Genomic DNA, 576,716 nt, shown 5'->3' with positions numbered 1-576,716 from the left:
CACGTACATTACAGTGCGGTATATAGAGGTGTATACAGGTACATTACAGTGCGGTATATAGAGGAGTATACACGTACATTACAGTGCGGTATATAGAGGTGTATACAGGTACAGTACAGTGCGGTATCTAGAGGAGTATACACATACAGTACAGTGCGGTATATAGAGGTGTATACACATACATTACAGTGCGGTATCTAGAGGAGTATACACATACAGTACAGTGCGGTATATAGAGGTGTATACACGTACATTACAGTGCGGTATATAGAGGTGTATACACGTACATTACAGTGCGGTATCTAGAGGTGTATACAGGTACATTACAGTGCGGTATATAGAGGTGTATACAGGTACATTACAGTGCGGTATATAGAGGTGTATATACAGGTACAGTACAGTGCAGTATATAGAGGTGTATATACAGGTACATTACAGTGCAGTATATAGAGGTGTATACACGTACATTACAGTGCGGTATCTAGAGGAGTATACACGCACATTACAGTGCGGTATATAGAGGTGTATACACGTACATTACAGTGCAGTATATAGAGGTGTATACACGTACATTACAGTGCGGTATATAGAGGAGTATACACGCACATTACAGTGCGGTATATAGAGGTGTATACACGTACATTACAGTGCGGTATATACACGTACATTACAGTGCGGTATATAGAGGAGTATACACGTACATTACAGTGCGGTATATAGAGGTGTATACACGTACATTACAGTGCGGTATATACACGTACATTACAGTGCGGTATATAGAGGAGTATACACGTACATTACAGTGCGGTATATAGAGGTGTATACACGTACATTACAGTGCGGTATATACACGTACATTACAGTGCGGTATATAGAGGTGTATACAGGTACATTACAGTGCGGTATATAGAGGTGTATACACGTACATTACAGTGCGGTATATAGAGGTGTATACACGTACATTACAGTGCGGTATATAGAGGTGTATACAGGTACATTACAGTGCAGTATATAGAGGTGTATACAGGTACATTACAGTGCGGTATCTAGAGGTGTATACAGGTACATTACAGTGCAGTATATAGAGGTGTATACAGGTACATTACAGTGTGGTATATAGAGGAGTATACACGTACATTACAGTGCGGTATATAGAGGTGTATACAGGTACAGTACAGTGCGGTATCTAGAGGAGTATACACATACAGTACAGTGCGGTATATAGAGGTGTATACACATACATTACAGTGCAGTATATAGAGGTGTATACACATACATTACAGTGCGGTATCTAGAGGAGTATACACATACAGTACAGTGCGGTATATAGAGGTGTATACACGTACAGTACAGTGCGGTATATAGAGGTGTATACACGTACATTACAGTGCGGTATCTAGAGGTGTATACAGGTACATTACAGTGCGGTATATAGAGGTGTATACACGTACATTACAGTGCGGTATATAGAGGTGTATACACGTGCATTACAGTGCGGTATATACAGGTGTATACACGTACATTACAGTGCGGTATATAGAGGTGTATACACGTACATTACAGTGCGGTATATAGAGGTGTATACACGTACATTACAGTGCGGTATATAGAGGAGTATACACGTACATTACAGTGCGGTATATAGAGGTGTATACACGTACATTACAGTGCGTTATCTAGAGGTGTATACAGGTACATTACAGTGCAGTATATAGAGGTGTATACAGGTACATTACAGTGTGGTATATAGAGGAGTTTACACGTACATTACAGTGCGGTATATAGAGGTGTATACACGTACAGTACAGTGCGGTATATACAGGTGTATACACGTACATTACAGTGCGGTATATAGAGGTGTATACACGTACATTACAGTGCGGTATATAGCGGTGTATACACGTACATTACAGTGCGGTATATAGAGGTGTATACACGTACAGTACAGTGCGGTATATACAGGTGTATACACGTACATTACAGTGCGGTATCTAGAGGTGTATACAGGTACATTACAGTGCGGTATATAGAGGTATATACAGGTACATTACAGTGCGGTATATAGAGTTGTATACACGTACATTACAGTGCGGTATATAGAGGTGTATACACGTACATTACAGTGCGGTATATAGAGGTGTATACACGTACATTACAGTGCGGTATCTAGAGGTGTATACAGGTACATTACAGTGCGGTATATAAAGGTGTATACAGGTACATTACAGTGCGGTATATAGAGGTGTATACACATACATTACAGTGCGGTATTTAGAGGTGTATACAGGTACATTACAGTGCGGTATATAGAGGTGTATACAGGTACATTACAGTGCGGTATATAGAGGTGTATACAGGTACATTACAGTGCGGTATATAGAGGTGTATACACGTACATTACAGTGCGGTATATAGAGGTGTATACATGTACATTACAGTGCAGTATATAGAGGTGTATACACGTACATTACAGTGCGGTATATAGAGGTGTATACAGGTACATTACAGTGCGGTATATAGAGGTGTATACAGGTACATTACAGTGCAGTATATAGAGGTGTATACACGTACATTACAGTGCAGTATATAGAGGTGTATACACGTACATTACAGTGCGGTATATAGAGGTGTATACAGGTACATTACAGTGCGGTATATAGAGGAGTATACACGTACATTACAGTGCGGTATATAGAGGTGTATACACGTACATTACAGTGCGGTATATAGAGGAGTATACACGTACATTACAGTGCGGTATATACACGTACATTACAGTGCGGTATATAGAGGTGTATACAGGTACATTACAGTGCGGTATATAGAGGAGTATACACGTACATTACAGTGCGGTATATAGAGGTGTATACACGTACATTACAGTGCGGTATATAGAGCTGTATACACGTACATTACAGTGCGGTATATAGAGGTGTATACACGTACATTACAGTGCAGTATATAGAGGTGTATACACGTACATTACAGTGCAGTATATAGAGGTGTATACACGTACATTACAGTGCGGTATATAGAGGTGTATACACGTACATTACAGTGCGGTATATAGAGGTGTATACACGTACATTACAGTGCGGTATATAGAGGAGTATACACGTACATTACAGTGCGGTATATAGAGGTGTATACACGTACATTACAGTGCGGTATATAGAGGTGTATACAGGTACATTACAGTGCGGTATATAGAGGAGTATACACGTACATTACAGTGCGGTATATAGAGGTGTATACACGTACATTACAGTGCGGTATATAGAGGTGTATACAGGTACATTACAGAGCGGTATATAGAGGTGTATACAGGTACATTACAGTGCAGTATATAGAGGAGTATACAGGTACATTACAATGCGGTATATAGAGGAGTATACACGTACATTACAGTGCGGTATCTAGAGGTGGATACAGGTACATTACAGTGCAGTATATAGAGGTGTATACACGTACATTACAGTGCGGTATCTAGAGGAGTATACACGTACATTACAGTGCGGTATATAGAGGTGGATACAGGTACATTACAGTGCAGTATATAGAGCTGTATACACGTACATTACAGTGCGGTATATAGAGGTGTATACACGTACATTACAGTGCGGTATCTAGAGGTGGATACACGTACATTACAGTGCAGTATATAGAGGAGTATACAGGTACATTACAGTGCAGTATATAGAGGAGTATACAGGTACATTACAGTGCGGTATATAGAGGTGTATACACGTACATTACAGTGCGGTATATAGAGGTGTATACAGGTACATTACAGAGCGGTATATAGAGGTGTATACAGGTACATTACAGTGCAGTATATAGAGGAGTATACAGGTACATTACAGTGCGGTATATAGAGGAGTATACACGTACATTACAGTGCGGTATCTAGAGGTGTATACAGGTACATTACAGTGCGGTATATAGAGGTGTATACACGTACATTACAGTGCGGTATATAGAGGTGTATACAGGTACATTACAGAGCGGTATATAGAGGTGTATACAGGTACATTACAGTGCAGTATATAGAGGAGTATACAGGTACATTACAGTGCGGTATATAGAGGAGTATACACGTACATTACAGTGCGGTATCTAGAGGTGGATACAGGTACATTACAGTGCAGTATATAGAGGTGTATACACGTACATTACAGTGCGGTATCTAGAGGAGTATACACGTACATTACAGTGCGGTATATAGAGGTGTATACACGTACATTACAGTGCGGTATCTAGAGGAGTATACACATACAGTACAGTGCGGTATATAGAGGTGTATACACGTACATTACAGTGCGGTATATAGAGGAGTATACACGTACATTACAGTGCGGTATATAGAGGTGTATACACGTACATTACAGTGCAGTATATAGAGGTGTATACACGTACATTACAGTGCGGTATCTAGAGGTGTATACAGGTACATTACAGTGCGGTATATAGAGGTGTATACACGTACATTACAGTGCGGTATATAGAGGTGTATACAAGTACATTACAGTGCGGTATCTAGAGTTGTATACACGTACATTACAGTGCGGTATCTAGAGGTGTATACAGGTACATTACAGTGCGGTATATAGCGGTGTATACACGTACATTACAGTGCGGTATATAGAGGTGTATACACGTACATTACAGTGCAGTATATAGAGGTGTATACACGTACATTACAGTGCAGTATATAGAGGTGTATACACGTACATTACAGTGCGGTATCTAGAGGAGTATACACGTACATTACAGGGCGGTATATAGAGGTGTATACACGTACATTACAGTGCGGTATCTAGAGGAGTATACACGTACATTACAGTGCAGTATATAGAGGTGTATACACGTACATTACAGTGCAGTATATAGAGGTGTATACATATACATTACAGTGCGGTATATAGAGGTGTATACAGGTACATTACAGTGCGGTATATAGAGGTGTATAATCGTACATTACAGTGCAGTATATAGAGGTGTATACACGTACATTACAGTGCAGTATATAGAGGTGTATACATATACATTACAGTGCGGTATATAGAGGTGTATACACGTACATTACAGTGCGGTATATAGATGTGTATACACGTACATTACAGTGCGGTATCTAGAGGAGTATACACGTACATTACAGTGCGGTATATAGAGGTGTATACAGGTACATTACAGTGCAGTATATAGAGGTGCATACATGTACATTATAGTGCGGTATATAGAGGTGTATACAGGTACATTACAGTGCAGTATATAGAGGTGCATACATGTACATTATAGTGCAGTATATAGAGGTGTATACACGTACATTACAGTGCAGTATATAGAGGTGTATACATATACATTACAGTGCGGTATATAGAGGTGTATACACGTACATTACAGTGCGGTATATAGAGGTGTATACACGTACATTACAGTGCGGTATATACACGTACATTACAGTGCGGTATATAGAGGTGTATACAGGTACATTACAGTGCGGTATATAGAGGTGTATACACGTACATTACAGTGCGGTATATAGAGGTGTATACACGTACATTACAGTGCGGTATATAGAGGTGTATACAGGTACATTACAGTGCAGTATATAGAGGTGTATACAGGTACATTACAGTGCGGTATCTAGAGGTGTATACAGGTACATTACAGTGCAGTATATACAGGTGTATACAGGTACATTACAGTGTGGTATATAGAGGAGTATACACGTACATTACAGTGCGGTATATAGAGGTGTATACAGGTACAGTACAGTGCGGTATCTAGAGGAGTATACACATACAGTACAGTGCGGTATATAGAGGTGTATACACATACATTACAGTGCGGTATCTAGAGGAGTATACACATACAGTACAGTGCGGTATATAGAGGTGTATACACGTACATTACAGTGCGGTATATAGAGGTGTATACACATACAGTACAGTGCGGTATATAGAGGTGTATACAGGTACATTACAGTGCGGTATCTAGAGGTGTATACAGGTACATTACAGTGCGGTATATAGAGGTGTATACAGGTACATTACAGTGCGGTATCTAGAGGTGTATACACGTACATTACAGTGCGGTATATAGAGGTGTATACACGTACATTACAGTGCGGTATATAGAGGTGTATACACGTACATTACAGTGCGGTATATAGAGGAGTATACACGTACATTACAGTGCGGTATATAGAGGTGTATACACGTACATTACAGTGCGGTATCTAGAGGTGTATACAGGTACATTACAGTGCAGTATATAGAGGTGTATACACGTACATTACAGTGCGGTATATAGAGGTGTATACACGTACATTACAGTGCGGTATATAGAGGTGTATACACGTACATTACAGTGCAGTATATAGAGGTGTATACACGTACATTACAGTGCGGTATATAGAGGTGTATACACGTATATTACAGTGCGGTATATAGAGGTGTATACACGTACATTACAGTGCGGTATCTAGTGGTGTGTACAGGTACATTACAGTGCGGTATATAGAGGAGTATACACATACATTACAGTGCGGTATATACACGTACATTACAGTGCGGTATATAGAGGTGTATACAGGTACATTACAGTGCGGTATATAGAGGAGTATACACGTACATTACAGTGCGGTATATAGAGGTGAATACACATACATTACAGTGCGGTATATAGAGGTGTATACACGTACATTACAGTGCAGTATAGAGAGGTGTATAGACGTACATTACAGTGCAGTATATAGAGGTGTATACAGGTACATTACAGTGCGGTATATAGAGGTGTATACAGGTACATTACAGTGCGGTATATAGAGGAGTATACATGTACATTACAGTGCGGTATATAGAGGTGTATACAGGTACATTACAGTGCGGTATATAGAGGTGTATACAGGTACATTACAGTGCGGTATATAGAGGTGTATAATCGTACATTACAGTGCAGTATATAGAGGTGTATACACGTACATTACAGTGCAGTATATAGAGGTGTATACATATACATTACAGTGCGGTATATAGAGGTGTATACACGTACATTACAGTGCGGTATATAGATGTGTATACACGTACATTACAGTGCGGTATCTAGAGGAGTATACACGTACATTACAGTGCGGTATATAGAGGTGTATACAGGTACATTACAGTGCAGTATATAGAGGTGCATACACGCACATTACAGTGAAGTATATAGCGGAGTATACACGTACATTACAGTGCAGTATATAGAGGTGTATACAGGTACATTACAGTGCGGTATATAGAGGTGTATACATGTACATTATAGTGCGGTATATAGAGGTGTATACAGGTACATTACAGTGCGGTATATAGAGGTGTATACAGGTACATTACAGTGCGGTATATAGAGGTGTATACACGTACATTACAGTGCAGTATATAGAGGGGTATACACGTACATTACAGTGCGGTATATAGAGGTGTATACAGGTACAGTACAGTGCGGTATATAGAGGTGTATACATGTACATTATAGTGCGGTATATAGAGGTGTATACAGGTACATTACAGTGCGGTATATAGAGGTGTATACAGGTACATTACAGTGCGGTATATAGAGGTGTATACACGTACATTACAGTGCAGTATATAGAGGTGTATACACGTACATTACAGTGCGGTATATAGAGGTGTATACACGTATATTACAGTGCGGTATCTAGTGGTGTGTACAGGTACATTACAGTGCGGTATATAGAGGAGTATACACATACATTACAGTGCGGTATATACACGTACATTACAGTGCGGTATATAGAGGTGTATACAGGTACATTACAGTGCGGTATATAGAGGAGTATACACGTACATTACAGTGCGGTATATAGAGGTGTATACACGTACATTACAGTGCGGTATATAGAGGTGTATACACGTACACTTCAGTGCAGTATATAGAGGTGTATACACGTACATTACAGTGCGGTATATAGAGGTGAATACACATACATTACAGTGCGGTATATAGAGGTGTATACACGTACATTACAGTGCAGTATAGAGAGGTGTATAGACGTACATTACAGTGCAGTATATAGAGGTGTATACAGGTACATTACAGTGCGGTATATAGAGGTGTATACAGGTACATTACAGTGCGGTATATAGAGGAGTATACATGTACATTACAGTGCGGTATATAGAGGTGTATACAGGTACATTACAGTGCGGTATATAGAGGAGTACACATGTACATTACAGTGCGGTATATAGAGGTGTATACACGTACATTACAGTGCGGTATATAGAGGAGTATACACGTACATTACAGTGCGGTATATACACGTACATTACAGTGCGGTATATAGAGGTGTATACAGGTACATTACAGTGCGGTATATAGAGGAGTATACACGTACATTACAGTGCGGTATATAGAGGTGTATACACGTACATTACAGTGCGGTATATAGAGGTGTATACACGTACATTACAGTGCGGTATCTAGAGGTGTATACAGGTACATTACAGTGCGGTATATAGCGGTGTATACACGTACATTACAGTGCGGTATATAGAGGTGTATACAGGTACATTACAGTGCGGTATATAGAGGTGTATATACAGGTACAGTACAGTGCAGTATATAGAGGTGTATATACAGGTACATTACAGGGCAGTATATAGAGGTGTATACACGTACATTACAGTGCGGTATCTAGAGGAGTATACACGTACATTACAGTGCAGTATATAGAGGTGTATACACGTACATTACAGTGCGGTATATAGAGGAGTATACACGCACATTACAGTGCGGTATATAGAGGTGTATACACGTACATTACAGTGCGGTATATACACGTACATTACAGTGCGGTATATAGAGGAGTATACACGTACATTACAGTGCGGTATATAGAGGTGTATACACGTACATTACAGTGCGGTATATACACGTACATTACAGTGCGGTATATAGAGGAGTATACACGTACATTACAGAGCGGTATATAGAGGTGTATACACGTACATTACAGTGCGGTATATACACGTACATTACAGTGCGGTATATAGAGGTGTATACAGGTACATTACAGTGCGGTATATAGAGGTGTATACACGTACATTACAGTGCGGTATATAGAGGTGTATACACGTACATTACAGTGCGGTATATAGAGGTGTATACACGTACATTACAGTGCGGTATATAGAGGTGTATACAGGTACATTACAGTGCAGTATATAGAGGTGTATACAGGTACATTACAGTGCAGTATATACAGGTGTATACAGGTACATTACAGTGTGGTATATAGAGGAGTATACACGTACATTACAGTGCGGTATATAGAGGTGTATACAGGTACAGTACAGTGCGGTATCTAGAGGAGTATACACATACAGTACAGTGCGGTATATAGAGGTGTATACACATACATTACAGTGCGGTATCTAGAGGAGTATACACATACAGTACAGTGCGGTATATAGAGGTGTATACACGTACATTACAGTGCGGTATATAGAGGTGTATACACATACAGTACAGTGCGGTATATAGAGGTGTATACAGGTACATTACAGTGCGGTATCTAGAGGTGTATACAGGTACATTACAGTGCGGTATATAGAGGTGTATACAGGTACATTACAGTGCGGTATCTAGAGGTGTATACACGTACATTACAGTGCGGTATATAGAGGTGTATACACGTACATTACAGTGCGGTATATAGAGGTGTATACACGTACATTACAGTGCGGTATATAGAGGAGTATACACGTACATTACAGTGCGGTATATAGAGGTGTATACACGTACATTACAGTGCGGTATCTAGAGGTGTATACAGGTACATTACAGTGCAGTATATAGAGGTGTATACACGTACATTACAGTGCGGTATATAGAGGTGTATACACGTACATTACAGTGCGGTATATAGAGGTGTATACACGTACATTACAGTGCAGTATATAGAGGTGTATACACGTACATTACAGTGCGGTATATAGAGGTGTATACACGTATATTACAGTGCGGTATATAGAGGTGTATACACGTACATTACAGTGCGGTATCTAGTGGTGTGTACAGGTACATTACAGTGCGGTATATAGAGGAGTATACACATACATTACAGTGCGGTATATACACGTACATTACAGTGCGGTATATAGAGGTGTATACAGGTACATTACAGTGCGGTATATAGAGGAGTATACACGTACATTACAGTGCGGTATATAGAGGTGTATACACGTACATTACAGTGCGGTATATAGAGGTGTATACACGTACACTTCAGTGCAGTATATAGAGGTGTATACACGTACATTACAGTGCGGTATATAGAGGTGAATACACATACATTACAGTGCGGTATATAGAGGTGTATACACGTACATTACAGTGCAGTATAGAGAGGTGTATAGACGTACATTACAGTGCAGTATATAGAGGTGTATACAGGTACATTACAGTGCGGTATATAGAGGTGTATACAGGTACATTACAGTGCGGTATATAGAGGAGTATACATGTACATTACAGTGCGGTATATAGAGGTGTATACAGGTACATTACAGTGCGGTATATAGAGGAGTACACATGTACATTACAGTGCGGTATATAGAGGTGTATACACGTACATTACAGTGCGGTATATAGAGGAGTATACACGTACATTACAGTGCGGTATATACACGTACATTACAGTGCGGTATATAGAGGTGTATACAGGTACATTACAGTGCGGTATATAGAGGAGTATACACGTACATTACAGTGCGGTATATAGAGGTGTATACACGTACATTACAGTGCGGTATATAGAGGTGTATACACGTACATTACAGTGCGGTATCTAGAGGTGTATACAGGTACATTACAGTGCGGTATATAGCGGTGTATACACGTACATTACAGTGCGGTATATAGAGGTGTATACAGGTACATTACAGTGCGGTATATAGAGGTGTATATACAGGTACAGTACAGTGCAGTATATAGAGGTGTATATACAGGTACATTACAGTGCAGTATATAGAGGTGTATACACGTACATTACAGTGCGGTATCTAGAGGAGTATACACGTACATTACAGTGCAGTATATAGAGGTGTATACACGTACAGTACAGTGCGGTATATAGAGGTGTATACAGGTACATTACAGTGCGGTATATAGAGGAGTATACACGCACATTACAGTGCGGTATATAGAGGTGTATACACGTACATTACAGTGCGGTATATACACGTACATTACAGTGCGGTATATAGAGGAGTATACACGTACATTACAGTGCGGTATATAGAGGTGTATACACGTACATTACAGTGCGGTATATAAACGTACATTACAGTGCGGTATATAGAGGAGTATACACGTACATTACAGTGCGGTATATAGAGGTGTATACACGTACATTACAGTGCGGTATATACACGTACATTACAGTGCGGTATATAGAGGTGTATACAGGTACATTACAGTGCGGTATATAGAGGTGTATACACGTACATTACAGTGCGGTATATAGAGGTGTATACACGTACATTACAGTGCGGTATATAGAGGTGTATACAGGTACATTACAGTGCAGTATATAGAGGTGTATACAGGTACATTACAGTGCGGTATCTAGAGGTGTATACAGGTACATTACAGTGCAGTATATAGAGGTGTATACAGGTACATTACAGTGTGGTATATAGAGGAGTATACACGTACATTACAGTGCGGTATATAGAGGTGTATACAGGTACAGTACAGTGCGGTATCTAGAGGAGTATACACATACAGTACAGTGCGGTATATAGAGGTGTATACACATACATTACAGTGCGGTATCTAGAGGAGTATACACATACAGTACAGTGCGGTATATAGAGGTGTATACACGTACATTACAGTGCGGTATATAGAGGTGTATACACATACAGTACAGTGCGGTATATAGAGGTGTATACAGGTACATTACAGTGCGGTATCTAGAGGTGTATACAGGTACATTACAGTGCGGTATATAGAGGTGTATACAGGTACATTACAGTGCGGTATCTAGAGGTGTATACACGTACATTACAGTGCGGTATATAGAGGTGTATACACGTGCATTACAGTGCGGTATATACAGGTGTATACAGGTACATTACAGTGCGGTATCTAGAGGTGTATACAGGTACATTACAGTGCAGTATATAGAGGTGTATACAGGTACATTACAGTGTGGTATATAGAGGAGTTTACACGTACATTACAGTGCGGTATATAGAGGTGTATACACGTACAGTACAGTGCGGTATATACAGGTGTATACATGTACATTACAGTGCGGTATATAGAGGTGTATACACGTACATTACAGTGCGGTATATAGCGGTGTATACACGTACATTACAGTGCGGTATATAGAGGTGTATACACGTACAGTACAGTGCGGTATATACAGGTGTATACACGTACATTACAGTGCGGTATATAGAGGTGTATACACGTACATTACAGTGCGGTATCTAGAGGTGTATACAGGTACATTACAGTGCGGTATATAGAGTTGTATACAGGTACATTACAGTGCGGTATATAGAGGTGTATACACGTACATTACAGTGCGGTATCTAGAGGTGTATACAGGTACATTACAGTGCGGTATATAAAGGTGTATACAGGTACATTACAGTGCGGTATATAGAGGTGTATACACGTACATTACAGTGCGGTATTTAGAGGTGTATACAGGTACATTACAGTGCGGTATATAGAGGTGTATACAGGTACATTACAGTGCGGTATATAGAGGTGTATACAGGTACATTACAGTGCGGTATATAGAGGTGTATACACGTACATTACAGTGCGGTATATAGAGGTGTATACACGTACATTACAGTGCGGTATATAGAGGTGTATACATGTACATTATAGTGCAGTATATAGAGGTGTATACACGTACATTACAGTGCGGTATATAGAGGTGTATACAGGTACATTACAGTGCGGTATATAGAGGTGTATACAGGTACATTACAGTGCAGTATATAGAGGTGTATACACGTACATTACAGTGCGGCATATAGAGGTGTATACACGTACATTACAGTGCGGTATATAGAGGTGTATACAGGTACATTACAGTGCGGTATATAGAGGAGTATACACGTACATTACAGTGCGGTATATAGAGGTGTATACACGTACATTACAGTGCGGTATATAGAGGAGTATACACGTACATTACAGTGCGGTATATACACGTACATTACAGTGCGGTATATAGAGGTGTATACAGGTACATTACAGTGCGGTATATAGAGGAGTATACACGTACATTACAGTGCGGTATATAGAGGTGTATACACGTACATTACAGTGCGGTATATAGAGCTGTATACACGTACATTACAGTGCGGTATATAGAGGTGTATACACGTACATTACAGTGCAGTATATAGAGGTGTATACACGTACATTACAGTGCAGTATATAGAGGTGTATACACGTACATTACAGTGCGGTATCTAGAGGTGGATACAGGTACATTACAGTGCAGTATATAGAGGTGTATACACGTACATTACAGTGCGGTATCTAGAGGAGTATACACGTACATTACAGTGCGGTATATAGAGGTGTATACACGTACATTACAGTGCGGTATCTAGAGAAGTATACACATACAGTACAGTGCGGTATATAGAGGTGTATACACGTACATTACAGTGCGGTATATAGAGGAGTATACACGTACATTACAGTGCGGTATATAGAGGTGTATACAGGTACATTACAGTGCGGTATATAGAGGTGTATACATGTACATTACAGTGCGGTATATACACTTACATTACAGTGCGGTATATAGAGGTGTATACAGGTACAGTACAGTGCGGTATCTAGAGGTGTATACAGGTACATTACAGTGCGGTATATAGAGGTGTATACATGTACATTACAGTGCAGTATATAGAGGTGTATACAGGTACATTACAGTGCAGTATATAGAGGTGTATACATGTACATTACAGTGCAGTATATAGAGGTGTATACACGTACATTACAGTGCGGTATCTAGAGGTGTATACAGGTACATTACAGTGCGGTATATAGAGGTGTATACACGTACATTACAGTGCGGTATCTAGAGGTGTATACACGTACAGTACAGTGCGGCATATAGCGGTGTATACAGGTACATTACAGTGCGGTATATAGAGGTATATACACATACATTACAGTGCGGTATATACAGGTACATTACAGTGCGGTATATAGCGGTGTATACAGGTACATTACAGTGCGGTATATAGAGGTGTATACACATACATTACAGTGCGGTATATACAGGTACATTACAGTGCGGTATATAGAGGTGTATACAGGTACATTACAGTGCGGTATATAGAGGTGTATACACGTACATTACAGTGCGGTATCTAGAGGTGTATACAGGTACATTACAGTGCGGTATATAGAGGTGTATACAGGTACAGTGCGGTATATAGAGGAGTATACACGTACATTACAGTGCGGTATATAGAGGTGTATACACGTACATTACAGTGCGGTATGTAGAGGTGTATACAGGTACATTACAGTGCGGTATATAGCGGTGTATACACGTACATTACAGTGCGGTATATAGAGGTGTATACAGGTACATTACAGTGCGGTATATAGAGGTGTATACAGGTACATTACAGTGCAGTATATAGAGGTGTATACACGTACAGTGCGGTATATAGAGGAGTATACACGTACATTACAGTGCGGTATATAGAGGTGTATACAGGTACATTACAGTGCGGTATATAGAGGAGTATACACGTACAGTGCGGTATATAGAGGAGTATACACATACATTACAGTGCGGTATATAGAGGTGTATACACGTACATTACAGTGCGGTATATAGAGGTGTATACACATACATTACAGTGCGGTATATAGAGGTGTATACAGGTACATTACAGTGCGGTGTATAGAGGTGTATACACGTACATTACAGTGCGGTATATAGAGGTGTATACAGGTACATTACAGTGCAGTATATAGAGGTGTATACAGGTACATTACAGTGCAGTATATAGAGGTGTATACACGTACATTACAGTGCGGTATATAGAGGTGTATACAGGTACATTACAGTGCAGTATATAGAGGTGTATACACGTACATTACAGTGCGGTATATAGAGGTGTATACACGTACATTACAGTGCGGTATATAGAGGTGTATACAGGTATATTACAGTGCGGTATATAGAGGTGTATACACATACAGTACAGTGCGGTATATAGAGGTGTATACAGGTACATTACAGTGCGGTATATAGAGGTGTATACACGTACATTACAGTGCGGTATATAGAGGTGTATACAGGTACATTACAGTGCAGTATATAGAGGTGTATACACATACAGTACAGTGCGGTATATAGAGGTGTATACACATACAGTACAGTGCGGTATATAGAGGAGTATACACGTACATTACAGTGCAGTATATAGAGGTGTATACACATACAGTACAGTGCGGTATATAGAGGAGTATACACGTACATTACAGTGCGGTATATAGAGGTGTATACACATACAGTACAGTGCAGTATATAGAGGTGTATACAGGTACATTACAGTGCGGTATATAGAGGTGTATACACGTACATTACAGTGCAGTATATAGAGGTGTATACACGTACATTACAGTGCGGTATATAGAGGTGTATACACGTACAGTACAGTGCGGTATATAGAGGTGTATACAGGTACATTACAGTGCGGTATATAGAGGTGTATACAGGTACATTACAGTGCGGTATATAGAGGTGTATACACGTACATTACAGTGCGGTATATAGAGGTGTATACACGTACATTACAGTGCGGTATATAGAGGTGTATACACGTACAGTACAGTGCGGTATATAGAGGTGTATACACGTACATTACAGTGCGGTATATAGAGGTGTATACACGTACAGTACAGTGCGGTATATAGAGGTGTATACAGGTACATTACAGTGCGGTATATAGAGGTGTATACAGGTACATTACAGTGCGGTATATAGAGGTGTATACACGTACATTACAGTGCGGTATATAGAGGTGTATACACGTACATTACAGTGCGGTATATAGAGGTGTATACACGTACATTACAGTGCGGTATATAGAGGTGTATACACGTACATTACAGTGCGGTATATAGAGGTGTATACACGTACATTACAGTGCGGTATATAGAGGTGTATACACGTACATTACAGTGCGGTATATAGAGGTGTATACAGGTACATTACAGTGCGGTATATAGAGGTGTATACACATACAGTACAGTGCGGTATATAGAGGTGTATACAGGTACATTACAGTGCAGTATATAGAGGTGTATACACGTACATTACAGTGCGGTATATAGAGGTGTATACACGTACATTACAGTGCGGTATATAGAGGTGTATACACGTACATTACAATGCGGTATATAGAGGTGTATACAGGTACATTACAGTTTAGTATATAGAGGTGTATACACGTACATTACAGTGCGGTATATAGAGGTGTATACACGTACAGTACAGTGCAGTATATAGAGGTGTATACAGGTACATTACAGTGCAGTATATAGAGGTGTATACAGGTACATTACAGTGCAGTATATAGAGGTGTATACACGTCAGTGTTATATAATATTACAAACTCCAGTGATGATGTCACGGATAACAGCAGCTCGGACTCCAGGAAACTACCTGAGTGCACTGACGTCATATATTTACATAGCCCCGCCCACTCCAATGTAACTGGCTACTGTCCGTCCTGACCCCGCCCCTCTCTTTGGTGATTGGCTGTGGCTCGTTGTGAGCTGTCAGTGCGGGGATCACGGGCGGAGGGAACAGTCCCGGGAGACGGCGGCGTCCTGGCCGTGAGCAAAGGTGAGGACGGGGCACAGGGCGCCGGGGCTACACACACCTGTACTCACTGCGCCGGGGCCACACTGTCACCTGACCGGGAGCAAACACACCCGTCACCAGACCCTGCTTCCTGTGCCCCGGGGCCGCGCTGTCGCCTGTCTGAGGGTCCCGGGGTGCCGCGCTGTCACCTGTCTGAGGGTCCCGGGGGGCCGCGCTGTCACCTGTCTGAGGGTCCCGGGGGGCCGCGCTGTCACCTGTCTGAGGGTCCCGGGGGGCCGCGCTGTCACCTGTCTGAGGGTCCCGGGGGGCCGCGCTGTCACCTGTCTGAGGGTCCCGGGGGGCCGCGCTGCCACCTGTCTGAGGGTCCCGGGGGGCCGCGCTGCCACCTGTCTGAGGGTCCCGGGGGGCCGCGCTGTCACCTGTCTGAGGATCCCGGGGGCCGCCCTGTCACCTGTCCGAGGGTCCCGGGGGGCCGTGCTGTCACCTGTCCAAGGGTCCCGGGGGGCCGCTCTGTCACCTGTCTGAGGATCCCGGGGGGCCACGCTGTCACCTGACCTAAGATCCCGGGGGGCCACGCTGTCACCTGACCTAAGATCCCGGGGGGCCGCTCTGTCACCTGTCTGAGGATCCCGGGGGGCCACGCTGTCACCTGACCTAAGATCCCGGGGGGCCACGCTGTCACCTGACCTAAGATCCTGGGGGGCCGCTCTCTCACCTGTCTGAGGATCCCGGGGGGCCATGCTGTCACCTGACCTAAGATCCCGGGGGGCCGTGCTGTCACCTGACCTAAGATCCCGGGGGGCCGTGCTGTCACCTGTCTGAGGGTCCCGGGGGGCCGTGCTGTCACCTGTCTGAGGGTCCCGGGGGGCCGTGCTGTCACCTGTCTGAGGGTCCCGGGGGGCCGCGCTGTCACCTGTCTGAGGATCCCGGGGGGGCCGCACTGCCACCTGTCTGAGGGTCCCGGGGGGCCGCGCTGCCACCTGTCTGAGGGTCCCGGGGGGCTGCGCTGCCACCTGTCTGAGGGTCCCGGGGGGCCGCGCTGCCACCTGTCTGAGGGTCCCGGGGGGCCACGCTGTCACCTGTCTGAGGGTCCCGGGGGGCCGCGCTGCCACCTGTCAGAGGGTCCCGGGGGGCTGCGCTGCCACCTGTCTGAGGGTCCCGGGGGGCCGCGCTGCCACCTGTCTGAGGGTCCCGGGGGGCCACGCTGTCACCTGTCTGAGGATCCCGGGGGGCCACGCTGTCACCTGTCCGAGGGTCCCGGGGGGCCGCCCTGTCACCTGTCCGAGGATCCCGGGGGGCCACGCTGTCACCTGTCCGAGGGTCCCGGGGGGCTGCTCTGTCACCTGTCTGAGGATCCCGGGGGGCCACGCTGTCACCTGACCTAAAATCCCGGGGGGCCGCGCTGTCACCTGTCCAAGGATCCCGGGGGGCCGCGTTGTCACCTGTCCGAGGATCCCGGGGGGGCCACGCTGTCACCTGACCTAATATCCCGGGGGGCCACGCTGTCACCTGACCGAGGATCCCGGGGGGCCGCGCTGTCACCTGTCCCAGGATCCCGGGGGACCACGTTGTCACCTGTCCGAGGATCCTAGGGGGGCCACGTCACCTGACCCAGGATCCCAGGGGCCGCGCTGTCACCTGTCCGAGGATCCTAGGGGGGCCACGTCACCTGACCCAGGATCCCAGGGGCCGCGCTGTCACCTGTCCGAGGATCCTAGGGGGGCCACGTCACCTGACCCAGGATCCCAGGGGCCGCGCTGTCACCTGTCCGAGGATCCTGTGCTGGGGCCGGGCCCTCGTGTCCCTGTGTGGGCGGCGGGGGCCAGGCCCTCGTGTACCTGTGCGGGCGGCGGGGGCCGGGCCCTCGTGTCCCTGTGCGGGCGGCGGGGGCCGGGCCCTCGTGTCCCTGTGCGGGCGGCGGAGGCCGGGCCCTCGTGTCCCTGTGCGGGCGGCGGGGGCCGGGCCCTCGTGTCCCTGTGCAGGCGGCGGGGGCCGGGCCCTCGTGTCCCTGTGCGGGCGGCGGGGTCCTCATGTCAGCCATTGAGCAGTGGCAGTAGTAATGCATGCTGGGAAGTAATGGGAAGCCAGGCCCTGCCTCTATAGTGCTGGCAGAATGCTGATTTCAGGGCATGAGAATCGGGACAGTTCCTGGACATATTAGTCTGGTATGTGCACCAGAAGCGACGTTTCCTTGCGCTGGGGTCATTTACGTTTCATTCCTTCCCCCGTATTCTCCGTCACCCCGGTGATTGGAGATTGACTTGCTGTGGTCGCTGCGGCTGTGGAGTGAGGAGTCCTGTGTGTTGGGCGGATGGGTGACGTCAGCACACGTCTCTGCCACTCGCCCGTGTTGGCCCCATTTTCTGGTCTTAGGCTCTGTGCCCACTATGCATTTTTCAAGCGTTTTTGCCGTGGAATTTCCGCAGCAAAAACATTAAAAAAAACTCTTGGTAATCCGTGCCCCATGGTCCCCAATGATAATCCGCAGGTGCTGTGCACATGGTGAGGAAATTTCCACTGCAGATTATCATTGCGGAAAAATACGCAGCATGTCTATTAAATTTTGTGGACACGCTGCGTAATCGCCGCCATTGACTTGCATTGAATCGCTTAATATCTGCATGACTACATGTGCACATGCGGATATGAAGCGATTCTATGTGCGGATAGTACCTGTAAAAAAAGAATTTAAAATAAAAAATAAAGATTATACTCTCCTTCCGATGTCCCCCGGTCTCCTCAGCGATGCGTCCGGTGTGTTGGGCGGCTCCCGGTGGTGTGAGGACCTGCCATGATGTCATTTAGTCATGTGACAGGTCACGCGACCGCTGACGTCGGTGGTCGCGTGACCCGTCACATGACTAAATGACTTTATGGAAGGTCCTTTTACACCACCGCGAGACACCGGGAAGACCGGACGCATCGCTGAGAAGACCGGGGGACATCGGAAGGCGAGTATAATCTTTATTTTTTACCATTCTTATTCTTTTTTTTAACTATTACTTGGTCACACTATATATGCCGGTTGCTGGTTGCCGGTTGCATGAATTTATATAGTGTGAACAAGTTGTCAAGCACTTTCCAAGTGATGCTATCGCCTGGAAAGCGCTTGTCAATCTGCATGCAGAAACGCATGTGAAGAACGCTTCAAATCCGCATGTGGATCCGCATGTATTCAGCAGGAAAAACGCATGTACAATCTGCATGCGTTTATTCTGCCAGGGAGATGCAACAATGATGCAGAAATTTTCTGCTTCATTTCTGCATCGTGGGCACATAGCCTTACCTCATCTGATAATCTGATGGACGGCGCGGCAGGCCGGGGGAGCGGTTTGGACGGAGGCCGGGGGAGCGGTTTGGACGGAGGCCGGGGGAGCGGTCTGGACGGAGGCCGGGGGAGCGGTCTGGACGGAGGCCAGGGGAGCGGTCTGGACGGAGGCCGGGGCAGCGGTCTGGACGGAGGCCGGGGCAGCGGTCTGGACGGAGGCCGGGGCAGCGGTCTGGACGGAGGCCGGGGCAGCGGTCTGGACGGAGGCCGGGGCAGCGGTCTGGACGGAGGCCGGGGCAGCGGTCTGGACGGAGGCCGGGGGAGCGGTCTGGACGGAGGCCGGGGGAGCGGTCTGGACGGAGGCCGGGGGAGCGGTCGGGACGGAGGCCGGGGCAGCGGTCGGGACGGAGGCCGTGGTTCGGACACTTGAGGCCCAGCCGGGATGCTGAGGCTGAGGGGTCAGTGGAGGCTGTCGGATGTGTCACGTCCTCCCTTCCTTCAGCCTCTGCTGCTCAGGACGCGCCCTGCGGAGCCGCATTGTTTCTCTCCTCGTCTGTTGTGTCTACAAGATGATGCGCTGATACATTGTAACAAACTGCCGGGACAGGGAAGGATTCATGCTGGTGTGAGCAGCCGATCCCGCTACATAGTAACAAATCCTCCTCTGTGAAGGACTGAGGACTGTGCAGTGTGAATAAGAGCCTTGTGCCACGTAGTGAAGCGCCACGAGATGGTGAAAGGCAAAGCTGGCAGCTGTCCAGGGCCCCCGAGGGAAGATGGCGCTCAGCCGCACCGCGGGGCTGGAACGTTCCGCTCCTCTGTCAGCGGCGGTCACTCAGCCATTCACTGGCAGGAGGGTGACGGTGACAGCTCATTGTGCACCTGCAGGCGCTGTTCACACTGTGCCTGACCGCTCTGATCATGTATACGCCTTCATATTTGTACAGTAATGATGGGAGGCGTAGTGTCTGCGCGAAGTGTCCGTGTATTACCTCCCCGATATTATATTCTGCACTAGAAGAAAGAAAAGGCGCAAATGCTTTATTACTGCAGGGCTTTATAGTGGAAAAGGGGTCTCGGCTCCATGTCACATGACTCCGAGGACTCCCACCAACACAGCTGCCAAACCCCAGACACCCCTCTATAAGGGCCCTACTCTCACCTAATAGCCAACCACAGACCCCCCACCCCAAGAACCATAATACTGCACCAATGTGCAAGAATATAACTACTATAATACTGCACCCTATGTAAAAGAATATAACTACTATAATGCTGCCCCCTATGTATAAGAATATAACTACTATAATACTGCTCCTATGTAAAAGAATATAACTACTATAATACTGCCCCTATGTACAAGAATATAACTACTATAATACTGCCTCCTATGTACAAGAATATAACTACTATAATACTGCCCCTATGTACAAGAATATAACTACTATCATACTGCTCCTATGTACAAGAATATAACTACTATAATACTGATCCCTATGTACAAGAATATAACTACTATAATACTGCCCCCTATGTACAGGAATATAACTGCTATAATACTGCTCCTATGTACAAGACTATAACTTCTATAATACTGCCCCTATGTACAGGAATATAACTACTATAATACTGCCCCTATGTACAAGAATAAAACTACTATAATACTGCTCCTATGTACAAGAATATAACTACTATAATACTGCTCCTATGTACAAGAATATAACTACTATAATACTGCTCCTATGTACAAGAGTATAACTACTATAATACTGCTCCTATGTACAAGAATATAACTACTATAATACTGTCCACTATGTACAAGAATATAACTACTATAATACTGCTCCTATGTACAAGAATATAACTACTATAATACTGCCCCCTATGTACAAGAATATAACTACTATAATACTGATCCCTATGTACAGGAATATAAATACTATAATACTGCCCTCTATGTACAAGAATATAACTACTATAATACTGCCCCTATGTACAGGAATATAACTACTATAATACTGCCCTCTATGTACAAGAATATAACTACTATAATACTGCCCCTATATACAAGAATATAACTACTATAATACTGCCTCCTATGTCCAAGAATATAACTACTATAATACTGCCCCTATGTACAAGAATATAACTACTATCATACTGCTCCTATGTACAAGAATATAACTACTATAATACTGCCCCTATGTACAAGAATATAACTACTATAATACTGCTCCTATGTACAAGAATATAACTACTATAATACTGCCCCTATGTACAAGAATATAACTACTATAATACTGCCCTCTATATACAAGAATATAACTACTATAATACTGCCCCTATGTACAAGAATATAACTACTATAATACTGATCCCTATGTACAAGAATATAACTACTATAATACTGCTCCCTATGTACAAGAATATAACTACTATAATACTGATCCCTATGTACAGGAATATAACTACTATAATACTGCAACCTATGTACAAGAATATAACTACTATAATACTGCAACCTATGTACAAGAATATAACTACTATAATACTGCCCCCTATGTACAAGAATATAACTACTATAATACTGCCCCCTATGTACAAGAATAAAACATCTATAATACTGCCCCCTATGTAAAAGAATATAACTACTATAATACTGCTCCCTATGTACAAGAATATAACTACTATAATACTGCTCCTATGTACAAGAATATAACTACTATAATACTGCCCCCTATGTTCAAGAATATAACTACTATAATACTGCCCCCTATGTAGAAGAATATACCTACTATAATACTGCCCCCTATGTACAAGAATATAACTGCTATAATACTGTTCCTATGTACAAGAATATAACTACTATAATACTGCTCCTATGTACAAGAATATAACTACTATAATACTGTCCCCTATGTACAAGAATATAACTACTATAATACTGCTCCTGTGTACAAGAATATAACTGCTATAATACTGCTCCTATGTACAAGAATATAACTGCTATAATAATGCTCCTATGTACAAGAATATAACTGCTATAATACTGCTCCTATGCACAAGAATATAACTACTATAATACTGCCCCTATGTACAAGAATATAACTACTATAATACTACCCCTATGTACAGGAATATAACTGCTGTAATACTGCTCCCTATGTACAAGAATATAACTACTATAATACTGCCCCCTATGTACAAGAATATAACTACTATAATACTGCTCCTATGTACAAGAATAGAACTACTATAATACTGCCCCCTATGTACAAGAATATAACTACTATAATACTGCTCCCTATGTTCAAGAATATAACTATTATAATACTGCCCTTATGTACAATAATATAACTACTATAATACTGCTCCTATGTACAAGAATATAACTACTATAATACTGCCCCCTATGTACAAGAATATAACTACTATAATACTGCCCCCTATGTACAAGAATATAACTACTATAATACTGCCCCCTATGTACAAGAATATAACTACTATAATACTGCCCCCTATGTACAAGAATATAACTACTATAATACTGCCCCCTATGTACAAGAATATAACTACTATAATACTGCTCCTATGTACAAGAATATAACTACTATAATACTGCTCCTATGTACAAGAATATAACTACTATAATACTGCTCCTATGTACAAGAATATAACTACTATAATACTGTCCCCTATGTACAAGAATATAACTACTATAATACTGCTCCTGTGTACAAGAATATAACTGCTATAATACTGCTCCTGTGTACAAGAATATAACTGCTATAATACTGCTCCTATGTACAAGAATATAACTGCTATAATACTGCTCCTATGTACAAGAATATAACTGCTATAATACTGCTCCTATGTACAAGAATATAACTGCTATAATACTGCTCCTATGTACAAGAATATAACTGCTATAATACTGCTCCTATGTACAAGAATATAACTGCTATAATACTGCTCCTATGCACAAGAATATAGCTACTATAATACTGCCCCTATATACAAGAATATAACTACTATAATACTACCCCTATGTACAGGAATATAACTGCTGTAATACTGCTCCCTATGTACAAGAATATAACTACTATAATACTGCCCCCTATGTACAATAATATAACTACTATAATACTGCTCCTATGTACAAGAATAGAACTACTATAATAATGCCCCTATGTACAAGAATATAACTACTATAATACTGCCCCCTATGTACAAGAATATAACTACTATAATACTGCTCCCTTTGTTCAAGAATATAACTACTGTAATACTGCTCCCTTTGTTCAAGAATATAACTACTATAATACTGCTCCCTATGTTCAAGAATATAACTATTATAATACTGCCCTTATGTACAATAATATAACTACTATAATACTGCTCCTATGTACAAGAATATAACTACTATAATACTGCCCCCTATGTACAAGAATATAACTACTATAATACTGCCCCCTATGTACAAGAATATAACTACTATAATACTGCTCCTATGTACAAGAATATAACTACTATAATACTGCTCCTATGTACAAGAATATAACTACTATAATACTGCTCCTATGTACAAGAATATAACTACTATAATACTGCTCCTATGTACAAGAATATAACTACTATAATACTGCTCCTATGTACAAGAATATAACTACTATAATACTGCTCCTATGTACAAGAATATAACTACTATAATACTGCTCCTATGTACAAGAATATAACTACTATAATACTGCCCCCTATGTACAAGAATATAACTACTATAATACTGCTCCAATGTACAAGAATATAACTATTATAATACTGCCCTTATGTACAATAATATAACTACTAAAATACTACTCCCTATGTACAAGAATATAACTACTATAATACTGCCCCCTATGTACAAGAATATAACTATTATAATACTGCCCTTATGTACAATAATAACTACTATAATACTGCCCCTATGTGCAAGAATACAACTACTATAATACTGTCCCTATGTACAAGAATATAGCTACTATAATACTGCCCCTATGTACAAGAATATAACTACTATAATACTGCCCCTATGTACAAGAATATAACTACTATAATACTGCCCCATATGTGCAAGAATATAACTACTATAATACTGCCCCCTATGTACAAGAATATAACTACTATAATACTGCTCCTATGTACAAGAATAAAACTACTATAATACTGCTCCTATGTACAAGAATAAAACTACTATAATACTGCTCCTATGTAGAATATAACTACTATAATACTGCCCCCTATGTACAGGAATATAACTACTATAATACTGCCCCTATGTACAAGAATATAACTTCTATAATACTGCTCCTATGTACAAGAATATAACTACTATAATACTGCCCCTATGTACAAGAATATAACTACTATAATACTGCTCCTATGTACAAGAATATAACTACTATAATACTGCCCCCTATATACAAGAATATAACTACTATAATACTGCCCCTATATACAAGAATATAACTACTATAATACTGCCCCTATGTACAAGAATATAACTACTATAATACTGCTCACTATGTGCAAGATTATAACTACTATAATACTGCCCCTATGTACAAGAATATAACTACTATAATACTGCTCCTATATACAAGAATATAACTACTATAATACTGCCCCTATGTACAAGAATATAACTACTATAATACTGCTCCTATGTACAAGAATATAACTACTATAATACTGCCCCCTATATACAAGAATATAACTACTATAATACTGCCCCTATATACAAAAATATAACTACTATAATACTGCTCACTATGTGCAAGATTATAACTACTATAATACTGCTCCTATATACAAGAATATAACTACTATAATACTGCCCCCTATGTACAAGAATATAACTACTATAATACTGCCCCCTATGTTCAAGAATATAACTACTATAATACTGCCCCCTATGTACAGGAATATAACTGCTATAATACTGCCTCTATGTACAACAATATAACTACTATAATACTGCCCCTATGTACAAGAATATAACTACTATAATACTGCCCCTATGTACAAGAATATAACTACTATAATACTGCCCCTATGTACAAGAATATAACTACTATAATACTGCCCCTATGTACAAGAATATAACTACTATAATACTGCTCCTATGTACAAGAATATAACTACTATAATACTGCCCCTATGTACAAGAATATAACTACTATAATACTGCTCCTATGTACAAGAATATAACTACTATAATACTGCCCCCTATATACAAGAATATAACTACTATAATACTGCCCCCTATATACAAGAATATAACTACTATAATACTGCCCCTATATACAAGAATATAACTACTATAATACTGCCCCTATGTACAAGAATATAACTACTATAATGCTGCCCCCTATGTACAAGAATATAACTACTATAATACTGCTCCTATGTACAAGAATATAACTACTATAATACTGCCCCCTATGTACAAGAATATAACTACTATAATACTGCCCCTATGTACAAGAATATAACTACTATAATACTGCCCCCTATGTACAAGAATATAACTACTATAATACTGCTCCTATGTACAAGAATATAACTACTATAATACTGCCCCTATGTACAAGAATATAACTACTATAATACTGCCCCTATGTACAAGAATATAACTACTATAATACTGCCCCTATGTACAAGAATATAACTACTATAATACTGCCCCTATGTACAAGAATATAACTACTATAATACTGCCCCACATGTACAAGAATATAACTACTATAATACTGCTCCCTATATACAAGAATATAACTACTATAATACTGCCCCCTATGTACAAGAATATAACTACTATAATACTGCCCCTATGTACAAGAATATAACTACTATAATACTGCCCCACATGTACAAGAATATAACTACTATAATACTGCTCCCTATATACAAGAATATAACTACTATAATACTGCTCCTATGTACAAGAATATAACTACTATAATACTGCTCCTATGTACAAGAATATAACTACTATAATACTGCTCCTATGTACAAGAATATAACTACTATAATACTGTCCCCTATGTACAAGAATATAACTACTATAATACTGCTCCTGTGTACAAGAATATAACTGCTATAATACTGCTCCTGTGTACAAGAATATAACTGCTATAATACTGCTCCTATGTACAAGAATATAACTGCTATAATACTGCTCCTATGTACAAGAATATAACTGCTATAATACTGCTCCTATGTACAAGAATATAACTGCTATAATACTGCTCCTATGTACAAGAATATAACTGCTATAATACTGCTCCTATGTACAAGAATATAACTGCTATAATACTGCTCCTATGCACAAGAATATAGCTACTATAATACTGCCCCTATATACAAGAATATAACTACTATAATACTACCCCTATGTACAGGAATATAACTGCTGTAATACTGCTCCCTATGTACAAGAATATAACTACTATAATACTGCCCCCTATGTACAATAATATAACTACTATAATACTGCTCCTATGTACAAGAATAGAACTACTATAATAATGCCCCTATGTACAAGAATATAACTACTATAATACTGCCCCCTATGTACAAGAATATAACTACTATAATACTGCTCCCTTTGTTCAAGAATATAACTACTGTAATACTGCTCCCTTTGTTCAAGAATATAACTACTATAATACTGCTCCCTATGTTCAAGAATATAACTATTATAATACTGCCCCTATGTACAATAATATAACTACTATAATACTGCTCCTATGTACAAGAATATAACTACTATAATACTGCCCCCTATGTACAAGAATATAACTACTATAATACTGCCCCCTATGTACAAGAATATAACTACTATAATACTGCTCCTATGTACAAGAATATAACTACTATAATACTGCTCCTATGTACAAGAATATAACTACTATAATACTGCTCCTATGTACAAGAATATAACTACTATAATACTGCTCCTATGTACAAGAATATAACTACTATAATACTGCTCCTATGTACAAGAATATAACTACTATAATACTGCCCCCTATGTACAAGAATATAACTACTATAATACTGCTCCAATGTACAAGAATATAACTATTATAATACTGCCCTTATGTACAATAATATAACTACTAAAATACTACTCCCTATGTACAAGAATATAACTACTATAATACTGCCCCCTATGTACAAGAATATAACTATTATAATACTGCCCTTATATACAATAATATAACTACTATAATACTGCTCCTATGTGCAAGAATATAACTACTATAATACTGCCCCTATGTGCAAGAATACAACTACTATAATACTGTCCCTATGTACAAGAATATAGCTACTATAATACTGCCCCTATGTACAAGAATATAACTACTATAATACTGCCCCTATGTACAAGAATATAACTACTATAATACTGCCCCATATGTGCAAGAATATAACTACTATAATACTGCCCCCTATGTACAAGAATATAACTACTATAATACTGCTCCTATGTACAAGAATAAAACTACTATAATACTGCTCCTATGTACAAGAATAAAACTACTATAATACTGCTCCTATGTAGAATATAACTACTATAATACTGCCCCCTATGTACAGGAATATAACTACTATAATACTGCCCCTATGTACAAGAATATAACTTCTATAATACTGCTCCTATGTACAAGAATATAACTACTATAATACTGCCCCTATGTACAAGAATATAACTACTATAATACTGCCCCCTATGTACAAGAATATAACTACTAAAATACTGCTCCTATGTACAACAATATAACTACTATAATACTGCCCCTATGTACAAGAATATAACTACTATAATACTGCCCCCTATGTACAAGAATATAACTACTAAAATACTGCTCCTATGTACAACAATATAACTACTATAATACTGCCCCTATGTACAAGAATATAACTACTATAATACTGCTCCTATGTACAAGAATATAACTACTATAATACTGCCCCCTATATACAAGAATATAACTACTATAATACTGCCCCTATATACAAGAATATAACTACTATAATACTGCCCCTATGTACAAGAATATAACTACTATAATACTGCTCACTATGTGCAAGATTATAACTACTATAATACTGCCCCTATGTACAAGAATATAACTACTATAATACTGCTCCTATATACAAGAATATAACTACTATAATACAGCCCCTATGTACAAGAATATAACTACTATAATACTGCTCCTATGTACAAGAATATAACTACTATAATACTGCCCCCTATATACAAGAATATAACTACTATAATACTGCCCCTATATACAAAAATATAACTACTATAATACTGCTCACTATGTGCAAGATTATAACTACTATAATACTGCTCCTATATACAAGAATATAACTACTATAATACTGCCCCCTATGTACAAGAATATAACTACTATAATACTGCCCCCTATGTTCAAGAATATAACTACTATAATACTGCCCCCTATGTACAGGAATATAACTGCTATAATACTGCCTCTATGTACAACAATATAACTACTATAATACTGCTCCTATGTACAAGAATATAACTACTATAATACTGCTCCTATGTACAAGAATATAACTACTATAATACTGCCCCTATGTACAAGAATATAACTACTATAATACTGCCCCTATGTACAAGAATATAACTACTATAATACTGCCCCTATGTACAAGAATATAACTACTATAATACTGCTCCTATGTACAAGAATATAACTACTATAATACTGCCCCTATGTACAAGAATATAACTACTATAATACTGCTCCTATGTACAAGAATATAACTACTATAATACTGCCCCCTATATACAAGAATATAACTACTATAATACTGCCCCTATATACAAGAATATAACTACTATAATACTGCCCCTATATACAAGAATATAACTACTATAATACTGCCCCTATGTACAAGAATATAACTACTATAATGCTGCCCCCTATGTACAAGAATATAACTACTATAATACTGCTCCTATGTACAAGAATATAACTACTATAATACTGCCCCCTATGTACAAGAATATAACTACTATAATACTGCCCCTATGTACAAGAATATAACTACTATAATACTGCCCCTATGTACAAGAATATAACTACTATAATACTGCTCCTATGTACAAGAATATAACTACTATAATACTGCCCCTATGTACAAGAATATAACTACTATAATACTGCCCCTATGTACAAGAATATAACTACTATAATACTGCCCCTATGTACAAGAATATAACTACTATAATACTGCCCCTATGTACAAGAATATAACTACTATAATACTGCCCCTATGTACAAGAATATAACTACTATAATACTGCCCCACATGTACAAGAATATAACTACTATAATACTGCTCCCTATATACAAGAATATAACTACTATAATACTGCCCCCTATGTACAAGAATATAACTACTATAATACTGCCCCACATGTACAAGAATATAACTACTATAATACTGCTCCCTATATACAAGAATATAACTACTATAATACTGCTCCTATGTACAAGAATATAACTACTATAATACTGCTCCTATGTACAAGAATATACCTACTATAATACTGCTCCTATGTACAAGAATATACCTACTATAATACTGCTCCTATGTACAAGAATATAACTACTATAATACTGCTCCCTATATACAAGAATATAACTACTATAATACTGCTCACTATGTGCAAGATTATAACTACTATAATACTGCCCCCTATGTACAAGAATATAACTACTATAATACTGCTCCCTATATACAAGATTATAACTACTATAATACTGCTCCTATGTTCAGGAATATAACTAGTATAATGTTTCCTTTATAAGACGTTGCACTGTCTTGAGTAGTTGTATAGTAAGGCTCTGTTCCCATATGTTGTTTTTTTTTTTCAGTCAGAAATCTGCAGGAAATCAGCTGCTTCAAATCTCCAGGTTTTGCTACGTTTTTTTGTGTTTTTTCAGGGTTTTTTTCACTGTCGTTCCGTCTCTATTTATGTATGTACATAAAGCTCTGTGAAAAAAAAAAGAGCCCCATTCTATTTTGCCATCAAAAACGCTGAAAAAATTTACCTGCGTTTTTTCAGCGTTTTTTTTCACCGGCCATTACTTCCTTTGGGTGAAAAAACTCTGAAAGAAGTGACCGACTCTATTCTCCAAAAACCCAAACAAGGCACAAAATACACAGCAAAAAAAACCCCGAGATGTGTGAACAGAGAATTCTGTTTTCTCATAGACTTTGCTGGTGCTGCAAAACGCATCTGAAAATTTGCATAAAAATCTGCAGCAAAATACGCTGCAAAACCCAACGTGTGTGAACATAGCCTAAATGTTGTCTCTTTGTTATTAGTTGTTTAGTATTCCTTGATTTCTCCAGGTTTCAGGCTTGAGGTTATAGCGGTCGATCTACTAAAGGAAATCTGTCCGTAAGTTTACCGCCACCCTAATCCGCTCATGCGGCCGTGCAGGTCCTAGAAGATAGAAAGGTGCTGATCGAGTTATATTTCAGTCTTTTGCAGCTTTTCTGAGAAATCAGCTTTTCATTCACATGCAAATTAGATGTTAAGTGCTCTGGGTATTACGGAGCACTTCTGGGCCTCTCCCTCCGGAGGTGGCTTCCTCGCCCTGCATTACCCTTTTTAGCTTTGTTAGTAGCGCACTGTCTGATTTCCTTCCCTGCTCCTGTCATCGCACAGACAATGAACTGTCAATCAAGCGAAGGAGGCTGGTTCTGAGCAGGGACCCAACCCTGGGAGGCAGAGGCCCAGGAAGTGCTCGTCACACCCAGAGCACTTAACATCTAATTTGCATATGAAACACTCATTTGTCATCAGCGGACAACACCGTAAAAGATCTCATTGTGGATCGGTCGGGAGAAGGCACAAAAACATTTCCGCAGCATTAGATCTACCATGGACACTGAAGACATCATCAAGAAGGGACTTCAGTCTGGCGCAACAGTGACGTTACCGTGAACTGGACGTCCCTCAAAAATTGCTGAAAAGACAAGAAGAAAATCGACCCTGGAGGCTGAAAAGAGGCCGACAGAAACATGACAGGAGCTGCAGGAAATCCTGCCAGTCCTGTTGTATCCTGCATGTGACAACAATGTCCCGTATTCTTCATATATTCGGCCTGTGGAGTCGGGGGAGCAAGACTTTTGTTACAAAGAATAACATCCAGGCCCAACTATGTTCTACCAAAATCTCCATCACGGCTGCCAAGAACAGAAACGTGTTCTGTCTGATGAGACCGAGGGAGAACTTTGTAGACATAACCCCAGAAGGTGTAAAGCCGACACTGGTCATCACCAGAAGGTCACCATCCCCACAGTGCGGCATGGTGGAGGCAGCATTGTGCTCTGGGGCTGGTTTTTGGCAAATGAAACTGGGGCTTTAGCCAAGGTGGAGGGGATTATGGACAGAACAAATATAAGACAATTCTACTTCAGAACCTTCAGGCCTCTGTAAAAAGCTGAAGATGAGGATGGATTTCAGCGACAACGACCCTGAGCGACCTCTAAATCACTAAGAGCAGGGCTTCACCAGAAAAGATGGAGGTTCTGGAATGACTGAGCCCAGGCCTGAACCCAAGGGACAATCTGTGGTGACCTGAAGATGGCGCTGTACACCGGAGATGCCTCCTCAATCTGACAAATGTGGAGCTGCTGCCAGGAGGAGCCGGCAAAGATCTCCATTCTAGATCTCCATTCTAACCAGGGGAGGAGTCCTGAGGAGATAATTTGCATATTCCCACTGCATTTTGGGATAAGTGAAGGGTCTCCGTGAGCTCAAAGAACACTGGATTTTGGCCGTTGGAGCTGAAAGGAGGACATCGGTAAACCAGGGGAGGAGTCCTGAGGAGAGAATTTTGGAGCGTTTTTCACTATTTTCATGACATATCAACAATAAGAAGATGGAAGAGTCCAGGAGCCATTTGGTGAGCTGCATATCCGGCTACATGTTCACAGACTTGCCAGTGGAAAAGCCAAACTTCACATGCCAGAAATGCAGCTTGTGTCCCTGTTGGAGGAAAAGTTGCGAAATCTAGAAGAGAGGTTAACTACCTTGAAAATCATTAAGGAAGGTGAAGAGTTCTTAGACAGAGCAGAATTATCTCTTCATGATTCAGAAAGAGAAGAAATTCTCACTGCACCTGAGGAAACAGAGGAATGGAAGCATGTGACCCCGAGAAGCCGGAGGATCGAGAGGCAGTCAGCACCCATACTGCTCAGGAACCAGTACCAGGCTCTCACACAGGAGAACCATGAAGAAATACAGCAAAATAAGACTTTGCCAGCAATGAATAACCTTGTAAGCCCTCAGAATCCTCCTGGATGGAGAAAGAAGAATGTTGTGAAGAATAAACGGAGAGTGGTGGTCATGGGGGATTCCCTATTAAGAGGAACAGAGGCCGCTATCTGCAGACCAGACATAACCTCAAGAGAAATGTGCTGTCTTCCAGGAGCAAAAATTACAGATGTGTCTGACAGGATATCAAGACTCTTCAGACCTACAGATCACTACCCATTCCTGCTAATACATGTGGGGACAAATGACACCGCAAGAAAGGACCTGGAAACCATCTGCAGTGACTTTGAAGACTTAGGCAAGAAAGTGAAAGAATTGGGAGCGCAGGTGGTCTTCTCATCCATCCTCCCAGTGGATGACCATGGAACAATGAGGTGGAATAAGATTCTACAGGTGAACAACTGGCTACGTCGATAGTGCCGTCAACAAGGATTTGGATTTCGGGATCACGGAATGAATTACCTATACGATGGACTACTTGCTAGAGATGGGCTGCACCTTACGAAGACTGGAAAACATGTATTTGGAAGTCGCCTTGCTACACTCATCAGAAGAGCTTTATACCAGAACAATGTGGGAAGGGAAGCAAAAGGCCAGAAAAAGCCATACAGCTGACAAATACTATTGAGATCTCTGCTACTGGAAGTGGAAAGGAAGAACAAAGACAAAACAATTTAAATAATAAAAATATGGGAGGAAGAGAAACCAATCACAAACTAAAATGTTTTTATACAAATGCACAAAGCATGGGCAACAAACAAGGAGAATTGGAACTACTAATGCAGGAAAAGGAATATGATGTCATTGGAATCACTGAAACTTGGTGGGACGATACACATGATTGGAATAAAAGGCTAAAAGGATACAACTTATTTGCAAGAAACAGACTTGATAAACGAGGAGGAGGTGTCGCATTGTATGTTAGAAAAGCGAATATCTGCACAGAGATTGAAGCTTCAGAGACTGGGAGTTCTGTGGAAACTGTTTGGGTAAGAATACAAGGAGAGAACAACGGAAAGGACACCATTGTAGGCATTTACTACAGGCCACCTGGGCAAGCTGAAGATATGGATGAACTCTTTATGTATCAAATGACCAAGTTCTCCAAAAAATATGACGTAGTGGTCATGGGAGATTTCAACCATCCAGACATTTGTTGGGAATCTCTCTCAAGTAAAGCTAACAGGTCAAGCAAATTCTTATCCTCTCTTGCTGACAACTTTATCTTCCAAAAGGTTGGGGAGAAAACAAGGGGATCTGCTACTTTGGATCTAATCCTTATAAACAGGGATGAAATGGTTGAGGAGGTAAAAGTGGCTGAGACCCTCGGAGGCAGCGATCATGCTATTATAGAATTTTGGATAATTAGAAGAGGAAGACATGTGAAGACTCAAACTTCAAGGTTAGATTTCAGAAAGGCTGATTTTAAGCGACTCAGAAAGAGAATAGGATGGATCCAATGACTGGATGTCCTTAAGGACAAAAATGTCCAGGAAGGATGGGAAATTTTTAAAAATGAGATTCTCAAAGCACAATCGTTAACAATCCCGAAAAGTAGGAAGAATGGGAAGCATTTAAGGAAACCAGGATGGATGAACACAGAACTTAAACACATGCTAAAAAGAAAGAAAGAAATGTTTATCGAATGGAAAGAGGGAGGCATATGTAAAGAAGATTATAATGCAGTCTGCAGAACCTGTAGGGCACGTATCAGGTTAGCTAAAGCTGACAATGAATTAAGGCTTGCAAGAGATGTCAAAAGCTATAAAAAAGAATTTTGGGGGTATGTCAAAAGTAACAGAAAAGTCAAAGATGCTATAAGATTTTTACAGGATGAAAATGGTGAAATGGTAAGAAAGGATGTTGAGAAGGCCAAACTTTTTAATTCCTATTTTGCATCAGTTTTCTCTCAGAAAGAAAATGTAACATCAACTGATCTTCACTGTCCTATTAAAGGAATAGAAGAATCCAGGTTATCTGTAAACAGACTGTGAGGGAATATTTAGCTAACATAAATGAGTTCAAGTCTCCAGGTCCTGATGAATTACACCCCAGAGTACTGAAGGAGATCGTAGAAGAAATTTTAGAACCACTCTCCATAATGTTTGAAAATTCTTGGAGAACAGGAGAAGTCCCAGAAGACTGGAGAAGAGCAAATGTTGTTCCTATCTTCAAAAAGGGGGAAGAAGGTGGACCCAGGGAACTATAGGCCGGTGAGTCTGACTTCTATACCAGGAAAGATCTTTGAACAAATTATTAAACAACATGTATGTAAGTACCTGGATAAGAATGAAGTGATTAACCAGAGTCAGCATGGGTTTGTAACAAACAAGTCTTGTCAGACTAACTTAATTTCCTTCTATGATGGAATCACTGACTGGGTGGATCAGGGAAATGCTGTAGATATAGTATATCTTGACTTCAGCAAAGCATTTGACAAAGTATCTCACGCCATCCTTATTGAAAAAATGACCAAGTATGGAATGGACAAGGCAACTGTTAGGTGGATTCATAACTGGCTTAGTGATCGGACTCAAAGGGTGGTTGTAAATGGCTTCACATCCAGCTGGATGAATGTCTCAAGTGGGGTACCACAGGGCTCCGTCCTGGGACCTGTATTGTTCAACATCTTTATCAATGATTTAGATGAAGGAATTGAGGGTAAACTGATTAAATTTGCTGATGACCCAAAGCTAGGAGGGATAGCTAATACTAGAGAAGAGAGAGAGAGGATTCAAAAAGACCTAAATAAACTGGAGCAGTGGGCAGCAACCAACAGAATGGTTTATAACAGGGAAAAATGCAAAGTACTACATCTGGGCAATAAAAATGAAAAAAGCATATACAGAATGGGAGGAATAGAGCTAAGCAACAGTACATGTGAAAAAGACTTAGGTATACTAATAGATCATAGACTGAACATGAGTCAACAGTGTGATGCAGCAGCAAAAAAGGCAAATACAATTCTGGGATGTATTAACAGAAGCATACAGTCTAGATCACGTGAAGTCATTATCGGTCTTTACTCCTCTTTGGTCAGACCTCATCTGGAATACTGTGTACAGTTTTGGGCACCACATTTTAAAAAAGACATAGACAAACTGGAGCAAGTTCAGAGAAGAGCGACCAGAATGGTGACTGGTCTGCAAACCATGTCCTATGAGGAACGGTTGCAGGATTTGGGAATGTTTAGCTTGCAAAAAAGAAGACTGAGAGGAGACTTAATAGCTGTCTACAAATATGTCAAGGGCTGTCACATTGTAGAAGGATCATCTTTATTCTCATTTGCACAAGGAAAGACTAGAAGCAATGGGATGAAACTGAATGGGAGGAGACAGATTAGATATTAGAAGACACTATGACAGTGAGGTGATCAATGAGTGGAACAGGCTGCCACGAGAGGTGGTGAGTTCTCCTTCAATGGACGTCTTCAAACAGAGGCTGGACAGACATCTGTCTGAGATGGTTTAGTGAATCCTGCATTGAGTCGGGGGTTGGACCAGATGACCCAGGAGGCCCCCTCCAACTCTACCATTCTATGATTCTATGTGCCGATAGACCCCGACCCAAAAAGACTGAACACTGTCAGAAATTCACAGGAGACTGCAACAAATGTATTAGTGTAAGGGTGTGCAGACTTATGCAATCGCTTTATTTTACTCCTTTATATTTCTTTTTCCACCTGCAATGATCTCCGTTCATTTCTCAGTGGATTTGTACTGATTATTGGTGACATTAAAAGGGGAAAAAGTTCTGAAATGATTCTTCTACATGACAAAAAACTGGGATTTTACAGGGGTGTGTAGACTTATGTTCACTGTATTTAGACCTCCTATCTGCACACAATAGTCTGTATGTGACGTCACAGCAGCGAAATCTGCTGAAGAGAATGCTCCATTGGAAAGAATCCTGGGACAAGTTAAGATGAACGGTCGCGGCAGCCCCCCATCTTTTATGGTTGGGGGGATAACTTTCTTTGTGGCATCAGAGGGGAGATAATGTCTTGGCACCGTGTGAGCGCAGGTGGATGGCGGCTTCAGACTCTTTACTTCCTCTGGACCCTGAGCTTCGTTCCTTTCTTCACTTGATGATTTTCTATTATTTTCTCTTCCGCAGCCTGTCTTGTGCTCGGCGGTCCCTTTGTGCCGATCATCTTACTTGGATTATTGCCTTCTTATACCAGCAGCTCCTTATGGGCATTTTTGTGTTTTGTTTTTTTTTCCTTTTTATCTTCTGTTTAAATCGAGAAGGTAAATTAGAATAAGAGGAGAGAATCCTGCAGACCGTTCCGCGCCTTGTACTCCGTGACCTATGTAACGACTGACTTCCGAGCATTGCCGGAGGTGGTGCTCCTTTATGGCTGCTTGTCCTGTCTAATTAGTTTCTTGTGTGCAGTCGCGTGTCCCCTTCTCTGCCGTCATCGCTGCTATCGTGTTTTCTCTGTATCTCTAGTTCCTGTATGTCTCACTTTGTCACTTACACGTCACTTCGCTGTGGTGGCCGGTGCGCATGCTGCTCTCTCACCCCTCCGTCCGCCTCTGTTGTCCCGCTGCCGGCCCCCATGCCCAGAATGCGATGTGAGAGTTTCCACCCGGGCATTGCTTGGCTAATGTAAGTAGGGTGATGTGGACGGGAATGCTGAACACGCTTGTGCCACTAATGGCGCCACTGTTGTCTCTGCTTCGATCGGGTGATTGTTGTGGTCACTATTTAAGTTGTTGTAAGGAAGATGCTAATCATGGTCCCCTGAAGAAGCCATATATGCGAAACGCTCATTGAAGCTTGGTGGTGGGTGAGAACGATGGGCGCATAATGGGTAAGGCTATCCCTAAGCTTTAGTAGGCTCGTACGGGCTCTGCATTACTGCAGCATGTGCACTTTACGTGGGGATACTGAGATGCCGCTGAGGAATGGCGCAAGCCCCTGGTGGTCTCTGCAGTATTTTGGATGTGTTCTGGACGCCTCTATGAATCTCTGCTTCCTTTTTGCTGGAGGTCGTATTTTGAGTCCTCCTGTCCGGAGGACGTCGTTTATTGGGGCTGGTGATTGGGCCCACGCCTCTGACACAGACCTGCTTTTCTGGAAGGATTTGGTATAGTATTTCTTGTTGGAGGCCTGAGGCTGGGTAGTTTACAGCGTGTAAGTGTCAGGAGTGACTCAGATGCGTCTTCCAGGAACATTCTTCTCTCTGGTTTCCTGGAGAACCTCTTCCCCGTATCGCTCCTCTTCCTCCAGTGCGGACAGGCTTGTTCCGTGTGACTTCTTCCCTTGAATGAGGTTTCCTCCCCTTGTCACGCGATCAGGGTTATCCCTGCAATTCAGCAAAGGTGAAGGAAAAATACAGCAAGATAAGACTTTGCCCACAATGAAGAACCTTGTAAGCCCTCAGAATCCTCCTGGATGGAGAGTGGTGGTCATGGGGGATTCCCTGCTGAGAGGAACAGAGGCCGCTATCTGCAGACCAGACATAACCTCAAGAGAAATGTGCTGTCTTCCAGGAGCAAAAATTAAAGATGTGTCTGACAGGATATCAAGACTCTTCAGACCTACAGATCACTACCCATTCCTGCTAATACATGTGGGGACAAATGACACCGCAAGAAAGGACCTGGAAACCATCTGCAGTGACTTTGAAGACATAGGCTGAGTTCACACGATGCGTTTTTAATGCTTTTCCGCGGCGTTTTTGCAGTTGCGGAGACGCATTAAAAACGCATGGTAGAAGGGCAGCAATGTTCCCCAATTGAAATCCGCATGTGATGTGCCCATGATGCAGATTTTTCCGCAGCGTAAACGCTGCGCTCAAAAATCCGCAGCATGTCAATTAATTTTGCGTAAACGCGGCGTTTTCGCCGCCATTGACTGGCATTAGAACGCGCCAATTCCGCAAGACTGCATCTGTACTTGCGCTATTGGCGCGTTCTAATGTGCGGATGGTACCCGGGTGTAGAGGAGAGGAGAGTCTCATCCACACCCAGGTACCATTAAAAAAGCTGTAAAAAAAAGAATAAAATAAATGTATACTTACCTTCTGTCGGCCCGCGCAGCGCTCCCACTTGGTTCCCGGCACTTTGCAGTGAGTTGAAGGACCTGCGCTGACGTCAGAGTCATGTGACGGGTCACGTGACGCTGACGTCGGCAGGTCTTTCAATTCAAAGTTGCCGGCGAGGGAGAATGGATTGAGCAGGACAGCGCGGGCCATCGGAGGTAAGTATATACACTCTCTCGGGTCACACTATATAAATCCATGCCGGTTGCATGGATTTATACAGTGTGACCTAGTTGTCACAAGCACTTTCCAAGTGATGCTAAAATCGCCTGGAAAGCGCTTGTCAATCCACATGCGGAAACACATGTGAATCCGCATGTATTCCGCAGGAAAAACGCATGTACAATCTGCATGCGTTTTTTCTGCCAGGGAGATGCAGAAATGATGCAGAAATTTTCTGCTTCATTTCTGCATCGTGTGCACATACCCTTAGGCAAGAAAGTGAGAGAATTGGGAGCGCAGGTGGTCTTCTCATCCATCCTCCCAGTGGATGGCCATGGAACAATGAGGTGGAATAAGATTCTACAGGTGAACAACTGGCTACGTCGATGGTGCCGTCAACAAGGATTTGGATTTCTGGATCACGGAATGAATTACCTATACGATGGACTACTTGCTAGAGATGGGGTGCACCTTACGAAGACTGGAAAACATGTATTTGGAAGTCGCCTTGCTACACTCATCAGAAGAGCTTTATACCAGAACAATGTGGGAAGGGAAGCAAAAGGCCAGAAAAAGCCATACAGCTGACAAATACTATTGAGATCTCTGCTACTGGAAGTGGAAAAGAAGAACAAAGACAAAAAAATCTAAATAATAAAAATATGGGAGGAAGAGAAACCAATCACAAACTACAATGTTTTTATACAAATGCACAAAGCATGGGCAACAAACAAGGAGAATTGGAACTACTAATGCAGCAAAAGGAATATGATGTCATTGGAATCACTGAAACTTGGTGGGACGATACACATGATTGGAATAAAAGGCTAAAAGGATACAACTTATTTGCAAGAAACAGACTTGATAAACGAGGAGGAGGTGTCGCATTGTATGTTAGAAAAGCGAATATCTGCACAGAGATTGAAGCTTCAGAGACTGGGAGTTCTGTGGAAACTGTTTGGGTAAGAATACAAGGAGAGAACAACGGAAAGGACACCATTGTAGGCATTTACTACAGGCCACCTGGGCAAGCTGAAGATATGGATGAACTCTTTATGTATCAAATGACCAAGTTCTCCAAAAAATATGACGTAGTGGTCATGGGAGATTTCAACTATCCAGACATTTGTTGGGAATCTCTCTCAAGTAAAGCTAACAGGTCAAGCAAATTCTTATCCTCTCTTGCTGACAACTTTTATCTTCCAAAAGGTAGGGGAGAAAACAAGGGGATCTGCTACTTTGCATCTAATCCTTATAAACAGGGAGGAAATGGCTGAGGAGGTAAAAGTGGCTGGGACCCTCGGAGGCAGCGATCATGCTATTATAGAATTTTGGATAACTAGAGGAGGAAGACATGTGAAGACTCAAACTTCAAGGTTAGATTTCAGAAAGGCGGATTTTAAGCGACTCAGAAAGAGAATAAGAGGGATCCAATGGCTGGATGTCCTTAAGGACAAAAATGTCCAGGAAGGATGGGAAATTTTTAAAAATGAGATTCTCAAAGCACAATCGTTAACAATCCCGAAAAGTAGGAAGAATGGGAAGCATTTAAGGAAACCAGGATGGATGAACACAGAACTTAAACACATGCTAAAAAGAAAGAAATGTTTATCAAATGGAAAGAGGGAGGCATATGTAAAGAAGATTATAATGCAGTCTGCAGAACCTGTAGGGCACGTATCAGGTTAGCTAAAGCTGACAATGAATTAAGGCTTGCAAGAGATGTCCAAAGCAATAAAAAAGGATTTTGGGGGTATGTCAAAAGTAAAAGAAAAGTCAAAGATGCTATAGGATTTTTACAGGATGAAAATGGTGAAATGGTAAGAGAGGATATTGAGAAGGCCAAACTTTTTAATTCCTATTTTGCATCAGTTTTCTCTCAGAAAGAAAATGTAACATCAACTGATCTTCACTGTCCTATTAAAGGAATAGAAGAATCCAGGTTATCTGTAAACAGACTGTGAGGGAATATTTCGCTAACATAAATTAGTTCAAGTCTCCAGGTCCAGATGAATTACACCCCAGAGTACTGAAGGAGATTGTAGAAGAAATTTTAGAACCACTCTCCATAATCTTTGAAAATTCTTGGAGAACAGGAGACGTCCCAGAACGCCTTTTTTTTTTTTTTTTTTTACAAAAACGTTTGTAAACGTTCTCTCATCTGTGTGCAGTCAGTACAATTCCTTTGAACCAGTATTGCATGCTCTGAAAATTCCACTAATCTGGCATGAGATATACCATAAAATATTTCCAGAACTTGCCAATGATCCACCGTGTGACTCTGCAGCCCCTGATCGGCCGTGTAACTCTGCAGCCCCTGATCCACCGTGTAACTCTGCAGTCTGCAGCACCTCATCCACCGTGTAACTCTGCCGCACCTGATCCACCGTGTAACTCTGCAGTCTGCAGCCCCTGATCCACCGTGTAACTCTGCAGCCCCTGATCCACCGTGTAACTCTGCAGCCCCTGATCCACCGTGTAACTCTGCAGCCCCTGATCCGCCGTGTAACTCTGCAGCCCCTGATCGGCCGTGTAACTCTGCAGCCCCTGATCCACCGTGTAACTCTGCAGTCTGCAGCACCTCATCCACCGTGTAACTCTGCCGCACCTGATCCGCCGTGTAACTCTGCCGCACCTGATCCACCGTGTAACTCTGCAGTCTGCAGCCCCTGATCCACCGTGTAACTCTGCAGCCCCTGATCCACCGTGTAACTCTGCAGCCCCTGATCCACCGTGTAACTCTTCAGCCCCTGATCCACCGTGTAACTCTGCAGTCTGCAGCCCCTGATCCACCGTGTAACTCTGCAGTCTGCAGCCCCTGATCCACCGTGTAACTCTGCAGCCCCTGATCCACCGTGTAACTCTGCAGCCCCTGATCCACCGTGTAACTCTGCAGCCCCTGATCCACCGTGTAACTCTGCAGCCCCTGATCCACCGTGTAACTCTGCAGTCTGCAGCCCCTGATCCACCGTGTAACTCTGCAGCCCCTGATCCACCGTGTAACTCTGCAGCCCCTGATCCACCGTGTAACTCTGCAGCCCCTGATCCACCGTGTAACTCTGCAGTCTGCAGCCCCTGATCCACCGTGTAACTCTGCAGCCCCTGATCCACCGTGTAACTCTGCAGCCCCTGATCCACCGTGTAACTCTGCAGCCCCTGATCCACAGTGTAACTCTGCAGCCCCTGATCCGCCGTGTAACTCTGCAGCCCCTGATCCGCCGTGTAACTCTGCAGCCCCTGATCCGCCGTGTAATTCTGCAGCCCCTGATCCGCCGTGTAACTCTGCCGCCCCTGATCCGCCGTGTAATTCTGCAGCCCTTGATCCGCCGTGTAACTCTGCAGCCCCTGATCCGCCGTGTAACTCTGCAGCCCCTGATCCGCCGTGTAACTCTGCAGCCCCTGATCCGCCGTGTAACTCTGCAGCCCCTGATCCGCCGTGTAACTCTGCAGCCCCTGATCCGCCGTGTAACTCTGCAGCCCCTGATCCGCCGTGTAACTCTGCAGCCCCTGATCCGCCGTGTAACTCTGCAGCCCCTGATCCGCCGTGTAACTCTGCAGCCCCTGATCCGCCGTGTAACTCTGCAGCCCCTGATCCGCCGTGTAACTCTGCAGTCTGCAGCACCTGATCCACCGTGTAACTCTGCAGTCTGCCGCCCCTGATCCACCGTGTAACTCTGCCGCCCCTGATCCACCGTGTAACTCTGCCGCCCCTGATCCGCCGTGTAACTCTGCAGCCCCTGATCCGCCGTGTAACTCTGCAGCCCCTGATCCGCCGTGTAACTCTGCAGCCCCTGATCCGCCGTGTAACTCTGCAGCCCCTGATCCGCCGTGTAACTCTGCAGCCCCTGATCCGCCGTGTAACTCTGCAGCCCCTGATCCGCCGTGTAACTCTGCAGCCCCTGATCCGCCGTGTAACTCTGCAGCCCCTGATCCGCCGTGTAACTCTGCAGCCCCTGATCCGCCGTGTAACCCTGCAGCCCCTGATCCGCCGTGTAACCCTGCAGCCCCTGATCCGCCGTGTAACTCTGCAGCCCCTGATCCGCCGTGTAACTCTGCAGCCCCTGATCCGCCGTGTAACTCTGCAGCCCCTGATCCGCCGTGTAACTCTGCAGCCCCTGATCCGCCGTGCAACTCTGCAGCCCCTGATCCGCCGTGTAACTCTGCAGCCCCTGATCCGCCGTGTAACTCTGCAGCCCCTGATCCGCCGTGTAACTCTGCAGCCCCTGATCCGCCGTGTAACTCTGCAGCCCCTGATCCGCCGTGTAACTCTGCAGCCCCTGATCCACCGTGTAACCCTGCAGTCTGCAGCACCTGATCCACCGTGTAACTCTGCAGCCCCTGATCCACCGTGTAACCCTGCAGTCTGCAGCACCTGATCCACTGTGTAACCCTGCAGTCTGCAGCACCTGATCCACCGTGTAACCCTGCAGTCTGCAGCACCTGATCCACCGTGTAACCCTGCAGTCTGCAGCACCTGATCCACCGTGTAACCCTGCAGTCTGCAGCACCTGATCCACCATGTAACTCTGCAGCCCCTGATCCACCGTGTAACCCTGCAGTCTGCAGCACCTGATCCACCGTGTAACCCTGCAGTCTGCAGCACCTGATCCACCGTGTAACTCTGCAGTCTGCAGCACCTGATCCACCGTGTAACCCTGCAGTCTGCAGCACCTGATCCACCGTGTAACCCTGCAGTCTGCAGCACCTGATCCACCGTGTAACCCTGCAGCCCCTGATCCACCGTGTAACCCTGCAATCTGCAGCACCTGATCCACCGTGTAACTCTGCAGCCCCTGATCCACCGTGTAACCCTGCAGTCTGCAGCACCTGATCCACCGTGTAACCCTGCAGTCTGCAGCACCTGATCCACCGTGTAACCCTGCAGTCTGCAGCACCTGATCCACCGTGTAACCCTGCAGTCTGCAGCACCTGATCCACCGTGTAACCCTGCAGTCTGCAGCACCTGATCCACCGTGTAACTCTGCAGCCCCTGATCCACCGTGTAACCCTGCAGTCTGCAGCACCTGATCCACCGTGTAACCCTGCAGTCTGCAGCACCTGATCCACCGTGTAACCCTGCAGTCTGCAGCACCTGATCCACCGTGTAACCCTGCAGTCTGCAGCACCTGATCCACCATGTAACTCTGCAGCCCCTGATCCACCGTGTAACCCTGCAGTCTGCAGCACCTGATCCACCGTGTAACTCTGCAGTCTGCAGCACCTGATCCACCGTGTAACCCTGCAGTCTGCAGCACCTGATCCACCGTGTAACCCTGCAGTCTGCAGCACCTGATCCACCGTGTAACTCTGCAGCCCCTGATCCACCGTGTAACCCTGCAGTCTGCAGCACCTGATCCACCGTGTAACCCTGCAGTCTGCAGCACCTGATCCACCGTGTAACCCTGCAGTCTGCAGCACCTGATCCACCGTGTAACTCTGCAGCCCCTGATCCACCGTGTAACCCTGCAGTCTGCAGCACCTGATCCACCGTGTAACCCTGCAGTCTGCAGCACCTGATCCACCGTGTAACTCTGCAGCCCCTGATCCACCGTGTAACCCTGCAGTCTGCAGCACCTGATCCACCGTGTAACCCTGCAGTCTGCAGCACCTGATCCACCGTGTAACCCTGCAGTCTGCAGCACCTGATCCACCGTGTAACCCTGCAGTCTGCAGCACCTGATCCACCGTGTAACCCTGCAGTCTGCAGCACCCCTAAGTTCAGCTTTAGCTCCTGGCTTGTTGCTGTACCATCAATATTTACTCCCAGAACTTTGCCCCCCAATTGCCCCATTTTTGAACCTGTGTCCTCATGGCAGTCAACAGACTTTCATGTGACGTACTGACGCGTTGGGTCCTCGAGAGACAGAGACGCTCTATGTTGGCGCACTTTGCTCCAGAGTTCCTGGACTTAATTACTTGTAATAAAATTTGTGGAGTTTTGTGAAACAAAGATTGATGGTGTAAGGAAAGCGATGATATCGTGCAGTACGGATTATTGATCAGATGATGGTTCTGCGAATGCACAGACCATGAATTGGAGGGTCCTTAAAAATGATTTCAGGGACCTAGGTAGGAAGCTTAGGGCAAGGACCTCCAAGGTAGTTTTCTCAGAAATACTACCAATCCCGCGAGCCACACAGGAGCGCCAACGGGAAGTTAGGGAGGTGAATAAGTGGCTAAAGAGTTGGTGCAAGGCAGAAGGGCTTGGGTTCATGGAGAACTGGGCCGACTTCGCGGTCGGCTACAGGCTCTACCGTAGGGACGGGCTGCACCTCAATGGGGAGGGTGCAGCGGTGCTGGGGAAGATGATGGCTAATAGGTTGGAGGAGTTTTTAAACTAGAGATGGGGGGGGGGGGGACCAAGGAAATAGGTGGGATGTGAGGCAAGCAAGGGGGAAGGGGAGAAGTTAGATCGTTAGAGAAGAATAGGATGCTAAATAACCCCAAAGTTTTATCTTGCATGCTGACCAACGCAAGAAGCCTGACCAATAAGGCGGATGAGCTGCAGGCGCTTATATCGGAGGAGAGGTATGACATCGTAGGTATAACAGAGACTTGGCTAGACGATAGCTACGACTGGGCGGTAAATTTATTAGATTATAGTTTATTTAGAAGGGACCGGAAACAGGGGAAAGGCGGAGGAGTCTGCTTATATGTAAAGTCATGTCTAAAACCCAGACTAAGGGAAGATATAGGAGAGGGAGAAGAGGGGGTCGAGTCCATGTGGGTAGAGATAGAGGGGGCAAAAAATAATAATAAAATATTACTGGGGGTCTGCTATAAGCCACCTAATATAACAGAGGAGAATGAGAAACTGCTATTAGGACAAATAGACAAAGTAGCAAAACATAATGAGGTGATTGTAATGGGGGATTTCAACTACCTGGATATTGACTGGGAAACAGAAACCTGTAGATCGCAGAAAGGAAAAAGGTTCTTGACAAATATTAAGGATAATTATCTCTCCCAACTAGTGCAGGAACCAACGAGAGGGAAGGCCGTGTTGGACTTAATATTGACTAATAGGCCTGATACAATAACTGAGGTACAGATAGGGGGGCACCTAGGTAATAGCGACCATAATATTATCGACTTCAAAATGCCCTTCAGTAGGGTTATCAATAAGGGAACAACTAAAACATTAAACTTTAGGAGGGCGAAGTTTGATCAGCTGAAAGAAAACCTTCAACTTATTGACTGGGACAAAGTTCTTAATCAAAGGAATACGAATAGTAAATGGGAAACCTTCAAAAGAATTCTGAATACTCAGTGCGAGAGGTATATACCGTATGGGAATAAAAGGGCCAGAAATAAGAGGAAACCAATATGGTTGAACAAGAACGTAAAAGGGGCGTTAAATAGCAAAAAAGAGGCATTCAAGAGATTAAAACAGGAAAACAGCAAGGAGGCACTAATGTGTTACAAGGAAAAAACGAGAACCTGTAAAAAACAAATAAAAATAGCGAAGGAGGAAACAGAGAGACGTATTGCTAGGGAAAGTAGATCAAATCCCAAACTGTTCTTTACCTATATAAATAGTAAAAGGATTAAATCGGATAATATTGGACCGATAAAAAGTGAGGAAGGCAAAATCATAGAGAAAGATGAGGATAAAGCTAATCTATTAAATAAATTTTTTTCGACAACTTTCACAAAGGAAATAGAACTAACAGGAGAAATGAGAAGGGACAAACTTAATCCTCCACTAAGTATGACAAATCTAACCCAAGCTGGGGTACAGAAACGCCTCAGTAACATTAAAATAAACCAATCACCAGGACCTGATGGCATACACCCACGGGTACTAAGGGAACTAAGTAATGTGATAGACAGACCGTTATATCTTATATTTAAGGACTCTGTTGAGACTGGGTCTGTGCCACTTGATTGGCGACAGGCGAATGTAGTGCCAATATTCAAAAAGGGAGCGAAAAGTAACACCGGAAACTATCGGCCGGTGAGTCTGACGTCCGTTGTGGGCAAAATTTTTGAAAGCTTCATTAAAGAGGCAATTACGGAGCATCTTGATGCTAATAATCTTTTAATCTCGAACCAACATGGATTCATGAGGAATCGCTCCTGCCAAACAAACCTGATTGACTTCTACGAGGAGGTGAGCTCTCGAGTAGATCAGGGGGAACCAGTGGATGTCGTGTATCTCGACTTCTCAAAAGGGTTCGATAGCGTGCCACATAATAGGTTGGTATACAAAATGAGAATGATGGGGCTGGGGGAAAATGTCTGCAAGTGGGTAGCAAACTGGCTAAAGGATAGAAGGCAGAGGGTGGTTATAAATGGAATATACTCAGATTGGGTAAGCGTCACTAGTGGGGTACCACAGGGGTCTGTACTAGGCCCAATGTTATTTAATATCTTTATTAACGACATAGTCAACGGGATAAATAGTAAAATATCAATATTTGCAGATGACACAAAGTTATGTAAAACAATTAATACAAAAGAGGACAGTGCAGACCTACAGAGGGATTTGGATAAGCTGGGTAGGTGGAGCATTAAATGGCAAATGAGGTTTAACGAGGAGAAATGTAAGGTCATACATATGGGAAGGAAAAATGGAAGTCACCAGTACTCACTGAATGGGAAATCATTGGGGAATTCAGAGATGGAGAAGGACTTGGGCATCTTGATTGATAGCAAACTAAATTGGAGTGCCCAAAGTAAGGCGGCTGCTGTAAGGGCAAACAGGGTAATGGGATGTATCAGAAGAGGTATAGCTGCAAAGGAGGAGAACATTGTTCTTCCACTGTACAAAGCACTGGTCAGACCACACTAGGAATACTGTGCTCAGTTATGGGCCCCAATATATAGAAAGGATATAAACGAGCTTGAAAAGGTACAAAGGAGGGCAACAAAATTAATAAGGGGAATGGAGGGACTGCAATACCCAGAGAGGTTGGCAAAACTAGGACTATTCAGCCTGGAAAAGAGAAGGTTGAGGGGGGACATAATAAATGTGTACAAATATGTTAGGGGACAGTATAGAGACCTTGCCCGGGATTTGTTCAAAAGGAGGGATATTACGGTAACAAGAGGGCATTCACTAAGACTGGAAGAGAAAAGGTTTCAGCACCAGCATAGGAAGGGGTTCTTTACGGTAAGAGCAGTGAGAATATGGAATTCACTGAGTGAGGAGACGGTAATGTCGGATTCACTACACCAGTTCAAGCGGTGACTGGATGCATTTCTAGATACCAGGCAGATTTCAGCGTATACTTAAAAATAAAATAAAATAGTAGGTTGATACAGGGATTTATTCTGACTGCTGGTTTCAGAGTCGGGAGGGAATTTTTCCTCAGGTGAAGATTGGCCAAATCATTTGGGGTTTTTGCCCTCCTCTGGATCAACTTTAGCAATTACAGAACTAACAGGTCGAACTTGATGGACGCAAGTCTTTATTCAGCTTTACAAACTATGAATTCTCCATGTGTCCACAGTGCTAACCACTGAGCCACCATGCTGCCCATTGAGCCATCCAGACCCTCTGTTCAGACATTCTCTATGGTTATGATGGTTAATTATCCATGGATCTATGGATGGTCCAGGTCCTGTGCTTGGGAATCCTCTATACTGGGATGGAAAATTCTCTGTGCATCTATGTATGGGTCAGGGTCCTGTCTTCGGGAATTCTCTATATTGTGGTAAAGAATTCTCTGTGGGTCTACAGAGGTGTGAAAAGTGTTTGCCCCCTTCCTGATTTCTTATTCTTTTGCATGTTTATCACACTAAAATATTTCAGATCACAAAGCAAATTTAAATATTATAGAAAGATAACACAAGTAGCACAAAATGCAGTTTTTAAATGAAGGTCTTTATTATTAAGGGGAAAAGAAATCCAAACCTACAGGGCCCTGTGTGAAAAAGTGATTGCCCTCTAAACATAAATTACCTGTGGTTTATCATATCTTTGGGAAGATGAGTTCAATTTCCGTAGCCACACACAGGCCTGATCACTGCCACACCTGATCTCAATCAAAAAATCACTTAAATAGGACCTGCCTGACAAAGTGAAGTAGACCAAAAGATCCTCAGCAGCTAGACATCATGCTGCGATCCAAAGAAATTCAGGAACAATTGAGAAACAAAGTAATTGAGATTTATCAGTCTGGAAAAGGTTATAAAGCCATTTCTAAAGCTTTTGGACTCCCGCGAACAACAGTGAGAGTCATTATCCACAAATGGACAAAAATTACCCTAAGAGCGCAGCGACGACCCATCCAAGAGGTCACAAAAGACCCCATAACAACATCCAAAGAACTGCAGGCCTCAGTTACCTCAGTTAAGGTCCGTATTCTTGACTCCACCATAAGAAAGAGACTGGGCAAAAATGGCAGACATGGCAGAGTTCCAAGACGAAAACCACTGCTGAGCAAAAAGAATATAAAGGCTCGTCTCAGTTTTGCCAGAAAAAATCTTGATGATCACCAAGACTTTTGGGAGAATACTCTGCGGACTGACGAGACAAAAGTTGAACTTTTTCAAAGGTGTATGTCCCATTACATCTGGCGTAGAAGTAACAGCATTTCAGAAAAGGAACATCATACCAACAGTAAAATATGGTGGTGGTAGTGTGATGGTCTGGGGCTGTTTTGCTGCTTCAGGACCCGGAAGACTTGCTGTGGTAAATGGAACCATGAATTCTGCTGTCTACCGAAAAATCCTGAAGGAGAATGTCCGGCCACACAAACAGTGTGGCTGCCAGCTGAAGCGCACTTGGGTTATGCAGCAAGGACAATGATCCAAAACACACCAGCAAGTCCACCTCTGAATGGCTTAAGAAAAGCAAAATTAAGACTTTGGAGTGGCCTAGTCAAAGTCCTGACCTTAATCCGATTGAGATGCTGTGGCATGACCTTAAAAAGGCTGTTCATGCTCAGAAATCCTCCAATGTGGCTGAATTACAACAATCCTGCAAAGATGAGCGGCTAAAATTCCTCCCAAGCGTTGTAAAGACTCATTGCCAGTTATCGCAAACGCTTGATTGCAGTTGTTGCTGCCAAGGGCCCAACCAGTTAGGTTTAGAGGGCAATCACTTTCTCACACAGGGCCCTGTAGGTTTGGATTTCTTTTTCCTTTTAATAATAAAGACCTTCATTTAAAAACTGCATTTTGTGATTACTTGTGTTATCTTTCTATAATATTTACATTTGTTTTGTGATCTGAAACATTTAAGTGACAAACATGCAAAAGAATAAGAAATCAGGAAGGGGGCAAACACTTTTTCTCACCACTGTATATATGGGTCAGGGTCTTGTCTTCGGTAATCCTCTATACTAAGGTGGTGAATTTTCCATGGGTACTATGGATAGGTCCTGTTTTCTGGAACGCTCTATATTGAGGTGCTGAATGCTACTTGGGTCTATGGATGGATCCTGTCTTTGGGAATCCTCTTGACTGTGGTGCTAAATTTTCCATGGGTCTATGTACGGGTCCTGTCTTCTGGAATGCTCTATATTGAGGTGGTGAATGCTCCTTGGGTCTATGGATGGATCCTGTCTTTGGGAATCCTCTATACCGAGGAGGTGAATATTCCATGGGCTTATGGATGAGTCCTGTCTTCGGGAATTCTTTATACTGAGATGATGATGGTAGAAGGGTTGTTGTCTGTCTCACGTGTAGCTGCATCCCCTCCTCCCCCTCATCGCGTATCTCCTGGCCAGGGTGACTGGTTGCACAGCAGGATCTTCTCTTAATGCTCCTTGTTATTTCTCGTAGATCTCGCTTGCGTAGGCGCTCGAGGAGCCTCTCCTGGCACTAAAAGAAGTGGCTGTTCCCGAGCGACAGGAGGCTGTGACTAAACCATGTCCATGGTCCAGGAAACCATCGTACTGGAGGAAGAGGAGGAGGAAGACACCTCCACAAGCTGCGGGACAGGGGATGATGAGGAGGATGGCGAATCCAAAATTTGCCGAGCTTGTGGTGACCGAGCGACTGGCTATCACTTTAATGCCATGACGTGTGAAGGCTGCAAGGGCTTCTTCAGGTGGGTGTCCATGATGGGGGGGATTGACTAGTAAAGCCGGCCATCAATGTGACCATATTGAGTATTGCGATGTTTGTTATTAGACAGTTTCTGATGGGAGAAAAATCACATGAGACTCCCGAGGCCGAGGAGACCACAAATATAAACATGTTAACTGGGACAAATCCACCATAACAGACGAGATTAGTGCTGGTGCGCACAGACACCGTCACAGAAAGATCCACACTTATCATAGAAGTCTAAAGGACGAGCACAACCAGAACCCTCAATGGATGATTTATTCTTAAGGGTTTTTTACTTTGATTTTCTGTTTTATTATTTCGGTGTTAAGGTTATTATTTAGGTTTTTGGGGTTTTTTTTGTAACAGTTATTTGTTATTGATATTTTATTTTGTTTTCTTTCTTAATATTAGTCCCCCCCCCCCCCCCCCCAAATGTAGTGAAAGTTCTCTTCACTACATTTGGTGGGGGAGGGATAAGTAAAATGAGTTGTTGTTGTTGTTGTTGTTGTTGTTTTTTTATGCACATTCTTTTTTTGTTTTATTTTACTATTTTTAATAGCAGATAATACACATAACGGGTTAATTGCTTTTTTTTAATGGTTTGCAATTTAGCTCTGCAACACTGGTGCGCCACGGGCCGGGCCTACCCCGGAGGGGCATGACTAAGTGTCTACCGGGTCTTCAATACGGCCTCTGATGGTGAGGATAGGCTGGACTGCTGGTAGACGCCAGGTACCACTCCAGGGCAGTCCCCGAGTGACGTGGTCAGGCAATCCGAGGTCGGCGCAGGCAGTACAGATTGAATACACATAGCTGAGGTCAGGGAGAGAGAGGTCAGGCAGGACGGGTACACAAATCTGGCCGTAAACGGGAGACAGAATATTGTGGAATGCATAAACAGGTGCTAGCAACCACCGTTCGGGCGAGGAGTAGTAGGAGGAGCTGATCAATATATATCCTGCTGGCAAGGGATAGGCCGAGGAACCTAATCTCTGCAGGACACAGCAGGGTTACATTCCTGCAGAGACTGGCCTCACCCCCCCCCCTCCCCCTAAAGCCAAATGGAAGCAAGGTGCTGTTGCAGAAGTGCAGAGGAGTGCTGCAAGAGGCGAAACTCAGCGAGCCGACCTGACCCGAGCAGCAGCCGCGCGGTGACGACGGTGAGTAGGGCGGCACTGAGGAGGCGTGCCAGTTACTGCCGTGACACTATGGTATGTGCTACTGTGCAATGGACACTGAAGGCGTAAAGGTGTGCGGCGCTTAGTATATAATTGTACATTTTTTTGTAGCTCTAAAGCGTCAAGTTTCTCTTTTGGGGAGAGTATCAGGTTCACACATGGAGGGAGGTATAGGTCATGCAATGCTTCCTGGGAAGTTAAATATGCAAATAGCCTCTACAAAGAAAAACAGAACTGGACCTCTAGCGCCTCCTATTGGAAGTATCAATCCTAAAAGTCAATATCAACCCTGTAAAGAGCCTTGCCATATGACTTAAGATAGGAAGTCAAACCAGAAACTCCATTTGCAGACGTGTTTCTGGAAGGGCTGGCATTAGGAGAGGCAAACTGGGCCCCATCAAACAGGGCCCCATCCCCATAAGGGTCCCCCAGCAATTACAAGCAGAAACCGCACTGATAATGGCAAACTTGTGCATGTTTACGTGTGTCTGTGCTATATGTGTGTGTATGTATATGTGTATATGTGTGTGTGTGTGTGTGTGTATATATATATATATATATATATATATAATATGTGTATATATAATTTGTGTATGTGGTCTGGGAATACATATGTGTATGTATTTGCTTTGTGTATACATGTGTATGTATGTGCTCTGTGTTACATTTCTGTGTATGTGCTTTGTGTATACACGTGTGTCTGTGTATACCTGTGTGTGTCTGTGTGCTCTGGGTATATGTGTGTGTGTTTTGTATATATGCATATAAATGTGTCTGTATGTGCTTTGTATATATACATGTGTGTATGTGCTCAGTATGTATACACTTGTCTGTATGTGCTTTGTATATATACACGTGTCTGTATGTGCTCTGTATATATACACACTTGTCTGTATGTGCTCTGTATATGTACTTGTCTGTATGTGCTCTGTATATATACACGTGTCTGTATGTGCTCTGTATATATACACGTGTCTGTATGTGCTCTGTATATATACACGTGTCTGTATGTGCTCTGTATATATACACACGTGTCTGTATGTGCTCTGTATATATACACGTGTCTGTATGTGCTCTGTATATATACACGTGTCTGTATGTGCTCTGTATATATACACGTGTCTGTATGTGCTCTGTATATATACACGTGTCTGTATGTGCTCTGTATATATACACGTGTCTATATGTGCTCTGTATATATACACACGTGTCTGTATGTGCTCTGTATATATACACGTGTCTGTATGTGCTCTGTATATATACACGTGTCTGTATGTGCTCTGTATATATACACGTGTCTGTATGTGCTCTGTATATATACACGTGTCTGTATGTGCTCTGTATATATGCATGTGTGTATGTGCTCTGTATATATGCATGTGTGTATGTGCTCTGTATATATACATGTGTGTATGTGCTCTGTATATATACACGTGTCTGTATGTGCTCTGTATATATACACGTGTCTGTATGTGCTCTGTATATATGCATGTGTGTATGTGCTCTGTATATATGCATGTGTGTATGTGCTCTGTATATATGCATGTGTGTATGTGCTCTGTATATATGCATGTGTGTATGTGCTCTGTATATACACGTGTCTGTATGTGCTCTGTATATACACGTGTCTGTATGTGCTCTGTATATATACACACGTGTCTGTATGTGCTCTGTATATATACACACGTGTCTGTATGTGCTCTGTATATATACACGTGTCTGTATGTGCTCTGTATATATACACACGTGTCTGTATGTGCTCTGTATATATACACACGTGTCTGTATGTGCTCTGTATATATACACACGTGTCTGTATGTGCTCTGTATATATACACGTGTCTGTATGTGCTCTGTATATATGCATGTGTGTATGTGCTCTGTATATATGCATGTGTGTATGTGCTCTGTATATATACACATGTGTGTATGTGCTCTGTATATATACATGTGTCTGTATGTGCTCTGTATATATACATGTGTCTGTATGTGCTCTGTATATATACACGTGTCTGTATGTGCTCTGTATATATACAAGTGTCTGTATGTGCTTTGTATATATACATGTGTGTATGTGCTCTGTATATATACACGTGTCTGTATGTGCTCTGTATATATACACGTGTCTGTATGTGCTTTGTATGTATACATGTGTGTATGTGCTCTGTATATATACACGTGTCTGTGCTCTGTATATATACACGTGTCTGTATGTGCTCTGTATATATACATGTGTCTGTATGTGCTCTGTATATATACACGTGTCTGTATGTGCTTTGTATATATACACGTGTCTGTATGTGCTTTGTATGTATACATGTTTGTATGTGCTCTGTATATATACACATGTCTGTATGTGCTCTGTATATATACACGTGTCTATGTGCTCTGTATATATACACGTGTCTGTATGTGCTCTGTATATATACATGTCTGTATGTGCTCTGTATATATACACGTGTCTGTATGTGCTCTGTATATATACATGTCTGTATGTGCTCTGTATATATACACGTGTCTGTATGTGCTCTGTATATATACACGTGTCTGTATGTGCTCTGTATATATACACGTGTCTGTATGTGCTCTGTATATATACATGTGTGTATGTGCTCTGTATATATACATGTCTGTATGTGCTCTGTATATATACATGTGTGTATGTGCTCTGTATATACGTGTCTGTATGTGCTCTGTATATATACATGTCTGTATGTGCTCTGTATATATACACGTGTCTGTATGTGCTCTGTATATATACACGTGTCTGTATGTGCTCTGTATATATACATGTGTGTATGTGCTCTGTATATATACACGTGTCTGTATGTGCTCTGTATATATACACGTGTCTGTATGTGCTCTGTATATATACATGTCTGTATGTGCTCTGTATATATACATGTGTGTATGTACTCTGTATATATACATGTGTCTGTATGTGCTCTGTATGTATACACGTGTCTGTATGTGCTCTGTATGTATACACGTGTCTGTATGTGCTCTGTATATATACATGTCTGTATGTGCTCTGTATATATACATGTCTGTATGTGCTCTGTATATATACATGTCTGTATGTGCTCTGTATATATACACGTGTCTGTATGTGCTCTGTATATATACATGTCTGTATGTGCTCTGTATATATACATGTCTGTATGTGCTCTGTATATATACATGTCTGTATGTGCTCTGTATATATACACGTGTCTGTATGTGCTCTGTATATATACATGTGTGTATGTGCTCTGTATATATACATGTGTCTGTATGTGCTCTGTATATATACATGTGTCTGTATATGCTCTGTATATATACACGTGTCTGTATGTGCTCTGTATATATACATGTGTGTATGTGCTCTGTATATATACACGTGTCTGTATGTGCTCTGTATATATACACGTGTCTGTATGTGCTCTGTATATATACACGTGTCTGTATGTGCTCTGTATATATACATGTGTCTGTATGTGCTCTGTATATATACATGTGTCTGTATGTGCTCTGTATATATACACGTGTCTGTATGTGCTCTGTATATATACATGTGTGTATGTGCTCTGTATATATACATGTGTGTGTATGTGCTCTGTATATATACATGTGTCTGTATGTGCTCTGTATATATACATGTGTCTGTATGTGCTCTGTATATATACATGTGTCTGTATGTGCTCTGTATATATACATGTGTCTGTATGTGCTCTGTATATATACATGTGTCTGTATGTGCTCTGTATATATACACGTGTCTGTATGTGCTCTGTATATATACATGTGTCTGTATGTGCTCTGTATATATACATGTGTCTGTATATGCTCTGTATATATACATGTGTCTGTATATGCTCTGTATATATACACGTGTCTGTATGTGCTCTGTATATATACATGTGTCTGTATGTGCTCTGTATATATACATGTGTCTGTATATGCTCTGTATATATACACGTGTCTGTATGTGCTCTGTATATATACATGTGTCTGTATGTGCTCTGTATATATACATGTGTCTGTATATGCTCTGTATATATACATGTGTCTGTATATGCTCTGTATATATACATGTGTCTGTATATGCTCTGTATATATACATGTGTCTGTATGTGCTCTGTATATATACACGTGTCTGTATGTGCTCTGTATATATACATGTGTCTGTATGTGCTCTGTATATATACATGTGTCTGTATATGCTCTGTATATATACATGTGTGTATGTGCTGTGAGAGTTCAGATGAGTAAATGTCATGGTGTTACATATAGTGTGGGTGAGCGTGTGTAGTATCCACATTTATATATATATATATATGACACCACAGACGAGGGATCGTAGGTGTAGACATGTCGGCTCTTATGGTATCGGAAAGCAAAAAAAAAATCGTAACTCCAGAATTCTGTTTTGTTTTTTTTGCTCTCGCTCCTCCCCCAATTGTGTAATAAAAAGCGATCAAAGCGTCTAATGTTCTCCAATACTATCAATAAAACCATCAGCTCGCCACGCGAAAAACAAGTCCTCCCTCCGCTCCATCCATGGAAAACAATAAAGTTATGGCTCTTGGGAAACGGCGACACAAAGAAAAGATGTTTTTTTTTTGTTGTTTTTTTTAATTCAGATTTTTTTTATTTTTTTTGAAGAATCAGGATCTTGGCTCTTTGTTGTCACATAATCAACACCAGAAACACAAACCCCCAAAAATGACTGTTTTGCTTTTTTCTTTTCGCTTTTTAATCTACTTAGATTTTTTTCCTGTTTTTCAGTCCATTATATGGTAAAAAGAACCGCGTCATTGAAAACACTAACTCACCCCCCAGTAATCCGGCCTCGTCCCCCCTGTATTCCGGCCTCGTCCCCCCAGTAATCCTGCCTCGTCCCCCCAGTAATCCGGCCTCGTCCCCCCAGTAATCCGGCCTCGTCCCCCCAGTAATCCGGCCTCGTCGCCCTGTAATCCGGCCTCGTCCACCTATAATCCAGCCTCGTCCTGCCAGAGACTCTTCTGTACGAAAGTGATAAAATGACACGTAAATGTTGTCATCTTCCGTTCTCAGGTCCGTGTGTTAGATCTTCCGTTCTCAGGTCCGTGTGTTAGATCTTCCGTCCTCAGGTCCGCGTGTTAGATCTTCCGTTCTCAGGTCCGCATGTTAGATCTTCCGTTCTCAGGTCCGCGTGTTAGATCTTCCGTTCTCAGGTCCGCGTGTTAGATCTTCCGTTCTCAGGTCCGCGTGTTAGATCTTCCGTTCTCAGGTCCGCGTGTTAGATCTTCCGTTCTCAGGTCCGCGTGTTAGATCTTCCGTTCTCAGGTCCGCGTGTTAGATCTTCCGTTCTCAGGTCCGCGTGTTAGATCTTCCGTTCTCCGGTCCGCGTGTTAGATCTTCCGTTCTCAGGTCCGTGTGTTAGATCTTCCGTTCTCAGGTCCGTGTGTTAGATCTTCCGTTCTCAGGTCCGTGTGTTAGATCTTCCGTTCTCAGGTCCGTGTGTTAGATCTTCCGTTCTCAGGTCCGTGTGTTAGATCTTCCGTTTTCAGGTCCGTGTGTTAGATCTTCCGTTCTCAGGTCCGTGTGTTAGATCTTCCGTTCTCAGGTCCGTGTGTTAGATCTTCCGTTTTCAGGTCCGTGTTAGATCTTCCGTTCTCAGGTCCGTGTGTTAGATCTTCCGTTCTCAGGTCCGTGTGTTATATGATCTGTGACTCGTATAAAAGTGTCCAAGCCACAATAAACCCTGTAATCTGAGTAGGACCCGGGCAATGAGGCACAAGCTGCTCTTCTATTTGTGGTACCAGAGTAGGGCCCCTCACCCCGACCACACGGACCACCGCTCGCCCACCATCCACCCACGCGAATATTCCTAGAACCCTCACCTCCGATACAGAGGAGGAGAAGCGGCTTGTGTTGGCATTTCCAGGAAACTCTCCTTGTTGTTGCTAGGCAGCCATTATATCTAATGACCCCCACCAATTATTATGTAAGAGGATTGTGGAGCATTTCTGAGCATCAATCATAAGAGTCCCGTGATGCGGCAGCCGGGGACGCATGCCGTCCTCCATTACATACACCGATCTCATTTACTCAATGGTCTCCAAGTAAAGACATCGGTTGCTAGGTAATCAGAGGACTCCATTGTGGCCGGACCTGAACGCACAAAGCCAGGAATGTGCATTACAGGGCAGGACTGGTGGTATATAGCGTATACACAATGTATAGAAGGGCGGGACCAGTGGTATATAGCGTATACACAATGTATAGAAGGGCGGGACCAGTGGTATATAGCGTATACACAATGTATAGAAGGGCGGGACTGGTGGTATATAGCGTATACACAATGTATAGAAGGGCGGGACCAGTGGTATATAGCGTATACACAATGTATAGAAGGGCGGGACTGGTGGTATATAGCGTATACACAATGTATAGAAGGGCGGGACTGGTGGTATATAGCGTATACACAATGTATAGAAGGGCGGGACTGGTGGTATATAGCGTATACACAATGTATAGAAGGGCAGGACCGGTGGTATATAGCGTATACACTGTGTATAGATGGGCGGGACCAGTGGTATATAGCGTATACACAATGTATAGAAGGGCGGGACTGGTGGTATATAGCGTATACACAATGTATAGAAGGGCAGGACCGGTGGTATATAGCGTATATACAATGTATAGAAGGGCAGGACCGGTGGTATATAGCGTATACACAATGTATAGAAGGGCGAGACTGGTGGTATATAGCGTATACACAATGTATAGAAGGGCAGGACTGGTGGTATATAGCGTATACACAATGTATAGAAGGGCAGGACCGGTGGTATATAGCGTATAGAAGGGCAGGACCGGTGGTATATAGCGTATACACAATGTATAGAAGGGCGGGACTGGTGGTATATAGCGTATACACAATGTATAGAAGGGCAGGACTGGTGGTATATAGCGTATACACAATGTATAGAAGGGCAGGACCGGTGGTATATAGCGTATACACAATGTATAGAAGGGCGAGACTGGTGGTATATAGCGTATACACAATGTATAGAAGGGCAGGACTGGTGGTATATAGCGTATACACAATGTATAGAAGGGCAGGACCGGTGGTATATAGCGTATACACAATGTATAGAAGGGCAGGACTGGTGGTATATAGCGTATACACAATGTATAGAAGGGCAGGACTGGTGGTATATAGCGTATACACAATGTATAGAAGGGCAGGACCGGTGGTATATAGCGTATACACAATGTACAGAAGGGCGGGACCGGTGGTATATAGCGTATACACAATGTATAGAAGGGCAGGACTGGTGGTATATAGCGTATACACAATGTATAGAAGGGCAGGACTGGTGGTATATAGCGTATACACAATGTATAGAAGGGCAGGACCGGTGGTATATAGCGTATACACAATGTACAGAAGGGCGGGACCGGTGGTATATAGCGTATACACAATGTATAGAAGGGCAGGACTGGTGGTATATAGCGTATACACAATGTATAGAAGGGTAGGACCGGTGGTATATAGCGTATACACAATGTATAGAAGGGCCGGACTGGTGGTATATAGCGTATACACAATGTACAGAAGGGCAGGACCTGTGGTATATAGCGTATACACAATGTATAGAAGGGCCGGACTGGTGGTATATAGCGTATACACAATGTACAGAAGGGCAGGACCGGTGGTATATAGCGTATACACAATGTATAGAAGGGCAGGACACAAACACAATAGTGTATTTCTCTTGGCCTAACAAATCTAGACGTCTGGATAATTAAGATTAGAAGCGTCACACTGATTACTGTCCCCTCGTCTCTCTGTGTGTCACTATCATTACTGTCCCCTCGTCTCTCTGTGTGTCACTATCATTACTGTCCCCTCGTCTTCCTGTGTGTCACTATCATTACTGTCCCCTCGTCTTCCTGTGTGTCACTATCATTACTGTCCCCTCGTCTCCTTGTTTGTCTCTTCTTTCTCGGCTCATTTCCGGTCTTCTCTCTCCGTAGACGCGCCATGAAGCGCAGCCTGCGGCTCAGCTGTCCCTTCCAGAATGCCTGTGTCATCAACAAGAATAACCGCCGGCACTGCCAGGCCTGCCGCCTGAAGAAGTGCCTGGACATCGGGATGAAGAAGGAGCGTGAGTCCTGCATGTGTGCCCCCATTCCCTCGTGTGTGCGGGCCCGTTCCCTCGTGTGTGCGGGCCCGTTCCCTCGTGTGTGCGGGCCCGTTCCCTCGTGTGTGTGCGGGCCCGTTCCCTCGTGTGTGTGCGCGCCCGTTCCCTCGTGTGTGTGCGCGCCCGTTCCCTCGTGTGTGTGCGCGCCCGTTCCCTCGTGTGTGTGCGCGCCCGTTCCCTCGTGTGTGTGCGCGCCCGTTCCCTCGTGTGTGTGCGCGCCCGTTCCCTCGTGTGTGTGCGCGCCCGTTCCCTCGTGTGTGTGCGCGCCCGTTCCCTCGTGTGCCGGTCGTCCTGGTTTGCATGTCAGCGTGGCCTCCTGGTTACCATAGCAGCACATGTAAAGTGGCCGCATGTGTATATGATTGATTTTCCAGGGGAGGCCTCGGCCATTGCACAAGAAGTACGTCCAGTATCAGACGTGTGTCAGACGCAGTTGTGACCGCGAACGCTTGTGGGCCGTGGTACCCTCCGCCCGCGCTCGCCCGCCTTCTGGCATGGTGAGTTGTGCTGCCAGGTTTTCACCTTGCCCTCTCTGTCGTCTGCAGTGATCATGTCGGACGAGGCCGTGGAGCTGCGACGCTCCCTTATCAAGAAGAAGCAGAAATTGTCCCAAATCCCGCGCCTGTCCCCCACATCCCGTATGACGGAGGAGCAGGAGCGGCTTGTGACGCAGCTCTCAGAAGCCCAGAAGAAGACGTTTGACAGCAGCTTCATCTACTTCAGGAACTTCCGGGTATGAACAACGGAAGGACCCTCTGCGGGGGCGGGGCGGGGTGTGGAGAAACAAGAGGTGTCTCCAAATTCTCCACAAAATGTCACTTATACTGGCAATATCAGAAGTATTCACCCCTTCATGACCTGCGTCACTTGTACTTCGTAGGGCCCCTCTGGCTGTTATCACCTGCTGCCGACGTGATGTATCACCAGACACCGGCTTCTGGCAGCGATCCTGAGGAACCTTAGCCCAGTCCTCATGGGCAATGGCCCTTAGGTGCCTAATATTTTTGCTTCACTGTAGACATCGCAGAGCCCCCGCCGTGCTTCATTGTAGACATCACCAAGCTCCCGTCGTGCTCCACTGTAGACATCACGGAGCCCCCACCGTGCTTCACTGTAGACATCACCAAGCTGCCGTCGTGCTCCACTGTAGACATCACGGAGCCCCCACCGTGCTTCACTGTAGACCTCACCAAGCTCCCATTGTGCTCCACGTAGACATCACAGAGCCCCCACAGTGCTTCACTGTAGACATCACCAAGCTCCCGTCGTGTTACACTGTAGACATCACGGAGCCCCCACTGTGCTTCACTGTAGACATCACCAAGATCCCGTCGTGTTACACTGTAGACATCACGGAGCCCCCACTGTGCTTCACTGTAGACATCACCAAGATCCCGTCGTGCTCCACTGTAGACATCACGGAGCCCCCACCGTGCTTCACTGTAGACATCACCAAGCTCCCGTTGTGCTCCACGTAGACATCACGGAGCCCCCACCGTGTTTCACTGTAGACATCACCAAGCTCCCGTCGTGTTCCACTGTAGACATCACGGAGCCCCCACCGTGCTTCACTGTAGACATCACCAAGCTCCCGTCGTGTTACACTGTAGACATCACGGATCCCCCACCGTGCTTCACTGTAGACATCACCAAGCTCCCGTTATGCTCCACGTAGACATCACGGAGCCCACACCGCACCGTGCTTCACTGTAGACATCACCGAGCTCCCGTCGTGCTTCACTGTAGACATCACGGAGCCCCCAGCGTGCTTCACTGTAGACATCACCGAGCTCCCGTCGTGCTCCACTGTAGACATACCCGAGCCCCTGCCGTGCTCCACTGTAGACATCCCCGAGCCCCCGCCGTGGTCCACTGTAGACATCACGGACCCCCCGCCGTGCTTCACTTTAAGCCCCTTTCTTCCACCTCCAGACTCCGCTGATCCATAGGTGTGGTATGTTCCACAGAACAGGTATTTCTGTGGTGTGAGCACATTGGAGGCAACTTGTGGTTTGGGTCAGTAGAGGGGACGTCTTGGAGCCTGGACATGGAGCAGCAAAAACGCTGGAAGCGTGCGCCGTGAGGCTGTGTAGTTCCCAGCTTCACGGCCAGAGCGCTCGTCACAGCTCACGCACGGCTCCCCGCACTGCAAGCTTTGCTGCGTGCCATCTCATACTGCACAAGCGCCCCATACTGACTTCAGCGCTCGCCGGGAGCAGAATGCAAATACATGGGCGGCACCAGCCCCGACTGATGCGAGGATCACACGAACGAGCAGGTAGGATATAAGTATAGAAAATGTTATATACTAATGATATTAGCGCCAATTTTAATGAAAAAAGCGTATTAGTGATGCACAATGCACATTACATCACTAGCAAGCTATGGGGGCAGTTTACATAGTAGATAAGACGTGACAGGTTCCCTTTAAATGTTACTAATAATCGTGCTGTACACTGGGGGGGAAGGTGTGCTGTACACTGGGGGGGAAGGTGTGCTGTACACTGGGGGAGTATACCATATACTGAGGGAAGTGCTGTGTACGTAGAATACTGTAACCTTGGGGGAGTGCTGTACCCTGCAGGATGCTGTATACTGGAGGGAGTGCTGTATAATGGGGGGAGTGATGTAACTTGGGGGAGTTTACTATACTCTGGGGTAGTGCTGTGTACTCTGGAGTGAGGAATGCTGTACAGTGTATACTGGGGGGAGTGCTGTACTCTGCAGGGTGGTGTATACTGGGGGGAGTGCTGTGTACTGTAGGGGGGGTGCTGTTCCTGGGGGGTGCTATATACTGGGGAGTATACTATTTACTGGGGAGTGCTGTGTACTGTGGGGGGTGCTGTTCCCTTGGGGGAGTGCTGTGTACTGTGGGGGGTGCTGTTCCCTTGGGGGAGTGCTGTGTACTGTGGGGGGTGGTGTTCCCTTGGGGGAGTGCTGTGTACTGTGGGGGGTGGTGTTCCCTTGGGGGAGTGCTGTGTACTGTGGGGGGTGGTGTTCCCTTGGGGGAGTGCTGTGTACTGTGGGGGGTGGTGTTCCCTTGGGGGAGTGCTGTGTACTGTGGGGGGGGGTGTTCCCTTGGGGGAGTGCTGTGTACTGTGGGGGGTGGTGTTCCCTTGGGGGAGTGCTGTGTACTGTGGGGGGTGTTGTTCCCTTGGGGGAGTGTTGTTCCCTGGGCGGAGTGCTGTGTACTGTGGGGGGTGCTGTTCCCTGGGCGGAGTGCTGTGTACTGTGGGGTGTGCTGTGTACTGTGGGGGGTGCTGTTCCCTTGGGGGAGTGCTGTGTACTGTGGGGGGTGCTGTTCTCTTGGGGAAGTGCTGTGTACTGTGGGGGGTGCTGTTCCCTTGGGGGAGTGCTGTGTACTGTGGGGGGTGGTGTTCCCTTGGGGGAGTGCTGTGTACTGTAGGGGGTGGTGTTCCCTTGGGGGGAGTGCTGTGTACTGTGGGGGGTGGTGTTCCCTTGGGGGAGTGCTGTGTACTGTGGGGGGTGCTGTTCCCTTGGGGGAGTGTTGTTCCCTGGGCGGAGTGCTGTGTACTGTGGGGGGTGCTGTGTACTGTGGGGGGTGCTGTTCCCTGGGCGGAGTGCTGTGTACTGTGGGGTGTGCTGTGTACTGTGGGGGGTGCTGTTCCCTTGGGGGAGTGCTGTGTACTGTGGGAGGTGCTGTTCCCTTGGGGGGGTGCTGTTCCCTGGGTGGAGTGCTGTGTACTGTGGGGAGTGCTGTGTACTGTGGGGAGTGCTGTGTACTGTGGGGTGTGCTGTTCCCTGGGGATGGGGGCTGCTGTATATGGGGCAGTACTGTGATTACACCTGTCTGATATCCTCGCTCATCATGGGTGGGTGGGTAGACATGGGCCCAGTTTGGTAATTTCGGGACCCCCCTCATGTACTTTGTGTCTTTCTTAGCCCATCCGTCGGCAGCCCGACCCCCTGGACCAGCGGCAGGAATCCACCGTCTTCTTGATGCTACCTCACATTTCCGACCTCGTTACCTACATGATAAAGGGCGTGATCAATTTTGCCAAAAATATTCCGGATTTCAGGTACAGCCGGCCCCTTCTCCTATTCGGCCCCCCGCCATCAGACAGTCATGTGACTCCTCCGCCATGTCCGCTTTGTCAGGGATTTGGGCATTGATGACCAGATCGCTCTGCTGAAAGGCTGCGCCCTGGAGATCTGCGTCATCCGCTTCAACTCGGTGTTTGACGACCGCTCGCAGACCTGGTCGTGTGGTCAGTTCAGCTACAACAGTGAGGACCTGGCGATGGGTGAGTGACGGCGCCTGCGGTCAGACCCGGCCGTATACTCGCTGTACGGTGATCATCACTGATTGTACATCGCCCCTCCTCCGCAGCCGGCTTCCGTCAGTTGTTCTTGGAGCCGCTGATCCGCTTCCACTGTATGCTGAAGAAGCTGGGCCTGCAGATTGAGGAGTACGCGCTGATGCAGGCCATCTCCCTGTTCTCCGCAGGTACAGTAACCCTCCATCTGTAATGAGTGGCACAGAGGTCGTCTCCACCTGTAGCTCCAGGTCTGCAGGGGAATACCTGCACTACTCATGGGTGGTGCTGGGGGAGTGGTCACTGTCATCGGGGGCCGGACTAGGGCGGGGTCGGTCCTGCTGCACAGATTCCCTATTACATGGTGCAGAGGTCACGTCACCCATGGGGTCCCTCTCCAGTGTGACGGCATGAAGTGGGGGGCTTGTAACCCGAGCTTTGGGGACCCTGGGAAACAAGTCGTAAAAAAAGCTAAAAACTATTAAGGACCCAGCAAAATGATCTCAGACACCAGACCCCAAAAAATCATAATATCCTTATCCGATCTTTATATTTTACACCAAAACAGATTCTTTATATTTCTTTCTGACCCCAGACCAGACTCCTATAAGAAAGCGGACCCTGATATTAATGACCAGACCCTCTACAGTGCTGTCCAAAATACCATCCGTCCAATGTGACTGACCAGATTAATCAGTGTTTCTGGTATAGATTCTATCACCACATGTCAGACAATTTACCAGTTGGTGCAGTAGATTGTAAGAAACCCCCAGACTCCGCATTCATGATCTGCAGGTTTATGATTCTGTGTATGTGAATGATTAATTGTACGGGGGGTGTTCAATATAATAGCAGTGTGGACGTCAATCATCCTGTGAAGAAACAGGTGTGAGTCTGGTGGCCCTTATATAAGGGTGAAGCAGCACATGTTGTACCTGCATTTCTCCTTGAAAGCCTGAGAAATATGGGTCGTTCCAGACATTGTTCAGAAGAACAGCGTACTTTGATTAAAAAGTTGATTGGAGAGGGTAAAACTTATAAAGAAGTGCAGACAATGATCGGCTGTTCAGCTAAAATGATCTCCAATGCTTTATAATGGAAAGCAAAACAAGAGGGACGTGGAAGAAAACGGAAGACTACCATCCGAATGGATGGAAGAATAGCCAGAATGGCAAAGGCTCAGCCGATGATCAGCTCCAGGATGATCACAGACAGTATCCAGTTACCTGTGAGGACTGTGACAGTGAGAAAACGCCTGTGTGAAGCTAATCTCTTACCAAGAAGTCCCCGCAAAGTCCCAATGATAAAAAGACATGTACTGAAGCGGATACAATTTGCCAAAGAACAAATCAACTGGCCTAAAGAGAAAGGAGAAACATTTTGTGTACTGATGAAAGTAAAATTGTTCTTTTTGGGTCCAGGGGCCACAGACAGTTTGCAGAGTTTGGGGGTCGTCTTGACATTCAGCCACAGTACACCCTGCAGACAGTGAAGCATGGTGGTGAAGCATCATGATATGGGAATGTGTCTCTTACTATGGTGCCGGATCTATTTACCACATGCCAGGGATCATGGACCAGTTTGCAGATATTAAAATACTTGAAGAGGTCATGTTGCCTTACACTGAATAGGATGTACCCTGGAAATGGGTGTTTCACCAAGACAACGACCCTAAACACACCAGTAAATGAACAAAATCTTGCTTCCAGTCCAACAAAATTGAGGTTCTGGAGCGGCCAGCCCAATCCCCGGACCTTAATCCGATAGAACACTTGTGGGGGTGACATCAAAAATGCAATTTCTGAGGCAAAGCCAACAAATGGCAAAAAACTGTGGGATGTAGTGAAAGCCTCCTCTGGCTGAATAACAGTGACAGGGGCCAGAAGATGGTTGACTCTATGCAACATAGATGTGAAGCAGCTCTAAAAAACTGTGGGTAACAACTAAATATTAGGTGAGTGATTCACAGGAAAGCTCAATCCTCAGAAAAGAGAAGAGAAGAGCGAGAGGACATATTGTGAGTTTGTAAAGACAAATGCAGACGTTGCTATTTTTTTTTAAACAGCCCAAAGTTCATTTTTTGTTAATTTTTAACCACTTTATAGAAAAATTCTACATTTCTCTTCATGTTGTGAATTAGAAAATAGCGAGCGACGTCCCCAATGCTGGAAATAACAACTAGGAGAAAGATTCTGTGATAACTCGTGTGTGTGAACGCACTGCTATTATTTTGAACATTACTGTACATTGATTAGACTGCAGTGCAGCCCCCAGACCAACCCAGTGCAGCCCCCAGTGCAGCCCCCAGCCCAGTGCAGACTGCAGAGCAGCCCCAGCCCAGTGCAGACTGCAAAGCAGCCCCCAGCCCAGTGCAGACTGCAAAGCAGCCCCCAGCCCAGTGCAGACTGCAGAGCAGCCCCCAGCCCAGTGCAGACTGCAGAGCAGCCCCCAGCCCAGTGCAGACTGCAGAGCAGCCCCCAGCCCAGTGCAGACTGCAGAGCAGCCCCCAGCCCAGTGCAGACTGCAGAGCAGCCCCCAGCCCAGTGCAGACTGCAGAGCAGCCCCCAGCCCAGTGCAGACTGCAGAGCAGCCCCCAGCCCAGTGCAGACTGCAGAGCAGCCCCCAGCCCAGTGCAGACTGCAGAGCAGCCCCCAGCCCAGTGCAGACTGCAGAGCAGCCCCCAGCCCAGTGCAGACTGCAGAGCAGCCCCCAGCCCAGTGCAGACTGCAGAGCAGCCCCCAGCCCAGTGCAGACTGCAGAGCAGCCCCCAGCCCAGTGCAGACTGCAGAGCAGCCCCCAGCCCAGTGCAGACTGCAGAGCAGCCCCCAGCCCAGTGCAGACCGCAGAGCAGCCCCCAGCCCAGTGCAGACCGCAGAGCAGCCCCCAGCCCAGTGCAGACCGCAGAGCAGCCCCCAGCCCAGTGCAGACCGCAGAGCAGCCCCCAGCCCAGTGCAGACCGCAGAGCAGCCCCCAGCCCAGTGCAGACCGCAGAGCAGCCCCCAGCCCAGTGCAGACCGCAGAGCAGCCCCCAGCCCAGTGCAGACCGCAGAGCAGCCCCCAGCCCAGTGCAGACCGCAGAGCAGCCCCCAGCCCAGTGCAGACCGCAGAGCAGCCCCCAGCCCAGTGCGGTCCCCAGTGCAGCCCCCAGCCCAGTGCGGTCCCCAGTGCAGCCCCCAGCCCAGTGCGGACTGCAGAGCAGCCCCCAGCCCAGTGCGGACTGCAGAGCAGCCCCCAGCCCAGTGCGGACTGCAGAGCAGCCCCCAGCCCAGTGCGGACTGCAGAGCAGCCCCCAGCCCAGTGCGGACTGCAGAGCAGCCCCCAGCCCAGTGCGGACTGCAGAGCAGCCCCCAGCCCAGTGCGGACTGCAGAGCAGCCCCCAGCCCAGTGCGGACTGCAGAGCAGCCCCCAGCCCAGTGCGGACTGCAGAGCAGCCCCCAGCCCAGTGCGGACTGCAGAGCAGCCCCCAGCCCAGTGCGGACTGCAGAGCAGCCCCCAGCCCAGTGCGGACTGCAGAGCAGCCCCCAGCCCAGTGCGGACTGCAGAGCAGCCCCCAGCCCAGTGCGGACTGCAGAGCAGCCCCCAGCCCAGTGCGGACTGCAGAGCAGCCCCCAGCCCAGTGCGGACTGCAGAGCAGCCCCCAGCCCAGTGCGGACTGCAGAGCAGCCCCCAGCCCAGTGCGGACTGCAGAGCAGCCCCCAGCCCAGTGCGGACTGCAGAGCAGCCCCCAGCCCAGTGCGGACTGCAGAGCAGCCCCCAGCCCAGTGCGGACTGCAGAGCAGCCCCCAGCCCAGTGCGGACTGCAGAGCAGCCCCCAGCCCAGTGCAGACTGCAGAGCAGCCCCCAGCCAGTGCAGACTGCAGAGCAGCCCCCAGCCCAGTGCAGCCCCCAGTGCAGCCCTCAGCCCAGTGCAGACTGCAGAGCAGCCCCCAGCCCAGTGCAGCCCCTAGTGCAGCCCCCAGCCCAGTGCAGACTGCAGAGCAGCTCTGGAGCACAAACTTCTGCACAGATACTTTACAGCTGAAACAATTCATTAGTGGTCTCCAGGAGGGGGCGCTATGAATTTGTCTTCTGCTCTTGCTGTAGTCATCTGGCCGTTGGTCAGCAATGAACCCTTTATGTGTAATGTACTGGGGTCACTGATTCATGCGACAAATTAACAATTCCAGAGGTCACTTGATGCAGCCCCCCGGGGTCAGATGTTACTTGTTTGTATTCCAGACCGTCCAGGTGTCAGCGACCACGACAAAATCGATAAGATCCAGGAGTACCTGGCGCTGACCCTCCTGACGTATATAGAGGGCCAGCGGCCGCCGTCTCAGGAGAACAGGTGAGGTGTATACATGTATACATGGGTGTGTGCACAGCGGGTGACATAAGTATTGAACGCATCACCAATTCTCTAAGTCCATCTATTTGTAAAGGTGCTATTGACATGAAATTCTCCCCAGATGTCAGTAACAACCCGTCCAATCCACACAGGAAAGAAATCACCATAGATGTCCATAAATGATGTGTGATAATGAGAAATGACCCGCTGTATGGACATCTATGGTGATTTCTTTCCTGTGTGGATTGGACGGGTTGTTACTGACATCTGGGGAGAATTTCATGTCAATAATGTCTACCATACAGGTGTGTCACACATTACTGCCCCCTAGTGACTGTACAGGTGTGTCACACATTACTGCCCCCTAGTGACTGTACAGATGTGTCACACATTACTGCCCCCTAGTGACTGTACAGGTGTGTCACACATTACTGCCCCCTAGTGACTGTACAGGTGTGTCACACATTACTGCCCCCTAGTGACTGTACAGGTGTGTCACACATTACTGCCCCCTAGTGACTGTACAGGTGTGTCACACATTACTGCCCCCTAGTGACTGTACAGGTGTGTCACACATTACTGCCCCCTAGTGACTGTACAGGTGTGTCACACATTACTGCCCCCTAGTGACTGTACAGGTGTGTCACACATTACTGCCCCCTAGTGACTGTACAGGTGTGTCACACATTACTGCCCCCTAGTGACTGTACAGGTGTGTCACACATTACTGCCCCCTAGTGACTGTACAGGTGTGTCACACATTACCTGCCCCCCAGTGACTGTACAGGTGTGTCACACATTACTGCCCCCTAGTGACTGTACAGGTGTGTCACACATTACTGCCCCCTAGTGACTGTACAGATGTGTCACACATTACTGCCCCCTAGTGACTGTACAGGTGTGTCACACATTACTGCCCCCTAGTGACTGTACAGGTGTGTCACACATTACTGCCCCCTAGTGACTGTACAGGTGTGTCACACATTACTGCCCCCTAGTGACTGTACAGATGTGTCACACATTACCTGCCCCCCAGTGACTGTACAGGTGTGTCACACATTACTGCCCCCTAGTGACTGTACAGGTGTGTCACACATTACTGCCCCCTAGTGACTGTACAGGTGTGTCACACATTACCTGCCCCCCAGTGACTGTACAGGTGTGTCACACATTACCTGCCCCCCAGTGACTGTACAGGTGTGTCACACATTACTGCCCCCTAGTGACTGTACAGGTGTGTCACACATTACTGCCCCCTAGTGACTGTACAGGTGTGTCACACATTACTGCCCCCTAGTGACTGTACAGGTGTGTCACACATTACTGCCCCCTAGTGACTGTACAGGTGTGTCACACATTACCTGCCCCCCAGTGACTGTACAGGTGTGTCACACATTACCTGCCCCCCAGTGACTGTACAGGTGTGTCACACATTACTGCCCCCTAGTGACTGTACAGGTGTGTCACACATTACTGCCCCCTAGTGACTGTACAGGTGTGTCACACATTACTGCCCCCTAGTGACTGTACAGGTGTGTCACACATTACTGCCCCCCAGTCACATTACTGCCCCCTAGTGACTGTACAGGTGTGTCACACATTACTGCCCCCTAGTGACTGTACAGGTGTGTCACACATTACTGCCCCCCAGTGACTGTACAGGTGTGTCACACATTACCTGCCCCCCAGTGACTGTACAGGTGTGTCACACATTACTGCCCCCTAGTGACTGTACAGGTGTGTCACACATTACTGCCCCCTAGTGACTGTACAGGTGTGTCACACATTACTGCCCCCTAGTGACTGTACAGGTGTGTCACACATTACTGCCCCCTAGTGACTGTACAGGTGTGTCACACATTACCGCCCCCTAGTGACTGTACAGGTGTGTCACACATTACCGCCCCCCAGTGACTGTACAGGTGTGTCACACATTACTGCCCCCCAGTGACTATACAGGTGTGTCATACATTACTGCCCCCTAGTGACTGTACAGGTGTGTCACACATTACCGCCCCCTAGTTACTGTACAGGTGTGTCACACATTACCTGCCCCCTAGTGACTGTACAGGTGTGTCACACATTACCTGCCCCCTAGTGACTGTACAGGTGTGTCACACATTACTGCCCCCCAGTGACTGTACAGGTGTGTCACACATTACCTGCCCCCCTAGTGACTGTACAGGTGTGTCACACATTACCTGCCCCCCTAGTGACTGTACAGGTGTGTCACACATTACCTGCCCCCCAGTGACTGTACAGGTGTGTCACACATTACCTGCCCCCCAGTGACTGTACAGGTGTGTCACACATTACTGCCCCCCAGTGACTGTACAGGTGTGTCACACATTACCTGCCCCCCAGTGACTGTACAGGTGTGTCACACATTACCGCCCCCTAGTTACTGTACAGGTGTGTCACACGTCTCCGGCCCCCTAGTGACTGTACAGGTGCGTCACACGTCTCCGGCCCCCGGGTCCAGGTGCGTCACGTCTCCGGCCCCCGGGTCCAGGTGCGTCACGTCTCCGGCCCCCGGGTCCAGGTGCGTCACGTCTCCGGCCCCCGGGTCCAGGTGCGTCACGTCTCCGGCCCCCGGGTCCAGGTGCGTCACGTCTCCGGCCCCCGGGTCCAGGTGCGTCACGTCTCCGGCCCCCGGGTCCAGGTGCGTCACGTCTCCGGCCCCCGGGTCCAGGTGCGTCACGTCTCCGGCCCCCGGGTCCAGGTGCGTCACGTCTCCGGCCCCCGGGTCCAGGTGCGTCACGTCTCTGGCCCCCGGTACAGGTGCGTCACACGGTACCTATTGGTGGGTGACGTTGCCCCCATTATAGACAGCGGTGTTTGATTTTCTTCTTTGCTCTCAGGTTCCTTTTCGCTAAGATCATGGAGTGTCTGACGGAGCTGCGCTCCATGAACGATGAGCACAGTAAGCAGCTGCTGCACATCTGGGACATCCAGCCGGACTACACCCCTCTGATGCACGAGCTGTTCAGCCGAATGCCGGAGTGACCCCACCGCGCAGACTTTACCTGGAATCATGCTTCAATGGCATTGTCCGTCTGTCTGCTCGCTGTCGCCATGGACGTCTGAGGTCAGACCTGTTGTCGGTGGCGTTGTGCGTAGACGTCCCTGGGGGGCTCCGCGGCCCCGGACAGACGGACGCTGTGAACAGTTCGTGTTTATCGGATGTGAATTTTTGGAAATTGCGGCGTTTCCGCCTTCACTACAGGAGACCGGCAACGACAATCTCAGGACGCGCCGACATCAGGGAGGCCAGAAACCGGCCGAGTCTCCTTCAGCCGTAACCATTACCTCTCGCTCGGCGGCAATGCTGTGATATCTCCGCCTCATCAGGGAATAAGCTCAGATCACAACCATTTACCTACCTGTGAACCCCAGAGCTGACACTTCACCAGCACCGGGGTCCGGCGTGTCGGCTCATTCTCGCTGCAGCATTGGGCTTTCTGCACTTGTTCCTCTGTGATCCCACAATGGCGTCATCTGAACCCGGCTTTGTGTGTCTATTGTTATTTTCTAGAGAGGACGAAGCGGCTGCTCGGTGGGACGATCCAAACCTAAAGCTCAGCCACGGTCCTCATCCTGAACTTTCCGCTCCCAGACACAGCCAGAGCTGCATTCATAAGACCCCACTAGGAGCTCATTTTCAACTGCAGCCCCTGCTTGGTCACAGTTCAGTCATGTGTTGTACTCTCGCCTCAGCAGAGGTCACAGCAGAATTATGAATGCAGCTCTTGATGTGACCGGAGGATTCTAGTATGTTGTATGGCCGAGGAACAAGATGCACAAGAGAAGCTTTCCTGGAGTCAAGCGGTCCCTGTCCCGCACCTCACAAGCAGAGGGGGTCCTCAAGTGCCAAATATTCAAGGCTTTATTATATCCGGCCATAGATTAATGTGTTGTGCCTTAGTTATGAAGAGCAGGGGCCACAGGAAGGGCCCCTAAGCAACGGATCACAGTTTAATGCTGCATCATACAGCCAAAATTCCCTCAGGACCACACTAACAGAAACTACTAGAGTAGCTGAATTGTGAATGCAGCTCTGAGTGTGATTGGAGCATCTTAGGTTTATTTTCTATAGATTTGGAGTGTGAATTGTTCAAAGGTCCCTTAGATGCCCTACCTCATTCCAGTGCAGGAGCGCCCTCATCCCGGCGTCTGCACCCCTCTCCACCAGTGCAGGAGCGCCCTCATCCCGGCGTCTGCCCCCCTCTCCACCAGTGCAGGAGCGCCCTCATCCCGGCGTCTGCCCCCCTCTCCACCAGTGCAGGAGCGCCCTCATCCCGGCGTCTGCACCCCTCTCCACCAGTGCAGGAGCGCCCTCATCCCGGCGTCTGCACCCCTCTCCACCAGTGCAGGAGCGCCCTCATCCCGGCGTCTGCCCCCTTCTCCACCAGTGCAGGAGCGCCCTCATCCCGGCGTCTGCACCCCTCTCCACCAGTGCAGGAGCGCCCTCATCCTGGCGTCTGCACCCCTCTCCACCAGGGCAGGAGCGCCCTCATCCCGGCGTCTGCCCCCCTCTCCACCAGTCCAGGAGCGTCCTCATCCCTCTCCACCAGTGCAGGAGCGTCCTCATCCCTGCGTCTGCACCCCTCTCCACCAGTGCAGGAGCACCCTCATCCCCGCGTCTGCCCCCCTCTCCACCAGTGCAGGAGCGCCATCATCCCGGCGTCTGCCCCCCTCTCCACCAGTGCAGGAGCCCCCTCATCCCGGCGTCTGCTCCCCTCTCCACCAGTGCAGGAGCGCCCTCATCCCGGCGTCTGCACTCCTCTCCACCAGTGCAGGAGCGCCCTCATCCCGGCGTCTGCTCCCCTCTCCACCAGTGAAGGAGCGCCCTCATCCCGGAGTCTGCACCCCTCTCCACCAGTCCAGGAGCGTCCTCATCCCGGCGTCTGCACCCCTCTCCACCAGTGCAGGAGCGCCCTCATCCCGGCGTCTGCACCCCTCTCCACCAGTGCAGGAGCGCCCTCATCCCGGCGTCTGCACCCCTCTCCACCAGTGCAGGAGCGCCCTCATCCCCGTGTCTGCCCCCCTCTCCACCAGTGCAGGAGCGCCCTCATCCCGGCGTCTGCTCCCCTCTCCACCAGTGAAGGAGCGCCCTCATCCCGGCGTCTGCTCCCCTCTCCACCAGTCCAGGAGCGTCCTCATCCCGGCGTCTGCACCCCTCTCCACCAGTCCAGGAGCGTCCTCATCCCGGCGTCTGCACCCCTCTCCACCAGTGCAGGAGCGCCCTCATCCCGGCGTCTGCCCCCCCCCTTTCCACCAGTGCAGGAGCGCCCTCATCCCGGCGTCTGCCCCCCCCCCCCTTCCACCAGTGTAGGAGCACCCTCATCCCGGCGTCTGCCCCCCTCTCCACCAGTGCAGGAGCGCCCTCATCCCGGCGTCTGCTCCCCTCTCCACCAGTGAAGGAGCGCCCTCATCCCGGCGTCTGCTCCCCTCTCCACCAGTCCAGGAGCGTCCTCATCCCGGCGTCTGCACCCCTCTCCACCAGTCCAGGAGCGTCCTCATCCCGGCGTCTGCACCCCTCTCCACCAGTGCAGGAGCGCCCTCATCCCGGCGTCTGCCCCCCCCCTTTCCACCAGTGCAGGAGCGCCCTCATCCCGGCGTCTGCCCCCCCCCCTTCCACCAGTGCAGTAGCGTCCTCATACTGGCGTCTGCCCCCCTCTCCACCAGTGCAGGAGCGCCCTCATCCCGGCATCTGCCCCCCTCTCCACCAGTGCAGGAGCGCCCTCATCCCGGCGTCTGCCCCCCTGTCCACCAGTGCAGGAGCGTCCTCATCCCGGCGTCTGCCCCCCTCTCCACCAGTGCAGGAGCGTCCTCATCCCTGCGTCTGCCCCCCTCTCCACCAGTGCAGGAGCGTCCTCATCCCGGCGTATGCACCTCTCCCTTCACCAGTGCCTGCACCCTCACCTCCCCAGAGCTGGAACACACTCACAAGACATCTCCCCACCCCCCCACCCCACACACTTTACCAATACAGGAGCACCATCACCCCGGAGTCTGCACCCCTAGTTTCACTAGTGCAGGAGCACCCTCACCCCATCATCTGTAGTCCTTCTATCCCCAGTACGGTAGCATTCCCTCTCCCCGGCGTCTTCACCCCTCGTTTCACTGGTGCAGGAGTGCCCTCACCCTGTTGCTGCACCCCTTTTTTGACTGGCGCAGGAGCACCCTCACCCCGTTGTCTACACCCCTCGTTTCACTGGCGCAGGAGCGCCCTCACCCCGTTGTCTGCACCCCTCGATTCACTAGCGCAGGAGCGCCTTCACCCCGTTGTCTGCACCCCTCGATTCACTAGCGCAGGAGCGCCCTCACCCCGTTGTCTGCACCCCTCGATTCACTAGCGCAGGAGCGCCCTCACCCCTTGTCTGCACCCCTCGATTCACTAGCGCAGGAGCGCCCTCACCTTGGTGTTTGCACCCCTCGTTCCCACCCTGTTGTCTTTAGTATCGCCAGTACGGTAGCTTCCCAGCACAACTCCTGCCCCCCATAGTTCACCGCAGTGCTAGCTCCGGGGTGCCCTCAGAAGTTCACATTCCTCACCTGGTTGAGGTGTTTTGTTTTTGAGGATGGAGTCTCCTGGTGCCTCAGCCACAGGAGGAATACTCTCACCATCCACATAGCAACTGTGTATATGGTACAGTCCTTTGTCCAATATCCGATAATCCTAGAAAGGGGGCCGTCAGCAGTGAACGCAGCGGTCCTCTCGCTTGTGGTAAAGATTGAGGCACCTGGTGCCTCCGCCTCTGTTCTCCTGCAGCATCACCCCGACTCAGATCACCCCGACTCAGATCACCCCGACTCAGATCACCCCGACTCAGATCACCCCGACTCAGAACACCCCGACTCAGATCACCCCGACTCAGAACACCCCGACTCAGATCACCCCGACTCAGATCACCCCGACTCAGAACACCCCGACTCAGAACACCCCGACTCAGAACACCCCGACTCAGAACACCCCGACTCAGAACACCCCGACTCAGATCACCCCGACTCAGATCACCCCGACTCAGAACACCCCGACTCAGAACATTGCCGATTCTCCACGAGGAGACGACTCTCAGGAATCAAACCACCAATGCCCTCAATGGACACCCGGGCCCACCCTTCACCTTTATCATTTGTGTTCTTGTCTGTGGTGATGTATAACGTGACCGGACTGTAATACTGTATATCTCGCCTCGTTATATCATGTGACCGGTAAAGGGATGAACAGCGGGTGCTGCTGTTGTAAGAACGGGGGGGATTCTCTGTAATAAAGAGAAGCACTGCCATGTTCGGTACGGGATGTCACTCTTTTCACAAGCCACCAGGTAGGATAGTGGTATCCTGAAATACTCTGTGCTGCTGGGGACACTGCTATATTCAGTCCTCTTTCCTAGCAGCAGAATATAAAACAACATCTTGGTTCATAATGTTTCAAAGCGGTTAAACCACTTCAGAACTGGTCGGCGGCAGCTGGTAGATACCGGCAACAATGAGCCGGGGGAAGAAGGTCACAGCCGAGGACAAGCGTCCGGACACATAGTGCTGCTGGGGGCTCCTACTGTTCCTCATATCTCCAGGGCACAAAGGGGGACACCAGTCTCCAATGTGAAGGCATGAGGCTGCATACCTGACACAACGCTGCCCCCTCCCCCCATGATCAGACCCCAAAGCACCACTTTAACTCACCATCCACATCAATATCCGCAGATGTCACACAAGGGGCTGATTGATCTATGTGTTTCCACAGAACTTCGACATCAAAATGCTATGAAATGTTGGAAAAATTTTGCACAGATTGCACAAATTTTAGCATTTTTTTTATGCTACTGCTAGTATATAAGAAAAGCACAGCGCCTGCAGAAATCTGTATAAAATGTAGTGAGCGCCTCCTAGTGGTGGCTGTATAAATCTGTATGTAGTGAGCTCCTCCTAGTGGTGGCTGTATAAATCTGTATGTAGTGAGCTCCCTCTAGTGGTGGCTGTATAAATCTGTATGTAGTGAGCTCCCTCTAGTGGTGACTGTATAAATCTGTATGTAGTGAGCTCCTCCTAGTGGTGGCTGTATAAATCTGTATGTAGTGAGCTCCTCCTAGTGGTGGCTGCATAAATCTGTATGTAGTGAGCTCCCTCTAGTGGTGGCTGTATAAATCTGTATGTAGTGAGCTCCCCCTAGTGGTGGCTGTATAAATCTGTATGTAGTGAGCTCCCCCTAGTGGTGGCTGTATAAATCTGTATGCAGTGAGCTCCCACTAGTGCTGGCTGTATATATCTGTATGCAGTGAGCTCCCTCTAGTGGTGGCTGTATAAATCTGTATGTAGTGAGCTCCCTCTAGTGGTGGCTATATAAATCTGTATGTAGTGAGCCCTCTCTAGTGGTGGCTGTATAAATCTGTATGTAGTGAGCTCCCCCTAGTGGTGGCTGTATAAATCTGTATGTAGTGAGCTCCCCCTAGTGGTGGCTATATAAATCTGTATGTAGTGAGCTCCCCCTAGTGGTGGATGTATAAATCTGTATGTAGTGAGCTCCTCCTAGTGGTGACTGTATAAATCTGTATATAGTGAGCTCCCTCTAGTGGTGGCTGTATAAATCTGTATGTAGTGAGCTCCCCCTAGTGGTGGCTGTATAAATCTGTATGTAGTGAGCTCCCTCTAGTGGGGGCTGTATAAATCTGTATGTAGTGAGCTCCCCCTAGTGGTGGCTGTATAAATCTGTATGTAGTGAGCCCTCTCTAGTGGTGGCTGTATAAATCTGTATGTAGTGAGCTCCCCCTAGTGGTGACTGTATAAATCTGTATGTAGTGAGCTCCCCCTAGTGGTGACTGTATAAATCTGTATGTAGTGAGCTCCCCCTAGTGGCTGTATAAATCTGTATGTAGTGAGCACCCCCTAGTGGTGGCTGTGTAAATCTGTATGTAGTGAGCTCCCCCTAGTGGTGGCTGTATAAATCTGTATGTAGTGAGCTCCCCCTAGTGGTGACTGTATAAATCTGTATGTAGTGAGCTCCCCCTAGTGGTGACTGTATAAATCTGTATGTAGTGAGCTCCCCCTAGTGGTGGCTGTATAAATCTGTATGTAGTGAGCTCCCTCTAGTGGTGGCTGTATAAATCTGTATGCAGTGAGCTCCCTCTAGTGGTGGCTGTATAAATCTGTATGTAGTGAGCTCCCTCTAGTGGTGGCTGTATAAATCTGTATGTAGTGAGCTCCCTCTAGTGTTGGCTGTATAAATCTGTATGTAGTGAGCTCCCCCTAGTGGTGACTGTATAAATCTGTATGTAGTGAGCTCCCTCTAGCGGTGGCTGTATAAATCTGTATGTAGTGAGCTCCTCCTAGCGGTGGCTGTATAAATCTGTATGTAGTGAGCTCCTCCTAGCGGTGGCTGTATAAATCTGTATGTAGTGAGCTCCCTCTAGTGGAGGCTGTATAAATCTGTATGTAGTGAGCTCCCCCTTGTGGTGGCTGTATAAATCTGTATGTAGTGAGCTCCCTCTAGTGGTGACTGTATAAATCTGTATGTAGTGAGCTCCCCCTAGTGGTGGCTGTATAAATCTATGTAGTGAGCTCCCCCTAGTGGTGGCTGTATAAATCTGTATGCAGTGAGCTCCCTCTAGTGGTGGCTGTATAAATCTGTATGTAGTGAGCTCCCTCTAGTGGTGACTGTATAAATCTGTATGTAGTGAGCTCCTCCTAGTGGTGACTGTATAAATCTGTATGTAGTGAGCTCCTCCTAGTGGTGACTGTATAAATCTGTATGTAGTGAGCTCTTCCTAGTGGTGGCTATATAAATCTGTATGTAGTGAGCTCCCCCTAGTGGTGACTGTATAAATCTGTATGTAGTGAGCTCCCCCTAGTGGTGGCTGTATAAATCTGTATGTAGTGAGCTCTTCCTAGTGGTGGCTATATAAATCTGTATGTAGTGAGCTCCCCCTAGTGGTGACTGTATAAATCTGTATGTAGTGAGCTCCCTCTAGTGGTGACTGTATAAATCTGTATGTAGTCTGCTCCCCCTAGTGGTGGCTGTATAAATCTGTATGTAGTGAGCTCCCCCTAGTGGTGGCTGTATAAATCTGTATGTAGTGAGCTCCTCCTAGTGGTGGCTGTATAAATCTGTATGTAGTGAGCTCCTCCTAGTGGTGACTGTATACATCTGTATGTAGTGAGCTCCTCCTAGTGGTGACTGTATACATCTGTATGTAGTGAGCTCCCCCTAGTGGTGACTGTATAAATCTGTATGCAGTGAGCTCCCCCTAGTGGTGGCTGTATAAATCTGTATGTAGTGAGCTCCCCCTAGTGGTGGCTGTGTAAATCTGTATGTAGTGAGCTCCCCCTAGTGGTGACTGTATAAATCTGTATGTAGTGAGCTCCTCCTAGTGGTGACTGTATAAATCTGTATGTAGTGAGCTCCCCCTAGTGGTGACTGTATAAATCTGTATGTAGTGAGCTCCTCCTAGTGGTGACTGTATAAATCTGTATGTAGTGAGCTCCCTCTAGTGGTGACTGTATAAATCTGTATGTAGTGAGCTCCCTCTAGTGGTGGCTGTATAAATCTGTATGTAGTGAGCTCCCCCTAGTGGTGACTGTATAAATCTGTATGTAGTGAGCTCCTCCTAGTGGTGACTGTATAAATCTGTATGTAGTGAGCTCCCGCTAGTGGTGGCTGTATAAATCTGTATGTAGTGAGCTCCCCCTAGTGGTGGCTGTGTAAATCTGTATGTAGTGAGCTCCCCCTAGTGGTGACTGTGTAAATCTGTATGTAGTGAGCTCCCCCTAGTGGTGGCTGTGTAAATCTGTATGTAGTGAGCTCCCCCTAGTGGTGACTGTGTAAATCTGTATGTAGTGAGCTCCCGCTAGTGGTGGCTGTGTAAATCTGTATGTAGTGAGCTCCCCCTAGTGGTGGCTGTGTAAATCTGTATGTAGTGAGCTCCCCCTAGTGGTGGCTGTGTAAATCTGTATGTAGTGAGCTCCCCCTAGTGGTGACTGTATAAATCTGTATGTAGTGAGCTCCCCCTAGTGGTGACTGTATAAATCTGTATGTAGTGAGCTCCTTCTAGTGGTGACTGTATACATCTGTATGTAGTGAGCTCCTCCTAGTGGTGACTGTATAAATCTGTATGTAGTGAGCTCCTCCTAGTGGTGACTGTATAAATCTGTATGTAGTGAGCTCCCCCTAGTGGTGGCTGTATAAATCTGTATGTAGTGAGCTCCCCCTAGTGGTGGATGTGTAAATCTGTATGTAATAAGCTCCCCCTAGTGGTGGCTGTGTAAATCTGTATGTAGTGAGCTCCTCCTAGTGGTGACTGTATAAATCTGTATGTAGTGAGCTCCTCCTAGCGGTGGCTGTATAAATCTGTATGTAGTGAGCTCCCTCTAGCGGTGGCTGTATAAATCTGTATGTAGTGAGCTCCCCCTAGCGGTGACTGTATAAATCTGTATGTAGTGAGCTCCCCCTAGCGGTGACTGTATAAATCTGTATGTAGTGAGCTCCCCCTAGCGGTGACTGTATAAATCTGTATGTAGTGAGCTCCCCCTAGCGGTGGCTGTGTAAATCTGTATGTAGTGAGCTCCCCCTAGCGGTGGCTGTGTAAATCTGTATGTAGTGAGCTCCCCCTAGCGGTGGCTGTGTAAATCTGTATGTAGTGAGCTCCCCCTAGCGGTGGCTGTGTAAATCTGTATGTAGTGAGCTCCCCCTAGCGGTGGCTGTGTAAATCTGTATGTAGTGAGCTCCCCCTAGCGGTGGCTGTGTAAATCTGTATGTAGTGAGCTCCTCCTAGCGGTGGCTGTGTAAATCTGTATGTAGTGAGCTCCTCCTAGCGGTGGCTGTGTAAATCTGTATGTAGTGAGCTCCTCCTAGTGGTGGCTGTGTAAATCTGTATGTAGTGAGCTCCTCCTAGTGGTGACTGTATAAATCTGTATGTAGTGAGCTCCCTCTAGTGGTGGCTGTATAAATCTGTATGTAGTGAGCTCCCTCTAGTGGTGACTGTATAAATCTGTATGTAGTGAGCTACCCCTAGTGGTGACTGTATAAATCTGTATGTAGTGAGCTACCTCTAGTGGTGGCTGTATAAATCTGTATGTAGTGAGCTCCCCCTAGTGGTGGCTGTATAAATCTGTATGTAGTGAGCTCCTCCTAGCGGTGGCTGTGTAAATCTGTATGTAGTGAGCTCCTCCTAGTGGTGGCTGTGTAAATCTGTATGTAGTGAGCTCCTCCTAGTGGTGGCTGTGTAAATCTGTATGTAGTGAGCTCCTCCTAGTGGTGACTGTATAAATCTGTATGTAGTGAGCTCCCTCTAGTGGTGGCTGTATAAATCTGTATGTAGTGAGCTCCCTCTAGTGGTGGCTGTATAAATCTGTATGTAGTGAGCTCCCCCTAGTGCTGGCTGTATAAATCTGTATGTAGTGAGCTCCCTCTAGTGGTGGCTGTATAAATCTGTATGTAGTGAGCTCCCTCTAGTGGTGACTGTATAAATCTGTATGTAGTGAGCTACCCCTAGTGGTGACTGTATAAATCTGTATGTAGTGAGCTACCTCTAGTGGTGGCTGTATAAATCTGTATGTAGTGAGCTCCCCCTAGTGGTGGCTGTATAAATCTGTATGTAGTGAGCTCCTCCTAGTGGTGGCTGTATAAATCTGTATGTAGTGAGCTACCTCTAGTGGTGACTGTATAAATCTGTATGTAGTGAGCTCTCTCTAGTGGTGGCTGTATAAATCTGTATGTAGTGAGCACCCCCTAGTGGTGGCTGTATAAATCTGTATGTAGTGAGCTCCTCCTAGTGGTGGCTGTATAAATCTGTATATAGTGAGCTTGATTTAAGGTATGATGTGTTTGATTTCCCTGGCAGTGTTACATATGTTGCATTATTCCTCCTATAGATCGAGCGCTGCACGTGGCATTGGCAGAACCTTGTGCTTTCCTTGGGACAGCGGTGATGATCTGTGGAGTTATAACACGACCATTACTTTGCTTTTATTTCGTTTATTCTGTGCTGCCATCTAGTGGAGAGATATATGATCACAGTTCTTCTTGGTCACTTGTTATTCTGAACACAGCAATTCATGTGCAATCCCAAGTGTCCTGTAGATTGTCAGCTCTTGTGGTTGTTGCCACATAGGGTTGTTTACCTTCCGTGGATGATGACTGTCATCTTGGGATCATAGGATACGGAAAGAAAGTATATTCTTCCATTACCAAAAGCGAAGCGCAGGAGAGTCTGATTCAGCCAATCGGGGAAGAGAGATTTTATAATAAATTTTTACCTTTCATGGAAAGAATAATCGATTGAAAAATATCCCATAACTACTCTGCAGAATCATACTGAACGTGTGGACTCTGCACAGTACCACTCCTCCTGTCCTGTATATATACACTGCACAGTACCACTCCTCCTCTCCTGTATATATACACTGCACAGTACCACTCCTCCTGTCCTGTATATATACACTGCACAGTACCACTCCTCCTGTCCTGTATATATACACTGCACAGTACCGCTCCTCCTGTCCTGTATATATACACTGCACAGTACCACTCCCCCTGTATATATACACTGCACAGTACCACTCCTCCTGTCCTGTATATATACACTGCACAGTACCACTCCTCCTGTCCTGTATATATACACTGCACAGTACCACTCCTCCTGTCCTGTATATATACACTGCACAGTACCACTCCTCCTGTATATATACACTGCACAGTACCACTCCTCCTGTCCTGTATATATACACTGCACAGTACCACTCCCCCTGTATATATACACTGCACAGTACCACTCCTCCTGTCCTGTATATATACACTGCACAGTACCACTCCTCCTGTCCTGTATATATACACTGCACAGTACCACTCCTCCTGTCCTGTATATATACACTGCACAGTACCACTCCTCCTGTCCTGTATATATACACTGCACAGTACCGCTCCTCCTGTCCTGTATATATACACTGCACAGTACCACTCCTCCTCTCCTGTATATATACACTGCACAGTACCACTCCTCCTGTCCTGTATATATACACTGCACAGTACCACTCCTCCTGTCCTGTATATATACGCTGCACAGTACCACTCCTCCTGTCCTGTATATATACACTGCACAGTACCGCTCCTCCTGTCCTGTATATATACACTGCACAGTACCACTCCTCCTGTATATATACACTGCACAGTACCACTCCTCCTCTCCTGTATATATACACTGCACAGTACCACTCCTCCTGTCCTGTATATATACGCTGCACAGTACCACTCCTCCTGTCCTGTATATATACACTGCACAGTACCACTCCTCCTGTCCTGTATATATACACTGCACAGCACCACTCCTCCTGTCCTGTATATATACACTGCACAGTACCACTCCTCCTGTCCTGTATATATACACTGCACAGTACCGCTCCTCCTGTCCTGTATATATACACTGCACAGTACCACTCCTCCTGTCCTGTATATATACACTGCACAGTACCACTCCTCCTGTCCTGTATATATACGCTGCACAGTACCACTCCTCCTGTCCTGTATATATACGCTGCACAGTACCACTCCTCCTGTCCTGTATATATACACTGCACAGTACCACTCCTCCTGTCCTGTATATATACGCTGCACAGTACCACTCCTCCTGTCCTGTATATATACGCTGCACAGTACCACTCCTCCTGTCCTGTATATATACACTGCACAGTACCACTCCTCCTGCCCTGTATATATACACTGCACAGTACAGCTCCTCCTGCCCTGTATATATACACTGCACAGTACAGCTCCTCTTGTATATATACACTGCACAGTACCACTCCTCCTGTCCTGTATATATACACTGCACAGTACCACTCCTCTTGTATATATACACTGCACAGTACCACTCCTCTTGTATATATACGCTGCACAGTACCACTCCTCCTGTCCTGTATATATACACTGCACAGTACCACTCCTCCTGTCCTGTATATATACACTGCACAGTACCACTCCTCCTGCCCTGTATATATACACTGCACAGTACAGCTCCTCTTGTATATATACACTGCACAGTACCACTCCTCCTGTCCTGTATATATACACTGCACAGTACCACTCCTCTTGTATATATACACTGCACAGTACCACTCCCCCTGTCCTGTATATATACACTGCACAGTACCACTCCTCCTGTCCTGTATATATACACTGCACAGTACCACTCCTCCTGTCCTGTATATATACACTGCACAGTACCACTCCTCCTATGCTGTATATATACACTGCACAGTACCACTCCTCCTGTCCTGTATATATACACTGCACAGTACCACTCCTCCTGTCCTGTATATGTACACTGCACAGTACCACTCCTCCTGTCCTGTATATATACACTGCACAGCACCACTCCTCCTATCCTGTATGTATACACTGCACAGTACCACTCCTCCTGTATATATACACTGCACAGTACCACTCCTCCTGTATATATACACTGCACAGTACCGCTCCTCCTGTCCTGTATATATACACTGCACAGTACCACTCCTCCTGTCCTGTATATATACACTGCACAGTACCACTCCTCCTGTATATATACACTGCACAGTACCACTTCTCCTGTCCTGTATATATACACTGCACAGTACCACTCCTCCTGTATATATACACTGCACAGTACCACTTCTCCTGTATATATACACTGCACAGTACCACTTCTCCTGTCCTGTATATATACACTGCACAGTACCACTCCTCCTGTATATATACACTGCACAGTACCACTTCTCCTGTCCTGTATATATACACTGCACAGTACCACTCCTCCTGTATATATACACTGCACAGTACCACTCCTCCTGTCCTGTATATGTACACTGCACAGTACCACTTCTCCTGTCCTGTATATATACACTGCACAGTACCACTCCTCCTGTCCTGTATATATACACTGCACAGTACCACTCCTCCTGTATATATACACTGCACAGCACCACTCCTCCGGTCCTGTATATATACACTGCACAGTACCACTCCTCCTGTCCTGTATATATACACTGCACAGTACCACTCCTCCTGCCCTGTATACACTGCACAGTACCACTCCTCCTGTCCTGTATATGTACACTGCACAGTACCACTTCTCCTGTCCTGTATATATACACTGCACAGTACCACTCCTCCTGTCCTGTATATATACACTGCACAGTACCACTCCTCCTGTATATATACACTGCACAGCACCACTCCTCCGGTCCTGTATATATACACTGCACAGTACCACTCCTGCTGTCCTGTATATATACACTGCACAGTACCACTCCTCCTGTATATATACACTGCACAGTACCACTTCTCCCGTCCTGTATATATACACTGCACAGTACCACTTCTCCTGTCCTGTATATATTAACTGCACAGTACCACTTCTCCTGTCCTGTATATATACACTGCACAGTACCACTCCTCCTGTCCTGTACATATACACTGCACAGTACCACTCCTCCTCTCCTGTATATATACACTGCACAGTACCACTCCTCCTGTCCTGTATATATACACTGCACAGTACCACTCCTCCTGTATATATACACTGCACAGTACCACTCCTCCTGTCCTGTATATATACACTGCACAGTACCACTCCTCCTGTCCTGTATATATACACTGCACAGTACCACTCCTCCTGTCCTGTATATATACACTGCACAGTACCACTCCTCCTGTCCTGTATATATACACTGCACAGTACCACTCCTCCTGTCCTGTACATATACACTGCACAGTACCACTCCTCCTCTCCTGTATATATACACTGCACAGTACCACTCCTCCTGTCCTGTATGTATACACTGCACAGTACCACTCCTCCTGTATATATACACTGCACAGTACCACTCCTCCTGTCCTGTATATATACACTGCACAGTACCACTCCTCCTGTCCTGTATATATACGCTGCACAGTACCACTCCTCCTGTCCTGTATATATACACTGCACAGTACCACTTCTCCTGTCCTGTATATATACACTGCACAGTACCACATCTCATGTCCTGTATATATACACTGCCCAGTACCGCTTCTCCTGTCCTGTATATATACACTGCCCAGTACCGCTTCTCCTGTCCTGTATATATACACTGCACAGTACCACTCCTCCTGTCCTGTATATATACACTGCACAGTACCGCTCCTCCTGTCCTGTATATATACACTGCACAGTACCGCTCCTCCTGTCCTGTATATATACACTGCACAGTACCGCTCCTCCTGTCCTGTATATATACACTGCACAGTACCACTCCTCCTGTATATATACACTGCACAGTACCACTCCTCCTGTATATATACACTGCACAGTACCACTCGTCCTGTCCTGTATATATACACTGCACAGTACCCCTCCTCCTGCCCTGTATATATACGCTGCACAGTACCACTCCTCCTGTCCTGTATATATACACTGCACAGTACCGCTCCTCCTGTCCTGTATATATACACTGCACAGTACCACTCCTCCTGTCCTGTATATATACACTGCACAGTACCACTCCTCCTGTCCTGTATATATACACTGCACAGTACCACTCCTCCTGTCCTGTATATATACACTGCACAGTACCACTCCTCCTGTCCTGTATATATACACTGCTCAGTACCACTCCTCCTGTCCTGTATATATACACTGCACAGTACCACTCCTCCTGTCCTGTATATATACACTGCACAGTACCGCTCCTCCTGTCCTGTATATATACACTGCACAGTACCACTCCTCCTGTATATATACACTGCACAGTACCACTCCTCCTGTCCTGTATATATACACTGCACAGTACCACTTCTCCTGTCCTGTATATATACACTGCAGGTCTTTTTTTTATTGATAGAATAAGTACAGTACATGACAGAACAATAATACATTACAGGACACCGAACATAAGAACAAAACAAGACGACAAATCACAGAAAATAGAAACAAAATAAATCACCGCAGGAATATATATATATATATACAGGAAATAACTATTATAAAACCTATAAAACCCCCGGCCCAGCTTCATTCATACTACTATATACAATCCCACACAACGCTCACACCGTCCTATATACACATAAAACACCGTCCTATATACAAGATTATATACAATAAAACACTAAACCTAATATAACGTATATACAACCGGGAACTAACACTGACCTACTGGTCCCACTGCCTGACCTTAGTCACCCCCTTACCGCACCTCATTCACACCACAGAAAACCAAAAATAACAATATATACAATAGTGACATGAACAATTTTTTTTTTTTTTTTTTATATTTTATATTTTTTTTTGTAATTTTTAATATATATACATAAAACACAGACCTACACTAACTATCCCACCACCCCTGATCTAGCTCTGGCCACAAAGTTCAGGATTACTCCGAGCTAGGATCAGGCCCCAAAGTTTTTCCCCAGGCGGGGCCTGGACCAGGCCAGATCAGTCCTCTTATCACCGCCGATGAAAACCCCCCCAAATCCCCCACCCAACCTAACTAAAACCCCCTATTATACATTATATACAATATATACAGAACACAACCTACACACTCACCATCCAAGGCTCAAGTTCGATGCCGGCAAACCTTCTATTCAGGAGACAGAAATACAAAACAAAAATCTAGGGTGAAAAGACATCGGCCCACCACCAGGGTGTAGGAGTACTACCGGACTAAGGCACCCTGAAGGAAAAGCCCCTCCAGAGACGGGCCGCCCTCCGGACACCCAGTCCTTCATACTCCAGAGAACGTACCTTCACCAGGTCACCTAGGATGTTCCTACAGACTTCATCTACATGGAGGATTTTACTCTGCGTCGAGACTAAAACTCGTGCGTTCCACGTGAAATACCTCACCACTGCGCTGACTATGAATAAAGTGTCTCGGTCCCTTCTCCCAAGGTCTCCGAACGCTCCATAGGCCCACCCGGCGTAGGACAGAGTAGCCAGCCGCGGCCAACCAATGGAAGCCCCCACCCTGTTGTACACCTCTGTATTAAAGGGACAATGAAGCAGGAAGTGCTCCATGCTTTCCAGCACGTTAGCACAAGCCCCACGGGGGCAATTCCTGTCCTCGGAGCTCCTGAACTTCAAATTGTCCCTCACATACAGCTTACCATGGAAGCAGCGCCAAGTCAAGTCCCAGTACTTCTCGGGGATCCTGGTAGAATTTAACAAACTCAACCCAACCTCCAGATCCCGACTTGGGCAGTCTTTGAGGGCCAATGGACTCTGAAAATGAGAAAGCAAGACCCTCATATCGAGGAGTTTCCTCGGGAGGGACCTCACCTCCCACATTCCCAGACCCCACCGGCGGATCATTTTCAGAACCGGGGTAACATAAGCCGGGAGATGCCCGTGTGGTGTGCGAAGATCCTTCAATCTTCCCCCTGTCTCCCATTCCTGGAAGAAAGGCTGAAACCATCCCTTGCAGGAGAATACCCACGGAGGAGCCCTCTCTTTCCCGAGGTTTGCCACGTTCACCTTCAAGAAAGTGTTCACTAGGAACACCACGGGGTTCACCATATTCAAACCCCCTAGTCTCCTCGTGCGGTAAGTGACCTCCCGCTTGACTAGGTTCAGTCTGTTCCCCCATAACATCTGGAAGAACAGACTGTAGACCCGTGTCCAGAGAGGCTCTGGCAAGACACAGACGCTGCCCAGGTAGATTAGCAAGGGGAGCAGGAAAGCTTTGCACAGGCCAACCCTTTCCCTCAGGGTCAAAGACCAACCCCTCCATTGGTCCACTCTTTGGGCGACACCTTTGATTCTGCCTTCCCAGTTTTTCGTGGGGTAATCACCCTGGCCGAATTCGATGCCCAGGACTTTGGCATGTTCTTGGGGTTCGGGGAGGGTGTCCGGAAGATCAAACCCGGGATCTCCGCCTCCCAGCCAGAGACTCTCACACTTATCCTGGTTGACCTTGGACCCGGATGCCTCCGAGTAGCGCTCCACTTCTGACATCACCGCTGCTGCCTCCTCTTGCGAAGAAACAAAGACGGTGACATCGTCCGCGTAGGCCACCACCCTCAGGATAGTCTCCGGCGCCGCCCCGCCCATCCGCACCCCCGCCAACGGTCTACAATCGATCCTTCTGAGGAAGGGATCGATCGCAAACGCGTAAAGCAAAGGGCTAAGAGGACAGCCCTGACGGACACCGGATCCTACCCCAAAAGGTCGTCCAATCCACCCATTCACCAGAGGGAAAGTCTCAGCCCCTGCATACAAGGTCTTAAGCCAGTCCACAAACCCTCCAGGCAGACCATACCTCAAAAGAGTGGACCAGAGGTACTCGTGGTTAACCCGATCAAAGGCTTTTGCCTGATCCAGGGTCAGCAAGAACCCCTTCCAGAGGCCCGCCCTGCCTTGCTCCACGGCCTCTCGGACACCTAGAACAGCACTAAAAGTGCTACGGCCAGGAACGCAACAGTGCTGAACCTCCGAAAGGAGCCGGGGTGCAAACTTCACCAGCCTGTTGAAAAGTATCTTAGCCAAAATCTTCCTGTCCACATTGAGAAGTGCTATGGGACGCCAGTTCTCAATGCGTGACGGATCCTTACCCTTTGACAAAATGATCAAAGCTGACCTCCTTAATGATCTCGGCAGAGTGCCCGAGGAGAGACACTCGTTAAACACCTGAGTCAAGAGGGGGACCAAAGAGTCCCTAAAGGTCCTAAAGAACTCGGATGTTAAGCCATCCGGACCTGGCGACTTTTTGGGCCTAAGCCCATCGATCGCCAGTCTCACTTCCTCTTCTTTGATCGCTTCTGCCAAATCGCCCAGCGAGAGGTCAGCCCCTGGCTCAGGAACAGATTCAGCCAGGAAAGCCGACATCCCGTCACGATCAAGCTCCCTCCTTCCCAAGAGGTGCGAGTAGTAGGAACTGACAACCTCCAAGATCCCTGATCTGGACCTTCTCAGGGACCCCGTACTGTCCACCAGCCCCGTCACTATCTTACTATTCACTGACATCTTACAGTTTCTGTAAGGGTCGGGCGAGCAGTACTTCCCGTAGTCCCTCTCGAAAACCAAAGATGCGTGCCTATCGTACTGACACCTCTTCAGCAAGGACTTCACTCTGGAGATCTCCTCGCGGCTACCTCCAGTCGAGACAAGATGCTCGAGTTTCCTCCTCAGGCTCTGATACAGGCGATCCCTGTTCAGGCTTCTGAGGTTCGAGAGCTGCCGGAAGAATCTCGCCACCCGATGTTTGAACATCTCCCACCACTCCGACTTAGTGTTACTTAGGCCCAGCAATGGTACCTGGCTCTGAAAGAATTCCTCAAAAGACCGTCTTACAGCTTCTTCCTCAAGGAGTGATGAATTCAGCTTCCAATAGCCTCTTCCCATCCGAGGAGTCTCTGTAACGTTGAGAGAAAACATAATCAAACAGTGATCGGAGAACTCCACCTCCACAACCGACAACGGCGAAGAGACGGCCTCCTCCTTCAAATAAAACCTATCTAGCCTAGACCTGCACTGACTACCTCTAAAAAAGGTGAATCCCGTGTCGCCCGGGTTGTGCCGGATGTGGACATCCACCAGGCGAGCCTCACTCACTATCTTGTTTAACGCGACGCAGTCATAAGCCAGCCGGTCTCCGGAACCTCCTCTATCACAGGATCTCGTGACATTGTTGAAATCCCCTCCGAAGACCACCTGCCGACTCGAAAATAAAAAAGGTTTGATCTTCAGGAAGAGACATTTGCGGTCCCACTTGGACTGGGAACCATAGATGTTAATGAGCCGAAGCTCTTGTCCCCCCATGGAGACATCTAGGATCAAGCATCTCCCCATTTCTAATTCGATCACTCGTCTGCATTCAACCGCTGCGGTCTTAAAAAGGACCGCCACCCCGCTATACGGCTCGGCCGCAAGAGACCAGTAGGAGGGCCCATGCCTCCACTCCCGCCTTGCTTTATGCAAGGTTGATATATCGGTCAACCTGGTCTCCTGCAAAAACAAAATGTCGGCGTCAAGTTGGCCGAGAAAATGAAAGGCCGTGTACCTTGCCGCATCTGACTTTATGCTGCAAACATTAATAGTTGCCAGCATCAACGGGGTGGGTGCCGCCATCATGATTGATTGAATTAGATAGCCTTTTTCTTCCCACCACTGACAGTCCCAACCTCTTCCTCTGATAATGACGGGTTTTTAGTGCGCTTAAGACAAACAGATTCATCCATTCTCTCCTTACATAGATTCTTGCCCTCGTCTGGTGGTCCTGGGTTAGTCATCCCCCCAGAGGGCTTTGTATTTGCCCCCCGAGAGGAAGACCCAGCCATCTCCTGAGCCCCAACCACCTTGTCCGCAACCTCCGGCCCCGGGTCCCCACTTCCCCCCTCCAGAGGGAGGTCCTGGAGAGCCCCGAACCGGTTGGAGAGATCCACCAGAGGGGGGGCGGCTGAACCCTCCAATGGCGCTTGGATCATGGCCAGAGAGTCAGAGGGGTCGCACTCCAAAGAGGCAGCTCGAGACCTGGTCCCCCTCCTACCTCTGGCCGTTTTCCTGTTACCCTTTTTCTTTTTCTGTGACCACTCCCCCTCTCCCTCATCTAGACTGTCACCAGAAGAGGGTTCCTGGGAAGACGTGGCGTCCTCTCGCTCTTCCCTTTCAAGTCTCTTGACTTCCTCGCTCAATTCACTGTCTTTAGGATCCTCAGCTGCAAGTGAAGTACCTGGGTCAGAGTTTAGGGACATTACTCCCTGCCCCCTGTCCCCACGGCGCTTCTCCTGCCGCCTGATGGTGGATGACGGCAGCTTGCTCCTCACCGGATCCCTGCCTCCCCCGCCCCTACTGGTCCCTTCACCGGCAAGATTAGTCCCGGCTTGCGCCTGTCCCACACTTGCCGCTTTCAGGACCGCATTGGCGAAGGAACGCGGACAGCGACTGAACGGGTGACCGAGGTCACCACACAAGTTACACCTAATCCTGCGACAGGCAGCAGCAAGATGACCGAGGTCCCCACACAGTGCGCATTTCTGGGTGGTACACTGCGCACTGAAGTGTGTGGGGCTACCGCACCTGTGACAGACCTTAGGCTGCCCCCGGTAGAAAATCAAGATCCTATCCCTCCCCAAAAAGGTTGAGGAGGGGATATGGGTAACAGTGTTTCCCGAAACCTTCAATCTCACCATGAAGGTCCAGGCCCCTGACCAGATACCATGGTCATCCAGATTCTTTTCGGGAATATTGGTGACCTCTCCGTATCTACTCACCCAGGTGGTAATGTCCATACAGGAAAGCGACTCGTTACTAGTCAGAACGGTCACTTTCCTGACTGAATCTTGGCGAGTTATTGCCAGGGGAAAGAGACCATGCCATTCGGGGCGACTCCGAGCCAGCTCATGGCAAGACCAGAAAAGCTCAAGGCCCTCCGGTCTCACGAAGCTGACATCGAAGTAGGAGGTCCCATAGGGATGGATCAAGGCAAAGATGTCATATGCCGCAAAACCCATCCCCAGCAGGAGCTCAACCACCTTCGACCTATCAGGACAGGCATCCTTGCTTACCCACTGGAGACGGACCACGTTCCTACGGTTACTCCTCTGCCCCGTTGTCGGCAGAGACCAGACAGTCTCTGCCCCTCTATCTCGGAAGGCTGAAAGACCATGTCTCTCTATCCAGAAAGACAGATCAACCTCCCTCCCCTCTACAGTGATGGAGCTCTCCCCTCTCCTCAGGGCGTCCAGGAGCTGCTGTTGCAAGTCACCATCCCCAGGGCCACCAGACGAGGGCGCACTACTACCCCCAGCACTGACAGCTTCTGAATAGCTTTGGGCTGAAGCCCCCGCCAATGCTGGGGGGGCAGCGGGACCAGCACCTACTCCCCCCCCACCAACACCAGTGCTGCTCCCACCATTCACTCCAGTACTATTCACACCATTCGCAGGACCATTACTCCCATCGTTCACTCCACTACTACTCACACCATTCGCAGGACCATTACTCCCACCATTCATTACACCACTACCCCCAACATTTGCTACACCACAACTCCCACCATTCCCACAACTCCCAGCATTCATTCCACCACTACCCCCACCATTTGCTACATCATCATTCACTGCACCACTACCCCCACCATTTGCTGCATCATCATTCACTGTACCACTAATTCCACCATTCCTACTACTCTCATCATCTGCTCCACCATTACTCTCACCATCTGCTCCACCATTACTCCCATCATTCACTACACCACTATTTCTATTCTCTTTACTTGTCACCCCATTACCTCTGCTGTTCTCTGCACCTTCCACAGTCACCTCCATTCCTTCCTCCCTTGTGTCTGGTGTCTCTGCACTCACACCTGCTGGGCCGGGGGAGGGGAGCACTTCCAGAGACTCCTTTCCCTGCAGCACCACACCCGTTTCCCTTTGGTTGCTGCTGGCTTTCTGCAGGTCGTCTGCTGGAGCGCCCCGCCCCCCTACTGCAGCATTTTGGTCCTTGTTCTGGCCAGACTGTTTTCTCGGCACCTCTGCCCGCCCTGCACCCACAGACTTTGGGGTCTTAGTGTCCTTTTTGGGCGCTGGGGCACACTGCCCCCCTGTCGCAGCAGTGTGCCCAGTGTTCTTTGCTGATGTGTTTTTCACATCCTTTCCTGCCCCCCCAGCCCCGGTGATAACCGGCTTAGCCGCAGAGGGCAGGGTGGGAAACTCCACAGAACTCCCTATGTCCGGCGCTGTGAGTACCTCCACAGCCTCGCCCCCTGCACTGTTCCCCGCACAGATGGCAGCATCGCCGGACGTCCGCCTCCTCTCCCCACCTTGCCTCTGCCTCGAGCCCACTGCAGAGCCCGTGCCTTTAGGTTTGGTGGGGTTTAAACAGAAGGTGGCAGGTGCAACATCAGACATTGGTACATACTTATAACTCACCACCTCCTGTGCAGCTCCTCCGGTCTTCTTCCTCTTCCTCCTCTTGGTCTCCTCCACTGGTTTGTCCTCACCGAAGGAAAACCGCGTCAGGTCCACTGGAGACTCCAGCAGTCGGATCTCCCTCAGCAGTCCTCCTTCCTCCTCCTCCCCCGACACTCCAGCCTCTGCTGTGGGAGTCCTCTGCCCTGCAGGGAGACCACTTGAGCTCCGCCTCTGCCCCTCACTGGCTCCAGCAACTGAGACTCCAGTCACCTCTTCATCCTCCTCCTCCTCTTCACTAAGGACGCCGGCTGGCGGTTCTCCTGAGGTGTTTAACCCCTTCATTTCTGAGAACCGCCGCTGGTTCTTAAACCTCTCCAGGAAGGGACCTGCGCTTTTCTCAATCCCCTCCCGGAGGAGCACTAACCTGACCACCTCGTCTCTGAGGGCTTTAACCCTCTGGGAGGTCGCGGGTCTCTCCTTGTTGGACGCCCGGGTGTTCAGGACCCGGGCCTCCCTCAGCTCCTCTTTCAGCTGGGTTAGTGCTTTGCCGGCGTCCTCGTACTCTCGCAACGTGGCGACCACTCGGGAGGAGAAGGAACTTGTGGACTCGCTGGAGCTCATCTCCCCCCAGGATCTTGCTGGGCTCTTGTTCCTGGGGCCTGGGGTGCCCCGGTCTCCCTCTCTGGGCTGGCGGTGAACAGTCTCGGGGTTGGAGCAGGTGGATGTATTCTTCTTCACCCTTCCCGATCTCCTCACTCCCTCCTGGGCCGGTTGTTGAGGCTCCTTCTCCCCCGCCGGCATAGACCGGGGGATAGGAGGCTGGGAAGCCATGCCGGCCTCCCAGTAAGCCTGCCTCTCCCTGGGGAGAAGAGAGGCAGACGACAACCCTCCTCCTGGAAGTGCTTGAGCTCCACAGACAGCTGCTACTCTCAGCACCACTCCTCCTGTTCTGTGTATATGCACTGCACAGTACCACTCCTCCTGTCCTGTATATATGCACTGCACAGTACCACTCCTCCTCTCCTGTATATATACACTGCACAGTACCACTCCTCCTGTATATATACACTGCACAGTACCACTCCTCCTGTCCTGTATATATACACTGCACAGTACCACTCCTCCTGTCCTGTATATATACACTGCACAGTACCGCTCCTCCTGTCCTGTATATATACACTGCACAGTACCACTCCTCCTGTATATATACACTGCACAGTACCACTCCATATATACACTGCACAGTACCACCTCTCCTGTCCTGTATCTATACACTGCACAGTACCACTCCTCCTGTATATATACACTGCACAGTACCACTTCTCCCGTCCTGTATATATACAATGCACAGTACCACTCCTCCTGTATACATACCCTGCACAGTACCACTTCTCCTGTCCTGTATATATTAACTGCACAGTACCACTTCTCCTGTCCTGTATATATTAACTGCACAGTACCACTTCTCCTGTCCTGTATATATACACTGCACAGTACCACTCCTCCTGTCCTGTACATATACACTGCACAGTACCACTCCTCCTCTCCTGTATATAAACACTGCACAGTACCACTCCTCCTGTCCTGTATATATACACTGCACAGTACCACTCCTCCTGTCCTGTATATATACACTGCACAGTACCACTCCTCCTGTCCTGTATATATACACTGCACAGTACCACTCCTCCTGTCCTGTATATATACACTGCACAGTACCACTCCTCCTGTCCTGTATATATACGCTGCACAGTACCACTCCTCCTGTCCTGTATATATACGCTGCACAGTACCACTCCTCCTGTCCTGTATATATACGCTGCACAGTACCACTCCTCCTGTCCTGTATCTATACACTGCACAGTACCACTCCTCCTGTATATATACACTGCACAGTACCACTTCTCCCGTCCTGTATATATACACTGCACAGTACCACTTCTCCTGTCCTGTATATATTAACTGCACAGTACCAATTCTCCTGTCCTGTATATATACACTGCACAGTACCACTCCTCCTGTCCTGTACATATACACTGCACAGTACCACTCCTCCTCTCCTGTATATATACACTGCACAGTACCACTCCTCCTGTCCTGTATATATACACTGCACAGTACCACTCCTCCTGTATATATACACTGCACAGTACCACTCCTCCTGTCCTGTATATATACACTGCACAGTACCACTCCTCCTGTCCTGTATATATACACTGCACAGTACCACTCCTCCTGTCCTGTACATATACACTGCACAGTACCACTCCTCCTGTCCTGTACATATACACTGCACAGTACCACTCCTCCTCTCCTGTATATATACACTGCACAGTACCACTCCTCCTGTATATATACACTGCACAGTACCACTCCTCCTGTCCTGTATATATACACTGCACAGTACCACTCCTCCTGTCCTGTATATATACACTGCACAGTACCACTCCTCCTGTCCTGTATATATACACTGCACAGTACCACTTCTCCTGTCCTGTATATATACACTGCAGGTCTTTTTTTTATTGATAGAATAAGTACAGTACATGACAGAACAATAATACATTACAGGACACCGAACATAAGAACAAAACAAGACGACAAATCACAGAAAATAGAAACAAAATAAATCACCGCAGGAATATATATATATATACAGGAAATAACTATTATAAAACCTATAAAACCCCCGGCCCAGCTTCATTCATACTACTATATACAATCCCACACAACACTCACACCGTCCTATATACACATAAAACACCGTCCTATATACAAGATTATATACAATAAAACACTAAACCTAATATAACGTATATACAACCGGGAACTAACACTAACCTACTGGCCCCACTGCCTGACCTTAGTCACCTCCTTACCGCACCTCATTCACACCACAGAAAACCAAAAATAACAATATATACAATAGTGACATGAACAATTTTTTTTTATTTATTTATTTTTTTTAAATATTTTATATTTTTTTTTGTAATTTTTAATATATATACATAAAACACAGACCTACACTAACTATCCCACCACCCCTGATCTAGCTCTGGCCACAAAGTTCAGGATTACTCCGAGCTAGGATCAGGCCCCAAAGTTTTTCCCCAGGCGGGGCCTGGACCAGGCCAGATCAGTCCTCTTATCACCGCCGATGAAAACCCCCCCAAATCCCCCACCCAACCTAACTAAAACCCCCTATTATACATTATATACAATATATACAGAACACAACCTACACACTCACCATCCAAGGCTCAAGTTCGATGCCGGCAAACCTTCTATTCAGGAGACAGAAATACAAAACAAAAATCTAGGGTGAAAAGACATCGGCCCACCACCAGGGTGTAGGAGTACTACCGGACTAAGGCACCCTGAAGGAAAAGCCCCTCCAGAGACGGGCCGCCCTCCGGGCACCCAGTCTTTCATACTCCAGAGAACGTACCTTCACCAGGTCACCTAGGATGTTCCTACAGACTTCATCTACATGGAGGATTTTACTCTGCGTCGAGACTAAAAGTCGTGCGTTCCACGTGAAATACCTGACCACTGCGCTGACTATGAATAAAGTGTCTCGGTCCCTTCTCCCAAGGTCTCCGAACGCTCCATAGGCCCACCCGGCGTAGGACAGAGTAGCCAGCCGCGGCCAACCAATGGAAGCCCCCACCCTGTTGTACACCTCTGTATTAAAGGGACAATGAAGCAGGAAGTGCTCCATGCTTTCCAGCACGTTAGCACAAGCCTCACGGGGGCAATTCCTGTCCTCGGAGCTCCTGTACTTCAAATTGTCCCTCACATACAGCTTACCATGGAAGCAGCGCCAAGTCAAGTCCCAGTACTTCTCGGGGATCCTGGTAGAATTTAACAAACTCAACCCAACCTCCAGATCCCGACTTGGGCAGTCTTTGAGGGCCAATGGACTCTGAAAATGAGAAAGCAAGACCCTCATATCGAGGAGTTTCCTCGGGAGGGACCTCACCTCCCACATTCCCAGACCCCACCGGCGGATCATTTTCAGAACCGGGGTAACATAAGCCGGGAGATGCCCGTGTGGTGTGCGAAGATCCTTCAATCTTCCCCCTGTCTCCCATTCCTGGAAGAAAGGCTGAAACCATCCCTTGCAGGAGAATACCCACGGAGGGGCCCTCTCTTTCCAGAGGTTTGCCACGTTCACCTTCAAGAAAGTGTTCACTAGGAACACCACGGGGTTCACCATATTCAAACCCCCTAGTCTCCTCGTGCGGTAAGTGACCTCCCGCTTGACTAGGTTCAGTCTGTTCCCCCATAACATCTGGAAGAACAGACTGTAGACCCGTGTCCAGAGAGGCTCTGGCAAGACACAGACGCTGCCCAGGTAGATTAGCAAGGGGAGCAGGAAAGCTTTGCACAGGCCAACCCTTTCCCTCAGGGTCAAAGACCAACCCCTCCATTGGTCCACTCTTTGGGCGACACCTTTGATTCTGCCTTCCCAGTTTTTCGTGGGGTAATCACCCTGGCCGAATTCGATGCCCAGGACTTTGGCATGTTCTTGGGGTTCGGGGAGGGTGTCCGGAAGATCAAACCCGGGATCTCCGCCTCCCAGCCAGAGACTCTCACACTTATCCTGGCTGACCTTGGACCCGGATGCCTCCGAGTAGCGCTCCACTTCTGACATCACCGCTGCTGCCTCCTCTTGCGAAGAAACAAAGACGGTGACATCGTCCGCGTAGGCCACCACCCTCAGGATAGTCTCCGGCGCCGCCCCGCCCATCCGCACCCCCGCCAACGGTCTACAATCGATCCTTCTGAGGAAGGGATCGATCGCAAACGCGTAAAGCAAAGGGCTAAGAGGACAGCCCTGACGGACACCGGATCCTACCCCAAAAGGTCGTCCAATCCACCCATTCACCAGAGGGAAAGTCTCAGCCCCTGCATACAAGGTCTTAAGCCAGTCCACAAACCCTCCAGGCAGACCATACCTCAAAAGAGTGGACCAGAGGTACTCGTGGTTAACCCGATCAAAGGCTTTTGCCTGATCCAGGGTCAGCAAGAACCCCTTCCAGAGGCCCGCCCTGCCTTGCTCCACGGCCTCTCGGACACCTAGAACAGCACTAAAAGTGCTACGGCCAGGAACGCAACAGTGCTGAACCTCCGAAAGGAGCCGGGGTGCAAACTTCACCAGCCTGTTGAAAAGTATCTTAGCCAAAATCTTCCTGTCCACATTGAGAAGTGCTATGGGACGCCAGTTCTCAATGCGTGACGGATCCTTACCCTTTGACAAAATGATCAAAGCTGACCTCCTTAATGATCTCGGCAGAGTGCCCGAGGAGAGACACTCGTTAAACACCTGAGTCAAGAGGGGGACCAAAGAGTCCCTAAAGGTCCTAAAGAACTCGGATGTTAAGCCATCCGGACCTGGCGACTTTTTGGGCCTAAGCCCATCGATCGCCAGTCTCACTTCCTCTTCTTTGATCGCTTCTGCCAAATCGCCCAGCGAGAGGTCAGCCCCTGGCTCAGGAACAGATTCAGCCAGGAAAGCCGACATCCCGTCACGATCAAGCTCCCTCCTTCCCAAGAGGTGCGAGTAGTAGGAACTGACAACCTCCAAGATCCCTGATCTGGACCTTCTCAGGGACCCCGTACTGTCCACCAGCCCCGTCACTATCTTACTATTCACTGACATCTTACAGTTTCTGTAAGGGTCGGGCGAGCAGTACTTCCCGTAGTCCCTCTCGAAAACCAAAGATGCGTGCCTATCGTACTGACACCTCTTCAGCAAGGACTTCACTCTGGAGATCTCCTCGCGGCTACCTCCAGTCGAGACAAGATGCTCGAGTTTCCTCCTCAGGCTCTGATACAGGCGATCCCTGTTCAGGCTTCTGAGGTTCGAGAGCTGCCGGAAGAATCTCGCCACCCGATGTTTGAACATCTCCCACCACTCCGACTTAGTGTTACTTAGGCCCAGCAATGGTACCTGGCTCTGAAAGAATTCCTCAAAAGACCGTCTTACAGCTTCTTCCTCAAGGAGTGATGAATTCAGCTTCCAATAGCCTCTTCCCATCCGAGGAGTCTCTGTAACGTTGAGAGAAAACATAATCAAACAGTGATCGGAGAACTCCACCTCCACAACCGACAACGGCGAAGAGACGGCCTCCTCCTTCAAATAAAACCTATCTAGCCTAGACCTGCACTGACTACCTCTAAAAAAGGTGAATCCCGTGTCGCCCGGGTTGTGCCGGATGTGGACATCCACCAGGCGAGCCTCACTCACTATCCTGTTAAACGCGACGCAGTCATAAGCCAGCCGGTCTCCGGAACCTCCTCTATCACAGGATCTCGTGACATTGTTGAAATCCCCTCCGAAGACCACCTGCCGACTCGAAAATAAAAAAGGTTTGATCTTCAGGAAGAGACATTTGCGGTCCCACTTGGACTGGGAACCATAGATGTTAATGAGCCGAAGCTCTTGTCCCCCCATGGAGACATCTAGGATCAAGCATCTCCCCATTTCTAATTCGATCACTCGTCTGCATTCAACCGCTGCGGTCTTAAAAAGGACCGCCACCCCGCTATACGGCTCGGCCGCAAGAGACCAGTAGGAGGGCCCATGCCTCCACTCCCGCCTTGCTTTATGCAAGGTTGATATATCGGTCAACCTGGTCTCCTGCAAAAACAAAATGTCGGCGTCAAGTTGGCCGAGAAAATGAAAGGCCGTGTACCTTGCCGCATCTGACTTTATGCTGCAAACATTAATAGTTGCCAGCGTCAACGGGGTGGGTGCCGCCATCATGATTGATTGAATTAGATAGCCTTTTTCTTCCCACCACTGACAGTCCCAACCTCTTCTTCTGATAATGACGGGTTTTTAGTGCGCTTAAGACAAACAGATTCATCCATTCTCTCCTTACATACATTCTTGCCCTCGTCTGGTGGTCCTGGGTTAGTCGTCCCCCCAGAGGGCTTTGTATTTGCCCCCCGAGAGGAAGACCCAGCCATCTCCTGAGCCCCAACCACCTTGTCCGCAACCTCCGGCCCCGGGTCCCCACTTCCCCCCTCCAGAGGGAGGTCCTGGAGAGCCCCGAACCGGTTGGAGAGATCCACCAGAGGGGGGGCGGCTGAACCCTCCAATGGCGCTTGGATCACAGCCAGAGAGTCAGAGGGGTCGCACTCCAAAGAGGCAGCTCGAGATCTGGTCCCCCTCCTACCTCTGGCCGTTTTCCTGTTACGCTTTTTCTTTTTCTGTGACCACTCCCCCTCTCCCTCATCTAGACTGTCACCAGAAGAGGGTTCCTGGGAAGACGTGGCGTCCTCTCGCTCTTCCCTTTCAAGTCTCTTGACTTCCTCGCTCAATTCACTGTCTTTAGGATCCTCAGCTGCAAGTGAAGTACCTGGGTCAGAGTTTAGGGACATTACTCCCTGCCCCCTGTCCCCACGGCGCTTCTCCTGCCGCCTGATGGTGGATGGCGGCAGCTTGCTCCTCACCGGATCCCTGCCTCCCCCGCCCCTACTGGTCCCTTCACCGGCAAGATTAGTCCCGGCTTGCGCCTGTCCCACACTTGCCGCTTTCAGGACCGCATTGGCGAAGGAACGCGGACAGCGACTGAACGGGTGACCGAGGTCACCACACAAGTTACACCTAATCCTGCGACAGGCAGCAGCAAGATGACCGAGGTCCCCACACAGTGCGCATTTCTGGGTGGTACACTGCGCACTGAAGTGTGTGGGGCTACCGCACCTGTGACAGACCTTAGGCTGCCCCCGGTAGAAAATCAAGATCCTATCCCTCCCCAAAAAGGTTGAGGAGGGGATATGGGTAACAGTGTTTCCCGAAACCTTCAATCTCACCATGAAGGTCCAGGCCCCTGACCAGATACCATGGTCATCCAGATTCTTTTCGGGAATATTGGTGACCTCTCCGTATCTACTCACCCAGGTGGTAATGTCCATACAGGAAAGCGACTCGTTACTAGTCAGAACGGTCACTTTCCTGACTGAATCTTGGCGAGTTATTGCCAGGGGAAAGAGACCATGCCATTCGGGGCGACTCCGAGCCAGCTCATGGCGAGACCAGAAAAGCTCAAGGCCCTCCGGTCTCACGAAGCTGACATCGAAGTAGGAGGTCCCGTAGGGATGGATCAAGGCAAAGATGTCATATGCCGCAAAGACCATCCCCAGCAGGAGCTCAACCACCTTCGACCTATCAGGACAGGCATCCTTGCTTACCCACTGGAGTCGGACCACGTTCCTACGGTTACTCCTCTGCCCCGTTGTCGGCAGAGACCAGACAGTCTCTGCCCCTCTATCTCGGAAGGCTGAAAGACCATGTCTCTCTATCCAGAAAGACAGATCAACCTCCCTCCCCTCTACAGTGATGGAGCTCTCCCCTCTCCTCAGGGCGTCCAGGAGCTGCTGTTGCAAGTCACCATCCCCAGGGCCACCAGACGAGGGCGCACTACTACCCCCAGCACTGACAGCTCCTGAATAGCTTTGGGCTGAAGCCCCCGCCAATGCTGGGGGGGCAGCGGGACCAGCGCCTACTTCTCCCCCACCAACACCAGTGCTGCTCCCACCATTCACTCCAGTACTAGTCACACCATTCGCAGGACCATTACTCCCATCGTTCACTCCACTACTACTCACACCATTCGCAGGACCATTACTCCCATCATTCATTACACCACTACCCCCAACATTTGCTACACCACAACTCCCATCATTCCCACAACTCCCAGCATTCACTGCACCACTACCCCCACCATTTGCTACATCATCATTCACTGCACCACTACCCCCACCATTTGCTACATCATCATTCACTGCACCACTACCCCCACCATTTGCTGCATCATCATTCACTGTACCACTAATTCCACCATTCCTACTACTCTCATCATCTGCTCCACCATTACTCTCACCATCTGCTCCACCATTACTCCCATCATTCACTACACCACTATTTCTATTCTCTTTACTTGTCACCCCATTACCTCTGCTGTTCTCTGCACCTTCCACAGTCACCTCCATTCCTTCCTCCCTTGTGTCTGGTGTCTCTGCACTCACACCTGCTGGGCCGGGGGAGGGGAGCACCTCCAGAGACTCCTTTCCCTGCAGCACCACACCCGTTTCCCTTTGGTTGCTGCTGGCTTTCTGCAGGTTGTCTCCTGGAGCGCCCCGCCCCCCTACTGCAGCATTTTGGTCCTTGTTCTGGCCAGACTGTTTTCTCGGCACCTCTGCCCGCCCTGCACCCACAGACTTTGGGGTCTTAGTGTCCTTTTTGGGCGCTGGGGCACACTGCCCCCCTGTCGCAGCAGTGTGCCCAGTGTTCTTTGCAGATCTGTTTTTCACATCCTTTCCTGCCCCCCCAGCCCCGGTGATAACCGGCTTAGCCGCAGAGGGCAGGGTGGGAAACTCCACAGAACTTCCTATGTCCGGCGCTGTGAGTACCTCCACAGCCTCGCCCCCTGCACTGTTCCCCGCACAGATGGCAGCATCGCCGGACGTCCTCCTCCTCTCCCCACCTTGCCTCTGCCTCGAGCCCACTGCAGAGCCCGTGCCTTTAGGTTTGGTGGGGTTTAAACAGAAGGTGGCAGGCGCAACATCAGTCATTGGTACATACTTGTAACTCACCACCTCCTGTGCAGCTCCTCCGGTCTTCCTCTTCCTCCTCTTGGTCTCCTCCACTGGTTTGTCCTCACCGAAGGAAAACCGAGTCAGGTCCACTGGAGACTCCAGCAGTCGGATCTCCCTCAGCAGTCCTCCTTCCTCCTCCTCCCCCGACACTCCAGCCTCTGCTGTGGAAGTCCTCTGCCCTGCAGGGAGACCACTTGAGCTCCAGCTCTGCCCCTCACTGGCTCCAGCACCTGAGACTCCAGTCACCTCTTCATCCTCCTCCTCCTCTTCACTAAGGACGCCGGCTGGCGGTTCTCCTGAGGTGTTTAACCCCTTCATTTCTGAGAACCGCCGCTGGTTCTTAAACCTCTCCAGGAAGGGACCTGCGCTTTTCTCAATCCCCTCCCGGAGGAGCACTAACCTGACCACCTCGTCTCTGAGGGCTTTAAACCTCTGGGAGGTCGCGGGTCTTTCCTTGTTGGACGCCCGGGTGTTCAGGACCCGGGCCTCCCTCAGCTCCTCTTTCAGCTGGGTTAGTGCTTTGCCGGCGTCCTCGTACTCTCGCAACGTGGCGACCACTCGGGAGGAGAAGGAACTTGTGGACTCGCTGGAGCTCATCTCACCCCAGGATCTTGCTGGGCTCTTGTTCCTGGGGCCTGGGGTGCCCCGGTCTCCCTCTCTGGGCTGGCGGTGAACAGTCTCGGGGTTGGAGCAGGTGGATGTATTCTTCTTCACCCTTCCCGATCTCCTCACTCCCTCCTGGGCCGGTTGTTGAGGCTCCTTCTCCCCCGCCGGCATAGACCGGGGGATAGGAGGCTGGGAAGCCATGCCGGCCTCCCAGTAGGCCTGCCTCTCCCTGGGGAGAAGAGAGGCAGACGACGACCCTCCTCCTGGAAGTGCTTGAGCTCAGGAGGCAGGTGCTACTCTCAGCGCCACTCCTCCTGTCCTGTGTGTATACACTGCACAGTACCACATCTCCTGTCCTGTATATATACACTGCACAGTACCACTTCTCCTGTCCTGTATATATACACTGCACAGTACCACTTCTCCTGTCCTATATATATACACTGCACAGTACCACTCCTCCTGTATATATACACTGCACAGTACCACTCCTCCTGTCCTGTATATATACACTGCACAGTACCATATATACAGGACAGAAGGAGTGGTACTGTGCAGTGTATATATACAGAACAGGAGAAGTGGTACTGTGCAGTGTATATATACAGGACAGGAGGAGTGGTACTGTGCAATGTATAATATACACAGGACAGGAGAAGTGGTACTGTGCAGTGTATATATACAGGACAGGAGGAGTGGTACTGTGCAGTGTATATATACAGGACAGGAGGAGTGGTACTGTGCAGTGTATATATACAGGACAGGAGGAGTGGTACTGTGCAGTGTATATATACAGGATAGGAGGAGTGGTACTGTGCAGTGTATATATACAAGACAGGAGGGGTGGTACTGTGCAGTGTATATATACAGGACAGGAGGAGTGGTGCTGAGACTAGCACCTGCCTCCAGAGCTCAAGCACTTCCAGGAGGAGGGTCGTCGTCTGTCTCTCTTCTCCCCAGGGAGAGGCAGGCCTACTGGGAGGCCGGCATGGCTTCCCAGCCTCCTATCCCCCGGTCTATGCCGGCGGGGGAGAAGGAGCCTCAACAACCGGCCCTGGAGGGAGTGAGGAGATCGGGAAGGGTGAGGAAGAATACATCCACCTGCTCCAACCCCGAGACTGTTCACCGCCAGCCCAGAGAGGGAGACCGGGGCACCCCAGGCCCCAGGAACAAGAGCCCAGCAAGATCCTGGGGGGAGATGAGCTCCAGCGAGTCCACAAGTTCCTTCTCCTCCCGAGTGGTCGCCACGTTGCGAGAGTACGAGGACGCCGGCAAAGCACTAACCCAGCTGAAAGAGGAGCTGAGGGAGGCCCGGGTCCTGAACACCCGGGCGTCCAACAAGGAAAGACCCGCGACCTCCCAGAGGTTTAAAGCCCTCAGAGACGAGGTGGTCAGGTTAGTGCTCCTCCGGGAGGGGATTGAGAAAAGCGCAGGTCCCTTCCTGGAGAGGTTTAAGAACCAGCGGCGGTTCTCAGAAATGAAGGGGTTAAACACCTCAGGAGAACTGCCAGCCGGCGTCCTTAGTGAAGAGGAGGAGGAGGATGAAGAGGTGACTGGAGTCTCAGTTGCTGGAGCCAGTGAGGGGCAGAGCCGGAGCTCAAGTGGTCTCCCTGCAGGGCAGAGGACTCCGACAGCAGAGGCTGGAGTGTCGGGGGAGGAGGAGGAAGGAGGACTGCTGAGGGAGATCCGACTGCTGGAGTCTCCAGTGGACCTGACGCGGTTTTCCTTCGGTGAGGACAAACCAGTGGAGGAGACCAAGAGGAGGAAGAGGAAGACCGGAGGATCTGCAGAGGAGGTGGTGAGTTACAAGTATGTACCAATGTCTGATGTTGCGGCTGCCACCTTCTGTTTAAACCCCACCAAACCTAAAGGCACGGGCTCTGCAGTGGGCTCGAGGCAGAGGCAAGGTGGGGAGAGGAGGAGGACGTCCGGCGATGCTGCCATCTGTGCGGGGAACAGTGCAGGGGGCGAGGCTGTGGAGGTACTGACAGCGCCGGACATAGGAAGTTCTGTTGAGTTTCCCACCCTGCCCTTTGCGGCTAAGCCGGTTATCACCGGGGCTGGGGGGGCAGGGAAGGATGTGAAAAGCACATCTGCAAAGAACACTGGGCACACTGCTGCGACAGGGGGGCAGTGTGCCCCAGCGCCCAAAAAGGACACTAAGACCCCAAAGTCTGTGGGTGCAGGGCGGGCAGAGGTGCCGAGAAAACAGTCTGCCCAGCACAAGGACCAAAATGCTGCAGTAGAGGGGCGGGGCGCTCCAGCAGACGACCTGCAGAAAGCCAGCAGCAACCAAAGGGAAACGGGTGTGGTGCTGCAGGGAAAGGAGTCTCTAGGAGTGCTCCCCTCCCCCGGCCCAGCAGGTGTGAGTGCAGAGACACCAGACACAAGGGAGGAAGGAATGGAGGTGACTGTGGAAGGTGCAGAGAACAGCAGAGGTAATGGGGTGACAAGTAAAGGGAATCGAAGTAGTGGTGCAGTGAATGATGGGAGTAATGGTGGAGCAGATGGTGGGAGTAATGGTGGAGCAGATGGTGAGAGTAGTAGGAATGGTGGAAGTAGTGGTACAGTGAATGATGATGCAGCAAATGGTGGGGGTAGTGGTGCAGTGAATGATGATGCAGCAAATGGTGGGGGTAGTGGTGGAATGAATGCTGGGAGTAGTGGTGTAGCAAATGTTGGGGGTAGTGGTGTAATGAATTGTGGGAGTAGTGATGCAGCAAATGATGGGAGTAATGGTCCTGCGAATGGTGTGAGTAGTAGTGGAGTGAATGGTGGGTGCAGCACTGGTGTTGGTGGGGGGAAGTAGGCGCTGGTCCCGCTGCCCCCCCAGCATTGGCAGGGGCTTCAGCCCAAAGCTATTCAGGAGCTGTCAGTGCTGGGGGTAGTAGTGCGCCCTCGTCTGGTGGCCCTGGGGATGGTGACTTGCAACAGCAGCTCCTGGACGCCCTGAGGAGAGGGGAGAGCTCCATCACTGTAGAGGGGAGGGAGGTTGATCTGTCTTTCTGGATAGAGAGACATGGTCTTTCAGCCTTCCGAGATAGAGGGGCAGAGACTGTCTGGTCTCTGCAGACAACGGGGCAGAGGAGTAACCGTAGGAACGTGGTTCGACTCCAGTGGGTGAGCAAGGATGCCTGTCCTGATAGGTCGAAGGTGGTTGAGCTCCTGCTGGGGATGGGCTTTGCGGCATTTCACATCTTTGCCTTGATCCATCGCTAGGGGACCTCCTACTTCGATGTCAGCTTCGTGAGACCGGAGGGCCTTGAGCTTTTCTGGTCTCGCCATGAGCTGGCTCGGAGTCGCCCCGAATGGCATGGTCTCTTTCCCCTGGCAATAACCCGCCAAGATTCAGTCAGGAAAGTGACCGTTCTGACTAGTAACGAGTCGCTTTCCTGTATGGACATTACCACCTGGGTGAGTAGATACGGAGAGGTCACCAATATTCCCGAAAAGAATCTGGATGACCATGGTATCTGGTCAGGGGCCTGGACCTTCATGGTGAGATTGAAGGTTTCGGGAAACACTGTTACCCATATCCCCTCCTCAACCTTTTTGGGGAGGGATAGGATCTTGATTTTCTACCGGGGGCAGCCTAAGGTCTGTCACAGGTGCGGTAGCCCCACACACTTCAGTGCGCAGTGTACCACCCAGAAATGCGCACTGTGTGGGGACCTCGGTCATCTTGCTGCTGCCTGTCGCAGGATTAGGTGTAACTTGTGTGGTGACCTCGGTCACCCGTTCAGTCGCTGTCCGCGTTCCTTCACCAATGCGGTCCTGAAAGCGGCGAGTGCGGGACAGGCAAAAGCCGGGACTAATCTTGCCGGTGAAGGGACCAGTAGGGGCGGGGGAGGCAGGGATCCGGTGAGGAGCAAGCTGCCGCCATCCACCATCAGGTGGCAGGAGCAGCGCCGTGGGGACAGGGGGCAGGGAGTAATGTCCCTAAACTCTGACCCAGGTACTTCTCTTGCAGCTGAGGATCCTAAAGACAGCGAATTGAGCAAGGAGGTCAAGAGACTTGAAAGGGAAGAGCGAGAGGATGCCACGTTTTCCCAGGAACCATCTTCTGGTGACAGTCTAGATGATGGAGAGGGGGGAAATGGGGACCCGGGGCCGGAGATAGCGGACAAGGTGGTTGGGGCTCAGGAGATGGCTGGGTCTTCCTCTCGGGGGGCAAATACAAAGCCCTCTGGGGAGACGACTAACCCAGGACCACCAGACGAGGGCAAGAATGTATGTAAGGAGAGAATGGACGAGTCTGTTTGTCTTAAGCGCACTAAAAACCCGTCATTATCGGAGAAAGAGGTTGGGACTGTCAGTGGTGGGAAGAAAAAGGCTATCTAATTCAATCAATCATGATGGCGGCACCCACCCCGTTGACGCTGGCAACTATTAATGTTTGCAGCATAAAGTCAGATGCGGCAAGGTACACGGCCTTTCATTTTCTCAGCCAACTTGACGAAGACATTTTGTTTTTGCAGGAGACCAGGTTGACCGATATATCAACCTTGCATGAAGCAAGGCGGGAGTGGAGGCATGGGCCCTCCTACTGGTCTCTTGCAGCCGAGCCGTATAGCGGGGTGGCGGTCCTTTTTAAGACCGCAGCGGTTGAATGCAGACGAGTGATCGAATTAGAAATGGGGAGATGCTTGATCCTAGATGTCTCCATGGGGGGACAAGAGTTCCGGCTCATTAACATCTATGGTCCCCAGTCCAAGTGGGACCGCAAATGTCTCTTCCTGAAGATCAAACCTTTTTTATTTTCGAGTCGGCAGGTGGTCTTCGGAGGGGATTTCAACAATGTCACGAGATCCTGTGATAGAGGAGGTTCCGGAGACCGGCTGGCTTATGACTGCATCGCGTTAAACAGGATAGTAAGTGAGGCTCGCCTGGTGGATGTCCACATCCGGCACAACCCGGACGACACGGGATTCACCTTTTTTAGAGGTAGTCAGTGCAGGTCTAGGCTAGATAGGTTTTATTTGAAGGAGGAGGCCGTCTCTTCACCGTTGTCGGTTGTGGAGGTGGAGTTCTCCGATCACTGTTTGATTATGTTTTCTCTGAACGTTACAGAGACTCCTCGGATGGGAAGAGGCTATTGGAAGCTGAATTCGTCACTCCTTGAGGAAGAAGCTGTGAGACGGTCTTTTGAGGAATTCTTTCAGAGCCAGGTACCATTGCTGGGCCTAAGTAACACTAAGTCGGAGTGGTGGGAGATGTTCAAACATCGGGTGGCGAGATTCTTCCGGCAGCTCTCGAACCTCAGAAGCCTGAACAGGGATCGCCTGTATCAGAGCCTGAGGAGGAAACTCGAGCATCTTGTCTCGACTGGAGGTAGCCGCGAGGAGATCTCCAGAGTGAAGTCCTTGCTGAAGAGGTGTCAGTACGATAGGCACGCATCTTTGGTTTTCGAGAGGGACTACGGGAAGTACTGCTCGCCCGACCCTTACAGAAACTGTAAGATGTCAGTGAATAGTAAGATAGTGACGGGGCTGGTGGACAGTACGGGGTCCCTGAGAAGGTCCAGATCAGGGATCTAGGAGGTCGTCAGTTCCTACTACTCGCACCTCTTGGGAAGGAGGGAGCTTGATCAAGACGGGATGTCGGCTTTCCTGGCTGAATCCGTTCCTGAGCCAGGGGCTGACCTCTCGCTGGGCGATTTGGCAAAAGCAATCAAAGAAGAGGAAGTGAGACTGGCGATCGATGGGCTTAGGCCCAAAAAGTCGCCAGGTCCGGATGGCTTAACATCCGAGTTCTTTAGGACCTTTAGGGACTCTTTGGTCCCCCTCTTGACTCAGGTGTTTAATGAGTGTCTCTCCTCGGGCACTCTGCCGAGATCGTTAAGGAGGTCAGCTTTGATCATTTTGTCAAAGGGTAAGGATCCGTCACGCATTGAGAACTGGCGTCCCATAGCCCTTCTCAATGTGGACAGGAAGATTTTGGCTAAGATACTTTTCAACAGGCTGGTGAAGTTTGCACCCCGGCTCCTTTCGGAGGTTCAGCACTGTTGCGTTCCTGGCCGTAGCACTTTTAGTGCTGTTCTAGGTGTCAGAGAGGCCGTGGAGCAAGGCAGGGCGAGCCTCTGGAAGGCGTTCTTGCTGACCCTGGATTAGGCAAAAGCCTTTGATCGGGTTAACCACGAGTACCTCTGGTCCACTCTTTTGAGGTATGGTCTGCCTGGAGGGTTTGTGGACTGGCTTAAGACCTTATATGCAGGGGCTGAGACTTTCCCTCTGGTGAATGGGTGGATTGGACGACCTTTCGGGGTAGGATCCGGTGTCCGTCAGGGCTGTCCTCTTAGCCCTTTGCTTTACGCGTTTGCGATCGATCCCTTCCTCAGAAGGATCGATTGTGGACCGTTGGCGGGGGTGCGGATGGGCGGGGCGGCGCCGGAGGCTATCCTGAGGGTGGTGGCCTACGCGGACGACGTCACCGTCTTTGTTTCTTCGCAAGAGGAGGCAGTGGTGGTGATGTCAGAAGTGGAGCGCTACTCGGAGGCATCCGGGTCCAAGGTCAACCAGGATAAGTGTGAGAGTCTCTGGCTGGGAGGCGGAGATCCCGGGTTTGATCTTCCGGACACCCTCCCCGAACCCCAAGAACATGCCAAAGTCCTGGGCATCGAATTCGGCCAGGGTGATTACCCCACGAAAAACTGGGAAGGCAGAATCAAAGGTGTCGCCCAAAGAGTGGACCAATGGAGGGGTTGGTCTTTGACCCTGAGGGAAAGGGTTGGCCTGTGCAAAGCTTTCCTGCTCCCCTTGCTAATCTACCTGGGCAGCGTCTGTGTCTTGCCAGAGCCTCTCTGGACACGGGTCTACAGTCTGTTCTTCCAGATGGTATGGGGGAACAGACTGAACCTAGTCAAGCGGGAAGTCACTTACCGCACGAGGAGACTAGCGGGTTTGAATATGGTGAACCCCGTGGTGTTCCTAGTGAACACCTTCTTGAAAGTGAACATGGCAAACCTCTGGAAAGAGAGGGCTCCTCCGTGGGTATTCTCCTGCAAGGGATGGTTTCAGCCTTTCTTCCAGGAATGGGAGACAGGGGGAAGAGTGAAGGATCTTCGCACACCACACGGGCATCTCCCGGCTTATGTTACCCCGGTTCTGAAAATGATCCGCCGGTGGGGTCTGGGAATGTGGGAGGTGAGGTCCCTCCCGAGGAAACTCCTCGATATGAGGGTCTTGCTTTCTCATTTTCAGAGTCCATTGGCCCTCAAAGACTGCCCAAGTCGGGATCTGGAGGTTGGGTTGAGTTTGTTAAATTCCAGCAGGATCCCCGAGAAGTCCTGGGACTTGACTTGGCGCTGCTTCCATGGTAAGCTGTATGTGAGGGACAATTTGAAGTTCAGGAGCTCCGAGGACAGGAATTGCCCCCGTGAGGCTTGTGCTAACGTGCTGGAAAGCATGGAGCACTTCCTGCTTCATTGTCCCTTTAATACAGAGGTGTACAACAGGGTGGGGGCTTCCATTGGTTGGCCGCGGCTGGCTACTCTGTCCTACGCCGGGTGGGCCTATGGAGCGTTCGGAGACCTTGGGAGAAGGGACCGAGACACTTTATTCATAGTCAGCGCAGTGGTCAGGAATTTCACGTGGAACGCACGAGTTTTAGTCTCGACGCAGAGTAAAATCCTCCATGTAGATGAAGTCTGTAGGAACATCCTAGGTGACCTGGTGAAGGTACGTTCTCTGGAGTATGAAAGACTGGGTGCCCGGAGGGCGGCCCGTTTCTGGAAGGGCTTTTCCTTCAGGGTGCCTTAGTCCGGTAGTACTCCTACACCCTGGTGGTGGGCCGATGTCTTTTCACCCTAGATTTTTGTTTTGTATTTCTGTCTCCTGAATAGAAGGTTTGCCGGCATCGAACTTGAGCCTTGGATGGTGAGTGTGTAGGTTGTGTTCTGTATATATTGTATATAATGTATAATAGGGGGTTTTAGTTAGGTTGGGTGGGGGATTTGGGGGGGTTTTCATCGGCGGTGATAAGAGGACTGATCTGGCCTGGTCCAGGCCCCGCCTGGGGAAAAACTTTGGGGCCTGATCCTAGCTCGGAGTAATCCTGAACTTTGTGGCCAGAGCTAGATCAGGGGTGGTGGGATAGTTAGTGTAGGTCTGTGTTTTATGTATATATATTAAAAATTACAAAAAAAAATATAAAATATTTAAAAAAATAAAAAAAAATAAAAAAAAATTGTTCATGTCACTATTGTATATATTGTTATTTTTGGTTTTCTGTGGTGTGAATGAGGTGCGGTAAGGAGGTGACTAAGGTCAGGCAGTGGGGCCAGTAGGTTAGTGTTAGTTCCCGGTTGTATATACGTTATATTAGGTTTAGTGTTTTATTGTATATAATCTTGTATATAGGACGGTGCTTTATGTGTATATAGGACGGTGTGAGCGTTGTGTGGGATTGTATATAGTAGTATGAATGAAGCTGGGCCGGGGGTTTTATAGGTTTTATAATAGTTATTTCCTGTATATATATATATATATATATATATATATATATATATATTCCTGCGGTGATTTATTTTGTTTCTATTTTCTGTGATTTGTCGTCTTGTTTTGTTCTTATGTTCGGTGTCCTGTAATGTATTATTGTTCTGTCATGTACTGTACTTATTCTATCAATAAAAAGACCTGCAGTGTATATATACAGGACAGGAGGAGTGGTACTGTGCAGTGTATATATACAGGAGGAGTGGTACTGTGCAGTGTATATATACAGGGCAGGAGGAGGGGTACTGTGCAGTGTATATATACAGGACAGGAGGAGTGGTACTGTGCAGAGTATATATACAGGACAGGAGGAGTGGTACTGTGCAGTGTATATATACAGGACAGGAGGAGTGGTACTGTGCAGTGTATATATACAGGACAGGGGGAGTGGTACTGTGCAGTGTATATATACAGGACAGGAGGAGTGGTACTGTGCAGTGTATATATACAGGACAGGAGGAGTGGTGCTGTGCAGTGTATATATACAGGACAGGAGGAGCGGTACTGTGCAGTGTATATATACAGGACAGGGGGAGTGGTACTGTGCAGTGTATATATACAGGACAGGAGGAGTGGTACTGTGCAGTGTATATATACAGGACAGGAGGAGTGGTACTGTGCAGTGTATGTATACAGGGCAGGAGGAGTGGTACTGTGCAGTGTATACACACAGGACAGGAGGAGTGGTACTGTGCAGTGTACAGTGCAGACCAAAAGTTTGGACACACCTTCTCATTTAAAGATTTTTCTGTATTTTCTTGACTATGAAAATTGTACATTCACACTGAAGGCATCAAAACTATGAATTACCACATGTGGAATTATATACTTAACAAAAAAGTGTGAAACAACTGAAAATATGTCTTATATTCTAGATTCTTCACAGTAGCCCCCTTTTGCTTTGATGACTGCTTTGCACACTCTTGGCATTCTCTTGATGAGCTTCAAGAGGTAGTCACTGGAAATGGTCTTCACTTCACAGGTGTGCCCTGTCAGGTTTAATAAGAGGGATTTCTTGCCTTATAAATGGGGTTGGGACCATCAGTTGTGTTGTGCAGAAGTCTGGTGGATACACAGCTGATAGTCCTACTGAATAGACTGTTACCTGCTTTTTTTTTTGCCATAATACAAATTCTAAGTAAAGAAAAACGAGTGGCCATCATTACTTTAAGAAATGAAGGTCAGTCTGAAAAATTGGGAAAACTTTGAAAGTGTCCCCAAGTGCAGTTGCAAAAACCATCAAGTGCTACAAAGAAACTGGCTCACATGAGGACCGCCCCAGGAAAGGAAGACCAAGAGTCACCTCTGCTTCTGAGGATAAGTTTATCCGAGTCACCAGCCTCAGAAATCGCAGGTTAACAGCAGCTCAGATTAGAGACCAGGTCATTGCCACACAGAGTTCTAGCAGCAGACACATCTCTTCAACAACTGTTAAGAGGAGACTTTGTGCAGCAGGCCTTCATGGTAAAATAGCTGCTAGGAAACCACTGCTAAGGACAGGCAACAAGCAGAAGAGACTTGTTTGGGCTAAAGAACACAAGGAATGGACATTAGACCAGTGGAAATCTGTGTTTTGGTTTGATGAGTCCAAATTTGAGATCTTTGGTTCCAACCACCGTGTCTTTGTGCGACGCAGAAAAGGTGAACGGATGGACTCTACATGCCTGGTTCCCACCGTGAAGCATGGAGGAGGAGGTGTGATGGTGTGGGGGGGCTTTGCTGGTGACTGTTGGGGATTTATTCAAAATTGAAGGCATACTGAACCAGCATGGCTACCACAGCATCTTGCAGCGACATGCTATTCCATCCGGTTTGTGTTTAGTTGGACCATCATTTATTTTTCAACAGGACAATGACCCCAAACACCTCCAGGCTGTGTAAGGGCTATTTGACCAAGAAGGAGAGTGATGGGGGGCTACGCCAGATGACCTGGCCTCCACAGTCACCAGACCTGAACCCAATCGAGATGGTTTGGGGTGAGCTGGACCGCAGAGTGAAGGCAAAAGGGCCACCAAGTGCTAAGCATCTCTGGGAACTGCTTCAAGATTGTTGGAAGACCATTTCCGGTGGCTACCTCTTGAAGCTCATCAAGAGAATGCCAAGAGTGTGCAAAGCAGTCATCAAAGCAAAAGGTGGCTACTGTGAAGAACCTAGAATATAAGACATATTGTCAGTTGTTTCACACTTTTTTGTTAAGTATATAATTCCACATGTGGTAATTCATAGTTTTGATGCCTTCAGTGTGAATGGACAATTTTCATAGTCCGGAAAATACAGAGAAATCTTTACATGAGAAGGTGTGTCCAAACTTTTGGTCTGTACATATACACTGCACAGTACCACTCCTCCTGTATATATACACTGCACAGTACCACTCCTCCTGCCCTGTATATATACACTGCACAGTACCACTGCTCCTGTCGTGTAGACATTGCACAGTACCACTTCCGTGCTGGACACTAGGTCTCTTCCGCCGCACACACTGCATTACTTCCCATGTGCAGTGAGGCCGTTGCCCTTGGAGGTTGTACTGAGCGCTCACAGGTCCTTTCCAATGTGAAATCCTTCATGATCCGGATCGTCTGCAGCCTTTCCTCGTTTTTTCCGCTTCCCAGTGTTTTCCAGGCCGTGTCAGGAGCATCTTCTTCTCCTCGTCTCTGCTCCAGTCACATCCGAATCAGCCTCCTGCGCTCCTGTCTGCCCTATTGGCGTCCTGTCTGCCCTGCTGATGGGGAACGTCGGCTCCGAGGTTGTAGATCGGCTTCTCATTGATTTCCTCCTGGTTGTCGCTCTGCTGCCTGCTGGGAGTTGTAGTGTATATGGCAGGACGCTGTATTATTCCTCCGCTGTTTAACATCAGATCAGATTGGTTCGGGATCACAACACGTTACTGATATGTATGTAAGGAACACTGCGCAGAATTGTGAATGCAGCTCTGGATATGGGTGGAGGATAGAAGACAGAATGCGGTGTAAACTGCTGGGGACGAGCACCCTCCTTAATGGTCTTCAGCCCCCATAAACATTGTTTTTCAATAAGGGGAGTGGAATATTCTATCATTTGGTGTTTTCTGGTCCCGGGCACCTGGAAGCCAAGAAGTCAGAAGTGATCTCAAGCAGTGGTCACACACAAATCTGCAAGGCTTGCTGTAGCCCTCACAGTCCTGTTCTACATCCTTTACTTACACGATGCAAACTACACCAGTCACAACACAAGCTGCAACCGGCCCACACACCTGACTCGCACACACATGCTCTGCAACCGCCGCACGCACCTGACACACACACACTGCAACCGCCACACGCACCTGACACAGACGCTGCAACCGCCATACGCACCTGACACATACACGCTGCAACCGCCACACGCACCTGACACACACACGCTGCAACCGCCACACGCACCTGACACACACACGCTGCAACCACCACACGCACCTGACACACACACACATGCTGCAACCGCCGCACGCGCCTAACACACACACGCTGCAACCGCCACACGCACCTGACACACACACGCTGCAACCGCCACACGCACCTGACACACACGCTGCAACCGCCACACGCACCTGACACACACACACGCTGCAACCGCCACACGCACCTGACACACACGCTGCAACCGCCACACGCACCTGACACACACACGCTGCAACCGCCACACGCACCTGACACACACACACGCTGCAACCGCCACACGCACCTGACACACACACACGCTGCAACCGCCACACGCACCTGACACACACACACGCTGCAACCGCCACACGCACCTGACACACACACACGCTGCAACCGCCACACGCACCTGACACACACACACACGCTGCAACCGCCACACGCACCTGACACACACACACACGCTGCAACCGCCACACGCACCTGACACACACACACTGCAACTGCCACACGCACCTGACACACACACGCTGCAACCGCCACACGCACCTGACACACACACGCTGCAACCGCCACACGCACCTGACACACACACGCTGCAAGCATGTCACACTTTTCTCTTCTCTCCATTTTTTTTTCTATATTTTTCATTTTTTTTTTATTATTTCATTTCCAGACTAAACCTACTTTTTTTTTATTTAATGCAAATTACAGAGACCAGGTAACTATTCCGGAATTGTGTCACACAGAACAAAATGTATTTACAAGGAGGGAAAGAAGGGGCCGGGGCTGCAGAGGCGGCCATGGACATGAGGCATCAGAAGTGATAGAAAATAAAAAAGAAATTATATATATATATTATAGAGTGCGACCACGCCGCTGCCAGGGCTGCGAATACGCGGGGGCTTTCAGTCACAAAGGCATTCAAGTAGTAATAATGTCTCTAGCCGCAGAGTCACAGGAGCCGCGACCGGGGGGCTTTTAGCTTTCATTTTGACGTTTTTGTCTACACGGATGATGACGGACTTTTCCCAGCTGATTCAAGGTCGTTCGAAGAGTCGTCCATCAGAAAATACATGGGGCAGCGATAGGACAGGCAGAGCAAAAAATATATGTATGTGAGATTATATATAGATATATAATCTATAGAGAAGAGATCCCAGCTGCAGGAGACATTCCGAGCACGCCCCGGCCTCGCCCCCTGCCCGGGCCGACACCCTCGCCCCCTGCCCGGGCCGCCCCCCTCGCCCCCTGCCCGGGCCGCCCACCCTGCTCCACGGCACGTAAGACTTAATCATACAAATAAAAAAAATAAAATTATTGCATTTTTTGCAAGTGGGAAAAAAAAAATGTAAGAAAAAATGAGGCAGCAAGTGAGCACCGCAGCAGACCCCCAACTCCCCTCCCCCCACACTGCCTGTGACATGGAGCCGCCGGTCGTCCATTACATGCACTGTGCTTTTATCTGGGTCGCTCTATAGGGCAGAAGTCGCCTCTGCAGCACAGGGGAAGAGCACAGGGGAAGAGCACAGGGGAAGAGCACAGGGGAAGAGCACAGGGGAAGAGCACAGGGGAAGAGCACAGGGGAAGCGCACAGGGGAAGCGCACAGGGGAAGCGCACAGGGGAAGCGCACAGGGGAAGCGCACAGGGGAAGCGCACAGGGGAAGCGGCCGATCCAGAGAGTGTAAAAAAAACAAAACAAAAAATATTGACATCTGCGTCCAGTAACCCTTTCATGGCGGGTGGGGGACGGGTATAACAGCAGACGCTGGGGTGGGTGAGCGGTGGCATAGTACACCAGAAGCCGATCTCTCCTCCAACGCTCCACAGCATATAATGCCGAGTCTCGTTCTCCAATCACATCCAAAGTTGCATTCACAAATCTGCGGTGATCCATATTATCCTTCCCACAATGCAAAGCAGCATCTGTCTGCAGCTTTGGCTGTGACTAGAGAATAGGATATGACAGAAACACACACTATGGAGGGATAGGGGCGGTTAATACTTGATCATTCGCTTGGAGGTCAGGGACCAGGACAAGGAGAGACGGCCGCAGCAGCAGACGACTGGACACAACATGGACGCACAGAACACACGCCGCTCTGCTGCGCAATGTACCGCAGCTCCAGGAACAGACAGAGCGCCCCCGTGTGGAGGAGATCGCAGGTGCCACTGTGGAAGGAGGCATCCAGTGCCTCGGACCCCGGAGCATAAAGGACATGGAGACGCAAACACACGGCTCCGGAGATCCAGAATCCACCGCCAGCCCTCACATGTGCGTTATATGCAAGCTGCCCCTTTAAGAAAGACTTTCCTGGTGTAGCTCCAGGCAGCGGATCCACGGAGATGACCCTGGAGACCCCCAGGTTTACGGGCAGTGCCCCTATACAGCAGCAGTGCATCAATGCAGGGCTGGGAGCGTAATTCTATATTTTGGGGTCACCCCCCCAGTGGTGTGAGGTTCCCACAATATTGGGAAGGAGCTTCCCCGGCCGCAGCAGTGTGACGGTAAATGCCGAGGGGCCCAGAACACGACATGGGGGCAATTTAATAGTCAGCAAACAGTTAATGCCCAGGTGAGCTGCTCGGGGGCGGAGAAGAGCGTCCACATTACATAGTGAACCAATCAGACAAGCCAGGAAAGCAGCCAATGAAAAGTCACGTTCTCATCCCCTCCCCCCCAAGAAATTTGGCAAAATTTCCAACAGGAAAACATAAAAACAGAGAGAGGTCTGCAAAAGGAAAATAATAAAAGAAAAAAAATGCCAGAGCACTGGGGCGGGGTGCGCCGGACGGGCGACGGGGCAGGGTGCGCCGGACAGGCGGAGGGGCGACGGGGCAGGGTGCGCCGGACAGGCGGAGGGGCGACGGGGCAGGGTGCGCCGGACAGGCGGAGGGGCGACGGGGCAGGGTGCGCCGGACAGGCGGAGGGGCGACGGGGCAAGGTGCGCCGGACAGGCGGAGGGGCGACGGGGCAGGGTGCGTCAGACAGGCGGAGGAGCGTTGAGGCGGGGTGCGTCGGACAGGCGGAGGAGTGCCAGGGCGGGGTGTGCAGCACCGGGGCGGTCACGGGTCTCATACAATAAGGCACTCCGAGATTCTATCCGGGGTGATGATGGAGGAGCCGGCCCTGGACCCGCTGAGCGCACAATGTACAGCAAAAAGAAAGCCACGATGACAGATGAGGGGCAACCAATCAGCAAGCCGTCCTCTGCCGCGGCCACAGCGGGGGTAGGGGCGGACCCCTGCCCTCGCACAAGAACACTCCTATGGAGTGAGTGTAAAAGGGGAAAAAAAAAAAAAAGAAGAATCCTGCGGTATTTATAGATATTTTACAAGGTTAAATAACAATAATAATAATTATAATAATAAAAAACTGAACCACTAAAATCCACGTGGGTGGCGCTTCCTTTACAGTTTATGTATATATATATATATATTTTCTTTTTTCTTGATAAATGTGGCCAGTGTTTGGTGGAAGAGTCCGGGGGCGAGAGGGTGAGCGCGGCCCCTCTCTCTTTCCCACCCCTCTTGCTACTTTGCCCGTTTCCTTCTCGTCCGTGCGCAGAACATGCTTGGATTATTGGCTCAGGTGGAGTTGGAGGCGGAAGCGGAGGCTGAGGTGGTGGTCGGCCCACGGTCCCCGGGGTTCGAGTCTAAAATGATAAAATAAGAGAAATCAAAACAAAAAGTCACATTCAGAGGACACAAAGTGCCGAGCAAGACCCTGGCAGTGGGGGGTAGGTGGTGAGGAGACCAGGGTGTGAATCTCGCAGGGAGGAGGGGACCAGGGTGTGAATCTCGCAGGGAGGAGGGGACCAGGGTGTGAATCTCGCAGGGAGGAGGGGACCAGGGTGTGAATCTCGCAGGGAGGAGGGGACCAGGGTGTGAATCTCGCAGGGAGGAGGGGACCAGGGTGTGAATCTCGCAGGGAGGAGGGGACCAGGGTGTGAATCTCGCAGGGAGGAGGGGACCAGGGTGTGAATCTCGCAGGGAGGAGGGGACCAGGGTGTGAACCTCTCAGGGAGGAGGGGACCAGGGTGTGAATCTCACAGGGAGGAGGGGACCAGGGTGTGAACCTCTCAGGGAGGAGGGGACCAGGGTGTGAACCTCTCAGGGAGGAGGGGACCAGGGTGTGAATCTCTCAGGGAGGAGGGGACCAGTGATGTTGATAATACACTTTCCTAGACCACCAGGACTCTCTCCATCTAACTCCATTACCCCACACTACCAGGGATGTAGACATGGGGGGGGGGGGACAGATTTCAGACATTTCTGGTAGATCCATAGGACTTGCATCAATGTGAAGAACATTGACCCCTCATCGACCTCTGTCCAGTCTCAGTCACATATTGACTCCTGTCCTGCACTAGACCACCAGGGATGTAGAAATTAACCAATACTTTGCTCTTAGACTACCAGAAAACCCCATTTCTGCCCTAGACCACCAGGGATGCTGACACTTAACCCCTCGCTAGCCAAGACAAGCAGGGATGTTGGCACCCAGACGCTCATTGCTCTGCTGACTCTGGGTGACGACCCCCAACACATGCGGCTTCAATGAAGACCACTGCAGCCACTCACAACTGGTGGCCCCCGACATCCTGTCCGTGTTTACACGGCCCCATCAGGGGCCACACAATGGACGCGGCTGATTAGTAACACAGGGTAGGCGTCTCACCTGATGTCGCCGTGGAACTCGTGGGGGTGGACACGGAGGCTTGGTTCCGAGCGTGGGCCGGGATTAGGATAGACGATAGCGAAGGGTTACTGGAGAGCTCTGAAAGAAAGAGGAAGAAGACATAATGACGGGAAGAAATAATCTCCCAGCATCCCCGGGGACAGCGAGCGCAGAACCGTCACCGGATGTAAGGAGAACTAACTGCTGCCAGCAGAACCGTGAGTGCAGCTCTGGAGGATAATACAGTATAAGTAATGTATGTACACAGTGACTGCACCAGCAGAATAGTGAGTGCAGCTCTGGAGTATAATACAGGATGTAACTCAGGATCAGTAATGTAATGTATGTACACAGTGACTGCACCAGCAGAATAGTGAGTGCAGCTCTGGGGTATAATACAGGATGTAACTCAGGATCAGTAATGTAATATATGTACACAGTGACTGCACCAGCAGAATAGTGAGTACAGCTCTGGAGTATAATACAGGATGTAACTCAGGATCAGTAATGTAATGTATGTACACAGTGACTGCACCAGCAGAATAGTGAGCGCAGCTGTGGAGTATAATACAGGAGGTAACTCAGGATCAGTAATGTAATGTATGTACACAGTGACTGCACCAGCAGAATAGTGAGTGCAGCTCTGGAGTATAATACAGGATATAACTCAGGATCAGTAATATAATGTATGTACACAGTGACTGCACCAGCAGAATAGTGAGTGCAGCTCTGGAGTATAATACAGGATATAACTCAGGATCAGTAATATAATGTATGTACACAGTGACTGCACCAGCAGAATAGTGTGTACAGCTCTGGAGTATAATACAGGAGGTAACTCAGGATCAGTAATGTAATGTATGTACACAGTGACTGCACCAGCAGAATAGTGAGTACAGCTCTGGTATATAATACAGGATGTAGCTCAGGATCAGTAATGTAATGTATGTCCACAGTGACTGCACCAGCAGAATAGTGAGTGCAGCTCTGGGGTATAATACAGGATGTAACTCAGGATCAGTAATGTAATGTATGTACACAGTGACTGCACCAGCAGAATAGTGAGTGCAGCTCTGGAGTATAATACAGGAGGTAACTCAGGATCAGTAATGTAATGTATGTACACAGTGACTGCACCAGCAGAATAGTGAGTGCAGCGCTGGAGTATAATACAGGATGTAACTTAGGATCAGTAATGTAATGTATGTACACAGTGACTGCACCAGCAGAATAGTGAGTGCAGCTGTGGAGTATAATACAGGATATAACTCAGGATCAGTAATGTAATGTATGTACACAGTGACTGCACCAGCAGAATAGTGAGTGCAGCGCTGGAGTATAATACAGGATGTAACTCAGGATCAGTAATGTAATGTATGTACACAGTAACTGCACCAGCAGAATAGTGAGTGCAGCTGTGGAGTATAATACAGGATATAACTCAGGATCAGTAATGTAATGTATGTACACAGTGACTGCACCAGCAGAATAGTGAGTGCAGCTCTGGAGTATAATACAGGAGGTAACTCAGGATCAGTAATGTAATGTATGTACACAGTGACTGCACCAGCAGAATAGTGAGTGCAGCTCTGGAGTATAATACAGGAGGTAACTCAGGATCAGTAATGTAAAGTATGTACACAGTGACTGCACCAGCAGAATAGTGAGTGCAGCTCTGGAGTATAATACAGGATGTAGCTCAGGATCAGTAATGTAATGTTTGTACACAGTGACTGCACCAGCAGAATAGTGAGTGCAGCTCTGGAGTATAATACAGGAGGTAACTCAGGATCAGTAATGTAAAGTATGTACACAGTGACTGCACCAGCAGAATAGTGAGTGCAGCTCTGGAGTATAAAACAGGATGTAACTCAGGATCAGTAATGTAATGGATGTACACAGTGACTGCACCAGCAGAATAGTGAGTGCAGCTCTGGAGTATAAAACAGGATGTAACTCAGGATCAGTAATGTAATGTATGTACACAGTGACTGCACCAGCAGAATAGTGAGTGCAGCTCTGGAGTATAAAACAGGATGTAACTCAGGATCAGTAATGTAATGTATGTACACAGTGACTGCACCAGCAGAATAGTGAGTGCAGCTCTGGAGTATAAAACAGGATGTAACTCAGGATCAGTAATGTAATGGATGTACACAGTGACTGCACCAGCAGAACAGTGAGTGCAACTCTGGGGTATAATACAGGCTGCAGCTCTGGGTCAGTGATGCACAGTGAATCTGTGTCTCTATCTGAACCGTCGGCTGCTGATCAGGGGGTCTCTGATCTGTGACACCATTTCTGGCTCCGGCTGACGTCTTATCTCGGCTGTGTCACCTATACGATCTGCGTATCTGTACTCGTGACTGCCCCTCACAGGCGACCTCCAGTATCTTCTACAGACTACAGAGAAGGATTTAAGCAGCACTGACATTTTGGGGTCAGCCTCTTACTATCGGGGTACATTATTATAGTAGCAGCTTTCCTCCCATCCCATCCTCTCTCTCTGCATCCGGAGGGACGGGGTGTTGGGGGCCGGTGCTGCCCGGTCCCGGTAGTTTGCCCCTCGGCGCGGTCTCCATGATGCGGCGTCACCGGTATCTACCTTGAGTGGTAAAGTTAAACAGTGCAGGGAATTCTCGGCCATTGGGGAGCTTGGGGTTGGGGTCTCGCAGCTCGTCAAAGAAAGAATGTGCGCAGGCATCCAGCGGGGTGAGGCGGGCGGTGGGGGTATACTCCAGCAGCCGGCTGCACAGCGCTATGGCCTCCGGGGGGGTCCGGGCTCTGAACACCTGCAAAAAGACATAACCCTTTAAAAATAAAAAAAAAAATAAAAAAAATAGATCTGACTGAGTGTGCACTTTATGAATCCTGGTCATGGAGCGGATGAGATGAAGGGGGCCGGGAACAGGGGGAGGTCAATGAGATGGTGCAAGGTGACAAACCCCCCCGCCTTACCCCATAATAGGGGTCTCTCACCCCCAACCCACAGCACCATGTGCAGCAGCCCCTACAGGGCTCCATACAGAGGAGCCAGGCCGGCCCACCCACTCTCCGCACACCCAACTACAGGGGGTCCGTATGTCACCGATATCTCGCGCCCCCAGAAGTGCTATACACAGGAGCCAGGCTGGCCCACCTACTCTACGCACACACACCAACAGGGGGTCCACATGTCACATCTCACGCCCCCAGAAGTGCTATGCACAGAAGCCAGGCCGGCCCACCCACTCTACGCACACACACCTACAGGGGGTCCGCACATCACATATCTCACGCCCCCATAAGCGCTATGCACAGGAGCCTAGGGGGTCTCATGTATCACAAAGGGGTGAGGGGACTCCCAGTCTTACACCACGGCCAATCAGCTGTCCCCTCTGGCTCCCGTGCAGCCCCCCCACACCGGGAGGCAGAGGTCAGACCCCACTCCCACAGTCACCAATCAGGGAGGTCAGGGGCCGCTCATCTGAGGGTCTCACCTTAGTCCAGGGGTGCGCCTTTATCTGGGGGAACTTGAACTCTGTGTAGTTGGGGTTCATTTCTCTGATCTGCTCCCGCGTTGGCGTCCCGAGGACCTGCAACAAATCACAATCAGATGAGACAGCGGCAGTGGACGGGGGTCCACAGCTCGGGGTGAAGTCATCCCCCCACCAGAATACACAGCGGAGGCCGGGGGTCCCACAGCTCGGAGGCCAGAACATGGGGGTGAAGTGATCCCAGCCACCAGAATACATAGCGGAGGCCGGGGGTCCCACAGCTCGGCGCCCAGAACATGGGGGCGAAGTGATCCCCCCACCAGAATACACAGCGGAGGCTGGGGGTCCCACAGCTCGGAGCCCAGAACATGGGGTTGAAGTGACCCCCTCCAGAATCCAAAGCGGAGGCCGGGGGTCCCACAGATCAGAGCCCAGAACATGGGGGTGAAGTGACCCCCTCCAGAAAACATAGCGGAGGCCGGGGGTGCCACAGCTCGGAGCACAGAACATGGGGTTGAAGTGACCCCCTCCAGAATACAAAGTGGAGGCCGGGGGTCCCACAACTCAGAGCCCAGAACATGGGGGTGAGCAGTAGACGGAGGCCGGGAGGTCACACAGCGTCCATAAGACAGAGGCCACATTAGAGGCAGAGGCCGGGAGACGGCAGCGCTTACCTTGATAATTTCCACCAGCTGATCGACACCGCTGTCCCCGGGGAAGATGGGCTGCCCCAGGAGGAGCTCTGCCAGCACGCAGCCCGCTGACCACACATCTGTGGAAGAAAGAACAGTGGTCAGGTGTGACCGGGAGCAGATCCGCCATCTATGAGCACCGTGCCCGATAAATGACGGGGGGGACGCATTACGCCATCACTCCCAGGACTGCAGCAGAAATGCGCCAATGTGCCGGCAGCAGCGACTGCGGGACAGGAGGCTCTGCAGCTCCGGATGTGACTGCAGGACGAGGCGTCGGACACCATTGTACAGGCCTCCACGCTGTCGTCTCCTCAACCTGCAGCCGACAGGTGTGAAGTGTAAGATGCCGCGGACGGACGGAGATCTACATTATACGGGGTCAGAAACCCTGCAGTGTACAGGGAACAGCCTAACTCCAGCCCCGTTACCCATCAACATGAAGAACAACACAGGAGGAAAAGCAGACAGGAAATATCAGCTGAACGGCCGCCCCGACCCAAACCAAGTGAGGAGACGTGGCCCCCGACTTACCTATGCTGGAGGTGTAGTCAGTGGCCCCAAAGATCAACTCTGGGGCCCTATAGTACCGAGAGCAAATGTACGAGACGTTGGGCTCCCCGCGGACGAGCTGCTTCGCACTGAAGACAAAGGAGAGAAACAGTGAAATATAAAGTGTATACCAGTCACATATCTCCTGTATATAACACCTGATATCTGTACACAGTATATACAGGTCACATATATCCTGTATATAACACCAGATATCTGTACACAGTATATACAGGTCACATATCTCCTGTATATAACACCTGATATCTGTACACACAGTATATACCAGTCACATATCCCCTGTATATAAAACCGGATATCTGTACACACAGTATATACCAGTCACATATCTCCTGTATATAACACCTGATATCTGTACACACAGTATATACCAGTCACATATCTCCTGTATATAACACCTGATATCTGTACACACAGTATATACCAGTCACATATCTCCTGTATATAACACCTGATATCTGTACACAGTATATACAGGTCACATATATCCTGTATATAACACCAGATATCTGTACACAGTATATACAGGTCACATATCTCCTGTATATAACACCTGATATCTGTACACACAGTATATACCAGTCACATATCCCCTGTATATAAAACCGGATATCTGTACACACAGTATATACCAGTCACATATCTCCTGTATATAACACCTGATATCTGTACACACAGTATATACCAGTCACATATCTCCTGTATATAACACCTGATATCTGTACACACAGTATATACCAGTCACATATCCCCTGTATATAACACCTGATATCTGTACACACAGTATATACCAGTCACATATCCCCTGTATATAACACCTGATATCTGTACACACAGTATATACCAGTCACATATCCCCTGTATATAACACCTGATATCTGTACACACAGTATATACCGGTCACATATCCCCTGTATATAACACCTGATATCTGTATACAGTATATACCAGTCACATATCCCCTGTATATAACACCTGATATCTGTACACACAGCATATACCAGTCACATATCCCCTGTATATAACACCTGATATCTGTACACACTATATACAAGTCACATATCTCCAGTATATAACACCTGATATCTGTACACACAGTATATACCAGTCACATATCTCCTGTATATAACACCTGATATCTGTACACAGTATATACAGGTCACATATCTCCTGTATATAACACCTGATATCTGTACACACAGTATATACAAGTCACATATCTCCTGTATATAACACCTGATATCTGTACACACAGTATATACCAGTCACATATCCCCTGCATATAACACCTGATATCTGTACACACAGTATATACCAGTCACATATCCCCAGTATATAACACCTGATATCTGTACACACAGTATATACCAGTCACATATCCCCTGTATATAACACCTGATATCTGTACACACAGTATATACCAGTCACAAATCCCCTGTATATAACACCTGATATCTGTACACAGTATATACAAGTCACATATCCCCTGAATATAACACCTGATATCTGTATATATAGTATATACAAGTCACATATCCCCTGTATATAACACCTGATATCTGTACACACAGTATATACCAGTCACATATCTCCTGTATATAACACCTGATATCTGTACACACAGTATATACCAGTCACATATCCCCTGTATATAACACCTGATATCTGTACACACAGTATATACCAGTCACATATCCCCTGTATATAACACCTGATATCTGTACACACAGTATATACCGGTCACATATCCCCTGTATATAACACCTGATATCTGTATACAGTATATACCAGTCACATATCCCCTGTATATAACACCTGATATCTGTACACACAGCATATACCAGTCACATATCCCCTGTATATAACACCTGATATCTGTACACAGTATATACAAGTCACATATCTCCAGTATATAACACCTGATATCTGTACACACAGTATATACCAGTCACATATCTCCTGTATATAACACCTGATATCTGTACACACAGTATATACAAGTCACATATCTCCTGTATATAACACCTGATATCTGTACACACAGTATATACCAGTCACATATCCCCTGCATATAACACCTGATATCTGTACACACAGTATATACCAGTCACATATCCCCAGTATATAACACCTGATATCTGTACACACAGTATATACCAGTCACATATCCCCTGTATATAACACCTGATATCTGTACACACAGTATATACCAGTCACATATCCCCTGTATATAACACCTGATATCTGTACACAGTATATACAAGTCACATATCCCCTGAATATAACACCTGATATCTGTATATATAGTATATACAAGTCACATATCCCCTGTATATAACACCTGATATCTGTACACACAGTATAAACCAGTCACATATCCCCTGTATATAACACCTGATATCTGTACACACAGTATATACCAGTCACATATCCCCTGTATATAACACCTGATATCTGTACACACAGTATATACCAGTCACATATCTCCTGTATATAACACCTGATATCTGTACACACAGTATATACAAGTCACATATCCCCTGTATAAAACACCTGATATCTGTATATACAGTATATACCAGTCACATATCTCCTGTATATAACACCTGATATCTGTACACACAGTATATACCAGTTACATATCCCCTGCATATAACACCTGATATCTGTACACACAGTATATACCAGTCACATATCCCCTGTATATAACACCTGATACCTATACACACAGTATATACCAGTCACATATCCCCTGTATATAACACCTGATATCTGTATATATAGTATATACCAGTCACATATCCCCTGTATATAACACCTGATATCTGTACACACAGTATATACCAGTCACATATCCCCTGTATATAACACCTGATATCTGTGTACACAGTATATACCAGTCACATATCCCCTGTATATAACACCTGATATCTGTACACACAGTATATACCAGTCACATATCCCCTGTATATAACACCTGATATCTGTATATATAGTATATACCAGTCACATATCCCCTGTATATAACACCTGATCTCTGTACACACAGTATATACCAGTCACATATCCCCTGTATATAACACCTGATATCTGTACACACAGTATATACCAGTCACATATCCCCTGTATATAACACCTGATATCTGTACACACAGTATATACCAGTCACATATCCCCTGTATATAACACCTGATATCTGTACACACAGTATATACCAGTCACAAATCCCCTGTATATAACACCTGATATCTGTACACACAGTATATACCAGTCACATATCCCCTGTATATAACACCTGATATCTGTATATATAGTATATACCAGTCACATATCCCCTGTATATAACACCTGATATCTGTACACACAGTATATACCAGTCACATATCCCCTGTATATAACACCTGATATCTGTACACACAGTATATACCAGTCACATATCCCCTGTATATAACACCTGATATCTGTACACACAGTATATACCAGTCACATATCCCCTGTATATAACACCTGATATCTGTACACACAGTATATACCGGTCACATATCCCCTGTATATAACACCTGATATCTGTATACAGTATATACCAGTCACATATCCCCTGTATATAACACCTGATATCTGTACACACAGCATATACCAGTCACATATCCCCTGTATATAACACCTGATATCTGTACACACAGTATATACCAGTCACATATCCCCTGTATATAACACCTGATATCTGTACACACAGTATATACCAGTCACATATCCCCTGTATATAACACCTGATATCTGTACACACAGTATATACCAGTCACATATCCCCTGTATATAACACCTGATATCTGTACACACAGTATATACCAGTCACATATCCCCTGTATATAACACCTGATATCTGTATATATAGTATATACCAGTCACATATCCCCTGTATATAACACCTGATATCTGTACACACAGTATATACCAGTCACATATCCCCTGTATATAACACCTGATATCTGTACACACAGTATATACCAGTCACATATCCCCTGTATATAACACCTGATATCTGTACACACAGTATATACCAGTCACATATCCCCTGTATATAACACCTGATATCTGTACACACAGTATATACCAGTCACATATCCCCTGTATATAACACCTGATATTTGTATATATAGTATACACCAGTCACATATCCCCTGTATATAACACCTGATATCTGTACACACAGTATATACCAGTCACATATCCCCTGTAAATAACACCTGATATCTGTATATATAGTATATACCAGTCACATATCCCCTGTATAGAACACCTGATATCTGTACACACAGTATATACCAGTCACATATCCCCTGTATATAACACCTGATATCTGTACACACAGTATATACAGGTAACATATCCCCTGTATATAACACCTGATACCTATACACACAGTATATACCGGTCACATATCCCCTGTATATAACACCTGATATCTGTACACACAGTATATACCAGTCACATATCCCCTGTATATAACACCTGATATCTGTACACACAGTATATACAGGTCACATATCCCCTGTATATAACACCTGATACCTATACACACAGTATATACCGGTCACATATCCCCTGTATATAACACCTGATATCTGTACACAGTATATACAGGTCACATATCCCCTGTATATAACACCTGATATCTGTACACACAGTATATACCAGTCACATATCCCCTGTATATAACACCTGATATCTGTACACACAGTATATACCAGTCACATATCCCCTGTATATAACACCTGATATCTGTATATATAGTATATACCAGTCACATATCTCCTGTATATAACACCTGATATCTGTACACAGTATATACCAGTCACATATCCCCTGTATATAACACCTGATATCTGTATATATAGTATATACCAGTCACATATCCCCTGTATATAAAGTATATACCAGTCACATATCCCCTGTATATAACACCTGATATCTGTACACAGTATATACCAGTCACATATCCCCTGTATATAACACCTGATATCGGTATATATAGTATATACCAGTCACATATCCCCTGTATATAACACCTGATATCTGTACACACAGTATATACCAGCTACATATCCCCTGTATATAACACCTGATATCTGTACACACAGTATATACGAGTCACATATCCCCTGTATATAACACCTGATATCTGTACACACAATATATACCAGCTACATATCCCCTGTATATAACACCTGATATCTGTACACACAGTATATACCGGTCACATATCCCCTGTATATAACACCTGATATCTATACACACAGTATATACCGGTCACATATCCCCTGTATATAACACCTGATATCTGTACACACAGTATATACCAATCACATATCTCCTGTATATAACACCTGATATCTGTATATATAGTATATACCAGTCACATATCTCCTGTATATAACACCTGATACCTATACACACAGTATATACCGGTCACATATCCCCTGTATATAACACCTGATATCTGTACACACAGTATATACCAGTCACATATTCCCTGTATATAACACCTGATATCTGTACACACAGTATATACCAGTCACATATCCCCTGAATATAACACCTGATATCTGTATATATAGTATATACCAGTCACATATCCCCTGTATATAACACCTGATATCTGTATATATAGTATATACCAGTCACATATCCCCTGTATATAACACCTGATATCTGTATATATAGTATATACCAGTCACATATCCCCTGTATATAACACCTGATATCTGTACACACAGTATATACCAGTCACATATCCCCTGTATATAACACCTGATATCTGTACACACAGTATATACCAGTCACATATCCCCTGTATATAACACCTGATATCTGTATATATAGTATATACCAGTCACATATCCCCTGTATATAACACCTGATATCTGTACACACAGTATATACCAGTCACATATCCCCTGTATATAACACCTGATATCTGTACACACAGTATATACCAGTCACATATCCCCTGTATATAACACCTGATATCTGTATATATAGTATATACCAGTCACATATCCCCTGTATATAACACCTGATATCTGTACACACAGTATATACCAGTCACATATCCCCTGTATATAACACCTGATATCTGTACACACAGTATATACCAGTCACATATCCCCTGTATATAACACCTGATATCTGTACACACAGTATATACCGGTCACATATCCCCTGTATATAACACCTGATATCTGTACACAGTATATAACGGTCACATATCCCCTGTATATAACACCTGATATCTGTATATATAGTATATACCAGTCACATATCCCCTGTATATAACACCTGATATCTGTACACACAGTATATACCAGTCACATATCCCCTGTATATAACACCTGATATCTGTACACACAGTATATACCGGTCACATATCCCCTGTATATAACACCTGATATCTGTACACAGTATATAACGGTCACATATCCCCTGTATATAACACCTGATATCTGTATATATAGTATATACCAGTCACATATCCCCTGTATATAACACCTGATATCTGTACACACAGTATATACCAGTCACATATCCCCTGTATATAACATCTGATATCTGTACACACAGTATATACAGGTCACATAACCCCTGTATATAACACCTGATATCTGTACACACAATATATACCGGTCACATATCCCCTGTATATAACACCTGATATCTGTACACACAGTATATACCAGTCACATATCCCCTGTATATAACACCTGATATCTGTACACACAGTATATACCAGTCACATATCACCTGTATATAACACCTGATATTTGTATATATAGTATACACCAGTCACATATCCCCTGTATATAACACCTGATATCTGTACACACAGTATATACAAGTCACATATCCCCTGTATAAAACACCTGATATCTGTATATACAGTATATACCAGTCACATATCTCCTGTATATAACACCTGATATCTGTACACACAGTATATACCAGTTACATATCCCCTGCATATAACACCTGATATCTGTACACACAGTATATACCAGTCACATATCCCCTGTATATAACACCTGATACCTATACACACAGTATATACCAGTCACATATCCCCTGTATATAACACCTGATATCTGTATATATAGTATATACCAGTCACATATCCCCTGTATATAACACCTGATATCTGTACACACAGTATATACCAGTCACATATCCCCTGTATATAACACCTGATATCTGTGTACACAGTATATACCAGTCACATATCCCCTGTATATAACACCTGATATCTGTACACACAGTATATACCAGTCACATATCCCCTGTATATAACACCTGATATCTGTATATATAGTATATACCAGTCACATATCCCCTGTATATAACACCTGATCTCTGTACACACAGTATATACCAGTCACATATCCCCTGTATATAACACCTGATATCTGTACACACAGTATATACCAGTCACATATCCCCTGTATATAACACCTGATATCTGTACACACAGTATATACCAGTCACATATCCCCTGTATATAACACCTGATATCTGTACACACAGTATATACCAGTCACAAATCCCCTGTATATAACACCTGATATCTGTACACACAGTATATACCAGTCACATATCCCCTGTATATAACACCTGATATCTGTATATATAGTATATACCAGTCACATATCCCCTGTATATAACACCTGATATCTGTACACACAGTATATACCAGTCACATATCCCCTGTATATAACACCTGATATCTGTACACACAGTATATACCAGTCACATATCCCCTGTATATAACACCTGATATCTGTACACACAGTATATACCAGTCACATATCCCCTGTATATAACACCTGATATCTGTACACACAGTATATACCGGTCACATATCCCCTGTATATAACACCTGATATCTGTATACAGTATATACCAGTCACATATCCCCTGTATATAACACCTGATATCTGTACACACAGCATATACCAGTCACATATCCCCTGTATATAACACCTGATATCTGTACACACAGTATATACCAGTCACATATCCCCTGTATATAACACCTGATATCTGTACACACAGTATATACCAGTCACATATCCCCTGTATATAACACCTGATATCTGTACACACAGTATATACCAGTCACATATCCCCTGTATATAACACCTGATATCTGTACACACAGTATATACCAGTCACATATCCCCTGTATATAACACCTGATATCTGTATATATAGTATATACCAGTCACATATCCCCTGTATATAACACCTGATATCTGTACACACAGTATATACCAGTCACATATCCCCTGTATATAACACCTGATATCTGTACACACAGTATATACCAGTCACATATCCCCTGTATATAACACCTGATATCTGTACACACAGTATATACCAGTCACATATCCCCTGTATATAACACCTGATATCTGTACACACAGTATATACCAGTCACATATCCCCTGTATATAACACCTGATATTTGTATATATAGTATACACCAGTCACATATCCCCTGTATATAACACCTGATATCTGTACACACAGTATATACCAGTCACATATCCCCTGTAAATAACACCTGATATCTGTATATATAGTATATACCAGTCACATATCCCCTGTATAGAACACCTGATATCTGTACACACAGTATATACCAGTCACATATCCCCTGTATATAACACCTGATATCTGTACACACAGTATATACAGGTAACATATCCCCTGTATATAACACCTGATACCTATACACACAGTATATACCGGTCACATATCCCCTGTATATAACACCTGATATCTGTACACACAGTATATACCAGTCACATATCCCCTGTATATAACACCTGATATCTGTACACACAGTATATACAGGTCACATATCCCCTGTATATAACACCTGATACCTATACACACAGTATATACCGGTCACATATCCCCTGTATATAACACCTGATATCTGTACACAGTATATACAGGTCACATATCCCCTGTATATAACACCTGATATCTGTACACACAGTATATACCAGTCACATATCCCCTGTATATAACACCTGATATCTGTACACACAGTATATACCAGTCACATATCCCCTGTATATAACACCTGATATCTGTATATATAGTATATACCAGTCACATATCTCCTGTATATAACACCTGATATCTGTACACAGTATATACCAGTCACATATCCCCTGTATATAACACCTGATATCTGTATATATAGTATATACCAGTCACATATCCCCTGTATATAAAGTATATACCAGTCACATATCCCCTGTATATAACACCTGATATCTGTACACAGTATATACCAGTCACATATCCCCTGTATATAACACCTGATATCGGTATATATAGTATATACCAGTCACATATCCCCTGTATATAACACCTGATATCTGTACACACAGTATATACCAGCTACATATCCCCTGTATATAACACCTGATATCTGTACACACAGTATATACGAGTCACATATCCCCTGTATATAACACCTGATATCTGTACACACAATATATACCAGCTACATATCCCCTGTATATAACACCTGATATCTGTACACACAGTATATACCGGTCACATATCCCCTGTATATAACACCTGATATCTATACACACAGTATATACCGGTCACATATCCCCTGTATATAACACCTGATATCTGTACACACAGTATATACCAATCACATATCTCCTGTATATAACACCTGATATCTGTATATATAGTATATACCAGTCACATATCTCCTGTATATAACACCTGATACCTATACACACAGTATATACCGGTCACATATCCCCTGTATATAACACCTGATATCTGTACACACAGTATATACCAGTCACATATTCCCTGTATATAACACCTGATATCTGTACACACAGTATATACCAGTCACATATCCCCTGAATATAACACCTGATATCTGTATATATAGTATATACCAGTCACATATCCCCTGTATATAACACCTGATATCTGTATATATAGTATATACCAGTCACATATCCCCTGTATATAACACCTGATATCTGTATATATAGTATATACCAGTCACATATCCCCTGTATATAACACCTGATATCTGTACACACAGTATATACCAGTCACATATCCCCTGTATATAACACCTGATATCTGTACACACAGTATATACCAGTCACATATCCCCTGTATATAACACCTGATATCTGTATATATAGTATATACCAGTCACATATCCCCTGTATATAACACCTGATATCTGTACACACAGTATATACCAGTCACATATCCCCTGTATATAACACCTGATATCTGTACACACAGTATATACCAGTCACATATCCCCTGTATATAACACCTGATATCTGTATATATAGTATATACCAGTCACATATCCCCTGTATATAACACCTGATATCTGTACACACAGTATATACCAGTCACATATCCCCTGTATATAACACCTGATATCTGTACACACAGTATATACCAGTCACATATCCCCTGTATATAACACCTGATATCTGTACACACAGTATATACCGGTCACATATCCCCTGTATATAACACCTGATATCTGTACACAGTATATAACGGTCACATATCCCCTGTATATAACACCTGATATCTGTATATATAGTATATACCAGTCACATATCCCCTGTATATAACACCTGATATCTGTACACACAGTATATACCAGTCACATATCCCCTGTATATAACACCTGATATCTGTACACACAGTATATACCGGTCACATATCCCCTGTATATAACACCTGATATCTGTACACAGTATATAACGGTCACATATCCCCTGTATATAACACCTGATATCTGTATATATAGTATATACCAGTCACATATCCCCTGTATATAACACCTGATATCTGTACACACAGTATATACCAGTCACATATCCCCTGTATATAACATCTGATATCTGTACACACAGTATATACAGGTCACATAACCCCTGTATATAACACCTGATATCTGTACACACAATATATACCGGTCACATATCCCCTGTATATAACACCTGATATCTGTACACACAGTATATACCAGTCACATATCCCCTGTATATAACACCTGATATCTGTACACACAGTATATACCAGTCACATATCACCTGTATATAACACCTGATATTTGTATATATAGTATACACCAGTCACATATCCCCTGTATATAACACCTGATATCTGTACACACAGTATATACCAGTCACATATCCCCTGTATATAACACCTGATATCTGTACACACAGTATATACAGGTCACATATCCCCTGTATATAACACCTGATACCTATACACACAGTATATACCGGTCACATATCCCCTGTATATAACACCTGATATCTGTACACACAGTATATACCAGTCACATATCCCCTGTATATAACACCTGATATCTGTACACACAGTATATACAGGTCACATATCCCCTGTATATAACACCTGATACCTATACACACAGTATATACCGGTCACATATCCCCTGTATATAACACCTGATATCTGTACACAGTATATACAGGTCACATATCCCCTGTATATAACACCTGATATCTGTACACACAGTATATACCAGTCACATATCCCCTGTATATAACACCTGATATCTGTACACACAGTATATACCAGTCACATATCCCCTGTATATAACACCTGATATCTGTATATATAGTATATACCAGTCACATATCTCCTGTATATAACACCTGATATCTGTACACAGTATATACCAGTCACATATCCCCTGTATATAACACCTGATATCTGTATATATAGTATATACCAGTCACATATCCCCTGTATATAACACCTGATATCTGTACACAGTATATACCAGTCACATATCCCCTGTATATAACACCTGATATCGGTATATATAGTATATACCAGTCACATATCCCCTGTATATAACACCTGATATCTGTACACACAGTATATACCAGCTACATATCCCCTGTATATAACACCTGATATCTGTACACACAGTATATACCAGTCACATATCCCCTGTATATAACACCTGATATCTGTACACACAATATATACCAGCTACATATCCCCTGTATATAACACCTGATATCTGTACACACAGTATATACCGGTCACATATCCCCTGTATATAACACCTGATATCTATACACACAGTATATACCGGTCACATATCCCCTGTATATAACACCTGATATCTGTACACACAGTATATACCAATCACATATCTCCTGTATATAACACCTGATATCTGTATATATAGTATATACCAGTCACATATCTCCTGTATATAACACCTGATACCTATACACACAGTATATACCGGTCACATATCCCCTGTATATAACACCTGATATCTGTACACACAGTATATACCAGTCACATATTCCCTGTATATAACACCTGATATCTGTACACACAGTATATACCAGTCACATATCCCCTGAATATAACACCTGATATCTGTATATATAGTATATACCAGTCACATATCCCCTGTATATAACACCTGATATCTGTATATATAGTATATACCAGTCACATATCCCCTGTATATAACACCTGATATCTGTATATATAGTATATACCAGTCACATATCCCCTGTATATAACACCTGATATCTGTACACACAGTATATACCAGTCACATATCCCCTGTATATAACACCTGATATCTGTACACACAGTATATACCAGTCACATATCCCCTGTATATAACACCTGATATCTGTATATATAGTATATACCAGTCACATATCCCCTGTATATAACACCTGATATCTGTACACACAGTATATACCAGTCACATATCCCCTGTATATAACACCTGATATCTGTATATACAGTATATACCAGTCACATATCTCCTGTATATAACACCTGATATCTGTACACACAGTATATACCAGTCACATATCTCCTGTATATAACACCTGATATCTGTACACACAGTATATACCAGTCACATATCCCCTGTATATAACACCTGATATCTGTACACACAGTATATACCAGTCACATATCCCCTGTATATAACACCTGATATCTGTACACACAGTATATACCGGTCACATATCCCCTGTATATAACACCTGATATCTGTATACAGTATATACCAGTCACATATCCCCTGTATATAACACCTGATATCTGTACACACAGCATATACCAGTCACATATCCCCTGTATATAACACCTGATATCTGTACACACTATATACAAGTCACATATCTCCAGTATATAACACCTGATATCTGTACACACAGTATATACCAGTCACATATCTCCTGTATATAACACCTGATATCTGTACACAGTATATACAGGTCACATATCTCCTGTATATAACACCTGATATCTGTACACACAGTATATACAAGTCACATATCTCCTGTATATAACACCTGATATCTGTACACACAGTATATACCAGTCACATATCCCCTGCATATAACACCTGATATCTGTACACACAGTATATACCAGTCACATATCCCCAGTATATAACACCTGATATCTGTACACACAGTATATACCAGTCACATATCCCCTGTATATAACACCTGATATCTGTACACACAGTATATACCAGTCACAAATCCCCTGTATATAACACCTGATATCTGTACACAGTATATACAAGTCACATATCCCCTGAATATAACACCTGATATCTGTATATATAGTATATACAAGTCACATATCCCCTGTATATAACACCTGATATCTGTACACACAGTATATACCAGTCACATATCTCCTGTATATAACACCTGATATCTGTACACACAGTATATACCAGTCACATATCCCCTGTATATAACACCTGATATCTGTACACACAGTATATACCAGTCACATATCCCCTGTATATAACACCTGATATCTGTACACACAGTATATACCGGTCACATATCCCCTGTATATAACACCTGATATCTGTATACAGTATATACCAGTCACATATCCCCTGTATATAACACCTGATATCTGTACACACAGCATATACCAGTCACATATCCCCTGTATATAACACCTGATATCTGTACACAGTATATACAAGTCACATATCTCCAGTATATAACACCTGATATCTGTACACACAGTATATACCAGTCACATATCTCCTGTATATAACACCTGATATCTGTACACAGTATATACAGGTCACATATCTCCTGTATATAACACCTGATATCTGTACACACAGTATATACAAGTCACATATCTCCTGTATATAACACCTGATATCTGTACACACAGTATATACCAGTCACATATCCCCTGCATATAACACCTGATATCTGTACACACAGTATATACCAGTCACATATCCCCAGTATATAACACCTGATATCTGTACACACAGTATATACCAGTCACATATCCCCTGTATATAACACCTGATATCTGTACACACAGTATATACCAGTCACATATCCCCTGTATATAACACCTGATATCTGTACACAGTATATACAAGTCACATATCCCCTGAATATAACACCTGATATCTGTATATATAGTATATACAAGTCACATATCCCCTGTATATAACACCTGATATCTGTACACACAGTATAAACCAGTCACATATCCCCTGTATATAACACCTGATATCTGTACACACAGTATATACCAGTCACATATCCCCTGTATATAACACCTGATATCTGTACACACAGTATATACCAGTCACATATCTCCTGTATATAACACCTGATATCTGTACACACAGTATATACAAGTCACATATCCCCTGTATAAAACACCTGATATCTGTATATACAGTATATACCAGTCACATATCTCCTGTATATAACACCTGATATCTGTACACACAGTATATACCAGTTACATATCCCCTGCATATAACACCTGATATCTGTACACACAGTATATACCAGTCACATATCCCCTGTATATAACACCTGATACCTATACACACAGTATATACCAGTCACATATCCCCTGTATATAACACCTGATATCTGTATATATAGTATATACCAGTCACATATCCCCTGTATATAACACCTGATATCTGTACACACAGTATATACCAGTCACATATCCCCTGTATATAACACCTGATATCTGTGTACACAGTATATACCAGTCACATATCCCCTGTATATAACACCTGATATCTGTACACACAGTATATACCAGTCACATATCCCCTGTATATAACACCTGATATCTGTATATATAGTATATACCAGTCACATATCCCCTGTATATAACACCTGATCTCTGTACACACAGTATATACCAGTCACATATCCCCTGTATATAACACCTGATATCTGTACACACAGTATATACCAGTCACATATCCCCTGTATATAACACCTGATATCTGTACACACAGTATATACCAGTCACATATCCCCTGTATATAACACCTGATATCTGTACACACAGTATATACCAGTCACAAATCCCCTGTATATAACACCTGATATCTGTACACACAGTATATACCAGTCACATATCCCCTGTATATAACACCTGATATCTGTATATATAGTATATACCAGTCACATATCCCCTGTATATAACACCTGATATCTGTACACACAGTATATACCAGTCACATATCCCCTGTATATAACACCTGATATCTGTACACACAGTATATACCAGTCACATATCCCCTGTATATAACACCTGATATCTGTACACACAGTATATACCAGTCACATATCCCCTGTATATAACACCTGATATCTGTACACACAGTATATACCGGTCACATATCCCCTGTATATAACACCTGATATCTGTATACAGTATATACCAGTCACATATCCCCTGTATATAACACCTGATATCTGTACACACAGCATATACCAGTCACATATCCCCTGTATATAACACCTGATATCTGTACACACAGTATATACCAGTCACATATCCCCTGTATATAACACCTGATATCTGTACACACAGTATATACCAGTCACATATCCCCTGTATATAACACCTGATATCTGTACACACAGTATATACCAGTCACATATCCCCTGTATATAACACCTGATATCTGTACACACAGTATATACCAGTCACATATCCCCTGTATATAACACCTGATATCTGTATATATAGTATATACCAGTCACATATCCCCTGTATATAACACCTGATATCTGTACACACAGTATATACCAGTCACATATCCCCTGTATATAACACCTGATATCTGTACACACAGTATATACCAGTCACATATCCCCTGTATATAACACCTGATATCTGTACACACAGTATATACCAGTCACATATCCCCTGTATATAACACCTGATATTTGTATATATAGTATACACCAGTCACATATCCCCTGTATATAACACCTGATATCTGTACACACAGTATATACCAGTCACATATCCCCTGTAAATAACACCTGATATCTGTATATATAGTATATACCAGTCACATATCCCCTGTATAGAACACCTGATATCTGTACACACAGTATATACCAGTCACATATCCCCTGTATATAACACCTGATATCTGTACACACAGTATATACAGGTAACATATCCCCTGTATATAACACCTGATACCTATACACACAGTATATACCGGTCACATATCCCCTGTATATAACACCTGATATCTGTACACACAGTATATACCAGTCACATATCCCCTGTATATAACACCTGATATCTGTACACACAGTATATACAGGTCACATATCCCCTGTATATAACACCTGATACCTATACACACAGTATATACCGGTCACATATCCCCTGTATATAACACCTGATATCTGTACACAGTATATACAGGTCACATATCCCCTGTATATAACACCTGATATCTGTACACACAGTATATACCAGTCACATATCCCCTGTATATAACACCTGATATCTGTACACACAGTATATACCAGTCACATATCCCCTGTATATAACACCTGATATCTGTATATATAGTATATACCAGTCACATATCTCCTGTATATAACACCTGATATCTGTACACAGTATATACCAGTCACATATCCCCTGTATATAACACCTGATATCTGTATATATAGTATATACCAGTCACATATCCCCTGTATATAAAGTATATACCAGTCACATATCCCCTGTATATAACACCTGATATCTGTACACAGTATATACCAGTCACATATCCCCTGTATATAACACCTGATATCGGTATATATAGTATATACCAGTCACATATCCCCTGTATATAACACCTGATATCTGTACACACAGTATATACCAGCTACATATCCCCTGTATATAACACCTGATATCTGTACACACAGTATATACGAGTCACATATCCCCTGTATATAACACCTGATATCTGTACACACAATATATACCAGCTACATATCCCCTGTATATAACACCTGATATCTGTACACACAGTATATACCGGTCACATATCCCCTGTATATAACACCTGATATCTATACACACAGTATATACCGGTCACATATCCCCTGTATATAACACCTGATATCTGTACACACAGTATATACCAATCACATATCTCCTGTATATAACACCTGATATCTGTATATATAGTATATACCAGTCACATATCTCCTGTATATAACACCTGATACCTATACACACAGTATATACCGGTCACATATCCCCTGTATATAACACCTGATATCTGTACACACAGTATATACCAGTCACATATTCCCTGTATATAACACCTGATATCTGTACACACAGTATATACCAGTCACATATCCCCTGAATATAACACCTGATATCTGTATATATAGTATATACCAGTCACATATCCCCTGTATATAACACCTGATATCTGTATATATAGTATATACCAGTCACATATCCCCTGTATATAACACCTGATATCTGTATATATAGTATATACCAGTCACATATCCCCTGTATATAACACCTGATATCTGTACACACAGTATATACCAGTCACATATCCCCTGTATATAACACCTGATATCTGTACACACAGTATATACCAGTCACATATCCCCTGTATATAACACCTGATATCTGTATATATAGTATATACCAGTCACATATCCCCTGTATATAACACCTGATATCTGTACACACAGTATATACCAGTCACATATCCCCTGTATATAACACCTGATATCTGTACACACAGTATATACCAGTCACATATCCCCTGTATATAACACCTGATATCTGTATATATAGTATATACCAGTCACATATCCCCTGTATATAACACCTGATATCTGTACACACAGTATATACCAGTCACATATCCCCTGTATATAACACCTGATATCTGTACACACAGTATATACCAGTCACATATCCCCTGTATATAACACCTGATATCTGTACACACAGTATATACCGGTCACATATCCCCTGTATATAACACCTGATATCTGTACACAGTATATAACGGTCACATATCCCCTGTATATAACACCTGATATCTGTATATATAGTATATACCAGTCACATATCCCCTGTATATAACACCTGATATCTGTACACACAGTATATACCAGTCACATATCCCCTGTATATAACACCTGATATCTGTACACACAGTATATACCGGTCACATATCCCCTGTATATAACACCTGATATCTGTACACAGTATATAACGGTCACATATCCCCTGTATATAACACCTGATATCTGTATATATAGTATATACCAGTCACATATCCCCTGTATATAACACCTGATATCTGTACACACAGTATATACCAGTCACATATCCCCTGTATATAACATCTGATATCTGTACACACAGTATATACAGGTCACATAACCCCTGTATATAACACCTGATATCTGTACACACAATATATACCGGTCACATATCCCCTGTATATAACACCTGATATCTGTACACACAGTATATACCAGTCACATATCCCCTGTATATAACACCTGATATCTGTACACACAGTATATACCAGTCACATATCACCTGTATATAACACCTGATATTTGTATATATAGTATACACCAGTCACATATCCCCTGTATATAACACCTGATATCTGTACACACAGTATATACAAGTCACATATCCCCTGTATAAAACACCTGATATCTGTATATACAGTATATACCAGTCACATATCTCCTGTATATAACACCTGATATCTGTACACACAGTATATACCAGTTACATATCCCCTGCATATAACACCTGATATCTGTACACACAGTATATACCAGTCACATATCCCCTGTATATAACACCTGATACCTATACACACAGTATATACCAGTCACATATCCCCTGTATATAACACCTGATATCTGTATATATAGTATATACCAGTCACATATCCCCTGTATATAACACCTGATATCTGTACACACAGTATATACCAGTCACATATCCCCTGTATATAACACCTGATATCTGTGTACACAGTATATACCAGTCACATATCCCCTGTATATAACACCTGATATCTGTACACACAGTATATACCAGTCACATATCCCCTGTATATAACACCTGATATCTGTATATATAGTATATACCAGTCACATATCCCCTGTATATAACACCTGATCTCTGTACACACAGTATATACCAGTCACATATCCCCTGTATATAACACCTGATATCTGTACACACAGTATATACCAGTCACATATCCCCTGTATATAACACCTGATATCTGTACACACAGTATATACCAGTCACATATCCCCTGTATATAACACCTGATATCTGTACACACAGTATATACCAGTCACAAATCCCCTGTATATAACACCTGATATCTGTACACACAGTATATACCAGTCACATATCCCCTGTATATAACACCTGATATCTGTATATATAGTATATACCAGTCACATATCCCCTGTATATAACACCTGATATCTGTACACACAGTATATACCAGTCACATATCCCCTGTATATAACACCTGATATCTGTACACACAGTATATACCAGTCACATATCCCCTGTATATAACACCTGATATCTGTACACACAGTATATACCAGTCACATATCCCCTGTATATAACACCTGATATCTGTACACACAGTATATACCGGTCACATATCCCCTGTATATAACACCTGATATCTGTATACAGTATATACCAGTCACATATCCCCTGTATATAACACCTGATATCTGTACACACAGCATATACCAGTCACATATCCCCTGTATATAACACCTGATATCTGTACACACAGTATATACCAGTCACATATCCCCTGTATATAACACCTGATATCTGTACACACAGTATATACCAGTCACATATCCCCTGTATATAACACCTGATATCTGTACACACAGTATATACCAGTCACATATCCCCTGTATATAACACCTGATATCTGTACACACAATATATACCAGTCACATATCCCCTGTATATAACACCTGATATCTGTATATATAGTATATACCAGTCACATATCCCCTGTATATAACACCTGATATCTGTACACACAGTATATACCAGTCACATATCCCCTGTATATAACACCTGATATCTGTACACACAGTATATACCAGTCACATATCCCCTGTATATAACACCTGATATCTGTACACACAGTATATACCAGTCACATATCCCCTGTATATAACACCTGATATCTGTACACACAGTATATACCAGTCACATATCCCCTGTATATAACACCTGATATTTGTATATATAGTATACACCAGTCACATATCCCCTGTATATAACACCTGATATCTGTACACACAGTATATACCAGTCACATATCCCCTGTAAATAACACCTGATATCTGTATATATAGTATATACCAGTCACATATCCCCTGTATAGAACACCTGATATCTGTACACACAGTATATACCAGTCACATATCCCCTGTATATAACACCTGATATCTGTACACACAGTATATACAGGTAACATATCCCCTGTATATAACACCTGATACCTATACACACAGTATATACCGGTCACATATCCCCTGTATATAACACCTGATATCTGTACACACAGTATATACCAGTCACATATCCCCTGTATATAACACCTGATATCTGTACACACAGTATATACAGGTCACATATCCCCTGTATATAACACCTGATACCTATACACACAGTATATACCGGTCACATATCCCCTGTATATAACACCTGATATCTGTACACAGTATATACAGGTCACATATCCCCTGTATATAACACCTGATATCTGTACACACAGTATATACCAGTCACATATCCCCTGTATATAACACCTGATATCTGTACACACAGTATATACCAGTCACATATCCCCTGTATATAACACCTGATATCTGTATATATAGTATATACCAGTCACATATCTCCTGTATATAACACCTGATATCTGTACACAGTATATACCAGTCACATATCCCCTGTATATAACACCTGATATCTGTATATATAGTATATACCAGTCACATATCCCCTGTATATAAAGTATATACCAGTCACATATCCCCTGTATATAACACCTGATATCTGTACACAGTATATACCAGTCACATATCCCCTGTATATAACACCTGATATCGGTATATATAGTATATACCAGTCACATATCCCCTGTATATAACACCTGATATCTGTACACACAGTATATACCAGCTACATATCCCCTGTATATAACACCTGATATCTGTACACACAGTATATACGAGTCACATATCCCCTGTATATAACACCTGATATCTGTACACACAATATATACCAGCTACATATCCCCTGTATATAACACCTGATATCTGTACACACAGTATATACCGGTCACATATCCCCTGTATATAACACCTGATATCTATACACACAGTATATACCGGTCACATATCCCCTGTATATAACACCTGATATCTGTACACACAGTATATACCAATCACATATCTCCTGTATATAACACCTGATATCTGTATATATAGTATATACCAGTCACATATCTCCTGTATATAACACCTGATACCTATACACACAGTATATACCGGTCACATATCCCCTGTATATAACACCTGATATCTGTACACACAGTATATACCAGTCACATATTCCCTGTATATAACACCTGATATCTGTACACACAGTATATACCAGTCACATATCCCCTGAATATAACACCTGATATCTGTATATATAGTATATACCAGTCACATATCCCCTGTATATAACACCTGATATCTGTATATATAGTATATACCAGTCACATATCCCCTGTATATAACACCTGATATCTGTATATATAGTATATACCAGTCACATATCCCCTGTATATAACACCTGATATCTGTACACACAGTATATACCAGTCACATATCCCCTGTATATAACACCTGATATCTGTACACACAGTATATACCAGTCACATATCCCCTGTATATAACACCTGATATCTGTATATATAGTATATACCAGTCACATATCCCCTGTATATAACACCTGATATCTGTACACACAGTATATACCAGTCACATATCCCCTGTATATAACACCTGATATCTGTACACACAGTATATACCAGTCACATATCCCCTGTATATAACACCTGATATCTGTATATATAGTATATACCAGTCACATATCCCCTGTATATAACACCTGATATCTGTACACACAGTATATACCAGTCACATATCCCCTGTATATAACACCTGATATCTGTACACACAGTATATACCAGTCACATATCCCCTGTATATAACACCTGATATCTGTACACACAGTATATACCGGTCACATATCCCCTGTATATAACACCTGATATCTGTACACAGTATATAACGGTCACATATCCCCTGTATATAACACCTGATATCTGTATATATAGTATATACCAGTCACATATCCCCTGTATATAACACCTGATATCTGTACACACAGTATATACCAGTCACATATCCCCTGTATATAACACCTGATATCTGTACACACAGTATATACCGGTCACATATCCCCTGTATATAACACCTGATATCTGTACACAGTATATAACGGTCACATATCCCCTGTATATAACACCTGATATCTGTATATATAGTATATACCAGTCACATATCCCCTGTATATAACACCTGATATCTGTACACACAGTATATACCAGTCACATATCCCCTGTATATAACATCTGATATCTGTACACACAGTATATACAGGTCACATAACCCCTGTATATAACACCTGATATCTGTACACACAATATATACCGGTCACATATCCCCTGTATATAACACCTGATATCTGTACACACAGTATATACCAGTCACATATCCCCTGTATATAACACCTGATATCTGTACACACAGTATATACCAGTCACATATCACCTGTATATAACACCTGATATTTGTATATATAGTATACACCAGTCACATATCCCCTGTATATAACACCTGATATCTGTACACACAGTATATACCAGTCACATATCCCCTGTATATAACACCTGATATCTGTACACACAGTATATACAGGTCACATATCCCCTGTATATAACACCTGATACCTATACACACAGTATATACCGGTCACATATCCCCTGTATATAACACCTGATATCTGTACACACAGTATATACCAGTCACATATCCCCTGTATATAACACCTGATATCTGTACACACAGTATATACAGGTCACATATCCCCTGTATATAACACCTGATACCTATACACACAGTATATACCGGTCACATATCCCCTGTATATAACACCTGATATCTGTACACAGTATATACAGGTCACATATCCCCTGTATATAACACCTGATATCTGTACACACAGTATATACCAGTCACATATCCCCTGTATATAACACCTGATATCTGTACACACAGTATATACCAGTCACATATCCCCTGTATATAACACCTGATATCTGTATATATAGTATATACCAGTCACATATCTCCTGTATATAACACCTGATATCTGTACACAGTATATACCAGTCACATATCCCCTGTATATAACACCTGATATCTGTATATATAGTATATACCAGTCACATATCCCCTGTATATAACACCTGATATCTGTACACAGTATATACCAGTCACATATCCCCTGTATATAACACCTGATATCGGTATATATAGTATATACCAGTCACATATCCCCTGTATATAACACCTGATATCTGTACACACAGTATATACCAGCTACATATCCCCTGTATATAACACCTGATATCTGTACACACAGTATATACCAGTCACATATCCCCTGTATATAACACCTGATATCTGTACACACAATATATACCAGCTACATATCCCCTGTATATAACACCTGATATCTGTACACACAGTATATACCGGTCACATATCCCCTGTATATAACACCTGATATCTATACACACAGTATATACCGGTCACATATCCCCTGTATATAACACCTGATATCTGTACACACAGTATATACCAATCACATATCTCCTGTATATAACACCTGATATCTGTATATATAGTATATACCAGTCACATATCTCCTGTATATAACACCTGATACCTATACACACAGTATATACCGGTCACATATCCCCTGTATATAACACCTGATATCTGTACACACAGTATATACCAGTCACATATTCCCTGTATATAACACCTGATATCTGTACACACAGTATATACCAGTCACATATCCCCTGAATATAACACCTGATATCTGTATATATAGTATATACCAGTCACATATCCCCTGTATATAACACCTGATATCTGTATATATAGTATATACCAGTCACATATCCCCTGTATATAACACCTGATATCTGTATATATAGTATATACCAGTCACATATCCCCTGTATATAACACCTGATATCTGTACACACAGTATATACCAGTCACATATCCCCTGTATATAACACCTGATATCTGTACACACAGTATATACCAGTCACATATCCCCTGTATATAACACCTGATATCTGTATATATAGTATATACCAGTCACATATCCCCTGTATATAACACCTGATATCTGTACACACAGTATATACCAGTCACATATCCCCTGTATATAACACCTGATATCTGTACACACAGTATATACCAGTCACATATCCCCTGTATATAACACCTGATATCTGTATATATAGTATATACCAGTCACATATCCCCTGTATATAACACCTGATATCTGTACACACAGTATATACCAGTCACATATCCCCTGTATATAACACCTGATATCTGTACACACAGTATATACCAGTCACATATCCCCTGTATATAACACCTGATATCTGTACACACAGTATATACCGGTCACATATCCCCTGTATATAACACCTGATATCTGTACACAGTATATAACGGTCACATATCCCCTGTATATAACACCTGATATCTGTATATATAGTATATACCAGTCACATATCCCCTGTATATAACACCTGATATCTGTACACACAGTATATACCAGTCACATATCCCCTGTATATAACACCTGATATCTGTACACACAGTATATACCGGTCACATATCCCCTGTATATAACACCTGATATCTGTACACAGTATATAACGGTCACATATCCCCTGTATATAACACCTGATATCTGTATATATAGTATATACCAGTCACATATCCCCTGTATATAACACCTGATATCTGTACACACAGTATATACCAGTCACATATCCCCTGTATATAACATCTGATATCTGTACACACAGTATATACAGGTCACATAACCCCTGTATATAACACCTGATATCTGTACACACAATATATACCGGTCACATATCCCCTGTATATAACACCTGATATCTGTACACACAGTATATACCAGTCACATATCCCCTGTATATAACACCTGATATCTGTACACACAGTATATACCAGTCACATATCACCTGTATATAACACCTGATATTTGTATATATAGTATACACCAGTCACATATCCCCTGTATATAACACCTGATATCTGTACACACAGTATATACAAGTCACATATCCCCTGTATAAAACACCTGATATCTGTATATACAGTATATACCAGTCACATATCTCCTGTATATAACACCTGATATCTGTACACACAGTATATACCAGTTACATATCCCCTGCATATAACACCTGATATCTGTACACACAGTATATACCAGTCACATATCCCCTGTATATAACACCTGATACCTATACACACAGTATATACCAGTCACATATCCCCTGTATATAACACCTGATATCTGTATATATAGTATATACCAGTCACATATCCCCTGTATATAACACCTGATATCTGTACACACAGTATATACCAGTCACATATCCCCTGTATATAACACCTGATATCTGTGTACACAGTATATACCAGTCACATATCCCCTGTATATAACACCTGATATCTGTACACACAGTATATACCAGTCACATATCCCCTGTATATAACACCTGATATCTGTATATATAGTATATACCAGTCACATATCCCCTGTATATAACACCTGATCTCTGTACACACAGTATATACCAGTCACATATCCCCTGTATATAACACCTGATATCTGTACACACAGTATATACCAGTCACATATCCCCTGTATATAACACCTGATATCTGTACACACAGTATATACCAGTCACATATCCCCTGTATATAACACCTGATATCTGTACACACAGTATATACCAGTCACAAATCCCCTGTATATAACACCTGATATCTGTACACACAGTATATACCAGTCACATATCCCCTGTATATAACACCTGATATCTGTATATATAGTATATACCAGTCACATATCCCCTGTATATAACACCTGATATCTGTACACACAGTATATACCAGTCACATATCCCCTGTATATAACACCTGATATCTGTACACACAGTATATACCAGTCACATATCCCCTGTATATAACACCTGATATCTGTACACACAGTATATACCAGTCACATATCCCCTGTATATAACACCTGATATCTGTACACACAGTATATACCGGTCACATATCCCCTGTATATAACACCTGATATCTGTATACAGTATATACCAGTCACATATCCCCTGTATATAACACCTGATATCTGTACACACAGCATATACCAGTCACATATCCCCTGTATATAACACCTGATATCTGTACACACAGTATATACCAGTCACATATCCCCTGTATATAACACCTGATATCTGTACACACAGTATATACCAGTCACATATCCCCTGTATATAACACCTGATATCTGTACACACAGTATATACCAGTCACATATCCCCTGTATATAACACCTGATATCTGTACACACAATATATACCAGTCACATATCCCCTGTATATAACACCTGATATCTGTATATATAGTATATACCAGTCACATATCCCCTGTATATAACACCTGATATCTGTACACACAGTATATACCAGTCACATATCCCCTGTATATAACACCTGATATCTGTACACACAGTATATACCAGTCACATATCCCCTGTATATAACACCTGATATCTGTACACACAGTATATACCAGTCACATATCCCCTGTATATAACACCTGATATCTGTACACACAGTATATACCAGTCACATATCCCCTGTATATAACACCTGATATTTGTATATATAGTATACACCAGTCACATATCCCCTGTATATAACACCTGATATCTGTACACACAGTATATACCAGTCACATATCCCCTGTAAATAACACCTGATATCTGTATATATAGTATATACCAGTCACATATCCCCTGTATAGAACACCTGATATCTGTACACACAGTATATACCAGTCACATATCCCCTGTATATAACACCTGATATCTGTACACACAGTATATACAGGTAACATATCCCCTGTATATAACACCTGATACCTATACACACAGTATATACCGGTCACATATCCCCTGTATATAACACCTGATATCTGTACACACAGTATATACCAGTCACATATCCCCTGTATATAACACCTGATATCTGTACACACAGTATATACAGGTCACATATCCCCTGTATATAACACCTGATACCTATACACACAGTATATACCGGTCACATATCCCCTGTATATAACACCTGATATCTGTACACAGTATATACAGGTCACATATCCCCTGTATATAACACCTGATATCTGTACACACAGTATATACCAGTCACATATCCCCTGTATATAACACCTGATATCTGTACACACAGTATATACCAGTCACATATCCCCTGTATATAACACCTGATATCTGTATATATAGTATATACCAGTCACATATCTCCTGTATATAACACCTGATATCTGTACACAGTATATACCAGTCACATATCCCCTGTATATAACACCTGATATCTGTATATATAGTATATACCAGTCACATATCCCCTGTATATAAAGTATATACCAGTCACATATCCCCTGTATATAACACCTGATATCTGTACACAGTATATACCAGTCACATATCCCCTGTATATAACACCTGATATCGGTATATATAGTATATACCAGTCACATATCCCCTGTATATAACACCTGATATCTGTACACACAGTATATACCAGCTACATATCCCCTGTATATAACACCTGATATCTGTACACACAGTATATACGAGTCACATATCCCCTGTATATAACACCTGATATCTGTACACACAATATATACCAGCTACATATCCCCTGTATATAACACCTGATATCTGTACACACAGTATATACCGGTCACATATCCCCTGTATATAACACCTGATATCTATACACACAGTATATACCGGTCACATATCCCCTGTATATAACACCTGATATCTGTACACACAGTATATACCAATCACATATCTCCTGTATATAACACCTGATATCTGTATATATAGTATATACCAGTCACATATCTCCTGTATATAACACCTGATACCTATACACACAGTATATACCGGTCACATATCCCCTGTATATAACACCTGATATCTGTACACACAGTATATACCAGTCACATATTCCCTGTATATAACACCTGATATCTGTACACACAGTATATACCAGTCACATATCCCCTGAATATAACACCTGATATCTGTATATATAGTATATACCAGTCACATATCCCCTGTATATAACACCTGATATCTGTATATATAGTATATACCAGTCACATATCCCCTGTATATAACACCTGATATCTGTATATATAGTATATACCAGTCACATATCCCCTGTATATAACACCTGATATCTGTACACACAGTATATACCAGTCACATATCCCCTGTATATAACACCTGATATCTGTACACACAGTATATACCAGTCACATATCCCCTGTATATAACACCTGATATCTGTATATATAGTATATACCAGTCACATATCCCCTGTATATAACACCTGATATCTGTACACACAGTATATACCAGTCACATATCCCCTGTATATAACACCTGATATCTGTACACACAGTATATACCAGTCACATATCCCCTGTATATAACACCTGATATCTGTATATATAGTATATACCAGTCACATATCCCCTGTATATAACACCTGATATCTGTACACACAGTATATACCAGTCACATATCCCCTGTATATAACACCTGATATCTGTACACACAGTATATACCAGTCACATATCCCCTGTATATAACACCTGATATCTGTACACACAGTATATACCGGTCACATATCCCCTGTATATAACACCTGATATCTGTACACAGTATATAACGGTCACATATCCCCTGTATATAACACCTGATATCTGTATATATAGTATATACCAGTCACATATCCCCTGTATATAACACCTGATATCTGTACACACAGTATATACCAGTCACATATCCCCTGTATATAACACCTGATATCTGTACACACAGTATATACCGGTCACATATCCCCTGTATATAACACCTGATATCTGTACACAGTATATAACGGTCACATATCCCCTGTATATAACACCTGATATCTGTATATATAGTATATACCAGTCACATATCCCCTGTATATAACACCTGATATCTGTACACACAGTATATACCAGTCACATATCCCCTGTATATAACATCTGATATCTGTACACACAGTATATACAGGTCACATAACCCCTGTATATAACACCTGATATCTGTACACACAATATATACCGGTCACATATCCCCTGTATATAACACCTGATATCTGTACACACAGTATATACCAGTCACATATCCCCTGTATATAACACCTGATATCTGTACACACAGTATATACCAGTCACATATCACCTGTATATAACACCTGATATTTGTATATATAGTATACACCAGTCACATATCCCCTGTATATAACACCTGATATCTGTACACACAGTATATACCAGTCACATATCCCCTGTATATAACACCTGATATCTGTACACACAGTATATACAGGTCACATATCCCCTGTATATAACACCTGATACCTATACACACAGTATATACCGGTCACATATCCCCTGTATATAACACCTGATATCTGTACACACAGTATATACCAGTCACATATCCCCTGTATATAACACCTGATATCTGTACACACAGTATATACAGGTCACATATCCCCTGTATATAACACCTGATACCTATACACACAGTATATACCGGTCACATATCCCCTGTATATAACACCTGATATCTGTACACAGTATATACAGGTCACATATCCCCTGTATATAACACCTGATATCTGTACACACAGTATATACCAGTCACATATCCCCTGTATATAACACCTGATATCTGTACACACAGTATATACCAGTCACATATCCCCTGTATATAACACCTGATATCTGTATATATAGTATATACCAGTCACATATCTCCTGTATATAACACCTGATATCTGTACACAGTATATACCAGTCACATATCCCCTGTATATAACACCTGATATCTGTATATATAGTATATACCAGTCACATATCCCCTGTATATAACACCTGATATCTGTACACAGTATATACCAGTCACATATCCCCTGTATATAACACCTGATATCGGTATATATAGTATATACCAGTCACATATCCCCTGTATATAACACCTGATATCTGTACACACAGTATATACCAGCTACATATCCCCTGTATATAACACCTGATATCTGTACACACAGTATATACCAGTCACATATCCCCTGTATATAACACCTGATATCTGTACACACAATATATACCAGCTACATATCCCCTGTATATAACACCTGATATCTGTACACACAGTATATACCGGTCACATATCCCCTGTATATAACACCTGATATCTATACACACAGTATATACCGGTCACATATCCCCTGTATATAACACCTGATATCTGTACACACAGTATATACCAATCACATATCTCCTGTATATAACACCTGATATCTGTATATATAGTATATACCAGTCACATATCTCCTGTATATAACACCTGATACCTATACACACAGTATATACCGGTCACATATCCCCTGTATATAACACCTGATATCTGTACACACAGTATATACCAGTCACATATTCCCTGTATATAACACCTGATATCTGTACACACAGTATATACCAGTCACATATCCCCTGAATATAACACCTGATATCTGTATATATAGTATATACCAGTCACATATCCCCTGTATATAACACCTGATATCTGTATATATAGTATATACCAGTCACATATCCCCTGTATATAACACCTGATATCTGTATATATAGTATATACCAGTCACATATCCCCTGTATATAACACCTGATATCTGTACACACAGTATATACCAGTCACATATCCCCTGTATATAACACCTGATATCTGTACACACAGTATATACCAGTCACATATCCCCTGTATATAACACCTGATATCTGTATATATAGTATATACCAGTCACATATCCCCTGTATATAACACCTGATATCTGTACACACAGTATATACCAGTCACATATCCCCTGTATATAACACCTGATATCTGTATATACAGTATATACCAGTCACATATCTCCTGTATATAACACCTGATATCTGTACACACAGTATATACCAGTCACATATCTCCTGTATATAACACCTGATATCTGTACACACAGTATATACCGGTCACATATTCCCTGTATATAACACCTGATATCTGTACACAGTATATACCAGTCACATATCTCCTGTATACAACACCTGATATCTGTACACACAGTATATACCAGTCACATATCCCCTGTATATAACACCTGATATCTGTACACACAGTATATACCAGTCACATATCCCCTGTATATAACACCTGATATCTGTACACACAGTATATACCAGTCACATATCCCCTGTATATAACACCTGATATCTGTACACACAGTATATACCAGTCACATATTCCCTGTATATAACACCTGATACCAATACACACAGTATATACCAGTCACATATCCCCTGTAAATAACACCTGATACCTATACACACAGTATATACCAGTCACATATCCCCTGTATATAACACCTGATATCTGTACACAGTATATACCAGTCACATATCTCCTGCATATAACACCTGATATCTGTACACACAGTATATACCGGACACATATCCACAGTATATAACACCTGATATCTGTACACAGTATATACCAGTCACATATCCCCTGTATATAACACCTGATATCTGTACACAGTATATACCAGTCACATATCTCCTGTATATAACACCTGATATCTGTACACACAGTATATACCAGTCACATATCCCCTGTATATAACACCTGATATCTGTACACACAGTATATACCAGTCACATATCCCCTGTATATAACACCTGATATCTGTACACACAGTATATACCAGTCACATATCCCCTGTATATAACACCTGATATCTGTATATATAGTATATACCAGTCACATATCCCCTGTATATAACACCTGATATCTGTACACACAGTATATACCGGACACATATCCACAGTATATAACACCTGATATCTGTACACAGTATATACCAGTCACATATCCCCTGTATATAACACCTGATATCTGTACACAGTATATACCAGTCACATATCTCCTGTATATAACACCTGATATCTGTACACAGTATATACCAGTCACATATCCCCTGTATATAACACCTGATATCTGTACACACAGTATATACCAGTCACATATCCCCTGTATATAACATCTGATATCTGTACACACAGTATACACCGGTCACATATCCCCTGTATATAACATCTGATATCTGTACACACAGTATATACAGGTCACATAACCCCTGTATATAACACCTGATATCTGTACACACAGTATATACCGGTCACATATCCCCTGTATATAACACCTGATATCTGTACACACAGTATATACCAGTCACATATCTCCTGTATATGACACCTGATATCTGTATATATAGTATATACCAGTCACATATCCCCTGTATATAACACCTGATATCTGTACACACAGTATATACCAGTCACATATCCCCTGTAAATAACACCTGATAACTGTACACACAGTATATACCAGTCACATATCCCCTGTATATAACACCTGATATCTGTACACACAGTATATACCAGTCACATATCCCCTGTATATAACACCTGATATCTGTACACACAGTATATACAAGTCACATATCTCCTGTATATAACACCTGATATCTGTACACACAGTATATACCAGTCACATATCTCCTGTATATAATACCTGATATCTGTACACAGTATATACCAGTCAAATATCCCCTGTATATAACACCTGATATCTGTACACAGTATATACCAGTCACATATCCCCTGTATATAACACCTGATATCTGTACACAGTATATACCAGTCAAATATCCCCTGTATATAACACCTGATATCTGTACACACAGTATATACCAGTCACATATCCCCTGTATATAGACACCTGATATCTGTACACACAGTATATACCAGTCACATATCCCCTGTATATAACACCCGATATCTGTACACACAGTATATACCAGTCACATATATCCTGTATATAACACCTGATATCTGTACACACAGTATATACCAGTTACATATCCCCTGTATATAACACCTGATATCTGTATATACAGTATATACCAGTCACATATCTCCTGTATATAACACCTGATATCTGTACACACAGTATATACCAGTCACATATCTCCTGTATATAACACCTGATATCTGTACACACAGTATATACCGGTCACATATCCCCTGTATATAACACCTGATATCTGTACACACAGTATATACCGGTCACATATCTCCTGTATACAACACCTGATATCTGTACACACAGTATATACCAGTCACATATCCCCTGTATATAACTCCTGATATCTGTACACACAGTATATACCAGTCACATATCCCCTGTATATAACACCTGATATCTGTACACACAGTATATACCAGTCACATATCCCCTGTATATAACACCTGATATCTGTACACACAGTATATACCAGTCACATATCCCCTGTATATAACACCTGATACCAATACACACAGTATATACCAGTCACATATCCCCTGTATATAACACCTGATACCTATACACACAGTATATACCAGTCACATATCCCCTGTATATAACACCTGATATCTGTACACAGTATATACCAGTCACATATCTCCTGTATATAACACCTGATATCTGTACACACAGTATATACCGGACACATATCCACAGTATATAACACCTGATATCTGTACACAGTATATACCAGTCACATATCCCCTGTATATAACACCTGATATCTGTACACAGTATATACCAGTCACATATCTCCTGTATATAACACCTGATATCTGTACACACAGTATATACCAGTCACATATCCCCTGTATATAACACCTGATATCTGTACACACAGTATATACCAGTCACATATCTCCTGTATATAACACCTGATATCTGTACACACAGTATATACCAGTCACATTTCCCCTGTATATAACACCTGATATCTATACACACAGTATATACCAGTCACATATTCCCTGTATATAACACCTGATATCTGTACACACAGTATATACCAGTCACATATTCCCTGTATATAACACCTGATATCTGTACACACAGTAAATACCAGTCACATATCCCCTGTATATAACACCTGATATCTGTACACACAGTATATACCAGTCACATATCCCCTGTATATAACACCTGATATCTGTACACACAGTATATACCAGTCACATATCCCCTGTATATAACACCTGATATCTGTACACACAGTATATACCAGTCACATATTCCCTGTATATAACACCTGATATCTGTACACACAGTATATACCAGTCACATATTCCCTGTATATAACACCTGATATCTGTACACACAGTAAATACCAGTCACATATCCCCTGTATATAACACCTGATATCTGTACACACAGTATATACCAGTCACATATCCCCTGTATATAACACCTGATATCTGTACACACAGTATATACCAGCTACATATCCCCTGTATATAACACCGGATATCTGTACACACAGTATATACCAGTCACATATCCCCTGTATATAACACCTGATATCTGTACACAGTATACACCAGTCACATATCTCCTGTATATAACACCTGATATCTGTACACACAGTATATACCAGTCACATATCCCCTGTATATAACACCTGATACCTATACAAACAGTATATACCAGTCACATATCTCCTGTATATAACACCTGATATCTGTACACACAGTATATACCAGTCACATATCCCCTGTATATAACACCTGATATCTGTATATATAGTATATACCAGTCACATATCCTCTGTATATAACACCTGATATCTGTACACACAGTATATACCAGTCACATATCCCCTGTATATAACACCCGATATCTGTACACACAGTATATACCAGTCACATATCCCCTGTATATAACACCTGATATCTGTACACACAGTATATACCAATCACATATCTCCTGTATATAACACCTGATATCTGTACACACAGTATATACCAGTCACATATCTCCTGCATATAACACCTGATATCTGTATATATAGTATATACCAGTCACATATCCTCTGTATATAACACCTGATACCTATATACACAGTATATACCAGTCACATATCCCCTGTATACAACACCTGATATCTGTACACACAGTATATACCAGTCACATATCCCCTGTATATAACACCTGATATCTGTACACACAGTATATACCAGTCACATATCTCCTGTATATAACACCTGATATCTGTACACACAGTATATACCGGACATATATCCCCTGTATATAACACCTGATATCTGTACACAGTATATACCAGTCACATATCCCCTGTATATAACACTTGATATCTGTACACACAGTATATACCAGTCACATATCTCCTGTATATAACACCTGATATCTGTACACACAGTATATACCAGTCACATATCCCCTGTATATAACACCTGATATCTGTATATATAGTATATACCAGTCACATATCTCCTGTATATAACATCTGATATCTGTACACACAGTATATACCAGTCACATATCCCCTGTATATAACACCTGATATCTGTACACACAGTATATACCAGTCACATATCCCCTGTATATAACACCTGATATCTGTACACACAGTATATACCAGTCACATATCCCCTGTATATAATACCTGATATCTGTACACAGTATATAACGGTCACATATCCCCTGTATATAACACCTGATATCTGTATATATAGTATATACCAGTCACATATCCCCTGTATATAACACCTGATATCTGTACACACAGTATATACCAGTCACATATCCCCTGTATATAACATCTGATATCTGTACACACAGTATATACAGGTCACATAACCCCTGTATATAACACCTGATATCTGTACACACAGTATATACCGGTCACATATCCACTGTATATAACACCTGATATCTGTACATACAGTATATACCAGTCACATATCCCCTGTATATAACACCTGATATCTGTACACACAGTATATACAGGTCACATATCCCCTGTATATGACACCTGATATCTGTACATACAGTATATACCAGTCACATATACCCTGTATATAACACCTGATATCTGTACACACAGTATATACCAGTCACATATCCCCTGTTTATAACACCTGATATCTCTACACACAGTATATATCAGTCACATATCTCCTGTATATAACAACTGATATCTGTATGTATAGTATATACCAGTCACATATCCCCTGTATATAACACCTGATATCTGTACACACAGTATATACCAGTCACATATCCCCTGTATATAACACCTGATATCTGTCCACACAGTATATACCAGTCACATATCTCCTGTATATAACACATGATATCTGTACACACAGTATATACCAGTCACATATCCCCTGTATATAACACCTGATATCTGTACACAGTATATACCAGTCACATATCCCCTGTATATAACACCTGATATCTGTACACACAGTATATACCGGTCACATATTCCCTGTATATAACACCTGATATCTGTACACACAGTATATACCGGTCACATATTCCCTGTATATAACACCTGATATCTGTACACACAGAATATACCGGTCACATATCCCCTGTATATAACACCTGATATCTGTACACACAGTATATACCGGTCACATATCCCCTGTATATAACACCTGATATCTGTACACACAGTATATACCAGTCACATATCTCCTGTATTTAACACCTGATATCTGTACACATAGTATATACCGGTCACATATCCCCTGTATATAACACCTGATATCTGTACACACAGTATATACCGGTCACATATCCCCTGTATATAACACCTGATATCTGTACACACAGTATATACCAGTCACATATCTCCTGTATATAACACCGGATATCTGTATATACAGTATATACCAGTCACATGTCCCCTGTATATAACACCTGATATCTGTACACACAGTATATACCAGTCACATATCCCCTGTATATAACACCTGATACCTATACACACAGTATAAACCAGTCACATATCTCCTGTATATAACACCTAATATCTGTACACAGTATATACCAGTCACATATCTCCTGTATATAAAACCTAATATCTGTACACACAGTATATACCGGTCACATATCCCCTGTATATAACACCTGATATCTGTACACACAGTATATACCAGTCACATATCTCCTGTATATAACACCTGATATCTGTACACACAGTATATACCAGTCACATATCCCCTGTATATAACACCTAATATCTGTACACAGTATATACCGGTCACATATCTCCTGTATATAACACCTAATATCTGTACACACAGTATATACCGGTCACATATCCCCTGTATATAACACCTGATATCTGTACACACAGTATATACCACTCACATATCTCCTGTATATAACACCTGATATCTGTACACACAGTATATACCAGTCACATATCCCCTGTATATAACACCTGATATCTGTACACACAGTATATACCAGTCACATATCCCCTGTATATAACACCTGATATCTGTACACACAGTATATACCGGTCACATATCCCCTGTATATAACACCTGATATCTGTACACAGTATATACCAGTCACATATCCCCTGTATATAACACCTGATATCTGTACACACAGTATATACCAGTCACATATCCCCTGTATATAACACCTGATATCTGTACACACAGTATATACCAGTCACATATCCCCTGTATATAACACCTGATATCTGTACACACAGTATATACCAGTCACATATCTCCTGTATATAACACCTGATATCTGTACACACAGTATATACCAGTCACATATTCCCTGTATATAACACCTGATATCTGTACACACAGTAAATACCAGTCACATATTCCCTGTATATAACACCTGATATCTGTACACACAGTAAATACCAGTCACATATCCCCTGTATATAACACCTGATATCTGTACACACAGTATATACCAGTCACATATCCCCTGTATATAACACCTGATATCTGTACACACAGTATATACCAGTCACATATCCCCTGTATATAACACCCGATATCTGTACACACAGTATATACCAGTCAAATATCCCCTGTATATAACACCCAATATCTGTACACACAGTATATACCAGTCACATATCCCCTGTATATAACACCTGATATCTGTACACACAGTATATACCAGCTACATATCCCCTGTATATAACACCGGATATCTGTACACACAGTATATACCAGTCACATATCCCCTGTATATAACACCTGATATCTGTACACAGTATACACCAGTCACATATCTCCTGTATATAACACCTGATATCTGTACACACAGTATATACCAGTCACATATCCCCTGTATATAACACCTGATATCTGTACACACAGTATATACCAATCACATATCTCCTGTATATAACACCTGATACCTATACAAACAGTATATACCAGTCACATATCTCCTGTATATAACACCTGATATCTGTATATATAGTATATACCAGTCACATATCCTCTGTATATAACACCTGATATCTGTACACACAGTATATACCAGTCACATAACCCCTGTATATAACACCCGATATCTGTACACACAGTATATACCAGTCACATATCCCCTGTATATAACACCTGATATCTGTACACACAGTATATACCAATCACATATCTCCTGTATATAACACCTGATATCTGTACACACAGTATATACCAGTCACATATCTCCTGCATATAACACCTGATATCTGTATATATAGTATATACCAGTCACATATCCTCTGTATATAACACCTGATACCTATATACACAGTATATACCAGTCACATATCCCCTGTATACAACACCTGATATCTGTACACACAGTATATACCAGTCACATATCCCCTGTATATAACACCTGATATCTGTACACACAGTATATACCAGTCACATATCCCCTGTATATAACACCTGATATCTGTACACACAGTATATACCAGTCACATATCTCCTGTATATAACACCTGATATCTGTACACACAGTATATACCGGACACATATCCCCTGTATATAACACCTGATATCTGTACACAGTATATACCAGTCACATATCCCCTGTATATAACACCTGAAATCTGTACACACAGTATATACCAGTCACATATCTCCTGTATATAACACCTGATATCTCTAAACACAGTATATACCAGTCACATATCCCCTGTATATAACACCTGATATCTGTATATATAGTATATACCAGTCACATATCTCCTGTATATAACATCTGATATCTGTACACACAGTATATACCAGTCACATATCCCCTGTATATAACACCTGATATCTGTACACACAGTATATACCAGTCACATATCCCCTGTATATAACACCTGATATCTGTACACACAGTATATACCAGTCACATATCCCCTGTATATAATACCTGATATCTGTACACAGTATATAACGGTCACATATCCCCTGTATATAACACCTGATATCTGTATATATAGTATATACCAGTCACATATCCCCTGTATATAACACCTGATATCTGTACACAGTATATACCAGTCACATATCCCCTGTATATAACACCTGATATCTGTACACACAGTATATACCAGTCACATATCCCCTGTATATAACATCTGATATCTGTACACACAGTATATACAGGTCACATAACCTCTGTATATAACACCTGATATCTGTACACACAGTATATACCGGTCACATATCCACTGTATATAACACCTGATATCTGTACATACAGTATATACCAGTCACATATCCCCTGTATATAACACCTGATATCTGTACACACAGTATATACAGGTCACATATCCCCTGTATATGACACCTGATATCTGTACATACAGTATATACCAGTCACATATACCCTGTATATAACACCTGATATCTGTACACACAGTATATACCAGTCACATATCTCCTGTATAAAACAACTGATATCTGTATGTATAGTATATACCAGTCACATATCCCCTGTATATAACACCTGATATCTGTACACACAGTATATACCAGTCACATATTCCCTGTATATAACACCTGATATCTGTCCACACAGTATATACCAGTCACATATCTCCTGTATATAACACCTGATATCTGTACACACAGTATATACCAGTCACATATCTCCTGTATATAACACCTGATATCTGTACACACAGTATATACCGGACACATATCCCCTGTATATAACACCTGATATCTGTACACAGTATATACCAGTCACATATCCCCTGTATATAACACCTGATATCTGTACACACAGTATATACCAGTCACATATCTCCTGTATATAACACCTGATATCTCTAAACACAGTATATACCAGTCACATATCCCCTGTATATAACACCTGATATCTGTATATATAGTATATACCAGTCACATATCTCCTGTATATAACATCTGATATCTGTACACACAGTATATACCAGTCACATATCCCCTGTATATAACACCTGATATCTGTACACACAGTATATACCAGTCACATATCCCCTGTATATAACACCTGATATCTGTACACACAGTATATACCAGTCACATATCCCCTGTATATAACATCTGATATCTGTACACACAGTATATACAGGTCACATAACCTCTGTATATAACACCTGATATCTGTACACACAGTATATACCGGTCACATATCCACTGTATATAACACCTGATATCTGTACATACAGTATATACCAGTCACATATCCCCTGTATATAACACCTGATATCTGTACACACAGTATATACAGGTCACATATCCCCTGTATATGACACCTGATATCTGTACATACAGTATATACCAGTCACATATCCCCTGTATATAACACCTGATATCTGTACACACAGTATATACCGGTCACATATCTCCTGTATATAACACCGGATATCTGTATATACAGTATATACCAGTCACATGTCCCCTGTATATAACACCTGATATCTGTACACACAGTATATACCAGTCACATATCCCCTGTATATAACACCTGATACCTATACACACAGTATATACCAGTCACATATCTCCTGTATATAACACCTAATATCTGTACACAGTATATACCGGTCACATATCTCCTGTATATAACACCTAATATCTGTACACACAGTATATACCGGTCACATATCCCCTGTATATAACACCTGATATCTGTACACACAGTATATACCAGTCACATATCTCCTGTATATAACACCTGATATCTGTACACACAGTATATACCAGTCACATATCCCCTGTATATAACACCTAATATCTGTACACAGTATATACCGGTCACATATCTCCTGTATATAACACCTAATATCTGTACACACAGTATATACCGGTCACATATCCCCTGTATATAACACCTGATATCTGTACACACAGTATACACCAGTCACATATCTCCTGTATATAACACCTGATATCTGTACACACAGTATATACCAGTCACATATCCCCTGTATATAACACCTAATATCTGTACACAGTATATACCGGTCACATATCTCCTGTATATAACACCTAATATCTGTACACACAGTATATACCGGTCACATATCCCCTGTATATAACACCTGATATCTGTACACACAGTATATACCACTCACATATCTCCTGTATATAACACCTGATATCTGTACACACAGTATATACCAGTCACATATCCCCTGTATATAACACCTGATATCTGTACACACAGTATATACCAGTCACATATCCCCTGTATATAACACCTGATATCTGTACACACAGTATATACCGGTCACATATCCCCTGTATATAACACCTGATATCTGTACACAGTATATACCAGTCACATATCCCCTGTATATAACACCTGATATCTGTACACACAGAATATACCAGTCACATATCCCCTGTATATAACACCTGATATCTGTACACACAGTATATACCAGTCACATATCCCCTGTATATAACACCTGATATCTGTACACACAGTATATACCAGTCACATATCTCCTGTATATAACACCTGATAACTGTACACACAGTATATACCAGTCACATTTCCCCTGTATATAACACCTGATATCTATACACACAGTATATACCAGTCACATATTCCCTGTATATAACACCTGATATCTGTACACACAGTATATACCAGTCACATATTCCCTGTATATAACACCTGATATCTGTACACACAGTAAATACCAGTCACATATCCCCTGTATATAACACCTGATATCTGTACACACAGTATATACCAGTCACATATCCCCTGTATATAACACCTGATATCTGTACACACAGTATATACCAGTCACATATCCCCTGTATATAACACCTGATATCTGTACACACAGTATATACCAGTCACATATCCCCTGTATATAACACCTGATATCTGTATATATAGTATATACCAGTCACATATCCTCTGTATATAACACCTGATACCTATATACACAGTATATACCAGTCACATATCCCCTGTATACAACACCTGATATCTGTACACACAGTATATACCAGTCACATATCCCCTGTATATAACACCTGATATCTGTACACACAGTATATACCAGTCACATATCTCCTGTATATAACACCTGATATCTGTACACACAGTATATACCGGACACATATCCCCTGTATATAACACCTGATATCTGTACACAGTATATACCAGTCACATAACCCCTGTATATAACACTTGATATCTGTACACACAGTATATACCAGTCACATATCTCCTGTATATAACACCTGATATCTGTACACACAGTATATACCAGTCACATATCCCCTGTATATAACACCTGATATCTGTATATATAGTATATACCAGTCACATATCTCCTGTATATAACATCTGATATCTGTACACACAGTATATACCAGTCACATATCCCCTGTATATAACACCTGATATCTGTACACACAGTATATACCAGTCACATATCCCCTGTATAAAACAACTGATATCTGTACACACAGTATATACCAGTCACATATCCCCTGTATATAACACCTGATATCTGTACACACAGTATATACCGGTCACATATCTCCTGTATAAAACACCGGATATCTGTATATACAGTATATACCAGTCACATGTCCCCTGTATATAACACCTGATATCTGTACACACAGTATATACCAGTCACATATCCCCTGTATATAACACCTGATATCTGTACACACAGTATATACCAGTCACATATCCCCTGTATATAATACCTGATATCTGTACACAGTATATAACGGTCACATATCCCCTGTATATAACACCTGATATCTGTATATATAGTATATACCAGTCACATATCCCCTGTATATAACACCTGATATCTGTACACAGTATATACCAGTCACATATCCCCTGTATATAACACCTGATATCTGTACACACAGTATATACAGGTCACATAACCCCTGTATATAACACCTGATATCTGTACACACAGTATATACCAGTCACATATCCCCTGTATATAACACCTGATATCTGTACACACAGTATATACCAGTCACATATCCCCTGTATATAACACCCGATATCTGTACACACAGTATATACCAGTCAAATATCCCCTGTATATAACACCCAATATCTGTACACACAGTATATACCAGTCACATATCCCCTGTATATAACACCTGATATCTGTACACACAGTATATACCAGCTACATATCCCCTGTATATAACACCGGATATCTGTACACACAGTATATACCAGTCACATATCCCCTGTATATAACACCTGATATCTGTACACAGTATACACCAGTCACATATCTCCTGTATATAACACCTGATATCTGTACACACAGTATATACCAGTCACATATCCCCTGTATATAACACCTGATATCTGTACACACAGTATATACCAGTCACATATCCCCTGTATATAACACCTGATATCTGTACACACAGTATATACCAATCACATATCTCCTGTATATAACACCTGATACCTATACAAACAGTATATACCAGTCACATATCTCCTGTATATAACACCTGATATCTGTACACACAGTATATACCAGTCACATATCCCCTGTATATAACACCTGATATCTGTATATATAGTATATACCAGTCACATATCCTCTGTATATAACACCTGATATCTGTACACACAGTATATACCAGTCACATAACCCCTGTATATAACACCCGATATCTGTACACACAGTATATACCAGTCACATATCACCTGTATATAACACCTGATATCTGTACACACAGTATATACCAATCACATATCTCCTGTATATAACACCTGATATCTGTACACACAGTATATACCAGTCACATATCTCCTGCATATAACACCTGACATCTGTATATATAGTATATACCAGTCACATATCCTCTGTATATAACACCTGATACCTATATACACAGTATATACCAGTCACATATCCCCTGTATACAACACCTGATATCTGTACACACAGTATATACCAGTCACATATCCCCTGTATATAACACCTGATATCTGTACACACAGTATATACCAGTCACATATCTCCTGTATATAACACCTGATATCTGTACACACAGTATATACCGGACACATATCCCCTGTATATAACACCTGATATCTGTACACAGTATATACCAGTCACATATCCCCTGTATATAACACCTGATATCTGTACACACAGTATATACCAGTCACATATCTCCTGTATATAACACCTGATATCTCTAAACACAGTATATACCAGTCACATATCCCCTGTATATAACACCTGATATCTGTATATATAGTATATACCAGTCACATATCTCCTGTATATAACATCTGATATCTGTACACACAGTATATACCAGTCACATATCCCCTGTATATAACACCTGATATCTGTACACACAGTATATACCAGTCACATATCCCCTGTATATAACACCTGATATCTGTACACACAGTATATACCAGTCACATATCCCCTGTATATAATACCTGATATCTGTACACAGTATATAACGGTCACATATCCCCTGTATATAACACCTGATATCTGTATATATAGTATATACCAGTCACATATCCCCTGTATATAACACCTGATATCTGTACACAGTATATACCAGTCACATATCCCCTGTATATAACACCTGATATCTGTACACACAGTATATACCAGTCACATATCCCCTGTATATAACATCTGATATCTGTACACACAGTATATACAGGTCACATAACCTCTGTATATAACACCTGATATCTGTACACACAGTATATACCGGTCACATATCCACTGTATATAACACCTGATATCTGTACATACAGTATATACCAGTCACATATCCCCTGTATATAACACCTGATATCTGTACACACAGTATATACAGGTCACATATCCCCTGTATATGACACCTGATATCTGTACATACAGTATATACCAGTCACATATACCCTGTATATAACACCTGATATCTGTACACACAGTATATACCAGTCACATATCTCCTGTATAAAACAACTGATATCTGTATGTATAGTATATACCAGTCACATATCCCCTGTATATAACACCTGATATCTGTACACACAGTATATACCAGTCACATATTCCCTGTATATAACACCTGATATCTGTCCACACAGTATATACCAGTCACATATCTCCTGTATATAACACCTGATATCTGTACACACAGTATATACCAGTCACATATCCCCTGTATATAACACCTGATATCTGTACACAGTATATACCAGTCACATATCCCCTGTATATAACACCTGATATCTGTACACACAGTATATACCGGTCACATATTCCCTGTATATAACACCTGATATCTGTACACACAGAATATACCGGTCACATATCCCCTGTATATAACACCTGATATCTGTACACACAGTATATACCGGTCACATATCCCCTGTATATAACACCTGATATCTGTACACACAGTATATACCAGTCACATATCTCCTGTATTTAACACCTGATATCTGTACACATAGTATATACCGGTCACATATCCCCTGTATATAACACCTGATATCTGTACACACAGTATATACCGGTCACATATCTCCTGTATATAACACCGGATATCTGTATATACAGTATATACCAGTCACATGTCCCCTGTATATAACACCTGATATCTGTACACACAGTATATACCAGTCACATATCCCCTGTATATAACACCTGATACCTATACACACAGTATATACCAGTCACATATCTCCTGTATATAACACCTAATATCTGTACACAGTATATACCGGTCACATATCTCCTGTATATAACACCTAATATCTGTACACACAGTATATACCGGTCACATATCCCCTGTATATAACACCTGATATCTGTACACACAGTATATACCAGTCACATATCTCCTGTATATAACACCTGATATCTGTACACACAGTATATACCAGTCACATATCCCCTGTATATAACACCTAATATCTGTACACAGTATATACCGGTCACATATCTCCTGTATATAACACCTAATATCTGTACACACAGTATATACCGGTCACATATCCCCTGTATATAACACCTGATATCTGTACACACAGTATATACCAGTCACATATCTCCTGTATATAACACCTGATATCTGTACACACAGTATATACCAGTCACATATCCCCTGTATATAACACCTAATATCTGTACACAGTATATACCGGTCACATATCTCCTGTATATAACACCTAATATCTGTACACACAGTATATACCGGTCACATATCCCCTGTATATAACACCTGATATCTGTACACACAGTATATACCACTCACATATCTCCTGTATATAACACCTGATATCTGTACACACAGTATATACCAGTCACATATCCCCTGTATATAACACCTGATATCTGTACACACAGTATATACCAGTCACATATCCCCTGTATATAACACCTGATATCTGTACACACAGTATATACCGGTCACATATCCCCTGTATATAACACCTGATATCTGTACACAGTATATACCAGTCACATATCCCCTGTATATAACACCTGATATCTGTACACACAGTATATACCAGTCACATATCCCCTGTATATAACACCTGATATCTGTACACACAGTATATACCAGTCACATATCCCCTGTAAATAACACCTGATATCTGTACACACAGTATATACCAGTCACATATCTCCTGTATATAACACCTGATATCTGTACACACAGTATATACCAGTCACATTTCCCCTGTATATAACACCTGATATCTATACACACAGTATATACCAGTCACATATTCCCTGTATATAACACCTGATATCTGTACACACAGTATATACCAGTCACATATTCCCTGTATATAACACCTGATATCTGTACACACAGTAAATACCAGTCACATATCCCCTGTATATAACACCTGATATCTGTACACACAGTATATACCAGTCACATATCCCCTGTATATAACACCTGATATCTGTACACACAGTATATACCAGTCACATATCCCCTGTATATAACACCCGATATCTGTACACACAGTATATACCAGTCAAATATCCCCTGTATATAACACCCAATATCTGTACACACAGTATATACCAGTCACATATCCCCTGTATATAACACCTGATATCTGTACACACAGTATATACCAGCTACATATCCCCTGTATATAACACCGGATATCTGTACACACAGTATATACCAGTCACATATCCCCTGTATATAACACCTGATATCTGTACACAGTATACACCAGTCACATATCTCCTGTATATAACACCTGATATCTGTACACACAGTATATACCAGTCACATATCCCCTGTATATAACACCTGATATCTGTACACACAGTATATACCAGTCACATATCCCCTGTATATAACACCTGATATCTGTACACACAGTATATACCAATCACATATCTCCTGTATATAACACCTGATACCTATACAAACAGTATATACCAGTCACATATCTCCTGTATAAAACACCTGATATCTGTACACACAGTATATACCAGTCACATATCCCCTGTATATAACACCTGATATCTGTATATAAAGTATATACCAGTCACATATCCTCTGTATATAACACCTGATATCTGTACACACAGTATATACCAGTCACATATCCCCTGTATATAACACCTGATATCTGTACACACAGTATATACCAATCACATATCTCCTGTATATAACACCTGATACCTATACAAACAGTATATACCAGTCACATATCTCCTGTATATAACACCTGATATCTGTACACACAGTATATACCAGTCACATATCCCCTGTATATAACACCCGATATCTGTACACACAGTATATACCAGTCAAATATCCCCTGTATATAACACCCAATATCTGTACACACAGTATATACCAGTCACATATCCCCTGTATATAACACCTGATATCTGTACACACAGTATATACCAGTCACATATCCCCTGTATATAACACCTGATATCTGTACACACAGTATATACCGGTCACATATCCCCTGTATATAACACCTGATATCTGTATATATAGTATATACCAGTCACATATCCTCTGTATATAACACCTGATATCTGTACACACAGTATATACCAGTCACATATCCCCTGTATATAACACCCGATATCTGTACACACAGTATATACCAGTCACATATCCCCTGTATATAACACCTGATATCTGTACACACAGTATATACCAATCACATATCTCCTGTATATAACACCTGATATCTGTACACACAGTATATACCAGTCACATATCTCCTGCATATAACACCTGATATCTGTATATATAGTATATACCAGTCACATATCCTCTGTATATAACACCTGATACCTATATACACAGTATATACCAGTCACATATCCCCTGTATACAACACCTGATATCTGTACACACAGTATATACCAGTCACATATCCCCTGTATATAACACCTGATATCTGTACACACAGTATATACCAGTCACATATCTCCTGTATATAACACCTGATATCTGTACACACAGTATATACCGGACACATATCCCCTGTATATAACACCTGATATCTGTACACAGTATATACCAGTCACATAACCCCTGTATATAACACTTGATATCTGTACACACAGTATATACCAGTCACATATCTCCTGTATATAACACCTGATATCTGTACACACAGTATATACCAGTCACATATCCCCTGTATATAACACCTGATATCTGTATATATAGTATATACCAGTCACATATCTCCTGTATATAACATCTGATATCTGTACACACAGTATATACCAGTCACATATCCCCTGTATATAACACCTGATATCTGTACACACAGTATATACCAGTCACATATCCCCTGTATAAAACAACTGATATCTGTACACACAGTATATACCAGTCACATATCCCCTGTATATAACACCTGATATCTGTACACACAGTATATACCGGTCACATATCTCCTGTATAAAACACTGGATATCTGTATATACAGTATATACCAGTCACATGTCCCCTGTATATAACACCTGATATCTGTACACACAGTATATACCAGTCACATATCCCCTGTATATAACACCTGATATCTGTACACACAGTATATACCAGTCACATATCCCCTGTATATAATACCTGATATCTGTACACAGTATATAACGGTCACATATCCCCTGTATATAACACCTGATATCTGTATATATAGTATATACCAGTCACATATCCCCTGTATATAACACCTGATATCTGTACACAGTATATACCAGTCACATATCCCCTGTATATAACACCTGATATCTGTCCACACAGTATATACCAGTCACATATCTCCTGTATATAACACATGATATCTGTACACACAGTATATACCAGTCACATATCCCATGTATATAACACCTGATATCTGTACACAGTATATACCAGTCACATATCCCCTGTATATAACACCTGATATCTGTACACACAGTATATACCGGTCACATATTCCCTGTATATAACACCTGATATCTGTACACACAGTATATACCGGTCACATATTCCCTGTATATAACACCTGATATCTGTACACACAGAATATACCGGTCACATATCCCCTGTATATAACACCTGATATCTGTACACACAGTATATACCGGTCACATATCCCCTGTATATAACACCTGATATCTGTACACACAGTATATACCAGTCACATATCTCCTGTATTTAACACCTGATATCTGTACACATAGTATATACCGGTCACATATCCCCTGTATATAACACCTGATATCTGTACACACAGTATATACCGGTCACATATCCCCTGTATATAACACCTGATATCTGTACACACAGTATATACCAGTCACATATCTCCTGTATATAACACCGGATATCTGTATATACAGTATATACCAGTCACATATCCCCTGTATATAACACCTGATATCTGTACACACAGTATATACCAGTCACATATCCCCTGTATATAACACCTGATACCTATACACACAGTATATACCAGTCACATATCTCCTGTATATAACACCTAATATCTGTACACAGTATATACCGGTCACATATCTCCTGTATATAACACCTAATATCTGTACACACAGTATATACCGGTCACATATCCCCTGTATATAACACCTGATAGCTGTACACACAGTATATACCAGTCACATATCTCCTGTATATAACACCTGATATCTGTACACACAGTATATACCAGTCACATATCCCCTGTATATAACACCTAATATCTGTACACAGTATATACCGGTCACATATCTCCTGTATATAACACCTAATATCTGTACACACAGTATATACCGGTCACATATCCCCTGTATATAACACCTGATATCTGTACACACAGTATATACCAGTCACATATCCCCTGTATATAACACCTGATATCTGTACACACAGTATATACCAGTCACATATCTCCTGTATATAACACCTGATATCTGTACACACAGTATATACCAGTCACATTTCCCCTGTATATAACACCTGATATCTATACACACAGTATATACCAGTCACATATTCCCTGTATATAACACCTGATATCTGTACACACAGTATATACCAGTCACATATTCCCTGTATATAACACCTGATATCTGTACACACAGTAAATACCAGTCACATATCCCCTGTATATAACACCTGATATCTGTACACACAGTATATACCAGTCACATATCCCCTGTATATAACACCTGATATCTGTACACACAGTATATACCAGTCACATATCCCCTGTATATAACACCCGATATCTGTACACACAGTATATACCAGTCAAATATCCCCTGTATATAACACCCAATATCTGTACACACAGTATATACCAGTCACATATCCCCTGTATATAACACCTGATATCTGTACACAGTATACACCAGTCACATATCTCCTGTATATAACACCTGATATCTGTACACACAGTATATACCAGTCACATATCCCCTGTATATAACACCTGATATCTGTACACACAGTATATACCAGTCACATATCCCCTGTATATAACACCTGATATCTGTACACACAGTATATACCAATCACATATCTCCTGTATATAACACCTGATACCTATACAAACAGTATATACCAGTCACATATCTCCTGTATATAACACCTGATATCTGTACACACAGTATATACCAGTCACATATCCCCTGTATATAACACCTGATATCTGTATATATAGTATATACCAGTCACATATCCTCTGTATATAACACCTGATATCTGTACACAGTATATACCAGTCACATAACCCCTGTATATAACACCCGATATCTGTACACACAGTATATACCAGTCACATATCCCCTGTATATAACACCTGATATCTGTACACACAGTATATACCAATCACATATCTCCTGTATATAACACCTGATATCTGTACACACAGTATATACCAGTCACATATCTCCTGCATATAACACCTGATATCTGTATATATAGTATATACCAGTCACATATCCTCTGTATATAACACCTGATACCTATATACACAGTATATACCAGTCACATATCCCCTGTATACAACACCTGATATCTGTACACACAGTATATACCAGTCACATATCCCCTGTATATAACACCTGATATCTGTACACACAGTATATACCAGTCACATATCTCCTGTATATAACACCTGATATCTGTACACACAGTATATACCGGACACATATCCCCTGTATATAACACCTGATATCTGTACACAGTATATACCAGTCACATATCCCCTGTATATAACACCTGATATCTGTACACACAGTATATACCAGTCACATATCTCCTGTATATAACACCTGATATCTGTAAACACAGTATATACCAGTCACATATCCCCTGTATATAACACCTGATATCTGTATATATAGTATATACCAGTCACATATCTCCTGTATATAACATCTGATATCTGTACACACAGTATATACCAGTCACATATCCCCTGTATATAACACCTGATATCTGTACACACAGTATATACCAGTCACATATCCCCTGTATATAACACCTGATATCTGTACACACAGTATATACCAGTCACATATCCCCTGTATATAATACCTGATATCTGTACACAGTATATAACGGTCACATATCCCCTGTATATAACACCTGATATCTGTATATATAGTATATACCAGTCACATATCCCCTGTATATAACACCTGATATCTGTACACAGTATATACCAGTCACATATCCCCTGTATATAACACCTGATATCTGTACACACAGTATATACCAGTCACATATCCCCTGTATATAACATCTGATATCTGTACACACAGTATATACTGGTCACATATCCCCTGTATATAACACCTGATATCTGTACACAGTATATACCGGTCACATATCCCCTGTATATAACACCTGATATCTGTACACACAGTATATACCAGTCACATATCTCCTGTATTTAACACCTGATATCTGTACACATAGTATATACCGGTCACATATCCCCTGTATATAACACCTGATATCTGTACACACAGTATATACCGGTCACATATCCCCTGTATATAACACCTAATATCTGTACACAGTATATACCGGTCACATATCTCCTGTATATAACACCTAATATCTGTACACACAGTATATACCGGTCACATATCCCCTGTATATAACACCTGATATCTGTACACACAGTATATACCACTCACATATCTCCTGTATATAACACCTGATATCTGTACATACAGTATATACCAGTCACATATCCCCTGTATATAACACCTGATATCTGTACACACAGTATATACAGGTCACATATCCCCTGTATATGACACCTGATATCTGTACATACAGTATATACCAGTCACATATACCCTGTATATAACACCTGATATCTGTACACACAGTATATACCAGTCACATATCCCCTGTTTATAACACCTGATATCTGTACACACAGTATATACCAGTCACATATCTCCTGTATAAAACAACTGATATCTGTATGTATAGTATATACCAGTCACATATCCCCTGTATATAACACCTGATATCTGTACACACAGTATATACCAGTCACATATTCCCTGTATATAACACCTGATATCTGTCCACACAGTATATACCAGTCACATATCTCCTGTATATAACACCTGATATCTGTACACACAGTATATACCAGTCACATATCCCCTGTATATAACACCTGATATCTGTACACAGTATATACCAGTCACATATCCCCTGTATATAACACCTGATATCTGTACACACAGTATATACCGGTCACATATTCCCTGTATATAACACCTGATATCTGTACACACAGAATATACCGGTCACATATCCCCTGTATATAACACCTGATATCTGTACACACAGTATATACCGGTCACATATCCTCTGTATATAACACCTGATATCTGTACACACAGTATATACCAGTCACATATCTCCTGTATTTAACACCTGATATCTGTACACATAGTATATACCGGTCACATATCCCCTGTATATAACACCTGATATCTGTACACACAGTATATACCGGTCACATATCCCCTGTATATAACACCTGATATCTGTACACACAGTATATACCAGTCACATATCCCCTGTATATAACACCTGATATCTGTACACAGTATATACCAGTCACATATCCCCTGTATATAACACCTGATATCTGTACACACAGTATATACCAGTCACATATCTCCTGTATATAACACCTGATATCTGTAAACACAGTATATACCAGTCACATATCCCCTGTATATAACACCTGATATCTGTATATATAGTATATACCAGTCACATATCTCCTGCATATAACATCTGATATCTGTACACACAGTATATACCAGTCACATATCCCCTGTATATAACACCTGATATCTGTACACACAGTATATACCAGTCACATATCCCCTGTATATAACACCTGATATCTGTACACACAGTATATACCAGTCACATATCCCCTGTATATAATACCTGATATCTGTACACAGTATATAACGGTCACATATCCCCTGTATATAACACCTGATATCTGTATATATAGTATATACCAGTCACATATCCCCTGTATATAACACCTGATATCTGTACACAGTATATACCAGTCACATATCCCCTGTATATAACACCTGATATCTGTACACACAGTATATACCAGTCACATATCCCCTGTATATAACATCTGATATCTGTACACACAGTATATACAGGTCACATAACCTCTGTATATAACACCTGATATCTGTACACACAGCATATACCGGTCACATATCCACTGTATATAACACCTGATATCTGTACATACAGTATATACCAGTCACATATCCCCTGTATATAACACCTGATATCTGTACACACAGTATATACAGGTCACATATCCCCTGTATATGACACCTGATATCTGTACATACAGTATATACCAGTCACATATACCCTGTATATAACACCTGATATCTGTACACACAGTATATACCAGTCACATATCCCCTGTTTATAACACCTGATATCTGTACACACAGTATATATCAGTCACATATCTCCTGTATAAAACTGATATCTGTATGTATAGTATATACCAGTCACATATCCCCTGTATATAACACCTGATATCTGTACACACAGTATATACCAGTCACATATTCCCTGTATATAACACCTGATATCTGTCCACACAGTATATACCAGTCACATATCTCCTGTATATAACACCTGATATCTGTACACACAGTATATACCAGTCACATATCCCCTGTATATAACACCTGATATCTGTACACAGTATATACCAGTCACATATCCCCTGTATATAACACCTGATATCTGTACACACAGTATATACCGGTCACATATTCCCTGTATATAACACCTGATATCTGTACACACAGAATATACCGGTCACATATCCCCTGTATATAACACCTGATATCTGTACACACAGTATATACCGGTCACATATCCCCTGTATATAACACCTGATATCTGTACACACAGTATATACCAGTCACATATCTCCTGTATTTAACACCTGATATCTGTACACATAGTATATACCGGTCACATATCCCCTGTATATAACACCTGATATCTGTACACACAGTATATACCAGTCACATGTCCCCTGTATATAACACCTGATATCTGTACACACAGTATATACCAGTCACATATCCCCTGTATATAACACCTGATACCTATACACACAGTATATACCAGTCACATATCTCCTGTATATAACACCTAATATCTGTACACAGTATATACCGGTCACATATCTCCTGTATATAACACCTAATATCTGTACACACAGTATATACCGGTCACATATCCCCTGTATATAACACCTGATATCTGTACACACAGTATATACCAGTCACATATCTCCTGTATATAACACCTGATATCTGTACACACAGTATATACCAGTCACATATCCCCTGTATATAACACCTAATATCTGTACACAGTATATACCGGTCACATATCTCCTGTATATAACACCTAATATCTGTACACACAGTATATACCGGTCACATATCCCCTGTATATAACACCTGATATCTGTACACACAGTATATACCAGTCACATATCTCCTGTATATAACACCTGATATCTGTACACACAGTATATACCAGTCACATATCCCCTGTATATAACACCTAATATCTGTACACAGTATATACCGGTCACATATCTCCTGTATATAACACCTAATATCTGTACACACAGTATATACCGGTCACATATCCCCTGTATATAACACCTGATATCTGTACACACAGTATATACCACTCACATATCTCCTGTATATAACACCTGATATCTGTACACACAGTATATACCAGTCACATATCCCCTGTATATAACACCTGATATCTGTACACACAGTATATACCAGTCACATATCCCCTGTATATAACACCTGATATCTGTACACACAGTATATACTGGTCACATATCCCCTGTATATAACACCTGATATCTGTACACAGTATATACCAGTCACATATCCCCTGTATATAACACCTGATATCTGTACACACAGTATATACCAGTCACATATCCCCTGTATATAACACCTGATATCTGTACACACAGTATATACCAGTCACATATCCCCTGTATATAACACCTGATATCTGTACACACAGTATATACCAGTCACATATCTCCTGTATATAACACCTGATATCTGTACACACAGTATATACCAGTCACATTTCCCCTGTATATAACACCTGATATCTATACACAGTATATACCAGTCACATATTCCCTGTATATAACACCTGATATCTGTACACACAGTATATACCAGTCACATATTCCCTGTATATAACACCTGATATCTGTACACACAGTAAATAGCAGTCACATATCCCCTGTATATAACACCTGATATCTGTACACACAGTATATACCGGTCACATATCCCCTGTATATAACACCTGATATCTGTACACACAGTATATACCAGTCACATATCCCCTGTATATAACACCCGATATCTGTACACACAGTATATACCAGTCAAATATCCCCTGTATATAAGAGCCAATATCTGTACACACAGTATATACCAGTCACATATCCCCTGTATATAACACCTGATATCTGTACACACAGTATATACCAGTCACATATCCCCTGTATATAACACCCGATATCTGTACACACAGTATATACCAGTCACATATCCCCTGTATATAACACCTGATATCTGTACACACAGTATATACCAGTCACATATCCCCTGTATATAACACCTGATATCTGTACACACAGTATATACCAAACACATATCTCCTGTATATAACACCTGATACCTATACAAACAGTATATACCAGTCACATATCTCCTGTATATAACACCTGATATCTGTACACACAGTATATACCAGTCACATATCCCCTGTATATAACACCTGATATTTGTATATAAAGTATATACCAGTCACATATCCTCTGTATATAACACCTGATATCTGTACACACAGTATATACCAGTCACATATCCCCTGTATATAACACCTGATATCTGTACACACAGTATATACCAATCACATATCTCCTGTATATAACACCTGATACCTATACAAACAGTATATACCAGTCACATATCTCCTGTATATAACACCTGATATCTGTACACACAGTATATACCAGTCACATATCCCCTGTATATAACACCTGATATCTGTATATATAGTATATACCAGTCACATATCCTCTGTATATAACACCTGATATCTGTACACACAGTATATACCAGTCACATATCCCCTGTATATAACACCCGATATCTGTACACACAGTATATACCAGTCACATATCCCCTGTATATAACACCTGATATCTGTACACACAGTATATACCAATCACATATCTCCTGTATATAACACCTGATATCTGTACACACAGTATATACCAGTCACATATCTCCTGCATATAACACCTGATATCTGTATATATAGTATATACCAGTCACATATCCTCTGTATATAACACCTGATACCTATATACACAGTATATACCAGTCACATATCCCCTGTATACAACACCTGATATCTGTACACACAGTATATACCAGTCACATATCCCCTGTATATAACACCTGATATCTGTACACACAGTATATACCAGTCACATATCTCCTGTATATAACACCTGATATCTGTACACACAGTATATACCAGTCACATATCCCCTGTATATAACACCTGATATCTGTATATATAGTATATACCAGTCACATATCTCCTGTATATAACATCTGATATCTGTACACACAGTATATACCAGTCACATATCCCCTGTATATAACACCTGATATCTGTACACACAGTATATACCAGTCACATATCCCCTGTATAAAACAACTGATATCTGTACACACAGTATATACCAGTCACATATCCCCTGTATATAACACCTGATATCTGTACACACAGTATATACCGGTCACATATCTCCTGTATAAAACACCGGATATCTGTATATACAGTATATACCAGTCACATGTCCCCTGTATATAACACCTGATATCTGTACACACAGTATATACCAGTCACATATCCCCTGTATATAATACCTGATATCTGTACACAGTATATAACGGTCACATATCCCCTGTATATAACACCTGATATCTGTATATATAGTATATACCAGTCACATATCCCCTGTATATAACACCTGATATCTGTACACAGTATATACCGGTCACATATTCCCTGTATATAACACCTGATATCTGTACACACAGTATATACCAGTCACATATCCCCTGTATATAACATCTGATATCTGTACACACAGTATATACAGGTCACATAACCCCTGTATATAACACCTGATATCTGTACACACAGTATATACCGGTCACATATCCACTGTATATAACACCTGATATCTGTACATACAGTATATACCAGTCACATATCCCCTGTATATAACACCTGATATCTGTACACACAGTATATACAGGTCACATATCCCCTGTATATGACACCTGATATCTGTACATACAGTATATACCAGTCACATATACCCTGTATATAACACCTGATATCTGTACACACAGTATATACCAGTCACATATCCCCTGTTTATAACACCTGATATCTGTACACACAGTATATATCAGTCACATATCTCCTGTATATAACAACTGATATCTGTATGTATAGTATATACCAGTCACATATCCCCTGTATATAACACCTGATATCTGTACACACAGTATATACCAGTCACATATCCCCTGTATATAACACCTGATATCTGTCCACACAGTATATACCAGTCACATATCTCCTGTATATAACACATGATATCTGTACACACAGTATATACCAGTCACATATCCCCTGTATATAACACCTGATATCTGTACACAGTATATACCAGTCACATATCCCCTGTATATAACACCTGATATCTGTACACACAGTATATACCGGTCACATATTCCCTGTATATAACACCTGATATCTGTACACACAGTATATACCGGTCACATATTCCCTGTATATAACACCTGATATCTGTACACACAGAATATACCGGTCACATATCCCCTGTATATAACACCTGATATCTGTACACACAGTATATACCGGTCACATATCCCCTGTATATAACACCTGATATCTGTACACACAGTATATACCAGTCACATATCTCCTGTATTTAACACCTGATATCTGTACACATAGTATATACCGGTCACATATCCCCTGTATATAACACCTGATATCTGTACACACAGTATATACCGGTCACATATCCCCTGTATATAACACCTGATATCTGTACACACAGTATATACCAGTCACATATCTCCTGTATATAACACCGGATATCTGTATATACAGTATATACCAGTCACATATCCCCTGTATATAACACCTGATATCTGTACACACAGTATATACCAGTCACATATCCCCTGTATATAACACCTGATACCTATACACACAGTATATACCAGTCACATATCTCCTGTATATAACACCTAATATCTGTACACAGTATATACCAGTCACATATCTCCTGTATTTAACACCTGATATCTGTACACATAGTATATACCGGTCACATATCCCCTGTATATAACACCTGATATCTGTACACACAGTATATACCGGTCACATATCCCCTGTATATAACACCTGATATCTGTACACACAGTATATACCAGTCACATATCTCCTGTATATAACACCGGATATCTGTATATACAGTATATACCAGTCACATATCCCCTGTATATAACACCTGATATCTGTACACACAGTATATACCAGTCACATATCCCCTGTATATAACACCTGATACCTATACACACAGTATATACCAGTCACATATCTCCTGTATATAACACCTGATATCTGTACACACAGTATATACCGGACACATATCCCCTGTATATAACACCTGATATCTGTACACAGTATATACCAGTCACATAACCCCTGTATATAACACTTGATATCTGTACACACAGTATATACCAGTCACATATCTCCTGTATATAACACCTGATATCTGTACACACAGTATATACCAGTCACATATCCCCTGTATATAACACCTGATATCTGTATATATAGTATATACCAGTCACATATCTCCTGTATATAACATCTGATATCTGTACACACAGTATATACCAGTCACATATCCCCTGTATATAACACCTGATATCTGCACACACAGTATATACCAGTCACATATCCCCTGTATAAAACAACTGATATCTGTACACACAGTATATACCAGTCACATATCCCCTGTATATAACACCTGATATCTGTACACACAGTATATACCGGTCACATATCTCCTGTATAAAACACCGGATATCTGTATATACAGTATATACCAGTCACATGTCCCCTGTATATAACACCTGATATCTGTACACACAGTATATACCAGTCACATATCCCCTGTATATAATACCTGATATCTGTACACAGTATATAACGGTCACATATCCCCTGTATATAACACCTGATATCTGTATATATAGTATATACCAGTCACATATCCCCTGTATATAACACCTGATATCTGTACACAGTATATACCGGTCACATATTCCCTGTATATAACACCTGATATCTGTACACACAGTATATACCAGTCACATATCCCCTGTATATAACATCTGATATCTGTACACACAGTATATACAGGTCACATAACCCCTGTATATAACACCTGATATCTGTACACACAGTATATACCGGTCACATATCCACTGTATATAACACCTGATATCTGTACATACAGTATATACCAGTCACATATCCCCTGTATATAACACCTGATATCTGTACACACAGTATATACAGGTCACATATCCCCTGTATATGACACCTGATATCTGTACATACAGTATATACCAGTCACATATACCCTGTATATAACACCTGATATCTGTACACACAGTATATACCAGTCACATATCCCCTGTTTATAACACCTGATATCTGTACACACAGTATATATCAGTCACATATCTCCTGTATATAACAACTGATATCTGTATGTATAGTATATACCAGTCACATATCCCCTGTATATAACACCTGATATCTGTACACACAGTATATACCAGTCACATATCCCCTGTATATAACACCTGATATCTGTCCACACAGTATATACCAGTCACATATCTCCTGTATATAACACATGATATCTGTACACACAGTATATACCAGTCACATATCCCCTGTATATAACACCTGATATCTGTACACAGTATATACCAGTCACATATCCCCTGTATATAACACCTGATATCTGTACACACAGTATATACCGGTCACATATTCCCTGTATATAACACCTGATATCTGTACACACAGTATATACCGGTCACATATTCCCTGTATATAACACCTGATATCTGTACACACAGAATATACCGGTCACATATCCCCTGTATATAACACCTGATATCTGTACACACAGTATATACCGGTCACATATCCCCTGTATATAACACCTGATATCTGTACACACAGTATATACCAGTCACATATCTCCTGTATTTAACACCTGATATCTGTACACATAGTATATACCGGTCACATATCTCCTGTATATAACACCTGATATCTGTACACACAGTATATACCGGTCACATATCCCCTGTATATAACACCTGATATCTGTACACACAGTATATACCAGTCACATATCTCCTGTATATAACACCGGATATCTGTATATACAGTATATACCAGTCACATATCCCCTGTATATAACACCTGATATCTGTACACACAGTATATACCAGTCACATATCTCCTGTATATAACACCTAATATCTGTACACAGTATATACCGGTCACATATCTCCTGTATATAACACCTAATATCTGTACACACAGTATATACCGGTCACATATCCCCTGTATATAACACCTGATATCTGTACACACAGTATATACCGGACACATATCCCCTGTATATAACACCTGATATCTGTACACAGTATATACCAGTCACATAACCCCTGTATATAACACTTGATATCTGTACACACAGTATATACCAGTCACATATCTCCTGTATATAACACCTGATATCTGCACACACAGTATATACCAATCACATATCTCCTGTATATAACACCTGATATCTGTACACACAGTATATACCAGTCACATATCTCCTGTATATAACACCTGATATCTGTACACACAGTATATACCAGTCACATATCCCCTGTATATAACACCTAATATCTGTACACAGTATATACCGGTCACATATCTCCTGTATATAACACCTAATATCTGTACACACAGTATATACCGGTCACATATCCCCTGTATATAACACCTGATATCTGTACACACAGTATATACCACTCACATATCTCCTGTATATAACACCTGATATCTGTACACACAGTATATACCAGTCACATATCCCCTGTATATAACACCTGATATCTGTACACACAGTATATACCAGTCACATATCCCCTGTATATAACACCTGATATCTGTACACACAGTATATACCGGTCACATATCCCCTGTATATAACACCTGATATCTGTACACAGTATATACCAGTCACATATCCCCTGTATATAACACCTGATATCTGTACACACAGTATATACCAGTCACATATCCCCTGTATATAACACCTGATATCTGTACACACAGTATATACCAGTCACATATCCCCTGTATATAACACCTGATATCTGTACACACAGTATATACCAGTCACATATCTCCTGTATATAACACCTGATATCTGTACACACAGTATATACCAGTCACATTTCCCCTGTATATAACACCTGATATCTATACACACAGTATATACCAGTCACATATTCCCTGTATATAACACCTGATATCTGTACACACAGTATATACCAGTCACATATTCCCTGTATATAACACCTGATATCTGTACACACAGTAAATACCAGTCACATATCCCCTGTATATAACACCTGATATCTGTACACACAGTATATACCAGTCACATATCCCCTGTATATAACACCTGATATCTGTACACACAGTATATACCAGTCACATATCCCCTGTATATAACACCCGATATCTGTACACACAGTATATACCAGTCAAATATCCCCTGTATATAACACCCAATATCTGTACACACAGTATATACCAGTCACATATCCCCTGTATATAACACCTGATATCTGTACACACAGTATATACCAGCTACATATCCCCTGTATATAACACCGGATATCTGTACACACAGTATATACCAGTCACATATCCCCTGTATATAACACCTGATATCTGTACACAGTATACACCAGTCACATATCTCCTGTATATAACACCTGATATCTGTACACACAGTATATACCAGTCACATATCCCCTGTATATAACACCTGATATCTGTACACACAGTATATACCAGTCACATATCTCCTGTATATAACATCTGATATCTGTACACACAGTATATACCAGTCACATATCCCCTGTATATAACACCCGATATCTGTACACACAGTATATACCAGTCACATATCCCCTGTATATAACATCTGATATCTGTACACACAGTATATACCAATCACATATCTCCTGTATATAACACCTGATATCTGTACACACAGTATATACCAGTCACATATCTCCTGTATATAACACCTGATATCTGTACACACAGTATATACCAGTCACATATCCCCTGTATATAACACCTGATATCTGTACACAGTATATACCAGTCACATATCCCCTGTATATAACACCTGATATCTGTACACACAGTATATACCGGTCACATATTCCCTGTATATAACACCTGATATCTGTACACACAGAATATACCGGTCACATATCCCCTGTATATAACACCTGATATCTGTACACACAGTATATACCGGTCACATATCCCCTGTATATAACACCTGATATCTGTACACACAGTATATACCGGTCACATATCCCCTGTATATAACACCTGATATCTGTACACACAGTATATACCGGACACATATCCCCTGTATATAACACCTGATATCTGTACACAGTATATACCAGTCACATATCCCCTGTATATAACACCTGATATCTGTACACACAGTATATACCAGTCACATATCCCCTGTATATAACACCTGATATCTGTACACACAGTATATACCAATCACATATCTCCTGTATATAACACCTGATACCTATACAAACAGTATATACCAGTCACATATCTCCTGTATATAACACCTGATATCTGTACACACAGTATATACCAGTCACATATCCCCTGTATATAACACCTGATATCTGTATATATAGTATATACCAGTCACATATCCTCTGTATATAACACCTGATATCTGTAAACACAGTATATACCAGTCACATAACCCCTGTATATAACACCCGATATCTGTACACACAGTATATACCAGTCACATATCCCCTGTATATAACACCTGATATCTGTACACACAGTATATACCAATCACATATCTCCTGTATATAACACCTGATATCTGTACACACAGTATATACCAGTCACATATCTCCTGCATATAACACCTGATATCTGTATATATAGTATATACCAGTCACATATCCTCTGTATATAACACCTGATACCTATATACACAGTATATACCAGTCACATATCCCCTGTATACAACACCTGATATCTGTACACACAGTATATACCAGTCACATATCCCCTGTATATAACACCTGATATCTGTACACACAGTATATACCAGTCACATATCTCCTGTATATAACACCTGATATCTGTACACACAGTATATACCGGACACATATCCCCTGTATATAACACCTGATATCTGTACACAGTATATACCAGTCACATATCCCCTGTATATAACACCTGATATCTGTACACACAGTATATACCAGTCACATATCTCCTGTATATAACACCTGATATCTGTAAACACAGTATATACCAGTCACATATCCCCTGTATATAACACCTGATATCTGTATATATAGTATATACCAGTCACATATCTCCTGTATATAACATCTGATATCTGTACACACAGTATATACCAGTCACATATCCCCTGTATATAACACCTGATATCTGTACACACAGTATATACCAGTCACATATCCCCTGTATATAACACCTGATATCTGTACACACAGTATATACCAGTCACATATCCCCTGTATATAATACCTGATATCTGTACACAGTATATAACGGTCACATATCCCCTGTATATAACACCTGATATCTGTATATATAGTATATACCAGTCACATATCCCCTGTATATAACACCTGATATCTGTACACAGTATATACCAGTCACATATCCCCTGTATATAACACCTGATATCTGTACACACAGTATATACCAGTCACATATCCCCTGTATATAACATCTGATATCTGTACACACAGTATATACAGGTCACATAACCTCTGTATATAACACCTGATATCTGTACACACAGTATATACCGGTCACATATCCACTGTATATAACACCTGATATCTGTACATACAGTATATACCAGTCACATATCCCCTGTATATAACACCTGATATCTGTACACACAGTATATACAGGTCACATATCCCCTGTATATGACACCTGATATCTGTACATACAGTATATACCAGTCACATATCCCCTGTATATAACACCTGATATCTGTACACACAGTATATACCAGTCACATATTCCCTGTATATAACACCTGATATCTGTCCACACAGTATATACCAGTCACATATCTCCTGTATATAACACCTGATATCTGTACACACAGTATATACCAGTCACATATCCCCTGTATATAACACCCGATATCTGTACACACAGTATATACCAGTCACATATCCCCTGTATATAACATCTGATATCTGTACACACAGTATATACCAATCACATATCTCCTGTATATAACACCTGATATCTGTACACACAGTATATACCAGTCACATATCTCCTGTATATAACACCTGATATCTGTACACACAGTATATACCAGTCACATATCCCCTGTATATAACACCTGATATCTGTACACAGTATATACCAGTCACATATCCCCTGTATATAACACCTGATATCTGTACACACAGTATATACCGGTCACATATTCCCTGTATATAACACCTGATATCTGTACACACAGAATATACCGGTCACATATCCCCTGTATATAACACCTGATATCTGTACACACAGTATATACCGGTCACATATCCCCTGTATATAACACCTGATATCTGTACACACAGTATATACCGGTCACATATCTCCTGTATAAAACACCGGATATCTGTATATACAGTATATACCAGTCACATGTCCCCTGTATATAACACCTGATATCTGTACACACAGTATATACCAGTCACATATCCCCTGTATATAACACCTGATACCTATACACACAGTATATACCAGTCACATATCTCCTGTATATAACACCTAATATCTGTACACAGTATATACCAGTCACATATCTCCTGTATTTAACACCTGATATCTGTACACATAGTATATACCGGTCACATATCCCCTGTATATAACACCTGATATCTGTACACACAGTATATACCGGTCACATATCCCCTGTATATAACACCTGGTATCTGTACACACAGTATATACCAGTCACATATCTCCTGTATATAACACCGGATATCTGTATATACAGTATATACCAGTCACATATCCCCTGTATATAACACCTGATATCTGTACACACAGTATATACCAGTCACATATCCCCTGTATATAACACCTGATACCTATACACACAGTATATACCAGTCACATATCTCCTGTATATAACACCTGATATCTGTACACACAGTATATACCGGACACATATCCCCTGTATATAACACCTGATATCTGTACACAGTATATACCAGTCACATAACCCCTGTATATAACACTTGATATCTGTACACACAGTATATACCAGTCACATATCTCCTGTATATAACACCTGATATCTGTACACACAGTATATACCAGTCACATATCCCCTGTATATAACACCTGATATCTGTATATATAGTATATACCAGTCACATATCTCCTGTATATAACATCTGATATCTGTACACACAGTATATACCAGTCACATATCCCCTGTATATAACACCTGATATCTGTACACACAGTATATACCAGTCACATATCCCCTGTATAAAACAACTGATATCTGTACACACAGTATATACCAGTCACATATCCCCTGTATATAACACCTGATATCTGTACACACAGTATATACCGGTCACATATCTCCTGTATAAAACACCGGATATCTGTATATACAGTATATACCAGTCACATGTCCCCTGTATATAACACCTGATATCTGTACACACAGTATATACCAGTCACATATCCCCTGTATATAATACCTGATATCTGTACACAGTATATAACGGTCACATATCCCCTGTATATAACACCTGATATCTGTATATATAGTATATACCAGTCACATATCCCCTGTATATAACACATGATATCTGTACACAGTATATACCGGTCACATATTCCCTGTATATAACACCTGATATCTGTACACACAGTATATACCAGTCACATATCCCCTGTATATAACATCTGATATCTGTACACACAGTATATACAGGTCACATAACCCCTGTATATAACACCTGATATCTGTACACACAGTATATACCGGTCACATATCCACTGTATATAACACCTGATATCTGTACATACAGTATATACCAGTCACATATCCCCTGTATATAACACCTGATATCTGTACACACAGTATATACAGGTCACATATCCCCTGTATATGACACCTGATATCTGTACATACAGTATATACCAGTCACATATACCCTGTATATAACACCTGATATCTGTACACACAGTATATACCAGTCACATATCCCCTGTTTATAACACCTGATATCTGTACACACAGTATATATCAGTCACATATCTCCTGTATATAACAACTGATATCTGTATGTATAGTATATACCAGTCACATATCCCCTGTATATAACACCTGATATCTGTACACACAGTATATACCAGTCACATATCCCCTGTATATAACACCTGATATCTGTCCACACAGTATATACCAGTCACATATCTCCTGTATATAACACATGATATCTGTACACACAGTATATACCAGTCACATATCCCCTGTATATAACACCTGATATCTGTACACAGTATATACCAGTCACATATCCCCTGTATATAACACCTGATATCTGTACACACAGTATATACCGGTCACATATTCCCTGTATATAACACCTGATATCTGTACACACAGTATATACCGGTCACATATTCCCTGTATATAACACCTGATATCTGTACACACAGAATATACCGGTCACATATCCCCTGTATATAACACCTGATATCTGTACACACAGTATATACCGGTCACATATCCCCTGTATATAACACCTGATATCTGTACACACAGTATATACCAGTCACATATCTCCTGTATTTAACACCTGATATCTGTACACATAGTATATACCGGTCACATATCCCCTGTATATAACACCTGATATCTGTACACACAGTATATACCGGTCACATATCCCCTGTATATAACACCTGATATCTGTACACACAGTATATACCAGTCACATATCTCCTGTATATAACACCGGATATCTGTATATACAGTATATACCAGTCACATATCCCCTGTATATAACACCTGATATCTGTACACACAGTATATACCAGTCACATATCCCCTGTATATAACACCTGATACCTATACACACAGTATATACCAGTCACATATCTCCTGTATATAACACCTAATATCTGTACACAGTATATACCGGTCACATATCTCCTGTATATAACACCTAATATCTGTACACACAGTATATACCGGTCACATATCCCCTGTATATAACACCTGATATCTGTACACACAGTATATACCAGTCACATATCTCCTGTATATAACACCTGATATCTGTACACACAGTATATACCAGTCACATATCCCCTGTATATAACACCTAATATCTGTACACAGTATATACCGGTCACATATCTCCTGTATATAACACCTAATATCTGTACACACAGTATATACCGGTCACATATCCCCTGTATATAACACCTGATATCTGTACACACAGTATATACCACTCACATATCTCCTGTATATAACACCTGATATCTGTACACACAGTATATACCAGTCACATATCCCCTGTATATAACACCTGATATCTGTACACACAGTATATACCAGTCACATATCCCCTGTATATAACACCTGATATCTGTACACACAGTATATACCGGTCACATATCCCCTGTATATAACACCTGATATCTGTACACAGTATATACCAGTCACATATCCCCTGTATATAACACCTGATATCTGTACACACAGTATATACCAGTCACATATCCCCTGTATATAACACCTGATATCTGTACACACAGTATATACCAGTCACATATCCCCTGTATATAACACCTGATATCTGTACACACAGTATATACCAGTCACATATCTCCTGTATATAACACCTGATATCTGTACACACAGTATATACCAGTCACATTTCCCCTGTATATAACACCTGATATCTATACACACAGTATATACCAGTCACATATTCCCTGTATATAACACCTGATATCTGTACACACAGTATATACCAGTCACATATTCCCTGTATATAACACCGGATATCTGTACACACAGTAAATACCAGTCACATATCCCCTGTATATAACACCTGATATCTGTACACACAGTATATACCAGTCACATATCCCCTGTATATAACACCTGATATCTGTACACACAGTATATACCAGTCACATATCCCCTGTATATAACACCCGATATCTGTACACACAGTATATACCAGTCAAATATCCCCTGTATATAACACCCAATATCTGTACACACAGTATATACCAGTCACATATCCCCTGTATATAACACCTGATATCTGTACACACAGTATATACCAGCTACATATCCCCTGTATATAACACCGGATATCTGTACACACAGTATATACCAGTCACATATCCCCTGTATATAACACCTGATATCTGTACACAGTATACACCAGTCACATATCTCCTGTATATAACACCTGATATCTGTACACACAGTATATACCAGTCACATATCCCCTGTATATAACACCTGATATCTGTACACACAGTATATACCAGTCACATATCCCCTGTATATAACACCTGATATCTGTACACACAGTATATACCAATCACATATCTCCTGTATATAACACCTGATACCTATACAAGCAGTATATACCAGTCACATATCTCCTGTATATAACACCTGATATCTGTACACACAGTATATACCAGTCACATATCCCCTGTATATAACACCTGATATCTGTATATATAGTATATACCAGTCACATATCCTCTGTATATAACACCTGATATCTGTAAACACAGTATATACCAGTCACATAACCCCTGTATATAACACCCGATATCTGTACACACAGTATATACCAGTCACATATCCCCTGTATATAACACCTGATATCTGTACACACAGTATATACCAATCACATATCTCCTGTATATAACACCTGATATCTGTACACACAGTATATACCAGTCACATATCTCCTGCATATAACACCTGATATCTGTATATATAGTATATACCAGTCACATATCCTCTGTATATAACACCTGATACCTATATACACAGTATATACCAGTCACATATCCCCTGTATACAACACCTGATATCTGTACACACAGTATATACCAGTCACATATCCCCTGTATATAACACCTGATATCTGTACACACAGTATATACCAGTCACATATCTCCTGTATATAACACATGATATCTGTACACACAGTATATACCAGTCACATATCCCCTGTATATAACACCTGATATCTGTACACAGTATATACCAGTCACATATCCCCTGTATATAACACCTGATATCTGTACACACAGTATATACCGGTCACATATTCCCTGTATATAACACCTGATATCTGTACACACAGTATATACCGGTCACATATTCCCTGTATATAACACCTGATATCTGTACACACAGAATATACCGGTCACATATCCCCTTTATATAACACCTGATATCTGTACACACAGTATATACCGGTCACATATCCCCTGTATATAACACCTGATATCTGTACACACAGTATATACCAGTCACATATCTCCTGTATTTAACACCTGATATCTGTACACATAGTATATACCGGTCACATATCCCCTGTATATAACACCTGATATCTGTACACACAGTATATACCGGTCACATATCCCCTGTATATAACACCTGATATCTGTACACACAGTATATACCAGTCACATATCTCCTGTATATAACACCGGATATCTGTATATACAGTATATACCAGTCACATATCCCCTGTATATAACACCTGATATCTGTACACACAGTATATACCAGTCACATATCCCCTGTATATAACACCTGATACCTATACACACAGTATATACCAGTCACATATCTCCTGTATATAACACCTAATATCTGTACACAGTATATACCGGTCACATATCTCCTGTATATAACACCTAATATCTGTACACACAGTATATACCGGTCACATATCCCCTGTATATAACACCTGATATCTGTACACACAGTATATACCAGTCACATATCTCCTGTATATAACACCTGATATCTGTACACACAGTATATACCAGTCACATATCCCCTGTATATAACACCTAATATCTGTACACAGTATATACCGGTCACATATCTCCTGTATATAACACCTAATATCTGTACACACAGTATATACCGGTCACATATCCCCTGTATATAACACCTGATATCTGTACACACAGTATATACCACTCACATATCTCCTGTATATAACACCTGATATCTGTACACACAGTATATACCAGTCACATATCCCCTGTATATAACACCTGATATCTGTACACACAGTATATACCAGTCACATATCCCCTGTATATAACACCTGATATCTGTACACACAGTATATACCGGTCACATATCCCCTGTATATAACACCTGATATCTGTACACACAGTATATACCGGTCACATATCCCCTGTATATAACACCTGATATCTGTACACACAGTATATACCAGTCACATATCTCCTGTATATAACACCTAATATCTGTACACAGTATATACCGGTCACATATCTCCTGTATATAACACCTAATATCTGTACACACAGTATATACCGGTCACATATCCCCTGTATATAACACCTGATATCTGTACACACAGTATATACCAGTCACATATCTCCTGTATATAACACCTGATATCTGTACACACAGTATATACCAGTCACATATCCCCTGTATATAACACCTGATATCTGTACACACAGTATATACCAGTCACATATCTCCTGTATATAACACCTGATATCTGTACACACAGTATATACCAGTCACATTTCCCCTGTATATAACACCTGATATCTATACACACAGTATATACCAGTCACATATTCCCTGTATATAACACCTGATATCTGTACACACAGTATATACCAGTCACATATTCCCTGTATATAACACCGGATATCTGTACACACAGTAAATACCAGTCACATATCCCCTGTATATAACACCTGATATCTGTACACACAGTATATACCAGTCACATATCCCCTGTATATAACACCTGATATCTGTACACACAGTATATACCAGTCACATATCCCCTGTATATAACACCCGATATCTGTACACACAGTATATACCAGTCAAATATCCCCTGTATATAACACCCAATATCTGTACACACAGTATATACCAGTCACATATCCCCTGTATATAACACCTGATATCTGTACACACAGTATATACCAGCTACATATCCCCTGTATATAACACCGGATATCTGTACACACAGTATATACCAGTCACATATCCCCTGTATATAACACCTGATATCTGTACACAGTATACACCAGTCACATATCTCCTGTATATAACACCTGATATCTGTACACACAGTATATACCAGTCACATATCCCCTGTATATAACACCTGATATCTGTACACACAGTATATACCAGTCACATATCCCCTGTATATAACACCTGATATCTGTACACACAGTATATACCAATCACATATCTCCTGTATATAACACCTGATACCTATACAAGCAGTATATACCAGTCACATATCTCCTGTATATAACACCTGATATCTGTACACACAGTATATACCAGTCACATATCCCCTGTATATAACACCTGATATCTGTATATATAGTATATACCAGTCACATATCCTCTGTATATAACACCTGATATCTGTAAACACAGTATATACCAGTCACATAACCCCTGTATATAACACCCGATATCTGTACACACAGTATATACCAGTCACATATCCCCTGTATATAACACCTGATATCTGTACACACAGTATATACCAATCACATATCTCCTGTATATAACACCTGATATCTGTACACACAGTATATACCAGTCACATATCTCCTGCATATAACACCTGATATCTGTATATATAGTATATACCAGTCACATATCCTCTGTATATAACACCTGATACCTATATACACAGTATATACCAGTCACATATCCCCTGTATACAACACCTGATATCTGTACACACAGTATATACCAGTCACATATCCCCTGTATATAACACCTGATATCTGTACACACAGTATATACCAGTCACATATCTCCTGTATATAACACCTGATATCTGTACACACAGTATATACCGGACAAATATCCCCTGTATATAACACCTGATATCTGTACACAGTATATACCAGTCACATATCCCCTGTATATAACACCTGATATCTGTACACACAGTATATACCAGTCACATATCTCCTGTATATAACACCTGATATCTGTAAACACAGTATATACCAGTCACATATCCCCTGTATATAACACCTGATATCTGTATATATAGTATATACCAGTCACATATATCCTGTATATAACATCTGATATCTGTACACACAGTATATACCAGTCACATATCCCCTGTATATAACACCTGATATCTGTACACACAGTATATACCAGTCACATATCCCCTGTATATAACACCTGATATCTGTACACACAGTATATACCAGTCACATATCCCCTGTATATAATACCTGATATCTGTACACAGTATATAACGGTCACATATCCCCTGTATATAACACCTGATATCTGTATATATAGTATATACCAGTCACATATCCCCTGTATATAACACCTGATATCTGTACACAGTATATACCAGTCACATATCCCCTGTATATAACACCTGATATCTGTACACACAGTATATACCAGTCACATATCCCCTGTATATAACATCTGATATCTGTACACACAGTATATACAGGTCACATAACCTCTGTATATAACACCTGATATCTGTACACACAGTATATACCGGTCACATATCCACTGTATATAACACCTGATATCTGTACATACAGTATATACCAGTCACATATCCCCTGTATATAACACCTGATATCTGTACACACAGTATATACAGGTCACATATCCCCTGTATATGACACCTGATATCTGTACATACAGTATATACCAGTCACATATACCCTGTATATAACACCTGATATCTGTACACACAGTATATACCAGTCACATATCCCCTGTTTATAACACCTGATATCTGTACACACAGTATATACCAGTCACATATCTCCTGTATAAAACAACTGATATCTGTATGTATAGTATATACCAGTCACATATCCCCTGTATATAACACCTGATATCTGTACACACAGTATATACCAGTCACATATTCCCTGTATATAACACCTGATATCTGTCCACACAGTATATACCAGTCACATATCTCCTGTATATAACACCTGATATCTGTACACACAGTATATAAAAGTCACATATCCCCTGTATATAACACCTGATATCTGTACACAGTATATACCAGTCACATATCCCCTGTATATAACACCTGATATCTGTACACACAGTATATACCGGTCACATATTCCCTGTATATAACACCTGATATCTGTACACACAGAATATACCGGTCACATATCCCCTGTATATAACACCTGATATCTGTACACACAGTATATACCGGTCACATATCCCCTGTATATAACACCTGATATCTGTACACACAGTATATACCAGTCACATATCTCCTGTATTTAACACCTGATATCTGTACACATAGTATATACAGGTCACATAACCTCTGTATATAACACCTGATATCTGCACACACAGTATATACCAGTCACATATCCCCTGTTTATAACACCTGATATCTGTACACACAGTATATATCAGTCACATATCTCCTGTATATAACAACTGATATCTGTATGTATAGTATATACCAGTCACATATCCCCTGTATATAACACCTGATATCTGTACACACAGTATATACCAGTCACATATCCCCTGTATATAACACCTGATATCTGTCCACACAGTATATACCAGTCACATATCTCCTGTATATAACACATGATATCTGTACACACAGTATATACCAGTCACATATCCCCTGTATATAACACCTGATATCTGTAAACACAGTATATACCAGTCACATATCTCCTGTATATAACACCTGATATCTGTACACACAGTATATACCAGTCACATATCCCCTGTATATAACACCTGATATCTGTACACACAGTATATACCAGTCACATATCCCCTGTATATAACACCTAATATCTGTAAACACAGTATATACCAGTCACATATCTCCTGTATATAACACCTGATATCTGTACACACAGTATATACCAGTCACATATCCCCTGTATATAACACCTGATATCTGTACACACAGTATATACCAATCACATATCTCCTGTATATAACACCCGATATCTGTACACACAGTATATACCAGTCACATATCCCCTGTATATAACACCTAATATCTGTACACAGTATATACCAGTCACATATCTCCTGTATATAACACCTAATATCTGTACACAGTATATACCAGTCACATATCTCCTGTATATAACACCTAATATCTGTACACAGTATATACCAGTCACATATCTCCTGTATATAACACCTAATATCTGTACACAGTATATACCAGTCACATATCTCCTGTATATAACACCTAATATCTGTACACAGTATATACCAGTCACATATCTCCTGTATATAACACCTGATATCTGTACACACAGTATATACCAGTCACATATCTCCTGTATATAACACCTGATATCTGTACACACAGTATATACCAGTCACATATCCCCTGTATATAACACCTGATATCTGTATATATAGTATATACCAGTCACATATCTCCTGTATATAACATCTGATATCTGTACACACAGTATATACCAGTAACATATCCACTGTATATAACACCTGATATCTGTACACACAGTATATACCAGTCACATATCCCCTGTATATAACACCTGATATCTGTACACACAGTATATACCAGTCACATATCCCCTGTATATAACACCTGATATCTGTACACACAGTATATACCAGTCACATATCTCCTGTATATAACACCTGATATCTGTACACACAGTATATACCAGTCACATATCTCCTGTATATAACACCGGATATCTGTATATACAGTATATACCAGTCACATATCCCCTGTATATAACACCTGATATCTGTACACACAGTATATACCAGTCACATATCCCCTGTATATAACACCTGATACCTATACACACAGTATATACCAGTCACATATCTCCTGTATATAACACCTAATATCTGTACACAGTATATACCGGTCACATATCTCCTGTATATAACACCTAATATCTGTACACACAGTATATACCGGTCACATATCCCCTGTATATAACACCTGATATCTGTACACACAGTATATACCAGTCACATATCTCCTGTATATAACACCTGATATCTGTACACACAGTATATACCAGTCACATATCCCCTGTATATAACACCTAATATCTGTACACAGTATATACCGGTCACATATCTCCTGTATATAACACCTAATATCTGTACACACAGTATATACCGGTCACATATCCCCTGTATATAACACCTGATATCTGTACACACAGTATATACCACTCACATATCTCCTGTATATAACACCTGATATCTGTACACACAGTATATACCAGTCACATATCCCCTGTATATAACACCTGATATCTGTACACACAGTATATACCAGTCACATATCCCCTGTATATAACACCTGATATCTGTACACACAGTATATACCGGTCACATATCCCCTGTATATAACACCTGATATCTGTACACAGTATATACCAGTCACATATCCCCTGTATATAACACCTGATATCTGTACACACAGTATATACCAGTCACATATCCCCTGTATATAACACCTGATATCTGTACACACAGTATATACCAGTCACATATCCCCTGTATATAACACCTGATATCTGTACACACAGTATATACCAGTCACATATCTCCTGTATATAACACCTGATATCTGTACACACAGTATATACCAGTCACATTTCCCCTGTATATAACACCTGATATCTATACACACAGTATATACCAGTCACATATTCCCTGTATATAACACCTGATATCTGTACACACAGTATATACCAGTCACATATTCCCTGTATATAACACCGGATATCTGTACACACAGTAAATACCAGTCACATATCCCCTGTATATAACACCTGATATCTGTACACACAGTATATACCAGTCACATATCCCCTGTATATAACACCTGATATCTGTACACACAGTATATACCAGTCACATATCCCCTGTATATAACACCCGATATCTGTACACACAGTATATACCAGTCAAATATCCCCTGTATATAACACCCAATATCTGTACACACAGTATATACCAGTCACATATCCCCTGTATATAACACCTGATATCTGTACACACAGTATATACCAGCTACATATCCCCTGTATATAACACCGGATATCTGTACACACAGTATATACCAGTCACATATCCCCTGTATATAACACCTGATATCTGTACACAGTATACACCAGTCACATATCTCCTGTATATAAGACCTGATATCTGTACACACAGTATATACCAGTCACATATCCCCTGTATATAACACCTGATATCTGTACACACAGTATATACCAGTCACATATCCCCTGTATATAACACCTGATATCTGTACACACAGTATATACCAATCACATATCTCCTGTATATAACACCTGATACCTATACAAGCAGTATATACCAGTCACATATCTCCTGTATATAACACCTGATATCTGTACACACAGTATATACCAGTCACATATCCCCTGTATATAATACCTGATATCTGTATATATAGTATATACCAGTCACATATCCTCTGTATATAACACCTGATATCTGTAAACACAGTATATACCAGTCACATAACCCCTGTATATAACACCCGATATCTGTACACACAGTATATACCAGTCACATATCCCCTGTATATAACACCTGATATCTGTACACACAGTATATACCAATCACATATCTCCTGTATATAACACCTGATATCTGTACACACAGTATATACCAGTCACATATCTCCTGCATATAACACCTGATATCTGTATATATAGTATATACCAGTCACATATCCTCTGTATATAACACCTGATACCTATATACACAGTATATACCAGTCACATATCCCCTGTATACAACACCTGATATCTGTACACACAGTATATACCAGTCACATATCCCCTGTATATAACACCTGATATCTGTACACACAGTATATACCAGTCACATATCTCCTGTATATAACACCTGATATCTGTACACACAGTATATACCGGACAAATATCCCCTGTATATAACACCTGATATCTGTACACAGTATATACCAGTCACATATCCCCTGTATATAACACCTGATATCTGTACACACAGTATATACCAGTCACATATCTCCTGTATATAACACCTGATATCTGTAAACACAGTATATACCAGTCACATATCCCCTGTATATAACACCTGATATCTGTATATATAGTATATACCAGTCACATATATCCTGTATATAACATCTGATATCTGTACACACAGTATATACCAGTCACATATCCCCTGTATATAACACCTGATATCTGTACACACAGTATATACCAGTCACATATCCCCTGTATATAACACCTGATATCTGTACACACAGTATATACCAGTCACATATCCCCTGTATATAATACCTGATATCTGTACACAGTATATAACGGTCACATATCCCCTGTATATAACACCTGATATCTGTATATATAGTATATACCAGTCACATATCCCCTGTATATAACACCTGATATCTGTACACAGTATATACCAGTCACATATCCCCTGTATATAACACCTGATATCTGTACACACAGTATATACCAGTCACATATCCCCTGTATATAACATCTGATATCTGTACACACAGTATATACAGGTCACATAACCTCTGTATATAACACCTGATATCTGTACACACAGTATATACCGGTCACATATCCACTGTATATAACACCTGATATCTGTACATACAGTATATACCAGTCACATATCCCCTGTATATAACACCTGATATCTGTACACACAGTATATACAGGTCACATATCCCCTGTATATGACACCTGATATCTGTACATACAGTATATACCAGTCACATATACCCTGTATATAACACCTGATATCTGTACACACAGTATATACCAGTCACATATCCCCTGTTTATAACACCTGATATCTGTACACACAGTATATACCAGTCACATATCTCCTGTATAAAACAACTGATATCTGTATGTATAGTATATACCAGTCACATATCCCCTGTATATAACACCTGATATCTGTACACACAGTATATACCAGTCACATATTCCCTGTATATAACACCTGATATCTGTCCACACAGTATATACCAGTCACATATCTCCTGTATATAACACCTGATATCTGTACACACAGTATATAAAAGTCACATATCCCCTGTATATAACACCTGATATCTGTACACAGTATATACCAGTCACATATCCCCTGTATATAACACCTGATATCTGTACACACAGTATATACCGGTCACATATTCCCTGTATATAACACCTGATATCTGTACACACAGAATATACCGGTCACATATCCCCTGTATATAACACCTGATATCTGTACACACAGTATATACCGGTCACATATCCCCTGTATATAACACCTGATATCTGTACACACAGTATATACCAGTCACATATCTCCTGTATTTAACACCTGATATCTGTACACATAGTATATACAGGTCACATAACCTCTGTATATAACACCTGATATCTGCACACACAGTATATACCAGTCACATATCCCCTGTTTATAACACCTGATATCTGTACACACAGTATATATCAGTCACATATCTCCTGTATATAACAACTGATATCTGTATGTATAGTATATACCAGTCACATATCCCCTGTATATAACACCTGATATCTGTACACACAGTATATACCAGTCACATATCCCCTGTATATAACACCTGATATCTGTCCACACAGTATATACCAGTCACATATCTCCTGTATATAACACATGATATCTGTACACACAGTATATACCAGTCACATATCCCCTGTATATAACACCTGATATCTGTAAACACAGTATATACCAGTCACATATCTCCTGTATATAACACCTGATATCTGTACACACAGTATATACCAGTCACATATCCCCTGTATATAACACCTGATATCTGTACACACAGTATATACCAGTCACATATCCCCTGTATATAACACCTGATATCTGTACACACAGTATATACCAGTCACATATCCCCTGTATATAACACCTAATATCTGTAAACACAGTATATACCAGTCACATATCTCCTGTATATAACACCTGATATCTGTACACACAGTATATACCAGTCACATATCCCCTGTATATAACACCTGATATCTGTACACACAGTATATACCAATCACATATCTCCTGTATATAACACCCGATATCTGTACACACAGTATATACCAGTCACATATCCCCTGTATATAACACCTAATATCTGTACACAGTATATACCAGTCACATATCTCCTGTATATAACACCTAATATCTGTACACAGTATATACCAGTCACATATCTCCTGTATATAACACCTAATATCTGTACACAGTATATACCAGTCACATATCTCCTGTATATAACACCTAATATCTGTACACAGTATATACCAGTCACATATCTCCTGTATATAACACCTAATATCTGTACACAGTATATACCAGTCACATATCTCCTGTATATAACACCTGATATCTGTACACACAGTATATACCAGTCGCATATCTCCTGTATATAACACCTGATATCTGTACACACAGTATATACCAGTCACATATCCCCTGTATATAACACCTGATATCTGTATATATAGTATATACCAGTCACATATCTCCTGTATATAACATCTGATATCTGTACACACAGTATATACCAGTAACATATCCACTGTATATAACACCTGATATCTGTACACACAGTATATACCAGTCACATATCCCCTGTATATAACACCTGATATCTGTACACACAGTATATACCAGTCACATATCCCCTGTATATAACACCTGATATCTGTACACACAGTATATACCAGTCACATATCTCCTGTATATAACACCTGATATCTGTACACACAGTATATACCAGTCACATTTCCCCTGTATATAACACCTGATATCTATACACACAGTATATACCAGTCACATATTCCCTGTATATAACACCTGATATCTGTACACACAGTATATACCAGTCACATATTCCCTGTATATAACACCTGATATCTGTACACACAGTAAATACCAGTCACATATCCCCTGTATATAACACCTGATATCTGTACACACAGTATATACCAGTCACATATCCCCTGTATATAACACCCGATATCTGTACACACAGTATATACCAGTCAAATATCCCCTGTATATAACACCCAATATCTGTACACACAGTATATACCAGTCACATATCCCCTGTATATAACACCTGATATCTGTACACACAGTATATACCAGCTACATATCCCCTGTATATAACACCGGATATCTGTACACACAGTATATACCAGTCACATATCCCCTGTATATAACACCTGATATCTGTACACAGTATACACCAGTCACATATCTCCTGTATATAACACCTGATATCTGTACACACAGTATATACCAGTCACATATCCCCTGTATATAACACCTGATATCTGTACACACAGTATATACCAGTCACATATCCCCTGTATATAACACCTGATATCTGTACACACAGTATATACCAATCACATATCTCCTGTATATAACACCTGATACCTATACAAACAGTATATACCAGTCACATATCTCCTGTATATAACACCTGATATCTGTACACACAGTATATACCAGTCACATATCCCCTGTATATAACACCTGATATCTGTATATATAGTATATACCAGTCACATATCCTCTGTATATAACACCTGATATCTGTACACACAGTATATACCAGTCACATAACCCCTGTATATAACACCCGATATCTGTACACACAGTATATACCAGTCACATATCCCCTGTATATAACACCTGATATCTGTACACACAGTATATACCAATCACATATCTCCTGTATATAACACCTGATATCTGTACACACAGTATATACCAGTCACATATCTCCTGCATATAACACCTGATATCTGTATATATAGTATATACCAGTCACATATCCTCTGTATATAACACCTGATACCTATATACACAGTATATACCAGTCACATATCCCCTGTATACAACACCTGATATCTGTACACACAGTATATACCAGTCACATATCCCCTGTATATAACACCTGATATCTGTACACACAGTATCTACCAGTCACATATCTCCTGTATATAACACCTGATATCTGTACACACAGTATATACCGGACACATATCCCCTGTATATAACACCTGATATCTGTACACAGTATATACCAGTCACATATCCCCTGTATATAACACCTGATATCTGTACACACAGTATATACCAGTCACATATCTCCTGTATATAACACCTGATATCTGTAAACACAGTATATACCAGTCACATATCCCCTGTATATAACACCTGATATCTGTATATATAGTATATACCAGTCACATATCTCCTGTATATAACATCTGATATCTGTACACACAGTATATACCAGTAACATATCCACTGTATATAACACCTGATATCTGTACACACAGTATATACCAGTCACATATCCCCTGTATATAACACCTGATATCTGTACACACAGTATATACCAGTCACATATCCCCTGTATATAATACCTGATATCTGTACACAGTATATAACGGTCACATATCCCCTGTATATAACACCTGATATCTGTATATATAGTATATACCAGTCACATATCCCCTGTATATAACACCTGATATCTGTACACAGTATATACCAGTCACATATCCCCTGTATATAACACCTGATACCTATATACACAGTATATACCAGTCACATATCCCCTGTATATAACACCTGATATCTGTACACACAGTATATACCAGTCACATATCCCCTGTATATAACACCTGATATCTGTACACACAGTATATACAGGTCACATATCCCCTGTATATGACACCTGATATCTGTACATACAGTATATACCAGTCACATATACCCTGTATATAACACCTGATATCTGTACACACAGTATATACCAGTCACATATCCCCTGTTTATAACACCTGATATCTGTACACACAGTATATACCAGTCACATATCTCCTGTATAAAACAACTGATATCTGTATGTATAGTATATACCAGTCACATATCCCCTGTATATAACACCTGATATCTGTCCACACAGTATATACCAGTCACATATCTCCTGTATATAACACCTGATATCTGTACACACAGTATATACCAGTCACATATCCCCTGTATATAACACCTGATATCTGTACACAGTATATACCAGTCACATATCCCCTGTATATAACACCTGATATCTGTACACACAGTATATACCGGTCACATATTCCCTGTATATAACACCTGATATCTGTACACACAGTATATACCGGTCACATATCCCCTGTATATAACACCTGATATCTGTACACACAGTATATACCAGTCACATATCTCCTGTATTTAACACCTGATATCTGTACACATAGTATATACCGGTCACATATCCCCTGTATATAACACCTGATATCTGTACACACAGTATATACCACTCACATATCTCCTGTATATAACACCGGATATCTGTACACACAGTATATACCAGTCACATATCCCCTGTATATAACACCTGATATCTGTACACACAGTATATACCAGTCACATATCCCCTGTATATAACACCTGATACCAATACACACAGTATATACCGGTCACATATCCCCTGTATATAACACCTGATATCTGTACACAGTATATACCAGTCACATATCCCCTGTATATAACACCTGATATCTGTACACACAGTATATACCGGTCACATATCCCCTGTATATAACACCTGATATCTGTACACACAGTATATACCAGTCACATATCTCCTGTATATAACACCTGATATCTGTACACACAGTATATACCAGTCACATATCCCCTGTATATAACACCTGATATCTGTACACACAGTATATACCAGTCACATATCTCCTGTATATAACACCTAATATCTGTACACACAGTATATACCAGTCACATATCCCCTGTATATAGACACCTGATATCTGTACACACAGTATATACCAGTCACATATCCCCTGTATATAACACCTGATACCAATACACACAGTATATACCAGTCACATATCCCCTGTATATAACACCTGATATCTGTACACACAGTATATACCAGTCACATATCCCCTGTATATAACATCTGATATCTGTACACACAGTATATACCAGTCACATATCCCCTGTATATAACACCTGATACTAATACACACAGTATATACCAGTCACATATCCCCTGTATATAACACCTGATACCTATACACACAGTATATACCAGTCACATATCCCCTGTATATAACACCTGATATCTGTATATATAGTATATACCAGTCACATATCCTCTGTATATAACACCTGATATCTGTACACACAGTATATACCAGTCACATATCCCCTGTATATAACACCCGATATCTGTACACACAGTATATACCAGTCACATATCCCCTGTATATAACACCTGATATCTGTACACAGTATATACCAGTCACATATCTCCTGCATATAACACCTGATATCTGTACACACAGTATATACCGGACACATATCCACAGTATATAACACCTGATATCTGTACACAGTATATACCAGTCACATATCCCCTGTATATAACACCTGATATCTGTACACAGTATATACCAGTCACATATCTCCTGTATATAACACCTGATATCTGTACACACAGTATATACCAGTCACATATCCCCTGTATATAACACCTGATATCTGTACACACAGTATATACCAGTCACATATCTCCTGTATATAACACCTGATATCTGTACACACAGTATATACCAGTCACATATCCCCTGTATATAACACCTGATATCTATACACACAGTATATACCAGTCACATATTCCCTGTATATAACACCTGATATCTGTACACACAGTATATACCAGTCACATATCCCCTGTATATAACACCTGATATCTGTACACACAGTATATACCAGTCACATATCTCCTGTATATAACACCTGATATCTGGACACACAGTATATACCAGTCACATATCCCCTGTATATAACACCTGATATCTGTACACACAGTATATACCAGTCACATATCCCCTGTATATAACACCTGATATCTGTACACACAGTATATACCAGTCACATATCCCCTGTATACAACACCTGATATCTGTACACACAGTATATACCAGTCACATTCCCCTGTATATAACACCCGATATCTGTACACACAGTATATACCAGTCAAATATCCCCTGTATATAACACCCAATATCTGTACACACAGTATATACCAGTCACATATCCCCTGTATATAACACCTGATATCTGTACACACAGTATATACCAGCTACATATCCCCTGTATATAACACCTGATATCTGTACACACAGTATATACCAGTCACATATCCCCTGTTTATAACACCTGATATCTGTACACAGTATACACCAGTCACATATCTCCTGTATATAACACCTGATATCTGTACACACAGTATATACCAGTCACATATCCCCTGTATATAACACCTGATATCTGTACACACAGTATATACCAGTCACATATCCCCTGTATATAACACCTGATATCTGTACACACAGTATATACCAAACACATATCTCCTGTATATAACACCTGATACCTATACAAACAGTATATACCAGTCACATATCTCCTGTATATAACACCTGATATCTGTACACACAGTATATACCAGTCACATATCCCCTGTATATAACACCTGATATCTGTATATAAAGTATATACCAGTCACATATCCTCTGTATATAACACCTGATATCTGTACACACAGTATATACCAGTCACATATCCCCTGTATATAACACCCGATATCTGTACACACAGTATATACCAGTCACATATCTCCTGTATATAACACCTGATATCTGTACAAACAGTATATACCAATCACATATCTCCTGTATATAACACCTGATCTCTGTACACACAGTATATACCAGTCACATATCTGCTGCATATAACACCTGATATCTGTATATATAGTATATACCAGTTACATATCCTCTGTATATAACACCTGATACCTATATACACAGTATATACCAGTCACATATCCCCTGTATATAACACCTGATATCTGTACACACAGTATATACCAGTCACATATCCCCTGTATATAACACCTGATATCTGTACACACAGTATATACCAGTCACATATCCCCTGTATATAACACCCAATATCTGTACACACAGTATATACCAGTCACATATCCCCTGTATATAACACCTGATATCTGTACACACAGTATATACCAGCTACATATCCCCTGTATATAACACCTGATATCTGTACACACAGTATATACCAGTCACATATCCCCTGTATATAACACCTGATATCTGTACACAGTATACACCAGTCACATATCTCCTGTATATAACACCTGATATCTGTACACACAGTATATACCAGTCACATATCCCCTGTATATAACACCTGATATCTGTACACATAGTATATACCAGTCACATATCCCCTGTATATAACACCTGATATCTGTACACACAGTATATACCAATCACATATCTCCTGTATATAACACCTGATATCTGTACACACAGTATATACCAGTCACATATCCCCTGTATATAACACCTGATATCTGTACACACAGTATATACCGGACACATATCCCCTGTATATAACACCTGATATCTGTACACAGTATATACCAGTCACATATCCCCTGTATATAACACCTGATATCTGTACACACAGTATATACCAATCACATATCTCCTGTATATAACACTTGATAGCTATACAAACAGTATATACCAGTCACATATCTCCTGTATATAACACCTGATATCTGTACACACAGTATATACCAGTCACATATCCCCTGTATATAACACCTGATATCTGTACACAGTATACACCAGTCACATATCTCCTGTATATAACACCTGATATCTGTACACACAGTATATACCAGTCACATATCCCCTGTATATAACACCTGATATCTGTACACACAGTATATACCAGTCACATATCCCCTGTATATAACACCTGATATCTGTACACACAGTATATACCAATCACATATCTCCTGTATATAACACCTGATACCTATACAAACCGTATATACCAGTCACATATCTCCTGTATTTAACACCTGATATCTGTACACACAGTATATACCAGTCACATATCCCCTGTATATAACACCTGATATCTGTATATAAAGTATATACCAGTCACATATCCTCTGTATATAACACCTGATATCTGTACACACAGTATATACCAGTCACATATCCCCTGTATATAACACCCGATATCTGTACACACAGTATATACCAGTCACATATCTCCTGTACATAACACCTGATATCTGTCCAAACAGTATATACCAATCACATATCTCCTGTATATAACACCTGATCTCTGTACACACAGTATATACCAGTCACATATCTCCTGCATATAACACCTGATATCTGTATATATAGTATATACCAGTTACATATCCTCTGTATATAACACCTGATACCTATATACACAGTATATACCAGTCACATATCCCCTGTATATAACACCTGATATCTGTACACACAGTATATACCAGTCACATATCCCCTGTATATAACACCTGATATCTGTACACACAGTATATACCAGTCACATATCTCCTGTATATAACACCTGATATCTGTACACACAGTATATACCGGACACATATCCCCTGTATATAACACCTGATATCTGTACACAGTATATACCAGTCACATATCTCCTGTATATAACACCTGATATCTGTACACACAGTATATACCAGTCACATATCCCCTGTATATAACACCTGATATCTGTATATATAGTATATACCAGTCACATATCTCCTGTATATAACATCTGATATCTGTACACACAGTATATACCAGTCACATATCTCCTGTATATAACACCTGATACCTATACAAACAGTATATACCAGTCACATATCCCCTGTATATAACACCTGATATCAATACACACAGTATATACCAGTCACATATCCCCTGTATATAACACCTGATATCTGTACACACAGTATATACCAGTCACATATCTCCTGTATATAACACCTGATATCTGTACACACAGTATATACCAGTCACATATCCCCTGTATATAACACCTGATATCTGTACACACAGTATATACCGGACACATATCCACAGTATACAACACCTGATATCTGTACACAGTATATACCAGTCACATATCCCCTGTATATAACACCTGATATCTGTACACACAGTATATACCAGTCACATATCCCCTGTATATAACACCTGATATCTGTAAACACAGTATATACCAATCACATATCTCCTGTATATAACACCTGATACCTATACACACAGTATATACCAGTCATATATCCCCTGTATATAACACCTGATACCTATACACACAGTATATACCAGTCACATATCCCCTGTATATAACACCTGATATCTGTACACACAGAATATACCAGTCACATATCCCCTGTATATAACACCTGATATCTGTACACACAGTATATACCAGTCACATATCTCCTGTATATAACACCTGATATCTGTACACACAGTATATACCAGTCACATATCTCCTGTATATAACACCTGATATCTGTACACACAGTATATACCAGTCACATATCCCCTGTATATAACACCCGATATCTGTACACACAGTTTATACCAGTCAAATATCCCCTGTATATAACACCCGATATCTGTACACAGAGTATATACCAGTCACATATCCCCTGTATATAACACCTGATATCTGTACACACAGAATATACCAGCTACATATCCCCTGTATATAACACCTGATATCTGTATACACAGTATATACCAGTCACATATCCCCTGTATATGACACCTGATATCTGTACACACAGTATATACCAGTCACATATCTCCTGTATATAACACCTGATATCTGTACACACAGTATATACCAGTCACATATCCCCTGTATATAACACCTGATATCTGTACACACAGTATATACCAGTCACATATCTCCTGTATATAATACCTGATATCTGTACACACAGTATATACCAGTCACATATCTCCCGTATATAACACCTGATACCTATACACACAGTATATACCAGTCACATATCCCCTGTATATAACACCTGATATCTGTACACAGTATATACCAGTCACATATCCCCTGTATATAACACCTGATATCTGTACACACAGTATATACCAGTCACATATCCCCTGTATATAACACCCGATATCTGTACACACAGTATATACCAATCACATATCTCCTGCATATAACACCTGAAATCTATACAAACAGTATATACCAGTCACATATCCCCTGTATATAACACCTGATATCTGTACACAGTACATACCGGTCACATATCCCCTGTATATAACACCCGATATCTGTACACACAGTATATACCAGTCACATATCCCCTGTATATAACACCTGATATCTGTACACACAGTATATACCAATCACATATCTCCTGTATATAACACCTGATACCTATACACACAGTATATACCAGTCACATATCCCCTGTATATAACACCTGATACCTATACACACAGTATATACCAGTCACATATCCCCTGTATATAACACCTGATATCTGTACACACAGTATATACCAGTCACATATCCCCTGTATATAACACCTGATATCTGTACACACAGTATATACCAGTCACATATCTCCTGTATATAACACCTGATATCTGTACACACAGTATATACCAGTCACATATCCCCTGTATATAACACCTGATATCTGTACACACAGTATATACCAGTCACATATCCCCTGTATATTAACACCTGATATCTGTACACACAGTATATACCAGTCACATATCCCCTGTATATAACACCTGATATCTGTACACACAGTATATACTAGTCACATATCCCCTGTATATAACACCCGATATCTGTACACAGTATATACCAGTCAAATATCCCCTGTATATAACACCCGATATCTGTACACACAGTATATACCAGTCACATATCCCCTGTATATAACACCTGATATCTGTATATATAGTATATACCAGTCACATATCTCCTGTATATAACATCTGATATCTGTACACACAGTATATACCAGTCACATATTTCCTGTATATAACACCTGATACCTATACAAACAGTATATACCAGTCACATATCCCCTGTATATAACACCTGATATCAATACACACAGTATATACCAGTCACATATCCCCTGTATATAACACCTGATATCTGTACACACAGTATATACCAGTCACATATCTCCTGTATATAACACCTGATATCTGTACACACAGTATATACCAGTCACATATCCCCTGTATATAACACCTGATATCTGTACACACAGTATATACCGGACACATATCCACAGTATACAACACCTGATATCTGTACACAGTATATACCAGTCACATATCCCCTGTATATAACACCTGATATCTGTACACACAGTATATACCAGTCACATATCCCCTGTATATAACACCTGATATCTGTAAACACAGTATATACCAATCACATATCTCCTGTATATAACACCTGATACCTATACACACAGTATATACCAGTCACATATCCCCTGTATATAACACCTGATACCTATACACACAGTATATACCAGTCACATATCCCCTGTATATAACACCTGATATCTGTACACACAGAATATACCAGTCACATATCCCCTGTATATAACACCTGATATCTGTACACACAGTATATACCAGTCACATATCTCCTGTATATAACACCTGATATCTGTACACACAGTATATACCAGTCACATATCTCCTGTATATAACACCCGATATCTGTACACACAGTTTATACCAGTCAAATATCCCCTGTATATAACACCCGATATCTGTACACAGAGTATATACCAGTCACATATCCCCTGTATATAACACCTGATATCTGTACACACAGAATATACCAGCTACATATCCCCTGTATATAACACCTGATATCTGTACACACAGTATATACCAGTCACATATCCCCTGTATGACACCTGATATCTGTACACACAGTATATACCAGTCACATATCTCCTGTATATAACACCTGATATCTGTACACACAGTATATACCAGTCACATATCCCCTGTACATAACACCTGATATCTGTACACACAGTATATACCAGTCACATATCTCCTGTATATAATACCTGATATCTGTACACACAGTATATACCAGTCACATATCTCCCGTATATAACACCTGATACCTATACACACAGTATATACCAGTCACATATCCCCTGTATATAACACCTGATATCTGTACACACAGTATATACCAGTCACATATCCCCTGTATATAACACCTGATATCTGTACACACAGTATATACCAGTCACATATCTCCTGTATATAACACCTGATATCTGTACACACAGTATATACCAGTCACATATCCCCTGTATATAACACCTGATATCTGTACACACAGTATATACCGGTCACATATCTCCTGTATATAACACCTGATATCTGTACACACAGTATATACCGGTCACATATCCCCTGTATATAACACCTGATATCTGTACACACAGTATACACCAGTCACATATCTCCTTTATGTAACACCTGATACCTATACAAACAGTATATACCAGTCACATATCTCCTGTATATAACACCTGATATCTGTACACACAGTATATACCAGTCACATATCCCCTGTATATAACACCTGATATCTGTATATATAGTATATACCAGTCACATATCCCCTGTATATAACACCTGATATCTGTACACACAGTATATACCAGTCACATATCCCCTGTATATAACACCCGATATCTGTACACACAGTATATACCAGTCACATATCCCCTGTATATAACACCTGATATCTGTACACACAGTATATACCAATCACATATCTCCTGTATATAACACCTGATACCTATATACACAGTATATACCAGTCACATATCCCCTGTATATAACACCTGATATCTGTACACACAGTATATATACAGGGAATATGTGACCGGTATATACTATATATACAGATATGAGGTGTTATATACAGGGGATATGTGACTGGTATATAATGTGTGTACAGACATCAGGTGTTATATACAGGGGATATGTGACCGGTATAAACTGTGTGTACAGATATCAGGTGTTATATACAGGGGATATGTGACCGGTATATACTGTGTGTACAGATATCAGGTGTTATATACAGGGGATATGTGACCTGTATATACTGTGTGTACAGATATCAGGTGTTATATACAGGGGATATGTGACTGGTATATACTGTGTACAGATATCAGGTGTTATATACAGGGGATATGTGACTGGTATATACTGTGTGTACAGATATCAGGTGTTATATACAGGAGATATGTGACTGGTATATACTGTGTGTACAGATATCAGGTGTTATATACAGGAGATATGTGACTGGTATATACTGTGTGTACAGATATCAGGTGTTATATACAGGAGATATGTGACTGGTGTATACTGTGTACAGATATCAGGTGTTATATACAGGGGGTATGTGACTGGTATATACTATATATACAGATATCAGGTGTTATATACAGGGGATATGTGACTGGTATATACTGTGTGTACAGATATCAGGTGTTATATACAGGAGATATGTGACTGGTATATACTGTGTGTACAGATATCAGGTGTTATATACAGGGAATATGTGACTGGTATAACACCTGATATCTGTACACACAGTATATACCAGTCACATATCTCCTGTATATAACACCTGATATCTGTACACACAGTATATACCAGTCACATATCTCCTGTATATAACACCTGATATCTGTACACACAGTATATACCAGTCACATATCCCCTGTATATAACACCTGATATCTGAACACACAGTATATACCGGACACATATCCACAGTATATAACACCTGATATCTGTACACAGTATATACCAGTCACATATCCCCTGTATATAACACCTGATATCTGTACACACAGTATATACCAGTCACATATCCTCTGTATATAACACCTGATATCTGTACACACAGTATATACCAGTCACATATCTCCTGTATATAACACCTGATATCTGTACACACAGTATATACCAGTCACATATCTCCTGTATATAACACCTGATATCTGTACACACAGTATATACCAGTCACATATCCCCTGTATATAACACCTGATATCTGAACACACAGTATATACCGGACACATATCCACAGTATATAACACCTGATATCTGTACACAGTATATACCAGTCACATATCTCCTGTATATAACACCTGAAATCTATACAAACAGTATATACCAGTCACATATCCCCTGTATATAACACCTGATATCTTTACACAGTACATACCGGTCACATATCCCCTGTATATAACACCCGATATCTGTACACACAGTATATACCAGTCACATATCCCCTGTATATAACACCTGATATCTGTACACACAGTATATACCGGTCACATATCCCCTGTATATAACACCTGATATGTGTACACAGTATATACCAGTCACATATCTCCTGCATATAACACCTGATATGTGTACACAGTATATACCAGTCACATATCTCCTGTATATAACACCTGATATCTGTACACAGTATATACCAGTCACATATCCCCTGTATATAACACCTGATATCTGTACACACAGTATATACCAATCACATATCTACTGTATATAACACCTGATATCTGTACACACAGTATATACCAGTCACATATCCCCTGTATATAACACCTGATATCTGTACACACAGTATATACCAATCACATATCTCCTGCATATAACACCTGAAATCTATACAAACAGTATATACCAGTCACATATCCCCTGTATATAACACCTGATATCTTTACACAGTACATACCGGTCACATATCCCCTGTATATAACACCCGATATCTGTACACACAGTATATACCAGTCACATATCCCCTGTATATAACACCTGATATCTGTACACACAGTATATACCAATCACATATCTCCTGTATATAACACCTGATACCTATACACACAGTATATACCAGTCACATATCCCCTGTATATAACACCTGATACCTATACACACAGTATATACCAGTCACATATCCCCTGTATATAACACCTGATATCTGTACACACAGTATATACCAGTCACATATCCCCTGTATATAACACCTGATATCTGTACACACAGTATATACCAGTCACATATCTCCTGTATATAACACCTGATATCTGTACACACAGTATATACCAGTCACATATCCCCTGTATATAACACCTGATATCTGTACACACAGTATATACCAGTCACATATCCCCTGTATATAACACCTGATATCTGTACACACAGTATATACCAGTCACATATCCCCTGTATATAACACCTGATATCTGTACACACAGTATATACCAGTCACATATCCCCTGTATATAACACCTGATATCTGTACACACAGTATATACTAGTCACATATCCCCTGTATATAACACCCGATATCTGTACACAGTATATACCAGTCAAATATCCCCTGTATATAACACCCGATATCTGTACACACAGTATATACCAGTCACATATCCCCTGTATATAACACCTGATATCTGTACACACAGTATATACCAGATACATATCCCCTGTATATAACACCTGATATCTGTACACACAGTATATACCAGTCACATATCCCCTGTATATGACACCTGATATCTGTACACACAGTATATACCAGTCACATATTCCCTGTATATAACACCTGATATCTGTACACACAGTATATACCAGTCACATATCTCCTGTATATAACACCTGATATCAGTACACAGTATATACCAGTCACATATCCCCTGTACAAAACACCTGATATCTGTACACAGTATATACCAGTCACATATCCCCTGTATATAACACCTGATATCAGTACACAGTATATACCAGTCACATATCCCCTGTATATAACACCTGATACCTATACAAACAGTATATACCAGTCACATATCCCATGTATATAACACCTGATATCTGTACACAGTATATACCAGTCACATATTTCCTGTATATAACACCTGATATGTGTACACACAGTATATACCAATCACATATCTCCTGTATATAACACCTGATATCTGTACACAGTATATAGCAATCACATATCCCCTGTATATAACACCTGATATCTGTACACACAGTATATACCAATCACATATCCCCTGTATATAACACCTGCTATCTGTACACACAGTATATACCAGTCACATATCCCCTGTATATAACACCTGATATCTGTACACAGTATATACCGGTCACATATCTCCTGTATATAACACCTGATATCTGTACACACAGTATATACCAGTCACATATCCCCTGTATATAACACCTGATATCTGTACACACAGTATATACCAGTCACATATCTCCTGTATATAACACCTGATATCTGTATATATAGTATATACCAGTCACATATCCCCTGTATATAACACCTGATATCTGTACACACAGTATATACCAGCTACATATCCCCTGTATATAACACCTGATATCTGTACACACAGTATATACCAGTCACATATCTCCTGTATATAACACCTGATATCTGTACACACAGTATATACCAGTCACATATCCCCTGTATATAACACCTGATATCTGTACACACAGTATATACCTGTCACATATCCCCTGTATATAACACCTGATATCTGTACACACAGTATATACCAATCACATATCTCCTGTATATAACACCTGATACCTATACAAACAGTATATACCAGTCACATATCCCCTGTATATAACACCTGATATCTGTACACACAGTATATACCAGTCACATATCCCCTGTAAATAACACCTGATATCTGTACACACAGTATATACCAATCACATATCTCATGTATATAACAACTGACAGCTATACACACAGTATATACCAGTCACATATCCCCTGTATATAACACCTGATATCTGTACACACAGTATATACCAGTCACATATCCCCTGTATATAACACCTGATATCTGTACACACAGTATATACCAGTCACATATCCCCTGTATATAACACCTGATATCTCTACACAGTATATACCAGTCACATATCCCCTGTATATAACACCTGATATCCGTACACACAGTATATACCAGTCACTTATCCCCTGTATATAACACCTGATATCTGTACACACAGTATATACCGGTCACATATTTCCTGTATATAACACCTGATATCTGTACACAGTATATACCGGTCACATATCCCCTGTATATAACACCTGATATCTGTACACAGTATATACCAGTCACATATCTCCTGTATATAACACCTGATATCTGTACACAGTATATACCAGTCACATATCCCCTGTATATAACACCTGATATCTGTACACACAGTATATACCGGACACATATCCCCTGTATATAACACCTGATATCTGTACACACAGTATATACCAGTCACATATCCCCTGTATATAACACCTGATATCTGTACACACAGTATATACCAGTCACATATCCCCTGTATATAACACCTGATATCTGTACACACAGTATATACCGGTCACATATCCCCTGTATATAACACCTGATATCTGTACACAGTATATACCAGTCACATATCTCCTGTATATAACACCTGATATCTGTACACAGTATATACCAGTCACATATCTCCTGTATATAACATCTGATATCTGTACACACAGTATATACCAGTCACATATCCCCTGTATATAACACCTGATATCTATACACACAGTATATACCAGTCACATATCCCCTGTATATAACACCTGATATCTGTACACACAGTATATACCGGTCACATATCCCCTGTATATAACACCTGATATCTGTACACACAGTATATACCGGTCACATATCCCCTGTATATAACACCTGATATCTGTACACACAGTATATACCAGTAACATATTCCCTGTATATAACACCTGATATCTGTACACACAGTATATATCAGTCACATATTTCCTGTATATAACACCTGATATCTGTACACACAGTATATACCAGTCACATATCCCATGTATATAACACCTGATATCTGTACACACAGTATATACCAGTCACATATCCCCTGTATATAACACCTGATATCTGTACACACAGTATATACCAGTCACATATCTCCTGTATATAACACCTGATATCTGTAGACACAGTATATACCAGTCACATATCCCCTGTATATAACACCTGATATCTGTACACACAGTATATACCAGTCACATATCCCCTGTATATAACACCTGATATCTGTACACACAGTATATACCAGTCAAATATCCCCTGTATATAACACCTGATATCTGTACAGACAGTATATACCAGTCACATATCCCCTGTATATAACACCCGATATCTGTACATACAGTATATACCAGTCAAATATCCCCTGTATAAAACACCCGATATCTGTACACACAGTATATACCAGTCACATATCCCCTGTATATAACACCTGATATCTGTACACACAGTATATACCAGCTACATATCCCCTGTATATAACACCTGATATCTGTACACACAGTATATACCAGTCACATATCCCCTGTATATGACACCTGATATCTGTACACACAGTATATACCAGTCACATATTCCCTGTATATAACACCTGATATCTGTACACACAGTATATACCAGTCACATATCTCCTGTACATAACACCTGATATCAGTACACAGTATATACCAGTCACATATCCCCTGTATATAACACCTGATATCTGTACACAGTATATACCAGTCACATATCCCCTGTATATAACACCTGATATCAGTACACAGTATATACCAGTCACATATCTCCTGTATATAACACCTGATATCTGTACACACAGTATATACCAGTCACATATCCCCTGTATATAACACCTGATATCTGTACACAGTATATACCGGTCACATATCTCCTGTATATAACACCTGATATCTGTACACAGTATATACCAGTCACATATCCCCTGTATATAACACCTGATATCTGTACACACAGTATATACCAGTCACATATCCCCTGTATATAACACCTGATATCTGTATATATAGCATATACCAGTCACATATCCCCTGTATATAACACCTGGTATCTGTACACACAGTATATACCAGTCACATATCCCCTGTATATAACACCTGATATCTGTACACACCGTATATACCAATCACATATCTCCTGTATATAACGCCTGATACCTATACAAACAGTATATACCAGTCACATATCCCCTGTATATAACACCTGATATCTGTACACAGTATATACCGGTCACATATCCCCTGCATATAACACCTGATATCTGTACACACAGTATATACCAGTCACATATCCCCTGTATATAACACCTGATATCTGTACACACAGTATATACCAATCACATATCTCATGTATATAACAACTGATAGCTATACACACAGTATATACCAGTCACATATCCCCTGTATATAACACCTGATATCTGTACACACAGTATATACCAGTCACATATTCCCTGTATATAACACCTGATATCTGTACACACAGTATATACCAGTCACATATCCCCTGTATATAACACCTGATATCTGTACACACAGTATATACCAGTCACATATCCCCTGTATATAACACCTGATATCTGTACACACAGTATATACCAAACACATATCTCCTGTATATAACACCTGATACCTATACAAACAGTATATACCAGTCACATATCCCCTGTATATAACACCTGATATCTGTACACAGTATATACCGGTCACATATCCCCTGTATATAACACCCGATATCTGTACACACAGTATATACCAGTCACATATCCCCTGTATATAACACCTGATATCTGTACACACAGTATATACCAATCACATATCTCATGTATATAACAACTGATAGCTATACACACAGTATATACCAGTCACATATCCCCTGTATATAACACCTGATATCTGTACACACAGTATATACCAGTCACATATCCCCTGTATATAACACCTGATATCTGTACACACAGTATATACCAGTCACATATCTCCTGTATATAACACCTGATACCTATACACACAGTATATACCAGTCACATATCCCCTGTATATAACACCTGATATCTGTACACACAGCATATACCAGTCACATATCCCCTGTATATAACACCTGATATCTGTACACACAGTATATACCAGTCACATATCCCCTGTATATAACACCTGATATCTGTACACACAGCATATACCAGTCACATATCCCCTGTATATAACACCTGATATCTCTACACAGTATATACCAGTCACATATCCCCTGTATATAACACCTGATATCCGTACACACAGTATATACCAGTCACATATCCCCTGTATAAAACACCTGATATCTGTACACACAGTATATACCAATCACATATCTCCTGTATATAACACCTGATACCTATATACACAGTATATACCAGTCACATATCCTCTGTATATAACACTTGATATCTGTACACAGTATATACCAGTCACATATCCCCTGTATATAACACCTGATATCTGTACACACAGTATATACCAGTCACATATCCCCTGTATATAACACCAGATATCTGTACACACAGTATATATACAGGGAATATGTGACCGGTATATACTATATATACAGATATGAGGTGTTATATACAGGGGATATGTGACTGGTATATAATGTGTGTACAGACATCAGGTGTTATATACAGGGGATATGTGACCGGTGTGATTGGTATATACTGTGTGTACAGATATCAGGTGTTATATACAGGGGATATGTGACTGGTATATACTGTGTACAGATATCAGGTGTTATATACAGGAGATATGTGACTGGTATATACTGTGTACACATATCAGGTGTTATATACTGTACACACAGTATATACCGGACACATATCCCCTGTATATAACACCTGATATCTGTACACACAGTATATACCAGTCACATATCCCCTGTATATAACACCTGATATCTGTACACACAGTATATACCAGTCACATATCCCCTGTATATAACACCTGATATCTGTACACACAGTATATACCGGTCACATATCCCCTGTATATAACACCTGATATCTGTACACAGTATATACCAGTCACATATCTCCTGTATATAACACCTGATATCTGTACACACAGTATATACCAGTCACATATCCCCTGTATATAACACCTGAAATCTGTACACACAGTATATACCAGTCACATATCCCCTGTATATAACACCTGATATCTGTACACACAGTATATACCGGTCACATATCCCCTGTATATAACACCTGATATCTGTACACAGTATATACCAGTCACATATCTCCTGTATATAACACCTGATATCTGTACACAGTATATACCAGTCACATATCTCCTGTATATAACATCTGATATCTGTACACACAGTATATACCAGTCACATATCCCCTGTATATAACACCTGATATTTATACACACAGTATATACCAGTCACATATCCCCTGTATATAACACCTGATATCTGTACACACAGTATATACCGGTCACATATCCCCTGTATATAACACCTGATATCTGTACACACAGTATATACCGGTCACATATCCCCTGTATATAACACCTGATATCTGTACACACAGTATATACCAGTAACATATTCCCTGTATATAACACCTGATATCTGTACACACAGTATATATCAGTCACATATCTCCTGTATATAACACCTGATATCTGTACACACAGTATATACCAGTCACATATCCCATGTATATAACACCTGATATCTGTACACACAGTATATACCAGTCACATATCCCCTGTATATAACACCTGATATCTGTACACACAGTATATACCAGTCACATATCTCCTGTATATAACACCTGATATCTGTACACACAGTATATACCAGTCACATATCCCCTGTATATAACACCTGATATCTGTACACACAGTATATACCAGTCACATATCCCCTGTATATAACACCTGATATCTGTACACACAGTATATACCAGTCACATATCCCCTGTATATAACACCTGATATCTGTACAGACAGTATATACCAGTCACATATCCCCTGTATATAACACCCGATATCTGTACACACAGTATATACCAGTCAAATATCCCCTGTATAAAACACCCGATATCTGTACACACAGTATATACCAGTCACATATCTCCTGTACATAACACCTGATATCAGTACACAGTATATACCAGTCACATATCCCCTGTATATAACACCTGATATCTGTACACAGTATATACCAGTCACATATCCCCTGTATATAACACCTGATATCAGTACACAGTATATACCAGTCACATATCTCCTGTATATAACACCTGATATCTGTACACACAGTATATACCAGTCACATATCCCCTGTATATAACACCTGATATCTGTACACAGTATATACCGGTCACATATCTCCTGTATATAACACCTGATATCTGTACACAGTATATACCAGTCACATATCCCCTGTATATAACACCTGATATCTGTACACACAGTATATACCAGTCACATATCTCCTGTATATAACACCTGATATCTGAATATATATAGCATATACCAGTCACATATCCCCTGTATATAACACCTGATATCTGTACACACAGTATATACCAGCTACATATCCCCTGTATATAACACCTGGTATCTGTACACACAGTATATACCAGTCACATATCTCCTGTATATAACACCTGATATCTGTACACACAGTATATACCAGTCACATATCCCCTGTATATAACACCTGATATCTGTATATATAGTATATACCAGTCACATATCCCCTGTATATAACACCTGATATCTGTACACACAGTATATACCAGCTACATATCCCCTGTATATAACACCTGATATCTGTACACACAGTATATACCAGTCACATATCTCCTGTATATAACACCTGATATCAGTACACAGTATATACCAGTCACATATCCCCTGTACAAAACACCTGATATCTGTACACAGTATATACCAGTCACATATCCCCTGTATATAACACCTGATATCAGTACACAGTATATACCAGTCACATATCCCCTGTATATAACACCTGATACCTATACAAACAGTATATACCAGTCACATATCCCATGTATATAACACCTGATATCTGTACACAGTATATACCAGTCACATATTTCCTGTATATAACACCTGATATGTGTACACACAGTATATACCAATCACATATCTCCTGTATATAACACCTGATATCTGTACACAGTATATAGCAGTCACATATCCCCTGTATATAACACCTGATATCTGTACACACAGTATATACCAATCACATATCCCCTGTATATAACACCTGCTATCTGTACACACAGTATATACCAGTCACATATCCCCTGTATATAACACCTGATATCTGTACACAGTATATACCGGTCACATATCTCCTGTATATAACACCTGATATCTGTACACACAGTATATACCAGTCACATATCCCCTGTATATAACACCTGATATCTGTACACACAGTATATACCAGTCACATATCTCCTGTATATAACACCTGATATCTGTATATATAGTATATACCAGTCACATATCCCCTGTATATAACACCTGATATCTGTACACACAGTATATACCAGCTACATATCCCCTGTATATAACACCTGATATCTGTACACACAGTATATACCAGTCACATATCTCCTGTATATAACACCTGATATCTGTACACACAGTATATACCAGTCACATATCCCCTGTATATAACACCTGATATCTGTACACACAGTATATACCTGTCACATATCCCCTGTATATAACACCTGATATCTGTACACACAGTATATACCAATCACATATCTCCTGTATATAACACCTGATACCTATACAAACAGTATATACCAGTCACATATCCCCTGTATATAACACCTGATATCTGTACACACAGTATATACCAGTCACATATCCCCTGTAAATAACACCTGATATCTGTACACACAGTATATACCAATCACATATCTCATGTATATAACAACTGACAGCTATACACACAGTATATACCAGTCACATATCCCCTGTATATAACACCTGATATCTGTACACACAGTATATACCAGTCACATATCCCCTGTATATAACACCTGATATCTGTACACACAGTATATACCAGTCACATATCCCCTGTATATAACACCTGATATCTCTACACAGTATATACCAGTCACATATCCCCTGTATATAACACCTGATATCCGTACACACAGTATATACCAGTCACTTATCCCCTGTATATAACACCTGATATCTGTACACACAGTATATACCGGTCACATATTTCCTGTATATAACACCTGATATCTGTACACAGTATATACCGGTCACATATCCCCTGTATATAACACCTGATATCTGTACACAGTATATACCAGTCACATATCTCCTGTATATAACACCTGATATCTGTACACAGTATATACCAGTCACATATCCCCTGTATATAACACCTGATATCTGTACACACAGTATATACCGGACACATATCCCCTGTATATAACACCTGATATCTGTACACACAGTATATACCAGTCACATATCCCCTGTATATAACACCTGATATCTGTACACACAGTATATACCAGTCACATATCCCCTGTATATAACACCTGATATCTGTACACACAGTATATACCGGTCACATATCCCCTGTATATAACACCTGATATCTGTACACAGTATATACCAGTCACATATCTCCTGTATATAACACCTGATATCTGTACACAGTATATACCAGTCACATATCTCCTGTATATAACATCTGATATCTGTACACACAGTATATACCAGTCACATATCCCCTGTATATAACACCTGATATCTATACACACAGTATATACCAGTCACATATCCCCTGTATATAACACCTGATATCTGTACACACAGTATATACCGGTCACATATCCCCTGTATATAACACCTGATATCTGTACACACAGTATATACCGGTCACATATCCCCTGTATATAACACCTGATATCTGTACACACAGTATATACCAGTAACATATTCCCTGTATATAACACCTGATATCTGTACACACAGTATATATCAGTCACATATTTCCTGTATATAACACCTGATATCTGTACACACAGTATATACCAGTCACATATCCCATGTATATAACACCTGATATCTGTACACACAGTATATACCAGTCACATATCCCCTGTATATAACACCTGATATCTGTACACACAGTATATACCAGTCACATATCTCCTGTATATAACACCTGATATCTGTAGACACAGTATATACCAGTCACATATCCCCTGTATATAACACCTGATATCTGTACACACAGTATATACCAGTCACATATCCCCTGTATATAACACCTGATATCTGTACACACAGTATATACCAGTCAAATATCCCCTGTATATAACACCTGATATCTGTACAGACAGTATATACCAGTCACATATCCCCTGTATATAACACCCGATATCTGTACACACAGTATATACCAGTCAAATATCCCCTGTATAAAACACCCGATATCTGTACACACAGTATATACCAGTCACATATCCCCTGTATATAACACCTGATATCTGTACACACAGTATATACCAGCTACATATCCCCTGTATATAACACCTGATATCTTTACACACAGTATATACCAGTCACATATCCCCTGTATATGACACCTGATATCTGTACACACAGTATATACCAGTCACATATTCCCTGTATATAACACCTGATATCTGTACACACAGTATATACCAGTCACATATCTCCTGTACATAACACCTGATATCAGTACACAGTATATACCAGTCACATATCCCCTGTATATAACACCTGATATCTGTACACAGTATATACCAGTCACATATCCCCTGTATATAACACCTGATATCAGTACACAGTATATACCAGTCACATATCTCCTGTATATAACACCTGATATCTGTACACACAGTATATACCAGTCACATATCCCCTGTATATAACACCTGATATCTGTACACAGTATATACCGGTCACATATCTCCTGTATATAACACCTGATATCTGTACACAGTATATACCAGTCACATATCCCCTGTATATAACACCTGATATCTGTACACACAGTATATACCAGTCACATATCTCCTGTATATAACACCTGATATCTGTATATATAGCATATACCAGTCACATATCCCCTGTATATAACACCTGATATCTGTACACACAGTATATACCAGCTACATATCCCCTGTATATAACACCTGGTATCTGTACACACAGTATATACCAGTCACATATCTCCTGTATATAACACCTGATATCTGTACACACAGTATATACCAGTCACATATCCCCTGTATATAACACCTGATATCTGTATATATAGTATATACCAGTCACATATCCCCTGTATATAACACCTGATATCTGTACACACAGTATATACCAGCTACATATCCCCTGTATATAACACCTGGTATCTGTACACACAGTATATACCAGTCACATATCCCCTGTATATAACACCTGATATCTGTACACACAGTATATACCAATCACATATCTCCTGTATATAACGCCTGATACCTATACAAACAGTATATACCAGTCACATATCCCCTGTATATAACACCTGATATCTGTACACAGTATATACCGGTCACATATCCCCTGCATATAACACCTGATATCTGTACACACAGTATATACCAGTCACATATCCCCTGTATATAACACCTGATATCTGTACACACAGTATATACCAATCACATATCTCATGTATATAACAACTGATAGCTATACACACAGTATATACCAGTCACATATCCCCTGTATATAACACCTGATATCTGTACACACAGTATATACCAGTCACATATTCCCTGTATATAACACCTGATATCTGTACACACAGTATATACCAGTCACATATCCCCTGTATATAACACCTGATATCTGTACACACAGTATATACCAGTCACATATCCCCTGTATATAACACCTGATATCTGTACACACAGTATATACCAAACACATATCTCCTGTATATAACACCTGATACCTATACAAACAGTATATACCAGTCACATATCCCCTGTATATAACACCTGATATCTGTACACAGTATATACCGGTCACATATCCCCTGTATATAACACCCGATATCTGTACACACAGTATATACCAGTCACATATCCCCTGTATATAACACCTGATATCTGTACACACAGTATATACCAATCACATATCTCATGTATATAACAACTGATAGCTATACACACAGTATATACCAGTCACATATCCCCTGTATATAACACCTGATATCTGTACACACAGTATATACCAGTCACATATCCCCTGTATATAACACCTGATATCTGTACACACAGTATATACCAGTCACATATCTCCTGTATATAACACCTGATACCTATACACACAGTATATACCAGTCACATATCCCCTGTATATAACACCTGATATCTGTACACACAGCATATACCAGTCACATATCCCCTGTATATAACACCTGATATCTGTACACACAGTATATACCAGTCACATATCCCCTGTATATAACACCTGATATCTGTACACACAGCATATACCAGTCACATATCCCCTGTATATAACACCTGATATCTCTACACAGTATATACCAGTCACATATCCCCTGTATATAACACCTGATATCCGTACACACAGTATATACCAGTCACATATCCCCTGTATAAAACACCTGATATCTGTACACACAGTATATACCAATCACATATCTCCTGTATATAACACCTGATACCTATATACACAGTATATACCAGTCACATATCCTCTGTATATAACACTTGATATCTGTACACAGTATATACCAGTCACATATCCCCTGTATATAACACCTGATATCTGTACACACAGTATATACCAGTCACATATCCCCTGTATATAACACCAGATATCTGTACACACAGTATATATACAGGGAATATGTGACCGGTATATACTATATATACAGATATGAGGTGTTATATACAGGGGATATGTGACTGGTATATAATGTGTGTACAGACATCAGGTGTTATATACAGGGGATATGTGACCGGTGTGATTGGTATATACTGTGTGTACAGATATCAGGTGTTATATACAGGGGATATGTGACTGGTATATACTGTGTACAGATATCAGGTGTTATATACAGGAGATATGTGACTGGTATATACTGTGTACACATATCAGGTGTTATATACTGTACACACAGTATATACCGGACACATATCCCCTGTATATAACACCTGATATCTGTACACACAGTATATACCAGTCACATATCCCCTGTATATAACACCTGATATCTGTACACACAGTATATACCAGTCACATATCCCCTGTATATAACACCTGATATCTGTACACACAGTATATACCGGTCACATATCCCCTGTATATAACACCTGATATCTGTACACAGTATATACCAGTCACATATCTCCTGTATATAACACCTGATATCTGTACACACAGTATATACCAGTCACATATCCCCTGTATATAACACCTGAAATCTGTACACACAGTATATACCAGTCACATATCCCCTGTATATAACACCTGATATCTGTACACACAGTATATACCGGTCACATATCCCCTGTATATAACACCTGATATCTGTACACAGTATATACCAGTCACATATCTCCTGTATATAACACCTGATATCTGTACACAGTATATACCAGTCACATATCTCCTGTATATAACATCTGATATCTGTACACACAGTATATACCAGTCACATATCCCCTGTATATAACACCTGATATTTATACACACAGTATATACCAGTCACATATCCCCTGTATATAACACCTGATATCTGTACACACAGTATATACCGGTCACATATCCCCTGTATATAACACCTGATATCTGTACACACAGTATATACCGGTCACATATCCCCTGTATATAACACCTGATATCTGTACACACAGTATATACCAGTAACATATTCCCTGTATATAACACCTGATATCTGTACACACAGTATATATCAGTCACATATCTCCTGTATATAACACCTGATATCTGTACACACAGTATATACCAGTCACATATCCCATGTATATAACACCTGATATCTGTACACACAGTATATACCAGTCACATATCCCCTGTATATAACACCTGATATCTGTACACACAGTATATACCAGTCACATATCTCCTGTATATAACACCTGATATCTGTACACACAGTATATACCAGTCACATATCCCCTGTATATAACACCTGATATCTGTACACACAGTATATACCAGTCACATATCCCCTGTATATAACACCTGATATCTGTACACACAGTATATACCAGTCACATATCCCCTGTATATAACACCTGATATCTGTACAGACAGTATATACCAGTCACATATCCCCTGTATATAACACCCGATATCTGTACACACAGTATATACCAGTCAAATATCCCCTGTATAAAACACCCGATATCTGTACACACAGTATATACCAGTCACATATCTCCTGTACATAACACCTGATATCAGTACACAGTATATACCAGTCACATATCCCCTGTATATAACACCTGATATCTGTACACAGTATATACCAGTCACATATCCCCTGTATATAACACCTGATATCAGTACACAGTATATACCAGTCACATATCTCCTGTATATAACACCTGATATCTGTACACACAGTATATACCAGTCACATATCCCCTGTATATAACACCTGATATCTGTACACAGTATATACCGGTCACATATCTCCTGTATATAACACCTGATATCTGTACACAGTATATACCAGTCACATATCCCCTGTATATAACACCTGATATCTGTACACACAGTATATACCAGTCACATATCTCCTGTATATAACACCTGATATCTGTATATATAGCATATACCAGTCACATATCCCCTGTATATAACACCTGATATCTGTACACACAGTATATACCAGCTACATATCCCCTGTATATAACACCTGGTATCTGTACACACAGTATATACCAGTCACATATCTCCTGTATATAACACCTGATATCTGTACACACAGTATATACCAGTCACATATCCCCTGTATATAACACCTGATATCTGTATATATAGTATATACCAGTCACATATCCCCTGTATATAACACCTGATATCTGTACACACAGTATATACCAGCTACATATCCCCTGTATATAACACCTGGTATCTGTACACACAGTATATACCAGTCACATATCCCCTGTATATAACACCTGATATCTGTACACACAGTATATACCAATCACATATCTCCTGTATATAACGCCTGATACCTATACAAACAGTATATACCAGTCACATATCCCCTGTATATAACACCTGATATCTGTACACAGTATATACCGGTCACATATCCCCTGTATATAACACCTGATATCTGTACACACAGTATATACCAGTCACATATCCCCTGTATATAACACCTGATATCTGTACACACAGTATATACCAGTCACATATCTCCTGGATATAACACCTGATACCTATACACACAGTATATACCAGTCACATATCCCCTGTATATAACACCTGATATCTGTACACACAGTATATACCAGTCACATATCCCCTGTATATAACACCTGATATCTGTACACACAGTATATACCAGTCACATAACCCCTGTATATAACACCTGATATCTGTACACACAGTATATACCAGTCACATATCCCCTGTATATAACACCTGATATCTGTACACACAGTATATACCAATCACATATCTCCTGTATATAACACCTGATACCTATACAAACAGTATATACCAGTCACATATCCCCTGTATATAACACCTGATATCTGTACACAGTATATACCGGTCACATATCCCCTGTATATAACACCCGATATCTGTACACACAGTATATACCAGTCACATATCCCCTGTATATAACACCTGATATCTGTACACACAGTATATACCAATCACATATCTCATGTATATAACAACTGATAGCTATACACACAGTATATACCAGTCACATATCCCCTGTATATAACACCTGATATCTGTACACACAGTATATACCAGTCACATATCCCCTGTATATAACACCTGATATCTGTACACACAGTATATACCAGTCACATATCTCCTGTATATAACACCTGATACCTATACACACAGTATATACCAGTCACATATCCCCTGTATATAACACCTGATATCTGTACACACAGTATATACCAGTCACATATCCCCTGTATATAACACCTGATATCTGTACACACAGTATATACCAGTCACATATCCCCTGTATATAACACCTGATATCTGTACACACAGTATATACCAGTCACATATCCCCTGTATATAACACCTGATATCTGTACACACAGTATATACCAATCACATATCTCCTGTATATAACACCTGATACATATACAAACAGTATATACCAGTCACATATCCCCTGTATATAACACCTGATATCTGTACACAGTATATACCGGTCACATATCCCCTGTATATAACACCCGATATCTGTACACACAGTATATACCAGTCACATATCCCCTGTATATAACACCTGATATCTGTACACACAGTATATACCAATCACATATCTCATGTATATAACAACTGATAGCTATACACACAGTATATACCAGTCACATATCCCCTGTATATAACACCTGATATCTGTACACACAGTATATACCAGTCACATATCCCCTGTATATAACACCTGATATCTGTACACACAGTATATACCAGTCACATATCTCCTGTATATAACACCTGATACCTATACACACAGTATATACCAGTCACATATCCCCTGTATATAACACCTGATATCTGTACACACAGCATATACCAGTCACATATCCCCTGTATATAACACCTGATATCTCTACACAGTATATACCAGTCACATATCCCCTGTATATAACACCTGATATCCGTACACACAGTATATACCAGTCACATATCCCCTGTATAAAACACCTGATATCTGTACACACAGTATATACCGGTCACATATTTCCTGTATATAACACCTGATATCTGTACACACAGTATATACCGGTCACATATCCCATGTATATAACACCTGATATCTGTACACAGTATATACCAGTCACATATCTCCTGTATATAACACCTGATATCTGTACACAGTATATACAAGTCACATATCCCCTGTATATAACACATGATATCTGTACACACAGTATATACCGGACACATATCCCCTGTATATAACACCTGATATCTGTATGCACAGTATATACCAGTCACATATCCCCTGTATATAACACCTGATATCTGTACACACAGTATATACCGGTCACATATCCCCTGTATATAACACCTGATATCTGTACACAGTATATACCAGTCACATATCTCCTGTATATAACACCTGATATCTGTACACAGTATATACCAGTCACATATCTCCTGTATATAACATCTGATATCTGTACACACAGTATATACCAGTCACATATCCCCTGTATATAACACCTGATATCTATACACACAGTATATACCAGTCACATATCCCCTGTATATAACACCTGATATCTGTACACACAGTATATACCGGTCACATATCCCCTGTATATAACACCTGATATCTGTACACACAGTATATACCGGTCACATATCCCCTGTATATAACACCTGATATCTGTACACACAGTATATACCGGTCACATATCCCCTGTATATAACACCTGATATCTGTACACAGTATATACCGGTCACATATCCCCTGTATATAACACCCGATATCTGTACACACAGTATATACCAGTCACATATCCCCTGTATATAACACCTGATATCTGTACACACAGTATATACCAATCACATATCTCATGTATATAACAACTGATAGCTATACACACAGTATATACCAGTCACATATCCCCTGTATATAACACCTGATATCTGTACACACAGTATATACCAGTCACATATCCCCTGTATATAACACCTGATATCAGTACACAGTATATACCAGTCACATATCCCCTGTATATAACACCTGATATCTGTACACAGTATATACCAGTCACATATCTCCTGTATATAACACCTGAAATCAGTACACAGTATATACCAGTCACATATCTCCTGTATATAACACCTGATATCTGTACACACAGTATATACCAGTCACATATCCCCTGTATATAACACCTGATATCTGTACACAGTATATACCGGTCACATATCTCCTGTATATAACACCTGATATCTGTACACACAGTATATACCAGTCACATATCCCCTGTATATAACACCTGATATCTGTACACACAGTATATACCAGTCACATATCTCCTGTATATAACACCTGATATCTGTATATATAGTATATACCAGTCACATATCCCCTGTATATAACACCTGATATCTGTACACACAGTATATACCAGCTACATATCCCCTGTATATAACACCTGATATCTGTACACACAGTATATACCAGTCACATATCTCCTGTATATAACACCTGATATCTGTACACACAGTATATACCAGTCACATATCCCCTGTATATAACACCTGATATCTGTACACACAGTATATACCAGTCACATATCCCCTGTATATAACACCTGATATCTGTACACACAGTATATACCAATCACATATCTCCTGTATATAACACCTGACACCTATATAAACAGTATATACCAGTCACATATCCCCTGTATATAACACCTGATATCTGTACACAGTATATACCGGTCACATATCCCCTGTATATAACACCCGATATCCGTACACACAGTATATACCGGTCACATATCCCCTGTATATAACACCTGATATCTGTACACACAGTATATACCGGTCACATATCCCCTGTATATAACACCTGATATCTGTACACACAGTATATACCAGTAACATATTCCCTGTATATAACACCTGATATCTGTACACACAGTATATATCAGTCACATATCTCCTGTATATAACACCTGATATCTGTACACACAGTATATACCAGTCACATATCTCCTGTATATAACACCTGATATCTGTACACACAGTATATACCAGTCACATATCCCCTGTATATAACACCTGATATCTGTACACACAGTATATACCAGTCACATATCCCCTGTATATAACACCTGATATCTGTACACACAGTATATACCAGTCACATATCCCCTGTATATAACACCTGATATCTGTACAGACAGTATATACCAGTCACATATCCCCTGTATATAACACCCGATATCTGTACACACAGTATATACCAGTCAAATATCCCCTGTATATGACACCTGATATCTGTACACACAGTATATACCAGTCACATATTCCCTGTATATAACACCTGATATCTGTACACACAGTATATACCAGTCACATATCTCCTGTATATAACACCTGATATCAGTACACAGTATATACCAGTCACATATCCCCTGTATATAACACCTGATATCTGTACACAGTATATACCAGTCACATATCCCCTGTATATAACACCTGATATCAGTACACAGTATATACCAGTCACATATCTCCTGTATATAACACCTGATATCTGTACACACAGTATATACCAGTCACATATCCCCTGTATATAACACCTGATATCTGTACACACAGTATATACCAGTCACATATCCCCTGTATATAACACCTGATATCTGTACACACAGTATATACCAGTCACATATCTCCTGTATATAACACCTGATATCTGTATATATAGCATATACCAGTCACATATCCCCTGTATATAACACCTGATATCTGTACACACAGTATATACCAGCTACATATCCCCTGTATGTAACACCTGGTATCTGTACACACAGTATATACCAGTCACATATCTCCTGTATATAACACCTGATATCTGTACACACAGTATATACCACTCACATATCCCCTGTATATAACACCTGATATCTGTATATATAGTATATACCAGTCACATATCCCCTGTATATAACACCTGATATCTGTACACACAGTATATACCAGCTACATATCCCCTGTATATAACACCTGGTATCTGTACACACAGTATATACCAGTCACATATCCCCTGTATATAACACCTGATATCTGTACACACAGTATATACCAATCACATATCTCCTGTATATAACGCCTGATACCTATACAAACCGTATATACCAGTCACATATCCCCTGTATATAACACCTGATATCTGTACACAGTATATACCGGTCACATATCCCCTGTATATAACACCCGATATCTGTACACACAGTATATACCAGTCACATATCCCCTGTATATAACACCTGATATCTGTACACACAGTATATACCAATCACATATCTCATGTATATAACAACTGATAGCTATACACACAGTATATACCAGTCACATATCCCCTGTATATAACACCTGATATCTGTACACACAGTATATACCAGTCACATATCCCCTGTATATAACACCTGATATCTGTGCACACAGTATATACCAGTCACATATCTCCTGTATATAACACCTGATTCCTATACACACAGTATATACCAGTCACATATCCCCTGTATATAACACCTGATATCTGTACACACAGTATATACCAGTCACATATCCCCTGTATATAACACCTGATATCTGTACACACAGTATATACCAGTCACATATCCCCTGTATATAACACCTGATATCTGTACACACAGTATATACCAATCACATATCTCCTGTATATAACACCTGATACCTATACAAACAGTATATACCAGTCACATATCCCCTGTATATAACACCTGATATCTGTACACAGTATATACCGGTCACATATCCCCTGTATATAACACCCGATATCTGTACACACAGTATATACCAGTCACATATCCCCTGTATGTAACACCTGATATCTGTACACACAGTATATACCAGTCACATATCTCCTGTATATAATACCTGATATCTGTACACACAGAATATACCAGTCACATATCCCCTGTATATAACACCTGATATCTGTACACACAGTATATACTGGTCACATATCTCCTGTATATAACACCTGATATCTGTACACACAGTATATACCGGTCACATATCCCCTGTATATAACACCTGATATCTGTACACACAGTATACACCAGTCACATATCTCCTGTATATAACACCTGATACCTATACAAACAGTATATACCAGTCACATATCTCCTGTATATAACACCTGATATCTGTACACACAGTATATACCAGTCACATATCCCCTGTATATAACACCTGATATCTGTACACAGTATATACCAGTCACATATCCCCTGTATATAACACCTGATATCTGTACACACAGTATATACCAGTCACATATCCCCTGTATATAACACCTGATATCTGTACACACAGTATATACCAGTCACATATCTCCTGTATATAACACCTGATATCTGTACACACAGTATATACCAGTCACATATCCCCTGTATACAACACCTGATATCTGTACACACAGTATATACCGGTCACATATCTCCTGTATATAACACCTGATATCTGTACACACAGTATATACCGGTCACATATCCCCAGTATATAACACCTGATATCTGTACACAGTATATACCAGTCACATATCTCCTGTATATAACATCTGATATCTGTACACACAGTATATACCAGTCACATATCCCCTGTATATAACACCTGATATCTATACACACAGTATATACCAGTCACATATCCCCTGTATATAACACCTGATATCTGTACACACAGTATATACCAGTCACATATCCCCTGTATATAACACCTGATATCTGTACACACAGTATATACCAGTCACATATCCCCTGTATATAACACCTGATATCTGTACACACAGTATATACCAGTCACATATCTCCTGTATATAACACCTGACATCCGTACACACAGTATATACCAGTCACATATCCCCTGTATATAACACCTGATATCTGTACACACAGTATATACCAGTCACATATCTCCTGTATATAACACCTGATACCTATACACACAGTATATACCAGTCACATATCCCCTGTATATAACACCTGATATCTGTACACACAGTATATACCAGTCACATATCCCCTGTATATAACACCTGATATCTGTACACACAGTATATACCAGTCACATATCTCCTGTATATAACACCTGATATCTGTACACACAGTATATACCAGTCACATATCCCCTGTATATAACACCTGATATCTGTACACACAGTATATACCAGTCACATATCCCCTGTATATAACACCTGATATCTGTACACACAGTATATACCGGACACATATCCCCTGTATATAACACCTGATATCTGTATACAGTATATACCAGTCACATATCCCCTGTATATAACACCTGATATCTGTACACACAGTATATACCAGTCACATATCCCCTGTATATAACACCTGATATCTGTACACACAGTATATACCAGTCACATATCCCCTGTATATAACACCTGATATCTGTACACACAGTATATACCAGTCACATATCCCCTGTATATAACACCTGATATCTGTACACACAGTATATACCGGTCACATATCTCCTGTATATAACACCTGATATCTTTACACACAGTATATATACAGGGAATATGTGACTGGTATATACTATATATACAGATATCAGGTGTTATATACAGGGGATATGTGACTGGTATATACTATATATACAGATATCAGGTGTTATATACAGGGGATATGTGACTGGTATATACTGTGTGTACAGATATCAGGTGTTATATACAGGGAATATGTGACTGGTATAACACCTGATATCTGTACACACAGTATATACCAGTCACATATCTCCTGTATATAACACCTGACATCTGTACACACAGTATATACCAGTCACATATCCCCTGTATATAATACCTGATATCTGTACACACAGTATATACCAGTCACATATCCCCTGTATATAACACCTGATATCTGTCCACACAGTATATACCAGTCACATATCCCCTGTATATAACACCCGATATCTGTACACACAGTATATACCAGTCACATATCCCCTGTATATAACACCTGATATCTGTACACACAGTATATACCAGTCACATATCCCCTGTATATAACACCTGATATCTGTACACACAGTATATACCAGTCACATATCCCCTGTATATAACACCTGATATCTGTACACACAGTATATACCAGTCACATATCCCCTGTATATAACACCTGATATCTGTACACACAGTATATACCAGTCACATATCTCCTGTATATAACACCTGATATCTGTACACACAGTATATACCAGTCACATATCCCCTGTATATATATATATATATATATATATATATATATATATATATATATACACTATGTGTATGATTACGTATAATCGTAGTGTCATGCCGGTTATCACGTGTTTTGCGCTGTATCGTGGGCTCAGCTGCATCCTGGAATAACCCCCAACATCCTCTATTTCATTTGGACTGTGATGGAAACATGTGAGAGTCAAAGTGAAACTGCTGATCGAGCTTGTCGACGATTTTGTCGACAAACTTCTCCGGGCGTCAGATACACAGGGGGGGGGGGGGGGGGTGTCAGATGCGCGGGGCGAGACAGATACGCGGGGTGGTTCTGGGGGCGTCAGATACGCGGGGCGAGTCAGATACGCGGGGTGGTTCCGGGGGCGTCAGATGCGCGGGGCGGTTCCGGGGCGCAGCGTTCTCACAGATGCCACGTTTGCCCTCTAGACCTCACTCACTGTCACCACCTAGTGAGGCTCCGCTTGCTTTGGTGACATCTCTGCTTGCTGTCAGTACATTGGAGCGCCACGTCCTGATCTAATGTCACCGATCACAATCACGGCCTTAGATGACACACAATGTATAACTCCCATCATCCGTGTCCTCAGGAGCTGACAGTCACAGGTCCATAGACGATGCACAAACTATAACTCCCATCATCACCTTCTCTCCATCTTTCTTACACCCGCTCCGGGAAGCTGGGCTGCTGGCGCATCGTAGTGACTTTACAGGTGGGTCCGGGGCGATGGACGAGCACCGGCTTCTTACCTGCCGAAGTCACAAAGCTTCAGCACCGCAGTGTCGGGGTCCAGCAGCAGGTTCTGTGGCTTTATGTCCCGATGGCAGATCCCAAAGGAATGGATGTAAGCTAAACTGCGGAACAGCTGATACATGTACAACTGCGGAGAAAAGAGGAGACGGACGAGAGTTACTGTAGGGTACACAGCACCCCTGCAATACAGCAAGGCGTCATCTTCACCAACCCAACTGTCAGACCCATCGCCACCAACCCAACCCCCAACAATACTGCCAGACCCATCCTCACCAACCCAACCCCCCATAATACTGCCAGGGACCATCCTCACCAACCCAACCCCCCACAATACTGCCGGACCCATCACCACCAACCCAACCCCCCACAATACTGCTAGGCGCCATCCTCACCAACCCAACCCCCCACAATACTGCCAGACCCATCCTCACCAACCCAATCCCCCACAATACTGCCAGGGACCATCCTCACCAACCCAACCCCCCACAATACTGCCGGGCGCCATCCTCACCAATCCAACCCCCCACAATACTGCGGGACGCCATCCTCACCAATCCAACCCCCCACAATACTGCCGGACCCATCCTCACCAACCCAACCCCCCATAATAATGCCAGAGACCATCCTCACCAACCCAACCCCCCACAATACTGCCGGACCCATCGCCACCAACCCAACCCCCCACAATACTGCAATGCACCATCCTCACCAACCCAACCCCCCACAATACTGCCAGGGACCAGCCTCACCAACCCAACCCCCCCATAATACTGCCAGGGACCATGCTCACCAACCCAACCCCCCACAATACTACCGGACCCATTCTCACCAACTCAACCCCCCCTGAAATCCCTTAATACTTCTAAGCACCATCTTTATCCATTCATCCACAGAACCTCCGTGTTACCGCCGAGCATCATCGTCACTAACTGAACCCCCCGCCAGACTGCAGAGTGCCATCCTAAGCCACCCAACCCTTGCACAGGATTTTACTCTCTGCATATTTCCATTCAGCAAAAACAAGCAGAGATCGTAGGAATGGAGGAGAAACGAAACCAAGGTTACCGGTTACCACTATTAAGCTTCATTTACATAAAATAACAGAAACCACTATAACAAGCTTTGAGAGTGACAGCACAACGCCATCCCCGGGCACCTGGCCTCCCAGTCCTCAGCCTGCCAATGCCCATGCACCCGGCCTCCCAATCCCCGGGCACTCGGCCTCCCCAATACAATGCACCCACCCTCGGCCTCCCAATCCCCGGGCACCCGGCCTCCCAGTCCTCAGCCTGCCAATGCCCATGCACCCGGCCTCCCAATACCCGGGCACCCAGCCTCCCAGTCCTCAGCCTGCCAATGCCCATGCACCCGGCCTCCCAATCCCCGGGCACCCGGCCTCCCCAATACAATGCACCCTCCCTCGGCCTCCCAATCCCCGGGTACCCGGCCTCCCAGTCCTCAGCCTGCCAATGCCCATGCACCCGGCCTCCCAATCCCCGGGCACCCGGCCTCCCAATCCCCGGGCACCCGGCCTCCCCAATACAATGCACCCTCCCTCGGCCTCCCAATCCCCGGGTACCCGGCCTCCCAGTCCTCAGCCTGCCAATGCCCATGCATCCGGCCTCCCAATCCCCGGGCACCCAGCCTCCCCTTCAGGACAGTTCTGATGAGCGTTCCTGCAGCTCCTGTGATGGCGGCGGTCGCGGTGTTCACGGGCAGACGCTCCCCTTATCCTTCATCCTTCCCGTGAGGCCGTACACTCTGCGCCACATAAATCACCTTCACGTAGATCATGGGCAGCGCCTGCTTGGCTCGGCTGTAATGTCTGGCCACTCGGTACACCGTCTCCGGAACGTAGTCCAGCACCAGATTCAGGTACACCTCGTCCTTCTAGAAAGCGCAAGAAGAGCATCAACATAATGATCCTCACCGGAGGGGAAATCTGATAATCCAGACAGTCTGATAATCAGGAGTGCAGAAATGTAACGTAATGTGACATAATGTAACGTAACCGGGAGCAAAGAACAACGAGGAGTCACAGAGATGGCAGCGACTATCGAAGCATGGAGGGTAATGGGGGCACAAATCCAATGCCACAAAAGTGGTCCGATCCCATACAGAGGTGCACAAGAGGGCACACACATCTCACGTGGCCCGGCCTCCAGTCACACCCCCCCCCCCGACACATCACACACCCCCACCCCCGACACGTGGCCCGGCCTCCAGTCACACCCCCCAGACACGTCACACACCCCACCCCCGGCACGTGGCAAGGCCTCCAGTCACACCCCCCCCCGACACGTCACACACCCCACCCCCGGCAAGTGGCAAAGCCTCCAGTCACACTACCCCGGCACGTGGCCCGGCCTCCAGTCACACCCCCCCGACACGTCACACACCCCACCCCCGGCACGTGGCCCGGCCTCCAGTCACACCCCCCCGACACGTCACACACCCCACCCCCGGCACGTGGCCCGGCCTCCAGTCACACCCCCCCCCGACACGTCACACACCCCACCCCCGGCAAGTGGCAAAGCCTCCAGTCACACTACCCCGGCACGTGGCCCGGCCTCCAGTCACACACCCCCGACACGTCACACACCCCACCCCCGGCACGTGGCCCGGCCTCCAGTCACACCCCCCCGACACGTCACACACCCCCACCCCCGACACGTGGCAAGGCCTCCAGTCACACCCCCCCGACACGTCACACACCCCACCCCCGGCACGTGGCAAGGCCTCCAGTCACACCCCCCCCCGACATGTCACACACCCCACCCCCGGCACGTGGCCCGGCCTCCAGTCACACCCCCCCGACACGTCACACACCCCACCCCCGGCACGTGGCCCGGCCTCCAGTCACACCCCCCCCGACACGTCACACACCCCACCCCCGGCACGTGGCAAGGCCTCCAGTCACACCCCCCCCGACACGTCACACACCCCACCCCCGGCAAGTGGCAAAGCCTCCAGTCACACTACCCCGGCACGTGGCCCGGCCTCCAGTCACACCCCCCCGACACGTCACACACCCCACCCCCGGCACGTGGCCCGGCCTCCAGTCACACCCCCCCCGACACGTCACACACCCCACCCCCGGCATGTGGCCCGGCCTCCAGTCACACACCCCCGACACGTCACACACCCCACCCCCGGCACGTGGCAAGGCCTCCAGTCACACCCCCCCCCCCGACACGTCACACACCCCACCCCCGGCACGTGGCCCGGCCTCCAGTCACACCCCCCCGACACGTCACACACCCCACCCCCGGCACGTGGCCCGGCCTCCAGTCACACCCCCCCGACACGTCACACACCCCACCCCCGGCACGTGGCCCGGCCTCCAGTCACACCCCCCCCGACACGTCACACACCCCACCCCCGGCACGTGGCCCGGCCTCCAGTCACACCCCCCCCCGACAAGTCACACACCCCCACCCCCGGCACGTGGCCCGGCCTCCAGTCACCCCCCCCCCCCGACACGTCACACACCCCACCCCCGGCACGTGGCCCGGCCTCCAGTCACACCCCCCCCGACACGTCACACACCCCACCCCCGGCACGTGGCAAGGCCTCCAGTCACACCCCCCCCGACACGTCACACACCCCACCCCCGGCAAGTGGCAAAGCCTCCAGTCACACCCCCCCCCGACATGTCACACACCCCACCCCCGGCACGTGGCCCGGCCTCCAGTCACACCCCCCCGACACGTCACACACCCCACCCCCGGCACGTGGCCCGGCCTCCAGTCACACCCCCCCCGACACGTCACACACCCCACCCCCGGCACGTGGCAAGGCCTCCAGTCACACCCCCCCCGACACGTCACACACCCCACCCCCGGCAAGTGGCAAAGCCTCCAGTCACACTACCCCGGCACGTGGCCCGGCCTCCAGTCACACCCCCCCGACACGTCACACACCCCACCCCCGGCACGTGGCCCGGCCTCCAGTCACACCCCCCCCGACACGTCACACACCCCACCCCCGGCATGTGGCCCGGCCTCCAGTCACACACCCCCGACACGTCACACACCCCACCCCCGGCACGTGGCAAGGCCTCCAGTCACACCCCCCCCCCGACACGTCACACACCCCACCCCCGGCACGTGGCCCGGCCTCCAGTCACACCCCCCCCGACACGTCACACCCCCCACCCCCGGCACGTGGCCCGGCCTCCAGTCACACCCCCCCGACACGTCACACACCCCACCCCCGGCACGTGGCCCGGCCTCCAGTCACACCCCCCCCGACACGTCACACACCCCACCCCCGGCACGTGGCCCGGCCTCCAGTCACACCCCCCCCCCGACAAGTCACACACCCCCACCCCCGGCACGTGGCCCGGCCTCCAGTCACCCCCCCCCCCGACACGTCACACACCCCACCCCCGGCACGTGGCCCGGCCTCCAGTCACACCCCCCCCGACACGTCACACACCCCACCCCTGGCACGTGGCCCGGCCTCCAGTCACACCCCCCCCGACACGTGGCCCGGCCTCCAGTCACACCCCCCAGACACGTCACACACCCCACCCCCGGCACGTGGCTCGGCCTCCAGTCACACTACCCCGGCACGTGGCCCGGCCTCCAGTCACACACCCCCACCCCCGGCACGTGGCCCGGCCTCCAGTCACCCCCCCCGACACGTCACACACCCCCACCCCCGACACGTGGCCCTCCCTCCAGTCACACCCCCCCCGACACGTCACACACCCCCACCCCCGGCACGTGGCAAGGCCTCCAGTCACACCCCCCCCGACACGTCACACACCCCCACCCCCGGCACGTGGCCCGGCCTCCTGTCACACCCCCCTCCCGACACGTCACACACCCCCACCCCCGGCAAGGCCTCCAGTCACACAACCCCGGCACGTGGCCCGGCCTCCAGTCACACAACCCCGGCACGTGGCCCGGCCTCCAGTCACACAACCCCGGCACGTGGCCCGGCCTCCAGTCACACAACCCCGGCACGTGGCCCGGCCTCCAGTCACACAACCCCGGCACGTGGCCCGACCTCCAGTCACACAACCCCGGCACATGGCAAGGCCTCCAGTCACACAACCCCGACACGTGGCAAGGCCTCCAGTCACACAACCGCGACACGTGGCAAGGCCTCCAGTCACACAACCCCGACACGTGGCAAGTCCTCCAGTCACACAACCCCGGCACGTGGCAAGGCCTCCAGTCACACAACCCCGGCACGTGGCCCGGCCTCCAGTCACACAATCCCGGCACGTGGCCCGGCCTCCAGTCACCCCCCCCCGACACGTGGCCCGGCCTCCAGTCACACCCCCCCCGGCACGTGGCAAGGCCTCCAGTCACACAACCCCGGCACGTGGCAAGGCCTCCAATCACACAACAGCGGCACTTGGCAAGGCCTCCAGTCACACAACCCCGGCACGTGGCCCGGCCTCCAGTCACACAACCCCGACACGTCACACACCCCCACCCCCGACACGTGGCCCGGCCTCCAGTCACCCCCCCGACATGTGGCAAGGCCTCCAGTCACACTACCCCGGCACGTGGCAAGGCCTCCAGTCACACCACCCCGGCACGTGGCAAGGCCTCCAGTCACACTACCCCGGCACGTGGCAAGGCCTCCAGTCACACTACCCCGGCACGTGGCAAGGCCTCCAGTCACACTACCCCGGCACGTGGCCAGGCCTCCAGTCACACTACCCCCGGCACGTGGCCAGGCCTCCAGTCACACTACCCCCGGCACGTGGCCAGGCCTCCAGTCACACTACCCCCGGCACGTGGCCCGGCCTCCAGTCACACTACCCCGGCACGTGGCAAGGTCTCCAGTCACACTACCCCGGCACGTGGCAAGGCCTCCAGTCACACAACCCCGACACGTGGCAAGGCCTCCAGTCACACAACCCCGGCACGTGGCAAGGCCTCCAGTCACACAACCCCAGCACGTGGCCCGGCCTCCAGTCACACAATCCCGGCACGTGGCCCGGCCTCCAGTCACCCCCCCGACACGTCACCCCCCCCGACACGTGGCCCGGCCTCCAGTCACACACCCCCCCCCCGGCACGTGGCAAGGCCTCCAGTCACACAACCCCGGCACGTGGCAAGGCCTCCAATCACACAACAGCGGCACTTGGCAAGGCCTCCAGTCACACAACCCCGGCACGTGGCCCGGCCTCCAGTCACCCCCCCCCCCGACACGTCACACACCCCCACCCCCGACACGTGGCCCGGCCTCCAGTCACCCCCCCGACACGTGGCAAGGCCTCCAGTCACACTACCCCGGCACGTGGCAAGGCCTCCAGTCACACTACCCCGGCACGTGGCAAGGCCTCCAGTCACACTACCCCGGCACGTGGCAAGGCCTCCAGTCACACATCGCTCACCTTCTCCCCACTGGAATAGAAGAAGTAGCGGAGCCGCACAATGTTGCAGTGATCCAGTTTCCTCATTATCTGCAGCTCTCGGTTCTGAAATATAAGAACATTGATTGTCATTAATGAGTAGTCATCATCCGTAAACTATACAATGATGGGAGAGGAGGCCACCAATATTAGCTGCTACAACATGTCAGGAGCCAATAGAAGAAATGTCACCGGGCCTACATCAATGACGCAGCAGAGGTGACCGCGCTACAGAAAGTGGCATCACCGCTGAGGAGAGCGGGAGAGCCCGGACATCAATGTGGCCGCCATCACCACGGAGGAGCGCGGGAGAGCCCAGACATCAATGTGGCCGCCATCACCACGGAGGAGCGCGGGAGAGCCCGGACATCAATGTGGCCGCCATCACCACGGAGGAGCGCGGGAGAGCCCGGACATCAATGTGGCCGCCATCACCACGGAGGAGCGCGGGAGAGCCCGGACACCAATGTGGCCGCCATCACCACGGGAGAGCCCGGACATCAATGTGGCCGCCATCACCACGGAGGAGCGCGGGAGAGCCCGGACATCAATGTGGCCGCCATCACCACGGAGGAGCGCGGGAGAGCCCGGACATCAATGTGGCCGCCATCACCGCGGAGGAGCGCGGGAGAGCTCGGTCACCAATGTGGCCACCATCACCGCGGCGGAGCGCGGGAGAGCCCGGACATCAATGTGGCCACCATCACCGCGGCGGAGCGCGGGAGAGCCCGGACATCAATGTGGCCGCCATCACCACGGAGGAGCGCGGGAGAGCCCGGACATCAATGTGGCCGCCATCACCACGGAGGAGCGCGGGAGAGCCCGGACACCAATGTGGCCGCCATCACCACGGGAGAGCCCGGACATCAATGTGGCCGCCATCACCACGGAGGAGCGCGGGAGAGCCCGGACATCAATGTGGCCGCCATCACCACGGAGGAGCGCGGGAGAGCCCGGACATCAATGTGGCCGCCATCACCGCGGAGGAGCGCGGGAGAGCTCGGTCACCAATGTGGCCACCATCACCGCGGCGGAGCGCGGGAGAGCCCGGACATCAATGTGGCCACCATCACCGCGGCGGAGCGCGGGAGAGCCCGGACACCAATGTGGCCGCCATCACCACGGGAGAGCCCGGACATCAATGTGGCCGCCATCACCGCAGAGGAGCGCGGGAGAGCAAGGACATCAATGTGGACGCCATCACCGCAGAGGAGCGCGGGAGAGCCCGGACACCAATGTGGCCTCCATCACCGCGGAGGAGAATGGGAGAGACCGGACACCAATGTGGCCACCATCACCGCAGAGGAGCGCAGGAGAGCCCTGACATCAATGTGGCCGCCATCACCGCAGAGGAGCGTGGGAGAGCCCGGACACCAATGTGGCTACCATCACCGCGGCGGAGCGCGGGAGAGCCCGGACATCAATGTGGCTGCCATCACCACGGAGGAGCGTGGGAGAGCCCGGACATCAATGTGGCCACCATCACCACGGAGGAGCGCGGGAGAGCCCGGACACCAATGTGGCTTCCATCACCGCGGAGGAGAATGGGAGAGACCGGACACCAATGTGGCCACCATCACCGCAGAGGAGCGCAGGAGAGCCCTGACACCAATGTGGCTGCCATCACCGCAGAGGAGCGTGGGAGAGCCCGGACACCAATGTGGCTGCCATCACCGCGGAGGAGCGCGGGAGAGCCCGGACACCAATGTGGCCGCCATCACCGCAGAGGAGCGCGGGAGAGCCCGGACACCAATGTGGCTGCCATCACCACGGAGGAGCGTGGGAGAGCCCGGACATCAATGTGGCCACCATCACCGCAGAGGAGCACAGGAGAGCCCGGACACCAATGTGGCCGCCATCACCGCAGAGGAGCGTGGGAGAGCCCGGACACCAATGTGGCTGCCATCACCGCGGAGGAGCGTGGGAGAGCTCAGACACCAATGTGGCTGCCATCACCGCGGAGGAGCGTGGGAGAGCCCGGACATCAATGTGGCCACCATCACCGCAGAGGAGCGCGGGAGAGCCCGGACACCAATGTGGCCGCCATCACCGCGGCCTGGGTTACAATTATGGCAACCCTTCCGTTGGAGAAGCTTACAGTCTGGTTTTCAGCTTCGTGATGTAAAGGTCACACAACTATTCACTGACAGCAGACAGAGGACTTTGTAGATCACCATGAATCTTCCCGGGCTCGCCCTCCTGTCCGCTGCCCGTCCCGAGATGTGGAGCCGCTCGCACCCTGCAGACATTATTAGCAGCAACTAACGCAGAGCCAACAGCATAAAGAGAAAAGAATCCCCCCGCTCATGAATCCCCCCCATCACTGCAGCCGCCAGCAAAAGACGACACCGTCATTCTGCAGGAAATTGGAAAAATAAACCCAGGGAAGAAATGACAGAACTCCCAGATCCCAGGGAGCCCCGGCGCTCGTGTCATGGTGTCCGCGGGGATCTGCAGCTACACGCCGTCATCCTAACACTATTTCAGGCCGATGACTCCAAACTATAAAAAGCCATTACAGCTGATAAGATGCAAGGATAAAACTGCACAGACCGGAGGAGGAGGAATGGAGGCGGCGCAGAACTAGCGTGCTACAGAGTCACGCCAGCAGAGGGCAGCACCACGGGAAGAGGCTTCCCAGACCCAGCAGAGGGCACCACCAGCCCCAGCCCCGCGGCCTCCGCCAGCCTCCGCCCCGCGGCCTCCGCCAGCTCCCGCCCCGCAGCCTCCGCCCCCCCATCAGCTCCCGCCCCCCCCCCCCCCCCCCGGCCTCCACCAGCTCCTACAAGGTTTTTGGCCCCTATAACCGGCCGCGGATTCTGGAATCACCCGCCAGAGTAATAACCGCGCACCGAGGATACAGAGACCGAGTAATAACCCCACACCAAGAATACAGGGAAGAAGTAATAACCCCGTACTGAGGATACAGAGACCGAGTAATAACCCAGCACCGAGGATACAGAGACCGAGTAATAACCCCGCACCGAGGATACAGAGACCAAGTAATAACCCCGCACCGAAGATACAGAGACCAAGTAATAACCCCGTACCGAAGATACAGAGACCAAGTAATAACCCCGCACCGAAGATACAGAGACCGAGTAATAACCCAGCACCGAGGATACAGAGACCGAGTAATAACCCCGCAGCGAAGATACAGAGACCAAGTAATAACCCCGTACCGAAGATACAGAGACCAAGTAATAACCCCGCACCGAAGATACAGAGACCGAGTAATAACCCCGCACCGAGGATACAGAGACCAAGTAATAACCCCGCACCGAGGATACAGAGACCAAGTAATAACCCCGCACCGAGAATACAGAGACCGAGTAATAACCCCGCACCGAGGATACAGAGACCGAGTAATAACCCCGCACCGAGGATACAGAGACCGAGTAATAACCCAGCACCGAGGATACAGAGACCGAGTAATAACCCAGCACCGAGGATACAGAGACCGAGTAATAACCCCGCATAGAGGATACAGGGAAGAAGTAATAACCCCGCACCGATGATACAGGGAAGAAATAATAACCCAGCACCGAGGATACAGAGACCGAGTAATAACCCCGCACCGAGGATACAGAGACCGAGCAATAACCCAGCACCGAGGATACAGGGAAAAAGTAATAACCCAGCACCGAGGATACAGAGACCGAGTAATAACCCTGCACCGAGGATACAGAGACCAGGTAATAACCCTGCACCGAGGATACAGGGAAGAAGTAATAACCGCGCACCGAGGATACAGAGACCGAGTAATAACCCCACACCAAGAATACAGGGAAGAAGTAATAACCCCGTACTGAGGATACAGAGACCGAGTAATAACCCAGCACCGAGGATACAGAGACCGAGTAATAACCCCGCACCGAGGATACAGAGACCGAGTAATAACCCTGCACCGAGGATACAGAGACCGAGTAATAACCCAGCACCGAGGATACAGAGACCGAGTAATAACCCCGCATAGAGGATACAGGGAAGAAGTAATAACCCCGCACCGATGATACAGGGAAGAAATAATAACCCAGCACCGAGGATACAGAGACCGAGTAATAACCCCGCACCGAGGATACAGAGACCGAGCAATAACCCAGCACCGAGGATACAGAGACCGAGTAATAACCCCGCACCGAGGATACAGAGACCGAGTAGTAACCCAGCACCGAGGATACAGAGACCGAGTAATAACCCTGCACCGAGGATACAGGGAAGAAGTAATAACCCAGCACCGAGGATACAGAGACCGAGTAATAACCCCGCACCGAGGATACAGAGACCGAGTAGTAACCCAGCACCGAGAATACAGAGACCAAGTAATAACCCTGCACCGAGGATACAGGGAAGAAGTAATAACCCTGCACCGAGGATACAGAGACCGAGTAATAACCCCGCACCGAGGATACAGAGACCGAGTAATAACCCCGCACCGAGGATACAGAGACCGAGTAATAACCCCGCACCGAGGATACAGAGACCGAGTAATAACCCCACACCGAAGATACAGAGACCGAGTAATAACCCCCCACCGAGGATACAGAGACCGAGTAATAACCCTGCACCGAGGATACAGAGACCGAGTAATAACCCCGCACCGAGGATACAGAGACCGAGTAATAACCCTGCACCGAGGATACAGAGACCGAGTAATAACCCTGCACCGAGGATACAGAGACCAAGTAATAACCCTGCACCGAGGATACAGGGAAGAAGTAATAACCCTGCACCGAGGATACAGAGACCGAGTAATAACCCCGCACCGAGGATACAGAGACCGAGTAATAACCCCGCACCGAGGATACAGAGACCGAGTAATAACCCCGCACCGAGGATACAGAGACCGAGTAATAACCCCACACCGAAGATACAGAGACCGAGTAATAACCCCGCACCGAGGATACAGAGACCGAGTAATAACCCTGCACTGAGGATACAGAGACCGAGTAATAACCCTGCACCGAGGATACAGAGACCGAGTAATAACCCCGCACCGAGGATACAGAGACCGAGTAATAACCCTGCACTGAGGATATAGAGACCGAGTAATAACCCCGCACCGAGGATACAGAGACCGAGCAATAACCCCGCACCGAGGATACAGAGACCGAGTAATAACCCAGCACCGAGGATACAGAGACCGAGTAATAACCCTGCACTGAGGATACAGAGACCGAGCAATAACCCCGCACCGAGGATACAGAGAACATAGCACTGCGCTCTCTCAGTGAATTCATGAAATGTACGGACATAGCAGGTTCTTCAGAGTTAGAGCTGCTCTGTGTAGGTGGTCTCTACACAGAACATAGGACCCCCGCTATTAAAGAGCCTGTCTCCTGAACAATTCTTATACCTGTGCCGGATCAGGACAAACGGTCTCTGTGCGATTCCTCTGTGCTGCTCCATTTTACCTGCAGATGAATGCGAGGCCGGCCGCGGCTTTCCTGGCACATCAGGTGTTTGTCCAGGTAGCTGGGAGCAGGGCCTGGGGTCATGTGCTGAACAGGGTCATCTCTAATGAAAAAACCCTTTAAAGGGGTTGGCCAGGACTTTAACAATAATGAAAAGCCTTATGATGGGGGGTGCGATACAATGCACCCCCAATGATCAGCTGTTCCCGGTGTCAGCAGCAGCCGACACTGCTCAGTTACGGAGTTGCACAGCGCCATCGAGAGTATAATGGCCATGCCCGGGTACTGCACATTCAGATTAATAGGGGGCGGATGTTCAGAACCCGGCTGCGGCCATTAAACAGTCGATGGCGCTGTGGAGCCCGGTAACTGAACAGTGCCAGCCGCCGCTGACACTGGGAACAGCTGATCGAGGGGGTGCCGGGTGTCACCAGGAATGTTAAAGTCTGGGAAAATGCGCTAAGGGTGCGTGCACACGGCCAGGAATGGCTGCAGATTTGACGCAGCGCACTTGCGCAATCCGCAGCGTCCAGGTGTTACAGCAGTGGATGTTATTTCTAGAAATCCCATGTCCACTATACATCTCTGTGCACCTGCGGACACGGACATGCAGTGCGTCTTTCCAGAAAGAAGCATGTTAATTCTACCAGTGCAATGTATAGGATGCGGTGAACGGTTCAATGAACACATAGGATTCACCGGGTGCAGCGCTGTGGACGCAGCAGAGAGTATAAAGTGTACTGCGTTCACAGCGCTGCCGGAAAGGATGGTGTGCACACACCCTAATTCAGAAATACTTGGTTATATAATTAAAGATGGGTTGTCCCCTCCACCATACACGCTGGGCTCAGTGACCCAAGGCCCACCAGGGCAATAGCATCCTGTACACAAGTCCACAAGGATAGCAGCCAGAACAAAGGCTCACGGTCTACCACAAGAACGGTGACCGGAACAGCCAGGACCCCACCCCGCCAAATCAGGAGCACCCGGGACCGGAGGCCAACCGGCAAGAGAGCACCCGGGACCGGAGGCCAACCGGCAAGAGAGCACCCGGGACCGGAGGCCAACCGGCAAGAGAGCACCCGGGACCGGAGGCCAACCGGCAAGAGAGCACCCGGGACATAAAGCCATCAAGCATAAAGCCCCCCTCCCGCTGTGACATCTGCTCCATCTGCCGCCATATATAAAGCCTCCCAGTTACTACACCTCATATGGCGGCCATCCTGCACACAAATGAAGGTTTCTCACAGTGTATCGGTGCAGACAATCCTGTAGATATCTAGGGGTTATTTCAGACCCAGTCGCCAGCCTTCACAAGCTACTACTCTCTGTTATCAGCCATTTCAGGCAGTGATTGCAGTGCTCTTTTGTGTGACAGAGGCCTCCCCTCCCCCTTGATCACTGGATGATGATCACTGACGCTTTAACCATTGCTCAACACAAAGGAGCGACCCTGAAATTCTGCTGTGACCGGCGGTCTCTATGGAATAGCGCCCTCATGTTACACATCCGGGGTCTATACCCCAGGAGTCACGTGACTCTGCCCGGGCAAGGAAGGGTTAATACGCTCTGTGTCTGACATGTGACCTGCGTGAATTCCTTTGTCCCAGCACCAGATCTGGGGATATGTGGGAGGGGGGTGATATTTGGGGGGTGATGTGGGGGAGGGTCCAGCGGGGGTTTTGTCTGTCCCGACAGCTGTTCCTCTGCTGCAATGTGTCTGATCCCAGCTGCTGCCGTCTGGACATCAACGCGAGGCCCGGGAGAAAAGGAGGCCGCCGCGAGGCCCGGGAGAAAAGGAGGCCGCCGCACACCTCAACCCCTGCTGCATATCTTGACGCCACAATCACCAGGGGCGATCTATGGTGGCAAACTAACCAGCACACAGAATGCAGCAAATGGCAGAAGTAGGAATCAGCGACGAACCCACTACCCCATCTGCTGCAGTGACCTCCAGCCCAGCACCCCCCATCTGCTGCAGTGACCTCCAGCCCAGCACCCCCCATCTGCTGCAGTGACCTCCAGCCCAGCACCCCCCATCTGCTGCAGTGACCTCCAGCCCAGCACCCCCCATCTGCTGCAGTGACCTCCGGCCCAGCACCCCCCATCTGCTGCAGTGACCTCCGGCCCAGCACCCCCCCATCGGCTGCAGTGACCTCCAGCCCAGCACCCCCCATCGGCTGGAGTGACCTCCAGCCCAGCACCCCCCATCTGCCGCAGTGACCTCCAGCCCAGCACCCCCCCACCGCAGCAGTGACCTCCAGCATCCCCCCCGCTGCAGTGACCTCCAGCATCCCCCCCGCTGCAGTGACCTCCAGCCCAGCACCCCCCCACCGCAGCAGTGACCTCCAGCCCAGCACCCCCCGCTGCAGTGACCTCCAGCATCCCCCCCGCTGCAGTGACCTCCAGCCCAGCACCCCCCCCCGCTGCAGTGACCTCCAGCCCAGCACCCCCCCGCTACAGTGACCTCCAGCCCCCCCCGCTGCAGTGACCTCCAGCCCCCCCCGCTGCAGTGACCTCCAGCCCCCCCCCGCTGCAGTGACCTCCAGCCCCCCCCCGCTGCAGTGACCTCCAGGCCCCCCCCCACTGCAGTGACCTCCAGGCCCCCCCCCACTGCAGTGACCTCCAGCCCCCCCCACTGCAGTGACCTCCAGCCCCCCCCCACTGCAGTGACCTCCAGCCCCCCCCCACTGCAGTGACCTCCAGCCCCCCCCACTGCAGTGACCTCCAGCCCCCCCCACTGCAGTGACCTCCAGCCCCCCCCACTGCAGTGACCTCCAGCCCCCCCCACTGCAGTGACCTCCAGCCCAACACCCCCCCCATCTGCTGCAGTGACCTCCAGCCCAGCACCCCCCCCGCTGCAGTGACCTCCAGCATCCCCCCCGCTGCAGTGACCTCCAGCCCAGCACCCCCCCGCTGCAGTGACCTCCAGCATCCCCCCCCGCTGCAATGACCTCCAGCCCAGCACCCCCCCCGCTGCAGTGACCTCCAGCCCCCCCCGCTGCAGTGACCTCCAGCCCCCCCCCACTGCAGTGACCTCCAGCCCCCCCCACTGCAGTGACCTCCAGCCCCCCCCCCAACTGCAGTGACCTCCAGCGCCCCCCCCAACTGCAGTGACCTCCAGCCCCCCCCACTGCAGTGACCTCCAGCCCCCCCCCCCACTGCAGTGACCTCCAGCCCCCCCCACTGCAGTGACCTCCAGCCCCCCCCACTGCAGTGACCTCCAGCCCCCCCCCCACTGCAGTGACCTCCAGCCCCCCCCCCCACTGCAGTGACCTCCAGCCCCCCCCCACTGCAGTGACCTCCAGCATCCCCCCCCGCTGCAATGACCTCCAGCCCAGCACCCCCCCCGCTGCAGTGACCTCCAGCCCCCCCCGCTGCAGTGACCTCCAGCCCCCCCCCACTGCAGTGACCTCCAGCCCCCCCCCACTGCAGTGACCTCCAGCCCCCCCCCCCACTGCAGTGACCTCCAGCCCCCCCCCACTGCAGTGACCTCCAGCCCCCCCCCAACTGCAGTGACCTCCAGCCCCCCCCCCCAACTGCAGTGACCTCCAGCCCCCCCCCCCAACTGCAGTGACCTCCAGCCCCCCCCCAACTGCAGTGACCTCCAGCCCCCCCCCCCCCAGTGACCTCCAGCCCCCCCCACTGCAGTGACCTCCAGCCCCCCCCCACTGCAGTGACCTCCAGCCCCCCCCCACTGCAGTGACCTCCAGCCCCCCCCCACTGCAGTGACCTCCAGCCCCCCCCCCACTGCAGTGACCTCCAGCCCCCCCCCACTGCAGTGACCTCCAGCCCCCCCCCCACTGCAGTGACCTCCAGCCCCCCCCACTGCAGTGACCTCCAGCCCCCCCCACTGCAGTGACCTCCAGCCCCCCCCCCACTGCAGTGACCTCCAGCCCAACACCCCCCCCATCTGCTGCAGTGACCTCCAGCCCAGCCCCCCCCGAACTGCTGCAGTGACCTCCAGCCCCCCCCCCCACTGCAGTGACCTCCAGCCCAACACCCCCCCCCCCCCATCTGCTGCAGTGACCTCCAGCCCAGCCCCCCCCGAACTGCTGCAGTGGCCCCTAGCCCCGCACCCGCCACCCCACTGACTGCGAGCATATGTGCGATCCTGGATGTGGCCTCTACATTGCTCGGCGCTCCGCCTGCCGCTTGCTCGGCGACTTCTCCCCCGGTGTGGTGTACAGGCAGCTCCAGCCACGCTACTTCCCCCAGGTGCAGTGTCTCCGCTCAGGATCTGCACCTCCGGCTGTGATCACAGGTCACACATCCTGCACACTAAGAAGCAGAAGTCACCCAGCTTCCCTAAACCCCTGAGAGGCAAATTACCTCAGTGCTGCAAAACTCAGGACAAGGAGAAGGGAGGAGCAGAGAAACAGCTCCCAGCCCCGCAACCTCCCTGCCCCGCAACCTCCCAGCCCCGCAACCTCCCAGCCCCGCAACCTCCCAGCCCCGCAACCTCCCTGCCCCGCAACCTCCCAGCCCCGCAACCTCCCAGCCCCGCAACCTCCCAGCCCCGCAACCTCCCAGCCCCGCAACCTCCCAGCCCCGCAACCTCCCAGCCCCGCAACCTCCCTGCCCCGCAACCTCCCTGCCCCGCAACCTCCCAGCCCCGCAACCTCCCTGCCCCGCAACCTCCCTGCCCCGCAACCTCCCTGCCCCGCAACCTCCCTGCCCCGCAACCTCCCTGCCCCGCAACCTCCCAGCCCCGCAGCCTCCCAGCCCCGCAGCCTCCCTGCCCCGCAACCTCCCTGCCCCGCAACCTCCCTGCCCCGCAACCTCCCTGCCCCGCAACCTCCCTGCCCCGCAACCTCCCTGCCCCGCAACCTCCCAGCCCCGCAACCTCCCAGCCCCGCAACCTCCCTGCCCCGCAACCTCCCTGCCCCGCAACCTCCCTGCCCAGCAAGAGTGAAGACGATGGCAGCCGAGATCCGGCACCAGCACCGATGATGCATGTGACAGAGAGGCACCTACAGAAAATCACTGATCCCGGAGCTGCTACATGCCCATGGTGGAGGGGACTATAAGGGGCCACTGAGCAGATTCTCCCCTTCGCAGCGCTTCACCAGAGCCCTGGCACACAAGCTGGCGGCAGAGTCCTCTCTGCTGCAAGCAAACACAAAGCTGAGGAGGAGGGGATGAGTCTGGACTCCGGCACGTCACAAATCACACAGCACCTACGGCACAACGTGAATATTAATAGCAGCACCGCAGTCAGGCCACGTCTCCTGAGGTCGCCGCCAAGGATGGGGCACAGCCAGCGCCCACTCTGCCGAGCATGGTGCACAACCAGCGCCCGCTAAGCCGAGCATGGGGCACAACCAGCGCCCACTCAGCCGAGCAAGGGGCACAACCAGCGCCCGCTCAGCCGAGCAAGGGGCACAACCAGCGCCCGCTCAGCCGAGCATCGGGCACAACCAGCTCCCCCTCAGCCGAGCATCGGGCACAACCAGCTCCCCCTCAGCCGAGCATCGCCCCACCGAGGTGCAGGCCCCAGAGCCGGACATAACAGGCAGGGACATGGCGGCATTTACACAGTCGCCTGTAAAAGCAGCAAAAAATGCAAAAGCCGGTCGTCGTTTAAGTCCTTGCTGAAATTCAAGGCAAAACCGTATGACAAGGCAGGCAGTAATGATCGCAGGCAGGTCTGGATCACAGAGCATTTCAGGAGAGCAGTGTGCCGATATTGTAGGAGCTCCTAGACAGACATACACAATTTACAGCAGCACAGAGTATTTCAGGTGAACAATGCACTGATTTTGGGGGGCAAAGGACATGTTCAGTACAACTACACGAAGAGGGACCAAACAGAAATCAATGAGATGGGCCCTGTGATCCGGTGGGGACATTTCACATCCGGCGCCCCCCCACTCCGGTCAGGCTTCTTTTTTTTGAATAGTCAAAAGAAACCCAAAAACTCAGGAGAGAATTTACACCGGCGGCGAGTGCAGCATAGGATCACAAGAACACAGCGAAAGCCTAGAAGTACCGTAACACTGTGCACCACAGGCAATGTGAAGCCCCCCACCCAAAGTGTGACGCCGGACCCCGGCAGGACCCCCGGCCGCACTCACCTTGAACCTCTTGTCCTGCAGAACCTTTTTAATGGCCACCAGCTCCCCTGAGTCACAGAGTTTGGCCTGGTAGACAACACCGAAGGAGCCATTGCCGATCACCTTGGTGTCCGTGTAGCTGACCTCTTGCTGCCGGTCTGGGCCCTGCCCCGGCGTGGCCACCACCGTGGTGACTTTACTGCCATCCTTGTCTCCTGGTAAAACAAAAGCGTCATAAGGTGGTTAGTGCCAACGTCAGGAAGTGAAGAGCACAAACAGCGAGCGCGGGACGGGCACGAGGCGCTGCGGCCCCCCCCCGCGCACACACGGCCCTGCTGCGGCCCCCCCCGCGCACACACGGACCTGCTGCGGCCCCCCCCCCCCCGGGCACACACGGCCCTGCTGCGCCCCCCCCCGCGCACACACGGCCCTGCTGCGCCCCCCCCCCGCACACGGCCCCCCCAGCACACACAGCAGGTGAGAGGGGGTGGGGGTTACATGACAGGCCAGCGTTGGGCCAACAATCCAATGTGCAGCAATGAATCATGGGACATACAGCAGTTTTCACATTAGACAACATTAGACTATGACTGGTGTAGATCTGGACTGCAGCTCTGGCTGTGACTGGAGCATGTCGTCACTCAGTAGCTGCGCACCTGCCCCCATTTATGCTGACCCTGACACAGAAGTGACATGGTAACAGGTAGATTGATCCCAGTGATTGGCCGTCAGAGGGGATGGCACTGCGGGCTCCATGGGCACGGTCAATCACAGTGACTGGCCCCGTCTTGCCCAGCTTCCTGCTAATTAGCTGCATATCTGCTTCTTGGCACCGAGCCCACCGCTAACCACAATCCCTGATTTATGTATGGAGACATGAAAGGGTTACTAATGGGGGACCACCTAATTCAAAGCAGAGAGCAGAAATGTACCAGTGGAGGAGGGGCGGGCGAAGGAGAGCATGCGGCTGCAGACAATACACTGCCTTGAAAAAGTATTCACACCCTGTGAACTTTTCCACATTTTTTCACGTTACACCACAAATATAAACGTATTTGATTGGGATTTTCTGAGATACAAAAGTAACAAGTATTTGTGATGTGTAAAGGAAATTATACAGGGCTTACTAATTATTTTACAAATATAAATCTGAACATTGTGCATTAGTATTCAGTCCTCTGATACCCCTAAATAACATCCTCAGTGACCAATCGCCTCCAGACGTCACATAATTCGTACATTGCGTCTACCTGGATGTGATTCTTCTCAGTATAACTACGGCTGTTCTGTGAAGGCCTCAGAGGTTTATGTAAGAACATTGGGGATCAAAGGGAATCATGAAAACCAAGGAGCCCATCGGACAGGTCAGGGATAAAGAGGAAAACCAAGAAGCCCACCAGACGGGTCAGGGATAAAGATGAAAATCAAGGAGCCCACTAGACAGGTCAGGGATAAAGATGAAAACCAAGGAGCCCACCAGATAGGTCAGGGATAAAGATGAAAATCAAGGAGCCCACCAGACAGGTCAGGGATAAAGATGAAAACCAAGGAGCCCACCAGACAGATCAGGGATAAAGATGAAAACCAAGGAGCCCACCAGACAGATCAGGGATAAAGTTGTGGAGAAGAGTAAAGCAGGGTTAGGTTATCAAAAATAGCTCAAGCTCTGAACATCTCATGGAGCATCAATCCATCATCCAAATATGCAAGGAGTATGGCACAACTGCAAACCTCCCAAGACATGGCCGTCCACCGAAATGGACATCCCAAGAAAGGAGAGCTCTAATGAGAGAAGCAGCCGAGAGGTCCATGGTCACTGGAGGAGCTGCAGAGATCCACAGGACAACTATTAGTCATATAGTTCTCAAATCTGCCCTTTATGGAAGAGCAGCAAGAAGAAAGACATTTGTGAAAGCCATAAGAAATCCCATGTAGGGGACACAGCGAGAATGTGGAGGAAGGGTCAGAAGAGACCAAAGGAGAAGTAATGGGCTAAATGTAAAACCCTATGTGTGACGGAAAACTAACACTGCACATCACCCAGAAAACACCATCCCCACCGTCACACATGGTGGTGGCAGCATCCTGCTGTGGAGAGACTTATCTCCAGCAGGGGCAGAGAAGCTGATCAGAGGTGATGGGGAGATAGATGGAGCCAAATACAGGACAATCCTGGAGGAAAGCCTGTGAGAAGCCGCAGGAGACCTGAGACCGGGCGTAGGTTCACCTTCTAGCAGGACAACGACCCTCAACATCCTGCAGAGCTACAATGGAGGGCTTAAAGCAGAGCATATTCCTGTGTGTGAACGGCGCAGTCACAGTCCAGACCCAAATCCCACAGAAAATGTGACAAGACGTGAAAATTACTGATCACAGACGTCTCCATCCGATCACTGAGCGAGAGCAAGAGTGCAAAGAAGACGGGGCAAAATGTCACCTCTAGATGTGCAACGCGGGAGAGACAGACCCCCAAGAGACTGCAGAGAAAGGTGGGAGAGAGACCCCAAAAGACTGCAGAGAAAGGTGGGAGAGACAGACCCCAAAAGACTGCAGCGAGAGGTGGGAGAGACAGACCCCAAAAGACTGCAGCGAGAGGTGGGAGAGACAGACCCCAAAAGACTGCAGCGAGAGGTGGGAGAGACAGACCCCAAAAGACTGCAGCGAGAGGTGGGAGAGACAGACCCCAAAAGACTGTCGCAGAGAAAGGTGGGAGAGACAGACCCCAAAAGACTGCAGCAAGAGGTGGGAGAGACAGACCCCAAAAGACTGCAGCGAGAGGTGGGAGAGACAGACCCCAAAAGACTGCAGCGAAAGGTGGGAGAGACAGACCCCAAAAGACTGCAGCAAGAGGTGGGAGAGACAGACCCCAAAAGACTGCAGCGAGAGGTGGGAGAGACAGACCCCAAAAGACTGCAGCAGAGAAAGGTGGGAGAGACAGACCCCAAAAGACTGCAGCAGAGAAAGGTGGGAGAGACAGACCCCAAAAGACTGCAGCAGAGAAAGGTGGGAGAGACAGACCCCAAAAGACTGCAGCAAGAGGTGGGAGAGACAGACCCCAAAAGACTGCAGCAGAGAAAGGTGGAGAGACAGACCCCAAAAGACTGCAGAGAAAGGTGGGAGAGACAGACCCCAAAAGACTGCAGCAGAGAAAGGTGGAGAGACAGACCCCAAAAGACTGCAGAGAAAGGTGGAGAGACAGACCCCAAAAGACTGCAGAGAAAGGTGGAGAGACAGACCCCAAAAGACTGCAGAGAAAGGTGGAGAGACAGACCCCAAAAGACTGCAGAGAAAGGTGGAGAGACAGACCCCACAGATACTTGTTACTTTGTATCACAGAAAATACCAATAACATACATGTACATGTGGTGGAATGTGAGAAATGTTCATGGGGTGTGAAGACTTTTCAAGGCAGTGTACATCGTGCCAGGAAGAAGGGCAGAGGGTTGTGATCTTGCCCAGGGCATTTATTGAGAGAGACAAGTGGATTTCCAAGCAGCGTGATCCAATTAATTCCCATTAAGAGCCGCGGTCTGCAGAGGTCACTGAGCAGCGCTCTGTTAGATCCCTGCTTGCTGTCAGTGACTGAGAACATTCTCCTTTACATCCAGAGACTGAGATCCTGTAGCTAAACAATGAAGGTTGTGAAAAAGGTGAAGAGCAGAAACACAAAGCTGCTGAGCTCCTGAACAAACATCTAATCACCTCTGACCCCAGGAGCCTGCAATCTAATCTCCCTTCTATAGGGAGCATTCATCTATAGTATGAGACTGAGAACATGAAGATCATGTAAAGGCCGAGCTGCTGTGGCTGCAGGAGGGGAGTGGAAGAGACCCCACTGCTGGGGTGTAATCAGGCTCCTATGTGGACCATTCCCATCCCCCCCCCACCAGCGCTGTCTACACAATCTGTGATATTCAAAGCAAAAGACGACAAACAGGATCCTGCAGCTGCAGAGAGCAAGGGAACACATCGGTAGGGGTGAGAGCTGCGTACACCGAGGAATACCGCTCGCGCGCCCATGCGGCCGCCCCTGCACCACGGCGCACATGCAGGCAGCCGCCCCCTGCACCACGGCGCACATGCAGGCAGCCGCCCCCTGCACCAGGGCGCACATGCAGGCAGCCGCCCCCTGCACCAGGGCGCACATGCAGGCGGCCGCCCCCCTGCACCAGGGCGCACATGCAGGCGGCCGCCCCCCTGCACCAGGGCGCACATGCAGGCGGCCGCCCCCCTGCACCAGGGCGCACATGCAGGCGGCCGCCCCCCTGCACCACGGCGCCCATGCAGGCGGCCGCCCCCTGCACCACGGCGCCCATGCAGGCGGCCGCCCCCTGCACCACGGCGCCCATGCAGGCGGCCGCCCCCTGCACCACGGCGCCCATGCAGGCGGCCGCCCCCCTGCACCAGGGCGCCCATGCAGGCGGCCGCCCCCCTGCACCAGGGCGCCCATGCAGGCGGCCGCCCCCCTGCACCAGGGCGCCCATGCAGGCGGCCGCCCCCTGCACCACGGCGCCCATGCAGGCGGCCGCCCCCTGCACCACGGCGCCCATGCAGGCGGCCGCCCCCTGCACCACGGCGCCCATGCAGGCGGCCGCCCCCTGCACCACGGCGCCCATGCAGGCGGCCGCCCCCTGCACCACGGCGCCCATGCAGGCGGCCGCCCCCCTGCACCACGGCGCCCATGCAGGCGGCCGCCCCCTGCACCACGGCGCCCATGCAGGCAGCCGCCCCCTGCACCACGGCGCCCATGCAGGCAGCCGCCCCCTGCACCACGGCGCCCATGCAGGCAGCCGCCCCCTGCACCACGGCGCCCATGCAGGCAGCCGCCCCCTGCACCACGGCGCACATGCAGGCAGCCGCCCCCTGCACCAGGGCGTACATGCAGGCAGCCGCCCCCTGCCATCTACCCAGGTCAGTAGTGGAACGGGGACCAACATGATGGAAAAAGCCACTCCTCACATCAGGCACTTTCTTCTTCTGCTCTGTGGTCCAGTCCTGATGACAACATGTCCACTTTTGATAGGTACCAATTATTGCTTGCCAGGAACACACTCCGCAAGACCCGCCGTATACCAGGAACCCCCGCACAAGATCCACTGTATACCAGGAACCCCCACACAAGATCCACTGTATGCCAGGAACCCAAGCACAAGACCAGTCATATACCGGGAACCCCCCCGCACAAGATCCACTGTATACCGGGAACCCCCCGCACAAGACCCGCCGTATACCGGGAACCCCCCCGCACAAGATCCACTGTATACCAGGAACCCAAGCACAAGACCAGCCATATACCGGGAACCCCCACACAAGATCCACTGTATACCGGGAACCCCTGCCTTATACCGGGAACCCCCCGCACAAAATCCACTGTATACCGGGAACCCCCACCGTATCCCGGGGAGCCCCCGCACAAGACCCGCCGTATACCGGGAGCCCCCGCACAAGACCCGCCGTATACCGGGAACCCCCGCACAAGACCCGCCGTATACCGGGAGCCCCCCCGCACAAGATCCGCCGTATACCGGGAGCCCCCCCGCACAAGATCCGCCGTATACCGGGAGCCCCCCCGCACAAGATCCACCGTATACCGGGAGCCCCCCCGCACAAGATCCACCGTACACCGGGAGCCCCCCCGCACAAGATCCACCGTATACCGGGAGCCCCCCCGCACAAGATCCACCGTATACCGGGAGCCCCCCCGCACAAGATCCACCGTATACCGGGAGCCCCCCCGCACAAGATCCACCGTATACCGGGAGCCCCCCCGCACAAGATCCACCGTATACCGGGAGCCCCCCTGCACAAGATCCACTGTATACCGGGAGCCACCCCGCACAAGATCCACTGTATACCGGGAGCCCCCCCGCACAAGATCCACTGTATACCGGGAGCCCCCCCGCACAAGATCCACTGTATACCGGGAGCCCCCCCCCACACAAGATCCACTGTATACCGGGAACCCCCGCCCTATACCGGGGACACCCCCACACAAGACCCGCTGTATACCGGGAACCCCCGCCCTATACCGGGGACACCCCCACACAAGACCCGCTGTATACCGGGAACCCCCGCCCTATACCGGGGACACCCCCACACAAGACCCGCCATATACACCGTTGTCACCAGATGACACCGGTGCAGTGAATCCCAGGGCTAGGAGCCATACACGGCGATACTGGACGATATACATGGGGACGTGAGCAGCCATGATGCATTTTCTGGCATCTGGGATATCCCTGGTCCAGTGCCACATATGGGACAGACCTACAAGGGCCGGCAGCAGGCGGATCAGTGACATGATCACGACACCACATTATAAATCCTCATCAATCAGAAATCTCCGCCGGCCGCAGCTAAAGAACAAAGCGTCTGCTGTCCGGCCACATTCCTGAGACATCAAACACCAGCGGTCCTGTGTACTCAAAACAGGAAGGAGAGCGGAGGATCCGTGAGCGCTGCCAGGACGCCCGGGACCAGGACTAGCATCCTAATATAGAGGTGCACATGCTGATAAGGGCCCCATAACCTGCAGCGTGAAGGATGTGGCCCCTTCCTGGAGGAAAAGCAACTCTCTTACAGCACCGGGCTCCTCCAGCGGGCACTACCACCGGGCACTACCACCGGACACTGCCCTCAGGCTCCTCCAGCGGGCACTACCACCGGGCTACTCCAGCGGACACTACCACCAGACACTGCCGCCGGGCTCCTCCAGCGGGCACTACCACCAGACACTGCCGTCAGGCTCCTCCAGCGGGCACTACCACCAGACACTGCCGTCAGGCTCCTCCCGCGGGCACTACCACCGGACACTGCGGTCAGGCTCCTCCAGCGGGCACTACCAGCAGACACTACCACCGGCCTCCTCCAGCGGGCACTACCAGCAGACACTGCCGTCAGGCTCCTCCAGCGGGCACTACCAGCAGACACTGCCGTCAGGCTCCTCCAGCGGGCACTACCAGCAGACACTGCCGCCGGGCTCCTCCAGCGGGCACTACCAGCAGACACTGCCGCCGGGCTCCTCCAGCGGGCACTACCAGCAGACACTGCCGCCGGGCTCCTCCAGCGGGCACTACCAGCAGACACTGCCGCCGGGCTCCTCCAGCGGGCACTACCAGCAGACACTGCCGCCGGGCTCCTCCAGCGGGCACTACCAGCAGACACTGCCGCCGGGCTCCCCCAGCGGGCACTACCAGCAGACACTGCCGCCGGGCTCCCCCAGCGGGCACTACCAGCAGACACTGCCGCTGGGCTCCTCCAGCGGGCACTACCAGCAGACACTGCCGCCGGGCTCCTCCAGCGAGCACTACCAGCAGACACTGCCGCCGGGCTCCCCCAGCGGGCACTACCAGCAGACACTGCCGCCGGGCTCCTCCAGCGGGCACTACCAGCAGACACTGCCGCCGGGCTCCTCCAGCGGGCACTACCAGCAGACACTACCACCGAGCTCCAGGGCTGTAGAGTCATGGAGTTGGAGTCGGTATAAAATGGACCGACTCCTAAAATATATAATACATTGGGTGCAGTCGTTCAATACAGTTTGTGGTGAATATTTTTTCATAAGAATTTGGGAGTTCTGAAATGTCCTATAAATGTCCGTCCTATTCCTGATCTCAGGGTCTGGACTTTTACTGCAGCACAGATTCATCTAAGATAAATTTATCACTTACACATGAGCCGTGTATGAGGGAGTCGGAGATTTGCCTTACTGACTCTACAGCCCTGCCGGGCTCCTCCAGCGGGCGCTACCGCGCCGGGTTCCTCCAGCGGGCGCTACCGCACCAGGCTCCTCCAGCGGGCGCTACCGCACCAGGCTCCTCCAGCGGGCGCTACCGCACCAGGCTCCTCCAGCGGGCGCTACCGCACCAGGCTCCTCCAGCGGGCGCTACCGCACCAGGCTCCTCCAGCACCCCATGTGTAACACCCGTGTGAGTGGGCCCGCCTTTTCGGGGTGATGTTCGGGGGGCCGTACTCAACAGTGGTTTGGAGCCGTACAGGTGATGCTCCATGGGAAAAGCATGCAGTCACCATCCTCCGATGACCAGAGTCTCTGGGGCCACGTAATGAGGGCAGCCTCCTGCCAGAATGTCCAACCTATAGAGGAGCCCTACAAGATGTCTGGTGACCAGCGAGGAGACACTGCTGCAGCACGGCGGCCTCCTCATGGGCACGGCGGCCTCCTCATGGGCACCCAGCACTGCACGGAGGAAAAGCCCTCCCCACCCATTATACAAGACAACGCCCCAAATGAGCAAGCAGGCACTGACACCCACCCAACAGTCCTAGAATGGTGAGTGTCTAGCACACTTCCCAGGATCACCAGAGCAAGCTCTGTGCAGACACTGATCAAGCAGGGAGTGCAGGGGCAGGACAGCCGGGGTTGGGGTATGATACGGGCAGGCGATACATGACTGATGGTGTAGGACTGACTCTGCTGATATCATCTAAGCATGTGCAGACAAGAGATCACAGCCAGACATCTGCACACACCCTGGAGCCTAGTGCAAGCTACTGCTCCTTGTTATCAGCCATTGCTGGGGGGTGACGGCGGTCTGCAGCGCTCCCAGCCCTCAGCTGTTGCTCGGGGTTGTGCCCCGGCGCAGTCGCCATCCTTGACCCCAGAGCTATAGCTGCAGATTACTGGGTAATTTTTAACTGTGGAATCATTAGCAGTGGGTGAGAGGGAACACATGGGGGTGGGCATTATAAACCCATGTGCCCGGGGCTACACAGGGTCAGACCGGAGAGGGACAGCAATCCCAAGAGATCCGACCACAGCCCTGACAGACGAGACTACTACTCCCATTATCAGCATCTCCTGGCACCTCTCACGGGCTTGTTACAATGGGTGGGCGTCTGCACTGATGTAAAGGTTTTCATTACTTAGCCCCTTATATCATCAGATGAGTGGAGGAGACCCCCTGTACCCTCCACACGCAGACCCCACACTCCACGGGGGGGATCCACCATTGTCACATTCACCCATACAGCTGCAGTATACAGATACAGTACAGACCAAAAGTTTGGACACACCTTCTCATCTAAAGATTTTTCTGTATTTTCTTGATTATGAAAATTGTACATTCACACTGAAGGCATCAAAACTATGAATTACCACATGTGGAATTATATACTTAACAAAAAAGTGTGAAACAACTGAAAATATGTCTTATATTCTAGGTTCTTCACAGTAGCCCCCTTTTGCTTTGATGACGGCTTTGCACACTCTTGGCATTCTCTTGATGAGCTTCAAGAGGTAGTCACCGGAAATGGTCTTCCAACAATCTTGAAGGAGTTCCCAGAGATGCTTAGCACTTGGTGGCCCTTTTGCCTTCACTCTGCGGTCCAGCTCACCCCAAACCATCTCGATTGGGTTCAGGTCTGGTGACTGTGGAGGCCAGGTCATCTGGCGTAGCCCCCCATCACTCTCCTTCTTGGTCAAATAGCCCTTACACAACCTGGAGGTGTGTTTGGGGTCATTGTCCTGTTGAAAAATAAATGATGGTCCAACTAAACGCAAACCGGATGGAATAGCATGTCGCTGCAAGATGCTGTGGTAGCCATGCTGGTTCAGTATGCCTTCAATTTTGAATAAATCCCCAACAGTGTCACCAGCAAAGCCCCCCCACACCATCACACCTCCTCCTCCATGCTTCACGGTGGGAACCAGGCATGTAGAGTCCATCCGATCACCTTTTCTGTGTCACACAAAGACACGGTGGTTGGAACCAAAGATCTCAAATTTGGACTCATCAGACCAAAGCAGATTTCCACTGGTCTAATGTCCATTTCTCATGTTCTTTAGCCCAAACAAGTCTCTTCTGCTTGTTGCCTGTCCTTAGCAGGGGTTTCCTAGCAGCTCTTTTACCATGAAGGCCTGCTGCACAAAGTCTCCTCTTAACAGTTGTTGAAGAGATGTGTCTGCTGCTAGAACTCTGTGTGGCAATGACCTGGTCTCTAATCTGAGCTGCTGTTAACCTGCGATTTCTGAGGCTGGTGACTCGGATAAACTTATCCTCAGAAGCAGAGGTGACTCTTGGTCTTCCTTTCCTGGGGCGGTCCTCATGTGAGCCAGCTTCTTTGTAGCGCTTGATGGTTTTTGCAACTGCACTTGGGGACACTTTGCAGGGCGCCAGTACAAACCTGATCGGTCAGCACAATACGGTCCAGTCATACAACCAGACTGCACCCGGTGATGAAGTGGTGACTGCCCTCTAACCACATCCCAGCCTGGCGCACCAGTGATACATGGCCCTGAGCCGCAGAATAGGGCCGTATTATTACACCTGCATGGCAGACCCTGCACCACATCAGGATGAGGGGGCGAAAGATGTGGCCCCTACAAATGACGATCAGAGATGGACCCCTCTCTATTCTGTACTGGCAACTAAGGGGTCACCCGTACCACCTGCCCACTACCCACACGCAAGACCCCCAGGGTCGGTATCGGGGTCAAGAGCAAAACCACAAAGATCTCATATCCGAATGATGCGTAATCCAGACAGAAGAGGGTTAATAATGTGGCCTACAGGGAAACCTACACGATGATGGCGCATGGCCCCAAGGGCCCTCAGTCCGCTCATTCATTAAAAGTCTTAAAGGGGTATTCCGGGTGAGGCGCACACGGCTGATGTACCGGGTGATTATACCAGGCTTCAATTCACTTTCTATGGCAATGACTTGAGGTTAAGATCTCTGCTTGCTGTCATGTGTTAGAACAAGTCATTGATTACTTCCAGTGTCTATAAGTCTCCCCTGATCGTGTGATGGAAAGACAAGGGCAGGACGCCGGGGCGCATGGGCAAAGCAGGACGCCGGGGCAAAGCAGGACGCCGGGGCGCGTGGTCAAAGCAGGACGCCGGGGCGCGTGGGCAATGCAGGACGGTGAGCAAAGCAGGACGCCAGGGCGCGGTGCACCTGTGTGACCAGCGGATTGGGAATACAGTCCATCCCGCTCGCTCTCCCGTGTCATCACATATCAACCTCAGGAGAATGCAGTCAGATAAGTTCCCCCTTGTTGTGGAGCGGCCGCCGTATTTGTGACACGCAATTCTTCCCATCCTCCTCTGACCCCTTCAGCAGAACAATTCTTCATTTCCTACTCTGACTTTTTTCATTATATCAGTTCTTCAAATCATCGAGGTCACAACAATTTTTGTGACAGTGAAGTCCTATGAATCGAACGTCAGAAATGCAGTTGTACAAATCCATAGAATAGCTGAGGCCTGATGCACCTGATGAAACGCACCTGTACTGGCAACAGGTTAGGTTTAGTGTAGGCTGGGTAAATTGTGGTGTCTGTCCCTGTGGGGTGTACTTATATAGTGCCGGCTAGCCGCCTGATCTGATAGTATGGTGGTCACCAATAGCCTGCAAGCCTGACCCTGTGCACCACACGTACCTGTGTGACTGGCGCCCTATACAAGCCTCATCCAGGTACATTTATATCAGGCAGCCGCCCGCTATGACTGGTCGGGGTGTGAGTGGTTGTTGCACTATTGTTTTGCACCTGGGGAGGCGCCTTTAACATGGGGCTGCGGCGTCCTGCACGGTTATTGGGACCTGGTGTTGGTAAGTGGAGCTGCCTTTTTTTCAGTCTTGTCTTATGCACAATTCAATCATCAATCATTAGAATTTTTGTGACAGTGATGTCCTATGAATCGAACCTCAAAAATGCAGTTGTACAAATCCACAGCATAACCCAGGCCTGATGCACCTGGAGAAATGCACCTGTACTGGCGACAAGTGCTGCGTACCCACTGAACCTGCTGGTGCACATGTCACAATGATCCCCTTGTTTACAGCCTGACTCACCGCTCAGTGACTGGGTGTAATGCGGTGCTCATGGGTTACGGATCATCTGGGGTGAGGTCACAGCACTTCACACATTCCTGGAGGGCAGGGGCACAGGGGGATACAGGAGGGCGCGAGGGCAGGGCCGCAGGAGAACGCCACCCAGCCATTGTGTGCAGACAAGTGGCCACCAGCTCAGCCGCTCCATGAGCACCACCTGGTAACCAACAGGCCGCCGTCGACGCTCCACACCATCCCCACTGAATGCAGGAGTGTGCGCTCCAAAAGCCTTCAGCAGGGGCACCATTCAGATGATGCCAAATGCTGGAGGCAATAAGATTGGAAACTCCACGTCCACCACATTCTAAGAATTAATCTAGACCCAAGCAGCCAGGCCTCCTCCGCTGGCGTATGCCCAGAGTCACCGTCATCCTCCTCCTCCGCCGGCGTATGCCCAGAGTCGTCGTCATCCTCCTCCTCCGCCGGCGTATGCCCAGAGTCGTCGTCATCCTCCTCCTCCGCCGGCGTATGCCCAGAGTCGTCGTCATCCTCCTCCTCCGCCGGCGTATGCCCAGAGTCGTCGTCATCCTCCTCCTCCGCCGGCGTATGCCCAGAGTCGTCGTCATCCTCCTCCTCCGCCGGCGTATACCCAGAGTCGCCGTCCTCCTCCGCCGGCGTATACCCAGAGTCGCCGTCCTCCTCCGCCGGCGTATACCCAAAGTCGTCCTCCTCCTCCGCCGTATACCCAGAGTCGTCCTCCTCCACCAGCGTAGACCGGGAGGCCTCCTCCTCCTCCACCGGAGTATAACGAGAGGCCTCCTTCCCCCTCCTGCACCGTATCTTGTGTCTTCAGCAGATCCATGTCTTTTTCATCTTGACAAATCATTCCAGATGTGAGGAGACGCGCTGCAGAACTTTCCGCCATCCTCAGCTGAGCAACCAAAAAGTCATTAACCTTTTCCTTCATTTAAGATCCAGAAAGGCGTCCTGGCCTCTACTCTGGTGTCCTCACCTCATTTACAAGTGGGGCACAGTCATCAGAAGGAGTGGGCAATTAAAGGAGCCGCCCCTGCACCCAAGGACACGGCACTTTCCATCGCTTTTCTGGGGGACCCTTAGATTCTACGTTCTCTGGGGTTGTAGATCCGGATCACTGACCCGGGAGCCTGGTGAGGACCCCAATAATGGGGAGATACAACCCTCTGCTCCCCAAGCTCCATATGTGACCAGCGGCCTTATGGAGCCATTACATAGAACTCCGGACTATATGGGGGCAAAGTCTCTGTCCTCCTCCGACAGTCAGGCGCATGTCACATCAATGAACACTACAGGCCGCCCGGCGGCCGGGACACGAGAGGCTGCAGGTGACATGACGGGCCCGGCGGCCGGGACACGAGAGGCTGCAGGTGACATGACGGGCCCGGCGGCCGGGACACGAGAGGCTGCAGGTGACATGACGGGCCCGGCGGCCGGGACACGAGAGGCTGCAGGTGACATGACGGGCTCGGGGGGCGGGACACGAGAGGCTGCAGGTGACATGACGGGCCCGGCGGCCGGGACACGAGAGGCTGCAGGTGACATGACGGGCCCGGCGGCCGGGACACGAGAGGCTGCAGGTGACATGACGGGCCCGGCGGCCGGGACACGAGAGGCTGCAGGTGACATGACGGGCCCGGCGGCCGGGACACGAGAGGCTGCAGGTGACATGACGGGCCCGGCGGCCGGGACACGAGAGGCTGCAGGTGACATGACGGGCCCGGCGGCCGGGACACGAGAGGCTGCAGGTGACATAACGGGCCCGGCGGCCGGGACACGAGAGGCTGCAGGTGACATAACGGGCTCGGGGGGCGGGACACGAGAGGCTGCAGGTGACATAACGGGAACGGCGGCCGGGACACGAGAGGCTGCAGGTGACATAACGGGCCCGGCGGCCGGGACACGAGAGGCTGCAGGTTACATAACGGGCCCGGGGGGGCGGGACACGAGAGGCTGCAGGTGACATAACGGGCTCGGGGGGGCGGGACACGAGAGGCTGCAGGTGACATAACGGGCCCGGCGGCCGGGACACGAGAGGCTGCAGGTGACATAACGGGCCCGGCGGCCGGGACACGAGAGGCTGCAGGTGACATAACGGGCCCGGCGGCCGGGACACGAGAGGCTGCAGGTTACATAACGGGCCCGGGGGGCGGGACACGAGAGGCTGCAGGTGACATAACGGGCCCGGCGGCCGGGACATGAGAGGCTGCAGGTGACATAACGGGCTCGGGGGGCGGGACACGAGAGGCTGCAGGTGACATAACGGGCCTGGCGGCCAGGACACGAGAGGCTGCAGGTGACCGGTGGCGGGTTCGGTCATTGGCCTGCATGAACCTCATCACACAGTAAGGGAGAGGCGGATTACACACGACCGCAGATCAGGGGGTGACGGGAAACAGCTTCTGGACACTTCAGTCTGTAGTTTAGGTGGGAGGACAAAAGGGAATAACAGGAAGTCCATACACTGGGGCGGCAGATAATCAGCCGAGATTACAATTAACCCTTCACGTAAAACTCCCATCTCAGGCTCCGTTTGCATCTGCACCAATAAACCTGTTCTTCTTATCCACCAGAACATCTGAACTGATGCAACAAACCAAGCCCACTATAATGGGGTCCGTCAGGTCTCAGTGGTTTTCTGTGATGGAGATTACAATACAGACGGGAACACCACAAAAGATGTGCATTGCAACGTGGAGTAAAGCGAGGCTGTGCAGGTCCATGGCGGGCCGCTCCATGTCCTCTGCGGTGGTCAGTACAGGTTACTGGAGACCATTATATGGACCCTTCTGTGTAGTCGCCGGGCGGCAGCATCGGATGTAGGTCACAACCTTGTGGTGCTTTTATCCTATGGAGCTCAGTGTGAAGGTGACGAGCTGAGAAATAACTGCAGACTTGTAGTCGGCCCGGATGGTGGGATCCGTCCACGTCGGGGTCTATGGGTATGATGTGGGCAGTTACGCTTCTCAGCCGCGCCCCGGAGTGTAGCAGGGGCCCGGGCCGTCTCTGCAGAGCAATCAATGCCCAGAAGCCGGAGCCCTGTACAGCGGACATGACACTCATCGCTGCCATGGCAGGTAATGCGGCTGCTTTTTTGCCACATCATCACTTTAAGACGTCGCTGCTCTGCAGGATTTTGGAGAACATCAACAGGTTCTATAGAGCAGTCATTAAAAAGCCGTCCTGAAGAGCCGAGAGGACCAAGAGGAGAACCCCGACCTGAACTGGAGAGGAATGAAACGTTTCCTATTCATGTATCAGGTGACATCATCATCTGCAGCCTAACATTAGGTGACATCACCACACCGGCTGCAGTGACATCATCATCTACAGACTAACATTAGGTGACATCACCACACCGGCTGCAGTGACATCAGCTCTCGTCTTACATTAGGTGACATCACACCGGCTGCAGTGACATCATGGGCTCCAGCTTTGTTCTCTCCAGTTGCAGAGCTCTAGTCTCCTGAAGGTTATGAACCGGTACAGAAGCAGCGACTAAATGAGGACTACAATAGCGGTGGGCGGAGCAGAGTATTACATAGATGGCTGGGCTTCCAGGACACGGGCGGAAATGTGACTCAGGAATGACGCTCCAGTAATGATCTGATCCAGTCCTTGAGTGATCCGAGACCTGAGAGCGATCCCAATCCATTACTGGTCCTTAATGACGGCTTTATGATAGGAGGAGAGACGGGGGAGGGGACAGGGATACCGGAGGGGTGAGAACTGGGCCTCAATCGCTGGGGACCCCACAAGGAAGCCTACTCCACACTTGTCCAGTCACCTAACTCCACAGATTTTGAGAGACTACAACTCCCAGCATGCAAAGAAAGCCACAGACTACATTATATACAGTTCTAGCTGTCTGGCCTTACTGGGACTTGTAGTCTCCAAACATCCAGGGGGTGGGAGGGTAAAAGGCTGCTCTGCATCGCTCCATATTGTGTGCACAAGTAGCCGCCTCCGTCCAGTACATACATAGGGCCATAAAGGGTAAAGCTGGTGCCGAGATACCAAGTGATGCCCGGCAAAGACGGCACAGAACACCACGACCAGCGCATGTGAGCTGCCATCACTAGGACTGTGGACACATCAGTCATTTATTGTGCAGGGATTGATGTCGCTTAATGGAGGGATCACTGCTCACCATTATATTCTTTGTACTGGAAAATCAGGCAAAAAGCCGAAACATCTCACAATAATCCAGGTACATCAAAAGGATCATGGCAGAAAATGTCCAGTGTCTCTGGATAGTGAGGGTGCTGGCGGGAGCCAGGGGGCGAGGGCGCCGGCGGGAGCCAGGGGGCGAGGGCGCCGGCGGGAGCCAGGGGGCGAGGGCGCCGGCGGGAGCCAGGGGGCGAGGGCGCCGGCGGGAGCCAGGGGGCGAGGGCGCCGGCGGGAGCCAGGGGGCGAGGGCGCCGGCGGGAGCCAGGGGGCGAGGGCGCCGGCGGGAGCCAGGGCGCACCATCTGTGCAGAGGACAGGACACCCCTGACGCTGCAGTCACCAGATCTGCAACCCCCGGCCGGCCACTGACCTCATATAGGACGCCCAGCACAAATGTGCACCGACAGGACCACAATTACAGACATAACCCGTCACACAGTGGAAACAGCTCCCTATTCAGCCGCAGTCGGAGCTGTAATCTCCCAGCAGCCCCTGCTCCCTATTCAGCCAGAGCTGTAATCTCCCAGCATCCCCTGCTCCCTATTCAGCCGGAGTCAGAGCTGTAATCTCCCAGCATCCCCTGCTCTCTATTCAGCCGGAGTCGGAGCTGTAATCTCCCAGCATCCCCTGCTCCCTATTCAGCCGGAGTCGGAGCTGTAATCTCCCAGCATCCCCTGCTCCCTATTCAGCCGGAGTCGGAGCAGTAATCTCCCAGCATCCCCTGCTCCCTATTCTGCCGGAGTCGGAGCTGTAATCTCCCAGCATCCCCTGCTCCCTATTCTGCCGGAGTCGGAGCTGTAATCTCCCAGCATCCCCTGCTCCCTATTCTGCCGGAGTCGGAGCTGTAATCTCCCAGCATCCCCTGCTCCCTATTCAGCCGGAGTCGGAGCTGTAATCTCCCAGCATCCCCTGCTCCCTATTCAGCCGGAGTCGGAGCTGTAATCTCCCAGCATCCCCTGCTCCCTATTCAGTCGGAGCTGTAATCTCCCAGCATCCCCTGCTCCCTATTCAGTCGGAGCTGTAATCTCCCAGCATCCCCTGCTCCCTATTCAGCCAGAGCTGTAATCTCCCAGCATCCCCTGCTCCCTATTCAGCCGGAGTCAGAGCTGTAATCTCCCAGCATCCCCTGCTCCCTATTCAGCCGGAGTCAGAGCTGTAATCTCCCAGCATCCCCTGCTCCCTATTCAGCCGGAGTCGGAGCTGTAATCTCCCAGCATCCCCTGCTCCCTATTCAGCCGGAGTCGGAGCTGTAATCTCCCAGCATCCCCTGCTCCCTATTCAGCCGGAGTCGGAGCTGTAATCTCCCAGCATCCCCTGCTCCCTATTCAGCCGGAGTCGGAGCTGTAATCTCCCAGCATCCCCTGCTCCCTATTCAGCCGGAGTCGGAGCTGTAATCTCCCAGCATCCCCTGCTCCCTATTCAGCCGGAGTCGGAGCTGTAATCTCCCAGCATCCCCTGCTCCCTATTCAGCCGGAGTCGGAGCTGTAATCTCACAGCATCCCCTGCTCCCTATTCAGCCGGAGTCGGAGCTGTAATCTCCCAGCATCCCCTGCTCCCTATTCAGCCGGAGTCGGAGCTGTAATCTCCCAGCATTCCCTGCTCCCTATTCAGCCGGAGTCGGAGCTGTAATCTCCCAGCATTCCCTGCTCTCTATTCAGCCGGAGTCGGAGCTGTAATCTCCCAGCATCCCCTGCTCCCTATTCAGCCGGAGTCGGAGCTGTAATCTCCCAGCATCCCCTGCTCCCTATTCTGCCGGAGTCGGAGCTGTAATCTCACAGCATCCCCTGCTCCCTATTCTGCCGGAGTCGGAGCTGTAATCTCACAGTATCCCCTGCTTGCTCAGTGTCTGCAAAGATCTTGCCGTGCTGATTTGTAATCTGGTGAACGGCATTTTTTCCTCTTTTTATTTTGCACTTTGGTTCCGTTTAATAATCAAAGCCTAAAGCTGAGCGGAGCCTGGAAGGTCACAGAATCCTCGTCTGCCGGGGAATCGGCAAGTTTCCTATCAGCAGAGATGCAACCAGCATGTGGATCCCCGGATAACACGAGGAGAAATGGGACCGGCAAACCGCAGGACGGGGGCTGCCAGGCACAACCCAGGGGCAATGCGGCTCTGGACGGCAAACTGCACGGGGTTAAAGATGGATGAACGTTTAGGGGATGATCCCGTCACAGTTTTTCCGTATGTTTTATCACAGGTTCACATCTTCATCGTGGAAATTTTTTCAGCGTTTTTACTGCATTTTTCACCCAAATGACTGGGAAAATAATAAAAAACGTATGAAGAAACGTCGCTTTTTATGCAGCGATTTCCTGTACAGAAACAGTTTTGATGCAGAAATGTCTGCAGCAAACACTTAACGTGTGCACAAACGCTTATATACCGGAAAACTAAAAAGCAGACGAGTCCTGCCGGCTTCTCTCCCTTAGCGGCTGAATGAATGCTATTGCTCCCTGTTATCACTCATTTCTGGGACAAGCTCACAGGACGGGAATACAATCCCCAGAGTCAGGGCTCACGCAGGAGGAATCGGATTAGGGGACATCATCCCGATGAATGGGGCGGCCACGTTGGTGGAGGAATCTGCTGACTGGGAATGTCCCCGGCTACGGGGCCGATCCACGACTTCTGCGGGAATAACCCTCCTATGTCCACGGCACAGAGGGGGCCGGAGAAGTGGCTGCCGTCCACATCGATGACACTTCTCTCCTACAGAAGCATCACAAGGAAACCCAACGTGTACGGGGACGGCCGACCTGCAGACGTAGATGGCTCTGCCCCAAGATCTCAGGCAGGCAGCTGATCCCTAGGAGCAGCAGTCAGCATCTGCAGGGTGCGCCCCCCGCTGACCTGCTCACAGCCCCCATCACCTACTGGGGACAATTATTAGTCAATCACTAAAAAAATCCCTAAATACAACCCAAAAAGTCAGACGCCCCGCAGAGCAGTGTCATTAGGGCGCTTATCACAGCCCTAATGACACAGCAGGCAGCTCCCCGGACAGCTGAGCCCCCACCCCGGGGCACGGAGCCTGCAGACGTCCCCTCCTAGACCTCCTGAATCATTAATGGGGAATATGCAGCAAAAGATATCCATCATCTACAGAACCAGCGACTCAGGCGGAGGCATGCCGGCACCGGAGGAGGACGGCGCTGCCACTCAGGACCCGAATACCATTACCCAGAATGCAAAGGCCAGCCCCAAGGGACACGAGCCAGGGACGGTCATATATACCAGCAGTGAGATTTATGCAGTGCAGAGCAGGTCTCATACTGACTCCTCCTAATAACCCTTTATATGCCAGCACACGTCACATCCCTGCAGTACAACAGGGCCGGCCTCCGTGCATCAAGCCTCATTTATCTTGCACAGAAAATGAATGAACAGAGCCCCTTTAAGAGCCCAGAGTGGACCTCAGCATCATGGCTGCATCCCTACGCTGTCACTTTAAGGATGATGCATAGTGAAATATGGCTTTTGCAGGGTCTCCAACACATGAAAGGAGCCATGAGCAGTGAATGAGGGGCGGATCGTGTGTGGCTGGGGGGGTGGTAGTCCTCTCCTGCATGGCAGATCTGCAGCTATGGGGGTCACTATTCTCTCTGCCTATTGAAGGTGAAAAAGGGTGGGGCGGGAGGAAGACTGCTGGAAAATGGGGCTCATCTGCCGGCGGAGGAGAGGGAGGCCCCGCCGATGCCTGTGCTGCAGCCTGCTTTTAAGGTGGGGCTGTCTGCAAGCCGGGAAGACAGCTGCAGGTCCTGCACAATGGCAGCCGGCAGAGCATTAACCGTGCAGCTGCCATCATCGCACGCTGCAGCAATGGAGGATCCTGCAGGGTGCGCCAATACATGAACCGGCGAAATACAGGAGCTGAACCGCACATCCCCATTGTACAGCTACTAAATAGGAAAATGGGCAAACTAGTGACTAGTATGCTGGGGCATAGAAGGGCCGGGTCCTTAACTAGTATGGGGGGCATAGAAGGGCCGGGTCCTTAACTAGTATGGGGGGCATAGAAGGGCCGGGTCCTTAACTAGTATGGGGGGCATAGAAGGGCCGGGTCCTTAACTAGTATGGGGGGCATAGAAGGGCCGGGTCCTTAACTAGTATGGGGGGCATAGAAGGGCCGGGTCCTTAACTAGTATGGGGTTGATAGAAGGGCCGGGTCCTTAACTAGTATGGGGTTGATAGAAGGGCCGGGTCCTTAACTAGTATGGGGTTGATAGAAGGGCCGGGTCCTTAACTAGTATGGGGTTGATAGAAGGGCCGGGTCCTTAACTAGTATGGGGTTGATAGAAGGGCCGGGTCCTTAACTAGTATGGGGTTGATAGAAGGGCCGGGTCCTTAACTAGTATGGGGGGCATAGAAGGGCCGGGTTCTTAACTAGTATGAGGGGCATAGAAGGGCCGGGTTCTTAACTAGTAAGGGGGGCATAGAAGGGCCAGGTCCTTAACTAGTAAGGGGGGCATAGAAGGGCCGGGTTCTTAACTAGTATGGGGGGATAGAAGGGCCGGGTCCTTAACTAGTATGGGGGGATAGAAGGGCTGGGTCCTTAACTAGTATGGGGGGACAGAACGGCCGGGTCCTTATACTGCAGCACTATACAATGTAGCAGATGACAAGACACACTGCAACACTGTATCAGCCCCTTCAGACCAGAATAAGCACCGGAGGCCCCTGCCAAGGTGAGATGGTATGGACCACTGTGCCCCCCCAAGTGGATGCAGGTGACCCCATGTATATAGGATCTACACGTGTGATACATCAGGGCAGGCAGTGAGGGGCCCCCACCCTGGAGCCCGCCCCCCAAATCTAAAGGATGGCGCAGCCCTGACAGCTGGCCACAGCCCCCCCCAGAGGTAAAGATTTGGGGTACTCACGGCTGACTTTCATGCTGCCGAATGATGAGGGTTGTTGTACGGGTTTGCAGCTCTCTGCAAAGGAAGTGGTTCGCGGCCTCCCCGACATGCTGCACCTCCTGCTTCTCTCTCTTCGTTATGAAAGCCGGATAGAGGACAAACACATGAAGACCCCGGCGGCCAAGACTCCTCGCACCCCTCTCTGCAAAACGGGTGGTCGGAAATCAGCAGCGAGCCTGAGCCTGCGTACAGTCAGCGAATCCTCCGCAGGTCACTCCTCGTCCAGCATGCCACACACTCCGGCCTCCAGCAGATGTAGGGGGTCACACGGCAGGCCACAGCGAGAATTACCGGGGGACCCGAATGACAAGAGCGACACGGCCTGAGGGGGGACTAACCTAACAGGAAGGAGATCTGGAGCCCTGGCAGGAACGTGGGGGTCCTCATAGGTTACTGGCGGGGCTCAATGACACGGACATCTGACAAGCCGGGCAGGTGACAGCACTGATAATACTGGGGGTCCCAGTGTAAGGGCTCAGCAACACTGCAGAATAGTGGTACGGGGTCTCTGCACTAAGGGCTCATCTCATGAGGTCCCTCTTATTTCTTAATTGGGGGTCTCTATATTTTAAGAGATCCTAAATGATTAGGTCTTGGTAGTAATATTTGGGTCCCTGACTACTAGGGGGGCGTCCCTTTCTGTTATTGGGGGTCCCTCTATATTATTAGGGGGTCTCCCTGTATTATCAGGGGGTCCGCTTCTGTTATTTGGGGGTCCCTTTATAATTGAGTGGTCTCCCTGTATTATCGGGGGAACCGTTTCTGTTATTTGGCGGTCCCTTTATAATTGGGTGGTCTCCCTGTATTATTAGGGGTCCCTCAGTATTATCGGGAGGTCCGTTTCCGTTATTTTGGGGTCCCTTTATAATTGGGTGGCCTCCCTGTATTATCAGGGGTCCTCCCTGTCCTCCGGGGGCGCTCACAGCCGGGATGGAGGACGGCTCAGGCCGCAGTCTGCGCTCATGGCGGCTTCCTCAGGCCCCGGAGCCCTCACAGCGCTGCCGCTGCAGACAATGCGCGGATGGCCGGCGGTCGGGCGGTTCGGCCTCCGCTCACGTCAGGTGACGGCCGGCGGCGCTCGCTGGCTCCCGTGCTTCCTGTCACCGCGGCGGACAGTGTGGCCGTCTCCGGTTGCTCTCCGCCCTCTGCTCACTCTTTCCCTTTGTCACTCTCAGTCCGTCTGAGCGCATTTGCCTGTCGGGTTTCTCCTGCAATGCTCTCCTCCTCCCCCCCACCACTGATGACGTAGAGCGCCGAGCACAGAGCGCAGTTACGGAGCGCAGAGTGCGCAGGAGGGGATGGAGAATAGGAGCAGGGGCGGGCCGCGCAGCCAGAGCCTTCATGACGTCACACTCCCTCCTCACTCCGCCTTCATCACTCGCCAGCGTTCAGGCTCCAATCAGGAGGAGAGACAGTGAAAATGGGGCGGTCCCGATACCTAGTACGGACCAATAACGACCGTCGTCAGGTTCCCTTCTGCTCCCTCTCCGGGCTCCTCTTTCCATAGCGCACTCCTAACGATGTTCTACGCTGATTGGCTCGAATCTAACCATTCTAGGAATCTTACCCAATTGAATTTCAGAATACACAAACCCGCCTCTTCATGGGTATAAATCAGATGCTGATTGGTTATTCATCTGCCCGTCTTTATTAACGCCTCAGGGTAAGGGCGAGGCGAGCGTGGAATGAAAGGTGTCTCCTGATTGGTCGGAATGAGCAATTGCCGCTGAAAGATAGTAGCGGAAGTGGGTGTGGCCAGGGCCTTTTAAGACGCCGGAAATGTGACCTTTCGCTGTCTGTCGGCGGTCTGATTGAAGTAGAGTTGCTATAGTAACAGAATGGCGGATAGGTGGCACGTTGTCATGTGGTTTATGCTATAAATTTACCACCTTGTTCTGTTCCCATAGGTTTCTATAGGTCCTTGTACCCTGAAAGGTCAGGTAAGAGCTGTCTCCTCAGGACTTTGTTTCTATAGTGATGAACAGCTAATAACACTGTGACAAGTGAGTGGGGGGATGGGCCGAGCCTGGCGGGGGTGGGCCCGGGAAATGGTCTGAGCCTGGTGGGGGTGGGATGGGGGAAATGGGCTGAGGGGGAAATGGGCTGAGCCCGGTGCGGGTGGGCCTGGGAAAAATGGGCTGAGGGGGGACGGGCTGGGGGAAATGGGCTGAGCCCGGCGGGACATGGAAAACGGGATGAGCCGTGCGGGCCGGGGAAAAAGGGCTGAGGGGGGCGGGCCGGGGGAGAAATGGGCTGAGCCCGGCGGGGGTGGGCCGGGAGAAATGGGCTGAGCCCGGCGGGGGTGGGCCGGGAGAAATGGGCTGAGCCCGGCGGGGGTGGGCCGGGAGAAATGGGCTGAGCCCGGCGGGGGCGGGCTGGGGAAAATGGGCTGAGCCCGCCGGGGGTGAGCAGGGGAAAATGGGCTGAGGCTGGCGGGATGGGTGTTTGGCCGGGTTCACGTGAGCTGCTTTCTCGGTGCATATACAGACTGCGATGCCCGGAATGACCCCCGGACTCCTGTGTCCACGGTCCTAAGGCCGGTCAGGAGATCGGCTTTCAGACTCTATAGACAGTGAAATAGTCTCGTGTGGACCTGGCCTTAAGCCACTAGCCCCCCCATGTGTTCAGGCCGATTGTGGAGAGACGTCTGCACTTCATCAATGCGGTTTCACAGTAAAGGATTTCTTCATTGACATTGGAGCCCTGATGCCAAACTTCACTTTCAGAACGCAGTCATGAGACCAGAATAAGCTGCACATAGAAGTGTCACTTCTAAAGGAGCAGCTCCAGTAAGTGAATGGGGATCAGGAATGTGAGCAGCTAATAAGCGGGAGGTTTCTCCAGAGATTCTAGAATGGCTGAAGGTGGTGAGCAGGTGACCATGCACCGAAGCCGGCCTTGGTCAGGAGATATGAGTTCACCTGCCCCATTCTCAAAATCCAAACCATCTCATCTGCAGTGAACACCATCACTCACTGAATCATGTATACATGGAGGAACTCGGCTTGCATCCATCCGGGAGAGAGAGCTCTGTGAGAATTACAGTGCAGCTATGAGACTGCTCAATTAAAACAATCCTGATGTGCCCACAAGTAATGTGGGTGAAACGCGTCGAGGTGCAGTAAGTCTATGAACGCTATGCAGGGAATGTGTAATAAGAGAAGCCTGGTTCATTAGCAGCAGTGGTGATTGCTGTGGCTAGCAGTGCAGTGAGCTTTGAATATACAATCGAAGTGCTATTAAGTGACAGTGGAAACTCATACAAGGTGACAGTAGTCTCACTAGCGATGTATTAATCATTGAGTCCCCAATATCATCAGCTGAATTATAGCTGGGAACAAAGGATTAAATGACTATAACAGGAGCGAGTAGTTTATAATCACAATACAATACTGCACTATGTGAGGAGTGAGTGATTTAGGTGAAAACGTTTATTATCCTCCACCTAATAGGCTGCTTTGGGACATTTCTATGAATTGGAGCAAGACAGGGCAACGCGCAATACAGTCATGGCCAAAAGTTTTGAGAATGACACCAAAATGATATTTTCCCATGATCTGCTGGCCTCTGGTTTTTATTAGTGTTTGTCTGATGTTTATATCACATACAGAAATATAATTGCAATCATATTATGAGGACCAATAGGTTATATTGACAGTTAGAATGAGTTAATGCAGCAAGTCAATATTTGCAGTGTTGCCCCTTCTTCTTCAAGACCTCTGTAATTCTCCCTGGCATGCTCTCAATCAACTTTTGGACCAAATCCTGACTGATAGCAGTCCATTCTTGCATAATCAATGCTTGCATTTTGCCAGAATTTGTTGGTTTTTGTTTGTCCACCCGTCTCTTGATGATTGACCACAAGTTCTCAATGGGATTAAGATCTGGGGAGTTTCCAGGCCATGGACCCAAAATCTCTATGTTTTGTTCCATGAGCCATTTAGTTATCACCTTTGCTTTATGGCAAGGTGCTCCATCATGCTGGAAAAGGCATTGATGGGCGCCAAACTGCTCTTGGACGCTTGGGAGAAGTTGCTCTTGGAGGACATTCTGGTACCATTCTTTATTCATGGCTGTGTTTTTAGGCAAGACTGTGAGTGAGCCGATTCCCTTGGCTGAGAAGCAACCCCACACATGAATGCTTTCAGGATGCTTTACAGTTGGCATGAGACAAGACTGGTGGTAGCGCTCACCTCTTCTTCTCCGAATAAGCTGTTTTCCAGATGTCCCAAACAATCGAAAAGGGGATTCATCAGAGAAAATGACTTTGCCCCAGTCCTCAGCAGTCCACTCCCTATACCTTTTGCAGAATATCAGTCGGTCCCTGATGTTTTTTCTGGAGAGAAGTGGCTTCTTTGCTGCCCTCCTTGAAACCAGCCCTTGCTCAAAGAGTCTCCGCCTCACAGTGCGTGCAGAAGCACTCACACCAGCCTGCTGCCATTCCTGAGCAAGCTCGGCACTGCTGATAGTTCCATCCCGCAGCTGAAACAGTTTTAAGATACGGTCCTGGCGCTTGCTGGTCTTTCTTGGGCGCCCTGGAGCCTTTTTGACAACAATGGAAGCTCTCTCCTTGAAGTTCTTGATGATGCGATAGATTGTTGACTGAGGTGCAATCTTTGTAGCTGCGATACTCTTCCCTGTTAGGCCATTTTTGTGCAGTGCAATGATGGCTGCACGCGTGTTTCTTTAGAGATAACCATGGTTAACTGAAGAGAAACAATGATACCAAGAACCAGCCTCCTTTTAAAGTGTCCAGTGATGTCATTCTTACTTAATCAAGACTGATTGATCGCCAGCCCTGTCCTCATCAACACCCACACCTGTGTTAATGGATCAATCACTAAAACGATGTTAGCTGCTCCTTTTAAGGCAGGACTGCAATGATGTTGAAATGTGTTTTGGGGGTTAAAGTTCATTTACTGGGCAAATATTGACTTTGCAAGTACAGTAATTGCTGTTAAGCTGGTCACTCTTTGACATTCAGGAGTATATGCAAATTGCCATCACAAAAAATGACGCAGTAAACTTTGGCAAAATTACTATTTGTCTCATTCTCAATACTTTTGGCCATGACTGTAGTATAGGACTAGAGGAAAATAGATGAGGTGGTTTTAAAAATAGTATTTAGCAGATGATTATGCTGCTGTAAGATATCAAGGCGACATAGTTAGGAAATTTAAGATTAGTATCCAAGTCTTTTTAATTTTATTTTAATTCTATGAATAATAAAGGTTATTAGTGATGAGCGAGCACTAAAATGCTCGGGTGCTCGTTGCTCGGGTTGAGCACATTGGAATACTCGGGGGCTCGACCCGTGCAACGAGCCCAATGTAAGTCTATGGGAAACTCAAGCATTTTTCAGGCGGCTCCCCCCCGGCGGTCTGCAGAGGGCCTAAAAATTGCCCAAATCGATGGGAACAGTGCTCAAATGACATGGGAACAGCATGGGGAAGACCCCCTGGAAGCATTTCTGACCCCCAGGTCACTGCTGTCAGCAACGTTGTCAGAGTATTACGCCACTTTTACAGACTCACAATAAAACATATAAAAACTAAACCAAAATGGATTTTCCTGGGAAATGTGTTAAGGAACATCCTTTCCAGGGTAATAAATAACCAAAACCAAAAATACTCCTCCACACCTTGGGCTATGTTAACACGTAGCGTTTTTGATGCGTTTTTGCACTTTTGCATTGCTTTCAACCAAGACAAATGCATTCACCGGGAAATGTCATTTTAACATTTTACAACCTTATCTGGCCATGTGGTGTGTGACACATCATCAGACACATGCATACAGTGTTGAAAAGACATGGGAACAGCTTGGGAAAGACCTCTGGAAGCATCTGACTCCCAGGTCACTGCCTAAAAGTGTGCCCATCATAAGTGATCCTTGGCGCATGCGAAGATGCCTCCCGCCATGCACCGGTCGTTGCAGACTTGCAACAATCACCGTCCACATCCTTTTCCCCGTTCAGTTGTCCCTACCCCATTCCTTGGAATGCAAGCGCAAGTATGCAGCCAGCCACCCACAGGCTGCAATACTATACTGCCAGATTTTTGACAGCTGCTTGCACTTGAAATGTGGCCTTTTAGGCGTTGAGGCGGAAGCTTTTAACAACCTCATGCCGGCGGCGGCCTGGTGTCCATACTCGGTCCCCAGCCGCCACTATATTTCCCGGTATAGCCTCCGCATTCCACAAGCACGGGGCCCACAACATTACCCCGGCTCTCCCCAGTGCACTTACTGGGAAGGACTGCCTAACCACAAACATGTGGCCAGGGATGGTACGGAGCCAGTCCACAACTTTTTTTTTTTTGCTGACAGTTGTATTTAGCTCGGTGAAAGGACTGGCATAGAGGGAAACCCTATCTACCCTGCATGTCATTTCTCACAGGAAGTCCTGTAATGCAGCTTGTTGCAGAAGCAATGGCAACCCGTCCAACATCAACTCGCCCTTGTCGGTGGTGCTTTGACACACACGCATATCTTTCTTTGCACATTTAATTTCTTGAATACAGAGTTGAACAATGGCCTGATCTGTAATGCGGTTTGAGAAATAACATGCATAAGCATGGCCGAGCCACATTAAAAAAGCAGCCATAGAGTGTCCAAGGACCTTCCCCCACACTTTTCCTAGCCAGGGCTGCTTTTCGGCTGGGTTGGACGGGCCCACCAGAGAACCGGAGACTCCTCCGGCGGGCCCTGGCTTCGCCTTCAGGAGAGTTTATAGTGCCGAGGTGAGACTATGATGATGATGATGATGATGATGGAGGCCACCATCTGCTTAGTTTTTTGTTACTTGGAATGCAAGCGCATCTATGTAGCCAGCCACCCACAGGAAGCAACACTAAACTGCCAGATTTCTGGGCAGCTGCTTGCACTTGAAATGTAGCCTTTTAGGCTCGTGGAGACGGAAGCTGTCCACAATCTTATGGTGGCGACCGGGTATCCATACTCTGTCCCCAGCCGCCACTGTTTTTCCCGGTGTCGTCTCCGCCTTCCACAAGCACGGGTCCCACAACATTACCCGTGCCCTCCCCAGTGCACTTACTGGGAAGGACCGCCTAACCACAAACACATGGACAGGTGAATGTGGCTAGGGACGGTACGGAGCCAGTCCACAGCTTTTTTTGCTGAGTTGTATTTCACCACAGCCATATTCTTTAGCTCGGTGAAAGGACTGGCATAGAGGGAAACCGTATCTACCCCGGCTGTCATTTCTCCATCACAAGGTTCCGCCGACTTTCGCACAAGACCATGCCTGGCTGTATGTTAAGGGTCCACTGATGCACGTAAATCCTTGGTAGCAAATCCAGGGATGAGAAGCAGTAAGGAGTAGATTAGAAAAACTCCAGCACCTTCTCTGTATCTATCACTAGAGATGGAAAGTTAAAACGTCCATTTTATTAGTTCCATTAAAAAAGCGCCATATGTAAGGCATACCTTACGCGTTTCAAACCAAACGGATCGTTATCATAACATTGCTATAGAGAAAAGACATATATATACATACTAGATGGTGGCCCGATTCTAATGCATCGGGTATTCTAGCATATGTCTCCCGATCCTCCTTTATAATGCCCCATGCAGGAAGTCACCTCTCCCCCCATATAATGCCCCATGCAAGATGTCACCTCTCCCCCATATAATGCCCCATGTAGGATGTCACCTCTCCCCCCCCCCCCCCCCCCCCTCCCATATAATGCCCCATGTAGGATGTCACCTCTCCCCCCCCCCCCCCCCCATATAATGCCCCACGCAGGATGTCACCTCTCCCCCCATATAATGCCCCATGTAGGATGTCACCTCTCCCCCATATAATGCCCCATGTGGGATGTCACCTCTCCCCCCATATAATGCCCCATGTAGGATGTCACCTCCCCCCCCCCCCACCCATATAATGCCCCATGCGGGATGTCACCTCTCCCCCCATATAATGCCCCATGTGGGATGTCACCTCTCCCCCCATATAATGCCCCATGCAGGATGTGACCTCTCCCCCCATATAATGCCCCATGTAGGATGTCACCTCTCCCCCCATATAATGCCCCATGTAGGATGTCACCTCTCGCCCCATGTAGGATGTGACCTCTCCCCCCATATAATGCCCCATGCAGGATGTGACCTCTCCCCCATATAATGGGCCATGTAGGATGTGACCTCTCCCCCCCCCCCCCCCCATATAATGCCCCATGTAGGATGTCACCTCTCCCCGCCCGCCCCATATAATGCCCCATGCAGGATGTCACCTCTCCCCCTCATATAATGCCCCATGCAGGATGTCACCTCTCCCCCTCATATAATGCCCCATGCAGGATGTCACCTCTCCCCTCATATAATGCCCCATGCAGGATGTCACCTCTCCCCCCCATATAATGCCCCATGCAGGATGTCACCTCTCCCCCCCATATAATGCCCCATGTAGGATGTGACCACTCCCCCCCCATATAATGCCCCATGTAGGATGTCACCTCTCCCCCCATATAATGCTCCATGCAGGAAGTCATATCCCCTGTGTATCCATCCCCCCATAGTGCCCCATACAGGTCCCCTATGGCCCCATACAAAAAAAAAAAATCCAATACTCACCTCCCTTCTCAGCTGCTTCTCTGGACTCCAGCGTAGCCGGCATGTTGACGCTGTGCGATGTGACCGGTCAGGAGAGAGCGCGGTGTAAAGACGTCACCGCGCCCTCTGACCTGAGACGTCACAGAGCATCAACGGATGACACAGGAGCTGCTGCGGAGGCACGGGGAGGGGTAAGTATGGTGTCGAGGTCCTGATCGAGCGGGGGGAGGGAGGAGAGGGGAGGGGTAAGTATGACGCCGGGGTCCTGATCGAGCAGGGGGAGGGACGAGAGGGGAGGGGAGGGGTAAGTATGACGCCGGGTGCCGGGGTCCTGATCGAGCGGGGGGAGGGACGGGAGGAGGGAAGGGGCGTCACACTTGTCATCGGGAGATAAGCGGCCGTAGCCGCTGATCTCCCGACGATAGCCGCATGTAGGTCAGCGGCGCCTGCGGTCGGGGGACTTATGCTGCGAGTAGCCGGCTGCATCTCCCGGCTGCATCGCCACTGACCTCTGTGCCGCACATGAGCCGCTAACGGCCGCAATGTTTTTCAGAAATGCCGCATCGCTGATTGGCCGCGGCCGGACCAATCAGCGACCCGGGATTTCCAGGACAGACAGACAGACGGGATAAGACAACTATATAGTAGATGGACTGAAAACAAAAGAGAAAATAGGGTGGAGACAACAAAGAACAGGAAGTTCATTAGTGAATGAAAATCCTCCTGAGGATAATTGCTCTGTAATATGCATAAATTAAACTTATGTGCATGGTATGCTGGCAAATTAAGTACACCATTAGATAAAAGTATCCAAAAATGTACATTAGATCATTGCGAAAATTCAGACCATTGGGAATGTGAGAGTTAAGTTTAAGAATCCATGAGGCTTCTCTGGCTAGGAGAAGCTTGCCTCTATCACCTCCACGTATTTGGCTTTGCACCTTATCTATACCAGTAACCTTAAGTGTGGAGAGATCACCACAGTGAAGATCAGCAAAATGTTTGCTGAGCCCTGACATGGAGGACTCACTGCATTAGAATTCGGAGTCCTCCAGTAACATGTTCTGCGATGCGTCTTTTAAGCATGCGGCTAGTGCAACCTATGATTAAGAACCCCTGTTTGGTTCGAAACTCGTAAGGTCTGCCTTACATATGGCGCTTTTTTAATAGAACTAATAAAATGAATGTTTTAACTTTACATCTCTTGTGATGGATATGGAGAAGCACAGCCTGTTGCCGCTTGGCCAAGGCAGTGCTGTCAGCTTATGACTGATGTGGTCATTTCGGAGATGGAGGAGGAGGTGCATGAGCTGAACAATGTGATTACATTGAGGTTAAATTGGTGACGCTGTTTTTTACACTAAAGAAAGATCCTATTGTTTTGGGGTTTTTTACGTTATTTTTAATGACAATTGCATTCACCGGGAAATGTGATTTTAACATTTTATAACCTTAGCTGGCCACGTGGTGTGTGACACATCATCAGACACATCCTGTTTTCTTTATGATGGCGGGACTCTGAAAGTCATAAAGCCTATTTTTATAGGGCCATCAGATGGCCCTTACTATTCTTAAAGGGCCAGCAGTCGGCCCTAGCTATTGTTAGAGAGCCAGCAGCCGGCTATGCTTTGTTGTTCCCATTATTAACAAGTGGGTCTCCTATACTGTTATTGCGTATCCAGTGACTGCAAGGGCTGCCAAAAATTTGGACGCAACCCAATACCCCTTTGAAGAGACATAGAGGAGGGTCTCAGTAAAAAAAAATGTTCCCATTATAAAGGAGCGGGTCTCCTATAAGTGGTAATGCCCATGCTGTGACTGCAAGGGTTGCCAAAATTTGGGAAAAACCCCACTATGTATTTAAAGGCACATAGAGCAGGGCCACAGTAACAAGGTACGACATGTTCCCATTAGAAAGGAGAGGGTCTGCTATACAGTTATAGGGTATGCAGTAAGTACAACGGCTGACAATTTTAGGAAAAACCCCACTAAGAATTTAAAGACACATAGAGCAGGGCCACAGTAACGACAAATTCCCATTAGAAAGGAAAGAGTCTCCCATAGTGTTGGCCTATGCAGTGAATGCAAGGGCTGCCAAAAATTTGGAGGCACTTCAATGGCCCTTGGAAGAGACGTGGAGGAGGGCCTCATAAAAAAATGTTCCCATTAGAAAGGAGTGGGTCTCCTATACTTGTAATGCCCATGCACTAAGTGTATGGGCTGACAAACATTTACCCCTGGGGGGTATACATGAACATGCTGTATAAATTATTTTTTTTTACGGCCATCATAAACACCCTTTAAACAAATTATGTGGGTGTTGCATCACGGACCACAGTCACCCTGGTGATATGGTGGTGGAGGATGAGGAGAAGGAGGAGGACAAGAGCAAATAGCCAAAATCAGGAAGCCTATACCCATGTGTGGGTGTGAAGAGGTACATGGGAATACACCTCCCAAAAAAAGACACTGGATTTGAGTGTGTTACGCTGCTATCATTCGTTGGTGTTGAGAAGTCTGGCCCAATCCAGCCCTTGTTCATTTTTATAAGAGTCAGCCTGTCAGCATTTTCAGTTGACAGGCGGATGTTCTTATCAGTTATAATTCCACCAGCGGCACTAAAAACCCGCTCTGATAAAACGCTAGCGGCAGGGCACGCCAGGAGCGCAAGCAGTCGTGAAATGTGAGAATTTAGTAGTGTGGCCTGTGGGGCGTTGGCTGCGTATTTGCGCTTGTGTTCCAAGGACTGGGGTATGGACAACTGAACGATGCGCTGGGACAAGGACATGGATGTGCTTCCTGATGCTGCTACTTGAGAGTGTGTAACGACAGGTGCAGGACAGGAGGCATCTTCGCATGCACCATGGACAGGGGATTGGCTTGCACGCACAGCAGCGGAAGAAGCAGTGGTGCCACCCACAGACACTGTTCCTGGACTCTGGGGTTCGGCCCACAAAGTCGGGTGCTTTGCTGCCATGTGCCTGATCATGCTGGTGGTGGTCAGGCTCGTAGTTTTGCCACCCCTGCTGATGCTGGCCTAGCAGGTGGTGCAAATGGTCTGTTTGGGGTTATCGGCAGAGTCTTTAACCCCTTTAAAGCCCAAGACGTATTAATATGCGTCTGTGCCCTGGGCTTTAAGAGCCTGACCCATATTAATACGTCATTGCAATCGCGCGCGCACACAGGCTGTGCGGGCGCGATCGCCGCCGGGTGTCAGCTGATTGTCACAGCTGACACCCGGTACTATGTGCAGGGAGCGGTCCCGCACCGCTCCCGGCACATTAACCCCCCAAAATGCTGCGATCGAAGTCGATCGCAGCATTGCGGTGGCTAAGGGGAGGTGATTGCAATACTCGCCTCCTCTTCTGGCCTCCAGCGCTGTCTGCCGCGGCTTCCCGGATGTTGCCATGACGACCCGATGACAGCAGGAAGATTTTTTTTGGTCATGCGCAGTGCATGACCAAACTATCTTCTCCCTGTGCAGCACTGACAGCCTGCATGGCACAGGTATGGTGCTCCATCCCTATGCTATGCAGGCGATCAGAATAAAAAAAGTGAAAGTCCCATAGTGGGACAAAGTATAAAAGTAAAAAAAACTGTCAGAAAGTGAAAAAAAAAATTGTAAAAATAGAAAAAAAAAAATAATCCACCAAAAATAAAAATATAATGTACCCATCAATAAATTATTATAAAAAAAAAGTACGCATATTTGGTATCGGCGCGTCCGCAACGACCTGACCTATAAAACTGTTCCACTAGTTAACCCCTTCAGTGAACATGGTAAAAAAATAAAATAAACCATTGTTTTTTGCTTCGTTTTTTATCATCATACCGCCAAACAAAAAATGGAATAACACGCGATCAAAAAGATGACTATAAATAAAAATGATACCGCTGAAAACGTCATCTCGTCCCGCAAAATACAAGCTGCCATACAGCTCCATCATCCGAAAAATAAAAAAGTTATAGCTCTCAGAATAAAGCGATGCATAAAAATCATTTTTTCTATAAAATTGCTTTTATGTAAAAGCACCAAAACATAGAAAAATGATATAAATGTGGTACTGCTGTAAACGTACTGACCCGAAGAATAAAGCTGCCTTATCAATTTTACCACACGCGGAACAGAATAAAAAAAAAAAAAAAAAAAAACCTGAATTGTTGGTTTTTGATTATTCTGCCTCCCAAAAATCGGAATAGAAAGTGATCAAAAAATGTCACGTGCCTGAAAATGGCACCAATAAAAACATCAACTCATCCCGCAAAAAACGAGCCGTCACATGACTCTGTCGGCCAAAATATGGAAAAATTATAGCTCTCAAAATATGGCGATGCACAAACTAGATTTTACAAAAAAATGCGTCTTTTAGTGTGTGACAGCTGTCAATCATAAAAACCCCATATGATTCTGGTATCGCTGTAATCGCACCGACCCGAAGAATAAAGTCGTCTAATCACTTATACCGCACGAGGAACGGCGTAAAAAATAAACGCTAGGGTTAGGGTTGGGGTTAGGGTTGTGCTAGTGTTGGGGTTGGGGTTAGGGCTAGGGTTGGGGTTGGGATTTTTTTAAAAAAGTTAAAAAAAAAAAAAAACGATATGGCAACTAGTGTTGAGCGCTAGTGCTCGTTACTTGAGTTTGCATCGGGTGCTCGGGTATGCATTGAGTATCGTGGGTGCTTGAGTGACATGCTCGAGTCTCCGCCCCATATGCTTCGTGGCCAAAAAAAAACTAGCGGGGATTGCCTGCCATGCACGAGCGATCCTCGCATGTTTTTTTTTTGGGTGTCTAATAACCGTGAAAAATGCGGGCGGGGACTCAAGCATGTCACTCGAGCACCCGTGATACATGATGCATACCTGAGTACCCGATGCAAACTCAAGTAGCGAGCACTTGCGCTCAAGACTAATGACAACTTATTCAATATGATGACCTAATGTTATCAAATTCTGTGTTGTACCTCTGGGTTCAAAATGTTTATACCCCTTGATAAAATCCTTGAGGGGTGTAGTTTCCAAAATGGGGTCACTTGTGGGGGGTTTCCACTATTTAGGCACATCAGGGGCTCTCCAAACGCGACATGGTGTCCGCTCTCGATTCCAGCCGATTTTGCGTTCAAAAAGTCACACAGTGCTCCTTCCCTTCTGAACTCTGCCGTGCGCCCAAACACTGTATTTTCCCCACATATGGGGTATTGGCGTACTCAGGAGAAATTGCACAAAAGTTTTTGGGGTCCATTTTCTCCTCTTACCCTTGTGAAAATAAAAAAAATTGGGGCTAAAACATAATTTTTGTTGAAAAAGTTTGATTTTTTTTTTTTTTTTTTTTTTTATTTTCACGGCTCCATGTTATAAACTTCTGTAAAGCACTTGGGGGTTCACCACACATCTATATAAGTTCCCTGAGGGGTCTAGTTTCCAAAATGGTGTCACTTGTGGGGGGTTTCCACTGTTTAGGCACATCAGGGGCACATCCGCTAATTATTCAAGCAAATTTAACATTCAAAAAGTGAAATGGTGCTCCTTCCCTTCCGAGCCCTGCCATGTGCCCAAACAGTGGTTTTCCCCCACATATGGGGTATCTGCTTACTCAGGATAAATTGCCCAACAAACTGCATGGTGCAATTTCTTCTGTTACCCTTATGAAAATGCAAAAGTGGGGGCTGAAAAACATTTTTGTGGGAAAAATGTGAAAATTTTATTTTTATGGCTCAATGTTATAAACTTCTGTGAAGCCCCTGGGGGTTCAAGGTGCTCACCACATATCTAGATAAGTTCCCTGAGGGGTCTAGTTTCCAAAATGGTGTCATTTGTGGGGGGGGCACCCGTGATACATGATGCATACCTGAGTACCCGATGCAAACTCAAGTAGCGAGCACTTGCGCTCAAGACTAATGACAACTTATTCAATATGATGACCTAATGTTATCAAATTCTGTGTTGTACCTCTGGGTTCAAAATGTTAACTATACCCCTTGATAAAATCCTTGAGGGGTGTAGTTTCCAAAATGGGGTCACTTGTGGGGGGTTTCCACTGTTTAGGCACATCAGGGGCTCGCCAAACACGACATGGCGTCCGCTAATTTTTCATGCAAATTTTACATTCAAAAAGTCAAATGGCGCTCCTTACCTTCCGAACCCTGCCGTGCACCCAAACAGTGTTTTTTTCCCCACATATGGGGTATCTGCGCGCCCAGGGGAAATTGCACAACAAATTTCGGGGTCCATTTTTTCCTGTTACCCCTGCGAAAATAAAAAAAATTGGGTCTAAAGTAACATTTTTGTGAAAAAAGTTAAATGTTCATTATTTCCTTCCACATTCCAAAAATTCCTGTGAAGCACCTGAAGGGTTAATAAAGTTCTTGAATGTGGTTTTGAGCACCTTGAGGGGTGCAGTTTTTAGAATGGTGTCACTTTTGGGTATTTTCAGTCATAAAGACCCCTCAAAGTGACTTCAAATGTGATGTGGTCCCTAAAAAAAATGTTTTTGCAAATTTTGGTGTAAAAATGAGAAATCGCTGGTCAGATTTTAACCCTTATAGCTCCCTAATAAAAAAAATTTTGGTTCCAAAATTGTGCTGATGTAAAGTAGACATGTGGGAAATGTTATTTATTAACTATTTTGTGTGACCTATCTCTCTGATTTAAGGACATAAAAATTAAAATTTTGAAAATTGCTAAATTTTCGCCAAATTTCCGTTTTTTTCACAAATAAACGCAAGTGATATCGAAGAAATTTTACCACAATCATGAAGTCCAATATGTCACGAAAAAACAGTCTCAGAATCAGGGGGATCCGTTGAAGCTCCAGAGTAATTACCTCATAAAGTGACAGTAGTCAAAATTGTAAAAATTGGCCTGGTCATTAACGTGCAAACCACCCTCGGGGGTAAAGGGGTTAAAAAACAACCAGACTCAGGAAGAACTAACAGATGTACTGGCAACTTACATCGTGTTGGTGTTACGGGGAACGGTTGCCTGCCTTCTGTCTGCGGTCACCACACTGCTTCTATCCTGCCTCTTGGGGTGCTCTGCCTCCCTCCCCCTGTGTGCTCCTGTCCTCGCTGTGCATGTCCTCCTGCCAGGTTGGGTCAGTTATTATATCATCCACCACCTCGTCTTCCACTTCTGCACCCTGGTCCTCCTCCTGACTTTCTGGCAATTGTGTCTCATCATCATCCACCTCTTGTGACACTTTCCCACCGTTGCCTTCGTGTGACCGTGGCTGCTCAAATACTTTGGCATCGCTACATGCGATCTCCTCTTGCCCCGCTTCAAGTGGACCGGGCGAGAGACCCAAATCTATAAATGGAAAAGTGAACAGCTCTTCGGAGTGTCCAAGTGTGGGATCAGTTGTCTCCGGACACTCGGCATGGTGGGATGAAGGAGGATCAGGGTGAGGAATATGCGGTCCAGACTCACGGCTACTGAGACTTGACCGTGTGGAAGACAGGGTGGTGGGGGTGATGGTGGCAAAGTGACTGGAAGCATTATCCGCTATCCAACCATGAACCTTTTGACACTGCTCTGCGTTCAATAGTGGTGTGCCGCGGTCCCCTAGGAATTGGGACAGGAAGGTCGGGCGAGAAGATGTGGGTGTTTGTTGTGGCACAATTTCAGCTTGCCCACGGCCTCGGCCTCTGCATGCACCATCACCATCACGTCCACTTCCCCGTCACTTGCCACGCGTCTTGCCCATTTTAAATGGAGGACAGTATCTTCCACGCTCACTACAAATGGCTGAATTTGGAGCAAAGTTATATGTGATCCGTGTGACGGAGAAACCACAGTTTTAAATACTTGGCCTGTAGGGAACTATTTTTAACAGCAAACTGGTGTGAATTGCTTCACTGACACACTGAAAGAAATTTTTAATGGAGGCCAGAAATGGCAGTATTTTCTGAATATGTGACGGAGAAAACACAGTTTTAAATAGCTGGATTTCTAGCGCTGTAATATGGAAAGGACCTGGCTGTATTCTGCAGTGCCGACAAGCAAATGGCGCAGAAAAACGGTGTTCTCTGGATTGCTTTTTAAGCAAATAATGAGAATTAAGATAAAAAAAAAAAAATATTCCTGAGACCTGCGCCTTTGTCTAGAAATATCTAACAGCAACAGCAGACAAAACTGGAATGGAGCCTCATGTGCTATATGCACTGCAGTCAGCTATATACACTGCCTGCCTATATACACCGCCTGCCTGATATCTCTGCAGATGGATTAGTCCTCAGAAGGACTGTTTGTTAAGATGGATATGTGTAATGTACGGTTTTTCTCCCTACACCACGTAATACACAAGCAAATCTCTCCCTGACACAGCAGCAGCTCTCCCTACACTGTCTGATCCGGAGTGACTGTGACGAGCATGGCGGCGCCAGGTCTTATATAGACCTGATGACGCTGTGCGGCCAACCAATCACTGTAATGCCACAACCAACATGGCTACGGCATTACAGTGCATGGCAGGCCATCCCTGCATGTTCATTGGCTCTCTAAAGAGCGTCAACATGCAGGGAGGAGACCCGAGCTCCTGCTGAGCAACCCCGGAAATACTCGGCAGTGAGATGCCCGGGCAAGTACCGAGCAGTAGCGAACATGCTCGCTCATCACTAAAGGTTATATTTTACATAATATTTTGAGTCCAACCAAGTCAGTGATAAAATGTAATTTAGTGGACTCTAATTTACAGAGTCTTGAGGCCCTCAATCAGTGAATATTAACTCTGAGCTACTGATCCTGAGTTATATCCTGTATTATACTCCAGAGCTGCACTCACTATTCTGCTGGTGGAGTCACTGTGTACATACATTACATTACTGATCCTGAGTTACATCCTGTATTATACTCCAGAGCTGCGCTCACTATTCTGCTGGTGTAGTCACTGTGTACATACATTACATTACTGATCCTGAGTTACATCCTGTATTATACCCCAGAGCTGCGCTCACTATTCTGCTGGTGCAGTCACTGTGTACATACATTACATTACTGATCCTGAGTTACATCCTGTACATAGGCGGATTATAATGAGGGCAATCCGGGCGGCCGCCCGGGTCCCCGAGCCTGCAGGGGGCCCGCGGCTCCAGGCGGGGTGTCTAATGCCGGATTGCCCTCATTATATGTGCGGGCCGCCGCGGCACATACCGGTAGCAGTGGCGGGAGGGGGGGGCCCGGACCGCTCCCCCAGCAGCGGCCGCCGCTACTTCTTCATCGGCCGGGCCAGCACTGCCGCAGTTAACTTCCCTGTGCTGGCCCGGCCGCGTCACTGCTAGGAGACACGGCCCTGTGCGCGGCTGTGTCTCCTAGCTGTGACGTCACGCAGTGCGCCCCGGCCTGCAGCGCTGCACCCGAAAAGAGAGAGAGAGCGCAGGCAGGAGGAATGGAGCCGGGGGATGGTGAGTGTGTGTGTGTGGGTATATGTGTGTGTATGTATGTATGTGTGTGTGTGTGGGCAGGTGTGTGTGTGTGTGTGTGTGTGTGTGTGTGTGTGTGTGTGTGTGTGTGTGGGCAGGTTAGAAAGTCTTGCCCTGTTGAACACTACACCTGACTTGAGGCCACCACCTCTTGGTTGTCCAATGTTCTTGCTTCTCTAGGGCTCTTCTCAGATATTCATTATACCAGCTCCCCAGAATACCAAAGCTAGGGTGGGTGACCGCGAGCCCTGGTGGTGGTCATAACTGCGGCCACCCAGGGGCAATACTCCATAACAACAATCCCCTGAGGTGGTGTAGGATGTAAGGACCTATTCACACTACATTCAGCGCTGCATTCAGGTCTTTACACAAGGCTTACAACTGAATCCCTGAAATTCAGGATTGTGCTGTCTGAAATGAGACATCTGAAAGCCGAGCAAATGGAGCCTAAAGATTCAGACTTTAGCCTCGGTTTGCCTTTGTTCAAATCAATGGCCGTGTCAAGGCCCATCTGAATGCCATTTTTCAGGGATTTAGATAGAAGCCTGGAAAGAGGAGATGAATGCATTGCAAAATTCAGTGTGAATAGGCCCTTATATCTGGAGTCTTGATATTGATGCCGCATGCATTTTACTTGTTTTTAACTTAAAAAAAAAATACACACACACACTATACACACACACACACATTATACACACACACACTATACATACACACACACAGATGTGTGTGTGTGTGTGTGATGTCTGTGTGTGTGTGGGCAGATGTCATTGTGTGATGTCTGTTTGTATGTATTTTTGTGTTTCAAATGTGTTTATGCGTGTCTGTATATGTTTGTGTGTGTATGACTGCATGCGGCCTCCTGCTGAGTATAGTTGGCGCCGTGCGGCCTCCTGATGTCTCTGGGGGGGCGCCGTGCGCCCCCCCGCTGTGTATAGATGGCTACGTGCGCCCCCCTGCTGTGTATAGATGGCTACGTGCGCCCCCCTGCTGTGTATAGATGGCTACGTGCGGCCCCCCCGCTGTGTATAGATGGCGCCGTGCGCCCCCTGCTGTATATAGATGGCTACGTGCGGCCCCCCGCTGAGTATAGATGTCGCCGTGTGGCCTCCTGCTGTGTATAGATGGCTACGTGCGGTCTCCCGCTGAGTATAGATGGCGCTGTGCGGCCTCCTGCTGTCTCTGGGGGGAGCCCCGTGCGGCATCTATACTCAGCAGGAGGCCGCACGTAGCCATCTATACACGTATACTCAGCAGGAGGCTGCACGTAGCCATGTATACACGTATGCTCAGCAGGAGGCCGCACGTAGCCATCTATACGGTGCCATCTATACACAGCGGGAGGCCGCACGTAGCCATCTATACACGTATACTCAGCAGGAGGCCGCACGTAGCCATCTATACACGTATACTCAGCAGGAGGCCGCACGTAGCCATCTATACGGTGCCATCTATACACAGCGGGAGGCCGCACGGCGCTATCTGTACACAGCGGGAGTCTCAGTGCTTTGCAAGAGCAGTCAATAAATTCTGCTTGACTAATTCTGAGCACCATAAAGTCTGGTTCGCTTCTAACCTGCTCTCTTCATTTTCAGCTTGCTGAATTCTAACTCATTTACTGTCATTCGAGACGATGCCTTTGCTGGTCTCTTTCACCTTGAATACCTGTAAGTGCTCCACTTAATGTCATATTTTTGATTCTGTTCTTCTTCATCTTTTGGCATGTGCAATTGTATGAGCAAGTATTCATATGAATTTATGACCTACTTAAACCTTCGAGGACCTTAAATTTTATTCAATCAAATTTTTTTCCAGTTTAAAACTATGGGACATATATGTGCCTTGGTCCTCAAAGGGTTTTTAAAGGGGCTGCAAACATAAATACGAAAAAAATAATTCAGTTAGTGCTTTTTGTGTTCATTTAATTTTTATTTGAAGTCCATTTTTTTATATGCCTTGAAATTAAGGCCTACCCCATGGAATGAAGCCCTACCTACATGACATCTGAGAGCTACATGGATCCCGCTTGTGAGGTGCCTGTGCGTCACTACTATTCAGTTTTAGGGTCCACTCACTAAGCCATATATTCTCTCAAGCAAGAGAATAGGGCCAATTATGCTAATGACACTCGGCTCAAACTCTGTCAGAGCTTCAACTGAGTGTGATCCGATTCTCTCGCAGCACAGATATGGAGAAGACGGAGAACTTAATTTCTCCATCTTCTCCATAGTCTCTGTGAGTGTTCATCAGACTGCACTTGGATGACATCCGAGTGCAGTCCAATGTTTTACGTGCACCCATAGACTTGTATGAGTGCACCTGGTCCGAATATCGAATGAGATTATTTTCTCATGCCAATAATCGCAGATCTGCACTGTCCCATAGTATAACATAGGGCCGAGTCCTATCCGATAAAACAACACATAGCATTCGGCCGTGTTATACGACAGTGTGATTGAGCCCTTAGAGTCAAGGAATATTTACATGCAGATGATGACATTACTCTCCAAGTGTATATTTTTTTAGGCGAGTTCATAGTAAATGCTTTGCCTTTTTGACATGTGATCAACTAAAGAACAAGAAAGATTTAGGACCTCCCCTATAGAGAAACTGAAAATAGTTTGGAGGACTTGCATGTCCTTTTTTATTTATTATGAGAAAATCATAAAAGATCCCGTTTTTTAACCATGCTGTGACTTTCTGCTGAGGGAGAGGGAGAGAGCTGCCCTATTCAGAGTCTGTAATAAGACCTGCTGACAAAAGTGTTGAAGATACAGTCTAATGTGAATTAACAATGAAAAAAAGTTAATTTCACAAATGGCTTGTATTTTTTTAATACAAACTTTTTTTGTGTTTACAGCTCCTTTAAAGGGAATCTGTCATCAGGTTTTTGCCACCTAATCTGAGAGCAGCATAATGTAGGGTTAGAGGCACTGATTCCAGTAATGTGTCACTTACTGGGCTGCTTAGTGTTGTTTTGATAAAATCATTGATTTGTCAGAAGGTAATTGACTAGTAAGTTCTGTAGGACCCCACCCCCATCACTGATCAGTAGATTTCTGTGTACACTGAGCATGGGCAGAAAGCTGCCAATCAGTGGTGTGGGCAGGGCTATACAGAGCGCAGCATTCAGAGAGCTGCTAGATCTGCAGCAGATAAAACACTGATTTTCTCAAAATGACAACAAGCAGCTGAAAAAGTGACACATCGCTGGAATCAGGGTATCTGCCCCTATATTGTGCTGCTCTCAGATGAGGCAGCACAATTAATATTGTGCCAAATTAATTTCCCGTGAACTATCACATGATCTATCACAGGGGATTATACTCCAGAGCTGCACTCACTATTCTTCTGGTGCAGTCACTGTGTACATACATTACATTACTGATCCTGAGTTACCTCCTGTATTATACTCCAGAGCTGCACTCACTATTCTGCTGGAGGAGTCACTGTGTACATACATTACATTACTGATCCTGAGTTACCTCCTGTATTATACTCCAGAGCTGCACTCACTGTTCTGCTGGTGCAGTCACTGTGTACGTACATTACATTACTGATCCTGAGTTACCTCCTGTATTATACTCCAGAGCTGCACTCACTATTCTGCTGGTGCAGTCACTGTGTACATACATTACATTACTGATCCTGAGTTACCTCCTGTATTATACTCCAGAGCTGCACTCACTATTCTGCTGGTGCGGTCACTGTGTACATACATTACATTACTGATCCTGAGTTACATCCTGTATTATATTCCAGAGCTGCACTCACTATTCTGCTGGTGCGGTCACTGTGTACATACATTACATTACTGATCCTGAGTTACCTCCTGTATTATACTCCAGAGCTGCACTCACTATTCTGCTGGTGCGGTCACTGTGTACATACATTACATTACTGATCCTGAGTTACCTCCTGTATTATACTCCAGAGCTGCACTCACTATTCTGCTGGTGAGGTCAATGTGTACATACATTACATTACTGATCCTGAGTGACATCCTGTATTATACTCCAGAGCTGCACTCACTATTCTGCTGTTGCTGTCACTGTGTACATACATTACATTACTGATCCTGAGTTACATCCTGTATTATACTCCAGAGCTGCACTCACTATTCTGCTGGTGCAGTCACTGTGTACATACATTACATTACTGATCCTGAGTTACATCCTGTATTATACTCCAGAGCTGCACTCACTATTCTGCTGGTGCAGTCACTGTGTACATAAATTACATTACTGATCCTGAGTTACCTCCTGTATTATACTCCAGAGCTGCACTCACTATTCTACTGGTGCGGTCACTGTGTACATACATTACATTACTGATCCTGAGTTACATCCTGTATTATACTCCAGAGCTGCACTCACTATTCTGCTGGTGCAGTCACTGTGCACATACATTACATTACTGATCCTGAGTTACCTCCTGTATTATACTCCAGAGCTGCACTCACTATTCTGCTGGTGCGGTCACTGTGTATATATATTACATTACATTACTGATCCTGAGTTACCTCCTGTATTATATTCCAGAGCTGCACTCACTATTCTGCTGGTGCAGTCACTGTGTACATACATTACTGATCCTGAGTTACATCCTGTATTATACTCCAGAGCTGCACTCACTATTCTGCTGGTGCAGTCACTGTGCACATACATTACATTACTGATCCTGAGTTACATCCTGTATTATACTCCAGAGCTGCACTCACTATTCTGCTGGTGCAGTCACTGTGCACATACATTACATTACTGATCCTGAGTTACATCCTGTATTATACTCCAGAGCTGCACTCACTATTCTGCTGGTGCAGTCACTGTGTACATACATTACATTACTGATCCTGAGTTACATCCTGTATTATACTCCAGAGCTGCACTCACTATTCTGCTGGTGCAGTCACTGTGTACATACATTACATTACTGATCCTGAGTTACCTCCTGTATTATACTCCAGAGCTGCACTCACTATTCTGCTGGTGCAGTCACTGTGTACATACATTACTGATCCTGAGTTACATCCTGTATTATACTCCAGAGCTGCACTCACTATTCTGCTGGTGCAGTCACTGTGTATATACCTTACATTACTGATCCTGAGTTACCTCCTGTATTATACTCCAGAGCTGCATTCACTATTCTGCTGGTGCAGTCACTGTGTACATACATTACATTACTGATCCTGAGTTACATCCTGTATTATACTCCAGAGCTGCACTCACTATTCTGCTGGTGCAGTCACTGTGTACATAAATTACATTACTGATCCTGAGTTACCTCCTGTATTATACTCCAGAGCTGCACTCACTATTCTACTGGTGCAGTCACTGTGTATATACCTTACATTATTGATCCTGAGTTACCTCCTGTATTATACTCCAGAGCTGCACTCACTATTCTGCTGGTGCAGTCACTGTGTACATACATTACATTACTGATCCTGAGTTACATCCTGTATTATACTCCAGAGCTGCACTCACTATTCTGCTGGTGCAGTCACTGTACATACATTACATTACTGATCCTGAGTCACCTCCTGTATTATACTCCAGAGCTGCACTCACTATTCTGCTGGTGCAGTCACTGTGTACATACATTACATTACTCATCCTGAGTTACATCCTGTATTATACTCCAGAGCTGCACTCACTATTCTGCTGGTGCAGTCACTGTGTACATAAATTACATTACTGATCCTGAGTTACCTCCTGTATTATACTCCAGAGCTGCGCTCACTATTCTGCTGGTGCAGTCACTGTGTACATACATTACATTACTGATCCGGAGTTACATCCTGTATTATACTCCAGAGCTGCATTCACTATTCTGCTGGTGCAGTCACTGTGTACATACATTACATTACTGATCCTGAGTTACATCCTGTATTATACTCCAGAGCTGCACTCACTATTCTGCTGGTGCAGTCACTGTACATACATTACATTACTGATCCTGAGTTATATCCTGTATTATACTCCAGAGCTGCACTAACTATTCTGCTGGTGCAGTCACTGTGCACGTACATTACATTACTGATCCTGAGTTACCTCCTCTATTATACTCCACAGCTGCACTCACTATTCTGCTGGTGCAGTCACTGTGTACATACATTACATTACTGATCCTGAGTTACATCCTGTATTATACCCCAGAGCTGCACTCACTATTCTGCTGGTGCAGTCACTGTGTACATACATTACATTACTGATCCTGAGTTACATCCTGTATTATACTCCAGTGCTGCACTCACTATTCTGCTGGTGCAGTCACTGTGTACATGCATTACATTACTGATCCTGAGTTACATTCTGTATTATACTCCAGAGCTGCACTCACTATTCTGCTGGTGCAGTCACTGTGTACATACATTACATTACTGATCCTGAGTTACCTCCTGTATTATACCCCAGAGCTGCACTCACTATTCTGCTGGTGCAGTCACTGTGTACATACATTACATTACTGATCCTGAGTTACCTCCTGTATTATACTCCAGAGCTGCACTCACTATTCTGCTGGTGCAGTCACTGTGTACATACATTACTGATCCTGAGTTACATCCTGTATTATACTCCAGAGCTGCACTCACTATTCTGCTGGTGCAGTCACTGTGTACATACATTACATTACTGATCCTGAGTTACATCCTGTATTATACTCCAGAGCTGCACTCACTATTCTGCTGGTGCAGTCACTGTGTACATACATTATATTACTGATCCTGAGTTACATCCTGTATTATACTCCAGAGCTGCACTCACTATTCTGCTGGTGCAGTCACTGTGCACATACATTACATTACTGATCCTGAGTTATATCCTGTATTATACTCCAGAGCTGCACTCACTATTCTGCTGGTGCAGTCACTGTGTACATATATTACATTACTGATCCTGAGTTACATTCCTGTATTATACTCCAGAGCTGCACTCACTATTCTGCTGGTGCAGTCACTGTGTACATACATTACATTACTGATCCTGAGTTATATCCTGTATTATACTCCAGAGCTGCACTCACTATTCTGCTGGTGCAGTCACTGTGTACATACATTACATTACTGATCCTATTTTTTTGTGATACATTTGAAGGCATAAGAATTTGACATAATTCACCCAAATGCAAAAAAAATGTGCACATGGATTCGGTCTGAGAGAAAGAACCTCTAATAAACCTCTTTCCAAGTCTCCGATGTAGAAGGTCACAGCAAGAGTCACGGATCGGTGGCTTTTCTTATTGGAGCTTAGGGAAAGGCCGACTTGTCCCGGCTGTCAGCGTCTGCACCCGGAGCCTCAGCCGACGTCTGCTTTCCTGATAAAGGGGGAACTGAGGATTCTAGATGCTGAGGGACACAGTCACCCGCTAATGCTCTGGGAAGAACATCCCACAAGGGCACAACCAGCTGAAGGATCCTCGTGACATACAAACATGGGAGGAGACAGGGAAAACGCAGGACAGGTTTTTACAGCTTGTTACAGCGGTATGTAGAAGTTTGTGCACCCCTGGTCAAAATTCTTGTTATTTTGAGCATATATTTATACAGTACAGACCAAAAGTTTGGACACACCTTCTCATTTAAAGATTTTTCTGTATTTTCTTGACTATGAAAATTGTACATTCACACTGAAGGCATCAAAACTATGAATTACCACATGTGGAATTATATACTTAACAAAAAAGTGTGAAACAACTGAAAATATGTCTTATATTCTAGGTTCTTTACAGTAGCCACCTTTTGCTTTGATGACTGCTTTGCACACTCTTGGCATTCTCTTGATGAGCTTCAAGAGGTAGTCACCGGAAATGGTCTTCACTTCACAGGTGTGCCCTGTCAGGTTTAATAAGTGGGATTTCTTGCCTTATAAATGGGGTTGGGACCATCAGTTGTGTTGTGCAGAAGTCTGGTGGATACACAGCTGATAGTCCTACTGAATAGACTGTTAGCTGCTTTTTTCTTGCCATAATACAAATTCTAAGTAAAGAAAAACGAGTGGCCATCATTACTTTAAGAAATGAGGGTCAGTCAGAAAAATTGGGCAAACTTTGAAAGTGTCCCCAAGTGCAGTTGCAAAAACCATCAAGCGCTACAAAGAAACTGGCTCACATGAGGAACGCCCCAGGAAAGGAAGACCAAGAGTCACCTCTGCTTCTGAGGATAAGTTTATCCGAGTCACCAGCCTCAGAAATCGCAGGTTAACAGCAGCTCAGATTAGAGACCAGGTCAATGCCACACAGAGTTCTAGCAGCAGACACATCTCTTCAACAACTGTTAAGAGGAGACTTTGTGCAGCAGGCCTTCATGGTAAAATAGCTGCTAGGAAACCACTGCTAAGGACAGGCAACAAGCAGAAGAGACTTGTTTGGGCTAAAGAACACAAGGAATGGACATTAGACCAGTGGAAATCTGTGCTTTGGTCTGATGAGTCCAAATTTGAGATCTTTGGTTCCAACCACCGTGTCTTTGTGCGACGCAGAAAAGGTGAACGGATGGACTCTACATGCCTGGTTCCCACCGTGAAGCATGGAGGAGGAGGTGTGATGGTGTGGGGGGCTTTGCTGGTGACACTGTTGGGGATTTATTCAACATCGAAGGCATACTGAACCAGCATGGCTACCACAGCATCTTGCAGCGACATGCTATTCCATCCGGTTTGCGTTTAGTTGGACCATCATTTATTTTTCAACAGGACAATGACCCCAAACACCTCCAGGCTGTGTAAGGGCTATTTGACCAAGAAGGAGAGTGATGGGGGGCTACGCCAGATGACCTGGCCTCCACAGTCACCAGACCTGAACCCAATCGAGATGGTTTGGGGTGACCTGGACCGCAGAGTGAAGGCAAAAGGGCCAACAAGTGCTAAGCATCTCTGGGAACTCCTTCAAGATTGCTGGAAGACCATTTCCGGTGACGACCTCTTGAAGCTCATCAAGAGAATGCCAAGAGTGTGCAAAGCAGTCATCAAAGCAAAAGGTGGCTACTTTGAAGAACCTAGAATATAAGACATATTTTCAGTTGTTTCACACTTTTTTGGTAAGTATATAATTCCACATGTGGTAATTCATAGTTTTGATGCCTTCAGTGTGAATGTACAATTTTCATAGTCATGAAAATGCAGAAAAATCTTTAAATGAGAAGGTGTGTCCAAACTTTTGGTCTGTACTGTATGTGTGTGTGTATATATATATATATATATATATATATATATATATATATATATATATATATATATATATATATATATATATATATATATATATATATATATATATATATATATATATATATATATATAAATATAGTGTATGTATAATTTTGTCATCTTTCTAATTTTTAAAAATAACAAAAAGGAAAATGGGCCAATGCAAACATTTGTGCCCCCTGCATGGTTAGCACCTAGTAGCGCCCCCTTTTGTAGGTATCACAGCTTGTAAACGCTTTTTGTAGCCAAACCAGAGTCTTTCGGTTCTTGTTTGAGCGATTTTCCTCTATTCTTCCTTGGAGAATTCTTCCATTTCTGGGAGATTCCTGGGTCGTCTTGCCTCCTCTGCTATTTTGAGGTCTAGCTACAGATTTTCAATGATGTTCAGATCAGGGGACTGTGAGGGCCATTGTAAAACCTTCAGCTTGCGCCTTTTGAGGTCGTCTATTGTGGATTGTGACCTGTGTTTTGGATCATTATCCATTTGTAGAATCATCCTCTTTTCATCTTCAGTTTTCTACAGATGGTTGTCATGTAAACAACACCCACTCTTGGGTCAGACCTTGCAGCTCTCTGGCGCCCCCTTATCCTGCTGGTCAAACACGGTATTGACAGAGGATAAGCACGGGTGCAGCTGCTCTAATTTATGTCGACTATTGTGGCACGTGATGTGACAGGACGTATATATACCACCAGTTCCTTCCAGGAACGTATATATACCTCCGACCAGCCACCCTCAAACCACAATATCACATAAATACTGGTATACTGCCACCACCGATCGCTTAACAGGTGGATCAGGTACCTGGTAGGTAACGTGAATTAGCGGGTGAGGAACATGTTTGCTCGACATAGGACAAGAAGAAAGAAACTGGTAAATAATTAATGATTTACTCCCAAAAGGTGGGCAGTGTTTACAAAATATATACAAGATATTATAAAGGAGACAATTTACATGTATGCATAAACAGTTATTAAAATAAAAGGGATAAGTAATAGCAAAACCTGCTTCAGAAGGTGATGGTCTCAGATTCTGTGGGGGGGACGGCTCCCCGGAAATTAGAGGTGATTCTTCTTACGCCGCGTGATGTGCGTGCGTTCGACGTCCCTGAGAAGAATGACCTGAAAATGGCCGATTTGCTTTTTAGTAAGCAGCCAAAACTCTGGGGAACACCCCTTATTTACCTTACAAGGGGGGCTCGGCTTTGCGAGCCCACCCAGCTGCAGAAGACCTAAAAAATCCTTCAGATTCCATATCTTGGTGTGGGGGGGTCCCACATCCAAGAGGGAGACATCATCTTGACCGTCACCAATATTCATGAAGATAGATATTAAATATGAAACCTCTATGACGCTCAGAAGCTCAGAATCCATTATCTCAGTTCCCGGTCATTCCTCAGTTATGCAAGTTATACTATTGTAATGGGAAAAAGGTGAGCATTCAAAAAACGTGGTTCCAATGTTTCTGTCAGACCTGTGCGTGATTAAAATTGGCATAAAACGTTTGGACCATTAAACAATGGGATTTTTTGGAGGGATTTTCCGGTTTGTACCAGCGCTTGCCCTGGACTGAGGTTTTATGGCGGGTCATAAAAATTCCTGGTTTGGGGAAAAGCAAAAGTGAGTTCTATGTCTTCACTTACAAACAGATAGGGTGTGGGGTTTTTTTTTTCCTTTTTTAAAACATCTCTCATTTTTAAAAACTCGGGCAAAAATACCTTTTGCCTGACACCTCCCCCTTTTTGACTGCGCTATGGAGGTAGGACCTTCTGGTACTCCTCCAAGCGTATATCTGGAGGCTCCCCTCGCCGGGACAACCCATCGGCATTGCCATGCTCGCTGCCCCTGCGGTGTTGAACGGTAAAGTCGTACTGCTGGAGGGTGAGGCTCCAGCGTAACAACCTTCCGTTGGCACCTGACATGGTGTGCAGCCAACTCAGGGGGTTGTGGTCAGTCACGACAGTGAAGGGGCGCCCGTACAAGTAAGGCTGTAAGCGGTTGAGGGCCCATACAATGGCCAGGCACTCCTTCTCTATGGTGGAATAGGCCACTTCCCTCGGCAGCAGTTTCCGGCTTAGGTACAACACGGGGTGTTCTTGGTTCCCCGAGTCGACCTGGCTGAGTACAGCACCGAGGCCAAACTCACTGGCGTCGGTCTGTACTAAGAGTGGCCGTGTGCCGTCGACCGCCTTTAGTACAGGAGAGCTGCTCAGGGCAGTCTTCAAAGCCCTAAAGGCCACCTCGCATTCATCCGTCCATTTGACGGAATGGGGTAGGCTCTTCCTGGTGAGGTCTGTCAAGGGCTTCGCAAGGCTACTATAGTCCTGCACAAAGCGTCTATAGTACCCTGCGGTGCCCAAGAAGGACTGCACCTGCTTCTTGGTCCTGGGGGTGGGCCAGGACACGATAGCGTCCACCTTCCCAGGCTCTGGCTTCAGAGTATCCCCACCTACCCGGTGCCCCAGGTAGTGGACCTCGTTCATGCCCATCTGGCACTTTCCCGGCTTGATGGTCAAGCCCGCCTGGTGAATGCGCCCGAGCACCTGCTGCAGATGCTCGAGGTGATCCTCCCAGGTGGGACTGAAGATGGCAATGTCATCCAGGTACGCTACTGCGTACCTCTCCAGTCCCTGGAGCAGGTGGTTGACCATTCGCTGGAACGTGGCAGGGGCATTTTTCATGCCGAAGGGCATGACCGTGGATTCATACAATCCGAAGGGGGTGATAAAGGCGGACTTCTCCTGGGCCCCGGGGCTCAAGGGAATCTGCCAATATCCCCGACTCAAATCCATAATGGAGAGATAGCTCGCGCTGGCTAACCGCTCCAGCAGCTCCTCCATGCGTGGCATTGGTTGTGCGTCAGAGGCGGTGATAGCGTTGAGCCCCCTGTAGTCCACACAGAACCGGGTGGTCCGGTCCTTCTTAGGCACCAGGTGAGGCCCACGCGCTCTTGGACCGCTTAATCACCCCCAACTGCAGCATCTCCTCGACCTCCTGGCACATGACATGCTGCACCTCGTCGGAGATTCGATAGGCTGTCCGCCGGAGTGGGGCATGATTCCCGGTGTCCACTTCATGGACCGCCACTTCAGTCCTGCCAGGCAGGTTGGTGAACACTGCTTGGAAGGGTTTCAGCACTGCTTGCATCTGAGACCTCTGGTCTGCGGATAGCAAGTCGCTTAGCTCTACATCCTCTAGGGACCCGCTGGCCTTCGCTTGGGCGAGCATGTCCAAGAGGGGGTCATCCTCCCCATCCTCGGGCAGGTTGCAGACCGGTAGGACGCAGGTTCCACGTTCTTGATGAGCCTTCATCATATTAACGTGAAACGCCTTCCGCCTACCCCGCTCGTGGTCGTGTGATCACGTAGGTGACCGGGTTGAGCTGTTGGTGAATGACGTACGGGCCTTCCCAGGCCGCCTGAAGCTTGTCCTTTGGTACGGGGACCAGCACCCACACCTTCTGACCCACCTGGTAGGTCCGTTCTCGGGCGTTCTGGTCGTACCAATGCTTCTGGTCAGCCTGGGCTTGCGCCATGTTGTCATGCACCAACTGCGTCAAGGTCTGCATCTTGTCACGGAAGCGCATGACATACTCCACGATGGACACTCCTGGGGAGCTCGGCTCTTCTTCCCAGAATTCCCTTATCAACCCAAGGGGTCCTCGGACACGCCTGCCATACAGGAGCTCAAAGGGGGAGAACCCCGTCGAGGCCTGTGGAACCTCTCTGTAAGCAAATAGCAGGTGTGGGAGGTAACGCTCCCAGTCGCGACCCTGGGTCTCAACCAGCATTTTTAACATCTGTTTGAGGGTACCGTTGAATCGCTCACACAAACCATTGGTCTGTGGGTGATACGCACTCGATACCAGATGCTGCACCTGCATTTTCTTACATAGGGCCTCCATTAAGCGTGACATGAACTGAGTCCCCTGGTCGGTAAGCATCTCCCTGGGAAATCCTACTCGCGAAAAGATGGCCAAGAGGGCGTCCGCCACCTTATCCGCCCTAATTGAGGACAGGGCTACTGCCTCCGGATACCGGGTAGCATAGTCTACCACGGTAAGGATGAAACGTTTTCCAGAGCTGCTGGGTGTGACCAGTGGTCCCACAATGTCCACAGCAATCCTCTGAAAGGCTCCTCTATCACTGGCAAAGAGATCAGGGGGGCTTTGGGGGCCGGCCCTGACTTTCCCACTCTTTGACACGTGGTACAGGAGCGACAGTAGTTCACCACATCTGTCCTCATTTTGGGCCAATAAAAGTGATGAGACAGCCGGGCCTTGGTTTTGCTAACCCCCAAGTGTCCAGCGAGTGGAATTTCATGGGCGATCCGCAACAACTCGTCCCTGAATTGGTAGGGGACGACCAGCTGTCTTTCCCTCAGCCACTCCTGTTGGGGTGTACAGGGAACTGTCTCCCGGTACAACCTCCCTTGGTCCCAGAATACCCTCTCCTTATCAGACTCTGAGGTGGGCTTCTCAGCGAGGCTCCTTAACGTCTCCAGGCTAGCATCTGAGTGCAGAGCTGCCTGAAACTCCTGGCTGGAGGAAGCCAGAAGTGAGGTTAAGGCCACGTCCTCACTAGAACCCTCTGGGACCGGCTCTGGGTCCATACCTGATCCTGTTATTCCTCTGTCTGAGGAGGGTCCAGAAGGCAGGGCGTTACTTGCATTCTGGGCACTCTGACTGCGGGTAACAGCGGCTATATAGGCCGTCTCCCCGGGGAATAACACCGTCTCATTAGCCTGAGAGGCCATGAGAACTACTTCTCCATCATCCTCCATTACCTCAGTCACAGTGCTACATATGCGGCAGCTACCATCAGCCAGGTCACCTTCTGTTGTGACACTGGTCACTGGCACAGCACCACCTGCTTCATGGTCCTCGTGCCTCTCCCCATTACCCTTGGCACTGACATTTGCTCCTGCTAGGGGATCCTCAGCAACATCACCCCGCAGATCATCATCATCATCATCATCATCATCATCATCATCATCATCATCATCATCATCATCATCATCATCATCATCATCATCATCATCATCATCATCATCATCATCATCATCATCATCATCATCATCATCTTCATCTTCATCTTCATCTTCATCTTCATCTTCATCTTCATCTTCATCTTCATCTTCATCTTCATCTTCATCTTCCTCATTCATCTTCATCTTCATCTTCATCTTCCTCATTCATCTTCCTCATTCATCTTCATCTTCCTCATTCATCTTCATCTTCCTCATTCATCATTCATCTTTCATTCATCATTCATCTTCATCATCATCATTCATCTTCATCATTCATCTTCATCATCATCATTCATCTTCATCATCATCATTCATCTTCATCATCATCATTCATCTTCATCATCATCATTCATCTTCATCATCATCATTCATCTTCATCATCATCATTCATCTTCATCATCATATTCATCATCATCATCATCATCCATTCATTCATCTTCATCATCATCATCCATTCATTCATCTTCATCATCATCATCCATTCATTCATCTTCATCATCATCATCCATTCATTCATCTTCATCATCATCATCCATTCATTCATCTTCATCATCATCATCCATTCATTCATCTTCATCATCATCATCCATTCATTCATCTTCATCATCATCATCCATTCATTCATCTTCATCATCATCATCCATTCATTATCATGTAAAGCATTGACATTCACATTATTAGCATTAACCTTACCAACCGTATCAGATCGGGGAGGGGTGTCAGGGACATAATAAGCAAACATCCTCCCCAAATCAGTTCCCAACAAAACATTTGCAGGTAGGTTTTTGGATACTCCCACTTCCTTCACCCCACTCCCCGCACCCCAATCAATAAAAACCCGGGCCATGGGCAAGGGGCATCGGACGCCCCCAATCCCAGTGACAGTCAGGGTCTTTCCTGGAATAAGCGCTTCAGGGGACACCAGTTCGGGTCGGATGAGGGTTCGTTCGGCCCCGGTGTCCTTGAGGCCTACAGTGAGAGTGTTCCCCACCCTGACAGACTGAAAGTTTTCACAGGCCCTTCCAACCGGCCCTCCCACCAAAAGAACTGAGGCATTAGGCCCTGGGACCTTGGATGGGGGGTTCTTCCTCTGCTTCTCTGGGCAAGTGGCGCTGAGATGACCAGTCTGGTTGCAGGAATAACACCTGCGGGCATCGGATGCAGGCAGGGCCTTGGCAACGGGAAAAAGGCCTCCGGAAGGTCGGCTGGCAGGGGCAGGGATGGTGGTTGATGGCTTACCCCCTTTCCAGCTGGCGACGACCGGCTTCCGCACCTCTGGTCTCCGGTTGGCCTCGTAGGTGTCTGCGATCTGCGCTGCTTTATTGGCATCAGGTGGCTCCCGATCCATCACGAACTGCCGTACCTCAGTCGGACACAGATGCAGGAACTGGTCTTTCACCATCAGGTCCTTTAGCTGCTCAAAGGTGGTCGCTGACAGTCCTTGGATCCACTGCTCAAAGTTGATTCTGAGCCCGTCTACCACATCACGGTAGGTGTCCTGTGGTCCACGTTGGAGGGTTCTGAATTTTTTCCGGTAAACCTCCGGAGTCAGCTGGTACTTTTTTATCAGGGCCTGCTTGACGGCCTCATAGTCTCCATCCTGCTCACGAGGGAGGGAAGCAAACACCTCCAAAGCTTTTCCTCGGAGCCCTGGAGTCAAATATCTTGCCCATTGGTCCATGGGCAGCTGATACTGCCTGCAGGCCTTTTCAAAGCCTCGCAGAAATGTGTCCAAGTCCCCATCCTTTTCCATCACAGGGAAGTGCTCAGGACGAGGTTTAAAGCAGCTGGCACTGTTGGACTCACGGGTCTGCGTAGAGGGCGACTCCTTCTGAATCCGGGCTAGCTCCAGCTGGTGTTGTCAGTCAGCTTGTCGCTCAGCAGCCTCTCGGTCAGCTTGTCGCTCAGCCCGCTCCTGGAATTTCAGGATCAGCTCCAGTCGTCCATCATGATTGTCTGTGGCGAGCTCCTCCAAGGCCATCTGCAGGTGGGGGTCCACACTACCCTGGTTGCGGGTATGGCTGGCAATCACCGGTTGGACCCCGGCAGCAACACCATCCGGGCCCTGGCTGGCCGCCCCCTCATCAGGGCTCTGCTGTCGGACGGGCTCTGCAGCATCTTGTAACAGTTCAGAAATCATTTGTTCTTTGCTTTTGCCGTGGGGGTCAATGCCTTTGATTATACATATTCCAGTAAGAGTGTCCTTTTTCTGCTGGTGATACCAGGACTCCCCAACTACGACCATGATCACCAAAATAAAAATAGAAAAGAAAAAGCGAAGAAGGGTAGGGGTAACTGCTACACATACAGTATTGTCTCAGATCTAATAAACACTGAGTTCGATCTTCAAAACTTTTGTGCAAGTTTTTAGTGAGAGGAATGATTGCTCAAACCAGATCACTAATGTCCTATGATCCCACCGCTTGCCACCAATTTGTCATGAAAACAACATCCACTCTTGGGTCAGACCTTGCAGCTCTCTGGCGCCCCCTTATCCTGCTGGTCAAACACGGTATTGACAGAGGATAAGCACGGGTGCAGCTGCTCTAATTTATGTCGACTATTGTGGCACGTGATGTGACAGGACGTATATATACCACCAGTTCCTTCCAGGAACGTATATATACCTCCGACCAGCCACCCTCAAACCACAATATCACATAAATACTGGTATACTGCCACCACCGATCGCTTAACAGGTGGATCGGGTACCTGGTAGGTAACGTGAATTAGCGGGTGAGGAACGTGTTTGCTCGACATAGGACAAGAAGAAAGAAACTGGTAAATAATAATGATTTACTCCCAAAAGGTGGGCAGTGTTTACAAAAGATATACAAGATATTATAAAGGAGACAATTTACATGTATGCATAAACAGTTATTAAAATAAAAGGGATAAGTAATAGCAAAACCTGCTTCACAAGGTGATGGTCTCAGATTCTGTGGGAGGGACGGCTCCCCGGAAATTAGAGGTGATTCTTCTTACGCCGCGTGATGTGCGTGCGTTTGACGTCCCTGAGAAGAATGACCTGAAAATGGCCGATTTGCTTTTTAGTAAGCAGCCAAAACTCTGGGGAACACCCCTTATTTACCTTACAAGGGGGGCTCGGCTTTGCGAGCCCACCCAGCTGCAGAAGACCTAAAAAATCCTTCAGATTCCATATCTTGGTGTGGGGGGGTCCCACATCCAAGAGGGAGACATCATCTTGACCGTCACCAATATTCATGAAGATAGATATTAAATATGAAACCTCTATGACGCTCAGAAGCTCAGAATCCATTATCTCAGTTCCCGGTCCTTCCTCAGTTATGCAAGTTATACTATTGTAATGGGAAAAAGGTGAGCATTCCAAAAACGTGGTTCCGATGTTTCTGTCAGACCTGTGCGTGATTAAAATTGGCATAAAACGTTTGTACCATTAAACAATGGGATTTTTTGGAGGGATTTTCCGGTTTGTACCAGCGCTTGCCCTGGACTGAGGTTTTATGGCGGGTCATAAAAATTCCTGGTTTGGGGAAAAGCAAAAGTGAGTTCTATGTCTTCACTTACAAACAGATAGGGTGTGGGGTTTTTTTTTTCCTTTTTTAAAACATCTCTCATTTTTAAAAACTCGGGCAAAAATACCTTTTGCCTGACAATGGTGTTATGTTTGCATCAAGAATTTGTTGAAATTTCATTGATTCCTTTCTTCCCTCTACCCGTGAGATGTTCCCTGTGCCATTGGTTTCATCACAACCCCAAAGCATGATTGATCCATCACCAATGGTTGGGGAGATGTTCTTTTCCTGAAATTCTGTGCCCTTTGTTCTCCACACATATCTTTGATCATTGTGGCCAAAGATTTCTATTTTAACCTCATCTGTCCACAGGACTTGTTTCCAAAATGCACCAGGCTTGTTTAGATGTTGTTTTGCACTTCTGAGGCTGAATTTTATGATGTGAAGCCATATTTGTGCAGGTGTCTCTGAACAATGTACCACAACTCCAGAGTCTGCTAAATCTTTCTGAAGGTCTTTTTGCAGTGAAGTGGGGGTTCTGATTTGCCTGTCTAGCAATCCTACAAACAGCTCTCATTGAAGTTTTGCTTGGTCTTCCAGACCTTATCTTGACCTCCACTGTTCTTGGTAGCTGCCTTTTCTTAATTACATTTTGAACTGAGGAAAGGGCAACTTGAAAACACTTTGCTCTCTTATAGCTTCTCCTGCTTTGTGGCCTTCACCATTCTCAGTGCTCGGCCGCTGCTTAGAAGACCCCATGGCGGCTGCTGGTTTTTGGCACAAGGTTAGAGGAGGTTTTTCTAAAGCTGAGAAATTTGCATCACCGGCCTTTCCTAACGATGATAGTGAACAAATCATAGCCCTAACAGGCTAAATAAGGTCTGAAATCTTGGTCAAAGTTATCTGAGCACACAGATCTCCAAGGGCGCCCAAACTTTTGCATCGACCCATTTTCCTTTTTGTAATTTTTAAAACGTAAATGATGACAATTAGAATATCATCAAAAAGTGAATTTATTTCAGTTCTTCAATACAAATAGACAACCTCCTATATTATATAGAGTCATTACACGCAGAGGGATCTATTATATAGAGTCATTACACGCAGAGGGATCTATTATATAGAGTCATTACACGCAGAGGGATCTATTTCACGTGTTTATTTCTGTTAATGTTGATGATTATGGCTTACAGGCAATGAAAAGACAAACGTTATTATCTCAGTAAATTAGAATAATTAACAAAAAACACCTGCAAAAGCTTCCTATGCATTTATAAAGGTCACTTAGTCTGTTTCAGTAGGCTCCACAATCATGAGGAAGACTAGTGATGTTTGGGGAGCCATGTCATGTGTAATGGTTTGGGGAGCCATGTCATCTGCTGGTGTAGGTCCGCTGTCAGGCCCGGCGTCAACACCTGGGCAAGTGCCAGGGCCCTGAGCAGGCGGAGACCCACTCGCTGTCGGGCACCCTGGTGTGCTATGGAGCCTGTGAGCAGAGGAGACCGATGCCAGCTCCTGCGAGTGGGGCCCCCCCTTGTGCCGGATATCAGGGCCCTGAGCAATACTTACCTCTACCCGTGCCTCCACAGCTCCGGTGTCTTCCTCCTCTCCTGACTGTGACATCTCAGGTCAGAGGGCGTGATGACGTTTTTCCACCATGCCTTCTGCTAAGCAGTCAGTGTGGCAGAGCGCGGGAAGATGGCGACGCTGAGGTGTTCAGAGCAGCGGCAGCAGGTGAGAGCAGCGGTAGCAGGTGAGAGCAGCGGTAGCAGGTGAGAGCAGCGGCGGCAGCAGGTGAGAGCAGCGGCAGCAAGTGAGAGCAGCGGCAGCAGGTGAGAGCAGCGGCAGCAGGTGAGAGCAGCGGCAGCAGCGATGAGAGCAGCGGCAGCAGGTGAGGTGAGTATTTGATTTTTTTTATTCTTTTATGTATGGAGTTATGGGGCCCAGCTTGCATGGAGCATTATATGGGGGCCAGTATACTGTGTGGAGTGTTATATGGGGGCCATAATACTGTATGGAGGACTATACTGTTCGGTCTACACTGTGCGCTGTGAGGATTCGCCGGTTTCTGAGCTATTGTGGAATTTACAGTAGATATCACTCATGTAATGTAAGAAGTGAAATCTTCGGCCTAGTACTATATATATATATATATATATATATATATATATATATATATATATATATATATATATATATATATATATATATATATATATATATATATATATATATATATATATATATATATATATATATATATATATATATTTCTCTGCGGTATCTGTGCATCATGAATCGTGGTATGTGTTAGAGGGGCCACTGAGACTCTTTCGCCCGGGGCCCAGAAAAACCTGGGGCCGGCCCTGTCCACTGTGTTTATATCAAGCAGCCGTCTACCAGGACATTTTACAGCCCTTCATGCTTCCCTCTGCCGACAAGCTTTATGGAGATGGAAATGTCATTCTCCAGCAGGACTTGGCCCCTGTCCACACGGCCAAAAGTACCAATACCTGGTTTACACACAACAGTATTACTGTGCTTGATTGGCCGCAAACTCGCCTGACCTTAACCCCATAGAGGATCTATTATAGAGAATCTATGGGGTATTGTCAAGTGGAAGATGAGAGACCCCAGAGCCAACAATGCAGACGAGCTGAAGGCAGCTATCAAAGCCACCTGGGCTTCCATAACCCCTCAGCAGGGCCACAGGCTGATCCCTCCATGCCACAGGCTGATCCCTCCATGCCACAGGCTGATCCCTCCATGCCACATTGCCGCATTGATGCAGTAGTTGATGCACAAGGAGCCGACCAAGTATTGAGGCATTTACTGAGTGTAATGACTCTATATAATAGATCCCTCTGTGTGTGTGTAATGACTCTATATAATAGATCCCTCCGTGTGTAATGGCTCTATATAATAGATCCCTCCGTGTGTAATGACTCTATATAATAGATCCCTCCGTGTGTAATGACTCTATATAATAGATCCCTCCGTGTGTAATGACTCTATATAATAGATCACTCCGTGTGTAATGACTCTATATAATAGATCCCTCTTTTTTGCAATGACTCTATATAATAGATCCCTCTGTGTGTAATGACTCTATAATAGATCCCTCTGTGTGTAATGACTCTATATAATAGATCCCCCTGCGTGTAATGACTCTACATAATAGATCCCTCTGCGTGTAACGACTATATAATAGATCCCTCTGCGTGTGACGACTCTATATAATAGATCCCTCTTTGTGTAACGACTATATAATAGATCCCTCTGCGTGTAATGACTCTATATAATAGATCCCTCTGCGTGTAATGACTATATAATAGATCCCTCTGCGTGTAATAACTCTATATAATAGATCCCTCTGCGTGTAATGACTCTATATAATAGATCCCTCTGCGTGTAATGACTCTATATAATAGATCCCTCTGCGTGTAATGACTCTATATAATAGATCCCTCTGCGTGTAATGACTCTATATAATAGATCCCTCTGCGTGTAATGACTCTATATAATAGATCCCTCTGCGTGTAATGACTCTATATAATAGATCCCTCTGCGTGTAATGACTGTATAATAGATCCCTCTGCGTGTAATGACTATATAATAGATCCCTCTGCGTGTAATGACTCTATATAATAGATCCCTCTGCGTGTAATGACTATATAATAGATCCCTCTGCGTGTAACGACTCTATATAATAGATCCCTCTGCGTGTAATGACTCTATATAATAGATCCCTCTGCGTGTAACGACTCTATATAATAGATCCCTCTGCGTGTAATGACTCTATATAATAGATCCCTCTGCGTGTAACGACTCTATATAATAGATCCCTCTGCGTGTGACGACTCTATATAATAGATCCCTCTTTGTGTAACGACTATATAATAGATCCCTCTGCGTGTAATGACTCTATATAATAGATCCCTCTGCGTGTAATGACTCTATATAATAGATCCTTCTGCGTGTAATGACTCTATATAATAGATCTCTCTGCTTGTATTGACTCTATATAATAGATCCCTCTGCGTGTAATGACTATATAATAGATCCCTCTGCGTGTAATGACTATATAATAGATCCCTCTGCGTGTAATGACTCTATATAATAGATCCCTCTGCGTGTAATGACTATATAATAGATCCCTCTGCGTGTAATGACTATATAATAGATCCCTCTGCGTGTAATGACTCTATATAATAGATCCTTCTGCGTATAATGACTCTATATAATAGATCCCTCTGCTTGTAATGACTATATAATAGATCCCTCTGTGTGTAATGACTCTATAACAGATCCCTCTGTGTGTAATGACTCTATATAATAGATCGCTCTGCGTGTAATGACTCTATATAATAGATCCCTCTGTGTGTAATGACTCTATATAACAGATCCCTCTGTGTGTAATGACTCTATAGAATGGATCCCTCTGTGTGTAATGACTCTATAGAATAGATCCATCTGTGTGTAATGACTCTATAGAATAGATCCCTCTGTGTGTAATGACTCTATATAATAGATCCCTCTGTGTGTAATGACTCTATATAATACAGGGGTCTCAAACACGCGGCCCGCGGGCCGCATGCGGCCCCTGAGGCTGCTTTATGCGGCCCGCAGGCACAGACCCCTTGACGATCCCGACCTGGTCCAGGAGGAGCCGCCGACAGCAGCGCTGCATTGCCGCACAGAGACTGTTTCCCAGCACTGCATTTCCAATGCCAGCCGCCGGCCAATCAGAGGCCAGCAGCTGATATCTGCGTGTCGGCGCAGCGAGTATGACGTCATTGCCATACGCAGCTATCAGCTGCTGGCCTCTGATTGGCCGGCGGCTGACATTGAAAATGCAGTGCTGGGAGACAGTCTGTGTGCGGCAATGCAGCGCTGCTGTCGGCGGCTCCTCCTGGACCAGGTCGGGATCGTCAAGGGGTCGGACTCTGTGGTGCCTGCGGGCCACATCTGCAGGAAGGCAGCCGAGGGAACGGAGGACAGGTGAGAATCATCTTTTTTTTTTCTATTTTATGTGTGTGAAGAACAGGGGGCACATAGCCACAAGAGGGGACCTGGATGGGGCACATAGCCACAAGAGGGGACCTGGATGGGGCACATAGCCACAAGAGGGGACCTGGATGGGGCACATAGCCACAAGATGGGGACCTGGATGGGGCACATAGCCACAGGATGGGGACCTGGATGGGGCACATAGCCACAAGATGGGGACCTGGATGGGGCACATAGCCACAGGATGTGGACCTGGATGGGGCACATAGCCACAGGATGTGGACCTGGATGGGGCACATAGCCACAGGATGTGGACCTGGATGGGGCACATAGCCACAGGATGTGGACCTGGATGGGGCACATAGCCACAGGTTGTGGACCTGGATGGGGCACATAGCCACAGGTTGTGGACCTGGATGGGGCACATAGCCACAGGTTGGGGACCGGGATGGGGCACATAGCCACAGGATGGGGACCGGGATGGGGCACATAGCCACAGGATGGGGACCGGGATGGGGCACATAGCCACAGGATGGGGACCCGGATGGGGCACATAGCCTCAAGATGGGGACCCGGATGGGGCACATAGCCTCAAGATGGGGACCGGGATGGGGCACATAGCCACAGGATGGGGACCCGGATGGGGCACATAGCCTCAAGATGGGGACCCGGATGGGGCACATAGCCTCAAGATGGGGACCGGGATGGGGCACATAGCCACAAGATGGGGACCGGGATGGGGCACATAGCCACAAGATGGGGACCGGGATGGGGCACATAGCCACAAGATGGGGACCGGGATGGGGCACATAGCCATAAGATGGGGACCGGGATGGGGCACATAGCCACAAGATGGGGACCGGGATGGGGCACATAGCCACAGGATGGGGACCGGGATGGGGCACATAGCCACAAGATGGGGACCGGGATGGGGCACATAGCCACAGGATGTGGACCTGGATGGGGCACATAGCCACAAGATGGAGACCTGGATGAGGCACATAGCCACAAGATGGAGACCTGGATGGGGCACATAGCCACAAGATGGAGACCTGGATGGGGCACATAGCCACAAGATGGGGACCGGGATGGGGCACATAGCCACAAGATGGGGACCTGGATGGGGCACATTAGTACAAGATGTTTGCCATTATTACTATATGATGCTAATTGTAAGACAATATTACTGAATGTGGCCAATTGGGGGAAACAAAATTGTAAAAATCTAAAAAATAAAAATAAAGCATGAAAAAATATTGGGCACTAAAAATGCTGTTTTATATGTAAACTAAAGTAAACACAAAAAAGTGCACGTTTATCATCACCACATCCATAACGACCCAAGCTATAAAAAAATAAACACGGAAAAAATGTTCAAAAGGTGTATACAAAAAAAAATGGTATCACTAAAAATGTCTCATTGAACAAAGAATGCGGCCCCCCAAATTCAAATTTTTTCCATGTGCGGCCCATATACCCAGCCGAGTTTGAGACCCCTGATATAATAGATCACTCTGTGTGTAATGTCTCTATATAACAGATCCCTCTGCGTGTAATGACTCTATATAATAGATCGCTCTGCTTGTAATGACTCTATATAATAGATCCCTCTGCGTGTAATGACTCTATATAATAGATCGCTCTGCTTGTAATGACTATATAATAGATCCCTCTGCGTGTAATGACTCTATATAATAGATCCCTCTTTTTTGTAATGACTATATAATAGATCCCTCTGCGTGTAATGACTCTATATTATAGGTCCCTCTGTGTGTAATGACTCTATATAATAGATCCCTCTGCGTGTAATGACTCTATATAATAGGTCCCTCTATGTGTAATGACTCTATATAATAGGTCCCTCTGTGTGTAATGACTATATAATAGATCCCTCTGCGTGTAATGACTCTATATAATAGATCACTCTGTGTGTAATGACTCTATATAATAGATCCCTCTGCGTGTAACGAGTCTATATAATATATCCCTCTGCGTGTAACGAGTCTATATAATAGATCCCTCTGCGTGTAACGACTCTATATAATAGATCCCTCTGCGTGTAATGACTCTATATAATAGATCCCTCTGCGTGTAATGACTCTATATAATAGATCCCTCTGCGTGTAATGACTCTATATAATAGATCCCTCTGCGTGTAACGACTCTATATAATAGATCCCTCTGCGTGTGACGACTCTATATAATAGATCCCTCTGCGTGTGACGACTCTATATAATAGATCCTTCTTTGTGTAACGACTCTATATAATAGATCCCTCTGCGTGTAACGACTCTATATAATAGATCCCTCTGCGTGTAACGACTCTATATAATAGATCCCTCTGTGTGTAACGACTCTATATAATAGATCCCTCTGCGTGTAATGACTCTATAATAGATCCCTCTGCGTGTAATGACTATATAATAGATCCCTCTGCGTGTAATGACTCTATATAATAGATCCCCCTGCGTGTAATGACTCTATATAATAGATCCCTCTGCGTGTAATGACTCTATATAATAGATCCCTCTGCGTGTAATGACTCTATATAATAGATCCCTCTGCGTGTAATGACTCTATATAATAGATCCCTCTGCGTGTAATGACTCTATATAATAGATCCCTCTGCGTGTAATGACTCTATATAATAGATCCCTCTGCGTGTAATGACTCTATATAATAGATCGCTCTACTTGTAATGACTCTATATAATAGATCCCTCTGCGTGTAATATAATAGATCCCTCTGCGTGTAATGACTCTATATAATAGATCCCTCTGCGTGTAATGACTCTATATAATAGATCCCTCTGCGTGTAATGACTCTATATAATAGATCCCTCTGCGTGTAATGACTCTATATAATAGATCCCTCTGTGTGTAATGACTATATAACAGATCCCTCTGCGTGTAATGACTCTATATAATAGATCCCTCTGTGTGTAATGACTCTATATAATAGATCGCTCTGCTTGTAATGACTCTATATAATAGATCCCTCTGCATGTAATGACTCTATATAATAGATCCCTCTGCGTGTAACGACTCTATATAATAGATCCCTCTGCGTGTGACGACTCTATATAATAGATCCCTCTGCGTGTGACGACTCTATATAATAGATCCCTCTGCGTGTGACGACTCTATATAATAGATCCCTCTTTGTGTAACGACTCTATATAATAGATCCCTCTTTGTGTAACGACTCTATATAATAGATCCCTCTGCGTGTAACGACTCTATATAATAGATCCCTCTGCGTGTAATGACTATATAACAGATCCCTCTGCGTGTAATGACTCTATATAATAGATCCCTCTGTGTGTAATGACTCTATATAATAGATCCCTCTGTGTGTAATGACTCTATGTAATAGATTCCTCTGTGTGTAATGACTCTATATAATAGATTCCTCTGTGTGTAGTGACTATATAATAGATCCCTCTGTGTGTAATGACTCTATATAATAGATCCCTCTGTGTGTAATGACTCTATATAACAGATCCCTCTGCGTGTAATGACTATATAATAGATCCCTCTGTGTGTAATGACTATATAATAGATCCCTCTGTGTGTAATGACTCTATATAATAGATCCCTCTGTGTGTAATGACTCTATATAATAGATCCCTCTGTGTGTAATGACTCTATATAATAGATTCCTCTGTGTAATGACTCTATATAATAGATCCCTCTGTGTGTAATGACTCCATATAATCCCTCTGTGTAATGACTATATAATAGATCACTCTATGTGTAATGACTCTATATAATAGATCCCTCTGTGTGTAATGACTCTATATAATAGATCCCTCTTTGTGTAACGACTCTATATAATAGATCCCTCTGCGTGTGACGACTCTATATAATAGATCCCTCTGCGTGTAACGACTTTATATAATAGATCCCTCTGCGTGTAATGACTCTATATAATAGATCGCTCTGCGTGTAATGACTCTATATAATAGATCGCTCTGCGTGTAATGACTCTATATAATAGATCGCTCTGCGTGTACTGACTATATAATAGATCGCTCTGCGTGTAATGACTCTATATAATAGATCCCTCTGCGTGTAATGACTATATAACAGATCCCTCTGTGTGTAATGACTCTATATAACAGATCCCTCTGTGTGTAATGACTCTATAGAATAGATCCCTCTGTGTGTAATGACTCTATAGAATAGATCCCTCTGTGTGTAATGACTCTATATAATACAGGGGTCTCAAACACGCGGCCCGCGGGCCGCATGCGGCCCCTGAGGCTGCTTTATGCGCCCCGCAGGCACAGACCCCTTGGCGATCCCGACCTGGTCCAGGAGGAGCCGCCGACAGCAGCGCTGCATTGCCGCACAGAGACTGTTTCCCAGCACTGCATTTCCAATGCCAGCCGCCGGCCAATCAGAGGCCAGCAGCTGATATCTGCGTGTCGGCGCAGCGAGTATGACGTCATTGCCATACGCAGCTATCAGCTGCTGGCCTCTGATTGGCCGGCGCCTGACATTGAAAATGCAGTGCTGGGAGACAGTCTGTGTGCGGCAATGCAGCGCTGCTGTCGGCGGCTCCTCCTGGACCAGGTCGGGATCGTCAAGGGGTCGGACTCTGTGGTGCCTGAGGGCCACATCTGCAGGAAGGCCGCCGAGGGAACGGAGGACAGGTGAGAATCATCTTTTTTTTTTTTCTATTTTATGTGTGTGAAGAACAGGGGGCACATAGCCACAAGAGGGGACCTGGATGGGGCACATAGCCACAAGAGGGGACCTGGATGGGGCACATAGTCACAAGAGGGGACCTGGATGGGGCACATAGCCACAAGATGGGGACCTGGATGGGGCACATAGCCACAAGATGGGGACCTGGATGGGGCACATAGCCACAGGATGGGGACCTGGATGGGGCACATAGCCACAGGATGGGGACCTGGATGGGGCACATAGCCACAGGATGGGGACCTGGATGGGGCACATAGCCACAGGATGGGGACCTGGATGGGGCACATAGCCACAGGATGGGGACCTGGATGGGGCACATAGCCACAGGATGGGGACCTGGATGGGGCACATAGCCACAGGATGGGGACCTGGATGGGGCACATAGCCACAGGATGGGGACCGGGATGGGGCACATAGCCACAGGATGGGGACCGGGATGGGGCACATAGCCACAGGATGGGGACCCGGATGGGGCACATAGCCTCAAGATGGGGACCCGGATGGGGCACATAGCCTCAAGATGGGGACCTGGATGGGGCACATAGCCTCAAGATGGGGACCTGGATGGGGCACATAGCCTCAAGATGGGGACCTGGATGGGGCACATAGCCACAAGATGGGGACCTGGATGGGGCACATAGCCACAAGATGGGGACCTGGATGGGGCACATAGCCACAAGATGGGGACCTGGATGGGGCACATAGCCACAGGATGGGGACCTGGATGGGGCACATAGCCACAGGATGGGGACCGGGATGGGGCACATAGCCACAGGATGGGGACCCGGATGGGGCACATAGCCACAGGATGGGGACCCGGATGGGGCACATAGCCTCAAGATGGGGACCTGGATGGGGCACATAGCCTCAAGATGGGGACCTGGATGGGGCACATAGCCTCAAGATGGGGACCTGGATGGGGCACATAGCCACAAGATGGGGACCTGGATGGGGCACATAGCCACAAGATGGGGACCTGGATGGGGCACATAGCCACAAGATGGGGACCTGGATGGGGCACATAGCCACAAGATGGGGACCTGGATGGGGCACATAGCCACAAGATGGGGACCTGGATGGGGCACATAGCCACAAGATGGGGACCTGGATGGGGCACATAGCCACAGGATGGGGACCGGGATGGGGCACATAGCCACAGGATGGGGACCGGGATGGGGCACATAGCCACAGGATGGGGACCTGGATGGGGCACATAGCCACAGGATGGGGACCGGGATGGGGCACATTAGTACAAGATGTTTGCCATTATTACTATATGATGCTAATTGTAAGACGATATTACTGAATGTGGCCAATTGGGGGAAACAAAATTGTAAAAATCTAAAATATAAAAATAAAGCATGAAAAAATATTGGGCACTAAAAATGCTGTTTTATATGTAAACTAAAGTAAACACAAAAAAGTGCACGTTTATCATCACCACATCCATAACGACCCAAGCTATAAAAAAATAAACACGGAAAAAATGTTCAAAAGGTGTATACAAAAAAAAAATGGTATCACTAAAGATGTCTCATTGAACAAAGAATGCGGCCCCCCAAATTCAAATTTTTTCCATGTGCGGCCCATATACCCAGCCGAGTTTGAGACCCCTGATATAATAGATCACTCTGTGTGTAATGTCTCTATATAACAGATCCCTCTGCGTGTAATGACTCTATATAATAGATCGCTCTGCTTGTAATGACTCTATATAATAGATCGCTCTGCTTGTAATGACTCTATATAATAGATCCCTCTTTGTGTAACGACTCTATATAATAGATCCCTCTTTGTGTAACGACTCTATATAATAGATCCCTCTGCGTGTAATGACTATATAATAGATCCCTCTGCGTGTAATGATTCTATATAATAGATCCCCCTGCGTGTAATGACTCTATATAATAGATCCCTCTGCGTGTAATGACTCTATATAATAGATCCCTCTGCGTGTAATGACTCTATATAATAGATCCCTCTGCGTGTAATAACTCTATATAATAGATCGCTCTGCGTGTAATGACTCTATATAATAGATCGCTCTGCTTGTAATGACTCTATATAATAGATCCCTCTGCGTGTAATGACTATATAATAGATCCCTCTGCGTGTAATGACTCTATATAATAGATCCCTCTGTGTGTAATGACTCTATATAATAGATCCCTCTGTGTGTAATGACTCTATATAACAGGTCCCTCTGTGTGTAATGACTCTATATAATCCCTCTGTGTGTAATTACTATATAATAGATCCCTCTGTGTAATGACTCTATATAATAGATCCCTCTGTGTGTAATGACTCTATATAATAGATCGCTCTGCTTGTAATGACTCTATAATAGATCCCTCTGCATGTAATGACTCTATATAATAGATCGCTCTGCGTGTAATGACTCTATATAATAGATCCCTCTGCGTGTAATGACTATATAATAGATCCCTCTGCGTGTAATGACTCTATATAATAGATCCCTCTGTGTGTAATGACTCTAATAGATCCCTCTGTGTGTAATGACTCTATTATAGATCCCTCTGTGTGTAATGACTCTATATAACAGATCCCTCTGTGTGTAATTACTCTATAATAGATCCCTCTGTGTGTAATGACTATATAATAGATCCCTCTGTGTGTAATGACTATATAATAGATCCCTCTGTGTAATGACTCTATATAATAGATCCCTCTGTGTGTAATGACTATATAATAGATCACTCTGTGTGTAATGACTATATAATAGATCACTCTGCGTGTAATGTCTCTATATAATAGATCCCTCTGCGTGTAACGTCTCTATATAATAGATCCCTCTGCGTGTAACGACTCTATATAATAGATCCCTCTGCGTGTGTCGACTCTATATAATAGATCCCTCTGCGTGTGTCGACTCTATATAATAGATCCCTCTGCGTGTGTCGACTCTATATAATAGATCCCTCTGCGTGTAATGACTCTATATAATAGATCCCTCTGCGTGTAATGACTTTATATAATAGATCCCTCTGCGTGTAATGACTATATAATAGATCGCTCTGCCTGTAATGACTCTATATAATAGATCGCTCTGCGTGTAACGTCTCTATATAATAGATCCCTCTGCGTGTAATGACTCTATAGAATAGATCCCTCTGTGTGAAGTTGACGCGCCCCTTGGCCTTCTGTGTCGTGCGGAATCGCGTGCACGTGGGCTTACCCGGAGCCAGATCAGATGGGGGTAGTAGTCTCGTGGCGGTGACCCGGTCCGTGCCCAGGGAGTCAAACTAAGTGGCGAGTCTACTAGCAGTAGATGTTGGATGACTACGCCACCCGTTGAATGCAGCTTTGGAGCTGCCGCTGCAGGGCAGACCGTTGAGGCCGGTGGAAGGATGGTGCAGCGGGGATGGTATAACCCCCAACGGGAGGGGTATGGCCTCAGGGCAGCCGACGTGGATGATGGGGGTAGCAGGAACCACTCAGAGACGATGCGTGTAGTTCAGGGTCTTTACTGGTGACAAAGATAGACCCTCCCGGAGTACTTGCTAGCGATCGGGGCCTGGTCAGTCCTTGAGCAGATGGGATCTCCCCTGGCCAGGCGGAGTTGTAGGCCTTCCCAGCTAACTGTACTCTTCTGGCTACCTTGCTAGAGGCGGGTAAAAGTAGCCCACGTCCCTGAGTGTACCGTGTGGTGCTCACCCGTATGGCCGGTGACTCGGGGCCTTCTAATGGCTTCTGCTCCACGATGGCGGTGCTGGTCCCACGCGTGTGACCGTGCCTTCGGGTTTCTGGGCCAGAGGACCTGCAATCCCCTGCCGGTCAGTTTCTGCTGCTGGGTAAGGATTAGTCCCCACAGCCTCGGACTCCGGGTCCGGTGATAACTTCTCAGTCAGGGCGAGCTCTGCAGCTGCCAGCCCCTGACTCCTTGTAGCACTGCTCCCACAGAGCTCCTGTTGTTTCTTCCTATGCTACTTCTCTTCTCTACTCTTGTTCTCTCTCTCTCTCTCCTAACCCTGCCTCAGCCCCAGGTTTATATAGGGGAAGTTCTTCCCCTCCCAGGACTGGGCAGGAGGTGTGGCATGCATAAGATCCCTGACCAAGAGACCTCCCACCTGCTCTCAGACATAATATTGCTATTATTGTGGAAACCAGACCCCTGGGGTGCCACATAATGACTCTATAGAATGGATCCCTCTGTGTGTAATGACTCTATAGAATAGATCCATCTGTGTGTAATGACTCTATAGAATAGATCCCTCTGTGTGTAATGATTCTATAGAATAGATCCCTCTGTGTAATGACTCTATAGAATAGATCCCTCTGTGTGTAATGACTCTATAGAATAGATCCCTCTGTGTGTAATGACTCTATAGAATAGATCCCTCTGTGTGTAATGACTCTATAGAATAGATCCCTCTGTGTGTAATGACTCTATAGAATAGATCCCTCTGCGTGTAATGACTCTATAGAATAGATCCCTCTGCGTGTAATGACTCCATAATAGATCCCTCTGTGTGTAATGACTCTATATAATAGGTCCCTCTGTGTGTAATGACTCTATATAATAGATCCCTCTGCGTGTAATCATTCTATATAATAGATCCCTCTGCCTGTAATGACTCTATATAATAGATCGCTCTGCCTGTAATGACTCTATATAATAGATCGCTCTGCCTGTAATGACTCTATATAATAGATCCCTCTGCGTGTAATGACTATATAACAGATCCCTCTGTGTGTAATGACTCTATATAATAGATCCCTCTGTGTGTAATGACTCTATAATAGATCCCTCTGTGTGTAATGACTCTACATAATATATCCCTCTGTGTGTAATGACTCTATATAATATATCCCTCTGTGTGTAATGACTCTATATAATAGATCCCTCTGTGTGTAATGACTATATAATAGATCCCTCTGTGTGTAATGACTCTATAGAATGGATCCCTCTGTGTGTAATGACTCTATAGAATAGATCCCTCTGTGTGAAGTTGACGCGCCCCTGGGCCTTCTGTGTCGTGCGGAATCGCGTGCACGGGGGCTTACCCGCGTGGCGGTGACCCGGTCCGTGCCCAGGGAGTCAAACTAAGTGGCGAGTCTACTAGCAGTAGATGTTGGATGACTACGCCACCCGTTGAATGCAGCTTTGGAGCTGCCGCTGCAGGGCAGACCGCTGAGGCCAGTGGAAGGATGGTGCAGCAGGGATGGTATAACCCCCAACGGGAGGGGTATGGCCTCAGGGCAGCCGACGTGGATGATGGGGGTAGCAGGAACCACTCAGAGACGATGCGTGTAGTTCAGGGTCTTTACTGGTGACAAAGATAGACCCTCCCGGAGTACTTGCTAGCGATCGGGGCCTGGTCAGTCCTTGAGCAGATGGGATCTCCCCTGGCCAGGCGGAGTTGTAGGCCTTCCCAGCTAACTGTACTCTTCTGGCTACCTTGCTAGAGGCGGGTTAAAGTAGCCCACGTCCCTGAGTGTACCGTGTGGTGCTCACCCGTATGGCCGGTGACTCGGGGCCTTCTAATGGCTTCCGCTCCACGATGGTGGTGCTGGTCCCACGCGTGTGACCGTGCCTTCGGGTTTCTGGGCCAGAGGACCTGCAATCCCCTGCCGGTCAGTTTCTGCTGCTGGGTAAGGATTAGTCCCCACAGCCTCGGACTCCGGGTCCGGTGATAACTTCTCAGTCAGGGCGAGCTCTGCAGCTGCCAGCCCCTGACTCCTTGTAGCACTGCTCCCACAGAGCTCCTGTTGTTTCTTCCTATGCTACTTCTCTTCTCTACTCTTGTTCTCTCTCTCTCTCTCTCCTAACCCTGCCTCAGCCCCAGGTTTATATAGGGGAAGTTCTTCCCCTCCCAGGACTGGGCAGGAGGTGTGGCCTGGATAAGATCCCTGACCAAGAGACCTCCCACCTGCTCTCAGACATAATATTGCTATTATTGTGGAAACCAGACCCCTGGGGTGCCACATAATGACTCTATAGAATGGATCCCTCTGTGTGTAATGACTCTATAGAATAGATCCATCTGTGTGTAATGACTCTATAGAATAGATCCCTCTGTGTGTAATGATACTATAGAATAGATCCCTCTGTGTAATGACTCTATATAATAGGTCCCTCTGTGTGTAATGACTCTATATAATAGGTCCCTCTGCGTGTAATGACTCTATATAATAGGTCCCTCCCCGTGTAATAACTCTATATAATAGGTCCCTCCCAGTGTAATGACTCTATATAATAGATCCCTCCCCGTGTAATGACTCTATATAATAGATCCCTCTGTGTGTAATGACTCTACATAATAGATCCCTCTGTGTGTAATGACTCTATATAATAGATCCCTCTGTGTGTAATGACTCTATATAATAGATCCCTCTGTGTGTAATGACTCTATAATAGATCCCTCTGTGTGTAATGACTCTATATAATAGATCCCTCTGCGTGTGATGACTCTATATAATAGATCCCTCTGCGTGTGACGATTCTATATAATAGATCCCTCTGCGTGTGACGATTCTATATAATAGATCCCTCTGCGTGTGACGACTCTATATAATAGATCCCTCTGCGTGTGACGACTCTATATAATAGATCCCTCTGCGTGTGACGACTCTATATAATAGATCCCTCTGCGTGTGACGACTCTATATAATAGATCCCTCTGCGTGTGACGACTCTATAATAGATCCCTCTGCGTGTAATGACTCTATATAATAGATCCCTCTGCGTGTAATGACTCTATATAATAGATCCCTCTGCGTGTAATGACTCTATATAATAGATCCCTCTGCTTGTAATGACTCTATATAATAGATCGCTCTGCGTGTAATGACTCTATATAATAGATCGCTCTGCGTGTAATGACTCTATATAATAGATCCCTCTGCGTGTAATGACTATATAACAGATCCCTCTGTGTGTAATGACTCTATATAACAGATCCCTCTGTGTGTAATGACTCTATATAATAGATCCCTCTGTGTGTAATGACTCTATATAATAGATCCCTCTGTGTGTAATGACTCTATATAATACAGGGGTCTCAAACACGCGGCCCGCGGGCCGCATGCGGCCCCTGAGGCTGCTTTATGCGGCCCGCAGGCACAGACCCCTTGACGATCCCGACCTGGTCCAGGAGGAGCCGCCGACAGCAGCGCTGCATTGCCGCACAGAGACTGTTTCCCAGCACTGCATTTCCAATGCCAGCCGCCGGCCAATCAGAGGCCAGCAGCTGATATCTGCGTGTCGGCGCAGCGAGTATGACGTCATTGCCATACGCAGCTATCAGCTGCTGGCCTCTGATTGGCCGGCGGCTGACATTGAAAATGCAGTGCTGGGAGACAGTCTGTGTGCGGCAATGCAGCGCTGCTGTCGGCGGCTCCTCCTGGACCAGGTCGGGATCGTCAAGGGGTCGGACTCTGTGGTGCCTGCGGGCCACATCTGCAGGAAGGCCGCCGAGGGAACGGAGGACAGGTGAGAATCATCTTTTTTTTTTTTCTATTTTATGTGTGTGAAGAACAGGGGGCACATAGCCACAAGAGGGGACCTGGATGGGGCACATAGCCACAAGATGGGGACCTGGATGGGGCACATAGCCACAAGATGGGGACCTGGATGGGGCACATAGCCACAAGATGGGGACCTGGATGGGGCACATAGCCACAAGATGGGGACCTGGATGGGGCACATAGCCACAAGATGGGGACCTGGATGGGGCACATAGCCACAAGATGGGGACCTGGATGGGGCACATAGCCACAAGATGGGGACCTGGATGGGGCACATAGCCACAAGATGGGGACCTGGATGGGGCACATAGCCACAAGATGGGGACCTGGATGGGGCACATAGCCACAAGATGGGGACCTGGATGGGGCACATAGCCACAAGATGGGGACCTGGATGGGGCACATAGCCACAGGATGGGGACCTGGATGGGGCACATAGCCACAAGATGGGGACCTGGATGGGGCACATAGCCACAAGATGGGGACCGGGATGGGGCACATAGCCACAAGATGGGGACCGGGATGGGGCACATAGCCACAAGATGGGGACCGGGATGGGGCACATAGCCACAGGATGGGGACCGGGATGGGGCACATAGCCACAGGATGGGGACCGGGATGGGGCACATAGCCACAAGATGGGGACTGGGATGGGGCACATAGCCACAAGATGGGGACCGGGATGGGGCACATAGCCACAAGATGGGGACCGGGATAGGGCACATAGCCACAGGATGGGGACCGGGATGGGGCACATAGCCACAAGATGGGGACCGGGATGGGGCACATAGCCACAGGATGGGGACCGGGATGGGGCACATAGCCACAGGATGGGGACCGGGATGGGGCACATAGCCACAGGATGGGGACCGGGATGGGGCACATAGCCACAGGATGGGGACCGGGATGGGGCACATAGCCACAGGATGGGGACCGGGATGGGGCACATAGCCACAGGATGGGGACCGGGATGGGGCACATTAGTACAAGATGTTTGCCATTATTACTATATGATGCTAATTGTAAGACAATATTACTGAATGTGGCCAATTGGGGGAAACAAAATTGTAAAAATCTAAAAAAATAAAAATAAAGCATGAAAAAATATTGGGCACTAAAAATGCTGTTTTATATGTAAACTAAAGTAAACACAAAAAAGTGCACGTTTATCATCACCACATCCATAACGACCCAAGCTATAAAAAAATAAACACGGAAAAAATGTTCAAAAGGTGTATACAAAAAAAAAATGGTATCACTAAAAATGTCTCATTGAACAAAGAATGCGGCCCCCCAAATTCAAATTTTTTCCATGTGCGGCCCATATACCCAGCCGAGTTTGAGACCCCTGATATAATAGATCACTCTGTGTGTAATGTCTCTATACAACAGATCCCTCTGCGTGTAATGACTCTATATAATAGATCGCTCTGCTTGTAATGACTCTATATAATAGATCCCTCTGCGTGTAATGACTCTATATAATCCCTCTGTGTGTAATGACTATATAATAGATCACTCTGTGTGTAATGACTCTATATAACAGATCGCTGTGTGTAATGACTCTATATAATAGATCCCTCTGTGTGTAATGACTCTATATAATAGATCCCTCTGTGTGTAATGACTATATAATAGATCCCTCTGTGTGTAATGACTATATAATAGATCCCTCTGTGTGTAATGACTCTATATAATAGATTCCTCTGTGTGTAATGACTATATAATAGATCCCTCTGTGTTTAATGACTCTATATAATAGATCCCTCTGTGTAATGACTATATAACAGATCCCTCTGCGTGTAATGACTCTATATAATAGATCCCTATGTGTGTAATGACTCTATATAATAGATCCCTCTGTGTGTAATGACTCTATATAATAGATTCCGCTGTGTGTAATGACTATATAATAGATTCCGCTGTGTTTAATGACTCTATATAATAGATCCCTCTGCGTGTGACGACTCTATATAATAGATCCCTCTGCGTGTGACGACTCTATATAATAGATCCCTCTGCGTGTGACGACTATATAATAGATCCCTCTGCGTGTAATGACTCTATATAATAGATCCCTCTGCGTGTAATGACTCTATATAATAGATCCCTCTGTGTAATGACTCTATATAATAGATCCCTCTGTGTGTAATGACTCTATATAATAGATCCCTCTGTGTGTAATGACTATATAATAGATCCCTCTGTGTGTAATGACTCTATATAATAGATTCCTCTGTGTGTAATGACTATATAATAGATCCCTCTGTGTTTAATGACTCTATATAATAGATCCCTCTGTGTAATGACTATATAACAGATCCCTCTGCGTGTAATGACTCTATATAATAGATCCCTATGTGTGTAATGACTCTATATAATAGATCCCTCTGTGTGTAATGACTCTATATAATAGATTCCGCTGTGTGTAATGACTATATAATAGATCCCTCTGTGTGTAATGACTCTATATAATAGATCCCTCTGTGTGTAATGACTATATAATAGATCCCTCTGTGTGTAATGACTCTATAGAATAGATCCCTCTGCGTGTAATGACTCTATATAACAGATCCCTCTGTGTGTAATGACTCTATATAATCCCTCTGTGTGTAATGACTCTATATAATCCCTCTGTGTGTAATGACTATATAATGGATCCCTCTGTGTGTAATGACTCTATATAATAGATCCCTCTGCGTGTAATGACTCTATATAATAGATCCCTCTGCGTGTAATGACTCTATATAATAGATCCCTCTGCGTGTAATGACTATATAATAGATCCCTCTGCGTGTAATGATTCTATATAATAGATCCCCCTGCGTGTAATGACTCTATATAATAGATCCCTCTGCGTGTAATGACTCTATATAATAGATAGCTCTGCTTGTAATGACTCTATATAATAGATAGCTCTGCTTGTAATGACTCTATATAATAGATAGCTCTGCTTGTAATGACTCTATATAATAGATAGCTCTGCTTGTAATGACTCTATATAATAGATCGCTCTGTGTGTAATGACTCTATATAATAGATCCCTCTGCGTGTAATGACTCTATATAATAGATAGCTCTGCTTGTAATGACTCTATATAATAGATTCCTCTGCGTGTAATGACTCTATATAATAGATCGCTCTGCGTGTAATGACTCTATATAATAGATCCCTCTGCGTGTAATGACTATATAACAGATCCCTCTGCGTGTAATGACTCTATATAATAGATCCCTCTGTGTGTAATGACTCTATATAATAGATCCCTCTGTGTATAATGACTCTATATAGCAGATCCCTCTGTGTGTAATGACTCTATATAATCCCTCTGTGTGTAATGACTATATAATAGATCCCTCTGTGTGTAATGACTCTATATAACAGATCCCTCTGTGTGTAATGACTCTATATAACAGATCCCTGTGTGTAATGACTCTATATAATAGATCCCTCTGTGTGTAATGACTCTATATAATAGATCCCTCTGTGTGTAATGACTATATAATAGATACCTCTGTGTGTAATGACTCTATATAATAGATCCCTCTGTGTGTAATGACTCTATATAATAGATTCCTCTGTGTGTAATGACTCTATATAATAGATTCCTCTGTGTGTAATGACTATATAATAGATCCCTCTGTGTGTAATGACTATATAATAGATCCCTCTGTGTGTAATGACTCTATAATAGATCCCTCTGTGTGTAATGACTCTATAATAGATCCCTCTGTGTGTAATGACTCTATAATAGATCCCTCTGTGTGTAATGACTCTATATAATAGATTCCTCTGTGTGTAATGACTCTATATAATAGATTCCGCTGTGTGTAATGACTATATAATAGATTCCGCTGTGTGTAATGACTATATAATAGATCCCTCTGTGTGTAATGACTCTATATAATCCCTCTGTGTGTAATGACTATATAATAGATCCCTCTGTGTGTAATGACTCTATATAATAGATCCCTCCCCGTGTAATGACTCTATATAATAGATCCCTCTGTGTGTAATGACTCTATATAATAGATCCCTCTGTGTGTAATGACTCTACATAATAGATCCCTCTGTGTGTAATGACTCTATATAATCCCTCTGCGTGTAACGACTCTATATAATAGATCCCTCTGCGTGTAATGACTCTATATAATAGATCCCTCTGCGTGTAATGACTATATAATAGATCCCTCTGCGTGTAATGATTCTATATAATAGATCCCCCTGCGTGTAATGACTCTATATAATAGATCCCTCTGCGTGTAATGACTCTATATAATAGATAGCTCTGCTTGTAATGACTCTATATAATAGATCCCTCTGTGTGTAATGACTCTATATAATAGATCCCTCTGCGTGTAATGACTCTTTATAATAGATAGCTCTGCTTGTAATGACTCTATATAATAGATTCCTCTGCGTGTAATGACTCTATATAATAGATCCCTCTGCGTGTAATGACTATATAATAGATCCCTCTGCGTGTAATGACTCTATATAATACATCCCTCTGCGTGTAATGACTATATAACAGATCCCTCTGCGTGTAATGACTCTATATAATAGATCCCTCTGTGTGTAAAGACTCTATATAATAGATCCCTCTGTGTATAATGACTCTATATAGCAGATCCCTCTGTGTGTAATGACTCTATATAATCCCTCTGTGTGTAATGACTATATAATAGATCACTCTGTGTGTAATGACTCTATATAACAGATCCCTCTGTGTGTAATGACTCTATATAACAGATCCCTGTGTGTAATGACTCTATATAATAGATCCCTCTGTGTGTAATGACTCTATATAATAAATCCCTCTGTGTGTAATGACTATATAATAGATACCTCTGTGTGTAATGACTCTATATAATAGATCCCTCTGTGTGTAATGACTCTATATAATAGATTCCTCTGTGTGTAATGACTATATAATAGATCCCTCTGTGTGTAATGACTATATAATAGATCCCTCTGTGTGTAATGACTCTATAATAGATCCCTCTGTGTGTAATGACTCTATAATAGATCCCTCTGTGTGTAATGACTCTATATAATAGATTCCTCTGTGCGTAATGACTCTATATAATAGATTCCGCTGTGTGTAATGACTATATAATAGCTTCCGCTGTGTGTAATGACTATATAATAGATCCCTCTGTGTGTAATGACTCAATATAATAGATCCCTCTGTGTGTAATGACTATATAATAGATCCCTCTGTGTGTAATGACTCTATAGAATAGATCCCTCTGCATGTAATGACTCTATATAACAGATCCCTCTGTGTGTAATAACTATATAATCCCTCTGTGTGTAATGACTATATAATAGATCCCTCTGCGTGTAATGACTCTATATAACAGATCCCTCTGTGTGTAATGACTCTATATAATCCCTCTGTGTGTAATGACTATATAATAGATCCCTCTGTGTGTAATGACTCTATATAATAGATCCCTCCCCGTGTAATGACTCTATATAATAGATCCCTCTGTGTGTAATGACTCTATATAATAGATCCCTCTGTGTGTAATGACTCTACATAATAGATCCCTCTGTGTGTAATGACTCTATATAATCCCTCTGCGTGTAACGACTCTATATAATAGATCCCTCTGCGTGTAATGACTCTATATAATAGATCCCTCTGCGTGTAATGACTCTATATAATAGATCCCTCTGCGTGTAATGACTATATAATAGATCCCTCTGCGTGTAATGATTCTATATAATAGATCCCCCTGCGTGTAATGACTCTATATAATAGATCCCTCTGCGTGTAATGACTCTATATAATAGATAGCTCTGCTTGTAATGACTCTATATAATAGATCCCTCTGCGTGTAATGACTCTATATAATAGATCCCTCTGCGTGTAATGACTATATAATAGATCGCTCTGCGTGTAATGACTCTATATAATAGATCCCTCTGCGTGTAATGACTATATAACAGATCCCTCTGCGTGTAATGACTCTATATAATAGATCCCTCTGTGTGTAATGACTCTATATAATAGATCCCTCTGTGTATAATGACTCTATATAACAGATCCCTCTGTGTGTAATGACTCTATATAATCCCTCTGTGTGTAATGACTATATAACAGATCCCTCTGTGTGTAATGACTCTATATAATAGATCCCTCTGTGTGTAATGACTATATAATAGATCCCTCTCTGTGTAATGACTATATAATAGATCCCTCTGTGTGTAATGACTCTATATAATAGATTCCTCTGTGTGTAATGACTATATAATAGATCCCTCTGTGTGTAATGACTCTATATAATAGATCTCTGTGTAATGACTATATAATAGATCCCTCTGTGTGTAATGACTCTATATTATAGATCACTCTGTGTGTAATGACTCTATATAATAGATTCCTCTGCGTGTAATGACTATATAATAGATCCCTCTGTGTGTAATGACTCTATATAATAGATCCCTCTGTGTGTAATGACTCTATAATAGATCCCTCTGTGTGTAATGACTCTATATAATAGATTCCGCTGTGTGTAATGACTATGTAATAGATTCCGCTGTGTGTAATGACTATATAATAGATCCCTCTGTGTGTAATGACTCTATATAATAGATCCCTCTGTGTGTAATGACTATATAATAGATCCCTCTGTGTGTAATGACTATAGAATAGATCCCTCTGCGTGTAATGACTCTATATAACAGATCCCTCTGTGTGTAATGACTCTATATAATCCCTCTGTGTGTAATGACTATATAATAGATCCCTCTGTGTGTAATGACTATATAATAGATCCCTCTGTGTGTAATGACTATATAATAGATCCCTCTGTGTGTAATGACTCTATATAATAGATCCCTCTGTGTGTAATGACTATATAATAGATCCCTCTGTGTGTAATGACTCTATATAATAGATCCCTCTGTGTGTAATGACTCTATATAATAGATCCCTCTGTGTGTAATGACTCTATATAATAGATTCCTCTGTGTGTAATGACTATATAATAGATCCCTCTGTGTGTAATGACTCTATATAATAGATCCCTCTGTGTGTAATGACTCTATAGAATAGATTCCTCTGTGTGTAACGACTATATAATAGATCCCTCTTTGTGTAACGACTCTATATAATAGATCCCTCTTTGTGTAACGACTCTATATAATAGATCCCTCTTTGTGTAACGACTCTATATAATAGATCCCTCTTTGTGTAACGACTCTATATAATAGATCCCTCTGCGTGTAACGACTCTATATAATAGATCCCTCTTTGTGTAAAGACTCTATATAATAGATCCCTCTTTGTGTAACGACTCTATATATTAGATCCCTCTGCGTGTAACGACTCTATATATTAGATCCCTCTGCGTGTAACGACTCTATATAATAGATCCCTCTGCGTGTAATGACTCTATATAATAGATCCCTCTGCGTGTAATGATTCTATATAATAGATCCCCCTGCGTGTAATGACTCTATATAATAAATAGCTCTGCGTGTAATGACTCTATATAATAGATCCCTCTGCATGTAATGACTATATAATAGATCCCTCTGCATGTAATAACTATATAATAGATCCCTCTGCGTGTAATGACTCTATATAATAGATCCCTCTGCGTGTAATGACTCTATATAATAGATCCCTCTGCGTGTAATGACTCTATATAATAGATCCCTCTGCGTGTAATGACTCTAACAGATCCCTCTGCGTGTAATGACTCTATATAATAGATCCCTCTGTGTGTAATGACTCTATATAATAGATCCCTCTGTGTATAATGACTCTATATAACAGATCCCTCTGTGTAATGACTCTATATAATCCCTCTGTGTGTAATGACTATATAACAGATCCCTCTGTGTGTAATGACTCTATATAATAGATCCCTCTGTGTGTAATGACTCTATATAATAGATCCCTCTGTGTGTAATGACTATATAATAGATCCCTCTCTGTGTAATGACTATATAATAGATCCCTCTGTGTGTAATGACTCTATATAATAGATTCCTCTGTGTGTAATGACTATATAATAGATCCCTCTGTGTAATGACTCTATATAATAGATCTCTGTGTAATGACTATATAATAGATCCCTCTGTGTGTAATGACTCTATATTATAGATCACTCTGTGTGTAATGACTCTATATAACAGATCCCTCTGCATGTAATGACTATATAATAGATCCCTCTGTGTGTAATGACTCTATATAATAGATCCCTCTGTGTGTAATGACTCTATAATAGATCCCTCTGTGTGTAATGACTCTATATAATAGATTCCGCTGTGTGTAATGACTATATAATAGATTCCGCTGTGTGTAATGACTATATAATAGATCCCTCTGTGTGTAATGACTCTATATAATAGATACCTCTGTGTGTAATGACTATAGAATAGATCCCTCTGCGTGTAATGACTCTATATAACAGATCCCTCTGTGTGTAATGACTCTATATAATCCCTCTGTGTGTAATGACTATATAATAGATCCCTCTGTGTGTAATGACTATATAATAGATCCCTCTGTGTGTAATGACTCTATATAATAGATCCCTCTGTGTGTAATGACTATATAATAGATCCCTCTGTGTGTAATGACTCTATATAATAGATCCCTCTGTGTGTAATGACTCTATATAATAGATCCCTCTGTGTGTAATGACTCTATATAATAGATTCCTCTGTGTGTAATGACTATATAATAGATCCCTCTGTGTGTAATGACTCTTTATTATAGATCACTCTGTGTGTAATGACTCTATATAACAGATCCCTCTGCGTGTAATGACTATATAATAGATCACTCTGTAATGACTCTAATAGATCCCTCTGTGTGTAGTGACTCTAATAGATCCCTCTGTGTGCAATGACTCTATAGAATAGATCCCTCTGTGTGTAATGACTCTATAGAATAGATCCCTCTGTGTGTAATGACTCTATAGAATAGATCGCTCTGTGTGTAATGACTCTGGAATAGATCCCTCTGTGTGTAATGACTCTATAGAATAGATCCCTCTGTGTGTAATGACTCTATAGAATAGATCACTCTGTGTAATGACTCTATATAACAGATCCCTCTGTGTGTAATGACTCTATATAATAGATCCCTCTGTGTGTAATGACTCTATATAATAGATCGCTCTGCGTGTAATGACTATATAATAGATCGCTCTGCGTGTAATGACTCTATATAATAGATCGCTCTGCGTGTAATGACTCTATATAATAGATCACTCTGTGTGTAATGACTCTATATAACAGATCCCTCTGCGTGTAATGACTATATAATAGATCCCTCTGTGTGTAATGACTCTATAATAGATCCCTCTGTGTGTAATGACTCTATATAATAGATCCCTCTGCGTGTAATGACTCTATATAATAGATCCCTCTGCATGTAATGACTCTATATAACAGATCCCTCTGTGTAATCACTATATAATAGATCCCTCTGTGTGTAATGACTCTATAGAATAGATTCCTCTGTGTGTAATGACTATATAATAGATCCCTCTTTGTGTAACGACTCTATATAATAGATCCCTCTTTGTGTAACGACTTTATATAATAGATCCCTCTTTGTGTAACGACTCTATATATTAGATCCCTCTGCGTGTAACGACTCTATATATTAGATCCCTCTGCGTGTAACGACTCTATATATTAGATCCCTCTGCGTGTAACGACTCTATATAATAGATCCCTCTGCGTGTAATGACTCTATATAATAGATCCCTCTGCGTGTAATGACTATATAATAGATCCCTCTGCGTGTAATGATTCTATATAATAGATCCCCCTGCGTGTAATGACTCTATATAATAAATAGCTCTGCGTGTAATGACTCTATATAATAGATCCCTCTGCATGTAATGACTATATAATAGATCCCTCTGCGTGTAATGACTCTATATAATAGATCCCTCTGTGTGTAATGACTCTATATAATAGATCCCTCTGTGTGTAATGACTCTATATAATAGATCGCTCTGCGTGTAATGACTCTATATAATAGATCCCTCTGCGTGTAATGACTATATAACAGATCCCTCTGCGTGTAATGACTATATATTAGATCCCTCTGTGTGTAATGACTCTATATAATAGATCCCTCTGTGTGTAATGACTCTATATAACAGATCCCTCTGTGTGTAATGACTCTATATAATAGATCCCTCTGTGTGTAATGACTCTATATAATAGATCCCTCTGTGTGTAATGACTCTATATTATAGATCACTCTGTGTGTAATGACTCTATATTATAGAACACTGTGTGTAATGACTCTATATAATAGATTCCTCTGTGTGTAATGACTATATAATAGATCCCTCTGTGTGTAATGACTCTATATAATAGATCCCTCTGTGTTTAATGACTATATATAACAGATCCCTCTGTGTGTAATGACTCTATATAATAGATCCCTTTGTGTGTAATGACTCTATATAAATAGATCCCTCTGCGTATAACTACTCTACGTAATAGATCCCTTTGCGTGTAACGACTCTATATAAATAGATCCCTCTGCGTGTAACAACTCTATATAATAGATCCCTCTGCGTGTAACGACTCTATATAATAGATCCCTCTGCGTGTAACGACTCTACATAATAGATCCCACTGCGTGTAACGACTCTATATAATAGATCCCTCTGCGTGTAAGGACTCTATATAATAGATCCCTCTGCGTGTGACGACTCTATATAATAGATCCCTCTTTGTGTGACGACTCTATATAATAGATCCCTCTGCGTGTAATGACTCTATATAATAGATCCCTCTGCATGTAATGACTATATAATAGATCCCTCTGCGTGTAATGACTCTATATAATAGATCCCTCTGCGTGTAATGACTCTATATAATAGATCCCTCTGCGTGTAATGACTCTATATAATAGATCCCTCTGTGTGTAATGACTATATAATAGATCCCTCTGTGTGTAATGACTCTATATTATAGATCCCTCTGTGTGTAATGACTCTATATTATAGATCCCTCTGTGTGTAATGACTCATTATATAGATCCCTCTGTGTGTAATGACTCTATAACAGATCCCTCTGTGTGTAATGACTCTATATAACAGATCCCTCTGTGTGTAATGACTCTATATAATCCCTCTGTGTGTAATGACTATATAATAGATCCCTCTGTGTGTAATGACTCTATATAATAGATCCCTCTGTGTGTAATGACTCTATATAATAGATCCCTCTGTGTGTAATGACTATAATTGATCCCTCTGTGTGTAATGACTCTATATTATAGATCCCTCTGTGTGTAATGACTCTATATTATAGATCCCTCTGTGTGTAATGACTCATTATATAGATCCCTCTGTGTGTAATGACTCTATATAACAGATCCCTCTGTGTGTAATGACTCTATATAACAGATCCCTCTGTGTGTAATGACTCTATATAATAGATCCCTCTGTGTGTAATGACTCTATATAATAGATCCCTCTGCGTGTAATGACTCTATATAATAGCTCCCTCTGCGTGTAATGACTCTATATAATAGATCCCTCTGCATGTAATGACTATATAATAGATCCCTCTGCGTGTAATGACTCTATATAATAGATCCCTCTGTGTGTAATGACTCTATATAATAGATCCCTCTGTGTGTAATGACTCTATAATAGATCCCTCTGTGTGTAATGACTCTATATAATAGATCCCTCTGTGTGTAATGACTATATAATAGATGCCTCTGTGTGTAATGACTATATAATAGATCCCTCTGTGTGTAATGACTATAGAATGGATCCCTCTGTGTGTAATGACTCTCTAGAATGGATCCCTCTGTGTGTAATGACTCTATAGAATAGATCCATCTGTGTGTAATGACTCTATAGAATAGATCCCTCTGTGTGTAATGATTCTATAGAATAGATCCCTCTGTGTAATGACTCTATAGAATAGATACTTCTGTGTGTAATGACTCTATAGAATAGATCCCTCTGCGTGTAATGACTCTATAGAATAGATCCCTCTGCGTGTAATGACTCTATAGAATAGATCCCTCTGCGTGTAATGACTCTATAGAATAGATCCCTCTGCGTGTAATGACTCTATAGAATAAATCCCTCTGCGTGTAATGACTCTATAGAATAGGTCCCTCTGCGTGTAATGACTCTATATAATAGGTCCCTCTGCGTGTAATGACTCTATATAATAGGTCCCTCCCCGTGTAATGACTCTCTATAATAGATCCCTCCCCATGTAATGACTCTATATAATAGATCCCTCCCCGTGTAATGACTCTATATAATAGATCCCTCTGTGTGTAATGACTCTATATAATAGATCCCTCTGCGTGTGACGACTCTATATAATAGATCCCTCTGCGTGTGACGACTCTATATAATAGATCCCTCTGCGTGTGACGACTCTATGTAATAGATCCCTCTGCGTGTGACTACTCTATATAATAGATCCCTCTGCGTGTGACGACTCTATATAATAGATCCCTCTGCGTGTGACGACTCTATATAATAGATCCCTCTGCGTGTGACGACTCTATATAATAGATCCCTCTGCGTGTGACGACTCTATATAATAGATCCCTCTGCGTGTGACGACTCTATATAATAGATCCCTCTGCGTGTGACGACTATAATAGATCCCTCTGCGTGTGACGACTATAATAGATCCCTCTGCGTGTGACGACTCTATATAATAGATCCCTCTGCGTGTGACGACTCTATATAATAGATCCCTCTGCGTGTGACGACTCTATATAATAGATCCCTCTGCGTGTGTCGACTCTATATAATAGATCCCTCTGCGTGTAATGACTCTATATAATAGCTCCCTCTGCGTGTAATGACTATTTAACAGATCCCTCTGTGTGTAATGACTCTATATAACAGATCCCTCTGTGTGTAATGACTCTATATAATAGATCCCTCTGTGTGTAATGACTCTATATAATAGATCCCTCTGTGTGTAATGACTCTATATAATACAGGGGTCTCAAACACGCGGCCCGCGGGCCGCATGCGGCCCCTGAGGCTGCTTTATGCGGCCCGCAGGCACAGACCCCTTGACGATCCCGACCTGATCCAGGAGGAGCCGCCGACAGCAGCGCTGCATTGCCGCACACAAACTGTCTCCCAGCACTGCATTTCCAATGCCAGCCGCCGGCCAATCAGAGGCCAGCAGCTGATATCTGCGTGTCGGCGCAGCGAGTATGACGTCATTGCCATACGCAGCTATCAGCTGCTGGCCTCTGATTGGCCGGCGGCTGACATTGAAAATGCAGTGCTGGGAGACAGTCTGTGTGCGGCAATGCAGCGCTGCTGTCGGCGGCTCCTCCTGGACCAGGTCGGGATCGTCAAGGGGTCGGACTCTGTGGTGCCTGCGGGCCACATCTGCAGGAAGGTCGCCGAGGGAACGGAGGACAGGTGAGAATCATCTTTTTTTTTTTTCTATTTTATGTGTGTGAAGAACAGGGGGCACATAGCCACAAGAGGGGACCTGGATGGGGCACATAGCCACAAGAGGGGACCTGGATGGGGCACATAGCCACAAGAGGGGACCTGGATGGGGCACATAGCCACAAGATGGGGACCTGGATGGGGCACATAGCCACAAGATGGGGACCTGGATGGGGCACATAGCCACAAGATGGGGACCTGGATGGGGCACATAGCCACAGGATGGGAACCTGGATGGGGCACATAGCCACAAGATGGGTACCGGGATGGGGCACATAGCCACAAGATGTGGACCTGGATGGGGCACATAGCCACAGGATGTGGACCTGGATGGGGCACATAGCCACAAGATGGGGACCGGGATGGGGCACATAGCCACAAGATGGGGACCGGGATGGGGCACATAGCCACAAGATGGGGACCGGGATGGGGCACATAGCCACAGGATGGGGACCGGGATGGGGCACATAGCCACAGGATGGGGACCGGGATGGGGCACATAGCCTCAAGATGGGGACCCGGATGGGGCACATAGCCACAAGATGGGGACCTGGATGGGGCACATAGCCACAAGATGGGGACCGGGATGGGGCACATAGCCACAAGATGGGGACCGGGATGGGGCACATAGCCACAGGATGGGGACCGGGATGGGGCACATAGCCACAGGATGGGGACCGGGATGGGGCACATAGCCACAAGATGGGGACCGGGATGGGGCACATAGCCACAAGATGGGGACCTGGATGGGGCACATTAGTACAAGATGTTTGCCATTATTACTATATGATGCTAATTGTAAGACGATATTACTGAATGTGGCCAATTGGGGGAAACAAAATTGTAAACATCTAAAAAATAAAAATAAAGCATGAAAAACTATTGGGCACTAAAAATGCTGTTTTATATGTAAACTAAAGTAAACACAAAAAAGTGCACGTTTATCATCACCACATCCATAACGACCCAAGCTATAAAAAATTAAACATGGAAAAAATGTTCAAAAGGTGTATACAAAAAAAAAATGGTATCACTAAAAATGTCTCATTGAACAAAGAATGCGGCCCCCCAAATTTAAATTTTTTCCATGTGCGGCCCATATACCCAGCCGAGTTTGAGACCCCTGATATAATAGATCACTCTGTGTGTAATGTCTCTATATAACATATCCCTCTGCGTGTAATGACTCTATATAATAGATCGCTCTGCTTGTAATGACTCTATATAATAGATCCCTCTGCGTGTAATGACTCTATATAATAGATCCCTCTGCGTGTAATGACTCTATATAATAGGTCCCTCTGTGTGTAATGACTCTATATAATAGGTCCCTCTGTGTGTAATGACTCTATATAATAGGTCCCTCTGTGTGTAATGACTATATAATAGATCCCTCTGCGTGTAACTACTCTACATAATAGATCCCTCTGCGTGTACTGACTATATAACAGATCCCTCTGCGTGTAATGACTCTATATAATAGATCCCTCTGTGTGTAATGACTCTATATAACAGATCCCTGTGTGTAATGACTCTATATAATCCCTCTGTGTGTAATGACTATATAATAGATCCCTCTGTGTGTAATGACTCTATATAATAGATCCCTCTGTGTGTAATGACTCTATATAATAGATTCCTCTGTGTGTAATGACTATATAATAGATCCCTCTGTGTGTAATGACTCTATATAATAGATCACTCTGTGTGTAATGACTCTATTATAGATCACTCTGTGTGTAATGACTCTATATAACAGATCCCTCTGTGTGTAATGACTATATAATAGATCCCTCTGTGTGTAATGACTCTGTATAATAGATCCCTCTGTGTGTAATGACTCTGTATAATAGATCCCTCTGTGTGTAATGACTCTATAGAATGGATCCCTCTGTGTGTAATGACTCTATAGAATGGATCCCTCTGTGTGTAATGACTCTCTAGAATGGATCCCTCTGTGTGTAATGACTCTCTAGAATAGATCCATCTGTGTGTAATGACTCTATAGAATAGATCCCTCTGTGTGTAATGATTCTATAGAATAGATCCCTCTGCGTGTAATGACTCTATAGAATAGATCCCTCTGCGTGTAATGACTCTATAGAATAGATCCCTCTGCGTGTAATGACTCTATAGAATAGATCCCTCTGCGTGTAATGACTCTATATAATAGGTCCCTCTGCGTGTAATGACTCTATATAATAGGTCCCTCCCCGTGTAATGACTCTATATAATAGATCCCTCTGTGTGTAATGACTCTACATAATAGATCCCTCTGTGTGTAATGACTCTATATAATAGATCCCTCTGTGTGTAATGACTCTACATAATAGATCCCTCTGTGTGTAATGACTCTATATAATAGATCCCTCTGTGTGTAATGACTCTATATAATAGATCCCTCTGTGTGTAATGACTCTATATAATAGATCCCTCTGTGTGTGACGACTCTATATAATAGATCCCTCTGCGTGTGACGACTCTATATAATAGATCCCTCTGCGTGTGACGACTCTATATAATAGATCCCTCTGCGTGTGACGACTCTATATAATAGATCCCTCTGCGTGTGACGACTCTATATAATAGATCCCTCTGCGTGTGACGACTCTATATAATAGATCCCTCTGCGTGTGACGACTCTATAATAGATCCCTCTGCGTGTGACGACTCTATATAATAGATCCCTCTGCGTGTGACGACTCTATATAATAGATCCCTCTGCGTGTGACGACTCTATATAATAGATCCCTCTGCGTGTGACGACTCTATATAATAGATCCCTCTGCGTGTGACGACTCTATATAATAGATCCCTCTGCGTGTGACGACTCTATATAATAGATCGCTCTGCGTGTAATGACTCTATATAATAGATCCCTCTGCGTGTAATGACTCTATATAATAGATCCCTCTGCGTGTAATGACTCTATATAATAGCTCCCTCTGCGTGTAATGACTATTTAACAGATCCCTCTGTGTGTAATGACTCTATATAACAGATCCCTCTCTGTGTAATGACTCTATATAATAGATCCCTCTGTGTGTAATGACTCTATATAATAGATCCCTCTGTGTGTAATGACTCTATATAATACAGGGGTCTCAAACACGCGGCCCGCGGGCCGCATGCGGCCCCTGAGGCTGCTTTATGCGGCCCGCAGGCACAGACCCCTTGACGATCCCGACCTGGTCCAGGAGGAGCCGCCGACAGCAGCGCTGCATTGCCGCACAGAGACTGTTTCCCAGCACTGCATTTCCAATGCCAGCCGTCGGCCAATCAGAGGCCAGCAGCTGATATCTGCGTGTCGGCGCAGCGAGTATGACGTCATTGCCATACGCAGCTATCAGCTGCTGGCCTCTGATTGGCCGGCGGCTGACATTGAAAATGCAGTGCTGGGAGACAGTCTGTGTGCGGCAATGCAGCGCTGCTGTCGGCGGCTCCTCCTGGACCAGGTCGGGATCGTCAAGGGGTCGGACTCTGTGGTGCCTGCGGGCCACATCTGCAGGAAGGCCGCCGAGGGAACGGAGGACAGGTGAGAATCCTCTTTTTTTTTTTTCTATTTCATGTGTGTGAAGAACAGCACAGGGGGCACATAGCCACAAGAGGGGACCTGGATGGGGCACATAGCCACAAGAGGGGACCTGGATGGGGCACATAGCCACAAGAGGGGACCTGGATGGGGCACATAGCCACAAGATAGGGACCTGGATGGGGCACATAGCCACAAGATGGGGACCTGGATGGGGCACATAGCCACAAGATGGGGACCTGGATGGGGCACATAGCCACAGGATGTGGACCTGGATGGGGCACATAGCCACAAGATGGGTACCGGGATGGGGCACATAGCCACAAGATGTGGACCTGGATGGGGCACATAGCCACAGGATGTGGACCTGGATGGGGCACATAGCCACAAGATGGGGACCGGGATGGGGCACATAGCCACAAGATGGGGACCGGGATGGGGCACATAGCCACAGGATGGGGACCGGGATGGGGCACATAGCCACAGGATGGGGACCGGGATGGGGCACATAGCCACAAGATGGGGACCGGGATGGGGCACATTAGTACAAGATGTTTGCCATTATTACTATATGATGCTAATTGTAAGACGATATTACTGAATGTGGCCAATTGGGGGAAACAAAATTGTAAAAATCTAAAAAATAAAAATAAAGCATGAAAAAATATTGGGCACTAAAAATGCTGTTTTATATGTAAACTAAAGTAAACACAAAAAAGTGCACGTTTATCATCACCACATCCATAACGACCCAAGCTATAAAAAAATAAACACGGAAAAAATGTTCAAAAGGTGTATACAAAAAAAAAAATGGTATCACTAAAAATGTCTCATTGAACAAAGAATGCGGCCCCCCAAATTCAAATTTTTTCCATGTGCGGCCCATATACCCAGCCGAGTTTGAGACCCCTGATATAATACATCACTCTGTGTGTAATGTCTCTATATAACATATCCCTCTGCGTGTAATGACTCTATATAATAGATCGCTCTGCTTGTAATGACTCTATATAATAGATCCCTCTGCGTGTAATGACTCTATATAATAGATCCCTCTGTGTGTAATGACTCTATATAATAGGTCCCTCTGTGTGTAATGACTATATAATAGATCCCTCTGCGTGTAACTACTCTACATAATAGATCCCTCTGCGTGTACTGACTATATAACAGATCCCTCTGCGTGTAATGACTCTATATAATAGATCCCTCTGTGTGTAATGACTCTATATAACAGATCCCTCTGTGTGTAATGACTCTATATAATCCCTCTGTGTGTAATGACTCTGTATAATAGATCCCTCTGTGTGTAATGACTCTGTATAATAGATCCCTCTGTGTGTAATGACTCTATAGAATGGATCCCTCTGTGTGTAATGACTCTATAGAATGGATCCCTCTGTGTGTAATGACTCTCTAGAATAGATCCATCTGTGTGTAATGACTCTCTAGAATAGATCCATCTGTGTGTAATGACTCTATAGAATAGATCCCTCTGTGTGTAATGATTCTATAGAATAGATCCCTCTGTGTAATGACTCTATAGAATAGATACCTCTGTGTGTAATGACTCTATAGAATAGATCCCTCTGCGTGTAATGACTCTATAGAATAGATCCCTCTGCGTGTAATGACTCTATAGAATAGATCCCTCTGCGTGTAATGACTCTATAGAATAGATCCCTCTGCGTGTAATGACTCTATAGAATAGGTCCCTCTGCGTGTAATGACTCTATATAATAGGTCCCTCTGCGTGTAATGACTCTATATAATAGGTCCCTCCCCGTGTAATGACTCTATATAATAGATCCCTCTGTGTGTAATGACTCTACATAATAGATCCCTCTGTGTGTAATGACTCTATATAATAGATCCCTCTGTGTGTAATGACTCTATATAATAGATCCCTCTGTGTGTAATGACTCTATATAATAGATTCCTCTGTGTGTAATGACTATATAATAGATCACTCTGTGTGTAATGTCTCTATATAACAGATCCCTCTGTGTGTAATGACTCTATATAATAGATTCCTCTGTGTGTAATGACTCTATATAATAGATTCCTCTGTGTGTAATGACTCTATATAATAGATTCCTCTGTGTGTAATGACTATATAATAGATCCCTCTGTGTGTAATGACTCTATATAATAGATCCCTCTGTGTGTAATGACTCTATATTATAGATCACTCTGTGTGTAATGACTCTATATAACAGATCCCTCTGCGTGTAATGACTATATAATAGATCCCTCTGTGTGTAATGACTATATAATAGATCCCTCTGTGTGTAATGACTCTATAATAGATCCCTCTGTGTGTAATGACTCTATATAATAGATTCCTCTGTGTGTAATGACTCTATATAATAGATTCCTCTGTGTGTAATGACTCTATATAATAGATCCCTCTGTGTAATGACTCTATATAATAGATCCCTCTGTGTGTAATGACTCTATATAACAGATCCCTCTGTGTGTAATGACTCTATATAATAGATCCCTCTGTGTGTAATGACTATATAATAGATCACTCTGTGTGTAATGTCTCTATATAACAGATCCCTCTGTGTGTAATGACTCTATATAATAGATCACTCTGTGTGTAATGTCTCTATATAACAGATCCCACTGCGTGTAATGACTCTATATAATGGATCGCTCTGCTTGTAATGACTCTATATAATAGATCCCTCTGCATGTAATGACTCTATATAATAGATCGCTCTGCGTGTAATGACTCTATATAATAGATCCCTCTGCGTGTAATGACTCTATATAATAGATCCCTCTGTGTGTAATGACTCTATATAATAGATCCCTCTGTGTGTAATGACTCTATGTAATCCCTCTGTGTGTAATGACTATATAATAGATCCCTCTGTGTAATGACTCAATAGAATAGATCCCTCTGCGTGTAACGACTCTATATAATAGATCCCTCTGCGTGTGACGACTCTATATAATAGATCCCTCTGCGTGTGACGACTCTATATAATAGATCCCTCTGCGTGTGACGACTCTATATAATAGATCCCTCTTTGTGTGACGACTCTATATAATAGATCCCTCTTTGTGTAACGACTCTATATAATAGATCCCTCTTTGTGTAACGACTCTATATAATAGATCCCTCTGCGTGAAACGACTCTATATAATAGATCCCTCTGCGTGTAACGACTCTATATAATAGATCCCTCTGTGTGTAATGACTCTATATAATAGATCCCTCTGTGTGTAATGACTCTATATAATAGATCCCTCTGCGTGTAATGACTCTATATAATAGATCGCTCTGCTTGTAATGACTCTATATAATAGATCCCTCTGCGTGTAATGACTCTATATAATAGATCCCTCTGCGTGTAATGACTCTATATAATAGATCGCTCTGCTTGTAATGACTATATAATAGATCCCTCTGCGTGTAATGACTCTATATAATAGATCCCTCTGCGTGTAATGACTCTATATAATAGATCGCTCTGCGTGTAATGACTATATAATAGATCCCTCTGCATGTAATGACTATATAACAGATCCCTCTGTGTGTAATGACTCTATATAACAGATCCCTCTGTGTGTAATGACTCTATATAATCCCTCTGTGTGTAATGACTATATTATGTATCACTCTGCGTGTAATGACTATATAATAGATCCCTCTGCGTGTAATGACTATATAATAGATCACTCTGTGTGTAATGTCTCTATATAACAGATCCCTCTGTGTGTAATGACTCTATATAATAGATCCCTATGTGTGTAATGACTCTATATAATAGATTCCTCTGTGTGTAATGACTCTATATAATAGATCCCTCTGTGTGTAATGACTCTATATTATAGATCACTCTGTGTGTAATGACTCTATATAACAGATCCCTCTGCGTGTAATGACTATATAATAGATCCCTCTGTGTGTAATGACTATATAATAGATCCCTCTGTGTGTAATGACTATATAATAGATCCCTCTGTGTGTAATGACTATATAATAGATTCCTCTGTGTGTAATGACTCTATATAATAGATTCCTCTGTGTGTAATGACTCTATATAATAGATCCCTCTGTGTGTAATGACTCTATATAATAGATCCCTCTGTGTGTAATGACTCTATATAATAGATCCCTCTGTGTGTAATGACTATATAATAGATCACTCTGTGTGTAATGACTCTATATAACAGATCCCACTGCGTGTAATGACTCTATATAATAGATCCCTCTGCATGTAATGACTCTATATAATAGATCGCTCTGCGTGTAATGACTCTATATAATAGATCTCTCTGCGTGTAATGACTCTATATAATAGATCCCTCTGCGTGTAATGACTATATAACAGATCCCTCTGCGTGTAATGACTCTATATAATAGATCCCTCTGTGTGTAATGACTCTATATAACAGATCCCTCTGTGTGTAATGACTATATAATAGATCACTCTGTGTGTAATGACTCTATATAATAGATCCCTCTGTGTGTAATGACTCTATATAATAGATCCCTCTGTGTGTAATGACTCTATATAATAGATCCCTCTGTGTGTAATGACTCTACATAATAGATCCCTCTGTGTGTAATGACTCTATATAATAGATCCCTCTGTGTGTAATGACTCTATATAATAGATCCCTCTGTGTGTAATGACTCTATATAATCCCTCTGTGTGTAATGACTATATAATAGATCCCTCTGTGTAATGACTATATAATAGATCCCTCTGTGTGTAATGACTCTTTATAATAGATTCCTCTGTGTGTAATGACTATAGAATAGATCCCTCTGTGTGTAATGACTCTATAGAATAGATCCCTCTGTGTGTAATGACTATATAATAGATCCCTCTGCGTGTAATGACTATATAACAGATCCCTCTGTGTGTAATGACTCTATATAACAGATCCCTCTGTGTGTAATGTCTCTATATAACAGATCCCTCTGTGTGTAATGACTCTATATAATAGATCGCTCTGCTTGTAATGACTCTATATAATAGATCGCTCTGCTTGTAATGACTCTATATAATAGATCCCTCTGCATGTAATGACTCTATATAATAGATCGCTCTGCGTGTAATGACTCTATATAATAGATCCCTCTGCGTGTAATGACTATATAACAGATCCCTCTGCGTGTAATGACTCTATATAATAGATCCCTCTGTGTGTAATGACTCTATATAACAGATCCCTCTGTGTGTAATGACTCTATATAATAGATCGCTCTGCGTGTAATGACTCTATATAATAGATCCCTCTGTGTGTAATGACTCTATATAATAGATCCCTCTGTGTGTAATGACTCTATATAATAGATCCCTCTGTGTGTAATGACTCTATATAATAGATCCCTCTGTGTGTAATGACTCTATATAATAGATCCCTCTGTGTGTAATGACTCTATATAATAGATCCCTCTGTGTGTAATGACTCTATATAATAGATCCCTCTGTGTAATGACTCTATATAATAGATCCCTCTGTGTGTAATGACTCTATATAATCCCTCTGTGTGTAATGACTATATAATAGATCCCTCTGTGTAATGACTATATAATAGATCCCTCTGTGTGTAATGACTCTATATAATAGATTCCTCTGTGTGTAATGACTATAGAATAGATCCCTCTGTGTGTAATGACTCTATATAATAGATTCCTCTGTGTGTAATGACTATAGAATAGATCCCTCTGTGTGTAATGACTCTATATTATAGATCACTCTGTGTGTAATTACTCTATATAATAGATCCCTCTGCGTGTAATGACTATATAATAGATCCCTCTGTGTGTAATGACTATATAATAGATCCCTCTGTGTGTAATGATTCTATAGAATAGATCCCTCTGTGTAATGACTCTATAGAATAGATCCCTCTGTGTGTAATGACTCTAGAATAGATCCCTCTGTGTGTAATGACTCTATATAATCCCTCTGTGTGTAATGACTCTATATAACAGATCCCTCTGTGTGTAATGACTCTATATAATAGATCGCTCTGCGTGTAATGACTCTATATAATAGATCCCTCTGTGTGTAATGACTCTATATAATAGATCGCTCTGCGTGTAATGACTCTATAATAGATCCCTCTGTGTGTAATGACTCTTTATAATAGATCCCTCTGTAATGACTATATATAACAGATCCCTCTGTGTGTAATGACTCTATATAAATAGATCCCTCTGCGTGTAACTACTCTACATAATAGATCCCTTTGCGTGTAACGACTCTATATAATAGATCCCTCTGCGTGTAACGACTCTTCATAATAGATCCCTCTGCGTGTAACGACTCTATATAATAGATCCCTCTGCGTGTAACGACTCTATATAATAGATCCCTCTGCGTGTAACGACTCTATATAATAGATCCCTCTGCGTGTAACGACTCTATATAATAGATCCCTCTGCGTGTAAGGACTCTAAATAATAGATCCCTCTGCGTGTGACGACTCTATATAATAGATCCCTCTTTGTGTAACGACTCTATATAATAGATCCCTCTGCGTGTAATGACTCTATATAATAGATCCCTCTGCGTGTAATGACTCTATATAATAGATAGCTCTGCGTGTAATGACTCTATATAATAGATCCCTCTGCGTGTAATGACTCTATAATAGATCCCTCTGCGTGTAATGGCTCTATATAATAGATCCCTCTGCGTGTAATGACTCTATATAATAGATAGCTCTGCTTGTAATGACTCTATATAATAGATACCTCTGCGTGTAATGACTCTATATAATAGATCCCCCTGCGTGTAATGACTCTATATAATAGATCCCCCTGCGTGTAATGACTCTATATAATAGATCCCTCTGCTTGTAATGACTCTATATAATAGATCGCTCTGCTTGTAATGACTCTATATAATCGCTCTGCGTGTAGTGACTCTCTATAATAGATCCCTCTGCGTGTAATGACTATATAATAGATCCCTCTGTGTGTAATGACTCTATATAATAGGTCCCTCTGTGTGTAATGACTCTATATAATAGATTCCTCTGTGTGTAATGACTATATAATAGATCCATCTGTGTGTAATGACTCTATATAACAGATCCCTCTGTGTGTAATGACTCTATATAATCCCTCTGTGTGTAATGACTATATAATAGATCCCTCTGTGTGTAATGACTATATAATAGATCCCTCTGTGTGTAATGACTCTATATAACAGATCCCTCTGTGTGTAATGACTCTATATAATCCCTCTGTGTGTAATGACTATATAATAGATCCCTCTGTGTGTAATGACTATATAATAGATCCCTCTGTGTGTAATGACTCTATATAATAGATCCCTCTGTGTGTAATGACTCTATATAATAGATCCCTCTGTGTGTAATGACTATATAATAGATCCCTCTGTGTGTAATGACTCTATATAACAGATCCCTCTGTGTGTAATGACTCTATATAATCCCTCTGTGTGTAATGACTATATAATAGAACCCTCTGTGTGTAATGACTCTATATAATAGATCCCTCTGTGTGTAATGACTCTATATAATAGATTCCTCTGTGTGTAATGACTATATAATAGAACCCTCTGTGTGTAATGACTCTACATAATAGATCCCTCTGTGTGTAATGACTCTATAGAATAGATCCCTCTGTGTGTAATGACTATATAATAGATCCCTCTGTGTGTAATGACTCTATATAATAGATCCCTCTGTGTGTAATGACTATATAATAGATCCCTCTGTGTGTAATGACTCTATAGAATAGATCCCTCTGTGTGTAATGACTATATAATAGATCACTCTGTGTGTAATGACTCTATATAACAGATCCCTCTGCGTGTAATGACTATATAATAGATCACTCTGTGTAATGACTCTATATAATAGATCCCTCTGTGTGTAATGACTCTATATAATAGATCCCTCTGTGTGTAATGACTCTATATAATAGGTCCCTCTGTGTGTAATGACTCTATATAATAGGTCCCTCCCCGTGTAATGACTCTATATAATAGATCCCTCCCCGTGTAATGACTCTATATAATAGATCCCTCCCCGTGTAATGACTCTATATAATAGATCCCTCCCCGTGTAATGACTCTATAATAGATCCCTCTGTGTGTAATGACTCTACATAATAGATCCCTCTGTGTGTAATGACTCTATATAATAGATCCCTCTGTGTGTAATGACTCTATATAATAGATCCCTCTGCGTGTAATGACTCTATATAATAGATCCCTCTGCGTGTAATGACTCTATATAATAGATCCCTCTGCGTGTAATAACTCTATATAATAGATCCCTCTGCGTGTAATGACTCTATATAATAGATAGCTCTGCGTGTAATGACTCTATATAATAGATCCCTCTGCGTGTAATGACTCCATATAATAGATCCCTCTGCGTGTAATGACTCTATATAATAGATCCCTCTGCGTGTAATGACTCTATATAATAGATTGCTCTGCTTGTAATGACTCTATATAATAGATCCCTCTCTGTGTAATGACTCTATATAATAGATCCCTCTGTGTGTAATGACTCTATAACAGATCCCTCTGTGTAATGACTCTATATAATCCCTCAGTGTGTAATGACTATATAATAGATCACTCTGTGTGTAATGACTCTATATAACAGATCCCTCTGTGTGTAATGACTCTATATAATAGATCCCTCTGTGTGTAGTGACTCTATATAATAGATCGCTCTGCTTGTAATGACTCTATATAATAGATCCCTCTGCATGTAATGACTCTATATAATAGATCGCTCTGCGTGTAATGACTCTCTATAATAGATCCCTCTGCGTGTAATGACTATATAACAGATCCCTCTGCGTGTAATGACTCTATATAATAGATCCCTCTGTGTGTAATGACTGTATATAATAGATCCCTCTGTGTGTAATGACTCTATATAACAGATCCCTCTGTGTGTAATGACTCTATATAATCCCTCTGTGTGTAATGACTATATAATAGATCCCTCTGTGTGTAATGACTATATAATAGATCCCTCTGTGTGTAATGACTCTATATAATAGATCCCTCTGTGTGTAATGACTCTATATAATAGATTCCTCTGTGTGTAATGACTATATAATAGATCCCTCTGTGTGTAATGACTCTATATAACAGATCCCTCTGTGTGTAATGACTCTATATAATCCCTCTGTGTGTAATGACTATATAATAGATCCCTCTGTGTGTAATGACTATATAATAGATCCCTCTGTGTGTAATGACTCTATATAATAGATCCCTCTGTGTGTAATGACTATATAATAGATTCCTCTGTGTGTAATGACTATATAATAGATCCCTCTGTGTGTAATGACTCTATATAATAGATCCCTCTGTGTGTAATGACTCTATATAATAGATCCCTCTGTGTGTAATGACTCTATAAAATAGATCCCTCTGTGTGTAATGACTATAGAATAGATCCCTCTGTGTGTAATGACTCTATAGAATAGATCCCTCTGTGTGTAATGATTCTATAGAATAGATCCCTCTGTGTGTAATGACTCTATAGAATAGATCCCTCTGCGTGTAATGACTCTATATAATAGATCCCTCTGCGTGTAATGACTCGATATAATAGATCCCTCTGCGTGTAATGACTCTATATAACAGATCCCTCTGCGTGTAATGACTCTATATAATAGATCACTCTGTGTGTAATGACTATATAATAGATGCCTCTGTGTGTAATGACTCTATATAACAGATCCCTCTGCGTGTAATGACTCTATATAATAGATCACTGTGTGTAATGACTCTATATAATAGATCCCTCTGTGTGTAATGACTCTATATAATAGGTCCCTCTGTGTGTAATGACTCTATATAATAGGTCCCTCTGCGTGTAATGACTCTATATAATAGGTCCCTCCCCGTGTAATGACTCTATATAATAGATCCCTCCCCGTGTAATGACTCTATATAATAGATCCCTCCCCGTGTAATGACTCTATAATAGATCCCTCTGTGTGTAATGACTCTACATAATAGATCCCTCTGTGTGTAATGACTTTATATAATAGATCCCTCTGCGTGTAATGACTCTATATAATAGATCACTCTGCGTGTAATAACTCTATATAATAGATCCCTCTGTGTTTAATGACTATATATAACAGATCCCTCTGTGTGTAATGACTCTATATAATAGATCCCTTTGTGTGTAATGACTCTATATAAATAGATCCCTCTGCGTGTAACGACTCTACATAATAGATCCCACTGCGTGTAACGACTCTATATAATAGATCCCTCTGCGTGTAAGGACTCTATATAATAGATCCCTCTGCGTGTAAGGACTCTATATAATAGATCCCTCTTTGTGTGACGACTCTATATAATAGATCCCTCTGTGTGTAATGACTCTATATAATAGATCCCTTTGTGTGTAATGACTCTATATAAATAGATCCCTCTGCGTGTAACGACTCTACATAATAGATCCCACTGCGTGTAACGACTCTATATAATAGATCCCTCTGCGTGTAATGACTCTATATAATAGATCCCTCTGCGTGTAATGACTCTATATAATAGATCCCTCTGCGTGTAATGACTCTATATAATAGATCCCTCTGCGTGTAATGACTCTATATAATAGATCCCTCTGCGTGTAATGACTCTATATAATAGATCCCTCTGCGTGTAATGACTCTATATAATAGATCCCTCTGCGTGTAATGACTCTATATAATAGATCCCTCTGCGTGTAATGACTCTATATAATAGATCCCTCTGCGTGTAATGACTCTATATAATAGATCCCTCTGCGTGTAATGACTCTATATAATAGATCCATCTGCGTGTAATGACTCTATATAATAGATCCCTCTGCGTGTAATGACTCTATATAATAGATCCCTCTGCGTGTAATGACTCTATATAATAGATCCCTCTGCGTGTAATGACTCTATATAATAGATCCCTCTGCGAGTAATGACTCTATATAATAGATCCCTCTGCGTGTAATGACTCTATATAATAGATCCCTCTGCGTGTAATGACGCTATATAATAGATCCTTCTGCGTGTAATGACTCTATATAATAGATCGCTCTGCTTGTAATGACTCTATATAATAGATCCCTCTGCGTGTAATGACTATATAACAGATCCCTCTGTGTGTAATGACTCTATAACAGATCCCTCTGTGTGTAATGACTCTATATAATAGATCCCTCTGTGTGTAATGACTATATATAACAGATCCCTCTGTGTGTAATGACTCTATATAAATAGATCCCTCTGCGTGTAACTACTCTACATAATAGATCCCTCTGCGTGTACTGACTATATAACAGATCCCTCTGCGTGTAATGACTCTATATAATAAATCCCTCTGTGTGTAATGACTATATAATAGATCCCTCTGTGTGTAATGACTATATAATAGATCCCTCTGTGTGTAATGACTCTATATAATAGATCCCTCTGTGTGTAATGACTCTATATAATAGATCCCTCTGTGTGTAATGACTCTATAGAATAGATCCCTCTGTGTGTAATGACTCTATAGAATAGATCCCTCTGTGTGTAATGACTATATAATAGATCCCTCTGCGTGTAATGACTATATAACAGATCCCTCTGTGTGTAATGACTCTATATAACAGATCCCTCTGTGTGTAATGACTATATAATAGATCCCTCTGTGTGTAATGACTCTATATAATAGATCCCTCTGTGTGTAATGACTCTATATAATAGATCCCTCTGTGTGTAATGACTATATAATAGATGCCTCTGTGTGTAATGACTCTATAGAATAGATGCCTCTGTGTGTAATGACTCTATAGAATGGATCCCTCTGTGTAATGACTCTATAGAATAGATACCTCTGTGTGTAATGACTCTATAGAATAGATCCCTCTGTGTGTAATGACTCTATAGAATAGATCCCTCTGCGTGTAATGACTCTATAGAATAGATCCCTCTGCGTGTAATGACTCTATAGAATAGATCCCTCTGTGTGTAATGACTCTATATAATAGGTCCCTCTGCGTGTAATGACACTATATAATAGGTCCCTCCCCGTGTAATAACTCTATATAATAGGTCCCTCCCCGTGTAATGACTCTCTATAATAGATCCCTCCCCGTGTAATGACTCTATATAATAGATCCCTCCCCGTGTAATGACTCTATATAATAGATCCCTCTGTGTGTAATGACTCTACATAATAGATCCCTCTGTGTGTAATGACTCTATATAATAGATCCCTCTGTGTGTAATGACTCTATATAATAGATCCCTCTGTGTGTAATGACTCTATATAATACAGGGGTCTCAAACACGCGGCCCGCGGGCCGCATGCGGCCCCTGAGGCTGCTTTATGCGGCCCGCAGGCACAGACCCCTTGACGATCCCGACCTGGTCCAGGAGGAGCCGCCGACAGCAGCGCTGCATTGCCGCACAGAGACTGTTTCCCAGCACTGCATTTCCAATGCCAGCCGCCGGCCAATCAGAGGCCAGCAGCTGATATCTGCGTGTCGGCGCAGCGAGTATGACGTCATTGCCATACGCAGCTATCAGCTGCTGGCCTCTGATTGGCCGGCGGCTGACATTGAAAATGCAGTGCTGGGAGACAGTCTGTGTGCGGCAATGCAGCGCTGCTGTCGGCGGCTCCTCCTGGACCAGGTCGGGATCGTCAAGGGGTCGAACTCTGTGGTGCCTGTTGGCCACATCTGCAGGAAGGCCGCCGAGGGAACGGAGGACAGGTGAGAATCATCTTTTTTTTTTTCTATTTTATGTGTGTGAAGAACAGGGGGCACATAGCCACAAGAGGGGACCTGGATGGGGCACATAGCCACAAGAGGGGACCTGGATGGGGCACATAGCCACAAGAGGGGACCTGGATGGGGCACATAGCCACAAGATGGGGACCTGGATGGGGCACATAGCCACAAGATGGGGACCTGGATGGGGCACATAGCCACAAGATGGGGACCTGGATGGGGCACATAGCCACAAGATGGGGACCGGGATGGGGCACATAGCCACAGGATGGGGACCGGGATGGGGCACATAGCCACAGGATGGGGACCCGGATGGGGCACATAGCTTTAAGATGGGGACCTGGATGGGGCACATAGCCTCAAGATGGGGACCTGGATGGGGCACATAGCCACAAGATGGGGACCTGGATGGGGCACATAGCCACAAGATGGGGACCGGGATGGGGAACATAGCCACAAGATGGGGACCGGGATGGGGCACATAGCCACAGGATGGGGACCGGGATGGGGCACATAGCCACAAGATGGGGACCGGGATGGGGCACATAGCCACAAGATGGGGACCTGGATGGGGCACATAGCCACAAGATGGAGACCTGGATGAGGCACATAGCCACAGGATGGGGACCTGGATGGGGCACATTAGTACAAGATGTTTGCCATTATTACTATATGATGCTAATTGTAAGACAATATTACTGAATGTGGCCAATTGGGGGAAACAAAATTGTAAAAATCTAAAAAATAAAAATAAAGCATGAAAAAATATTGGGCACTAAAAATGCTGTTTTATATGTAAACTAAAGTAAACACAAAAAAGTGCACGTTTATCATCACCACATCCATAACGACCCAAGCTATAAAAAAATAAACACGGAAAAAATGTTCAAAAGGTGTATACAAAAAAAAAATGGTATCACTAAAAATGTCTCATTGAACAAAGAATGCGGCCCCCCAAATTCAAATTTTTTCCATGTGCGGCCCATATACCCAGCCGAGTTTGAGACCCCTGATATAACAGATCCCTCTGCGTGTAATGACTCTATATAATAGATCGCTCTGCTTGTAATGACTCTATATAATAGATCCCTCTGCGTGTAATGACTATATAATAGATCCCTCTTTTTTGTAATGACTCTATATAATAGATCCCTCTGTGTGTAATGACTCTATATAATAGATCCCTCTGCGTGTAATGACTCTATATAATAGGTCCCTCTGTGTGTAATGACTATATATAATAGATCGCTCTGCGTGTAATGACTCTATAATAGATCCCTCTGTGTGTAATGACTCTATATAATAGATCCCTCTGTAATGACTATATATAACAGATCCCTCTGTGTGTAATGACTCTATATAATAGATCCCTCTGTGTGTAATGACTCTATATAAATAGATCCCTCTGCGTGTAGCTACTCTACATAATAGATCCCTTTGCGTGTAACGACTCTATATAATAGATCCCTCTGCGTGTAACGACTCTATATAATAGCTCTGCTTGTAATGACTCTATATAATAGATACCTCTGCGTGTAATGATTCTATATAATAGATCCCCCTGCGTGTAATGACTCTATATAATAGATCCCTCTGCGTGTAATGACTCTATATAATAGATAGCTCTGCTTGTAATGACTCTATATAATAGATCCCTCTGCGTGTAATGACTCTATATAATAGATCCCTCTGCGTGTAATGACTCTATATAATAGATCCCTCTGCGTGTAATTACTCTATATAATAGCTCTGCTTGTAATGACTCTATATAATAGATACCTCTGCGTGTAATGACTCTATATAATAGGTCCCTCTGTGTGTAATGACTATATATAATAGATCGCTCTGCGTGTAATGACTCTATAATAGATCCCTCTGTGTGTAATGACTCTATATAATAGATCCCTCTGTAATGACTATATATAATAGATCCCTCTGCGTGTAATGACTATATAATAGATCCCTCTGCGTGTAATGACTCTATATAATAGATCCCCCTGCGTGTAATGACTCTATATAATAGATCCCCCTGCGTGTAATGACTCTATATAATAGATCGCTCTGCTTGTAATGACTCTATATAATAGATCCCTCTGCGTGTAATGACTCTATATAATAGATCCCTCTGCGTGTAATGACTCTATATAATAGATTGCTCTGCTTGTAATGACTCTATATAATAGATCCCTCTGCGTGTAATGACTCTATATAATAGATCCCTCTGCGTGTAATGACTCTATAGAATAGATCCCTCTGTGTGTAATGACTCTATATAATAGGTCCCTCTGCGTGTAATGACACTATATAATAGGTCCCTCCCCGTGTAATAACTCTATATAATAGGTCCCTCCCCGTGTAATGACTCTCTATAATAGATCGCTCTGCGTGTAATGACTCTATATAATAGATCCCTCTCTGTGTAATGACTCTATATAATAGATCCCTCTGTGTGTAATGACTCTATATAATCCCTCAGTGTGTAATGACTATATAATAGATCCCTCTGTGTGTAATGACTCTATATAATAGATCCCTCTGTGTGTAATGACTCTATATAATAGATCGCTCTGCTTGTAATGACTCTATATAATAGATCCCTCTGCATGTAATGACTCTATATAATAGATCGCTCTGCGTGTAATGACTCTCTATAATAGATCCCTCTGCGTGTAATGACTATATAACAGATCCCTCTGTGTGTAATGACTCTATATAATAGATCCCTCTGCGTGTAATGACTATATAACAGATCCCTCTGCTTGTAATAACTCTATATAATAGATCCCTCTGCGTGTGACGACTCTATATAATAGATCCCTCTGCGTGTGACGACTCTATATAATAGATCCCTCTTTGTGTGACGACTCTATATAATAGATCCCTCTGTGTAACGACTCTATATAATAGATCCCTCTTTGTGTAACGACTCTATATAATAGATCCCTCTTTGTGTAACGACTCTAGATAATAGATCCCTCTGCGTGTAATGACTATATAATAGATCCCCCTGCGTGTAATGACTCTATATAATAGATCCCTCTGCGTGTAATGACTCTATATAATAGATCGCTCTGCTTATAATGACTCTATATAATAGATCCCTCTGCGTGTAATGACTCTATATAATAGATCCCCCTGCGTGTAATGACTCTATATAATAGATCCCTCTGCGTGTAATGACTATATAACAGATCCCTCTGTGTGTAATGACTCTATACCAGGGGAGGAGTCCTGAGGAGATAATTTGCATATTCCACTGCATTTTGGGGTAAGTGAAGAGTCTCCGCGAGCTCAAAGAACACTGGATTTTGGCTGTTGGAGCTGAAAAGAGGACATCGGTAAACCAGGGGAGGAGTCCTGAGGAGATAATTTGCATATTCCCACTGCATTTTGGGGTAAGTGAAGAGTCTCCGCGAGCTCAAAGAACACTGGATTTTGGCTGTTGGAGCTGAAAAGAGGACATCGGTAAACCGCGCGCCGGCATTTTGAAGCTTTTTTTTAAGCTTTTTTCACTGTTTTCAGAACATTAACAATAAGAACATGGAAGAGTCCAGGAGCCATTTGGTGAGCTGCATATCCTGCTACATGTTCACAGACTTGCCAGTGGAAAAGCCAAACTTCACATGCCAGAAATGCAGCTTGTGTCCCTGTTGGAGGAAAAGTTGCGAAATCTAGAAGAGAGGTTAACTACCTTGAAAATCATTAAGGAAGGTGAAGAGTTCTTAGACAGAGCAGAATTATCTCTTCATGATTCAGAAAGAGAAGAAATTCGAACTGCACCTGACGAAACAGAGGAATGGAAGCCTGTGACCCACAGAAGCCGGAGGATCGAGAGGCAGTCAGCAGCCATACTGCTCAGGAACCAGTACCAGGCTCTCACGCAGGAGCACCATGAAGAAATACAGCAAGATAAGACAATGCCAGCAATGAATAACCTTGTAAGTCCTCAGAATCCTCCTGGATGGAGAAAGAAGAATGTTGTGAAGAAAAAACGGAGAGTGGTGGTCATGGGGGATTCCCTGTTAAGAGGAACAGAGGCCGCTATCTGCAGACCAGACATAACCTCAAGAGAAATGTGCTGTCTTCCAGGAGCAAAAATTAAAGATGTGTCTGACAGGATATCAAGACTCTTCAGACCTACAGATCACTACCCATTCCTGCTAATACATGTGGGGACAAATGACACCGCAAGAAAGGACCTGGAAACCATCTGCAGTGACTTTGAAGACTTAGGCAAGAAAGTGAAAGAATTGGGAGCGCAGGTGGTCTCCTCATCCATCCTCCCAGTGGATGGCCATGGAACAATGAGGTGGAATAAGATTCTACAGGTGAACAACTGGCTACGTCGATGGTGCCGTCAACAAGGATTTGGATTTCTGGATCACGGAATGAATTACCTATACGATGGACTACTTGCTAGAGATGGGGTGCACCTTACGAAGACTGGAAAACATGTATTTGGAAGTCGCCTTGCTACACTCATGTCAGGCAAAAGGTATTTTTGCCCGAGTTTTAAAAAATGAGAGATGTTTTTAAAAAAGAAAAAAAAAACACCCCCTATCTGTTTGTAAGTGAAGACACAGAACTCACTTTTGCTTTTCCCCAAACCAGGAATTTTTATGACCCGCCATAAAACCTCAGTCCAGGGCAAGCACTGGAACAAACCGGAAAATCCCTCCAAAAAATCCCATTGTTTAATTGTACAAACGTTTTATGCCAATTTTAATCACGCACAGGTCTGACAGAAACATCGGAACCACGTTTTTTGAATGCTCACCTTTTTCCCATTACAATAGTATAACTTGCATAACTGAGGAATGACCGGGAACTGAGATAATGGATTCTGAGCTTCTGAGCGTCATAGAGGTTTCATATTTAATATCTATCTTCATGAATATTGGTGACGGTCAAGATGATGTCTCCCTCTTGGATGTGGGACCCCCCCACACCAAGATATGGAATCTGAAGGATCTGTTAGGTCTTCTGCAGCTGGGTGGGCTCGCAAAGCCGAGCCCCCCTTGTAAGGTAAATAAGGGGTGTTCCCCAGAGTTTTGGCTGCTTACTAAAAAGCAAATCGGCCATTTTCAGGTCATTCTTCTCAGGGACGTCGAACGCACGCACATCACGCGGCGTAAGAAGAATCACCTCTAATTTCCGGGGAGCCGTCCCTCCCACAGAATCTGAGACCATCACCTTGTGAAGCAGGTTTTGCTATTACTTATCCCTTTTATTTTAATAACTGTTTATGCATACATGTAAATTGTCTCCTTTATAATATCTTGTATATATTTTGTAAACACTGCCCACCTTTTGGGAGTAAATCATTAATTATTTACCAGTTTCTTTCTTCTTGTCCTATGTCGAGCAAACACGTTCCTCACCCGCTAATTCACGTTACCTACCAGGTACCCGATCCACCTGTTAAGCGATCGGTGGTGGCAGTATACCAGTATTTATGTGATATTGTGGTTTGAGGGTGGCTGGTCGGAGGTATATATACGTTCCTGGAAGGAACTGGTGGTATATATACGTCCTGTCACATCACGTGCCGCAATAGTCGACATAAATGAGAGCAGCTGCACCCGTGCTTATCCTCTGTCAATACCGTGTTTGACCAGCAGGATAAGGGGGCGCCAGAGAGCTGCAAGGTCTGACCCAAGAGTGGGTGTTGTTTTCATGACAAATTGGTGGCAAGCGGTGGGATCATAGGACATTAGTGATCTGGTTTGAGCAATCATTCCTCTCACTAAAAACTTGCACAAAAGTTTTGAAGATCGAACTCAGTGTTTATTAGATCTGAGACAATACTGTATGTGTAGCAGTTACCCCTACCCTTCTTCGCTTTTTCTTTTCTATTTTTATTTTGGTGATCATGGTCGTAGTTGGGGAGTCCTGGTATCACCAGCAGAAAAAGGACACTCTTACTGGAATATGTATAACCAAAGGCATTGACCCCCACGGCAAAAGCAAAGAACAAATGATTTCTGAACTGTTACAAGGTGCTGCAGAGCCCGTCCGACAGCAGAGCCCTGATGAGGGGGCGGCCAGCCAGGGCCCGGATGGTGTTGCTGCCGGGGTCCAACCGGTGATTGCCAGCCATACCCGCAACCAGGGTAGTGTGGACCCCCACCTGCAGATGGCCTTGGAGGAGCTCGCCACAGACAATCATGATGGACGACTGGAGCTGATCCTGAAATTCCAGGAGCGGGCTGAGCGACAAGCTGACCGAGAGGCTGCTGAGCGACAAGCTGACCGACAACACCAGCTGGAGCTAGCCCGGATTCAGAAGGAGTCGCCCTCTACGCAGACCCGTGAGTCCAACAGTGCCAGCTGCTTTAAACCTCGTCCTGAGCACTTCCCTGTGATGGAAAAGGATGGGGACTTGGACACATTTCTGCGAGGCTTTGAAAAGGCCTGCAGGCAGTATCAGCTGCCCATGGACCAATGGGCAAGATATTTGACTCCAGGGCTCCGAGGAAAAGCTTTGGAGGTGTTTGCTTCCCTCCCTCGAGAGCAGGATGGAGACTATGAGGCCGTCAAGCAGGCCCTGATAAAAAAGTACCAGCTGACTCCGGAGGTTTACCGGAAAAAATTCAGAACCCTCCAGCGTGGACCACAGGACACCTACCGTGATGTGGTAGACGGGCTCAGAATCAACTTTGAGCAGTGGATCCAAGGACTGTCAGCGACCACCTTTGAGCAGCTAAAGGACCTGATGGTGAAAGACCAGTTCCTGCATCTGTGTCCCACTGAGGTACGGCAGTTCGTGATGGATCGGGAGCCACCTGATGCCAATAAAGCAGCGCAGATCGCAGACACCTACGAGGCCAACCGGAGACCAGAGGTGCGGAAGCCGGTCGTCGCCAGCTGGAAAGGGGGTAAGCCATCAACCACCATCCCTGCCCCTGCCAGCCGACCTTCCGGAGGCCTTTTTCCCGTTGCCAAGGCCCTGCCTGCATCCGATGCCCGCAGGTGTTATTCCTGCAACCAGACTGGTCATCTCAGCGCCACTTGCCCAGAGAAGCAGAGGAAGAACCCCCCATCCAAGGCCCCAGGGCCTAATGCTTCAGTTCTTTTGGTGGGTGGGCCGGTTGGGAGGGCCTGTGAAAACTTTCAGTCTGTCAGGGTGGGGGACACTCTCACTGTAGGCCTCAAGGACACTGGGGCCGAACAAACCCTCATCCGACCTGAACTGGTGTCCCCTGAAGCGCTTATTCCAGGAAAGACCCTGACTGTCACTGGGATTGGGGGCGTCCGATGCCCCTTGCCCATGGCCCGGGTTTTTATTGATTGGGGTGCGGGGAGTGGGGTGAAGGAAGTGGGAGTATCCAAAAACCTACCTGCAAATGTTTTGTTGGGAACTGATTTGGGGAGGATGTTTGCTTATTATGTCCCTGACACCCCTCCCCGATCTGATACGGTTGGTAAGGTTAATGCTAATAATGTGAATGTCAATGCTTTACATGATGATGATGATGATGATGATGTTGTTGTATTGGAAGGTGCAGGAGAACTCAGCCATGTCACTCTGCGGGGTGATGTTGCTGAGGATCCCCTAGCAGGAGCAAATGTCAGTGCCAAGGGTAATGGGGAGAGGCACGAGGACCATGAAGCAGGTGGTGCTGTGCCAGTGACCAGTGTCACAACAGATGGAGACCTGGCTGATGGTAGCTGCCGCATACGTAGCACTGTGCCTGAGGTAATGGAGGATGATGGAGAAGTAGTTCTCATGGCCTCTCAGGCTAATGAGACGGTGTTATTCCCCGGGGAGACGGCCTATATAGCCGCTGTTACCCGCAGTCAGAGTGCCCAGAATGCAAGTAACGCCCTGCCTTCTGGACCCCCCTCGAACAGAGGAATAACTGAATCAGGTATGGACCCAGAGCCGGTCCCAGAGGGTCCCAGTGAGGACGTGGCCTTAACCTCACTTCTGGCTTCCTCCAGCCAGGAGTTTCAGGCAGCTCTGCACTCAGATGATAGTCTGGAGACGTTAAGGAGCCTCGCGGAGAAACCCACCTCCGAGTCGGATAAGGAGAGGGTATTCTGGGACCAAGGGAGGTTGTACCGGGAGACAGTTCCCTGTACACCCCAACAGGAGTGGCTGAGGGAAAGACAGCTGGTCGTCCCCTACCAATTCAGGGACGAGTTGTTGCGGATCGCCCATGAAATTCCACTCGCTGGACACTTGGGGGTTAGCAAAACCAAGGCCCGGCTGTCTCATCACTTTTATTGGCCCAAAATGAGGACAGATGTGGTGAACTACTGTCGCTCCTGTACCACGTGTCAAAGAGTGGGAAAGTCAGGGCCGGCCCCCAAAGCCCCCCTGATCTCTTTGCCAGTGATAGAGGAGCCTTTCCAGAGGATTGCTGTGGACATTGTGGGACCACTGGCCATACCCAGCAGCTCTGGAAAACGATTCATCCTTACCGTGGTAGACTATGCTACCCGGTATCCGGAGGCAGTAGCCCTGTCCTCAATTAGGGCGGATAAGGTGGCGGACGCCCTCTTGGCCATCTTTTTGCGAGTAGGATTTCCCAGGGAGATGCTTACCGACCAGGGGACTCAGTTCATGTCACGCTTAATGGAGGCCCTATGTAAGAAAATGCAGGTGCAGCATCTGGTATCGAGTGCGTATCACCCACAGACCAATGGTTTGTGTGAGCGATTCAACGGTACCCTCAAACAGATGTTAAAAATGCTGGTTGAGACCCAGGGTCGCGACTGGGAGCGTTACCTCCCACACCTGCTATTTGCTTACAGAGAGGTTCCACAGGCCTCGACGGGGTTCTCCCCCTTTGAGCTCCTGTATGGCAGGCGTGTCCGAGGACCCCTTGGGTTGATAAGGGAATTCTGGGAAGAAGAGCCGAGCTCCCCAGGAGTGTCCATCGTGGAGTATGTCATGCGCTTCCGTGACAAGATGCAGACCTTGACGCAGTTGGTGCATGACAACATGGCGCAAGCCCAGGCTGACCAGAAGCATTGGTACGACCAGAACGCCCGAGAACGGACCTACCAGGTGGGTCAGAAGGTGTGGGTGCTGGTCCCCGTACCAAAGGACAAGCTTCAGGCGGCCTGGGAAGGCCCGTACGTCATTCACCAACAGCTCAACCCGGTCACCTACGTGATCACACGACCACGAGCGGGGTAGGCGGAAGGCGTTTCACGTTAATATGATGAAGGCTCATCAAGAACGTGGAACCTGCGTCCTACCGGTCTGCAACCTGCCCGAGGATGGGGAGGATGACCCCCTCTTGGACATGCTCGCCCAAGCGAAGGCCAGCGGGTCCCTAGAGGATGTAGAGCTAAGCGACTTGCTATCCGCAGACCAGAGGTCTCAGATGCAAGCAGTGCTGAAACCCTTCCAAGCAGTGTTCACCAACCTGCCTGGCAGGACTGAAGTGGCGGTCCATGAAGTGGACACCGGGAATCATGCCCCACTCCGGCGGACAGCCTATCGAATCTCCGACGAGGTGCAGCATGTCATGCGCCAGGAGGTCGAGGAGATGCTGCAGTTGGGGGTGATTAAGCGGTCCAAGAGCGCGTGGGCCTCACCTGTAGTCCTGGTGCCTAAGAAGGACCGGACCACCCGGTTCTGTGTGGACTACAGGGGGCTCAACGCTATCACCGCCTCTGACGCACAACCAATGCCACGCATTGAGGAGCTGCTGGAGCGGTTAGCCAGCGCGAGCTATCTCTCCATTATGGATTTGAGTCGGGGATATTGGCAGATTCCCTTGAGCCCCGGGGCTCAGGAGAAGTCCGCCTTTATCACCCCCTTCGGATTGTATGAATCCACGGTCATGCCCTTCGGCATGAAAAATGCCCCTGCCACGTTCCAGCGAATGGTCAACCACCTGCTCCAGGGACTGGAGAGATACGCAGTAGCGTACCTGGATGACATTGCCATCTTCAGTCCCACCTGGGAGGATCACCTCGAGCATCTGCAGCAGGTGCTCGGGCGCATTCACCAGGCGGGCTTGACCATCAAGCCGGGAAAGTGCCAGATGGGCATGAACGAGGTCCACTACCTGGGGCACCGGGTAGGTGGGGGTACTCTGAAGCCAGAGCCTGGGAAGGTGGACGCTATCGTGTCCTGGCCCACCCCCAGGACCAAGAAGCAGGTGCAGTCCTTCTTGGGCACCGCAGGGTACTATAGACGCTTTGTGCAGGACTATAGTAGCCTTGCGAAGCCCTTGACAGACCTCACCAGGAAGAGCCTACCCCATTCCGTCAAATGGACGGATGAATGCGAGGTGGCCTTTAGGGCTTTGAAGACTGCCCTGAGCAGCTCTCCTGTACTAAAGGCGGTCGACGGCACACGGCCACTCTTAGTACAGACCGACGCCAGTGAATTTGGCCTCGGTGCTGTACTCAGCCAGGTCGACTCGGGGAACCAAGAACACCCCTTGTTGTACCTAAGCCGGAAACTGCTGCCGAGGGAAGTGGCCTATTCCACCATAGAGAAGGAGTGCCTGGCCATTGTATGGGCCCTCAACCGCTTACAGCCTTACTTGTACGGGCGCCCCTTCACTGTCGTGACTGACCACAACCCCCTGAGTTGGCTGCACACCATGTCAGGTGCCAACGGAAGGTTGTTACGCTGGAGCCTCACCCTCCAGCAGTACGACTTTACCGTTCAACACCGCAGGGGCAGCGAGCATGGCAATGCCGATGGGTTGTCCCGGCGAGGGGAGCCTCCAGACATACGCTTGGAGGAGTACCAGAAGGTCCTACCTCCATAGCGCAGTCAAAAAGGGGGAGGTGTCAGGCAAAAGGTATTTTTGCCCGAGTTTTAAAAAATGAGAGATGTTTTTAAAAAAGAAAAAAAAACCACCCCCTATCTGTTTGTAAGTGAAGACACAGAACTCACTTTTGCTTTTCCCCAAACCAGGAATTTTTATGACCCGCCATAAAACCTCAGTCCAGGGCAAGCGCTAGTACAAACCGGAAAATCCCTCCAAAAAATCCCATTGTTTAATTGTACAAACGTTTTATGCCAATTTTAATCACGCACAGGTCTGACAGAAACATCGGAACCACGTTTTTTGAATGCTCACCTTTTTCCCATTACAATAGTATAACTTGCATAACTGAGGAATGACCGGGAACTGAGATAATGGATTCTGAGCTTCTGAGCGTCATAGAGGTTTCATATTTAATATCTATCTTCATGAATATTGGTGACGGTCAAGATGATGTCTCCCTCTTGGATGTGGGACCCCCCCACACCAAGATATGGAATCTGAAGGATCTGTTAGGTCTTCTGCAGCTGGGTGGGCTCGCAAAGCCGAGCCCCCCTTGTAAGGTAAATAAGGGGTGTTCCCCAGAGTTTTGGCTGCTTACTAAAAAGCAAATCGGCCATTTTCAGGTCATTCTTCTCAGGGACGTCGAACGCACGCACATCACGCGGCGTAAGAAGAATCACCTCTAATTTCCGGGGAGCCGTCCCTCCCACAGAATCTGAGACCATCACCTTGTGAAGCAGGTTTTGCTATTACTTATCCCTTTTATTTTAATAACTGTTTATGCATACATGTAAATTGTCTCCTTTATAATATCTTGTATATATTTTGTAAACACTGCCCACCTTTTGGGAGTAAATCATTAATTATTTACCAGTTTCTTTCTTCTTGTCCTATGTCGAGCAAACACGTTCCTCACCCGCTAATTCACGTTACCTACCAGGTACCCGATCCACCTGTTAAGCGATCGGTGGTGGCAGTATACCAGTATTTATGTGATATTGTGGTTTGAGGGTGGCTGGTCGGAGGTATATATACGTTCCTGGAAGGAACTGGTGGTATATATACGTCCTGTCACATCACGTGCCGCAATAGTCGACATAAATGAGAGCAGCTGCACCCGTGCTTATCCTCTGTCAATACCGTGTTTGACCAGCAGGATAAGGGGGCGCCAGAGAGCTGCAAGGTCTGACCCAAGAGTGGGTGTTGTTTTCATGACAACTCATCAGGAGAGCTTTAAACTAGAACAATGTGGGAAGGGAAGCAAAAGGCCAGAAAAAGCCATACAGCTGACAAATACTATTGAGATCTCTGCTACTGGAAGTGGAAAGGAAGAACAAAGACAAAACAATTTAAATAATAAAAATATGGGAGGAAGAGAAACCAATCACAAACTAAAATGTTTTTATACAAATGCACAAAGCATGGGCAACAAACAAGGAGAATTGGAACTACTAATGCAGGAAAAGGAATATGATGTCATTGGAATCACTGAAACTTGGTGGGACGATACACATGATTGGAATAAAAGGCTAAAAGGATACAACTTATTTGCAAGAAACAGACTTGATAAACGAGGAGGAGGTGTTGCATTGTATGTTAGAAAAGCGAATATCTGCACAGAGATTGAAGCTTCAGAGACTGGGAGTTCTGTGGAAACTGTTTGGGTAAGAATACAAGGAGAGAACAACGGAAAGGACACCATTGTAGGCATTTACTACAGGCCACCTGGGCAAGCTGAAGATATGGATGAACTCTTTATGTATCAAATGACCAAGTTCTCCAAAAAATATGACGTAGTGGTCATGGGAGATTTCAACTATCCAGACATTTGTTGGGAATCTCTCTCAAGTAAAACTAACAGGTCAAGCAAATTCTTATCCTCTCTTGCTGACAACTTTATCTTCCAAAAGGTAGGGGAGAAAACAAGGGGATCTGCTACTTTGGATCTAATCCTTATAAACAGGGAGGAAATGGTTGAGGAGGTAAAGGTGGCTGGGACCCTAGGAGGCAGCGATCATGCTATTATAGAATTTTGGATAACTAGAGGAGGAAGACATGTGAAGACTCAAACTTCAAGGTTAGATTTTAGAAAGGCAGATTTTAAGAGACTCAGAAAGAGAATAGGAGGGATCCAATGGCTGGATGTCCTTAAGGACAAAAATGTCCAGGAAGGATGGGAAATTTTTAAAAATGAGATTCTCAAAGCACAATCGTTAACAATCCCGAAAAGTAGGAAGAATGGGAAGCATTTAAGGAAACCAGGATGGATGAACACAGAACTTAAACACATGCTAAAAAGAAAGAAAGAAATGTTTATTAAATGGAAAGAGGGAGGCATATCTAAAGAAGATTATAATGCAGTCTGCAGATCCTGCAGGGCACGTATCAGGTTAGCTAAAGCTGACAATGAATTAAGGCTTGCAAGAGATGTCAAAAGCAATAAAAAAGGATTTTGGGGGTATGTCAAAAGTAAAAGAAAAGTCAAAGATGCTATAGGATTTTTACAGGATGAAAATGGAGAAATGGTAAGAGAGGATGTTGAGAAGGCCGAACTTTTTAATTCCTATTTTGCATCTGTTTTCTCTCAGAAAGAAAATGTAACATCAACTGATCTTCACTGTCCTTTTAAAGGAATAGAGGAATCCAAGTTATCTGTAAACAGAAAGATTGTGAGGGAATATTTAGCTAACATAAATGAGTTCAAGTCACCAGGTCCAGATGAATTACACCCCAGAGTACTGAAGGAGATCGTAGAAGAAATTTTAGAACCACTCTCCATAATCTTTGAAAATTCTTGGAGAACAGGAGAAGTCCCAGAAGACTGGAGAAGAGCAAATGTTGTTCCTATCTTCAAAAAGGGGAAGAAGGTGGACCCAGGGAACTATAGGCCGGTGAGTCTGACTTCTATACCAGGAAAGATCTTTGAACAAATTATTAAACAACATGTATGTAAGTACATGGATAAGAATGAAGTGATTAACCAGAGTCAGCATGGGTTTGTAACTAACAAGTCATGTCAGACTAACTTAATTTCCTTCTATGACAGAATCACTGACTGGGTGGATCAGGGAAATGCTGTAGATATAGTATATCTTGACTTCAGCAAAGCATTTGACAAAGTATCTCACATCATCCTTATTGAAAAAATGACCAAGTATGCAATGGACCAGGCAACTGTTAGGTAGATTCATAACTGGCTTAGTGATCGGACTCAAAGGGTGGTTGTAAATGGCTTCACATCCAGCTGGATGAATGTCTCAAGTGGGGTACCACAGGGCTCCGTCCTGGGACCTGTATTGTTCAACATCTTTATCAATGATTTAGATGAAGGAATTGAGGGTAAACTGATTAAATTTGCTGATGACACAAAGCTAGGAGGGATAGCTAATACTAGAGAAGAGAGAGAGAGGATTCAAAAAGACCTAAATAAACTGGAGCAGTGGGCAGCAACCAACAGAATGGTTTTTAACAGGGAAAAATGCAAAGTACTACATCTGGGCAATAAAAATGAAAAAAGCATATACAGAATGGGAGGAATAGAGCTAAGCAACAGTACATGTGAAAAAGACTTAGGTATACTAATAGATCATAGACTGAACATGAGTCAACAGTGTGATGCAGCAGCAAAAAAGGCAAATACAATTCTGGGATGTATTAACAGAAGCATACAGTCTAGATCACGTGAAGTCATTATCGGTCTTTACTCCTCTTTGGTCAGACCTCATCTGGAATACTGTGTACAGTTTTGGGCACCACATTTTAAAAAAGACATAGACAAACTGGAGCAAGTTCAGAGAAGAGCGACCAGAATGGTGACTGGTCTGCAAACCATGTCCTATGAGGAACGGTTGCAGGATTTGGGAATGTTTAGCTTGCAAAAAAGAAGACTGAGAGGAGACTTAATAGCTGTCTACAAATATGTCAAGGGCTGTCACATTGTAGAAGGATCATCTTTATTCTCATTTGCACAAGGAAAGACTAGAAGCAATGGGATGAAACTAAATGGGAGGAGACACAGATTAGATATTAGAAAAAACTTTTTGACAGTTAGGGTGATTAATGAGTGGAACAGGCTGCCACGAGAGGTGGTGAGTTCCCCTTCAATGGACGTCTTCAAACAGAGGCTGGACAGACATCTGTCTGAGTTGATCTAGTGAATCCTGCTTTGAGCAGGGGGTTGGACCAGATGACCCAGGAGGTCCCTTCCAACTCTACCATTCTATGATTCTATGATTCTATGATATAATAGATCCCTCTGTGTGTAATGACTCTATATAATAGATCCCTCTGTGTGTAACGACTCTATTTAATAGATCCCTCTTTGTGTAACGACTCTATATAATAGATCCCTCTTTGTGTAACGACTCTATATAACAGATCCCTCTGTGTGTAATGACTCTATATAATCCCTCTGTGTGTAATGACTATATAATAGATCCCTCTGTGTGTAATGACTCTATATAATAGATCCCTCTGTGTGTATTGACTATATAATAGATTCCTCTGTGTGTAATGACTATATAATAGATCCCTCTGCGTGTGACGACTCTATATAATAGATCCCTTTGCGTGTGACGACTCTATAATAGATCCCTCTGCGTGTAATGACTCTATATAATAGATCCCTCTGCATGTAATGACTCTATATAATAGATCGCTCTGCGTGTAATGACTCTATATAATAGATCCCTCTGTGTGTAATGACTCTATATAACAGATCCCTCTGTGTGTAATGACTCTATATAACAGATCGCTCTGTGTGTAATGACTCTATATAATAGATCCCTCTGTGTGTAATGACTCTATATAATACAGGGGTCTCAAACACGCGGCCCGCGGGCCGCATGCGGCCCCTGAGGCTGCTTTATGCGGCCCGCAGGCACAGACCCCTTGACGATCCCGACCTGGTCCAGGAGGAGCCGCCGACAGCAGCGCTGCATTGCCGCACAGAGACTGTCTCCCAGCACTGCATTTCCAATGCCAGCCGCCGGCCAATCAGAGGCCAGCAGCTGATATCTGCGTGTCGGCGCAGCGAGTATGACGTCATTGCCACCGCAGCTATCAGCTGCTGGCCTCTGATTGGCCGGCGGCTGACATTGAAAATGCAGTGCTGGGAGACAGTCTGTGTGCGGCAATGCAGCGCTGCTGTCGGCGGCTCCTCCTGGACCAGGTCGGGATCGTCAAGGGGTCGGACTCTGTGGTGCCTGCGGGCCACATCTGCAGGAAGGCCGCCGAGGGAACGGAGGACAGGTGAGAATCATCTTTTTTTTTTTCTATTTTATGTGTGTGAAGAACAGGGGGCACATAGCCACAAGAGGGGACCTGGATGGGGCACATAGCCACAAGAGGGGACCTGGATGGGGCACATAGCCACAAGATGGGGACCTGGATGGGGCACATAGCCACAAGATGGGGACCTGGATGGGGCACAGAGCCACAAGAGGGTACCTGGATGGGGCACATAGCCATAAGATGGGGACCTGGATGGGGCACATAGCCACAAGAGGGGACCTGGATGGGGCACATAGCCACAAGAGGGGACCTGGATGGGGCACATAGCCACAAGATGGGGACCTGGATGGGGCACATAGCCACAAGATGGGGACCTGGATGGGGCACATAGCCACAAGAGGGGACCTGGATGGGGCACATAGCCACAAGATGGGGACCTGGATGGGGCACATAGCCACAAGATGGGGACCTGGATGGGGCACATAGCCACAAGATGGGGACCTGGATGGGGCACATAGCCACAGGATGGGGACTTGGATGGGGCACATAGCCACAAGATGGGGACCTGGATGGGGCACATAGCCACAGGATGTGGACCTGGATGGGGCACATAGCCACAGGATGTGGACCTGGATGGGGCACATAGCCACAAGATGGGGACCGGGATGGGGCACATAGCCACAAGATGGGGACCTGGATGGGGCACATAGCCACAAGATGGGGACCGGGATGGGGCACATAGCCACAGGATGGGGACCGGGATGGGGCACATAGCCACAGGATGGGGACCGGGATGGGGCACATAGCCACAGGATGGGGACCGGGATGGGGCACATAGCCACAGGATGGGGACCGGGATGGGGCACATAGCCACAGGATGGGGACCGGGATGGGGCACATAGCCACAGGATGGGGACCGGGATGGGGCACATAGCCACAGGATGGGGACCGGGATGGGGCACATAGCCACAGGATGGGGACCGGGATGGGGCACATAGCCACAGGATGGGGACCGGGATGGGGCACATAGCCACAGGATGGGGACCGGGATGGGGCACATAGCCACAGGATGGGGACCGGGATGGGGCACATAGCCACAAGATGTTTGCCATTATTACTATATGATGCTAATTGTAAGACAATATTACTGAATGTGGCCAATTGGGGGAAACAAAATTGTAAAAATCTAAAAAATAAAAATAAAGCATGAAAAAATATTGGGCACTAAAAATGCTGTTTTATATGTAAACTAAAGTAAACACAAAAAAGTGCACGTTTATCATCACCACATCCATAACGACCCAAGCTATAAAAAAATAAACACGGAAAAAATGTTCAAAAGGTGTATACAAAAAAAAATGGTATCACTAAAAATGTCTCATTGAACAAAGAATGCGGCCCCCCAAATTCAAATTTTTTCCATGTGCGGCCCATATACCCAGCCGAGTTTGAGACCCCTGATATAATAGATCACTCTGTGTGTAATGTCTCTATATAACAGATCCCTCTGCGTGTAATGACTCTATATAATAGATCGCTCTGCTTGTAATGACTCTATATAATAGATCCCTCTGCGTGTAATGACTCTATATAATAGATCGCTCTGCGTGTAATGACTCTATATAATAGATCCCTCTGCGTGTAATGACTATATAATAGATTCCTCTGTGTGTAATGACTATATAATAGATCCCTCTGTGTGTAATGACTCTATATAATAGATTCCGCTGTGTGTAATTGTAGCACCCTGAGGACTCGGCTGCTACAGGGGTATTACACCTCAAGCCAGAGGTGTGGTATTCCACTCCCGGATAAGGATGGAGTGTGGTACTGAGCTCAGTTAGCTGCATGCACTACATACATCCCATTTCCGGGGGACAGAACGACGGTACTCCCACCAGTTTATGTGCAGGTACGACTGCGTCTGTCCCTGGCTGGAGTGGGAGGGGGGTGGAACATCCCAGTAGTGTAGGGGCAGATAGGGGGAGCAGTCTGGGTAAGGCTAGGAGCTCATTGGGTGCTGGTCACCTGAGCTCACGCATAGAGGGAGTATATAAGGTGGGCACCATCTAGAGACAGGGTCTTTTGAGAGAGTCTGAGCAGAGCAGAGAAGCTCAGCCAGAAGGGCTGACAGGGAGCTGTGGCTCCGGCTGGGCCCAGCTCCAGAGCAAGGCCTGCTGAGAGAGAGAGAGAGAGAGGAGTCAGAAGGACCCAGAGAGGAAAGAAGAAAGAACCCCAAGACCCCAGAATACAGACAGAAGGGTGAAGGGTTGGCGGACCAGGGTACCGGAACCCAAGCTGGCAGAGGCCAAAGCACACCTTAGCCAGGAACCGGAGGTCGTGGTCAGGATCTGCCACGACCCTCACCAGATCCACTAGAAAGGCACACCAAGCATAGGGTCAGGGAACCCAGAAAAGGTGCAACCAACAAGAGACCCGAGGGAGCCGGACATAAGTGGATCCCTGGTGGGAACGGCCAGTAGAAAGGGAAAGTCAGAAAGGAGCTCAGGGCCACGCTCCAGAATTGCCTGGGGGTTGGCCGAGTCCAGGACCTGGTGGATGCAGCACGGCTCGGGTGGTCACTCAAGGCCAGAGTGACCAAAAGAACATCAGTAAGTAAAAACCCTGAACTGCACCTCCCGTCTCAGAGTCTCCTTTCTACACCACAACAACCCCCATCATCCACACCTGCTGCCCTGAGGCCATACCCCTCCCGTTGGGGGTTATATCATCACTGCTGCACATATACCACCGGCCTCAGTGGACTGCTCTGCAGCGGCGGCTTCAAAGCCGCACTCAACGGGTGGCGTAGTCGACAATCAAGTTAACATCTACTGCCATAGACTGCCACTTAGTTTGACACCCTGGGCACGGACCGGGTCACCGCCACAAGGACTACTACCCCCATCGAGATCCGGGTATCCCCTACAGCACTGGCCCAGGGGGCGCGTCATAATGACTATATAATAGATCCCTCTGTGTGTAATGACTATATAATAGATCCCTCTGTGTGTAATGACTCTATATAATAGATTCCTCTGTGTGTAATGACTATATAATAGATCCCTCTGTGTGTAATGACTCTATATAATAGATTCCTCTGTGTGTAATGACTATATAATAGATCCCTCTGTGTGTAATGACTCTATATAATAGATTCCTCTGTGTGTAATGACTATATAATAGATCCCTCTGTGTGTAATGACTCTATATAATAGATCCCTCTGTGTAATGACTATATAATAGATCCCTCTGTGTGTAATGACTCTATATAATAGATCCCTCTGTGTGTAATGACTCTATATAATAGATCCCTCTGTGTGTAATGACTCTATATAATAGATTCCTCTGTGTGTAATGACTCTATATAATAGATTCCGCTGTGTGTAATGACTATATAATAGATTCCTCTGCGTGTAATGACTCTATATAATAGATCCCTCTGCGTGTAATGACTATATAACAGATCCCTCTGCGTGTAATGACTATATAATAGATCCCTCTGTGTGTAATGACTCTATATAATAGATCCCTCTGTGTGTAATGACTATATAATAGATCCCTCTGTGTGTAATGACTCTATAGAATAGATCCCTCTGCGTGCAATGACTATATAACAGATCCCTCTGTGTGTAATGACTCTATATAATCCCTCTGTGTGTAATGACTCTATATAATCCCTCTGCGTGTAACGACTCTATATAATAGATCCCTCTGCGTGTAATGACTCTATATAATAGATCCCTCTGCGTGTAATGACTATATAATAGATCCCTCTGCGTGTAATGACTATATAATAGATCCCTCTGCGTGTGGTGATTCTATATAATAGATCCCTCTGCGTGTAATGACTCTATATAATAGATCCCTCTGCGTGTAATGACAATATATAATAGATCCCTCTGCGTGTAATGACTCTATATAATAGAAAGCTCTGCTTGTAATGACTCTATATAATAGATCCCTCTGCGTGTAATGACTCTATATAATAGATCCCTCTGCGTGTAATGACTATATAATAGATCCCTCTGCGTGTAATGACTCTATATAATAGATCCCTCTACGTGTAATGACTCTATATAATAGATCCCTCTGCGTGTAATGACTCTATATAATAGATCCCTCTGCGTGTAATGACTCTATATAATAGATCCCTCTGCGTGTAATGACAATATATAATAGATCCCTCTGCGTGTAATGACTCTATATAATAGAAAGCTCTGCTTGTAATGACTCTATATAATAGATCCCTCTGCGTGTAATGACTCTATATAATAGATCCCTCTGCGTGTAATGACTATATAATAGATCCCTCTGCGTGTAATGACTCTATATAATAGATCCCTCTACGTGTAATGACTCTATATAATAGATCCCTCTGCGTGTAATGACTCTATATAATAGATCGCTCTGCTTGTAATGACTCTATATAATAGATCCCTCTGCGTGTAATGACTCTATATAATAGATCCCTCTGCGTGTAATTACTCTATATAATAGATTGCTCTGCTTGTAATGACTCTATATAATAGATCCCTCTGCGTGTAATGACTCTATAATAGATCCCTCTGCGTGTAATGACTCTATATAATAGATCGCTCTGCGTGTAATGACTCTATATAATAGATCCCTCTGCGTGTAATGACTATATAACAGATCCCTCTGCGTGTAATGACTATATAACAGATCCCTCGGTGTGTAATGACTCTATATAATAGATCCCTCGGTGTGTAATGACTCTATATAACAGATCCCTCTGTGTGTAATGACTCTATATAATCCCTCTGTGTGTAATGACTCTATATTATAGATCACTCTGTGTGTAATGACTCTATATAACAGATCCCTCTGCGTGTAATAACTATATAATAGATCCCTCTGTGCGTAATGACTATATAATAGATCCCTCTGTGTGTAATGACTATATAATAGATCCCTCTGTGTGTAATGACTCTATAGAATAGATCCCTCTGTGTGTAATGACTCTATAGAATAGATCCCTCTGTGTGTAATGACTCTATAGAACAGATCCCTCTGTGTGTAATGACTCTATAGAACAGATCCCTCTGTGTGTAATGACTCTATATAACAGATCCCTCTGTGTGTAATGACTCTATATAATAGATCCCTCTGTGTGTAATGACTATATAATAGATCACTCTGTGTGTAATGTCTCTATATAACAGATCCCTCTGTGTGTAATGACTCTATATAATAGATCACTCTGTGTGTAATGTCTCTATATAACAGATCCCTCTGCGTGTAATGACTCTATATAATAGATCGCTCTGCTTGTAATGACTCTATATAATAGATCGCTCTGCATGTAATGACTCTATATAATAGATCGCTCTGCGTGTAATGACTCTATATAATAGATCCCTCTGCGTGTAATGACTATATAACAGATCCCTCTGTGTGTAATGACTCTATATAACAGATCCCTCTGTGTGTAATGACTCTATATAATCCCTCTGTGTAATGACTCTATATAACAGATTCCTCTGTGTGTAATGACTCTATATAATCCCTCTGTGTGTAATGACTATATAATAGATCACTCTGTGTGTAATGACTCTATATAACAGATCACTCTGTGTGTAATGACTCTATATAATAGATCACTCTGTGTGTAATGACTCTATATAATAGATCCCTCTGTGTGTAATGACTCTATATAATAGGTCCCTCTGTGTGTAATGACTCTATATAATAGGTCCCTCCCCGTGTAATGACTCTATATAATAGGTCCCTCCCCATGTAATGACTCTATATAATAGATCCCTCCCCGTGTAATGACTCTATATAATAGATCCCTCCCCGTGTAATGACTCTATATAATAGATCCCTCTGTGTGTGACGACTCTATATAATAGATCCCTCTGCGTGTGACGACTCTATATAATAGATCCCTCTGCGTGTGACGACTCTATATAATAAATCCCTCTGCGTGTGACGACTATATAATAGATCCCTCTGCGTGTGACGACTCTATATAATAGATCCCTCTGCGTGTGACGACTCTATATAATAGATCCCTCTGCGTGTGACGACTATATAATAGATCCCTCTGCGTGTAACGACTCTATATAATAGATCCCTCTGCGTGTGACGACTCTATATAATAGATCCCTCTGTGTGTAATGACTCTATATAATAGATCCCTCTGTGTGTAATGACTCTATATAACAGATCCCTCTGTGTGTAATGACTCTATATAATCCCTCTGTGTGTAATGACTATATAATAGATCCCTCTGTGTGTAATGACTCTATATAATAGATCCCTCTGTGTGTAATGACTCTATATAATACAGGGGTCTCAAACACGCGGCCCGCGGGCCGCATGCGGCCCCTGAGGCTGCTTTATGCGGCCCGCAGGCACAGACCCCTTGATGATCCCGACCTGGTCCAGGAGGAGCCTCCGACAGCAGCGCTGCATTGCCGCACAGAGACTGTTTCCCAGCACTGCATTTCCAATGCCAGCCGCCGGCCAATCAGAGGCCAGCAGCTGATATCTGCGTGTCGGCGCAGCGAGTATGACGTCATTGCCATACGCAGCTATCAGCTGCTGGCCTCTGATTGGCCGGCGGCTGACATTGAAAATGCAGTGCTGGGAAACAGTCTGTGTGCGGCAATGCAGCGCTGCTGTCGGCGGCTCCTCCTGGACCAGGTCGGGATCGTCAAGGGGTCGGACTCTGTGGTGCCTGCGGGCCACATCTGCAGGAAGGCCGCCGAGGGAACGGAGGACAGGTGAGAATCATCTTTTTTTTTTTCTATTTTATGTGTGTGAAGAACAGGGGGCACATAGCCACAAGAGGGGACCTGGATGGGGCACATAGCCACAAGAGGGGACCTGGATGGGGCACATAGCCACAAGAGGGGACCTGGATGGGGCACATAGCCACAGGATGGGGACCTGGATGGGGCACATAGCCACAAGATGGGGACCGGGATGGGGCACATAGCCACAAGATGGGGACCTGGATGGGGCACATAGCCACAAGAGGGGACCTGGATGGGGCACATAGCCACAAGATGGGGACCTGGATGGGGCACATAGCCACAAGAGGGGACCTGGATGGGGCACATAGCCACAGGATGGGGACCTGGATGGGGCACATAGCCACAGGATGGGGACCTGGATGGGGCACATAGCCACAGGATGGGGACCTGGATGGGGCACATAGCCACAAGAGGGGACCTGGATGGGGCACATAGCCACAAGAGGGGACCTGGATGGGGCACATAGCCACAAGAGGGGACCTGGATGGGGCACATAGCCACAAGATGGGGACCTGGATGGGGCACATAGCCACAAGATGTGGACCGGGATGGGGCACATAGCCACAGGATGGGGACCGGGATGGGGCACATAGCCACAGGATGGGGACCGGGATGGGGCACATAGCGACAAGATGGGGACCTGGATGGGGCACATAGCGACAAGATGGGGACCGGGATGGGGCACATAGCCACAAGAGGGGACCTGGATGGGGCACATAGCCACAAGATGGGGACCGGGATGGGGCACATTAGTACAAGATGTTTGCCATTATTACTATATGATGCTAATTGTAAGACAATATTACTGAATGTGGCCAATTGGGGGAAACAAAATTGTAAAAATCTAAAAAATAAAAATAAAGCATGAAAAAATATTGGGCACTAAAAATGCTGTTTTATATGTAAACTAAAGTAAACACAAAAAAGTGCACGTTTATCATCACCACATCCATAACGACCCAAGCTATAAAAAAATAAACACGGAAAAAATGTTCAAAAGGTGTATACAAAAAAAAATGGTATCACTAAAAATGTCTCATTGAACAAAGAATGCGGCCCCCCAAATTCAAATTTTTTCCATGTGCGGCCCATATACCCAGCCGAGTTTGAGACCCCTGATATAATAGATCACTCTGTGTGTAATGTCTCTATATAACAGATCCCTCTGCGTGTAATGACTCTATATAATAGATCGCTCTGCTTGTAATGACTCTATATAATAGATCCCTCTGCGTGTAATGACTCTATATAATAGATCGCTCTGCGTGTAATGACTCTATATAATAGATCCCTCTGCGTGTAATGACTATATAATAGATTCCTCTGTGTGTAATGACTATATAATAGATCCCTCTGTGTGTAATGACTCTATATAATAGATTCCGCTGTGTGTAATTGTAGCACCCTGAGGACTCGGCTGCTACAGGGGTATTACACCTCAAGCCAGAGGTGTGGTATTCCACTCCCGGATAAGGATGGAGTGTGGTACTGAGCTCAGTTAGCTGCATGCACTACATACATCCCATTTCCGGGGGACAGAACGACGGTACTCCCACCAGTTTATGTGCAGGTACGACTGCGTCTGTCCCTGGCTGGAGTGGGAGGGGGGTGGAACATCCCAGTAGTGTAGGGGCAGATAGGGGGAGCAGTCTGGGTAAGGCTAGGAGCTCATTGGGTGCTGGTCACCTGAGCTCACGCATAGAGGGAGTATATAAGGTGGGCACCATCTAGAGACAGGGTCTTTTGAGAGAGTCTGAGCAGAGCAGAGAAGCTCAGCCAGAAGGGCTGACAGGGAGCTGTGGCTCCGGCTGGGCCCAGCTCCAGAGCAAGGCCTGCTGAGAGAGAGAGAGAGAGAGGAGTCAGAAGGACCCAGAGAGGAAAGAAGAAAGAACCCCAAGACCCCAGAATACAGACAGAAGGGTGAAGGGTTGGCGGACCAGGGTACCGGAACCCAAGCTGGCAGAGGCCAAAGCACACCTTAGCCAGGAACCGGAGGTCGTGGTCAGGATCTGCCACGACCCTCACCAGATCCACTAGAAAGGCACACCAAGCATAGGGTCAGGGAACCCAGAAAAGGTGCAACCAACAAGAGACCCGAGGGAGCCGGACATAAGTGGATCCCTGGTGGGAACGGCCAGTAGAAAGGGAAAGTCAGAAAGGAGCTCAGGGCCACGCTCCAGAATTGCCTGGGGGTTGGCCGAGTCCAGGACCTGGTGGATGCAGCACGGCTCGGGTGGTCACTCAAGGCCAGAGTGACCAAAAGAACATCAGTAAGTAAAAACCCTGAACTGCACCTCCCGTCTCAGAGTCTCCTTTCTACACCACAACAACCCCCATCATCCACACCTGCTGCCCTGAGGCCATACCCCTCCCGTTGGGGGTTATATCATCACTGCTGCACATATACCACCGGCCTCAGTGGACTGCTCTGCAGCGGCGGCTTCAAAGCCGCACTCAACGGGTGGCGTAGTCGACAATCAAGTTAACATCTACTGCCATAGACTGCCACTTAGTTTGACACCCTGGGCACGGACCGGGTCACCGCCACAAGGACTACTACCCCCATCGAGATCCGGGTATCCCCTACAGCACTGGCCCAGGGGGCGCGTCATAATGACTATATAATAGATCCATCTGTGTGTAATGACTATATAATAGATCCCTCTGTGTGTAATGACTCTATATAATAGATTCCTCTGTGTGTAATGACTATATAATAGATCCCTCTGTGTGTAATGACTCTATATAATAGATCCCTCTGTGTAATGACTATATAATAGATCCCTCTGTGTGTAATGACTCTATATAACAGATCCCTCTGCATGTAATGACTATATAATAGATCCCTCTGTGTGTAATGACTCTATATAATAGATCCCTCTGTGTGTAATGACTCTATATAATAGATCCCTCTGTGTGTAATGACTCTATATAATAGATCCCTCTGTGTGTAATGACTCTATATAATAGATTCCGCTGTGTGTAATGACTATATAATAGATTCCTCTGCGTGTAATGACTCTATATAATAGATCCCTCTGCGTGTAATGACTATATAACAGATCCCTCTGCGTGTAATGACTATATAATAGATCCCTCTGTGTGTAATGACTCTATATAATAGATTCCTCTGTGTGTAATGACTATATAATAGATCCCTCTGTGTGTAATGACTCTATAGAATAGATCCCTCTGCGTGCAATGACTATATAATAGATCCCTCTGTGTGTAATGACTCTATATAATAGATCCCTCTGTGTGTAATGACTCTATATAATCCCTCTGTGTGTAATGACTCTATATAATCCCTCTGCGTGTAACGACTCTATATAATAGATCCCTCTGCGTGTAATGACTCTATATAATAGATCCCTCTGCGTGTAATGACTATATAATAGATCCCTCTGCGTGTAATGACTATATAATAGATCCCTCTGCGTGTGATGATTCTATATAATAGATCCCTCTGCGTGTAATGACTCTATATAATAGATCCCTCTGCGTGTAATGACAATATATAATAGATCCCTCTGCGTGTAATGACTCTATATAATAGAAAGCTCTGCTTGTAATGACTCTATATAATAGATCCCTCTGCGTATAATGACTCTATATAATAGATCCCTCTGCGTGTAATGACTATATAATAGATCCCTCTGCGTGTAATGACTCTATATAATAGATCCCTCTACGTGTAATGACTCTATATAATAGATCCCTCTGCGTGTAATGACTCTATATAATAGATCGCTCTGCTTGTAATGACTCTATATAATAGATCCCTCTGCGTGTAATGACTCTATATAATAGATCCCTCTGCGTGTAATTACTCTATATAATAGATTGCTCTGCTTGTAATGACTCTATATAATAGATCCCTCTGCGTGTAATGACTCTATAATAGATCCCTCTGCGTGTAATGACTCTATATAATAGATCGCTCTGCGTGTAATGACTCTATATAATAGATCCCTCTGCGTGTAATGACTATATAACAGATCCCTCTGCGTGTAATGACTATATAACAGATCCCTCGGTGTGTAATGACTCTATATAATAGATCCCTCTGTGTGTAATGACTATATAACAGATCCCTCTGTGTGTAATGACTCTATATAATCCCTCTGTGTGTAATGACTCTATATTATAGATCACTCTGTGTGTAATGACTCTATATAACAGATCCCTCTGCGTGTAATAACTATATAATAGATCCCTCTGTGTGTAATGACTATATAATAGATCCCTCTGTGTGTAATGACTATATAATAGATCCCTCTGTGTAATGACTCTATAGAATAGATCCCTCTGTGTGTAATGACTCTATAGAATAGATCCCTCTGTGTGTAATGACTCTATAGAACAGATCCCTCTGTGTGTAATGACTCTATATAACAGATCCCTCTGTGTGTAATGACTCTATATAACAGATCCCTCTGTGTGTAATGACTCTATATAATAGATCCCTCTGTGTGTAATGACTATATAATAGATCACTCTGTGTGTAATGTCTCTATATAACAGATCCCTCTGTGTGTAATGACTCTATATAATAGATCACTCTGTGTGTAATGTCTCTATATAACAGATCCCTCTGCGTGTAATGACTCTATATAATAGATCGCTCTGCTTGTAATGACTCTATATAATAGATCGCTCTGCATGTAATGACTCTATATAATAGATCCCTCTGCGTGTAATGACTATATAACAGATCCCTCTGTGTGTAATGACTCTATATAATCCCTCTGTGTAATGACTCTATATAACAGATTCCTGTGTGTAATGACTCTATATAATCCCTCTGTGTGTAATGACTATATAATAGATCACTCTGTGTGTAATGACTCTATATAACAGATCACTCTGTGTGTAATGACTATATAACAGATCCCTCTGCGTGTAATGACTATATCATAGATCACTGTGTGTAATGACTCTATATAATAGATCCCTCTGTGTGTAATGACTCTATATAATAGGTCCCTCTGTGTGTAATGACTCTATATAATAGGTCCCTCTGTGTGTAATGACTCTATATAATAGGTCCCTCCCCGTGTAATGACTCTATATAATAGGTCCCTCCCCATGTAATGACTCTATATAATAGATCCCTCCCCGTGTAATGACTCTATATAATAGATCCCTCCACGTGTAATGACTCTATAATAGATCCCTCTGTGTGTAATGACTCTATATAATAGATCCCTCTGTGTGTGACGACTCTATATAATAGATCCCTCTGCGTGTGACGACTCTATATAATAAATCCCTCTGCGTGTGACGACTATATAATAGATCCCTCTGCGTGTGACGACTCTATATAATAGATCCCTCTGCGTGTGACGACTATATAATAGATCCCTCTGCGTGTAACGACTCTATATAATAGATCCCTCTGCGTGTGACGACTCTATATAATAGATCCCTCTGTGTGTAATGACTCTATATAATAGATCCCTCTGTGTGTAATGACTCTATATAACAGATCCCTCTGTGTGTAATGACTCTATATAATCCCTCTGTGTGTAATGACTATATAATAGATCCCTCTGTGTGTAATGACTCTATATAATAGATCCCTCTGTGTGTAATGACTCTATATAATACAGGGGTCTCAAACACGCGGCCCGCGGGCCGCATGCGGCCCCTGAGGCTGCTTTATGCGGCCCGCAGGCACAGACCCCTTGATGATCCCGACCTGGTCCAGGAGGAGCCTCCGACAGCAGCGCTGCATTGCCGCACAGAGACTGTTTCCCAGCACTGCATTTCCAATGCCAGCCGCCGGCCAATCAGAGGCCAGCAGCTGATATCTGCGTGTCGGCGCAGCGAGTATGACGTCATTGCCATACGCAGCTATCAGCTGCTGGCCTCTGATTGGCCGGCGGCTGACATTGAAAATGCAGTGCTGGGAAACAGTCTGTGTGCGGCAATGCAGCGCTGCTGTCGGCGGCTCCTCCTGGACCAGGTCGGGATCGTCAAGGGGTCGGACTCTGTGGTGCCTGCGGGCCACATCTGCAGGAAGGCCGCCGAGGGAACGGAGGACAGGTGAGAATCATCTTTTTTTTTTTTCTATTTTATGTGTGTGAAGAACAGGGGGCACATAGCCACAAGAGGGGACCTGGATGGGGCACATAGCCACAAGAGGGGACCTGGATGGGGCACATAGCCACAAGAGGGGACCTGGATGGGGCACATAGCCACAAGATGGGGACCTGGATGGGGCACATAGCCACAAGATGGGGACCTGGATGGGGCACATAGCCACAGGATGGGGACCTGGATGGGGCACATAGCCACAAGATGTGGACCTGGATGGGGCACATAGCCACAGGATGTGGACCTGGATGGGGCACATAGCCACAGGATGTGGACCTGGATAGGGCACATAGCCACAAGATGGGGACCGGGATGGGGCACATAGCCACAGGATGGGGACCGGGATGGGGCACATAGCCACAGGATGGGGACCGGGATGGGGCACATAGCCACAGGATGGGGACCGGGATGGGGCACATAGCCACAGGATGGGGACCTGGATGGGGCACATAGCCACAGGATGGGGACCTGGATGGGGCACATAGCCACAGGATGGGGACCTGGATGGGGCACATAGCCACAGGATGGGGACCTGGATGGGGCACATAGCCACAGGATGGGGACCTGGATGGGGCACATAGCCACAGGATGGGGACCTGGATGGGGCACATAGCCACAAGATGGGGACCGGGATGGGGCACATAGCCACAAGATGGGGACCGGGATGGGGCACATAGCCACAAGATGGGGACCGGGATGGGGCACATAGCCACAGGATGGGGACCGGGATGGGGCACATAGCCTCAAGATGGGGACCTGGATGGGGCACATAGCCTCAAGATGGGGACCTGGATGGGGCACATAGCCACAAGATGGGGACCTGGATGGGGCACATAGCCACAAGATGGGGACCTGGATGGGGCACATAGCCACAAGATGGGGACCGGGATGGGGCACATAGCCACAGGATGGGGACCTGGATGGGGCACATAGCCACAGGATGGGGACCTGGATGGGGCACATAGCCACAGGATGGGGACCTGGATGAGGCACATAGCCACAGGATGGGGACCGGGATGGGGACCGGGATGGGGCACATAGCCACAGGATGGGGACCGGGATGGGGCACATAGCCACAGGATGGGGACCTGGATGGGGCACATAGCCACAGGATGGGGACCGGGATGGGGCACATAGCCACAGGATGGGGACCGGGATGGGGCACATAGCCTCAGGATGCGGACCGGGATGGGGCACATAGCCTCAGGATGCGGACCGGGATGGGGCACATAGCCTCAAGATGGGGACCGGGATGGGGCACATAGCCTCAAGATGGGGACCTGGATGGGGCACATAGCCACAAGATGGGGACCGGGATGGGGCACATAGCCACAGGATGTGGACCTGGATGGGGCACATAGCCACAAGATGGAGACCTGGATGAGGCACATAGCCACAGGATGGGGACCTGGATGGGGCACATTAGTACAAGATGTTTGCCATTATTACTATATGATGCTAATTGTAAGACAATATTACTGAATGTGGCCAATTGGGGGAAACAAAATTGTAAAAATCTAAAAAATAAAAATAAAGCATGAAAAAATATTGGGCACTAAAAATGCTGTTTTATATGTAAACTAAAGTAAACACAAAAAAGTGCACGTTTATCATCACCACATCCATAACGACCCAAGCTATAAAAAAATAAACACGGAAAAAATGTTCAAAAGGTGTATACAAAAAAAAAATGGTATCACTAAAAATGTCTCATTGAACAAAGAATGCGGCCCCCCAAATTCAAATTTTTTCCATGTGCGGCCCATATACCCAGCCGAGTTTGAGACCCCTGATATAATAGATCACTCTGTGTGTAATGTCTCTATATAACAGATCCCTCTGCGTGTAATGACTCTATATAATAGATCGCTCTGCTTGTAATGACTCTATATAATAGATCCCTCTGCGTGTAATGACTCTATATAATAGATCGCTCTGCGTGTAATGACTCTATATAACAGATCCCTCTGTGTGTAATGACTCTATATAATCCCTCTGTGTGTAATGACTATATAATAGATCCCTCTGTGTGTAATGACTCTATATAATAGATTCCTCTGTGTGTAATGACTATATAATAGATCCCTCTGTGTGTAATGACTCTATATAATAGATCCCTCTGTGTAATGACTATGTAATAGATCCCTCTGTGTGTAATGACTCTATAATAGATCCCTCTGTGTAATGACTATATAATAGATCCCTCTGTGTGTAATGACTATATAATAGATCCCTCTGTGTGTAATGACTCTATATAATAGATTCCTCTGTGTGTAATGACTATATAATAGATCCCTCTGCGTGTAACGACTCTATATAATAGATCCCTCTGCGTGTGACGACTCTATATAATAGATCCCTCTGCGTGTGACGACTCTATATAATAGATCCCTCTGCGTGTGACGACTCTATATAATAGATCCCTCTGTGTGTGACGACTCTATATAATAGATCCCTCTGCGTGTGACGACTCTATATAATAGATCCCTCTGCGTGTGACGACTCTATATAATAGATCCCTCTGTGTGTGACGACTCTATATAATAGATCCCTCTGCGTGTGACGACTCTATATAATAGATCCCTCTGCGTGTGACGACTCTATATAATAGATCCCTCTGCGTGTAATGACTCTATATAATAGATCGCTCTGCGTGTAATGACTCTATATAATAGATCGCCCTGCGTGTAATGACTCTATATAATAGATCCCTCTGCGTGTAATGACTATATAACAGATCCCTCTGTGTGTAATGACTCTATATAATAGATCCCTCTGTGTGTAATGACTTTATATAATAGATCCCTCTGTGTGTAATGACTCTATATAATACAGGGGTCTCAAACACGCGGCCCTCGGGCCGCATGTGGCCTCTGAGGCTGCTTTATGCGGCCCGCAGGCACAGACCCCTTGACGATCCCGACCTGGTCCAGGAGGAGCCGCCGACAGCAGCGCTGCATTGCCGCACAGAGACTGTTTCCCAGCACTGCATTTTCAATGCCAGCCACCGGCCAATCAGAGGCCAGCAGCTGATATCTGCGTGTCGGCGCAGCGAGTATGACGTCATTGCCATACGCAGCTATCAGCTGCTGGCCTCTGATTGGCCGGTGGCTGGCATTGAAAATGCAGTGCTGGGAAACAGTCTGTGTGCGGCAATGCAGCGCTGCTGTCGGCGGCTCCTCCTGGACCAGGTCGGGATCGTCAAGGGGTCGGACTCTGTGGTGCCTGCGGGCCACATCTGCACGAAGGCCGCCGAGGGAACGGAGGACAGGTGAGAATCATCTTTTTTTTTTTCTATTTTATGTGTGTGAAGAACAGGGGGCACATAGCCACAAGAGGGGACCTGGATGGGGCACATAGCCACAAGAGGGGACCTGGATGGGGCACATAGCCACAAGAGGGGACCTGGATGGGGCACATAGCCACAGGATGGGGACCGGGATGGGGCACATAGCCACAGGATGGGGACCGGGATGGGGCACATAGCCACAGGATGGGGACCGGGATGGGGCACATAGCCACAGGATGGGGACCTGGATGGGGCACATAGCCACAGGATGGGGACCTGGATGGGGCACATAGCCTCAAGATGGGGACCGGGATGGGGCACATAGCCACAAGATGGGGACCTGGATGGGGCACATAGCCACAAGATGGGGACCTGGATGGGGCACATAGCCACAAGATGGGGACCTGGATGGGGCACATGGCCACAAGATGGGGACCTGGATGGGGCACATAGCCACAAGATGGGGACCTGGATGGGGCACATAGCCACAAGATGGGGACCTGGATGGGGCACATAGCCACAGGATGTGGACCTGGATGGGGCACATAGCCACAAGATGAGGACCTGGATGGGGCACATAGCCACAAGATGGGGACCTGGATGGGGCACATAGCCACAAGATGGGGACCTGGATGGGGCACATAGCCACAGGATGGGGACCTGGATGGGGCACATTAGTACAAGATGTTTGCCATTATTACTATATGATGCTAATTGTAAGACAATATTACTGAATGTGGCCAATTGGGGGAAACAAAATTGTAAAAATCTAAAAAAATAAAAATAAAGCATGAAAAAATATTGGGCACTAAAAATGCTGTTTTATATGTAAACTAAAGTAAACACAAAAAAGTGCACGTTTATCATCACCACATCCATAACGACCCAAGCTATAAAAAAATAAACACGGAAAAAAATGTTCAAAAGGTGTATACAAAAAAAAAATGGTATCACTAAAATTGTCTCATTGAACAAAGAATGCGGCCCCCCAAATTCAAATTTTTTCCATGTGCGGCCCATATACCCAGCCGAGTTTGAGACCCCTGATATAATAGATCACTCTGTGTGTAATGTCTCTATATAACAGATCCCTCTGCGTGTAATGACTCTATATAATAGATCGCTCTGCTTGTAATGACTCTATATAATAGATCCCTCTGCGTGTAATGACTCTATATAATAGATCGCTCTGCGTGTAATGACTCTATATAATAGTTCGCTCTGCGTGTAATGACTCTATATAATAGATCCCTCTGCGTGTAATGACTCTATATAATAGTTCGCTCTGCGTGTAATGACTCTATATAATAGATCCCTCTGCGTGTAATGACTATATAACAGATCCCTCTGCGTGTAATGACTCTATATAATAGATCCCTCTGTGTGTAATGACTCTATATAATAGATCCCTCTGTGTGTAATGACTCTATATAACAGATCCCTCTGTGTGTAATGACTCTATATAATCCCTCTGTGTGTAATGACTATATAATAGATCCCTCTGTGTGTAATGACTCTATATAATAGATCCCTCTGTGTAATGACTATATAATAGATCCCTCTGTGTGTAATGACTCTTTAATAGATCCCTCTGTGTATTGACTGTATAATAGATCCCTCTGTGTGTAATGACTATATAATAGATCCCTCTGTGTGTAATGACTCTATATAATAGATTCCTTTGTGTGTAATGACTATATAATAGATCCCTCTGTGTGTAATGACTCTATATAATAGATCCCTCTGCGTGTGACGACTCTATATAATAGATCCCTCTGCGTGTGACGACTATATAGTAGATCCCTCTGCGTGTAACGACTCTATATAATAGATCCCTCTGCGTGTGACGACTCTATATAATAGATCCCTCTGCGTGTGACGACTCTATATAATAGATCCCTCTGCGTGTGACGACTCTATATAATAGATCCCTCTGCGTGTGACGACTCTATATAATAGATCCCTCTGCGTGTGACGACTCTATATAATAGATCCCTCTGCGTGTCATGACTCTATATAATAGATCCCTCTGCGTGTAATGACTCTATATAATAGATCCCTCTGCGTGTAATGACTCTATATAATAGATCGCTCTGCGTGTAATGACTCTATATAATAGATCCCTCTGCGTGTAATGACTATATAACAGATCCCTCTGCGTGTAATGACTCTATATAATAGATCCCTCTGTGTGTAATGACTATATAATAGATCCCTCTGTGTAATGACTCTATATAACAGATCCCTCTGTGTGTAATGACTATATAATCCCTCTGTGTGTAATGACTCTATATAATAGATCCCTCTGTGTGTAATGACTCTATAATAGATCCCTCTGCGTGTAATGACTCTATATAATAGATCCCTCTGCGTGTGACGACTCTATATAATAGATCCCTCTGCGTGTGACGACTATATAATAGATCCCTCTGCGTGTGACGACTCTATAATAGATCCCTCTGCGTGTGACGACTCTATATAATAGATCCCTCTGCGTGTGACGACTCTATATAATAGATCCCTCTGCGTGTGACGACTCTATATAATAGATCCCTCTGCGTGTAATGACTCTATATAATAGATCCCTCTGCGTGTAATCACTCTATATAATAGATCCCTCTGCATGTAATGACTCTATATAATAGATCCCTCTGCGTGTAATGACTCTATATAATAGATCGCTCTGCTTGTAATGACTCTATATAATAGATCCCTCTGCGTGTAATGACTCTATATAATAGATCCCTCTGTGTGTAATGACTCTATATAATAGATCCCTCTGTGTGTAATGACTCTATATAATAGATCCCTCTGTGTGTAATGACTCTATATAATACAGGGGTCTCAAACACGCGGCCCTCGGGCCGCATGTGGCCCCTGAGGCTGCTTTATGCGGCCCGCAGGCACAGACCCCTTGACGATCCCGACCTGGTCCAGGAGGAGCCGCCGACAGCAGCGCTGCATTGCCGCACAGAGACTGTTTCCCAGCACTGCATTTCCAATGCCAGCCGCCGGCCAATCAGAGGCCAGCAGCTGATATCTTCGTGTCGGCGCAGCGAGTATGACGTCATTGCCATACGCAGCTATCAGCTGCTGGCCTCTGATTGGCCGGCGGCTGGCATTGGAAATGCAGTGCTGGGAAACAGTCTCTGTGCGGCAATGCAGCGCTGCTGTCGGCGGCTCCTCCTGGACCAGGTCGGGATCGTCAAGGGGTCGGACTCTGTGGTGCCTGCGGGCCACATCTGCAGGAAGGCCGCCGAGGGAACGGAGGACAGGTGAGAATCATCTTTTTTTTTTTCTATTTTATGTGTGTGAAGAACAGGGGGCACATAGCCACAAGAGGGGACCTGGATGGGGCACATAGCCACAAGAGGGGACCTGGATGGGGCACATAGCCACAAGAGGGGACCTGGATGGGGCACATAGCCACAGGATGGGGACCTGGATGGGGCACATAGCCACAAGATGGGGACCGGGATGGGGCACATAGCCACAAGATGTGGACCTGGATGGGGCACATAGCCACAGGATGTGGACCTGGATGGGGCACATAGCCACAAGATGTGGACCTGGATGGGGCACATAGCCACAGGATGGGGACCGGGATGGGGCACATAGCCACAGGATGGGGACCTGGATGGGGCCCTGGATAGGGCACATAGCCACAAGATGGGGACCTGGATGGGGCACATAGCCACAAAGATGGGGACCGGGATGGGGCACATAGCCACAGGATGGGGACCGGGATGGGGCACATAGCCTCAGGATGGGGACCGGGATGGGGCACATAGCCTCAAGATGGGGACCTGGATGGGGCACATAGCCACAAGATGGGGACCTGGATGGGGCACATAGCCACAAGATGGGGACCTGGATGGGGCACATAGCCACAAGATGGGGACCTGGATGGGGCACATTAGTACAAGATGGGGACCGGGATGGGGCACATAGCCACAGGATGTGGACCTGGATGGGGCACATAGCCACAAGATGTGGACCTGGATGGGGCACATAGCCACAGGATGGGGACCGGGATGGGGCACATAGCCACAGGATGGGGACCTGGATGGGGCCCTGGATAGGGCACATAGCCACAAGATGGGGACCTGGATGGGGCACATAGCCACAAAGATGGGGACCGGGATGGGGCACATAGCCACAGGATGGGGACCGGGATGGGGCACATAGCCTCAAGATGGGGACCTGGATGGGGCACATAGCCACAGGATGGGGACCTGGATGGGGCACATTAGTACAAGATGTTTGCCATTATTACTATATGATGCTAATTGTAAGACAATATTACTGAATGTGGCCAATTGGGGGAAACAAAATTGTAAAAATCTAAAAAATAAAAATAAAGCATGAAAAAATATTGGGCACTAAAAATGCTGTTTTATATGTAAACTAAAGTAAACACAAAAAAGTGCACGTTTATCATCACCACATCCATAACGACCCAAGCTATAAAAAAATAAACACGGAAAAAATGTTCAAAAGGTGTATACAAAAAAAAAATGGTATCACTAAAAATGTCTCATTGAACAAAGAATGCGGCCCCCCAAATTCAAATTTTTTCCATGTGCGGCCCATATACCCAGCCGAGTTTGAGACCCCTGATATAATAGATCACTCTGTGTGTAATGTCTCTATATAACAGATCCCTCTGCGTGTAATGACTCTATATAATAGATCGCTCTGCTTGTAATGACTCTATATAATAGATCCCTCTGCGTGTAATGACTATATAACAGATCCCTCTGCGTGTAATGACTCTATATAATAGACCGCTCTGCTTGTAATGACTCTATATAATAGATCCCTCTGCGTGTAATGACTCTATATAATAGATCCCTCTGCGTGTAATGACTCTATATAATAGATCGCTCTGCGTGTAATGACTCTATATAATAGATCCCTCTGCGTGTAATGACTATATAACAGATCCCTCTGCGTGTAATGACTCTATATAATAGATCGCTCTGCTTGTAATGACTCTATATAATAGATCCCTCTGCGTGTAATGACTCTATATAATAGATCGCTCTGCGTGTAATGACTCTATATAATAGATCCCTCTGCGTGTAATGACTATATAACAGATCCCTCTGCGTGTAATGACTATATAATAGATCCCTCTGTGTGTAATGACTCTATATAATAGATCCCTCTGTGTGTAATGACTCTATATAACAGATCCCTCTGTGTGTAATGACTCTATATAATCCCTCTGTGTGTAATGACTATATAATAGATCCCTCTGTGTGTAATGACTATATAATAGATCCCTCTGTGTAATGACTATATAATAGATCCCTCTGTGTGTAATGACTCTATATAATAGATCCCTCTGTGTGTGACGACTCTATATAATAGATCCCTCTGCGTGTGACGACTCTATAATAGATCCCTCTGCGTGTAACGACTCTATAATAGATCCCTCTGCGTGTGACGACTCTATATAATAGATCCCTCTGCGTGTAATGACTCTATATAATAGATCCCTCTGCGTGTAATGACTCTATATAATAGATCCCTCTGCGTGTAATGACTCTATATAATAGATCGCTCTGCTTGTAATGACTCTATATAATAGATCCCTCTGCGTGTAATGACTATATAATAGATCGCTCTGCGTGTAATGACTCTATATAATAGATCCCTCTGTGTGTAATGACTCTATATAACAGATCCCTCTGTGTGTAATGACTCTATATAATAGATCCCTCTGTGTGTAATGACTCTATATAATACAGGGGTCTCAAACACGCGGCCCTCGGGCCGCATGTGGCCCCTGAGGCTGCTTTATGCGGCCCGCAGGCACAGACCCCTTGACGATCCCGACCTGGTCCAGGAGGAGCCGCCGACAGCAGCGCTGCATTGCCGCACAGAGACTGTTTCCCAGCACTGCATTTTCAATGTCAGCCGCAGGCCAATCAGAGGCCAGCAGCTGATATCTGCGTGTCGGCGCAGCGAGTATGACGTCATTGCCATACGCAGCTATCAGCTGCTGGCCTCTGATTGGCCGGCGGCTGACATTGAAAATGCAGTGCTGGGAGACAGTCTGTGTGCGGCAATGCAGCGCTGCTGTCGGCGGCTCCTCCTGGACCAGGTCGGGATCGTCAAGGGGTCGGACTCTGTGGTGCCTGCGGGCCACATCTGCAGGAAGGTCGCCGAGGGAACGGAGGACAGGTGAGAATCATCTTTTTTTTTTTTCTATTTTATGTGTGTGAAGAACAGGGGGCACATAGCCACAAGAGGGGACCTGGATGGGGCACATAGCCACAAGATGGGGACCTGGATGGGGCACATAGCCACAAGATGGGGGCCGGGATGGGGCACATAGCCACAAGATGGGGACCTGGATGGGGCACATAGCCACAGGATGTGGACCTGGATGGGGCACATAGCCACAGGATGTGGACCTGGATGGGGCACATAGCCACAGGATGGGGACCGGGATGGGGCACATAGCCACAGGATGGGGACCTGGATGGGGCACATAGCCACAGGATGGGGATCTGGATGGGGCACATAGCCACAGGATGGGGACCTGGATGGGGCACATAGCCACAAGATGGGGACCGGGATGGGGCACATAGCCACAGGATGGGGACCGGGATGGGGCACATAGCCTCAGGATGGGGACCGGGATGGGGCACATAGCCTCAAGATGGGGACCTGGATGGGGCACATAGCCACAAGATGGGGACCTGGATGGGGCACATAGCCACAAGATGGGGACCTGGATGGGACACATAACCACAAGATGGGGACCTGGATGGGGCACATTAGTACAAGATGGGGACCGGGATGGGGCACATAGCCACAGGATGGGGACCTGGATGGGGCACATAGCCACAGGATGGGGACCGGGATGGGGCACATAGCCACAGGATGGGGACCTGGATGGGGCACATAGCCTCAAGATGGGGACCTGGATGGGGCACATAGCCTCAAGATGGGGACCGGGATGGGGCACATAGCCACAAGATGGGGACCGGGATGGGGCACATAGCCACAAGATGGGGACCGGGATGGGGCACATAGCCACAGGATGGGGACCGGGATGGGGCACATAGCCACAGGATGGGGACCGGGATGGGGCACATAGCCACAGGATGGGGACCGGGATGGGGCACATAGCCACAGGATGGGGACCGGGATGGGGCACATAGCCACAGGATGGGGACCGGGATGGGGCACATAGCCACAAGATGTGGACCTGGATGGGGCACATAGCCACAAGATGGGGACCTGGATGGGGCACATAGCCACAAGATGGGGACCTGGATGGGGCACATAGCCACAGGATGTGGACCTGGATGGGGCACATAGCCACAGGATGTGGACCTGGATGGGGCACATAGCCACAGGATGTGGACCTGGATGGGGCACATAGCCACAGGATGTGGACCTGGATGGGGCACATAGCCACAGGATGTGGACCTGGATGGGGCACATAGCCACAGGATGGGGACCGGGATGGGGCACATAGCCACAGGATGGGGACCGGGATGGGGCACATAGCCACAGGATGGGGACCGGGATGGGGCACATAGCGACAGGATGGGGACCTGGATGGGGCACATAGCGACAAGATGGGGACCGGGATGGGGCACATAGCCACAGGATGGGGACCGGGATGGGGCACATAGCCTCAGGATGGGGACCGGGATGGGGCACATAGCCTCAAGATGGGGACCTGGATGGGGCACATAGCCACAAGATGGGGACCTGGATGGGGCACATAGCCACAAGATGGGGACCTGGATGGGGCACATAGCCACAAGATGGGGACCGGGATGGGTCACATAGCCACAGGATGTGGACCTGGATGGGGCACATAGCCACAGGATGTGGACCTGGATGGGGCACATAGCCACAAGATGAGGACCTGGATGGGGCACATAGCCACAAGATGGGGACCTGGATGGGGCACATAGCCACAAGATGGGGACCTGGATGGGGCACATTAGTACAAGATGTTTGCCATTATTACTATATGATGCTAATTGTAAGACAATATTACTGAATGTGGCCAATTGGGGGAAACAAAATTGTAAAAATCTAAAAAAATAAAAATAAAGCATGAAAAAATATTGGGCACTAAAAATGCTGTTTTATATGTAAACTAAAGTAAACACAAAAAAGTGCACGTTTATCATCACCACATCCATAACGACCCAAGCTATAAAAAAATAAACACGGAAAAAAATGTTCAAAAGGTGTATACAAAAAAAAAAATGGTATCACTAAAATTGTCTCATTGAACAAAGAATGCGGCCCCCCAAATTCAAATTTTTTCCATGTGCGGCCCATATACCCAGCCGAGTTTGAGACCCCTGATATAATAGATCACTCTGTGTGTAATGTCTCTATATAACAGATCCCTCTGCGTGTAATGACTCTATATAATAGATCGCTCTGCTTGTAATGACTCTATATAATAGATCCCTCTGCGTGTAATGACTCTATATAATAGATCGCTCTGCGTGTAATGACTCTATATAATAGTTCGCTCTGCGTGTAATGACTCTATATAATAGATCCCTCTGCGTGTAATGACTCTATATAATAGTTCGCTCTGCGTGTAATGACTCTATATAATAGATCCCTCTGCGTGTAATGACTATATAACAGATCCCTCTGCGTGTAATGACTCTATATAATAGATCCCTCTGTGTGTAATGACTCTATATAATAGATCCCTCTGTGTGTAATGACTCTATATAACAGATCCCTCTGTGTGTAATGACTCTATATAATCCCTCTGTGTGTAATGACTATATAATAGATCCCTCTGTGTGTAATGACTCTATATAATAGATCCCTCTGTGTAATGACTATATAATAGATCCCTCTGTGTGTAATGACTCTTTAATAGATCCCTCTGTGTAATGACTATATAATAGATCCCTCTGTGTGTAATGACTATATAATAGATCCCTCTGTGTGTAATGACTCTATATAATAGATTCCTTTGTGTGTAATGACTATATAATAGATCCCTCTGTGTGTAATGACTCTATATAATAGATCCCTCTGCGTGTGACGACTCTATATAATAGATCCCTCTGCGTGTGACGACTATATAGTAGATCCCTCTGCGTGTAACGACTCTATATAATAGATCCCTCTGCGTGTGACGACTCTATATAATAGATCCCTCTGCGTGTGACGACTCTATATAATAGATCCCTCTGCGTGTGACGACTCTATATAATAGATCCCTCTGCGTGTGACGACTCTATATAATAGATCCCTCTGCGTGTGACGACTCTATATAATAGATCCCTCTGCGTGTGACGACTCTATATAATAGATCCCTCTGCGTGTGACGACTCTATATAATAGATCCCTCTGCGTGTGACGACTCTATATAATAGATCCCTCTGCGTGTGACGACTCTATATAATAGATCCCTCTGCGTGTGACGACTCTATATAATAGATCCCTCTGCGTGTGACGACTCTATATAATAGATCCCTCTGCGTGTCATGACTCTATATAATAGATCCCTCTGCGTGTAATGACTCTATATAATAGATCCCTCTGCGTGTAATGACTCTATATAATAGATCGCTCTGCGTGTAATGACTCTATATAATAGATCCCTCTGCGTGTAATGACTATATAACAGATCCCTCTGCGTGTAATGACTCTATATAATAGATCCCTCTGTGTGTAATGACTCTATATAATAGATCCCTCTGTGTAATGACTCTATATAACAGATCCCTCTGTGTGTAATGACTATATAATCCCTCTGTGTGTAATGACTATATAATAGATCCCTCTGTGTGTAATGACTATGTAATAGATCCCTCTGTGTGTAATGACTCTATATAATAGATTCCTCTGTGCGTAATGACTATATAATAGATCCCTCTGTGTGTAATGACTCTATATAATAGATCCCTCTGTGTGTAATGACTCTATAATAGATCCCTCTGCGTGTAATGACTCTATATAATAGATCCCTCTGCGTGTGACGACTCTATATAATAGATCCCTCTGCGTGTGACGACTATATAATAGATCCCTCTGCGTGTGACGACTCTATAATAGATCCCTCTGCGTGTGACGACTCTATATAATAGATCCCTCTGCGTGTGACGACTCTATATAATAGATCCCTCTGCGTGTGACGACTCTATATAATAGATCCCTCTGCGTGTAATGACTCTATATAATAGATCCCTCTGCGTGTAATGACTCTATATAATAGATCCCTCTGCGTGTAATGACTCTATATAATAGATCCCTCTGCGTGTAATGACTCTATATAATAGATCGCTCTGCTTGTAATGACTCTATATAATAGATCCCTCTGTGTGTAATGACTATATAATATATCCCTCTGTGTGTAATGACTCTATATAATAGATCCCTCTGTGTAATGACTCTATATAATAGATTCCTCTGTGTGTAATGACTCTATATAATAGATTCCTCTGTGTGTAATGACTATATAATAGATTCCTCTGTGTGTAATGACTATATAATAGATCCCTCTGTGTGTAATGACTCTATAGAATAGATCCCTCTGCGTGTAATGACTCTATATAACAGATCCCTCTGTGTGTAATGACTATATAATCCCTCTGTGTGTAATGACTATATAATAGATCCCTCTGTGTGTAATGACTCTATAGAATAGATCCCTCTGCGTGTAATGACTCTATATAACAGATCCCTCTGTGTGTAATGACTCTATATAATAGATCCCTCTGTGTGTAATGACTCTATATAATAGATCCCTCTGTGTGTAATGACTCTATATAATAGATCCCTCTGTGTGTAATGACTCTACATAATAGATCCCTCTGTGTGTAATGACTCTATATAATAGGTCCCTCTGTGTGTAATGACTCTATATAATAGATCCCTCTGTGTTTAATGACTCTATATAATAGATCCCTCTGTGTGTAATGACTATAGAATAGATCCCTCTGTGTGTAATGACTCTATAGAATAGATCCCTCTGCGTGTAATGACTCTATAGAATAGATCCCTCTGCGTGTAATGACTCTATAGAATAGATCCCTCTGCGTGTAATGACTCTATATAATAGATCGCTCTGCGTTTAATGACTCTATATAATAGATCCCTCTGCGTGTAATGACTCTATATAATAGATCCCTCTGTGTGTAATGACTCTATAGAATAGATCGCTTTGTGTGTAATGACTCTATAGAATAGATCCCTCTGTGTAATGACTATAGAATAGATCCCTCTGCGTGTAATGACTCTATAGAATAGATCACTCTGCGTGTAATGACTCTATAGAATAGATCCCTCTGCGTGTAATGACTCTATAGAATAGATCCCTCTGCGTGTAATGACTCTATAGAATAGATCTCTGTGTGTAATGACTCTATATAATAGATCCCTCTGTGTGTAATGACTCTATATAATAGATCCCTCTGCGTGTAATGACTCTATATAATAGATCCCTCTGCGTGTAATGACTCTATAGAATAGATCCCTCTGCGTGTAATGACTATATAACAGATCCCTCTGTGTGTAATGACTCTATATAACAGATCCCTCTGTGTGTAATGACTCTATATAATACAGGGGTCTCAAACACGCGGCCCTCGGGCCGCATGTGGCCCCTGAGGCTGCTTTATACGGCCCGCAGGCACAGACCCCTTGACGATCCCGACCTGGTCCAGGAGGAGCCGCCGACAGCAGCGCTGCATTGCCGCACAGAGACTGTTTCCCAGCACTGCATTTACAATGCCAGCCGCCGGCCAATCAGAGGCCAGCAGCTGATATCTGCGTGTCGGCGCAGCGAGTATGACGTCATTGCCATACGCAGCTATCAGCTGCTGGCCTCTGATTGGCCGGCGGCTGACATTGAAAATGCAGTGCTGGGAGACAGTCTGTGTGCGGCAATGCAGCGCTGCTGTCGGCGGCTCCTCCTGGACCAGGTCGGGATCGTCAAGGGGTCGGACTCTGTGGTGCCTGCGGGCCACATCTGCAGGAAGGCCGCCGAGGGAACGGAGGACAGGTGAGAATCATCTTTTTTTTTTTTTCTATTTTATGTGTGTGAAGAACAGGGGGCACATAGCCACAAGAGGGGACCTGGATGGGGCACATAGCCACAGGATGTGGACCTGGATGGGGCACATAGCCACAGGATGTGGACCTGGATGGGGCACATAGCCACAAGATAGGGACCGGGATGGGGCACATAGCCACAGGATGTGGACCTGGATGGGGCACATAGCCACAAGATGGGGACCGGGATGGGGCACATAGCCACAAGATGGGGACCGGGATGGGGCACATAGCCACAAGATGGGGACCGGGATGGGGCACATAGCCACAGGATGGGGACCGGGATGGGGCACATAGCCACAGGATGGGGACCGGGATGGGGCACATAGCCTCAGGATGGGGACCTGGATGGGGCACATAGCCACAAGATGGGGACCTGGATGGGGCACATAGCCTCAAGATGGGGACCTGGATGGGGCACATAGCCTCAAGATGGGGACCTGGATGGGGCACATAGCCTCAAGATGGGGACCGGGATGGGGCACATAGCCTCAGGATGGGGACCGGGATGGGGCACATAGCCACAAGATGGGGACCTGGATGGGGCACATAGCCTCAAGATGGGGACCTGGATGGGGCACATAGCCAAAGATGGGGACCGGGATGGGGCACATAGCCACAAGATGGGGACCGGGATGGGGCACATAGCCACAGGATGGGGACCGGGATGGGGCACATAGCCACAGGATGGGGACCGGGATGGGGCACATAGCCACAGGATGGGGACCGGGATGGGGCACATAGCCACAGGATGGGGACCGGGATGGGGCACATAGCCACAGGATGGGGACCTGGATGGGGCACATTAGTACAAGATGTTTGCCATTATTACTATATGATGCTAATTGTAAGACAATATTACTGAATGTGGCCAATTGGGGGAAACAAAATTGTAAAAATCTAAAAAATAAAAATAAAGCATGAAAAAATATTGGGCACTAAAAATGCTGTTTTATATGTAAACTAAAGTAAACACAAAAAAGTGCACGTTTATCATCACCACATCCATAACGACCCAAGCTATAAAAAAATAAACACGGAAAAAATGTTCAAAAGGTGTATACAAAAAAAAATGGTATCACTAAAAATGTCTCATTGAACAAAGAATGCGGCCCCCCAAATTCAAATTTTTTCCATGTGCGGCCCATATACCCAGCCGAGTTTGAGACCCCTGATATAATAGATCACTCTGTGTGTAATGTCTCTATATAACAGATCCCTCTGCGTGTAATGACTCTATATAATAGATCGCTCTGCTTGTAATGACTCTATATAATAGATCCCTCTGCGTGTAATGACTCTATATAATAGATCGCTCTGCGTGTAATGACTCTATATAATAGATCCCTCTGTGTAATGACTATATAATAGATCCCTCTGTGTGTAATGACTCTATATTATAGATCACTCTGTGTGTAATGACTCTATATAACAGATCCCTCTGCATGTAATGACTATATAATAGATCCCTCTGTGTGTAATGACTCTATATAATAGATCCCTCTGTGTGTAATGACTCTATATAATAGATTCCTCTGTGTGTAATGACTCTATATTATAGATCACTCTGTGTGTAATGACTCTATATAACAGATCCCTCTGCATGTAATGACTATATAATAGATCCCTCTGTGTGTAATGACTCTATAGAATAGATCGCTTTGTGTGTAATGACTCTATAGAATAGATCCCTCTGTGTAATGACTAGAATAGATCCCTCTGCGTGTAATGACTCTATAGAATAGATCCCTCTGCGTGTAATGACTCTATAGAATAGATCCCTCTGCGTGTAATGACTCTATAGAATAGATCCCTCTGCGTGTAATGACTCTATAGAATAGATCCCTCTGCGTGTAATGACTCTATATAATAGATCCCTCTGTGTTTAATGACTCTATATAATAGATCCCTCTGTGTGTAATGACTATAGAATAGATCCCTCTGCGTGTAATGACTCTATAGAATAGATCCCTCTGCGTGTAATGACTCTATAGAATAGATCCCTCTGCGTGTAATGACTATATAATAGATCCCTCTGTGTGTAATGACTCTATAGAATAGATCCCTCTGTGTGTAATGACTCTATAGAATAGATCCCTCTGTGTGTAATGACTCTATAGAATAGATCCCTCTGCGTGTAATGACTCTATATAATAGATCCCTCTGTGTTTAATGACTCTATATAATAGATCCCTCTGTGTGTAATGACTATAGAATAGATCCCTCTGCGTGTAATGACTCTATAGAATAGATCCCTCTGCGTGTAATGACTCTATAGAATAGATCCCTCTGCGTGTAATGACTCTATAGAATAGATCCCTCTGCGTGTAATGACTCTATAGAATAGATCGCTTTGTGTGTAATGACTCTATAGAATAGATCCCTCTGTGTAATGACTATAGAATAGATCCCTCTGCGTGTAATGACTCTATAGAATAGATCCCTCTGTGTTTAATGACTCTATATAATAGATCCCTCTGTGTGTAATGACTATAGAATAGATCCCTCTGCGTGTAATGACTCTATAGAATAGATCCCTCTGCGTGTAATGACTCTATAGAATAGATCCCTCTGCGTGTAATGACTATATAATAGATCCCTCTGTGTGTAATGACTCTATAGAATAGATCGCTTTGTGTGTAATGACTCTATAGAATAGATCCCTCTGCGTGTAATGACTCTATAGAATAGATCCCTCTGCGTGTAATGACTCTATAGAATAGATCCCTCTGCGTGTAATGTCTCTATAGAATAGATCCCTCTGCGTGTAATGACTCTATAGAATAGATCCGTCTGCGTGTAATGACTCTATAGAATAGATCCCTCTGTGTGTAATGACTATAGAATAGATCCCTCTGTGTGTAATGACTCTATATAATAGATCCCTCTGTGTGTAATGACTATATAATAGATCCCTCTGCGTGTAATGACTCTATAGAATAGATCGCTCTGTGTGTAATGACTCTATAGAATAGATCCCTCTGTGTGTAATGACTATAGAATAGATCCCTCTGCGTGTAATGACTATAGAATAGATCCCTCTGCGTGTAATGACTATAGAATAGATCCCTCTGTGTGTAATGACTCTATAGAATAGATCCCTCTGTGTGTAATGACTCTATAGAATAGATCCCTCTGTGTGTAATGACTCTATAGAATAGATCCCTCTGTGTGTAATGACTCTATAGAATAGATCCCTCTGTGTGTAATGACTCTATAGAATAGATCCCTCTGTGTGTAATGACTCTATAGAATAGATCCCTCTGTGTGTAATGACTCTATAGAATAGATCCCTCTGTGTGTAATGACTCTATAGAATAGATCGCTCTGTGTGTAATGACTCTATAGAATAGATCCCTCTGTGTGTAATGACTCTATAGAATAGATCCCTCTGTGTGTAATGACTCTATAGAATAGATCCCTCTGTGTGTAATGACTCTATAGAATAGATCCCTCTGTGTGTAATGACTCTATAGAATAGATCCCTCTGTGTGTAATGACTCTATAGAATAGATCCCTCTGTGTGTAATGACTCTATAGAATAGATCCCTCTGTGTGTAATGACTCTATAGAATAGATCCCTCTGTGTGTAATGACTCTATAGAATAGATCCCTCTGTGTGTAATGACTCTATAGAATAGATCCCTCTGTGTGTAATGACTCTATAGAATAGATCCCTCTGTGTGTAATGACTCTATAGAATAGATCCCTCTGTGTGTAATGACTCTATATAATATAGGAGTTTTCACTTTTTGTATTGAAGAACGGAAATAAATTCACTTTTCGATGATATTCTAATTTAGTGAGATGCACCTGTATATATATTATATACAAAGGAGATGTGTCATCTGTAACTTTAGGCCTTTTAGAGATCATTTCATCTTCAACTTGATTAACTGTTCACAATGACAGTAATTTTGACCAGGGGTGCCCAGACTTTGACATGTATGTGTTCGTTTCCTGACAGTCCGGCCTTTTAGGATTCAGTTCTGGCTTTGTGTAAAATTCATGCACCAATTACTCTGTATACTCGATTCATCGTTTGTGGTTTTAAGGTCACCTCCAATGTTTTCTCTTGTGGAAGTAGCTGACCCTTTTTTGTGCTAAATTCCTCAAAATCGCGCACGTGGTTCATAAATTTTGTGCAAAGTAAAAAATGATCTGTTTTCTGGGGGTTTTTTAGCACAAAAACGTGGCATGTTTCACAAAATGTGGCAGAGTGAAGTTGCTCCAAATTTTGCGACCTTTTAAAAAGTTGCACATAAAGAATTGGCTGAAAACATCTGTAATCGCTAAACTCTGCACAGAAGGTGGAAAACAAAAAAAAAAAAAACGCCAGCCCATATCAAATGCACTTCAAAAAGGCGCAAATAATGAACTGGATGCAGACAAAAAAAAGGGACGAGGGCAATGATGGATCGGGGCCCAGATGTGTTTCCATATGTCCAGTGATGATGACGGACTCTGCACCCTATAGAGGAGTGATGTACAGCTCCAGAATCCTCTTCTGCAAAACACCCACGCACACAATGATTGTTATTATTAACTAGATGGTGGCCCGATTCGAACGCATCGGGTATTCTAGAATAGGTATGCTGCCGATGGGGCGCAATTAGCAGAGCTGCGTTTAAATTTGGCGCCCAAATCGCTGATGGCGGCCGCGACCAATCAACGAGATTGGCGCCAAATTTAAACAACGCTCTGCTGATTGGTCGCGGTCGCCGGCCTCGACCAATCAGGAGAGCGGGGTTTAAATTTGGCCCCAAAGTCGCTGATTGGTCGCGGCCGTCAGAAGCGAATAATCAGCAGAGCGTTGTTTAAATTTTGCGCCAAAATCGCTGATTGGTCGCGGGCGGCGGCCGCGAGCAATCAGCGAACCGTGTTATTGAGGAATGGAGAGCGTGTTTAAATTTGGCACCAAAATCGCTGATTAGTCGCGACCGCGACCAATCAGCAGAGCGTTGTTTAAATTTTGCGCCAAGCTCGCTGATTGGTTGCGGCTGGCGTCCGCGACCAATTAGCACAGCAGTGTTTAAATGTGGCGGCAAGATCGCTGATTGGTCGCGGCCGCTATTTAAATGTGGCGCCCAAATCGGTGATTGGTCGCGGGCAGCGGCCGCGACCAATCAGCAGAGCGGTGTTTAACTTTAGCGCCAAGATCGCTGATTGGTCGCGCTCTCCGCACGCGACCAATCAGCGAATCGTACTGGTGAGGATCGGGGAGCGGAATCGTATTAGTGAGGACCGGGGAGCGCCGCTGCCTGTGCGGGTACTTCCGCTGCGAGAACCCGGGACATGAGCGGGCGCTCGCAGCAGAAATATCCGGACCCGCAGCGCCGCTCCCCGGTCCTCCCTTCACACCCTAGCCGCTGATGTCCCCACAGTATCCGCATGGTGTTACAAAGGTCCGGACATTTGTGTTAAAAATCGCTGATTGGTCGCTGGCGCTGCCCGCGACCAATCACCGATTTTGGCGCCACATTTAAATAGCGTCGGCGACCAATCAGCACAGCGGTGTTTAATTTGGAGCCAAGATCGGTGATTGGTCGCGGCCCATATTTAAATTTGGCGCCCAAATCGGTGATTGGTCACAGGCACCGCCTGCGACCAATCAGCGATTTTTAACACAAATGTCTGGACCTTTGTAATAGCATGCGGATACTGTGGGGACATCAGCGGCTAGGGTGTGAAGGGAGGACCGGGGAGCGGCGCTGCGGGTCGGGATACTTCTGCTGCGAGCGCCCGCTCATGTCCCGGGTTCTCGCAGCGGAAGTACCCGCACAGGCAGCGGCGCTGACATCCATGCGGCTAGGGTGTGAAGGGAGGACCGGGGAGCGGCGCTGACATCCAATTGGTCGCGGTCGCTATTTAAATGTGCCGCACAAATCGGTGATTGGTCGCGGTCTTGGCCCGCAACCAATCACTGATCTTGCGGCTAAAGTTAACCACTACTGTGCTGATTGGTCGCGGCCGATATTTAAATTTGGCGCCCAAATCGGTGATTGGTCGCGGGCAGCGTCCGCGACCAATCAGCACAGCGTTATTTAACTTTTGCGCTAAGGTCAGTGATTGGTCGCGGTCTTCGGACCCGACCAATCATCGAATCGTCTTGGTGAGGACCGGGGAGCGGCGCTGCCTGTGCGGCTACTTCCGCGGCGAGAACCCGGGACATGAGCGACTGCTCGCAGCAGAAGTATCCCGACCCGCAGCGCCGCTCCCCGGTCCTCCCTTCCGCATGGATGTCAGCGACACCGGCGGTCCTTCCGCTGCTACCGGCCGGGACATGAGCGCCTCGAGGCGCTCATCTCACGGCTGCAACGCCGCTGAGCTCCGTCCCGCAGATGAGCCGCTAACGGCCGCCATCTTTTTTCTGAAATCCCGCGGCGCTGATTGGCCGCTGCTGGACCAATGAGCGACGCGGGATCGGACGGACGGACGGGCGGGCGGACTAAGACAATTATATAGTAGATGGAGTTGTGTGATATTTTTTCTTGCAGAGAGCGCCACTTATGTGCACAGGCTATACACAGTACTGCAGCTCTGTACTGACAGTTCTCCATTACAGTGACCAGGGCTCTGCCCAGATCATCAGACGCTGCACACGTGGAGCAGTCCCAGCACAATCTGGAGGCCTCTGCAGCAGTGGATACATGTCAGCACCTTCATGGAGGAGATCAGTGTCAGACATGTCTAGACGTTACCACTCATCCTGACTGCTCATCCATCACAGGAGGCCGCACTCGCCTTCACACGCAGCGGATATTGATTTCAGGTTTGGAGCAGATTTCACCTTCCACATTTGTGATGAGCCGTCCCGGTGTCTGCTCCAATATCTGCATCTACCCCGGTGTCTGCGTCCGGACCCCCGTGTCTGCATCCACCCCAATATCTGCATCTACCCCGGTGTCTGCGTCCGGACCCCGTGTCTGCATCCGCCCTAATATCTGCATCTACCCCGGTGTCTGCGTCCGGACCCCGTGTCTGCATCCGCCCCAATATCTGCATCTACCCCGGTGTCTGCGTCCGGACCCCGTGTCTGCATCCGCCCTAATATCTGCATCTACCCCGGTGTCTGCGTCTGGACCCCGTGTCTGCATCCGCCCTAATATCTGCATCTACCCCGGTGTCTGCGTCCGGACCCCGTGTCTGCATCCGCCCTAATATCTGCATCTACCCCGGTGTCTGCTTCCGGACCCCGTGTCTGCATCCGCCCTAATATCTGCATCTACCCCGGTGTCTGCTTCCGGACCCCGTGTCTGCATCCGCCCTAATATCTGCATCTACCCCGGTGTCTGCGTCTGGACCCCATGTCTGCATCCGCCCTAATATCTGCATCTACCCCGGTGTCTGCGTCCGGACCCCGTGTCTGCATCCGCGCTAATATCTGCATCTACCCCGGTGTCTGCGTCCGGACCCCGTGTCTGCATCCGCCCTAATATCTGCATCTACCCCGGTGTCTGCGTCTGGACCCCATGTCTGCATCCGCCCTAATATCTGCATCTACCCCGGTGTCTGCGTCCGGACCCCGTGTCTGCATCCGCGCTAATATCTGCATCTACCCCGGTGTCTGCGTCCGGACCCCGTGTCTGCATCCGCCCTAATATCTGCATCTACCCCGGTGTCAGCGTCTGGACCCCGTGTCTGCATCCGCCCTAATATCTGCATCTACCCCGGTGTCAGCGTCTGGACCCCGTGTCTGCATCCGCCCCAATATCTGCATCTACCCCAGTATGTGTGTCCTCCTCCACTGTCTGCGTCCGGCCCCTGTGTCTGCATCCGCCCTCGTCTCTTCGTCCGCCCCAATATCTGCATCTGCCCCGGTATGTGTGTCCTCCCCCCACTGTCTGCGTCCGGCCCCCCGTGTCTGCGTTGCAGACTGTAATTATACATGACTGTAATGCGCCTCAGAGTACAAAGCGTCCAGTGACTGCACCAAAAATCTCAGATTACTCAATGTTTAGCCCCGAGGGCTAATCTGCTCAGATCATTCCTGAAAGCTGCACCCCTTATACTCCAGCACCAGCTCCTCATCTATCACTGCTGACACCCCGCTGTATACATGTGTGAGAGGCTGTCAGCCCCGCCCCCTGGTGATGACATCACTAATATAATTACATGAGACCACACCCCTTATACTACAGCTCCAGCTCCTCATTTACAAATCCCAATTTAAAAACAAAGTTGAGCGGTTGTGTAAGATGTAAAGAAATCAAGGATGCAATGACTTGGAAATCTCTTCTCCACACTTTATCACTCAGATCAGACATGGACATTTCTCCATTTCGTTTGAAAAAATTATCTCCTTTAGAAATTGATGTCAGCGACAAATCTCAGAACAGCTGGGACATCAACCAAAGGCTGGAAAAGTAAGTGGTGTAAAAACAGCCAGAGGGTCTATGTCCAACTAAGTCACATGACTGTGTACAAAGAGCATGTGAGAGAGGCAGAGTCTCTCCGAAGTAAAGATGGTCGGAGATCACCGATCTGAGAACTGCGGTTAAAAATTGTGGAACAACTTCAGAATAATGTTTTTCAATGTAAAACAGGGATCTCAAACACACACAGTGCCAAAATTAAAAACTTGGACAAAGTCACGGGCCAACCAGTATACAGTATAATGGGCTCCACATAGTCCTCCATACTGTATAATAGACCCCACATAGTCCTCCATACAGAATAATGGGCCCCACATAGTCCTCCATACAGTATAATGGGCCCCCCATAGCCCTCAATACAGAATAATGGGCCCCACATAGTCCTCCATACAGTATAGTAGACCCCACATAGTCCTCCATACAGTATAATGGCCCCGCACAGTCCTCCATACAGTATAATGGCCCCACATAGTCCTCCATACAGTATAATGGCCCCGCATAGTGCTCAGTACAGTATAATGGCTCCACATAGTCCTCCATACAGAATAATGGGACCCACATAGTCCTCCATACAGTATAATGGGCCTCACATAGTCCTCCATACAGTATAATGGCCCCACAGAGTCCTCCATTTGAATAATGGCCCCACATAGTCCTCCATACAGTATAATGGCCCCCCATAGCCCTCCATACAGAATAATGGGCCCCACATAGTCCTCCATACAGTATAATGTGCCCCACATAGTCCTCCATACAGCATAATGTGCCCCACATAGTCCTCCATACAGTATAATGGCCCCACATAGTCCTCCATACAGTATAATGGCCCCACATAGTCCTCCATACAGTATAATGGCCCCACATAGTCCTCCATACAGAATAATGGCCCCACATAGTCCTCCATACAGTATAATGGCCCCCCATACAGAATAATGGTCCCCGCAAAGTCCTATATTCAGTATAATGGGCTCCACATAGTCCTACATACAGAATAATGGTCCCCGCAAAGTCCTATAATCAGTATAATGGGCTCCACATAGTCCTACATACAGAATAATGGCTCCACAGGGTTGGTGGTTCTAGTGTTGCAGGCCAAATAAAACCACCCTGCGGGCCAGAGTTTGACATGTATGATATAAAATAACAAAGACTGAATCTCCCCCAGCTACAGCACAAAATATCATCAGAGAAGTTGGAGATTCTGGAGAGATCCATCTGCACAAGGTACAAGGCCGACAGTCAGTATTGGAGGCTCAGGATCTCCGGGCCCTGAGGCCGCACTGCACTAAATACAGGCAGGATCCCATCGTACAAATCACTGCATGGGAGCAGGAAACTTCCAGAAATAGTCTGTGATCACAAGTCGCCGTACAATCCACAAATACAAGTGACCGCTCCATCATGTAAGGAAGAAGCCGAATATCAGCACAATCCAGAAACAATGCCGTTTTCTCAAAGCCAAAGCTCATAATGGACAGAGACAAAATGAAAAACTGTTTTGTGGTTCCATGTCTTATAGATTCAGCAGGAGAGGAACCACCCAGCTTGTTATGGAGGAGAGGGACCGTCCAGCTTGTTATGGAGGAGAGGGACCGTCCAGCTTGTTATGGAGGAGAGGGACCGTCCAGCTTGTTATGGAGGAGAGGGACCGTCCAGCTTGTTATGGAGGAGAGGGACCGTCCAGCTTGTTATGGAGGAGAGGAACCACCCAGCTTGTTATGGAGGAGAGGGACCGTCCAGCTTGTTATGGAGGAGAACACACAGTTTACTGTATGGGGGACATTAGTGCCTGCCATAGGCACTAATATAAAGGTGTGAGAAAATCTACTCCGTCCAGACAGCATTTATTTCAGAGAAGACCAGCAGGGCAATGATAAACCCGATACTGCATTCATCACAGCAGCACAGCTCCGCAGAAAAAGAGTTTAACGGGTGAAGCAGTCACCTTCAGTCCGGCCCTTTCACCAATAGAAAACATCTATAATATAATCGGGGATGCGCATCTCTGTCTGAAGCCTTTATAGACTGCGCAAGCACGACACGCCTGCACAGTCTGGCTCCAGACAGAACGCATGGAGCCGTTACAGGTAAGAGGAGTGTATGGCGCCAGAGATCGCGGTATGTGTAGACACTGAACGCATACTGCGATCTCCGGCGCCATACTTGCATACTTACCTGAGGAGGAGCATTGCCGCGGCGCCTCTCTTTGCCGGAGACTGAGGCAGGAGTGAGGCGTCGGAGTCGGCGCATGCGCTATCCGGCGGCATTTTACTGAAGACACATTTGCAGTGTGTCTTCAGCAAAATGGCGCCGGACGGGAACGCGTGTACTCCGGCGCCGCACTCCTCCCCCGGCCTCTGGCAGAACAGGACACCGCAGCGCTGGAGCACAGGGAAGAAAGGTGAGTATAATTGTTTGTTTGTATGTGTGCAACGTGAAAGGGTGCCATGCATACCAGGATTGAGGGGTGCCATGCATACCAGGAATGGGGGGTGAGGGGACCATGCATACCAGGATTGGGGGGTGAGGGGTGCCATGCATACCAGGATTGGGGGGTGAGGGGTGCTATGCATACCAGGATTGGGGGGTGAGGGGTGCTATGCATACCAGGATTGGGGATGAGGGGTGCCATGCATACCAGGATTGGGGGGTGAGGGGTGCCATGCATACCAGGATTGGGGGGTGAGGGGTGCTATGCATACCAGGATTGGGGATGAGGGGTGCTATGCATACCAGGATTGGGGATGAGGGGTGCCATGCATACCAGGATTGGGGGGTGAGGGGTGCCATGCATACCAGGATTGGGGGGTGAGGGGTGCCATGCATACCAGGATTGGAGGGTGAGGGGACCATGCATACCAGAATAGGGATGAGGGGTAACATACATACCAGGATAGGAATGCGGGGTGCCATGCATATCAGGATGGGGTGCCATGCATACCAGGATGAGGGGTACCATGCATACCAGGATGAGGGGTACCATACATACCAGAATAGGGATGAGGGGTACCATGCATACCAGGATGAGGGAGCCATACAAACCAGGATTGGGGATGAGGTGTGCCATGCATGCCAGGATGAGGGGTACTATACATACCAGAATAGGGATGAGGGGTACCATCCATACCAGGATAGGAATGCAGGGTACCATGCATACCAGGATTGGTGAATGAGGGGTACCACACATACCAGGAATGGGGGGTGAGGGGACCATGCATACCAGGATTGGGGGGTGAGGGGACCATGCATACCAGGATTGGGGGGTGAGGGGACCATGCATACCAGGATTGGGGGGTGAGGGTACCATGCATACCAGGATAGGGATGAGGGGGACCATGCATACCAGGATAAGGGATGAGGAAGCCATACAAACCAGGATTGGGGATGAGGGGGCCATGCATACCAGGATGAGGGATACAGTGCCTTGTGAAAGTATTTGGCCCCCTTGAACTTTTCTACCTTTTGCCACATTTCTGGCTTCAAATATAAAGATATAAAATTCAAATTTTTTTGGGAAGAATCAACAACAAGTGGGACACAATGGTGAAGTGGAACGAAATTTATTGGATATTTTAAACTTTAACAAATTCAAAACTGTAAAGTGGGGCGTGCAATATTATTCGGCCCCTTTACTTTCAGTACAGAAGTTCAGTGAGGATCTCTGAATGATCCAATGTTGTCCTAAATGACTGGTAATGATACATAGGATCCACCTGTGTGTAATCAAGTCTCCATATAAATGCACCTGCTCTGTGATAGTCTCAGGGGTCTCTGCTGTGTGATAGTCTCAGGGTTCAGTATCAAGTGCAGAGAGCATCATGAAGACCAAGGAACACACCAGGCAGGTCCGAGATACTGTTGTGGCGAAGTTTAAAGCCGGATTTGGATACAAAAAGATTTCCCAAGTTTTAAACATCTCAAGGAGCACTGTGCAAGCGATCATATTGAAATGGAAGGAGTATCAGACCGCTTGAAATCTACCAAGACCCGGCCGTCCCTCTAAACTTTCATCTCGAACAAGGAGAAGACTGATCAGAGATGCAGCCAAAAGGCCCATGATCACTCTGGATGAACTGCAGAGATCTACAGCTGAGGTGGGAGAGTCTGTCCATAGGACAACAATCAGTCGTACACTGCACAAATCTGGCCTTTATAGAAGAGTGGCAAGAAGAAAGCCATTTCTCAAAGATATCCATAAAAAGTCTCGTTTGAAGTTTGCCACAAGCCACCTGGGAGACACAACAAACATGTGGAATAAGATGCTCTGGTCAGATGAAACCAAAATCGAACTTTTAGGCAACAATGCAAAACGATATGTTTGGCGTAAAAGCAACACAGCTCATCACCCTCAAAACACCATCCCCACTGTCAAATATGGTGGTGGCAGCATCATGGTTTGGGCCTGCTTTTCTTCAGCAGGGACAGGGAAGATGGTTAAAATTGATGGGAAGATGGACGGAGCCAAATGCAGGACCATTCTGGAAGAAAACCTGTTGACCCGAGACTGGGACGGAGATTTATCTTCCAACAAGACAATGGTCCCAAACATAAAGCAAAATCTACAATGGAATGGTTCAAAAATAAACGTATCCAGGTGTTAGAATGGCCAAGTCAAAGTCCAGACCTGAATCCGATTGAGAATCTGTGGAAAGAGCTGAAAACCGCTGTTCACAAACGCCCTCCATCCAACCTCAATGAGCTCGAGCTGTTTTGCAAGGAAGAATGGGCAAGAATTTCAGCCTCTCGATGTGCAAAACAGAGACATACCCCAAGCGACTTGCAGCGGTAATCGCAGCAAAAGGTGGCGCTACAAAGTATTAACTCAAGGGGGCCGAATAATATTGCACGCCCCACTTTTCAGTTTTTAATTTTTTTAAAAAGTTTAAAATATCCAATAAATTTCATTCCACTTCACGATTGTGTCCCACTTGTTGTTGATTCTTCCCAAAAAAGTTAGAATTTTATATCTTTATGTTTGAAGCCAGAAATGTGGCAAAAGGTAGAAAAGTTCAAGGGGCCCAAATACTTTCACAATGCACTGTACCAGGTTTGGGGATGAGGGGTGCCATGCATACCAGGATAGGGATGAGGGGTACCATCCATACCAGGATGAGGGGCACCATACATATCAGGATAGGGATGGGGGACCATGCATACCAGGATTGGGGATGAGGGGTGCCATACATACCAGGACTGGGGGTGAGGGGTGCCATGCATACCAGGATAGGGTTGAGGGATGGGGTGCCATGCATACCAGGATGGGGATGAGGGGTGCCATGCATACCAGGATAGGATGGTGGGGACAGGATAGGGGCAGCACAAATACCAGGAGGGGGGCAGCACATTCCAGCATGGGAGACCATATACCAATAAAATGCTCGCCACCCAGGCGTAGAACGGGCTCAATAGCTAGTATAATATAATCCAGCAAAGACCCCGAGCTGAGAAGCAGCGAGAATCTGACAGACAAGAAGGGACCAACTTTCCTCTCCCAAAACTCCAGCGATTATCTCCTCACCTCCCGGTGTTTACAGACTGTTGTAAGAAGAAGAGGGGATGCTACACAAAGGCAGGTACAATGGCGGACACGGCCCAGGCACATTGGCTTACACGGCCCGGGCACAATGGCGGACACGGCCCGGGCACAATGGCGGACACGGCCCGGGCACATTGGCGGACACGGCCCGGGCACATTGGCGGACACGGCCCGGGCACATTGGCGGACACGGCCCGGGCACAATGGCGGACACGGCCCGGGCACAATGGCGGACACGGCCCGGCACAATGGCGGATAATTAATCCCTAAACAAGTTAATTCAGATGAAAAGGAAAAAACGTCCAACTTTCAACTTCTGATCTGTTCAGACTCCAGAATTCACCGCTGATTAGCAGCGACGTCCCGGGGGCGCTGCTCTGTGGGGCGGGGTGCTGTGAGGTGGGGCGCTGTTTTGCGCAGCGCTGCTCTGTTGGGGCGCTGCTCTGTTGGCGCGCTTCTCTGTTGGGGCGCTGCTCTGTGAGGTGGGGCGCTGTTTTGCGGAGCGCTGCTCTGTGGGGCGATGCTCCACGGGGCGCTGCTCCGCGGGGCTCTGCTCTGTTGGGGCTCTGCTCTGTTGGGGCGCTGCTCCACGGGGCGCTGCTCTGTTAGACATTTGGGTTTGGATTATTTTATTTTTTGAAGCCCATCCACTTGTCAGTCCAAAACCACAACTTCCCTCCTTGTGACTGAGCTGTCAGAGCTGAGGACGCTTTTTCTGCTAAAGGCCATAATTTCCAAGAGTTTACTTTGTGTTAAAAAAAATCCTAAGGCCTCATTCAGACATCAGCGATTGTTCTACGAATACAAAATAGATGATCCGATTTTCACCAGTGTTTTGGATCCTCGTTTGGTCACTTGTCAGTTTCATCTGTGATTTTTTTTATTGTATGATAAAAAATAGTAAATTGCCAACTTTCTCCTTCCGCTACAGTGTTTAAATACGTACAGCACACAGACAGACGGCACAAGGATGGACAGCACACATACAGCACACAGACAGACGGCATAAGGATGGACAGCGCACACACAGACGGCATAAGGATGGACAGCACACATACAGCACACAGACAGATGGACAGCACACGGACAGCACACATACAGCACACAGACAGACGGTACACGGATGAAAGCACATGTATGGACAGCACACAGACAGACGGCACACGGATGGACAGCACACGGACGGTCTGCACATGGACGAACTTCACACACAGCACACAGACGGATGGACAGGACATGGATAGACAGCACACAGATGGACAGCACATAGATGGACAGCACATAGATGGACAGCACACACACCACACGGATGGACAGCACACGGATGGACAGCACACGGATGGACAGCACACGGATGGACAGCACACAGACGGCACACGGATGGACAGCACACAGACGGCACATGATGGAAGCACACACACAAACAGATGGCACAAGGATGGAAGCACATGGATGGACAGCACACATACAGCAGACAGACGGCACACGGATGGACAGCACACAGACAGACGGCACACGGATGGACAGCACACATACAGCACACAGATGGTACACAGATGGACAGCACACATACAGCACACAGACAGACGGTACACGGATGAAAGCACATGGATGGACAGCACACATACAGCACACAGACAGACGGCACACGGACGGTCTGCACATGGACGAACTTCACACACAGCACACAGACGGACGGGACAGGACATGGATAGACAGCACACATACAGCACACAGATGGATGGCACATAGATGGACAGCACACATACAGCACACATACAGCACACGGATGGACAGCACACATACAGCACACATGGTACACGGATGGACAGCACATGGATGGACAGCACACATACAGCACACAGACAGACTGCACATGGACGAACTTCACACATACAGCACACGGACGGACAGGACACATACAGCACACAGACAGACGGTACACGGATGGACAGCACACAGACAGCACACGGATGGACAGCACACATACAGCACACAGACAGACGGCACACGGATGGACAGCACATGGACAGCACACGGACTGTCTGCACACGGACGAACTTCACACATACAGCACACAGACGGACGGGCCGGACACGGATGGACAGCACACAGACAGACGGCACACGGATGGACAGCACATGGACAAGAAACAGATGTCAATGTGTGCTGATTGTTCACAGACCTATAGACTTACAGTATATGGATAATTTTTATCTGTGATTCAGATGAAAAACGGACATGTGAGTGGAGAGAAGTGCAGCAGCGCAGCGCCGTCTTATGAGACAAGGCACAACACTTAGGGGACAATGTTAACAGATACTGGTGGTGCGACATGACCTCGTGGAAATAATGGCTTCCATCTCAAAGAAGCATGGCACTCACCTGTTTCTTTTCAAACACAGACATTTCTCTGACTTTTTTTTTTGCAGACGCACATATTTTTTTTCTACCCACATACACACATACACGATTCAGCATAGGTTAATGCTGCAGTCTGAGATTGTGCTGAGACTTCTGCTGGGAGAGGGAGAGAACGAGCTGATCAGAAAGCTGAGGATTGTTTTTCGATATCACAGCAATTTTTTAGGGGAAAAAGTGCTCTTTGGACTGGAAGCCCTACAGAGGAAAGTTTTTATTATTCAAGTTCCTCATTCCTCTGCTTCTGGCTAAGGGAACAAACCAGATCCATCACACTAAGCCGCCCACTGATTTACAGGTATGGCTCCCACACAGATCACAATTCACAAAGTCATAAATGACCACCCAGGACACGTTTCTGTCTCTCTAGACACACGTTGGGCTGTCAGCCTTGAGTTAGAAAGGGAGAGGGGAATCACAACTGGCTTAACCATCAAACAAAAGTTGGTGTAAGGTCCTCTTTAAAGTTTATGACCGTCCGCGTGGCGCAGAGCTGATCCGGCCACCCGTACAGCCGGTCTGCGGTCTCTGTGTCAGTGTTACAGCTGTCGCTGGAGTCACACGTATGTGGTGAACACATGTCGCAGTACGGTCTGTGGCAGTAACACATAGTCTCCTCTGAGCTACTGGAGTCTGACTCTGAGCAGAGGGTCTGTGGTCTGAAGGCCTCTGTGCCCATATGGTTCCAGTGGTTAGCATGGCGGGAGCCATTTGACGTCTCTGGTGGCTCTGATAATTTGGTTATCCACAGGTCACCATTTTCTTGGCCACACGAGTCCACAGTCTTCGTTGGATCTGAAGAATGATAGGAACGTTCGAGGTTTGCTTCATCCAGTCTTCTATCACCCGGGTCATAACTTAGAGGGTTTGTCCTGTTATACCTGTCACTGACACCAATAAGACAGTGGGTTGGAGGAAATTCGGGTCTAGAGTACTGCGAGGTGGTGGAGACGCTTCTGCGGCCGTATCCATGCCTTCTTCTCCGTGTTATGTATGGGGACAAGCTGATGCATACATTTCGGAACCCTTCGGGGGGATGTGGTATGGGCTCTCGTGGGACGCTGTGGCTGGCACGTCTCTGCCTTTGAGGAGACCCCTGATTACACCCTGACAGGGTCTCCACGCTGAGCTCCCTGAGGATCTCCTGAAGCTTCTCACTGCTGACGTAGTTCACCTTTCGGGACAGTTGCTCCCAAGCCTCAGTCGGGCCATCCACTGATCTCTCTATGTACTCCCTATGAGACTTGGTAACGTTGTCCACAAAGCTGACGTTTCTGGAGACTGCCGCTAGGTCGTTGTCTGGGCTTGGCCCTGCAGATAGGACAATGTCATGGAAATAGTCTCTCTCCTCAGCAGGGGGCTTCACGTCTTCATCCTTGCAGTTCACATCAGCCTGGATGACCGTGTTGTGGGTTAAGTCATCGTCTTGGCCGGCCGTCAGGGGTCCCTTGTCTTCTGGATTAGCAGTGGTCTCTGTAGTGGCCTTATGCTGATTAAGGGTCAGCGTGGAGGTGGCAGAGACCTGTGTAATCTCCACGCTGCCTTCTGGCTTCAGGAGCTCCACCAGCTTCTCCTTGGCGTTGGTCACCTGCTCCTGGAGACTTTCTATCACTGCGTTCTTCTGTCATGTGAAACAAACAGAGAAAGACATTTACTGACAGGACAAAGGTCAGCGTAAAGGGTTTACTAGGCTTAAGATATTGATTGCATAGCCATGGCATAGGTCATCCATGTCTAACTGGTGGTGGTCCAGTACCCAGCCCCCTCAGCAAGCAGCAGCTTAGCTCTACACACATTCACTTCAATAGGAGCTGCAGTATCCCATAATGAGCACTACAGTGAGCGGCGCTGTGCTGCTCCGGGACCAATCACTGCTTACATCCGGGCGGAGGTGGCCGACCCCACAGATATGGAGGATCAATTCTAAGCATAAACCCCTCTAATTACCAGGCAATAAAACACTTTCTGATATATGTTGTGTCTCAATCCATTACTTATTTTAAAATCTCTGCCGTCTGTGAATTGGAAAATTCCCGTTTGTATTCAGGGGTTAAAAACCCTTTCCTAGTTGTTCTCACAGCTGAGTGTTTGTTACAATGTATGCCATCTCTTCCTGATACTCTTTATTGTTCCACCTCCACTAATGCAGGGGCGGACAAAGCGTTGGTGCAACCTACCTGTGCAGCCGCAGGGGCGGACAAAGCGTTGGTGCAACCTACCTGTGCAGCCGCAGGGCGGACAAAGCGTTGGTGCAACCTGTGCAGCCGCAGGGCGGACAAAGCGTTGGTGCAACCTCTGCAGCCGCGGGGCGGACAAAGCGTTGGTGCAACCTCTGCAGCCGCGGGGCGGACAAAGCGTTGGTGCAACCTACCTGTGCAGCCGCGGGGCGGACAAAGTGTTTGTGAAGCCCGTGCAGCCGCGGGGCGGACAAAGCGTTGGTGCAATCTGTGCAGCCACGGGGCGGACAAAGTGTTGGTGCAACCTACCTGTGCAGCCGCGGGGCGGACAAAGTGTTTGTGAAGCCCGTGCAGCCGCGGGGCGGACAAAGCGTTGGTGCAATCTGTGCAGCCACGGGGCGGACAAAGCGTTGGTGCAACCTGTGCAGCCGCAGGGCGGACAAAGCGTTGGTGCATCCTCTGCAGCCGCGGGGCGGACAAAGCGTTGGTGCAACCTGTGCAGCCGCGGGGCGGACAAAGCGTTGGTGCAACCTCTGCAGCCGCGGGGCGGACAAAGCGTTGGTGCAACCTACCTGTGCAGCCGCAGGGCGGACAAAGCGTTGGTGCAACCTGTGCAGCCGCGGGGTGGACAAAGCGTTGGTGCAACCTACCTGTGCAGCCGCAGGGCGGACAAAGCGTTGGTGCAACCTGTGCAGCCGCGGGGCGGACAAAGCGTTGGTGCAACCTGTGCAGCCGCGGGGCGGACAAATCGTTGGTGCAACCTCTGCAGCCGCGGGGCGGACAAAGCGTTGGTGCAACCTACCTGTGCAGCCGCGGGGCGGACAAAGTGTTTGTGAAGCCCGTGCAGCCGCGAGGCGGACAAAGCGTTGGTGCAACTTGTGCAGCCGCGGGGTGGACAAAGTGTTGGTGCAACCTGTGCAGCCGCGGGGTGCACAAAGCGTTGGTGCAATCTGTGCAGCCACGGGGCGGACAAAGCGTTGGTGCATCCTCTGCAGCCGCGGGGCGGACAAAGCGTTGGTGCAACCTGTGCAGCCGCGAGGCGGACATAGCATTGGTGCAACCTACCTGTGCAGCCGCGGGGCGGACAAAGCGTTGGTGCAACCTCTGCAGCCGCGGGGCGGACAAAGCGTTGGTGCAACCTACCTGTGCAGCCGCGGGGCGGACAAAGCGTTGGTGCAACCTGTGCAGCCGCGGGGTGGACAAAGTGTTGGTGCAATCTGTGCAGCCACGGGGCGGACAAAGCGTTGGTGCAACCTGTGCAGCCACGGGGCGGACAAAGCGTTGGTGCAACCTGTGCAGCCGCGGAGTGGACAAAGCGTTGGGGCATCCTCTGCAGCCGCGGGGCGGACAAAGCATTGGTGCAACCTGTGCAGCTGCAGGGCGGACAAGGCGTTGGTGCAGCCTCTGCAGCCGCGGGGCGGACAAAGCATTTTGTGCAACCTCTGCAGCCGCACTGGGGCCCGAGACAAGGGGGCCACTACCGCCTCCAAAGCAGGGGGCAGTGTGCAATATGATAAGACTGTAAAGGGCTCATATACTGCTCTTGCACAGGGCCTCTCCTGCCTACGTTCGCCCCTGCATCAATACATTGTGTCATGTCACTTTCCAACCTCCACTTCAGACATTCGAACCTCAGAATAATTCTAGGTGTCCATCAGGGGCGTAACGACCGTGCCCGTGTGGGTGGGGGCCTGCCTACACCGACAAACTTCAACTGGTGTGCGTCTTTTGACACACATCCAGCTGAAGTGTATTGCGGCTCACAGACACCTCGGGTCCATTTGTGGCACTACATGCTGCTGGCCAATCAGAGGCCAGCAACTGACGTCAGCTTGCACGTGACTGGGGCAGTGATGTCATGCGCTCCCGAAGCTTGCACGCTTAAGTCAGCTGCCGGCTTCAGAAGAGGACGCCATGTGGCGGAAAAGCAAGTAGAATTTTTTTTTCTATGCATTAAACAACAGCAGCTGAATGGGGGACATATATACCAGAATGGGGCCCAGGATAAGGGACATATTACAACCCCTGGCAAAAATTATGGAATCACCGGGCTCGGAGGATGTTCATTCAGTTGTTTAATGTTGTTGAAAAAAAGCAGATCGCAGACATGGCGCAAAACTAAAGTCATTTCAAATGGCAACTTTATGGCTTTAAGAAACACTAAAACAAATCAAGATTAAAAATGTGGTACTCAGTAAGGGTAATTTTTTTCAGACCAAGCAGAGGGAAAACATGGAATCACTCAATTCTGAGGAAAAAATTATGGAATCACCCTGTAAATTTTAATTTCCAAAACTAACACCTGCATCAAATTAGATCTGCTCGTTAGTCTGCATCTAAAAAGGAGTGATCACACCTTGGTTGCACCAAGTGGACTGACATGAATCATGGCTCCAACAGGAGAGATGTCAATTGAAACAAAGGAGAGGATTATCAAACTCTTAAAAGAAGGTAAATCATCACGCAATGTTGCAAAAGATGTTGGTTGTTCACAGTCAGCTGTGTCTAAAATCTGGGTTCCCAGCAGATACATGTGACTGCTACAGGAAGGACTGCATGTCCTGGGTGAAGTCTGCCACAAGTCAACAAGGGATGCCGGACAAAATGTAGGACCTGCTGAAACACCTGGTCCAGTCGCAGCAGCACCAGCAGGAGACCAGCATGCTGTTACAGCAGATCCAACAGCACCAGCAGGAGCAGCAACAGCAGATATAGCTTCTGGCAACCACCATCCAGGGTAGGACGAGCGTCCCAAAGACCGGCTGATGACTTCCACGTCCGGAAGGCGGTAAGACGAGCCTTGCAGAAATTGACCCAGGGGGATAAAGTAGAGGCCTTCCTGATGGTGCTTGAAAGGGTCGCCGAGAGTGAGAAACTTCCGCCAGACCAGTGGGCAGAGCTCCTGGCGCCATACTTGACAGGGGAACCCCAGAAGGCTTATTATGATTTAGCTTTGCAGGACGCTAAAGAGTACGGCAAGCTAAAAACTGAGATTCTGGCACGCTTGGGGGTAACTGACTTTCAGAGCGCAGCGGGTCCAGTGCTGGGCATATCACTGGGACAAACCCCCTCGCTCCTAGATGTTTGACCTTTTGCACCTGGTCCAGAAGTGGCTGCAGCCGGAGTCCTCTACGCCTGCGCAGATGGTAGAGCGGGTGGTGATGGGCCGGTTTGTGCATTAACTGCTGAGGCCAATACAGACTTGGGTTTCCCAGAGTGATCCCTGGAATGCCGATGAACTGATTAGACTGGTCGAGAGATACCAGGGGGTTGAGGGTTCCTTGGGAAGGAAGCCCACTACATACTGGGGGTGCCAACAAGGGGTGGAAGCCCAAAAAGGGGGTGGGGCGTCCAAGGTGCAAAGGGGTGGGGGAGGAAATGCCCAAGGTCCCTACGGGTGATGTTATTTGCTGGAGGTGCCACGGCCTAGGCCATATAGCTGCCTGTTGTCCCCTCACCCCCGAGCAGATGGACTGCAGCATAGGACGCCGCTGTTCATATTATGCTTATCCGGCCTGCAGTGTGAACTGTCCACCCAGCGAGGGGCCACAATCATGCCCCGTGAAGGTGAACGATCGGCAGGTAATGGCACTGCTAGACTCCGGGAGTCTGGTGACCCTTGTGAGGTTCACGCTTCCTCTCCTACTGATCCTGGGGAAAAAGGTTGGGGTACGGAGCATTCATGGTGATGCTAAGGACTACCCCATGACCAGAGTGGACATTGAAACGGCCCACAGTACTAAGGCCCACAAGGTCGGAGTCATTCAGGACTTGTTGCACCCTATTATTATAGGCCGGGACTTTTGTTTATTTTGGGATCTGTGGGGGAAGGGTTGTGGGTTTCCCCATTTTATGATGAGTGGGGAGTTGTTGTACCGTGTTACGGAAGTGATGGCGGAGCTTGTGGAACAGTTATTGGTGCCGGGGTGGAAAAAATGCAGGAACGGATTATGCAGAGGTTCTATTGGCCCGGGTGTCACCAGGAAATATTAAAGTATTGATAGGTCCTGCCCGACTTGCCAGTTAAACGCCCCCACCTCTCACTTTCGAAGTCCCCTCGTGCCATTGCCCATTATTGAAGTGCCGTTTGAGAGAATTGCTATGGTTGGTCTGCTCGTGGGCATCAATATATATTGGTCATCTTGGACTATGTCACCCGCTATCCTGAAACGATTCCTCTGAGAAACTTCTCCTCCAAGAGTATAGCTGGTGAGTTAGTCAATATTTACTCCCGGACATGGTTGCCAAAGGATGAGTAAGGTGATGAGGGAATTGTGCAAGGTCCTGCAAATCTCCCAACTGAGAACATCAGTATACCATCCTCAGACAGATGGCCTCATGGAGAGGTTCAACAAAACCCTGAAGAGTATGCTGAGGCAGGCCATACAAACAGGACGGGAGAGACTGGGACTGTCTCCTGCCGTATCTATTGTTCTCTATCCATGAAGTCCCACAGCCCTCTACTGGGTTCTCGCCATTTGAACTCCTGTACGGCCGACATCCGCAGGATCTCATGACGTAGCAAATGAAACCTGGGAAGCCGAGGTCACGCTCCACAGGAGCGTCATCGACAATGTCGCCCTGATGCAGGAGAGGATTGCGAAGGTGATGCCCATCGTAAAATAACATCTCCAGGCACAGGAGGCGCAGGCCAGGGTCTACAACCAGTCAGCCAGAGTGCGGCAGTTCAATCCTGGTGACAGAGTCCTTGTCTTGATTCCTACAGTGGAAAGTAAGTTTTTGGCCAAGTGGCAAGGGCCGTATGAAGTAGTGAAAAAGGCTGGTGAAGTGAACTACAAGATTCATCAACCAGGACGACATAAGCCATACCAGATATACCATGTCATCCTCATCAAGCCGTGGCAAGACAGAGAGGGGGTTGAAGCTCCTTGCTTAATGGTCAAATCAGAAGGTGAGGTTGGAGGAGTTGCAATAACGGAGACCCTAACGAAGGCCCAAAAACAGCAGTGTCGGAAGTTGCTGCAGAAGAACAGGGATCTGTTCTCGGAATTGCCGGGCTGCACAAGGGGCAAAGAACACGAGGTTCTGACGGAGCCACATGTGCGGGTGAACCTGAAGCCATATCGGATACCTGAGATCCAACGAGAGTTGATCTCCAAAGAAGTGGCTCGTATGCTGAAATTCTGGGTCATTGAGGAATCCAAGAGCGGTTGGTCGAGCCCGATTGTCTTGGTCCCAAAGCCCGATGGTGAATGGAGATTATGCAATGATGGAAGTTGAATGAGGTCTCCAAATTCGACACATGTCCCGTGCCACGCTTCGATGAGTTGATCGAGAGACTTGGACCAGCAAGGTACATAACTACCTTGTGTTACGCTCACGCCCGGACTGACTGGCGTGAACGTGATTAGTGATCCCACTGGACCATGAACCAAGGAGTGCCTGGAGGGGCGTAACTGAGTATCAACCCGGTCCAACCAAGGTCGCACGGCGGCTCAATCGACTCCGTGAACCAGGGAGGAACCGAGCAGAGAGACCAGGTGCTACTCCAGGTCAGACCCCGGTCACAGCTGTTGACCCACACTGGGGAATGCAGGAACAGGCAGGTTAGACTGGCATATTGACAGGTGGGTACTGGCAGGCACGGCTGGTATGCAGACAGGTGGATATTGACAGGCACAGCTGGTATGTTGACAGGTGGGTACTGGCAGGCACGACTGGCATGCAGTCAGGTGGGCACAGGCAGGCACGGCTGACATGCAGACAGGCGGGTACTGGCAGGTAGAAACGTAGGCAGGATAGGGACCAGTACAGACTGGGATACAGGAAAGGAGCCGCAGGTGCGGTAGACAAGCAGAGCGGAGCAAAAACCGCAGGTGCGGTAGACAAGCGGAGCAGAGCAAAACCCGCAAGTGCGGTAGACAAGCGGAGCAGAGCAAAACCCGCAAGTGCGGTAGACAAGCGGAGCAGAGCAAAACCCGCAAGTGCGGTAGACAAGCAGAGCAGAGCAAAACCGCAGGTGCGGTAAACAAGCAGAGCAAAACCCGCAGATGCAGTGAACAAGCAAAGCAGAGCAAAACCCGCAGATGCGGTGAACAAGCAAAGCAGAGCAAAACCGCAGGTGCGGTAAACAAGCAAAGCAAAACCCGCAGATGCGGTAGACAGGACAGGGCTCTGTTCACATGGAACAGACTGGAAAACACAAGAAGATAGCTGGAACACAGGAGTTAGATACAGAGGCAGGGAAACAGGGTGAGCAGAACCAGATACACACAAGGTACTTGCAGTGAAGTAGCGAGTGGACACAAAACTCACAAACAGAAGTACAGAGACAACGAGTTGGAGTTAGGTGCAGGTTAAGATATTGCAGGAAAAGGGGAAGGTACAGACATAGAGACAAAGAGGTAACGGACTAGGACACTGTTCAGACAGGATCTGAACCGGGAACAAAATACAGGAATGAGCCTGGGAACTCAGCCCCCAGGGTGGCGGAAACTGACTAAAAGTCACAGGTACAGGTAACAGGCATGGGTATACAGCCCCCAGGGTGGCAGAAACAGACTAGATACAGGACAGGACCTGGCAACTCAGTTGCAAGGAACAAACAGATGGAAAGTGTTGCTCAGGCCCCTCCTACTGGGTGGAGGGGGTTTAAGTATCCAGTGACTCACAGCAATAGGCTGGGGATGCATTAGGACTGTGCACACTGTAGTTTTAAGAATCAAGAAGTAACAGTGCCGCCGCCCTAAGCCAGCAGACAAGAGACATACAAACAGCAGGTACTGGAGCAAAGTGTGCAGCCTGGCCTGATAGGTAAGATTGCGGTCTTGCATGGTGAGAGGTGGTAAGCCATGCAAGCACGTCGCCAGAGATGTTACACCTTGGATTTGATGAAGGGATATTCGCAGATCCCTATGGCACAGGGAGCCAAGTAGAAGACTGCGTTCCATTATGTCCGGGTGCCGTTTGGACTGCAGGGGGCCCCTGCTACCTTCCAGAGAGCCATGGATTGAATCCTTTCAGCCCATAAGAAATACGCCGCAGCATACCTGGACGATATTGTTATCTTCAGCCCAGACTGGGAGAGTCACCTGGAAAAGGTCCAGGCTATGTTTGATGCTTTAAGAAAGGTGGGTTTTTCAATAAACCCAAAGAAATATGCCATGGGGAGAGAAAAAGCCAAATACCTGGGTTATGTAATGGGTAGAGGCGAAGTCAAACCTCAAATCAGTAAATGAAGGCAATCCAAACCTGGCCAAGACCGCTGTCAAAAAAGCAGGTTAGAGCCTTCCTGGGGATTGTGGGATACTACAGGAGGTTTATCCCAAACTTCGCCATGATGGCCGCACCCCTGACTGACCTGCTTAAGGGGACAAAATCAGCTTTGGATAAGTGGACTGCAGAGGCGGAGATGGCCTTTCAAGAAATGAAAGTGGATCTGATTACCCCCGACTTTAAGAAAGAATTTGTACTCCAAATGGACACCTCAGATGTCGGTTTTGGAGCGGTGCATTCCCAGGAGATTCACGGGGAGGAGCATCCTGTTCTCTACCTGAGTAGAAAGCTGTCCTCATGTGAGAAGAATTATTCGGTCATAGAGAAAAAGAGTGCTTGGCCATAAAGTGGGCGGTGGACACGTTACGGTACTATCTTTTAGGACGTAAGTTTAGATTGGTATCCGACGACCATGCCCCACTCAAATAGATGAGGGAAACAAAGGGTAAAAATGCTAGGGTCACCCGCTGGTTTTTAGCCCTACAGGATTTCAATTTCCATGTAGAACATAGTGCAGGGAAGCTACATGGTAATGCCAATGCCCTCTCGAGAATCCCCTGTCTAGTGGTAGAAGGTGCCAAGCCCCACGGCTTTAGGCAGAGGGGGAGGTATGTAAGGTGGCTAATAGTCGCATAGTTGATGGGATGTATGTGTCACAGAGATGGCTGTCCTCTGTGATGTAGCCCATAGTGTTTCTCTAGTGCACGTAAGCACTAAGAGGCTGTTTGATGCACCTGGGACCGGGTTATGGGTAGCTTGGAGAGTTGGGTGGGTCCAGCTACCCACATACCTCACCTCTGGGTGTGGTTAACAGCCTATAAAATGGAGGCTGCTGTTTGGAACATGGTTTGTGTGTGTGTGGAGGGAAAAGGCCTCCTGTGTGTGGTTGTCTCCAGACTGGGCCGTGCACTGAATGCCTACTAGCTTGTGTGACCACAGCGCTGGCTAACCAGTGACTTTGCGCAAAGGACTGTTTTCTTTGTTTTTGCCAGCACTAAAGGCTGTTTGCAGTTTGCTTTTGACCGGTTTATAAAGCAAATAAACCGTTATTTATATCGCAGGTTCACTTCAACTGTTAGAGACACAATCTAAAAACAAATCCAGAAAATCACATTATATGATTTTTAAATAATTAATTTGCATTTTATTGCATGAAATAAGTATTTGATCACCGACCAACCAGCAAGAATTCTGGCTCTCACAGACCTGTTAGTTTTCTTTAAGAAGCCTCCTACTCTGCACTCATTACCTATAGTAACTGCACCTGTTTGAACTTGTTACCTGTATAAAAGACACCTGTCCACACTCAATCACTCCAACCTCTCTACCACGGCCAAGACCAAAGAGCTGTCTAAGGGAACTAGGGACAAAATTGTAGACCTGCACAAGGTTGGGATGGGCTATAGGACAATAGGCAAGCAGCTTGGTGAGAAGGCAACAACTGTTGGCGCAGTTATTAGAAAATGGAATAAACACAAGATGACTGTCAATCTTCCTCTGTCTGGGGCTTCATGTAAGATCTCGCCTTGTCGGGTAAGGATGATTCTGAGACAGGTCAGGAATCAGCCCAGAACTACACGGGAGGACCTGGTCACTGACCTGAAGAGAGCTGGGACCACAGTCTCACATATTACCGTTAGTGACACACTTCGCTGTCATGGATTAAAATCCTGCAGGGCACGCAAGGTCCCCCTGCTCACGCCAGCACATGTCCAGGTCCGTTTGAAGTTCACCAATGAGCATCTAGATGACGAGAGGAGGCACGGGAGAAGGTCATGTGATCAGATGAGAACAAAATAGAACTTTTTGTTATCAACTCCACTCGCTGTCTTTGGAGGAGGAAGAAGGAGGAGTACAACCCCAAAAACTCCGTCCCAACCGTGAAGCATGGTGGGGGAAACATCATACTTTGGGGGTGCATTTCTGCAAAGGGGACAGGACGTCTGCACCGTATTGAAGGGCAGATGGATGGGGTCATGTATCGCGAGATTTTGGCCAACAACCTCCTTCCTTCAGTGAGAGCATTGAAGATGGGTCGTGGCTGGGTCTTCCAGCATGACAGTGACCCGAAACACAAAGCCAAGGAAACTGAGTAGCTCCATAAGAATCATTTCAAGGCCCTGGAGTGGCCTAGCCAGTCTCCAAACCTGAACCCAATAGGAAATCTTTGGAGGGAGCTGAAACTCAATGTTCCCCAGCGACAGCCCCGAAACCTAAAAGAACTGGAGAAGATATGTATGGAGGAGGGGGCCAAAATCCCTGCTGCAGTGTCTGCAAACCTGGACAAGATCTACAGGAAACGTCTGACCTCTGTAATTGTAACAAAGGTTTCTGGACCAAATATTAAGTTCTGTTTTTCGATTGTATCAAATACTTATTTCATGCAATAAAATGCAAATTAATTATGTAAAAATCATACAATGTGTTTTTTTTTCTGGTTTTTTATTTTTATTTTTTTCTGTCTCTCACAGGTTAAGGGACGTATGATAAAAATTACAGCCCTCTCCATTCTGTGTAGGTGGGAAAACTTACAAAATCAGCAGTGTATCAAATACTTATTTTCCCCGCTGTATATGTATGTATGTATGCGAGCGTGTGCGTATATGTTATATATACACTACCGTTCAAAAGTTTGGGGTCATTTAGAAATTTCATTATTTTTGAAAGAAAAGCACTTTTTTTTTTTTCAATGAAGCTAACATTAAATGAATCAGAAATACCCTCTATACATTGTTAATGTGGTAAATGACTATTCTAGCTGCAAACGTCTTGTTTTTATCGCAGTATCTACATAGGTATATAGAGGCTCATTTCCATCAACCACCACTCCAGTGTTTTAATGGTACATTGTGTTTGCTAACTGTGTAAGAAGCTAATGGATGTTTAGAAAACCCTTGCACAAGTATGTGAGCCCAGCGGAAAACGGTTTGGCTGATTTGAGAAGGTATAAAATTGACCTTCCTTTGAGCTAGTTGAGAATCTGGAGCAGAAAAAGAGAACTTTCATGTGAAACTCGACCATCTATTCTTGTTCTTAGAAATGAAGGCTATTCCATGTGAGAAGTTGCCAAGAAACTGAAGATTTCCTACAACGGTGTGTACTACTCCCTTCAGCGGAGAGCACAAACAGGCTCTAACCAGAGTAGAAAGAGAAGTGGGAGGCCCCGCTGCACAACTGAGCAACAAGACAAGGACATTATAGGAGAGCACAAACAGGCTCTAACCAGAGTAGAAAGAGAAGTGGACGCCCCGCTGCACAACTGAGCAACAAGACAAGGACATTATAGGAGAGCACAAACAGGCTCTAACCAGAGTAGAAAGAGAAGTGGGAGACCCCGCTGCACAACTGAGCAACAAGACAAGGACATTAGAGTCTCTAGTGTGAGAAATCGACGCCTCACAGCTCCTCAACTGGCAGCTTCATTAAATAGTACAAGCAAAACGCCAGTGTCAATGTCTACAGTGAAGAGGCGACTCCGGGATGCTGGCCTTCAGGGCAAAGTGGCAAAGAAAAAGCCATATCCGAGACTGGCTAATAAAAGGAAAATATGGGCAAAAGAACACAGACATTGGACAGAGGAAGATTGGAAAAAAGTTTTATGGACAGATGAATCAAAGTTTGAGGTGTTTGGATCACACAGAAGAACATTTGTGAGATGCAGAACAAGTGAAAAGATGCTGGAAGAGTGCCTGACGCCATCTGTCAAGCATGGTGGAGGCAATGTGATGGTCTGGGGTTGCTTTGGTGCTGGTAAAGTGAGAGATTTGTACAAAGTAAATGGGATTTTGAATAAGGAAGGCTATCACTCCATTTTGCAACGCCATGCCATACCCTGTGGACAGTGCTTGATTGGAGCCAATTTCATCCTACAACAGGACAATGACCCAAAGCTCACCTCCAAATTATACATGAACTATAGGGAAGAAGCAGGCGGCTGGTATTCTATCTGTAATGGAGCGGCCAGCGCAGTCACCAGATCTCAACCCCATTGAGCTGTTGTGGGAGCAGCTTGACCGTATGGTGCAAAAAGTGCCCATCAAGCCAATCCAGCTTGTGGAGGGGCTTCAGGAAGCATGGGGGGGAAATGTCTCAAGATGACCTCAGCAAATTAACAGCTAGGATGCCAAAGGTCTGCAATGCTGGAATTGCTGCAAAGGAGCATTGTGTGACCAAAGCAAAGTGTGAAGGAGAAAATTATTCTTTCTAATAAAAATCATTATTTCTAACCTTGTCAGTGTCTGGACGATATTTTCTAATCATTTTGCAACTCATTTGATAAATAAAAGTATCATGGAAAACACAAAATTGTCTGGGTGACCCCAAACTTTTGAACGGTAGTGTGTGTGTGTGTGTAATATATATATATATATATATATATATATATTATATATTTATATTATCAGGATAGGGCTCAGGATAAGGGACACACTGTATGTACAGTCATGGTCAAAAGTGTTGGCACCCTTGAAATTGTTCTAGGAAATGAAGTATTTTTCCAGAAAATTATCACAATTATACAAGTTTTGTTATACACATGATTATTTCCTTTGTGTGTATTGGAACAACACAATAAAACAGAGAAAAAAAATGGCAAATTGGACAAAATTTCACACAAAACCCCAAAAATGGGCCGAACAAAATTGTTGGCACTTTCCAAAATTGTGGGTAAATAACGTTGTTTCAGGGGAGACGTTGACTCAATCTTTGCATTATGTGTCTGTGTGTGCCACACTAAGCATGGAGAACAGAAAGAGGAGTAGAGAACTGTCTGAGGACTTGACAACCAAAATTGTTGAACAGTATAAACAAGCTCAAGGTTACAAGTCCATCTCCAGAGATCTTGATGTTCCTTTGTCCACGGTGCGCAACATAGTTAAGGAGTTTACAACCCATCGCACTGTAGCTAATCTCCCTGGAAGTGGACTGCAGAGAAAAATTGATGAAAGGTTGCAACGCAGGATAGTCTGGATGGTGGATAAGCAGCTCCAATCATGTTCTGAAGAAATTGAAGCTGTCCTGCACGGTCGGGGGGCATCAGTGTCAGCGCCAACTATCCGTCCACATGGGAATGTAACGAAACGCTATGGGAGGACACCCAGGAGGACCCCACTGCTCACACAGACATAAAGCTAGACTGCAGTTTGCCAAAATGTACATGAGTAACCAAAATCCTTCTGGGAAAGCGTCTTGTGGACAGATGAGACCAAGATAGAGCTTTTTGGTAAAGCACATCATTCTACTGTTAACCGAAAACAGAATGAAGCCATTGATCACCTGTGGAGAGATCTTACAATTGATGTTGGGAGAAGACGTCTTCACATATGAGAGACCTGGAGCAGATTGTAAGAAGAGTCCAAGATCCCGGCTGAGGAGGAAGAAGCTGATGGTTATAGGAAGCGACTGATTGCAGTTATTTATTCCAAAGGATGTGCAACCAAATATTAAGTTGATGGTGACCAACATTTTGTCTAGACCATTTTTGAAGTTGTGTGTGACATTATGTCAGATTTGCCTGTTTTTTTGTGTTGTTCCAATTCACACAAACGAAATAAACCGGTGTATAACAAACCGTGTAATTGTGATACTGTTCTGGGAGAAATACTTCATTTTCTGCAACAATTTCAAGGATGACAAGACTTTTGTCCATGACTTTGGGTGTGTGTTTGTGTGTACATGCAGGTGTATACATACATACATACACACACACCAGGATGGGAGTTGCGATACAAATCTTGCACCGGGGCCCATCGGACTCTAGTTATGCCCATAGATCCGTTACGTCCGGCCCATTCATTTATATTTGAACCAGACACAATAAATGGAGATTTGTGCACCGGGCTGGCGTCCATTTCTGGGACAGAAAATGCTGAATGCTTCAATTTTGGACTTAACCCAGGACTGATCCGCTTCAGCAACCAATGAGCTGGATGACTGGGAACGATTACATAGAAATCTATGGAATCGGTTCACCATGAATTCTGACTTCAGTGCTGGGTGTCTCCCTCCCCACTAAGTAATAAGCATACAGTGCTAGGCTATGTTCACACACGTTGGGTTTTGCAGCGTATTTTGCTGCAGATTTTTATGCAAATTTTCAGCTGCGTTTTGCAGCACCAGCAAAGTCTACGGGAATCCAGAGTTCTCTGACACCTTGTTGTTGTTGTTTTTTTGCTGTGTATTTTGTGCCTCATTTGGGTTTTTGGAGAATAGAGCCGGTCACTTCTTTCATCCATAAGAAGTAATGGGTGGTGAAGAAAACGCAGGTAAATTTTGTCAGCGTTTTTGATGGCAAAATAGAATGGGGCTCTTTTTTTATTTTATTTTTTTTACTGAACTTTATGTACATACATAAATAGAGACAGAAGGACAGTGAAATAAACGCTGAAAAAGCGCTTAAAAAAAAAAAACACAGCAAAACCTGCATTTTTGACGCAGCTGATTTCCTGCCAGAGACCAGTTTTGCTGCAGATTTCTGACATGTGGGAACAGAGCCTTAGATGCTAGTGCAGGGCTGAGGATGCCGAGGCCAGGCCGGGGTATGCCGGGGCCCAATCAATAACTGGGAGTGTCGGTCAGACTCACCTCGGTCAGCAGCCGTCTCATGGAGGTGTTCTCTCCCAGCAGCTGGTAGATTTGCTCTTCGCTGTACATAGACCTCATACTCTTGCAGGGACTGGTGAAGTACTTGGCCATCTGCATGGTGCTTTGACTCGGCTCGTCTTCAAACTGCTTCCATTGCAAAAGCTGCAGAGACAGAGCAGAGCCACGGCCCATCACAAAGTGCATTCAGACCCTCGGTATAGGGGGAGGGGAGCCATCACAGAGGGGGCCAAAAACATTCAGACATCCAGCCGCAATTACTGGTTGCACCCAAAATACTAAATATACTTTAGGCAAACCTAATAATGGCCAGTGCAGGTCCTAGAGGGGCAGCGCTTGACCACATAACAGAAAACTCTGCCCCCTCTGGCCATGCACTAGGTATTACATGGGGTTTACATTTTCTTGGAGTGCTCCTTTACCACACTGTGGGTACACGCCAGATGTCACCTCTGTACCCTGCCTATTAGGAGAATGGCCGCTCAATTTATCCCCATCCAAGACCACACAGTAAAGAGGGGGCCGCTGCCCCCGAAGTCCACTGGAGCTTAATAGAGCGGTCATATAGACGTGCAGCCCCCCAGGGTAGGGGATCATGGAGCCCCCATTCTCAGGACTTAGGTTTGGATCAGAGACTTCTCCTGTTCTGGATCATCAGGTTGGCGGAGTCTCGAGAGGTTACAGGCTTTCCATGTTTTAGATATGGAGCCGGCTTTGTGGTTGCAGTGTAAAACCACCCAATCTTCCCGTGCTGAACTGTTGGGTGTGAGCTGCTGATTTTCAGTGGTTTTGTGGCGGTGTGATGTCAGAGCAGTGTTGTGCATGCTCACAGACACTGGAGAGAAGCTGCAACTGCATCCCCCTCCTCCCCCTGCCATACACTAATTATATGGATGTCAGATGCCGGCAGGGAGACGCTCCGGGGTCTTACATACGTGTCTATAAATGATGCCCCGCTGATTCTACAGCCGTGGTTCATGGTCAGGACGATTCTGTTTATGCATATTTTATTACATTTTTGGGCATGAGGTGCAGAAAGTTGTCTGATAATTGTATAGATGGTGCATAAGACGCTCCGTCCTTTATACAGACGAACCCATTGCATCTGATCATTCACAAATTCCTCCTAGAAGTCACGCTGGGTATGGAGAGAACCCAGCGCATAACTATGGGAAAAGGGGAGGGAGCCCTACAAATAGGGAAAGGGAGAGTGGAGACCCCTAAACAGAGCTAGACAACAAACCCTGATTCCCCTATAGACCCTAAATAGATTCTGCATCTATCGCTGAGCAGGAAACCTGGCCCTAGCTGACCCTAAGGCTAGGCCCTAGCTAGGGAGGGGGAGGGGAGAGCACCAAGTCAGCCCCACTACAAACTAAAATACACACAAGGGAAACAAGCAGGGGAATACACCGGAAAAAGCACGGCAACAATCCACGAAGGAACTCCAAGGAAAGTCTAGCCGACTACTAGAATCCCAGGCCTGAATAAGTATACATGCTATCGCCAGCAACTCTCTGAGGATCTGAGTGTATTTAAGGACACAGCAAGGAAGTGCTGATTAACAGCAGATCTCCTCCCTTCCCTAGCCTTAGCCATACACCAGATAAAGTCAGGGCGAGGCACATGTGCGGCGATTGGTGAAGAGCCAATACAGGGATGTTAGTTGAGACAGGGTGACGCTAGACCAGACTAGGAGGTCTCCACTCCCCTCTTTCCCTAGTGTCTGAAATCCCTTTCCCTCTTCCCTCTGTGTTGCACCAAGTCCTTCCCACTCTTTGCGCGACAGTGCAAGGCCGAAATGACCACCCCCTTCTTCAAAATAGGGACATGGTTCTCATGGTCACCACCACCAGGGAAGCTCCGGGACAACGCATCAGCCTTGATGTTTTTAACCCCTGGACGGAAAGAGACAACAAAATTGAACCTTGTAAAAAACAAAGACCATCTAGCCTACCTAGGGTTGAGATGCTTAGCAGACTGGAGATATGACAAGTTCTTATGGTCCGTGATAACTGTAATAGGATGGACAGCCCCCTCCAACCAATGTCGCAATTCCTCGAAAGCCAATTTAATCGCCAAAAGCTCCCCATTATCCACGTCATAATTTCTCTCGGCCGAAAATAACTTCTTGGAAAAGAAAGCGCATGGACGCCATTTACCAGGGGACGGACCCTGAGACATCACAGCCCCAACCCCCACCTCCGATGCATCAACTTCAACCATGAAAGGTTGAGAAACATCGGGTTGACTAAGTATAGGTGCCGTGGCAAAACAGCTCTTTAAAGAGGAAAAAGCCTGCTGGGCGGCATTCGACCAATTAGAAAAATCTGACCCCTTTTTTGTCACGTCAGTGAGGGGTTTCACTATTACCGAATAATTTTGGATAAATTTCTGGTAAAAATTAGGAAAGCACTGCAATGCCTTCAAGTTCTCAGGACGATCCCAATCAAGTATAGCATGGATCTTCTCCGGATCTATCTGAAAACCCGACAGTGACAACAGATACCACAAAAATTGCACCTCATTGTCACGCAAGGTGTGTGAAAGACTAAGTGCAACACAAATGGAAGGGGAAAAGGGAGCCAAGACTCTAGGGAAATGGGGGAGTGGAGACCTCCTAGGCTGATCTGATATTATTATTATTTATTATTATAGCGCCATTTATTCCATGGCGTTTTACATGTGATAGGGATATACATAGCAAAAACATTTACATAATCTTAACAAAACGAGTCAGCGACTGATACAGGAGGAGCGAGGACCCTGCCCGCGAGGGCTCACATTCTACAAGGGATGGGTGAGGATACAGTAGGTGAGGGTAGAGGAGGTCATGCAGTAATGTGGTGGAGTGGTGGTTACTGCATACGGATATCACCCTGTCTCCACCAACGTCCCTATATTGGTTCCTCAACAATCGCCACACGCAAACCTAAACCCTATATTTCCCTAGCGCTTGGCCCTGGATAGGGAAGGGGGGATGAGCACTAGTCGATCTCCACTAACAACTAAAGACAACAAGGGAGACAGACATGGGAAAAAGTAGCTTAGCTTTAGTCGACTTCAGAGAGAACTCCAAGTGTCCTCCTAGCACCACAAGGAAACGTGAGTATCACCGGCACCTTCCTGCTGCAAAGTGAAACTATTTAAACACCCAGGCAAGGGTGTCAATTAGCAGAAAGGAGGTAGCCGCTGGGTCCTAGAGTGAAACAGCTAAGAAGGTGTCTGTAATGCCAAACGAAGAGATCCTCTGCAACCAACTGCAGGGCGACTATCACATCTGACACACCCGTGACAGTATCCCCCCCTCACCCGCCACACCCTCTACGAGTGGCCTCCGGACAATCAGGACCAGGTTTCTCAGGAGAGGTGTGAAATGAATGAACCAACCTGGGAGCGTTCACCTCTGATGCTGAAACCCACATTCTCTCCTCTCAACCATAATTCTTCCAGTGCACCAAGTATTGTAGAGAACGACGTTGGAGACTAGAATCTACAATCCTCGAAATCTGGAACTCCAGATTACCATCAACAATTACTGGGGGTAGCGGTAGAGGTGAGGGCTCAAGAGGTTCCACATACTTCTTGAGTAAGGGTAAGGACTTGTGGAAAACATTGTGGATCTTAAGGGCCTGAGGAAGTGCAAGACAAAACGCTGCTGGGTTAATGACGGCGGTTATTTTATAGGGACCAATAAACCTAGGTCCCAGCTTCCAAGAAGGAACTTTCAATCTTATATTCCTGGTACACAACCACACAAAGTCATTCACATTCAGGTCCGGACCTGGAAAGTGTTTTCTGTCAGCCATACCTTTATACCTGTCTCCCATGATCTTTAAATTACTCAGAACCCCCCGCCATACCGAGGAGAGCGATTAAGCAAAACGTTCCTCCTCCACCACTAAAGGTACCAAACTGTGTGTGATAACCGTATGCACCGAAGAACGGTGACCTGCCAGTGGATTCCTGACAATGATTATTAATGGCAAATTCTGCCAGTGGTAAGTAGGATGCCCAATCCTCCTGATTTTCGGAGACGAAACACCTGAGGTAGGTGTCCAAATTCTGATTGATGCGCTCGATCTGTCCATTCGACTGAGGGTGGAAGGCAGAGGAAAAGGACAGCTGCACCCCCAGTCGAGAACAGAATGCCTTTCAGAACTTGGAAACAAACTGGGTTCCCCGATCTGACACCACATCGGAGGGACCCCGGTGAAGCTTCACAATCTCATTTATGAACACCTGAGCAAGTGTCTTGGCATTTGGAAGTGCAGGCAATGCGACAAAGTGAACCATTTTACTGAACCTATCTACTACCACCAAAAACACCGTTTTGCAGGCAGAAACCGGTAGGTAGGAATAAGATCCATGGACAAGTGTGTCCACGGCCTGCTAGGAATAGGTAGCGGAAGAAGAGTACCAGACGGACGGGTATGCGAAACCTTAGAACGCGCGCAAATACTACAAGCAGCTACGTGTTCAATTACATCCCGATGAAACCCCGGCCACCTACAACGACAAGAGAGGAGGTCCGCGGTTGCCTTACCACCTGGATGCCCAGCAAGCACAGAGTTATGATGTTCCTTAATTACTTTGCAGCACAGATTAGATGGTACAAATAACTTTCCTGAAGAGCAGGAGGCAGGGGCGTCCCCCTGTGCCTCCAACATCTCACCCTCCAGTTCAGGATAAAGTGCTGAAATGACTACCCCTTTCTGTAATATCGGGGTAGGGTTCTCATGATCACCACCACCAGGGAAGCTCCGGGACAAAGCATCAGCCTTGAAATTTTTGACCCCTGGACGAAAAGTGGCAACAAAATTGAACTTAGTAAAAAACAGGGACCATCTGGCTTGTCTAGGGTTGAGACGTTTAGCTGAGAGAGATAACAGGTTCTTATGGTCAGTAATAACAGTAATAGGATGGACAGCCCTCTCCAACCAATGTCGCCATTCTTCGAATGCCAATTTGATCGCCAAAAGTTCCCTATTATCCACGTCATAATTTCTCTCAGCCGAAGACAATTTTTTAAAAAAGAAGGCACAGAGATGCCATTTACCAGGGGACGAACCCTGAGACAACACAGCCCCAACCCCGACATCCGACGCATCGACCTCCACAATGAAGGGAAACATCGGGTTGACTGAGTATAGGTGCAGTGGCAAAATAATTCTTTAAGGAAGAAAAAAAGCCTGGAAGGAGGCATCCGATCATTTGGAAAAATCAGACCCTTTCCTTGTCATGTCAGTAAGGGGTCTCACAATTACTGAGTAATTTTGGATGAATTTCCAGTAAAAATTAGTAAAGCCCAGAAAACGTTGTAGGGCCTTCAGGTTCTTGCGACGGTCCCGATCAAGGACTGCACAGATCTTCTCCGGATCCATACAAAAACCCGAAGATGACAAGTACCCCAAAAACTGCACCTCCTGAACAGCGAAAACACTTTTCTAGTTTGGCATAAAGTTTGTTATGCCTTAATATCTGGAGCACCTGCTTAACATACCCCCGATGTGTCTCAAAATCAGGTGAGTAAACCAAAATATCGTCCAGATAGACCACCCCATACCTCCCCACCAAATGATGGAAAATATAATTTATGAAATGCTAGAATACCGCAGGTGCATTGGTCAAACCGAAAGGCATAACCAGACTCTCGAAATGCCCTTCTGGGGTATTGAACGCTGTTTTCCATTCGTCCTCTTCTCTGATTCTAACCAGATTGTAGACTCCCCTTAAATCCAACTTGGAGAATACTTTAGCTCCTACAACCTGGCAGAACAAATCGGGAAGAGAGTATGGATCTCGGATGTTAATTTGATTTCATTCCCGAAAATCTAAACAGGGACGTAGACCGCCATCTTTTTTTCTTGACAAAGAAGAACCCTGCCGCCACAGGCGTAAATGAAGGTCTGATATGTCCCTTCTCCAGACTTTCCGCAATGAAATCCTTCATGGCTTGTCTCTCAGGGCCAGAAAGATTATACAGTCTGGACTTTGGTAGTTTAGCTCCGGGGGTCAGGTTAATAGCACAGTCATATGCACAATGAGGAGGCAAATTCTGACATCCCTTCTCGTAAAAATCATCATCAAAACAAGACAGAAAAGCAGGTAATATTTTCGTAGAGACTGTAGCAAGGGAAATATCTAAACAGTTCTCATGGCAGTAATCTTCCCATTCAATAATCTCCCCGGTTTGCAAATCCACCAACGGATTATGTTTCACCAGCCAGGGAAGACCTAAAACAATTGGGGTAGGAAGACTGTCCAGGACATAGCAAGGGATTATTTCACAATGAACCGAGCCCATCCTCAGTTTTACATTATGTACAATCTGAGTAAATGCTTTCTGTACAAGTGGCGCCGAGTCAATGGCGAAGATGGAAATAGGTTTATCTAAAGTACAGCAAGGAAGATCATGAGTTTTCACAAACTCAGCATCAATCATGCTGACTTCGGCTCCACTGTCAACAAACACAGAAATTTTCTCGGTTTTGCTCTCTAGCACCACCTCTGCAGTCAGGACAAACCGGGAACTGCAGGTTGGCGACAAATGCACCCCTTGCTTATCCAACTCCAGACTACCAAGGGTTAATCGAGTCTCCTTTTGTTTAGGAATTGAAGGACAGGTCCCAACAAAATGTTCCTTTTGCCCATAAAAAAAATACGCCTTTGTTCTTGCGAATCTCCGGGGAACTGTATGATGTAGAGACACCCCCTAACTGCATGGGTTCCTCTACCTCCCCCAGTACTGGTTCACCGCCAGACCGCTCCCATGGCAGAGGTACATAACCCCAACAAGAAGGCCCCGGAGAAGGTGGTCTCACCCGTCTATCCTGAAGACGTCTATCAAGACGTATAGCCAAAGACATGGCAGCCTCCAAGGACTGAGGGGTTTCATATACTGCCAAGGCATCGTTCAACCATTCCGTAAGCCCCTCACAAAATTGGCTTCTGAGGGCTGAGTCATTCCATTTGGAATCCGTTGCCCATCTGCAGAATTCCGAACCGTACGTTTCCACTGACCGATTCCCCTGCTGAAGACGACGTAGCCTAAACTCATCCAAGGCGACTCGATCAGGGACATCATAGATGAGGGCCAGTGCCCCTAAAAACCCCTCCACAGACAGAAGACAAACAGAGTCCTGCAGTAACGAAAACGCCCATGACTGAGGATCACAATTCCAACCCGTTGCTCCTCATTACCCGAGGAGTAAGGACAAAGTTTAAAATACAGTTTGCATGCCTCCTTCAATACAAAAAACCTGTCCCTACCTCCTGAAAACCTGTCCGGGAGGGCAACCTGTAGCTGCTGATGCTGTTCCTGAACCTCACAGCGGAGGTCATTCACCTCCAGAGACAGACTGTGCAGCCGCTCTGCAACTGCACCCATACCAAGGAGAAAGGAAAAAAAACAAAACACACAATTAAACCCAAGTGTCAGTTTTGTTTTTGTTTTGTTTTTTTATCTAAATGTACACGGCCGGTGATAATGTCACACAAGGTGTGTGAAAGACTAAGTGTAACACAAAGGGAAGAGGAAAAGGGAGCCCAGACTCTAGGGAAAGGGGGGAGTGGAGACCTTCTAGGCTGATCTGATATCACCCTGTCTCCACTAATGTCCCTATATTGGTTCCTCACCAATCGCCGCACACGAACTTAAACCCTGTCTTTCCCTAGCGCTTGGCCCTGGATAGGGAAGGGGGGATGAGCACTAGTTGATCCGCACTAACAACTAAAGACAACAAGGGAGACAGACACGGGGAAAAGTAGCTTAGCTTTAGCCGACATCAGAGAGCACTCCAAGTGTCCTCCTAGCACCACAGAGGAAGATAGCAGTCTGAGAGCTCCAAGCATTCACAAGGAAACATGTGAGTATCACCGGCACCTTCCTACTGCAAATGAAACTATTTAAACACCCAGGCCAGGGTGTCAATTAGCAGGAAGGAGGTAGCTGCTGGGTCCTAGAGTGAAACAGCTAAGAAGGTGTATGTAATGCCAAACGAAGAAATCCTCTGCAACCAACTGCAGGGCGACTATCACATCTGACACACCCATGACACTCATGAACAGAGAAAATACATTTTTCCAGTTTGGCTTAAAGTTTGTTATCTCTTAAAATCCGTAGTACCTGTTTAACATGACCCTGATGTGTCTAAATCAGGTGAGTAAATAAAAATATCATCCAAATAGACCACCACAAACCTGCACAATAAATGGTGGAAAATCGCAGGTGCATTGGTGAGACCAAAAGGCATAACCAGACTCTTGAAATGCCCCTCAGGGGTATTGAAAGCCGTTTTCCATTCATCCCCTTCTCTAATTCTAACCAGATTGTAGGCTCCCCTTAAATCCAACTTTGAGAACACTTTAGCTCCCACAATCTGGTTGAATAAATCCAGAATCAGATCAAAGAGGTTACGGATCTGGGACGGTATTTGATTCAATTCCCAGAAATCTAAATAGGGATGGAGACCCCCATCGTTCTTCTTAATGAAGACGAACCCTGCCACCACAGGCGAAGAGGAGGGTCTGATATGTCTCTTCTCCAGACTCTCAGCAATGAAATCCTTCATGGCTTGTCTCTCAGAGTCTGAACTTGGGAAGTTTACCTCCGGGAATCAGGTTAATGGGACAGTCATCACGATGAGGAGGCAAATCCTGTCACCCCTTCTCAGAAAATACGTTTTCAAAACCAGACAAAAATGCACGTAAGGTCTCAGTAGAGACTGCAGAAAGAGAAGTGCTTAAGCAGTTTTCATGACAGTAATCTCCCTACTCCACAATTTCTCTGGATTGCCAATCCACTACAAGATTATGTTTCACCAACCAGGGTAGACCCAGTACAACAGGAGTGGGAAGACCGACCAGGGCATAACAAGGAATTACTTCATAATGAAGAGGCCCCACCCCCAGTCTTATCATGTACAATCTGTGTCAGACAGCTCTGAGCAAGTGGCGCTATGTCAGTGGCATAAATGGAGATGGGCTTAAGCCGCCGTCTCACATAGCGAGATCACGGTTTTGTGACGCAACAGCGACCTCACCAGCGATGTCGCTATGTGTGACACTTTGCAGCGATCAGGCCCCTGCTGTGAGGTCGCTAATCGCTGCAAAGTGTCCTGGACCATTTTTTGGTCGTTGCCCTCCCGCTGGTCAGCACACATCGCTGTGTGTGACCAGCGGGAGCAGCGATCAGGCTGGTAACTATGGTAAACATCGGGTTACTAGGGGCACACGCGCACTTAGTAACCCTCTGTTTATCATGGTTACGAGCCTGCTAAAGTGAGCGGTAACCTCCTGCTCACCGTAGCAGGCTGGTAACCATGATAAACAACGGGTTACTAGGAGCGCGTTTGCCCCTAGTAACCCGCTGTTTATCATGGTTACCAGTCTGCTCCTGCTTCATCAGGCTGGTAACCAGGAGCAGGACATCGTGGAAAGATTCTTTCCACGATGTCGCTACTCCCCTGATCGTTTGTGAGCCTGCCTGTTTGACAGCTCACCAGCGACCACATAGCGACGCAGCAACGATCCCTGACAGGTCGTATCGTTGTCGGGATCGTTGCAGCGTCGCTAAGTGTGACGGGGCCTTAAGTTAACCTACTGCAAATAAGCCCATGAGTTCTCACAAACCCAGCATCAACCATGCTGACTCCAGCTCCACTGGAAAAAGGGGCTCTGGAGAAGGTGGTCTCACCCTCCTATCCCGAAGGCGTCTATCTACGTGTATTGCCAACGACATGGCAGCCTCCAAGGACCCCGGTGGTTTGTAAACTGCCAAGGCATCCTTCAACCTTTCTGAAAGACCCTGACAAAATTGGCTTCTAAGAGCCGGGTCATTCCACTTGGTATCGGTTGCTCATCTACGAAACTCGAAACTATAGGTCTCCGCTGACCGATCCCCCCTGGAATCAGCCAAGGAGAATCGGTCAAGATCATCATAGATGAGGGCCAGAGCCCCGAAAAATCCTTCAACCGATCAGAGGCAAGCAGAGTCCTGTGGCAAAGAGAAAGCCCAGGATTGTGATCTCACTGTTACAAGGAAATCCTCATCTCCAGAAGAGTAGAGACGAAGCCTAAAATACAACTTACAAGTTGTTTTTTTGTTAAAGAAGCTTGTATCTACCTCCTGAACACCTGTCTGGGAGGGCAATTTTGGGCTCCAGCTGGACCGGCCTACCCGCAGACTCCCCAACATTAGGAGTCCGCTGCCACTGCTGCTGAACGCTGATCGAAGGTCAGTCAGCTCCAGGGATAAACTCCGAAGCTGCTCTGCCAGCCCCGAAACGGATCCAGAACACAAAAAATATAGAAAACAAACAAACTGACTTTCGTTTTTTTTTTCTAACTGGATGGTGATAATGTTACGCTAGGTATGGAGAGAACCCAGCGCATAACGATGGGAAAAGGGGAGGGAGCCCTACAAATAGGGAAAGGGAGAGTGGAGACCCCTAAACAGAGCTAGACAACAAACCCTGATTCCCCTATAGACCCTAAATAGATTCTGCATCTATCGCTGAGCAGGAAACCTGGCCCTAGCTGACCCTAAGGCTAGGCCCTAGCTAGGGAGGGGGAGGGGAGAGCACCGAGTCAGCCCCACTACAAACTAAAATACACACAAGGGACACAAACAGCGGAAAACACTTAGCTCCACGATGACACCGAAGAAAACACGGCAACAATTCACGAAGGAACTCCAAGGAAAGTCTAGCCGACTACTAGAATCCCAGGCCTGAATAGGTAACACAGGCCATCACTAGCAACTCTGAGAATCTGAGTGCATTTAAGGACACAGCAAGGAAGTGCTGATTAACATCAGAAAGGTGAGGATACCTCAGGGTCCTAAAGGGAAAGGTATAATCCTCAAGAAAGGTGAGGATCACCGCTGGGTCCTAAAGAGAGAGGAAACCTAAAAGGATCAGGGAGATGTTTGTAAGGCCAAACGCAGCGACCTTCTACAGCCGGACACCTTATGACTGTCTGTCAACCCTGAAACACCCATGACACTATACTGGCAGAGAGAAATCATCCTTCCAGTGTGCTTGGAAGTCTGTATTCAGTAATGCTGGAGGTAAAGCGGCTGACCAGTAATAGAAAAATATGGAATCTTTTTTTTAAAGCAAGAGCGCCCCATGTGTCCATGGCTGTGTGTGGTATTGCTGTTGGGCTCCAATCTCTTCACTGGTGTTGAGCTGCAATATCTTATAGAACCTGTAGTTAGGTGTGGCGCTGTAGGATGAGCGATCCCCGGGCGGCTTCTGTAAGTGCCCTCGTCCTCCTTCCATCTCCTGTATCATCTCTGAGCTGCACATGTGATGAGTTGGCGGTCTCATCATGTATAACACGGTCTCCGAGGCTGGCGTTATGACCCCACTGTTATTGACGCGCCCCCTGGGCCGTGGGGTACTCGGTGCCGGGCCGGTCGATGCTGGGGGATGTCACAGTGGCAGTGACCCGGTCTGTGACCCAGGGCGGTCAATAAAAGGGGTGATTTGAAAGGGAAATATAGTTTTTATATATACAGTTCGTGACGCCACCTGTTGTATGCGGCTATGTGGAGCTGCCGCTGCGGAGCAGTCCTCTGGAGCTGGTGTGAATGCAGCAGAGTTGGTTCAGCTCTCCACAGGTAGAGCTTAGCTCCAGGGCAGTGTAGACGTTGTTCGTATGAAGTAGCACTCGGGGTGCAGTGTAGTGCAGGGGGGTGAAGGCGCAGCAGCAATAACTGACAGAGACAGTGGGGTGCAGTCTTCAGGGTTTTACTCACGATTTTCAGACTCCAAGTTACCAGGGCCAGGGTAACTTCCCACGTCGTCCTGTGCTTACTCAGGGAGGGTTCAGCCAGCCCTCAGGTACCTCCAGAGTACATAGCGGGACCCCCTTCTGTGTGTTCCTTCTGGCCGTCTCCCTGCACCTCACACCTAGTATCCCAATCCAGTGAGCGCGGACCTTGTCGGGCGACGTCTTCTCTGTCCCCTGGGTCATCTATGGCCACCTTCTTGGTGAGACCGATGTGGCTTGTGGCTGCAGTACCTGAAATACTGCAGCCTCCGGTTTCCTAGTTGAGACATGAAGAACTCTGCTAGTTTAGGGACCGGTCCCCTCTGTGCGACCTGACCCCTCCACCTCCTGGTAGATTCGGGCGTACGGGTGGCCTCCAGCACTGCCCGTACCCCTGGGGTCCCTTCCACGTTCCTGGAGCCTTCCTCCTGCTCCTCTCTCTCTCTCTCCAGTCCTGGGCCTCTCTCTGGCTAAGCCCTCCTCCAGAGCAGAGCTCCAACAGAGCTCCTGCTCCTTCTACTTCTCCCCTCAGACTGAACTCACTGACTGAGCCCCTCTAGAATGTTCCACCCTCTTTTTATATCACTTCTTCCAATGCTCCCCTGATTTACTTCCTCCACCCACACCCACTACATGGTTCACCCCACTCCAGCCAGGGACAGGGCTCAGCAGGGAAGCGATGCATCTTGCCCCTCCTGCTGGTCTGGAGTAGTGTAGTGTTGGATGCAGGTGTTAGGGTCCCGGGTAGTACTCCATCCTTACCTGAGAGTGAGATACCACACCTCTGGGTGAGATGCAGTACCTCTGTGGTGACTGAACCCTCAGGGGTGCCACATTATGATTGGGTAAGAACCATTCCTGCATTGTGAGTCTCATGTGGCTCCATACAGGTAGGATAATGAGGTCTCTGCAGCCCCTGACCTCACCCCTGAGCTATGACAATACCTGTATACAATCAGTGCTGGAAGGAATAGTCTGCTCCAATTACTACAGAAGCATCCGCTGCTAGGTCATAATTCAGACTTCCCGTCATGAGATGTATGTGGCTGATGCGAGAAGGATGCGAGAAGGATGCGAGAAGGATGCGAGTACAATGCACACTCCGTGCTGGAAATGCTGATGTCGGCGCAGCCGCCCAGTGCAGAATATCTCATCCCGTAAGGTGTTCTGCTGCCCCCTACTGGAAACATGAGTATCTGATATCTGCTTCTCCTGCCAAGCAGCTCACTTAAGAAACTGCAATGTGCCCAGAACCAAGAGCTTCACACACATAACTAATAACGGGGGTCCGGAAACCCATAGTATGGCATGTCCATAAAATTACAGGTTGTGCATGAGCCTGCAGTGACAAGAAGGAGCCGGAATCAGTAACAATACTGGGCAGGCATACAACTACTATAATACCGTACCGTATGTACAGGGATATTACTACTATAACACTGCCCCTATGTACAGGGATATTACTACTATAATACTGCCCCTATGTACAAGAATATAACTACTATAATACTGCCCCTATGTACAAGAATATAACTACTATAATACTGCTCCCTCTGTACAAGAATCTAACTACTATAATACTGCCCCTATGTACAAGAATCTAACTACTATAATACTGCTCCTATGTACAAGAATCTAACTACTATAATACTGCCCCTATGTACAAGAATCTAACTACTATAATACTGCTCCTATGTACAATAATATAACTACTATAATACTGCGCCCTATGTACAAGAATATAGCTACTATAATACTGCTCCTATGTACAGGAATATAACTACTATAATACTGCGCCCTATGTACAAGAATATAGCTACTATAATACTGCTCCTATGTACAAGAATCTAACTACTATAATACTGCTCCTATGTACAAGAATCTAACTACTATAATACTGCCCCTATGTACAAGAATCTAACTACTATAATACTGCTCCTATGTACAATAATATAACTACTATAATACTGCTCCTATGTACAATAATATAACTACTATAATACTGCGCCCTATGTACAAGAATATAGCTACTATAATACTGCTCCTATGTACAAGAATATAACTACTATAATACTGCCCCCTATGTACAAGAATATAACTACTATAATACTGCCCCTATGTACAAGAATATAACTACTATAATACTGCCCCTATGTACAAGAATCTAACTACTATAATACTGCTCCTATGTACAAGAATATAACTACTATAATACTGCCCCCTATGTACAAGAATATAACTACTATAATACTGCCTCTATGTACAAGAATATAACTACTATAATACTGCCTCTATGTACAAGAATATAACTACTATAATACTGCTCCCTATATACAGGAATATAACTACTATAATACTGCCCCTATGTACAAGAATATAACTACTATAATACTGCTCCCTATATACAAGAATATAACTACTATAATACAAGAATATAACTACTATAATACTGCCCCTATGTACAAGAATATAACTACTATAATACTGCCCCCTATGTACAAGAATATAACTACTATAATACTGCCCCCTATGTGCAAGAATATAACTACCATAATACTGCCCCCTATGTACAAGAATATACCTACTATAACACTGCCCCTATGTACAAGAATATACCTACTATAACACTGCCCCTATGTACAAGAATATAACTACTATAATACTGCCCCTATGTACAAGAATATAACTACCATAATACTGCCCCCTATGTACAAGATTATAACTACTATAATACTGCTCCTATATACAAGAATATAACTACTATAATACTGCCCCCTATGTACAAGAATATAACTACTATAATACTGCCCCTATGTACAAGAATATAACTACTATAATACTGCCTCTATGTACAAGAATATAACTACTATAATACTGCTCCTATGTACAAGATTATAACTCCTATAATACTGCCCCCTATGTACAAGAATATAACTCCTATAATACTGCTCCTATGTACAAGAATATAACTCCTATAATACTGCTCCTATGTACAAGAATATAACTCCTATAATACTGCCCCCTATGTACAAGAATATAACTCCTATAATACTGCTCCTATGTGCAAGAATATAACTACTATAATACTGCTCCTATGTACAAGAATATAACTACTATAATACTGCTCCTATGTACAAGAATATAACTACTATAATACTGCCCCTATGTACAAGAATATAACTACTATAATACTGCCCCCTATATACAAGAATATAACTACTATAATACTGCTCCTACGTACAAGAATATAACTACTATAATACTGCTCCTATGTGCAAGAATATAACTACTATAATACTGCTCCTATGTACAAGAATATAACTACTATAATACTGCCCCCTATGTACAAGAATATAACTACTATAATACTGCTCCTATATACAAGAATATAACTACTATAATACTGCCCCTATGTACAAGAATATAACTACTATAATACTTCCCCCTATGTACAAGAATATAACTACTATAATACTGCTCCTATGTACAAGAATATAACTACTATAATACTGCCCCTATGTGCAAGAATATAACTACTATAATACTGCTCCTATGTACAAGAATATAACTACTATAATACTGCTCCTATATACAAGAATATAACTACTATAATACTGCTCCTATGTACAAGAATATAACTACTATAATACTGCTCCTATGTACAAGAATATAACTACTGTAATACTGCCCCCTATGTACAAGAATATAACTACTATAATACTGCTCCTATGTACAAGAATATAACTACTATAATACTGCCCCTATGTGCAAGAATATAACTACTATAATACTGCTCCTATGTACAAGAATATAACTACTATAATACTGCTCCTATGTACAAGAATATAACTACTATAATACTGCCCCTATGTACAAGAATATAACTACTATAATACTGCTCCTATGTACAAGAATATAACTACTATAATACTGCCCCCTATGTACAAGAATATAACTACTATAATACTGCCCCTATGTACAAGAATATAACTACTATAATACTGCTCCTATGTACAAGAATATAACTACTATAATACTGCCCCTATGTACAAGAATATAACTACTATAATACTGCCCCTATGTGCAAGAATATAACTACTATAATACTGCCCCCTATGTACAAGAATGTAACTACTATAATACTGCCCCTATGTACAAGAATATAACTACTATAATACTGCTCCTATGTACAAGAATGTAGCTACTATAATACTGCCCCCTATGTACAAGAATGTAACTACTATAATACTGCTCCTATGTACAAGAATATAACTACTATAATACTGCCCCCTATGTACAAGATTATAACTACTATAATACTGCCCCCTATGTATAAGAATGTAAATACTATAATACTGCCCCCTATGTATAAGAATGTAACTACTATAATACTGCCCCCTATAAGAATATAACTACTATAATACTGCCCCCTATGTATAAGAATATAACTACTATAATACTGCCCCCTATGTACAAGAATATAACTACTATAATACTGCCTCCCATGTACAAGAATAGAACTATTATAATACTGCCCCCTATGTATAAGAATGTAAATACTATAATACTGCCCCCTATGTATAAGAATATAACTACTATAATACTGCCCCCTATGTATAAGAATATAACTACTATAATACTGCCCCCTATGTACAAGAATATAACTAATATAATACTGCTCCTATGTACAAGAATATAACTACTATAATACTGCCCCCTATGTACAAGAATATAACTACTATAATACTGCCCCCTATGTACAAGACTATAACTACTATAATACTGCCCCTGTGTACAAGAATATAACTACTATAATACTGCTGCTATGTACAAGAATATAACTACTATAATACTGCCACCTATGTACAAGGACATAACTACTATAATACTGCCACCTATGTACAAGAATATACCTACTATAACACTGCCCCTATGTACAAGAATATACCTACTATAACACTGCCCCTATGTACAAGAATATAACTACTATAATACTGCCCCCTATGTACAAGAATATAACTACTATAATACTGCCCCTATGTACAAGAATGTAACTACTATAATACTGCTCCTATGTACAAGAATATAACTACTATAATACTGCCCCCTATGTACAAGAATATAACTACTATAATACTGCCCCCTATGTACAAGAATATAACTACTATAATACTGCCCCTATGTACAAGAATATAACTACTATAATACTTCCCCCTATGTACAAGAATATAACTACTATAATACTGCTCCTATGTACAAGAATATAACTACTATAATACTGCCCCTATGTGCAAGAATATAACTACTATAATACTGCTCCTATGTACAAGAATATAACTACTATAATACTGCTCCTATGTACAAGAATATAACTACTATAATACTGCCCCTATGTACAAGAATATAACTACTATAATACTGCCCCCTATATACAAGAATATAACTACTATAATACTGCTCCTACGTACAAGAATATAACTACTATAATACTGCTCCTATGTGCAAGAATATAACTACTATAATACTGCTCCTATGTACAAGAATATAACTACTATAATACTGCCCCCTATGTACAAGAATATAACTACTATAATACTGCTCCTATATACAAGAATATAACTACTATAATACTGCCCCTATGTACAAGAATATAACTACTATAATACTTCCCCCTATGTACAAGAATATAACTACTATAATACTGCTCCTATGTACAAGAATATAACTACTATAATACTGCCCCTATGTGCAAGAATATAACTACTATAATACTGCTCCTATGTACAAGAATATAACTACTATAATACTGCTCCTATGTACAAGAATATAACTACTATAATACTGCTCCTATATACAAGAATATAACTACTATAATACTGCTCCTATGTACAAGAATATAACTACTGTAATACTGCCCCCTATGTACAAGAATATAACTACTATAATACTGCCCCTATGTACAAGAATATAACTACTATAATACTGCCCCCTATGTACAAGAATATAACTACTATAATACTGCCCCTGTGTATAAGAATATAACTACTATAATACTGCCCCCTATGTACAAGAATATAACTACTATAATACTGCCCCTATGTACAAGAATATAACTACTATAATACTGCCCCCTATGTACAAGAATATAACTACTATAATACTGCCCCTATGTACAAGAATGTAACTACTATAATACTGCTCCTATGTACAAGAATATAACTACTATAATACTGCCCCCTATGTACAAGAATATAACTACTATAATACTGCCCCCTATGTACAAGAATATAACTACTATAATACTGCCCCCTATGTACAAGAATATAACTACTATAATACTGCCCCTATGTACAAGAATATAACTACTATAATACTTCCCCCTATGTACAAGAATATAACTACTATAATACTGCTCCTATGTACAAGAATATAACTACTATAATACTGCCCCTATGTGCAAGAATATAACTACTATAATACTGCTCCTATGTACAAGAATATAACTACTATAATACTGCTCCTATGTACAAGAATATAACTACTATAATACTGCCCCTATGTACAAGAATATAACTACTATAATACTGCCCCCTATATACAAGAATATAACTACTATAATACTGCTCCTACGTACAAGAATATAACTACTATAATACTGCTCCTATGTGCAAGAATATAACTACTATAATACTGCTCCTATGTACAAGAATATAACTACTATAATACTGCCCCCTATGTACAAGAATATAACTACTATAATACTGCTCCTATATACAAGAATATAACTACTATAATACTGCCCCTATGTACAAGAATATAACTACTATAATACTTCCCCCTATGTACAAGAATATAACTACTATAATACTGCTCCTATGTTCAAGAATATAACTACTATAATACTGCCCCTATGTGCAAGAATATAACTACTATAATACTGCTCCTATGTACAAGAATATAACTACTATAATACTGCTCCTATGTACAAGAATATAACTACTATAATACTGCTCCTATATACAAGAATATAACTACTATAATACTGCTCCTATGTACAAGAATATAACTACTGTAATACTGCCCCCTATGTACAAGAATATAACTACTATAATACTGCCCCTATGTACAAGAATATAACTACTATAATACTGCCCCCTATGTACAAGAATATAACTACTATAATACTGCCCCTGTGTATAAGAATATAACTACTATAATACTGCCCCCTATGTACAAGAATATAACTACTATAATACTGCCCCTATGTACAAGAATATAACTACTATAATACTGCCCCCTATGTACAAGAATATAACTACTATAATACTGCCCCCTATGTACAAGAATATAACTACTATAATACTGCCCCCTATGTACAAGAATATAACTACTATAATACTGCTCCTATGTACAAGAATATAACTACTATAATACTGCCCCCTATGTACAAGAATATAACTACTATAATACTGCCCCTATGTACAAGAATATAACTACTATAATACTGCTCCTATGTACAAGAATATAACTACTATAATACTGCCCCTATGTGCAAGAATATAACTACTATAATACTGCCCCCTATGTACAAGAATATAACTACTATAATACTGCTCCTATGTACAAGAATATAACTACTATAATACTGCCCCCTATGTACAAGAATATAACTACTATAATACTGCTCCTGTGTATAAGAATATAACTACTATAATACTGCCCCTATGTGCAAGAATATAACTACAATAATACTGCTCCTATGTACAAGAATATAACTACTATAATACTGCTCCTATGTACAAGAATATAACTACTATGTACAAGAATATAACTACTATAATATTGCCCCCTATGTACAAGAATATAACTACTATAATACTGCTCCTATGTACAAGAATATAACTACTATAATACTGCTCCTATGTACAAGAATATAACTACTATAATACTGCTCCTATGTACAAGAATATAACTACTGTAATACTGCCCCCTATGTACAAGAATATAACTACTATAATATTGCCCCCTATGTACAAGAATATAACTACTATAATACTGCTCCTATGTACAAGAATATAACTACTATAATACTGCTCCTATGTACAAGAATATAACTACTATAATACTGCTCCTATGTACAAGAATATAACTACTGTAATACTGCCCCCTATGTACAAGAATATAACTACTGTAATACTGACCCTATGTACAAGAATATAACTACTGTAATACTGACCCTATGTACAAGAATATAACTACTATAATACTGACCCCTATGCACAAGAATATAACTACTATAATACTGCCCCTATGTACAAGAATATAACTACTATATTACTGCCCCCTATGTACAAGAATATAACTACTATATTACTGCCCCCTATGTACAAGAATATAACTACTATAATACTGCCCCCTATGTACAAGAATATAAGTACTATAATACTGCTCCTATGTACAAGAATATAACTACTATAATACTGCCCCCTATGTACAAGAATATAACTACTATAATACTGCCCCCTATGTACAAGAATATAACTACTATAATACTGCCCCCTATGTACAAGAATATAACTACTATAATACTGCCCCCTATGTACAAGAATATAACTACTATAATACTGCCCATATGTACAAGAATATAACTACTATAATACTGCCCCCTATGTACAAGAATATAACTACTATAATACTGCCCCCTATGTACAAGAATATAACTACTATAATACTGCCCCCTATGTACAAGAATATAACTACTATAATACTGCTCCTATGTACAAGAATATAACTACTATAATACTGCCCCCTATGTACAAGAATATAACTACTATAATACTGCCCCTATGTACAAGAATATAACTACTATAATACTGCTCCTATGTACAAGAATATAACTACTATAATACTGCTCCCTATGCACAAGAATGTAACTACTATAATACTGCCCCTATGTACAAGAATATAACTACTATAATACTGCTCCTATGTACAAGAATGTAACTACTATAATACTGCCCCTATGTACAAGAATATAACTACTATAATACTGCTCCTATGTACAAGAATGTAGCTACTATAATACTGCCCCCTATGTACAAGAATGTAACTACTATAATACTGCCCCTATGTACAAGAATATAACTACTATAATACTGCTCCTATGTACAAGAATATAACTACTATAATACTGCCCCCTATGTACAAGAATATAACTACTATAATACTGCCCCTATGTACAAGAATATAACTACTATAATACTGCTCCTATGTACAAGAATATAACTACTATAATACTGCTCCCTATGTACAAGAATGTAACTACTATAATACTGCCCCTATGTGCAAGAATATAACTACTATAATACTGCCCCCTATGTACAAGAATGTAACTACTATAATACTGCCCCTATGTACAAGAATATAACTACTATAATACTGCTCCTATGTACAAGAATGTAGCTACTATAATACTGCCCCCTATGTACAAGAATGTAACTACTATAATACTGCTCCTATGTACAAGAATATAACTACTATAATACTGCCCCCTATGTACAAGATTATAACTACTATAATACTGCCCCCTATGTATAAGAATGTAAATACTATAATACTGCCCCCTATGTATAAGAATGTAACTACTATAATACTGCCCCCTATAAGAATATAACTACTATAATACTGCCCCCTATGTATAAGAATATAACTACTATAATACTGCCCCCTATGTACAAGAATATAACTACTATAATACTGCCTCCCATGTACAAGAATAGAACTATTATAATACTGCCCCCTATGTATAAGAATGTAAATACTATAATACTGCCCCCTATGTATAAGAATATAACTACTATAATACTGCCCCCTATGTATAAGAATATAACTACTATAATACTGCCCCCTATGTACAAGAATATAACTACTATAATACTGCTCCTATGTACAAGAATATAACTACTATAATACTGCCCCCTATGTACAAGAATATAATTACTATAATACTGCCCCTATGTACAAGAATATAACTACTATAATACTGCCCCCTATGTACAAGACTATAACTACTATAATACTGCCCCTGTGTACAAGAATATAACTACTATAATACTGCTGCTATGTACAAGAATATAACTACTATAATACTGCCACCTATGTACAAGGACATAACTACTATAATACTGCCACCTATGTACAAGAATATACCTACTATAACACTGCCCCTATGTACAAGAATATACCTACTATAACACTGCCCCTATGTACAAGAATATAACTACTATAATACTGCCCCCTATGTACAAGAATATAACTACTATAATACTGCCCCCTATGTACAAGAATGTAACTACTATAATACTGCTCCTATGTACAAGAATATAACTACTATAATACTGCCCCCTATGTACAAGAATATAACTACTATAATACTGCCCCTATGTACAAGAATATAACTACTATAATACTGCCCCTATGTACAAGAATATAACTACTATAATACTGCCCCCTATGTACAAGAATATAACTACTATAATACTGCCCCCTATGTACAAGAATATAACTACTATAATACTGCTCCTATGTACAAGAATATAACTACTATAATACTGCCCCCTATGTACAAGAATATAACTACTATAATACTGCCCCTATGTACAAGAATATAACTACTATAATACTGCTCCTATGTACAAGAATATAACTACTATAATACTGCCCCTATGTGCAAGAATATAACTACTATAATACTGCCCCCTATGTACAAGAATATAACTACTATAATACTGCTCCTATGTACAAGAATATAACTACTATAATACTGCCCCCTATGTACAAGAATATAACTACTATAATACTGCTCCTGTGTATAAGAATATAACTACTATAATACTGCCCCTATGTGCAAGAATATAACTACAATAATACTGCTCCTATGTACAAGAATATAACTACTATAATACTGCTCCTATGTACAAGAATATAACTACTATGTACAAGAATATAACTACTATAATATTGCCCCCTATGTACAAGAATATAACTACTATAATACTGCTCCTATGTACAAGAATATAACTACTATAATACTGCTCCTATGTACAAGAATATAACTACTATAATACTGCTCCTATGTACAAGAATATAACTACTGTAATACTGCCCCCTATGTACAAGAATATAACTACTATAATATTGCCCCCTATGTACAAGAATATAACTACTATAATACTGCTCCTATGTACAAGAATATAACTACTATAATACTGCTCCTATGTACAAGAATATAACTACTATAATACTGCTCCTATGTACAAGAATATAACTACTGTAATACTGCCCCCTATGTACAAGAATATAACTACTGTAATACTGACCCTATGTACAAGAATATAACTACTGTAATACTGACCCTATGTACAAGAATATAACTACTATAATACTGACCCCTATGCACAAGAATATAACTACTATAATACTGCCTCTATGTACAAGAATATAACTACTATATTACTGCCCCCTATGTACAAGAATATAACTACTATATTACTGCCCCCTATGTACAAGAATATAACTACTATAATACTGCCCCCTATGTACAAGAATATAAGTACTATAATACTGCTCCTATGTACAAGAATATAACTACTATAATACTGCCCCCTATGTACAAGAATATAACTACTATAATACTGCCCCCTATGTACAAGAATATAACTACTATAATACTGCCCCCTATGTACAAGAATATAACTACTATAATACTGCCCCCTATGTACAAGAATATAACTACTATAATACTGCCCATATGTACAAGAATATAACTACTATAATACTGCCCCCTATGTACAAGAATATAACTACTATAATACTGCCCCCTATGTACAAGAATATAACTACTATAATACTGCCCCCTATGTACAAGAATATAACTACTATAATACTGCTCCTATGTACAAGAATATAACTACTATAATACTGCCCCCTATGTACAAGAATATAACTACTATAATACTGCCCCTATGTACAAGAATATAACTACTATAATACTGCTCCTATGTACAAGAATATAACTACTATAATACTGCTCCCTATGCACAAGAATGTAACTACTATAATACTGCCCCTATGTACAAGAATATAACTACTATAATACTGCTCCTATGTACAAGAATGTAACTACTATAATACTGCCCCTATGTACAAGAATATAACTACTATAATACTGCTCCTATGTACAAGAATGTAGCTACTATAATACTGCCCCCTATGTACAAGAATGTAACTACTATAATACTGCCCCTATGTACAAGAATATAACTACTATAATACTGCTCCTATGTACAAGAATATAACTACTATAATACTGCCCCCTATGTACAAGAATATAACTACTATAATACTGCCCCTATGTACAAGAATATAACTACTATAATACTGCTCCTATGTACAAGAATATAACTACTATAATACTGCTCCCTATGTACAAGAATGTAACTACTATAATACTGCCCCTATGTGCAAGAATATAACTACTATAATACTGCCCCCTATGTACAAGAATGTAACTACTATAATACTGCCCCTATGTACAAGAATATAACTACTATAATACTGCTCCTATGTACAAGAATGTAGCTACTATAATACTGCCCCCTATGTACAAGAATGTAACTACTATAATACTGCTCCTATGTACAAGAATATAACTACTATAATACTGCCCCCTATGTACAAGATTATAACTACTATAATACTGCCCCCTATGTATAAGAATGTAAATACTATAATACTGCCCCCTATGTATAAGAATGTAACTACTATAATACTGCCCCCTATAAGAATATAACTACTATAATACTGCCCCCTATGTATAAGAATATAACTACTATAATACTGCCCCCTATGTACAAGAATATAACTACTATAATACTGCCTCCCATGTACAAGAATAGAACTATTATAATACTGCCCCCTATGTATAAGAATGTAAATACTATAATACTGCCCCCTATGTATAAGAATATAACTACTATAATACTGCCCCCTATGTATAAGAATATAACTACTATAATACTGCCCCCTATGTACAAGAATATAACTACTATAATACTGCTCCTATGTACAAGAATATAACTACTATAATACTGCCCCCTATGTACAAGAATATAATTACTATAATACTGCCCCTATGTACAAGAATATAACTACTATAATACTGCCCCCTATGTACAAGACTATAACTACTATAATACTGCCCCTGTGTACAAGAATATAACTACTATAATACTGCTGCTATGTACAAGAATATAACTACTATAATACTGCCACCTATGTACAAGGACATAACTACTATAATACTGCCACCTATGTACAAGAATATACCTACTATAACACTGCCCCTATGTACAAGAATATACCTACTATAACACTGCCCCTATGTACAAGAATATAACTACTATAATACTGCCCCCTATGTACAAGAATATAACTACTATAATACTGCCCCCTATGTACAAGAATGTAACTACTATAATACTGCTCCTATGTACAAGAATATAACTACTATAATACTGCCCCCTATGTACAAGAATATAACTACTATAATACTGCCCCTATGTACAAGAATATAACTACTATAATACTGCCCCTATGTACAAGAATATAACTACTATAATACTTCCCCCTATGTACAAGAATATAACTACTATAATACTGCTCCTATGTACAAGAATATAACTACTATAATACTGCCCCTATGTGCAAGAATATAACTACTATAATACTGCTCCTATGTACAAGAATATAACTACTATAATACTGCCCCTATGTACAAGAATATAACTACTATAATACTGCCCCCTATATACAAGAATATAACTACTATAATACTGCTCCTACGTACAAGAATATAACTACTATAATACTGCTCCTATGTGCAAGAATATAACTACTATAATACTGCTCCTATGTACAAGAATATAACTACTATAATACTGCCCCCTATGTACAAGAATATAACTACTATAATACTGCTCCTATATACAAGAATATAACTACTATAATACTGCCCCTATGTACAAGAATATAACTACTATAATACTTCCCCCTATGTACAAGAATATAACTACTATAATACTGCTCCTATGTACAAGAATATAACTACTATAATACTGCCCCTATGTGCAAGAATATAACTACTATAATACTGCTCCTATGTACAAGAATATAACTACTATAATACTGCTCCTATGTACAAGAATATAACTACTATAATACTGCTCCTATATACAAGAATATAACTACTATAATACTGCTCCTATGTACAAGAATATAACTACTATAATACTGCTCCTATGTACAAGAATATAACTACTGTAATACTGCCCCCTATGTACAAGAATATAACTACTATAATACTGCTCCTATGTACAAGAATATAACTACTATAATACTGCCCCTATGTGCAAGAATATAACTACTATAATACTGCTCCTATGTACAAGAATATAACTACTATAATACTGCCCCTATGTACAAGAATATAACTACTATAATACTGCTCCTGTGTATAAGAATATAACTACTATAATACTGCCCCCTATGTACAAGAATATAACTACTATAATACTGCCCCTATGTACAAGAATATAACTACTATAATACTGCCCCTATGTGCAAGAATATAACTACTATAATACTGCCCCCTATGTACAAGAATATAACTACTATAATACTGCTCCTATGTACAAGAATATAACTACTATAATACTGCCCCCTATGTACAAGAATATAACTACTATAATACTGCTCCTGTGTATAAGAATATAACTACTATAATACTGCTCCTGTGTACAAGAATATAACTACTATAATACTGCCCCTATGTGCAAGAATATAACTACAATAATACTGCTCCTATGTACAAGAATATAACTACTATAATACTGCTCCTATGTACAAGAATATAACTACTATGTACAAGAATATAACTACTATAATATTGCCCCCTATGTACAAGAATATAACTACTATAATACTGCTCCTATGTACAAGAATATAACTACTATAATACTGCTCCTATGTACAAGAATATAACTACTGTAATACTGCCCCCTATGTACAAGAATATAACTACTATAATATTGCCCCCTATGTACAAGAATATAACTACTATAATACTGCTCCTATGTACAAGAATATAACTACTATAATACTGCTCCTATGTACAAGAATATAACTACTATAATACTGCTCCTATGTACAAGAATATAACTACTGTAATACTGCCCCCTATGTACAAGAATATAACTACTGTAATACTGACCCTATGTACAAGAATATAACTACTGTAATACTGACCCTATGTACAAGAATATAACTACTATAATACTGACCCTATGTACAAGAATATAACTACTATAATACTGACCCCTATGTACAAGAATATAACTACTATAATACTGCCCCTATGTACAAGAATATAACTACTATAATACTGCCCCTATGTACAAGAATATAACTACTATATTACTGCCCCCTATGTACAAGAATATAACTACTATATTACTGCCCCCTATGTACAAGAATATAACTACTATAATACTGCCCCCTATGTACAAGAATATAACTACTATAATACTGCTCCTATGTACAAGAATATAACTACTATAATACTGCCCCTATGTACAAGAATCTAACTACTATAATACTGCCCCTATGTACAAGAATCTAACTACTATAATACTGCCCCTATGTACAAGAATATAACTACTATATTACTGCCCCCTATGTACAAGAATATAACTACTATATTACTGCCCCCTATGTACAAGAATATAACTACTATAATACTGCCCCTATGTACAAGAATATAACTACTATAATACTGCCCCTATGTACAAGAATATAACTACTATAATACTGCCCCTATGTACAAGAATATAACTACTATAATACTGCCCCTATGTACAAGAATATAACTACTATAATACTGCTCCTATGTACAAGAATATAACTACTATAATACTGCCCCTATGTGCAAGAATATAACTACTATAATACTGCTCCTGTGTATAAGAATATAACTACTATAATACTGCTCCTGTGTACAAGAATATAACTACTATAATACTGCCCCTATGTGCAAGAATATAACTACAATAATACTGCTCCTATGTACAAGAATATAACTACTATAATACTGCTCCTATGTACAAGAATATAACTACTATGTACAAGAATATAACTACTATAATATTGCCCACTATGTACAAGAATATAACTACTATAATACTGCTCCTATGTACAAGAATATAACTACTATAATACTGCTCCTATGTACAAGAATATAACTACTATAATACTGCTCCTATGTACAAGAATATAACTACTATAATACTGCTCCTATGTACAAGAATATGACTACTGTAATACTGCTCCTATGTACAAGAATATAACTACTGTAATACTGCCCCCTTTGTACAAGAATATAACTACTGTAATACTGACCCTATATACAAGAATATAACTACTGTAATACTGACCCTATGTACAAGAATATAACTACTATAATACTGACCCTATGTACAAGAATATAACTACTATAATACTGACCCCTATGTACAAGAATATAACTACTATAATACTGCCCCTATGTACAAGAATATAACTACTATAATACTGCCCCTATGTACAAGAATATAACTACTATATTACTGCCCCCTATGTACAAGAATATAACTACTATATTACTGCCCCCTATGTACAAGAATATAACTACTATAATACTGCCCCCTATGTACAAGAATATAAGTACTATAATACTGCTCCTATGTACAAGAATATAACTACTATAATACTGCCCCTATGTACAAGAATCTAACTACTATAATACTGCCCCTATGTACAAGAATATAACTACTATAATACTGCCCCTATGTACAAGAATATAACTACTATATTACTGCCCCCTATGTACAAGAATATAACTACTATATTACTGCCCCCTATGTACAAGAATATAACTACTATAATACTGCCCCTATGTACAAGAATATAACTACTATAATACTGCCCCTATGTACAAGAATATAACTACTATAATACTGCCCCTATGTACAAGAATATAACTACTATAATACTGCCCCTATGTACAAGAATATAACTACTATAATACTGCTCCTATGTACAAGAATATAACTACTAGAATACTGCCCCTATGTGCAAGAATATAACTACTATAATACTGCCCCCTATGTACAAGAATATAACTACTATAATACTGCTCCTATGTACAAGAATATAACTACTATAATACTGCCCCCTATGTACAAGAATATAACTACTATAATACTGCTCCTGTGTATAAGAATATAACTACTATAATACTGCTCCTGTGTACAAGAATATAACTACTATAATACTGCCCCTATGTGCAAGAATATAACTACAATAATACTGCTCCTATGTACAAGAATATAACTACTATAATACTGCTCCTGTGTACAAGAATATAACTACTATAATACTGCTCCTGTGTACAAGAATATAACTACTATAATATTGCCCCCTATGTACAAGAATATAACTACTATAATACTGCTCCTATGTACAAGAATATAACTACTATAATACTGCTCCTATGTACAAGAATATAACTACTATAATACTGCCCCTATGTACAAGAATATAACTACTATAATACTGCTGCTATGTACAAGAATATAACTACTATAATACTGCCCCTATGTACAAGAATATAACTACTATAATACTGCCCCCTATGTACAAGAATATAACTACTATAATACTGCCCCCTATGCACAAGAATATAACTACTATAATACTGCTGCTATGTACAAGAATATAACTACTATAATACTGCTCCTATGTACAAGAATATAACTACTGTAATACTGCCCCCTATGTACAAAAATATAACTACTATAATATTGCCCCCTATGTACAAGAATATAACTACTATAATACTGCTCCTATGTACAAGAATATAACTACTATAATACTGCTCCTATGTACAAGAATATAACTACTATAATACTGCTCCTATGTACAAGAATATAACTACTGTAATACTGCCCCCTATGTACAAGAATATAACTACTGTAATACTGACCCTATGTACAAGAATATAACTACTGTAATACTGACCCTATGTACAAGAATATAACTACTATAATACTGACCCCTATGTACAAGAATATAACTACTATATTACTGCCCCCTATGTACAAGAATATAACTACTATAATACTGCTCCTATGTACAAGAATATAACTACTATAATACTGCTCCTATATACAAGAATATAACTACTATGTACAAGAATATAACTACTATAATACTGCTCCTATGTACAAGAATATAACTACTATAATACTGCCCCTATGTACAAGAATATAACTACTATAATACTGCCCCTATGTACAAGAATATAACTACTATATTACTGCCCCCTATGTACAAGAATATAACTACTATATTACTGCCCCCTATGTACAAGAATATAACTACTATAATACTGCCCCCTATGTACAAGAATATAAGTACTATAATACTGCTCCTATGTACAAGAATATAACTACTATAATACTGCCCCTATGTACAAGAATCTAACTACTATAATACTGCCCCTATGTACAAGAATATAACTACTATAATACTGCCCCTATGTACAAGAATATAACTACTATATTACTGCCCCCTATGTACAAGAATATAACTACTATATTACTGCCCCCTATGTACAAGAATATAACTACTATATTACTGCCCCCTATGTACAAGAATATAACTACTATAATACTGCCCCTATGTACAAGAATATAACTACTATAATACTGCCCCTATGTACAAGAATATAACTACTATAATACTGCTGCTATGTACAAGAATATAACTACTATAATACTGCCACCTATGTACAAGGACATAACTACTATAATACTGCCACCTATGTACAAGAATATACCTACTATAACACTGCCCCTATGTACAAGAATATACCTACTATAACACTGCCCCTATGTACAAGAATATAACTACTATAATACTGCCCCCTATGTACAAGAATATAACTACTATAATACTGCCCCCTATGTACAAGAATGTAACTACTATAATACTGCTCCTATGTACAAGAATATAACTACTATAATACTGCCCCCTATGTACAAGAATATAACTACTATAATACTGCCCCTATGTACAAGAATATAACTACTATAATACTGCCCCTATGTACAAGAATATAACTACTATAATACTGCCCCCTATGTACAAGAATATAACTACTATAATACTGCCCCCTATGTACAAGAATATAACTACTATAATACTGCTCCTATGTACAAGAATATAACTACTATAATACTGCCCCCTATGTACAAGAATATAACTACTATAATACTGCCCCTATGTACAAGAATATAACTACTATAATACTGCTCCTATGTACAAGAATATAACTACTATAATACTGCCCCTATGTGCAAGAATATAACTACTATAATACTGCCCCCTATGTACAAGAATATAACTACTATAATACTGCTCCTATGTACAAGAATATAACTACTATAATACTGCCCCCTATGTACAAGAATATAACTACTATAATACTGCTCCTGTGTATAAGAATATAACTACTATAATACTGCCCCTATGTGCAAGAATATAACTACAATAATACTGCTCCTATGTACAAGAATATAACTACTATAATACTGCTCCTATGTACAAGAATATAACTACTATGTACAAGAATATAACTACTATAATATTGCCCCCTATGTACAAGAATATAACTACTATAATACTGCTCCTATGTACAAGAATATAACTACTATAATACTGCTCCTATGTACAAGAATATAACTACTATAATACTGCTCCTATGTACAAGAATATAACTACTGTAATACTGCCCCCTATGTACAAGAATATAACTACTATAATATTGCCCCCTATGTACAAGAATATAACTACTATAATACTGCTCCTATGTACAAGAATATAACTACTATAATACTGCTCCTATGTACAAGAATATAACTACTATAATACTGCTCCTATGTACAAGAATATAACTACTGTAATACTGCCCCCTATGTACAAGAATATAACTACTGTAATACTGACCCTATGTACAAGAATATAACTACTGTAATACTGACCCTATGTACAAGAATATAACTACTATAATACTGACCCCTATGCACAAGAATATAACTACTATAATACTGCCCCTATGTACAAGAATATAACTACTATATTACTGCCCCCTATGTACAAGAATATAACTACTATATTACTGCCCCCTATGTACAAGAATATAACTACTATAATACTGCCCCCTATGTACAAGAATATAAGTACTATAATACTGCTCCTATGTACAAGAATATAACTACTATAATACTGCCCCCTATGTACAAGAATATAACTACTATAATACTGCCCCCTATGTACAAGAATATAACTACTATAATACTGCCCCCTATGTACAAGAATATAACTACTATAATACTGCCCCCTATGTACAAGAATATAACTACTATAATACTGCCCATATGTACAAGAATATAACTACTATAATACTGCCCCCTATGTACAAGAATATAACTACTATAATACTGCCCCCTATGTACAAGAATATAACTACTATAATACTGCCCCCTATGTACAAGAATATAACTACTATAATACTGCTCCTATGTACAAGAATATAACTACTATAATACTGCCCCCTATGTACAAGAATATAACTACTATAATACTGCCCCTATGTACAAGAATATAACTACTATAATACTGCTCCTATGTACAAGAATATAACTACTATAATACTGCTCCCTATGCACAAGAATGTAACTACTATAATACTGCCCCTATGTACAAGAATATAACTACTATAATACTGCTCCTATGTACAAGAATGTAACTACTATAATACTGCCCCTATGTACAAGAATATAACTACTATAATACTGCCCCTATGTACAAGAATATAACTACTATAATACTGCTCCTATGTACAAGAATATAACTACTATAATACTGCTCCCTATGTACAAGAATGTAACTACTATAATACTGCCCCTATGTGCAAGAATATAACTACTATAATACTGCCCCCTATGTACAAGAATGTAACTACTATAATACTGCCCCTATGTACAAGAATATAACTACTATAATACTGCTCCTATGTACAAGAATGTAGCTACTATAATACTGCCCCCTATGTACAAGAATGTAACTACTATAATACTGCTCCTATGTACAAGAATATAACTACTATAATACTGCCCCCTATGTACAAGATTATAACTACTATAATACTGCCCCCTATGTATAAGAATGTAAATACTATAATACTGCCCCCTATGTATAAGAATGTAACTACTATAATACTGCCCCCTATAAGAATATAACTACTATAATACTGCCCCCTATGTATAAGAATATAACTACTATAATACTGCCCCCTATGTACAAGAATATAACTACTATAATACTGCCTCCCATGTACAAGAATAGAACTATTATAATACTGCCCCCTATGTATAAGAATGTAAATACTATAATACTGCCCCCTATGTATAAGAATATAACTACTATAATACTGCCCCCTATGTATAAGAATATAACTACTATAATACTGCCCCCTATGTACAAGAATATAACTACTATAATACTGCTCCTATGTACAAGAATATAACTACTATAATACTGCCCCCTATGTACAAGAATATAATTGCTATAATACTGCCCCTATGTACAAGAATATAACTACTATAATACTGCCCCCTATGTACAAGACTATAACTACTATAATACTGCCCCTGTGTACAAGAATATAACTACTATAATACTGCTGCTATGTACAAGAATATAACTACTATAATACTGCCACCTATGTACAAGGACATAACTACTATAATACTGCCACCTATGTACAAGAATATACCTACTATAACACTGCCCCTATGTACAAGAATATACCTACTATAACACTGCCCCTATGTACAAGAATATAACTACTATAATACTGCCCCCTATGTACAAGAATATAACTACTATAATACTGCCCCCTATGTACAAGAATGTAACTACTATAATACTGCTCCTATGTACAAGAATATAACTACTATAATACTGCCCCCTATGTACAAGAATATAACTACTATAATACTGCCCCTATGTACAAGAATATAACTACTATAATACTGCCCCTATGTACAAGAATATAACTACTATAATACTTCCCCCTATGTACAAGAATATAACTACTATAATACTGCTCCTATGTACAAGAATATAACTACTATAATACTGCCCCTATGTGCAAGAATATAACTACTATAATACTGCTCCTATGTACAAGAATATAACTACTATAATACTGCCCCTATGTACAAGAATATAACTACTATAATACTGCCCCCTATATACAAGAATATAACTACTATAATACTGCTCCTACGTACAAGAATATAACTACTATAATACTGCTCCTATGTGCAAGAATATAACTACTATAATACTGCTCCTATGTACAAGAATATAACTACTATAATACTGCCCCCTATGTACAAGAATATAACTACTATAATACTGCTCCTATATACAAGAATATAACTACTATAATACTGCCCCTATGTACAAGAATATAACTACTATAATACTTCCCCCTATGTACAAGAATATAACTACTATAATACTGCTCCTATGTACAAGAATATAACTACTATAATACTGCCCCTATGTGCAAGAATATAACTACTATAATACTGCTCCTATGTACAAGAATATAACTACTATAATACTGCTCCTATGTACAAGAATATAACTACTATAATACTGCTCCTATATACAAGAATATAACTACTATAATACTGCTCCTATGTACAAGAATATAACTACTATAATACTGCTCCTATGTACAAGAATATAACTACTGTAATACTGCCCCCTATGTACAAGAATATAACTACTATAATACTGCTCCTATGTACAAGAATATAACTACTATAATACTGCCCCTATGTGCAAGAATATAACTACTATAATACTGCTCCTATGTACAAGAATATAACTACTATAATACTGCCCCTATGTACAAGAATATAACTACTATAATACTGCTCCTGTGTATAAGAATATAACTACTATAATACTGCCCCCTATGTACAAGAATATAACTACTATAATACTGCCCCTATGTACAAGAATATAACTACTATAATACTGCCCCTATGTGCAAGAATATAACTACTATAATACTGCCCCCTATGTACAAGAATATAACTACTATAATACTGCTCCTATGTACAAGAATATAACTACTATAATACTGCCCCCTATGTACAAGAATATAACTACTATAATACTGCTCCTGTGTATAAGAATATAACTACTATAATACTGCTCCTGTGTACAAGAATATAACTACTATAATACTGCCCCTATGTGCAAGAATATAACTACAATAATACTGCTCCTATGTACAAGAATATAACTACTATAATACTGCTCCTATGTACAAGAATATAACTACTATGTACAAGAATATAACTACTATAATATTGCCCCCTATGTACAAGAATATAACTACTATAATACTGCTCCTATGTACAAGAATATAACTACTATAATACTGCTCCTATGTACAAGAATATAACTACTGTAATACTGCCCCCTATGTACAAGAATATAACTACTATAATATTGCCCCCTATGTACAAGAATATAACTACTATAATACTGCTCCTATGTACAAGAATATAACTACTATAATACTGCTCCTATGTACAAGAATATAACTACTATAATACTGCTCCTATGTACAAGAATATAACTACTGTAATACTGCCCCCTATGTACAAGAATATAACTACTGTAATACTGACCCTATGTACAAGAATATAACTACTGTAATACTGACCCTATGTACAAGAATATAACTACTATAATACTGACCCTATGTACAAGAATATAACTACTATAATACTGACCCCTATGTACAAGAATATAACTACTATAATACTGCCCCTATGTACAAGAATATAACTACTATAATACTGCCCCTATGTACAAGAATATAACTACTATATTACTGCCCCCTATGTACAAGAATATAACTACTATATTACTGCCCCCTATGTACAAGAATATAACTACTATAATACTGCCCCCTATGTACAAGAATATAACTACTATAATACTGCTCCTATGTACAAGAATATAACTACTATAATACTGCCCCTATGTACAAGAATCTAACTACTATAATACTGCCCCTATGTACAAGAATCTAACTACTATAATACTGCCCCTATGTACAAGAATATAACTACTATATTACTGCCCCCTATGTACAAGAATATAACTACTATATTACTGCCCCCTATGTACAAGAATATAACTACTATAATACTGCCCCTATGTACAAGAATATAACTACTATAATACTGCCCCTATGTACAAGAATATAACTACTATAATACTGCCCCTATGTACAAGAATATAACTACTATAATACTGCCCCTATGTACAAGAATATAACTACTATAATACTGCTCCTATGTACAAGAATATAACTACTATAATACTGCCCCTATGTGCAAGAATATAACTACTATAATACTGCTCCTGTGTATAAGAATATAACTACTATAATACTGCTCCTGTGTACAAGAATATAACTACTATAATACTGCCCCTATGTGCAAGAATATAACTACAATAATACTGCTCCTATGTACAAGAATATAACTACTATAATACTGCTCCTATGTACAAGAATATAACTACTATGTACAAGAATATAACTACTATAATATTGCCCACTATGTACAAGAATATAACTACTATAATACTGCTCCTATGTACAAGAATATAACTACTATAATACTGCTCCTATGTACAAGAATATAACTACTATAATACTGCTCCTATGTACAAGAATATAACTACTGTAATACTGCTCCTATGTACAAGAATATAACTACTGTAATACTGCCCCCTTTGTACAAGAATATAACTACTGTAATACTGACCCTATATACAAGAATATAACTACTGTAATACTGACCCTATGTACAAGAATATAACTACTATAATACTGACCCTATGTACAAGAATATAACTACTATAATACTGACCCCTATGTACAAGAATATAACTACTATAATACTGCCCCTATGTACAAGAATATAACTACTATAATACTGCCCCTATGTACAAGAATATAACTACTATATTACTGCCCCCTATGTACAAGAATATAACTACTATATTACTGCCCCCTATGTACAAGAATATAACTACTATAATACTGCCCCCTATGTACAAGAATATAAGTACTATAATACTGCTCCTATGTACAAGAATATAACTACTATAATACTGCCCCTATGTACAAGAATCTAACTACTATAATACTGCCCCTATGTACAAGAATATAACTACTATAATACTGCCCCTATGTACAAGAATATAACTACTATATTACTGCCCCCTATGTACAAGAATATAACTACTATATTACTGCCCCCTATGTACAAGAATATAACTACTATAATACTGCCCCTATGTACAAGAATATAACTACTATAATACTGCCCCTATGTACAAGAATATAACTACTATAATACTGCCCCTATGTACAAGAATATAACTACTATAATACTGCCCCTATGTACAAGAATATAACTACTATAATACTGCTCCTATGTACAAGAATATAACTACTAGAATACTGCCCCTATGTGCAAGAATATAACTACTATAATACTGCCCCCTATGTACAAGAATATAACTACTATAATACTGCTCCTATGTACAAGAATATAACTACTATAATACTGCCCCCTATGTACAAGAATATAACTACTATAATACTGCTCCTGTGTATAAGAATATAACTACTATAATACTGCTCCTGTGTACAAGAATATAACTACTATAATACTGCCCCTATGTGCAAGAATATAACTACAATAATACTGCTCCTATGTACAAGAATATAACTACTATAATACTGCTCCTGTGTACAAGAATATAACTACTATAATACTGCTCCTGTGTACAAGAATATAACTACTATAATATTGCCCCCTATGTACAAGAATATAACTACTATAATACTGCTCCTATGTACAAGAATATAACTACTATAATACTGCTCCTATGTACAAGAATATAACTACTATAATACTGCCCCTATGTACAAGAATATAACTACTATAATACTGCTGCTATGTACAAGAATATAACTACTATAATACTGCCCCTATGTACAAGAATATAACTACTATAATACTGCCCCCTATGTACAAGAATATAACTACTATAATACTGCCCCCTATGCACAAGAATATAACTACTATAATACTGCTGCTATGTACAAGAATATAACTACTATAATACTGCTCCTATGTACAAGAATATAACTACTGTAATACTGCCCCCTATGTACAAAAATATAACTACTATAATATTGCCCCCTATGTACAAGAATATAACTACTATAATACTGCTCCTATGTACAAGAATATAACTACTATAATACTGCTCCTATGTACAAGAATATAACTACTATAATACTGCTCCTATGTACAAGAATATAACTACTGTAATACTGCCCCCTATGTACAAGAATATAACTACTGTAATACTGACCCTATGTACAAGAATATAACTACTGTAATACTGACCCTATGTACAAGAATATAACTACTATAATACTGACCCCTATGTACAAGAATATAACTACTATATTACTGCCCCCTATGTACAAGAATATAACTACTATAATACTGCTCCTATGTACAAGAATATAACTACTATAATACTGCTCCTATATACAAGAATATAACTACTATGTACAAGAATATAACTACTATAATACTGCTCCTATGTACAAGAATATAACTACTATAATACTGCCCCTATGTACAAGAATATAACTACTATAATACTGCCCCTATGTACAAGAATATAACTACTATATTACTGCCCCCTATGTACAAGAATATAACTACTATATTACTGCCCCCTATGTACAAGAATATAACTACTATAATACTGCCCCCTATGTACAAGAATATAAGTACTATAATACTGCTCCTATGTACAAGAATATAACTACTATAATACTGCCCCTATGTACAAGAATCTAACTACTATAATACTGCCCCTATGTACAAGAATATAACTACTATAATACTGCCCCTATGTACAAGAATATAACTACTATATTACTGCCCCCTATGTACAAGAATATAACTACTATATTACTGCCCCCTATGTACAAGAATATAACTACTATAATACTGCCCCTATGTACAAGAATATAACTACTATAATACTGCCCCTATGTACAAGAATATAACTACTATAATACTGCCCCTATGTACAAGAATATAACTACTATAATACTGCCCCTATGTACAAGAATATAACTACTATAATACTGCTCCTATGTACAAGAATATAACTACTATAATACTGCCCCTATGTGCAAGAATATAACTACTATAATACTGCCCCCTATGTACAAGAATATAACTACTATAATACTGCTCCTATGTACAAGAATATAACTACTATAATACTGCCCCCTATGTACAAGAATATAACTACTATAATACTGCTCCTGTGTATAAGAATATAACTACTATAATACTGCTCCTGTGTAGAAGAATATAACTACTATAATACTGCCCCTATGTGCAAGAATATAACTACAATAATACTGCTCCTATGTACAAGAATATAACTACTATAATACTGCTCCTGTGTACAAGAATATAACTACTATAATACTGCTCCTGTGTACAAGAATATAACTACTATAATATTGCCCCCTATGTACAAGAATATAACTACTATAATACTGCTCCTATGTACAAGAATATAACTACTATAATACTGCTCCTATGTACAAGAATATAACTACTATAATACTGCTCCTATGTACAAGAATATAACTACTGTAATACTGCCCCCTATGTACAAGAATATAACTACTATAATATTGCCCCCTATGTACAAGAATATAACTACTATAATACTGCTCCTATGTACAAGAATATAACTACTATAATACTGCTCCTATGTACAAGAATATAACTACTATAATACTGCTCCTATGTACAAGAATATAACTACTGTAATACTGCCCCCTATGTACAAGAATATAACTACTGTAATACTGACCCTATGTACAAGAATATAACTACTGTAATACTGACCCTATGTACAAGAATATAACTACTATAATACTGACCCCTATGTACAAGAATATAACTACTATATTACTGCCCCCTATGTACAAGAATATAACTACTATAATACTGCTCCTATGTACAAGAATATAACTACTATAATACTGCTCCTATATACAAGAATATAACTACTATGTACAAGAATATAACTACTATAATACTGCTCCTATGTACAAGAATATAACTACTATAATACTGCCCCTATGTACAAGAATATAACTACTATAATACTGCCCCTATGTACAAGAATATAACTACTATAATACTGCCCCTATGTACAAGAATATAACTACTATATTACTGCCCCCTATGTACAAGAATATAACTACTATATTACTGCCCCCTATGTACAAGAATATAACTACTATAATACTGCCCCTATGTACAAGAATATAACTACTATAATACTGCCCCTATGTACAAGAATATAACTACTATAATACTGCCCCTATGTACAAGAATATAACTACTATAATACTGCCCCTATGTACAAGAATATAACTACTATAATACTGCCCCTATGTACAAGAATATAACTACTATAATACTTCCTCCTATGTACAAGAATATAACTACTATAATACTGCCTCCTATGTACAAGAATATAACTACTATAATACTGCCCCTATGTACAAGAATATAACTACTATAATACTGCCCCTATGTACAAGAATATAACTACTATAATACTGCCCCTATGTACAAGAATATAACTACTATAATACTGCCCCTATGTACAAGAATATAACTACTATAATACTGCTCCTATGTACAAGAATATAACTACTAGAATACTGCCCCTATGTGCAAGAATATAACTACTATAATACTGCCCCCTATGTACAAGAATATAACTACTATAATACTGCTCCTATGTACAAGAATATAACTACTATAATACTGCCCCCTATGTACAAGAATATAACTACTATAATACTGCTCCTGTGTATAAGAATATAACTACTATAATACTGCTCCTGTGTACAAGAATATAACTACTATAATACTGCCCCTATGTGCAAGAATATAACTACAATAATACTGCTCCTATGTACAAGAATATAACTACTATAATACTGCTCCTGTGTACAAGAATATAACTACTATAATACTGCTCCTGTGTACAAGAATATAACTACTATAATATTGCCCCCTATGTACAAGAATATAACTACTATAATACTGCTCCTATGTACAAGAATATAACTACTATAATACTGCTCCTATGTACAAGAATATAACTACTATAATACTGCCCCTATGTACAAGAATATAACTACTATAATACTGCTGCTATGTACAAGAATATAACTACTATAATACTGCCCCTATGTACAAGAATATAACTACTATAATACTGCCCCCTATGTACAAGAATATAACTACTATAATACTGCCCCCTATGCACAAGAATATAACTACTATAATACTGCTGCTATGTACAAGAATATAACTACTATAATACTGCTCCTATGTACAAGAATATAACTACTGTAATACTGCCCCCTATGTACAAAAATATAACTACTATAATATTGCCCCCTATGTACAAGAATATAACTACTATAATACTGCTCCTATGTACAAGAATATAACTACTATAATACTGCTCCTATGTACAAGAATATAACTACTATAATACTGCTCCTATGTACAAGAATATAACTACTGTAATACTGCCCCCTATGTACAAGAATATAACTACTGTAATACTGACCCTATGTACAAGAATATAACTACTGTAATACTGACCCTATGTACAAGAATATAACTACTATATTACTGCCCCCTATGTACAAGAATATAACTACTATAATACTGCTCCTATGTACAAGAATATAACTACTATAATACTGCTCCTATATACAAGAATATAACTACTATGTACAAGAATATGACTACTATAATACTGCTCCTATGTACAAGAATATAACTACTATAATACTGCCCCTATGTACAAGAATATAACTACTATAATACTGCCCCTATGTACAAGAACATAACTACTATATTACTGCCCCCTATGTACAAGAATATAACTACTATATTACTGCCCCCTATGTACAAGAATATAACTACTATAATACTGCCCCCTATGTACAAGAATATAAGTACTATAATACTGCTCCTATGTACAAGAATATAACTACTATAATACTGCCCCTATGTACAAGAATCTAACTACTATAATACTGCCCCTATGTACAAGAATATAACTACTATAATACTGCCCCTATGTACAAGAATATAACTACTATATTACTGCCCCCTATGTACAAGAATATAACTACTATATTACTGCCCCCTATGTACAAGAATATAACTACTATAATACTGCCCCTATGTACAAGAATATAACTACTATAATACTGCCCCTATGTACAAGAATATAACTACTATAATACTGCCCCTATGTACAAGAATATAACTACTATAATACTGCCCCTATGTACAAGAATATAACTACTATAATACTGCTCCTATGTACAAGAATATAACTACTATAATACTGCCCCTATGTGCAAGAATATAACTACTATAATACTGCCCCCTATGTACAAGAATATAACTACTATAATACTGCTCCTATGTACAAGAATATAACTACTATAATACTGCCCCCTATGTACAAGAATATAACTACTATAATACTGCTCCTGTGTATAAGAATATAACTACTATAATACTGCTCCTGTGTACAAGAATATAACTACTATAATACTGCCCCTATGTGCAAGAATATAACTACAATAATACTGCTCCTATGTACAAGAATATAACTACTATAATACTGCTCCTGTGTACAAGAATATAACTACTATAATACTGCTCCTGTGTACAAGAATATAACTACTATAATATTGCCCCCTATGTACAAGAATATAACTACTATAATACTGCTCCTATGTACAAGAATATAACTACTATAATACTGCTCCTATGTACAAGAATATAACTACTATAATACTGCTCCTATGTACAAGAATATAACTACTGTAATACTGCCCCCTATGTACAAGAATATAACTACTATAATATTGCCCCCTATGTACAAGAATATAACTACTATAATACTGCTCCTATGTACAAGAATATAACTACTATAATACTGCTCCTATGTACAAGAATATAACTACTATAATACTGCTCCTATGTACAAGAATATAACTACTGTAATACTGCCCCCTATGTACAAGAATATAACTACTGTAATACTGACCCTATGTACAAGAATATAACTACTGTAATACTGACCCTATGTACAAGAATATAACTACTATAATACTGACCCCTATGTACAAGAATATAACTACTATATTACTGCCCCCTATGTACAAGAATATAACTACTATAATACTGCTCCTATGTACAAGAATATAACTACTATAATACTGCTCCTATATACAAGAATATAACTACTATGTACAAGAATATAACTACTATAATACTGCTCCTATGTACAAGAATATAACTACTATAATACTGCCCCTATGTACAAGAATATAACTACTATAATACTGCCCCTATGTACAAGAATATAACTACTATAATACTGCCCCTATGTACAAGAATATAACTACTATATTACTGCCCCCTATGTACAAGAATATAACTACTATATTACTGCCCCCTATGTACAAGAATATAACTACTATAATACTGCCCCTATGTACAAGAATATAACTACTATAATACTGCCCCTATGTACAAGAATATAACTACTATATTACTGCCCCCTATGTACAAGAATATAACTACTATATTACTGCCCCCTATGTACAAGAATATAACTACTATAATACTGCCCCTATGTACAAGAATATAACTACTATATTACTGCCCCCTATGTACAAGAATATAACTACTATATTACTGCCCCCTATGTACAAGAATATAACTACTATAATACTGCCCCTATGTACAAGAATATAACTACTATAATACTGCCCCTATGTACAAGAATATAACTACTATATTACTGCCCCCTATGTACAAGAATATAACTACTATATTACTGCCCCCTATGTACAAGAATATAACTACTATAATACTGCCCCCTATGTACAAGAATATAAGTACTATAATACTGCTCCTATGTACAAGAATATAACTACTATAATACTGCCCCTATGTACAAGAATCTAACTACTATAATACTGCCCCTATGTACAAGAATATAACTACTATAATACTGCCCCTATGTACAAGAATATAACTACTATATTACTGCCCCCTATGTACAAGAATATAACTACTATATTACTGCCCCCTATGTACAAGAATATAACTACTATAATACTGCCCCTATGTACAAGAATATAACTACTATAATACTGCCCCTATGTACAAGAATATAACTACTATAATACTGCCCCTATGTACAAGAATATAACTACTATAATACTGCCCCTATGTACAAGAATATAACTACTATAATACTGCTCCTATGTACAAGAATATAACTACTATAATACTGCCCCTATGTGCAAGAATATAACTACTATAATACTGCCCCCTATGTACAAGAATATAACTACTATAATACTGCTCCTATGTACAAGAATATAACTACTATAATACTGCCCCCTATGTACAAGAATATAACTACTATAATACTGCTCCTGTGTATAAGAATATAACTACTATAATACTGCTCCTGTGTACAAGAATATAACTACTATAATACTGCCCCTATGTGCAAGAATATAACTACAATAATACTGCTCCTATGTACAAGAATATAACTACTATAATACTGCTCCTGTGTACAAGAATATAACTACTATAATACTGCTCCTGTGTACAAGAATATAACTACTATAATATTGCCCCCTATGTACAAGAATATAACTACTATAATACTGCTCCTATGTACAAGAATATAACTACTATAATACTGCTCCTATGTACAAGAATATAACTACTATAATACTGCTCCTATGTACAAGAATATAACTACTGTAATACTGCCCCCTATGTACAAGAATATAACTACTATAATATTGCCCCCTATGTACAAGAATATAACTACTATAATACTGCTCCTATGTACAAGAATATAACTACTATAATACTGCTCCTATGTACAAGAATATAACTACTATAATACTGCTCCTATGTACAAGAATATAACTACTGTAATACTGCCCCCTATGTACAAGAATATAACTACTGTAATACTGACCCTATGTACAAGAATATAACTACTGTAATACTGACCCTATGTACAAGAATATAACTACTATAATACTGACCCCTATGTACAAGAATATAACTACTATATTACTGCCCCCTATGTACAAGAATATAACTACTATAATACTGCTCCTATGTACAAGAATATAACTACTATAATACTGCTCCTATATACAAGAATATAACTACTATGTACAAGAATATAACTACTATAATACTGCTCCTATGTACAAGAATATAACTACTATAATACTGCCCCTATGTACAAGAATATAACTACTATAATACTGCCCCTATGTACAAGAATATAACTACTATAATACTGCCCCTATGTACAAGAATATAACTACTATATTACTGCCCCCTATGTACAAGAATATAACTACTATATTACTGCCCCCTATGTACAAGAATATAACTACTATAATACTGCCCCTATGTACAAGAATATAACTACTATAATACTGCCCCTATGTACAAGAATATAACTACTATAATACTGCCCCTATGTACAAGAATATAACTACTATAATACTGCCCCTATGTACAAGAATATAACTACTATAATACTGCCCCTATGTACAAGAATATAACTACTATAATACTTCCTCCTATGTAAAAGAATATAACTACTATAATACTGCCTCCTATGTACAAGAATATAACTACTATAATACTGCCCCTATGTACAAGAATATAACTACTATAATACTGCCCCTATGTACAAGAATATAACTACTATAATACTGCCCCTATGTACAAGAATATAACTACTATAATACTGCCCCTATGTACAAGAATATAACTACTATAATACTGCCCCTATGTACAAGAATATAACTACTATAATACTGCCTCCTATATACAAGAATATAACTACTATAATACTGCCTCCTATATACAAGAATATAACTACTATAATACTGCCCCCTATGTACAAGAATATAATTACTATAATACTGCCCCTATGTACAAGAATATAACTACTATAATACTGCCCCCTATGTACAAGAATATAACTACTATAATACTGCTCCTATGTACAAGAATATAACTACTATAATACAGACCCTTATATACAAGAATATAACTACTATAATACTGCCCCTATGTACAAGAATATAACTACTATAATACTGCCCCTATGTACAAGAATATAACTACTATATTACTGCCCCCTATGTACAAGAATATAACTACTATATTACTGCCCCCTATGTACAAGAATATAACTACTATAATACTGCCCCCTATGTACAAGAATATAAGTACTATAATACTGCTCCTATGTACAAGAATATAACTACTATAATACTGCCCCTATGTACAAGAATATAACTACTATAATACTGCCTCCTATATACAAGAATATAACTACTATAATACTGCCTCCTATATACAAGAATATAACTACTATAATACTGCCCCCTATATACAAGAATATAACTACTATAATACTGCCCCCTATGTACAAGAATATAATTACTATAATACTGCCCCTATGTACAAGAATATAACTACTATAATACTGCCCCCTATGTACAAGAATATAACTACTATAATACTGCTCCTATGTACAAGAATATAACTACTATAATACTGCTCCTATGTACAAGAATATAACTACTATAATACTGCTCCTATGTACAAGAATATAACTACTGTAATACTGCCCCCTATGTACAAGAATATAACTACTGTAATACTGACCCTATGTACAAGAATATAACTACTGTAATACTGACCCTATGTACAAGAATATAACTACTATAATACTGACCCCTATGTACAAGAATATAACTACTATATTACTGCCCCTTATGTACAAGAATATAACTACTATAATACTGCTCCTATGTACAAGAATATAACTACTATAATACTGCTCCTATATACAAGAATATAACTACTATGTACAAGAATATAACTACTATAATACTGCTCCTATGTACAAGAATATAACTACTATAATACTGCCCCTATGTACAAGAATATAACTACTATAATACTGCCCCTATGTACAAGAATATAACTACTATAATACTGCCCCTATGTACAAGAATATAACTACTATATTACTGCCCCCTATGTACAAGAATATAACTACTATATTACTGCCCCCTATGTACAAGAATATAACTACTATAATACTGCCCCTATGTACAAGAATATAACTACTATAATACTGCCCCTATGTACAAGAATATAACTACTATAATACTGCCCCTATGTACAAGAATATAACTACTATAATACTGCCCCTATGTACAAGAATATAACTACTATAATACTGCCCCTATGTACAAGAATATAACTACTATAATACTTCCTCCTATGTACAAGAATATAACTACTATAATACTGCCTCCTATGTACAAGAATATAACTACTATAATACTGCCCCTATGTACAAGAATATAACTACTATAATACTGCCCCTATGTACAAGAATATAACTACTATAATACTGCCCCTATGTACAAGAATATAACTACTATAATACTGCCCCTATGTACAAGAATATAACTACTATAATACTGCCCCTATGTACAAGAATATAACTACTATAATACTGCCTCCTATATACAAGAATATAACTACTATAATACTGCCTCCTATATACAAGAATATAACTACTATAATACTGCCCCCTATGTACAAGAATATAATTACTATAATACTGCCCCTATGTACAAGAATATAACTACTATAATACTGCCCCCTATGTACAAGAATATAACTACTATAATACTGCTCCTATGTACAAGAATATAACTACTATAATACAGACCCTTATATACAAGAATATAACTACTATAATACTGCCCCTATGTACAAGAATATAACTACTATAATACTGCCCCTATGTACAAGAATATAACTACTATATTACTGCCCCCTATGTACAAGAATATAACTACTATATTACTGCCCCCTATGTACAAGAATATAACTACTATAATACTGCCCCCTATGTACAAGAATATAAGTACTATAATACTGCTCCTATGTACAAGAATATAACTACTATAATACTGCCCCTATGTACAAGAATATAACTACTATAATACTGCCTCCTATATACAAGAATATAACTACTATAATACTGCCTCCTATATACAAGAATATAACTACTATAATACTGCCCCCTATATACAAGAATATAACTACTATAATACTGCCCCCTATGTACAAGAATATAATTACTATAATACTGCCCCTATGTACAAGAATATAACTACTATAATACTGCCCCCTATGTACAAGAATATAACTACTATAATACTGCTCCTATGTACAAGAATATAACTACTATAATACAGACCCTTATATACAAGAATATAACTACTATAATACTGCCCCTATGTACAAGAATATAACTACTATAATACTGCCCCTATGTACAAGAATATAACTACTATAATACTGCCCCTATGTACAAGAATATAACTACTATAATACTGCCTCCTATGTACAAGAATATAACTACTATAATACTGCCTCCTATGTACAAGAATATAACTACTATAATACTGCCCCTATGTACAAGAATATAACTACTATAATACAGACCCTTATATACAAGAATATAACTACTATAATACAGACCCTTATATACAAGAATATAACTACTATAATACTGCCCCTATGTACAAGAATATAACTACTATAATACTGCCCCTATGTACAAGAATATAACTACTATAATACTGCCTCCTATGTACAAGAATATAACTACTATAATACTGCCTCCTATGTACAAGAATATAACTACTATAATACTGCCCCTATGTACAAGAATATAACTACTATAATACTGCCCCTATGTACAAGAATATAACTACTATAATACTGCCCCTATGTACAAGAATATAACTACTATAATACTGCCCCTATGTACAAGAATATAACTACTATAATACTGCCCCTATGTACAAGAATATAACTACTATAATACTGCCTCCTATATACAAGAATATAACTACTATAATACTGCCTCCTATATACAAGAATATAACTACTATAATACTGCCCCCTATGTACAAGAATATAATTACTATAATACTGCCCCTATGTACAAGAATATAACTACTATAATACTGCCCCCTATGTACAAGAATATAACTACTATAATACTGCTCCTATGTACAAGAATATAACTACTATAATACAGACCCTTATATACAAGAATATAACTACTATAATACTGCCCCTATGTACAAGAATATAACTACTATAATACTGCCCCTATATACAAGAATATAACTACTATAATACTGCCCCTATGTACAAGAATATAACTACTATAATACTGCTCCTATGTACAAGAATATAACTACTATAATACAGACCCTTATATACAAGAATATAACTACTATAATACTGCCCCTATATACAAGAATATAACTACTATAATACTGCTCCTATGTACAAGAATATAACTACTATAATACAGACCCTTATATACAAGAATATAACTACTATAATACTGCCCCTATATACAAGAATATAACTACTATAATACTGCTCCTATGTACAAGAATATAACTACTATAATACAGACCCTTATATACAAGAATATAACTACTATAATACTGCCCCTATGTACAAGAATATAACTACTATAATACTGCTCCTATGTACAAGAATATAACTACTATAATACAGACCCTTATATACAAGAATATAACTACTATAATACTGCCCCTATATACAAGAATATAACTACTATAATACTGCCCCTATGTACAAGAATATAACTACTATAATACTGCCCCTATATACAAGAATATAACTACTATAATACTGCCCTCTATGTACAGGAATATATCTACTATAATACTGCTCCTATGTACAAGAATATAACTACTATAATACTGCTCCTATGTACAAGAATATAACTACTATAATACAGACCCTTATATACAAGAATATAACTACTATAATACTGCTCCTATGTACAAGAATATAACTACTATAATACTGCCCCTATGTACAAGAATATAACTACTATAATACTGCCCCTATGTATAAGAATATAACTACTATAATACTGCCCCTATGTACAAGAATATAACTACTATAATGCTGCCCCCTATGTACAAGAATATAACTACTATAATACTGCCCCTATGTACAAGAATATAACTACTATAATACTGCCCCTATGTACAAGAATATAACTACTATAATACTGCTCCTATGTACAAGAATATAACTACTATAATACTGCTCCTATGTACAAGAATATAACTACTATAATACAGACCCTTATATACAAGAATATAACTACTATAATACTGCTCCTATGTACAAGAATATAACTACTATAATACTGCCCCTATGTACAAGAATATAACTACTATAATACTGCCCCTATGTATAAGAATATAACTACTATAATACTGCCCCTATGTACAAGAATATAACTACTATAATGCTGCCCCCTATGTACAAGAATATAACTACTATAATACTGCCCCTATGTACAAGAATATAACTACTATAATACTGCCCCTATGTACAAGAATATAACTACTATAATACTGCTCCTATGTATAAGAATATAACTACTATAATACTGCCCCTATGTACAAGAATATAACTACTATAATACTGCCCCCTATGTACAAGAATATAACTACTATAATACCGTCGTGTCTGCTATATGATAAGGTTTGGTCGGCTGTGTAGGACAGGTGAGTCGGGATAAGGTCCAGGTGTGTGCAGTCGGACGGGTTTACCTGCGGGATGAAGATGAGGCAGGTGATGGTTGTGGTGCAGAGGAGGACGCTGCCAGCTGTCACCGCATAGACCAGGCTGGGCCAGGTATAGAAGAAACGTGACACTAATAGGACGACCACAGTGGCCACGATCACCAGGCTGCTGCCCACCATGATGACCAGAGACTGGTTCACGGGGGGAGTGCTGATATTCTTCGTCAGACCTGCCAGATAAGTGCCATAAACCAGAAACATGGCCTGCAATGAACAGAAGAGAGGAATTTACAGAGGGATGAGAATCACATTGTATAGCCTGGATTCTTCTCCTGTACTTTCACAGGTCCATTCTTCCTCAGCTGTGTTCATCCTGAGCCTCCTGGTTCATGAAGAGGCTGCTAGGATCACAGCTCACACCCGTCCTGTACAGGACAGATGGAAGGGTGTGATAGGATATAATGCAGCACCTTGCAGCCCAGCAGTAGCGCGGTCCAGAAGTCCGTGTACTTGGAGGAGCAGAGCCGAGTCCTGGAGACGTCACAGAATGTGGCCCGATCCGCAGCCTGGGAGGGCGAGAAGGTGAAGCACTCCTGTTATATGGATCTCATTCATATTCTGCAGGAAAGTAACATCTGTAAATGATAATGTAGGCAGCAAATAAAGGGGCGGCTGGGCCTGGACCAGCGCAGGACTGGGGTAGGGACTAGGGACGTATAGGCCGAGACCCCCAGAGCTGCAGTCAAGGTGCAGCAGCTGAACCCTCTAATTCAGGTCTGACATGGGAATCGCAGGCATCACTGATTACAAGGGCCGCTCGGGGGTGAGGTTAATATTTCTCCATTGTTGCAAAATAAGTTTTATTTCAAATTCTGCCCAACCACAAGACCTCAGCTCGTTGTCAGTGAGCGGGAGCTTTCTCATTTATATTCAGAAGCTCAGAACCCAAATGGACTTAGAGCATTATTCCCATCTTTAGGGGACGTCACCCACCCCGAGTTAGGTGAGAAATCACTGATTGCCGTGGTCTGATCTGGGAGCTTTGAATCCCCGCGTTAGAATGGAGCTGCTCCTGCTATTCTCTATGGCACTGCCAGAAAAAGGTGAGCGCAGAACCCGACCATCCCCAGCAGGTCCATAGACAATGGCTGGAGTGGACCCCAGACCCTTCTAGCAGGGCACTGCAGAGCACCGCTCTCTGGGTCAGTGGAGGTCTTAGCAGTCCCCAGCAATCAGTTAAAAAAAGACTGAGGATAATTCATCTTCTGATCATATTGTTACAATGTATCAGTGGAGACAGAATTCTGCAGAAGGCTATGGATAGAAGAAGGCTATGGATGGAAGGCGGCTATGGATGGATGGAAGGCGGCTATGGATGGATGGAAGGCGGCTATGGATGGATGGAAGGCGGCTATGGATAGAAGGAAGGCGGCTATGGATGGATGGAAGGCGGCTATGGATGGATGGAAGGCGGCTATGGATGGATGGAAGGCGGCTATGGATGGATGGAAGGCGGCTATGGATGGATGGAAGGCGGCTATGGATGGATGGAAGGCTCTGGATGGAAGGCTCTGGATGGAAGGCTCTGGATGGAAGCAGGGAATTCTTGCTATCAGCAAATAAAAGATCTTGAAAAGGGCGAGGAATGAAGCAATAAGTCAGTATTATTAACAGCGGCAGATTTGTGTCTTTGTGCTCATCCCTCTCTGTCCCCATGTGACTGGCGAGGTCAGCGCTGCTATGTGGCCTAATATTGTGACCATGACTAGTACTAGCAGTAGCGATGGTGGGCACGGGTGTGTTACCTTAATGCGGGCGCTCACATTCTGGGCACAGATCACAGGGTCAGATAACACCCAGGTGAGAAGCAGCAGAGCGTCAGTGACCAGCAGCGCGGCCTCCAGTCCCAGCAGCGTGATATCCTTTATAATCTACAGGGAAGGAACAATCAGTCATCATTAATGACATAGGAATATACTAACTGCACCGCCACACTGTAATGAGGATCAGCCCCAGACAAAGGAATATACTAACTGCTCCGCCACACTGTAATCAGGATCAGCCCCAGACAAAGGAATATACTAACTGCTCCGCCACACTGTAATCAGGATCAGTCCCCAGACAAAGGAATATACTAACTGCACCGCCACACTGTAATCAGGATCAGCCCCAGACAAAGGAATATACTAACTGCTCCGCCACACTGTAATCAGGATCAGTCCCCAGACAAAGGAATATACTAACTGCACCGCCACACTGTAATCAGGATCAGCCCCAGACAAAGGAATATACTAACTGCTCCGCCACACTGTAATCAGGATCAGTCCCCAGACAAAGGAATATACTAACTGCACCGCCACACTGTAATCAGGATCAGCCCCCAGACATAGGAATATACTAACTGCACCGCCACACTGTAATCAGGATCAGCCCCCAGACAAAGGAATATATTAACTGCTCCGCCACACTGTAATCAGGATCAGCCCCAGACAAAGGAATATACTAACTGCTCCGCCACACTGTAATCAGGATCAGTCCCCAGACAAAGGAATATACTAACTGCACCGCCACACTGTAATCAGGATCAGCCCCAGACATATGAATATACTAACTGCACCGCCACACTGTAATCAGGATCAGCCCCCAAACAAAGGAATATACTAACTGCACCGCCACACTGTAATCAGGATCAGCCCCCAGACATAGGAATATACTAACTGCACCGCCACACTGTAATCAGGATCAGCCCCCAGACAAAGGAATATACTAACTGCACCGCCACACTGTAATCAGGATCAGCCCCAGACAAAGGAATATACTAACTGCACCGCCACACTGTAATCAGGATCAGCCCCAGACAAAGGAATATACTAACTGCTCCGCCACACTGTAATCAGGATCAGTCCCCAGACAAAGGAATATACTAACTGCACCGCCACACTGTAATCAGGATCAGCCCCAGACATATGAATATACTAACTGCACCGCCACACTGTAATCAGGATCAGCCCCCAAACAAAGGAATATACTAACTGCACCGCCACACTGTAATCAGGATCAGCCCCCAGACAAAGGAATATACTAACTGCACCGCCACACTGTAATCAGGATCAGCCCCAGACAAAGGAATATACTAACTGCACCGCCACACTGTAATCAGGATCAGCCCCAGACAAAGGAATATACTAACTGCTCCGCCACACTGTAATCAGGATCAGCCCCCAGACATAGGAATATACTAACTGCACCACCACACTGTAATCAGGATCAGCCCCCAGACAAAGGAATATATTAACTGCACCGCCACACTGTAATCAGGAACAGCCCCCAGACAAAGGAATATATTAACTGCACCGCCACACTGTAGTCAGGAACAGCCCCCAGACAAAGGAATATATTAACTGCTCCGCCACACTGTAATCAGGATCAGCCCCAGACAAAGGAATATATTAACTGCACCGCCACACTGTAATCAGGATCAGCCCCCAGACAAAGGAATATATTAACTGCACCGCCACACTGTAATCAGGAACAGCCCCCAGACAAAGGAATATATTAACTGCACCGCCACACTGTAATCAGGATCAGCCCCAGACAAAGGAATATACTAACTGCACCGCCACACTGACGTGCCGATAGACCCCGACCCAAAAAGACTGAACACTGATAGAAATTCACAGGGGATGGCAACAAAATGTAAGGGTGTGCAGATTTATGCAACCACAATTTTTTCCTTCCATATTTATCTTTTTCCACCCGAAAAGATTCCTGTTTTTTTTTTTCTCTATGGATTTATACAGTTTATAGGCCACCTTAAAGGGGAAAAGTTCTGAAATGAATCTTCCTGGTAGGATTTTTTTTTATATATATGACAACAACCTAGAATATGACAGGGGTGTGTAGACTTTTTATATTCACTGTATGTATATAATAACTGCACCTGCCTCACAAGGACATTCATAGCAGGAAGCAGCTTGAACACAAACCTCACTTCGGGGTGTTGAGGAGGGGTGGACCGACTGCAGACTGCTACATTACCAGCAATAGTTAATAAAATGTAACGAAACCTCATTCAAATGCTGCAAAGAAAATAATAAATTAACCTGCAGAGAAGATATATGTAGAAGGAAAATGTACAGATAATCACTGCTGAATGAACTATGATCTGTGTGCAGCTCGGGAGTATAAGGCTATGTGCCCACGTTGCATTTATGAAGCAGAAAATTTCTGCTGCATAAATGCAAGTCCTCTCCCGGAAAAACGCATGCGGAATTCCGCACGCGTTTATCGCGTATTTTTCGCGCGTTTATCACGCGTTTTCCACATGCGGAATTGCCTTGCGTTTTTTATGCATTGGACAAAGGCAATTCCGCTTGCGGAAACGCAAAATTAAATGACATGCTGCGGATTTTTGAACGCGGCATAAACGCTGCGGAAAAATCCGCAGCATGTGCATAGAAGTTGCGGAAACCCATTGGGGATCATGGGGTGCGGGTTACCAAGCATTTTACAAGCGTTTCCGCTGCGGAAATTCCGCATCAAAAACGCTTGTAAAACGCTACGTGGGCACACAGCCTAATACAGGAGGTAACTCAGGATCAGTAATGTAATGTATGTACACAGTGACTGCACCAGCGGAATAGTGAGTGCAGCTCTGGAGTATAATACAGGATGTAACTCAGGATCAGTAATGTAATGTATGTACACAGTGACTGCACCAGCAGAATAGTGAGTGCAGCTCTGGGGTATAATACAGGATGTAACTCAGGATCAGTAATGTAATGTATGTGCACAGTGACTGCACCAGCAGAATAGTGAGTGCAGCTCTGGAGTATAATACAGGATGTAACTCAGGATCAGTAATGTAATGTATGTGCACAGTGACTGCACCAGCAGAATAGTGAGTGCAGCTCTGGAGTATAATACAGGATGTAACTCAGGATCAGTAATGTAATGTATGTACACAGTGACTGCACCAGCAGAATAGTGAGTGCAGCTCTGGAGTATAATACAGGATGTAACTCAGGATCAGTAATGTAATGTATGTACACAGTGACTGCACCAGCAGAATAGTGAGTGCAGCTCTGGAGTATAATACAGGATGTAACTCAGGATCAGTAATGTAATGTATGTACACAGTGACTGCACCAGCGGAATAGTGAGTGCAGCTCTGGGGTATAATACAGGATGTAACTCAGGATCAGTAATGTAATGTATGTGCACAGTGACTGCACCAGCAGAATAGTGAGTGCAGCTCTGGAGTATAATACAGGAGGTAACTCAGGATCAGTAATGTAATGTATGTACACAGTGACTGCACCAGCAGAATAGTGAGTGCAGCTCTGGAGTATAATACAGGATGTAACTCAGGATCAGTAATGTAATGTATGTACACAGTGACTGCACCAGCAGAATAGTGAGTGCAGCTCTGGGGTATAATACAGGATGTAACTCAGGATCAGTAATGTAATATATGTACACAGTGACTGCACCAGCAGAATAGTGAGTGCAGCTCTGCAGTATAATACAGGAGGTAACTCAGGATCAGTAATGTAATGTATGTACACAGTGACTGCACCAGCAGAATAGTGAGTGCAGCTCTGGGGTATAATACAGGATGTAACTCAGGATCAGTAATGTAATATATGTACACAGTGACTGCACCAGCAGAATAGTGAGTGCAGCTCTGCAGTATAATACAGGAGGTAACTCAGGATCAGTAATGTAATGTATGTACACAGTGACTCCACCAGCAGAATAGTGTGTGCAGCTCTGGAGTATAATACAGGAGGTAACTCAGGATCAGTAATGTCATGTATGTCCACAGTGACTGCACCAGCAGAATAGTGAGTGCAGCTCTGGGGTATAATACAGGATGTAACTCAGGATCAGTAATGTATGTACACAGTGACTGCACCAGCAGAATAGTGACTGCAGCTCTGGAGTATAATACAGAATGTAACTCAGGATCAGTAATGTAATGTATGTACACAGTGACTGCACCAGCAGAATAGTGAGTGCAGCTGTGGAGTATAATACAGGAGGTAACTCAGGATCAGTAATGTAATGTATGTACACAGTGACTCCACCAGCAGAATAGTGAGTGCAGCTGTGGAGTATAATACAGGATATAACTCAGGATCAGTAATATAATGTATGTACACAGTGACTGCACCAGCAGAATAGTGAGTGCAGCTCTGGAGTATAATACAGGAGGTAACTCAGGATCAGTAATGTAATGTACGTGCACAGTGACTGCACCAGCAGAATAGTGAGTGCAGCTCTGGAGTATAACACAGGATGTAACTCAGGATCAGTAATGTAATGTATGTACACAGTGACTGCACCAGCAGAATAGTGAGTGCAGCTCTGGAGTATAATACAGAATGTAACTCAGGATCAGTAATATAATGTATGTGCACAGTGACTGCACCAGCAGAATAGTGAGTGCAGCTCTGGAGTATAATACAGGATGTAACTCAGGATCAGTAATATAATGTATGTGCACTGTGACTGCACCAGCAGAATAGTGAGTGCAGCTCTGGGGTAAAATACAGGATGTAATTCGGGATCAGTACTGTAATGTATGTACACAGTGACTGCACCAGCAGAATAGTGAGTGCAGCTCTGGGGTATAATACAGGAGGTAACTCAGGATCAGTAATGTAATGTATGTACACAGTGACTGCACCAGCAGAATAGTGAGTGCAGCTCTGGAGTATAATACAGGATGTAACTCAGGATCAGTAATATAATGTATGTACACAGTGACTGCACCAGCAGAATAGTGAGTGCAGCTCTGGAGTATAATACAGGAGGTAACTCAGGATCAGTAATGTAATGTATGTACACAGTGACTGCACCAGCAGAATAGTGAGTGCAGCTCTGGAGTATAATACAGGAGGTAACTCAGGATCAGTAATGTAATGTATGTACACAGTGACTGCACCAGCAGAATAGTGAGTGCAGCTCTGGAGTATAATACAGGATGTAACTCAGGATCAGTAATATAATGTATGTACACAGTGACTGCACCAGCAGAATAGTGAGTGCAGCTCTGGAGTATAATACAGGAGGTAACTCAGGATCAGTAATGTAATGTATGTACACAGTGACTGCACCAGCAGAATAGTGAGTGCAGCTCTGGAGTATAATACAGGATGTAACTCAGGATCAGTAATGTAATGTATGTACACAGTGACTCCACCAGCAGAATAGTGAGTGCAGCTCTGGAGTATAATACAGGAGGTAACTCAGGATCAGTAATGTAATGTATGTACACAGTGACTGCACCAGCAGAATAGTGAGCGCAGCTGTGGCGTATAATACAGGATGTAACTCAGGATCAGTAATGTAATGTATGTACACAGTGACTGCACCAGCAGAATAGTGAGTGCAGCTCTGGAGTATAATACAGGATGTAACTCAGGATCAGTAATGTAATGTATGTACACAGTGACTGCACCAGCAGAATAGTGAGTGCAGCTGTGGAGTATAATACAGGAGGTAACTCAGGATCAGTAATATAATGTATGTACACAGTGACTGCACCAGCAGAATAGTGAGTGCAGCTCTGGAGTATAATACAGGAGGTAACTCAGGATCAGTAATATAATGTATGTACACAGTGACTGCACCAGCAGAATAGTGAGTGCAGCTCTGGAGTATAATACAGGATGTAACTCAGGATCAGTAATGTAATGTATGTACACAGTGACTGCACCAGCAGAATAGTGAGTGCAGCTGTGGAGTATAATACAGGAGGTAACTCAGGATCAGTAATATAATGTATGTACACAGTGACTGCACCAGCAGAAGAGCGAGCGCAGCTCTGGAGTATAATACAGGAGGTAACTCAGGATCAGTAATGTAATGTATGTACACAGTGACTGCACCAGCAGAATAGTGAGTGCAGCTCTGGAGTATAATACAGGATGTAATTCAGGATCAGTAATATAATGTATGTACACAGTGACTGCACCAGCAGAATAGTGAGTGCAGCTCTGGAGTATAATACAGGAGGTAACTCAGGATCAGTAATGTAATGTATGTGCAAAGTGACTGCACCAGCAGAATAGTGAGTGCAGCTCTGGAGTATAATACAGGATGTAACTCAGGATCAGTAATATAATGTATGTACACAGAGACTGCACCAGCAGAATAGTGAGTGCAGCTCTGGAGTATAATACAGGATGTAACTCAGGATCAGTAATGTAATGTATGTACACAGTGACTGCACCAGCGGAATAGTGAGTGCAGCTCTGGAGTATAATACAGGATGTAACTCAGGATCAGTAATGTAATGTATGTACACAGTGACTGCACCAGCAGAATATTGAGTGCAGCTCTGGAGTATAATACAGGATGTAACTCAGGATCAGTAATGTAATGTATGTACACAGTGACTGCACCAGCGGAATAGTGAGTGCAGCTCTGGAGTATAATACAGGATGTAACTCAGGATCAGTAATGTAATGTATGTACACAGTGACTGCACCAGCAGAATAGTGAGTGCAGCTCTGGGGTATAATACAGGATGTAACTCAGGATCAGTAATGTAATGTATGTGCACAGTGACTGCACCAGCAGAATAGTGAGTGCAGCTCTGGAGTATAATACAGGATGTAACTCAGGATCAGTAATGTAATGTATGTGCACAGTGACTGCACCAGCAGAATAGTGAGTGCAGCTCTGGAGTATAATACAGGATGTAACTCAGGATCAGTAATGTATGTACACAGTGACTGCACCAGCAGAATAGTGAGTGCAGCTCTGGAGTATAATACAGGATGTAACTCAGGATCAGTAATGTAATGTATGTACACAGTGACTGCACCAGCAGAATAGTGAGTGCAGCTCTGGAGTATAATACAGGATGTAACTCAGGATCAGTAATGTAATGTATGTACACAGTGACTGCACCAGCGGAATAGTGAGTGCAGCTCTGGGGTATAATACAGGATGTAACTCAGGATCAGTAATGTAATGTATGTGCACAGTGACTGCACCAGCAGAATAGTGAGTGCAGCTCTGGAGTATAATACAGGAGGTAACTCAGGATCAGTAATGTAATGTATGTACACAGTGACTGCACCAGCAGAATAGTGAGTGCAGCTCTGGAGTATAATACAGGATGTAACTCAGGATCAGTAATGTAATGTATGTACACAGTGACTGCACCAGCAGAATAGTGAGTGCAGCTCTGGAGTATAATACAGGAGGTAACTCAGGATCAGTAATGTAATGTATGTACACAGTGACTGCACCAGCAGAATAGTGAGTGCAGCTCTGGAGTATAATACAGGATGTAACTCAGGATCAGTAATGTAATGTATGTACACAGTGACTGCACCAGCAGAATAGTGAGTGCAGCTCTGGGGTATAATACAGGATGTAACTCAGGATCAGTAATGTAATATATGTACACAGTGACTGCACCAGCAGAATAGTGAGTGCAGCTCTGCAGTATAATACAGGAGGTAACTCAGGATCAGTAATGTAATGTATGTACACAGTGACTGCACCAGCAGAATAGTGTGTGCAGCTCTGGAGTATAATACAGGAGGTAACTCAGGATCAGTAATGTCATGTATGTCCACAGTGACTGCACCAGCAGAATAGTGAGTGCAGCTCTGGGGTATAATACAGGATGTAACTCAGGATCAGTAATGTAATGTATGTACACAGTGACTGCACCAGCAGAATAGTGAGTGCAGCTGTGGAGTATAATACAGGAGGTAACTCAGGATCAGTAATGTAATGTATGTACACAGTGACTGCACCAGCAGAATAGTGAGTGCAGCTGTGGAGTATAATACAGGATATAACTCAGGATCAGTAATATAATGTATGTACACAGTGACTGCACCAGCAGAAGAGCGAGCGCAGCTCTGGAGTATAATACAGGAGGTAACTCAGGATCAGTAATGTAATGTATGTACACAGTGACTGCACCAGCAGAATAGTGAGTGCAGCTCTGGAGTATAATACAGGATGTAATTCAGGATCAGTAATATAATGTATGTACACAGTGACTGCACCAGCAGAATAGTGAGTGCAGCTCTGGAGTATAATACAGGAGGTAACTCAGGATCAGTAATGTAATGTATGTGCAAAGTGACTGCACCAGCAGAATAGTGAGTGCAGCTCTGGAGTATAATACAGGATGTAACTCAGGATCAGTAATATAATGTATGTACACAGAGACTGCACCAGCAGAATAGTGAGTGCAGCTCTGGAGTATAATACAGGATGTAACTCAGGATCAGTAATGTAATGTATGTACACAGTGACTGCACCAGCGGAATAGTGAGTGCAGCTCTGGAGTATAATACAGGATGTAACTCAGGATCAGTAATGTAATGTATGTACACAGTGACTGCACCAGCAGAATATTGAGTGCAGCTCTGGAGTATAATACAGGATGTAACTCAGGATCAGTAATGTAATGTATGTACACAGTGACTGCACCAGCGGAATAGTGAGTGCAGCTCTGGAGTATAATACAGGATGTAACTCAGGATCAGTAATGTAATGTATGTACACAGTGACTGCACCAGCAGAATAGTGAGTGCAGCTCTGGGGTATAATACAGGATGTAACTCAGGATCAGTAATGTAATGTATGTGCACAGTGACTGCACCAGCAGAATAGTGAGTGCAGCTCTGGAGTATAATACAGGATGTAACTCAGGATCAGTAATGTAATGTATGTGCACAGTGACTGCACCAGCAGAATAGTGAGTGCAGCTCTGGAGTATAATACAGGATGTAACTCAGGATCAGTAATGTATGTACACAGTGACTGCACCAGCAGAATAGTGAGTGCAGCTCTGGAGTATAATACAGGATGTAACTCAGGATCAGTAATGTAATGTATGTACACAGTGACTGCACCAGCAGAATAGTGAGTGCAGCTCTGGAGTATAATACAGGATGTAACTCAGGATCAGTAATGTAATGTATGTACACAGTGACTGCACCAGCGGAATAGTGAGTGCAGCTCTGGAGTATAATACAGGAGGTAACTCAGGATCAGTAATGTAATGTATGTACACAGTGACTGCACCAGCAGAATAGTGAGTGCAGCTCTGGAGTATAATACAGGATGTAACTCAGGATCAGTAATGTAATGTATGTACACAGTGACTGCACCAGCAGAATAGTGAGTGCAGCTCTGGAGTATAATACAGGAGGTAACTCAGGATCAGTAATGTAATGTATGTACACAGTGACTGCACCAGCAGAATAGTGAGTGCAGCTCTGGAGTATAATACAGGATGTAACTCAGGATCAGTAATGTAATGTATGTACACAGTGACTGCACCAGCAGAATAGTGAGTGCAGCTCTGGGGTATAATACAGGATGTAACTCAGGATCAGTAATGTAATATATGTACACAGTGACTGCACCAGCAGAATAGTGAGTGCAGCTCTGCAGTATAATACAGGAGGTAACTCAGGATCAGTAATGTAATGTATGTACACAGTGACTGCACCAGCAGAATAGTGTGTGCAGCTCTGGAGTATAATACAGGAGGTAACTCAGGATCAGTAATGTCATGTATGTCCACAGTGACTGCACCAGCAGAATAGTGAGTGCAGCTCTGGGGTATAATACAGGATGTAACTCAGGATCAGTAATGTAATGTATGTACACAGTGACTGCACCAGCAGAATAGTGAGTGCAGCTGTGGAGTATAATACAGGAGGTAACTCAGGATCAGTAATGTAATGTATGTACACAGTGACTGCACCAGCAGAATAGTGAGTGCAGCTGTGGAGTATAATACAGGATATAACTCAGGATCAGTAATATAATGTATGTACACAGTGACTGCACCAGCAGAATAGTGTGTGCAGCTCTGGAGTATAATACAGGAGGTAACTCAGGATCAGTAATGTAATGTACGTGCACAGTGACTGCACCAGCAGAATAGTGAGTGCAGCTCTGGAGTATAACACAGGATGTAACTCAGGATCAGTAATGTAATGTATGTACACAGTGACTGCACCAGCAGAATAGTGAGTGCAGCTCTGGAGTATAATACAGGATGTAATTCAGGATCAGTAATATAATGTATGTGCACAGTGACTGCACCAGCAGAATAGTGAGTGCAGCTCTGGAGTATAATACAGGATGTAACTCAGGATCAGTAATATAATGTATGTGCACTGTGACTGCACCAGCAGAATAGTGAGTGCAGCTCTGGGGTATAATACAGGATGTAATTCGGGATCAGTACTGTAATGTATGTACACAGTGACTGCACCAGCAGAATAGTGAGTGCAGCTCTGGGGTATAATACAGGAGGTAACTCAGGATCAGTAATGTAATGTATGTACACAGTGACTGCACCAGCAGAATAGTGAGTGCAGCTCTGGAGTAAAATACAGGATGTAACTCAGGATCAGTAATATAATGTATGTACACAGTGACTGCACCAGCAGAATAGTGAGTGCAGCTCTGGAGTATAATACAGGAGGTAACTCAGGATCAGTAATGTAATGTATGTACACAGTGACTGCACCAGCAGAATAGTGAGTGCAGCTCTGGAGTATAATACAGGATGTAACTCAGGATCAGTAATATAATGTATGTACACAGTGACTGCACCAGCAGAATAGTGAGTGCAGCTCTGGAGTATAATACAGGAGGTAACTCAGGATCAGTAATGTAATGTATGTACACAGTGACTGCACCAGCAGAATAGTGAGTGCAGCTCTGGAGTATAATACAGGATGTAACTCAGGATCAGTAATGTAATGTATGTACACAGTGACTCCACCAGCAGAATAGTGAGTGCAGCTCTGGAGTATAATACAGGAGGTAACTCAGGATCAGTAATGTAATGTATATACACAGTGACTGCACCAGCAGAATAGTGAGCGCAGCTGTGGCGTATAATACAGGATGTAACTCAGGATCAGTAATGTAATGTATGTACACAGTGACTGCACCAGCAGAATAGTGAGTGCAGCTCTGGAGTATAATACAGGATGTAACTCAGGATCAGTAATGTAATGTATGTACACAGTGACTGCACCAGCAGAATAGTGAGTGCAGCTGTGGAGTATAATACAGGAGGTAACTCAGGATCAGTAATATAATGTATGTACACAGTGACTGCACCAGCAGAATAGTGAGTGCAGCTCTGGAGTATAATACAGGAGGTAACTCAGGATCAGTAATATAATGTATGTACACAGTGACTGCACCAGCAGAATAGTGAGTGCAGCTCTGGAGTATAATACAGGATGTAACTCAGGATCAGTAATGTAATGTATGTACACAGTGACTGCACCAGCAGAATAGTGAGTGCAGCTGTGGAGTATAATACAGGAGGTAACTCAGGATCAGTAATATAATGTATGTACACAGTGACTGCACCAGCAGAATAGTGAGTGCAGCTCTGGAGTATAATACAGGATGTAACTCAGGATCAGTAATGTAATGTATCTACACAGTGACTGCACCAGCAGAATAGTGAGTGCAGCTCTGGAGTATAATACAGGAGGTAACTCAGGATCAGTAATGTAATGTATGTACACAGTGACTGCACCAGCAGAATAGTGAGTGCAGCTGTGGAGTATAATACAGGATGTAACTCAGGATCAGTAATGTAATGTATGTACACAGTGACTGCACCAGCAGAATAGTGAGTGCAGCTCTGGAGTATAATACAGGATGTAACTCAGGATCAGTAATGTAATGTATGTGCACAGTGACTGCACCAGCAGAATAATGAGTGCAGCTGTGGAGTATAATACAGGATGTAACTCAGGATCAGTAATGTAATGTATGTACACAGTGACTGCACCAGCAGAATAGTAAGCGTAGCTCTGGAGTATAATACAGGATGTAACTCAGGATCAGTAATGTAATGTATGTACACAGTGACTGCACCAGCAGAATAGTGAGTGCAGCTCTGGAGTATAATACAGGATGTAACTCAGGATCAGTAATGTAAAGTATGCACACAGTGACTGCACCAGCAGAATAGTGAGCGCAGCTCTGGAATATAATACAGGAGGTAACTCAGGATCAGTAATATAATGTATGTACACAGTGATTGCACCAGCAGAATAGTGTGTGCAGCTCTGGAATATAATACAGGAGGTAACTCAGGATCAGTAATGTCGTGTATGTGCACAGTGACTGCACCAGCAGAATAGTGAGTGCAGCTCTGGGATATAATACAGGATGTAACTCAGGATCAGTAATGTATGTACACAGTGACTGCACCAGCAGAATAGTGAGTGCAGCTCTGGGGTATAATACAGGATGTAACTCAGGATCAGTAATGTAATGTATGTACACAGTGACTGCACCAGCAGAATAGTGAGTGCAGCTCTGGAGTATAATACAGGATGTAACTCAGGATCAGTAATGTAATGTATGTACACAGTGACTGCACCAGCAGAATAGTGAGTGCAGCTCTGGAGTATAATACAGGATGTACCTCAGGATCAGTAATGTAATGTATGTACACAGTGACTCCACCAGCAGAATAGTGAGTGCAGCTCTGGAGTATAATACAGGATGTAACTCCGTATCAGTAATGTAATGTACGTACACAGTGACTGCACCAGCAGAATAGTGAGTGCAGCTCTGGAGTATAATACAGGAGGTAACTCAGGATCAGTAATGTAATGTATGTACACAGTGACTGCACCAGCAGAATAGTGAGTGCAGCTCTGGAGTATAATACAGGAGGTAACTCAGGATCAGTAATGTAATGTACGTGCACAGTGACTGCACCAGCAGAATAGTGAGTGCAGCTCTGGAGTATAATACAGGAGGTAACTCAGGATCAGTAATGTAATGTACGTGCACAGTGACTGCACCAGCAGAATAGCGAGTGCAGCTCTGGAGTATAATACAGGATGTAACTCAGGATCAGTAATGTAATGTATGTACAGAGTGACTGCACCAGCAGAATAGTGTGTGCAGCTCTGGAGTATAATACAGGAGGTAACTCAGGATCAGTAATGTAATTTATGTGCACAGTGACTGCACCAGCAGAATAGTGAGTGCAGCTGTGGAGTATAATACAGGATGTAATTCAGGATCAGTAATATAATGTATGTACACAGTGACTGCACCAGCAGAATAGTGAGTGCAGCTCTGGAGTATAATACAGGAGGTAACTCAGGATCAGTAATGTAATGTATGTGCACAGTGACTGCACCAGCAGAATAGTGAGTGCACCTCTGGAGTATAATACAGGATGTAACTCAGGATCAGAAATATAATGTATGTACAGAGTGACTGCACCAGCAGAATAGTGTGTGCAGCTCTGGAGTATAATACAGGAGGTAACTCAGGATCAGTAATGTAATGTATGTACACAGTGACTGCACCAGCAGAATAACAAGCGCAGCTCTGGAGTATAATACAGGAGGTAACTCAGGATCAGTAATGTAATTTATGTGCACAGTGACTGCACCAGCAGAATAGTGAGTGCAGCTGTGGAGTATAATACAGGATGTAATTCAGGATCAGTAATATAATGTATGTACACAGTGACTGCACCAGCAGAATAGTGTGTGCAGCTCTGGAGTATAATACAGGAGGTAACTCAGGATCAGTAATGTAATGTATGTGCACAGTGACTGCACCAGCAGAATAGTGAGTGCAGCTCTGGAGTATAATACAGGATGTAACTCAGGATCAGAAATATAATGTATGTACAGAGTGACTGCACCAGCAGAATAGTGTGTGCAGCTCTGGAGTATAATACAGGAGGTAACTCAGGATCAGTAATGTAATGTATGTACACAGTGACTGCACCAGCAGAATAGTGAGTGCAGCTCTGGAGTATAATACAGGATGTAACTCAGGATCAGTAATGTAATGTATGTGCACAGTGACTGCACCAGCAGAATAGTGAGTGCAGCTGTGGAGTATAATACAGGATGTAACTCAGGATCAGTAATATAATGTATGTACACAGTGACTGCACCAGCAGAATAGTGAGTGCAGCTCTGGGGTATAATACAGGAGGTAACTCAGGATCAGTAATGTAATGTATGTGCACAGTGACTGCACCAGCAGAATAGTGAGTGCAGCTCTGGAGTATAATACAGGATGTAACTCAGGATCAGTAATGTAATGTATGTGCACAGTGACTGCACCAGCAGAATAGTGAGTGCAGCTCTGGAGTATAATACAGGATGTAACTCAGGATCAGTAATGTAATGTATGTACACAGTGACTGCACCAGCAGAATAGCTAGCGCAGCTCTGGAGTATAATACAGGAGGTAACTCAGGATCAGTAACGTAATGTATGTGCACAGTGACTGCACCAGCAGAATAGTGAGTGCAGCTCTGGAGTATAATACAGGATGTAACTCAGGATCAGTAATGTAATGTGTGTACACAGTGACTGCACCAGCAGAATAGTGAGTGCAGCTCTGGAGTATAATACAGGATGTAACTCAGGATCAGTAATATAATGTATGTACACAGTGACTGCACCAGCAGAATAGTGAGTGCAGCTCTGGGGTATAATACAGGAGGTAACTCAGGATCAGTAATGTAATGTGTGTACACAGTGACTGCACCAGCAGAATAGTGAGTGCAGCTCTGGGGTATAATACAGGAGGTAACTCAGGATCAGTAATGTAATGTATGTGCACAGTTACTGCACCAGCAGAATAGTGAGTGCAGCTCTGGAGTATAATACAGGAGGTAACTCAGGATCAGTAATGTAATGTATGTGCACTGTGACTGCACCAGTAGAATAGTGAGTGCAGCTCTGGGGTATAATACAGGATGTAATTCGGGATCAGTACTGTAATGTATGTACACAGTGATTGCACCAGCAGAATAGTGAGTGCAGCTCTGGGGTATAATACAGGAGGTAACTCAGGATCAGTAATGTAATGTATGTACACAGTGACTGCACCAGCAGAATAGTGAGTGCAGCTCTGGAGTATAATACAGGATGTAACTCAGGATCAGTAATGTAATGTATGTACACAGTGACTGCACCAGCGGAATAGTGAGTGCAGCTCTGGGGTATAATACAGGATGTAACTCAGGATCAGTAATGTAATGTATGTGCACAGTGACTGCACCAGCAGAATAGTGAGTGCAGCTCTGGAGTATAATACAGGAGGTAACTCAGGATCAGTAATGTAATGTATGTACACAGTGACTGCACCAGCAGAATAGTGAGTGCAGCTCTGGAGTATAATACAGGATGTAACTCAGGATCAGTAATGTAATGTATGTACACAGTGACTGCACCAGCAGAATAGTGAGTGCAGCTCTGGAGTATAATACAGGAGGTAACTCAGGATCAGTAATGTAATGTATGTACACAGTGACTGCACCAGCAGAATAGTGAGTGCAGCTCTGGAGTATAATACAGGATGTAACTCAGGATCAGTAATGTAATGTATGTACACAGTGACTGCACCAGCAGAATAGTGAGTGCAGCTCTGGGGTATAATACAGGATGTAACTCAGGATCAGTAATGTAATATATGTACACAGTGACTGCACCAGCAGAATAGTGAGTGCAGCTCTGCAGTATAATACAGGAGGTAACTCAGGATCAGTAATGTAATGTATGTCCACAGTGACTGCACCAGCAGAATAGTGAGTGCAGCTCTGGGGTATAATACAGGATGTAACTCAGGATCAGTAATGTAATGTATGTACACAGTGACTGCACCAGCAGAATAGTGAGTGCAGCTGTAGAGTATAATACAGGAGGTAACTCAGGATCAGTAATGTAATGTATGTACACAGTGACTGCACCAGCAGAATAGTGAGTGCAGCTGTGGAGTATAATACAGGATATAACTCAGGATCAGTAATATAATGTATGTACACAGTGACTGCACCAGCAGAATAGTGTGTGCAGCTCTGGAGTATAATACAGGAGGTAACTCAGGATCAGTAATGTAATGTACGTGCACAGTGACTGCACCAGCAGAATAGTGAGTGCAGCTCTGGAGTATAACACAGGATGTAACTCAGGATCAGTAATGTAATGTATGTACACAGTGACTGCACCAGCAGAATAGTGAGTGCAGCTCTGGAGTATAATACAGGATGTAACTCAGGATCAGTAATATAATGTATGTGCACAGTGACTGCACCAGCAGAATAGTGAGTGCAGCTCTGGAGTATAATACAGGATGTAACTCAGGATCAGTAATGTAATGTATGTACACAGTGACTCCACCAGCAGAATAGTGAGTGCAGCTCTGGAGTATAATACAGGAGGTAACTCAGGATCAGTAATGTAATGTATATACACAGTGACTGCACCAGCAGAATAGTGAGCGCAGCTGTGGCGTATAATACAGGATGTAACTCAGGATCAGTAATGTAATGTATGTACACAGTGACTGCACCAGCAGAATAGTGAGTGCAGCTCTGGAGTATAATACAGGATGTAACTCAGGATCAGTAATGTAATGTATGTACACAGTGACTGCACCAGCAGAATAGTGAGTGCAGCTGTGGAGTATAATACAGGAGGTAACTCAGGATCAGTAATATAATGTATGTACACAGTGACTGCACCAGCAGAATAGTGAGTGCAGCTCTGGAGTATAATACAGGAGGTAACTCAGGATCAGTAATATAATGTATGTACACAGTGACTGCACCAGCAGAATAGTGAGTGCAGCTCTGGAGTATAATACAGGATGTAACTCAGGATCAGTAATGTAATGTATGTACACAGTGACTGCACCAGCAGAATAGTGAGTGCAGCTGTGGAGTATAATACAGGAGGTAACTCAGGATCAGTAATATAATGTATGTACACAGTGACTGCACCAGCAGAATAGTGAGTGCAGCTCTGGAGTATAATACAGGATGTAACTCAGGATCAGTAATGTAATGTATGTACACAGTGACTGCACCAGCAGAAGAGCGAGCGCAGCTCTGGAGTATAATACAGGAGGTAACTCAGGATCAGTAATGTAATGTATGTACACAGTGACTGCACCAGCAGAATAGTGAGTGCAGCTCTGGAGTATAATACAGGATGTAATTCAGGATCAGTAATATAATGTATGTACACAGTGACTGCACCAGCAGAATAGTGAGTGCAGCTCTGGAGTATAATACAGGAGGTAACTCAGGATCAGTAATGTAATGTATGTGCAAAGTGACTGCACCAGCAGAATAGTGAGTGCAGCTCTGGAGTATAATACAGGATGTAACTCAGGATCAGTAATATAATGTATGTACACAGAGACTGCACCAGCAGAATAGTGAGTGCAGCTCTGGAGTATAATACAGGATGTAACTCAGGATCAGTAATGTAATGTATGTACACAGTGACTGCACCAGCGGAATAGTGAGTGCAGCTCTGGAGTATAATACAGGATGTAACTCAGGATCAGTAATGTAATGTATGTACACAGTGACTGCACCAGCAGAATATTGAGTGCAGCTCTGGAGTATAATACAGGATGTAACTCAGGATCAGTAATGTAATGTATGTACACAGTGACTGCACCAGCAGAATAGTGAGTGCAGCTCTGGGGTATAATACAGGATGTAACTCAGGATCAGTAATGTAATGTATGTGCACAGTGACTGCACCAGCAGAATAGTGAGTGCAGCTCTGGAGTATAATACAGGATGTAACTCAGGATCAGTAATGTAATGTATGTGCACAGTGACTGCACCAGCAGAATAGTGAGTGCAGCTCTGGAGTATAATACAGGATGTAACTCAGGATCAGTAATGTAATGTATGTACACAGTGACTGCACCAGCAGAATAGTGAGTGCAGCTCTGGAGTATAATACAGGATGTAACTCAGGATCAGTAATGTAATGTATGTACACAGTGACTGCACCAGCAGAATAGTGAGTGCAGCTCTGGAGTATAATACAGGATGTAACTCAGGATCAGTAATGTAATGTATGTACACAGTGACTGCACCAGCGGAATAGTGAGTGCAGCTCTGGGGTATAATACAGGATGTAACTCAGGATCAGTAATGTAATGTATGTGCACAGTGACTGCACCAGCAGAATAGTGAGTGCAGCTCTGGAGTATAATACAGGAGGTAACTCAGGATCAGTAATGTAATGTATGTACACAGTGACTGCACCAGCAGAATAGTGAGTGCAGCTCTGGAGTATAATACAGGATGTAACTCAGGATCAGTAATGTAATGTATGTACACAGTGACTGCACCAGCAGAATAGTGAGTGCAGCTCTGGAGTATAATACAGGAGGTAACTCAGGATCAGTAATGTAATGTATGTACACAGTGACTGCACCAGCAGAATAGTGAGTGCAGCTCTGGAGTATAATACAGGATGTAACTCAGGATCAGTAATGTAATGTATGTACACAGTGACTGCACCAGCAGAATAGTGAGTGCAGCTCTGGGGTATAATACAGGATGTAACTCAGGATCAGTAATGTAATATATGTACACAGTGACTGCACCAGCAGAATAGTGAGTGCAGCTCTGCAGTATAATACAGGAGGTAACTCAGGATCAGTAATGTAATGTATGTACACAGTGACTGCACCAGCAGAATAGTGAATGCAGCTCTGGAGTATAATACAGGATGTAACTCAGGATCAGTAATGTAATGTATGTACACAGTGACTGCACCAGCAGAATAGTGTGTGCAGCTCTGGAGTATAATACAGGAGGTAACTCAGGATCAGTAATGTCATGTATGTCCACAGTGACTGCACCAGCAGAATAGTGAGTGCAGCTCTGGGGTATAATACAGGATGTAACTCAGGATCAGTAATGTAATGTATGTACACAGTGACTGCACCAGCAGAATAGTGTGTGCAGCTCTGGAGTATAATACAGGAGGTAACTCAGGATCAGTAATGTCATGTATGTCCACAGTGACTGCACCAGCAGAATAGTGAGTGCAGCTCTGGGGTATAATACAGGATGTAACTCAGGATCAGTAATATAATGTATGTGCACTGTGACTGCACCAGCAGAATAGTGAGTGCAGCTCTGGGGTATAATACAGGATGTAATTCGGGATCAGTACTGTAATGTATGTACACAGTGACTGCACCAGCAGAATAGTGAGTGCAGCTCTGGGGTATAATACAGGAGGTAACTCAGGATCAGTAATGTAATGTACGTGCACAGTGACTGCACCAGCAGAATAGTGAGTGCAGCTCTGGAGTATAACACAGGATGTAACTCAGGATCAGTAATGTAATGTATGTACACAGTGACTGCACCAGCAGAATAGTGAGTGCAGCTCTGGGGTATAATACAGGAGGTAACTCAGGATCAGTAATGTAATGTATGTACACAGTGACTGCACCAGCAGAATAGTGAGTGCAGCTCTGGAGTATAATACAGGATGTAACTCAGGATCAGTAATATAATGTATGTACACAGTGACTGCACCAGCAGAATAGTGAGTGCAGCTCTGGAGTATAATACAGGAGGTAACTCAGGATCAGTAATGTAATGTATGTACACAGTGACTGCACCAGCAGAATAGTGAGTGCAGCTCTGGAGTATAATACAGGATGTAACTCAGGATCAGTAATATAATGTATGTACACAGTGACTGCACCAGCAGAATAGTGAGTGCAGCTCTGGAGTATAATACAGGAGGTAACTCAGGATCAGTAATGTAATGTATGTACACAGTGACTGCACCAGCAGAATAGTGAGTGCAGCTCTGGAGTATAATACAGGATGTAACTCAGGATCAGTAATGTAATGTATGTACACAGTGACTCCACCAGCAGAATAGTGAGTGCAGCTCTGGAGTATAATACAGGAGGTAACTCAGGATCAGTAATGTAATGTATATACACAGTGACTGCACCAGCAGAATAGTGAGCGCAGCTGTGGCGTATAATACAGGATGTAACTCAGGATCAGTAATGTAATGTATGTACACAGTGACTGCACCAGCAGAATAGTGAGCGCAGCTCTGGAGTATAATACAGGATGTAACTCAGGATCAGTAATGTAATGTATGTACACAGTGACTGCACCAGCAGAATAGTGAGTGCAGCTGTGGAGTATAATACAGGAGGTAACTCAGGATCAGTAATATAATGTATGTACACAGTGACTGCACCAGCAGAATAGTGAGTGCAGCTCTGGAGTATAATACAGGAGGTAACTCAGGATCAGTAATATAATGTATGTACACAGTGACTGCACCAGCAGAATAGTGAGTGCAGCTCTGGAGTATAATACAGGATGTAACTCAGGATCAGTAATGTAATGTATGTACACAGTGACTGCACCAGCAGAATAGTGAGTGCAGCTGTGGAGTATAATACAGGAGGTAACTCAGGATCAGTAATATAATGTATGTACACAGTGACTGCACCAGCAGAATAGTGAGTGCAGCTCTGGAGTATAATACAGGATGTAACTCAGGATCAGTAATGTAATGTATGTACACAGTGACTGCACCAGCAGAATAGTGAGTGCAGCTCTGGAGTATAATACAGGAGGTAACTCAGGATCAGTAATGTAATGTATGTGCAAAGTGACTGCACCAGCAGAATAGTGAGTGCAGCTCTGGAGTATAATACAGGATGTAACTCAGGATCAGTAATATAATGTATGTACACAGAGACTGCACCAGCAGAATAGTGAGTGCAGCTCTGGAGTATAATACAGGATGTAACTCAGGATCAGTAATGTAATGTATGTGCACAGTGACTGCACCAGCAGAATAATGAGTGCAGCTGTGGAGTATAATACAGGATGTAACTCAGGATCAGTAATGTAATGTATGTACACAGTGACTGCACCAGCAGAATAGTAAGCGTAGCTCTGGAGTATAATACAGGATGTAACTCAGGATCAGTAATGTAATGTATGTACACAGTGACTGCACCAGCAGAATAGTGAGTGCAGCTCTGGAGTATAATACAGGATGTAACTCAGGATCAGTAATGTAAAGTATGCACACAGTGACTGCACCAGCAGAATAGTGAGCGCAGCTCTGGAATATAATACAGGAGGTAACTCAGGATCAGTAATATAATGTATGTACACAGTGATTGCACCAGCAGAATAGTGTGTGCAGCTCTGGAATATAATACAGGAGGTAACTCAGGATCAGTAATGTCGTGTATGTGCACAGTGACTGCACCAGCAGAATAGTGAGTGCAGCTCTGGGATATAATACAGGATGTAACTCAGGATCAGTAATGTATGTACACAGTGACTGCACCAGCAGAATAGTGAGTGCAGCTCTGGGGTATAATACAGGATGTAACTCAGGATCAGTAATGTAATGTATGTACACAGTGACTGCACCAGCAGAATAGTGAGTGCAGCTCTGGAGTATAATACAGGATGTACCTCAGGATCAGTAATGTAATGTATGTACACAGTGACTCCACCAGCAGAATAGTGAGTGCAGCTCTGGAGTATAATACAGGATGTAACTCCGTATCAGTAATGTAATGTACGTACACAGTGACTGCACCAGCAGAATAGTGAGTGCAGCTCTGGAGTATAATACAGGAGGTAACTCAGGATCAGTAATGTAATGTATGTACACAGTGACTGCACCAGCAGAATAGTGAGTGCAGCTCTGGAGTATAATACAGGAGGTAACTCAGGATCAGTAATATAATGTATGTACACAGTGACTGCACCAGCAGAATAGTGAGTGCAGCTCTGGAGTATAATACAGGATGTAACTCAGGATCAGTAATGTAATGTATGTACACAGTGACTGCACCAGCAGAATAGTGAGTGCAGCTGTGGAGTATAATACAGGAGGTAACTCAGGATCAGTAATATAATGTATGTACACAGTGACTGCACCAGCAGAATAGTGAGTGCAGCTCTGGGGTATAATACAGGAGGTAACTCAGGATCAGTAATGTAATGTATGTGCAGAGTGACTGCACCAGCAGAATAGTGTGTGCAGCTCTGGAGTATAATACAGGAGGTAACTCAGGATCAGTAATGTAATGTATGTGCACAGTGACTGCACCAGCAGAATAGTGAGTGCAGCTCTGGAGTATAATACAGGATGTAACTCAGGATCAGAAATATAATGTATGTACAGAGTGACTGCACCAGCAGAATAGTGTGTGCAGCTCTGGAGTATAATACAGGAGGTAACTCAGGATCAGTAATGTAATGTACGTGCACAGTGACTGCACCAGCAGAATAGTGAGTGCAGCTCTGGAGTATAATACAGGAGGTAACTCAGGATCAGTAATGTAATGTACGTGCATAGTGACTGCACCAGCAGAATAGCGAGTGCAGCTCTGGAGTATAATACAGGATGTAACTCAGGATCAGTAATGTAATGTATGTACAGAGTGACTGCACCAGCAGAATAGTGTGTGCAGCTCTGGAGTATAATACAGGAGGTAACTCAGGATCAGTAATGTAATGTATGTACACAGTGACTGCACCAGCAGAATAGCGAGCGCAGCTCTGGAGTATAATACAGGAGGTAACTCAGGATCAGTAATGTAATTTATGTGCACAGTGACTGCACCAGCAGAATAGTGAGTGCAGCTGTGGAGTATAATACAGGATGTAATTCAGGATCAGTAATATAATGTATGTACACAGTGACTGCACCAGCAGAATAGTGTGTGCAGCTCTGGAGTATAATACAGGAGGTAACTCAGGATCAGTAATGTAATGTATGTGCACAGTGACTGCACCAGCAGAATAGTGAGTGCAGCTCTGGAGTATAATACAGGATGTAACTCAGGATCAGAAATATAATGTATGTACAGAGTGACTGCACCAGCAGAATAGTGTGTGCAGCTCTGGAGTATAATACAGGAGGTAACTCAGGATCAGTAATGTAATGTATGTACACAGTGACTGCACCAGCAGAATAGCGAGCGCAGCTCTGGAGTATAATACAGGAGGTAACTCAGGATCAGTAATGTAATTTATGTGCACAGTGACTGCACCAGCAGAATAGTGAGTGCAGCTGTGGAGTATAATACAGGATGTAATTCAGGATCAGTAATATAATGTATGTACACAGTGACTGCACCAGCAGAATAGTGTGTGCAGCTCTGGAGTATAATACAGGAGGTAACTCAGGATCAGTAATGTAATGTATGTACACAGTGACTGCACCAGCAGAATAGTGAGTGCAGCTCTGGAGTATAATACAGGATGTAACTCAGGATCAGAAATATAATGTATGTGCACAGTGACTGCACCAGCAGAATAGTGAGTGCAGCTGTGGAGTATAATACAGGATGTAACTCAGGATCAGTAATATAATGTATGTACACAGTGACTGCACCAGCAGAATAGTGTGTGCAGCTCTGGAGTATAATACAGGAGGTAACTCAGGATCAGTAATGTAATGTATGTACACAGTGACTGCACCAGCAGAATAGTGAGTGCAGCTGTGGAGTATAATACAGGATGTAATTCAGGATCAGTAATATAATGTATGTACACAGTGACTGCACCAGCAGAATAGTGAGTGCAGCTCTGGAGTATAATACAGGATGTAACTCAGGATCAGTAATGTAATGTATGTACACAGTGACTGCACCAGCAGAATAGCTAGCGCAGCTCTGGAGTATAATACAGGAGGTAACTCAGGATCAGTAACGTAATGTATGTGCACAGTGACTGCACCAGCAGAATAGTGAGTGCAGCTCTGGAGTATAATACAGGATGTAACTCAGGATCAGTAATGTAATGTGTGTACACAGTGACTGCACCAGCAGAATAGTGAGTGCAGCTCTGGAGTATAATACAGGATGTAACTCAGGATCAGTAATATAATGTATGTACACAGTGACTGCACCAGCAGAATAGTGAGTGCAGCTCTGGGGTATAATACAGGAGGTAACTCAGGATCAGTAATGTAATGTGTGTACACAGTGACTGCACCAGCAGAATAGTGAGTGCAGCTCTGGGGTATAATACAGGAGGTAACTCAGGATCAGTAATGTAATGTATGTGCACAGTTACTGCACCAGCAGAATAGTGAGTGCAGCTCTGGAGTATAATACAGGAGGTAACTCAGGATCAGTAATGTAATGTATGTGCACTGTGACTGCACCAGCAGAATAGTGAGTGCAGCTCTGGGGTATAATACAGGATGTAATTCGGGATCAGTACTGTAATGTATGTACACAGTGATTGCACCAGCAGAATAGTGAGTGCAGCTCTGGAGTATAATACAGGAGGTAACTCAGGATCAGTAATGTAATGTATATACACAGTGACTGCACCAGCAGAATAGTGAGTGCAGCTCTGGGGTATAATACAGGATGTAACTCAGAATCAGTAATGTAATGTATGTACACAATGACTGCACCAGCAGAATAGTGAGTGCAGCTCTGGAGTATAATACAGGATGTAACTCAGGATCAGTAATGTAATGTATGTACACAGTGACTCCACCAGCAGAATAGCTAGCGCAGCTCTGGAGTATAATACAGGAGATAACTCAGGATCAGTAACGTAATGTATGTACACAGTGACTGCACCAGCAGAATAGTGAGCGCAGCTCTGGGGTATAATACAGGAGGTAACTCAGGATCAGTAACGTAATGTATGTACACAGTGACTGCACCAGCAGAATAGTGAGTGCAGCTCTGGAGTATAATACAGGAGATAACTCAGGATCAGTAATGTAATTTATGTGCACAGTGACTGCACCAGCAGAATAGTGAGTGCAGCTGTGGAGTATAATACAGGATGTAACTCAGGATCAGTAATATAATGTATGTACACAGTGACTGCACCAGCAGAATAGTGAGTGCAGCTCTGGAGTATAATACAGGATGTAACTCAGGATCAGTAATGTAATGTATGTACACAGTGACTCCACCAGCAGAATAGCTAGCGCAGCTCTGGAGTATAATACAGGAGATAACTCAGGATCAGTAACGTAATGTATGTACACAGTGACTGCACCAGCAGAATAGTGAGCGCAGCTCTGGGGTATAATACAGGAGGTAACTCAGGATCAGTAACGTAATGTATGTACACAGTGACTGCACCAGCAGAATAGTGAGTGCAGCTCTGGAGTATAATACAGGAGGTAACTCAGGATCAGTAATGTAATGTATGTGCACAGTGACTGCACCAGCAGAATAGTGAGTGTAGCTGTGGAGTATAATACAGGATGTAACTCAGGATCAGTAATATAATGTATGTACACAGTGACTGCACCAGCAGAATAGTGAGTGCAGCTCTGGAGTATAATACAGGATGTAACTCAGGATCAGTAATGTAATGTATGTACACAGTGACTGCACCAGCAGAATAGTGTGTGCAGCTCTGGAGTATAATACAGGAGGTAACTCAGGATCAGTAATGTAATGTATGTACACATTGACTGCACCAGCAGAATAGTGAGTGCAGCTCTGGGGTATAATACAGGAGGTAACTCAGGATCAGTAATGTAATGTATGTACACAGTGACTGCACAAGCAGAATAGTGTGTGCAGCTCTGGAGTATAATACAGGAGGTAACTCAGGATCAGTAATGTCATGTATGTGCACAGTGACTGCACCAGCAGAATAGTGAGTGCAGCTCTGGAGTATAATACAGGAGGTAACTCAGGATCAGTAATGTAATGTATGTGCACAGTGACTGCACCAGCAGAATAGTGAGTGCAGCTCTGGAGTATAATACAGGATTTAACTCAGGATCAGTAATATAATGTATGTACACAGTGACTGCACCAGCAGAATAGTGTGTGCAGCTCTGGAGTATAATACAGGAGGTAACTCAGGATCAGTAATGTCATGTATGTGCACAGTGACTGCACCAGCAGAATAGTGAGTGCAGCTCTGGAGTATAATACAGGATGTAACTCAGGATCAGTAATATAATGTGTGTACACAGTGACTGCACCAGCAGAATAGTGAGTGCAGCTCTGGAGTATAATACAGGATGTAACTCAGGATCAGTAATGTAATGTATGTACACAGAGACTGCACCAGCAGAATAGTGAGTGCAGCTCTGGAGTATAATACAGGATGTAACTCAGGATCAGTAATGTAATGTATGCACACAGTGACTGCACCAGCAGAATAGTGAGCGCAGCTCTGGAATATAATACAGGAGGTAACTCAGGATCAGTAATATAATGTATGTACACAGTGACTGCACCAGCAGAATAGGGAGTGCAGCTCTGGAGTATAATACAGGAGGTAACTCAGGATCAGTAATGTAATGTATGTGCAAAGTGACTGCACCAGCAGAATAGTGAGTGCAGCTCTGGAGTATAATACAGGATGTAACTCAGGATCAGTAATATAATGTATGTACACAGTGACTGCACCAGCAGAATAGTGTGTGCAGCTCTGGAGTATAATACAGGAGGTAACTCAGGATCAGTAATGTCATGTATGTGCACAGTGACTGCACCAGCAGAATAGTGAGTGCAGCTCTGGGGTATAATACAGGATGTAACTCAGGATCAGTAATGTATGTACACAGTGACTGCACCAGCAGAATAGTGAGTGCAGCTATGGAGTATAATACAGGATGTAAATCAGGATCAGTAATGTCATGTATGTACACAGTGACTGCACCAGCAGAATAGTGAGTGCAGCTCTGGAGTATAATACAGGAGGTAACTCAGGATCAGTAATGTAATGTATGTACACAGTGACTGCACAAGCAGAATAGTGAGTGCAGCTCTGGAGTATAATACAGGAGGTAACTCAGGACTAGTAATGTAATGTATGTACACAGTGACTGCACCAGCAGAATAGTGAGTGCAGCTATGGAGTATAATACAGGATGTAACTCAGGATCAGTAATGTAATGTATGTACACAGTGACTGCACCAGCAGAATAGTGAGTGCAGCTCTGGAGTATAATACAGGATGTAACTCAGGATCAGTAATGTAATGTATGTACACAGTGACTGCACCAGCAGAATAGTGAGTGCAGCTCTGCAGTATAATACAGGATGTAACTCAGGATCAGTAATGTAATGTATGTACACAGAGACTCCACCAACAGAATAGTGAGTGCAGCTCTGGAGTATAATACAGGAGGTAACTCAGGATCAGTAATGTAATGTATGTACACAGTGACTGCACCAGCAGAATAGTGAGCGCAGCTCTGGAGTATAATACAGGATGTAGCTCAGGATCAGTAATGTAATGTATGTACACAGTGACTGCACCAGCAGAATAGTGAGTGCAGCTCTGGGGTATAATACAGGAGGTAACTCAGGATCAGTAATGTATGTACACAGAGACTCCACCAACAAAATAGTGAGTGCAGCTCTGGAGTATAATACAGGAGGTAACTCAGGATCAGTAATGTAATGTATGTACACAGTGACTGCACAAGCAGAATAGTGAGTGCAGCTCTGGAATATAATACAGAAGGTAACTCAGGATCAGTAATGTCGTGTATGTGCACAGTGACTGCACCAGCAGAATAGTGAGTGCAGCTCTGGAGTATAATACAGGATGTAACTCAGGATCAGTAATGTAATGTATGTACACAGTGACTGCACAAGCAGAATAGCGAGTGCAGCTCTGGAGTATAATACAGGATGTAGCTCAGGATCAGTAATGTAATGTATGTACACAGAGACTCCACCAACAGAATAGTGAGTGCAGCTCTGGAGTATAATACAGGAGGTAACTCAGGATCAGTAATGTAATGTATGTACACAGTGACTGCACAAGCAGAATAGCGAGTGCAGCTCTGGAGTATAATACAGGATGTAGCTCAGGATCAGTAATGTAATGTATGTACACAGAGACTCCACCAACAGAATAGTGAGTGCAGCTCTGGAGTATAATACAGGAGGTAACTCAGGATCAGTAATGTAATGTATGTACACAGTGACTGCACCAGCAGAATAGTGAGTGCAGCTCTGGAGTATAATAAAGGATGTAACTCAGGATCAGTAATGTAATGTATGTACACAGTCACTGCACCAGCAGAATAGTGAGTGCTGCTCTGGAGTATAATACAGGATGTAACTCAGGATCAGTAATGTAATGTATGTACACAGTGACTCCACCAGCAGAATAGTGAGTGCAGCTCTGGGGTATAATATAGGAGGTAACTCAGGATCAGTAATGTAAGGTATGTACATTGTGACTGCACCAGCAGAATAGTGAGTGCTGCTCTGGGATATAATACAGGATGTAACTCAGGATCAGTAATGTAATGTATATACACAGTGACTGCACCAGCAGAATAGTGAGTGCAGCTCTGGGGTATAATACAGGATGTAACTCAGGATCAGTAATGTATGTACAAAGTGGCTGCACCAGCAGAATAGTGAGTGCAGCTCTGGAGTATAATACAGGATGTAACTCAGAATATGTCAGACATCACTGGAGCCTGGCTTGTTACACAGTCAGTATCAGTTATGGTGGTCCCTGTATTACTCACCACTCGTTTATCGGGGACTCGATGAGTAAACACCCGGTAAAGTCTCCAGCTCTTCCCCAGCAGAGGCCCAAACACCAGACTGAGGCCAATATATAGAAGACTGACTCTGGCCTGAGAGCAGAAAAAAAAAAACAACTTTCTACAGTGGCAGTGACTCTAGTAGGCGGAGGGTCATATATTGTAGGTTATATCAACATATATTAACAATTACACTGCAAAGCAAGTCAGCATTAAAGGGAACCTGTCATGTACAGAAACATTATTTACCTGTAGATATGTCGTTAATCTGCAGGTAAATAGTGTTAGAATCCTTCCTGCCGTATTGTACCTGCGGCTACAAAGAGAAAATTATCTTCTATCCTCCCTGCAGCCGCTCACTTACAGCCATTGGGACGGTTACAGTCACCAATCTCTACACAGTGAGCGGCACGCGCTGCAATCACTCTCCAGCACTCCGATCACTCTCCAGCACTCCGATCACTCTCCAGCACTCCGATCACTCTCAAGCACTCTGAGTCTTTTATACAGGTAACGAGTTCAAACAGGTGCAATTAATACAGGTAATGAGTGCAGAGTAGGAGGCTTCTTAAAGAAAAACTAACCGGTCTGTGAGAGCCAGAATTCTTGCTGCTTGGTTGGTGATCAAATACTTATTTCATGCAATAAAATACAAATTAATTATGTAAAAATCATACAATGTGATTTTATTTTTAGATTCTGTTTCTCCCAGGTGAAGTGACCGACGATAAACATTACCGACCTCTCCATTCTTTGTAGGTGGGAAACCTGCAAAATCGTCAGTGGATCAAATACTTACTTTCCCCACTGTATATCTTGTTTGGGTCATGATCAAGTCTATGTACATCACAATTTTTTTTTATTTTTTATTTGCATCTTAAATACAAAGTTAAACAACTTTCTAAATACACATAGATGCCGTCCTCTGCAGCGTGTCCACATGGACATTACCTGCAGATCTGCTCATATAGGTGCTATACACATCATCAGTTTTTAAATACATCAGTTAGGGACTGCTCTGATCTGGGTTACCTTGACGTTTGATAGAGCAGCTTATTATACATTTTTTGCAAAAAACGTGTCAACCAAATACCCTGTTTTTTATCACCTTTTTATTAGCACTTGCTGTTTACTGTTACTTTTTTACAACAGAGTATTTTTATACTTTTTTTTACTGTGTCTTTGAGTGTTTTAGTCTTTTGGTGGTGTGAACACTGTCCTACTTGTTCACCGTGTGCATGGCCCATGTCTTTGTAATCAACTTTCTAAATATGTTTTTTTAATGAAGGCTACTAAAGACACACAGACCTCACCTCAAGCCTATATTACTGGGAGAGACACACAGACCTCACATCCAGCCTATATTACTGGAAGAGAAACCCAGAGCTCACATCCAGCCTGTATTACTGGGAGGACACACAGACCTCACATCCAGCCTATATTACTGGGAGAGACACACAGACCTCACATCCAGTCTATATTATTGTAAGAGACACACAGACCTCACATCCAGCCTATATTACTGGAAGAGACACCCAGAGCTCACATCCAGCCTATATTACTGGGAGGACACACAGACCTCACATCCAGCCTATATTACTGGAAGAGACACCCAGACCTCACATCCAGTCTATATTACTGGGAGAGACACACAGACCTCACATCCAGCCTATATTACTGGGAGGACACACAGACCTCACATCCAGCCTATATTACTGGAAGAGACACACAGAGCTCACATCCAGCCTATATTACTGGGAGAGACACACAGACCTCACATCCAGTCTATATTATTGTAAGAGACACACAGACCTCACATCAAGTCTATATTATTGTAAGAGACACACAGACCTCACATCCAGTCTATATTATTGTAAGAGACACACAGACCTCACATCCAGCCTATATTACTGGAAGAGACACCCAGAGCTCACATCCAGCCTATATTACTGGGAGGACACACAGACCTCACATCCAGCCTATATTACTGGAAGAGACACCCAAAGCTCACATCCAGCCTATATTACTGGAAGAGACACACAGAGCTCACATCCAACCTATATTACTGGGATAGACGCACAGACCCCACATCTAGCCTATATTACTGGCAGAGGCACACAGAGCTCACATCCAGCCTATATTACTGGGAGAGACACACAGACCTCACATCCAGCCTATATTACTGGGAGAGACACACAGAGCTCACATCCAGTCTATATTATTGTAAGAGACACACAGACCTCACATCCAGCCTATATTACTGGAAGAGACACCCAAAGCTCACATCCAGCCTATATTACTGGGAGGACACACAGACCTCACATCCAGCTTATATTACTGGAAGAGACACCCAGAGCTCACATCCAGCCTTTTTTACTGGGAGTGAAACACAAAGCTCATATCCAGCCTATATTACTGCGAGAGACACACAGAGCTCACATTTAGCCTACATTACTGAAAGACATACAGACTTCACATCCAGCCTATATTGCTGAGAGAGACACACAGAGCTCACATCCAGCCTATATTACTGGGAGGACACACAGACCTCACATCCAGTCTATATTACTGGAAGAGACACACAGACCTCACATCCAGCCTTTATTACTGGAAGAGACACCCAGACCTCACATCCAGCCTATATTACTGAAAGAGACACACAGAGCTCACATCCAGCCTATATTACTGGGAGAGACACACAGAGCTCACATCCAGCCTATTTAATGGAAGAGACACACAGAGCTCACATCCAGCCTATATTACTGGGAGAGACACACAGGCCTCACATCCAGCCTATATTAATGGAAGAGACACACAGAGCTCAAATCAAGCCTATATTACTGGGAGAGACACATAGACCTCACATCCAGTCTATATTATTGTAAGAGACACACAGACCTCACATCCAGCCTATATTACTGGGAGAGACACCCAGAGCTCATATCCAGCCTATATTATTGGGATAGACACACAGAGCTCACGTTCAGCCTATATTGCTGAGAGAGACACAAAAAGCTCTTATCCAGCCTAAATTACTGGAAGAGACACACAGAGGTCACATCCAGCCTATATTACTGGGAGACACACACAGTGCTCACATCCAGCCTATATTACTGGGAGACACACACAGACCTCACATCCAGCCAATATTACTGGGAGGCACACATAGACCTCACATCCAGCCTATATTACTGGGAAACACAGACATCACATCCAGCCTATATTACTGGGAGAGACACACAAACATCACATCCCAGCCTATATTACTGGGGGAGACACACAGACCTCACATCCAGCCTATATTACTGGGAGAGACACACAGATCTCAGATACACCTATATTACTGGGAGAGACACACAGAGCTCACATCCAGCCTATATTACTGGAAGAGACACACCTACCTCACATCAAGCCTTTATTACAGGGGGAGACACACAGAGCTCACATCAAGCCTATATTACTGGGAGAGACACACAGACCTCACATCCAGCCTATATTACTGTAAGAGACACCCAGAGCTCACATCCAGCCTATATTACTGGAAGGACACACACACCTCACATTCAGTCTATATTACTGGGAGAAATACACACAGACCTCACATCCAGCCTTTATTACTGGAAGAGACACCCAGAGCTCACAATCAGCCTATATTACTGGAAGGACACACACACCTCACATCCAGTCTATATTACTGGGATAGACACACACAGACCTCACATCCAGCCTATATTACTGGAAGAAACACCCAGACCTCACATCCAGCCTATATTACTGGGAGAGACATACAGACCTCACATCCAGCCTATATTACTGGGAGAGACACACAATGCTCACATCCTGCCTATAATACTGGAATAGACACACAGAGCTCACATCAAGCCTATATTACTGGGAGAGACACACAGACCTCACATCCAGTCTATATTACTGTAAGAGACACACAGACCTCACATCCAGCCTATATTACTGGAAGAGACATGCAGAGCTCACATCCAGCATATATTACTGGGAGGACACACATACCTCACATCCAGTCTATATTACTAGGAGAGACTCACAGACCTCACATCCAGCCTATATTACTGGAAGAGACACCCAGACCTCACATCCAACCTATTTTCTGGAAAAGACACCCAGAGCTCACATCCAGCCTATATTACTGGGAGAGACACCCAGAGCTCACATCCAGCCTATATTACTGGGAGAGACACCCAGAGCTCACATCCAGCCTATATTACTGGAAGAGACACACAGACCTCACATCCAGCCTATATTACTGGAAGGGACACACAGAGTTCACATCCAGCCTATATTACTGGAAGAGACACACAAAGCTCATATCAAGCCTATATTACTGGGAGAGACACACAGACCTCACATCCAGTCTATATTACTGTAAGAGACACACAGACCTCACATCCAGCCTATATTACTGGAAGAAACACCCAGACCTCACATCCAGCCTATATTACTGGCGGAGACACCCAGAGCTCACATCCAGCCTATATTACTGGGAGAGACACACAGAGCTCACATCCAGCCTATATTACCTCAAGAGAGACACCCAGAGGTCACATCCAGCCTATATTACTGGAAGAGACACCCAGAGCTCACATCCAGCCTTTCTTACTGGGAGAGAAACACAGAGCTCATATCCAGCCTATATTATTGGGATAGACACACAGAGCTCACGTTCAGCCTATATTGCTGAGAGAGACACAAAAAGCTCACATCCAGCCTAAATTATTGGAAGAGACACACAGAGGTCACATCCAGCCCATATTACTGGGAGACACACAGACCTCACATCCAGTTTATATTACTGGGAGAGACACCCAGACTTCACATCCAGCCTATATTACTGGGAGAGACACACAGTGCTCACATCCAGCCTATATTACTGAAAGACATACAGACCTCACATCCAGCCTATATTGCTGAGAGAGACACACAGAGGTCACATCCAGCCTATAGTACTGGGAGAGACACACAGACCTCACATCCAGCCTATAGTACTGGGAGAGACACCCAGACTTCACATCCAGCCTATATTACTGGGAGAGACACACAGTGCTCACATCCAGCCCATATTACTGGGAGACACACACATACCTCACATCCAGCCTATATTACTGGGAGAGACACAAAGAGCTCACATCCAGCCTATATTACTGGGAGAGACACACAGAGCTCACATCCAGCCAATATTACTGGGAGAGACACACAGAGCTCACATCCAGCCTATATTACTGGGAGAGACATACCGATCTCACATTCAGACTGTAATACTGGGAGAGACACACAGACCTCACATCCAGCCTATATTACTGGGAGACACGCACATACCTCACATACAGCCTATATTACTGGGAGAGACACCCAGACCTCACATCCAGCCTATATTACTGGGAGACACGCACATACCTCACATACAGCCTATATTACTGGGAGAGACACCCAGACTTCACATCCAGCCTATATTACTGGGAGAGACACACAGTGCTCACATCCAGCCCATATTACTGGGAGACACACACATACCTCACATCCAGCCTATATTACTGGGAGAGACACACAGAGCTCACATCCAGCCTATATTACTGGGAGAGACACACAGAGCTCACATCCAGCCAATATTACTGGGAGAGACACACAGAGCTCACATCCAGCCTATATTACTGGGAGAGACATACCGATCTCACATTCAGACTGTAATACTGGGAGAGACACACAGACCTCACATCCAGCCTATATTACTGGGAGACACGCACATACCTCACATACAGCCTATATTACTGGGAGAGACACCCAGACCTCACATCCAGCCTATATTACTGGGAGACACGCACATACCTCACATACAGCCTATATTACTGGGAGAGACACCCAGACCTCACATCCAGCCTATATTACTGGGAGAGACACACAGTGCTCACATCCAGCCTATATTACTGGGAGGACACACAGACCTCACATCCAGCCTATATTACTGGGAGAGACACACAGACCTCACATCAAGCCTATATTACAGGGAGAGACACACAGACCTCACATCCAGCCTATATTACTGGGAGAGACACACAGTGCTCACATCCAGCCTATATTACTGGGAAATAGAAAAAAGAGAGGGGTCGCTCACTGGTCTATTCGGGTGCTCTGAAGAAAAGAGTAATATCAATTGCAAAAAGAACTTCGGCACTCCATACATGAAAATATAAGAAATATTGTATCTAGACTAATGTCACTTTGAAAAATGAAGGCTTTTTGCGCATAATTTGGCCAATTTATGTGTGCCCATCAACCACGACAAGGTCACCTTCGTATGATGGGAAACTACGCTACGCTACCACTGGATATGCCACTCTTGGGCTGAACACGTGGTTGATGGGCACTCATAAATTGGCCAAATTATGCGCAAAAAACCTTCATTTTTCAAAGTGACATTAGTCTAGATACAATATTTCTTATATTTTCATGTATGGAGTGCCGAAGTTCTTTTTGCAATTTATATTACTGGGAGACACACACAGACCTCACATCCAGCCAATATTACTGGGAGACACACATAGACCTCACATCCAGCCAATATTACTGGGATGGGCACACAGACATCACATCCAGCCTATATTACTGGGAGAGACACACAGACATCACATACAGCCTATATTACTGGGAGGATACATAGAGCTCACATCCAGCCTGTATTGCTGGGAGAGACACACAGAGCTCACATCCAGCCTATATTACTGGGAGACACACACAGAGCTCACATCCAGCCTATATTACTGGGAGACACACACAGAGCTCACATCCAGCCTATATTACTGGGAGGGACACACAGAGCTCACATCCAGCCTATATTACTGGGAGAGGCAGACAGAGCTCACATTCAGCCTATATTACTGGGAGAGACACACAGAGCTCACATCCAGCCTATATTACTGGGAGAGACATACAGACCTCACATCCAGCCTGTATTACTGGGAGAGACACAGAGCTCACATCCAGCCAATATTATTGGGAGACACACACATACGTCACATCCAGCCTATATTACTGGGAGAGACACACACTGCTCACATCCAGCCTATATTACTGGGAGGACACACAGAGCTCACATCCAGCCTATATTACTGGGAGAGACACACAGACCTCACATCAAGCCGATATTACAGGGAGAGACACAGAGACCTCACATCCAGCCTGTATTACTGGGTGGACACACAGAGCTCACATCCAGCCTATATTACTGGGAGAGACACACAGAGCTCACAGCCAGCCTATATTACTGGGAGAGACACATAGAGCTCACATCCAGCCTATATTACTGGAAGAAACACCCAGACCTCACATCCAGCCTATATTACTGGAAGAGACACCCAGAACTCATATCCAGCCTATATTACTGGGAGAGACACCCAGAGGTCACATCCAGCCTATATTACTGGGAGAGAAACACAAAGCTCACATCCAGCCTATATTACCTCGAGAGACACCCAGAGGTCACATCCAGCCTATATTACTGGAATAGACACCCAGAGCTCACATCCAGCCTTTCTTACTGGGAGAGACACACAGAGCTCATATCCAGCCTATATTATGGGGATAGACACACAGAGCTCACGTTCAGCCTATATTACTGAAAGACATACAGACCTCACATCCAGCCTATATTGCTGAGAGAGACACACATACCTCACATCCAGCTTATATTACTGGGAGAGATACCCAGACCTCACATCCAGCCTATATTACTGGGAGAGACACACAGACCTCACATCCAGCCTATAGTATTGGGAGAGACACCCAGACTTCCCATCCAGCCTATATTACTGGGAGAGACACACAGTGCTCACATCCAGCCTATATTACTGGGAGAGACACACAGAGCTCACATCCAGCCTATATTACTGGGAGAGACATACAGATCTCACATCCAGCCTGTATTACTGGAAGAGATACACAGACATCACATCCAGCCTGTATTAATGGAAGAGACACAGAGCTCACATCCAGCCTATATTACTGGGAGACACACACATACTTCACATCCAGCCTATATTACTGGGAGAGACACCCAGACCTCACATCCAGCCTATATTACTGGGAGAGACACACAGTGCTCACATCCAGCCTATATTACTGGGAGGACACACACACCTCACATCCAGCCTATATTACTGGGAGAGACACACAGACCTCACATCAAGCCTATATTACAGGGAGAGACACACAGACCTCACATGCAGCCTATATTACTGGGAGGACACACAGACCTCACATCAAGCCGATATTACAGGGAGAGACACACAGACCTCACATCCAGCCTATATTACAGGGAGAGACACACAGATCTCACATCCAGCTTATATTACTGGGAGAGACACACAGACCTCATATCCAGCCTATATTACTGGAGGAGACACACAGAGCTCACATTCAGCCTATATTACTGGGAGAGACACACAGATCTCACATCCAGCCTGTATTACTGGGAGAGACACACAGTGCTCACATCCAGCCTATATTACTGGGGGACACACAGACCTCACATTCAGCCTATATTCCTGGGAGAGACACACAGAGCTCACATTCAGCCTATATTACTGGGAGAGACACACAGACCTCACATCCAGTCTATATTACTGTAAGAGACACACAGACCTCACATCCAGCCTATATTACTGGAAGAAACACCCAGACCTCACATCCAGCCTATATTACTGGCGGAGACACCCATAGCTCACATCCAGCCTATATTACTGGGAGAGACACACAGAGCTCACATCCAGCCTATATTACCTCAAGAGAGACACCCAGAGGTCACATCCAGCCTATATTACTGGAAGAGACACCCAGAGCTCACATCCAGCCTTTCTTACTGGGAGAGAAACACAGAGCTCATATCCAGCCTATATTATTGGGATAGACACACAGAGCTCACGTTCAGCCTATATTGCTGAGAGAGACACAAAAAGCTCACATCCAGCCTAAATTACTGGAAGAGACACACAGAGGTCACATCCAGCCCATATTACTGGGAGACACACACATACCTCACATCCAGTTTATATTACTGGGAGAGACACCCAGACTTCACATCCAGCCTATATTACTGGGAGAGACTCACAGTGCTCACATCCAGCCTATATTACTGAAAGACATACAGACCTCACATCCAGCCTATATTGCTGAGAGAGACACACAGAGGTCACATCCAGCCTATAGTACTGGGAGAGACACACAGACCTCACATCCAGCCTATAGTACTGGGAGAGACACCCAGACTTCACATCCAGCCTATATTACTGGGAGAGACACACAGTGCTCACATCCAGCCCATATTACTGGGAGAGACACACAGAGCTCACATCCAGCCTATATTACTGGAAGAAACACCCAGACCTCACATCCAGCCTTTATTACTGGAAGAGACACCCAGAACTCATATCCAGCCTATATTACTGGGAGAGACACACACTGCTCACATCCAGCCTATATTACTGGGAGGACACACAGAGCTCACATCCAGCCTATATTACTGGGAGAGACACACAGACCTCACATCAAGCCGATATTACAGGGAGAGACACAGAGACCTCACATCCAGCCTGTATTACTAGGTGGACACACAGAGCTCACATCCAGCCTATATTACTGGGAGAGACACACAGAGCTCACAGCCAGCCTATATTACTGGGAGAGACACATAGAGCTCACATCCAGCCTATATTACTGGAAGAAACACCCAGACCTCACATCCAGCCTATATTACTGGAAGAGACACCCAGAACTCATATCCAGCCTATATTACTGGGAGAGACACCCAGAGGTCACATCCAGCCTATATTACTGGGAGAGACACACAGTGCTCACATCCAGCCTATATTACTGGGGGACACACAGACCTCACATTCAGCCTATATTCCTGGGAGAGACACACAGAGCTCACATTCAGCCTATATTACTGGGAGAGACACACAGACCTCACATCCAGTCTATATTACTGTAAGAGACACACAGACCTCACATCCAGCCTATATTACTGGAAGAAACACCCAGACCTCACATCCAGCCTATATTACTGGCGGAGACACCCATAGCTCACATCCAGCCTATATTACTGGGAGAGACACACAGAGCTCACATCCAGCCTATATTACCTCAAGAGAGACACCCAGAGGTCACATCCAGCCTATATTACTGGAAGAGACACCCAGAGCTCACATCCAGCCTTTCTTACTGGGAGAGAAACACAGAGCTCATATCCAGCCTATATTATTGGGATAGACACACAGAGCTCACGTTCAGCCTATATTGCTGAGAGAGACACAAAAAGCTCACATCCAGCCTAATTTACTGGAAGAGACACACAGAGGTCACATCCAGCCCATATTACTGGGAGACACACACATACCTCACATCCAGTTTATATTACTGGGAGAGACACCCAGACTTCACATCCAGCCTATATTACTGGGAGAGACTCACAGTGCTCACATCCAGCCTATATTACTGAAAGACATACAGACCTCACATCCAGCCTATATTGCTGAGAGAGACACACAGAGGTCACATCCAGCCTATAGTACTGGGAGAGACACACAGACCTCACATCCAGCCTATAGTACTGGGAGAGACACCCAGACTTCACATCCAGCCTATATTACTGGGAGAGACACACAGTGCTCACATCCAGCCCATATTACTGGGAGAGACACACAGAGCTCACATCCAGCCTATATTACTGGAAGAAACACCCAGACCTCACATCCAGCCTATATTACTGGAAGAGACACCCAGAACTCATATCCAGCCTATATTACTGGGAGAGACACACACTGCTCACATCCAGCCTATATTACTGGGAGGACACACAGAGCTCACATCCAGCCTATATTACTGGGAGAGACACACAGACCTCACATCAAGCCGATATTACAGGGAGAGACACAGAGACCTCACATCCAGCCTGTATTACTAGGTGGACACACAGAGCTCACATCCAGCCTATATTACTGGGAGAGACACACAGAGCTCACAGCCAGCCTATATTACTGGGAGAGACACATAGAGCTCACATCCAGCCTATATTACTGGAAGAAACACCCAGACCTCACATCCAGCCTATATTACTGGAAGAGACACCCAGAACTCATATCCAGCCTATATTACTGGGAGAGACACCCAGAGGTCACATCCAGCCTATATTACTGGGAGAGAAACACAAAGGTCACATCCAGCCTATATTACCTCGAGAGACACCCAGAGGTCACATCCAGCCTATATTACTGGAATAGACACCCAGAGCTCACATCCAGCCTTTCTTACTGGGAGAGACACACAGAGCTCATATCCAGCCTATATTATGGGGATAGACACACAGAGCTCACGTTCAGCCTATATTACTGAAAGACATACAGACCTCACATCCAGCCTATATTGCTGAGAGAGACACACAGAGGTCACATCCAGCCTATATTACTGGGAGACACACACATACCTCACATCCAGCTTATATTACTGGGAGAGATACCCAGACCTCACATCCAGCCTATATTACTGGGAGAGACACACAGACCTCACATCCAGCCTATAGTATTGGGAGAGACACCCAGACTTCCCATCCAGCCTATATTACTGGGAGAGACACACAGTGCTCACATCCAGCCTATATTACTGGGAGAGACACACAGAGCTCACATCCAGCCTATAGTACTGGGAGAGACATACAGATCTCACATCCAGCCTGTATTACTGGAAGAGATACACAGACATCACATCCAGCCTGTATTAATGGAAGAGACACAGAGCTCACATCCAGCCTATATTACTGGGAGACACACACATACTTCACATCCAGCCTATATTACTGGGAGAGACACCCAGACCTCACATCCAGCCTATATTACTGGGAGAGACACACAGTGCTCACATCCAGCCTATATTACTGGGAGGACACACACACCTCACATCCAGCCTATATTACTGGGAGAGACACACAGACCTCACATCAAGCCTATATTACAGGGAGAGACACACAGACCTCACATGCAGCCTATATTACTGGGAGGACACACAGACCTCACATCAAGCCGATATTACAGGGAGAGACACACAGACCTCACATCCAGCCTATATTACTGGGAGCGACACACAGACCTCACATCCAGCCTATATTACAGGGAGAGACACACAGATCTCACATCCAGCTTATATTACTGGGAGAGACACACAGAGCTCATATCCAGCCTATATTATTGGGATAGACACACAGAGCTCACGTTCAGCCTATATTGCTGAGAGAGACACAAAAAGCTCACATCCAGCCTAAATTACTGGAAGAGACACACAGAGGTCACATCCAGCCCATATTACTGGGAGACACACACATACCTCACATCCAGTTTATATTACTGGGAGAGACACCCAGACTTCACATCCAGCCTATATTACTGGGAGAGACACACAGTGCTCACATCCAGCCTATATTACTGGGAGGACACACAGACCTCACATCAAGCCGATATTACAGGGAGAGACACACAGACCTCACATCCAGCCTATATTACAGGGAGAGACACACAGATCTCACATCCAGCTTATATTACTGGGAGAGACACACAGACCTCACATCCAGCCTATATTACTGGAGGAGACACACAGAGCTCACATTCAGCCTATTTTACTGGGAGAGACACACAGATCTCACATCCAGCCTGTATTACTGGGAGAGACACACAGTGCTCACATCCAGCCTATATTACTGGGGGACACACAGACCTCACATTCAGCCTATATTCCTGGGAGAGACACAAAGAGCTCACATTCAGCCTATATTACTGGGAGAGACACACAGATCTCACATCCAGCTTATATTACTGGGAGAGACACACAGACCTCACATTCAGCCTATATTCCTGGGAGAGACACACAGATCTCACATCCAGCCTATATTACTGGAAGAGACACACAGAGCTCACATCCAGCCTATATTACTGGGAGAGACATACAGATCTCACATCCAGCCTGTATTACTGGAAGAGATACACAGACCTCACATCCAGCCTGTATTAATGGAAGAGACACAGAGCTCACATCCAGCCTATATTACTGGGAGACACACACATACTTCACATCCAGCCTATATTACTGGGAGAGACACCCAGACCTCACATCCAGCCTATATTACTGGGAGAGACACACAGTGCTCACATCCAGCCTATATTACTGGGAGGACACACACACCTCACATCCAGCCTATATTACTGGGAGAGACACACAGACCTCACATCAAGCCTATATTACAGGGAGAGACACACAGACCTCACATGCAGCCTATATTACTGGGAGGACACACAGACCTCACATCAAGCCTATATTACAGGGAGAGACACACAGATCTCACATCCAGCTTATATTACTGGGAGAGACACACAGACCTCACATCCAGCCTATATTACTGGAGGAGACACACAGAGCTCACATTCAGCCTATATTACTGGGAGAGACACACAGATCTCACATCCAGCCTGTATTACTGGGAGAGACACACAGTGCTCACATCCAGCCTATATTACTGGGGGACACACAGACCTCACATTCAGCCTATATTCCTGGGAGAGACACACAGAGCTCACATTCAGCCTATATTACTGGGAGAGACACACAGATCTCACATCCAGCCTATATTACTGGGAGAAAATTGGATCAGGCTGCAAATGGCTTATTGGCAGGGGGTGTCTGAAATTTAATGAAGGAAAGAAGATTGGAGACTGAAACTTGTGTGATGCTATTAAAGACGATGTCACATCAAAACTATTATTTCATAATTCGTCCTTATTAATTATGGAATGATGTGTAAGTGCATTATAATACTCTCCGATCGCCGTCTTCTCCAGTTTCCAGCGCCGTTCCAGTCCCATGTGACGCTCCGCCTCTTTGCCGGCTCACGGAGGGACCGCTGTGTGGATGGAGCCAATTCCCTCAAAGTAAATCTATGGAGCATCAGAATGAGCCGCCACGTGCGACTTCCGGGTGTCACATAGAGTGCGGCCCCTGTGTGATCCGGTTTGTCGATTTGCAGATCACTTGGGCCAGAAGAGGAGCGGAGCGGCGCTGGAGACCGGGGAAGACGGCGATCAGCGAGTCCATTAATGCTCTTCCACATCAGTACAGGGGTCATTAGGACGGATTTTGGATAAGACTTTGGATGGGATTTCTGCTTTCCTAAATGTAACCACTAATGAATGGAGGAGCCTCGTTTTCCAGGTCAAAGGTGTTGACAGTCTTTAAAGGGAACCTGTCAGGCGATTCATCCCGCCCAACCCTCAGGCAGCCGGGATCGCAGCCTGGCTGCAGGCTAATGCCCGGAAACCCTCCGGATCTTCAGAATAGTTTTCTCTGAAACGCCAGAGCGATCCTGAAAATAGTAACCCGTCCGTAATCCTGCTGCCAATCCTGCTGCCAATCCTGCTGGCAATCCGGCTGCCAGACTGCCAATCCGGCTGCCCGTCCGCAATCCTGCTGCCAATCCTGCTGCCCGGCTGCCAATCCGACTGCCCGGCCGCAATCCTGCTGCCAATCCTGCTGCCCGGCTGCCAATCCGGCTGCCCGTCCACAATCCTGCTGCCAATCCGGCTGCCTGTCCATAATCCTGCTGCCAATCCGGCTGCCCGTCCACAATCCTGCTGCCAATCCGGCTGCCCGTCCACAATCCTGCTGCCAATCCGGCTGCCCGTCCACAATCCTGCTGCCAATCCTGCTGCCCGGCTGCCAATCCTGCTGTCAATCCTGCTGCCAATCCTGCTGCCCAGCTGCCAATCCGGCTGCCAATCCGGCTGCCCGTCCACAATCCTGCTGCCAATCCGGCTGCCCGTCCACAATCCTGCTGCCAATCCTGCTGCCAATCCTGCTGCCCGGCTGCCAATCCTGCTGTCAATCCTGCTGCCAATCCGGCTGCCCATCCACAATCCTGCTGCCAATCCGGCTGCCCGTCCACAATCCTGCTGCCAATCCGGCTGCCCGTCCACAATCCTGCTGCCAATCCTGCTGTCAATCCTGCTGCCCGGCTGCCAATCCTGCTGCCAATCCTGCTGCCCAGCTGCCAATCCTGCTGCCAATCCTGCTGCCCGGCTGCCAATCCTGCTGCCAATCCTGCCGCCTGTGGATAGGGCAGCATGACTCACCTGACAGGTTCCCTTTAAATGCTCTGTATAGACATGGTGACAGCAGGGGGCAGCAGAGAGATGTGATCCAAGTAACCATCAGGACTGTGACTGCAGCTCTGGCTGTGACTGGAGGATAAGAGATGATGTAACAGATTTATGAGTGGAGCTCTGGCTGTGACTGGAGGATAACAGCAGATGATGTAACAGAATTAGGAGAGCAGCTCTAGCTGTGACTGGAGGATAACAGCAGATGATGTAACAGAATTATGAGTGCAGCTCTGGCTGTGACTAGAGGATAACAGCAGATGATGTAACAGAATTATGAGTGCAGCTCTAGCTGTGACTGGACGATAACAGCAGATGATGTAACAGCATTATGAGTGCAGCTCTGGCTGTGACTGGAGGATAAGGGATGATGCAACAGAATTATGAGTGCAGCTCTGGCTGTGACTGGAGGATAAGAGCTGATGCAACAGAAGTATGAGTGCAGCTCTGGCTGTGACTGGAGGATAACAGCAGATGATGTCTCTAGGAGACGTTGATGTCATGGAAGTGATTATTGGGAGATTGAACGGGATCTTGTTTAAAAATCACTAAATATTTCCAAATTTAGAGGAAATCCACAACAAAACGACAATTAAAAAAGAATACGGAGACGGTGCAGGGTCCGCGGCCCACTCACCTGGATAATGGTTTCCATGGAGACAGCTCGTCCTTGTGCCGAAAACATAAAGGCGCTGATGTAGGTGAAGACGCTGCCAAATACGATGACCAGATTCAGGTTGGGACTGGACATCTTCACTATCCTGATACATAGAGACACAAGTCACACTGAGGTCTGCACTGTACTCTAGTCACATCCAGAGCTACACTCAGACTTCTACATAAGACTGTCAGAGACACATCCCCAGCTCTGGAGGTGACTGGAGGATAAAAGATGATGTAACAGCAGAATAGTGACTGCAGCTCTGGAGGTGACTGGAGGATAAAAGATGATGTAACAGCAGAATAGTGAGTGCAGCTCTGGAGGATAAGACAAGATATAACAGCAGAAAAGTGACTGCAGCTCTGGAGGTGACTGGAGGATAAAAGATGATGTAACAGCAGAATAGTGACTGCAGCTCTGGAGGATAAGACAAGATATAACAGCAGAAAAGTGACTGCAGCTCTGGAGGTGACTGGAGGATAAAAGATGATGTAACAGCAGAATAGTGACTGCAGTTCTGGAGGTGACTGGAGGATGAGACACGATGTAACAGCAGAAAAGTTACTGCAGCTCTGGAGGTGACTGGAGGATAAGACATTATGTAACAGCCGAATAGTGACTACAGCTCTGGAGGTGACTGGAGGATTAGACACAATGTAACAGCAGAATAGTGAGTGCAGCTCTGGAGGATAAGACAAGATATAACAGCAGAAAAGTGACTGCAGCTCTGGAGGTGACTGGAGGATGAGACACGATGTAACAGCAGAAAAGTTACTGCAGCTCTGGAGGTGACTGGAGGATAAGACATGATGTAACAGCCGAATAGTGACTGCAGCTCTGGAGGTGACTGGAGGATTAGACACAATGTAACAGCAGAATAGTCACTGCAGCTCTGGAGGTGACTGGAGGATAAGACACTATGTAATAGCAGAATAGTGACTGCAGCTCTGGAGGTGACTGGAGGATAAGACACGATATAACAGCAGAATAGTGACTGCAGCTCTGGAGGTGACTCGAGGATAAGACACTATGTAATAGCAGAATAGTGACTGCAGCTCTGGAGGTGACTGGAGAATAAGACACGATGTAATAGCAGAATAGTGACTGCAGCTCTGGAGGTGACTCGAGGATAAGGCACAATGTAACAGCAGAATAGTGACCGCAGCTGTGGAGGTGACTGGAGGATCAGACATGATGTAACAGCAGAATAGCGAGTGCAGCTCTGGAGGATCAGACACGATGTAACAGCAGAATAGTGACTGCAGCTCTGGAGGTGACTGGAGGATTAGACAAGATGTAACAGCAGAATAGCGAGTGCAGCTCTGGAGGTGACTGGAGGATCAGACACGATGTAGCAGCAGAATAGTGAGTGCAGCTCTGGGGGTGACTGGAGGATCAGACACGATGTAACAGCAGAATAGTGAGTGCAGCTCTGGAGGTGACTGGAGGATCAGACACGATGTAACAGCAGAATAGTGAGTTCAGCTCTGGAGGTGACTGGAGGATCAGACACGATGTAACAGCAGAATAGTGAGTGCGGCTCTGGAGGTGACTGGACGATCAGACACAATGTAACAGCAGAATAGTGAGTGCAGCTCTGGGGGTGACTGGAGGATCAGACACGATGTAACAGCAGAATAGTGAGTGCAGCTCTGGAGGTGACTGGAGGATCAGACACGATGTAACAGCAGAATAGTGAGTGCAGCTCTGGAGGTGACTGGAGGATCAGACACGATGTAACAGCAGAATAGTGAGTGCAGCTCTGGGGGTGACTGGAGGATCAGACACGATGTAACAGCAGAATAGTGAGCGCAGCTCTGGGGGTGACTGGAGGATCAGACACGATGTAACAGCAGAATAGTGAGTGCAGCTCTGGGGGTGACTGGAGGATCAGACACGATGTAACAGCAGAATAGTGAGCGCAGCTCTGGAGGTGACTGGAGGATCAGACACGATGTAACAGCAGAATAGTGAGCGCAGCTCTGGAGGTGACTGGAGGATCAGACACGATGTAACAACAGAATAGTGAGCGCAGCTCTGGAGGTGACTGGACGATCAGACACGATGTAACAGCAGAATAGTGAGTGCAGCTCTGGGGGTGACTGGAGGATCAGACACGATGTAACAGCAGAATAGTGAGTGCAGCTCTGGAGGTGACTGGAGGATCAGACACGATGTAACAGCAGAATAGTGAGTGCAGCTCTGGGGGTGACTGGAGGATCAGACACGATGTAACAGCAGAATAGTGAGTGCAGCTCTGGAGGTGACTGGAGGATCAGACACGATGTAACAGCAGAATAGTGAGTGCAGCTCTGGAGGTGACTGGAGGATCAGACACGATGTAACAGCAGAATAGTGAGTGCAGCTCTGGAGGTGACTGGAGGATCAGACACGATGTAACAGCAGAATAGTGAGTGCAGCTCTGGAGGTGACTGGAGGATCAGACACGATGTAACAGCAGAATAGTGAGTGCAGCTCTGGGGGTGACTGGAGGATCAGACACGATGTAACAGCAGAATAGTGAGTGCAGCTCTGGAGGTGACTGGAGGATCAGACACGATGTAACAGGACATATCATATAGACTCTTTCTGTTATGTTCTTGTGGTTCTGAATAAACAGCAAACTGAACGCTGAGTCCTGAGCAGCGGGGACCCTGGACTTACTGACTTACAGCCTTTGGGGGTCCGGATTCTCTGTAACATTCGGATCACACCGATTTACCTATTTTTCCTGAAGCGAATGGTGAAGATGAAGAAAAAGATGGACAACAGAAGTCCACAGGTCAGAAGAGACCCCAGGACCCCCTGCACTGCCACAGAGATGTGTGCCACGTCCGGAGCCTGCGAGGAGCAAAGACAGAGCGTCATACAATCATGTGTATGATGTAATCTGTGTACCCACCCTGTGTGATACCGTCTGCTGAGCCGTGTATCTAATCCTCTCCTGTGTGATACTGTCTGCTGAGCCGTGTATCTAATCCTCTCCTGTGTGATACTGTCTGCTGAGCTGTGTATCTAATCCTCTCCTGTGTGATACTGTCTGCTGAGCTGTGTATCTAATCCTATCCTGTGTGATACTGTCTGCTGAGCCGTGTATCTAATCCTCTCCTGTGTGATACTGTCTGCTGAGCCATGTATCTAATCCTCTCCTGTGTGATACCGTCTGCTGAGCCGTGTATCTAATCCTATCCTGTGTGATACTATCTGCTGAGCCGTGTATCTAATCCTATCCTGTGTGATACTATCTGCTGAGCCGTGTATCTAATCCTATCCTGTGTGATACGGTATGCTGAGCCGTGTATCTAATCCTATCCTGTGTGATACTGTCTGCTGAGCCGTGTATCTAATCCTATCCTGTGTGATACTGTCTGCTGAGCCGTGTATCTAATCTTCTCCTGTGTGATACGGTATGCTGAGCCGTCTATCTAATCTTCTCCTGTGTGATACTGTCTGCTGAGCCGTGTATCTAATCCTATCCTGTGTGATACTGTCTGCTGAGCCGTGTATCTAATCCTATCCTGTGTGATACTGTCTGCTGAGCCGTGTATCTAATCCTCTCCTGTGTGATACTGTCTGCTGAGCCGTGTATCTAATCCTATCCTGTGTGATACTGTCTGCTGAGCCGTGTATCTAATCCTCTCCTGTGTGATACTGTCTGCTGAGCCGTGTATCTAATCCTATCCTGTGTGATACCATCTGCTGAGCCGTGTATCTAATCCTACCCTGTGTGATACCGTCTGCTGAGCCGTGTATCTAATCCTACCCTGTGTGACACCGTCTGCTGAGCCGTGTATCTAATCCTATCCTGTGTGATACCGTTTGCTGAGCCGTGTATCTAATCCTATCCTGTGTGATACCGTCTGCTAAGCCGTGTATCTAAGCCTATCCTGTGTGATACTGTCTGCTGAGCCGTGTATCTAATCCTCTCCTGTGTGATACTGTCTGCTGAGCCGTGTATCTAATCCTATCCTGTGTGATACCATCTGCTGAGCCGTGTATCTAATCCTACCCTGTGTGATACCGTCTGCTGAGCCGTGTATCTAATCCTACCCTGTGTGACACCGTCTGCTGAGCCGTGTATCTAATCCTATCCTGTGTGATACCGTTTGCTGAGCCGTGTATCTAATCCTATCCTGTGTGATACCGTCTGCTAAGCCGTGTATCTAAGCCTATCCTGTGTGATACTGTCTGCTGAGCCGTGTATCTAATCCTCTCCTGTGTGATACTGTCTGCTGAGCCGTGTATCTAATCCTATCCTGTGTGATACTGTCTGCTGAGATGTGTATCTAATCCTCTCCTGTGTGATACTGTCTGCTGAGCTGTGTATCTAATCCTCTCCTGTGTGATACTGTCTGCTGAGCTGTGTATCTGATCCTCTCCTGTGTGATACAGTCTGCTGAGCCGTGTATCTAATCCTATCCTGTGTGATACTGTCTGCTGAGCCGTGTATCTAATCCTCTCCTGTGTGATACTGTCTGCTGAGCCGTGTATCTAATCCTATCCTGTGTGATACTGTCTGCTGAGCCGTGTATCTAATCCTATACTGTGTGATACCGTCTGCTGAGCCGTGTATCTAATCCTATCCTGTGTGATACCGTCTGCTGAGCCGTGTATCTAATCTATCCTGTGTGATACCATCTGCTGAGCCGTGTATCTAATCCTCTCCTGTGTGATACTGTCTGCTGAGCCGTGTATCTAATCCTATCCTGTGTGATACTGTCTGCTGAGCTGCTGTATCTGATCCTCTCCTGTGTGATAGTCTGCTGAGCCGTGTATCTAATCTATCCTGTGTGATACCATCTGCTGAGCCGTGTATCTAATCCTCTCCTGTGTGATACTGTCTGCTGAGCCGTGTATCTAATCCTCTCCTGTGTGATACTGTCTGCTGAGCCGTGTATCTAATCCTATCCTGTGTGATACTGTCTGCTGAGCTGTGTATCTAATCCTCTCCTGTGTGATACTGTCTGCTGAGCCGTGTATCTAATCCTCTCCTGTGTGATACTGTCTGCTGAGCTGTGTATCTGATCCTCTCCTGTGTGATACAGTCTGCTGAGCCGTGTATCTAATCCTATCCTGTGTGATACTGTCTGCTGAGCCGTGTATCTAATCCTCTCCTGTGTGATACTGTCTGCTGAGCCGTGTATCTAATCCTATCCTGTGTGATACTGTCTGCTGAGCCGTGTATCTAATCCTATACTGTGTGATACCGTCTGCTGAGCCGTGTATCTAATCCTATCCTGTGTGATACCGTCTGCTGAGCCGTGTATCTAATCTATCCTGTGTGATACCATCTGCTGAGCCGTGTATCTAATCCTCTCCTGTGTGATACTGTCTGCTGAGCCGTGTATCTAATCCTATCCTGTGTGATACTGTCTGCTGAGCTGCTGTATCTGATCTTCTCCTGTGTGATACTGTCTGCTGAGCCGTGTATGTAATCCTATCCTGTGTGATACTGTCTGCTGAGCCGTGTATCTAATCCTATCCTGTGTGATACCGTCTGCTGAGCCGTGTATCTAATCCTCTCCTGTGTGATACTGTCTGCTGAGCCGTGTATCTAATCCTATCCTGTGTGATACTGTCTGCTGAGCCGTGTATCTAATCCTATCCTGTGTGATACTGTCTGCTGAGCCGTGTATCTAATCCTATCCTGTGTGATACTGTCTGCTGAGCTGTGTATCTAATCCTCTCCTGTGTGATACTGTCTGCTGAGCTGTGTATCTGATCCTCTCCTGTGTGATACAGTCTGCTGAGCCGTGTATCTATTCCTATCCTGTGTGATACTGTCTGCTGAGCCGTGTATCTAATCCTATCCTGTGTGATACTGTCTGCTGAGCCGTGTATCTAATCCTCTCCTGTGTGATACTGTCTGCTGAGCCGTGTATCTAATCCTATCCTGTGTGATACTGTCTGCTGAGCCGTGTATCTAATCCTACCCTGTGTGATACCGTCTGCTGAGCCGTGTATCTAATCCTATCCTGTGTGATACCGTCTGCTGAGCCGTGTATCTAATCCTATCCTGTGTGATACCATCTGCTGAGCCGTGTATCTAATCCTATCCTGTGTGATACTGTCTGCTGAGCCGTGTATCTAATGCTCTCCTGTGTGATACTGTCTGCTGAGCCGTGTATCTAATCCTATCCTGTGTGACACTGTCTGCTGAGCCGTGTATCTAATCCTATACTGTGTGATACTGTCTGCTGAGCCGTGTATCTGATCCTCTCCTGTGTGATACAGTCTGCTGAGCCGTGTATCTAATCCTATCCTGTGTGATACTGTCTGCTGAGCCGTGTATCTAATCCTATCCTGTGTGATACTGTCTGCTGAGCCGTGTATCTAATCCTATCCTGTGTGATACCGTCTGCTGAGCCGTGTATCTAATCCTCTCCTGTGTGATACTGTCTGCTGAGCCGTGTATCTAATCCTATCCTGTGTGATACTGTCTGCTGAGCCGTGTATCTAATCCTATCCTGTGTGATACTGTCTGCTGAGCCGTGTATCTAATCCTATCCTGTGTGATACTGTCTGCTGAGCTGTGTATCTAATCCTCTCCTGTGTGATACTGTCTGCTGAGCCGTGTATCTAATCCTATCCTGTGTGATACCATCTGCTGAGCCGTGTATCTAATCCTCTCCTGTGTGATACTGTCTGCTGAGCCGAGTATCTAATCCTCTCCTGTGTGATACCGTCTGCTGAGCCGTGTATCTAATCCTATCCTGTGTGATACTGTCTGCTGAGCCGTGTATCTAATCCTCTCCTGTGTGATACTGTCTGCTGAGCCGTGTATCTAATCCTATCCTGTGTGATACTGTCTGCTGAGCCGTGTATCTAATCTTCTCCTGTGTGATACTGTCTGCGGAGCCGTGTATCTAATCTTCTCCTGTGTGATACTGTCTGCTGAGCCGTGTATCTAATCCTCTCCTGTGTGATACTGTCTGCTGAGCCGTGTATCTAATCCTATCCTGTGTGATACCGTCTGCTGAGCCGTGTATCTAATCCTATCCTGTGTGATACTGTCTGCTGAGCCGTGTATCTAATCCTCTCCTGTGTGATACTGTCTGCTGAGCCGTGTATCTAATCCTCTCCTGTGTGATACCGTCTGCTGAGCCGTGTATCTAATCCTATCCTGTGTGATACCGTCTGCTGAGCCGTGTATCTAATCCTATCCTGTGTGATACCGTCTGCTGAGCCGTGTATCTAATCCTATCCTGTGTGATACCGTCTGCTGAGCCGTGTATCTAATCCTCTCCTGTGTGATACCGTCTGCTGAGCCGTGTATCTGATCCTCTCCTGTGTGATACAGTCTGCTGAGCCGTGTATCTAATCCTATCCTGTGTGATACTGTCTGCTGAGCCGTGTATCTAATCCTCTCCTGTGTGATACTGTCTGCTGAGCCGTGTATCTAATCCTATCCTGTGTGATACTGTCTGCTGAGCCGTGTATCTAATCCTCTCCTGTGTGATACTGTCTGCTGAGCCGTGTATCTAATCCTCTCCTGTGTGATACTGTCTGCTGAGCCGTGTATCTAATCATCTCCTGTGTGATACTGTCTGCTGAGCCGTGTATCTAATCCTATCCTGTGTGATACTGTCTGCTGAGCCGTGTATCTAATCCTCTCCTGTGTGATACTGTCTGCTGAGCCGTGTATCTAATCCTACCCTGTGTGATACCGTCTGCTGAGCCGTGTATCTAATCCTATCCTGTGTGATACCGTCTGCTGAGCCGTGTATCTAATCCTATCCTGTGTGATACCGTCTGCTGAGCCGTGTATCTAATCCTATCCTGTGTGATACTGTCTGCTGAGCCGTGTATCTAATCCTATACTGTGTGATACTGTCTGCTGAGCCGTGTATCTAATCCTACCCTGTGTGATACCGTCTGCTGAGCCGTGTATCTAATCCTATCCTGTGTGATACCGTCTGCTGAGCCGTGTATCTAATCCTCTCCTGTGTGATACTGTCTGCTGAGCCGTGTATCTAATCCTATCCTGTGTGATACCGTCTGCTGAGCCGTGTATCTAATCCTATCCTGTGTGATACTGTCTGCTGAGCCGTGTATCTAATCCTCTCCTGTGTGATACTGTCTGCTGAGCCGTGTATCTAATCCTCTCCTGTGTGATACCGTCTGCTGAGCCGTGTATCTAATCCTACCCTGTGTGATACCGTCTGCTGAGCCGTGTATCTAATCCTATCCTGTGTGATACCGTCTGCTGAGCCGTGTATCTAATCCTATCCTGTGTGATACCGTCTGCTGAGCCGTGTATCTGATCCTCTCCTGTGTGATACCGTCTGCTGAGCCGTGTATCTGATCCTCTCCTGTGTGATACAGTCTGCTGAGCCGTGTATCTAATCCTCTCCTGTGTGATACTGTCTGCTGAGCCGTGTATCTAATCCTATCCTGTGTGATACTGTCTGCTGAGCCGTGTATCTAATCCTCTCCTGTGTGATACTGTCTGCTGAGCCGTGTATCTAATCCTCTCCTGTGTGATACTGTCTGCTGAGCCGTGTATCTAATCCTATCCTGTGTGATACTGTCTGCTGAGCCGTGTATCTAATCCTATACTGTGTGATACTGTCTGCTGAGCCGTGTATCTAATCCTACCCTGTGTGATACCGTCTGCTGAGCCGTGTATCTAATCCTATCCTGTGTGATACCGTCTGCTGAGCCGTGTATCTAATCCTCTCCTGTGTGATACCGTCTGCTGAGCTGCTGTATCTGATCCTCTCCTGTGTGATAGTCTGCTGAGCCGTGTATCTAATCCTCTCCTGTGTGATACTGTCTGCTGAGCCGTGTATCTAATCCTCTCCTGTGTGATACTGTCTGCTGAGCCGTGTATCTAATCCTATCCTGTGTGACACTGTCTGCTGAGCCGTGTATCTAATCCTCTCCTGTGTGATACTGTCTGCTGAGCCGTGTATCTAATCCTCTCCTGTGTGATACTGTCTGCTGAGCCGTGTATCTAATCTTCTCCTGTATGATACTGTCTGCTGAGCCGTGTATCTAATCCTCTCCTGTGTGATACTGTCTGCTGAGCCGTGTATCTAATCCTCTCCTGTGTGATACTGTCTGCTGAGCCGTGTATCTAATCTTCTCCTGTATGATACTGTCTGCTGAGCCGTGTATCTAATCCTCTCCTGTGTGATACTGTCTGCTGAGCCGTGTATCTAATCCTCTCCTGTGTGATACTGTCTGCTGAGCCATGTATCTAATCTTCTCCTGTATGATACTGTCTGCTGAGCCGTGTATCTAATCCTCTCCTGTGTGATACTGTCTTCTGAGCCGTGTATCTAATCTTCTCCTGTATGATACTGTCTGCTGAGCCGTGTATCTAATCCTATCCTGTGCGATACTGTCTGCTGAGCCGTGTATCTAATCCTATCCTGTGTGATACTGTCTGCTGAGCTGTGTATCTAATCCTATCCTGTGTGATACTGTCTGCTGAGCTGTGTATATAATCCTGCCCGGTGTGATACTGTCTGCTGAGCCGTGTATCTAATCCTCTCCTGTGTGATACTGTCTGCTGAGCTGTGTATCTAATCCTCTCCTGTGTGATACTATCTGCTGAGCTGTGTATCTAATCCTCTCCTGTGTGATACTGTCTGCTGAGCCGTGTATCTAATCCTATCCTGTGCGATACTGTCTGCTGAGCCGCGTATCTAATCCTGCCCGGTGTGATACAGTCTGCTGAGCCGTGTATCTAATCTTCTCCTGTATGATACTGTCTGCTGAGCCGTGTATCTAATCCTCTCCTGTGTGATACTGTCTGCTGAGCTGTGTATCTAATCCTCTCCTGTGTGATACTGTCTGCTGAGCCGTGTATCTAATCCTCTCCTGTGTGATACTGTCTGCTGAGCCGTGTATCTAATCTTCTCCTGTATGATACTGTCTGCTGAGCCGTGTATCTAATCCTATCCTGTGCGATACTGTCTGCTGAGCCGTGTATCTAATCCTGCCCGGTGTGATACAGTCTGCTGAGCCGTGTATCTAATCTTCTCCTGTATGATACTGTCTGCTGAGCCGTGTATCTAATCCTCTCCTGTGTGATACTGTCTGCTGAGCCGTGTATCTAATCCTATCCTGTGTGATACTGTCTGCTGAGCCGTGTATCTAATCCTATCCTGTGTGATACTGTCTGCTGAGCCGTGTATCTAATCCTGCCCGGTGTGATACAGTCTGCTGAGCTGTGTATCTAATCCTCTCCTGTGTGATACTGTCTGCTGAGCTGCTGTATCTGATCCTCTCCTGTGTGATACAGTCTGCTGAGCCGTGTATCTAATCCTATCCTGTGTGATACTGTCTGCTGAGCCGTGTATCTAATCCTCTCCTGTGTGATACTGTCTGCTGAGCCGTGTATCTAATCCTATCCTGTGTGATACTGTCTGCTAAGCCGTGTATCTAATCCTATTCTGTGTGATACTGTCTGCTGAGCCGTGTATCTAATCCTCTCCTGTGTGATACTGTCTGCTGAGCCGTGTATCTAATCCTATCCTGTGTGATACTGTCTGCTGAGCCGTGTATCTAATCCTATACTGTGTGATACTGTCTGCTGAGCCGTGTATCTAATCCTACCCTGTGTGATACCGTCTGCTGAGCCGTGTATCTAATCATATCCTGTGTGATACCGTCTGCTGAGCCGTGTATCTAATCCTCTCCTGTGTGATACTGTCTGCTGAGCTGCTGTATCTAATCCTCTCCTGTGTGATACTGTCTGCTGAGCCGTGTATCTAATCCTATCCTGTGTGATACTGTCTGCTGAGCCGTGTATCTAATCCTCTCCTGTGTGATACTGTCTGCTGAGCCATGTATCTAATCCTATCCTGTGTGATACTGTCTGCTGAGCCGTGTATCTAATCCTATCCTGTGTGATACTGTCTGCTGAGCCGTGTATCTAATCCTCTCCTGTGTGATACTGTCTGCTGAGCCGTGTATCTAATCCTCTCCTGTGTGATACTGTCTGCTGAGCTGTGTATCTAATCCTACCCTGTGTGATACTGTCTGCTGAGCCGTGTATCTAATCCTATCCTGTGTGATACTGTCTGCTGAGCCGTGTATCTAATCCTATCCTGTGTGATACTGTCTGCTGAGCCGTGTATCTAATCCTCTCCTGTGTGATACTGTCTGCTGAGCTGTGTATCTAATCCTCTCCTGTGTGATACTGTCTGCTGAGCCGTGTATCTAATCCTCTCCTGTGTGATACTGTCTGCTGAGCCGTGTATCTAATCCTCTCCTGTGTGATACTGACTGCTGAGCCGTGTATCTAATCCTCCCCTGTGTGATACTGTCTGCTGAGCCGTGTATCTAATCCTGCCCGGTGTGATACTATCTGCTGAGCTGTGTATCTAATCCTCTCCTGTGTGATACTATCTGCTGAGCCGTGTATCTAATCCTCTCCTGTGTGATACTGTCTGCTGAGCCGTGTATCTAATCCTCTCCTGTGTGATACTGACTGCTGAGCCGTGTATCTAATCCTCCCCTGTGTGATACTGTCTGCTGAGCCGTGTATCTAATCCTGCCCGGTGTGATACTATCTGCTGAGCTGTGTATCTAATCCTCTCCTGTGTGATACTATCTGCTGAGCCGTGTATCTAATCCTCTCCTGTGTGATACTGACTGCTGAGCCGTGTATCTAATCCTCTCCTGTGTGATACTATCTGCTGAGCCGTGTATCTAATCCTGCCCGGTGTGATACTATCTGCTGAGCTGTGTATCTAATCCTCTCCTGTGTGATACTATCTGCTGAGCCGTGTATCTAATCCTCTCCTGGGTGATACTGTCTGCTGAGCCGTGTATCTAATCCTCTCCTGTGTGATACTATCTGCTGAGCCGTGTATCTAATCTTCTCCTGTATGATACTGTCTGCTGAGCCGTGTATCTAATCCTCTCCTGTGTGATACTGTCTGCTGAGCCGTATCTAATCCTCCCCTGTGTGATACTGTCTGCTGAGCCGTGTATCTAATCCTGCCCGGTGTGATACTGTCTGCTGAGCCGTGTATCTAATCCTCTCCTGTGTGATACTGTCTGCTGAGCTGTGTATCTAATCCTCTCCTGTGTGATACTGTCTGCTGAGCCGTGTATCTAATCCTCTCCTGTGTGATACTGTCTGCTGAGCCGTGTATCTAATCTTCTCCTGTATGATACTGTCTGCTGAGCCGTGTATCTAATCCTCTCCTGTGTGATACTGTCTGCTGAGCCGTGTATCTAATCCTCTCCTGTGTGATACTGACTGCTGAGCCGTGTATCTAATCCTCCCCTGTGTGATACTGTCTGCTGAGCCGTGTATCTAATCCTGCCCGGTGTGATACTATCTGCTGAGCTGTGTATCTAATCCTCTCCTGTGTGATACTATCTGCTGAGCCGTGTATCTAATCCTCTCCTGTGTGATACTGTCTGCTGAGCCGTGTATCTAATCCTCTCCTGTGTGATACTGACTGCTGAGCCGTGTATCTAATCCTCCCCTGTGTGATACTGTCTGCTGAGCCGTGTATCTAATCCTGCCCGGTGTGATACTATCTGCTGAGCTGTGTATCTAATCCTCTCCTGTGTGATACTATCTGCTGAGCCGTGTATCTAATCCTCTCCTGTGTGATACTGACTGCTGAGCCGTGTATCTAATCCCCTCCTGTGTGATACTATCTGCTGAGCCGTGTATCTAATCCTCTCCTGTGTGATACTATCTGCTGAGCCGTGTATCTAATCCTCCCCTGTGTGATACTGTCTGCTGAGCCGTGTATCTAATCCTCTCCTGTGTGATACTGACTGCTGAGCCGTGTATCTAATCCTCTCCTGTGTGATACTGACTGCTGAGCCGTGTATCTAATCCTCTCCTGTGTGATACTGACTGCTGAGCCGTGTATCTAATCCTCTCCTGTGTGATACTATCTGCTGAGCCGTGTATCTAATCCTCTCCTGTGTGATACTGACTGCTGAGCCGTGTATCTAATCCTCTCCTGTGTGATACTATCTGCTGAGCCGTGTATCTAATCCTGCCCGGTGTGATACTATCTGCTGAGCTGTGTATCTAATCCTCTCCTGTGTGATACTATCTGCTGAGCCGTGTATCTAATCCTCTCCTGGGTGATACTGTCTGCTGAGCCGTGTATCTAATCCTCTCCTGTGTGATACTATCTGCTGAGCCGTGTATCTAATCTTCTCCTGTATGATACTGTCTGCTGAGCCGTGTATCTAATCCTCTCCTGTGTGATACTGTCTGCTGAGCCGTATCTAATCCTCCCCTGTGTGATACTGTCTGCTGAGCCGTGTATCTAATCCTGCCCGGTGTGATACTGTCTGCTGAGCCGTGTATCTAATCCTCTCCTGTGTGATACTGTCTGCTGAGCTGTGTATCTAATCCTCTCCTGTGTGATACTGTCTGCTGAGCCGTGTATCTAATCCTCTCCTGTGTGATACTGTCTGCTGAGCCGTGTATCTAATCTTCTCCTGTATGATACTGTCTGCTGAGCCGTGTATCTAATCCTCTCCTGTGTGATACTGTCTGCTGAGCCGTGTATCTAATCCTCTCCTGTGTGATACTGACTGCTGAGCCGTGTATCTAATCCTCCCCTGTGTGATACTGTCTGCTGAGCCGTGTATCTAATCCTGCCCGGTGTGATACTATCTGCTGAGCTGTGTATCTAATCCTCTCCTGTGTGATACTATCTGCTGAGCCGTGTATCTAATCCTCTCCTGTGTGATACTGTCTGCTGAGCCGTGTATCTAATCCTCTCCTGTGTGATACTGACTGCTGAGCCGTGTATCTAATCCTCCCCTGTGTGATACTGTCTGCTGAGCCGTGTATCTAATCCTGCCCGGTGTGATACTATCTGCTGAGCTGTGTATCTAATCCTCTCCTGTGTGATACTATCTGCTGAGCCGTGTATCTAATCCTCTCCTGTGTGATACTGACTGCTGAGCCGTGTATCTAATCCCCTCCTGTGTGATACTATCTGCTGAGCCGTGTATCTAATCCTCTCCTGTGTGATACTATCTGCTGAGCCGTGTATCTAATCCTCCCCTGTGTGATACTGTCTGCTGAGCCGTGTATCTAATCCTCTCCTGTGTGATACTGACTGCTGAGCCGTGTATCTAATCCTCTCCTGTGTGATACTGACTGCTGAGCCGTGTATCTAATCCTCTCCTGTGTGATACTGACTGCTGAGCCGTGTATCTAATCCTCTCCTGTGTGATACTATCTGCTGAGCCGTGTATCTAATCCTCTCCTGTGTGATACTATCTGCGGAGCCGTGTATCTAATCCTCCCCTGTGTGATACTGTCTGCTGAGCCGTGTATCTAATCCTGCCCGGTGTGATACTATCTGCTGAGCTGTGTATCTAATCCTCTCCTGTGTGATACTATCTGCTGAGCCGTGTATCTAATCCTGCCCGGTGTGATACTATCTGCTGAGCTGTGTATCTAATCCTCTCCTGTGTGATACTATCTGCTGAGCCGTGTATCTAATCCTGCCCGGTGTGATACTATCTGCTGAGCTGTGTATCTAATCCTCTCCTGTGTGATACTATCTGCTGAGCTGTGTATCTAATCCTCTCCTGTGTGATACTGTCTGCTGAGCCGTGTATCTAATCCTCTCCTGGGTGATACTGTCTGCTGAGCCGTGTATCTAATCCTCTCCTGTGTGATACTATCTGCTGAGCCGTGTATCTAATATTCTCCTGTATGATACTGTCTGCTGAGCCGTGTATCTAATCCTCTCCTGTGTGATACTGTCTGCTGAGCCGTGTATCTAATCCTCTCCTGTGTGATACTGTCTGCTGAGCCGTGTATCTAATCCTCCGCTGTGTGATACTGTCTGCTGAGCCGTGTATCTAATCCTGCCCGGTGTGATACTGTCTGCTGAGCCGTGTATCTAATCCTCTCCTGTGTGATACTGTCTGCTGAGCTGTGTATCTAATCCTCTCCTGTGTGATACTGTCTGCTGAGCTGTGTATCTAATCCTCTCCTGTGTGATACTATCTGCTGAGCTGTGTATCTAATCCTCTCCTGTGTGATACTGTCTGCTGAGCCATGTATCTAATCCTCTCCTGTGTGATACTGTCTGCTGAGCCGTGTATCTAATCCTCTCCTGTGTGATACTGTCTGCTGAGCCGTGTATCTAATCCTCTCCTGTGTGATACTGTCTGATGAGCCGTGTATCTAATCCTCTCCTGTGTGATAATATCTGCTGAGCTGTGTATCTAATCCTCTCCTGTGTGATACTGTCTGCTGAGCCGTGTATCTAATCCTCTCCTGTGTGATACTGTCTGCTGAGCCGTGTATCTAATCCTCTCCTGTGTGATACTGTCTGCTGAGCTGTGTATCTAATCCTCTCCTGTGTGATACTGTCTGCTGAGCTGTGTATCTAATCCTCTCCTGTGTGATACTGTCTGCTGAGCCGTGTATCTAATCCTCTCCTGTGATACTGTCTGCTGAGCTGTGTATCTAATCCTCTCCTGTGTGATACTGTCTGCTGAGCCGTGTATCTAATCCTCTCCTGTGTGATACTGTCTGCTGAGCCGTGTATCTAATCCTCTCCTGTGTGATACTGTCTGCTGAGCCGTGTATCTAATCCTCTCCTGTGATACTGTCTGCTGAGCTGTGTATCTAATCCTCTCCTGTGTGATACTGTCTGCTGAGCTGTGTATCTAATCCTCTCCTGTGTGATACTGTCTGCTGAGCTGTGTATCTAATCCTCTCCTGTGTGATACTGTCTGCTGAGCTGTGTATCTAATCCTCTCCTGTGTGATACTGTCTGCTGAGCCGTGTATCTAATCCTCTCCTGTGATACTGTCTGCTGAGCTGTGTATCTAATCCTCTCCTGTGTGATACTGTCTGCTGAGCCGTGTATCTAATCCTATCCTGTGTGATACTGTCTGCTGAGCCGTGTATCTAATCCTCTCCTGTGTGATACTGTCTGCTGAGCCGTGTATCTAATCCTCTCCTGTGTGATACTGTCTGCTGAGCCGTGTATCTAATCCTGCCCGGTGTGATACTGTCTGCTGAGCCGTGTATCTAATCCCCTCCTGTGTGATACTGTCTGCTGAGCCGTGTATCTAATCCTGCCCGGTGTGATACTGTCTGCTGAGCTGTGTATCTAATCCCCTCCTGTGTGATACTGTCTGCTGAGCCGTGTATCTAATCCTCTCCTGTGTGATACTGTCTGCTGAGCCGTGTATCTAATCCTGCCCGGTGTGATACCGGCGGTGTGTATCCAGTCAGGTCCAGAAGTCTTTGGCCAGTGATGAATCCTCGTCTCTCTTGTGGAGACGTTCCGGACATTTTATTACAAATCCTCCTCATTTCAGGGCTCAGAAATAATTGGACAAATTCACTTTCCCATAAATAAAATGTCCATGTTTAACCCTTTGCAGCAATGACGGGCTGAAGTCTGGAGGCCGTGGCCGTCACCATCGCTGGCCTCCTCCGATCTGAGGCTTTGCCGCCTTCACTGCGGTGACTTCAGTTGTTGCTTGTTTGTGGCACTTTCTGCCTTAAAGGGATTTTTCCACAAACAAAAGTTCATTGTAATCAATAGATCTTGGAGTAATAATAATTTCCACAACTGGATGTGATATAATAAAATGCTCCTGTGCCGAGATAATCTTATAAATGTTCCCCTGTGTAATGGCCGTGTCTGATCACACCACAGACAGGACAGCAGGGGATCATATGAGAGTATACAGACATTACAGCCGGGATCATATGAGAGTATACAGACATTACAGCCGGGATCATATGAGAGTATACAGACATTACAGCCGGGATCATATGAGAGTATACAGACATTACAGCACGGGATCACATGAGAGTATACAGACATTACAGCACGGGATCATATGAGAGTATACAGACATTACAGCCGGGATTATATGAGAGTATACAGACATTACAGCCGGGATCATATGAGAGTATACAGACATTACAGCAGGGGATCATATGAGAGTATACAGACATTACAGCCGGGATCACATGAGAGTATACAGACATTACAGCCGGGATCATATGAGAGTATACAGACATTACAGCAGGGGATCATATGAGAGTATACAGACATTACAGCCGGGATCACATGAGAGTATACAGACATTATAGCACGGGATCACATGAGAGTATACAGACATTACAGCACGGGATCATATGAGAGTATACAGACATTACAGCCGGGATCACATGAGAGTATACAGACATTACAGCCGGGATCACATGAGAGTATACAGACATTACAGCCGGGATCACATGAGAGTATACAGACATTACAGCACGGGATCATATGAGAGTATACAGACATTACAGCACGGGATCATATGAGAGTATACAGACATTACAGCAGGGGATCATATGAGAGTATACAGACATTACAGCCGGGATCACATGAGAGTATACAGACATTACAGCCGGGATCACATGAGAGTATACAGACATTACAGCACGGGATCACATGAGAGTATACAGACATTACAGCCGGGATCACATGAGAGTATACAGACATTACAGCCGGGATCATATGAGAGTATACAGACATTACAGGAGGGGATCACATGAGAGTATACAGACATTACAGCAGGGGATCATATGAGAGTATACAGACATTACAGCCGGGATCATATGAGAGTATACAGACATTACAGCCGGGATCATATGAGAGTATACAGACATTACAGCCGGGATCACATGAGAGTATACAGACATTACAGCCGGGATCACATGAGAGTATACAGACATTACAGCCGGGATCATATGAGAGTATACAGACATTACAGGAGGGGATCACATGAGAGTATACAGACATTACAGCAGGGGATCATATGAGAGTATACAGACATTACAGCCGGGATCACATGAGAGTATACAGACATTACAGCAGGGGATCACATGAGAGTATACAGACATTACAGCACGGGATCACATGAGAGTATACAGACATTACAGCCGGGATCACATGAGAGTATACAGACATTACAGCCGGGATCATATGAGAGTATACAGACATTACAGCCGGGATCATATGAGAGTATATAGACAGGACAGCCGGGATCATATGAGAGTATACAGACATTACAGCCGGGATCACATGAGAGTATACAGACATTACAGCCGGGATCACATGAGAGTATACAGACATTACAGCCGGGGATCATATGAGAGTATACAGACATTACAGCCGGGATTATATGAGAGTATACAAACATTACAGCCGGGATCATATGAGAGTATACAGACAGGACAGCACGGGATCATATGAGACTATACAGACATTACAGCCGGGATCACATGAGAGTATACAGACATTACAGCCGGGATCACATGAGAGTATACAGACATTACAGCACGGGATCACATGAGAGTATACAGACATTACAGCCGGGATCACATGAGAGTATACAGACATTACAGCACGGGATCACATGAGAGTTTACAGACATTACAGCCGGGATCATATGAGACTATACAGACATTACAGCCGGGATCATATGAGAGTATACAGACATTACAGCCGGGATCACATGAGAGTATACAGACAGGACAGCAGGGGATCACATGAGAGTATACAGACATTACAGCAGGGGATCACATGAGAGTATACAGACATTACAGCAGGGGATCATATGAGAGTATACAGACATTACAGCACGGGATCATATGACAGTATACAGACATTACAGCCGGGATCATATGACAGTATACAGACATTACAGCACGGGATCATATGAGACTATACAGACATTACAGCACGGGATCATATGAGACTATACAGACATTATAACCGGGATCATATGAGACTATACAGACATTACAGAACGGGATCATATGAGACTATACAGACATTATAACCGGGATCATATGAGAGTATACAGACATTACAGCCGGGATCATATGCGAGTATACAGACATTACAGCCGGGATCACATGAGAGTATACAGACAGGACAGCAGGGGATCACATGAGAGTATACAGACATTACAGCAGGGGATCATATGAGAGTATACAGACATTACAGCCGGGATCATATGAGAGTATACAGACATTACAGCACGGGATCACATGAGAGTATACAGACATTACATCACGGGATCACATGAGAGTATACAGACATTACATCACGGGATCACATGAGAGTATACAGACATTACAGCACGGGATCACATGAGAGTATACAGACATTACAGCACGGGATCATATGAGAGTATACAGACATTACAGCCGGGATCATATGAGACTATACAGACATTACAGCCGGGATCACATGAGAGTATACAGACATTACAGCCGGGATCACATGAGAGTATACAGACATTACAGCCGGGATCACATGAGAGTATACAGACAGGACAGCAGGGGATCATATGAGAGTATACAGACATTACAGCAGGGGATCACATGAGAGTATACAGACATTACAGCAGGGGATCATATGAGAGTATACAGACATTACAGCCGGGATCATATGAGAGTATACAGACACTACAGCCGGGATCACATGAGAGTATACAGACATTACAGCCGGGATCATATGAGAGTATACAGACATTACAGCCGGGATCACATGAGAGTATACAGACATTACAGCACGGGATCATATGAGAGTATACAGACATTACAGCACGGGATCATATGACAGTATACAGACATTACAGCCGGGATCATATGAGAGTATACAGACATTACAGCCGGGATCATATGAGAGTATACAGACATTACAGCCGGGATCACATGAGAGTATACAGGCAGGACAGCAGGGGATCACATGAGAGTATACAGACATTACAGCACGGGATCATATGAGAGTATACAGACATTATAGCCGGGATCACATGAGAGTATACAGGCAGGACAGCAGGGGATCACATGAGAGTATACAGACATTACAGCACGGGATCACATGAGAGTATACAGACATTACAGCCGGGATCATATGAGAGTATACAGACATTACAGCCGGGATCATATGAGAGTGTACAGACATTACAGCAGGGGATCACATGAGAGTATACAGACATTACAGCCGGGATCACATGAGAGTATACAGACATTACAGCAGGGGATCATATGAGAGTATACAGACATTACAGCCGGGATCACATGAGAGTATACAGACATTACAGCCGGGATCATATGAGAGTATACAGACATTACAGCCAGGATCACATGAGAGTATACAGACATTACAGCCGGGATCATATGAGAGTATACAGACATTACAGCCAGGATCACATGAGAGTATACAGACATTACAGCACGGGATCACATGAGAGTATACAGACATTACAGCCGGGATCACATGAGAGTATACAGACATTACAGCACGGGATCATATGAGAGTATACAGACATTACAGCCGGGATCATATGAGAGTATACAGACATTACAGCCGGGATCATATGAGAGTATACAGACATTACAGCCGGGATCACATGAGAGTATACAGACATTACAGCCGGGATCACATGAGAGTATACAGACATTACAGCCGGGATCACATGAGAGTATACAGACATTACAGCCGGGATCACATGAGAGTATACAGACATTACAGCCGGGATCACATGAGAGTATACAGACATTACAGCGCCACTCCTCATGTGATCCCCTGCTGTAATGTCTGTATACTCTCATATGATTCCGGCTGTAATGTCTGTATATTCTCATATGATCCCGTGCTGTAATGTCTGTATACTCTCATGTGATCCCGGCTGTCCTGTCTGTATACTCTCATGTGATCCCGGCTGGAATGTCTGTATACTCTCATGTGATCCCGGCTGTAATGTCTGTATTCTCTCATATGATCCCGGCTGTCCTGTCTGTATACTCTCATATGATCCCTGCTGTAATGTCTGTATTCTCTCATATGATCCCGGCTGTCCTGTCTGTATACTCTCATGTGATCACGGCTGTAATGTCTGTATACTCTCATGTGATCCCGGCTGTAATGTCTGTATTCTCTCATATGATCCCGGCTGTCCTGTCTGTATACTCTCATGTGATCCCGGCTGTAATGTCTGTATACTCTCATATGATCCCGGCTGTCCTGTCTGTATATTCTCATATGATCCCGTGCTGTAATGTCTGTATACTCTCATGTGATCCCGGCTGTCCTGTCTGTATACTCTCATGTGATCCCGGCTGGAATGTCTGTATACTCTCATGTGATCCCGGCTGTAATGTCTGTATTCTCTCATATGATCCCGGCTGTCCTGTCTGTATACTCTCATGTGATCCCGGCTGTAATGTCTGTATACTCTCATATGATCCCGGCTGTCCTGTCTGTATACTCTCATATGATCCCGGCTGTAATGTCTGTATTCTCTCATATGATCCCGGCTGTAATGTCTGTATTCTCTCATATGATTCCGGCTGTAATGTCTGTATACTCGCATATGATCCCGACTGTAATGTCTGTATACTCTCATGTGATCCCGGCTGTCCTGTCTGTATACTCTCATATGATCCCGGCTGTAATGTCTGTATACTCTCATATGATCCCGGCTGTAATGTCTGTATACTCTCATATGATTCCGGCTGTAATGTCTGTATATTCTCATATGATCCCGTGCTGTAATGTCTGTATACTCTCATGTGATCCCGGCTGTCCTGTCTGTATACTCTCATGTGATCCCGGCTGGAATGTCTGTATACTCTCATGTGATCCCGGCTGTAATGTCTGTATTCTCTCATATGATCCCGGCTGTCCTGTCTGTATACTCTCATATGATCCCTGCTGTAATGTCTGTATTCTCTCATATGATCCCGGCTGTCCTGTCTGTATACTCTCATGTGATCACGGCTGTAATGTCTGTATACTCTCATGTGATCCCGGCTGTAATGTCTGTATTCTCTCATATGATCCCGGCTGTCCTGTCTGTATACTCTCATGTGATCCCGGCTGTAATGTCTGTATACTCTCATATGATCCCGGCTGTCCTGTCTGTATATTCTCATATGATCCCGTGCTGTAATGTCTGTATACTCTCATGTGATCCCGGCTGTCCTGTCTGTATACTCTCATGTGATCCCGGCTGGAATGTCTGTATACTCTCATGTGATCCCGGCTGTAATGTCTGTATTCTCTCATATGATCCCGGCTGTCCTGTCTGTATACTCTCATGTGATCCCGGCTGTAATGTCTGTATACTCTCATATGATCCCGGCTGTCCTGTCTGTATACTCTCATATGATCCCGGCTGTAATGTCTGTATTCTCTCATATGATCCCGGCTGTAATGTCTGTATTCTCTCATATGATTCCGGCTGTAATGTCTGTATACTCGCATATGATCCCGACTGTAATGTCTGTATACTCTCATGTGATCCCGGCTGTCCTGTCTGTATACTCTCATATGATCCCGGCTGTCCTGTCTGTATACTCTCATGTGATCCCGGCTGTAATGTCTGTATACTCTCATATGATCCTGGCTGTAATGTCTGTATACTCTCATGTGATCCCGGCTGTAATGTCTGTATACTCTCATGTGATCCCGGCTGTAATGTCTGTATACTCTCATATGATCCCGGCTGTCCTGTCTGTATACTCTCATGTGATCCCGGCTGTAATGTCTGTATACTCTCATATGATCCCGGCTGTCCTGTCTGTATACTCTCATATGATCCCGGCTGTCCTGTCTGTATACTCTCATGTGATCCCGGCTGTAATGTCTGTATACTCTCATGTGATCCCGGCTGTCCTGTCTGTATACTCTCATATGATCCCGGCTGTCCTGTCTGTATACTCTCATATGATCCCGGCTGTCCTGTCTGTATACTCTCATATGATCCCGGCTGTCCTGTCTGTATACTCTCATGTGATCCCGACTGTAATGTCTGTATACTCTCATGTGATCCCGGCTGTCCAGTCTGTATACTCTCATATGATTCCGGCTGTCCTGTCTGTATACTCTCATGTGATCCCGGCTGTAATGTCTGTATACTCTCATATGATCCCGGCTGTCCTGTCTGTATACTCTCATATGATCCTGGCTGTAATGTCTGTATACTCTCATGTGATCCCGGCTGTAATGTCTGTATACTCTCATGTGATCCCGGCTGTAATGTCTGTATACTCTCATGTGATCCCGGCTGTAATGTCTGTATACTCTCATGTGATCCCGGCTGTAATGTCTGTATACTCTCATATGATCCCGGCTGTAATGTCTGTATACTCTCATATGATCCCGGCTGTCCTGTCTGTATACTCTTTTGCTTCCTCCCCTGCCCAGGAGCTGTGGTATGATCAGACTATGTCCCTTTTACGGTCAGACTCGGCCATTACACAGGACACAGCAGGGGCACATGTATAAGATTATCTCAGCAAAGGAACATTTTTTTTTCTAAACATTCAATTGTGAAAATTATTATTCCAAGATCTATTGATTAAAATGAACTTTTGTTCGTGGGAAAACCCATTTAAGCTTTGTCTTCGGCCTGTGAAATGCGGCTCGATGGGCTGAGATCTGGTGAGGACTCGGCCATTGCACATTATTCCTCTTTGCTTTCTCAGGATGTTTTGAGTCGTTGTCCGTCTGTCCTGTGAAGAGTCGTCCAATCATCCTTTCTGCAGGTGCATGAATCTGAGCAGAAAGTCTGGCCCTGTACACACAGGATTCACCCCTGCAGCTTCTGTCTTCAGTCACACTAATAACCACAAGTACCCCGGTGCCATTGGCAGCCATGCATGCCCGCGCCATCACACTGCCTCCGCCATGTGCCACACAGGATGTGCCGGGGATCAGGGGCCGCGCCGGGGATCAGGGGCCGCGCCGAGGATCAGGAGCCGCGCCGAGGATCAGGAGCCGCGCCGAGGATCAGGAGCCACTCCAAGCTTTCTCCAGATGTTCTTCCATCATTCTGCTGCAGGTTGATCTTGGTTTTGCTTTTCCAGCACTGGGCGGCTTCTTTAGGTGTTTTGGCAAAGTCTGACGCAGCCTTTCTATTTTCCGGCTGATTACTGGTTTGCACCTTGTGGTGAGTCCTCGGTATTTGCTCTCATGATATCTTCTCTTTATGGTGGAGTTAGATACTGAGACACTGACTCCCTGGAGAGTGGGGGATGATGTGAAGGGATTTTTCTTCACTATGGGAAAGATTCTGCAATCATCTAGCACTGTTGTATTCCGGGGACATCCAGGCCTTTCTGAGTTCCCAGTTCACCAGTACGCTCTTTCCTTTGCAAAATGTACAAACTGTTGATTTGGCCGCCCTTAATATTTCTGCTCTCTGTCATGGATTTCTTCTTTTTTTCAGTCTAATGATTGTCTGTTTCTCTTCCATTGAGAGCTGCTCTGACCGCATGTTGTGCGTTCACAGCAACAGCTTCCAAATGCAAATGCCGCACCTGGAATGAGATCCAGATCTTTTACCTGCTTAATTGATGATGAATTAATGCGGGAAAAGCCCATGTAGCACATTCATGAGCTTCTGAAATAATTATTCAATTACTTTTGGTCCTTTTTAAAAAGAGGTAGCTGCGTATGAAAGAGCTGTAATTCCTAAACTCTTCTCCCAATTAGGATGTGAATCCCTCAAATTACAGCTCAGAGTCGGCAATTTAAAGGAGTTGTCCGGTCTAAAATTAAAAGTCTGCAGTTACTCTGTATGACTGCAGACTTATGACTCTCCCCAGGGCACGCATTGGGCACTGCGAGGATTCGCTGGTTTCTGAGCCGGGACCGGCGGGTACGTATGTGTTATGTATAGTCCTGAAGCCGTCTAGTGGGCGCGGTCGTCCAGTGGACCTAACCCTATCTAATCCCGCCCGGTGTGGTACTCTGTGAACCGTGTATCTAATCCCGCCCGGTGTGGTACTCTGTGTGCCGTGTATCTAATCCCGCCCGGTGTGGTACTCTGTGAGCCGTGTATCTAATCCCGCCCGGTGTGGTACTCTGTGAGCCGTGTATCTAATCCCGCCCGGTGTGATACTCTGTATGCCGTGTATCTAATCCCGCCCGGCGTGGTACTCTGTGTGCCATGTATCTAATCCCGCCCGGCGTGGTACTCTGTGCGCCCGGCTCCTCACCTGCGCTGTCCGGCACAGCTCCTGTAATATTCCCAGAGCTTCCAGTCTGTCCAGTGCGGTGTCCAGGTGACACTGGGCCAGTCGGCTGCAGTTCAGGTCGGGCTCCATGCCCGGGGCCCAGTGTGAGGCTCAGCCGCTGGCATCCACAGCCCAGCGCCGTCTCCCAGTCATGGACGGGGCTGATCCAGGTTGGTTCTGTTAGGGCTGGAGCGGAGGTGACCCTGCTCATCACCATGGGCTGGTCCTCGTGACTGCCAGACTGGACCCAGGGGCAATGTTCTTCTCAGGGACCTGCAGGACAGGAATTGTATATATGATGTCTGTATACAGGTGTGTGTGATAACGACATGCAGTACTCAGGAGTGACCACAGGGCGGCAGCACTCTCCATTCATTATCTGCCTACAGGTGACAGGTGAGGTCGCGGAGGTCCTGCAGGAGATCTGTGTATATGTATGAGCTGCCCCTGGCCGCCGCCGACGCTCAGCCGTCGCTCTGCCTTTACAGACTTCAAAATGTCGAGTTCATTCGGATATCAAATGGAGTGCTGTGAAAAAGTAAGTGCCCCCTTAGCTGCTAAATCAACGGATTAAGGAGATTTATTGGCAGTTGAGTGGATGTCACCGGCCAGGAATCCTGCCAGAATGGAGGCAAATATCCCAAGAAGCAACTGAGTCCACAATGCTAAAGACACCAGCAAGAATGGCGCAAACCACCAGCAAAGGCCGGTCCACGGGTGACCACAGGTCCTGTCTACGGGGGCCGGAGGGGGCCGTTATCTGGTGTGAAGCTGACCCCTCATACCGCCATAAGACCCTCGTACAAAACTGTCATGGTGGTAGAGGGATGACTTCTGGTGGTGATGTGGTATCAGGATGATGGCGGGATTGTGATTGTGGCGGTAGTGTGATAATGATGGGGCCGAGTTTAGGGCGCACCAGAAGGTGTTAGATGTAGGGGAATCAGGTGGTGTCGGGTTTAGGGGGCGCCAGCAGGTGTCGGGTTTAGGGGGGGCCCCAGCAGGCGTCGGGTTTAGGGGGGGCCCCAGCAGGTGTCGGGTTTAGAGGGGGCCCCAGCAGGTGTCGGGTTTAGGGGGGGCCCCAGCAGGTGTCGGGTTCAGGGGGGCCCCAGCAGGTGTCGGGTTCAGGGGGGCCCCAGCAGGTGTCACGCGGCCAGTTTTGGGTTACAGAGGACCAATAACTTTCCTATGGTGCTGTGGGTGTAGATCCGGGGACTGACGAGATAAAAGCTTTTGTGTTTCCTCGTTGTCTTTATATTTTAGTAAAACTGAATCGTGAACCATTTGCAGTAGAAGAACGAGGGGGGGCAATAACTTTTTTTCCACAGGCATAAGGCAAATATTCGCTCCTTTTGATCTCGGCATAATTAACTCTACCCTCCCCCATCATCCCACACCCTCCCCCGATGTCAGATCTAATCCTAGGAGTAAAGATTCATCCTGAAATCAGTCAACGTTCCCACCATTAATACCGTCCAGTGCTGAGATCCCCAGTGCAGCTCAGGAGGAGGAGGATCGCCAGTCAGGAGTCTGGGAAAGCTGAGTGACAACACTGAAGGATATCTGTTAGAGCAGCCATATTAGTTGTCATCCAACCAGAAAGAGGGACCAAGAATCATTTATACAGATTAAAACTGTAAAATATTATACTACTACAGTGTTGACATAATACAACCAAATAATTGTGCCACACACTAAATACCATACAGCGCCCACATAATACTGCCATAACTACACACTGTAATACAGCCATATACTAAATACTAGCACCATACAGCGCCCACATAATACTGCCATAACCACACACTGTAATACAGCCATATACTAAATACTATTACCATACAGCGCCCACATAATACTGCCATAACCACACACTGTAATACAGCCATATACTAAATACTAGCACTATACAGCGCCCACATAATACTGCCATAACCACACACTGTAATACAGCCATATACTAAATACTAGCACCATACAGTGCCCACATAATACTGCCATAACCACACACTGTAATACAGCCATATACTAAATACTAGCACCATACAGTGCCCACATAATACTGCCATAACCACACACTGTAATACAGCCATATACTAAATACTAGCACCATACAGCGCCCACATAATACTGCCATAACCACACACTGTAATACAGCCATATATTAAATACTAGCACCATACAGCGCCCACATAATACTGCCATAACCACACACTGTAATACAGCCATATACTAAATACTAGCACCATACAGCACCCACATAATACTGCCATAAGCACACACTGTAATACAGCCATATACTAAATACTAGCACCATACAGTGCCCACATAATACTGCCATAACCACACACTGTAATACAGCCGTATACTAAATACTAGCAACATACAGTGCCCACATAATACTGCCATAACCACACACTGTAATACAGCCATATACTAAATACTAGCACCATACAGTGCCCACATAATACTGCCATAACCACACACTGTAATACAGCCATATACTAAATACTAGCACCATACAGTGCCCACATAATACTGCCATAACCACACACTGTAATACAGCCATATACTAAATACTAGCACCATACAGCGCCCACATAATACTGTCATAACCACACACTGTAATACAGCCATATACTAAATACTAGCATCATACAGCGCCCACATAATACTGCCATAACCACACACTGTAATACAGCCAAATACTAGCACCATACAGCGCCCACATAATACTGCCATAACCACACACTGTAATACAGCCATATACTAAATACTAGCACCATACAGTGCCCACATAATACTGCCATAACCACACACTGTAATACAGCCGTATACTAAATACTAGCATCATACAGCGCCCACATAATACTGTCATAACCACACACTGTAATACAGCCATATACTAAATACTAGCATCATACAGCGCCCACATAATACTGCCATAACCACACACTGTAATACAGCCAAATACTAGCACCATACAGCGCCCACATAATACTGCCATAACCACACACAGTAATACAGCCGTATACTAAATACTAGCACTATACAGCGCCCACATAATACTGCCATAACCACACACTGTAATACAGCCATATACTAACTACTAGCACCATAAAGTGCCCACATAATACTGCCATAACCACACACTGTAATACAGCCATATACTAAATACTAGCACCATACAGTGCCCACATAATACTGCCATAACCACACACTGTAATACAGCCGTATACTAAATACTAGCATCATACAGCGCCCACATAATACTGTCATAACCACACACTGTAATACAGCCATATACTAAATACTAGCATCATACAGCGCCCACATAATACTGCCATAACCACACACTGTAATACAGCCAAATACTAGCACCATACAGCGCCCACATAATACTGCCATAACCACACACAGTAATACAGCCGTATACTAAACACTAGCACTATACAGCGCCCACATAATACTGCCATAACCACACACTGTAATACAGCCATATACTAACTACTAGCACCATAAAGTGCCCACATAATACTGCCATAACCACACACAGTAATACAGCCATATACTAAATACTAGCACCATACAGTGCCCACATAATACTGCCATAACCACACACTGTAATACAGCCATATACTAAATACTAGCACCATACAGTGCCCACATAATACTGCCATAACCACACACTGTAATACAGCCATATACTAAATACTAGCACCATACAGCGCCCTCATAATACTGCCATAACCACACACTGTAATACAGCCATATACTAAATACTAGCACCATACAGTGCCCACATAATACTGCCATAACCACACACTGTAATACAGCCATATACTAAATACTAGCACCATACAGTGCCCACATAATACTGCCATAACCACACACTGTAATACAGCCATATACTAAATACTAGCAACATACAGTGCCCACATAATACTGCCATAACCACACACTGTAATACAGCCATATACTAAATACTAGCACTATACAGCGCCCACATAATGCTACCATAACCACACACTGTAATACAGCCATATACTAAATACTAGCACCATACAGCGCCCACATAATACTGCCATAACCACACACTGTAATACACCCATATACTAAATACTAGCACCATACAGCGCCCACATAATACTGCCATAACCACACACAGTAATACAGCCATATACTAAATACTAGCACCATACAGTGCCCACATAATACTGCCATAACCACACACTGTAATACAGCCATATACTAAATACTAGCACCATACAGCGCCCACATAATACTGCCATAACCACACACTGTAATACAGCCGTATACTAAATACTAGCACCATACAGCGCCCACATAATACTGCCATAACCACACACTGTAATACAGCCATATACTAAATACTAGCACCATACAGTGCCCACATAATACTGCCATAACCACACACTGTAATACAGCCATATACTAAATACTAGCACCATACAGCGCCCACATAATACTGCCATAACCACACACTGTAATACAGCCATATACTAAATACTAGCACCATACAGCGCCCACATAATACTGCCATAACCACACACAGTAATACAGCCATATACTAAATACTAGCACCATACAGCGCCCACATAATACTGCCATAACCACACACTGTAATACAGCCGTATACTAAATACTAGCACTATACAGCGCCCACATAATACTGCCATAACCACACACTGTAATACAGCCATATACTAAATACTAGCACTATACAGCGCCCACATAATACTGCCATAACCACACACTGTAATACAGCCGTATACTAAATACTAGCACTATACAGCGCCCACATAATACTGCCATAACCACACACTGTAATACAGCCATATACTAAATACTAGCACTATACAGTGCCCACATAATACTGCCATAACCACACACTGTAATACAGCCATATACTAAATACTAGCACCATACAGTGCCCACATAATACTGCCATAACCACACACTGTAATACAGCCATATACTAAATACTAGCACCATACAGCGCCCACATAATACTGCCATAACCACACACAGTAATACAGCCATATACTAAATACTAGCACCATACAGCACCCACATAATACTGCCATAACCACACACTGTAATACAGCAGTATACTAAATACTAACACCATACAGCGCCCACATAATACTGCCATAACCACACACTGTAATACAGCCATATACTAAATACTAGCACCATACAGCGCCCACATAATACTGCCATAACCACACACTGTAATACAGCCATATACTAAATACTAGCACCATACAGCGCCCACATAATACTGCCATAACCACACACAGTAATACAGCCATATACTAAATACTAGCACCATACAGCACCCACATAATACTGCCATAACCACACACTGTAATAGTGCCATATACTAAATACTAGCACCATACAGCGCCCACATAATACTGCCATAACCACACACTGTAATACAGCCATATACTAAATACTAGCACCATACAGCGCCCTCATAATACTGCCATAACCACACACTGTAATACAGCCATATACTAAATACTAGCACCATACAGCGCCCACATAATACTGCCATAACCACACACTGTAATACAGCCGTATACTAAATACTAGCACCATACAGCGCCCTCATAATACTGCCATAACCACACACTGTAATACAGCCATATACTAAATACTAGCACCATACAGTGCCCACATAATACTGCCATAACCACACACTGTAATACAGCCATATACTAAATACTAGCACCATACAGCGCCCACATAATACTGCCATAACCACACACTGTAATACAGCCATATACTAAATACTAGCACCATACAGTGCCCACATAATACTGCCATAACCACACACTGTAATACAGCCATATACTAAATACTAGCACTATACAGCGCCCTCATAATACTGCCATAACCACACACTGTAATACAGCCATATACTAAATACTAGCATCATACAGCGCCCACATAATACTGCCATAACCACACACTGTAATACAGCCATATACTAAATACTAGCACCATACAGCGCCCACATAATACTGCCATAACCACACACTGTAATACAGCCATATACTAAATACTAGCACCATACAGCGGCCACATAATACTACCATAACCACACACTGTAATACAGCCATATACTAAATACTAGCACCATACAGCGCCCCCATAATACTGCCATAACCACACACTGTAATACAGCCATATACTAAATACTAGCACCATACAGTGCCCACATAATACTACCATAACAACACACTGTAATACAGCCATATACTAAATACTAGCACCATACAACGCCCACATAATACTACCATAACCACACACTGTAATACAGCGATATACTAAATACTAGCACCATACAGCGCCCACATAATACTGCCATAACCACACACAGTAATACAGCCATATACTAAATACTAGCACCATACAGCGCCCACATAATACTACCATAACAACACACTGTAATACAGCCATATACTAAATACTAGCACCATACAACGCCCACATAATACTGCCATAACCACACACAGTAATACAGCCGTATACTAAATACTAGCACTATACAGCGCCCACATAATACTGCCATAACCACACACTGTAATACAGCCATATACTAACTACTAGCACCATACAGCGCCCACATAATACTGCCATAACCACACACTGTAATACAGCCGTATACTAAATACTAGCACCATACAGCGCCCACATAATACTGCCATAACCACACACTGTAATACAGCCGTATACTAACTACTAGCACCATACAGTGCCCACATAATACTGCCATAACCACACACAGTAATACAGCCATATACTAAATACTAGCACCATACAGTGCCCACATAATACTGCCATAACCACACACTGTAATACAGCCATATACTAAATACTAGCACTATACAGCGCCCACATAATACTGCCATAACCACACACTGTAATACAGCCATATACTAAATACTAGCACCATACAGTGCCCACATAATACTGCCATAACCACACACTGTAATACAGCCGTATACTAAATACTAGCACCATACAGCGCCCACATAATACTGCCATAACCACACACTGTAATACAGCAGTATACTAAATACTAGCACTATACAGCGCCCACATAATACTGCCATAACCACACACTGTAATACAGCCATATACTAAATACTAACACCATACAGCGCCCAGATAATACTGCCATAACCACACACTGTAATACAGCCATATACTAAATACTAGCACCATACAGCACCCACATAATACTGCCATAACCACACACTGTAATACAGCCATATACTAAATACTAGCACCATACAGCGCCCACATAATACTGCCATAACCACACACTGTAATACAGCCATATACTAAATACTAGCACCATACAGTGCCCACATAATACTGCCATAACCACACACAGTAATACAGCCATATACTAAATACTAGCACCATACAGCACCCACATAATACTGCCATAACCACACACTGTAATAGTGCCATATACTAAATACTAGCACCATACAGTGCCCACATAATACTGCCATAACCACACACTGTAATACAGCCATATACTAAATACTAGCACCATACAGCGCCCACATAATACTGCCATAACCACACACTGTAATACAGCCGTATACTAAATACTAGCACTATACAGTGCCCACATAATACTACCATAACCACACACTGTAATACAGCCGTATACTAAATACTAGCACCATACAGTGCCCACATAATACTGCCATAACCACACACTGTAATACAGCCATATACTAAATACTAGCATCATACAGCGCCCACATAATACTGCCATAATCACACACTGTAATACAGCCATATACTAAATACTAGCACCATACAGTGCCCACATAATACTGCCATAACCACACACTGTAATACAGCCATATACTAAATACTAGCACCATACAGTGCCCACATAATACTACCATAACCACACACTGTAATACAGCCATATACTAAATACTAGCACCATACAGCGCCCACATAATACTGCCATAACCACACACTGTAATACAGCCATATACTTAATACTAGCACTATACAGTGCCCACATAATACTGCCATAACCACACACTGTAATACAGCCATATACTAAATACTAGCACTATTCAGTGCCCACATAATACTACCATAACCACACACTGTAATACAGCCGTATACTAAATACTAGCACCATACAGCGCCCACATAATACTGCCATAACCACACACTGTAATACAGCCATATACTAAATACTAGCACCATACAGCGCCCACATAATACTGCCATAACCACACACTGTAATACAGCCGTATACTAAATACTAGCACTATACAGTGCCCACATAATACTACCATAACCACACACTGTAATACAGCCGTATACTAAATACTAGCACCATACAGTGCCCACATAATACTGCCATAACCACACACTGTAATACAGCCATATACTAAATACTAGCACCATACAGCGCCCACATAATACTGCCATAACCACACACTGTAATACAGCCGTATACTAAATACTAGCACTATACAGTGCCCACATAATACTACCATAACCACACACTGTAATACAGCCGTATACTAAATACTAGCACCATACAGTGCCCACATAATACTGCCATAACCACACACTGTAATACAGCCATATACTAAATACTAGCATCATACAGCGCCCACATAATACTGCCATAATCACACACTGTAATACAGCCATATACTAAATACTAGCATCATACAGCGCCCACATAATACTGCCATAATCACACACTGTAATACAGCCATATACTAAATACTAGCACCATACAGTGCCCACATAATACTGCCATAACCACACACTGTAATACAGCCATATACTAAATACTAGCACCATACAGTGCCCACATAATACTGCCATAACCACACACTGTAATACAGCCATATACTAAATACTAGCACCATACAGTGCCCACATAATACTGCCATAACCACACACTGTAATACAGCCATATACTAAATGCTAGCACCATACAGCGCCCACATAATACTGCCATAACCACACACTGTAATACAGCCGTATACTAAATACTAGCACTATACAGCGCCCACATAATACTGCCATAACCACACACTGTAATACAGCCATATACTAAATACTAGCACCATACAGCGCCCACATAATACTGCCATAACCACACACTGTAATACAGCCATATACTAAATACTAGCACCATACAGCGCCCACATAATACTGACATAACCACACACTGTAATACAGCCATATACTAAATACTAGCACCATACAGTGCCCACATAATACTGCCATAACCACACACAGTAATACAGCCATATACTAAATACTAGCACCATACAGCGCCCACATAATACTGCCATAACCACACACTGTAATAGTGCCATATACTAAATACTAGCACCATACAGCGCCCACATAATACTGCCATAACCACACACTGTAATACAGCAGTATACTAAATACTAACACCCTACAGCGCCCTCATAATACTGCCATAACCACACACTGTAATACAGCCGTATACTAAATACTAGCACCATACAGCGCACACATAATACTGCCATAACCACACACTGTAATACAGCCGTATACTAAATACTAGCACCATACAGCGCCCACATAATACTGCCATAACCACACACTGTAATACAGCCATATACTAAATACTAGCACCATACAGTGCCCACATAATACTGCCATAACCACA

General features: G+C 44.3%; 3 protein-coding genes and 1 long non-coding RNA gene across 5 annotated transcripts; 2 read left to right on the top strand and 2 right to left on the bottom strand.

Moving 5' to 3' along the window:
* The first annotated feature begins 16,825 nt into the window (after positions 1–16,825).
* On the top strand, positions 16,826–73,229 carry NR1I2 (nuclear receptor subfamily 1 group I member 2). The gene is made up of 9 exons (XM_073668720.1): positions 16,826–16,927; positions 51,500–51,767; positions 60,951–61,081; positions 61,663–61,850; positions 65,021–65,157; positions 65,237–65,382; positions 65,469–65,585; positions 69,613–69,721; positions 72,583–73,229. Exons 2-9 carry the CDS (start codon positions 51,586–51,588, stop codon positions 72,725–72,727), a joined length of 1,155 nt encoding a protein of 384 aa, XP_073524821.1. The 5' UTR covers positions 16,826–16,927; positions 51,500–51,585; the 3' UTR covers positions 72,728–73,229.
* Positions 73,230–120,018: 46,789 nt separating this feature from the next.
* On the bottom strand, positions 120,019–286,853 carry GSK3B (glycogen synthase kinase 3 beta). Of its 2 annotated transcripts, none has more exons than XM_073668718.1 (11): positions 285,466–286,853; positions 264,608–264,801; positions 253,099–253,182; positions 248,517–248,627; positions 246,734–246,864; positions 126,085–126,191; positions 125,533–125,630; positions 124,862–124,957; positions 123,988–124,192; positions 121,383–121,481; positions 120,019–120,357 (listed from the first exon to the last, which is right to left on the bottom strand). In XM_073668718.1, exons 1-11 carry the CDS (start codon positions 285,551–285,553, stop codon positions 120,290–120,292), a joined length of 1,281 nt encoding a protein of 426 aa, XP_073524819.1. In that variant the 5' UTR covers positions 285,554–286,853; the 3' UTR covers positions 120,019–120,289. The 2 variants fall into 2 exon arrangements, with proteins under 2 accessions (XP_073524819.1, XP_073524820.1); XM_073668719.1 differs by having other exon boundaries at positions 123,988–124,174; positions 285,466–286,851.
* A 416-nt stretch (positions 286,854–287,269) lies between these two features.
* Positions 287,270–422,363, top strand: LOC141253121 (uncharacterized). Its single transcript, XR_012314234.1, has 3 exons — positions 287,270–287,444; positions 420,634–420,741; positions 421,922–422,363. It is a non-coding gene; the product is annotated as an uncharacterized lncRNA (long non-coding RNA).
* A 6,380-nt stretch (positions 422,364–428,743) lies between these two features.
* GPR156 (G protein-coupled receptor 156) lies at positions 428,744–567,067 on the bottom strand. Its single transcript, XM_073670875.1, has 9 exons — positions 566,960–567,067; positions 544,688–544,806; positions 541,942–542,065; positions 526,069–526,179; positions 497,530–497,655; positions 496,195–496,290; positions 495,752–495,988; positions 444,703–444,864; positions 428,744–430,328 (listed from the first exon to the last, which is right to left on the bottom strand). Exons 1-9 carry the CDS (start codon positions 567,065–567,067, stop codon positions 429,141–429,143), a joined length of 2,271 nt encoding a protein of 756 aa, XP_073526976.1. The 3' UTR covers positions 428,744–429,140.
* Between the last annotated feature and the right edge of the window lie 9,649 nt (positions 567,068–576,716).

Source organism: Phyllobates terribilis, unplaced genomic scaffold, assembly GCF_046119375.1.
Source record: "Phyllobates terribilis strain yellow unplaced genomic scaffold, ASM4611937v1 Scaffold_2__4_contigs__length_985480577, whole genome shotgun sequence".
Classification (NCBI taxonomy): Eukaryota; Metazoa; Chordata; class Amphibia; order Anura; family Dendrobatidae; genus Phyllobates; species Phyllobates terribilis.
The sequence above is the reverse complement of the archived record's forward strand: the minus strand, read 5'-3'. Positions and strand labels throughout refer to the sequence as shown.

What these genes read in the sequence shown, in the direction of transcription:
- NR1I2 (XM_073668720.1), top strand. Translation starts at nt 51,586, where the DNA reads ATGTCCATGGTCCAGGAAACCATCGTACTGGAGGAAGAGGAGGAGGAA. An exon ending in GGCTGCAAGGGCTTCTTCAG is followed by an intron (nt 51,768 to 60,950) that starts GTGGGTGTCCAT and finishes CTCTCTCCGTAG; the next exon opens with ACGCGCCATGAAGCGCAGCC. An exon ending in CAGTGAGGACCTGGCGATGG is followed by an intron (nt 65,383 to 65,468) that starts GTGAGTGACGGC and finishes CCTCCTCCGCAG; the next exon opens with CCGGCTTCCGTCAGTTGTTC.
- GSK3B (XM_073668718.1), bottom strand. Translation starts at nt 285,553, where the DNA reads ATGTCGGGGAGGCCGCGAACCACTTCCTTTGCAGAGAGCTGCAAACCC. An exon ending in CGGCAGCATGAAAGTCAGCC is followed by an intron (nt 264,802 to 285,465) that starts GTGAGTACCCCA and finishes TTGTTTTACCAG; the next exon opens with GAGACAAGGATGGCAGTAAA. An exon ending in AGGCGCACCCCTGGACTAAG is followed by an intron (nt 124,193 to 124,861) that starts GTGAGACCCTCA and finishes TTATTTTTAAAG; the next exon opens with GGTTATGTCTTTTTGCAGGT.
- GPR156 (XM_073670875.1), bottom strand. Translation starts at nt 567,067, where the DNA reads ATGGAGCCCGACCTGAACTGCAGCCGACTGGCCCAGTGTCACCTGGAC. An exon ending in AGCTGTGCCGGACAGCGCAG is followed by an intron (nt 544,807 to 566,959) that starts GTGAGGAGCCGG and finishes TGCTCCTCGCAG; the next exon opens with GCTCCGGACGTGGCACACAT. An exon ending in TGAGACGGCTGCTGACCGAG is followed by an intron (nt 430,329 to 444,702) that starts GTGAGTCTGACC and finishes TTCACATGACAG; the next exon opens with AAGAACGCAGTGATAGAAAG.